The 576,716-nt window shown below is 39.9% G+C and overlaps 4 protein-coding genes across 7 annotated transcripts; 2 read left to right on the top strand and 2 right to left on the bottom strand.

The window, feature by feature from the left end:
• The first annotated feature begins 36,195 nt into the window (after positions 1 to 36,195).
• cdkl5 (cyclin dependent kinase like 5) lies at positions 36,196 to 239,089 on the top strand. 4 transcript variants are annotated; one of them, XM_059967969.1, is made up of 19 exons: positions 36,196 to 36,594; positions 69,658 to 69,881; positions 76,671 to 76,705; positions 139,662 to 139,707; positions 163,200 to 163,336; positions 164,246 to 164,366; positions 169,483 to 169,542; positions 182,995 to 183,085; positions 185,049 to 185,238; positions 197,572 to 197,652; positions 198,254 to 198,402; positions 200,196 to 201,228; positions 206,499 to 206,600; positions 208,904 to 209,015; positions 209,094 to 209,202; positions 218,355 to 218,457; positions 230,114 to 230,236; positions 231,903 to 232,013; positions 233,304 to 239,089. In XM_059967969.1, exons 2-19 carry the CDS (start codon positions 69,818 to 69,820, stop codon positions 233,688 to 233,690), a joined length of 3,054 nt encoding a protein of 1,017 aa, XP_059823952.1. In that variant the 5' UTR covers positions 36,196 to 36,594; positions 69,658 to 69,817; the 3' UTR covers positions 233,691 to 239,089. The 4 variants fall into 4 exon arrangements, with proteins under 4 accessions (XP_059823952.1, XP_059823953.1, XP_059823954.1 ...); XM_059967970.1 differs by lacking the exon at positions 230,114 to 230,236 and having other exon boundaries at positions 36,197 to 36,594; XM_059967971.1 differs by lacking the exons at positions 36,196 to 36,594; positions 69,658 to 69,881; positions 76,671 to 76,705 and adding an exon at positions 128,427 to 128,443.
• A 3,543-nt stretch (positions 239,090 to 242,632) lies between these two features.
• On the bottom strand, positions 242,633 to 280,164 carry LOC132392160 (retinoschisin-like). Its single transcript, XM_059966010.1, has 6 exons — positions 279,690 to 280,164; positions 260,966 to 261,051; positions 259,647 to 259,758; positions 256,854 to 256,995; positions 244,774 to 244,969; positions 242,633 to 242,782 (listed from the first exon to the last, which is right to left on the bottom strand). The coding sequence occupies exons 1-6, from the start codon at positions 280,162 to 280,164 to the stop codon at positions 242,633 to 242,635; spliced, it is 1,161 nt and encodes a 386-aa protein (XP_059821993.1).
• A 36,637-nt stretch (positions 280,165 to 316,801) lies between these two features.
• Positions 316,802 to 550,078, top strand: sh3kbp1 (SH3-domain kinase binding protein 1). The gene is made up of 18 exons (XM_059967967.1): positions 316,802 to 317,068; positions 324,760 to 324,917; positions 367,202 to 367,325; positions 414,065 to 414,171; positions 441,889 to 442,018; positions 447,612 to 447,808; positions 473,724 to 473,799; positions 479,756 to 479,850; positions 485,284 to 485,385; positions 491,728 to 491,779; positions 493,173 to 493,271; positions 500,653 to 500,818; positions 512,223 to 512,314; positions 539,087 to 539,196; positions 541,716 to 541,862; positions 546,077 to 546,318; positions 547,507 to 547,570; positions 549,666 to 550,078. Exons 1-18 carry the CDS (start codon positions 317,065 to 317,067, stop codon positions 549,705 to 549,707), a joined length of 2,007 nt encoding a protein of 668 aa, XP_059823950.1. The 5' UTR covers positions 316,802 to 317,064; the 3' UTR covers positions 549,708 to 550,078.
• A 342-nt stretch (positions 550,079 to 550,420) lies between these two features.
• On the bottom strand, positions 550,421 to 576,368 carry LOC132393127 (eukaryotic translation initiation factor 1A, X-chromosomal). The gene is made up of 7 exons (XM_059967968.1): positions 576,217 to 576,368; positions 572,024 to 572,107; positions 554,110 to 554,213; positions 552,796 to 552,846; positions 551,692 to 551,773; positions 551,507 to 551,598; positions 550,421 to 550,686 (listed from the first exon to the last, which is right to left on the bottom strand). Exons 1-7 carry the CDS (start codon positions 576,230 to 576,232, stop codon positions 550,681 to 550,683), a joined length of 435 nt encoding a protein of 144 aa, XP_059823951.1. The 5' UTR covers positions 576,233 to 576,368; the 3' UTR covers positions 550,421 to 550,680.
• Positions 576,369 to 576,716: the final 348 nt, after the last annotated feature.

The following is a 576,716-nucleotide window of genomic DNA, read 5'->3' as shown; positions in this document are numbered from 1 at the left end:
CAGCCCTTGCAAGCCACTTGACAAATATCTAAAAGTTACATAGATTAGTAATAAACATGTTTGTCCCAATAAGTAGCTACTGATTTTTAGTTCTTGTATGCTGCTGTGTACAGTGCGTTCTTTTGATTTGGACCTGCTGTACTGATTTACTGTTTCCCTTAATAGATTCATATCCTGGCCAAGGTGAAAGGTGCACAGGCAGCTGCAGATATTTATTTAAACGTGTGCAACAGCAATTGACCTGTCAATACATTGCTTTAGTTTTTTTCTATGTCTTTCAAAAACTGCAATTGCATTGCTGAAAATTTTTGTGTAATGAAGTTTCCTCAAAGTGAGATCCTGCCTATAACTTGTATAGATTTAGTATTATTTCTTTGTTTTCTATGGTGTTCATTTAGTTTAAAATATGGTACCCAACAAGTATTTTCTTAATTGTATTTACTTAGCACATTAAAATATATTGGAATTTTGTCTCTGTCCTCCAATGCCTTTGATCATTTTGAGTGTATTCAGTTTCTTTTTTAATTCCCTCCAGATGTAAAACTTTACCTTTACTGTTTTAAGGAATTAAGTCCGCAATGTACACATCATTTAGAATAATTTTCTGGATTGTTAATTATATTCCCTAAAGGTTTTTTTTTTAACTTTTACATATTTTGTGAGATGTGGGACAGTGCAAAGTTATTGGATACATACAAAGTCATAGAGTCACACAGCACAGAAACAGACCCAGCAACCCACCATCAATCCAGCACCAAATACTGTACTCATTGAAACCACTTAGTCTGTAGCCTCCTAGGTCTTGGTGACTCAAGTGCTTGCCCAGATACTTAATTAAGAGAAAGCTTAAGTGGTTCACAGCAGGAGGCTATCTGCTAAAGCTAAGGTCTGCAAACTGATAAATACATCTGATAAATAAATCTTAATCTGAACATACAGTATATTGAACAGACCTGAAAGTAGGGCATTGTGTACCATCCAGGACTACGTAGGCTAAATTTAGCATGATCAACAATTGATAATGATTAACCTATGCCCTAACAATTTGTGCATTATTGGTAGCATCCCAGCATCATGTAGTCTGCCAATTACGTTGATTGTAGCATCCAGTCAGCCCTTATAATATGATTAATTTCATTATGAATGGCTTGTGTTATGTTTTGTAACATAAAAACTAATTGAAAGGAAAAAAAGGGGAGCTATGAATGCACATCTGATTTCATTTTTATTTTAAGCAAGGTGCATATGTGTAACGTAAAGATGTATGACATTCACATACATTTACATATAACCAGCAATGCATTATGTAAACAAAGAATGCCTAATCAAACAATATATTTACAATATTACACAAATATTACTGAAATATTAAATACACAGCAGTTCTGTATTTCATTTAAATACATAGCTTGTTACTTAGTTAAATAATAGTTTTTTTTAATATACCTTTTTTAAGTATTTCCACGAAACCAGCTAATTAAGGCAGCTGCTTAATTTGGCTAAAACGTTCTAGTCACAATGTGTCCCAACTAACTGGAGTCCACTGTACTTGTATATCTGTTTCCTTAGAATATCTTCCAATAACTTTCCCACTACTGATGTCAGGCTCACCAGCCTGTAAATTCCCAACTTATTCTGAGAACCTTTCTTGAACAATGGAACAACTTCAGCTATCCTCCAATCCTCTGGCACCTCGCCATTTTAAATATCTCTGCTGGGGCCCCTGCAATTTCTGCACTAGCTTCCCACAGGGTTCAAGAGATCATTTTGTCAGGCCCTGGGAATTTATCCACCCTAATTTGTCTCAAGATTGCCTCTGTAATCTGTATACAGTCCATGACCTTGCTGCTGCTTAGTCTCGCTTCTCTAGGCACTTGTGTCTATCTCTCAAGTAAATAAAGATGCAAAAAATTCATTTAAGATGTCCCCTCTCTTTTTTGGTTCCATGCTTAGATGACCTCTTTGGTCTTCCAGAGGACCAATTTTGTACCTTGCTATCCTTTTACTCTTAACATATCTTTAGAAACCCTTGGGATTCTCCTTCAACTTGTCTACTAGAGCAACTTTGTAACTTCTTTTAGCCCCCCTGGTTTCCTTCTTAACTGCTCACTTGCATTTCTTATATTTTTTAAGTAGCTCATTTTCTCTTTTCTGTCTATACCTGCTATGTACCTCCTTCTTAACCAGGGTCTCAAAATCTTTCTTGGTTTTATCAACAGCATGGTTGAATAGGACAAATTGTTGGTCATATTTATACCAGGACAAATTGTTGATGATATTTGTGCCTCAGAATGTGAAGCTGTCAACTATCTCCAACTCAGCACCATTGATACAGACAGGGATAATAACCAGCCCCTTAAACAACCATTAAAATCTAATATTTTAGATTATTTGCTCTTTCTTTCTGTTCTGTTTAACTAACTATTGTACAATCCATTTCTTTCACTTACTTTAACAATGGCTGTCTATCATTTCAGTCGTTTACTGAGATTTCCTTTTTCCACCTATTGCCCACCCCAGCTTCTCTGTTACTATGGCCATGTTGTTTTCATTTTTTTCCCTTAGTTCTTCGAAGGATCTTCAATTAGAAGGGTCCCTTTCTACAGATGATTGAGTTCATTAAACATTTCTGTTTTTGTTTGAGGCAATATTAGATCACCTAGAGCAGGGGTCGGCAACGTTTACCACTGAAAGAGCCAATATGGACCCATTTCCCACAGAAAAGAAAACACTGGGAGCCACAAAACCCGTTTGACATTTAAAATGAAATAACACTGCATACAACGTTTTTTTTGCCTTTATGCTATGTATAAACAAACTATAATGTGTTGCATTTATGAAATTGATGAACTCCTGCAGAGAAAACGAAATTACATTTCTGCATGCAATAAAAACATTTTGAACTCCGAAAAAAAGACATTGGGTTGAAGGTTACTCCATAGTTAGCCTACCTTGGATCGAAGAATTAAAAGAAAGCGCGCACTGGCGGGTGTCAGGCATTGGCAGTGGTGATGTATATTAATAGCGATAAAAAACACGTAGCGGTGTGCTACACGCAGCGCTAAAATAAAGACACTGCAGTCAAAGGTAACTTTATTCAAACTAAACAGCCTTGCTTTAAAGCCTCCCTCAACCCGTCCCCGTGGGAGCGGATGCTCCAAAAGACACGTACTCACAAACTCCCGTAGGCTATCTCCCTTAGCTGGAACGGTGGCTATTTGTGAGCCGGTTCGGATGTGCCAGGAAATGGGGTCTCCACAACGTTTTTAGATTGTACAAGATCACCATAATCTTCAAATTTCGAATTACATTTCAAAAGCTAACAAACCACGGGGAGCCGCAGCACAGAGATCAAAGAGCCGCATGTGGCTCCGGAGCCGCGGGTTGCCGACCCCTGACTTAGAGCAACTATGAGCAGATTGAATTGAACCATTCAGGTAACTGTAGTCACTCTTAGATGATCTTAGACTAAAATGGTTACTATTCCTGAAGGCCTTATAATTTTCAATGATCAACAAGAGCTGTTATATTTTTTCACCTTAGAAAAAGTAGTAGTATTCCAAAATCTTTTCCAAAACTCAATTTGTATTTCCCCACTTACATCTGGGTAAGAAGTTGATTGAATTATCTTTGAATAGTATTATCAAGGCCATACTTGACCCCATCCTAAAACACTTTTATAATATCAGGAATGCACATGGAAATCATATGGTCCAAACTTTTTCCTCTCATTATGTTCTTTCAGAAGACACTTGCCTCAAATTAAAACTGGTGGTTTGAATTACTACTCTAGAGGAACATTTGGAGGAAATGAAAATAGACTATCAATGTATCACTGGCTAATTAAAGAAACTTTCAAAGTGATAGTAATACTACAGCAGTCAAATGGAAAATTAAAACCAGTTACTAGAATCCAAATCATTTCAGAAAACCAACTTTTTGTTGGAAACACATGAACTATTATTAATACTGTGGTGAGCATTTGGTCCATAACGACAGATGAGGAAGCTCGTTAACTCAACAATTGTTTTATTATGATAAACTCAAAACAGACTGGGCACCATGACCTGGAGAGTGAACCCAACCAGTCTCATGAGGAGGTGACAATCACACACCCCAGTTACAGTTAGGGTGACCCACAAATACACAAGGAAGTGACTGTATAACTCAAGCTAAAGTGCAACAGTAGATGAACTGGAACTTCCCACCATAATCCCACAAATGTACTTGAACAGTACTGGTTATCAGAAATGCAGGGGCAGGACATGCCCCTCCTAAATATCACAATATTGTACAGACATTTTATTAATGCAGACAAAATTAGTCTCCTTGTTCCTTTTCAGCAGGATAAAATGCAAGCTCACATAACTAAGCATAAGAATTGAATGGCAATTTGGTGTCTTATTGAACAATTTTCCTACGTATTGAAGTAAAAATAAAATTGAAAACTAAGGGCTGAACTTAAAAGCACCATTAAAATAGTATTATTAAAATGTTGCAGTCTGTGAATTTTACAGACTATTTTCTAAGTTTTTTCAAATATCTCTAAGAACATATAAATAGAATTACTGCCCAACATTCTTGACTAAATTAATTTTTGACTAAGTTAAAGCTAAACAAAAATCAATTTGTCACATGGTGGATTATGAGAAGTGCTTTTTCAAATAATAACTTTATCTGGTAAATTGCTTGTACATTTGGAGATGTCGAATTTTTAAGAAAGACACAAAGTACTTGTTCATTAGCAAGGAGTTTCAGGTGATGAGGTATCGTTACTCATGATAAATATCTACCAACTAATGTGGAAGTTTAATCTCACAACTAATATTAGAGATAGGCTGTAACTAGAATCGTATATTATTACCATACATAAAACCTGAAATGTTAACACTGCTTTTTGTCTCCTAGACTTTGCAAATTTCCTCTGTTTTTCTATCTTGTTTCCCTCAAAACTGATAATTCCATATCACAAATTTGAACCTCAAATAGTTTTTCTTTGAAGCAATTTTCCTTATTCCCTTTGCCACTCCAGACCTCTATCAATAGTTACAATATATGAGCAGTATAACATGTGAAAGGAGTGCCATAACAATTCCCTTATGAATTTCCTTTCTTTCCCATGAAAGTTACTTGATTTTACATGATACTAATCCACAGCAGTGAATGATACTAATCACTTTTGGCCATTGTGTATTACTACAGAAATGTGCTGGATCACCAGACCTGTATGATGCTCTGCACATGATACATTGTCCTTATTGTTATATATTTGACAATTCTAAAACCTTTCTTGTAACATCTTTATATTAAAAATAGAAATTGCTGGAAATACTGAGTAAGTCAGGCAATATCTATAGAGAACAAGCCAAATTTTGTGCCCTAGATTTGCACAGTCAATTTCTAAATCCTTCTTAAATGTTATTAAACATATGGTTTAGGATATAGTCTATTATTTGCAGATGTTGCCAAATGCACTTCATGTAACCAAATCTAATAACTGAGTAATTATTAATAATTTTGCATAGTTTTTTGTCCTTTTCAACATAAGTTGCTAATTACCTTTTCATAAACTTAACTTGTTTTATAATTTTTGATGCAAGTGTCCATCTCAGTATGTTCAATTGTAAATTACTTCACAATAATTTATTTTTGATTTTTCTGGCAATTATGGCAACAAACTTACAAATGCCTGTGGGTGTTGCTATGAAGTAAGCTTGTGAATTTTTCTATGCCATCACCACCTGGTACAGTCGGCCCTCCTTATCTGCGAGGGATTGTTTCTGGGACCTCTCACGGATACCAAAAAATGTGGATGCTCAAGCCCCTTATTTAACCTGTTTCAGTGCGGTGGTATTTAGGACCCGGCGGAGCTTTGAATCCACAGTGTTTCTGTTCACAAAAATAATCATGATCACGATTGAAAATAAAGTGGAAATAATAAAGCGATCGGAAAGAGGTGAAATGCCATCGGTCATTGGAAAAGCGTTAGGCTACGTCGGTCAATGATCAGAACAATTTTAAAAGATAAAGTGAGAAAGACTCTGCCCCGATAAAAGCTACAGTTATTACTAAGCAATGCAGTGGTTTAATTATTGAAATACATACATTTCTTAAGTGTTTTATAAGTATAGAAAAGTAAAATATATACTATTTTCTCAGACAAACGTTTGACTAACTGATGCTAAATAATACTGGATGTAGCTGTTCTGACTTACTCAGTAAGAGAACTTCTGATTTTTTTCGCTCCCAATCCACGATAGCCTACTCACATTCTCCCATATACTTTAAATCATCTCTACATTACTTATAGTACCTAATACAATGTAAATACTATGTAAATAGTTGTTATACTGCATTGTTTAGGGAATAATGACAAGAAAAAAGGTCTGTACATGCTCAAAGAATGAGTACTGGAAGTGCACTTATGGGTTTTCTCGATTCGTGGCTGGTTAAATTTGCGCATGCGGAACTCGCGGATAAGGAGGCCTGACTGTGTATTATAACAAGTTATATTCTTCAGATAATTCTGGCTATCACCTTTATACCCAAGATAAATATTTTCTCACTGTAGCTTATATTAATAAAAGAATCTCATCTGACTATCATTGTTTCTTATCTCAAGATTTCCAAAAACCTTTTACAACCAACCAATTGAGTTCTTTTGAGGTTTAGTAACTTTTGTAATACGGCAAATGTGGCAGCCAATTTTCACATGTAAAGATGTCTAAAAAAGACAATGGACCTTGAAATTCAACTGGTCCAGCTTAAACTGAAGTATTATGTTCATTTTAGTTGCCCCTCATTATAATCAGCAATGTGAAGGCATTAGAGTGGATCAGGAACAAAATTAAGTTGGCTTCTGGCACGAAAAGGAGTACACTTGCAAGGGTAGATTAGAGGTTAGGACTAGATAAGAAGATGATGAAATGATGAGGTGTTTGAACAGAATAGATAGCTGCAGGCTGTTTCCATTGATTGAGGGGGCAAAAGAGTTGACATGAGAGGTCACTGGTATACTGTAGAATAAAAATGAATAAAATTAAAGGTGGCACAAGAAGAAACTTTTTTTGTGCAGATAGTGGTTGGAATCAAGAAAGAGCTGCCCAAAAATGTGGTGGAGGTAGATTCCAGTGTGACCTTCAAGAGGGAACCGGATAAATATAAGGCATAGATACTTTTTCCAGACTATGGAATAGAAGCCGAGGCTAGGGAAATAGTGACTTGCTCTGTTAGTGAGCTAGCATGGAATGAAGGCTGCCTCCTGTGCCATACCCATTTATTGATTCTATGACATGACCATTTCTTTGAAAATTTGTATTTTTCATGCTCAGATGAAGAAGTGCTTCAAGTTTCCTTTTAAAAAGGTGAGGGAACATCAAGGTGGTATTTGACAACTGTGATTGTCTCCTTCATAAAACTGTCATCAGTACTTAACAAGGGAAAAATTCTATGTGTTGGAGTTATTCCTGCAGACTACAGAACCTGCCGTCTCTAACTTCGGCAGCCACAGATCCCTAACAAACACAAAATACTGGAGGAACTCAGCAGGCCAGGCAGCATCTATGGAATAGAGTACAGGCAATGATTTGGGCCAAGGCTCTTCATCAAGACTCGGTCTGAAATGTTGACTGTAACCTTTTCCATAGATGCTACCTGGCCAGAGTTTCTCCAGCATTTTGTGTGTGTGTGTGTTACTTGGATTTTCTCATGTTTGTGATTGGACAGACATCCCCAGACCACAATCCCTGCTGCTAATCTTGATGGTTCCAATGATCCCAAACAGATTCAGAACCTGGACTTCACTGTCATCAATGGGGGCTGCAACAACCCTGGACATCTTCAATGTGCCTATTGCACAGCCTCCAACTCTGACTCCCGCCAGGACCTCAACCAACAGCATCTCTAGGCTGGGAATTTACTTGTTACAGCTGGAACCCCCATCTCCCCTTCCCCCACCACCACTCTGCTATCCTGTCTATGTCAGGTTTGCACTGTCAGCTCTTGGGTCCTCGGAGACTCCATCTTCCTCCAACCCCAGCTTCCCTGAAAACCCCAATCCTCCCCTTTCCTCAGACAGAACCAACCCCCTCCCCCCACCTCTGATCCGTGCCAGGTCTTCACTATTCCCCCTGACCTTCCCCTTTCTGAGGTAGAACGTTCTGTCCTCAGTAAAGGCCTCACTTAGTGCGTTCTGCACCCGCCACAACGCTGAGTTCTTTTTCTGCCACCTCCAGCTCCATACCTACTTCTTTGGTAAGGACTGTCCAGCCCACATCAATGTCCCCTTATTCTATCTTCAACCCTCCTCCTTTTCCTGGACATCCTGCCTTCTGCCTGCTCTGGATCTTTTCATTGCTAACTGCCAATGAGACATCAATTGTCTCGACCTTACCACCTCTCTCTCCAAGTCTAACCTCACCACTTCTGAAAGCACTACTCTCCATTCTGTCCGCACTAATCCTAACCTCACCATCAAACCCACAGATAAGGGGGTGCTGTAGTAGTCTGGTGGACTGACTTCTACCTTGCTGAGGCTTGGCAATAACTCTCAAACACCTCCTCTTATTTACCCTTCGAACAGGACCCCACAAAGGAGGACCAGGCCATTGTCACCCATACCATCACTGACCTTATTAACTCTGGGGTTCTCCCATCCACTGCCACCAACCTTACATTTCCCTTTCCCCACCTCTCCTACCCAAGATCCATAAATCTTCCTGACCAAGTGGACCATTGTTTCTGTTAGTTCCTGTCCTACTGGACTTACATCTGTATACCTCAACTCTGTTTTAACCACTGGTTTAGTCTATTCCTACCAATATCCATGACATTTCACATGCTCCGGATCTTTTCAATGACTTCAAGTTCCCTGGATCCGATCATCTGATTTTCACCATGGATGTTCAGTCCCTACACACCTCCATCCCCCAACATGAGGGCCTAAAAACTCTCCTCTTCTTTCCAGACAATAGACCCAACCTGGTCCCCTCCAGGTTACTGTCCTCTGTCTGGTGGAACTGGTCCTCACTCTCAGTGATTTCTCCTTTGGCTCCTTCCTTCAAACCAAAGGTGTAGCCATGGGCACTCACATGGGTCCCAGCTATGCCTGCCATTTTGTCAGCTATGTGGAACAGTTTATGTTGTAAGCCTCCACCGGTATCACTACCCAACTCTTCCTACGCTATATCAATGATTGCATTGGTGCTGCTTCCTGCACCCATGCTGAGCTTGTCGACTTCATAGACTTTGTCTCCATCTTCCACCCTGCCCTTAAATTTACCCAGTCCATTTCTGACACCACCTTCCCCTTTCTCAATCTCTCTGTCTCTATCTCTGGAGACAATTATCTACTGATATCTTTTATAAACCCACTGATTCCCATAGCTACCTGGACTGTACCTCTTCTCACCCTGTCACTTGTAAAAATGCCATCCCCTTCTCTCAGTTCCTTCGTCTCCACCACATCTGCTCTCAGGATGAGGCTTTTCATTCCAGAGCTAATGAGATGTCTTCCTTCTTTAAAGAAAGGGGTGTTCCTCCCTCCATCATCAACACTGCCCTCACCTGCATCTCTTCCATTTCACACGTCTGTCCTCACCTCATCTTCCCACCACCCCTCTAGGGATAGGGTTCTTCTCGTATTCACCCACTACCCCACTAACCTCCACATCCAGCACATAATTCTGCGCAACTTCCACGATGTCCATTGGGATCCCACCACCGGGCACATCTTCCTACAACCCCCACTTTCTGCTTTCCACAGGGATCGCTTCCTAACATGACTCCCTTCTCCATTTATCTCTCCCCATTGATCTGCCTCCTAGTACTTAGCGTTGCAAGAGGAACAAGTGTCACAGCTGTCCCTACACCTCCTCCATCACTATCTTTCAGGGCCCCAAACAGTCCTTCCAAGTGAGGTGACACTTCACCTGTGAGTCTTTTGGGGTCATCTACTGTATCCAGTGCTCCCAGTGTAGGCTCATGTATATTGGTGAGAGCCGACATAGATTGGGGGACTGATTCGCTGAGCCCCTATGCTCCATCTGCTAGGAAAAGCAGGATCTCCCGATGGCCACCCAATTCAATCCTACTTCCCATTCCCATTCGGACATGTCAATCCGTGTCCTCCTCAACTGCTGCAAAGTGGCCACACTCAGGCGGGAGGAGCAACAGTTTATATTTTGTCTGGGCAGCCTCCAACCTGACGACATAAATATTGATTCCTTGAACTTCCAGTTATTGCCCCCACCCTTCACCATTTTCCATTCCCGTTTCCTTCTCTCACCTTATCTTCTTACCTACCCACCATTTCCTTCTAGTGCTTCTCCCCCTTCCCTTTCTTCCACGGTCTTCTACCCTGTCCTATCAGATTCCCCCTTCTCTAGTCCTTTATCTCTTTCACCAATCTACTTCCCAGCTCTTTACTTGATGCTCTTCCCTTCCTGGTTTCACCTGTCACCTACCATCTTGTATATCTTCCTCCCCTTCCCCCATCTTTTTACTCTGACTCCTCATTTTTTCCCAGTCCTGATGAAGGGTGTTGGCCTGTAATGTCAACTCTTTTCCATAGATGCTGCCTGGCCTGCTGAGTTCCTCCAGCATTTTGTTTGTTACTTGAGATGGTAGTGAACCTTGGAGTTAGATCATTCTAGCCAAAGAGAAACATTACAGGAGTTCTTAGTTGATATTGTCAACAGCCTGACCAATTTTCAGCTGGACCATTAATTATTTTCTTTCCTTCACTTCAAAGTGGAAATGATAGTCACAAAATATTTGATTCTATTTGCAAATCCTCAGAAACGTTCACAGTAAGATGTAGACGATATTCAGCAAAGGGGTGCTAAGTGGTAAATGACATTCCTGTCACACCAACGTAAAGCAATGATAACCAACAAAAAAATGGTCTAACAAATACTTCTGATATTGTCATCACTGAGACCCCATCATCAATATTCTGGGGGACCAGCTATATAAATGCAGTGTCACTGGTATCATAATCAGAATCAGGTTTATTATCACCAGCATGTGATGTGAAATTTGTTAATTTAGCAGCAGCAGTTCAATGCAATACATAATCTAGCAGAGAGAGAGAAAATAATAAATAAAATAAAACATAATAAACAATTAAATCAATTACATATATTGAATAGATTTTTTTAAATGTGAAAAAAAACAGAACTATTGTATATTTTTTAAAAAATGAGGTAGTGTCCAAAGCTTCAATCGGATGTCAGCGGGGAAGAAGCTGTTCCTGAGTCGCTGAGTGTGTGCCTTCAGCTTCTGTATTTTCTACCTGATGGTAACAGTGAGAAAATGGCATGCCCTGGGTGCTGGAGGTCCTTAATAATGGACACTGCCTTTCTGAGACATCGCTCCTTAAAGATGTCCTGGGTACTTTGTAGGCTAGTGCCCAAGATGGAGCTGACTAGATTTACAACCTTCTGCAGCTTCTTTCGGTCCTACGCAGTAACCCCTCCATACCAGACAGTGATGCAGCCTGTCAGAATTCTCTCCACAGTACAACTATAGAAGTTCTTGAGTGTATTTGTTGACTTGCCAAATCTTTTCAAACTCCTAATAAATTATAGCCACTGTTCTGCCTTCCTTATGACTACATCAAGATGTTGGGACCAGGTTAGATCCTCAGAGATCTTGCTGCCCAGGTACTTGAAGCTGCTTGCTCTCTCTATGAGGATTGGTATTTGTTCCTTCATCTTACCCTTCCTGAAGTCCACATTCAGCTCTTCCAGGTTGAAGCTGCGACACCGTTCCACTAGTTGGCATATCTCACTCCTACACCCTCTTTTCACCACCTGAGATTCTACCAACAACGGTTGTATCGTCAGCAAATTTGTAAATGGTATTTGAGTTATGCCTAGCCACACATTCATGTGTATACAGAGAGTAGAGCAGTGGGCACACACCCCCAAGGTGCGCCAGTGTTGATCATCAGCGAGAAGGATATGTTATCACCAATCTGCACAAACTGGTTTTCCAGTTAAGAAGTCAAGGATTCAATTGCAGAGGGAGGTACAGAGGCCCAGGTTCTGCAACTTCTCAATCAGGATTGTGGGAATGATGGTATTAAATGCTGAGCTATAGTCGATGAACAACATCCTGATATAGCTGTTTGTGTTGTCTAGGTGGTCTAAAGCCGTGTGGAGAGCCATTGAGATTGCATCTGCCATTGACCTATTGTGGCAATAGGCAAATTGCAATGGGTCCAAGTCCTTGAGTTCAGTCTAGTCATAACCAACCTCTCAAAGCAAGTGACTCACCTTCTGATACCCTAAAGCACTATTAACACTGCACACATCAGGAGATTAATGGCAAACTCTCCCATAACTTTGATGAGTTCAGCTCAACAACCAAGACAAGCAACTTCCTTGGCTGGTAGCTATCTTGCTCAATGTGAGGGCATTTTGTTGCCTCAACTACTGTGATGACACCCCTGAACAAAAGCTAGGTGGCAGTGTGGACTAAGAGAAGGATACAGTGAGGCTGCAGCAGATATTGAAAGGTTTGTGAATGGGTTATGTATGGCATCACAAACGGTATATAATGTGGAAAAATGTAAGACTGCCCACCATGGCAGAAAAAGTTGAAGGACAGAGTAAATTTTCAATGGTGAGAGAGTTAAGGGAGTTGGTGCTCAGAGATACCTGGATATCACTACACATAGATTGTATTCATGTTCAGTAAGCAAATATGTAGAGTACTGTGCAAAAGTCTTGGGCACATGTCAATAGCTAGGGTGCCTAAGACTTTTGCACAGTACTGTGGTAATTTTATGTATTGATGCTGCTTTAAAAAATAAATTTCATGACAGATGTGAGTGATGATAAACCTGATTTGATATGGATCTCTATTGTGGACTGAGAGTAGCAAGGGGACAGGGACAAGGGAATCATGATTGAGAAAAGGGGAAGAAAGAGGGGAGGAAGCAGGAAGCACTAGAGATATTCTGTAATTATCAACAAACCAAATGTTTGGAATCAAATGACCTTGCCTGGGCTAGTGTGTCTAGACTTGTGCCATCCCAGTCCCAGCACTCCATTTCTGTCACCTGTTTGCCACCCCTCCCATGGCACTCCACTCTCACCGTTCTTTGTTCCCGCTAGATTTTCAGACTCACTCTCAGCTCTACGTTGACAAATATAGTACTAGGCATCCTAACTATATATATATGTGCCTAAGACTTTTGCATGGTACTGTAGGCAAGTAGTATGTTGCTCTTTATTACAAGAGAAGTTGACTGCAAGAGTAGGGATATCTTGCTCCAACTGTATAGTCTATTTCTGGAATGTTTTGTATCACTCTGGTCTCACAAACGAAGTAGGACATTGCAGATTTATCAAGTTGAAATATGGTAGTGGATAAGATTAAACAGACTGAGACTGAAAGGCAATCTCATTGAAATGTATAAAATTCTGAGGTGGCTTAATAAGATAAATACAGAATTAATGTTTCTGCAGGTTGGAGTGTCTGGAGCCTCAATCTCAGAATAAGAGATTCATCAGAAATGAGAAGAAATTTCTTCATCCACAAGGTGGCAGAACTTTGGAACTCAAATAATGCCAATACTTTCCTAGCTTTCGTACTAAGGTGGCCATGGTTTAGCAACACTTTGATTACTTTGCACTATAATTGACTTGTATTTGTGTTTTTTTCTTGTAAACATTGTTTATAATTTGTTTAATTATATTTTTCTTATGAATGCTACTTTTATTCCTGTGAGGCTGCTGCAAATAGTTTTTTTTATTGCCCCTTGTGCATGGTTGGGGCAAGTTGGCTGGCCATTTTGGGAGTGGTTATTGTGAAAGTGGGCCAATGTAGGAGTGGGAATGTTTTGGCTCAAGTGGCTCAATGTGAAGAGGCTGAATAAATGACCCAAATGCTCAGAGTGAGACCAGGAACTTTGAATAGACAGGTCTCCAATAAAAAGAAGATAAGCTTAAGTGGGGTGGCCTTTTGGGCAGAAATCATGGGACTAGGGGGGTTGACCTTGGTTTAAGATGCTTTGGTGAAGATGTATAGGTAAGGACAGGTAAATTTTTGATTTTGCTGTTCATCCTCAGTACTTCATTCAGAGTAGGCAGGATGGTAGTTAGGGCAGTGGAATGCTCCTCCAGCAAGATGTGGGAAGTTAGGGAACTTCATAGTGTCTCTGATAGCTATATCTTTGGGAAATGAACCCATCTGCAGCTCCTAACAGACATATACAACAAAGATCATCCCAGGAGTCTGGGAACCTCATTGATTAGACTTTTACTCAGGGGGTCACACCCAAGGTACAGGCTTCAGATGGAATGCTGATCACCAGGAAAGGTAAGGCAGTTAGCCTAGGTTTTCCCTTTGGCCATTCTCTTACTAACAGGTATATCCCCTTTGATGTTGTTAAGGAGGATGTTCCTTCAGTGGCTAGCAGCAGTAGTCAGGATTCTGGCATTGCAACTGACCCTGAGGCTCAGAAGAGAAGAGTGCAATCAAACAGGGCAATAGTGATAAGAGACTTGATAATAAGGGGGACAGGCAGGAGACTATTTTCACAGAAGAGGAGCTAGGATGGTGTGTTGTCTCCTGGGTGCCAGAATCAAAGATGTCTCTGAGTGGCTGCAGAAAACTCTTTGGAGAAGGATGAATAGTCAGAGATTGTTGTATATGTCGGTATAAGTGACATAGGTAAAACAAAAGATGAGGTCCTGCAAAATGAGTATGGGAAGTTAGGTAAGAAGTTAAGAAACAGGACCTTGGGGGTGATGGTCTGTAAATTTCTCCTGGTCCCATCTGCTAGTGAGGTCAGAAGTAGGATAGGCTGGGTGAATTCATAGCTGAGGAGATGGTACAGGGATTTAGATTCTCAGATTGTTGGGATATATAGAAGTATGTGCTCCGCCTCTCTTCCTAAACCAATGACCAGCTGTTTCCTTTTACTGACATTAATGGAAATCTTGGTGTCTTGACAGCATGTGACTAGGCTCTCTATCTCCTTCTGGTACATCAACTCATCATCTTTTGAGATCTAGCCCACCACAGTGACGTCATCTGTGAATTTGTTGAATGGAGTTGGAGCCAAATCTCGCCACGCAGTTGAGTGTATTGGGAGCAAAGTAAAGGGCTAAGGACTCAGTCTTGAGGGCACCAATGTCAAAAGTAATCAAGCAGAAGTACAAATGGCCAAAGAATTAAATGAGAGTGGATGGGCATATGAGAGAGAATGAATTGCTGGGCTACAAGGAAATAAGAGTGGAATGGAACTAAATGAATTTCTCTTCTGGGATCTGATATGTTGGGCCTTTCCCTGTGTCATGTTAGGTTTTACTTCTGGCATCCTCCAGTCACATTGTTGTCTTAAAGCAATAAGGTAATGTAGCAAGAGTTGATAAACCAGGCATGAAATGATCCTGTGAAACATTGAAAGTATACATCAGTTTTCTTATGGTTTAAGGGTCCTTCCTTCAATGATTCATAACTGATTGAGTAAAAACTACGGGTAGTCTATTTATTAGAATGATTGAAGACTGTAACTCTTTGATGTACAGTCTTTTTTTTGCCTTTGTGCCCACATAAGGACTTTACGGTTGTTGTATCTATCTATCTATCTTGTTGTTGTATCAATCTCTAATACTTTCAATGCAGATGAATGTTATCTTTATAGAGAAGATGTATATTTATAATCGTTACTGATTAATTTGAAATGTCATTTTGGTCAAAAGTCTGCAAATATATCATTCTAACAATATTTTCAGCATCAGAATCAGGTTTATTATCACTGGCATGTGTCATGAAATTTCAAGTGCAGCTTTGCAGTAGTCTTTTGACTAGGCATGGATGAAACGGTCTCAGATAATGGAATAGGGGATGATAATATAGTGGAAGCAGGATGTCTGACAACGCTACAGCTGTTACTACAATTTCAGTGTCTCCTCACTTAAACTGCGTGAACATAACTAGGGTGGACTGAAGTTACACTGACAGCATTAGTTTAGAGTCTTAATGAATTTTCATGTCTCTTACCTTGGCCAAATCATTAAAATCTTTCCACACCATCATACAATTTGCATGTGGCTGAGATGGCATTGACTGACTTGCTTCTCTTTTTATCACTTGCACCAGTGTATTTGTAGTTTTTTGCCTTAGATGTCATTCAGCTATTGTCTTACTCTTACCTTTATCAAAATTACCTTCAATTAAAAGTTTGACAATTATGGGATTTCAGGTTAATAGACAGTCCATCCTGGTCCAACATTTGTAGTCTTCCTCAAGTTTTTGTTTGGTGTTCTTAGGCCTGCTAATCTGCAGTGATAACAATGCAGACTCACTGTACATGTTTTGGATGTGTCTTTAATTTATCTCTTGCCTCCAACAATCTGGTGCCAAATGATCATCCAACTTATTCACTCAGCAGTGCATGGCTTCCAATGCCAGTTGGGAAAAAAAAACATTTATTGCCAAATTGATTTTCTTTAAAACTCTGTCAATGACAACAACTTGTTTTAAAGTACCACCTAAGTAACTTACCTAATAGAAATACTACAAAAGACAAAAAATATATCATAGTAAAAGACAGGAGAGCTATATGTTGATCAATGAAATATTGGTAGAGAATTATTGGTGAACACAGAGACATTAAGGGAGAGAGTTCCTTGTGTGTGAAGGACAGGATAATAGATCTGAAGCAGTAGCTTTCCCCCTTTTTATACACAGATCTGCAAAAGGAAATTAATGAGGACACTTCTTATTGTCTTTATAATCTACATAGTTAAGTTCCTGTAAACTGATCTTTTATTTCTAAAACCCACCTCAAGGCAAACTCAGAGGTAATGACACATCAAGGATCAACATTTCAGTTGCTATGGTGAAACAATATCTTGCAGTATTCAAATACCAGGTAGGCTTTATTTTACTTGCAATGTACCTGACATGCTCCCCATCTGGAGCAAGAGGAGAAATCAATTAATTGTAACATTTAAACCACAGCAAATTTTCAATGTGAGAACTGTGTTGTTAGCCATCAGGTGGATTCGATGAGGTGCAGTTTCAGAACCTATTGCCCTTTGTTCTGAGAGTAGGTGGGAAGAAAAATTCCTACTGGAATATTGGCTATCTTAAGTAGGTGTAACATTTGTTGTACTTTTGAGAGATCAAACACCTCTCACTTTCATCCCCTCATGTTCCACTCACTTTCTACCCCCTCATTTGCCAAACCTCAGTTTTGAACCTCACTTCCCAACTCTTGCATCCAACACCTCCCACTTCTCATCCCTCAACTTTTATCCTTGGTATCTAATCCTCACTTTCTTTCTGACTTTGTACCTACCATCTTCTACCCCAGACTTTCCAATCCTTCAGTTTAACCTAGTTACTTTCCAGCAATGTCTTCCCACCTCTCCTTTCCATCCCCAACTTCCCACACCTCACCTTTTACCACTTTCATCCTTCCACTGTCACTGATGAGCCTGAATGCAGAATAGGGGACCACTTTGGCAAGCATCTTCTCTCCATCTGCACTGTCAGTTGGGATCTCACAGTAGCTAGCCATTTCAATTACACTTTCCATTCCCACAGTGACAAGTCTGTCGATGACCTCCTCTACTGCCAGGTTGCGGCCAAATGCAAATAAGAGAAACATCACCTTTTCTTCTATCTGGGCAATATCCACTCTGGTGGTGTGAACATTGAATTCTGAAACAAGTAATCTCTCCCCCTTTCTGCACATTTTACCTTTCTCCTCCTGATCCAATTGTCCACCCTTACTTATCATCAGGCTGCCAAATGCACTTTTCCACTTCTCTTCCTCTCCCACTTTCCAATCAATTACACACTCTCCCAACAATGCATTCTTCCTACCCTTTCCCTTTATTCCATGTTCCATCATCCTCTCCTATCCAATTCCATCTTCAGCTTTTGTCACTTCCACTTATTGCCTTCCATCTTACATCATTCCCACTCTTCCCACCCCCCCCCAACACACCTGCCTAGCACCCCCTCCCCTCACCTGGGTCACTTCACACCTAAAAGCTCTTGCTCCATAACTTCATTCCACCCTTTTATACTGGCTACCTCCCCGCTTTCTTTCCAATCCAGATGAAGGATCATGGTGCAAAATGTCAATTGTCCATTTCCCTCCATAAATTTTGTCTGGCGCACTGAATTCCTCCAGTGTTTTGTCTGTTGCTCCAGATTCCAGCATCAGTAGTCTCTTGTGTCTGCACCTGTTCTTTATTCTTACACGATGGTTGTTTTACCTCAGGACTTGCTTCTTAATTTACCATCAAGCTGCCAAATACACTTTTCTGCTTCCTTGTATTCTTACTGTCCTTGAACCAAAATACTATATATTCTAAATCAGGCTCTTTCAGAAAAGCTTGGAGCTTGTTATTTCATACAATTTCTGTTTGCTGTTACAATCTTCAAGTTTTCAGAGCCAAATGTGGCCTTACTATACTCTTTTATCTGACATGCTATTATTTCTAGTCTTTATAGTTTCTTATGCATTTGGGCTATTGCCATTCATTTCAGTTTAAAAGAATGTTCTCTCTGTTAAAGAAGATTGTTTTTTTTTAATAGGAAAGGAAAATAACAATATATACAAGAAGTATCTCTAATATATATATATATCTTATATTGGAAGTACTGCAATCAATAAATATGCTGACTTAATTAGATCACTGTTTGTTAAAAATTATTGGACGTTGCTATGGTTTGCAAGCCAATTGGATTGCTTCCTTCCCAGTGTGAAACACCTATTAATACCATATTCAGCAGTTTGTCACCATGAGATCATAGAAAATGCATAGGATATTCATTGGTTGCAGGTGTTTCTAAAATTGAGATTATAACAAAAACAGGCACTTGTTAAATTATTCTGCAATGCACAGCTAGTTGCCACCTCGCACATGGAGGAGTGGAGGATTGGAGTTTAAGTAAACAAAAAAAAACTGAATATTTGATAACAGCTTTCTGGATTAAAGTATTCAGACAGACACTTTTAACTGAAATATTATAAACTTTTTTCAGTATATGGAATTACAACTTTTCTTTGAATATTTGACACATATCATACAATAGATGGAGTTGGCTTTGGAAGAAAAACCGTGGGAAGCTCTGGTGGAGATGGCAGATATACCAGATAAAAATAGTTGTGATCTTTTTAACTGGCTTGGTATCAAATTTGCTTCTGTAAACCATCAGATTACTATTGCAATGTAAATACTAATTGTTTGGTGTTGCTGTATGTGGTAAGTGCAGAGATGCAACCTTAGCAAAAGGAACAGCCATTTGTACAACAGAAATGGAATTAACTTCTAAATATTCAACATGACTCAACAAAGATACCAATAAAAAGATTCATACCATCTTGGAAACATTGCAAGTACTGTCACAATTAAGTGGAAACATATTTTCATTTTGATTGGTTGATTCGATGTCAGTCCATTCATTACCAGAACAATTACCCAGGGAACTTCTAATATAACCTATCAGAAGATTTCTTGTTAAACCTCTGAGATTTACTGACCTGGAGCAGAACAATTTGTATGTGCACAGCAAGAGAGAAGTAATTATTTCAATCCTGTTTATGTTAATTTTTATGAACATTGGTGGGAACAAGATCTATCTCAATCCTTGAGGCCCAATTTCAAATTATAAGTATAAAGAAGTTAATATACCAAGTGCCAGTAAGGTACAGTCCTATTCCACGTTACAGTCATGATGGCATAGTCATGCAGCACAGAAATAGGCTGTTCTATTCACTACATTCATATTAACCTTATTGCCTACTATTCTAATTCCATTTTCTTGCAAGTCCACATTCCTATATTTTGTAACTCCAAAACATAAAATTAATCAAAAGAAAACCACAGAGGTGGGGAATAATGTGTCCTTAGTTTGTTTAGTGAGGCGTCCAAATATGACTTGTGGTGTAATGTAATGGGCCAGGGTCATAAGATATCAGAGGAATTGAGACAGATTGACATTAGGAAAGAAACTGTGATGAGTAGACTGGTAGGACTGAAGGCTAATAAATCCCCGGGTCCAGATGGTCTGCATCCGAGGGTTCTAAAAGAGGTGGCTCAGGAAATTGTGGATGCATTGGTAATCATTTTCCAATGTTCCTTAGATTCAGGATCAGTTCCTGAAGATTGGAGAGTGGCTAATGTTATCCCACTTTTCAAGAAGGGAGGGAAGGAGAAAACGGAGAACTATCGCCCTGTTAGCCTAACGTCAGTCGTGGGGAAGATGCTTGAGTCCATTATTAAGGATGAAATAGTGGCACATCTAGATGGCAGAAATAGGATTAGGCCGAGCCAGCATGGATTTACCAAGGGCAAATCATGCTTGACTAATCTGTTGGAGTTTTTTGAGGGTGTAACAAGGATGTTAGACGAGGGTAAGCCAGTGGATGTTGTATACCTAGATTTTCAGAAGGCATTCGATAAGGTGCCACATAGGAGATTGGTGAGTAAAATCAGAGCTCATGGCATTGGGGGCAGGGTTTCAACATGGATAGAAAACTGTTTGGCAGATAGAAAGCAAAGGGTAGCAGTGAATGGGTGTTTCTCGGACTGGCTGGAGGTGACTAGTGGGGTACCACAGGGCTCTGTATTGGGACCACAGCTCTTTACGATTTATGTCAATGATTTAGATGAGGGCATTGAAAACTATATCAGCAAGTTTGCTGACGATACTAAACTGGGTGGCAGTGTGACATGCGAAGAGGACATTAGGAGAATACAGGGAGACTTGGATAGGCTGGGTGAGTGGGCAGATACTTGGCAGATGTCATTCGATGTGAATAAATGTGAAGTTATCCACTTTGGAAGCAGGAACAAGAGAGCAGAGTATTGTCTGAACGGTGTAGAGTTAGGTAAGGGAGAAATGCAAAGAGACCTAGGAGTCCTAGTTCACCAGTCAATGAAGGTGAATGAGCAAGTGCAACAGGCAGTGAAGAGGGCAAATGGAATGTTGGCCTTTGTTACAAGGGGAATTGAATACAAGAGCAAGGATGTCCTTTTGCATTTGTACAGGGCCCTGATGAGACCACACCTGGAATATTGTGTACAGTTTTGGTCTCCAGATTTAAGGAAGGACATTCTGGCAATTGAGGAAGTGCAGCGTAGATTCACTAGGTTGATTCCTGGGATGGCAGGGCTGTCTTACGCAGAGAGATTGGAGAGATTGGGATTGAGGAGATTGAGAGAGGATCTGATTGAAACGTTTAAGATAATTAAAGGATTTGATAGGATTGAGGCAGGAAATATGTTCCAGATGTTGGGAGAGTCCAGTACCAGAGGGCATGGATTGAGAATAAGAGGTCAGTTATTTAAAACAGAGTTGAGGAAGAGCTTCTTCTCCCAGAGAGTTGTGGAGGTGTGGAATGCACTGCCTCGGAAGACGGTGGAGGCCAATTCTCTGGATGCTTTCAAGAAGGAGCTAGATAGATATCTGATGGATAGGGGAATCAAGGGATATGGGGACAAGGCAGGGACTGGGTATTGATAGTGAATGATCAGCCATGATCTCAGAATGGCGGTGCAGACTCGAGGGGCCGAATGGTCTACTTCTGCACCTATTGTCTATTGTAATGATGTATGCCATTCACATACTTTTATATATAACCTATGAGTAATTATATAAACAAAGAATGCTAAATCAAATACACTTACAATATTACTCAGTTATTACTTAAATATTAAATACACAATATTAATCCCTGCTTAGCAATAAACTCTTATTCAATATAGAAAGCATCTCAACTTACATACATACACAGTATACTATGTAATAATACTATATAGACATCCACAGCATAGTAAATTTTAAATTTTCCTTATCATGCCTAAAGATTTAATTGCTGTGGAGGATTTCTTACTCTTGTGAGATAATGTCTTTCCTGAGCCTCTTCTGTGGTGGTTGTAGGAGCTGACTACAACCACCACAGAAGTGATTTTGACAGCTCTAGACACCTTTCTCTGGACTTGTTGGCATCCCAAACTGTGCATGGCAAGCTGCTCAATCTGCTGATCTATCCCAAGCCATCAGACAAAGATCTGAGCCAACGCTTTCATTTTGTCAATGCCTAGCTGCTCCAACACTATAGCTCTCAGCTTGGATGGTACAGCAACTCTGAATCTCCACACAAGGCAAAACCCATCAAGGGTGAGTTCATTTTGGCGCTGGTAAAAATGGGAGGACTGGAGTTATAGACATTGACAACTCCTAAAAATAACTGCAATTGTGACAAATCTTTTGGTCTTGGAGCATCTGTCACTGCTCGAATTTTCTCAGCACACTTGTGTAATACTTGTGTGTCAATAGTGTGACCACAGTAAGTGATGCTTCATTTAAAGAACTTACACATGTTGCATCGTGCTCTGAGCCCATAATCTTATAATCTTCTTAACATTGTCTTGAGATTTTGGAGATGTTCCTTATCATCCTTACTGGTAACAATGATGTCATCCAGGTAACAGAATGCATGGGCAGTCTTGGAGCACCTGGTGCATAGCTTTCTGACAGAATACAGGTGCATGTGCTACTCCAAAAACTAAACCTATTACAGTGATAAATCTCTTTGTGGTTATGGTGAGAAACACTTAGGACTTTTCTTCCATTTCCATCTGTAGGTAGGATTCAGTTAAGTCCACTTCACTTAAGTGTTTTTCACCAGTAAGGTTTGCAAAGATATCCTCTGTTCTGGGTACTGATCTACTTTCAGGACTGGGTTGATGGTGAGATTAAAATCTCCACAGATTCTGATAAACCAATTCTCTTGGCTTGTGGGACCACTGACATTGACCATGGGCTCCACTCAACTTTGGAAATAATTCCTTCAACCTTCATGTGATGTAACTCATTAGCTACTTTATCACAGATGGTATAAGGAGCTGCATGGACTTTGTAAAGCTTAGAAGTAGCATTTTCATTTAATATATTTTACCTTTGATGTTTTGAGTTTTCCAATGCCTCCTTGAACACTGCTCTGGCATCATCCAGCACCTTTTAAGATTTGCTTTCTGTTAACTCTATTACAGGGAACGTGGCATACAAATAGTGGATGGATCTCCAATCAAGTTGTAATTGCCTCAGCCAATCACGGTCCCACAATTCTGGCCCTCCTCTTTTCACCACATACAAATCTAATGTGTCTTATTGGTTGTTATATTTCACTATGATAACTGTCATTCCCATAGGAGTTATCTTTTCTCTAGTATAAGTTCTTAGTTGGATACATGCAGGCTTCAGTGCAGAATCTTTGAAGTGTCATTCAAACTCTTATTGTGGAATGACTGAAACAACTGAACCAGTGATCAGTTCCATTTTAAATAATTTGCTGTTCACTTCTGGTGTAAGATGTATTGCTTGTCTTTCATAATGTAAATCTCAAGGCTATTCAGTCCTGTGTCACTCTCATCATTATCAAATTTTTCACTCACAGCATGCTTGCTGATTAGTGCTCTTTTTGAGAATGCAATTTGACTTTTTTATCTTTTTCTCTTCCCTGTGCAGTCCAGTTATTTTTGTCTGCCTGACATACTCCTTGTATGTGTCCTATTTTGTTGCATTTTCTGCAAGTTTTGCCTTTAAACCTGCATTGATCCAGTGTAGGTGAGCCCCATACCACAATGGTAACACAATTTGTTCAGCTAGGCATGTTTCTGTTTAGACGTTGCAATTTTTTTCATGCTCACTTTCATTCCTGACTATAACTCAATTGTATTTGTCTGCTGTTTCCATTGATAGAGCAATTTCATCTGTTTTTTAAAATCTGAGTTGTGCTTCAGTTAGGAGCTATTTTTGAAAGTTTTCTTGTAAGATTCCATGAACTAAATGATCTTTCAGTGCATCATCAAGCCCATCACTGAACTGGTAATTCTCAGACAATGTCTTCAATTCAGCTTCCTTTTGATTATGCTTATGAAACCTAAAGCATTTTGCGATCTACAATGGTTTTGATTCTAAATGTTCCTACATTATTTTCATGATATCAGCAAAGTTAATTTCAACTGGTTTGGCTGGAGCAGTCAAACTTCTAAGCAATCTGCATGTCTTTTCACCTATTGCACCCAGCAAAAGTGACACTCACTCTCAATGACTATTTCATTTTCTTCTAAATACTGCTCAGTTCATCCAAATACAATACCTAGTGATCTCTTGTGCAATTGAACTCATCTATTGTTCAGATATAGACAGACAGTTCTGTTTTTTTTTAAATTATGATTATTATCACCCAGTACTCACTGTATATGAACCTGTGAATTTCATCCACTTTCTGTTTTTTTTTAACTCAACTGTCTCTTTCCTTTTCCAAAGAATTTTTTTTGACTCAACCGTTTCTCTCCTTTACAAAGAAAACATGTTGCACTTTTATTAGAACTTGAACATCTTGTTACATTTCTACAGGTAGTAGTTGTCTCGGGTTCATTTTAAACCTCCTTGTCACTGCTTTTAGGTTTTGTAACTCCAAAACATAAAACTAATCAAAAGAAAAAACATGGAGCCAGAGATAACCTTCTTTAGTTTGTTTTACTTTAGGAAAGCTTGCTAATACAATGTGGTGGCGTAAAGACATATGCCATTCACATACTTTAACATATAACTTGTAATGAATTATGTAAATAACAAAGAATGCTTAATCAAATATATTTACAATATTACTCAAATATTACTGAAGTACCTATCACACCTATTCTTCTGTCTTGCCTAATGAAAGTGCCTTTCTAAGTGCCTGCCTAAAAGTCTCTTAAACATCATGTTTGTGCAGCCCCACTACTTCCTCCAGCAGTACATTTCAGAAATGAACAGCTTGCTACATAGAAATAACGTTTTCATCAAATTTCCTTTAAAACTTCCTCCTGTTACCTATGACCTCCGTTTTTATACATATAGTAATTGCATGACTATTTATCCTCTATAATTATTTTATATACTTTTATCAGGTTACCACTTAGCTTCTTTCACTCCAGGGAAAATAAGCTCAATTTATCCAATCTCTCCTCAGTTACAGTCATCCAATGAAGAAAACATTCTGGAGGATCTCCTCTGCACTCTGTTCAGTGCAACTATGTTCTCCCTAACCTATGACAACCAATTCTCCACACAATGCTCCAAATGTGGTCCCGCCAGCATTTTGAAAAGTTCCAACGTAACATCCTAACTCAATATTCTATGCCCTGATCTAACAATGCAAGCATGCCATAGAACACTACAGCACAGAAAACAGGCCATTTGGTCCTTCTAGTCTGTGCCGAAACTTTATTCCACTAGTCCTATTGACCTGCACCCAGTCCATAACCCTCCAGACCTCTCCCGTCCATGTATCTATCCAATTTATCCTTAAAACTTAAGAGTGAGCCCGCATTTACCACGTCAGATGGCAGCTTGTTCCACACTCTGAGTGAAGAAGTTCCCCCAAGCCTTTCCCCTTTCATCCTGAAGCCATGTCCTCTCGTATTGATCTCTTCTAATCTAAGTGGAAAGAGCCTACTCGCATTTACTCTGTCTACACCCCTCATAATTTTGTAAACCTCTATCAAATCCCCTCTCATTCTTCTATGCTCCAAGGAATAAAATCCTAACTTATTCAATCTTTTCACTTTTCACTCTAACTACCGGTGATGAACAAGGCAGGGAACAGTGGACTTGAGCCCCAAGGTCCATTGATCAACATTCCTTAGAGTCCTACCACTTCCACTGCTTGTATGTGTTTTACCCACTTGACTTCCCAAAATCTACTACTTTGCATTTGTTAGGATTAAGTTCCATCTGCTAACACTTCACCCAGCTTTCCATTTGATCTGTACCTGCTGGAACCTCAAATAATTGTCCTTACTCTTCTCACCACCAACAACTTTGGAGTCATCCGCAACCTCTCACATTCACATCCAAGTTATGAATATATATCACACACAACAAGAGCCCCAGTGCCAATCTCTGTGGTACATCATTGGTTACAGATTACCAGATGTAAAAGCATCCTATCATCGAGGCAATTTTGGATGCAGTTAGCTGGCTTGCTTTGGATTCTATGTGCCTTTAACCTTTTGAACTGGGCTTCCATGTTCAAGTTCAAGTTATTGTTATTCAACTATACATAAGTATACCACCAAATGAAATTACGTTCCCCCACGTGTGATCCTGTCAAATGACTTTTTAAAGTCCATTTCTTCAATGTATTGTACGTCAATCTGGCTTCATTAACTTTCTTAGCTACCTCTTCAAAAAACTCATTCAAGTTTGTGAGACAGGGCTTCCCTCACACAAAGCCATACTGTCTGTCATTGATCAGCCCCTGCTTTTCCAAATGCACATAAATCCGATTCCTTTGGAACTTTTACCAGTAATTTCTCAATCACTGACATAAGACTCACTGGTTGAGGTTACCTGGCTTATCGCAGCTGTCTTTAAAAAAAGAAACAATAGCTATCCTTATGGGTATATTGACAGTGGAGGTTGATAGGTTCTTCATTAGTAAGAGCATTAAAGATTACGGGAAGAAGGCTGGAGAATGGGTTGAGAGAGAAAATAAATCAGCCATGATCGAATGGCAGAGCAGACTTCAAAGTGCTTAATAGCATAATTTTGCTCTTGTGTCTTCTGGCACCTCACCTGTAACTAACAAAATGAAAAAAGTCTTTCTTTGAGTTACAGCTCTCTCTCTTCTTGCTTCCCATAACAATAAGATCTCATCCTGCTGTGAGATCTATCAATCATTATGCATACCATGATAGAACACCACCTTGTTCTTAATACAGACCTCTCCATGAACTGACCAACTTCCACATTTTGGTGAATGCATATGACATGTATTCATTTATGGCTATTCTCTTGTTCCTGATATACCCATAGAAATTCTTGTGATTCATCTTAAACACACATGCCAAAGATGTTTTGTGGATCCTTTGGCCTGTATAATTTCTTGTTCTCTAACAGACTCTACATTCCTAAGAGACTACCTCAATCTTAGTTGCATGTATCTGTCACGTTTTCCTCTTTATTTCTGATTAACCTTCAGTATTGTGTGTCATACAAAATTCTCTAATATTTCCACTGTTGTCTTATTCACTTACCAAAACATGCTGGGCCTGAACAACTAAGACTCTGACTTGTCAGCTGTCACTTTATCATCACATCACTGTTTAAATTTATTTCATTGTGCAGTTCAGTTTTTGACCTGATCTCTGCTGTCTAAGAGGTAATACAACACCCTACAGAACTCATGCTCAATTCTGTTCTTACATATTTTCTGTGGACTAGTTACAAAACAACATTGATATTGTACTGAGTCCCACCCTCAATGAAAGGGTATTTGGATGATAAATGAAGAAAAACACAACATAAAAATGACTACAACTTTTGTTACATAGTGTATTTTAACATGAAGATAAGTTGAAGCATCAACCTGATAAATCTGTCTGATCAGTTCAAACTACTAAAGTCTGTGAATTATATCAATCAAGAGGTTGCTGAGAATTCAACATTTGAAACCTTTTTTCTACTACAAACTTCTTAGCCTGATATTTGCATTTGTATACCCTGGAGGTCCCACAGAGGTTATAAGCTATTTCTGAGCTTTTTGTATGAGAAGCATTAGCAGTAAAAAAGACCCTGCAAGTGAAAGTGCAGCACCTGATATTCCGTAATCACTTCCACTGAGAGGTGTATAGATTTCACTTTTTCAGGGGATTAGTGTACACTTCTGAAAGGACACTGTGACAGCAGAGTTGATTAAGCAATTAAAATTGTGAAGATCCTAATACCGAAATATATTCTGGAGAATCTAAGAAATCATAGTACTTGACAGCACCAGGGGAGGCCATTAGGTCCCCAGGTCCATGCAGGCCAAAACTTGGCTTTAGGTTAATCTGAAGCTAAAGGAACAACAATTGTTATTAGTCATGCTTGAAAGAAGGCACACAAAACTGAACAACAGCCAGCATAAACTGGGTGACTGCCAAGATCAGTAGGTCATGACACACTTACATGACAACAACTACGTGAAGCTGTTTTCTCAGGCTGAGAGTTATTTCGAGCAAAAATTCCTGCATTAACATGAGCTATTGACCAAGCATGGCCAAAGTCAGTAACTGTCAGGTTCACAGCTACTTGTGAACCTGTGCAGTTTGTTCCCTTGAGTGAGAACACCAGCACCCTCTTGCTGGTCTATGGTGGGATTTGAACATAATCCCACTCTCCGCTATGCTTGTAAAGAGGATATAGAGTGCTACACTTTGCTATCTTTAAGTTCCTGAGACAGCGTGCAATATAGAGTAACGGTAGAAATTACATTACTACAGTTCTTCCCATGCAAATTGTGAGCTACAACAATCTGCATGAAATTCACTTATTGTGTTGACAGATCAATGGAACAAAATAATGTAATAACCTTTTTCTGTTTGGAATGCAGGATATAATTTAGACTTGGGCAATAAAGTAGAAATTATTTTTAAAAGCTTTATTTCAATGGTGGATTCAAATTATTTAAATCATGCTAATCTAAGACAAATTCCAAGCATATCGTTCCATCAGAATCAGTTCCAGGATGCCTCTTTGTAATATTTAATAACAATTCAGATGAAAATATAGTTAATCTGATTAGTAAATTTGCAAATGACAGAGAAGTTGGTGGAATTATGTACAGTAGAGAAGGTTTCTAAATGATACTGCAGGATATAGGTCCTGGACTGCGAGAGGCTAAAGAGACCTTGGGAGTATCTAAAATTATAAGAGGTATAAATAGACCTTTTTTCTAAAATGGAAAAGATCAAATAAATACCAGAGAGCATAGGTTTATGGTCAGAGGGGGAAAAGTTTAATGCAGATTTGCAGTTTATCTTTTATTTGTACAGATAATTGTAGGTACCTGAAACAAGCTGCAGGAGGAGGTGGTAGAAAAGGTACAATAGCAACTTTTACGAGACATTTGGACAGTCTCTTGAACAGGCAGGATACAGATTCATGTGCACATAAAAGGTATTTGTTTAGATGGCCTTATGGTCAGGACAGATAAGGTGGACCATATGAAGTACTGCTCGATGCTCTATAGAATTGTAAATATTCTGAAAAATTCAAAAAGAAAATACTCTTGGAATTAACTCATGAGATAGTACATAAGCTACATTATCTAAACAGAAGTGAGGTTTACAGGAAATAAATTATTGTACATTTTTGTTGCTACTTAAAATTAAGAAAGTTAAGGAGTAATAAGCTAACAAGCAATTCGGGTTTTTGTCATAGAAATAAAATTTAATCATTATACATGCATATTTCTATTTAGGGCAATTGACACTTAAAAGTGAATCCTTACAATAAATTTTGTTTGACATGAAAAAGGTGGAGAAAAGTGAGACTGAGTGTGTTAAAACTTCTGCTTTTGACACCCAAATGAGAAGGTTGAAAATAAAACTAGTCTGGAGAAGTGTAATGAAATCTGTGAATACAGTTTATAAAACTGCAACGTGTGAAGAGTGGGAGTTCAAAAAGTGTTTAGTCAGATATAAGACAATATTAAATGTATCACTTATGGAACTGAAGATGTTTAGAACAGTGAAAACAATTGACTAATAACATCCTTGATCAATCTTTGCTAGAGGAATTATAAACTGATCCCTGTCCTTTCTTCCCTCGCCTTTGTGTTTTCCTCTCGATTATATTAATTACTGTGTTGTCTTAAAGGTTGCAATGATAACAGCCCCATCTATTCACTATGGTTGAACAGCCTTGATTGGACAATCTATTGCCAATGACTGCTTTAGTGATTTTAAACATAGATCCCATATTCCAACTAGAGAAATAGTCTTTTGCAATACTGTCTTAAAATCTTCAGAGTCTACTAATGGTTTTAATAAATCCCCACTAAATTTCATATTTTACATGCAAATACTTCCAACTTCCTCATTTTCCATGTTTCTTTGTATATTCAGAAATTGTTAACCCAAGCATCAACACCACTTAATGTGCCTTAAGCTTTCAATGGCATCTACTATGATGAACCCAGAAGGCCTAGCCATGATAATAATCTGTAATAGGAATCACTAATTTATATATTTTGTATAACTTCACCAATATTTTTTGACCCTTGAATAGCAAGTCCCTTTGCTAAAGTATGTTCTTTTGCACCTTTTTATTGTTGATGTTATTTGACACACAAAATTAGTGCCAGAAATTCATTTCATAATGTGGCTTGTTTAGTGTTCTAAAATTGGAAATTACTTTCTTCTGGAGTAAACTAAGGTAACAGTAACTTTTGTGTCCTTCCTGTAATTCAACTGGCTACTCCAATCTGTGACAGTATAGGTCAAAGCACATTTAGAGTATTATATGAAGCACTGTGGGCCCCATATCTAAGGAAGGATGTATACATTTGAGAGGTACAGAGGAGGTTTATAAGAATGATCCCGGGAATTATAAGGTACGCAGAGCATTCATTGGCTCTAGGCTTGTATTCATTGAAGAATTGGGGGGATCTCACTGAAACCTACTGAAGACAGGGTTTGAGAGGCAAAATAAATCACCCATGATAGAATAGCAGAACATACTTGGAGGTCTGAATGGCCTAATCATTCTCCTGTCTTACTGTCTTATGAGATAGACAGTCACTTCATATTTTTTGTACTAGGAGTGATAATAGTTTCTTGTGCAGTACTTCTTCTGGAGGATACTTGGTACTTTGTCCACCTCTCATCCCTTTACACAGCATCATTCATTTCTTGATGACCTCAAATCTGCCTGAACCTCAGACCACAATTCTTTTTCCCAACCTTGTGATCCTGCCACTAATTTCTGACAGTCTTTTCTCCTCTATTGTGCTTTTCTCGTGCAGATTCTCTCACACCTGAACTGCCAGTTCCTGATCCTTCTCCACCCAGAACATGGTCCCCAGAACGCAAGTGTTAGTTCCCAGTCACAGATAGATAGATACTTTATTGATCCCAAAGGAAATTACAGTGTCAATAGCATTACAAGCACACAGATATAAATAAAGTAAGAAATAATAAAAAATAAGTGACCTCAAATTGACTAACAAGGGGTCATATATGACTCATTACAGAGCCTAATGGCTGAGGGTAAGAATGACCTCATATAGCACTCTTTGGAGCAGTGCAGTTGTCTTAATCTATTACTAAAAATGCTCCTCTGTTCAGCCAAGGTGACAACAGAGGGTGAGAAACATAGTCCAGAAATGCCAGGATTTTCCGTAGGGTCCTTCGTTCTGTCACAGCCTCCAGTGTATCCAGTATGACTCCTATAACAGAGCCAGCCTTTCTAATCAACTTATTGAGCCTGTTGGCATTCACCCATGTTGATGTCATTGCCTCAGTACACGACCACATATAAGATTGTACTGGTGACAACAAACTGGTAGAACACATGAAGTGGAAGCCTACATAGGCCAAAGGACCTCAGTCTCCTCAGGAAATGGAGGTAACTCTGGCCCTTCTTGTACACAGCCTCTGTGTTGGTGCTCCATTCAAGTCTGTCATCCAGATGCACCCCCATGTACTTGTAGGTCTTCATCATATCCACGCCTCACCATCAATAGTAACAGGGAGCAGTGCAGGCTTAACCTTCCTAAAATCCAACACTTTGTCTTATTGATGTTCAGCTGCATCTCCCACCTAATCTACCATCAATAAATACCAATCCTTCATTCATTCTTCCTGACCCTCCAACATACTTAGTACTGGTCTTCAATTCATTCTGCATCAACTTTCTTGCATTCTCCAAAACTTAAATGCTGATCTCCATATGCATGACTCACCATCCCTTCCTACAACATTAAGAGTGCTGTTTCCTAATTCTTCTCCCCTTAATCTCCCATCCTCCCACACTTGAATGGTGATCCACATTTTTTCTCCACTATCCATCCCTGCACACATACCAATTTCAATCCAGTCACCTCCTTCTTAAAAATTGTAGGAATCTAATATGCCACTCCCAATATATAGTCCTTTCTTAGTCTGTGACCACTGAATTCTTGATCTTTGCTTTAGATAGTGGTAAAAGGCAACATATTTCTTGCTTGCCCTTTCAGAAAGATAGGATTCTTCCTCTGATACTCTGCCAGTTCCCCTGCTGTCAACTGTCAGCTAGCCAGCTGGGTCTGCTATTGCCTATGCTGAGACAGTGCTGTCTGAAGCAGGGCCTTGCAATTGCTGCAAAACCATGTGCACAAGAATGCCTTTTGGAATTCAAGCTTTTGGATATATTATGAGTACTGCAGTCCACTTGGGAAATCACTTAATTGGGTAAGTAAAGGAAAATAGGCAGGATCTTTCATCCACGTTATTACTATTAATTAACCTGCTATTCAAATAATCTAATGGCAATATTAATTAAACTGCCATTAAATAATCCTCAAGTTTTTTCTTAACCATCATTTCCACTGTCTGATGTCAGACAGAAAAACTTGTAGTTGCTTACACCTTATAAAAATGCAACAAGTTGTTAACAACAATTTCCATTGCATGATCCATACTGCTGCGCTCTGGAAGAGTTATTCTTTGAGCAATGTAAACATGTTTTAATCCCTAACAATTTAAATTTTATATTTATAAGATATAACAGCTTCACTTCATTCAGTTCTGTTCCATTCCATTATTTCAAAAGTATGGTAAAAAGTGAAAGAAACCAAATTTTAAATGAGTGATCCAAATTATGATATAATTATTGACCTCAATACTTCCATGTACAATTGGATCCTGCATTTGATTACTTGTAGACCCCAGTCAGTTCAGATTGGCAACAACATCTCCTCCAGATCTCCATTAGCACAGGTGCACCAGGGCTGAGTGCTTAGCCCCTGCTCTATCCGCTTTACACCTATGACTGTGTGGCTAAGCCATATCCATTATCGTATTCAAGTTTGCTGATGACACCACTGTTGTGGGCCGTATCAAAGGTGGTGATGAATCAGCATCCAGGAGGTAGACTGAAAATTTAGCTGAGTTGTGTGACAACAATAATCTCGCACTCAATGTCAGCAAGACCAAGGAACTGATTGTGGACTTCAGGAGAGGGAAACCAGAGGTCCATGAGCCAGTCCTCATTAGAGGATCAGAGGTGGAAGGGTTAGCAACTTTAAGTTCCTGGGTGTCACTATTTCAGAGGACCTGTCCTGGTCCCAGCACGCAAATGCGGTTGTGAACAAAGCACTGTAGCATCTTTACTTCCTTAGGAGTCTGCAGAGATTCGACATGATATCATAAACTTTGACAAACTTCCATAGATTTGTATTGGAGAGTGTATTGACAAGCTGTATCACAGTCTGGTATGGAAATACCAATGCCTTTGAATGGAAAATCCTACAAAAGGTACAGGATTCAACCCATGTACATCATGGATAAAGCTCTTCCAACCACTGAGTAGATCTACGTGAAACATGAAAGCAGTATCCATCATCAGTGATCCTCACCACCCAGGCCACGCTCTTCACTAGCTGCTGTCATCAGGTAGATGGTACAAGTGCCTCAGGACTCGTACCACCAGTTTCAAGAACAGCTACTACCCTACAACCATCAGGCTCTTGAATAAAAGGAGATATCCATTGAGATGTTCCCACAATCAATAATCTCACTTTAAGGACTCTGTATCTTGTTATTTCATGTACTCATTACTTATTGCTATTTATTTATTTGTATTTGCAGTTTATTGTCTTCTGCACTCTGGTTGATCTTTCATTGATCCTGTTAGTTACTATTCTATAAATTTGCCTGCAGTATGAGTATGCCTGCAGGAAAATGAATCTCAGGGTTGTATATGGTGACATATATGCACTCTGATAATAAAATTTACTTTGAACTTTGAACTAACATTCGTGTGAGAGAGGATCATGATTTAATGTTGTAGTTTGATAGATTATTGCCCAAATGCATGAAGCTTAATGTCTTGGTGCTACAATTTGGTGCTCTTTATCTCTAAGTTTGGACCTCAATGTTTTTCTAGATTTACAGTAACAATGGCTCGATTAACAATATAAATATATGTCCAATTTTGCAGAAAACAATTTAGACAAGAATTGTCAAAATATTGTCAAAATAGACAAGAATAGATTAAGTGAATGGGAAAATTGGAGTTAAATCCACTTTGGATAATAAAGTATGCATTTAAATACAGTATTTTTAAAGTGGGAGCTTTGCAGAGATTTGAGAGCAAATACACAAATTATTAACAACCAGAAGTTTGCTGCAAGAAAGCAGAATTAGCACACTATTTCAATTAACTTGGAATAAAAGGAGAGGGAAATTTGAACAGGTGACAAAGAGTCTGTCAAAGAGCTAAACATTATGAGTTAAGATAGCCTATGATATTACAGGAAAGATACAAGCATGAGCAGAAGATTGACTGACTGCCAGAAGGCAAAGTTTGGGAATAAAGGTGCCATTTCTAGATGGTTGCTGGTGACTACTGGTATTCTGCAGGGGTCAGTGTTGGGTCCACTACTGCCCACATTATATGTTAATTATCTGATGATGAAATTGATGGCTTTGTGGCCAAGTTTGCAGATGATGCAAAGGTAGGTGGAGGATTAGGTAGCGTTGAGGAAGCAGGGAGTTTGCAAAAGGATTTGAACAGATTACAAGAATAGGCAAAGAAATGGCAGTCAGAATACAATGTATGAAAATGTATGATCATGAATACTGGTTTAAGGAAAATAGTGTAGACTATTTTCCAAACGGAGAGCAAATTAAAAAGTCAGAGGTGCAAAGTAACTTGGAAATCCTTAGCAGGATTCCTTAAATGTTACTTGGCCGATAGAGTTGGTAGTAAGGAAAACAAATGCATATTAGTATCATTTTTTGAGAGGACTAGAATATAAAAGCAAGTAATGCTGAAATTTTATAATGCATTGGTCAGACCACATTTGGAATATTGAGTGCAATCTTGGGCCCCATATCTAAGAAAGATATGCTAGCAAATATCTAGAGGATATTTACGACAATGATCCCCGGAATAAAAGGGTTAACATGTGAGGAGTGTTTGATGGTTCTGGGCCAGGGCTCAGTGGAGTTTGGAAGAATGGGAAGGATCTCCTTGAAACTTATTGAATACTGGAAGATGATGTTGCTAGTGAATAATTCGATCAAGGATGACATCCTTCAGATGGTTCTCATATTTCGCTCGATGTTGCCGGAGTCCATGGGTCTTGGACCAGATTTAGTCAATGTGATTGGAGTCTGTTGTTCATGTTATGTGTTTCTGGTGTCTGGTCCTTTTTTCTTGTTGCTGTTTTGTACGATTTTAACCGGGCTGGGCTGGCACTGCAGCCTGCTGACAGTGAGCAATGTGGCGCTCAATTGAGCTCAACTGAACTGAATATACCGGGACTCTTTTGACATCTATGTGATTTGGCATTTTATATTCTGTTTTTTGTTTGTTTTTGCCATTTGCACAATTTGTTTTTGTTTGTGCTTGGGGGGAGGGTTTGATATTTTTCTTTAAATGGGATCTGTGGTTTTCTTTGCAGGAAGACAAATCTTAGGGTTATTTACTGCATGCACACTTTGATAATAAATGTACTTTGAATCTTTGAATATTGGAAGGTCTAGATAGAGTGGATGTGGAGAGGTTGTTTCTTATATTGGGAGAGTCCAGGATCAGAAGGCACAGCTTTAGAAAGAAGGACACCCCTTTAGAACAGAAACAAAGAGGAATTTCTTTAGCTTAGAGGGTGGTGAATCTGGAATTTATTGCACAAATGGTGGAGCAGACTCAATAGGCCAAAATCACCTAATACGGCTCCTGGTTACATTGCTCATTTAAGGAGAATGAATGGAGTTGCTCAGTAGATTAAATGTTATGCCAAAAGGTAATAAAACGATTGTAATTTTTCATTTGTGGCTTAATGAGAATCTGCAAAAGACTGGATTTGGAGTTGTACATAAAATTTCAAAACGTTGGTAATGGAGGAGGTCACCATGAGAGGACTGAATGCAGAAACTTTGGACTCTGATTTTTGAAGGGTCCATGAACACCAACTCATTATTCACCTTTTGCACTATTTATTTTGTAACATATAGTAATGTTTGTTTTGCACTGTACTACTGCTGTAGCAAAACAAATATCATGGCACGCCATTGATAATAAATCTGATTATGAATTTGAATGCAAGTTAGTGAATTTTAGCAGTGGATTACCATTCCATATTCAGCACCTGCTGTGGATCACTGTTCCATTTTAGCATCTGTATTGGATCACTGGCCCGCTCAAAAACCTGATTCTGATTCACTCTTGATGCCAGGAGAGGACCACAGCCGGTCTCTCAACCCCCACCCCCCAGACAAGGGTCGACAGTGGCTCGCCCCACGCTTCCACCTCACTCAGGGTGATGAATGGATTCCCTCTTTCGACAGTGGATCTCTCCTCGACAGTGGATCTCTCCTCGGCGTCGACAATACATCTCTCCCGGTGTCGGTGCAGTTGGCATCTTGTTGTCCTGTTTCCGTGCGGTGCAACATGTGGCTCTCCTCCGCGAGCCGCCCAGCGGTGTGAGTCATCCATGCACGCGATGGTCCTGACGTTGCGGTTACGCAGTGGAACATGGCGGTTTGCTAGAGAGGTGACTGCTGCGGAGCCGAGCGGTTTCCATTGCGGGTGAGCAAGGGCTAGAGTCGGGGCCGAGTGGTCGGTTGGCTCTTCGATGTGCGCGGCTGTCGGGTACGGTGCGGTCACCCGGGTTACGAGCTGGAAGCTCCGCACCCCGACTTCACTCCACGAGCGATAACCGTTGCCGCGGCTCGCGGCTCGCGCCTCGCGCCTGTCTGGGAATGAAGCAACGCAGCGCCAGCCCGAGCCTCAGACCCGCGCCCCTCCTCGCGGGGGCAACATGCAGCCTCGCGCCCTCGCTTCACATTTCCTAGGAGCCCGAGATCGAGGTGCAGCCAGCAGCACGGTGGCCGCATCTGCGGGATGCGAACCGAGGAGCTGTCCTGGTTGCGGCCGGGTAACCTCCGTGAATTGTATTTTCCACCAACCCGCTGATGAGCAATTTTATAGTTCGATTAATTGACACTGCTAACAGTGTCGTGGGATTTTTATCCTTTTACCTGTTGACATGTGCTTGAAGTACATCTATTGAGTATTTTGCTTCAAAGCGTTTGCGTAGTTCTGCCTTTTTTCGCATTTTGTTCCTTGGTCTTATTTTGCTTGAGTGTAAGCCGTTGCTTTGCTCAAACTGCTTTTTTAGTAGGTAAGGTAAATTATATACTTTTGAATTTGACCTGTTTCCAAAACTAGTCGGAAGTCACAGATCTTAATTTATTAAATTGCGGATTTAATTTGTGTTGAAAAGCTGCGTGCCCTTTATCTAGTTAAGAAACCTGCATAATTGCGATGAAATCATTAACTCATGGATGTATATTCTAATAACTTTATGACATCTTAGCTATTGCTTGAATTTCAAAATAATGATAGCAAGTTATCCCTGCTAATTTTCAGTGAAAATTACTAATAAAATGGGAATTAACTATTGTAATCTGGAACAATAACACATTTAGAAGTATCAGGAGCTATCCTCTTGAGAGAGATTTTTTTGTTACATATTTGTTTTATGTTAACTGAAATTTCAGAATCACTGATTCACTGCAGTGTCCTTTTAATTTGTTCTGTTAAATAAGTCAGTGCGCCAATCCCTGTCATGCAAGCGACCTACTTCTATTTCTGTTGTTTTTTGCTATTAACTGGCCAGTAGAGAGTCTTTGACCTACAAACAGAACACTGGATCTAAGCAGTAAGTCAGAGTGCATATCTGTAGAGAGGTTCAAAAATTCACATTTTGTGGTGACATCCTTTCAAAATGCCCTTTGATAGTGGCATAGAGGATTCAGTTATTTTTGTTTGGAATAAAACATAATTCTTTTGGTGGGTGTGAATTTGTGAACTTTTATGATTAAGTGGTAAGGTTATTTACCTGATTTAGGGAAGTAAGGAAAAGTTATCATGTTTTTTTCCTCTCCTGAATATGTTCAAATTTAATTTGAATTAAGTGGCTGAATAAATCTGCTCATTGAAATAGAAGCCAGAGAGGTAAATAGATATAAAGGTCTAAATAAATAATTAACATATGGAATACTGAATTTTGCAGTGTTGTTTGAAAGAAAATAGACCTATTCAGTGATTATTACAGTTATACAGTTATGACTTCATGTGATGATAGGATTTGACAAATGAGAACAGTTGAAAATGGAATTGGAAGTGGTGACTGCTGAAGCTTTGCTTCTGATTCATTGCAAAGAAATAAATACAACCACGTTCAGTTCTTTAGTTTAAAAATAAAGTCTGTTTTCTAATCTAAAGAAGTTTAAGCTAATAGTCTGCACCATTTAATGTGCTCTCCCTTCCATCAAACAAACTATGCAGTTTGTAATCCAGAAGATGTTCAAGTGAATTTCTGAAATATTCAGACATTTTGAATACAGATGTGTTCATAATTGTTTAATATTGACAATTTTCAGTGAACATTCGACAAGAAAAGGTTAGAAGTACTTCTAATTAAAGATGGTCAAACATGCGAAGGATTTATGACCTATTATTGGCTGTCAAGTAACAGTGATTCAAGTATGTTGTCACAAATGGTAATGACTACAATATATTTTGTATCCAGTTGTTTAGTTGCGCGATTGATTTTGCAATCCCTGGAGTGACAGGGATAATATGAAAAAAATTATCCATATTGATGTTTTTGATTGGAGTAGGCTAAAGGGTAGTGGAAAGGTGCAAAGTATGGTATTATGGTTGCCTTCTAATACAGTGGATTCCAGTTAATTGGAGCAGCTGCATATTTAAGACAACTTTTAAAGAACAAAAATGAATCAAGAAAATAGTTGGGATTCCCTTTGTTTATTTGGGACACGATGCAGCTTAACTAGGGCAGGAAACCGTTGCCGAACAGTTTCTAACTCGCATTAATTGCATGTACTTGCCTGGCCATTGGGCACTACATCACACTTGAAGCAGTTTTAAAATAGCATCAATTGCATATATCTGTCTTCATAAAGCAACAATTTTTTGTCACTGATGGTTGTTGAGAAATAAAAAGTATGGAAATTCAGAACATTTTGCTCATTGTGGTTTCAAGTAATCAGGCTTGGAGGTGCCCAGAAACAACTGGGAGTGAAAATGCAACTATTTCATGACTTCAGCAAGTTAGGAACTATGAAGAATTTGAAGGTATCAACGATCATCTTGAATGTTATAATTAAAATGAATATTTGCAGGATACAATCATCAAAAGTGCTGTATGAAGGCTGTCCATCATTTGCACTAGGTGTTTGTGCTGATTTTGTTAATTTGCAGTCAAAATGCAACATGGATGAATTCCTTTGTTGGTAAGTATTAGGAACTTATACACGGTTTGAAAGTACTGTAGCAGTGTTTTTATTTTTCTGTATTTCATTAAATACTTAATTCCTTACTCAGTTAAATGGCAGTTTGTCTTTTTTTATATTTTTAAACTATTTCCATGAAACTTAAGCTAATTGGGCCAGCCGTTTATTTGACCCAGAATGTACTGGTACTGATGTGTCCTGATTAGCCTGAATCCACTGTAGCTGCATTTAACTTGTGAAACTTTACTGTTAAGATATGTAATTTCAAATGTTGCTAGAGTGTTTGAAAAAAAAGAAAAAAAATTGGCAAATTATTTTATAATTTATATTCATTGCTTTCTTTTTTGGCTGAGATTTCTTAAAATATCCTGTGTAATTAGCAGAAAAAAGCATTTTTTCCAGTTTGACTTCTGACTAGTTGCTATCATATGTGCTTATTTTTCAATCCTTGCTGATGCTTCTTTATATTGAGTAGTATTTGAGATGTTGCTAATATTTATTACAAACCATGTCGTCTGCTATTAGTACCAGTTTTCACATTTGCAAGGTATACCACAGCAGTCTAATTATAATATACCAAGGCAAAGGCAAGATGTTAAGGCACATGAGATCAAGAAATCAAGTTTTAAGGGGTGTTAAAGAAATATAAATTGAAACTGGGAATTTCAGTGTCTAGTACCAAGATGACTGAGGTACTGTCATCAGTTGTAGGCAGAGGAGTGGAGGATGTGGGAGATATCAAAATAACAGTAAAACTGAATTATTTGGGGGATTGTACAGAGATGGAAAAGGCTGAGTAGGCAAAGGAATAGTATTAGTACTATGAACAAACAGCATAATACCCGTCTTTCCATTGTTTATTTGGATGAAGTCCCAGTCCATCAAGTAGTGGATGTGGGAAGTTGTCTAATGGTACAAACTTTGGTGGCCTTGTGAGAAATGGGAGTGAGGCAGAGCTGGTTATTGTCAGTGTATGATGGATCCCAACATTGCTTTGGCTTTTGCTGTACAGCAAACATGTTGAGAAATTAATGATCCAAGGTTAGTTATTTGGTTGTAGGGCTTTGCCCCAGAGAAATTAATCCCGAGGAGAGGAGAAATCAATGCTGGAGGTTCTATGGCAGGAACCAATTTGTTATGACTGTACAGCAAGATAAAAAGGAAGAGGTTTTGGAGGGGATGAGACCTACAATCACAGTCACATAAGATCGATGTCCTACTTTTCACTGACAATCTTATTAGAAAAAACATGTAACAAAACAGTGTCCCACAAATTCTGGCATAATTTTGGATTTACAGTTTTTGAGTTTGAATAGGTATTTAATTATAGATAATGTTGGTTCTGTTAGAACACTAAGTCATTACAGCTCAAGATTCTGTCAGTCCCATTCCCGTGCTTTACCCCTATATCCCTGCAAGTTTATTTTCATCAACTGCCTGACCGATTTGCTTTTGAAATACTTGATCACTTCTGCTTCCATCAGCCCAGTGGACAGTGAATCCCAGACTCTCACTATCATCTACATAACATATGTTCTTGTGTCAATTCATTTCTCTTGTTTAAATATCCCTCATTAGGTATTGGAAACAGTTCTTTTGACTGCTTCATCTAAACCTGTTTAATCTTGTAAGCTGTAAAATTTGCCTTCAAACTCCTTTTCTCTCAAGGGGAACAACTATAGTTTTCTACAAAACTAACATTGTAGCTAAAATCCCTCATCCCTGCAGCTGTTTTGGTAAGTCTTTTCTGCATACTTTCTTTCAAAGGTATTTACATGCATTCCAGTGAAATGACAAGAACTATGTATTCATTTCTTTATGGATATCAGTAATAATAGCCTTCACAAAATGAAGCAGGAAGTTCATTGTGTAGTTTTTTGTTGACTAAGGCCACCAGCTGCAGAAGAAATCAAAGTAGGCCATTCTAGCCTACTTATTTATTTGGATCAAAGATCCTCTGATATATTGGCTGTATTTGCTTAGTATTATTCTATTCCCTTGCTGTCATTGCATAACAAAAATCTGTTATCAGAGGGAAAATTTTTGAACAATTTTGGAGGAGTTTATTTTTGGATAACCTTTTTAAAATTAAACAGCAATATTTCTGTAGGTAAATATAAATAACTTCTTTGCAAATATGATTAAAAACTGATGCCACCACGAAATGTCTTACAGAGAACGTAACAATCCAGTATGTGAAACTCAGAGAAAATCAGGGGTAGTTGCCTCTTAAAAAATAATGTCTTGTTGAGACAACATTTAAAGTTCACATTTGATTGAAGCGGATTTGAGAAATATGGTCAAATTTGTCTGCCTATTCCGTGTGGATGTAAATTACTTAATTTCCTTATCCCTCGGGCAAGTAACATTGGACATTTACAAGAATAAGTAGTCTGTAATATGAATGACATTTTCAGTCCTCCAGTTGTAATTTAAAAATAGAATCAGGTAACTAAAGGTTATTTGTCTCAGTTAGGTAATCTTAAATACATTCCTTTGTAAAAGTATTCTGTTTTTCTTAAACAAGATCTAGATTGACCTAAATAATATATGACGTGTTTATTCTTTCAACAAAATGTGTGCAGTCAACTGCTTTTGAGATGATGGCCATTTGTCAATTTCAAATGGACTGAAAGGACCTTTAGAGGTGGTCATCAGATTTTTTTTAAATGCTGTAATTTTTGTCACAAAATGGAGGAAATAGTTACAATGACAAGAGATTAGTTTAAATTAGGTAGAGATAAAATTTAAGTTGAAGCTTTGGAGGTGCAAGGTAAGATAGGGTGACAATTGAAGTGCCGATTTTGTTTATTTATAGTTCTGTGCTAATATTCTATTAATAAAGCTATTTTTGAAGCTATTCCTGATTTTTGAGTACAAACAAGTTATATCCAACATTAAGTTAGTATGTGCAAACCTCCTGATTGCTGCAAGTGGGAATTGTCCCAAACCTGACAATGGTCCAACAGTTAATTGTATAGCTCAAGTAGATTTTTTATCTGGTAAACTGGAAATAAATCAAACATACAAATACCACATTGAATGTTTTTGTATGCATTGGAAAGAATGCACTTAGGCAGTCAGCCAGGCTAACTTTCTTTCACTTCTGTCAGTTCTGAGATGGCTCGTGAATCTGAAGAATCTGCAAACTTTGCCTCAGATGGGAGAGGTTGAGTTTGAGGAATGTAAATGGGTTGTTTAGGTTCTTGCGTGCTTCTGTTTGTGTTTCACATCTTTGTGCTCCTTTGTAGGGACTTCAGTTGCTCTGTGTCTTCTGCCTAGAGTGAGCTATATACCATATGAAGTGTTTATTCTTTCAGCAAAATGAGTGCAGCACTTCATTAGGAGCAAGAGTGTATCCAACTTGCTGCCTATAACGTCTTCTAAGGCTACTATGATAATTTATCGGGTTGCAGAGTTAGTGATCTAGGAAAATTCAGTATTTTCAGTTCCATCACATGTCCTGATAAATAATAATTACTGTCCTTTAAACCAGGTAAAAATAGTGATATGTAGATTTCAATGTCACTTTGAGTGGTGCTGAGCAAATGATCATTTTAAAATAGTGAGAATCTTGTTTTGTGTTCTTGGAAATTGTGTACTATTAATGGAAGCTTCTTTCAGGATTCTAATGACAAGCATGCCTATTGAAAGCTGATTAATTGTGGTCAGAGCCTCAGTGCTGTTGGTCTTAGTCTGGGAAAGGATACTAGCATTAATTTTCCATTCCTCCTAGTGGATTTGGGGGAAACTGCATAGGGTAATAGTTTTGAGGTGGCCATAAAAATGAATTAGGCCACTTGGCTCAAGTCTACTCCGCTTTTTTTAATCATATCTGATTTATTATCCCTCTCAACCCAGTTCTACCTTTTCCACTTAACCTTTGATGCCCTTACTAAACAAGAACCTATCAACCTCAGATTTAAATGTACCCAATGACTTGGCCTCTGGTGAAAAATATTTCTCCTCATTACAGTTCTGAGGGGATGTTCTATTCTAAAGCTGTGCCATCTAGTCCTTGCTCCCCCACTATTGGAAGCATCATCTCCACATCCACTCTATCTAGGCCTTTCAGTATTCTATAGGTTTCAATGTGATCCCTCCACATGCTTCTGAACTTCATCAAATACAGGCTCAGAGCCATCAAACTCCCTTTGTGCATTAACCCTTTTATTCCTGGGATAATTCTCACTTGTTTGACCATTCTTGCAATCTGCACAAGTCCTGCAGACTCTCTGCTTTCTGAACCTGGTTTAAACCCTCCTCAACAGCTCTCACAAACCTGCCTATTAAGTCCAGGTGTAACCAATCCTTTCTGTACAAGTCATACCTTCCCCTGAAGTGATTCCAATGATGCACAAATCTGAAACCTTGCCTCCTGCACCAATTCCTCAGCCAAAGCTTTCTATTTTTACTCTCACTGACATGTGGTACAAGGCAGCATTCCAGAGATTCCTACTCTTGAGATTTTGTATGTTTAGCTTTCTGCCTAACCATCTATATGAGCTCTTCAGGACCTCATACCTTTTCCTACTTTTGTTGTTGGTACCAATGTGTACCATGACTTCTGGCTGTTCATCCTCCCCTTTCAGAATGCTGTGGATATGATCTGAGATATCCCTGAGCCTGGACCTGGGAGGCAGAATAGCATCCAGAAGTTTCTTTCACAACCATAGAATCTCCCATCTGTTCCCCTAATGATTGTATCCTTTATCATACCACTTTTTTTTCTCCCCTATGCCTCTGAATCACAGGACTCAACCCAGTGAAGCTTACAAAAACAGAGGGCTATGTTCTAAAGAAATTATAGGCAGTTTCTAGAGTAGGTTACATGGTCAGCACAACATTGTGGGCTGAAGGGCCTGGAATGTGCTGTAGATTCTGTGTTCAATGCCAGAGACCTAGTTGCAGCTTTCCATGGTAGGTTATTCTTCCTCCCTCCTCCCCCCCCCCCCCCACAGTATAGTTGTTACTGAGAGGAACAGCCACAGGGGTACTCTGCACTGTCTGCCTATTTCCTTTCCCTCTCCTGACAGTCACCCAGCTACCTGCCTCCTACATCTTAGGTGTGATTGCATACCTGTAGCTCAACTCCTTATTCTCCAGCGTCATCAAGCTCCAGCTTGTTCCCTAACATGGTGTATAAGGAGCCAGACTTCTTGGAGATATAGAAATCAGGGACACAGAAGATCTCCCAGATCTTGCATGAGGAGCACTCTGCTGCCCTGGGGTACATTGTTGCTGCTCTAGATAGGCACTAACAAAGAAATGGACAGAAACTGAGCATAGCCACACCCTCCTCTTAACCAATACTCTATAAGCTAAAGCCTCAGTTCCCCAGTCTGACCCTGTCCTATTCCAACAATGACTGCTCTGCTTAAGCCTCCTTTTTATTGGCTCAGATGAAACTCAAATGCAATGAGATTTGCTCTTTCATTGGTTCCTGGTCTTGCCCAGGCCTTGCCTTTACTACTACAAGGTGAGTCTACTCCAAAGTGAATCTTTTGACTAGTTCAAAAGATTTTTGAACTAGTTTTGCATCCCAGTTGTTGGGGTGCAAGTGTTCTGTGTAGGACCTTGACCTTCCTGATGTGTAGCAGTTGAGACTCATTCTCTCAGAAATGATATTGAAGGAATGAACATTTGAAGCTTACCTTCAGAATGTGCACATATGCAGGAGCTCTCTGTATCACATAACTTGAGAAAATTGAGCCATGGTAGAGCAATATCCAATGTCTTGCAGAGAGAATGTGTTCCAGTGTGAAGATTGTTGGAGCCAAATGAAATATTGTAGCAAGGAGTATTGAGAAGTTGGTAGATACATAAAAGTAGCCTTGCTGGGCACAGGCTGCACAAGCACCAAGTCTTTGTTTTTAAGGGATGTGGTTTGCATGTTGTGGAGTGGATTAACACAAGAAAACAGGAGCAGAAGGCCACCTCACCCTTCAAACTTGTCCTGGCATTCAATATGGATAGAAATGGTGTATGCTGGCGGTGGCTTCTCTTCTATGTCAGTTCTCTGCAGCCATAATTTTCTGTCTTTCAGAATTTTATCTACTCCAACTTAAATATTTGTAAGGACTTGTTCTCCACAACCCTCTGGGTTGAGAGTTCCAGAAACTCATTATCTACTGTGAAAAGAAATTTCTATGTACAGCCATTTTAAATGACCATATTAGGTAACAATGTCCCCATGTTCAAGACTCCCCAGTAGTGAAGTATGTTATTTTAAGCTTTCCTAAATGGTTAGTTACTTTGTCTTTTATTATTGATTCTTCCATCATCAATAGGTATTATACTAACTGTCTTATAGTTCCAATCAAGAGAAAATCTGCTGAAAATCCAAACAACATACACAAAATGCTGGAGGAACTCAGCAGGCCAGGCAGCATCTACAGAAAACAGCACAGGCCACGTTTCCAGCCAAGATCCTTCAGCAGTTCTCCGCTTTTGTCTTTCTCTCTTTTTAAACAAAGGAATAGTGCTTGCTGTTTAGAACGATATAGTGCTCCTTCGGCCCATCTAGTCTGTGCCAAACTTAATCTGTCTAGTCTCATTGACCTGCACCCAGGCCACAGTCCTCCATACCCCTCCCATCCATGTACCAATCTAAATTTCTCTTAAATGTTGAAATCAAACCCGCATCCACTTCCGCTGGCAGCTTGTTCCACACTGTCGCAACCCTCTGAGTGAAGAAGGTCCCCCTCACGTCTGCTTAAACATTTCACCTTTCACCCTTAGCCAATGACCTCTAATTCTAGTCTCACCCAACCTCAGCTGAAAAAGCCTACTTGCATTTACCCCATCTATACCTTTCATAATTTTGTATCTCTATCAAATCTTCCCTCATTCTTTGCTCCAGGGAATAAAGTCCTAACCTATTCAACCTTTCCATATAACTCTGATCCTCAAGTCCTGGCAATATCCTTGTCAATTTTCTCTGCATTCTTTCATTCTTATTGACATCTCTCCTACAGGTGGGTGACCAAAACTGTACATGATATTCCAAATTAGGCCTCACTGACATCTTATACAACTTTAACATAGAATCCCAACTCCTATACTCAGCATTTTAATTTGTGAAGGCCACTGTGCCAGAAACTTTCTTTATGACCCTATCTACCTGTGATGCCACTTTCAAGGAATTATGGATCTTTATTCCCAGATCACTTAGTCTGCCACACTCCTTAGTCTGCCCTACCTCTTATTGTGTATGTCCTTCCCTGGTTTGTGCTCCCAAAGTGCAACACCTCACACTTGTCTGCATTAAATTCCATCTGCCATTTTTTAGTCAATTTTTCCAGCTAGTCCAGATCCCGCTGCAAGCTTGGATGGTCTTACTTGCTGTCCACTACACTCCTAATCTTGGTGTCATCAGCAAATTTGCTGATCCAGATCACTAATGCAGATGACAAACTGCAATGGACCTAGCACCTATCCCTGCGGCACACTACTTGTCACAGGCCTCCTGTCAGAGAGGTAACCATCTACTACCACTCTCTGGCTTCTGCGAAGCCAGCATCTAATCCATTTTTTTTTACCTTATCATGAATACCGAGTGACTAGATGTTCTTGTCCAACGTCCCATGTGGGACTTTGTCAAAAGCTTTGCTAACGTTCATGCAGTCTGCCTTTTCTTTCCTGGTAACTTCTGCAAGAAATTCTGTAAGATTGGTCAGACGCAAGCTACTACACTCAAAGCCATGCTGACACTACTCAGTCCTTATCAAGTTTCTTCTATATATAGTCCCTTAGAATATCCTCCAATAATTTACCCACTACTGATGTCTGGCTCACCAACATCTATTTTCCTGTCTTTTTCTTAGAGCCTTTCTTAAACAAGAAAACAACCTTATCTACCCTCCAGCACTTCACCTGTGGCAAAAGTCAGTTTAAACTTCTCTGCTGAGGCCCCTGCAATTTCTGCACTAGTCTCTTCCAGGGTCTGAGGGAGTATTTTGTCAGGTCCTGGGGACTTGTACACTCTAATGTACCTCAAGACAACAAACACCTCCCCTCTGTAATCTGTATATAGTCCATGACCTCACTGCTGCTTTGCCTCATTTCTATAGACTCTTGAGTCTGTCTCTTGAGTAAATACAGATGCAAAAAATCCATTTAAGATCTCCACCCCCCCCCCCCCCCCCCAAATATCCTTCAGTTACAGGCATAGATGACCACGCTGATCTTCTAGAGGACCAATTTAGTCTTTTGCTATCCTTTTGCTCTTTATATATTTGTAGAAGGCCTTGGGATTCTCCTTTACCTTGTCTGCTAGAGCAACTTAATGTTTTCTTTGAGCCCCACTGAATTCTTTAAGTTATCTCTTGCATTTCTTATATACCCCATTTCTCCTTTGTTCCTGCCTGCTGTGCACATCATTTTTCTATCTCAAAGAGCAAGGTTCCCTAAGCCTGTATTCTTGGCATTTTATTCTGACAGGAATATACAAACTCTGTACTTCCAAAAGTACAGGTCTCCCACCTACCAAGTACACCTTTGCTGGAAAGCAAACAGTCCCGATCCACACCTATCAGATCCTTTCTGATTTAATAAAAACTGGCCTTTCTCCAATTTAGAATCTCAACCTGAAGACTAGACCTATCCTTTAATTATTTTGAGACTAATAGCAGTATGATCAGTAGGTACAAAGTGTTCCCCTACTCAAACTTCTGTCACCTGTCCTGTCTCATTCCCTAATGGGAGATCTAGCATCGCACTCTGTCTAGCAGGGACCTGTATGTACTGATTAAGGAAACTTTCCTGAACATATCTGGCAAGCTATTCCATCCAGCCTTTTTACAGTATGGGAGTCCCAGTCAACACGTGGAAAGTTAAGATCACCTATTGTCACACCCTAGTGTTTGTTGCAACAATCTGCAATCTTTGTACAAGTTTGCTCCTCTAAATCTCACTGACTGTTGGGAGATCTACAATATAATCCCTTTAATGTGGTCATCCATTTCTTATTCCTCAGTTCCACCCATCTGGCCTCAGTGGATGAGAGTTCTGCAGTGACTAGTAATGCCTGTCGTAACTAGTAATGTCTGGCCTACCTACCCCCTTAATCATTCTTGCTCTATCACATCTAAAACAATGGAACCCTGGAACATTGAACTGCCAGTCCTGCCTGTCCTGCAAACAAGTCTCATTAATGGCTACAATGTCATAATAATATGTGATGATCCATGTCCCACTCTCACATGCCTTTCCTACAGTACTCCATACATTGAAGTACACACAACTCAGAATATGAGTCCCACCATGCTCAACCTTTTGATCCTTATTTTGTAGATTTAACAGCATCTCTCTCCAAAACCATTCCATTATCTGCTCTGGTTCCCATCCCTCTGCAACTCGAAATACCCCTTCGTAACACTAGGAAGCCTTCCCGCAAGGATCTTGGTCCCCTTCCAGTTCAGGTGCAAACTGTTCTTTCTATACAGTTCCCACCTTACCTGGAAGAGAGTCCAATGATCCAAAAATCTGAAGCCCTCCCTCCTGCATCATCTCCTTAGCCATGTGTTAAGCTGTATGATCTTCCTATATTTGTCCTCACTAACATGAGGCATGAGCAATCCTGAGATCACAACCCTGGAGGTCCTGTCCTTTAACTCAGCACCTAACTCCCTGAACTCACTTTGAAGGACCTTGTCATCCTTCCTTCCCATGTCATTGGTACTGATGTGGACCATGACCTCTAGCTTACTCACCTTTCCATTTAAGAATGCTGTGAACTCAATCCGAGGTGTCCCTGAACCTCCTATCTTTTCCCTTGACCAATGAGTTCCCTATCACTTCAGCTCGCCTCTTCTTCCACCTTCTCTTCTGAGCCACGAGCTGGATTCTGTGCCAGGAACCTAAGCATTGTGGCTTTCCTCTGTTAGGTTGTCCTCATCAGTATGCAAAGCAGTTGTTGAGGGGAACCATCACAGGTAATATGTGGTAGCTGTTTATTTCCTTTCCCCCTCCTGATAATCACCTGGTTACCTGTGTACTGCATCTCGGATGTAACTACCTCCCTTATGTCCTGCCAATCAACCCCTTAGCGAACCGAGTGATTCAGAGTTCACCTAATTGCAGTTCCAATTTCTTAACACAGTCTGAAAGAAGCTGCAGCTGGATGCACCTGCAGGTGTAGTTGTCAAGGATACTGGAGGCCTCCCTACCTTCCCACATCCTGTAAAAGGAGCTTTCCACTATCCTGCCTGGCATACCCACTGCTCTAACTATGCAATAAGAAAGAAAAAAAGAAAAAAAATATACTTGCAGCCTTTAACCCTTCCACCAAAGCCTCTATTATTTTCTGAACCTTTGGTATCCTCCTGGAACTTAGTGAGTTTTAGAAGATTTTAACCATTGGGTTCACTATGCCTGTAGCCACTCCTTTAAAACACCTGACAGCTGGCCGTTGGCTTCTGGTGATATGTCTCACTTTAGTTCAATGAGTTTCTCTCATACTTTGTCCCTTGTGTTTATAATTTTACAAGTTCATTCATATTGCAATTAACCCATTTGATGCCTTTGGGATATTTGCATTGTGTATCCCATGGGGAAGACTGATATTAAAACTTGTCTTAATGCAAGGGTAAATATTTGCTTCTGTTATTACAGCACCAGGATTATTCTCTGGAGGTCCCAAACATATTTGAACTATCCTCTTCTTTTTTGCATACTCATCAAAAATAGTGTTATTTTAACACTAGATGCAAGTTTTCTCTCAAAATCCATCGTTTCATGTTTTGTGAGCACTTTGCCTTTCATTGCTGATTTCTAAAAAAAATCCCATCCTCTGATCTATCATTAGCTCTTACCACTTTGTATGCTCTACTCCTCAATCCAACATTACCTTTGACCTCCTTTGTTAACTGAATGGTTTCTCTTCAAAATGCAGTCACTATATTTGGGGGTAAGCTTCTGTTGAGCATACTTATCAGCTGTTTTGAATATTGCTGACCTTTCTCTTTTCTTATTTACAAATTTCACTCTTAAACAAATTCACCCTCATACTGCTATAATTGCTCTTATTTAAGTTGACGATGCTAACCTTGGATATGAGGTATTTGCCTTCATTTAATTTAACATGTCATTACTTCTTAAGAAATTCTGAACCATAAAATATCTTCATAATTCTTCCCATTCTGCACAACCAAATATAAAAAAAGACTGTTCCTGAGTAGGTTTTGTTTCATGCCTTTCTAAGAAGTACTGCCTGTTGCACTGCACTCATCCTACAATGCCCCTGTCAGTTTGATTGTCCAATCAAACTTCAGATTAAAATGATAGCTTCAGTTTCCCGATTGAATGACCACACTTTAGGATCAAAAGACTCTTTCCATTGTGTTTTCTTTTCCTTACAATTCATAGTTCCCACCGAAACCCATTCCACATGAAGAGTTGTAATGATTTTTGATGACGCCAAAATTGAAAAGGGTCCTTCATGATCTCCATCCATTGATGTAATCAAAGGGTTTTGTGAGGTAAAAGAAAGTCATGTACATGTTGCTGTCTGCATCAGATTTTATCATAGAGTGTTGATCATGTCTTTTGATGGGCAGAATCTGTATTGTGATACTTTTGATGAGCTCTTTGGCCACTGAGGAAGATAGGTTAAGGCAGAGTTTTGCAGATTAGTTTTACAGTGGCAGGTAGCAGGGAGATTCCTCTATAATTATCACAATTGAACATCTCCTTTCTTGATGAGTGTCTCTCTATCACACTTCCTTTTTCCCCCAGATATGAATTTGTGTTGGAAATAGTTTTCTGCTATACCCTACTGATTCAGCAAGGATTTGGTTTGCTCCGGTTAATTTATTGTGTGGCTTATATAAATATCTAAACTAGAAAAGAAACAAAGAGAACCACTCAAGGTTGAGGGGAAACATTTGCTTGGATGCGGATAATGTGGGTGAGGTCCTTAATGAGTACTTTACATCAGTATTTTTCCGAGGGGAAGGACATGAAGGATATGAAGATCAGTGCTGAACATATTGATGTGCTAGGGCATTTTGAGGTAAAGGAGGAAGAGGTGGTCTTGGGTCTTTTAAAGAGCATTAAGGTGGATAAGTCCCCAGGGCCTGATGGCATATATTATACCCCATGATTGAGAGAGGCAAAAGAAGAGATTGCTTGGGCCTTGATCAATCTCTGCATATCCTCACTAGCCACAGGCAAGTAGTTGATGTTCCATTATTCAAGAAAAGAATTAGGCATAATCCTGGAAGCTGTAGACAGGTGAGTCTCACATCAGTGGTAGGGAAGTTACTGGAGAGAATTCTTTGGGATAGGATTTATGAGCATTTAGAAAACCATGGTGCAATTAGGGAGAGCCAGCATGGCTTTGTACAGGGTAAGTGATGTCTCACTAATATGATTGAGTTTTTTGACGAGGTGATGAGGGTGACTGATGAAGCTGTGGATGTTGTTTACATTGAATTTAGTAAGGTGTTTGACAAGGTCCCTAATAGGAGGCTCATCCAGAAGTTTAAGATGCATGGGATCCATGGTGAATTAGCCATTTGGATTTAGAATTGGCTTGTCCATGAAAGACCAGAGGTAGTGGTCGAAGGGGCTTATTCTAGCTGGAGGTCTGTGATTAGTAATGATCTGTGGGGATCTGTGCTGGGACCTCTGCTGTTTGTCATGTATGTAAATAACCTGGATGAAAATGTAGATGGGTGGGTTAGAAGTTTACAGATGATACGAACATTGGTGGTGTTGTGGATAGTATAGAGGACTGGAAAAAAATACAGCAGGATATAGCTCAGTTCTTTGGACCTCAGTGACTACACCAGGGTCATTATAGACTTTAATAAAACAGTTGAGGATGAGTGTGTCCCCGCAAAATCATTCAGGGTTTTCCACAATCAGAAGCCCTGGATGAACAATGAAATCTGGAGCCAGCTGAGAACCAGATCAGAGGCATTCATGTTGAGATCAAGAATGCTACAAGAGGTGCAGGTATGATCTCTGGAAGCCATCTCTTGGGCAAAGTGGAGATTATGAACTAGACTGGACTAAACAAAGGATGCTCAACAGCTGTGGCAGGTTTTGAATGCCAAAACCATCTACAAAGATAAATCTTGTGACTTTGGGGACAGTAGAGCATCACTTCTTGATGAACTTAATTCCTTTTATGTTCACTTTGACCACCAGAACAGGGAGGAACCATCATGCATCCCCATGTCTCCTCATGATCCTTTGGTCTCAATATCTGAAGATGACGTGGGCTGCCTTCAAGAGAGTGAATCCAAGGAAAGCATCCAGTCCACATTGAGTACCTGGCTGAGTACTGAAGACCTGTGCTGATCAACTGGTTGATGTATTCACAGGTATCTTCAACCTCTCACTCTGGCAGTTTGTAGTACACACCTGCTTCAAGCAGGCTTCAATCCTCCTAATTCCCAAGAAGAGCTTGGTAGCCTGTCTAAATGACTATCGCCCAATGGCACTTACATCCACAGTGATTTGAGAGGCTGGTGTTAGTATATAAACTACTGCCTGAATGGTAACTTGGATCTGCTGCTATTCGCCTACCAGAGCACCAGGTCTACAACAGTTTCTATCATGTTGGCTCTTCACACAACTCTGGAGCATCTGGACAACAAAGATACAATACATTAGAATGTTCCTTATTGAATACAGCTCAGCATTTAACACCATCATCCCCTCAAAGCTATCAGTAAACTCCAAGATTTCCTCAATTGCAGACCCCAGTCAGTTCGGATTGACGAAAACATCACCACCACAATCTCCATCAGCTCAGGATGTGTACAAAGCTCCTTGCTGTACTCATTTTACATCTATGACTGTGTAGCTAAGTACAGCTCCAGCACTATAGACAAGTTTGCTGATGACACCACTGTTGTGGGCTGTATCAAAGGTTGAAATGGATCAGCATACAGGAGGGAGATTGAAAACTGGGCTGAGTGATGTAATAACTACAACCTCTCACTCAATGTCAATAAGACCAAGGAAACCAGAGGTCTATAAGCCCATAATCATTAGAGGTGGACAGAGTCAGGAACTTCAAATTCCTGCAGGAACCTGTCCTGGACCCATCATATAAATACTGCAAAGAAAGCGCAATAGTGCTTCTACTTCCTCTGGAGTCTGCAGAGGTTCAGCATGTCATCGAAAACCTTTGCAAACTTCTATAGATGAGTGGTGAAAAGTGTGTTGACTGGCTGCATTACACCTGGTACCAGAGCACCAATGCCTTTGAGTGGAAAATCCTACAAAAGGTAGTGGATTGGGCCCAGTACATCACGGGTAATACCCTCCCAACGATTAGAGCACATCTATAGGAACGTTGCTGTAGAAAAGCAGCACCCATCATCAAAGATCCTCACCACCCAACAGTGCTGCTGCCATCAGGTAGAAGGTACAGGTGCCTCAGTACTAACACCATCAGGTTCAAGAACATTTGCTACCCCTCAACCATCAGGATCTTGACCAAAAGGGGAAAGCTACACTCATTTAAGGACTTGGTTATGTTGTTATTTCATGCTCGTCATTTATTGCTATTTTATCTGCAGTTGCACAGTTTGCAGTTTAAAGTTACTGTTCTATAGACTTGCTAAATTTGCCTGCAGAAAAAGAATCTCAGGGTTGTATGTGGTGTCAGGTAGGTACGCTGATATTGGCAGAGAAATGGCAGAGTTTAACCCCAACCAGATGTGAAGTGTTGCACGTTGGTAGGTCAAATGTAAAGACACAGTACAGGTATCCTTTGCTTTTCGAAAGTTCTGTGATGTGTGATGAGCAAACCAGGCTGAAATGGGGTCCAGAGTTGACCCCCCTGTGAACTATGCTGCTAACGAGAGAGAGAGAGAGATGGTTTAGTATTATGGCTTCTTCACTAATTGTTTACTTTGCTCCGAAGACACTTTTTTTGCCTGCTCGTGTGGTACCCCATCAGGGGAGATAAAAAGCAAGTCTGCTGAGACACAAGCAGACACACCACGGGACACTGAAAGAGCATTGTGCACCCACGCGAAGGTGGGGGTTTGGAGGATCGATTCGGGGGAATTGATCACAGTGTGTGAAGGCAGACCGGTGGGGGCTTGTGTGTGTGTCCACCCTCACCTGGGTGACAGGCTCACCACTGGAGAACAGTCTGGCCTGGTACGGAGGGGTCACAGTTGGTGACCAAAACGGGACAAGAAGACGACGGAAGGTTTGACTGCAACTGCATCACCTCTCACGCTCTCTCTCTCTCTCTCTCCGATGGTACAACAACTACCTCGACTTAAACTGAACTGAACTCTGCACCATCGTAAGACTATTCATTTACCCCTAGACTTCAATAGAGCTTGGTTTTGATTCCCATTTCCACACTTCTGTGTATATCATTGCTAACCTGTTTTTATATATTTGCATTTTAGATTACCGCATTACTTAGTTTTACTAATAAACACTATTAGTTACAGTAATACCAGACTCCCAACATATTATTCCGTTTCTGCTGGTTTGGTAACCCAGTCACAGGGTACGTGACAGTTCGCTTTATGCCACTTCGCTTTTACGAAAGACCTACATTAGTACCTGTTTTCGCTAACTGAAAGAAATCCGAAGAGGATTCTTGCTTTTATGAAAAAAGGCGAAAAGCGAAAATGGCGTTCAGCGTTTGTTTTACAGCAAGGCTTTATAGAGGCAGCGCACACCCCGAGCAGCAAGAGTAGCGCTGCCAAGCTCCTTCCCCAGGAACTACACTCAGCATCTTAGCATCAAGCCACCATAGCTTTGAACTGTGTCTGTGGGCATCTGTGTTTTATCTCGATTTATTTTGTGCTTCCGTTAGTAAGATGTGTCCTAAGGTATCTCAAAAGCCTAAGAGAGCTCATAAGAGTATTAACGCACAGTGTAAAACTGGACATAATTAAGCATTTCGATCGTAGCGAACACTTCCTATTGTGTTTCATTCACTTCCTGTTGTGTTTTGTTCACATCCAGGTGGTTGGAATACCCAAGTGATTTTTTTCTGAGTACATGAATGGATACTGCCGGCATTGCTTAAGTACGTGCCTGAGAGCATCTCTGCTTTATGTCGATTTATTTTGTGCATCCATTAGCAAAATGAGTTCTAAGGTATCGGAAAAGCCTGAAAGAGCTCTTGAGGGTGTTACACTTAATATAAGACTAGACTTAATTAAGCGTTTCGATCTTGGTGAACCAAGTAAGGACATAATGAGTTTGGCTGAGGAGGCTCGGGTTTGTGGAAGTTGATGAAGATGACGTTGAAGAGGTTCGCTGTAGTTTTTGAATATTGTGAGAAGATGCAGCTCCAAATCAGATGATAATGGCTTATATGAAGATGCTCTCTATGATAGCAGTGTAGAATTGCACCAATATGATTTGGGGAATTTTTGTTCTGGTGATAATATCTCCTCCTCGCTGACGATCCACACTGTTGCACCTTGGGTATGTGCTTTGCCCACTGCTCTAGTCTCTCTATACCCATGACTTCGTGGCTAGGCATAGCTCAAATGCCATCTATAAATTTGCTGATGATAGAACCATTGTTGGTAGAATCTCAGATGGAGTTGAGAGGGTGTACAGGAGCGAGATACGCCAACTAGTGGAGTGGTGTCACAGCAACAACCTTGCACTCAATGTCAGTAAGATGAAAGAGCCGATTGTGGACTTCAGGAAGGGTAAGATAAAGGAACACATACTCAGAGGGATCAGAGAGAGCGAGCAGTTTCAAGTTCCTGGGTGTCAAGATCTCTGAGGACCTAACCTGATCCCAACATATTGATGCAGTTATAAAGAAGGCAAGACAATGACTATATTACGAGTTTGAAGAGATTTGGTATAGATGTACTGTGGAGAGCATTTTGACAGACTGCATCACTGTCTGGTATGGGGGTCGGGCTACTGCACAGGACCGAAAGAAGCTGCATAGAGTTGTGAATTTAGTCGGCTCCATCTTGGGTACTAGCCTACAAAGTACCTAAGACATCTTCAAGGGGCGGTGTCTCAGAAAGACAGTGTCCATTGTTAAGGACCTCCAGCACCCAGGGCATGTCTTTTTCTCATCTGGTAGGAGGTACAGACAGATGCCTGAAGGCACACACTCAGTGATTAAGGAACAGCCTCCTCCCTGTTGCCATCAGATTCCTAAGTGGACATTGAACCAGTTATTTCTGTTTTTTGCATGATTTTTAATCTAATCAATATAAGTATACTATAATTGATTTACTTATTATTTTATTATATTTATTTGTTATATATTATGTATTACATTGAACTGTTGCTGCTAAGTTAACAAATTTCACAACACATGCCAGTGGTAATAATCCTGATTCTCATTCTGATAGAAGTACATCCTCTGTCGAACTATTTTTGGTAATGAAGAAGATGTGGTTATCCCACCTGATGTCCTGCAAAATAATGATGTACAAAAACTTGAAAGTTGAAGCATGCTAACTATAGGGTTGTTGATGATGAGGGGGGAGAGGAGACACATTTGACCTGAAGTCAGTTTGCGTCTCCGCTGTTTTGAGGGTATTCAGTTCCAAGTTGATGAGCTTGCACGAAGACACTAGCTTGTTCAATTTAATTGAAGATGCTGTAATTGCGTACAGAGGAAATAAGAGAGGGAAGAGAACACGTCCAATAGCGCACCAGTGCCAAGTGAGCGGGATGGGGAGATGTGCTTGCCTAGTCTCCTGTGCTTCTCCTGTCAGAGAGGTAGTTTGTGATCTACCTTCAGATGGGATCTGGTACATTAAGTTTCAACAGTTTCACTTTCAGAAGATCAGGGATGACGGTATTAAAGGCTGAACTGAAATCAACAAAGAGAATCCTGATATCGGAGGCAGAGGAGTTGAGGTACTGTAATGTGAAGTACAGACTGATGTTAACTGCATCATCTGCAGATCTGATGTCACTGTAGGCAAACTACAGTGTATTTAGGAATTTTTGAATCATGGATTTGAGAAATAATAAGACTCGTGTTTCAAAAGTCTGCTGACTGATGTGAGTGCAACTGGTGCATCGTCATTGAGTCCAGTGATCTTTGATTTTTTTGGGGACTGGAGTAATTGTAGATTTCTTAAAACAAGCTGGAACGTTGTATAGTTTAAGATACTGTTGGGAAAAAGTCTGTGAACATTATAGACAGCTGGTGGGCGCAGTGTTAAAGGATGGTAAGGGCGATAGAGTCAGCCGCCTTGATATTTTGCTTCCTGAACAGCTTCCTCACCAAAAGGTGTGATACTGTTCTTCTCCCTTCACCTTCTTATTCTGACCTTCCTTTTCCTTTCCAGTTCAGATGAAGGGTCTCAGCCTGTAATGCCATCTGTATATTCTCCTCCATAAATCCTCCATGATTTGCTGAGCTCTTCCAGTATTTTGTATGAGTTGCTCAAGATTTCCATCATCTGCAGAAATTCTTGTGTTCTTGTGTATGTTGCCCTTGTCCTTCTTGTTGGTAAAGGTTGCGTATTTGGGCAGTAGTGTTGGAATAGACTCAGCTGACTCGTATGTTTTGGTCTTGCCCTCTTTTGGAAAATTTTTAAAAAGATATTTTTGATACATTCTCTACAGTTTTGCATATTGATTTACAACCTCACCCTGTTACTGCAATTTTTGGCTTACCAATGATTGCTCTGCCCTCTTCAGCTTGGCGGATGATTGCATTTGTTACTTTAATGGCTAGAAGATCTAATTTATTGAATTGGAAAGAGATAAATCCTCCAACTACATTTCAATGGTTTTCTCAAACCATATCCTGTTTAAATTTAGAAAAAGAAGTGGTATCTTTGATTCCTTGGTTAAATTTGAAGAAACTTGGAGGCCTTTTATTCAATACTTTCATAGAATGTAATTTGACCTTTTCTGATTCCTTTATATTATTCATTAATTTGAGTAGAGGAGCGGAGTAGAGGAGCGGAGTTGACGACACTAATAATTTTTTTTGATGTAATAGGATAGCCGAGCTTGCTTTTTTTAAAGTTTAGGTTTAGTTGTGTTTAGTTCATTTTGTTTTTGTTTTTTCAATTTGTTTTTTTTTCATCTTTTTATATTTTTTAATGGTATCCTGTTTATATTTAGGGTGTGAGAGGTCTATTATATGCTGTTACCTATAGTTTTCACTCGTGTTAATTGCCAACAATGTAATCTCACTCCCTTTGTACTATTATGACTGTTATGTATCTGATTTTGAAAAGTTCAATAAGAAGATTGAAAAAGAAAGAATGCAATGATGGTATGGGATATATAAATAAACTAGTGAGTCTGAGCATTACAATGGAACATATTTCTGCTGTACCTGATGGTTCTTATTCCCTGTAAATGCCCAGTTTTAAGCTGCCAGATCTGTTTTGATTCTGTCCCATTTGAGGTGATGGTAGTGGTGAACAGCTTGGTGTTGTGTGTCTACTTAGTGTGAAAACAGATCGTCTCCATGTGGTTAGTATGATGGTCATTTCTCTCCAACCTGTCTATCAGAGGTAGATTCATCTGGAACATGTGGAACAGTGAGTATTAGATCAAGGAGGTGTATCGGCTGTGTTGGTTTGTTTGCTGCTTGCCTCAAACTCAGGACATGGTGTAAATTGAACCAAACTTGCTGGTCCATTAATCAAAATACATTGTATGTCCATACATTCTTGAGGTATGAGAGTCTAAAGATGCTGGAATGTGGAGCAAAATAAAACTGCTGGAGGAACTCTGGTCAAGCACCATCAGTGGCAGTAAATAGATGGTCCTGGTGCATGATCTCAAAACGGAAACTTTAACAGCCCTTTACCTGCAAAGATGCTGCTTGACCAGCTGAATTCTTCCAGTAGTTTTTTCTTGCTCCGATATTTGTTCCAAATATAATTCAGCATGAAAGAGCATTGGTTCATTAGCCAGAGAGAGGATGGTAGATAGTGATGAGAAAAAAGTTACTTTGTTCATATTTGACTTAATTCCAGGAGAATTGTTGGAGCCTGTTGTCAATATTGAAGATTTTCAGAGCTCCCCCCCCCTCCCCCAACTTTGTACCATTAGTGCAGGCAGGTTTTTAGGGACTGGCTGTACTCAGTATTGTGATAGAATTGTACCTTACAGACACTTCCAGATTGGGAATATCTCAGGCTACTACTTGACTAGTTGGTAGGACAACCATTGGAATTTAGATGCCAGTTCCCAGGTAAATTTATTATCAAAGTACATGTATATCATGGTATACAACCCTGACATTTATTTTCTTGCAGGCATTTACAGTAAATACAAGGAATGCAATAGAATGAATGAAGGACCACCACCCCAAATAGGACAGACAACAACTAATGTGCAAAAGACAATAAACTGTGCAAATGCAAAACAAGAAAATAATAAATTAAGCAATATCGAGAAAATGAATCGTAGAGTCCTTGAACGCGAGTCTGTTGGTTGTGGGAACATTTAGAGACAGGGCAAGTGAGGTTGAGTGAAGTTATCATAGAATCATAGAAATCTGCAGCACATTACAGGCCCTTCAGCCCACAATGTTATGCTGATCAGGTAACCTACTCTAGAAACTGCCTAGAATTTCCCTACTGCATAGCCCTCTATTTTTCAAAGTTCCATGTACCTATCTAAAAGTCTCTTAAAAGACCCTATTGTATCTGCCTCTACAACTGTCACTGGCTGTGCATTCCACACACCCACCACTCTCTGTGTGGGGAAAAAAAAAACTACCTCTGACATGTATTGTAAAACCCCTTGTATTTACTTCCAAGCACCTTAAAACCATGCCCCTTGTTTTAGTCATTTCAGCCCCTGAAAAAGCCTCTGGCTATCCGCATGATCAATACCTCTCATCCTCTGTCACTCCAAGGAGAAAACGCCAAGTTCACTCAACCTATTCTCATAAGACATGCTCTCCAATGCAGGCAACATCCTTGTAAATCTTCCTCTACACTCTTTCTATATATCCACATCCTTCCTGTATTGAGGTGACCAGAACTGAACACACTACTCCAAGTGGGGTGGGCTAATAACTGTTCCGGAACCTAGTCATGTGGATCCTGAAACTCTCTACCTTCCTGATGGCAGCAACAAGAAGAGAGCATGATCTGGATGGTGGAGATCCTTGATGATGGATGCTGCTTTCCTGTGACAGCGCTTCTTATAGATGTGCTCAATGGTGGGAGGGTTTTACCTGTGATGGACTGGGTTGTATCCACTAGGGTTTTCCATTCAAGAACATTTGTATTTCTATACCAGCCTAATATACTCCCCAGCACTGTAGAAGTCTGTCAAAGTTTTAGATGACATGCTGAATTTTCTCAAACTTCTAAGGAAGGAGAGGCACTGCTGTGCTTTCTTCATAATGGCACTTATGTGCCAGACCTAGGGCAGATCCTCTGAAATGATAGCACCAAGGAATTTAAAGTTGCTGATTCTCTCCACTTCTGATCCCCCTATGAAGACTGCCCCCTTTGGTTTCCTCCTCTTGAAGTCAGTACTCCACCCCTTGGTCTTGCTTTTCTTTTTAAATCTTTTTATTAATTTTCAAATAGATAGGCCTAATAACAATAGTAGTACAGAGAGATTGGGATTACATTGTTGGTAAGCAGAACATACAAGTATAAGCTATAGATAACACAAATGTACTAAGCCTCCCAAACTCTTAATGTAGTTAACATGATAGAAAAACTTATCAAAAAAAGCCCCAAGTTAGAAATTTTAAAAACTGAACTAAACTAAACAAAACAAAGCTGGGCTGTTATATTACATATATTACATTACCAACAATCAATAATGTTGGTAACTCCACTCCTCTATCCAAATATTTAAGGAAAATAAGGATTCAGAAAAGTTCAAATTACATCATATGAAAATGTTGAATAAATGGTCTCCAAGTTTCTTCGAATTTAATCGAAGGGTCAAAAGTGACACTACAGAGTTTTTCTAAATTTAAACAATATATAGTTTGGGAAAACCATTGGAATGTAGTAGGAGGATTAATTTCTTTCCAATTCAATAAAATGGATCTTCTGGCCATTAATGTAACAAATGCAATCATCTGACGAGCTGAAGAGGATATATGACTATGTTTCACCAATGGTAAGCCAAAAATTGCAGTACAAGTGTCCCCAGTTTTTCAAACATTCGCTTTACATCAACTTGCTGTTACGAAAGACCTATATTAGTTACCTGTTTTCACTGACAGAAGGTGTTTTCACTGTTAAGAAAAAAGGCAGCGCACGCCGAGCAGGCAAGCTCCTCTCCCGGAACTGCATTCTAGCCGGCATTGCTTAAACACGTGCCTGTGAGCATCTGTGCTTTATGTCGATTTATTTTGTGCATACGTTAGCAAGATGAGTTCGAAGGTATCAGAAAAGCCTAAAAGAGCGCATAAGGGTGTTACACTTAGCGTAAAACTAGACATAATTAAGCATTTCGATCATGGTGAACAAAGTAAGGACATAGTGATTTTGGCTAACGGTTTGTGGAAGTTGACAAAGATGATGTTGAAGAGGTTTTGGCATCCCATGACCAAGAACTGAGAGATGAAGAGGTAAGGATAACAACTGAAACCAAATGCAGTAGCGAATGGCCCGAAAGTGAAGACGTCCAGGAACTGAACATGAAGCAATTGCGTGAGATTTTCACTGCGATTGACAACGCTGCAATGATTGCAGAAAAGTATGACTTTAATTTTGAAAAGGTGCATGGGTTTAGGGCATATTTGCAGGATGGTTTGAGTCCTTACAAAGAACTGTGACAGAAAAATGCGTGAGGCTAAGCAGTTAAGCCTACTGTCGTTTTTCAAGCCTTCCACATCAGCCACAGCAGACGATGAACTTCGACCTTCGACATTGAGGCAGGCAGACATAGAAGAAGGTGACTTGCCTGCCCTGCTGGAAGCAGACGATGATCAGATGACACCCCAGTCTCCTCTACCTCCCACCACCCCAACCTCCGATGACACAGCCTAACACACCATCATCAGTGTGCTCACTGTCTTCCTGATTCCGGTAAGTGGAACTACACTGGGCATACAATATTTCTAATTTATATAGGTTGTGTATTTTTATGTGTTATTTGGTAGCTTCATAGCTTAAAGGATACTGGAAAGAGTGCTTCTGCTGGGAGCACTTGCGCCGTGTGTTTCTGCTGAGAGCGCTTGCATGAGATTTTCACTGCAGTGGACAGAGCTGCAATAATTGTAGAAAAGTATTCCTACATTATATAGGCTGTGTATTTATCAAATCATTCCTGCTTTTACTATATGTTACTGTTATTTTAGGTTTTATGTGTTATTTGGCATGATTTGGTAGGTTATTTTTTGAGTCTGCGAACGCTGACAAATTTTTCCTGTATAAATAAGTGGTAATTGCCTCTTCACTTTACGACATTCCGGCTTACGTACCGTTTCATAGGAATGCTCTACCTTCGAATAATGGGGAAACCTGTAATAGGATGAGGATGTAAATCAATACTCAAAACTGTTGAAATAATATCAAAAATGTCTTTCCAATATTTCTCTAAAAGAGGGCAAGACCAGAACATATGGGTCAAAGAAGCTACCTCAGACTGACATCTATCACAGGCAGGAATTATATGAGAGTAAAAACAAGCTAGTTTGACTTTAGACGTGGGCCTTATGCACCACCTTAAATTGTATCAACACATGTTTAGCACGTATAGAGGAGGAGTTAACTAATTGAAGAATTTTCTCCCATTTCTCTGTAGGTAAGGAAAGTTGAAGTTCCTTTTCCCATTCATTCTTGATTTTATACCTGGCTGTATTTTCATAATCATGTCATAAATAGTTGCAATTAAACCCTTCTGATTTTAAACCTAAATTTTTTTCAGTGATATCAGTTGGATATGAATTAGGAAAAGTATGTAACATATTATTCAAAATGTTTCTAATTTGTAAGTATCTAAAAAAGTGGGGCTTGGGTCTTGCTAACATTGAGTGAGAGATTGTGGGTTGTCGCATTATTCAGCTAGATGTTCAATCTCCTTCCTATATGCTGATTCATCATCACTTTTGATTCAGCCAGAGGCAGTGGTTTTGTCTTAAATATGGTATTGGAACTTAGCCCCACAGTTAGTGAGTACACAACCGTGTGGTGTACCGGTACTGATGATGTTGTGGAGGAGATGTTGTTGCCAATCCAAACTGATCAGGGTTTACAAGAGAAGAATCAGGGATTCAGTTGCATAAGGAGGTATTGAGGCCAAGGTCTTGAAGCTTATTGATTCATTTAGAGGGGATGACAGATTTGAATGCTGACCTGTAGTCAATGAAGAGCATCTTTCAATGCATCTTCTTTTCCTGAAGTTCCAGGGTTGAGTGAAGAGCCAATGAGATTGCATCTTCAGTTGACCTGTTGTGATGTAGGCAAATTGGAATGGATCCAAGTCATTTCTCAGGCAGGCATTGATAAGTTTCATCACCAATCCCTCAAATACTTCACAATGGATCTACGTGCTACTGGATGATGGTCATTGAGGCAGATTATCATGTTCTTCTGAGGTACTGATGTAATTGAAGCCTGCTGGAAGCAGGTGGGTACCTCAGCCTACTAAAGCCAAAAGTTAAAGATGTAGGTAACACTCCAGCCAGTTGATCAACATCTGTCCACTGAAATTAAAAAAACATAGATATTAAATTAAATGAAATCAATGATCCTCCTAGTCAATCAAATTCTGTAAATATTTCAGGGAATTCTGTTATTTTCATTGATCGTCTGGACATATCTCTGAGCTCTCAATGCAAGTTGATCATGATATTTAACATTTGAGATTCCCTTAGCTGTTAACTATAGCTGCATTAATTTTGCCACTTAGTGAACATGGTATCAATTCTGTCTTTTAATATGGATTTATAATCATTTGGGTTTTTCTTCATCCACAAAGTGTATATAATAATACACCTTGGCTACACTATCAGCACATCCACACACATAACTTCACCAAGAAAGACAAATATGGCAGGTAGTTTAAAAGTGTCACCGCCTGACAGTCATTTTGAAAACATTCATTATTCTAACTTGAAGATATATCACCCTTTCTTCATCTTTGCCAAATCTAAATTCAAGAACTTCAAACACAACATTGCTGAGGGAGTATCTTCGCCAGAAAGGCTGCATCATCACTTTCTCAAAGACAGATTGAGATGCAAAGTAAATGTTGGCCTTGTCTATGATGCTGATACTCCACAAATGATTAAAAATTCGGTAAAGTTGTTAAAAATTGAAATAAAAGTTGAAGGAAAATACTTTCAAGTGGTGTAACACACACAAAATGCTGGTAGAACACAGCAAGCCAGGCAGCATCTATAGGGAGAAGCACTGTCGACATTTTGGGCGGAGACCCTTCGTCTAGTCCTGACGAAGGGTTTCGGCCTGAAACGTTGACAGCACTTCTTCTTACAGATGCTGCCTGGCCTGCTGTGTTCCACCAGCATTTTGTATGTGTTGCTTGAATTTCCAGCATCTGCAGATTTCCTCGTGTTTGCCTTCAAGTGGTGTACATTGCTTTGTATTTGAATATCAATCCACTTCTATTACAATGTTTCTGTTTCTGTTCAGAATGTTCTGTTGCTTAGCATATTCTTATTTAGTTGCTATAGATCTGATGAGATGGATCTTAATACAAATGCATGGTTATTGAGTACCAGTAACTATGATACAGCATATTCTAGTTAATAGGGCCATTGGTTAAATGGACAGCTGCTTATTTGGAACAATTCTTAAAGAACAAAAACTAATTGAGAAAATGGCCAGAATTCATTTTGTTTATTTGAGACACTATGCTGCTCACTTTGAGACTGTTCCCAAACAGTTTCTTACTTGCAAGAGAAAATCTGCAGATGCTGGAAATCCGAGCAACACACACAAAATGCTGGAGGAACTCAGCATTTATGGGAGAAAACAGTACAGTTCACGTTTTGGGCTGGAACCCTTCGGCCAGACTTAATAGCATTAGTTGCCTGCATTTGCGTGGCCATTAGACACAACACCATGCTTAGAGCGAACAGTTTTTAAATAGCATTATTTGTGTGTGTGTTCAAAAAGCAGCAATTTTTGTCACTGGTAGTTGGAGAAATAAGCAGTAAGAAAATTCAGAGCTGTTTTACTCACTGTGGCTTCAGGCATTCAAGTTTGGAGATGCAGGATACAGCCAGGAGTAAAAATGAAACTGTTTCACTATTTGAGCAAGTTGGAAACTATGAAGAATTTGAAAGTATCAACAATCATATTGAATGCTACAATTAAATGAGGATTTGGAGGATGCACTCGTTGACAGGGTTTATGAAAGCAGTCCATTATCTGCTCAAGGTGTCTGCGCTGATTTTGTTCATTTACAGTCAAAAAAAACGCAACACAGATGAATTCCTCAGTCAATAAGTATTAGGAACAAATACACAGTTTTATAGTACTGCAGTTGTATTGGTAGTATTTTAATTTGTTCTGTATTTCCTTAAATATATAATTTATCACAGTTTATTTTTTTTTTAAGTACCTTTTTAAACTACTTCCATGAAAATTCTCAGTTAATTGGGACAGCTGCTTAATTGGGCAAAAACGTGCTGGTCCCATTTGTCCCAATTAACTGAAATCTACTGTAATTAATTTTTGTTTTAATAAACAATGTCTTTCAATTCATTGTGTGAGTCAAGGAAATTAATATGCTCAGAACGTATTTTTAGCACAGAAAACTGGGTATTCAAGGTAAAACAAATGTGTGAGTGTGCATGTCCTTTTCTGGTTCCTGGTTGCTCCTCCTTTGTCGCTATTTTGGACATCTTTGATTGGGGCGGCCTGCAGATAGCGAATGACACAGCATTAGATTGAATTTAACTTCATATGCCTGAACTCTTTTGATTTTGTGTTTTTTCACTCATTTTTTGCCATTTGTGTGATCTTTTTTTACGTGTTGGGGGGTGTTGATGTTTTTCTTTGAATGGGTACCATGGTTTTCTTTGTTTTGTGGCTGTCTATGGGAAGATGGACCTCAGGGTCATACACTGCATGCATGCTTTAAAATAAATGTACTTTGATACTTCGAGAGATATAGGTTTTTAATCTGTGGTTTTTAGTTGCCCATTAAAATTGTTATGTAGCACAAATCTAATCATGCATGATATTGCGAAGCCTAATTTACATGTGCATATTCAAATTTTAAAAAATATATTTACTTCTATTTTTCATGACCTGTGCAATGTGTGGGCAGTTATTTTTTTTGCTAGCCATCTTTAAAATTAAGAAGAGGTAGAAGCCAAATCTTTCAAATAATTTTGTGCATTTGGATTTTCTGTGAATTGTGGAAATCTTGTGATATTTCATTGTCAGTTAAAGAGTGTTGACTACCACCCTGCTTAAATAAATAGGAAGCTGCAGAGCATTTGTCAGTATTGATTGGGCTACTTTTGTGCAAGCAGCTGTAAAGTGTTTTAGACTACTTATTAAGTACTAACATTTCTTGGCTGAAAGGCAGACAATACCAGATGCTTAAATGTTAAGAAAATGCTATGATACTATAATAAAATTTGAAGGCATTAGGAAGTAATACCGGTGTTAAAGAATGACTTTCGTATACAACCAATACTTTGAGCTAAATTTCCATGTTCTGTATTTAGAAAGAAGTTTAACATATGTTGAAATATTGTTTCCTGAAAACTTTCGCTGTAACATAAACCAATGTATAATAAAGAGTTTTTTATACATGCAAAGAGTGAAGGAGGATTAAAGGCTAAGTTATTGCCTAGTTTCAGTCAGATTTTTGAGAATATTACAGACAAGGCCTCATCACATTTGAACTGTGTATGCAAGCACAAGAGATTATAACTGTGATATTACAAACATGTTTTTGGAAATGTTCTACAGCAGGGGTGGGCAAACTTTTTGACTTGTGGGCCACAAAGGGTTCTAAAATTTGACAGGGGGGCCGGACCAGGAGCAGATGGATGGAGTGTTTTGGTAATACACCTCATAAGAGAAAATAAAATATCATGGGATATGTAGAAAACACGTGCTTTAATTTCAATTGAAAATGAACAAATGCATTACAACAAAATATCTGTCTTTGAAGTCCCATGGTATTTAGCTATTTATTGAAAGGACTTTTAAAACACTGAAAATTAAATGAATAAAATACAGCTTTTTTTAATAGTAACAGTTATTATTTTAAAGCACTGAAAATTCTGTTATCCTTCAAGATATTATCATCATCACTCTCCTCCTGCCTGTCTTTTATTTCAAAAACGGTAGGAGATGCAGGTCTGCTTGTCCTGCTCCTTCTTATTCAATTGTCCCCTGTGCCAAAACTCAACAACGACCAGCACAAGGAGAGAACAGTATGCGGAGCGCGTTATTTGATCTGGAGCGCATTTTTTATTTTGAGAACGTACGTGCACCTGCGCACTACTCATGTCCATCACTTAACAGAAATGACATGTAACATGTAAGGCTTATTGAAAAAAAAATTTTCAAATGCATTTTTTACATAACACAACGAAGAAACTTATTTTTAATTTCAGTGGGAACAGTGTTGTTGGTCTCCCTTTTTAGCCGGCGCATCAAAGTCTGGATTTAGTTTTGTTGTGGCGATTCTCAGGATGGATCTGAGGTGTTGGTCAGTTAACTTGGATCTGTGGCTGGCTTTGTTGATGTTCATGACGCTGAACGCCTGTTCACACAAATAGGTTGAGCCGAACAACGAGTAAAGCGCAGATGTGGAGTAATACGCTGCACCTCAACAAAGGTCAATGTGTAGCGGTGTGCTACATGCAGCGCTAAAATTACGACACGGAGTCAGTAACTGCAGTCGAAGAAAAAAACTTTATTCGAAATCCCCAGCCTCACTTTTAAGCCTCCCTCAACCTGCCCCCCCCCCCCCCCCCCGTGGCGCAGAGGCTCCAAAGCTCTGTGCTCGCAAATCCCCGCAGGCTATCTCCCTTAGCCGGAACGCTGGCTAATTGTGAGCCGGTTCAGATGTGCCAGGAAATGGGTCGCCACAAATGTATATAGAGTGCGTCATCTATTGGGAAAATGCCAGAATTGCGGGGAAAAAACGTTAACAAGGTTTATTAATATAATTTCATCAAGTTCTGCGGGCCAGATTAAAAAGCTTAACAGGCTGCATCTGGCCCGCGGGCCGTAGTTTGCCCATGCCTGTTCTACAGCATACTTATAAGGGACATTAGATATTATAGCAATGAAAGAAAAGCATACTATTAATACTCTTTATCCAGTCAAAACCATATAGATCTTTTCACAGAGTGGGCCAAATCACTGAAGGTAGGCTTGAGCTCTTTGATAAGGCTTTTATGAATGAATAGCTTTGGTGCTTCAGTATTTTAATTGAGAAACATATGGTGGAAAACATATATAAATGACTTAGATAAATTGGACAACTTAATGTCCATGCTCCAGGAATATCTAATTAAAAAATGTAACCAGTTGTTTCTCTTTGAATATCTCTGGGATATAATGTGTGTAATAAATAGATGTTATGAAATGGGGAAATCTGTAATGTCATTCCTATTATAATGGTTCTTCTTTGCCCTGTCTTTTCCCCATTCTTGCTATCTGTTGGAAATCCTGTGCTGAATGGTACTGAGAGCTTCCTAAACTTTATCAGGGAAAAATCTATGGGATAAATGTCATTAGAAGCATTGAGTTTTTCTCAGCTGTATGTTAAATGTCTTTATAGCTTACCAAATGGATCATGGTTTTATTGCATTTGTCATTAAATATGTCATGTTATCTGCAGAAGTATTTTATCTTTGTAATGTCATTTGAAAGCTAAGATAATGTGAGAAATTCATGGGAAGCCATTATGTTGTTGGGAGTAATTCAAATTCGCATAACACCATAAATTTAATTAAACCTTTTGGGAGTTAGTTAGCTAAACTTCTGTGTTCTGGTAATATTTATAAAATGCTATCCTCATTCCCCTTTCCATTTCACATGCCTTCCTTCCCCTCCACTGCACTCAAATATTTGGTGGATTATTATTTCAATACAGCATTTAAACTATTGGATTTTGGTGTACTTTATTTTGCCTGATTGATATTAAAAAATTTGACTCTTCTTCATATAGTACATATATGAACTATATATAGTACATATTAGAACTATGTTAATTGCACATAGGGAACACATCTTCAGTCCAAAATATAAGATTTCCAGGTACAGTAACCTCACCACTTTGTAGATGTCAGATGGAATAGGTGCTATTTACAATTTTTTTTATCTTATATTGTTTAATACGATTTGCAACATTATCTTGCCTCAGTAGAAAAGTTAAGTCACCTTCTTTTCCAGTTAATAGTAATTTATTTCCCAGAAATAGTTTCAGTATTGATAATTACATATGTTGTTTCTTTCAGATGGACAGCATTGTGATTAGATTCGGACAAGTATGAAGGATGTGAAATTGATTTGTTGGAAGTTCTGCTTCTATGGACACTGTACAAAACCTGCGTGCATGATTAATTTTTGCAACCACGATGTGATTTTGGATCACGTTTTTCAGAGAACTTTGTCTTCATGAAGATTCCTGACATTGGTGATGTGATGAATAAATTTGAAGTCCTTAGAATTGTAGGTGAAGGTGAGGACTGAACTGAAAGTGTTAATGTTGATATTACATTGTCCACATTAATACATTGTTCAGAATATGCTGGAAAAATAACAACAAATTATTTTCTTGTATTTTAACAAAAAATAGCATGTCTTTCTTTTGCTGAGGAGACTTTACATGAGTTGTACATTCATATGTACGATACCTGGCTGTCATTGTACAGCAGTGATGCAACAAGACCTGGGTGTCATTGTACAGCAGTCATTGAAGGTGGGCATGCAGGTACAGCAGGCAGTGAAAAAGGCAAATGGTATGTTGGCATCCATAGCAAAAGGATTTGAGTACAGGAGCAGGGAGGTTCTACTGCAGTTGTACAAGGCCTTGGTGAGACCGCACCTAGAATATTGTATGCAGTTTTGGTTCCCTAATCTGAGGAAAAACATTCTTGCTATAGAGGGAGTACAGAGAAGGTTCACCAGATTGATTCTTAGGATGGCAGGACTTCCATATGAAGAAAGACTGGATCGACTAGGCTTATACTCACTGGAATTTAGAAGATTGGGGGGGGGGGATCTTATTGAAACATATAAAATTCTAAAGGGATTGGACAGGCTAGATGCAGGAAGATTGTTTCCGATGTTGGGGAAGTCCAGAACGAGGGGTCACAGTTTAAGGATAAAGGGGAAGCCTTTTAGGACTGGAAAAATTTCTTCACCCAGAGTGGTGGATCTGTGGAACTCTCTGCCACAGGGAACAGTTGAGGCCGGTTCATTGGCTATATTTAGGAGGAAGTTGGATATGGCCCTTGTGGCTAAAGGGATCGGGGGTATGGAGAGAAAGCAGGTACAGGGTTCTGAGTTGGATGATCAGCCATGATCATACTGAACGGCGGTGCAGGCTCGAAGGGCCGAATGGCCTACTCCTGCACCTATTTTCTATGTTTCTATGTGCAGATGACTTGTGTAGCTGTGGATAACTCTCCCTAAATCAGGATCTTTATTAAGCTTTTCATGCTTCAAGATAGCATTGCATTTTTGTTGTTGAATTAAATGCCCCATAAGCTACATTTAATGAGTTTGGCTAAATTTATCCAACTGTTATGTTGTTACTCATTCTCAGAGGCCAAATTGGTGAACAGTGGAGATTTTGGAATGCCATTAAATATAGGAAATAAATATTAAATAAAAGAAGTTTAATAGTTTAAAAAATTATTATAAAGGGATTGAGTGCAAAAATAAGGAATCTATTACCCTCTCCTTCTAATCCCCTCCCCCTGGTACCCCTCCTTCCCTTTCTCCCATATTCCACTGTCCTCTCCCTATCAGATTCCTTCTTCTCCAGCTCTTTACCTTTCCCACCCACCTGACTTCATCTATCACCTTCTAGTTAGTTCCCCCCCCCCCCACCATTTTATTTTGGTGACCTGCTTCCTTTCTAGTCCTGAAGAAGGGTGTCGGTCTGAAACATTGACTGTTAATTCATTTCCATAGATGCTGCCACACCTGCTGAGTTCCTCCAGCATTTTATGTGTGCTATTGCTAGGAACATTTAGACAATAACTGTGGAAGGAGAAAAAGAGGGTCTTGGACTCTTCTTTCCACAGATGCTGCCTAAGCTGCTAAGTGTGTAGACCTTCTGTGTCAATTTAAGATTTTGAGAAGGATGGACAGAGTGGATGGCAAGAAACTGTTTCCTTAAGACCATAAGATAGAGGAGTAGAATTAGGTCATTTGGCCTATCGAGACTGCTCCCATTTCATCATGGCTGATCCAATTTTTCTCTCAGCTCCAGTCTTTTTCCCAGTATCTTTTCGTGCTCTGACTGGTCAAGAATCTGTCAACCTCTGCCTTAAATATACATAAACATTTGGTCTCCACAGCTGCCTCGAGCAAAGAATTCTGCAGATTCACCACTCTCTGGCTAAAGAGATTTCTCCTCATCTCCATTCTAAAAGGATACCCCTCTATTCTGAGGCTGTGTCCTCTGATCTTCAACTTTCCCAGCATAGGAAACATCCTCTCCACATCCACTCTATCAAGGTCTTTCACTGTTTGATAGGTTTCAAAGGTGTCGCCCTTCATTCTTCTGAATTCCAGCAAATACAGGCATATAGCCATCAAATGCTCTTCAAATGACAAACCGTTCAATCCAAGAATAATTTTCGTGAACCTCATTTGAACCCTTTCCAGTTTCTGCACGTCCTTTCTAAGATAAGGGGCCCAAATCTGCTCATAATACTCCAAGTGAAGCCTTATCAGTGCTTTATAGATTTTCCTTAGTGGAATACCTATAACTAGGGATTGGCTATTAGCAACTCAAACAACAAGTTTATTTTGTATATACAGGGAATTCTAACATGTGCAATCATCAAAAAGACAAAGTAGGATAGCAAGAGTATATTGGAAAAGAAGAGAGCATAAGATATAGGAGCAGAAGTAGGCCATTCAGCCCTTCGAGTCTGCTCTGCCATTCAGTCATGGGCTGATCCAATTCTTCCAGTCATCCCCACTCCCCTGCCTTCTCCCCATACCCTTTGATGCCCTGGCTAATCAAGAATCTATCTATCTCTGCCTTAAGTACACCCAATGACTTGGCCTCCGCAGCCACTCATGGCACAAATTCCACAGATTTACCAGCTTCTGACTAGAGTAATTTCTCCACATCTCCATTCTAAATAGGCATCCTTCAGTCTTGAAGTCGTGCCCCCTTGTCCAATACTCCCCTACCATGAGAAGTAACTTTGCCATATTTAATCTGTTCAGGCCTTTTAACATTGGGAATGTTTCTGTGAGATCCTCCCTCGTTCTCCTGAACTCCAGGGAATACAGGCCAAGAGTTGCCTGATGTTTCTCATACAGTAACCCTTTCATTCCTGGAATCATTCTCGTGAATCTTCTCTGAACCCTCTCCAATGTCAGTATATCTTTTCTAAAATAAGGAGCTCAAAACTGCACACAGTACTCCATGTGGTTTCATGAGTGCCTTATAGAGCCTCAACACCACATCCATGCTCTTGTATTCTATACTGTACCTCTAGAAATGAATGCCAGCATTGTATTCGCCTTTTGCAGCACCGACTCAATCTGGAGGTTAAACTTTAGGGTATCCTTCACCAGGAGTCCCAAGTCCCTTTGCATCTCTGCATTTTGAATTCTCTCCCTATCTAAATAATGTTTTGCCTGTTTATTTTTTCCACCAAAGTGCAGGACCATACACTTTCCAACATTGTATTTCATTTTCCACTTCTTTGCCCGCTCCCCTAAACTAATTAAGTCTCTGCAGGCTCTCTGTTTCCTCAACACTACCTGCTCCTCCACTTATCTTTGTTTCATAGGCAAACTTAGCCACAAATCCATTAATCCCATAGTCCAAATCATTGACATACATCGTAAAAAGCAGTGGTCCCAACACTGACCCCTGTGGAACTCTGTTGGTCACAGGCGGCCAGCCAGAATAGGATCCCTTTATTCCCACTCTGTTTTCTGCTGATCAGCCACTGCTCCACCCAAGCTAGTAATTTCCCTGTAATTCCATGGGCTCTTATCTTGCTAAGCAGCCTCATGTGCGGCACCTTGTCAAAGGCCTTCTGAAAATCCAAGTATACCATGTCTACTGCATCTCCTTTGTCTACCCTGCTTGTAATTTCCTCAAAAAATTGCAGTAGGTTAGTCAGGCAGGATTTTCCTTTCAGGAAACCATGCTGGCTTTGTCCTATCTTGTCATGTGCACAGAAATTTGATACTCAACATGCACAAGACCAATGAGATGATTGTTCTTTAGGATGGTGCTGGCTGACCATTCTCACTGTACCTAAGTGGCTCCTTAACAAACTCATCTGGTCCCTCAGCACACACGAGGAAATCTGCAGATGCTGGAAATTCAAACAACACACACAAAATGCTGGTGGAACACAGCAGGCCAGGCTGCATCTATAAGGAGAAGCACTGTCGACGTTTCGGGCCAAGACCCTTCATCAGGACTAACTGAAAGGAAAGATACTAAGAGATTTGAAAGTAATGGGGGGAGAGGGAAATGCGAAATGATTGGAGAAGATCGGAGGGGGTGGGATGAATCTAAGAACTGGAAAGGCGATTGGCAGAAGTGATACAGAGCTTTTTCTCTCTCTCTGCCCATCACTCTGCCTGTTCTCCCTCCATCTCCCTCTGGTGCTCCCCCTTCCCCCTTTCTTTCTCCTGAGGCCTCCCGTCCCATGATCCTTTCCCTTCTCCAGCTCTGTATCACTTTCGCCAATCACCTTTCCAGCTCTTAGCTTCATCCCACCCCCTCCGGTCTTCTCCTATCATTTCACATTTCCCCCTCCCCCCACTACTTTCAAATCTCTTAGTATCTTTCCTTTCAGTTAGTCCAGACGAAGGGTCTCGGCCCGAAACGTCGACAGTGCTTCTCCTTATAGATGCTGCCTGGCCAACTGTGTTCCACCAGCATTTTGTGTGTGTTTGGTCTCTCAGCACCTCCTTTTTGGTCTAGGAAGTCTGGCAGCCTCTTCACTTCCTGAGGAGATTAAGGCAAGCAAGGCTCCACCTTCTTCTCCTCCTCTCCCTCTTCCTCTTCCTCCTTCGCCTTACTCTTCCTCCTCTTCCCACCCCCCCCCCCCCCCCCCCCCATCTGGTATGGGAAATGCAAGGCATCTGACTGCAAGTACCTACAATGGATTGCGAAGACTGCTGAGAGGATCATCAAGATCTCTCATCCACCCATCTGAGATATTTATCAGGAGTGCTGCATACGTAGCACCCTTAAATTTGTCCATGATCCCTCTCATCCGTCCAACAATCTTTTTGACCCCCCCCCCCCCCCCCCGCCCCAAGAAGTTGTTTTTGGCTTACTAAGATTCAGTTGTGGTGTTCAACTGACCCATAAACATATATTATGCTGGAAGATTATGTAACCACAAGCTGAAGTGGTTGTTATTCCAAGTATCAAAATGCCACAAAAAAATTACTTATTACATGGTCCAGACAAAGGTGCATTAACTCCATTGTACTCTTAAAGCATTTTTTAAAATTCTTTGGAAGTTTCCTGGGTTCAGAAACTCACAAATTATAACCTTGTTTTCTGTAGATCGGAATAGAATTAGAAAACAATTCAGGATTACTTATTTCATAGAAACATAGAAAATAGGTGCAGGAGTAGGCCATTCGGCCCTTCGAGCCTGCACCGCCGTTCAATATGATCATGGCTAATCATCCAACTCAGAACCCTGTACCTGCTTTCTCTCCATACCCCCTGATCCCTTTAGCCACAAGGGCCATATCTAACTCCCTCTTAAATATAGCCAATGAGCTGGCCTCAAGTGTTTCCTGTGGCAGAGAATTCCACAGATTCACCACTCTCTGTGTGAAGAAGTTTTCCCTCATCTCAGTCCTAAAAGGCTTCCCCTTTATCCTTAAACTGTGACCCCTCGTTCTGGACTTCCCCAACATTGGAAACAATCTTCCTGCATCTAGCCTGTCCATTCCCTTTAGAATTTTATACATTTCAATAAGATCTCTCCTCAATCTTCTAAAATTTCTGTTATTACTGAGGGTATTTGTTTAGTATTTTAGTTTATTTTTTCCACAAAACACACAAAGGGAGAGTTTGTCATTTTGCATGAATAGCTGAGCAATGCAAGTCGGAGACCTCTCCAGCTAGGTCTTTCATATTAACAAAATACCTACCGGAAATCAGAAATGAAACAGAAAGTGCTGGAAGTATGCAGGATCTGCAGAAATAAGAACAGATTTAACATTTTGGATTGATGACCTTTTATCATAACTAAGCAATGTTAGAATCAGCATATAGCAAGGAAAGGGAAGGATGGAAAATGTCTGAGGGTGGAAATCTAGAGAATCTGTGATGCAAATTGGTTTAAGACACGTGCTGGCAGACAGAGGGTGTTGGAAGGCTTGTTAATTATAATTGATCTGTTCCAAGAAGACAAAATGAAGTAGTTGAATGAAGGCAAGGAAATGAAAGCTGTGTTTTCTATAAACCTCAAATAATAGGAAATATTAGGAGTACAGATAGAAAATGTAGGAGCAAAATTGAGTTAATCTTTTGATGTTTCATCAAAAATAGCTGGTTCTGACACACACACTGGAAAGACTGCATTCAGTGCTCATGATGTGATCTGCTATACATAGGCAGAGCAAACACATGTTGGTAACCATTCTGAGGAAAAAAGAAGTAATTTCTATTTGGTCTATCAAGGCAACCTTGTGCTTTCATTTGCTTCTGACTTTAGTATTTATATCCCACTTAGACACTATCATCTTTTATTGGGTTCTTGCACTACTTATTTCTTTTATCTCATGGAACAGCATATAATCTTCAGCTATGTTACAGTCCTTGGGATTTGATATTAATTTCTACATTTTCTGAATCCAGTTTCACTTCATAGTTCCATTTTTCTTTGTGATGCAAGTCAAGTCCAGGCAGATAATTTGCAATTAACAAGCGTCACCAGTCTATCATCGTTTAGATCACAACTTCTTTATGCCTCCATCCAATCACAGATGTTCGCTTTTGTTCTCTCCACATTTGCCCTTTCTCTGGAACTGAAAGCACATGCTTTCTAATTTTGCCTAGTTTTGATGAAAGTTCATCGAACTGAAATGTGAATTTGTTTGCTCTTCGCTGTACATTAAATGCTCATTTGAGCAAAATGTTGGAACATGGTCAGTGAAAGTAAACTGTAACCTGGTGATAAATAGGTGTTCTTAGAATGAAGGTAACTGGATGGCAAGTTGGGGAAAAAAGTATTTACAATAATTTATTTGAATCATCTGAAATATAATTGTTTTTCTTCTTTCACAGGAGCCTATGGGGTGGTACTAAAGTGCAGGCACAAGGTTAGTGAATGACAGATTAATGAACTTCTTAGTGAAGAAAAAAAACATTAATGGATTTCAAAATTCACCTATTATTGATGTGTATATATTCTGTAATGATGTAATCATGTTGATTGATACATTCTCATAACGGACATGAGTTGGTTCAGTTCTGTGTTAACACAGGTTTAATATCTTAGATGATCTACAGTATCATACACCATTCGCTGAATTTTTGATACATAAGAAGCATTGGATAACAAAATCAGTGAAGTTTTTAACAGGTAGCTCTGGTAGTGGAGAATTTTAGTTTAGAGAGGGAAAAGATATAATGTGCATGGACTATGACATTAAGAAATTGCATCAATCCACTTCTGTATATCACCTTTTGGTTTTAATATCACTTTTGAAATATTTTTCTTAGAAGGTAGGGATTTTATTTCTGTCAAGGTGGTTCTTTTGAAAAATAGGCATTAGAAGTTAATTTTTGTAGAAGATTAAGTACATATTTTCTCTGGCCGTGGGGAGATTGGAATTTCAGAAATGGAAGAAGAAGGAGCATTTTAAAATCTGGTTTTCATCAGCAAAGTACTTAAAGTAGATGGGTCCCAACCCATTATTGTAGTTTATACACTATGGTTACCTCATAATTTTTAGTTATTTTTACCTTTACTTCAGTTCTATAATCAGTGACAGGCCCTGCTTCTGTACTGCTACCTAGTTCTGTTTTTGCTGCAAAGCACCCTGGAAGTCATAGACATTCCATTTCACGCTCTGTATACTAGGATGAGAAAGTGAGTTTCCATTGGTACAGAGGAGAGGGATCCAGGATTTGGATCAGAGTAATTTTGTCTGTGTATTTGTGCTGCATGACTGTTTTGCACCATGATGTCAATATGTTGAACCTGCTTGGTGCCTATGGCAGGGCTTGATAGTGGTTTATGAGAACGATGTAAAGGACATCTAGTTCTACTCTTTTAAGTCATTTATGGTCGTAAATGTTTTTGCTGTATTAGCCAGTGTGTGGCTAGTAGTATTCAGGAGACTGATGGAAAGGATATTCTAGTATTGCCACTGTTTTGTATTCAAGTATTTTATGGTTCCAAATCCTGTTGCTGTGTGAGGTTGCTATCAACAGACAGTATCTGCCTGATGAGTTAGAGGGAACTTTAGCTCTGGTCTAACCAAGATCCCCTGGCCTCCATTTAATAACTTCTTGCATTCTGACTGCTGATAATTGCATAATGTTGTCTGTGGTCAACTATCTGTGTCTACAGAAAATGCTGATTGTTTTGGGGTGGTTATATGTCTCCCATTTATGAAGATTTGAAATTTCGTGGTGCTAACAAATATTTTAGCTAGAATTCATATACAGAAAAAATAATGCCCCAGATAATTAGGTTATACAATTGTTCTCAAATGAATGGACGCATTATCGTATCAGATGAGAAATATATTGAGTTTCAGATATTGCTGATGGGTTTGCTTCACTTCTTTCTCTTCATTATTAAATGAACAAAGTGCAAAAGAGTCAAACTGGAATGACTTGTGAAGTGACTAAGTGGAAAGTATGAAATGGTTAAATGGCATAAATAATGTGCCAGATCAGTCCTTTCACATGGTGGCAGTTTTATCAGATCCATTGCAAAGATTGTCCTGTATGTTGAAGTAGGCTGTGAGTAGGTATTAGTTACGAACATTGGATCCTAAGGTCAATCAGTATTTAAATTACAAAGACAAAATAACACTATTTGAAAAAATAATTGTCAAAATATTTTAAACAACAATTAAACTGATAAAACACTTAACTGCACTTACTGTATCTTTTTTAATTGTTAGTGAATGGAGTCAGTTCCTTGTGCCAGCTATAGACAGCATAAAATTGAAGGGCTGGATGCAAAATATATATCTCTCCTCAGCTCGTTGACAAATTCTATATTGGAACAGTAAGTCATGTGTGCTGCATGCACCCTTCTGTTTTTCCTGTAGGGATTTGGATGTCAGAGACCCTTCCGCTACCTTCAGCTGTCAATTTCTTATAGAACCTCTGGCTGTAGATTAATTAGATCTAATGCAGTTCCAAATTAGAAATCAAAATAAATGATCACATTTCTGAGTTTGAGTACAGTGGATTCCAGTTAATTGGGCCTTGTTAATCAGGGTAGTCGCTTATTTGGGACAACTTAAAGAACAAAAATGAATCAAGAAAATGGCCAGAATTCCCATTGCTTACTCAAGACATTGTTCTGCATAATTGGGACTAGAGATGGTTGTCGTGCAGTTTCTAACTAGAGTCAGTCGCACACATTTCGTGGCCATTAGACAGTACACCTTAGAGCAAATAGTTTAAAAATAGCGTTATTTATATGTGTTTGTGTTCAAAAAGCAGCAATTTTTGTTACTGATAGTTGGCAAGTAATAGTAAGTCAATTAGGAACTGTTTTGCTCACTGTGGTTTCAAGCATTCAGACTTGGAGATGCCAGACACAGCCAGTAGTAAAAATAAAATTATTTCACTAGTCGAACAGGTTAGAAACTGTGAAGAATTTGAAGGTATTGACAATCACCTTGTTACAATTCAAATGAAGATTTGGAAGAAACAATCTTTAAAAGTATTGTATGAAGACAGGTCATTATTTGCGCTTGGTGTCTGCACTGATTTTGTTCATTTATGGTCAATCAAAAGAACACTGCAGTCAATGTACACTTGAAGAAATTCTCCATCGATAAATATTAAGAGCCAATACATAGTTTTATAGTACAATAGTAGTATTGACCAACACACCTTTGATCTCCACAAGGCACTCATCTCTCACCTGGGGCTCCAAGTAGTTGTTTGCATGTAACAGTGGCTACACCTTGACATATAGCTTCAACAGCTGGGTTAAACCAGATGAGGGTAGCCTGTGGGCCTCATACCCCAATGGTATACGGACATACCTGCCCTAGTATGCGAAGGTCTCTTCAAAGACCTGACGGATGAGGTCTATAGTGAGATCCAATGGCCAGAGTGGTGGCTCTTCAATGCTCTATGGAGAGCGAAAGGCATGACCAGGCACCGAAGAAGTAATAGCCATCCACTGCTACCAGGAAAGGCCCCAGTTCTGATGACTACTGGACCAGGACTTCTGAGTTCAAGAAGGTGGAACTGGAACTGCCCCTGTTGCAACAGCTTTTCCACTTGGAAAAACTTATCCCTCTCAGATTTCTTGACATCGTCGGGCAAGATGGACAACCACCACCAGTAATATAGGCATTGTTCTAATTTTTTCTGTACATTTAGACCCTGCATAATGCTGATTCATTGCAACATGATTATTCAATTCTTCATTGAAATGTTTTAAAATGACAAAAATTCATTCTAACCAGCACTTAAAACTTTTCAAGAACAGCTGCCATTACAGTAAACATTCAATCTGCCAATGAGTGTGCTTTACATATGCTCTGAGCCACTCACAGCCTATCACGTGTTAGTTTACACTCTGCCTCCCCTGCGTGTATAAACGTTCTTGCTCCCTTGCCAACTTATTTCATTTTTATCACCCATAATGTCTGGAAAATGGCTTGCAACTTCCAGTGAAGGCAGTACATCTACGATGTCTAGGAAAAGCATTAGCAATGGATGTGAAACTGCAAGTGATAGGGCCTTTGGAAGCTGGTGAGTGTCAGGCTGATGTTGGCGCCTCTTTGAAATTTCTGCTGTTAATCAAAATGACCCGGAGTGGGAGCAAAGCAATAAGGCAAAGAGAAGTGTTTCAACATGATTTCCTGCTACCGAGAACTGCTTCATAAGAGGAAATTTTAAAGAAGGCAATCAAATCTCAACTTGAAGAAGAAGCTGAAGTTAGAGGAGGACCCACAGCCTGGCCCCTCCTCTAAGATGTAACCACCACCCACTTCCCTCCGCTGCAGCTGCGATGCGTTGCTTCTTCACTGATGTTCTGGTTTGGCTTATTTGTGTGTTTTTTACTCCATGAATTACAGTGTATACATAAAATAATATAGCCTATATCTTGGGTTTGATTTTTTAAAAGTCAGGCACACATGTCCACTTACGTAATGTTATAATGATTCCGCATAGCACTGATTTACATAGGCTTCACCTCTGAGAAGCACATTCTCAAAATTAAGCAGGGTCTGAGTGTATTTCATTTTATATATGTAATTTATTCAGTTAAGCAGTAGTTTCTCTTTTTATACCTTTTAAACTGTTTCCATGAAAGTTTGGCTAATAGGGGCAGCCAGTTAATTGGGCCAAAATGTACTGGTCCATTGTGTTCCAATTAACCTGAAGCTACTGTTATTTGAGAAGAGGTAGTGTGTCAGGTGTATAAAATGAAGAATTGAAAGATAACTGTCACAACAGAGTATACTTGTATATATTTTGGCATCCTAGGGTACAAACTGCTGCATTTTCAGGGTCACAATAGAATTCACAATCCCAAGCACTAATTTGTAGTAATATACTTAACTGGTTCTGCCTCTGATTTGAGCCCTCCCCACTGAGAAAACAAAGGAGGGTGTTGAAGGAAAACTTGAAATCAAAGTTCATAGCCAGAGTTTTGTAATGATTTTTGTTGTTATCCATCTTGAACTAAAAAGGCTTTTGTGTACTTAAAAGTTTAAAAAAGTAATTTAACAACATAAGCTGTTGAAGTAGAAATAAACCATTAGCTCTCTTAGCTCTCTAAGCCTAGTTTTCTATTCAGTAAGACAGTGGTGTATCACTTTTTCTGCACTAACGCTGCATTATCCATTGTTATCCCGAATATCAAAAACATTAACTGATCTTGAACTTAAATGGACAGTGACTGAGCCTCCATAGCCCCCTTATTTAGAGAATTTCAAAAGTCATTGCCCTCTGTATGGGAAATAAAAATGTATTCTCATCTCAATCCTGAATTACTGACCACTAAGGCTAGGTACCACCACCCAGGAGAAGCATGGCTTCTGTACCTGCCATTCAAAGACCCATAATTTCTTTTTGATACTATGAGTTCACCTCTAGACTTTCTGAACTGAAGCATAGACCCATTCTGCTTAATATCTCCTTGTATCATAAATCATCCCATCCCATGAGTATTTCATTTGAATCCTGCCTTTATCATGTTTATCCTTCTTTAATGAGATCAGATCTGTGCATCATCCAGCTGTGCAGTTACATAGTTTTATTCTTATATTCAAATCCTTTGCGTTAGAGGCTGATGTATTGCTCATTTTCTCAATTGCTTACTGCACCTTCATGTCATTTTTCATAGAGCTATGGAATTATTCAATAAAAGGCCAGGCAGTTCAGCTCCACTTATCCATGCTGACCAAGTGCCTTCTTGAGCTTCTTCCATATGCCTGGTTTATATTCCTCTTAACCTGCATCCATGATTTGTCCAAAAGTCTTTTCAACATTGTAATTCTATCTGCTTTTACCACTTCCTCTGTAGCTCATTCAATATACTGTTGGATTCTGATGTTTTCGATCTGAGGTTCTTTCGGTAGCTAAGAATGAGGCATAATACGTTGCTAAATGATCATTTTATTAAACACTAAGAGAACAGAGGTAGAAAAGGAGAGTAGTGACAGAGAAAGTGATGGTGAGAAAGGAGAACAAAGAAAAGAAAGATGTCGAGCCATCATGCTTCCTATACCAAAGATAACAGACATTCCATTTAAGTTTGTAGGTAAAAGTTAACCAATCAGATAGCCCTTATTTCAATAAAGTGATGCCCGAGAAGCTTCCAGAATAATACAATGTACTGTAACCAGTATGGGGCACTCTAAACAATTGCCTGTACATAGGTAATTGTATAAAATACCAGCAAGCATAAGAAAGCCAAAACTACAAAGAAAGTAACAATTTATACAATGTAATCCAATATCCCTTTGATTTAAAATCACACATTTAGAATCATTACATCTGAACATTCAGAGGCAGAACAACTTGTATCTTCATTAAGTTTGAAATAATTAAAAACTAGTTAAGTTATGGAAATATTAAAAAGTAATCTTTGGATCATGTCATTGTTAGGTAGATTAGTAGGTACTCAATGTGAGTTTGAAGTATCTATTTAATGAGCACTCTTAGACAAGTAAAAAACATGTAAATTATGATGAAGCATATCAGGACAAATAATATGATTCATAATATTGAGTAACCTTAGCTTCTGAGACTAAAATGAATCTAACCAAAGAAACCCCATCTATCAGATTGATGAATTTTAGCTGCTACTTTTTGAATATGATCAGGCAAATCATTTATGTCTTGAGACTTGTCAGGTATATAAGTAAGTACAACACTCCTTGCCTATGACTGCACATGTTCACCCTCCCCCCCAAACTGCTTTGAGAAGATCTAATGCCAAATGATTTTGAAGAGCCACCTTACACATGGTGACTATTCCAAAGTGTGCAGAATATATTGACATATTCAACAGCTGGAGTGATTAACAGCATCAGCAAATTCATGTGATACTTGCAAGTATACATTATGAGTCATCTCAATTGGCAAATAGTGAGTAGGGAAAATTGGCAAAATATAACAACAACTGGGGGACGTCACGTGATGACATAGGATCGAGACGCTGGAACCCAGCTCTCCCGTAAAAAAAATCAATAAGTTAATGTCTAAATGAAGAAAAGTTAGTCAATACTTTCTAAAAGTTACTTATAAACTATTCCGGATTGTTTCAAGTTATGCCTCCGAAACAGAAGATGAAAAAAACTACTACCGTGAAAGCAACACAAGTTGGAACAGAATCAAGGCCCACTTCTGCCAAAGAACAGCGGGCTCAGGTACATGATACCGCCGGCGATACAGAACAGGAAACTGCGGCAACATCGACCATTTCTAAAGGAAAAGATCAACGAGTACTGCGCAAAGGAGCATGTGCAAACGGGAGCAACCAGAACTACAAATCCCAGTTACGACTGAAACCGAAAGTGAAAGTGAGTCTGAGAGAGAGTCAGATTCTCTGGAAAAATCAGACGAAGATAGAAGCAAAAGTCTTTCAGGAAATATGGAAAAGACGTTGAGGCAAATAATGCGTAAATTAGAAAAATTAAACGCATTAAAAGTAATCAAAAGAAAAATGACAAATATGGAGATGATGTTTGATAAAATGACAACAAGACAGGATAAAATGGAAAAGAGAATTATAGACTTGGAAACTACAACGGAAGACATAGTTGAAAGAATGAATAAAATAGAAGATGATACTACTGCCTGGACATCAGAAAGAAAACAATTTATGAAAAAAATTGATAAGCTTGAAAATTTTAGTAGACGAAACAATATTAAAATTGTTGGACTTAAAGAAGATGTAGAAGGAGAAGGTCCAATAATTTTTTTTTCAAAAATGGATCCCTGAAAAATTGGAAATGGAAAAGATACTCTAATTGAGATCGAAAGAGCTCATAGAGCCTTAAGGCCAAGATCTCAAGCTGATCAAAATCCACAATCAATTTTGATAAGATGCTTAAGATACCAAGATAAAGAAAAGATCCTGAAGGCGGCTGCCCAATGTGCCAAAAAGAGAAACGGGCCATTGATGATAGCAGGGAAGGCAGTTCTTTTTTATCCTGATATAAGTTATAACCTTTTAAAGAGAAAGAAGGAATTTAACCCAGCGAAAAATGTCTTATGGAAAAAGGGTTATAAATTCATAATGTGTCACCCAGCAACGCTGATAATTTTTTTGGAGGAGGGAAAAAGAAGATTTTTTAACGATTATCGAGAAGCGGAGGAGTTCGCAAAAAAACTTCCACCCATTCGCTAATTATACATAGAGGTTTCCAAGCGTGATGGATTAAAGATGAAGATAGAGACAGTGAATGGAAGTGATGGACATTTAAGGATGATACGGGGAGAAAAGCAAAATTTCAGAAATAATAATTGAGAATAGTATTTTTTTCTTCTTATATATATACTTTTCCATGTTGCGGGGGGGCTGGGGAGCTTTGGATCGGTTACTGCGGGATACACGTGTGTAATCATGGCGATTGCCATGACCCGTACAACAGAGGGGGGTAATGTTGTGTTCCTTTTTTTTCACAACATTAGCAGGGGGGTATTTTGTTTTTTTCTTTATACTCTATTTTTCTTCTATCTTTCTGCCTGGATGATTGGTGGGGACACACATAGCAACATGGAGACTTTTGAATAGATTTCCCAAGATACCACGAAAGTTGAAAGATTAGGTATTATTATAGCTTGGAGTAACATAATTAAAAATAATGATTAATTTACTGAATTTTTTAAGTTTTAATGTTAATGGGCTTAATGGACCGATAAAAAGAAAAAGAATTCTAACATACATTAAAAAAATGAAAATAGATATAGCTTTTTTACAAGAAACACATTTAACAGACAAAGAACATCAGAAATTAAAAAGAGACTGGGTTGGAAATGTTATTGCAGCTTCATTTAATTCAAAGGCGAGAGGAGTTGCAATTTTGGTTAATAAAAATTTACCAATTAAAATACGAAACGCATTAATTGATTCAGCAGGGAGATATGTAATTATACATTGTCAATTTTTTTCGGAACTATGGACTCTTATGAATATTTATGCACCAAATGAAAATGATGTAAAATTTATACAAGAGGTCTTTTTGAATTTGGCTAACGCACATGACAAGATATTAATAGGTGGAGATTTTAACTTTTGTCTAGATCCAGTTTTAGATAGATCAACAAAGGTGGTCACAAAATCGAAAGTAGTAAAATTAACTCTATCATTGATGAAAGATTTAAACTTGATTGATATATGGAGAAGAATTAATCCAAAAGAAAGAGATTACTCATTTTATTCAAATAGACATAAAACATATTCCAGGATAGATTTTTTCCTATTATCAACGAATATTCAAGATAGAGTGAAAAATGTGGAATATAAAGCGAGAATATTGTCAGATCATTCTCCTTTGATAATGACAATGATAATGACAGATAAAGAGGAATCAATTTATAGATGGAGATTTAATTCAATGTTATTAAAACATCAAGATTTTTGTGATTTTATGAAAGAGCAAATTCAGTTCTTTTTAGATACAAATTCACATTCAGTTGATGATAAATTCATATTGTGGGAAGCAATGAAGGCATACTTGAGAGGTCAGATAATAAGTTATACTTCTAAAATTAAGAAGGAATATATGATAGAAATAGATCAATTGGAAAAAGAGATTACAAAATTAGAAAAAGAATCTCAAAGAAATATGACAGAAGAAAAACGACGACAACTTATTAATAAGAAGTTACAATATAATACACTCCAGACATATCGAACAGAAAAAGCAATTATGAGAACTAAACAGAGATATTATGAACTAGGTGAAAGATCACATAAGGTCCTTGCATGGCAGTTAAAAACAGACCAGACTTCTAAAACAATAAATGCAATTCGAACAAGAGTAAATAAAATTACTTATAAACCTTTAGAAATTAATGAAACTTTTAAGAATTTTTATTCTGAGTTGTATAAATCAGAATCACAAAATGATAATGTCAAGATAGAAAGATTTTTATCACAAATAACTCTTCCAAAATTAATTACGGAAGAACAGAAGGGATTAGATATGCCTTTTACATTGAAAGAGGTCGAAGAAGCCCTAGGATCATTTCAAAGTAATAAATCCCCAGGTGAAGATGGTTTTCCACCTGAATTTTATAAAAAGTTTAAAGATTTATTAATTCCTCCTTTTATGGAGTTAATACATCAAGCGGAAAGAACGCATAAACTTCCAGAATCTTTTTCAACAGCTATTTTAATAGTATTGCCGAAAAAAGATAGAGATCTTTTAAAGCCAGCATCATATAGACCTATTTCTTTATTAAACACTGATTATAAAATAATAGCAAAAGTCTTATCTAACAGATTATCCAAATACTTACCAAAATTAGTACATATGGATCAAACAGGATTTATTAAAAACAGACAATCAGCAGATAATGTAACTCAGTTATTTAGTATAATTCATTTGGCACAAAAGAGGGAGGAAATGAGTGTGGCAGTTGCTTTGAATGCAGAAAAAGCATTTGATAGATTGGAATGGGACTTTTTATTTAAAGTATTGGAAAAATATGGATTAGGAGTATTTTTTATAAAATGGATTAAAACCTTAAATATTAATCCCAAAGCTAAAGTAGTGACAAATGGTCAAATTTCTACGCCATTTCAGCTAACAAGGTCAACTAGGCAAGGTTGACCATTATCACCTGCTTTATTCGTGTTGGTGATAGAACCATTAGCTAAATTAATTAGAATAGACCCAGATATTAAGGGTTTTAGAGTTAATCAGGAAGAATATAAGATTAACTTATTTGCTGATGATGTTCTGCTTTATTCAACAAACCCATTGCACTCGTTGCGTAAATTATCCTATAGATTAGAAGAATATAGGAAAATATCAGGTTATAAAATAAATTGGGATAAAAGTGAAATTTTACCTCTTACTAAAGGAGATTATAGTCAATGTCGATTAATAATTCAATTTAGATGGCCGACAAATGGTATAAAATATTTAGGTATAAGAGTTGATAATGATATAAAGAACTTATATAAATTAAATTACTTACCATTACTGAAAAAAATTCAAGAAGATCTTGATAAATGGATGGTATTACCAATAACATTAGTAGGTAGAGTAAATACCATAAAAATGAATATATTCCCTAGACTACAATACCTATTTCAATCATTACCAATACAACTACTTCAGAAGTTTTTTCAAGAGTTAAGCAAATAGGTGAGGAAGTTTCTTTGGAAAGGTAAGATGTCAAGAATATCGTTGGAAAAATTGACATGGAAATTTGATCTAGGAGGGATACAACTTCCAAATTTTAAGAATTATTATAAAGCAAACCAACTTAGATTTATTGCATCTTTTTTTGAGAAAGATAAACCGGCATGGATTAGAATAGAACTAGATAAAATAGGAGAAAATACACCAGAAGATTTTATATATAAATGGGAATCTAAATGGATACGGGGAAAAGAAAGAATCTCCTATATTAAAACATTTGATTGACTTATGGAATAAGATAAATGTTGATGATGAGACAAAGAAATCTTTATTAGCAAAGAGATCTTTAATTCAAAATAGACTTATTCCTTTTACAATGGATAATCAACTTTTATATAATTGGTTTCAAAAAGGGATTAGATATATAGGAGATTGTTTTGAAGAAGGTATACTAACGTCATTTGATCAATTAAAGAATAAATATAAAGTATCAAACAACACTCTGTTTTGTTACTTCCAATTAAGGGCTTATTTAAGAGAAAAATTAGGTCAAACAATGTTATTGCCGAAATCTAATGAAATAGAAACTAATTCAAAAAGGAAAGATTAAAAAATTTATTTCTTGTATGTATAACTTGATTCAAAAACAGGCAATTAAACGAGGAGTCCATAAGTCAAGACAAAAATGGGAAAGTGACTTGAATATTAAAATTGAAGAAATAAATTGGTCAAGACTATGTCTTGATAGTATGACAAATACAATAAATGTCCGGTTAAGATTAGTGCAATATAATTTTTTACATCAATTATATATTACACCACAAAAAATAAATAAATTAAATCCAAATTTATCGGATCAGTGTTTCCGATGTAAACAAGACATCGGTACTTTTTTACATTCTACTTGGTCGTGTTCTAAAATTCAACCTTTTTGGACAAATTTAAGAGTTTTATTGGAACAAATTATTGGAACACAACTTCCACATAATCCAATATTATTTTTACTAGGCGATATTGAAGGGATAAAACCGAAATCCAAATTGAATAAATATCAGAAAGAATTTATAAAAATTGCATTGGCAGTAGCCAAAAAGGCTATTGCAGTTACTTGGAAATCGGATACATACTTCAGAGTAGATCGTTGGAAGAAGGAAATTTATGGCTGTATTCCACTTGAAAAAAATTACTTACAATTTAAGAGATAAATATGAAACATTTTTGAAAATTTGGCGCCCTTATTTACAAAAGACAGGATTAAATATATAGGTGCTCCGAAGATGAAATAATTGGTTATTTGGGGAAATAAATAAATATATATACTAAAGTTATTATGAACTCCATGGAGCATGTGGGGATCTTCCGATATCCAGGCACTCTTTCTTTCTTTCTTTTTTTTCCTTTCTTTCTTTCTTTTTTATATAGGGATGTTAGGGGGGAGGGGTTAAGGGGAGGGGGTAGGGTATATATATTTTTTTCTCTCATATTTTCTTTTATTTCTGTAATTATTTGAAAACTCAATAAAAAAAGTTTAAAAAAATATAACAACAACTAATAATATTAGAATAAACTTGATAATTTCTGGCAGCTGTCAACTTTTTGAAATCTACTGGCTGGTTAGTGATTTGCTCACTGTAGCCCAGCAACATAAGCATTGAGCCAGAGTACATTAACCACAGTGCTTGTTGTCCTTGTTATGTACCACTTTAGCTCACTTACAGTGGTGAGCATGCATTCACTTACTTTTACCATCTACTTTCACTGCCAAGTTAATAATTAACACACTTGATAAGGACCTTCTCCATTGAGCTTCTAGTGGTTCCTTATACAGTTTTATAATCAGGACCCATTCACTAGGAATCATGGTGTGTCCTCCTTCAGTTGGATCACTTCAAGTGGCAAAAGCCTGTTGAGAAGCAAACTGTACAGTTTGAGTTAATTTCACACAATAGTTAACTGTCTACACTAATGTGTCTATCAGCTTCTCTAAAAGCAAGAGCTCCCATCAGTGACATAGGATGCCATGTTACTACCTTGAATGGACTTAATTTTCTTGTTTGGGGTTGCTCTAATGCATAGGAAGAGCTGTAGGCCATGGTATGCCTTCTTCATGATATTTAGTCAGATGTTGTTTGATGGTTCCATTTATTTGCTGAACTTAGAAACACGAGAAACTCTGCAGATGCTGGAAATCCAAAACACAAAAACTACAGACACAAAATGCTGGAGGAACTCAGCAGATCAGGCAGCATCTATAGAAAAAAAGGGGGGGGGGAAAGTAAAGATATATTTCGTGATTGGGTCCTTTGGAGATTCTGGAAGTTGCAAAGTTGCGGATAATGTGTTGGGTGCAGAGGCTGATGGAATGCTAGGTAAGGACAAGAGCTTCTATCACTGTCATGGTGCCGAGAAGATGGTTGAATGCAGATGTATGGAAAATGGAGGGGTTTAACTTGACCTGATGACTCTGGATGACGTGGACAATAGAAAGACCATTCAACGTTCCTCAGTTGACATAATTCCTGACAAACACTCCCAGTGAAATGTGTTCCTTGGTCAGAATTGATGTAAAATGGTGATCTCCATCTCAGAATATAATCCTTGATCAGAGTTTTTGTTGAGTATGAGGTAGTGGCTTTCCATGCTGGAATAGCTTCTATCCATCCTGAAAACTTGCCCACTATTACCAGTACATCTGAGTATCCTTGTAACTTTGGCAAAGTAATGTAGTCCACTTGTAAGCGTAAAAATGGATCAGCTGGGGCAGGAGCATTTAATTGTGATAGTTTTTCTGCTGCTCCAGGATATGTTTTCTGGCCTGTCATGCATCTTTTAAATGGTTGTCGAGTTGTGATCCTGAACTTTGGATTCCATCACCACTGGAAGAAACTACTGATCATCTTTAACCATTCCAAGGTGTGCTAGGGAGTGTATCTGCTGTGCCAGGTAAGGAAGCAATGCAGTTGGAGCTACTAGCTTATGACTAGGGCCATATCTCCATGCTCCATCACTGTTTAACCTCCAAGAAGAGAAAATCTGCAGATACTGGAAATCGAGCAACACACACGAAGTGCTGGAGGAACTCAGCAAGCCAGGCAGCATCTATGGAATAAAGCACAGTCGACGTTTCAGGCTGAAGTCCTTCAGCAGGACTGGAGAAAAAAAGCTGAGTAACAGATTTGAAAGGTGAGGGGAAGGGGAGAAAGAAACAGCAGGCGATAGATGAAACTTGGACAGGAAGGGATGAGGCAAAGAGCTAGGAAATTGATTGGTGAAAGAGACAGAAAGCCATAGAAGAAAGAAAAAATGGGGAGGGGCATTTAAGGTGCATATATGGAATATAAGGTGGTGTTCCTCCAACCTAAGTGTAACCTTATCACAACAGTAGAGGAGGCCATGGATGGACATACCGAAATGGGAATGGGAAGTGGAATTAAGATGGTTGGGCACTGGGAGATCCTGCTTGTTCTGGCGGACGGAACGTAGATGGTTGGCAAAGCGGTCTCCCAATCTCTGTTGGGTCTCACTGATATACAGGAGGCCACACTGGGAACACTAAACACAGTATGTGACCCCCCCCCCCCCCCCAACAGTCTCACAGATGATGTATCGCCTCACCTGGAAAGACTGGGGCCCTGAATGGTAGTGATGGAGGAAGCATAGGGGCAGGTGTAGCACTTGTTCCGCTTGCGAGGATGAGTGCCAGGAGGGAGGGATGAATGGACAAGGGAGTCACCTAGGGAGCGATCCCTGTGGAAAACAGAAAGTGGGTGGGGGGAGGGAAAGATGTGTTTGGTGGTGGGATCCAGTTGGAAGTGGCAGAAGTTTCAGAGAATTACATGCTGAGTGTGGAGGCTGGTGAGGTGGTAGGTAAGGACAAGAGGAACCTTATCCCTGGTAGGGTGGCAGGAGGAAGGGGTAAGAGCAGACGTGCTTGAAATGCAAGAGATGTGGTTGAGGGCAGCGTTGATGGTGGAGAAAGGGAAGCCTCTTTCTTTGAAAATGGAGGACATCTTCATTCTAGAATGAAAGGCCTCATCTTGAGAGCAGACACAATGGAGGAGATCGAATTGAGAGAAGGTAATTGCATTTTTACAAGTAGCAGGGTGGGATGACGTATAGTCCAGGTAGTTGTGAGAGCCAAAGGGGTAGCCATGGGCACTCGCATGGGTCCCAGCTTTCCCTGTTCGTCATCTATGTGGAACAGTCTAATGTTCCAAGCCTACCCTGGTGACCATCCTGCACTTTATCTGTACTGCATCAATGACTGCCTTGGTGCTGCTTCCTGCACCTGTGCTGAACTCGTTGATTTCATCAATTTTGCCTCCAACTTCAACCCTGCCCTCAAAATCACCTGGTCCGTTTCCAACACTTCCCTTCCCTTTGTCGATCTCACAGTCTCTATCTCCAGAGACAGCTTACTAATGTCTATTATAAACCAACAGACTGTCACAACTACCTGCACTATAACTTGTCTCACCCTGTTACTTGTAAAATCGCCATCCCCTTCTCTCAATACCTCTGTCTCTGCTGTATCTGCTCTCAGGATGAGGCTTTTGCTTCTAGAACAAAGGAGGAGTCCTCCTTCAAAGAAAAAGGCTTCCCTTCCCCTACCATCAATGCTGCTCTCAACTGCATCTCTTCCATTTCACACCCTTACCCCATCCTCCCACCACTCTACCAGGGATAGGGTTCCTCTTGTCCTTATCTACCACCCCACCAGCCTCCGCATCCAGCACATAATTCTTCGAAGCTAACACCACCTTCAACTGGATCCCACCACCAAATGCATCTTTCCCTTCCCCCCTCCCCCGCCAACATTCTGCTTTCTGCAGGGATCCTTCCCTGTGCAACTCCCTTGTCCATTCGTCCCTCTCCACTGATCTCTCTCTTCATGCTTGCAAGCAGAATAAGTGCTACACCTACCCCTACAGCTCCTCCCTCACTGCCATCCCAGGCCCCAAACAGTCCTTCCAGGTGAGGTGACACTTCACCTGTGAGCCTGCCGGGGTCATATATTGTGTTCGGTGCTCCCAGTGAGACCCGACGTAGATTGGGAGACCGCTTTGCCGACCATCTACACTCCATCCACCAGAACAAGTGGGATCTCCCAGTGGCCATCCATTTTAATTCTATTTCCCATTCGTATTCCGATATGTCCATCCATGGCCTCCTCCACAGTTGTGATAAGTCCACACTTAAGTTGAAGGAACAACACCTTATATTCCATTTGGGTAGCCTCCAACCTGATGGCATGAACATCGATTCCTCAAACTTCCAGTAATGCCTCACCCCCTTCACCATTTCCCATCCCCTTTTCCCTCTCTCATGTTATCACCTTGCCTGCCCATCGCCTCCCTCTGATGCTCCTTTCCCTCCCTCTTTTTTTCTTTCTTCCAGGGCCAATCTTTCTCTTTCACCACTCAACTTCCTATCTCTTTACTTCATCCCTCCCCCTCCAAGTTTCACCTATCGCCTGGTGTTTCTCTCTCCCCCTGACCCCACCTTTCAATCTACTCCTCAGCTTTTTTTCTCCAGTCCTGCTGAAGGGTTTCGCCCTGAAACATCAACTGTGCTTTTTTCCATAGATGATGCCTGGCCTGCTGAGTTCCTCCAGCATTTTGTATGTGTTGCACTGTTTAACCTCCCACCATTCTCCATCTGGAAGCACTTTTCCTGGTTAGAGCACTTAGAATACATCTCTTGAATATCTTGTATGTTCGTTTGTGATACAGAGTCCAAATTTGTTTCCATAGGTTCAGTTGTTGGGTTCACTGCATGTGTTCTTTAACTTCTTTTACAGGTTTCCCCTGCTATCCGAAGGTAGAGCATTCCTATGAAACTGTTTGTAAGCCGAAATGCCGTAAAGTGAAGAAGCAATTACCATTAATTTATATGGAAAAATTTTTTTGAGCATTCCCAGACCCAAAAAATAACCTACCAAATAATACATAAAACCTAAAATAACACGAACATATAGTAAAAGCAGGAATGATATGATAAATATACAGCCTATATAAAGTAGAAATATTGTATGTACGATGTACTTTCACCTATCAAAATTGGGAAGGCGGCAAGCCAAAATTGATTTGGAGAAAAAAAATCGGCACATACATGCCTACACACGTACACACATGCACACACAACTGCCCGCACAAGGCTTCACGGTCATGGTAGTATTTCTCGGGTAAACACACGTATAAAGAGGGCGTCTTTTTTTTGTAAAAGTGAAAATCCTCTTTGGTTAGCAAGAACAGGTACTAATGTAGGTCTTTTGTAATAGCGAGCTGTCGTAAAGCGAAGGTTCGAAAAACAGGGGCCACCTGTATTTGTTTTATTTTTTCTGGTGGTGCCCTTTTTGCAATTTGATCCATGGATATATTTCCAGGGCTTTCCATTGTATCATAATGGAGCAATTTTTATATTGTAATACAGCAATTTCTGATGGCAATTATATGACATCCACGAGTTCTTGTACTAGTTGGCCATTCTTGATTGGGGTTCCTGCAGCTCGAAGGAATCCCATTTGCCACCATAAGTTTCTGAAATCATGAGCAACTTCAAGGGCATGTGTCGAATCTTGATACCAACACTTCAGTTTCAGAAGCAATGGCCTATTCAGCCATTTGAATTCTTCCCTCATTTGTTGAGGAGCCACTGATGTAAAGAATCAGATCTTTAGCAGAGTAATAACCAACAGGATAAGACTGCTGTCATGTGTTTCTTGTTGACATGCAGGGTTAATGGTCTTCCTATATCAGAGATTCCTAATGCAAGTGCAGTACACAATGTCGCCTTTAAAATTTGAAAAAGTTTCAGTTGTTATTCATTAATGGTCATGGGGTTGTCTGAGCATTTACTGCTCTTCAGCAGATTGTTGAGCGACTGGGCAATTCTAGTATATAAATTGACCCATGCTCCGTTGTAGTTACACAAGTCCAGAAATGGTCAGAATTCTTTGACTGTTGTAGGTGGCTTTGCTGACTTAACAGTTTTTGCATAATCCTCAGTGGTTTCCTTCTTACCTTGGGAAATTCTTTGTCCCAAGTAAGCTATTGCTTCTTGTTGCAATTATGCCGTGTCTAGATTTGCTTTGTGACTCTTGGAGGATTGATAATTGAGCAAGTAAAGCACATCATGTTCATGCTGGTCATGCAGCATTGGATGCAATCAGTACATCATCCACATACAACATATTGTATGATGTTCAAATTAATGGCTGGTAAATCCCTGAGATGTTGTCTCAAGACCATGAAATAGATAGTTGTGCTTTTGTGGAGCCTTTGTGGTAGCCTCATCCACAGTTATTGTTAATCATCAACTGTGAAAACCAACAGCAGTTAACATTCAGACGCCAGTGGCATGGGGGAGGATCCATTGGCCGTATCAATAACTGTAAGCCACTTGAGTGATGGCTCAGGGCATTGAAAATAGTTGATGGATCTGCTACTAGAGGAGTTAGTTTGTCAGTACCTTGATTAGCAACCTGGTAACCCACTGTTAGTCTCCTTTCATAGGATTTCATCTTCAGTCCTGTATGTCTTCAGTCCCTTCCTTACAGGAGAAAGCCATGATATAGCTGCCAGTCCTATTGTCACTGTCAACCTCACTTTGAGTTACTGGAGGCCGTGTCATGTCCATGCTCTAATTATTCAGAGTTTGGATAGTGGCACTGTTTCAAAGGACTGCCTGATATAGGGAGTGTTTCCCAAGAAGAGGTGTTACTTGCAAGACTGCTCCCTAGAAGACCCTGCTGCGCTTTCTCATTGAGCTTCAGTTTGCTTCATCGCTCAGTACAATGCACTTCAATTTGATTACACTTATATTTATTTTTCAGTCATTCAGTTAATGTAGAAATTTGCTCTTTAGACTTTTTTAGACTGATAACTGTTTTTGTAGTTTATCACACCTTTCACTTTTCTTTCCCAATTGTTTACTTAACTTCTTTACTTGGTTTGTTAATGTTTTCACTAGTTCACACGTCCAATCACAGGAGTCACCAACCTTTTTTGCACCACGGACCAGTTTAATATTGACAATATTCTTGTAGACAGGCCGATGGGTGGTGTGGGTGTTAATCACGACCGGAATATAAGTAATAAGCGACTATAAGTCACATATGTGGCTAATACACTGTATTTTGTTTCTAAAAGGGTTTATCTAATGAATTTAATATTAAACACACTGCACATATTTTCCTCACGTGAATATAGTGATAAGTCAATTATAACTTACTTGTAAGTCAATAGCGTCATAACATTTTAAGTAACGTTTGGATATTAAACACAGAGCACATATTTTCCTCTTATGAACATATAAAATCATTGCAACACACCAGTGAGAGGACAAGGTAAGGGCTGGAGGTCCCCGTGCCAGGGCTGCGGCGGTCGCAGTCCGGAGAGCGACCAACCGAGCGAGGAGTGTGACAGGGCACGCCCACCCCCCTTGTAGGTAGGTAGGATCTATCGGCCAACAAAAGTTTGGCTCGAGGGATGACTTTCAGTAGATTGCAGCGAGGTAGCTGCTCTGCTACTTACGAAACCCTGCGTCCGAATGAGGTCGTCTGCAAATAGTTTAGCACCTGGTTCCCCACAAACATTTGGCGTGCTAAACAGGTTTAGAGGCAGCGCCCATCTCTGCGCTCCAGGTCAGTAGCAACGGCACTTCTCGCCAGCTGCGTGAGGCGGCCGGTTACCCGAGGCCAACCAGTGATCCCTGGCACTAGGGTATCACTGCGTTTAAGCGACTGATGAACTCACGTGCATTCAAGTTCAACAATGGGCATGACGGAATGAGGAAAGGTGCAGCTGACTTATATCGCCAAATCATATCATTTCCTCACGGCACAGTAACACAGGCTTTGTGGCCCAGTCGTTGGGGACCACTGTTCAGTCAAACTGACCGCCATGCGTTTGTATCTTTAACTCACATTTTCCAGTTTTTTTCATTTCTCTCAGGCATTCTCGGGTCTTATCACGTACTTTGTTAATAGATTTAACATTGGCATTTTTCATCTGAATTTTTTTCACTAATCATCAAACTGAGATGTTGTATTCAGGTAAGAGCTCAAGCCCTCACTCATCAGTTCACACGTAATTGTAGGTTCTGTAGTAGCTTTTGCGACTTTGGCCATTGTTTTAATTCAATCTCATGTAACACTTTGTACATACAGTCAGAAGAAAAAGTCTGTGAACTCTTTACAATTACCTGGTTTTCTGCATTAATTATAAAATGTGGTCTGATTTTCATTGAAGTCACAATAATTGACAAACACAATCTGCTGAAACTAATAACACACAAACAATCGTATTACTACTTGTCAATTCTGAGTAAGCCATTAAACAATCACAATCTAGGTTCAAAAAAGTATGTGAACCTCTGGAGAATGCTTTCTAAAAAAGTTATTTGGAGTCAGGTGTTCCAGTCAATGAGATGAGATTGAAGGTGTGGGCTGTAGAGGTGCCTTGCCCTATAAAAAGGGACACAAAAAGTCAAGTTACTGATAGAGCCTGTTCTTCTCAAGAAAAATCTGCTTATGTGTACCGTGCCTCAATTTAAAATAACTTTCAGAGGACCTTAGAAGAAGAATTGTAGAGATGCATGAAGCTGGAAAAGGCTACAAAAGCATTTCTAAAGACCCAAGTGTTCTTCAGTCCACAGTAAAAGAAATTGTCTACAAATGGAGGAAATTCAGTACTGATGCAACCCTCCCTAGGAGGGTTTGTGCAAAGATCACATCAAGAGCTCAATGTGCAACGCTGAAGGAGGTGATAAAGAAACAGCATTAGACCTGCAGAAATCTCTACAGCTTGCTATAGTCTCTGTTCCTGTGTACATAATAAGTAAAATATTGAGCAAGAATGGTGTTCATGGTCCGCCACTACAGAGGAAACTACTTTTCTCCCACAAAAAAACATTGTTGCACATCTCAAGTTTGCAAAAGGCCAGCTGGATATTCCACAATGCTTCTGGGAATGTTCTGTGGAAAGATGAGACAAAAGTTGAACTTTTTGGCAGAAATGCACACTGCTATGTTTGGAGGAAAAAGCACCGCACATCAACACTGAAATCTCATCCCAACTGTGAAGCTTAGTGGAAGGAACCTCATGGTTTGGGGCTGCTTTGCTGCTTCAGGGCCTGGACAGCTCTCACTCGTTAAGGGAATAATTAATTCAATATTGTAACAAGACATTTTACAGGAGAATGTCAAGGAAGCAGTCTGTCACCTTGAAGCTTAATAGAAGTTGGGATTGTGTAACAAGACTGTGACCTGAAAGATGAGTAAATCAACAGGAAGGTTTAAAAAGAAGAAAATTTCTATTTTGGAATGGCCAAGTCAGAGTCCGGACCTTAAACCTATTGAGATACTGGGCATGACCTGAAGAGGGCTGTACATGCAAGGTATCCCAGAAATATTAATGAATTCAAACAGTTTTATATGGAGAAATGGTCTAAAATTCCTCCTTGCCATTGTGCAAATCTGATCAGTAGCTACAGGAAATATTTGGTGGAGGTTATTGCTGCTAAAGGAGATTTTACCAGTTATTAAATACAAGGGTTCAGGTACTTCTGCCAGCCTGGACTGTGTTCAATAAAGACAGGAAAAGTACAATTATTTGTGTGTTATTGGTTTAGGCAGATTGTGTTTGTATGTTATTGTGACTTAGATGAAGATCAGACCACATTTTATGAGTAATTAATGCAGAAAATCAGCTAATTGCAAAGGGTTCATAAACTTGTAACAGTACTTTTTATTACTTAGATTGTGATCTGAAATATTATTGGATTAAAATATTCCAAATGAAGTTTTGTAGGATTGTTTCAAAATCTTTATAGGACTGCAGTTGAAATCTTTTAAAACTGCAACCGAAATTTTACTGGATTGCAGTTGATATTTTAGGACTAAACCAAAATTCTGTAATCAATATTTTAGGTTTGCGAACGACAATTATCCCTCACTGGATTGCAATCTAGACTTTTTTAAAGAACTAGATTACAACCTGAATATTTCTTAGTACTCTACTGGCTTGTAAGAATTTAACTGAGAACCAGTGCTGGTCTATTTCTTACAGATCTGCTTTTTCTTCAGGATAGCAGTGATAGTAGTTTCCTCACTCTTAAAAGTCCACGAGATGGTGTATTGAAACACAAATCAGGTAGTTTCCTTGGACAGTAGAATAAACTCTTATCTCCTTTTAAGCTTTATAAAAAATTCCACTCATCTGGGATTATTCCGAATCCTTAATTCTTTGCAACTATCTTTGCCAACAATTCCAAATTGTTGGATTTTGATGCTTTTGATCTGAGGTTCTTTCGGAAGTCAAGAATGTGACATGAAACTTATTGCTTCACAGTCATTTATTTTTATCTATTTTATTTTGCAATACAGTACAGAGTAGGCCATTCTGGCTCCTCAAACCATGCTGCACAAATCCTGACAAACTCATTAATCCTCACCTAATCATGGGACAATTGACAACTTACAAACTCAGAGCACCGGTAACTGAAATTTTATTAAGTGCTAAGAGAACAAAAAGATAGAAAAGGAGAGTAGCAACAGATAAAGTGACAATGGGGAAGGAGAACAAAGAAGAAAGATGGTGAGTTTCTTATTCCATAGATAACAAATGTTCCATTTAAATTTGTAGATAAGAGTTAACCAATCAGATAGCCCCTATTCAAATAATATGGTACCTGAGAAACTTCTGGAATATCACAAAGAACCGTAACTACTAGGGGCTCACTGAACAATTATATAAGATACAAGCACACATAAGAAAGTCAAAAACTACAAAGAATTAACAATTATTAATTGTTAATTATGGATTGGGGATTGCCAAAGGTTATGTGGATTTTCTGGTGTAGTCTTGTTTTGCATGTGTTTTTGTGATACCGTTCTGGAGGAACGTTGTCTCATTTTTTAACTGCATTGCATTTGTGGTTTTTAAATGACAATAAACTGAATCTAATCGAACAACCTCTTTGTGGAAAATCATCTTGCTCAGGTCTCCTTTAAATTGTTTCCCTCTTGCCTTAAATGTATGCCCTCTACCCTGGGGGTAAAAGACTGTGACAAGGCATCTGATTTATGCCTCTCAGTATTGCAAAAACCTCTTTAAAGTTATTCCTTAGTCACACTCACTCCAGGGAAAACAATCGCAGTCTATTCATCTCTCCTTATAATACCAGATTATTGTACAAGGACATACAGGTCTGTCTGGAGACCAATACATTTTAAAGAAGTACTTTTGTCTTCCCGGAGCTGATGACTTTAATTTTTTTCCAGATTGCATAGGTAAATCTAGTTCTTTGCAATTCTTTGTGTGACATCTCATTCAATGCACAATGTGAACCACAAATCCATAATGTGAGCAGAGTATGTGCCCAGAGCTGGGAGTTCTGTATGCGGCTGGAGTTGGAGTATGGTTTTGGAATGCCAGATGTCAGAAGCATGGGTAAGCTTGTAGCCTCAAGTTGTGGTTAGGTGTGCTTGTTTGTTTCCTTTTCTCTTTAAACTAATGAGCTTTACTGGAACATTTACTATGTAACCATATGAAGTGTAAAATATTAGAAATAATAGTTTGTTTGGGTTCTAACAGGAGTAGCATTCAGCATCCAAGAAATCTGCTAGTCCAGCACTACCAAAATTACAAGGGAATTTCATTTGCTAAAATGTGATGAGCATTAAACAATTCCTAATATGTCAAAATGCAGTCTTTTTTAGTGTTTAGGCAGACAGACATTTTAAAGAAAAATTAAATTTAAAATACGCAGATGTACTGATAATTTTGTGTGTTATTTGAAGCATTCAAGCTGCCTCACAATTGGAGAATTCTGAGATGGCTGGAGTGTTTGATTTGCTTCAAGGTGGATTTGAGGTTGGCTGGGAGCTGCAATAATCAGATTTGTTTTTACTTTTGAATTATTTACTGTGAGCACTGATCTAACATGATCCTGTATGAGTGGCTAAGAGCAATGTTTCTATGCCACATAAATGCAATGTTCATAAAGATGGTATAGCTAACTGCTACTGTTTATGGTGTGCATATATTCATCTACCAGTAATTTGTTTTGATATTCTTAATGTATCAAAGTATTGCAGACAATTAAGGAGGAGGGCTCTTAAGGAGAGGACTGAATATGTTTTTAATGTTTAAATCTGGGAGAGTTCTAGATGTCGAATGAGGTTGTGAAGACTTTGTTACCAATTATTTAAGAAGCAGATACAGGAAAGTTTAAAATCAGATGTTAGACTAGTACTTAAGTTTAATATTAAAACAATTGAAACAGTGCAGAAAAATGTTACCCGTAGCTCAGATGATATCATTCTTGCCTTGAAATTGGTCATGACTGCAACTGCCCACCTCTTCCCCTGACATTGCAAACATTTAGGCTGACACTCTAAAATACACTTGTGCAGTGAAGAGGCCTCAATTTGTAGATCTGTTGATCTTTCAGGTGGGCATAAAAGATTCTCCATCACCATGCTGAAATGAGAATGGGAGTTAGCCCAGTGTCTGAGATATTGTTTGTCCTACAGACCGTCATTAATAAAACAGATTTTCTAATTGCTTTGACATTTCTATTTGCAAATTTACAGTAACTAATATGTTTCAGAACTATTTCATTAGCTTTTAGAATGTCCGTGGTTTTAGTCACAGTATAAATACGGGTGTTTTGTTACATGCTCTTCATTGCTTATCAACAAATATTGGGGTGTTCAAGATTGTCCTTGCTTGGAGAACATGATTCTTAACCCTCATGTCAGAACAGCCAATTCTTCCAGAAAATAGTGTGTCTGTTGTTGGACTAAGTTATCTGTTAGAGAGTATTCTGGAGTTATGTAAATATAGCAGATGTAAATTCAAACAAGACACAACCTTCCATTCTTAATGCATATTGCAAGCAGTAAATTGAAGTTAAAAGCACAGCTTTAAAATAAACAATACTGTCTGTAAATGCTACGGTTTGCAAAATAGCGACCAGGAGATGTTTGCATATGCATTAGCTGAACGTTAAGACAATGGGGTTGTGTTAATCAGCCTGCAGCAATCCAGGCAACTATGGGTTTTGTCTGGCTCTCTGCCATCAGAAGTTTTTAGAATATGTTAATTAGTTTCTCCCCACAGGGCTCTTACTGTAGCTATGTAATTCAAAAGAAGCATTGCCAACCCAAAATATTGAAGTCAACAATGTCATTGTAACTATTGAAATTGTTTTGAATCACCTGTTACTTTTAATCTTAACAGTATAAAAATGTAATGTACTTTTAGATTTGTGAGACGCTACCACAAGTACTTCCGTGAGAATGCTTTATTGTTGTGCTGAATAAAGAATTCTATATCACCAGCTTCAGTGTCTCTTCAGTGACTTTGATCACAGTTGCAACATTTGGGGCATTGTCCAGGATTCGCTTGTGACCTAATTACATGGTCAGCAACCTCAGCAGTCTAGAGTATTTTTGATTGTGACACCCCATGCTTAGGCCAGAGATCATGGGGTCGCAAAGTATCAAAGAACATGACGGAGAAGTAGACGTGTAAGTGTAGTTTGTTTGTGTGTGTGTGTGTTCGTGCGCATGTGTGCACATGCACTAGTTTTGTGTAAGAGACCAGCTACCAGACATGGCTGGGTAGTTTGTTGAGACAGAGCCACCAGTTACGAAGGGTATTTTCACTCTGCACAGTCCATGGCAGGTTCTCCATGACATTATAATTTCCCAGTTACTCTCTTCACCAAGTTGATACCTTACATCTTCTGTAAAGTTCCAATATCTGTTTGGAACTTTGTTGATATGTGGATAGTCAGAGGCTTTTTCCCAGGGCTGAAATGGCTAGCACGAGAGGGCACAGTTTTAAGACAGAAGTAGGTACAGAGGAGATGCCATGGGTAAGTTTTTTTACACAGAGAGTGGTGAGTGTGTGGAATGGGCTGCCAGCATCAGTGGTGGAGGCGGGTACAATAGGGCCTTTTAAGAGACCCTTGGATAGGTACATGGAGCTTCAAAAAATAGAGGGCTATGGGCAACCCGAGATAATTTCTAAGGTAAGGACATGTTCAGCACAGTTTTGTGGGCCGAAACCTATTGTGATGTAAGTTTTCTATATTTCTGTCTTCCTTCATTTTTGTTATTCCCACTAGTTACCCATATTCCATCCTGCACCCGAGTTCATATAGACCCACGTATTTCTCGGGCATTTAGCTTTAACCAATATGCATATTTCTTTGGGGTGCATCTGATGGGTTTCTATATTTTTTTTCTAACTTATGCCAAAATTTGGGGTTTGAGGTTGCTGCTGCCACTTTCTGTATGAGCATTTGTTAGATTTTTGTGCAAGAGAGGTGTTGGGGGATTGAGGTTTGATGTTCCAGCTGCTGTGTTCCACCTGGGCGATCTGTTAGTTTTTTGTGTGAGGGAGGGGGGTAAGATCTTTGGGTTTACGAGTGTTATTTCATTTTCTTTTTCGTTTTGGTGGGGGTGGGTTGATGTCTTTTCTTCCAACAACTCCCATGTTTTTTCTGTATTCCATGGCTCTCTGGAGAAGATGAATATCTGAGTTTGAATTTTGCATTATTACATGCAACTTGAAGTGAGGGCAGTTCAGATAGAATGCTCTGCTTTTTCTTGGGTTAAAGGGCTAGTGGATGGTGGTGATGAGGACGAGTGGCTGGCTGGGACCATCAGGGTTTTGAGCCTTTTGTTGTCTGGTCTTGAGAGGTGCTATTCCGACAGGCAGTACTTCCTGTCCTTCCCTGTTTGTGGATACTTTCTCACTTATCAATCTCCCAGTCCAGCACTACTCAATTTACCTCATCACTTTCCTCAGCTGTCATTCCCATGGTGCACCAGTGAGCACCCACCTGCTGGGCTTTATCCCATTTATCTCTGTCTGCCTAATTAGTTCTTATATTAAACACAAAGTACACTGCAGATGCTGTGGTCAAATCAACACGTACAAAAGCTGGATGAACTCAGCAGGTCGGGCAGCATCAGTTGAAATGAGCAGTCAACGTTTCAGGCCGAGACCTTTCATTCCCAGCTTTTGTATGTGTTGATTAGTTCTTATATTGTTCTAATTGTTCTCCCTCTTTTTCACCAATGTCTCCCTATAAATGTTCTAACTGTTCCTTTAATGTGTCTAGTTAAATTGTATGCTGTCTCACTGTCCTCTGTATTCATCCCATTCCTTTTGTAACTCTACTGTTTGTACATTATGCAATACCTGACACTTTGTTCTCTCTTACAAATACACATGACGTAGAATGACTGTTGCTTTATCTTTCTTCCTCTTTGATTCGCTTTTCCTCCACTGCCGGTATGTCTCTGGGCTTCAGGTCTTAACCCACCCAGATTTATCCATTCCCTGTTTATGGAGGACATAGTGTCAAGTCAAGTCACTTTTTATTGTCATTTCGACCATAATTGCTGGTGCAGTACACAGTAAAAACAAGACATTGTTTTTCAGAACCATGGTGCTACATGAAACAATAAGTGCACAAAACAGTGCAGGCACTACAATAAATAATACACAAGACAATAGGCACAGTAGAGGGCAGTAAGTTGGTGTCAGTCCAGACTCTGGGTATTGAGGAGTCTAATGGCTTGGAGGAAGAAACTGTTACAAAATCTGGTTGTGAGAGCTCGAATGCTTCAGTGCCTTTTTCCAGATGGCAGGAGGGAGAAGAATTTGTATGAGGGGTGCGTGGGATCCTTCATAATGCTGTTTGCTTTGCGGATGCAGCGTGTGGTGTAAATGTCTGTAATGGCGTGAAGAGAGAACCCGATGATCTTCTCAGCTGACCTCACTATCCGCTGCAGGGTCTTGCGATCCGAGATGGTGCAATTTCGGAACCAGGCAGTGATGCAGCTGCTCAGGATGCTCTCAATACAACCCCTGTAGAATATAGTGAGGATGGTGGGTGAGGGTGTTCTCCCCTTTCCACAATTGAGCCCATGATGTTGTTTCAGGCAGTCCCCGGGTTAAGAACAAGTTCCATTCCTGAGTCCATCTTTAAGTAGGATTTGTACGTAATTTCGAACAGGTACATCCAGTATTATTTAATGTCAGTTAGTCAAACGTTTGTCTTAGTATATAGTATACATTTTACCTTTCTATGCATATAAAACACTTAAGAAACATATGTATTTCAATAATTAAACCACTGCGTTGCTTAGTAATAATTGTAGCTTTCATCGGGGCAGGGCCTTTCTTATTATTCTCACTTTATCCTTTACCTGTATCCTTTCAAGTTGTTCCGATCGTTGACCGACAGTAGCCTAAAGCTTTTCCAATGACCGATGGCGTTTCACCTCTTTCCAGTCGCTTTATTAGTTCCACTTTATTTCAATCGCAATCGTTTTCCATCAACAGAACAGAAAACTGCAGATTTTATGTTCTGTTGCTGAGCAGCAGTGAACCGTCTAATTGGCCTATCAGAGTACTCTTTAGGAACTAGTTGACTTAATCAGCGTTTCTGATCTGGCTATTGTTCATGATCCCACTTAATAAAAAAATAGAGCAGCAGCTGCGGGTGGCGGATCTTGTGCTGCTCCAGGTCCTAAAGTCCACCCGCACTGAGAAAGGTTAAATGGGACAAGTGGGGGCAGTGCTGACTGGAAAAGGGTCAGGGTAAATCTTGCTAAGGAATATTTAAGCCAAATACAAAGTTACACACTCAACACAGTGTTAACGGCAACGACTTAAAATGGCGGATGGCGTCGTGATCCGATTTAAAATGGCAGACGGCAATCCCTTCCTTCCATTTGTAAGTACGAGATGTCCATAAGTCAGACGTTCGTAACTCAGGGACTGCCTTTATATCCCTTTTATGTAGAAAGGGAAATATTTCTGCATTATTGCCTGTCTTAGGCTTTGATTCTCAAGTTTTCCACACACAGTCACACACACATAAACAATCCCCCAAATGAGTATACATGCACCCTCTGACGCCCCAAACGGTGTATCCCGCACTATCCAAGTACGCTTTAGCCCACAGAATGAATATACGTGCACCTTGCTGGCATCCTGAACAGTCAGGACTGCCAAAGGGTTTTGGCCTGAAACGTCGACTGTACTCTTTTCCTAGATGCTGCCTTGCCTGCTGAGTTACTCCAGCATTTTGTGTATGTTGCTCAGATTTCCAACATCTGCAGATTTTCTTGTTTGTGAGGTGTTTTTAGACTTGGTGATAACTGGGATCTACCTACTTCACAATAATTTCAAGGGCTGGGGAAATAGACCAAAAGAGAGGGAAAAGGGGTTGTAACAATAAATATTGAGGTATTCAAGAATGCTCTTGCCTGAAGAACATGATTCTTAACTTTGATGTCCAGAAATATAATGTATTTGTTGTTGGACTAAATTATCAGCATACTTAACTTGCCACTAATCAAAAGCAACATGAGTGAATCTACAGATGCTGCAAATAAATAAAAACACAAAATGCTGGCAGAACTCAGCAGGCCAGACAGCATCTATGGGAGGAGGTAGTGACGACGTTTCGGGCCGAAACCCTTCAACAGGAGTGAAGTAACATGGGATGGTCGAAGGGGGATAAGAAATGGGGGGAGGGATGGAGTAGGGAGCTGGGAAGTGATAGGCTGGAGGGAAATGGGCTAGGGGGAAGGTGGAGAATTATGGGAAATAAAAAAAGAAAGAAAGGTAGGGCTGGGGGGAGATTATAGTGAGGGGGGAAAGAGAGAGAAAGAGAACCAGACTAAAATTAACAAATAGGGATGGGGTAAGGGGGGGCAGGGGTATCAACGGAGGTCTGTGAGTTGAATGTTCATGTCGGCAGGTAGGAGGCTACCTAGGCAGGAGATAAGGTATTGCTCCATCAACCTGCACGTGGCCTCATCTTGACAGTAGAGGAGACCATGGACAGACATATCAGAGTGGGAGTGGTCTGTGGAATTGAAATGTGTGGCCACAGGGAGATCCCGCCACTGCTGGAGGACTGAGCGCCGATGTTCAGCGAAACGGTCTCCCAGACTCCGGCGGGTCTCCCCAATGTATAAATGGTCACATCGGGAGCACCGGATACAGTATATCACCCCAGTTGAGTCGTAGGTGAAGTAGTGCCTCACCTGAAAGGACTGTCTGGGGCCTAGGATGGTGGTGAGGGAAGAAGTGTGGGGGTAGGTGTAGCAGTTCTTCCATTTGCAGGGTTAAGTGCCTGGACGGAGGTCGGTGGGCCAATAGTCAAACACTCAACAATATTTGAGGCGGAGATTGACTGCAAGAATCTTCATCTAGAGATTTGTACAGATGGTGTTGGTGCTTGTGTAAAGAGTGCTGGAATTGTGTGTGTGGAAGGGAAATTCAGGTTGGGTGTCAGTGAGAATAGAAGCTAAGATTGTGTATGGTAGGGGAGGGAAATCTGAGAGTTAATGTATGGGAGTGAAGGATTGAAGCTGAAATCCCAAGGGTAGGGTATGGTTGCAGTAAATTAAAATTGGGGCTGGTGCAAAGCTCCTGACAAAATTGCACTTACCTCATAAGGAAGTCAGAAGTAAAGCACCCTTGATGCTTCAAAATGTCACATTTCAGAGTCATTAAAGACCTTAAGCTACAGAATAGGCTTGCAAAGTATTGCAAATAATAAAACAGGTTTGACTTAGAAAATTCAACATAATACATCACTGTAACCATCTAAAGATGTGGCTTGGGACATACATGAATTAGGAGCAAGTTTCATGTGTTCCTCAGCCCAGTGGTGGCGTGAAATGTCCTTGATCTCTTTAGTTCCGTTGAGTTTGGTGACAATGTAATTTCTAGTTTATTGTTAAATATTTGACTTATTGGTAAGTGGCAAGAACTTATTCATAAGAGTTCTGTCGCATTGCATTTCAAAAGAAAACTCAGTCCAAATGATTTTATGATTGATTTTCTTAGACAAAGCAAATGTTTTGTAAGATTTCACAAGAGAAAATCTGCATATCCAAGCAACACGCACAAATTGCTGGAGGAACTCAGCAGGCCAGGAAGCATCTATGGATAAGAGTACAGTTCACGTTTTGGGCCGAGACCCTTCAGCAGGACTGGAGAAAAAAAGATGAGTAGATTTACAAGGTGGGGAGAGGGGAGGGAGAAATACAAGGTATTATGTGAAACCGGGAGAGGAAGAGGGGAAGATAAAGAGCTGGGAAGTAGATTGGTGAAAGAGATACAGGGCTGGAGAAAGGGGTATCTAATAGGAGAGGACAGAAGGCCATGGAAAAAAGAAAAGGGGGGATGAGCACCAGAGGGAGTCAATGGGCAGGCAAGGAGATAAAGTGAGAGAGGGAAAAGGGGATGGGGAATAATGGGGAAGGGGGCATTACCGGAAGTTCGAGTAATCGATGTTCATGCATCAGGTTGGAGGCTACCAGATGGATTATAAGGTGTTCTTTCTCTAACCTGAGTGTGGCCTCATCGAGATTGTAGAGGAGGCCATAGATCAACATTTTGGGATGGGAAGTGGAATTAAAATGAATGGCCTCTTTCTGGCAATGAAGCAGTCTTCCAATCTATTTCGGGTCCCACCAATATACAGGAGGCCACACCGGGAGCACCAGGCACATATATGACCTCAACAGACTCTAAGGTGAAGTTTCGCCTCACCCGGAAGGACTGTTGGAGCCCTGAATGGTAGTGAAGGAGGAGATGTAGCACTGTTCTGCTTGCAAGGATAAGTGCCAGGAGGGAGATCGGGGAGAGACTCCAAGGGGAGCGATCCCTGTGGAAAGCAGAAAGTGGGGGGAAGGGAAAGATGTGCTTGATGATGGGATCCTGTTGGAGATGGCGGAATTTATGGACAATTATGTGCTGGACGCAGAGGCTGGTGGGGTGGTCGGTGAGGAAAATAGGAACCCTATCTCTGGTAGGGTGGCAGGAGGATGGGATGAGAGCAGAGATACGTTTGAGGGCAGCATTGATGGGTGAGGAAGTGAAGTCCTTTTCTTTGAAGAAGGAGGTCATCTCCTTCGTTCTGGAATGAAAAGCCTCATCTGGAAAGCTGATGCACTGGAGATGAAGGAATTGAGAGAAGGAAATGGCATTTTACAAGTAGCAGGGTGGGAAGAGGTATTGTCCAGGTAGCTGTGAGTGTCCGTGGGTTTATAATAGACATCAGTAGATAAGCTGTCTATTATAGACAGATCGAGAAAGGGGAAGGAAGTGTTGGAAGTGTTGGACCAGGTAAATTTGAGGGCAGGATGGAAGTTGGAGGCAAAGTTGATGAAGTTGACAAGCTCCACATGGTGCAGGAAGCAGCACCAGTGCAGTCATCGATGTAGTGTCGGAAATGTGGGGGAGGGTCACCTATGTAAGCTTGGAACTTAGTCTGTTCCACGAAGCCGACAAAAAGACAGGCATAGTTGCAACTCATACAAGTGCCCATGGCTTCTTCCTGGAGTGGAACTGAACTGCAGAACAAATGAGAAAACTTTAATTTTCTGGTTCTAGTTGGAAAGCAATGCTTGAGAATGTATGCGTTTGGGTGCTAAACATAATTATTGTGATCCCATTCACTAATGAATACCAAAGAATGGCCCTTGAACTTAACTTTTTAGCAAAACAGAAGTCTCCTACCAACCTTTCCAAACCTTGGAAACCATCCCACAATGTGGTGAGCCACTGATAATAAGTCACTATTGTCTTCCTCATGCTAGTAAAGTTTTGACAATCTGAGGAAAAGTATTTTTGGAATTATATTGAGAACCTTCAATCTATATGACAGGAGTACACAGGCCAGTTTAAAGGCAGAAGGTGCACACCATTCCTAAAGCATGAACGCAGCTGCCCCAGCTAAGGTCATCAGTGGATTTTGCCTGAGAAATCACGAAGCAGAAATGGAAGTAAAGTAAGCTCATTGCCAAGGGACTGCAAAGAGCAGTGGTCCCAAACCACCGGGCCATGGACCGGTACCAGACTGCAAAGCATGTACTACCAGGCCACAAGGAAACAATATGATTTGGTGATATGAAACAATATGAGCCAGCTGCACCTTTCCTCAATCCCTGTCACGCCCACTGTTGAACTTGAACACACGCAAAGTCATCAATCGCCTAAATGTAGTGATACCCTGGCGCCAGGGATCACTGGTTGGCCTCAGGTAATTGGCCGCCTTGCGCTGCTGGCGAGAAGTGCCGTTGCTACTGGCCTGGAGTGCAGACAGATGGGCACCATCTCTAAACCTGTTTAGCACACCGAATGTTTGTGGGGATTCCCGGTGTTAAAATACCCTATACCCTAATTGGGGCTCAGGGTTTCATAAGTAGCTGAGCAGCTACCTTGCTGCGATCTACTGAAAGTCATCCCTCGAGCCAAACTTTTGTCAGCTGATAGATCCCACCTACCTACAAGGAGGGCGGGCACGCGCCCTGTCGCACTCCTCGCTTGGTCGGTCGGTCGCTCTCTCTGGGCTGCGGCCCCAGCATGGGGACCTCCGGCCCTTACCTTGTCCTCTCACTGGTGTGTTGCAATGATTTTATATGTTCATACAAGGAAAATATGTGCCGTGTGTTTAATATCCAGACGTTACTTAAAACATTATCATGCTATTGACTTACAAGTGAGTTATAATTGACATCACTATATTCATTTGAGGAAAATATGCGCTGTGTTTAATAAATTTATTAGATAAACCCTTTTAGAAACAAAATTAAGTGTATTAATCATTTATAAGTGACTTATAGTTGACTTACCACCTATATTCCGGGTCGTGATTAACACCCCGGCCCCCCCCCCACCCCCTCGTTGGTCTGTCTGCAAGAATATTGTCAATATTAAACCAGTCTGCTGTGCAAAAAAGGTTGGTGACCCCTGGCATAGAGACAAAAAAAGGGAAGGGGTGGAGTTTTCTTTGTCATTTTGGCACGTTGACAAGTATTGACCATGAAATATAATTTTTTTCCCCTTCCTCTTAATAAGTGACATATTGTAAGGTACCAACACTTTTCAGCCATCTCTCCTTTTGAGAATTTAATTATGCTGTGAATCTCTTAGGTGTTTTCATCAAATAACCTTATGGAAATATAGTTTTCCATTGTAAATGGGTCTTATTATTGCAGCCTTCAAGAGAAATATTCTATTTTCTGGATCTGAATTGGTCTGTAGTTCAATTGAGCTTAACCTCTAATATTCTGCCATCTCCTAAACTCTAATTTGGATACTTGTCATATGCTGCTGTCGTCTGGTTTTCCTCATCCCTTCCTTGGTCTAGAAAACTGCAGCATGAAATTACACCATTATTGTCAATATTTTGAAGACAAACATTACTGAGTAATTAAAGAAATAATAAATGTCTCAATGTTATTTTTGGTGGTCTGTCCAACATTTATCTCTCAGTCAGCATTATTGATTCAGATTTTCTGCTCATTGTCACAATTTGGCTAGAGTATATTGTATTCAAGGATGCAATTAGCAGGATTGATAATAGGTGGTAGAGGGCTGGTGGATAGGTGGGGGGCATTGCATTTAGTAGGTTACAAGCTTTTGGAAGATGCCTCACAAGAGGTTGTTAATCTGAAAGTGAATTATAAATTGAGAAATAGTATAAATTGAAGTACTAACACAAAGTACAAAGTAAATTTTATTACCAGCATACATATATGTCACAATATAGAACCCTGAGATTCATTTTTCTGTAGGCATACTCCACAAATCTACAGAATAGCATCTATAACAGAATCAATGAAAGGTCAATCAGAGTGCAGAAGACAGCAAACTGTGCAAATGTAAGTATAAAGAAACAGTAATAAGTAACGAAAACATGAGATAGCAAGGTAATGAGTCCTTAAAGTAAGATCATTGGTTGTAGGAACATCTCAATGGATGGGCAAGTGAGTGTAGTTATCCCCTTTTGTTCAAGAGCCTGATGGTTTAGGGGCGGTAACTGTTCTTGAACCTAGTGGTGTGAGCTCTGAGGCTCTTGTACCTTCTAGCTGATGGTAGCAGCGAGAAATGAGTGTGGCCTGGGTGTTTGGAATCTGATAATGGATACTGCTTCCTTATGACAGCATTTCATGCAGATGTGGTCAGTGGTTGGGAGGGCTTTACTTGTGATGTACTAGGCTAGATCCACTACCTTTTGTAGGATTTTCAGTTCAAAGATATTGGTGTTTCCTTACCAGGCCATGATACAGCCAGTCAATACACTCTCCACAACATGTCTCTGGAAGTTTGTCGAAGTTTTTGATGTCATGCGGAATCTCTCATTCCTAGGGAAATAGAGGCGCTACTGTAAACACAAAGTACACTGCAGATGCTGTGGTAAAATCAACGCTTTTAACTTTTAGTCCTGACGAAGGGTCTCGGCCTGAAACATTGACTGCTTCTTTCAGCGGATGCTGCCCGACCTGCTGAGTTCATCCAGCTTGTTTGTACGTGTTGATTAGAGGCACTACTGTGCTTTCTTTTTCAATCTTTTTATTATTGTTATTAATAACAAAATAAAATTGATACATAGATAATGGGATTACAAACATACACATTTCAACATACATAAGCAATACATAAGCAAAGAAATACATAAGAATTATCTTATACATAAGTAATGATTACAGTATAAATGAGTATTCCCAAATCATGAATATAATATACAAATAAACAAGGCAAACCTAGGTATATCATAATATATATATTTAAAAAAACAGATAAAAGAAAAAGAAAAAAAATTATGCAAAAAACTAATAATCTAATAACTAACAAAGAAAAAAAACAAAAAAAGAAAAAATGGAAAAAAAAGGGCTGTTTATAATATCTCACAAAAATACAAAATCATCAGTGTTGTCAACTCCGATCCTCTTAACATATATAAAATCGAAACTGGAAAAACAAATAGGCTTGGAACCGGGTCATATTATATCATATGAAAATATTGAATAAGTGGTCTCCATATCTTTTCAAATTTAATAGAAGTATCAAATACAACATTTCTAATTTTTTCTAAATTTAAACATAACATAGTTTGAGAAAACCAATGAAATACGGTAGGAGGATTAATTTCTTTCCAGTTCAACAAAATAGATCTTCTAGCCATTAATGTAAGAAATGCAATCATTCGACAAGCGGAAGAGGATAAATGGAGTGAGTCCATCATTGGTAAACCAAAAATTGCAGTAATAGGATGAGGTTGTATATCAATGTTCAATACCGCAGAAATAATATCGAAAATATCTTTCCAATATTTTTTCAAAAGCAGACATGACCAAAACATGAGTTAAAGACGCTATCTCAGAATGACATCTGTCACAAATAGGATTTATATAGGAATAAAAACAAGCCAATTTATCCTTGGACATATGAGCCCTGTGCACAACTTTAAACTGTATTAATGAATGTTTAGCACATATAGATGATGTATTAACTAATTGAAGAATTTTATCCCAATTCTCAATAGGGATAATAAGGTTAAGTTCTCTTTCCCAATCATTTTTAGTCTTATAAAAGGGCTCTGAACGTATCTTCATAATTATATAGTGAAGTTTTGATATTAGCCCTTTCTGAAAAGGATTTAGTTCAAACAAGTTCTCCAAAATACCTGAAGACACAAAATTTGGAAAAGTAGGAAGTACAGTATTTAAGAAATTCCTAATCTGTAAATATCTAAAAAAATGAAATCTAGGCAAATTATACTTATTAGATAATTGCTCAAAAGACATAAAACAATTATCCAAAAATAAATCAGAAAATCATGGTAATCCTTTAGTCTTCCAAGCTGAATAAGCTTGGTTTATAATAGAAGGATAAAAAAAGCAATTGGATACAATAGGAATATTTAAAACAAACTGAGTCAACCCAAAAAATTTCCAAAATTGAAACCATATACGTAAAGTATACTATCGGGTTGTCAATTCATTTCGGCAATTTAGAAAGAGCAAAGGGAAGAGAAGTCCCTAAAATAGAACCCAATGCAAATCCTTGTACAGATTTAGTTTCCAAGTTCACCCAATGAGGGCTAAAAGATATATCCCAATCCTTTAACCAACGTATCAAATATCAGATATTAACTGCCCAATAATAAAATCTAAAATTAGGCAATGCCAATCCACCTTCCTTCTTTGCCTTCTGTAAATATATTTTACCTAACCTAGGATTTTTATTCTGCCATATATATGAGGAAATTTTTGAATCAATATTAGCAAAAAAAGATTTCGGAATAAAAATTAGTACCGCTTGAATTATATATAAAAACTTGGGTAAAATAACCATCTTAATAGCATTAATCCGACCTATCAGAGATAAAGATAGTGGTGACCATTTAATAAACAAACATTTAATTTGCTCAATTAAGGGTAAAACATTAACCTTAAATGAGTCTTTATAGTTTTTTGTGATTTTAATCCCTAAGTAAATAAAAGAGTCATTAACTAATTTAAAAGGTAAATTTCCATAAATTGGAACCTGTCTATTTAAAGGAAACAATTCACTCTTATTAAGATTTAATTTATACCCGGAAAAATCATTAAATTGAACCAACAATGATAAAACTGCAGGAATGGATTTCTCAGGATCAGAAATAGATAATAATAAATCATCTGCATATAATGATAACTTATGTATATCTGTCCCACGATTAATGCCAAAAATGTTCTGTGATTCTCTGATAGCAATTGCCAAGGGTTCTAAAGCAATATCAAATAATAATGGACTAAGAGGACAGCCTTGTCTAGTACCCTGAAATAAACGAAAAAAGGGAGATCTTAGATTGTTAGTAAGCACCGAGGCTACTGGAGTATGATATATCAGTTTAATCCAGGAAATGAATGTCGGACTAAAATTAAACTTCTCAAGTACATAAAATAAGTATGGCCATTCAACTCTATCAAATGCTTTCTCCGCATCTAATGAAATAACACATTCTGAAGTGCTATGTGAAGGAGTATAAACAATATTCAATAATCTCCTAACATTGAAAAAAGAATAGCAATTTTTAATAAAACCGGTTTCATCTTCCAAAATAATCTGGGGTAATACCTTCTCCAGCCTCGATGCCAGTAACTTGGAAAAGATCTTGGAATCTACATTCAATAAAGATATTGGTCTATAGGATGCACAGTCAGTAGGATCTTTATCTTTCTTCAGTATTAAAGAAATGGAAGCTCTATAAAAGGTTTGTGGCAGATTGCCCAATCTTATTGCTTCTTCAAAAACCCTGCACAACCAAGGAGAAAGAGTAGCGGAAAATCATTTTAAAAATTCTACTGTATACCCATCTGGACCTGGTGCTTTCCCAGAATTCATAGAGGAAATAACCCCTTTAATTTCTGCATCCGTAATAGGAGTTTCTAATATTGAAAGATCATCTGATGATAATTTTGGAAAATTCCATTTCCCAAGAAAATCACACATGGTATTACGATCATGAGGGAATTCGGAATGATACAGGGAGGTATAAAAATCTTGAAATGATTTATTTATCTCATCATGGTTAACTGTCAGATCCCCATTCTGCTGACGGATCTTAGTAATTTGACGTTTAACCAAAGCATTCTTCAATTGACTAGCTAGCAGTTTACCTGATTTATCACTATGTATATAAAAATCAGATCTGGTTTTCATTAATTGATTTTCAATCGAAGATGTAAGTAATAAACTATGTTCCGTTTGAAGTTCAACCCTTTGTTTGTAAAGCTCCTTGCTAGGAGTAATCAAATAATTCTTTTCAATCTCTTTAATTTAATCAACCAATAAAAGAGTTTCCTTCTTAATGCGTTTTCTCAAACCAACAGAGTAGGAGATGATCTGTCCACGTATATATGCTTTAAGAGTGTCCCAAAGTGTTTGGCAAGAAATATCATCCGTGGAATTAGTTGAAAAGAAGAAATCGATCTATTCTTTCATAAATTTAATAAAATTCGGATCTTGCAGTAAGGTAGAATCAAATCACCATTGTCTAGAACTAGAAGCTGTATCCATAAATTTAATAGAAAGTTTTAATGGAGCATGGTCAGAGATGGCTATAATATCATAATTACAACCAATTACCGATAGAATAAAATAAGAGTCAATAAAAAAAATCAATTCTCGAGTAGGAATGATAAACATGTGAGAAAAATGAAAACTCTTTGTCCTTAGAATGCCGAAATCTCCAAACATCAAAAATTCCATTATCAGTCAAAACAGAGTTAATACAAGTGGCCGACTTATTAGGTAAAGTCTGAGTAGATATGGATTTGTCCATCAAAGGATTTAAACAACAATTAAACAATTAACAATTATTAACTTATATTCGTTTAGATTAGGTAGAGAAGTAAATAAGGACTTAAAAAATCAGGACAATCCATATTTGGAGCATAAACATTAACCATAGCAACCTTTTTGTTAAAAAGTAAGCCAGTAATTAACAAAAATCTACCATTCGGATCCGAAAAGATATCATGTTGGACAAATGCAATAGAGGGGTCAATAAAAATTGAAACTCCCTTTACTTTGGCATTCGAATTGGAATGATACTGTTGACCCCTCCAAAACCTAAAAAAGGGATAATTGTCCTCTTTCCTCACATGAGTTTCTTGTGCAAAAATAATATGAGCATTAAGTCTTTGGAATACTGTGAACATCTTTTTCCGTTTAATCGGATGGTTTAAGCCATTAGTATTCCAAGAGACAAAATTAATGGTCTGAGCCATATTTCTGAAATCAACCCTTTGGTATATAAAGGGTTAACCAAATTATGAACTCATGCACCCGGAAGAGGAACAAAAATAAGGGGCGGACCCAAAAATGACGACATAGCAGGCATCTTTGTAGTTTAAAATCAGCCCAAATGAAAAAACTAAAAAAAAATGATATAAGAAACGTAAGATTTAGAAAAAGACCTCCCACCCCCCCCACCCAAGAGGAGAAAAAAAAAGACCACCCCAGCCAGGGATAGGCTGGGAAAAAGGAAAGATGAAACTAAATCTACCCCCATATCAGCAGAAGACAACTCCGTATATAAAGGATAAAAAAAAAGATCCACCCAAACCCTAAAGAAATAATAATCACTATACTAAAACCAAACTTCTTAATATAATTAGTCGTAAAAAAAAAACAAAAAGAATATAATCACTAGTAACTTATAAATCAGGTTAAAAACCCAAACAAGCCAAAAAAAAAATTTAAACTGTGATAAGAGATGCATTGTAGGAAGAAGACAAGAGAAAAAAAATGGGGAAATAAAAAAAAACCCAAAAATATTTTAGAGAAGAAACCGCCATCTTAGTAAAAAAAAATTCACCTTCGAAGGATTAATAATAATAACCAAAGATAAAGTACAGTGGTTGAATTAAGTAAAATAACAAGATTAGTATGTCAAAAAAAACTTTAACTAGATTACAAAATATAGAGTAAACCTACACCAATAGCCAGAAACAAAATCTGGTTTTGGAAATAAAAACCATCCTGCATGATCAAAATCACTCATTTATTAGGGATGAGAATCCGTAGCAGTAGGGAAGTTCTCATTCAGAAAGCTTCTCGCTTCAGATGAAGAAAAAAAAAACCGCCATGGTGCATTCGGAGGCGATATTCTGAGCTTCGCAGGGTATAAGAGCCCAGGTTTTAGATTTTTCTCATAACATTCAGACATCAGAGATTTAAAAAGAAGCCTTGCCTTCATTACTTCTGGACTAAAATCTTCTACTAAACGAAAATTGTGATCTTGAAATTTGACCATCCCTACACGCCGAGCCACACGAATAAGTTGCTCTTTAACATGCACACTTTGAAATCGGACAATTACAACCAGTGGTTTAGCTGAAGCACTTGGTGATCTACGCATAATTCTGTGAGCGCAATCGAGTAACAGAGGACTGTGGGAATATAGAAGGGAATGCATCCTTTAAAAGTTGAGCAAAGTACTTCGAGGGGTCCCCTTGTTCAATACCTTCCGGGAGACCAAGTATGCGTAGGTTCTGTCTTCTGGACCGATTCTCAAAGTCGACACTCTTGGCTTTAAGTGTTTCCACTTGTTTAATCGTCAAAAGTAAGTTCTGCTCCAATTTTTCAATGATCAAATCTCGCTTCCGAGAGTCCTCTTGCAGAGTTGCGATTAGAACTTGCTTCTGGTTAACTACTGAATCCGTCTTATCCATATAATCTTGAAAAGCCTTTATATCTTGTTTAAAAATTTGTCGTTGTTCTTCAAATTTTTCATTTAAAACCTCCAATAACATTTCATAAGTCAATTCAGTGTGCTTAGGATCAGTCTGCTTCTTTCCGTTCCCGTTAGGATTCTTCCCAGGTTCTCGCCCTTTAGATCTAAGAGCCATTTCTTCAAAAATTCACAATAAACTCTTAAAGATAAGTCCAAAAAAGTAGCAAGAATCTTTTGGTGTAGGTAAAAATAAGTTAAATAAGGGTGATCATAGGTTAAAAAAAGTAAAGGTTATGGAGCGAATCTGAAACAGTACTCACTCCATGAGCATCTCCTGCTGACCTCCACCACTGTGCTTTCTTTGCAATTGTACTTCTGTGCTGGCTGGGCCCAGGACTGATCCTCTAAAATAGTAACATCCAAGAATTTAAAGATTGCTTAAAGGACAAAAAAAAAGTCCTTTCCACATTGAGGGAGTAATTACTGACATGATGCCTTAAATCATATTCAAAATATTGTGCCAGTGATCCTCACCAAGTGTGACATGTATCTTAATTTGGTGATGTAACAAAACCCAATGGCATTAACTGTGAGACTGCAAAGGAATGTGGACCAGTTATATGAATAGGTAACAAAGTGGCAGAATGTAAATAAAATGGCAAAATATGAAATCTGCTTTCATATATTTACTTTCCTACTAGTAGAAATGTCTACAAGGAAGAATGGAAAAATAAATATTTTTCAAGAAAATTTAGAGATTAGTCAATGTTATTATTCAGAGGCATTTGCCAGTGATACTGAAACTTCAGCAAGCTTATATACATGTTCACTGATATTTTGGAATGCTGTGAGGAGTTTGAGAATAAGAATAACAAAATCTTAAAGAAGTGATAAACTGCAGAGCTTGTAAAAGTGAGTTAAAAGTAAAAAATTGCAGAAAATATTCAGCAGGTCAGAGAGCATCTGTGGAAAAAGAACAGTTTGATAATGGCTCAGAAGAATTTAGCATCACAAAATAATTCTGGAATTCACAGTCCAAAATTAAACTTGAATTCTGCCACCTTGTTGATTAATCACCTAAAGGCTCACGTTTCTTCATAGCTTCTTTTCATTCTCACAGCTTAATTTTCCATCAAGCTTTGTAGTTCACCAAGTTGGAGTGTGCCACACTTGATAATTAAGGAGGATCACTAGCATAAGAGACTAAATAGATTATAATGCAGGATGTCACTAGTCACTCCCTCCTTTCAGAGAAAAAAAGGGATTCTTGTACTGTTTTTGTTTGTTAACCAACTGTCAACCACATAAATAAGGTATTGATGAGACCACAGCTAGAGTACTGTATATTAATTTTATCCTCTTGTACAAGGAATAATTCATTTGCCATTGAGAGGAGGCAGAAGTGGTTCAGTATATTGATTCCTGGCCTGTGAGAAAGATGGGCTAAAGTGGACAAGTTTTACTTAGCTTGGAAAAATGATAAGTGATCTAATTGTTGTAAACATTTTTAAAAGCTTGTCAGGATGACAAAAGGTTTTCTTTCAGCTGGAAAGTCTAGAACTGACTTTGGGTAATGATTCTGATTTGGCACTGTTACGGATTCAGAAACAATAAATATATGAGTGAGGCAGGGTTTTGATAACAAATAACACGTTTATTAAAACACTGAAAAACAAACCCCCAAAAGTAAACAAATCACTAACGTAACCGGAAATCAGCTGCTGTGTGGCAGCTTAAACAGTTCTTAAAGCAAGGAAGCTTAAACAGTTCTTAAAGTGATGTTGCAAAAACAGTTCTTCAAAGTAGTATTGCAAAAGTTCAAAATTCTTACAGTCCATTTAAGGGAGAGACTTTTTAAGACGATTTAAATTCTCTTTCACGTCGTCTTGCTGCAATTCCCAGTTGAACTACTTTTCCCATGGAGAATTTACGAAGAATAAATGAAATGGCTTAAAGGCACTGTCCTTTCCTTTACAAAACTGTTCCCAATCCTTTCTGCTATTCACAGGGATTAACACGGGAACGGTCAACGAATTCCTTCCAAATGAGGATCAGACAAGGTCGAACCTGTTTCACCATCGAGATCGACTTTCCTCGATCTTTTAACTCCAGGACTCCGATCTTCACTCTGCACTAGTTCTCAACTAGCAGTATTATAAAGAAACTGCTGGCAATGACCTTTTAAACTTTAGGCATTAAATAAAGCTACATCTTTCAACCACACTGCGTCATAATATTAAATCACGCAGTGACATGAAGTCAACATGGCAAATCCAGCCATGAACTGCCCCTCCTCACAGGGAGGGGTCCTCCTTTTATACCCTGTAAAAAAAACCTATCACATTACCTTTATTGGTGGGAAAATGAAGTCACTCCACCATCTCAAGACCATTACCTCAAGTCCGGTATAGCTTCAACACCTGTCACGTGACAAGTACACCACTGTCACGTCTCCCGGGTATGGAACAGCACAATTAAGCATCTTTCCAAAGAGGCTGAGAATTTTCAGTGTTCTCAGCCCCACAGAGCAAAGAGTGCTCAGTTTATGTGTGTGTAAGAAAGCATGCAATATATGATTGCGAAGCTAGGATGAACTGTTTTTGGTATCCAAGTGAATGGAAGAATATAGGCATGCAATGAATGATTGGGGCATATAAAAATTTAGACATAATATCATTGAATGGAACAGCAGGCTTTGACATTTGTATGACATGTTTATATGCTGTTTCTTATTTTCATAAACTTTCATAACCATGTAAACAAATATTGAAATGCTTCTAGTTAATCCTGGTTTCTGTTTTATTTGTTATCCTTAGAGTAGCTAGTGTATTGTTAATGAAAAAATCCATCTCTATTCATGGTTGGGAATCAGATTATTTAATTGGATATTCCCTGTAATTGACTACTGCTAATCCTCCTCATTGCTTTTCAAAGCAGAATACTTTTAAATGTACACCTGTGATTATTATATGCCTGTTTTCTGTCCGACTTAAGTGATCATACACTTGAAACTATTGAAGTACCATTGAATGGGGTTCATATTTTGCAAAAAGAATGGAGGGGTTATATTACATACAGCATTACCACATAGAAAAGTTAAGTTTATATATTTGAGAGCAAGCATTGTCTACTTGTTTGGAAGATAATGGCAAGGATTAGCGGTAGTTAATTACAGAGAATATCCAAACTGAAACAGAATCTGACATCTTTATTTCAATCCACCAGATTCATAAAGCCTTGTATGCTTTATCACTGGCTTTACATTGCTGGAGATCACTGGGATTCATATAATTAGTCTTAAACACAATTGCAAAACATTATTGGCCTTTTTTTGATTGCTCATGGATACATTGCGTAAATGATACATTACAGAAGAAATTGGCTCCAGTAAACAATGTGAACAAGGGTGACATCCTCCAGATGTTCACAAAGCTACTTTTACATGTTTTTTTCCTTTCAAATGTGGTTTTGCTACTGTTGGAGCCTGTGATTTACATTTTGGTGGTGTGTTTTCAGGCCATTTGAGTGACTTAGCACTTTGCTGTCTCCAAGGGTGCTTGGTGAGGTGCGCAGCCTCAAAGCTAAGAAGCCTGAGAGGGTGTGCAAGCCCAAGATCAGCATCATTTCTGAGCTAAGCAGATGTTCAGCACCATCTACTTGCCTTACACTCACTGCTCCCGGACGAGTCCTGGGTGTTGGGCAAGGTTTAATTGGCTGGTTTTCAGTTCACGTTATTCAGATTCAGATTCAGTTTAATGTCATTTATAAACCACAAATACAATGCAGTTAAAAAATGAGACAACGTTCTCCGGAATGATATCACGAAAAAGCACAAAACAGACCACACAAGAAAAACCACGTAACGTTTGGTAATCCCCAATCCAGAGTCCGGAGGCTGCTGCGTATGGATATCACGCTACCGTCGTAGCACGTTTCCCAGAAAGGAACTACAAACCCATCAGACAAAACTAAAACTACAAGACCTACACAGAACCACATAGTTACATATAGTTATAGTTAACATTTAGTTTCAACAGTGCAGACAATACCATAATTGATAAAAAACTAACTGACAAAGACCACATAATTATAACACATAGTTTCAACAGTGCAAAGCAATACCGTAATCTGATAAAGAGCAGTCCATGCACGGTTTAAAAGAAAGTCTCAAAGTCCCGACAGCCCATCATCTCACGCAGATGGTAGAAGGAAGAAAAACTCCTCCTGCCATGAACCTCCAGCGCCGCAGCTTGCCAATACAGCGCTTTGGGAGCTCCAACCACAGCCAACTCTGAGTCCGCCTGAAAACTTTGAGCCTCCGACCAGCCCTCTGACACCGAGCACCATCTCTGCCGAGCGCTTCGACCCCAGCACTGGCTGCCAAGCAACAGGCAAAGCCGAAGATTCGGGGCCTTCCTCCCGGAGATTTCTCATCGCACAGTAGCAGCGGCAGCGAAACAGGCATTTCAAAAGTTCCACCAGATGTTCCTCCGTGCTTCACACGTCCGTCTCCATCAAATCAGGATTGTACACGGCCCCTACTTACAGATAACAGATATTCATTCCTGGAGTGGCCGCTGCGCGCTGCGTCACACTGCCATCTTGAAGTTCAAACGTGTGTTTCTGGTTGCTGCTTATTCAGGACTGTTTTGATTGGGGCAGCCTGCAGATAACAAACGACACAGCACTAGGTTGAGTTAGAGCCAAGCTTAACTAAATATGCCTGGACTCTTTTGTGTTTTATGTTCTGTATTTTTTTTGCTCAATTTTGTTGTCATTTGCTCAATTTGTTTTAATTTTACTCATGTTGGTTGTTTAGGAGGTGTAGTTTGATTGTTTTTCTTTACATGGGTTCCATGCTTTTCTTTGTTTTGTGGCTGTCTGTGGGAAAACGAATCTCAGGATTGTATACTGCATATATACTTTGATAGATGTTCTTTGAATCTTGTTAGCCTGCAGCTACAAGCTGTTACAACATTATAAATGGATGTTGTAGCTTCAAGATGGTTGAACTTTTATTCTACATCTTTGTGTTAGTTTGATTTCTGACAGTAAATTCTTGATGATGTAATAAGCAAACCTGACTTAATTTCCAAACAACAGATGAAAAATTTTGTTCATTACATTATTTAAGTTGTGACTCTTTCAGTTTGTTGCTTTTTGTCTTTGGAAAGAAAAATATCCCAAAAGGAATCTACGACACAACATTGGTAATAAAATGTTTCATTAATGGACTCAGTTAAATCTGTGACCAGTTGTTATGCTGAAATAGATAATAACCATGAGAATGGGTTCTTTTGAAACTTTTGACACGTTTATTGCCATTGAGTAATTGTCTTGTTCTTGAGTGGTTTATTGGCTTGGATCACTTCTAATCCAGTTCTGAGGTGATTGGTGAGACCACTGTGGGACCAGCAGAGGTTGCTATAGATGGGATAGGAAGTGCGTAGGTGGATTGGGTGGTGCACTTACAATGTTGACATTGGCATCAGTGTGCTGCTGACCTATCGCTTGAGATTATCAGTGCCATACTGAATATTCTTCCTTCATTTAAATGGACATAAGCCAGAAATACCCAGGAATTGATAAATATTTTAAACCTTGAATCTTTTTCCCTCCATCTGTCTTTTAATCAGTTCACATGACAGATTCTAAACCAAGCTCCTCCATTTCATGATATGATATTGGATTCATGCCCTGTCCATTGGAAGTGACTCTGTCTCATTCTGTTCAAAATGCTGAAAATATTAGCCCTAGCTCACTGGAAAGTGGCCAGTGGAAGAGTGGAAATTTGAGGCTTTGACTCGAGAGATTCTGGCAGTTTTGGTAGTTGGATTGTGCGGTCAGGTCAATCGAGATTTGAATAGCTCGGCAGAAAGCCGTTGATTAGACAATCAAGATTTGAATAGCTCAGACTCAGCAGAAAGCAGCTGATTGGGCAATCGAGGTCAGGTGACCAAGCAGTTTAAAAAGCTCAAAGAAATAAATATGGGGTAGCTCAAGTGGAGCGGCCTGTTAAAAGCAGTCAGTGAGTGAGTGGGCCAGTGAAAGAGTGGAAATTTGAGGCTTTGACAAAAAGAGGCGGAGGACGAGTTTGTTCCCAGTTAGTCTTTACAATGCCTCCTGAGACGGTGATGTGCCTCTCCTGTGAGATGTGGCAGTCTTGGGGGAACTCCCCTCTCCCGCAGAATCACACCTGCCAGAAGTGCTTGTGGCTGGGCGATCTGGAAGACCGTGTGAGGAATCTGGAGCAGCAGCTGGATGACCTTTGACTCATAAGGGAGGATGAGGCAGTCATAGATGAGAGCTACAGGGAGGTAGTCACACCTAGGCTGCTGGAAGCAGGTTGTTGGATGACAGTCCAAGGGGGGAAAGCGAAGGAGAGTAGACAGGTAGTGCAGAGCACCCCTGTAGCCATTCCCCTGAATAATAAGTTTACCGTCCTGGATGCTGTTGGCGAGGACGACCGACCAGGTATGAGCCACTGTGGCAGGGCCTCTGGCACTGAGTCTGACCCTGTGGTGCAGAAGGATGGGACGGAGAAGAGGAGAGCTGTTGTCATTGGAGATTCTGTAGTCGGGGAGCAGACAGGAGATTTTGTGGACGTGAGAAGGACACCTGCATGGTTTGTTGCCTCCCGGGTGCCAGGGTCTGGGATGTCTCTGACCGGGTGCATGACGTCCTGGTACGAGAGGGAAAGCAACCAGAAGTCATGATACATGTTGGTACCAACGACATAGGCAGGAAGAGGGGTGAAGTCCTGAAGTGTGAGTTTCTGGAACTAGGCAGAAGGCTGAAGAACAGGACCTCAAGGGTGGCGTTCTCAGGATTGTTGCCAGTGCTACGCGATAGTGATGGTAAGAATTGGAAGAGATGGCAGTTGAATGCGTGGCTGAAGAGTTGGTGCAGGGGGCAGGGTTTTAGATTTTTGGATCATTGGGATCTCTTCTGGGGAAGGTGGGACCTGTACAGATTGGATGGGTTGCACCTGAACTTGAGGGGGAGCAATATCATTGCAGGTAGGTTTGCTAGCATGGTTTGGGAGGGTTTAAACTAATTTGCAAGGGGGATAGGACCTGGAGCGATAAAGCAGTGAAAGAAGTGCATGGAGTAAAGCCAGATCTAACATACAGAGAGGCTTTGAGGAAAAAGAAGCAGAATAAACGGTGTAAAGGTAGTAAGGTAGAAGGGCTAAAGTGTATGTACTTCAATGCAAGAAGCATCAGGAACAAAGGTGATAAACTGAGAGCTTGGATACATACATAGAATTATGATGTAGTGGCCATTATGGAGACGGCTGGCACCAGGGCAAGAATGGATTCTCAATATTCCTGGATTTCAATGCTTTAAGAGGGATAGAGAGGGGGGAAAAGGGGGGGAGGGGTGGCATTACTGGTCAGGGATACTATTACAGCTGCAGAAAGGGTGGGTAATGTAGCAGGATCCTCTTTTGAGTCAGTATGGGTGGAAGTCAGGAACAGGAAGGGAGCAGTTACTCTGCTGGGGGTATTCTGTAGGCCCCCTGGTAGCAGCAGAGATACCAAGGAGCAGATTGGGAGGCAGATTTTGGAAAGATGCAAAAATAACAGGGTTGTTATCATGGATGACTTTAACTTCCCTAATATCGATTGGCACTTAATTACTTCCAAGGGTTTAGATGGGGCAGAGTTTGTTAAGTGTGTCCAGGATGGATTCCTGTCACAGTATGTTGACAGGCCGACTAGGGGGAGTGCCATACTAGATCTAGTATTAGGTAACGAGCTGGGTCAGGTCACAGATCTGTCAGTGGGTGAGCATCTGGGGGACAGTGATCACCGCTCCCTGGCCTTTAGCATTATCATGGAAAAGGGTAGAATCAGAGAGGACAGGAAAATTTTTAATTGGGGAAGGGCAAATTATGAGGCTATAAGGCTAGAACTTGCAGTTGTGAATTGGTATGATGTTTTTGCAGGGAAAAGCACTATGGACATGTGGTCGATGTTTAAGGATCTCTTGCAGGATGTTGGGGATAAATTTGTCCCGGTGAGGAAGATAAAGAATGGTAGGATGAGGGAACCATGGGTGACAAGTGAAGTGGAAAATCTAGTCAGGTGGAAGAAGGCAGCAAGCATGAGGTTTAGGAAGCAAGGATCAGATGGGTCTATTGAGGAATATAGGATAGCAAGAAAGAAGCTTAAGAAGGGGCTGAGAAGAGCAAGAAGGGGGAATGAGGCCTTGGCGAGTGGGGAAACCCCAAGGCATTCTTCAATTATGTGATGAACAAAAGGATGACAGGAGAGATAAAAGTGGGAAGATGTGCCTGGAGGCTGTGGAAGTGAGCAAGGTCCTCAATGAATACTTCTCTTCGGTATTCACGACTGAGAGGGAACTTGATGACGGTGAGGACAATATGAGTGTGGTTGGTGTTCTGGAGTATGTTGATATTAAGGGAGAGGAGGTGTTGGAGTTGTTAAAATACATTAGGATAGATAAGTCCCCAGGGCCTGACGGAATATTCCCCAGGCTGCTCCACGAGGCGAGGAAAGAGATTGCTGAACCTCTGGCTAGGATCTTTATGTCCTCGTTGTCCACAGGAATGGTACCGGAGGATTGGAGGGAGACGAATGTTGTCCCCTTATTCAAAAAAGGTAGTAGGGATAGTCCAGGTAATTATAGAGCAGCGAGCCTTACGTCTGTGGTGGGAAAGCTGTTGGAAAAGTTTCTTAGAGATAGGATCTGTGGACATTTAGAGAATCATGGTCTGATCAGGAACAGTCAGCATGGCTTTGTGAAGGGCAGATCGTGCCTAACAAGCCTGATAGAGTTCTTTGAGGAGGTGACCGGGCATATAGATGAGGATAGTGCAGTGGATGTGATCTACATGGATTTTAGTAAGGCATTTGACAAGGTTCCACATGGTAGGCTTATTCAGAAAGTCAGAAGGCATGGGATCCAGGGAAGTTTGGCCAGGTGGATTCAGAATTAGCTTGCCTGCAGAAGGCAGAGGGTCGTGGTGGAGGGAGTACATTCAGATTGAAGGGTTGTGACTAGTGGTGTCCCACAAGGATCTGTTCTGGGACCTCTACTTCTTGTGATTTTTATTGTGGGGGTAGAATGGTGGGTTGGCAAGTTTGCAGACGACACAAAGGTTGGTGGTGTTGTAGATAGTGTAGAGGATTGTCGAAGATTGCAGAGAGACATTGGTAGGCTGCAGAAATGGGCTGAGAAGTGGCAGATGGAGTTCAACCCAGAGAAGTGTGAGGTGGTACAATTTGGAAGAACAAACTCCAAGGCAGAGTACAAAGTAAATGGCAGGATACTTGGAAGTGTGGAGGAGCAGAGGGATCTGGGGGTACATGTCCCTGAAAGTTGCCTCACAGGTAGATAGGGGAGTTAAGAAAGCTTATGGGGTATTAGCTTTCATAAGTTGAGGGATAGAGTTTAAGAGACACAATGTGATGATGCAGCTCTATAAAACTCTAGTTAGGCCACACTTGAGTACTGTGTCCAGTTCTGGTCGCCTCACTATAGGAAAGACGTGGAAGCATTGGAAAGGGTACAGAGGAGATTTACCAGGATGCTGCCTGGTTTAGAGAGTATGGATTATGATCAGAGATTAAGGGAGCTAGGGCTTTAATCTTTGGAGAGAAGGAGGATGAGAGGAGACATGATAGAGGTGTACAAGATATTAAGAGGAATAGACAGAGTGGACAGCCAGCGCCTCTTCCCCAGGGCACCACTGCTCAGTACAAGAGGACATGGCTTTAAGGTAAGGGGTGAGAAGTTCAAGGGGGATTTTAGAGGAAGGTTTTTCACTCAGAGAGTGGTTGGTGCATGGAATGCACTGCCTGAGTCAGTGGTGGAGGCAGATACACTAGTGAAGTTTAAGAGACTACTAGACAGGTATATGGAGGAATTTAAGGTGGGGGGGGGGGGGGTTATATGGGAGGCAGGGTTTGAGGGTCGGCACGGCATTGTGGGCCGAAGGGCCTGTAATGTGCTGTACTATTCTGTGTTCTATGTTCTATTCTATGTAGAAGGGGATGCTGATTTTGACTTTGATTTGCATATCCTGGCTGTGGATTTGGAAGATTTTGCAGAGATAGAGTTGCTTTTATTCTCCCATCCTTTCCCTGCTACAGGTGGTTCACGTCTCAGAAGAGTATTTGAGGAATGGAAGCACTTGCCTGCTAGATCATGACTTTTGTTCCAGTCTTGATGACTTGATCTTCAAACATCTTTTTCCTCAGTACTACACCTCTACAGTATGCAGACAATGCTTGCATTTGCAAGAGTTCAGAGGCTGTATTTCACATATTCATTAACTTGTTCAGTGGAGCAGTTGAAAGGAGCACTCAACATACTCAAAACAAATGTGTTCCTGCTGTTCAAAACTGCTCTCTGAAACACTCCACAAGCATATCCTGAAACATGTGGACTAGTTCACATTTCACATGAGCTATCTGGCAGTAGAGGCAGACAGCATGCTGATGTTGACCATCTACGGTCTGGCACCACAGCTGAGGAAATGGAACTTAACCCTAATAAAAATTGTGCAAGGAATTTTACTAACCCAGTGATTGAGTAATTGCTAAAGGTTGAAATGCATCAAGAATTGTCATGCAAAGCATCGATATTCTCTCTTAATTACAGTTAATTACTTATAAAGAACATTTTCATATATAATACATTAATTTAGATATACCTGTTCATTATAGCTTAAAGTAAATATTTGAAGCCTGTCGTAGAATAAGATGGTGTTAATTGTCTTCTGTTATTTCTAACTGTGCAATAAACAGTTTATTATTAGCAGTTCATATTGTTATGAAGGAGCACTGCCTTCAAATCAATAGATTCAATAAGTTCAATTTAATGTCAGAGCAATGTGTACAATAATACATGCTGGAATTCTTTTTCTTTAGAGGACAGAGCGACTCAGGTTAGCAAGAGCTACACTCTTCTGTGCCATCAGGAAGGTGAAATGTGAGTGTGCACAGAAAATTCACAGACAACTTTGTGACACCAGGTTCATGTACAAACCACCACCCTGCACGTCAACACCGGCAACACCTCCCTTACTGTTAGGCTGAATGCCTTCTATGCATGATTTGGATTCTTCGAATGATAATAACATCAAGAAACGACCCCTCTCCACCGATGACCCTTCCTAGCAGCAAACGGATGATGCTTTGAGGTATTTGGAGGCCCATGATAAAATAGGCCAAAGTCAGCAAAGGGAAATCTTGCCTATCTGTTGGAATTCTTTAACAAAGTAATATACAGGATAGACAAAGGAGAGTCAGTGGATATTGTTTACTTGGATCTTCAGAAGGCCTTTAACAAAGTGGCACACTTGAGGCTGCTAAAAAAGATAGGAGCCCATAATAATACGGGAATGGTAGTGAATGGATAGAAGATTGGTTAATTGGCAGGAAACACAGAGTAGGAATAAAGGGGGTCTTTCCTAGTTGGCTGCCAGTGACTAGTGGTGTTCCACAGACATCTGTGTTTTTGCTTCTTTTCACATTACAGGTAGTCCCCGAGTTATGAACGTCCGACTTACAGACAACTCGTACTTACGAACTGAGGAAGGAGAACGCTAGCCGCCGTATTAAGTCGTTGCCGTTGACACTCTGTTGAGTGTTTAACTTTGTATTTGTCTTAAATTTTTCTTAGTAAGATTCACCCTGACCCTGCCCCCCCCCCCCCCCCCGCCCCCCGTTCCGGTGGGCTGGTGACGCAGTGAGATCAGAGCCGGGCTGGAGAATGGAGTTGCCTGAGTTTGATCCAGTGATAGACAGTTCCCATGCCAGATTGATGTCGATCTAGTGACTCCGTACCATCTGTGCTGGGTTGATGTCAAACTCGCAACTGGACCACGTAAAAAAAACACTGCCACCTTCAGTTTAAATTCCCACAAGGAATATTGTGGATGATCAAATACCCAAACCCAGCACAGCCCCCACTTGTCTCATTTAGCCTGTTTCAATGGGGTGGTCCTTAGGACCCAGCGGACCTCAGGAGCTGGCAAAGCTCGGGAACTGCCGCCGGCAGTGTTTCTGTTCCATTGACGGGAAGCGATCGCGATTGAAAATAAAGTGGAAATAATAAAGTATTTGGAAAGAGGTGAAACACCATCAGTCATTGGAAAAGTGTTAGGCTACAGTCGGTCAACAACTGGAACAATTTTAAAGGATAATGGATGAAGTGAGAATAATGGAGCATTTGAAAGGCACTGCCCCAATGAAAGCTACAATTATTACTAAGCAATGCAGTGGTTTAATTATTGGAATACATATGGTTCTTAAGTGTTTTATATGCATAGAAAGGTAAAATATATATTATATACTAAGACAAACGTTTGACTAACTGACACTAAATAATACCGGATGTACTTGTTCCGACTTACGTACAAATCCGACTTAAAGACGGGCTCAGGAACAGAACTCGTACGTAACCCGGGGACTGCCTGTATATGTCAATGATTTGGATGACAAAATTGATGCTTGGTATCCAAGTTTGCAGATTACAAAGGGTCAGGTAGTGTTGAGGAAGAGGAGCTTTGCAGGACTGAGACAAATTAGGGGAATGGGCAAAGAATTGGCAGTTGGAATATAGTGTAGAGAAGTGTATTATTATGCATTTAATAGAAGGAATCAAGGTGTAGACTTTTTTCTAAACGGAGAAAATTAAAAAATCAGAGGTGCAAAGGGACTATGGCATTCTCTTGCAGATTGAGTCGGTGGTAAGGAAGGTAAATGCAATGTTAGCACTCATTTCTAGACGACTAGAATATAAGAGCAAGAATGTAATGCTGAAGCATTGTAAGGCATTGGTCAGACCACACTTGGAGTATTGTGAACAGGTTTGAGCCCCTTATCTAAGAAAAGATGTGCTAGCAATGGAGAGAGTTGAGAGGAGGTTTTATATATGAGGAGTGAATGATGGCTCTGGACATGTACTCATTGGAATTTAAAAGAATGAGGGGGTGGGATCTCATTGACACTGATCGACTAATGGAAGACCTGGATACAGTGAATGAGGAGAGAATGTTTCCTATAGTGGGGAGTGTAGGATCAGAGGGCACACTCAGAATAGAAGGATGTTCATTTAGTACAGAGATGAGAAATTTCTTTAGCTGGAGGGTAGTGACCCTGTGGAATTCATTGCCGCAAATAGCTGTGGAGGCCAAGTTGTTGGGTATATTGAAAGTTGAGGTTAATAGGTTCTTCATTAGTCAGAGTATTTAAGGTTATGGGTGGAAGACAGAAGAATGTGGTTGAGAGGGGTAATAAATCAGGTGTGAAGGAATGGCAGAGCAGACCTGATCGGCCATATGACCTAATTCTGCTCCTGTGTTTTATGGTCTTATGGTGTTTTGCTTTTACGCTGCCTTTTATGTCCCTAGTCAGCCACATTTACTTCATCCTCCCTTTAGAATGCTTCTTCCTCTTTAGGAGGTATGAATGCTACATCTTTTGAAATACTCTCAGAAACACCAATCATTGCTGCTCTTACCAACCCCGCCAGTTTCCCCTTACAATCATCTTTGGCCTGCTTTTCTTTCATGCCTCTGTAGCTCCCTTTATTTATCTGTAATACTGAGATCCAATTTTAGCTTCTCTATCTCTATCTGCAGGGTGAATTCTATCACCATTATTGAATTGACTTTATGTCTTACATTCTTCACATACATGAGGAGTAAAATCTTTCTGTTACATCTCTCTCTAAATGTGCAATGTGCAATCACAGTAACTTATATAGAACAGTCAATGTAGCATAGAATACACTCAAATCAGCATGAATTAATCATTCTGATAGCCTGGTGGAAGAAGCTACCCCGGAGCCTGTTGGTCCTGGCTTTTATGCTTTGGTACCATTTCTGAATGTGTCTTGGGTCTCCGATGATCCTACGGGCCCTTTTTATATACCTGTCTTTGTAAATGTCCTGAATCATGGCAAGTTCACAACTTCAGATGCGCTGGGTTGTCCTCACCACTCTCTGCAGAAAAGGGTGGTATAGTTCCCGTACCAAGCAGTGATGCAGCCAGTCAGGATGCTCTCAACTGTGCCCCTGTAGAAAGTTCTTAAGAGTTTAGGGGCCCATACCAAACTTCCTCAACCATCTGAAGTGAAAGAGGTGCTGTTGTGCCCTCTTTCACCATGCAGCCGGTATGTACAGACCACGTGAGGTCCTTGGTGATATGGATGTCGAGGAACTTAAAACTGTTTACCCTCTCAAGACCAGATCCATTGATGTCAATAGGGGTTAGCCGGTTTCCATTCCTGCTGTAATCCACAACCAGCTCCTTTGTTTTTGCGACATTGAGGGAAAGGTTATTTTCTTGACACCAATGTGTCAGAGAGATGACTTCTTCCCTGTAGGCCACCTTGTTATTGTTTGAGATAAGGCCAATCAATGTAGTGTCCTGGGCAAATTTATTCAGTAGATTAGAGCTATAGGTGGTGACACAGTCATGGGTATACAGGGAGTAAAGGAGGGGATTTTGTACACAGCCCTGAGGGGTTCCTATATTGAGAGTCAGAGAGGTGGAAGTGAGGGAGCCGACTCTTACCACTTGCCGGAGGTCTGACAGGAAGTCCAGGATCCAGCTGCACAGGGCAGGGTCAAGGCTAAGGTCTTTGAGCTTCTTGTTAAGCCTGGATGGAACTGTGGTGTTGAATGCTGAACTGTAGTCCAAGAACAGCATTTTCACACAAGCATCCTTCTTCAGATGTGTAAGGATGGTATGTAGAGCACTGACTATTGTGTCGTCTGTCAATTAGTTGTGTCGGTAGATGAATTGTAGGGGATCCAGTTTGGGTGGTAGCAAGCTGCAGATGTAATCCTTGACCAGCCTCTCAAAGTATTTGGTTATTATTGAGGTGGGTGCAACAGGACGCCAGTCATGCAGGCATGTTACCTTTGACAATGATAGATAATTTGAAGCAGTGAAGGGCACTCTACACTGGGATAGGGAGAGATCAAAAATGTCTGTAAACACACCTGCCAGTTGTGCTGCATACCTCCTGAGTACTCGCACTGGGATGTCATCCAGTCCTGCAACCTGTGACTGTCCACTTGTTGGAAACATCTGCTTACATCAGTCTCAGAGATAACCAGGTTGCAGGTTGTAGCAGTGGCTTTCCTCGGAGGCTCAGAATTAGCAACCTCGAACTGAGCATAAAAGCAATTGAGCTCATCTCGGGGAGAGGCTACAATGTTGGCAGCACCACAGAGTTTGGCTTTAAAGTCTGCGATGGTATGCAGTCTTTGCCACAAGTCATGTGCGCTATTCGTTGTGAGTCTTGACTCAGTCTTGTCCCTGTATTATTGTTCAGCAGCTTTGATAGCTTTGCGCAGATCATAGCTGCTTTCTTGAGCTCTAGCTGATCGTCAGCAATGCAAGCTCTATGTCGCATGGTAAGTGCTGCTTACACAGAACTATTGATCAAGGGTTTCTGGTTAGGGAAGATCCTGACCAACTTCTAGGGGACAACATTGTCAATGCACTTCCAGTTGAAGCACATGACTCCATCAGTGAACTCAGAGGCATCCTCATCATGGAAGACATTCCAGTCAACATCATTGAAGCAGTCCTTCAGCATGGAGGCGAATTGGCCAGACCAACAGTGGATGGTTTTAACTATGGCCGCCTCTGTTTCAGCGTCTGCCTGTACATCAGCAAAAGCAGGATCAAAGAGTAATCTGATTTTTCACAAGCTGGGCGAAGAAGAGCTTTGTAAGCATTGCAGAAAGGAGTATAACAGTGGTCAGGTATCTTACTTCCATGACTGAATTGAATTTTAGAAAGGCAGAGTTTGTGCAGGTGCGGCAAAGACTTCAGAAGGTAAATTGGAAGGAACTGCTTGATGTTGAGTCAGTTGAGGAACAATGGGGTCGATTTATAGAGGTAATAATATCAAAGAGGATACTAAAAGCTTTTTCAAGTATATAAGGGGTAAAAGACAGGTGAGAGTAGATATAGAACCAATAGAAAATGATGCTAGGGAAATTGTAATGGGAGATAAGGAGATGACGGAGGAACTGAACGAGTATTTTGCATCAGTCTTCACTGGGGAAGACATCAGCAGTATTCCGGACACTCAAGGGTGTCAGGGAAGAGAAGTTTGCGCAGTCACAATTACGACAGAGAAAGTACTCAGGAAGCTGAATAGCCTGAGGGTAGATAAATCTCCCGGACCAGATGGAATGCACCCTTGTGTTCTGAAGGAAGTAGCTATGGAGATTGCGGAGGCATTAGCAATGCTCTTTCAAAAGTCAATAGATTCTGGCATGGTTCCGGAGGATTGGAAGATTGCAAATGTCACTCTGCTATTTAAGAAGGAGGCAAGGAAGCGAAAAGGAAGTTATAGACCTGTTAGCTTGACATCGGTGGTTGGGAAGTTGTTGGAGTCAATTGTCAAGGATGAGGTTATGGAGTACCTGGAGGCATATGACAAGATAGGCAGAACTCAGCATGGTTTCCTTAAAGGAAAATCCTGCCTGACAAATCTTTTGGAATTTTTTGAGGAAATTACAAGTAGGCTAGACAAGGGAGATGCAGTGAATGTTGTGTATTTGGATTTTCAGAAGGCCTTTGATAAAGTGCCACACATGAGGCTGCTAAACAAGATAAAAAGCCCGTGGAATTATGGGAAAGTTACATACATGGATAGAGCGTTGGCTGATTAGCAGGAAACAGAGAGTGGGAATAAAGGCATCCCATTCAAATTGGCTGCCGGTTACCAGTGGTGATCCACAGGGGTCTGTGTTGGGGCTGCTTCTTTTTATGTTGTCTATCAATGATTTGGATTATGGAATAGATGGCTTTATGGCTAAGTTTGCTGATGATATAAAGATAGGTGGAGGGGCTGGTAGTGCTGAGGAAACAGAGTCTGCAGAGAGACTTGGATAGATTGGGAGAATGGGGAAAGAAGTGGCAAATGAAATACAATGTTGGAAAGTGTAAGGTCATGCACTTTGGTAGAAGAAATAAGCGGGTAGACTATTATTTAAATGGGGAGAGAATTCAAAGTTCTGAGATGCAACAGGACTTGGGAGTCCTCGTACAGGATACCCTTAAGGTTAATCTCCAGGTTGAGTCAGTGGTGAAGAAGGCGAATACAATGTTGGCACTCATTTTTAGAGGAATGGAGTATAGGAGCAGGGATGTGATGTTGAGGCTCTATAAGGCACTGGTAAGACCTCACTGCACTATGTGCAGTTTTGGCCTCCTTATTTAAGAAAGGATGTGCTGGCTTTGGAGGGGTTTCAGAAAAGATTCACTAGAATGATTCCGGGAATGAGAGGATTGACATATGAGGAACATTTGACCACTCTTGGACTGTACTCCTGGGAGTTTAGAAGAATGAGAGGGACCTCATAGAAACATTTCGAATGTTGGACAGAGTGGATGTGGCAAAGTTGTTTCCCATGGTGGGGGAGTCTAGTACAAGAGGGCATGACTTGAGGATTGCAGGGCACCCATTCAGAACAGAGATGCGAAGAAATTTTTTTAGCCAGAGGGTGGTGAATCTGTGGAATCTGTTGCCACAGGCGGCAGTGGAGGTCAAGTCATTGGGTATATTTAAGGCAGAGATTGATAGGTATCTGAGTAGCCAGGGCATCAAAGGTTATGGTGAGAAGGCGGGGAAGTGGGACTAAATGGGAAAATGGATCAGCTCGTGATAAAATAGCGGAGCAGATATGATGGGCCAAATGGCCGATTTCTGCTCCTTTGTCTTATGGTCTAATATATTCAGTATAGGGAATGTCCATACCCAGTGTCGGGAGAAGCACGTGAAGATATATATTAAATGAAGATATATATTAAAACATTGAAGAATAGACAGGTATGTAAGGAATACTGAAAAAATAGTAATAATGTTAACAATATGGCAAATGAAAATGTGAGAGCTATAGTGAAGAGGGAAATTCAGATTGCCAAAAGGTAGGTTGAGAAGCTTATTGCTGATAATGTTAAGATTGACCCTAAGTGATTTTTTCATTACTTTAGTAGTAAAAGTCAAGGAGGAATTAAGTGTATTAGGAATAATATGAGGTGATAAATTTTGCAGAGGACAAAGCAAATGCCGTTAACTTGTGTTTTGCTAAAGTATTCACCTGCGAAGATGATGGCAATATGCTAGTTAAGTGTAGAGAAAAATAAGGTTGTTTTTAATGACTAGAGATCTTGGGAAGTGAGGTCCTGCTTCAGCTGAAAAGGCTGAAAGTTGATAAATCTCCAGGGCCAGATTCCATATATCCAAAGGTACTTAAAGAGGTCTGTGATTATATATACAAACCCCCAATATGCATTTTTCAAAAATTATTGAAGACTGCTGAAATCCTTAAGAGCTGGAAATGGGCTAATGTTGTCCCAGTATACAAGAAGGGTTCCCCGGTAATATGGACCAGTAAGCTTAACGTGTATTGCGGGTAAAATAATGGAAACAATAATAAAGAATGAGATGGAAAAGCAGCTGATAGACCAGGCACGTTAACAAAATGCCGGCATGGGTTCAGAACGGGGAATCCATGTTTTACTAATATGCTGGAGTTCTATGAAGAGACAACTAAAATTTATTATAACAGTAGAGTAGTTGATATCATTTACTTGGACCTCAGAAGGCTTTTGATAGGGTATCCCACAAGAGGTTAATAATCAATTTAGAAGAGGTTGGGATTCAAGGGCAAGGTGTGCAAATGGGTCAAAAACAGAAAGCCATGAATTGTGGTGAGAAGATCGTTTTCACACCTAGAAGATGTTAAAAATAGGGTTCCACAGGGCTTGGGGCTGCTGCTGCTTTACAAATTTAAATTAATGATTTAGGTAATTACATAACAAATAAACTAGTAAAGTTTGCTGGGGACACAAAATTGGGGGGGGGGGTTGGGTTGATAACATTCTGGCAGCAAAATTAAACAGTTGGATCTAAACAAAATCCAGATAACAGATGAAATTTAATACAAGTAAATGTAAAATATTACATACAGGAAGTAGAAATATTAGATATAAATATACAGGGGGTTACTGAGTTGGAAAGTGCACTCTATGAGAAGGATTTGGGCATTCTGGTAGACTCATCACTGTCAACATCTAGACAATGCACAGAAGCAGTTAGGAAGGCTAATAAAATGTTGGGCTATATAATGCACTCAGTGGAGTTTGTCAAGAGGCATTCTCCTTAAGCTGTATAATGTGCTTGTGAGGCCATATCTTGAATACTGTGTACAATTTTGGTCCCCATCTTGTGTGAGGGAGAGGTGACTATGCTCATTCCAGGTCTGCAGAGTATGAGCAACGAAGAAAGATTGAAAGAATTAAATCTTTTTAGCCAAAGTAGATGTAGAATGAGAGGAAATATGATAGAAGCAATCAAAATCATTATGGGTATAAGTAAAGTTGATGTCAGCTGCTACTTCAAAATTAATCAGGAACACAGGGCAAAAATTCAAATGCTAGAAGAACTGAACGAGTCAAACAGCATCTGTTAAGGCAAAAAGTGTATGTCAACAATTCAGGCCTCTCTTTTATAGAGGATCTCAACCTGAAAAGTCAACATAAACTTCCTGTCTCCACAGATACTGCTTGACCCACTGTTCCAGCAGTCTGTTTTTGTTCAGGGTCATACACCTCTTTCTATTTGCATGACTGGGCCCTCTGATTAATCTTTATTTCTTGGAAATAAGTTTGTGATTGTTCAGTATCATGGACTGACTAGATTCATAGATGACACTTGATCTTCTCTCAAATTCTAGAATCATAGTGAAGATTTCTCATTGCACAGAAGATATCTATTTGGTATATGAAATCTCTGCTGGCTGTGCAGAAGAGATAATCACACTAGTTTCATAAACCCCATTGGTTTATCATGGTCCTGTATATTTTTCTCTCCCAACTGATTTTTAAAATATTTTTAGAAAGCCTTGAAAGATTATTTTCATTAATTACTTTAAGCATTGAATGTAAATGCTAACTACTGTCTGAAAATAAAAATCTTCACATCACTCTCATATGTTATGTTGAATATTTAGAAAAAACATTTTCCTGATCTTTGAACCATTTGCTAATTTTACAACATCTTTCTGTGCACCTGTCTAAGCTAATCACGATCTTGTACTTGTTGAATTTCCTTTTAATATGCTTTCTCCAAGAACAATCATTCATGGTGGTGAATATTGGTAGCTCAGGTTGAAGTGTTTGATGTTGAAGTATTCACCGAGCTTGGTAATTTAGCTTAGAGATATTTCATCACCAGTCAAAGAGACATCCTCAGTGCTCAGTTGTTGGTGTTTCTCCCTGGGAGTGCTTGCATTTATATAGGCCCCACTTGCTTGCCTCGGTCCTGATTGGCTACCTCTTTAGTTGACCTTTGAATTCTATTGGCCCGCGTTTCTTTGGCTCTTAGTATGTTGTAGATGGTGTCTGTTTATATATGTTTGTTTACAGAGTTATCAGAAGAGAACCATGCTTCTAAAAATTATCATGCCTTCTTTGTGTTTGCATGCACCAGAACCTCCACAGTGTCCCAGTTAAAGCAGTGTCCTTTTTTGGTCTTCTACCAAGATTAGCAACAGTGGATCGTGCCTCTGTACTGCCAGTTTGTGGTCCTGTAAATGTGTTGAGAGTTTACATCCTGTCTGGGCGACTTAGTTCTTGTTGCAGTCTCCACAGGTGCTTTAGTTGGTTGTCTTTACTGGTACCTTGGATTCTTGAGACAAGCTTCCTTAAAGTTGCCTTTGGTTTGTGAGCAATTATAATGCTGTGAGGTTCAAGCAGTTGAGCTATCATTTCTGATATAAATAAAGTAGGGCAAGGTTGAATGTTTCAATATGTGTCGAGTACGGTCTGCATGACTTTCTCTCCTTAGTAAGCATCTCCTGATAAAATTCTCTGGGTAACCAATGTTCTGGAGCACTTTGAATATGTGCTTCTCTTCCTTGGCTTGAAGTTCAGTGGTGCTGGATAGTGTTTGTGCACTCTTAAGTAAGGTGCAAATGCAGTTTTAGTTGTGGTAGGCTGGATGGTTGCTATGGTAGCTCAATACTTGGTCCATGTGTGTACCTTTCCTGTAGACAGACGTCTCTAATGTACTATATGTCCTGGTGACAAGTACATCCAGGGATGTGAGGTGCTTGTTACTTTCTCTTTCCTTGTAAACTTAATGTCGGTTAATATGTCATTGATAGCTGCACACTGATGGCTATGGTATGTCTACTCTGCACACAGCAAGACATCCAGGGATGTGAGTTGGTTGTTACTTTCTCTTTCCATTGTAAACTTGATGTTGCTAAATATGTCGTTGATAGCTGCACACTGATGGCTGTGATGATGTGTCTACTCTGCACACAGCAATACAGATTCAACTTCCTTGATCTATTAAATTAAACAGTTTTTTTTTTGGAAGCAGCTTTAGTTTGACCAGGATTCATAGATATTCACATTAAAGCAATTGTAAATACAGTAATTTAGCATCAAAGTAATTGTTCCTGACTATCCATGCGTGCTATATACTATAATAGGGTTACCAACATTATTAAAACTTGAAAGTGTTTTCCTGCAGATATAATAGATGTTTTATGAGGATACGTTGTTCTTTAATTTTAAGTTAAGCTTTTCATTCTTTCCTTTTATTTTTCACTATCTTTTATCCTCTGTGAGCTTTGGAAATTTACATTTTGCTGTTTTAACATATAATTAGATATTCCTTAGCATTTTTATTTTATTTAGTAGTAGTGCAGCTTTAACCCAACAGTAAATAATCTCGATTCTCTTAATTGTTTTGAAGAGATACAATTACCTGCGTTTCTTTATTGATCATTGATGATTTCTTCTTCTCCATTCCTTTGACCTACTTCCTTACCAACTTTCTTCAGTCCTTGAACTTGTTCTTTTAGTTAGAGAGCCCATATTCTTCAGAGTTTTTTTTTTCCTGGAAGTTTTCTTTATTTCTTGTACCATTAAATTTTCTTCAAGGCCTTTCTTTTCTGATTAGTACTTACTGTACACCTCTAACCATTGGAACATGTATTGGAATATATATTTTTATGTATTTTCACATTTGCATATTTTAAAAATGGCTGTTTTCTGTGAAAACTTCATCACAACATTCCAATATTAAGTAAAAAGAAAATGTTTTATTAAATGTTTATCATGAAATTTTATTTCATGCTCATTTTGATCTTTTATTGTAGGAAACCAATGAAATTGTAGCTATCAAGAAGTTCAAGGATAGTGAAGGTGAGTAAAAACTGAGAGTGCATTTCTAAATTGCTTTGTTTTATAATCATGTTAATTATATAACTTGTGGCCATACCCTTGTCTGTCATGAAAAATATTTTGTACATAAAATGAATTGCAATTTTATAATTTTAGATCTTGTAGAACTTCAATCCCTTCATGTGATCTCACTATCAGCAGGCCTTAATCAGTGATGATTAAAGGCATCTTCTTTCATATGAATAGAGTGCACCTCAAGGTTGTGCACTTAGCCCCCTACTCTACTATCTATACACACTCGACTATGTTACTGAGCACAGCTCCTACCTCACCCACAAGTTTTCAGATGGTACTACTCTTGTTAGACAAATCACAGGTGGTGACGAGTCAACTTACCGACGAGAGGACACTTGATTGAGTGGTTTAGCAATAACAACTTCTCGCTCAACATTATAAAGCTAAAAAGCTGATTGTTAACTTCAGAAAGGGGAAGAATGGTGTACATGCACCAGTCTACATGAGCTTGGTGAAAGAAAGAGTCAGCAACTTTAAATCCCTAGCCTTTAACTTACCGGATGACATGACCTGTCCTGAGCTCAGAACATACATACATTTGGCCCTCCTGGAACCAATCCCCAACAAACAGGGATGCTCAAGTCAGTGGACTTTAGGACCCAGTGGAGCTCCAGACCTTATTTAACCTGTCTCAGTACGGTGGACTTTAAGACCCGGTGGACCTCAGGACCCATCGCCCACAGTGTTTCTGTTCCGGATAACAAACACGACTGAAATTACAGTGGAAATAATAAAGCGATTGGAAAGAAGTGAAATGACATCGGTCATTGGAAAAGCGTTAGGTTACAGTCGGTCAGTGATCGGAACAATTTTAAAGAATAAAGTGAGAATAGTGGAGCATGTGAAGGCCCTGGCCTGGTGAAAGCTACAATTATTACTAAACAACACAGTAGTTTAATTATTGAAATACATATGTTTCTTAAGTGTTTTATATGCATAGAAATGTAAAAGTATATACTAAGACAAACGTCTGACTAACTGACGCTAAATAATACCGGATGTACCTGTTCAGTTTTTTTTCGATTCCTGTTCCGTGGTAACCTATGCACATCCGTCCAGATACTTTAAATCATCTCTAGATTATTTATAATACTTAATACAATGTAAATGCTATGTAAATAGTTGTTATACTGTATTGTTTAGGGAATAATGACAAGGAAAAAAAGTCTGTACATGCTCAAACAACAAGTGCTGGAGAGAGAACTTCTGGGTTTTCCCGATCCGCAGTTGCTTGAATCCATGCATGCTGAACCTGCGGATAAGGAGAGCTGACTGTACAATCGTAAGGGAAGTGCTCCGGCATCTTTACCTTAGTAAAATTCAAAATGAAATTTATTATCAGAATACATACATGTCATCACATGCAACCTTGAGATTCTTTTTCCTGCAGGTATACTCAGCAAATCAATAGAATCATAACTGTAAGTAGGACCAATCAACAACAAACTGCAAATGCAAATATAAATAAATAGCAATAAATAACAAGAGTATGAAATAACCAGAAAGAGCCCTTAAAGTGAAAGATCATTAGTTGTGGAAGTATCAGAAATAGAAAGAGTGTAGTTATCCCCTTTTGTTCAAGAGCCTGATAATTGAGGGGTAGTAACTGATCTTGAACCTGGTAGTGCAAGTCCTGCGGCATTTGTACCTTCTACCTGATGGCAGCAGTGAGATGCTGAGTGGTGATCTCTGATGACGGATGTTGCATTTCTATGACAACATTTCATGTAAATCAATGGTTGGGAGGGATTTACCTGTGATAGACTGAGCTAAGTCCACTAGCTTTTGTAGGATTTTCTGCTCAAACGCATTGGTGTTCCCATACCAGGCTGTAATGCAGTCAGTCAATACACTTTTGCCACACATCTGTAGAAGTTCGTCAAAGTTTTTGATGACATGCCAACTCACTGGAGACTCCTAAGGAAGAAGAGGCATTGTTGTGCTTTTTTGCTATTACATTTATATGATGCGTCCAGGTTAGGTCCTCTGAGATACTGACACCCAGGAACTTAAAGTTACTGACCCTCTCCGCATCTAATCCTTCGATGAGTACTGGTTCATGTACCACTGGTTTCCCCCTCCTGAAATCTATAATCAGTTCCTTGGTCTTAAAGTGAAAGATCACTAGTTGTGGGAAAACAGTTAGGGTTGTTGTTACGACACCACTCAGCCAAATTTTCAGTCTTCCTGCTGTATGCTGATTCATCACCAGCTTTGATACGGCCCACCAAAGTGGTGTCATCAGCGTATTTGTGTATGGTGTTGGAGCTGTACTTAGCCACACAGTCATAGGTGTAAAGTGAACTGAGAAGGGGGCTAAGCACATTTCCTGTGGGATTTCTGTGCAGATGATACAGAATCCAATTGCACAAGGGGGTATTGAGGCCCAGGACTTGGAGTTTACTGATTAATTTTGAGGGGTGATAGTATTAAATGCTGAGCTATAATTGATAAAGATCATCTTGATGTATGCATCTTTGCTGTCCAGATGTTCCAGAGCTGTGTCTTCTTAGGAAGTTTGGCTGGTCAACAAACTTCTACCAATGTATTGTTGGAAAGGTATCCTAACTTGATTGCATCATGGTTTGGTACGGCAATTCAAATGCACAGGAACATAAAAAGCTGCTGCGTGTAGTGGACTCTGCCCAATACATCAAGGGCACATCCCTCCCCATTTCTGATTGCATTTACAGGAGGTGTTGCCTCAAGAGTGCAATATCTATCATCAATGATCCCCACCACCCTTGCTATGCCTCTGTTTGCAGCTACCATTGGATAGGAGATGCTTAAACCGAAGTCCTACACCACCAAGTTCAAGAACAGCTACTTCCCTTCAACCATTTGGTTCTTGACCATAATCACTATGTTTTAGCAGCACTATGATCACTTTACACCAAGATGAATCTTCTTTGTAGAATTGTGGTCTTTCTTGTAAAAATTGTATAATTTATCTCTAAGTTCTTCTTTTGAATGCAGCTGGAATGATACTATATATATACCCGTGATGCTGTTGCAAGTTTTTTGTTGCACTTACGCATATGACAATACCTCTTTTATATAGGTATAGATAACTCACTTGCACTATCCTCAACAGGATCAGGATTAACCATGCCTGGAATGGCATGATGATGCACAGTTGGCACCATAAAATTATACTTTATGATGACCGTGAAAACGTTGCGTAAACCACGAAGTACAATTTAACATCTGCCTCTGAGATGAGAGTGAGAGCAACATTTGGAGTTGCTGCTCTTTATTCTCTGCAACTTTAAAACTTGTTTTCATCTTTTCCCAATTCTGAAGGGTACTTTCCATAGGTACTGTCTGATTGACACTGTTTCCAGCGTTTTTACTTTTATTTATGTTGAAAATTACATCTGCTCTTTGTCAGTGTTATGAGATGGATAGGAATCCTGAAGTTAAACTGTGACAATAGTTTCTGCTGCTGAAGTTATATTTTTAAAAATTCTATCAAATGGTAATGTGAAAAACATGGATTGTACTTTTCTTTCTATTAGTTTTGTGTTTAAGAAAGGAATCAGTTACTGTACTGTGTTATTATTAAAGAAAACTTGAAATTTCACAGAATTTTTAAGGTGCTTTATTGTAGTATTTGCTTTCAAAATTTGGTTCCAAGCTGCAATCAATATTGGGACACATGCACAAGTCTTGGTCAAAAAGAAAGGGTTTAAGAATAAAGTGAGCTTGGAAGATTAAAAATGAAATTCCAGGGTTTGATACTGAAGCATCTGTGACATTTGCTGAGGCTAACGATGAAATAATTTAATCTTAAAGTAGCAAAGGTGTGAGCCAAAGGCAGAGGCTACATCATTTGTTTTATAATTAACTCAATTGTGTGCACAGATTTGATGGTTCTGTCTCAGTTCTGCTACCCTGACTTAGAACATCTGGTGGTCAAATGTCATCCACTTTTTTCTGCCAAAAGCGTTTTCTGCTGTCATCCTGGTTGCTGTGTACATTCTACCCCAGCCAATGTCAGACTGACATCAGAGGAGCTGAGCACCATAATCAACAATCATGAGAAAATACTCTGATGCATTCCTGATCATCTGGGGGACTTCAACCAGGGCAGCTTGAAGAAGTCTTTGACCAAGTACCACCAACATGTCACCTGTTGAACCAGAGGAACCAAATCACCTGACTGCTGTTAAACACCACTAACAAGAGCACTTACTGTGCCATTCCACACCCGCACTTTAGCAAATCAGATTACCAAGATGTATTTCTACTTGTAGCATATAGGGCTCAATCTGTGGCGTTCAAGACCGGTGATCCAGAACTCTACACGAAGTCCAGGTACAACCTACAGAAGATTATCTTAACAGCAAAAAGTAACTCCTTCTGAATCAGATACACATCAGCTATGGTTGGGTATATAGACTATTACTTACTATAGGGCAAAACCCAACATTATAAATGGCTGTGATGCTTAACAACCTGATGAGTTTAATGATTTTTATGCACACTTTGAAAGGGAGAACAAAACTACCTGTGCAAATTCTTTCAGTTGATGACCTTGTGATATACTGTATGTCTCGGGGGCCAATCTCAGAACACCTTTCAAGAGGGTCAGGCTCCAACAGTGTACTTGGCAGGGCACTGAAAAACTGGGTGGAGAGTTCAAGGATATCTTCTGTTACGAACCCCGTAACTGGGTGTCTTACCAGCAAAGAAAGAAGTGTCCGTTGGAGTCTGGTGATACTATTTTCAACAATATTTATTATCAAAAATATACAAAATAATATCAATGCGAATATACAGAGAATATGTGTTAGCAATACTAAACCTAAAAGTGTGGGTATAATAATAATCACTAATGAAACAAGCTCTATCGTTGTCTAGGGGATAATGAATTGTCAGATGGAAATATAAAGTTCAGTTCAGTTCACGCAGGCTGCGGTAGTTGTTAGTCACGGTGTTTCAATTGTTGGAGAGAGAGAGAACGTGCGAACAGTAATAGCTATTATCTTGCCAACCTTCCTTTACGATCTTGATCCGTCGATGCGTTGTTGTTGTGGCCATTCACGTATGACCCCTCCGTCCTTTAGACCGTTCTTCCGTGGTGGACTCGTCACCCAGGCAAGGGTGGACACACACACAAGCCCCCACCGGTCTTGCTACAAAACACTGTGAGTTAAAATTTACCGACCCTTCGTTCGGTCTCCAATGTCCCACACTGCCTCATGGCTTTCTGCTGCTCACTAGCATTTCTCCTGGTTCATCTGAGGGGTGTTACCCCAGACCCCACTTTTATCCCCACTCACAGGGTCTCAGGTGTCAGTCAGGTAGAGATGATGTAACCCATCAAACCAGCCCACTCTGGTTGTCCCCTGAGGGGTTTCAATGAATAGAACAGTACCAAGTACATGATCCTTCTCCAAAAGACAATAGCAGTAATCAATGGTTCTGTTCCGCTTTTGTTAGTAGGAGCCCTTCACCCTGGGTAACTCTTAGCTTTGTCTCTCTCTCATTAAGTTTCATGAGCTGTTATCAATAACAACTGCCCTGGCAGAGTCCCTTTTGTCTCTCTTACTTCCTTGTGAGCAGCATCGAAATTGTAGCAATTTGTGATTTTCCAAAAAGGGGGGGGCATTGGTGACTCTGCACCCTTCTGCCCATCAGAGGTGTTCATCCTTAGTAACACTTCAATCTCTCAGTGCTCCATTTGGAGGTCTCCACCTACTTATAAAGGGAATCGATCATATTTGTGCTCAAGAAAAGCAGGCTGAGCTGCCTCAGATCCGATTGCCCAACAGCATTCATATCAACTGTGATGAAGTGCTTTGAGAGGTTGGTCATGGCTGGAATTAATTCCTGCTTAAGTAGGGATCTGGACCCGCTACAATTTGCCTATTGCCTTAATAGGTCTACAGCAAATACAATGTCACTATCTCTCCACTCATTCTTGGATCACCTGGACAATAGCAATACTTAGTACAGTTCAGCATTTAACAGAATCATACCCTCAGTACTAATCAACAGGCTTCAAAACTTGAGCCTCTGTTCCTCCCTCTGCAACTGGATTTTTGACTTCCTCATTGGGAGACATAGTCAATGAAGATTAGAAGAAATAATGTTGTAAAGTAATGTAATTGATGGAAATTTACATAATTCACAACCACTGACATTGTGTTGTCACCTGGACTTATTTCCACTTGGGATAATTTACTTATTTAATTATTTATGGTTTTATATTGCTATATTTCTACACTATTCTTGGTTGGTGCAACTGTAACAAAACCCAATTTCCCTCGGGATCAATAAAGTATGTCTGTCTGTCTGTCTGTTTCACTTTGTCTGATGTGATGTTGTAATTAGATGAAGAGTTTTTAGCGTGCTTTGAGTTTAGTTTTTTGGTTTTCAATAAATGAGTTTCCACAGCTTTTCTGAAATATAAAATGCCTCTGCCATTTTTTTTTTCAAAAACCTACATTGGTGACCCTGATGCTGTAGGATGATTCCAGAGTTATTGAATATGCTGGCCAACAGAGTTGCTTTGAAGTTGCCTGAGTTTTAGAAGCAAATGCTGTTGCTTGGTTCATACAATATTTCTATGTAGTAGTGTTGCTCAGCAACTGCACAGCTGCGAGAGCAGTGAGTCTCCTAGAACACCCGCCTGAATGTGATAAATATTGATTGCTGAAACTCACCTTTTATAGACTTTTGGAAAATTGGAGTCTGAGCGCGTCAAACAGTTACACTCCTTGCCTGGCCTTGGTGATGATAAACCATCGGAGCTAATGGACCACATGCTGTCTCACCTGGGGAATCACAGTCCTTGTTTTATTTTTAAAGAACTCTTCACGCAGCAAATGCCCATAGCACATAGCCCATGCTAATGTACCCATGATGAACTATAGGGAGCTTGCTAAAATGGCTGATAGTCTACATTCAATGAGACATAGATACCTCATTCTTCCTCTTTTCTCTACCTCAATAAGCCTGGACAGCAAGGCCTCCAACATAAAGGACACCCGTACCTGCAAAACACAGCACCAGGGCTGTGCTTTTACCATGCTCACTTTGGTAGGAATGCTAGGAAGTGTCAGCTGCCTTATAGCTTTGACAGTGCCAGTGCATCGGGACATCAGAGGTCTGTGAAGCCCATGGGTTCCAGCTGCAGGGGTTATCTACTGTTCATTACGGACACCTCTTTCAGGACAATGCTTCTTGTGTGACTTGAGTGCTCAGTCAGGTGAGTGTACTGCCAGCATTGCCTTTTGATGAGAAGGTAAAGAATGATGGAACCTCACTGGAGGCTAAAAATGGCAGCAAGATCCAGACTTACAGGACTTGAACGGGATTTGATCAGGGACCTGGAGGTAAAGGAACCATTAGGAGGTAGTGACCATAATATGATATGTTTTAACCTACAATTTGAGAAGGAGAAGGGAAAATCGGATGTGTCAGTATTACAGTTGAACAAAGGGAACTATGGAGCTATGGAGGGAGGAGCTGGCCAAAGTTCAGTGGAACAATACCCTTGCAGGGAAGACAGTGGAACGAAAATAGCAGGTATTTCTGGGAATAATGCAGAAGGTGCAGGATCGGTTCATTCCATCGAGGAAGAAAGATCCTAAGGGGAGTAAGGGGTGGCCGTGGCTGATGAGGGAAGTAAACAGCAGTGTAAAAATAAAAGAGAAGTATAACATAGCAAAGATGAGTGGGAAACCAGGGGACTGGGAAGCTTTTAAAGAGCAACAGAAGATAACAAAAAAGGCAATATGCCAAGAAAAAATGAGGTACGAAGGTAAACTAGCCAAGAATGTAAAGGAAGATAGTAAAAGCTTCTTTAGGTATGTGAATAGCAAAAAAATAGTTAAGACCAAAATTGGACCATTGAAGACAGAAACGGGTGAATTTATTATGGGGAACAAGGAAATGGCAGATGAGTTGAACAAGTACTTTGGATCTGTCTTCACTAGGGAAGACACAAACAATCTCCCAGATGTAATAGTGGCCAAAGGAACAAGGGTAAAGGATGAACTGAAGGAAATTTATATTAGGCAAGAAACGGTGTTGGATAGATTGTTGAGTCTGAAGGCTGATAAGTCCCTGGGATCTGATGGTCTGCATCCCAGGGTACTTAAAGAGGTGGCTCTAGAAATCGTGGACGCATTAGTAATCATTTTCCAATGTTCTATAGATTCAGGAGCAGTTCCTGCTGACTGGAGGGTGGCTAATGTTGTCCCACTTTTCAAGAAAGGAGGGAGAGAGAAAACAGGGAATTATAGACCGGTTAGCCTGACGTCAGTGGTGGGAAAGATGCTGGAATCAATTATAAAAGAGGAAATTATGACACATTTGGATAGCAGTAGAAGGATCAGTCCAAGTCAGCATGGATTTATGAAGGGAAAATCATGCTTGACTAATTTTCTGGAGTTTTTTGAGGATGTAACTATGAAAATGGACAAGGGAGAGCGAGTGGATGTAGTGTACCTGGACTTCCAGAAAGCTTTTGATAAAGTCCCACATAGGAGATTAGTGGGCAAAATTAGGGCACATGGTATTGGGGGCAGAGTACTGACATGGATTGAAAGTTGGCTGGCTGACAGGAAACAAAGAGTAGCGATTAACGGATCTCTTTCGGAATGGCAGGCTGTGACCAGTGGGGTACCGCAAGGTTCAGTGCTGGGACCACAGCTGTTTACAATATACGTTAATGATTTAGATGAAGGGATTAAAAGTAACATTAGCAAATTTGCTGATGACACAAAGCTGGGTGGCAGTGTGAAATGTCAGGAAGATGTTATGAGAATGCAGGGTGACTTGGACAGGTTGGGTGAGTGGGCAAATGTATGGCAGATGCAGTTTAATGTGGATAAATGTGAGGTTATCCACTTTGGTGGCAAGAACAGGAAGGCAGATTACTATCTAAATGGAGTCAAGTTAGGAAAAGGGGAAGTACAACGAGATCTAGGTGTTCTTGTACATCAGTTAATGAAAGCAAGCATGCAGGTACAGCAGGCAGTGAAGAAAGCTAATGGCATGCTGGCCTTTATAACAAGAGGAATTGAGTATAGGAGTAAAGAGGTCCTTCTGCAGCTGTACAGGGCCCTGGTGAGACCCCACCTGGAGTATTGTGTGCAGTTTTGGTCTCCAAATTTGAGGAAGGACATTCTTGCTATTGAGGGAGTGCAGCGTAGGTTCACAAGGTTAATTCCCAGAATGGCGGGACTGTCATATGTTGAAAGGTTGGAGTGATTGGGCTTGTATGCACTGGAATTTAGAAGGATGAGAGGGGATCTGATTGAGACATATAAGATTATTAAGGGATTGGACACGCTGGAGGCAGGAAGCATGTTCCTGCTGATGGGTGAGCCCAGAACTAGAGGCCACAGTTTAAGAATAAGGGGTAGGCCATTTAGAACTGAGATGCGGAAAAACTTTTTCACCCAGAGAGTGGTGGATATGTGGAATGCTTTGCCCCAGAAGGCAGTGGAGGCCAAGTCTCTGGATGCATTCAAGAGAGAGCTAGATAGAGCTCTTATAAATAGCGGGGTCAAGAGATATGGGGAGAGGGCAGGAACGGGGTACTGATTGTGTATGATCAGCCATGATCACAGTGAATTGCGGTGCTGGCTAGAAGGGCTGAATGGCCTACTCCTGCACCTATTGTCTATTGACATGATGGGTGCCTCTCTGCTTCAGTGGGCAACCTTACAAGTAGGACTTTGTCCTGGCTAAAGTGGCTAGACTTCTGCTTGGTGCAGATTTCCTGTGTGCCCAACGGCTGTTGGTCAGTCTTAAGAACTGCTGGCTTGTGGATGTCAAGGACTTTGGATTGTTACCCTGTGCTCCCTGTAAGTTCCCCACAGCAACTCTGTCAAGCACATGTACTACCACTTGTGAGTTTGCTCAACTGCAGGGTGAATTCCCAAACCTCACCAAGCCCATATTCTCCGCAACAGTCATAAAACATGGGGGTCGAGCACCACATTTCCACAACTGGCCTGCCAGTTCAAGCCTGTGTGACTGATTGCATCACTGTCTGGTACCCAGATGCCTGTGTATGGAGGCAAAAATTATCCATGGACCCCAAAACGTGGCCTCTTTATAGGTCAGAGCATAAATGGGAAAATATAAAGGGAAGGAAAGGTTTGAAGGAAATTGCAATTATCATTGGAGATTTTAAGCTAGGTATTGATTGCACGAATTAAACTGGCAAGGGTTTTTTATTAGAAGAATGCATTAACAATTGCTTTTTGAAACAGAACATTTGAGAGTCTACAAGAGAATAGGTTATCTTTGATTTGGTCATATGCAATGAAGAATGATTAATAAGGGGTCTTGTGGGGAAAGATCCCATGTGGTGGGGAGGGTATGAGAATTAGTGACCATAATATGACAGAATTCCAAATGAAGTTTGAATTGAACTTCTCGGGACCGTAACAAGTGGCTTCAATTTAAATGAGAACAATTGTAAGACCAGAAGTCCATAAGACATAGGAGCAGAATTAGGCCATTTGGCCTATTGAATCTACTCTGCTATTCAGTCATGTCTGATCCTTTTTCTTCCTCCTCCTCAGTCCAATTCCCAGGTCTTCTTCCCTTAACCTTTGATGCCGTAGCCAATCAAGAACCTATCAATCTCTGCCTTGTGGTAACAAATTCCACAAATTCACTACTCTCCGGCTATAGAAATTTCTCTGTATCTTTGTTTTAAATGGTTACCCTTGTATCCTGAGGTTGTGACCTCTTGTCCTAGACTCCCACATCATGGGAAATATCCTTTCCACGTTTACTATGTCTAGGCCTTTGAACATTGGAAAGGTTTCAATGAGATCTCTCTTCTCCCCCCCCCCCACCTCCCATCATCCTTCTGAATTCCAGCGAAGCCAGACCTAGACCCATATGTTCCTCATATGATACCCCTTTCATTCCTGGAATCATCTTTGTGAACCTCCTCTGGACCCTCTCCAATGCCAGCACATCTTTTCTTAGATGAGGAGCTCAAAACTGTTCACAATGCTTAAGATGAGGCCTCACCAGTATGTTATAAATTCTCAGTATCACATTCCTGTTCTTGTATTCTAGACCTCTTAAATGCTAATATTGCATTTGCCTTCCTCACCACTGTCTCAACCTGCAAATTTACTTTTAGGTTGCTCTGCACAAGGACTCACAAATCCCTTTGCATCTCAGATTTTTGGATTTTCTTCCCATTTAGTCTGCACATTTATTTCTTCTACTAAAGTGCATGACCAATCTGTCTTAAGTCCTTCTGCAGCTTTTCTGTTTCTTCAACACTACCTGCCCCTCCACCAATCTTCATATCACCTGCAAGCTTGGCAACAAAACCCCCTATCCCATTGTCTAATCATTGATATACAGCATAAAAAGAAGCAAACCCAACACCAAACCCTGTGGAACACCATTAGTCACTGGCAGCCAACCAGAAAAGATTCCTTTTAGTCGCACACACTGTCTCCTACCAATCAGCTAATGTTCTAACCATGCTAGTAACTTTTCTGTAATACCATGGCTTTTAACTTGGTAAGCAGCCTCATGTGTAGTGCCTTGTCAAAGGCCTTCTGAAAGTCCAAATACACAACATCCACTACATCCCTTTTATCTATCCTACTTAAAATATCCTCAAAGAATTCCAACAGGTTCGTGAGACAAGATTTTCCCTGAAGGAAACCATGCTGACTTTATCCTATCTTGTCCCGTGTCACCAAGTACTTTATAAATTCAATTGACTCCAACATCTTCCCCAACCACTGAGGTCAGGCTAACTGGTCTGTAATTTCCTTTCTGCTGACTTCCTCCTTTCTTAAAGAGTTAAATTGTGGCGACCCACTTTCTGCGCAGGCGAACCGGCTCACAAATAGCTAGCATGCAGGGGGAGACTTTGGTAATGCACCTCTGACGTCATTTCCTCCCAGAGAGGGCGGGTGCTAGAGATTAAATGCTAGCGCCGCGAAGTTTGAATAAACTAGTCTCCAAACGACTTATGGACTCATGTCGTTATTTCAGTGCTGTGTGTAGCACATCGCTACATTGGTGACCCCGACAGTCCAAACGGGATTTGGACCAAAGTGACCAACTCTTCATCTGTTCACGCAGTTTCGCTAAAACTGCCGACTTTCTGGACGCTGCGACCATGCGTGTGGTTTAGCCAAGCAGAAGCCCAGTTCCAGATTCGGCAGATATCCTCTGATTCCACGCGTTACTACCACATGGTGAGCGCCCTTGACCAAGAGACGGCTGCCCAGGTTGCGGATTTCATACTGTCGCCCCCGGAAGAAGGCAAATATGAAGCATTCAAAGCGCTGCTCATTGGGACCTTTGGCCTCTCACGGCATGAGCGAGGTGCCCACCTGCTTCACCTGGACGGTTTGGGAGACAGACTGCCGTCAGCATTGATGAACTAGATGCTGTCCCTGGCTGACGGACACAAGCCCTGCCTCATGTTCGAGCAAGCGTTCCTAGAGCAACTGCCCAAGGACATACATCTGCTGCTGGCCAATGCAGATTTCAGCGACTCCTGGAAGGTGGTAGCCCAGGCAAACGTGCTGTGGAAAGCCAAGAGGGAGAACATGGCATCCATCGGTCAGATCACCAAGCCACGCGCCCAACAGCAGACCAGACCAGGCTCAGCAGGGGGGCACACACAACACAGAGGCAGGTATGAGGAGGCCAGTGAACAATGGTGTTTCTATCACCAGCAGTGGGGCACAAAAGCCCACCGTTGTCGCCCGCCCGGCAAGGGCCAGGGCCAGCTGCCGCTAATTACTGTGGCGGCTGGCCACCAGGACAGCCTCTTGTACGTCTGGGACAAACAGTCGGGACGCCGCTCCTTGGTTGACACCAGAGCGGAGATCAGCGTCTTGCCCCCGACGGGGTACGACACCCACAACAGGAAGCCAGGACCCACCCTGAGGGCCGCAAACGGCAGCATGATACGGACCTGCGGCACCCGCACGGTGCAGCTGCAGTGCAGGACTTCACACTGCCCGTGGTGGCCCAACCACTCCTGGGGGCGGACTTTTTGCGAGCTCACAGCATGCTGGTCGACTTGCAAGGGAAAAGACTGATACATGCGGAGACTTTCCAGACGTTCTCCCTGGGTGAAGCCAAGTTGCCGGCCGGACACCTGGACTCCATCACGCTGTTGAACAACGTATTCACCAGAATCCTGGCGGACTTTCCATCGATTCTGGCACCACAGTTCACGGCAGCCATGCCCTGACAAGGGGTACAGCACTACATTCTGATCCAGGGACCGCCCCTCCATGCCCGAGCATGAAGACTCCCCCCGGAAAAGCTCCGCCTGGCGAAGGAGGAGTTCAAGAGGATGGAGGAATTGGGGATCATACAGAGGTCTGACAGCCCATGGGCCTTCCCCCTACACGTGGTGCCCAAAGCAGCCGGGGGTTGGAGACCATGCGGCGACTACCGCAGACTGAACGAGGCTACCACTCCAGACCGCTATCCCGTGCCGCATATACAGGACTTTGCAGCAAACCTGCACTGGGCAAGAATTTTTTCCAAAGTAGACCTCATCCGGGGTTACCATCAAATCCCGGTGCACCCTGAAGACATCCCCAAAACAGCACTCATCACCCCGTTCAGCCTGAAGAATGCCTCAGACATTCCAGCGGCTAATGGACGCGGTGGGACGCGACCTGGACTTTGCATTCATCTATTTGGTCGACAACCTTATAGCCAGCAGTTGTCATCAGGAGCATCTGTCCCACCTCTGCCAGCTCTACTCCCGCCTGAGTGATTTCGGCCTCACAATCAACCTGGCCAAATGCCAGTTCAGTCTCGATACCATCGACTTCCTGGGCCACAGGATTACCAAAGATGGGGCAACACCTCTGCCTGCCAAGGTAGACGTGATCCGCCACTTATCCCAGCCCAACACGGTCAAAGGCCTGCAGGAGTTTGTTGGTATGGTGAACTTCTACCACCGTTTCCTCCCCTCAGTAGCCCGTATCATGAGCCCTTTGTACACCCTGATGTCGGGTAAAGGCAAGGACATTACTTGGGACGAAGAGGCTGCGGCCGCTTTCATTAAAGCCAAGGAAGCCTTGGCAGATGCTGTGATGCTGGTGCACCCCAGAACAGACGTTCCGACCGCCCTCACGGTGGACGCATCCAACACAGCAGTCGGTGGGGTGCTGGAGCAGCTCATTGAGGGACGCTGGCAACCCCTGGCATTCTTCAGCAAGCACCTACGACCACCCGAACTCAAGTATAGTGCTTTCGACCGGGAGCTTTTGGCACTGTATCTGGCAGTCTGGCATTTCAGGTACTTCTTAGAAGGCAGGCCGTTCACCGTGTTCATGGACCACAAACCATTGACCTTCGCGTTCACGAAGGTGTCCGATCCCTGGTCGGCTCGCCAGCAGCGACGTCTGTCCTACATCTCCGAGTACAAGATGGACATTCAGCATGTCTCAAGAAAGGACAACGTCGTGGCAGAAGCACTCTCCAGACCAGCTGTCCAGGCCCTGTCCGTGGGGATGGACTATGCAGCACTGGCGGAGGCACAGCAGGCAGATGACAAGATGCCCAGCTACAGGACCGCAGTCTCAGGTTTGCAGCTACAGGACTTTCTCGGAGGCCCAGGTGATAGGACCCTCCTGTGCGACGTGGCTACCGGCTAACCTCGCCCCATCGTCCCGGCAGCCTGGAGGTAGCGAGTTTTCGACTCCATACACAGTTTGGCACACCCATCTATCAGGACAACCGTCCGGCTGGTCTCCAGCAAGTTCGCGTGGCACGGACTTCGCAAGCAGGTCAGTGAATGGGCCAGAACATGCGCGCAGTGCCAAACAGCCAAGGTGCAGCGGCACACTAAAGCCTCGCCGCAGAAGTTCGAACCCTCCCACTGGAGGTTCAACCACATTCATGTGGATATCGTGGGCCCCCTACTGGTGTCTTGAGGAGCGTGGTACCTCCTAACTATGGTAGACCAGTTCACGAGGTAGCCAGAGGCAGTCCCGTTCACCAACACATCTGCCGATTCTTGCGCCCGAGCACTGATCGCAACCTGGGTTGCACGCTTCGGGGTACCAGCCCACATTACCTCCGACAGAGGTGCCCAGTTCACCTCCAGCCTGTGGGGAATGCAGCTACACCACACAACTGCTTACCAGCCACAGTCGAACGGACTGGTGGAACGCTTCCACCGTCACTTGAAGTCGGCTCTCATGGCCTGCCTGAGAGGACTGAACTGGGTGGACGAGCTTCCCTGGGTCCTGCTTGGAATTCGTACAGCGCCCAAGGAGGATCTGCACACCTCGTCAGTCGAGTTGGTGCACGGCGCACCCCTGGCCGTCCCGGGAAAGTTCATACCAGCCCCAAGGGGCAAGAGGAAGAACCCGCAGCAGTCCTGGACAGGCTACGCGAAAGGCTCTGCAACCTGGCCTCCATTCCAACTTCACAGCACGGATGGACCCCGACCCATATACCCAAAGACCTGCAGAACTGTAAGTTTGTGTTTGTACGAAGGGGCGGACACCGGGCACTGCTACAGCAGCCGTACGAGGGGCCATTCAAGGTGATCAACAACAATGGGTCCACGTACGTTCTGGACATTGGGGGGAAAGAGGAGGTTTTCACGATGGACCGACTCAAACCAGCCCATGTGGACGGCGCAGCCGGTCGAGGTTCAGGCACTGCGGCGCAGAGGCAGACCTCCCAAACAGAGGCTGATCCGGACTGTGGACATTGGGGGGGTGTATCGCCGATTCTGGGGGGGGGCAACCCACTTTCTGCACAGGCAAACTGGCTCACAAATAGCCAGTGCGCGGGGGGAGACTTTGGTAATGCACCTCTGATGTTATTTCCGCCCTGAGAGGGCGGGCGCTAGGGATTAAATGCCAGCGCCGCAAAGTTTGAGTAAACTAGTCTCCAAACGTCTTACTGACTGCGTGTCGTTATTTCAGCACTATGTGTAGCACATCGCTACAGAGTGACATTTGCAATTTCTCGATCCTCCAGGACCATGCCAGAGTCCAATGATTTGTGAAAGGTCATTACTAATGCCTCCACTATCTCCACTACCTCTTTCAGAACCCTAAAGTGCAGTTCATCTAGTCTGGGTGACTTAAATATTCTTAGGTGTTTCAGCTTTTTGTGCACCTTCTGCTTTGTAATAATTACTGCACTCACTTCTCTTCCCGCACACCCTTGAACATGTGCCACACTGTGAGTGTCTTTCACAGTGAAGACTGATGCAAAATACTCATTTAGTTCATCTGCCATCTCTGTACCCTCATTATTATTTCTCAGCCTCATTTTCTAGTGGTCCTATATTCACTGTCACCTCTCTTTTAGTTTTAATATACCTTTTTTAAAAACTTTTTAATTGAGTTTTCAAATGATTACAGGAAGAAAAAATATATACCCTTTCCCCCCTCCCCTTAACCCCTGCCCCCTAACATCCCTATAGAAAAAAAGAAAAAGAAAAAAGAAAGAAAGAAAGAGTGCTTGGATATCGGAAGATCCCCACATGCTCCACGGAGTTCGTAATAACTTTAGTATATATATTTATTTCTTTCCCCAAATAACCAATTATTTTATCTTCGGAGCACCTATATATTTAATCCTGTCTTTTGTAAATAAGGGCGCCCAATTTTCAAAAATGTTTCATATTTATCTCTTAAATTATAAGTAATTTTTTCAAGTGGAATACAGCTGGAAATTTCATTCTTCCAACGATCTATACTTAAGTATGAATCCGATTTCCAAGTAACTGCAATAGCCTTTTTGGCTACTGCCAGTGCAATTTTTATGAATTCTTTCTGATATTTGTTCAATTTGGGTTTCGATTTTATCCCTTCAATATCGCCTAATAAAAATAATATTGGATTATGTGGAAGTTGTGTTCCAATAAAACTCTTAAATTTGTCCAAAAAGGTTGAATTTTAGAACAAGACCAAGTAGAATGTAAAAAAGTACCGATTTCTTGGTTATATCGGTAACACTGATCAGATAAATTTGGATTTAATTTATTTATTTTTTGTGGTGTAATATATAATTGATGTAAAAAATTATATTGCACTAATCTTAACCGGACATTTATTGTATTTGTCATACTATCAAGACATAATCTTGACCATTTTGTTTCTTCAATTTTAATATTCAATTTCCCATTTTTGTCTTGACTTATGGATTCCTTGTTTAATTGCCTGTTTTTGAATCAAGCTATACATACAAGAAATAAATTTTTTAGTTTTTCCTTTTTGAATTAAAGTTTCTATTTCATTAGATTTCAGCAATAACATTGTTTGACCTAATTTTTCTCTTAAATAAGCCCTTAATTGGAAGTAACAAAAAAGAGCGTTGTTTGATACTTTATATTTATTCTTTAATTGATCAAATGACGTTAGTATACCTCCTTCAAAACAATCTATATATCTAATCCCTTTTTGAAACCAATTATATAAAAGTTGATTATCCATTGTAAAAGGAATGTCTATTTTGAATTAAAGACCTCTTTGCTAATAAAGATTTCTTTGTCTCATCATCAACATTTATCTTATTCCATAAGTCAATCAGATGTTTTAATATAGGAGATTCTTTCTTTTTCCTTATCCATTTAGATTCCCATTTGTATATAAAATCTTCTGGTGTATTTTCTCCTATTTTATCTCGTTCTATTCTAATCCATGCTGGCCTATCTTTCTCAAAAAAAGATGCAATAAATCTAAGTTGATTTGCTGTATAATAATTCTTAAAATTTGGAAGTTGTAACCCTCCTAGATCAAATTTCCACGTCAATTTTTCCAATGATATTCTTGACATCTTAAGTTTTAATATACGAAGAAGCTTTTTCTATCCACCTTGCTATTGTCTGCCAGCTTGCTTTCATATTTTATCTTTTCCCTCCTAATGTTTCATTTAGTTGTTTTCTATAGGTTTTTAAAAAGCTTCCCAATCCTCTATCTTCCTAGTAATTTTTGATTTGTTGTTTGTTTGTATGCCTTCTCTTTTGCTTTTGCATTAGCTATGACTTTCCTTGTCAGGCACATTTGTCCTATTTTACCATTTGAGTATCTCTTGCTTCTTGGAATATATCTATCCTGCACCTTCATCATTTTTTCCCAGAAATTCACACCGTTACTGCTCTGCTGTCCTCCCTGCCAGCATCTCCTTCCAATTTACTTTGGCTAACTCCTCTCATGCCATTGTAATTTCCTCTACTCCACTGAAATGCTGCCATGTCAGACTTCATTTTCCTTATGACATTTCAAGTTGAACTCAATCATATTGTGATCACTGTCTCCTAAGGGTTCTTTTACCTTAGGCTATCAGTTCATTCCATAGCTCCCAATCCAGTAGAGCTGATGCCATAGTAGGCTCAACGACAAACTGCTCCAAAATGCCATCTTGCATTCAACAAATTCACTCTCTTGGGATCCATTAGCAACCTGATTTTCTCAATCTACCTGCATATTAAAATCTCCCATGACTGTCATAACATTGCCCTTTTGACACACCTTTTTCTATTTCCATTGCAATCTGTAGTCCACATCCCTGCTACTGTTTGAAGACCTGTATATAATTGCTATTACCCTTGCAGTTTCTTAACTCATCCCACAAAGATTCAACATCTTCTAATATATGTCATTTTTTCTAATGATTTGATGCCATTTTTTTTTACCAGCAGAGCCATGCCACCCCTTCTTCCTGTCTTCCTATCCCTCTGATACGATGTGTAACCTTAGATATTCATCTCCCAACTACAGCTATCCTTCAGTCACGTTTCAGTGATGGCCACAACATCATACCTGACAACCTGTAAAAGTGCAATAAGGTATTCCACCTTATTTCTTATATTCCATGCACTGAGATATAATACCTTAAGTACTGTATTTGATATCCTTTTTGATTCTGCATCCTTAATGCATTGATACCCTGCTAACTGCAATTTTGTTTTATCATTTACCTACCCCTCCTGACAGTCTGACTGCAGGTTATCTTTGTTTTTGTACCATCCATCCTGACCTGAATCCCTTCATTCTGGTTCCCATCCCCCTGCCAAATTAGTTTAAATCCTCGCCAACCATTCTAACAAGCCTGCCCATAAGAATATTTGTCCCTCAGGTTCAAGTGCAACCTGTCTCTTTTGTACAGGTCATAATTCCCCCTTAAGAGATCCCAATGATCCGAGAACCTGAAGCCCTGTCCCATGCAGCAGCTTCTCAGCCACACATTTATCTGCACAATCAGCCTGTTTCTATCTTCACTGGTGCGTGGCACAGGTATTACTACCTGGAGGTCCTAGTTCTCAGCTCTTTAAATTCTTTCTTCAGGACCTCATTGCTTTTCCTTCCTATGTCATCAGTACCAATGTGTGTCAAGACATCTAGCTGCTTTCCCTCCCTCTCCAAAATGCTATGGATGTGAAGCGAGAGGTTCTTGACCCTGGCACCTGGGAGGCAATATACCATCCAGGTGTATGTTTCATGTCCACAGAATCTCCGGTCTGTTCCTCTGACTACTGAGTCCCCAATCGCTACTGCTCCCCTCTTCTTCTTTGCCTGCTACACCATGGACCCATGCTAAATGTCAGTAACCTGGACTCTGTGGCATTCTCCTGAGAGGTCATCCCCCATTACAGTATACAAAACAGTATACTCATTATTGAAGGGAACAGCCACAGGGATGCTCTGCACTAACTGCCTATTTGCCTTCCTGTTCCTTCTCCTGACAGTCATCCAGCTACCCGCCCTCTGCAACTTCCATATAACCAATTGATGATCTCCTCACTCTCCCATTCAAGCCGAAGGTCATCCAGTTGCTGTTCCAGATCCCTAACATGGTCTTCAGGGAGCTGCAGCTGGATGCGCTTCACACAGATGTAGTTCCCTGAGAGACTCTGGATCTCCCAGGACTCCCAACATCCGGCATGAAGAACACACAATAGTCATTTAAACTACATCGTGTTCCCGACACAGTAAGAAGAAAAGGTAAACTTAACAAAAACTTACCCAAGAGCCAATGCCTCTTCTGAACCAAAACTTCCTTTGAATCAAAGCCCAACTCGCCCACTCTCACTACTGACCTACTCCCAACAATGGCCATTCTGCTTGTCCCTTCTTGTGCTTTTATTTACTTGGAGTTGTCCAAGATGGAAAGGATAAATGGATAAACATGCTTACCGAAAAAAGAAAATCTGCAGATGCTGGAAATCTAAGCAACACACACAAAATGCTGGAGGAACTCAGCAGGTCAGACAGCATCTATGGAAAAGAGTACAGTTGACTTTTCAGGCCAAGACCCTTCAGCAGGACTGGAGAAAGAAAAAGATGAGTTGACTGTACTTTTTTCCATAGATGCTCCCTGGCCTGCTGAGTTGCTCCACCATTTTGAGTGTAATGCTTACAGATAGATCAGTAGAGCAAGTGTGACACACATTTGCAATTGGAGCTTGGAAAGAATGAAGCCAGTGAATTAATAACAGGAAAGAGAGAAATGGAAGCCATGTTAATTTTTTTTATTAGTGTTCACACTGGAAGACAGTGCTAATATCCCCAAATTATCAAAAAGGCTAATTTCAAATAACATAGTAGAACTCACCAAATTCCCATCTACAATAGATAACATTTTTGGAGAAACTCAGTGGGATAAAGCTGGAGAAGTTGCCAGATGGAATAGACTATGTGCTAGAATTAAAGGAAGAGGCTGCAGAGATGGTGGTTGAAATTTTTTAGAACTGGCTAAACTCCAAATGGTACCAGAAGATTGGAATACAGCCAGTGTGACCCTATTATTCTTAAAAAAAGAGAAAGGCAGAAAGCAGGAACCTTCAAGCCAGTTAATTTAACATCTGTTGTTGGAAAGATGCTAGAGTCAATAATCAAAGAGGAAATAACTCATCATTTAGAAAGGCTGAATATAATTAAAACCTACTTAACATTGTTTTTTGAAAAGCAAGTCACATTTGACAAATTTACTTGAATTCTATAAAGAGTTAAAAGTGTATTTAGATTTCCGAAAAGCATTTGACAAAATGCCACCTAGGAGGCTGTGGCACAAATTATGGAGACCCACAGTATCGGAAGACATGTGTTAGCATGGATTAAAAGCTAGCTATCTTATAGAAAAGAGGGTTGGAATAAATGGATTCTTTGCCACTGGAATGAGGTAACCAGTAGAGTACCACAGGTATTAGGGTTCTTGGTCCACAGTCATTCACTATTTATTAATGACTTGTAGGTTTCCAAGTTCGTCAATGATATGGAAGAATTGTGCTAGGGGTACCAAGATTCTGCAAATGGATTATAGAAAGATTGAGTGAGTGTGCTAAAGACTGGCAAATGAAATTCATTGTGTGATTGCGTGAAGTTGTGCTTCGGTATTTGGAATCAAAAATTGGTTTATTATCTAAATGAAGAAAGACAGCAAATAAGTGATGTAAAGAGGGATCGAGGTGTTCCAGTGCATGCATCACAAAATGCTGGCAGGCAGATTCAACAACACACACACAATGCTGGAGGACCTTAGCAGGCCAGGCAGCATCTATGGAAAAGAATACAATCAACGTTTTGGGCCGAGACCCTTCATCATGTTCAACAAGTGGTTTAGAAGGCAAAATGCATTTGATCTACTTTGTAAAAGGATGGGAGTTTAAAAATAGAGATTTTGAAACAATGGTGCAGGGCATTGATAAGGAATACTGGAATACAGTTTTGGCCCCTTTACCTAAAAAAAAGTAACACTGGAGGCAGTGCAAAGGAGAATTTGCTAGAATTTTCTAGAAATTCTGTCCTAATTGCTAGAAATGTCATAGCAATAGAAATTTTAAGTAGTTCAGGCCTGTATTCCTTGTAGTTCAGAAGAACAATGGATGATCATGTTAATACATATAAATCCTAAGGGGACCTTATAAGATCGATGTTTTCACTAGTGAGAGTCTCCAACAAGGGGGACGTAACTACAACATAAGAGGCTGGTCATTGAAAACTGAGCTACGTAAAAATATTCACAGAAGGTGAATTCTCTGCTCCAGGGAGTGGTGGAAGCTGGATTATTAGAAGTAATTAAAGTGGTAGACTATAAATACTTGGTAGATTGAGGAGCATGTAGAAATGGCACAGATGAGGAGGGCAACATAGATCAACAATGATTGCAGTAAATGATGGGTTAGCTTGAAAGGCCTTCTGATCTATTCCTGCTCGTATTTTTTTTTAGTGTTGAAGTTTTTGATATGGATATTTAAATAAGAGTCATTAACTGGTTTTGACAAAATTCTTAAAGTCAATAAGATGATGAAGATTGAAGAGCTGCTCGAATCTTCTGATAATAAAATTATCAAAGACAATTGAAGCAACATTTAAAATTCTGCTAAATTCTGTAAAACTAAATGATCAAATCCAAATTTAACCATTTAGAAGACCTGATAGTTAGATATATGGCCCTCAAGGAGATGTTTTGTGGACTCCTTTCTGACTCTTCTGTCCCTGGTTTCTGCATTCACCAGTTCCCTTGGTCCCTTGAATTTATCAGGTTCGTGAAAAGGTTTATTTCTCTACCTGTAATACATATATTCAAAAATGTGACTTGAAGTTATGTAGTAGAGTTACTAGGAAAAAAAGTCATTAGTCTGGAAAATCTACTGCAGTTATCTATTACAGTTGTCCCCTGCTTTATGAATGTTTGTTTTACACAACTTCGCTTTTACAAAAGACCTACTTTAGTAACCTGTTTTCGCATTACAAAGAGGGTTTTTGCTTTTACAAAAATTTTTCCCATATAAATTAATGGTTCTTCACTTTACGCCATTTTGGCTTAAGAAAGGTTCCATAGGAACACTCTACCTTCGTTAAGTGGGGGGGGGGGAACACCTGTCATTTGACACCCACCACAGGTTTTGTTACTCTCTTTTAGGAATTGTCAGCTTTATTTAATGGGGGCCACTAATAAAATCTTGTGTTAATGTTATGAACCTTAAAGGTGAACAAACTGAGCTGTTGTTTGACAGCTAATTCAGTCAATGCATTTCACTCAACCTTTACTATGTTCCAGGGGTGGTATAATTCTGAATGGATAACACTTGGAAGAACTAATTTGTTAGTCATGTTCAATTGTCATAAATTAATATTCAGTCAATAAAAAAAAAATCAGTTTTGGCAGGAGGAAGAACCCGGACCTCATGGCTGCATGAAGTTTAATCTTTTTTTCATATCGTGAGTAGATTCAACAAAGCATATTAGGCCCATTATTCTGGCTGTTTTGGGGAAGTAGAATTTCTTGTAACTTCTTTTCGCCTGTGAGTGAAGGGAATAGAAGTACAATTATGAAATTTCTTTTTATATGCTTAGGCAAACAAATTTTTTAAAGAAGTGTCTATAAATTTCATTTATTTAAAGGAAATAGTAAGCATGATGTTTTATTGACATTTTGAAGGGAAACAATGTATACTATCTAATTATATTTAATGTGTTTATTCCCAGAAAATGAAGAAGTTAAGGAGACGACATTGAGGGAGCTTAAAATGCTCCGTACACTAAAGCAAGAAAATATTGTTGAACTTAAGGAGGCTTTTCGAAGAAGAGGAAAGCTATATTTAGTCTTTGAATATGTAGAGAAGGTCAGTGCTACAAGAACATTTTCTGAGGTAGAGATTTCCTGCCTGGTTGCAAAGCTCACTTCTCCTTCAACAGTTAGAGAGTGAATGTCTTCGTCAGCTACTCAATATGTAATTGCATTGCATGACATAGCTGTCACCTCCAGAAAATGCAGTGGTCCTCTGTCTAGTTTCTGACTTTTCTCTAACTGATATCTTAAAGTGCTTCTATTTTCTGGGGGCTGAAATGTTAAAAGAACCTGAATTCCTGAATAATCACTGTCAGTGAAAATCACTAGAAATTTTTAAGTGTCCACAGATAAGAACTGGTGGTAGAAATTCACAGTTACCACTGGGGTATAATAAAGCCAAAATCAAAAATACCAGAACTTATTTAAAAGTGGCAGGTTTTAAATAATATTGTGTGAGAGATGGAGAGCCTTAAAAAGAAAATTACAGAGCTTTGAGCTAAGCAGCTGAATGTAGAACCTCCATTGGTGATGTGATTTAAATTGGGGATGTGTAAGAGATCAGAATTTGATCAGTCTTGGTTGTGATGATTTGCTCTGTTGAGCCGAGCTGTTTCAGAGTTTCAAGTGAGTGAATGTAGAACATTATATGTTAATTTAGAGTAAGTTCACAGGACAATATGCAATCTTTGAGTAAAATGCTTGAATTTTAATTTGAATGTGTAGTCGTGTCATGTAATAATGATTGCAGGGCATCTTTGTTGACCACTGATAATTTGCTAAATTTGGTGGATGTGTTACAATGAAGTGACCTTTGTGCTAATGCTTGATGTTTAGTATTTTAAAAATAAGGATTATTTAAAATGCTGGTTTATGTTCTTATCGAATTTCCTCTACTCTGTTTCTTCTGTATGAAGTAAAATTCTTCAGTGATACAGAATGAACATTTTTTTCTGGATTTTAGAATATGCTTGAATTACTTGAAGAAATGCCAAATGGTGTTCAGCCTGACAAAGTGCGGAACTATATCTATCAACTAATCAAAGCAATTCACTGGTGCCACAAGAATGATATTGTTCACCGAGGTAACTATTTGAATAGTTATAACTGTGGAAATGTTTGTTTCAACAATAATTACATCCTCTATTTTTTTCATCTTGTTCAATGGCACACTTTCTGCAAAGAACAGAATTTTGTTCTTATTCAGACTTTTGTGTTGCTTATGAGGAAAACTCAAAATGGTAACTGATTTTGCCAATAACTTACTTAGTTTTCTTCAGTTGAACTTGCAGTTACTCTGAATCAATGTAATGGATGAAACATTATTTATTAAGAGCTATCTGTTTCAGTTCAAGACTATTATTCATTATGCAAGTTAATGCAGGTTAAAAATAGAGTATTTATTTTATATTTAACATTTGTTGTCACATGGAGTTTTTCTAGTAGTGAATAGTTTTGTAGAGTCACAATTACTGGGGTGCTAATCTTAGTTTGAAATGAACTCTTATTCTGTTTTTTTTTTCATTTTTCACTTTAATATTTCACTCAAGTGGATTGTTGTTGCCTGTGTAATCTCGTACCTTGTGCATGTGGTGATTCCTTGTGTTACTCATGGTAAGAGTTGATAAACATTTTTTAATCTTAGTGTGGGATTAGAACATAGAACATTACAGTGCAGGAACAGGCCATTTGGCCCACCATGTGTCTTCCAACTAGGATAAACTAATCCACTTGCCAACATGTGGTCCATTTTACTTCAATCCCTGCACGTTCGTGTGCCTATCTAAATGATTCTTAAACGTCAATATTATGTCTGTTTCTAGTGCCACGCTGGCAGAGTGTGCAGGCACTTAGCCCTCTCTTTGTAAAACAAACTTTAAATTTTCCCCCTCATCTTAAAACCAGAACCTATAGTATTCAAAATCCCCACTCTGGGAAGAAGACTCTATCTTCCTTGTCTTGGCCTCTCAATATTTTATAAACTTCTATCAGGTCTCCCCTCAGCTTCTGATACTTGAGAGAAAGCAATCCAAGTTTGAACAACCTCTCCTTATAGCTAATACTCTCTAATCCATGCAGTCCTGTTGAACATTCTCTCCAAAGACCCCATATCTTGTAATGGGGTGATCAAAATTGCACACTATACTCCAAATGTGATGTAGCTAAGGTTTATACAGCTGCAGCATGACTTCTTGACTCTTGTACTCAATGCCTTAGCCAGTGAAGTCAAGCATGCCATATGCTTTCTTAATCACCCTGCTTAAATCTGTTGTTGCTTTAAGGGAGGTATGGATTTTGACTCAAAGATCCCTCTGTCCATCAGTACCCTTAAGGGCACTGCCATTTGTGTATACATTCCCCTTGGGTTTAACCTCCAAAAGTGCAGCACCTCACACTTGCCCAGATTAAATCCATCTTCTATTTCTCCACCCATATCTGCTGCTGATCTGTATCCCGCCATATCATAGAAACATAGAAAACCTACAGCACAATACAGGCCCTTCAACCCACAAAGTTGAGCGGAACATGGCCCTACCTTAGAAATTGCTAGGCTTACCTGTAGCCCTCTATTTTTCTCAGCTCCATGTGCCTATCTAAAAGTCTCTTAAAAGACCCTATCATATCTGCCTCCATCACTGTTGCCGTCAGCCCATTCCACGCACTCACCACACTCTGAGTAAAAAACTTAACCCTGACATCTCCTCTGTACCTACTCCCCAGCACCTTAAACCTGTGTCCTCTTGTGGCCACAATTTCAGCCCTGGGAAAAAGCCTCTGACTCTCCACACGATCAATGCCTCTCATCACCTTATACACCATTATCAGGTCACCTCTTAGCCTCCGTTGCTCCAAGGAGAAAAGGCCGAGTTCACTCAACCTATTCTCATAAGGCATGCTCCCCAATCCAGGCAACATCCTGGTAAATCTCCTCTGCAACCTTTCTATGGCTTTCACATCCTTCCTGTAGTGAAGCAACCAGAACTGAGCACAGTACTCCAAGTGGGGTCTGACGAAGGTCCTATATAGCTGCAACATTACCTCTCGGCTCCTAAATTCAGTTCCACAATTGATGAAGGCCAATACACCATATGCCTTCTTAATCACAGAGTCAACCTGCGCAGCAGCTTTGAGCATCCTGTGGACTCAGACCCCAAGATCCTACTGATCCTCCACACTGTCAAGAGTCTTAACCATTAACACATATTCTGCCATCATTTTGACCTACCAAAATGAACCACTTCGCACTTATCTGAGTTAAACTCCATCTGCCACTTCTCAGCCCAGTTTTGCATCCTATAAATGTCCCTCTATAACTCTGAGAGCCCTCCACACTATCCACAACACCTCCAACTTTTGTGTCATCGGCAAGCTTACTAACCCATCCCTCCACTTCCTCATCCAGGTCATTTATAAAAATCAGGAAGAGTAAGGGTCCCAGAACAAACCCCTGAGGCACCCCACTGGTGACCGACCTCCATGCAGAATATGACCCGTCTACAACCACTCTTTGCCTTCTGTGGGCAAGCCAGTTCTGGATCAATAAAGCAATATCCCCTTGGATCCCATGCCTCCTTACTTTCTCAGTAAGCCTTGCATGGGGTACCTTATCAAATGCCTTGCTGAAATCCATATACACTAGATCTACTGTTCTTCCTTCATCAATGTGTTTAGTCGCAGCCTCAACAAATTCAATCAGGCTTGTAAGGCACGACCTGCCCTTGACAAAGCAACGCTGACTACTCCTAATCATATTATACCTCTCCAAATGTTCATAAATCCTGCCTCTTAGGAGCTTCTCCATCAACTTACCAACCACAGAGGTAAGACTCACTGGTCTATAATTTCCTGGGCTATCTCTTCTCCCTTTCTTGAATAAAGGAACAACATCTGCAATCCTCCAATCCTCCAGAACCTCTCCCGTCCTCATTGATGATGCAAAGATCATCATCAGAGGCTCAGCAATCTCCTCCCCTGCCTCCTACAGTAGCCTGGGGTACGTCTCATAATTCCCCTTACTCCAGTTAAATGCTTTTCTAACTTGTCTGTTCCTAACTCTCTCCAATGCTATTGTAAAGGAGATAGAATTATGATCACTATCTCCAAAATGCTCTCCCACTGAAAGATCTGACACCTGAACAGATTCATTTCCCAATACCAAATCAAGTACAGCCTCTCCTCTTGTAGGTTTATCTACATATTGTGTCAAGAACATGCCTAACAAACCCCATCCCTTCTAAACCCCTTGCTGTAGGGAGATGCCAATCAATATTTGGGAAATTAAAATCTCCCACCACAACAGCTATGTTATTATTACACCTTTCCAGGATCTGTTTCCCTATCTGCTCCTCCATATCCCTGTTACTATGGTTAATATCCTTTAACAACATTCTTCATTATCCATAACTCCTCCAATTTTTATGTTATCTGCAAACTTACTAATCAACTCAACTATATTTTCATACAAGTCACGTTTATATATGTCATAAAAACAGCCTACCATGAGGGACCTTGTCAGATGCCTTAATGAAACCCAAGGCCCTTATTGAAGCCCATCATCCACTGCCTTACCATCATTAATCATCATTGTCACAGTCTCAAAAAAGCTATCATTTGTAAAACATGACCTGCTTCACACACAGTTACTTCTTTTCCAAATGTGAATGAATCCTGTCCCTAAGAATCTTATCCAGTAGTTTTCCTATCACTGAATTGTGGCTCACCGAGTTTTAATTTCCTGGATTTATCCCTATTGCACTTAAATAAAGGAATAATATTGGATACTCTTCAGTATCACTATCACTAGAAAGGATCACTATTGAACTTAATTTTCTCCAACTCTTCACAGATGTAATCAAAAGCTATCAATCAAGAATGAATCCCTGTAGGATATCTTACTTCTCTTTCTCCAATGCCCAGGACTTAAGGCCAGTTGTAGTGTTCATACTGATGTCTGAATTTGATTAAGATCTTCAGGACAGATAGGGGTTAAAACTGCTACTTTCATAATCTCAAATTAATTCCACGTCCGATATTGAACTGACACTTTGAAGCCAGTGATCGCAGTACATTTCAGTAAATATTTCAAATTGAAGAAGTCATTGTAAACTTTTAAGTATAAAAGATGTTCCTTTCCATTCTAAACCTCTGCCTGACTTGAAATCAGAGCACTTTTCAACCATATAGTTACTGCTTTAGTAATCATCTATGTGATGTTACAAGTGCCGGAGAGAATAGCATAGGACTTAATTAAATTTATAATTGGTCACCTATTCCTCATTGTGCTCTGTGGACAACTATGTGAGAAAACCAAAGAAACTGCAGATGTAATAATCTGAAATAAAAATGCTGGAAACACTCGGCAAGTCTTGCAATTTTTGTGAAAAGAAACAGTTGCTGTTCAGATTATTGCCGGTAGTCTTTAATCTATTGAGAATGTCTCCATTTGGAATTCATTTTAAAGTAAAATGCTGGGTTGACAAAATGCTAAAGCAATTTAAAGAAAAGGATCTAGTGCTTGTTGAAACAGTTGAATTTTAAATCAAAAATTAAATTACAATAAAGAGACAAATTTTATATGTGCGCACACAAAATGCTGGAGGAACTCAGCAGGCCAGACAACATCTATGGAAAAGAGTATAGTCGAAGTTTCGAGTTGAGACCCTTCAGCAGGTCTGTTGTTTGTGAAATATTATATGTGCATACTTGGAATACTTGCATATTATTCATAATAATTTATTGGTTAAAACCAAAAATCAGGTCCCAATTAGAAATTATTTTGTGTGCTAGATTAACAGATATTGACTGAATATGATCAGTCTTTGTAGTCTTGTCTGCTTAGTTTGAAATTTGATACCAGTCAAAACCTATATCAAAGCTCTTAAGAACTGTTAGCAAAGTTTAGTGTTTCAGCATAACGTTTCTGTTCAAGAATGCTGCCTGATATGCTAAGTGTTTCCAGCATTTTCTGTTTCTTTGCGAGTTACTTCAACATTCCTCCTTCATGCAATAATTACCTAAGCACCCTGACTCAAATCAAAAAAATTTTAAAAGTGTTTAATTTGGGCCATATTACTTTGGTGTATTCAAAATAATGGAGGGCAAATTAATTCAACAATAATCTTGCACATTTTGGTAGGTATTTTTAAGAGATTTTGGTCAAATTACATGCTTTTTGAAATGACTGAATTTGTTCTGTTTCAGATATAAAACCAGAGAATCTTCTAATCAGCCACAATGATATGTTGAAGTTGTGTGATTTTGGTAAGTCATTTCTAATTTACTCATGGTGTTTTTCCATGTTGTACTAATACTCTCAGAGTACATACTCATTCAGTTGTTGATGTTTAGGATGCTGAATAAACAACAATTTTCACAGTGTGTCTAAGTAACAAAAGGTACCAAGACACTTTACAATGCATTGAATAAAAGAAAATAATGTCCAGTTATATAAGAAGGTAATGAACAAGATAACTTGTTCAAAGAACTCCTTGAAGTAGGAAAACAAATGAGAGATTTAAATCAACTGTAAGTAATCTATTTGACAGTTTTGAATTTTATCAACTACTTTTGTGCACTGCAGAACTTTAATTCATGACTAACTTGATTATTTTGTCTGTGGAAGCAAATGTGATTCAGTAACCAAAATGAGAATTTTTTAATCAAAGAAGTTTTAGTAACTTACACTCAGTGGCCACTTTATTAGCCAATCACTGCATAAAAGCATGCAGATATGCCTTGTTGTTGACCAGACCAAACATCAGAATGGGGAAGAAATGTGATCTAAGTGACTCTGACCATGGAATGATTGTTGGTGCCAGGTGGCATAGTTTGAGTATCTCAGAAAGTGCTGATCTCCTGGGATTTTCATGCACGACAGTTTCTAGGGCTTATAGAGAATGGTGCAAATATCACAAAACATCCAGTGAGCAGCAGTCTGCAGCTGAAAACACCATGTTAATGGGAGAGGTCAGAGGAGAATGGCCAGACTGATTCAAGCTGACATGAAAGTGTCAGCAATTCAAATATCCAGGTATTACAACAAAAGTAGTATGCAGAAGAGCATCTCTGAATGAACAAGTTCAAAAGTTGAAGTGGATGAGCTGCAGCAGCGGAAGACCACAAACATACAGTCAGTGGCTACTCTATTAGGTACAAGAGATGCTTGATAAAGTGGCTACTGAGTGTATGTATGTGTGTGTGTGTGGTTTCAGCATTGAATGTACTTAATGAATAGTTCAGCCTTTCTAGTTGTTTCAGATGGAGAAGTTCAAGAATTCACATCTTTTTGAGAGAATAGGTATCTCCTTATAACAGTCTTGAATGGACATCAGCTTTTTTTTTTGAAGCTACACCTTCTAATTCTGGATTCCCCTAATGGAGGAAGTACCTTCTTGGCATCAATTGAAGTTTCTCAAAATTGCTGGCATTCTTTATGTAAAAATGCCTCTTGTGCTTTCCAACACCAAATTAGCTGAATTTGCTAACTCATTCCACATAAAATAATCCCTTCATATCTGCAATCAATCTATGCTCTTTCAGTACATCTTGCTAAATAAGAATCAAAATTAGGACTATTATCACTATCGTATATGTTGTAAATTTGTTGTTTGCTAGCAGGTGGGCCCCATTTTTTGAACGTTCACTTTACGACACCTCGCTGTTAGGAAAGACCTACATTATTTACTTGTTTTCGCTAACAGAAGGTGTTTTCACTATTACAAAAAAAGGCAGCACGCGCCCCGAGCAGCTAGCTCCTCCCCTGGAACTGCATTCTAGCCGGCATTGCTTAAACACATGCCTGTGAGTGTCTGTGCTTTATGTCAATTTATTTAGTGCATCCGTTAGCAAGATGAGTTCTAAGATGTCAGAAAAGCCTAAAAGAGCGCGTAAGGGTGTTACAGTTAGCATGAAACTAGACGTAATTAAGTGTTTCGATCGTGGTGAACTAAGTAAGGACATAGTGAGTTTGGCTAAGGAGGCTGGGTTTGTGGAAGTTGACAAAGATGATGTTGAAGTGGTTTTGGCATCCCATGACCAAGAACTGAGAAATGAAGAGCAGATGAAAAGGAAAGGATAACAATTGAAACCGAATGAAGTAGCAAACAGCCCAAAAGTGAAGTCGGCCAGGAACTGAACGTGAAGCAATTGCGTGAGTTTTTCGCTGCAATTGACAACACTGTGATGATTGCAGAAAAGTATCACTTTAATTTTGAAAGTGTGCGTAGGTTTAGGGCATATTTGCAGGATGGTTTGAGTGCTTACAAAGAACTGTATGATAGAAAAATGCGTGAGGCTAAGCAGTCAAGCATGCTGTTGTTTTTCAAGCCTTCCATATCAGCCACAGCAGATGATGAACCTCGACCTTCGACATTGAGGCAGGCAGACATAGAAGAAGGTGACCTGCCTGTCCTGATGGAAACAGACGACGATGAGATGACACTCCAGTCTCCCCCCACCCCAACCTCCGACGACTCAGCCTAACACACCATCATCAGTGTGCTCGCAGTCTTCCTGATTCCAGTAAATGAAACTACACTGTACATACATTATTTCTACTTAATATAGGCTGTGTATTTTTAATGTGTTATTTGGTAGCTTCATAGCTTAAAGGTTACGGGACACAGTGTTTCTGCCGAGGGCACTTTCGCTGAGTGTTTTTGCCGCGACTGCTGCCGAGAGCACTTGTGCCGAGTCTTTCTGCCAAGAGCACTTGTGTGAGATCTTCGCTGCGGTGGACAGTGCCGCAATGATTGCAGAAAAGTATTCCTACTTTATGTAGGCTGTGTATTTATCAGATCATTCCTGCTTTTACTATATATTACTATTATTTTAGGTTTTATGTGTTATTTGGTATGATTTAGTAGGTTATTTTTTGGGTCTGCGAATGCTCAAAAATTTTTCCCATATAAGTAAATGGTCATTACTTCATCACTTTACAACATTCCGGCTTTCATAGGAACACTCTACCTTCAAATACCTGTATTGTACTCAAAGTCCTGTATCGGTGTAACAAAACTGAAGTTACTTTTGTACTGCTTCCCCTTTACTATAAATGTCTTTATCCCATATGTTTATCTAATTCCCTGCTATACCTGATTACTAACTGTGTTGCTTATTTGAAGATCTCATGTACACATAGCAGTCAAAGTTCAAAGTAAATTTTTTATCAAGCTATATATATGTCACCATATACTACCCTGAGATGAATTTTCTCGAAGGCATTCAAAATAAATACAAAGAAAAACAAGAGAATCAATGAAAAATTGCACACAAGTCAGACAAACAACCAGCATGCAAAAGATACCAAATGATGCTAAAATAAAAAGGGGGAAAATAATAATAATAATAATAATAAATAGACAAGCAATAAATATCAAGAACGTGAGATAAAGTGTCCTTGAAAATGAGTCCATAGGTTGTGGGAACAGTTCAATTTTGGGGTGAGTGAATTTATCCCCTTGGCTTCAAGAGCCTGATGCTTGAGGGTTAATAACTGTTCCTGAACCTGGTGGTGTGGCTCCTGTACCTCCTTCCTGATTGCAGCAGCAAAAAGAGAGCATGGACAGGATGGTAGGGGCCCTCAATAATAGATGCTGCCTTCCTGCATCATTGCTCCTTGTAGATGTGTTCTATGGTGGAGAGAGCTTTACTCATGATGGGCTAGGCTGTATCCACTACTTTTTATAGGTTTTTCTGTTCAAGGGCTCTGGTGTTTCCTTAACTGGCTGTGATACAACCAGTCAGTATACTCTCCACTTCACATCTATAGAAGTTTGTCAAAGATTTAGCTGCCATGCCTTCTTTGTAGTGGCATTTACATGCTGGCCCAGGACAGATCCTTTGAAATGATAATGCCGAGGGATTTAAAGGTACTGACCCTCTCCATCTCTGATTTCTTGATTAGGACTGGCTCGTGGACATTCGGTTTCCTCCTCCTGTCATCAATAATCATCTTTTTGATTTTGTGACTTTGAGTGAGAGGTGGTTGTGGCACCGTTCAGCCAGATTTTCAATGTCCCTCCTATATGCTGATTTGCTCCTATATCCTGGGCTGTGTGAAGAGCCAATGAAATGGCATCTGCTGTATACCTGTTGTGATGGTAACCAAATTGGAATGGATCTAAGTTGCTCCTCAGGCAGGAGTAGATATGTTTCATCACCAACCTCTGGTGGGTACCACAGATTGTCAAATTGTGAGATTAAAGATATCAGTAAACACTCTAGCCAGTTGATTGGCACATAACTTCAGTCCTCAGCAAGGTATCATATCTGGGCTAGCTGCTTTCTGTGGGTTCACCATCCTGAAGGATGCTGTGATGTCAGCCTCAGAGACTGAAGTCACAGGCTCATCAGAGGCTGTGGGAGTTCATAAAGATGATCCCATGTTTTATCACTCAGAGCAAGTATAAAAGGTATTGAGCTCATCTGGGAGTGAAACCTTGTTACCACATATGTCACTTGCTTTACTTTGTAGGATGTGATACCACTCAAGCCCTGCTAAAGCTGTTGAGCATACTTATGTGATTCCAGTTTGGTCTGGAATTGCTGCTTCGCATGTGAGATGGCTTTCTAGAGGTCGTACTTGATCTCTTGTTTCATCCAGGGCTTATGGTTGGGGAAGACTCTAAATGATTTTGTGTGGACACACTCGACCATAACTCACTTTATAAAGTCCATAATAACGGTGGCGTTTTCATTCGGAACCTCTGATGAATCCTTGAACTCGGCCCAGTGCACTCTGACTTGAAGCAGTCCTGTAGCCACTTCTCTGCCTCCCGTGACCACCTCTTTGTGACATTTACTTCTGGAGCCTTGCTCTTTAGTCCCTGCCTGTATGGAGGTAGAAGAAGGACAGCCAGATGATCGCATTTCCTGAAAATTGGTCTAGGGATGGAATGGGAGGTATTCGTTATAGTAGTATAACAGTAGTTGCATGTATTAGGACCCCTGATGCTACAGGTAATACACTGTTAATAATTGAGCAGAGATTTCTTCAAACAAGCGTGATTAAAGTCCCTGACAATGATTTAAAAGGCATTGAGGTAGGCTGTTTCTTTTCTGCTAATCCTGGCACTCAGTACCTGAAGTGCTTGCTTAACATTCACCTTTGGTGCTCTGTAAACTGCAGTCAGGATTACAGAGGAGAACTCTTATTAAGTAGAATGCATGGCACTTACTCATGAGATGTTCCAGGTCAGGAAAATAGAGTGTGACAAGACTGCTATGTTTGAGCACCATGAAGAGTTCAGTATGAAGCACATACCCCCACCTTTTCTCTTCTTCAAATCAGCAGTCTGGTCCATGGGTCTGACTGATATATCCAGCATGTCTGAGGCGGGCCATGTCTTCATGAAACAGGGAACACAGCTATCCCTCATTTCCCTCCAACACAGCAATCTTGCCCTTACATCCTCTATCTTATTCCCCAGTGACTATACAATTGCTAATATAATACTGAGTCGAAGAAGTTTTACACCCCTCTGTTTCAGTCTGGCTTGGAGTCCTCTCTTCCAGCCATGGCAATGTACCTTTGTCCACTTAAAGCTGCCGTACCTGCATTCCTGGAAGTTGAGTCGGCTTATCCTTCATGATATCATAAAATTGCTAGTTCATTAAGACGGCTTAAAAGTACATTACTTAAAAGGAAATTATAGACTGCAGATTGCAACAATAGTAGTTCAGAAGTATATCTAGAAATTTTGTCAGCAGCCAGCAAAATGTCGCTGTTTTATTGCCAGTGCCATCTTGCAATGGTCTCAAACCAATTAAATAGTTTACTTTTCTGTCTTCCTAGTATAATGGACAAATTCATATTTCTCATTCTACCTGCAGATGTTTAGTTCACAAATCAATTGTCCAGTATAACTTTATATTTTCAGCTGTTCTTGCTCCAATATGTCTGGTTCATTCATATAAATTATAAAGATGGAGTATAAATAGGTGAAGTCCCAGCATTAATCCTCGTGGCATCGCACTAGTTATCCCAATCTGAAGATGTCCCACTTTCTGCCATCTGCATTTGACTTATTTCCCTCAATACAAATTTATGCAATAACCTTTCATATGGCATCCTACTGAATGCCTTCCGGAAATTAATTTCCCCATTTTCTGCCCTATTGTATAAGGTTAGTATCTTTTCAGGTTATTCCCTCTCATTCTGGATTTTCTCTACAAGAGGAAATAATTTCTCTGTTTCTGCCTTTTCCAATCCCTTTGTTATTTTGAATACCTCAATTTAATCATATTTTTGCTCTTTAAACTCAATGGAACACAGGCAAAGCTGATACAACCTTGGTTCATAATTTTATCTTTAAAAACATGCATTGTACTGAGAAATTCTGCTGTATTTCATATATCCATCACCTTTTTGCCATAACACATATGTATCTAGGAGTAGTCAAGATGGATTCTGAAGAAAATCTATACAAGATAAACCTGAATAATCTCCCACTGTATTAAAGGTGAACATTCCATTAGCCCTTTTGAAATATCTTATTTGTGTTTTTATTCTCTGGATTTCGGTATCCATTTCTGTGCATGGATGCATTTTAACAGCATAGTTCCAAGTCACTCAACATTAAGAATTTATTTAGACCTGTCTTGTATTCAAAATGGATGATATTACATTTTCAATAATTTTGTCCAACCATTAAATTTATCTGTGGTCATTTTGTAAAATTTTTGCTTTCTTCCATGTAATCCATCTAACTCATCCAGATATTTGTGCATTTTTTTCCCCAACTGATCCATGTGAGTTCTTTGATATACAGCAAGTAAAGCTCCGGCTCCAGACTGATCCCTGGAAAATGTAATTTACCACTTCCTGTGAATCAGAGTTCTTTGCCCATCTTATGCCCAATTTTTCTGTAACCTCTTTTTGTGTATTTATTTTGAATCCACCAGTTGATTCATCATATAGCTTTGATTGGTTAGTTTGATCTCTTCCAAATACTTTTGTTTATGTCACCAATTTTACATGTTGTTAACATCTGTATTTACTTAATTTTTATCCATTTTATTAATCTTTGTTTTTTATTTATAAGTTATTTGTAATTATTTAAAATAATTACAAGTATGAAATGATGGCTAAATAATTGACATTTGCTCAGTTTCCTTGGTTTACTTACCTTCTCTTCCTCCTCTTTGTATGCTTAATTTGCACACCCAGCATATTTCTATTTAAGTTACTTCATTTTGTTCTCACCTTATTCTGTTAAAAAATTCACTTTGCGCTGCCATCACAAGTATCAACCTTCATATACCCTTTAGGCAAAGTCCTATTTTGACTTGCCAACCACATGGTATCTAATTAGCACCTTCAATGACTAAATTACAGTGGATTGAAAGGTTATGACTCAGTTTGATTAAACACTTTTGTGATGTTTTTTGAGGCAAACACTTAATATATTTTGTATGTCTTGAAACTTGGATCACTACATTAACCAAGGAGAGAGAAAGAGAAGATGATTTCTTAATTTTTTTAAAAAAGAAAATATCACAGGCAGGCTGCGCCAGGCAGCATGAATGTAACATAAATTCATATATTACTGGCACAGAGCAGAGACTGAAGTTAATTTAGCAAATTTTCATCTAAAGCACATTTTTTTTCTGACCACTACCCAAAATAATTTAATATGAGGGATGCAGAGTCCTTTAAGGATAATATTTCCATGAAGCTTCCTCCTTTGTAAATTTTCACTCATTGCTTCCCTTGAAAGAACAGACATTTTACCAAGGTATCTCCCATAGATGCCAGGTATCCTCTGTGATCACATTGAATTCATCATGATTTAAACCTCAGACCACCTTGAGTTTTATTAAGATAGTCACTTCATTATTTTACAGAGACAATATATATTTCAGTCCTTGGTGATTTCAGTCAAAGCACCTTCATTGTAGATTGGTGAATATAATTAACCATTTCAAAATTTAAAATAAATAGGTTTGTAATTGAAGATAGTATCTTTCCAATGTTTGGTTCTCCTTTTCTGTGCTTCTCTTTTTGCCAGCTGATTAACCTGTGGCACTATGTTATTGTTTGAGATTTTGTCAGTCTGTTCTGTTGGTAAATTGGCTTATTATTGTCAAGTGTGCTGATGTACAGTGAAAAACCTTGGGTTCAATACAAATCATTTCATTAGATCACTACTTCAGGCTAGTACAAAGGAAAAGCAATATCAAAATGCATAATGTAGTGTTGCAGTTGTAGAGAAAGTGCAATGAAGACAGACAATAAAGTGCAAGTCCCAGCTTCTTTTGGAAGGCCTGTATATAACTGCAATCAGTGTCCTTTTACCCTTGCAGTTTCTTAATTCAACCCACAAGGATTCAACGTCTTCTGATCCTATGTCACATCTTTCTACTGATTTGATGCCACTTTTTTTTTGTAATTTATTGTTTATTAAAGTTCATCATCAAACATTTCCATAAGATGTACTTCAGATACTGTACATATATATCATATATTCATATTTGCCATAAATCTCCACATAACATTTATCTGAGGTATACACTTATAGAAAAGAAAGGAAAGCAAGAATAAGCAAAAGGAGAAAACTATGTACAAGTAGGGAGTGATTTTTTTTGTACAACATATTGATTTGTGAGAATAAAATCAGGTCTATGAGGTGTTGTGTAGTTAAACCATTTTTCCCAGAATGAATCAAATTGTTCCAACTTATGATTAACAGATACTGTTACCTTCTCCATTTTGTAAATGTCCATTGTAATTTCCATCCATGCATTTAAGGTTGGGCGCTCCTGTGATAGCCAATTCCTAGTAAGAGTCTTTTTACCAGCCACCAGCAGTATATTCATTAAATATTTATCTCTTTTCAACCATTCTTGAGGTATATATCCAAAATATATGGTCTTACTTTCTCAGGGTATTTCACATTTAAAAATGTCTTGTAGGGCATTGTGTATCCCACTCCAATAGTCTTTGATAACGGAGGTAATGGCTTGCATTTTGATTTCCACAATTTCTCCAGCAAACAGGGAGGTTACTATCATAATGGGATTTCTGAGGGTGTAATAAAATAAATTATCAAATTTTTCCATCTAAACTCCCTCCATTTCTGTGAACTGGTACACTTCCATTGATACCTCCATATTATTGTCCATTCTTCCTCAGATATAATTATCCTTCCTTCCTTCCTTCTCCCGTTTTGTTTTAATGTTTGAAGTCGAATGTGTTTTAAGATTTGACAAACCCTTATACAGGCTTGAAATACTTCTACCATTATCTGAATTATATGTGTAAAGGGGGTTTCTTCTTTTTTCTTTGTTACTGTTGGGAAAGGGTTTCTTTTTGTTAACTAGCAGGAATGCTAATTTACTGATAACGAGAATGGTATTCCTTTGTAAACCAAATGGGGATTAATGTTCTTTCTTCTGAGTCTGTAAGCTTTTGTTGACGGGCTTTTGGGCAGATCGGCGCGAGGGGGTCGAGAGAGAGGACGCAATGCTCTAAGCTGGGCGGGGATCGGACCCCAAAGGGGGGTCCGAGGCCGGGAGATTCTCCGAGGGGGGGGGATGAAGCTAGATGTGCTTGGTTGACCACTCGGAGGGTCCTGAGCTGTTTGGAGAGTCGAGGAGTTCGGAGGGTCCTGAGCTGTTTGGAGAGTCGAGGAGTTCGGAGGGGATCGAATGGTGGCCAGAAGACTTCAGAAATTGAGCTCCAACGGTTGTGCACGAAGTGGTTTGGACTTTGATAAGTTTGGCGCCTTTTCTTTAATTTTCTCTTCATATATACTGTATCGTTATTAATCACTTAGTTATAGTAACCTTTATAAATTGTACTCATTTAATCGCATATGGTGTACTGTCTGTTTGTGGGTGAGGCGGGGACATCACACAGCATCCACACCAGCTGATTACCCAGTTTGGCGGGGCCGAAGGCTGCTCCCCCTAGACAAGAACGAGCTGAGCGAGTCTGAGGCGACCCAGGGTGTTACATATGCTTTTTTAAATAGCTCTATCAAGCATATATTTGCCTTGGTTATTTTTTTAACCCTCCTATTAACATACTGTCGCATCTGCAAATACCAATAAAAGTCTTGTTTTTCTATTAAAACTGTACAGCTCTTTAAGCATTTCAAAACTGAACAGTGTTCCTTCTTTCATTATATTGTAAGGAACTGTTATTCCTTTAATTGTCCAGTCCTTAAATCTAGCATCCAGTTTATCTGGAGTAAGATCCAAGTCATATGCACACTGTTTAAGAATCGCAGTATCTCCCTCTAGTTTATATTACTTTATAATAGTTTTCCATATTTTAAGAGTCAGTTTCACCCATGGGTTATCAATAGTATTTATGTAACTTTGTAGGTTGTGTTGATGCCACCCTTTACCAGCAGAGCCACGCCACCCCCTTTGCTTACTTTCCTATGCCTCCGACATGACAGGTAGGATATTAATAAGGACAAAAGAGTGCAGAGAAGGTTTACAAGGATGTTACTGGAACTTGAGAAACTGAGTTACAGAGAAAGGTTGAATAGGTTAGGACTTTATTCCCTGGAGCGTAGAAGAATGAGGGGAGACTTGATAGAGGTTTATAAAATTATGATGGGTATAGATGGAGTGAATGCAAGCAGGCTTTTCCACTGAGGCTAGGGGAGAAAAAGCCAGAGGACATGGGTTAAGGGTGAAGGGGGGAAAAGTTTTAATGGAACATTAGAGGGGGCCTCTTCACACAGAGAGTGGTGGGAGTGTGGAATGAGCTGCCAGATGAAGTTGTAAATGCGGGCTCACTTTTCACATTTAAAAACTTGGATGGGTACATAGATGAGAGATGTATGAAGGGATATGGGCCAGGTGGGACTAGGCAGAAAAACAGTTCAGCACAGCCAAGGCCTGTTCCTGTGCTGTAATGTTCTGTGTTCTATGATACAATGTGTAACCTTGGACATTTAGCTCCCAATTACAACCATCCTTCAGCCACGATTCAGTGATGGCCACAACATCATACCTAACAATCTGTAATAGTGCAACAAAGTCATCCACCTTTTTTCTTATATTCTGTGCATTGAGATGTAACATTTTTGAGTACTGTATTTGCTACCCTTTTTGAATCTGCTTCGCTAGTGCTCTGATACGCACCCTGCTGGCTGCATTTATGTCCTATCATTTGCCTGCCCTTCCTGACTGCATGCTATCTTTGCCTTTTTACCATCTGCCCTATCCTGAGTCCCTTCATTCTGGTTTCCATCCCCCGCAACATTAGTTTAAACCTTCCCTAACAGCTCCACAAACCTGTCCCTGAGAATATTAGTTAGACCCCGGGTTCAGTTTCAACCTGTCACTTTTGCCTGGTGGGTGGGGAGAGAAGAGGGAGTGTCTGGGTTCCGGGGGTGGGGGGGGGGGGGGGTTCTTTGATTATGTCGGCTGCTTTACCGAGGCATTGATATTGCCATCACAACTGTCAGTCCTCCTGAGGGTATTCTCATGGTTGTACCCTTCTTAAGGGCTATTATCTTGCAGGTAGTTAATCTTAATTTTATTTGTTTTGGTATCTTTCCTACAAGATGTATGACATTCCAAAATGATGACATTATTAAGGAGATGAATTCAATTGAAAAAATACATTAAATTTTTTGGATCCAGAGGTTGGATACATTGACTTCGTACCCCAGTTTGTCTCTAATATAGCAAATTATATCATGAAAGTATGAAACTTATGTTTAAAAAAATCAGCAGCTTATGCTTACTTTACCCAGATTGTAATATCTTCCTATCCAAAATATCAGGAAAATCAAATGAACATGTTAGTTGTTTTTAATTTATGATATATATTTCAAAGATGTGTTATAATACAAATTGTAAAATTTATCACAGTAACAGTTATAGTCCAGTACATTAATATCAGATATTCATGCATGTCATGTATGAGAATCCCAAACATAAGTTAGCAAGACTGCTTTTATTACAATTCTTACCCATTTTCCAATCCAGTTCTGGCTATCTGTCTGTCCCTATCCTGCAGTAAGTTAAGTTTCTGACTAAGATGTCAGAATCAGAATCAAAATCAGAATCAGAGGTCCCTCACCTCCAACCCTCTGACTCTCAGTACAGTAGCCCCTCAGCTACAGTAGTCCCCTCCTTTACTTACTGTATACCCATGACTATTGCCACCCACAGCTCCAATCTACTAATTAAATTTGCCGATTGGCCTTATCCCAAACAATAACAAGGTGGCCTACAGGGAAGAAGTCATCTCTCTAACACAGTGGTGTCAAGAAAACAACCTCTCTGTCAATGTCGCAAAAACAAAGGAGCTGGTTGTGGATTACAGGAGGAATGGAGACGGGTTAACCCCTATTGACATCAATGGATCTGGGGTTAAGAGGGTAAACAGCTTTAAATTCCTCAGCATCCACATCACAGCAGCAGTGCCTCTTTCACTTCAGATAGTTGAGGAAGTTTGGTATGGACTCCCAAATCCTAAAAACTTTCCACAGGGGCACAAATGAGAGCATCCTGACTGGCTGCATCACTGTCTAGTTTGGGAACTGTACCTCCCTTAATCGCAGGACTCTGCAGAGAGTGGTGTGGACAGCCCAGCATGTCTGTAGTTGTGAACTTCCCATGATTCAGGACATTTGCAAGGACAGGTGTGTAAAAAGGATCCGTAGGATCATTAGGGACTCAAGTCACCCCAACCACAGTCTATTCCAGCTGATACCACCCGGGAAACGTACCGCAGCATAAAAGCCAGGACCAACAGGCTCTGGAACAGCTTCTTCTGCCAGGCCATCTGACTGATGAGCTCATGCTGATTTGAGTATACTCCATACTGTATTACTTCTATTTATTATAAATGATTATAAATTACGATGATTGCATATTTAGATGTAAAGATTTTTACTCCTCATTTATGTGAAGGATGTAAGAAATAAAGTCAATTCAATTATCACCAGCATGTGTCATGAAATTTGTTAACTTAGCAGCAGCAGTTCAATGCAATACATAAAATAGAAGAAAAAAAATAAAAATAATAAATAAATTTCTGTATATGTATAATGAATAGATTAAAAACCATGCAAAAACAGAAATAATAATATATAAAAAGTGTGGTAGTGTTCACAGGATCAATGTCCATTTAGGAATTGGATGGCAGAGGGGAAGAAGCTGTTCCTGAATCGCTGAGTATGTGCCTTCAGGCTTCTGTACCTCTTACCTGATGGAAACAGTGAGAAAAGGCCATGCCCTGAGTGCTGGAGGTCCTTAATAATGGACACTGCCTTGCTAACATCGTCGTAACATTTATTGACATAAATTTGAATCTCAGTGAATTTGTCTACAATGAGTTTATAGGAAGAAAAATCCTTCGCACAATTACGTTCTATCGGAATCCTGGTAACAGCTTTGAATTCTATTTTGATGAAAGAACTTCTGTATCAAATCTTTAAATTTTACATTGTTAATTATTTATCTCAGGATCTGAATTCTTGACTTTGCCTGTAAGGAGTTTGTGCGTTCTCCTGCATGGGTTTGCTCCAGTTGCTTCCATTTCCTCCACAGTCCAAAGACGTACCAGTTGGTAGGTTAGTTGGGCATTGTAAGTTGCCCCATGATTAGGATAGGATTAAATTGGGGGATTGCTGGGCAGCGCGGTCAGAAGGGCCTATTTCGCACTGTACCTCAATAAGTAAATAAACAAACAAACTATGATGATGTGTAACACTGTTACAATTTAGTTTCTTGCAATGACAGGATTTGCTCGGAATTTGTCAGAGGGCAGCAATGCAAATTACACAGAATATGTGGCCACTAGGTGGTATCGTTCACCTGAACTACTACTTGGGTAAGTTGCGCTCCTGCATAATTATCTGTTGCTATCAAATAGCTTCATTAGATTTGTTACAGATGAATGAACATGTTACAGTTACAGATGTTACAGTTGGAATTTTGGCAATCTTTTAATGGGTAGATTAAAAAGCTTATTGTACCTAAGCAGCTTTTAAAAATTCTGTTGATTTACACTGCTGGGACCATAAATTGGGAAAGATATTCACTAAGAGAATATATTTTGCTTTACTCTAGCTGGGCAAGTACTCAAAGAAAGGAATATACCAAACACTAATCCACAAGTAAACTTCATAAGAAAGTGATTGTAATTGCTGTAAAGTTTATTTTAAAATCAATTGTTCCAAAAGAAAAAGAATAATTTTGCAAAGAAATTGTAATATTTTGTATTAGAGCCAAGTTCCGTAATGTTATCCAATTTTCTCTTTTTCATCTTTTTTAGTTGTTATCTTTTCAGCTGTATTCTTGGAAGATGTTTGATACAAAATAAAACCTGATTTTATCTGTGGCTGATTGACATTTTATAGCAACTAGTGGTGGATATTTGGAATGCTGTGCCCCAGAAGGCAGTGGAGGCCAAGTCTCTGGATGCTTTCAAGAGAGAATTAGATAGAGCTCTTATAGATAGCGGGGTCAGGGGGTATGGGGAGAGGGCAGGAACGGGGTGCTGATTGTGTATGATCGGCCATGATCACAGTGAATGGCAGTGCTGGCTTGAAGGGCCAAATGGTCTACTCCTGCACCTATTGTCTATAGCTGTCCACTCTGATTCTCTAAGGGACCAATTTTATCCCTCACTATCCTTTTGCTATCAATATAACTGTAGAAACCCTTCGGATTTATTTTCACCTTACTTGCCAAAGCAACCTCGTATCTCCTTTTAGCTTTTCTAATTTTTTTCTTAAGATTCCTTTTACATTCTTTATATTCCTCGAGCACCTCATTTACTCCATGCTGCCTATATTGTAGATCTCCCTCTTTTTCCGAACCAAGTTTACAATATCCCTTGAAAACCATGGCGCTCTCAAACTTTTAACCTTTCCTTTCAAGCTAACAGGAACATAAAGATTCTGTACCCTTAAAATTTCACCTTTAAATGACCTCCATTTCTCTATTACATCCTTCCCATAAAACAAATTGTCCCAATCCACTCCTTCTAGATCCTTTCGCATCTCCTCAAAGTTGGCCTTTCTCCAATCAAAAATCTCAACCCTGGGTCCAGTCCTATCCTTCTCCATAATTATATTGAAACTAATGGTATTGTGATCACTGGACCAGAAGTGCACCCCAACACATACGTCCATCACCTGACCTATCTCATTCCCTAACAGGAGATCCAACGCTGCTCCTTCTCTAGTCGGTACCTCTATGTATTGCTGCAAAAAACTATCCTGCACACATTTTACAAACTCCAAACCATCCAGCCCTTTTACAAAATGGGCTTCCCAGTCTATGTGTGGAAAATTAAAATCTCCCACAATCACAACTTCATGCTAACTACAAATATCTGCTATCTCCTTACAAATTTGCTCCTCCAATTCTCGCTCCCCATTAGATGGTCTATAATACACCCCTATAAGTGTTGCAACACCTTTCCCATTCCTCAATTCCACCCAAATAGTCTCCCTAGATGAGCCCTCTAATCTACCCTGCCAAAGCACCGCTGTAATATTTTGTCAGACAAGCAATGCAACACCTCCTCCTCTTGCCCCTCTGTTTCTATCACACCTGAAGCAACGAAATCCAGTAATATTTAGTTGCCAATCATACCCCTCATGCAACCATGAAACGCAATTTTGAAACACAAAATTATCAAAATGTTATACTTTGGTAATTGTCAGGCTCTTTCTTCCACGTTTCTTGGTCCCCAAGCCCTCCCAAAGAAGATCAAGGGAAAGCTATGCTTCTCTAATATGATACCAGATAAGTCATTTTCTTATATTTTTATCCTTCCTTTACAGAGCTCCATATGGAAAGGCTGTTGACATGTGGTCTGTGGGCTGCATTCTTGGAGAACTAAGTGATGGACAACCACTTTTTCCAGGAGAGAGTGAAATAGATCAACTTTACACAATTCAGAGAGTATTGGGACCACTGCCATCTGAGCAGATGAAGCTGTTTTACAGTAATCCTCGCTTTCACGGCCTACGGGTATGGTGTTTAAAAATATTGAAATCAAACTTAAGATTCAAAAGCTAGCAAGGAATCTATGCAAAACTCTATGCCCTTATTGAGACTGATAAACAAGATAAGAGGAAAGATACTGGCATGGATAAAAGATTAGTGTCTGGCAGGAGGCAAAGAGTGGCTATAAAGGGGCCTTTTCTGGTTGGCTGCTGGTGACTAATGGTGTCCTGCAGTGGTCAGTGTTGGGACTGCTTCTTTCACATTATATGTCAATAATTTAGATGACTGAATTGATGCCTTTGTGACCAAGTTTGCAGGTGATAAGATAGGTGCAGGGGTAGGTGGTGTTGAGGAAGCAGTGAGTCTGCAGAAGGACTTGGACAGATTAGGAGAATAGGCAAAGAAGTGATAGATTGAATATAAAGTAGGGAAGTGTACTTTGGTAGTAGACTATTTTCTAAATAGGGAAAAAAATACAAAAATCAGAGGTCCAAAGGGACTTGGGAGTGCAGGATTTCCTAAAGGTTAACTTGCGGATTGAGTCGTTGGTAGGGAAGGCAAATATAGAGTCAGCAATCATTTCAAGAGGTCTAGCATATAAAAGCAAGAATGTAATGCTGAGGCTTTTTGAAGGCATTTGTCAGACTGCACTTTAGAATATTGTGAGCTGTTTTGGGCTCATTATAAGAAAGGATGTGCTGGTGTTGGAGATGATCCAGAAAGGGTTCATGAGAATGATCACAGGAATGTAAGAGTTAACTTATAAGGAACATATAATGGCTCTGGGCCTGTACTCACTGGAGTTTAGATGAATGAAAGGGGATCCTATCCGAAACTTGTTAAATATTGAATGGCCTAGAGAGATTGGATATGGAGAACAAGTTTCCTATAGTGGGGGAATCGAGGACCAGATGGCACAGCCTCAGAATAGAAAAACGTCACTTTAGAACAGAGATGAGGAATTTCTTTAGCCAGATAATGGTGATTCTGAGGAATTCATTACTACAGGTAGCTGTAGAGGCCAAGTTAGTGGGTGTATTTAAAATGGAGTTTGATAGATTCTTGATTAGTAAGGGAGTCAAAGTTACAGGGTGAAAGCAAAAGAATGGATTTGAGAGAGATAATAAATCAGCCATGATGGAATGGCAGAATAGACTCGATGGGTTGAATGGCCTAATTCTGCTCCTATGTCTTATGGTCTTTATCTTAAATTTTTCTAATCAAATACTTTCAGGTGCAGTTTCCTAACTGCAAACTGGAGAAGATTGGCTTATGTTTATTGATCATGTTACTTTATTGAATCTATACAACATATATTTAGATTAACATATCATTTGTTATTAGGAGTACCCAATGTTTTTGCTTTATTAGTACTGGGTTTAGTTATGCACATAATTTTTATAATTACTGTACCCATCTTATTCAAGTTTATTTTTATTGCTGATGACATCACTGTCATCATCAAAATGATATTCCAAACAAAAAACTTGAATTGTTTATGAAGAGGGCATCATTAACATTTTTTTTGAATTGTATTATCTAGCTACTGCAATTTAGAAAAAACATTCCCCGCTGTTAAAAGTGCATTGTAACGCAAGAGCTGTTAGATTTTAACTACAAAAGGAGCGCAGTTATGGTGAACATTTGACCTGTCCAGCAAAATATTATGATCTTACTTCTGTAGTTTACTGCCTATTAATTGACTCCGCACCAAAAAGAATAAAAAATGTTCAGTTTTAAAGAGTGATGTTCCTTTTTCCAGAACAATGCTGTTTTGATTTGTAGGCGGAAGGCAGGGTCACAAAGTACAGTAAATCATTTTGGCAAAGTTTTCAATATGGTAAATTATACTTCAAACAGCTGTCATTCCAATCTGGCATCAAATTATTCTGAAATATATCATATTATACCTGCCAAAGCTATATTTTAAAATGTTCTCTCTTTCTTTTTCTTTGTGATATTTGTAACAGTGTAAACGAAGAGAAGGCAAATCATTCCTATGTACTACAGTTCCAGCCATGTTGTGTAGACAGTGGATTATGAAACTCACTGATCAAGGCATACTCTGTTATCTTTAGACAGACCCCAGCTTCCAGCTTCTATCAAGCATAAACAAGCATGTTAATGGTTAACTTAACCAATGAAAATATATTCTAAATGCAGTTAACTTCTAACCTTAAATAAAAACAGCCTCTTTGCTTTGACATGCATATTGAAGGTAAACATGATTCAGTGAAAGAACATCATTTTGGTAGAAACTACATGCCCATGTTGGATATATAGATGAAAAGGAAATTATGTGTGGATATGGCCACAGTTTTTGACTCTCTTGATCATGGAAGTCCTGGCAGGGTAATGTGGATCCCAGCTTAGAAAGCAGAATGGGCATAAACCAGGTAATATTTGTCTGGTTATCAAGAAACCTCTGGATACTCTAATCAAGGACTAAATTAAGTGTTGTTTGTGATAAGTAAAAACACTCATATGGAAGATGAGTTCTGTCTTACAAGCTTGGTTGAGGTGTATGGTGAACTTAAAAGAAAAGCTTGAGTTTTGTGAGGATTATGGTATTTTTCTTAATAAGGACTTCTGAAAAGTGTTTTTTATTAGTTTCAAAATAAACTTGTTAGTCATTTAAAGGCAATGATAGAGTGGATTAAATGTGGAGTCTGATGCCTTTCACATTCTTGTCAGGGTCTTCAATCAGGATTTCTTGAAGAAATCATTGTCCAGTTACTATCAGCACTTCACCTGCAACACCAGTTGTCCCAACACACTCACAAGCAAAGTGGCAAATCTATACCAAACTTGAAACACTGAAGGATGTTCAACAGGCATGTCAAGGCTTGAATGTTACCTCCTCCTACAAAGTAAAACCAAGCAATGTAAATGACAGCAACATACACAAAATGCTGGAGGAACTCAGCAAGCCAGGCAGCATCTAAGGAAAAGAGTACAGTCGACAGTTCATGCCGAGACCCTTCATCAGCACTGGTGCAAAAAGGATGAGTCAGATTTTGAAAGATGGGGGAAGGGGAGGAAGAAACACAAGATGATAGGTGAAGCTGGGGGGTGGGAGGGAGGTGAAATAAAGAGCTGGGAAATTGATTGGTGAAAGGGATAGAGAGCTGGAGAAGAAGAAATCTGAAAGGAGACGACAGATGGCCATGGAAGAAGGAAAAGGGGGAGGAACACCAGAAGGAGGTGATGGGCAGGTAAGGAGATGAGGCAAGAGAGAACGGTGGAGGGGAGGCATTACCGGATGTTCAAGAACTTGATGTTCATGCCGTCAGGTTGGAGGCTACCCAGATGGAATATAAGCTGTTGCTCCTCCAACCAGAGTGTGGCCTCATTGCGGCTGCAGAGGAAGCCATGGACTGAAATGTCGGAATGGGAATGGAAAGTGGAATTAAAATGGGTGACCACTGGGAGATCCCGCTTTTTCTGGCAGACTACACTGGTGTCACTCCTCAATTTTACCTGTGCTGCATTGACGACTGCATCAGTGCTGCTTCCTGCACCCATACAGAGTTCATTGACTTCATCAACTTTGCCTCCAACTTCCACTTGCCCTCAAACTTAATGGTCGATTTTCGGCACCTCCCTCCCCTTTCTTGACCTCTGTCTGTATTTCTGGAGGTAGCTTATCTACTGATTTCTATTATAAACCCACTGACTTTCACAGCTACCTGGATTAAACCTCTTCCCACTGTGTTACTTGTAAAATGTCATCCCCTTCTCTCAATTCCTTTGTTTCTGCCACGTCTGCTCTCAGGATGAGGGTTTTCATTCCAGAACAAAGGAGGTGTTCTCCTCTTTCAAAAAAAAAGGGGCTTCCCTTCCTCCACCATCAATGCTGCCTTCAACCGCATCTCTTCCACTTCATGCAAGTCTGCCCTCACCCCATCCTCCTACCACCCCATCAGGGATAGGGTTCCTTTTCTTCTCACCTAACATCGCACCAGCCTCTGCATCCAGCACATAATTCTCTGCAACTTCAGCCATCTCCAACAGAATACCACCACTGAGCACATCTTTCCCTATCCCCCACTTCCTGCTTTTGGCAGTGATCACTCCCTACGCGACTCCCTTGTCTATTTTCCTCTCCCACTGATCTCCCTCCTGGCACTTATCCTTGCAAGCAGATCATGTGTTACACCTGCCCCTACAAATCCTCTCTCACTACAATTCAGAGCCCTAAACAGTCCTTCCAGGTGAGGCAACACTTCACCTGTGATTCTGTTGGGGTCATCGACTGTATTTAATGCTCCTGGTGTGGCCTCCTGTATATTGTTGAGACTCGACATAGATTGCGAGACTACTTCACTGAGCACCTGACAGAAAAAGTGGGATCTCCCAGTTGCCACCCATTTCAATTCTACTTCCCATTCCCATTGCAACATGTCAGTCTGTGGCATCCTCTACTGTTGCGGTGCGACCACACTCAGGTTGGAGGAGCAGCTGGGTAGCTCCAACCTGATGAATATCAATTTCTCGAACTTCCGGTAATAGCCCCTCTCCCCTTCACCATTCCCCATTCCCATTTCCTTCTCATACCTCCTCTCCTTAACATGCCCATCACCTCCCTCTACTCTCCCTTTTTTTCCCTCCATGGCTTTCTGTCCTCTCCTTTCAGATTACTTCCTTACCAGCCCTGTATCTCTTTCACTAATCAGCTGCCCAGCTCTTTATTTCACCCCTCTCCCCTTTCCAGTTTCACCCGTCACCTACTATCCTGTATTTCTTCCTCTGTTTCTCCCACCTTCTAACACTGACTTCTCATCTCTTCTCCCTCCAGTCATGATGAAGGGTCTCAGCCCAAAATGTCAACTGTACTCTTTTCCATAGATGCTGCCTGGCCTGCTGAGTTCCTCCAGTATTTTGTGTGTGTTGTTTCGATTTCCAGCATCCGCAGATTTTCTCTTATTTGTGATTCAACATAAATGACTGTGATTTCAGTCTCTGTGGTCATCATGATAGCATCTTTCAGGAGGGTGAACCCATGTAAAGCATCTGGCTGAGACAGTGTATCTAGCTGAGTACTGAATACCTGGGCTGATCAATTGGCTGGAATGTTTACTGACATCTTTAACTTCTCGCTTTAGCAATTACCCACCCGCTTCAAGCAGGCTTCAATCATATTAGTGCCCAAGAAGAATGTGGTAACCTGCCTCAATGACTATCATCCAGTAACAGTTAAATCTACCCTAATGAAATGCTTTGAGAGGTTGTTCATGAAACATATTAACTCCTGCCTGAGGAGTGACTTGGGTCTGCTCCAATTTGCCTACAATCACAACAGGTCAATAGCAGATGCCGTTTAATTAGCTTTCCACTCAGCTCTGGAACATCTAGACAGTGAAGATGTATACATCAGCATGCTCTTCATTGACTATAGCTTGGCATTCATTACTATCATCCCCTCAAAACTAATCAATAAGCTCCAAGACCTAGATCTCAATACTTCCTTGTGTAACTGGACCCTTGATTTCTGCATTTGCAGACCCCATTTAGTAAGGATAGGCAACAACATCTCCTCCACAACCACCATCAGCACAGATGCATCACAAGCCTGTGTGCCTAATCCTCTGCTGTACTTGCTTCATACTTATAATTGAGGCTGAGTACAACTGTAATGATGCGGGACCGGACGGCAAACCAGGGCGAATACTCAGGATGTACGTGGCACAATTGGCAGGTGTGTTTACAGACTTCTCCCAGTGTAGAGTGCCCTCCTGCTTTTAAACATCCACCATTGTCCCTGTACCTAAAAAGACCAAGTTAACATGTCTGAATGAGTGGCATCCTGTTGCATTCACCTCAATAATGCTCTAAGAGGCTGGTCAAGGACTACATCTGCAGCATGTTGCCACCGACACTGGACCTCCTACAATTCGCCTACCGACTGTTATGAATCCGCAGGTATTGTTTTCTGTGGACTGTTTCTTTAAGAGTACCTAAATGAGGTGGGACTATGACGTTAGTCAGAGGCTGTTCTGAACTTAAATTCATATACAGAGAGAGAGAGAACAGCTACTCTTGCAGCCTTTGCAAGACTCAGAACTACAAACTGTTGGGGCGTTTGCTCCAGTACGGGTGATGCTCCTTCATATAATCCATAGGAGTGGATTTTTTGGGATATCTTGTGGGATTGCTCATATGTTAACCCTTGCCTGGGTATGTTGTGTGGTAATCACAAGAAGATGGTATCCCTGTGACAAGTCATTTTCGGTGATGATTCATATTTAGATTTGGAACGATACGGCGGACAAGATTGTTATCTCTTTTCCAGCGTGAAAACTGTGGAATATTTCATACTTACCTTTCCTCTTCATTACAACCTGGATTACAAATATCTCTCTCCCATCATTTATTTTGTGGATTACTGAACTTCCCTACTTTACTATCTCAAAACTCTAAGCCTTGTTCCCCCAAGCTCAATATAGTTTGGGAGCTACATTTACACACATATATACACCTAACACTGTTAACTTTGGTTTATCTCGGTTGAGTTACTATATGATAAGTAGTTACTAATAAAGATAATGGTTTTAACATCAAAACCAGACTTCATGTGTAACCAATTGCTGCTGATTTGTTTCTAAAATGTTACAGTTTGTAACACGACATAACCAATCGACAGATGACACAATAGCCACAGCTCTACACACTGTCCTTACACATCTGGAGAAGAGGGATGCATATGTGAGAATGCTGTTCTTGGACTACAATTCAGCATTCAACACCATAGTTCCCTCTAGGGTCGATGAGAAGCTCAGAGACCTCGGCCTTCTCCCTGCTTTGTGTAGCTGGATCCTGGACTTCCTGTCAGATCGCCATCAGAATACCATCAGGTGGTAAGAGTAGGCTCCCTCACCTTTGCCTCTCTGACCCTCAACACAGGTGCCCCCCAGGGCTGTGTACTAAACTTCCTCCTTTACTCTGCATACCCTTGACTGTCGCTGCCCACAATTCCAGTCTGCTAATTAAATTTGTTGACAACACTATACTGGTTGGCCTAATCTCAAATAATAATGAGGTAGCCTACAGAAAAGAAGTCATCACCCTGACACAGTGGTGTCAAGGAAACAATCTCTCCCTCAATGTCACAAAAACAAAGAAGCTGGTTGTGGACTACAGGAGGAATGGAGACAGGCTAACCCCTATTGACATCAATGGATCTGGGGTTGAGAGGGTGAACAGCTTTAAGTTCCTCGGCATAAACATCACCGAGGATATCACATGGTCTGTACATATCAGCTGTGCAGTGAAAAGGCACAACAGCGCCTCTTTCACCTCAGACAGTTGAAGAAGTTTGGTATGGGCCCCCAAATTCTAAGAACTTTCTACAGGGGCTCAAATGAGAGCATCCTGACTGGCTGCATCACTGCGTGGTATGGGAACTATATTTCCCTCAATCACAGGACACTGCAGAGAGTGGTGTTGACAGCCCAGCACATCTGTAGATGTGAATTTCCCATTATTCAGGATATTTACAAAGACAGGTGTGTCACCCCAGCCAAGAACTGTACCAGCTGCTACCATCTGGGAAATGGTACTGCAGCATAAAAGCTAGGACCAACAGGCTCCGGGACAGCTTCTTCCCCCAGACCATCAGATGCTTAATTCATGCTGACATGACTATTTCTATGCTATATTGTCTATACTGTTGTATATTGTATTTATTATAAATTGCTGTAATTGCATATTGGACATTTAGTCAAAGACGTAACATAATGATTTTTATTCCTCATGTATATGAAGGATGTAAGTAATAAAGTCAATTCAGTTGTTGGCTGTATCCCAGGAGGGAGATTGAACATCTGATTGGAGGTGCCAAACCAACAACAACCTCTTACTCAATGTCAGCAAAACAAAAGAGCTGATTATTGAGTACAGAAGGATGAAATTAGGGTTCCATGAGCTGGTGCTTATTAGGGGATTGAAGGTGGAGAGGGTCAGTAACTTTAAATTATTGGGAGTTATCATATCAGAGGATCTGTCCTGGGACCAGCATGCAAATGCTATTTCAAAGAAAGCCACTACTCTCTGAGAAGTTTGTGCAGATTTGACACATTATCTAAAACATTAACAAACTTCTATCAATGCACCGTGGAGTGTATCCTGACTGATTGCATCATAGCCTTGTATGGAAATACCAGTGCCCAAGAACGGAAAAGCCTACAAAAAGTAGTGGATACAGCCCAGTGCATCACAGGAAAAGCCCTCCCCACCATTGAGCACATCCTCAAAGAGCACTGCCGCAAGAGAGTTCAAGGGCCCCTGCCATCCAGGCCAATAAAGAGGCCACTGAGCGTATGTTTGCAGTCTTCTGATGCTGTATCCCTTCATTTTAAGGTTAAACGTGTTGTGCATTCAGAGATGATCTTCTGTATGCCAATGTTGTAATGCGTGGTTGTTTGAATTACTGTCACCTGCCTATCAGCTTGAACCAGCCTGCTCATTCTACTCTAACCACTCTTATTAACAAGACAACTTTGCCTACAAACTTGCCACCACAACAGTTTCTGAGATATTCAAAACCTTTCCAAGGTCAAAATCACTTAGATCACATTTCCTCCCCATTTTGATGTTTGGTCTGAACAACAAGTAAACCTCTTGACCATGTCTGCATGCATATATGTGTTGAGTTGCTGCCACATGATTGGCTGATGAGGTATTTACATTAATGTGCAGGTGTACAGTCTACCTAATAAAGTGGCCATTAAGTGTATATGAGTGTTCATAAGTCAGGCATTTGCAACATGGGACAGTCTGAATACAGAGTTGGAAAATTTAGTAAGCCATGAGGATGATAGTAGTAGCTTGAAAGTATACTGCTAAATGGCCAAGAACACAGCAGATGAAATTTAATATATTATCATATGAACTAATGCCTTTGATTAGTAGTGTAAGGATAGATGCAACAATTAATATTTTTAAAAGGCCTGCATGACTGGCAACAATTAACACACACAGTGTGTTAAAAGTGACGGGATCAGTAGGGAAGGTATTTGGAAAAATATATGTGCAAAAAGGATCGTTGTGTATGTAGAGGTATAGAACACAAAAGGAATGTCTATAGTAAACTTTTATAAATAACTGAAAATTAGTAATGATCAATTTTAGGAAGATGCTAAGGTCTTAGTGATTTACAAAGATCAAGCATGAGAGAATTCTAATCTGTGGAGAATTTGAAAGAAGCACAACAATGAAGGCATCTCTACTTAGAAGTTTGTGAAGATTCTCCATGTTATCTAAAACTTCTATAGATGCACAGTGCAGAGGGTACTGACTGTATGCATCATGGTGTGGTATGGAAACACCAGTGCCCTTGAATGGAAAAGCCAACAAAAAGTTGTGGGTACAGCTCAGTCCATCACTGGTAAAGCTCTCCCCACCACTGATCACATCTACAAAGAGTGCTATCACAGGAAAGCAGCATCCAACATCAGGTACCTCTACCATCCAGGCCATGCTTTCTCGTCACTGCTGCCATCAGGAAAAAGGTACAAGAGCCTTAGGAGCTGATATGACCACCAGGTTTAGAAATAGTTTTACCCCTCAACCATCAAGCTCTTGAAACAGAGAGGATAACTTCATTCAATCTCACTTAACCCATCATTGAAATGTTCCCACAACCTAGACTCAATTTCAAAGACCATTCAACATGTTCTCGAAGTTTATTGCTTATTTATGTACTGTTATTAATTTGTTTTTAATTCATTTTTGTATTTGCACGGTTTGTTGTCTTTTGCACATTGGCAGTTGGTCTGTCTGTTCTGTATGATTTTCCATTGATGCTGTTGTGTTTACTTACATTTACTGTGAATGTCCACAAGAAAATGAATCTCAGAGTTAGTATATGGTGACATGTATGTACTTTGATAATAAATTAGTTTTGAATTTTGAACTTGAAATTTTCTGAAGCTAGGTTGTTTTTAGACGACAGTTTAGATGGTGTTCTAATAGATGATAGAGAGGATCTCTTTCTGTACGTTAGAGAATTGTTTAATATCATTTGAAAAAGAACCAGGGATGAGATGGGGATAACTTATGCAATTTGGTGTGATCTGGAATGTTTGGGATGAAAATCTGGTAGAAAAAAGTTTACTAAAAAATTATCACCTCCTTTGCTCTGTGATTCTATATTATTTTAAATAAAAACTCTAATTATAACCTATACCTTTATCTTTTCCCAACAGTAATTTTGTTGTTAACATGAGAGGGTGCTGCATGATTGATGTTAGTTTCTTGCAGCCATACTGATTATACAAACTCCATTTCCAGAAAAGTTGGGATATTTTCCAAAATGCAATAAAATCAAAAATCCGTGATATGTTGATTCACGTGAACCTTTATTTAACTGACAAAAGTACAAAGAAAAGATTTTCAATAGTCTTACTGATCAACATAATTGTATTTTGTAAATATACACAAATTTAGAATTTGATGGCTGCAACACACTCAACAAAAGTTGGGACAGAGGCATGTTTACCATTGTGTTACATCACCTTTTAATAACACTTTTTAATCATTTTGGAACTGAGGATACTAATTGCAGTAGATTTGCAATTGGAAATTTTGTCCATTCTTGCTTGATATAAGACTTCAGCTGCTCAACAGTCCATGGTCTCCATTGTCTGATTCTCCTCTTCATGATGCGCCATACATTTTCAATAGGAGATAGATCTGGACTGGCAGCAGGCCAGTCAAGCTCACACACTCTGTGTCTACAAAGCCACGCTGTTGTAGCCTGTGCAGAATGTGGTCTGGCATTGTCCTGCTGAAATAAGCATGGATGTCCAGGGAAGAGACGTCACCTTGATGGCAACATATGTCTCTCTAAAATCCTAATACACGCCTCAGAGTCAACGGTACCTTCACATACATGCAACTCGCCCATGCAGTGGGCACTGATGCATCCCATACCATCACAGATGCTGGCTTTTGCACCTTTCACTGATAGCAATCAGGATGGTCATTTTCATCTTTGGCATGGAGAACTGGACGCCCGTTTTTTCCGAAAACTAGCTGAAATGTGGACTCATCTGACCACAGCACACGGTTCCACAGTCTTTTGGTCCATCTGAGATGAGCTCGGGCCCAGAGAACTCACCGGCATTTCTGCATAGAGTTGATGTATGGCTTCCTCCTTGCGTAATACAGTTTCAAGTTGCATTTCTGGATGCAGCGACGGACTGTGTTAAGTGACAATGGTTTTCCGAAGTACTCCTGAGCCCAGGTGGCTATAATTGTCACAGTAGCATGACGGTTTCTTAGGCAGTGCCGCCTGAGGGCTCAAAGATCACACGCATTCAACAGTGGTTTTCAACCTTGCCCTTTACGCACTGAGATGTCTCTGTATTCTCTGAATCTTTTCACAATATTATGTACTGTAGATGTTGAAAGACCTAAATTCTCTGTAATCTTGCATTGGGAAATGTTCCTTTTGAACTGACTAAAAATTCTCTCACAAATTTTGGCACAAAGGGGTGAGCCACGACCCATCTTTGCTTGCAAAGACTGAGCCTTTGATGGACGCTACTTTTATACCCAGTCATGATACCTCACCTGCTACCAATTAGCCTGCTTAATGTGGAGTCTTCCAAACCGGTGTTACTCAAATATTCTGTGCACTTTTCAATCTTATTTTAACTCTGTCCCAACTTCAGTTGAGTGTGTTGCAGCCATCAAATTTTAAATTTGTGTATATTTACAAAATACAATTAAGTTAGTAAAACTATTGAACATCTTTGTACTTTTGTCAGTTAAATAAAGGTTCACATGAATTAACATATCACAGATTTTTGTTTTTATTGCATTTTGGAAAATATCCCAACTTTTCTGGAAATGGGGTTTGTATATCATTCTAACATAAATCATGGTATGGTGTCAGAAAATTTTATTAAATGACTTCATAATCACATTGAGCAGAATAATTTTGCTTATGTGATCAAGGAAACATCTCTATTTAAAAACTTATGCTTGAATTACTCTGGTAACAATCTGGGAATGCTGAATTATTTTGGTACATGCAATGTTTCTTTGGCTAGCAAAACAATCATAGTTCTTGTTTAAGTAGATAGTTTTGACTGTATAACTATATTTAAGTTTGATTCTCTATACAAGTTGAGGAGTTATGACTTTTTAAAGCAAAATTTTTTTTAAATAGTTTTGAACCTTTAGCTGATCTTCTTAGTTAATAGACAATAGGTTTCATTAATTATTTTGATTCTATGTTACATAATGTATGAATTTTAATAAAGATGCCATGAAATATTTTAATTAGATCTAACTGTACCTTTTTATGCTTCTCTTGTAAAAATATGATTTGATTTACCCTTTTGTTTATAGTTTCCTGCTGTAAACCACCCTCAAACTCTGGAAAGAAGATACCTGGGTGTTATTAGTGGAGTCATGCTAGACCTCATGAAGGTATGTAACTAATGTGAAATTTGAATTGTTTTTGCAGTTTGTATAGTTGTGGCCATTCTAAAAGTATTACGGTTCCAAGAAATGTGACAGATATTTATCATGATTTCTTTGTATTCTTAGTGGTTATTCACAAAGATAATTTTCTCTAAAGGCCTCTTATAAGTAGAGTGCACTTTTCAATTAAAAATAAACATTAGATTATGTCTTTCGTTATATATTATGATTAAAAGGTTAAAGATTACCTTTATTTGTCACAAGTACATCACACCAAACAGTGAAATGCTTAATTTGTGTACATTCCAAATGTGTTCTGGGGGCAGCCAGCAGGTGTTGCCATGCTTTGAGTGCTAAAGGAGCATGCCTGCAATTTACTAACCCTACCTTATGTAGGAGGAAGCCAGAGCACCCAGGAGAAACCCACATGGTCAAAGGAAGAACTTACAAACTCCTTACAGACAGCGACAGGAATTGAACTCCAATCGCTATTGCTCTTATAACATTACATTAACCATTATACTACTGTGCCACGCATGTTAATTAATTGTAAAGAGCATTCCATGTGGATGTACATTTACTGTTAGTTTTGTTTCTTTCCTCACAGAACTTGCTGAAATTGAATCCATCTGAGAGATACCTAACAGAACAGTGCTTGAACCACTCTGCTTTCCAGACCCAGAGACTTTTGGATAGATCTAGTGGCACCTCCCCAACACGGATAACCAAAAGGAAAACTCATCATGCAGAAAATAGGTAAAAGTAATACTTTGGTATAAAAATCCAATTTTTCCTCTAATTTGCTGACCATCTTAATAATGTTTTCTGGATCATTTCATTGTTGTGTCTTGTTCTCCATTGATAAATTTGCTTGCCACTGAACAATTATTTTAAATATGAAAACTGCTTAACACCTGCTCTCCCCCTTACACTGGTAATGGTAAACTTACTGAACTACAAACTACCTTAGACTCTCCATTTTTTTTTTCCTCTCAGAGATCTTGCGCACCCTTCTTTGGCACTCAAGCTGAGAGAATAAATTTCAACTCTTCCCAATACCTCTTGAACTACTTTCTTACCTACACGTTCCTGATAAGAAATTTAATCTTGGACGTGTGACAATTTTCCTTTAACTACCATGACCCACAACTGAAATTTTTTCCAACTCATTTACTTGCTGTCTTCCTTTCAGCACTGAGTGTGAACCAAATCTTTCCTAACCTTGCCTCTAGTCTCGGAAAGCTGAATTTCTTTTACATGGTACCTTTTGCCACGAAGTTTGCCTAAATATGCCTCTGTAAAATGAACTAATTTTACCTGAATAAGCTAAAGCCATTTTTCATGTATTTTCATGTGCTTGCATCTTTATCTGTTTTTATTTAAACAGCTAGATTCCAATTCATTGTTCAGTCTCTAAACTGCTCCTGATTTGTTGTTTACCATAATGCATCTTCCCACTCTCTTGTAATGGCTTTGTTTCCCAGACTCCAAAACCAAGTGAAAAACTTCATCCTTGTAATCTAAGTGTCTTTATATCTTATACCTCTTTGCACATTATCCACTTGCCTCCTTCCCTTAATGGTTGTTATCTTTCCATTAAATACATACTACTTAATGTATCCTTTTTTCTTTCCATCCTTCAATGGAACCACTTCTTTAAGCCATCATTGTCTAGTGCCCTGGAATTCCATATATACCTTTATCTATCTCATTGCTGCTAAAAGTTTATTTGACCAAGCTACTGGGTAAATACCTTTGTAGTCTTAGAAAAAATTGGTATTGAGCTTATTGACAAGGTAAAACCAACACAACTTGGGGAGGATAAGGGACAACTGAATAAAGGTACAGTACGTGTTATTGATTTTTGCATTTAATTACATAACTGATCTCCAGTTTAAGAACTGGAAGCTATGGCTTTGACAATTATTCCTTTACTTGTAGGATATATGGCATTACTTTTAAGTTAATATCCTGAGATTGGTCTGTTAATAGGGAGATGCTAGTTCAAATCTTGCCTTGACAGTTGGGATATTGAACTTCATTAAATCTGGCAAAAAAAAACAAGTCTCAGCAAAAATCACTCTAGTTCACCAATTTCTTTGGGAAGAAAATTTGTTGTAGTTACTCAGAGCAGTATGATTGACTCTTAACTGTCTTTAATCTGTTGGTAGTTCAAGATGGGAAGTAAATGCTGGCCCAGTCAATGATTTCCTGGTATCATGAGTGAATAAGGAGAAAGGATGCACACACTAGACTTTTTTCCCCTCAAAATTACTGCATCTCATCCTTTTTTCTCCATATAATCTGACTTTAAACCAAAAGCTTATTTTCCTTTTATCACATTATAACTATACAAGAGTTTTTATTTGTTCAATAATTCTGCCAATAATGAAATTTTTCCTGCATTGGGATGCAATAAAGAAAAGTTGTTTTTGAAGGAATTCTGTCAAAATTGAATCATGGATGAGAACAGATAAAATATTGTACAATACATATGCTATAAAATATTGCTTCTTCTGTAATTAGAAAAAATGCCTTGTGTTTTTCAGAAATCATGGTAGCAGAAGTGTATCACTGTCTGTTCGATCAGATAGTCGAGATCAGCAGAATCTAAGTGTCAACGTTAAGCGAGGTGATGACAACAGTCAACATGATAACCTTTCCTGTGAAAGTTCTGCCCCACACAGCCCTGCCCTTATTCCTTCACCGGACTATCAACAGACCAAACAGAATCTCTCTAGTAGCAAGGATTTTACCACTACTAATTTACCACTCCTTCCTAGTCCACGCCTGGCATCCAAGGAAGCACATGCAAAGTCTAAAACTGATATCCAGGCTGATCAAAAGATTGCAGAAGGCCCTGGTGCAAAATATTTAAAACCTAATACAAAATCACAGCAGAATAGGCACTCATTTTTAGAAATGCCACAAAATAAAACTGGAACTCTACCAACTGAGAAACCCAACCGTCACAGTTACATAGAGCCCGTACAAGGTTCTGTGTTGCAACAATCAAAGAACTCAGTAGTTTTAACGCCATCCAAATCATATAGGACATTGAGTGATTCAAGGTCAGTTGGAAACCTGAATGAAATGAAAGTGCATGGGGAGGATCAGTCATCTAGGTATTTTCCTTCGAGCTGCTTGGAACTCACTGCTTCAAACAATGCTTTATCAACTGGATCCAATGAGAACCGGCCGGCGCAGAATCCTCCAGCTATGAATAAAAGTCTGGAAACTCGCAAACCATCTACAAGACATTCAACAAATGAAGATGAGCTTAAGGTTCCTGCTAGCCATCTTGAAGGAGGTCATTCACATTCAGTGTCTGCTCCACATGAGTCTTTTCCTTTTGACTTAAATTATCCCAGTCCATATGCCTCCAAATCACGTTCACAAAGACATTCTATGTATATTCCAAGGAAACAAGCATCTGAAATTAACTCTGGAAGTGCAGGACAGGGAATGCCTACTAGGACAAATAGTTTACAGATGTTATCTCCTCAAATGCAACATGCTCGGACATCTATCAATAGAGGTTCTCTGGGCTCCTCGCGTGAGGACTTTGCCGAAACTTCTGGGGTCAGTGTTAACTTTGCTATGGTGGTGTTTGAATCAGAATAGTGCTTGATTTGATCTGTTTTTAATTAAGTCATGTAACAGGCTAAACTATATAGTTTTTAGATTCGTTATAGTTTGCATATTAAAAAAGCCAGTGTTGTCACTTGGTAAAGTAACGGTATTCCTATATTTTAATGAAAACCTATAGAGATTTTATTTTCAGTGCCAATTCTATGGTATCATTGATTGCTGCTGTTCTTGGACTTAATCAGCTATTGTGAAGGGTTGAAACAATACCTGTTCAAATTTGCTAAATAATAGCTTTGGAAATATGTACAGACATTGATATATTCTCCAGAGAAAGGGCGACTGCTTAGCAGAAAGTGTTTTTCTATATAACAATATGAAATGATAAAGTGAAGCAATGAACCATTGATGTTGAGTGCAATGGGATGGATATAGTTCTGATCCAACATCTCTGCTCATCTTTTGGCCTGAACTGGATGTGTTTAGAATGCAAACAGAAGTTGTGGTGAAGCAAGTATTAATTCAGATTAGTAGATTTGGTAGATCCTTTTCCAGCATATGGTCAAAGTGGGCAATGACTAGTGACAATTTGACTGTTGGGACAAGAAGTTATCAAATCAAGGCATATTGTAGAAGGCATCTGAACAAAATATCATTTTGATTAAAGTAAGTTAATTTTAAAATTATGTTCATAAAGCTACAGTAATTCATTGATTTAAACAAAATGTCCACTCAACACAATGTGACAACTAGGCAATTTGATTTTGTTTTGTGAACAGTTTTGTTAAAGCATTACATATACATAGTCAACTGCTGTACTTTCCGATGGGGGTTGTTTTGTAATGGTGGTGGCAGCAATGCAGGCAGCTCAGGGATGCAACCATTTTTGTCACTGGAATTGTACACTTCTGGACAATGAGAATGGGCTAAGCTGAAATTGAAATGCTTTAACATTTATTTATTTCATGCTTATAAAACTGTTATAATTTATCCCAATCAAGTATGGAACTAAACCTGAAAGTTTCCCTACTTCAATAAAAATGTAACACAAGACAGGCCTTCTGGCTCACAATGCCTGTGCCGACCATGATGCTAAATTAAAGTAATTCCATCTGCCTGTGCATAATCATATTGTTATTAATTTACATTGATTTTGAATATAATGTGATATTTGTCACTAAAACCTTTAGATATATTGTGAGAAAAAAGGCACTCTAGATGTAGTTACATTCAGATCTAAAATCCTAAAACAAACCTTGGTATAGCATGTCTAATATGTGAATTATAAACCTTAAAAATTCAAACTCTGTTTCTGCTCTAGAAATTACAATAAAGAAATACAATTTATTCCAATAATTATTAATTAACTAGGCATAATCCCATCCTTGCTTGTGGCTGCTATAATGTCTTTTGTAAACAAAGCTGGTGATGGCTTGATTTTATCAATTTTGGCCAGGCATTGCACATCATCACAGCTTAAGTCATTTTCTAGGAGTTCTTTGTCAGGTTATTGACTAATGCCTTGATTTACCTTTTCAGAGATGATTTCAGTGCCTAATCCTATGTTCTAAGGTTTCAATTTCTAAGCAAGTACCCAGTCATCTATTATCTATTATTTTAATTTTTTTTTAGTGGTTGTTACTTTGAATTTTTATACTCTTACTGTCTTCTCCACTTCATCTTAAGTATCTTGCACTAACATTAGTTATGGAAACTAGTTATTTCTTGTCCACATTATTTCTTATTGGTGTGTAACTAAGCAGATTTGACATTTTTACTACTTGATTTTGAGGCATACAAAGATTTTGCAAATTTTATGTTTTTCTGTAACACCTAATCTAAGCCAAATGGAGCTGTCAGTTGTCAGCTGTCTTCAGATTTTGATGTTATTTGATGAAAGATGAAGTTGGCGGCATGTTACAGTTTTTATAACTCCAAACTTAACTGTCTTGTCACCTTCTATTCCAAATGTATAGATTATTATTTTTGACAAGAAAGTGATTTTTTTAACATTGTCTTTGTCTTGGGATGTTTTGTTGTGTTTTATTGTCCCCAGCATGGCATAATCATTCTCAAAATAATAGGTCTTAACTGTTTATTTCCTCCTCCTGTTTATCAGCATTCCTTAGTTGACCTCTAGTTCAAATAATGACAAGGCATATTGGTATTTAAATTTCAATGTATTGTACTATATTACCCACATAAAGAAATTGATGGACATGTCCACTATGACGGATTAACTGAAATCCTTTTCCATCTAGGTATCTTCCACCTTTTGCTGCATGAAATATCCTGATTTACCAGTTTATTCTCTTGTATTTGATGACAGCTCAGTACCTCTACTGCATTTAAAACTTAAGAGCCATTTGTTCATTCATTTAAGAGCCATTCGTTGGATTTGCAATTAAATATTTGTTTTGATGTAGAATCTTAGAATCATTATACTAGAGAAAGAGGTTGTTTTGTCCAGTAGATTCATGCCTACTCTTAATGGTGATCCCTTCAAACCCATTCCCTAACTCTACTTCCAGACTATTGCAATTTTATTCTCTATCGGTGCCAATTAAATATTGTTTTAAAAGCAGTGTGTAATACCTCCCACCACTAATTATTACACTCAGACCAATGCATTAGTCTTTTTTAAAAGGAACATTTTCCTTTACATCTCCTTTGTATCTTTTGTTCAAACTTTTAAAAATAATTGATGCTTGGTCTTGGAATAATCATATGTTAACTGGAGCAACTTTTTTCTTTCATTGTTTAAACCAGATTTGCTCTTGTACACTTGAAATACATTACTTCTCAACTTTTTTTCTTCCAAGAACAAATATACACTCTGCAGTCCAACCTTACAGCTCATTCATGGAACTATTTTCATAGTCTTTTCTGAACCCATCTAGGATCTTCGCGTCTTTCTTAAAATGAGACGAACTTAATTACCTACATTACTCTCTTATACATCAATCATGGCCTCAGTTTCTCTGCCACATTAAGATTACCTGACAGTAATTTGTGAACTACTTCCTACTTGATGTGGAAGGTGTGACTCTTACAAACCTTCCTGTCCTCAGAGTTGCTGAAGCAACACTGATGTCCTTGTACTCCAGGCAATGTTCAGTATTAATTGGTAGAATTCTACAAAACCAAATCATGTGTTTTCATCCTCCCCATCAAATTTTTCATCATTTAAGCATTTTTGTTTTTCCTCTCAAAATATAATTCCACTTAAGTGAGAGAAGCCATATGTCAATGCTTTGAGCACTTCAAAATTTAAAAGCAGTGTCTGGTTTTTATTAGACACAAACTGCTTTGGTATTCTTGGGTAATTTCAGAAAGTGATTTTATTGTATGAAAATGTACATATTTTGAAAGGCACAGGATTTTCATTATATTTTTACATTTTGTATCTACTGCTCTCTGTGGCATAGATCTGTCTCATTTAGTGGTCTTTCAGCACATTATAAATTTGTCACCTGTGTTTATATAGAAGAATAAATGAATGCCAATTTGTAAAAGAAAGGTTGGATTGCATTAGGTATGTTGACCTTGAAGTTTAAAATAAGCATAAAACTATTTTTTGGGGATCTCTAGTCAGTTTTAAGAACATGAAACAACTGGAAGATACTAAATAGTTCCAAGGTGACCTGTAACCCTTTGCATTGTTCAAAATATCATCCATCCTTTGTGAGTCCAGAGCAATTAAGTTGGCGCATTACTTCATTGACCCTGGAGCTGATCACAATATCACAGAATGGAAGTTAGATGAAGGAAAAACTTAATTTAGTTTTCCTTGTGCTCCCATCTCTATCCATACCTTTGTGTAAATAACGTATACTGTATCTTTTGTGTCCAATCTACTCTGCTAAGAATTATTCTTGGATTACCTCTTAGCTGTTCTTCAGAAAAAAAAGACAGTGAGGAACTGTAATATTAGCTCAATAATTCTAACACCTTTGGATTTTTTAATGGGTAATGTTGCTGAGAATTCATTTGGGATGTTCTGGACAGCTCTAAAAGTCTTAAATACAAAACAAAATGCTGGAAGCATCCTGAAGGCCTTGCAGTACCAGTAGAAAAGAGAAATGACTAACATCCTGAGTCCTTAACAGAAGTTAAAATAAGAATTTAGAAATGTAATAAGTAACCCAAGATAATTAGCATGTTTTACGTAAAAGTTATATTTAAAAAGTTTATTATGGAAGTGGGAAATTTAATATACAAAATAATTGAAGTTGATGAAATAGTTTTTAAGATTGCATGCCATAAATTATATTGCAAGAAACTTTGTAAAAAAAATTAAAATCTGCTGTTTGATATGAGAGGAAGCATGGAGGTTTAAGAATCAGATTTATTATCACTGACATGACATGAAATTTATTGTTTACAGCATCATTATAGTGCAAAGATATAAATTACAGAAATAATTGTGCATGAATCCTTGGTTCATGAACCATTCTGAAATCTGACAGCAGAGGGGAAGAAGCTATTTCTGAATCATTGAGTGTGGGTCTTCAAGCACCTGTACCACCTGCCTGATGTTAGTATAGAGAAGAGAGCAAGTCATGGATGTTGAGGGTCCTTAGTGCTGAATACTACATTCTAGGGGTGCACGGCCTTTAGAAGATGAACCAGAAATTAGAGTGAAGAAAACTGTGTACTGCTAATATTGGAGAGTGATTAAATATGACATTCCTAGAGAACATTTTGTATTAAATGCTTTGAATTTGACACATCAAGGGCAACATTAGTATACTTGATGCGTGTAGCTTGTCCACCCTTCATATTATCAAACTTTAAAATACTGCCATGGGGAATATTTTAAGTACGAATGTGAAATAATAAAAAAAAAAGAATTCTGCGTTTCTGATGGATATTAGATTAAAATTTACAATTACAATTCAAGTAAGATGTACTGACAGACTCAAATCACTTGGACTTTTATATTTATTACTAAATCATAATGGTCAATTTTTCTGGCTGTATAACAGCATATCATAAATGGAAATTGAAAGTGTAATTAAATGTCAAAGGAAACTCACAAATGCTGCAATTCCATCATAGTTCATGAATGGTTGGACTGTATTTTCCTCTATTTCAATCTGGCCTAATTTCAAAATATGTTTTCTGCATTATACAAGTTATTACCAGTCATTAGGCCATTAAAATGTGTATAGTTTTTCAGAAAATGAATAAAGTCAGTTTTTGTAAATGTCTTTTATAATTCTGTTTTTGCTGTTGAGATAATTGGTGTATCATACTTTCAGGTGGAGCAGTCCTTAACTGATGGAAAGCATAGCAGGCCACCAATCAAAGATTCTACCAGGGATAATACAGTGTCATATCACAGTCATCAACATCAGATTGAGGTTAGACCAAATTAATTTTCATTACTTTAACCCACAGCTTGGGAGTTATGGTTTGTTTCAATCAATGCCAAATTTCTTCTTTTTCTATGAGGCATATATTTTACATGAGTACAGAGGGAAAAAATTGTTATTTCTGACTAAACTATTCGTAATGCCAAGTGAGATCCATTAATCCTTCTGAAAGAAAACCATGTTGAGCCTGAATGTTGTTTTTCCTTTTACTTTCATCTGTAACCTTCCATCACCAAAATGCAGTATGTGACTTCATTTATCGCAGGAATATTTGCAGGAATATTTATATTGGACTTAGAGAGCTACAGTACATTTTGGAAATCGCTGTTTGCAATCCTTTGAAGTTTGAGGGGTAATCTAATTGGCCTATTTGAATTGTTAATAAAATTCTGCTGGATAGATACAGAGAATCATGTTCCTGTAAAGGCTGATATAATCTGGATTATCAACACTGAACGATAGTAAAATTGAACCTCAAGACACACACTATTTTGTTAGTTAAGAATAAGGAACAAAAATGGGAAAGTGCATGAGATTCCTTTCAACTTCTATCTAACAAAATGGTAGAGGAAGCTGGAGAATCTGAATAGCCTAATCTTAATTTTGTATTCCTATATCATCAATTTATTATAAGTAAGCAAATATAAATTTTTTAGTTTGTGTTTGAGCTTTCAATAGTTAGTCATTTTATACCTCCTAAACCATTGATTCTGGTAAATTGGTTTATGTAATGGAATGCCATAAATGCCCAATGTAAAATTAGAGTTTTGATCAAATTCATTGATTTTTATTTATTTTATTTTATTGAAGCAATCAAACTCTGCAATTGTTTTGTAAAAGCAATTGGGCAGTGCTTTGGTAAATTTCTTCAGTATTTGCATCTCACTAAGATGGCAGCCATCTTTCAAGATAAGTTATGTTCAATAACAGGAATAGTAGTTAATCAGGAAATGAGTAGCATATCAGACAATATTTCAGACAATTTATGAGGGGGAATGATGATCATATTCTAAGGTGCTGTTGGAGCCTAAATTGTCCTCAACATAGCTACAAGACCAAACACGAGGAAATCTGCAGATGCTGGAAATTCAAACGACATACATAAAATGCTGGTGGAACAAAGAAGGCCAGGCAGCATCTATAAGGAGAAGCACTGTCGACATTTTGGGCTGAGACCCTTCGTCAGGACCCATAGGTAGCAGCGGGAGTGATTGAGGAAAACCTTGTGTGAGCTAGGTTTTTAGCACTCAAGTTAGAATTTTTGTGTTGTTTTTTGAGTTATTCCTGAATCTGCTAAGGGGAATGGGAATTTTATGTTACAAATGATTGACCAGAGTTGAGATGTCTTGAAATTGTGATTAGAGGTCTCTAACACTTGATGTTAATGAGATATGAAACAATATAATGTTATAGGACTGAGTGTTTTTGAATAAGTTTAGACTAAGCAAAGTGATATCCTTTTATCTGGGATAAAGAGTATGAGAGGATATTATGATTGTCCCAGGATGTATCTGCACTGAGACGGAGCCCTAAGCTGGTATAGCCTCACGGTAACATTATGCACAGAGTTTAAAAAAAAATTAATATTGAGTTCTTTCATTACAATTGATCACATCCTCAAATAAAATAGAGTTTCATAAGCAAACTTTTTCATTGAGCAATAGGTATTATGGAAAATTCCAATAATCTTAAACATCAACAGTAAATGCCTGAAATACCAAGTCAAGTTTAGCACCACCTTTGAATACAGATACAGCCAACATCCCAAGTTTTGGACCCTTGCTCTGATATTTCCAACATTTTCTTTTAATTTCAGTTTTCTAGAATATGTATTTTTTTTACTTTCAGGAGTATTATGTTTTTTTGTTTGGTGGCTTTCCAGAGAACCTAGTTCAAGAACTACAGTCAAGTGAATGGAAAATGCGAATGTTATGTGAACGTTACCTACATAATAATGATGCATTGTTATTTGGAATCTAACAAACCTAGTGGCAATTTAAGCCTGTATTGTCTTGCTTTCCACATGATAATTATGTATCCATTTGATTTATTACAAATATGCTCCACATCAGGAAGAATTTAGTAATGTAAAAGATACACACACACCAGTTGTGACTCACTGCTGGGAATTGTAGAATAATGTTTGAATAAGGTGATACTTAAATTGCTGAAATAGTAATATTAAAATAGCTTTGTATGTATGTTTTTTTTCCTAAATTTGTGTTACCAAAAGCTGTATTTACTTGGGTTTACATTTGGCATCATAAACAAATTCTATGTTTACATTTTAGCCTGGAGGATATCATGACATACACTTAGAAGATGGTATATCCACAAAAGAAAATAAGTATGTATTTTCGGACACAGTGCCCAGGGACAGACGAGTACGAAGTTACTATGAAGGTAAGTTTAGAACTTGGTGATCTGTAGAAGCTGATAGCAATATGATGAAGCAAAGCTTAACACTTATTGTTTGTTTAGATTATTCTTCTTTGGAGGGAACCTTCAGTGAGAGAGGACCAATAAATGTGCCAATGCCCGGTAACATTCAGTCAAAGCATTCCAAAAGACACACTACTGTGGACCTTTGGTAAGAAAACAGCTATCTTTTCTCTTTTTTCCCTGGTTCTTTAATATTGAAAGAAAACTTTGAGGTAGCAAAAGCATTCTAAAGCCTTGCTTCCTGAATTTGTGAATTCTTTGGGAGGAGGCTGCTCCGTATCTCCTCTGATTTTAGTCCAGTTCCCTTTTGAAAGTGACAGAACATTTGGGTAGTGAATTCCAGATCATGACCACTAATTGCATGATAAAGAATTTTCCTTGGCACACCATTAGTTCTGTTGTTAATCACTCTGAATCCTTTAGCTGTTGACCCTTTCACTGATGGAACAGTTTCCCTTTTATCACTCTGTCTTGGCACTTTTGCTCCTAAAACAAAAACTTGGCTTTCAAAGTCCGACCCTGAGCTCAAGTCTGACCATCCAATGGACCACGCCATCTTTCTTTCTACACCAGCAATTTCTCCTTATGTGTTAAAACTTAAAACATATCAGTCAAGATTAAATTCCAAGGGAATACGATCTTAATTGTAATTCTTCCTGCAATTTAGCCACTATAGTAATGGTAAGTATACCATTCTGTCCCTCTGAATCCGATGTATCCAACTCAAGATTTGGTGCCCAGAACTGCTCTCAGTATTGTCACAAGTATTGTCTAACCAAGGATGTCAAATGTACTTAAATGGTGTCATTAATATATTAAAGGCATTCTAAGGCACTTCAAGGGATATTATCTTAAGGTTTGAAAGTAAGGAAATAACAGATTATTTGCCTGAAAACATGATTGGAAATGTGGGTTTCATGGAGAGTTGTATCATAGGTAGAGGCAGAGAGGAATTCCAAAGTTTGAAGTCTTTGGTGCTGGTGACACTGCTTGCAATGGTGGAACAAGCAAAATTGATGAAGTTGGAGAACTTCAGATGTTCCGAAATGTTATTAAACTAGGGGAGATTCACAGATAGGGTAAGAAGGCCAAGAAGAGAACTGGAAAAACAGGGATGAGGACTTTAAAACAGTACAAGTTCAAAGAGGAGCTGAAGAAGAAATTAGAGTAAGATGCAAGCTCAGGTTTGGTGAATGTGGGTATGTTAAAACCCATGTTCCCTAAACCTAAGCTTGCATCTTGACCTGGAAGACAGTGAAAGATTGAGAAGAGGGTGATGGAGATACAAGAAAGACAACTGTTTGGTTTCAGCCTCATCCATGAGCACCTTGGAGTTGAAGGTACCCGAGATAGTTGTTGCACGAGTCAGAAGTGGTGATGAATCGGCATATAGGAGAGAGATTGAAAAATCTGATTGAAGGCTGCCACAACAACCACCTCTCAATCAACATCTGCAAAACCAAAGAGCTAATTATTGACTGTAGGAGGCGGATTTCAGAGGTCATGATCCACTTCTCATTAGGTGATTGGAGATGGAGAGGGTCAGTAATTTTAAATTCCTTAGAGATATTTTAGAGGATCTGACCTGGGACCAGCACATAAACTGCAGCTACAAAGAAGGCACAGTTGTACCTCTGCTGTCTTAATAGTTTGTGCAGATTCACCATGTCATCTAAAACTTCTGACGAAGTTTTATCAATAAACAGTGGAGAGTTTCCTGACTGGTTGCTTCATGGCCTGCTATGGAAACACAAATGCCCATGAAAGGAAAAACCTACAAAAAGTAATGGATACATCCCAGTCGAGCATTAGAAAAGCTTTCCCCACTAATGAGCACACCTACACAGAGCACTGCCACAGGAAAACAGGATGTGTCATCAAGGCCCCCTCTCCTCACCATTCAAGCCACACTCTCTCTTCGCTACTGCTGTCGGGCAGGAGGTAAAGGAGCCTAGGTCCCACACAAAGGGTTCAGGAATAATTATTACCATTGAACCATCAGGCTCCTGAACAAGTGTGGATAACTTCACTCACCTCAATACTGAACTGATTCCATAACACTGAACTCATGTTCTCAATATAATTTGTTACTTAATTATTATTATCATCGTTTTTTGTATTCGTATTTGCACAGTTTATGTTACACATTGGTGTTTATCCGTCTTTGTATGTAGTTTTTCATTGATTCCATTCTATTTGTATCTTCTGTGAACACCCACAAGAATATGAAGCTCAGGGTGGTAAATAGTGACATAGGTGTGTTTTGACAAGAAATTTACTTTATAATAATGAATAGAAATAAGTTACAGAATTTGCAACAGAGAAGTAAAGAGGATATTCTTCAGTTCAAGAATCTTGTATCATGGACAAGTGATCAGTTTTGGATGAGAAAAATATGGCTTTATTATACTTGTGGTCCAGTTAGATCAGGTGATGAATGTCTGAACAGGTTGCCTTTCCTGTCTTTTTCCAATTTGTATCCTTTAGATGTAACAGAGCAGAGATAAGGTACTTACCAAGAAGAAAGTAGTAATTGTTTTATTCAGGAAGTGGCTTTTGAAGGTGGAGGTGAGGATGTGATTGAGCAGAATGCTAGCTGCAGTACTGGCATATTGAATGGTGAGCACCCAGAAGTATTTCTTCTGAAATCAGGCTCTAAGTCATTGAATGATAAGGCATAGATAGCAGCCTTTAGCCCAACGTATCCATGCCAACCAAGATGCCCATCTAAATGGCTCATATCCCTCTAACTCTTTCCTATTCTGTCCATGTACATCTCCAAGTGTCTTTAAAATGTTGTTATTCTACCTGCCTCAAGCACTTCCTGTGGCAGCTCGGTGCACTTAACTTCTGCTTGAAAAAGTTACTCCTCAGGTCTTTTCTAATGTTTTTCCTTTAATACTATGACCTCTAGTTTTTGATTCCCTTTCTCATTTCTTTAAAGCCAATTACAACTAAACTGCTATGATACCCTTAGAAATCTTGTTTTTTTTTTTGTTTTTTATTAGTTTTTTTATATTTTCTACATCGCTACAGATAAAAAAAACCCAGATCAAAATGAAGAACATTAATACAGTGCAAAAATAAACATACAATAATAATATAATACAAAAAAAGATAATTGAGAAAGCACCCAAATTGAAGACATGTAAAATTAGTATCCCCCCCCAAGCCCCGCAACAAAAAAAGAACTCCAGACCAACCACAACACAATATAGAAAATATAAATCAGGACAATCAAATCCCCAAAACTGTAAATACACTTAGCAACAGAAGATATTAATGCCTACTACCAAAAAAAAGGAGCTGAAAGCAAGGGACCGAGAGAAAAAAACCTTAGTTAAGAGGAAGGTTATGAAAGTACTCAATAAAAGCTCCCCAGACCTTATGGAACTTTATATCCGAATTAAGAACTGAATAATGAATTTTTTCAAGGTCGAAGCAGGACATAATATCGTTAAGCCATTGAGCATGCGTGGGCGGGGCAACATCTCTCCCATCTAAGGAGGATTAAACATCTAGCCAGGAGAGAAGCAAAAGTTAATATTCGACACTTTGTCGAACTCAGACATAAATCTGTCTCACCCAAAAAACCGAACAAAGCAATTAAAGGGTTAGGTTCTTGGTGGCGATTCAGATTATACGATAACGTTATGAAGACATCTTTCCAAAATTTCTCCAAGCTAGGACAAAACCAGTACATATGAATGAGAGAGGCTTCGACCCTTTTGCATTTATCACAAAGAGGACTAATACTAGGGTAAAATCGAGATAGTTTAGATTTAGACATATGGGCTCTATGAACAATCTTAAACTGTAAAAGGCAATGGCAAGCACAAAGAGAGGTTGAATTAACTGATTTGAGAATCGAGTCCCAAGTCTCATCAGATAAGGAGGTATTTAAGTCATGCTCCCAAGCCATTTTAATTTTATCCACAGGGGCACGTGGTAAGGCTGCTAACTTATCACGGATAAATGATATTAAACCTTTACCTAGTGGATTAATAGGAAGAAATAAATCCATAACATTTTTCTCAGGCATTTCAGGGAAGTTAGGAATTAAAGGATTAATAAAGTGTCTAATTTGGAGATATCTAAAAAAATGAGCATTGGGCAGATTGAACTTAGCAGAGAGCTGTTGAAAAGATGCGAAGCAATTATCAATAAAAAGATCTTCAAAATTTCTAATGCCCTTCCTATACCAATCATGGAATGCTGAATCATACGTAGTAGGTAAAAAAAAGGTGATTATGTAAGATAAGGCTAGAAAAGGAAAAACATGGAAACCATAAAATTTCCTAAACTGAGCCCATATACGCAAAGTGTGTCTAACAAGAGGATTAACGATTAATCTGGACAAACTACTAGGGAGTACAGAGCCAAGAAGTGCAGAAATAGATAAATCTTTAGTGGAACTCAACTCCATTGCCACCCAATTAGGGCACTCGGGTTGGCCATGGAAAAAAGACCAAAAGGTAGCACAACGTATATTGGCTGTCCAATAATATAAATGAAAGTTAGGTAAAGCCATGCCACCCTCTTTTTTAGATTTTTGGAGATAAACTTTATTAATTCTAGAGCACTTATTCTTCCACAGCTATGACAAAATAATAGAGTCTAAGGAATCAAAAAAAGATTTAGGAATAAAAATTGGGATTGATTGAAATAAATATAAAAATTTAGGGAGAACATACATTTTAACAACATTAATAAGACCTACCAAAGACATAGATAGAGGTGACCATTGTAACAGACTCTGTTTTATAGTATATGAAAGATTGGAAAAATTTTCACAAAAGAAATCTTTAAACTTCCTTGTGACTGTAATCCCAAGATAAGTAAATTGATTATGAACTACTTTAAAAGGGAGATCACGGAATGTCAATTCTTGTGCTTCTTTATTAATTGGGAAAAGCTCACTCTTATGTAAATTAAGTTTATAGCCAGAGATCTGGCTAAACTGATCAAGAAGTGAAAACATTGGGGGTAAGGATGTAGATAGATTTGAAAGAAAAAGTAATAAGTCATCAGCATAAAGAGAAACTTTATGCTCAACACCCCCTCTCCAAATCCCGGTCAATTCAGGACAATTTCAAAATGCTATCGGCAAAGGTTCTATAGCCAAATCAAAGAGAAAGGGACTTAAAGGGCATCCCTGACGGGTACCACGTTTGAGGTTAAATAACTGGGATTTCTGAAAATTAGTCAAAACAGAGGCAGTAGGACACAGATACAGCAATTTGATCCAAGAGATAAAACTTTGACCGAGGTCAAATTTTTCTAGAACTGCAAAAAGGTAGTTCCACTCTATATGATCAAATGCTTTCTCTGCATCGAGGGAAATAACACATTCAGGAATCCCAGTTGGAGGTGAATATAAAGTGTTAAATAAACGCCGAATGTTAAAAAACAGGAAGATGGTTTTTAATAAAACCAGTCTGATCCTCAGAAATAATAGAGGGAATAACAGTTTCTAATCTATAAGCCAAAACTTTGGCCAAGATTTTAACATCAACATTAAGCAAAGAAATCGGCCTATACGAGGAACACTCTGTTGGGTCTTTACCCTTTTTTAATAAAAGAATAATAGATGCCTCATTGAAAGAGGGTAGCAATTTACCGTAATTTAACGAATCAGATAATACTGAGAATAACTGAGGAGAAAGAAGTGAAGAGAATGATTTATAAAATTCTACGGGGAACCCATCAGGTCCAGGAGATTTCCCTGAAGACAATGCAGAAATTGCAAAAGATATTTTTTCTGATGATATAGGCGCATTAAGTTTGGCTTTAAAATCAGATGAAAGCGAAGGAATATTCAGATTATTTAAAAAATGATCAACAGAGATATTCTCATTCAGAGATTCAGAGGAATAAAGTCAAGAATAAAAAATTTTAAATGCGTCATTGATTTCTAAGCGATCCGATGTAAAGTCTCCATTCTCCTTCCGGATCTTTGTAATATGTTATTTGGCTTTGGAACGCCTCAGCTGATTGGCTAGAAATTTACCAGATTTGTCACCATGAATATAAAAGCGACTCTTACTTTCAAGAAGTTCGCGTTCGACAGGTTGAGTAGACAAAAGATTAAATTTAGTTTGAAGTCCTACACACTTCTTGTATAATTCAGGATTCTTAGTTTGAGCATACAGTTGATCCAATTCTTTAATCTGATTAATGAGGTCTAATCGATCTGCACAGGACTTTCTATTAAGATTTGCTGTATAGGAGATTATTTGACCCCTCAAATATGCTTTCATGGCATCCCAGACAATCTGGGATGACATTTCAGATGATGTATTGGGGTTAAAAATAAAAGGTTATCTGATCCTTAATAAATTTTAGAAAATCATCATCCGATGATAAAGTCGAGTCAAAACACCAGTGTTTATTCCTCTGAGGGAGACCAGGAAAATTTAAAGACAAAGTAATTGGGGCATGGTCAGAAATCAGTATACTCTGATAATCACAAGAATAGACAAATGGAATAAGTTGATTATCGAGTAAAAAGTAGTCAATTCTAGTAAAGGTATGGTGAACATGTGAAAAAAAGGAATAATCTCTCTCAGTAGGATGAAGGAAATGCCATATATCAGAGATACCATAATTAGAGAGAAAAGATTGAATAGCTAAGGCAGATTTAGTAGGTAGTCTAGTAACAGAGGACGATCGATCCAAATTAGGATCTAACCAACAATTAAAATCGCCACCCAGTATAAGAGAGTATGAGTTTAAATCTGTTAGTGAGGAGAGAAAACGTTCAAAAAAATTAACATCATCAAAATTGAGAGCATATAGGTTTGCTAGTGCAACTTTAGTATTATATAATTTACCAGAAACAATAATAAAACGACCATTTGTATCAGATATCTTATTATAGAGTTCAAAAGGAATATTTGAGTTAATAAGGATGGAGACCCCCGCCTAGCTTTGGTGGCAAAGGATGAATGAAAATGCTGACCCGCCCACTTTGACAAAAGCCAAGAATTATCAAAACTACGAATATGAGTTTCTTGAAGGAAAGCAATGTCAGCTTTGAGTTGTTTAATATGTGAAAAGACCTTCCTTCTTTTAACAGGATGATTCAATCTCTTTACATTCCAGCTCACAAGTTTAAGTGTATTAACCATTATCAATTGTTAGTGCATAGAAGGCAGCAGGCATATAAAAAATCAAGCAGTACAATAACAGTCTGGGAGCAAAGATGTAAACATAGATCCATAGAATCAAAACAGAGACATGTCCTGAATAACAAAGGAAAACAAAAGAAACAGTGAGTGGTGTTGGAACTGTGAGAATCCACCCCACCCTCGCAACCCAAAACTAGACGGCTACCTAAAAAAGCAGCTAGCTCTACCAAAAAAATTAACCCAAGTATGACTTCCAGTTCTGTGTCGTTAACAAAAGTTCTGTATAAATACTATAGCAAATAATAACTAATTTATGCACTAGAAAACAGAATTACAAATAAGAACAACTTCAACAGAAGTATCAAACATAATACAAAGAAAATCAGTAGAAAACTAAAACTAACCTACCCGCGAAAAATTATAAAAGATTAAAAGAAAAGAAAAAAAAAGGGAGGGAGAAAAGGGGGAAATTATAAATTCAAAGAGAGTACTTATCAACCATTTACAGAAAAAAAAGCAAAACTTAAACTATGAATCAACCAACAGGGAGCCCTTCAATAAAAACTCCAAACCTCCAAAACAAGTTAAAGTCAATTGTAGTTCTCTATAGATAAAGTTATACAAAAATAAAATAGATTACACAAGTACAATCTAAAAGTCCGCAGGGAAACACTAAACTTAGATTATCTATTTAGAAAAAACGCACCAAGTCCAGGGAGAGATTGACTACAGCCCTTACAGTTTCAATAGATAATGTCTGAATTATTCAAGTAAAGTCTGAGTTCGGAAAAAATAGTTTTACTTCGAGAAGTACTTATCAACCATTTTAGAAGGTCAGGCCGGTTCCGAAGAAGTCAGGGTGGCCGGAAGACTTCCAACAAATGTCTCAGCCTCCTTCACTGATTTAAACCACTTATAATCTCCATTAGTAAGCGTAATTCGAAGATCGGCTGGATTTCGGAGAGAGGGTCTGAATCCGCGATCAAAAAGCACTTTCATCACACCTTTAAACTCAGCACGCATCTTCAGAACCTGGGGGGCATAATCCTCCACAAAACAAATGACCGTATTTTGAAAAGCAAAAGTACCTCTGCGGCGTGCCTCCATAATCAAACAGTTTTTCACCTGGTATTGATGAAAGCACAAAATTACTGGCCGTGGACGGGAACCCAGAGTTGCACGAGGGACATGCATCCTGTGAGCCCTTTCAAGCTCAGGTGGAAGCCCTTTCAAGCTCAGGTGGAGTCGGAAGAAATTCTTTCCCAAAAATCTCACAGAGAAAATCAGCAAAAAATTCAACGGGAGAGCCCTTTTCGGTGGCCTCTGGTAAACCAAGAATTTGTAGATTGCAACGTCTGCTCCGGTTTTCAAGATCAAACATTTTGGAAAAAAGTTTACTGTTCTTCTCCTCTAGGTTGGAGCAGAGAGTTTCAAGATATTGAACACGGCATTTTAAATCTTCAGAAGTTGAGTCAATGTGAGATAAATGTTCAGCATGTTCATCCACTCTAGCATTGATCTGATCCAATTTGAGATCCAGCAGGTTGAACGAAGTTCTAAATTCATTTCTAAAATCCATTAAAATATCTTGTCGCTGTTGTTCCAAAACAGCGAGAATGTCAGCCGGCAAAGCCGTAGAAGTCTCCTTTTTCCCGGTTTTAGTACTTTTGGTAGCCATTATAAGATAGATGTATTCGCAGGCAGGTAAAAGAGAACTAATAAAATACCTAACTAAGGTTTAAGAAGGGAGGCATATAGTGCAAAGATAGGAGGAATGACGGAGCAAAAGTTCGGAACAACTAAACAATCGCCATCTTCGGAAATCTTGGTTTAATACCTTTAGAACATTTGCCAGGTTGGAAATGTTTGTACATTAATGGGATGGGTATTTTGGGTACTTTTCTTTGTGTTATTTGTGTATATTAACAACATATGAACAAGGCTGAAGTTTTTATTTATTTGGTGCAACTGGATTATATTCTCAGTTAACTGGAGTTAGCATTCAATTGAGTGCATCATAGAGTCTTAAAACCATACAACACAGGAAGCTTGAGTGCTCATCTAAGTATTGTTTCACTGTTGATTCATCAAATTTTATCAGACATACAGTTTTTAAGAATGGATTGCATTGATTGTTCTTAAACCCTAATCAATTTATTTTTCATTTCAGGAGAAGTACAGAAAATCTTAACATTAACCCACTGGAGCAAACAAAGGAAAAGGGGAAAGGCTTCTTCAGAGCAATAAAAAAGAAAAAGAAGAAATCACAAACGGTAAGTTTAATTTTGTTTCAAATCATTTACAATGATTTGTAAGACCATAAGACATAGCAGAATTAGGCCATTCAGCCAATCAAATTTGCTCCATTGGAGGGTCAAAGTTTGATCTTACAATATATTTGCAATGTTTATTTTGTGTGGAATACTTTCTGGATCAAATTACTCTTGACAAGTGTGAAAAGAAATTATACAGTCAAAGGGGCAACGTAAATGCCAAGGTCTTTATCTACACCGTAAACTGTTCATTTTGTGCATTTCCCTCAAGCTCTTTAAACATATTAGTAGAGAACTTAAGTCAAGTAATTGTATTTGATTACTTTAGTATATGTAATCAACTATATAACTTGATTTTAGTACTATTAGATCTGGTTATGGCAATCTTGGGCTGTGTGTTTTGGTAAGGAAATGAATACATGTTTATAAAAGAAAATCTAGTCACAATAATGTGATACATCCTGATTTGGGAAATTTCAAGTTTTTAAAATTAATAAATTTCCTCATCCAAGTAATTATATTAGCATGAAAATAAATTTCCCCTGTTAATTGTAACAGCAATGACAAAGTGAAGCTTCTTTCCAGACTCTGTAAAAATCATGTAGTTTATCACTGGAAAGGAGAAATTTGTTTTTGATGCAAAATCTACTTTGAGAGATGAAGTATTCAATTATGTTTGAAATTCCAATTCCTTGGCAAGAGATAGAACACATTTTTAACATGATGGATCCTTGAAGTGAATTAATTACCTTGGGTGGTACAGGGTTTTATCCTCAGTGAAAGCTCCTCGCTAAGTGAAAGACTTGTGAAATTGGTAAACTTTTGATAACCTTTTCAAATAATACTTCGCACTTTTATGCTTTCATATGGCCAAGAGCTTACAAAATTACAGAATGGTTACAAAGTAGAAGCAGCCCTTTTAGCAGGTCAAGTCTGTACTGGCTCAAAACTATATAGTTGTATACTTAGGTCACTTTGTTCTACAGTACTCTCCAGGGCCCTGCCATAGAACACTACAGCACAGTACAGGCCCTTCAGCCCTCCATGTTGTGCTGACCCATATAATCCTTTAAAAAAAAGTACTAAACACACACTACTCCATAACCTTCCATTTTTCTTTCATCCATGTGCCTGTCCAAGAGGCTTTTAAATACCCCTAATGTTTTAGCCTCCACCACCATCCCTAGCAAGACATTCCAGGCACTCACAACCCTCTGTGTAAAAACACTTACCCTTGATGTCTCCCCTAAACTTCCCTCCCTTAATTTTGTACATATGCCCTTTGGTACATTTGCTATTGGTGCCCTGGGAAACAGGTACTGACTATCCACCCTATCTATGCCTCTCATAATCTTGTAGACCTCTATCAAATCCCCTCTCATTCTTCTACGCGCCAAAGAGAAAAGTCCCAGTTCTGCTAATCTTGCTTCATATGACTTGTTCTCCAATCCAGGCAACATCCTGATAAATCTCCTCTGCACCTTCTCCATAGCTTCCACATCCTTCCTATAATGAGGTGACCAGAATTGAACACAATACTCTAAGTGCGGTCTCACCGGAGATTTGTGGAGTTGCAACATGACCTCTCTACTCTGGAACTCAATCTCCCTGTTAATGAAGCCTAGCATCCCATAGGCCTTCTTAACTACCCTATCAACCTGTGCAGCAACCTTGAGGGATGTATGGATTTGAACCCCAAGGTCCCTCTGTTCATCCACACTCTTAAGTAATTAACCATTAATCCTGTACTCAGTCTTCTGGTTTGTCCTTCCAAAATGCATCACCTCACACTTGTCCGGATTGAACTCCATCTGCCATTTTTCTGCCCAACTCTGCAGCCTGTCTATATCCTCTTGTAACCTTCGATCACCTACAGCTCCATCCACAACTCCTCCAATCTTCATGTCATCCGCAAACTTACTCACCCATCCTTTTGCCTTTACATCCAGGTCATTTAAAAAAATCACAAATAGCAGGAGTCCCAGGACAGATCCCTGCGGCACTCCATTAGTCACCGACCTCCAGGAAGAATGCTTTCCTTCCACAACTACCCTCTGCTTTCTTCCTTTAAGCCAATTTTTTATCCAAACAGCCAAGGTTCCACTTATCCCATGCCTCATGACTTTCTGGATGAGTCTCTCATGATGGACCTTGTCAAATGCTTTGCTAAGGTCCATGTAGACCACACCCACTGCCCTACCCTCAATTTCTTTTGTTACCTCTTCAAAAAACTCAATCAGACTCGTGAGGCACAATCTTCCCTTCACAAAGCCACATTGACTATCCATGAATAGACTGTACTTCTCCAAATGCTCATATATCCTATCCTTAAGAATCCAGTAGTTTGCATACCACTGACGTAAGACTCACCGGTCTATAGTTCCCAGGTTTCTCCCTATTACCTTTTTTAAACAAGGGAACTACATTTGCCATTCTCCAGTCCTCCGGCACTTCCCCTGCAGCCAAAGAGGACTCAAAGGTCATGGCCAATGCTCCTGCAATCTCTTCTCTCAATTCCCACAACAACTTGGGGTGTATCATATCCGGCCCTGGGGATTTATCAATCTTAATGTTTTTAAGAAGATCCAACCCTTCTTCCTTAATCTCCACACTGTCCAGCGCACAGGCCTGCTCTACCTCGACCTCAGCCTGATCAAGATCCTTTTCACTAGTGAACACTGAAGCAAAGTATTCATTTAGGACCTCCCCAACCTCCTCCACCTCCAGGCACATGTTGCCCTCTATCCTTTAGCAGTCCCACCTTCCTTCTCGTCATCCTCCTATTCTTCACATATGCATAGAACGCCTTGGAGTTATCCTTAATCCTACATGCCAAAGCCTTCTTATGCCCCTTTCGAGCTCTCCAAAGTCCTTTCTTTAGTTCCTTCCTGGCTACCCTATATTTCTCATAAGCCCCTCCTACTTCCTGCTTCTTATATCTAACATATGCTTCCTTTTTCCTCTTGACGAGTTGCCTCACATGTTTCGTCAGCCATGGTTCCCTTTTCCTACCATTTTTTCCTTACCTCAGTGGGACAAACCTATCCTGAACCCAGCTCAAGTGGTCCCTAAATTTCTCCCACATTACTTCTGTGCTTTCCCATCTGAACATCTGTTTCCAATTTACTCTCGCTAGTTCCTGCCTCATCCATTCAAAGTTAGCCCTTCCCCAGTTAAGCACTTTACCACTTCATTTGATTTTATCCCTTTCCATAGCTATGCTGAAGCTAAGGGAGTTGAGGTGGACCACCAAGAGGTCTGTCACCTGGCCAGGTTCATTACCCAGAACTAGATCCAGTGTAGCCTCTCCTCTCGTCAGCCGGTCCACATACTGTGTCAGGAATCCTTCTTGAACACACCTGACAAATTCAGCCCCATCTATCCCCCTTGCACTCAGGAGGTGCTAGTCAATATGAGGGAAGTTGAAATCACGCATAACGACTACCCTGTATTTCCTGCTCCATTCTAAAATCTGCCTGCTTATCTACTCGGTGTCCCGAGGGCTATTTGAGGGCCTAAAGACTACTCCCAGCACAGTGATTGATCCCTTCCTATTTCTGACTTCCACCCAGACTGACTCCGTGGACACTCCTTCTGCAGCGTCCTCCCTTTCTGTAGCCGTGATACTATCCCTGACCAGCAATGCCACTCCCCCCCTTTTCTACTTCCCATCCTATTCCTTTTAAAATACCTGAACCCCAGGACCTGGATCATCCAATCCCGCCCTTCCTCCAACCAAGTTTCAGTAATGGCCACAACATCGTACTTCCATGCTCTACTAATCCATGCTCTTTTTTTTTTATTAGTTTTTCAAAACATTTTACAAATTAAAAACCCCAAATCCCAATGAGGAACATTAAAACAGTGCAAAATTAAGCATACAATAACAATATGCTACAAAGGAAGAGAATTTAACAAAAAAAAAGCACCTAAATTAAAGACAAGTAAGCTTAGTGTCCTCCCCAAGCCCCACAGCACAAGAAAAAACAACAGCAACTCCAGACCAACCACAACACAATATAGAGAGTATAAGTCAGTACAGCCAAACTCCCAGACTGTGAATACACTCAGCAACAGAGGATAATAATGCCTTCTACCAGAAAAAAAAGGAGCTGAAAGCAAGGGACCGAAAAGAAAAAAAAACCCTAGTCAAGAGGAAGGTTATGAAAGTACTCGATAAAAGGTCCCCAGACCTTATGGAACTTTAGATCCGAATTGAGAACTGAATAATGAATTTTTTCGAGGTCCAAACAGACCATGATGTCATTAAGCCATTGAGCATGAGTGGGCGGGGCAACATCTCTCCATCTGAGGAGGATCAAGCGTCTAGCCAGGAGAGAGGCAAAGGATAATATTCGGCATTTGGTCGGACCCAGACATAAATCTGTCTCGCCCCAAAAACCGAACAGAGCAATTAAGGGGTTTGGTTCTAGGTGCTGATTCAGAATACACGATAACGTAGTGAAGACATCTTTCCAGAATTCCAAGCTAGGACAGAACCAGTACATATGGATGAGGGAGGCCACTCCCCTCTTGCATTTATCACAGAGCGGACTAACGCTAGGGTAGAATCGAGCTAGTTTAGATTTAGACATATGGGCTCTATGAACAATCTTAAACTGTTAGAGGCAGTGCCGAGCACAAAGAGAGGTTGAGTTAACTGATTTGAGAACTGAATCCCAGCTCTCCTCAGATAAGGAGATATTTAAATCCTGCTCCCAGGCCATTTTGATTTTATCCATGGGGGCCCGTCGTAAGGCTGCTAGTTTATCTCAGATGATTGATATTAAGCCTTTACCTAGTGGATTCATGGAAAGAAATAGGTCCATAGCATTTTTCGCAGGCATTTCAGGAAAGTTAGGAATTAAAGGAGCAATAAAGTGTCAGATTTGGAGATAGCTGAAAAAAATGAGCATTGGGCAGATTGAACTTAACAGAGAGCTGCTGAAAGGAAGCAAAGTGATTATCAATGAAAAGATCTTCAAAATGTCTAATGCCCTTCCTATACCAAACCTGGAATGCTGAATCGTATGTAGTAGGTAAAAAAAGGCGATTATGAGCAACAGGGCTGGAAACGGAAAACCCCTGGAAACCATAGCATTTCCTGATCTGAGCCCATATACGCAAAGTGTGTCTAACAAGAGGATTAGCTATTGATCTGGGCAGACTACTAGGGAGTGCAGAGCCAAGAAGTGCAGAGATAGATAATTCTTTAGTGGAGCTCAGCTCCATCGCCACTCAGTTAGGGCACTCGGGTTGGCCATGGAAGAAAGACCAGAAGGTAGCACAACCTATATTAGCTGCCCAATAATATAAACGAAAGTTAGGTAAAGCCATGCCACCCTCTTTTTTAGATTTTTGGAGATGGATTTTATTAATTCTAGAGTGCTTACTCTGCCACAGATATGACAAAATAATAGAGTCTAAGGAATCAAAAAAAGATTTAGGAATAAAAATTAGGATAGATTGAAATAGGTATAAAAATTTGGGGAGAACATACATTTTAACAACATTAATACGACCTACCAAAGACATAGATAGAGGTGACCATTGTACCAGACTCTGTTTTATAGCATATGAAAGATTGGCAAAGTTTTCACGAAAGAGATCTTTAAACTTCCTTGTGACTGTAATTCCAAGATAAGTAAATTGATTATGGACTACTTTAAAGATCACAAAATGTTAGTTCTTGTGCTTCTTTATTAATTGGGAGAAGTTCACTCTTATGTAAATTAAACTTATAGCCAGAGATCTGGCTAAACTGGTCAAGAAGTGAAAACATTAGAGGTAAGGATGTAGACGGATTTGAGAGAAAGAGTAATAAGTCATCAGCATAGAGAGAAACTTTATGCTCAACACCCCCTCTCCAAATCCCAGTCAATTCAGGACAGTTTCGAAATGCTATCGCCAGAGGTTCCATAGCCAAATCAAAGAGAAAGGGACTTAAGGGGCATCCCTGGCGGGTGCCACGTTTGAGATTAAATACTTGGGATTTCTGAAAATTGGTTAAAACAGAGGCAGTAGGACACAGGTACAGCAATTGAATCCAAGAGATGAAACTTTGGCCAAGGTCAAATTTTTCTAAAACTGCAAAAAGGTAGTTCCACTCTATATGATCAAATGCTTTCTCCGCATCGAGGGAAATAACACATTCAGGGATCCCATTTGGAGGTGAGTATAAGATATTAAATAAACGCCGAATGTTAAAAAAAGGGAGACGGTTTTTAATAAAGCCTGTTTGGTCATCAAAGATAATGGAGGGAATGACGGTTTCTAATCTATGAGCCAAAACTTTAGCTAAGATCTTTACATCAACATTGAGCAGAGAGATCGGCCTATACGAGGAACACTCTGTTGGGTCTTTGCCCTTTTTTAAAAGAAGAATAATAGATGCCTCACTGAAAGAGGGTGGCAATTTGCCGTAATTAAACGAGTCAGATAATACTGAAAGTAACTGAGGAGAAAGAACTAATCCATGCTTTAAGTTCATCCTCCTTGTTCCTAATACTCCTAGCATTGAAACAGACACATTTCAACCTCTTTAACTGGCTACAATTATGTTCTGTCCCCTGCCTGTCCTTCCTCATCAACTCAGAACTCTTAGCATCATGCCCTTCTCCTTCTACCTTAATCCCTGCACTCACATTCTGATTCCCACCCCCCTGCCAAACTAGTTTAAACCCTCCCCAACAGCTCTATCAAACCTGCCTGCCAGGATATTGGCCCCCCTGGGAATCAAGTGCAACCCGTCCTTTTTGTACAGGTCACACCCACCCCAAAAGAGGTCCCAGTGATCCAGAAATCTGAATCCCTGACCCCTGCTCCAATCCCTCAGCCACACATTTATCCTCCACCTCATTCTATTCCTATTCTCACTGTTGCGTGGCACAGGCAGTAATCCCGAGATTACTACCTTTGAGGTCCTGCTTTTCAACTTCCTTCCTAAATCCCTGTAGTCTTCTTTCACGACCTCTTCCCTTTTTCTACCTATGTCATTGGTGCCAATATGTACCACGACCTCTGGCTGTTCTCCCTCCCACCACAGGATATCTTGGACGTGATCAGAAACATCCTGGACCTGGCACCTGGGAGGCAAACTACCATCCGAGTTTCTTTCCTGCATCCACAGAATCACCTGTCTGAACCCCTGGCTATAGAGTTCCCTATCACTACTGCCTTCCTCTTCCTTTCCCTACCCTTCTGAGCCACAGGGCCAGACTCTGTGCCAGAGACACAGCCACTGTCGCTTGCCCCAGGTAGGCTGTCCCCCCTAACAGTACTCAAACAGGAGTACTTATTGTCAAGGGATATAGCCACAGGGTTACTCTCTAGTACCTGACTCTTCCCCTTCCCTCTCCTGACTGTGACCCATTTCTCTGTCCCCCGTGGCCCCAGAGTGACCACCTGTCTATAACTCCTCTCTATCACCTCCTCACTCTCCCTGACCAGACGAAGGTCATCGAGCTGCAGCTCCAGTTCCCTTACACGGTCCCTTAGGAGCTGCATCTCAATGCACTGGGTGCAGTTGTGGCCATCCGGGACGCCGGGAGACTCCAGGACCTCCCGCATCTGACACCGACCACAGAAAACTGGCCTCACACACATACTAACTCCTTTTGCAATCAACAACTGACTCACCGCTTCCCATTACCGCCAAAGCCCATTGAGCAAAAGCCCTTTCACCCTGCAGCCTCTCACTCCGCTGCCCGCTGGATATGGCTGCCTTCTTTTTAAACTGTTCGCACTCAACTGACTGACATCATGCACCTGCACAGTCTAGCCCCTCTCTTCTCCCGAGAACTCAAAATGTCTTCCTGCTGGAAATCCTTAGGTGCTCTCCTGCTGCCTTCTTTTTCTGAATTTGAAATGTTGCCATTTACTGTGGAAGTCCTGCCCTGGTTTAACTTGCCAAAATTCAACACTTGGCACTTCTGTGAAGTAGAATTGGCAGGATTACTGTTAAACTGAGACAGTATAGACTTGACCAGCCAAAGGGCTCCTTCCATATTGTAACCATTCTATAATTTTGTGAACTATTGGCATAAAAACATAAAATAGTATTTGAAAAGACAAATAAAGTTTTCACATTTAGCTTACATTTAGAAAAAAGAGAAGTTTACCAATTTCATTCTTTCACTTAGGAGGAATTTACACAGGATAAAACCTTGTACCACCCAAGTTATTTAGTTCACAGCAAGGATTCCTCATGTTAACAATATGTTCCATCTCTCTCCAATGATTTCGAATTTTGAACATAATTAAATACATTTACTCTCAGAGTAGATTTTGCATCACATGGAAATGCAAATTCCTCTTTTCCAATAATAAACTTGTGAGGTTCTGCAGATGCTGAGGTCAGGCAGTATCTACGAAAATATGCAGTCAATGTTTTGAGCTGAGACCCTTTGTCAGGATTGGAAAGGAAGGGGAAGAATCCAGAATGGGAGGAGAAGCCAGGTGGGTGGGAGGAAGGGGATGAATTAAGAAGCTGGGAGCTGTTAGGTAGAAAATATAAAGGGATAGAGAAGAAGGAATCTGATAGGAAAGAAGAGTGGACCCGTGGGAGAAGGGGATGGAGGAAGGGCAGCAGGGGGAGTTGATAGGCAGGTGAGGAGAAATAAACAGTAGGTGCAGGAGTAAGCCATTCGGCCCTTCTAGCCAGCACCTTCATTCACTGTGATCATGGCTGATCATACACAATGAGGAGATAAGAGAGGAGCAAGAGTTGCGGAGTGGAAGAAAAGAGGGGAAGGAAAAAATTACTGGAAGTTAGAGAAATTGCTGTTCATGCCATCAGGTTGGAGGCTGCCCAGATGGAATGTGAGGTGTGTGCTACTGTAATCTAAGCTTGGCCTCATTTTTGCAGTAGAGGAGGCCATGGACTGACGTATCACAAAGGGAATGAGGTTTGGAATGAAAATGGTTGACCACCAGGAAATCCTGCCTTTTGAGGATGGAGCAGAGGTGCTCTATGAAGTGGTCCCCCAGTTTATAATGTGTCTCACCAACATACTGGAGGCTGCATCAGGAATACTGGGTACTGTAGCGACCCCTACAGATGCACAAGTGAAGTGTTGTCTCACCTGGAAGGACTGTTTGGGGCCCTGAATAGAGATGGGGGAGGATGTGAAAGGGCAGTTGTAGCACTTCTTCCACTTGTAAGGGATAAGTGCCAGGAGGGTGATTACTGGGGAGGGATGAATGGACAAGGGAATCATGGAGTGAGTGATCCCTGTGGAAAGCAGAGAGTGGAAGGGAGGTAAAAATGTGTTTGGTGGTAGAATCCCATTGAAGACAGCTGACGTTGCAGAGAATGATGAGCTGGATGAGGAGGTTTTTGGGATGGTAGGTCAGGACGAGAGGAACTGTATCCCTGTTAAGCAGGAAAATGGGGTGAGCACGGATGTCCAGGAAATGGAGGAGATGTGGAAGGGAAACACCATTTTTAGAAGAAGGATTACATCTCTGATGCCCTGGAAAGAAAAGGTTCACCCTGAGAACAGATGTGACAGAGACAAAGGAACTAAAAAAGGGGAATGGCAAATTTTACAGGAGATAGGGTGGGAAGAGGTATAGTTAAGATAACTATGAGAGTGGGTAGATTTATAAAAGATATCAGTAGACAGTTTGTCCACAGAGATGGAGACAGAGAGATTGAGAAAGGGAAGCAAGGTGTCAGAAACAAGCCAAATGAATTTAAGGGCAGGGTGGAAGTTGGAGGTAAAGTTGAAGTTGATGAAATTGATGTGCTCTGTACACTTTCCCGAGTTAAATTCCATCTATCATTCCTTGATCCACTTACCTAGTTCATCTAGATCATGGCTTCCTAACCTTTTTTATGCCGTGTATCCCTACCATTAATCAAAGGGCCTGTGGACCTAGGTTGAGAACTCCTGATCTAGAGCCATTTGTATTCTAGATAACTTTTGATGTCATCCACAGATCTGCTAACCATGCCAACTACATTCTCATAGAAATCATGCAATGAAACACCAATCCACTAGCCACGGGCCTCCATTCTGAGAAACAACTCTCCAATTGGTTAGCTTACCTTGGATGCCATGTGATCTTACCTTCCAAGCCACACTAATATGCAGGAGCTTATCAGAAGATTTGTTAAATCCATGTAGATGTTGTCCAATATGCCCTATTAGATCATTTTAATCCCTTCAAAAAGCTCATTCAAATTTGTGAGAGACAGTTTTCCATGTACAAAGCCATGCTGACAGGCCCTAATTAGTTCTTGCCTTTCCAAATATAGGAACCTTTTTAAAATCCCCTCCAGTAACTTTCCCACTACTGATGTTAGGTTTACTAGCTTGTAGCTTCCTGGCTTGTCCTTGTTGCCCTTCTTAAATTAGGGTACAATATTAGTCAGTTTTCTGCCACCTCAGCATAGCTAATGATGATACCAATATCTCTGCCAGTGATTTCTTCCCTGGCTTCTCATATTGTTTTAGAGTACACTTGATAAGGCCAGGGGGATTTATCCACCCTTATACACATTAAGACTGCGGGCATCTTTGCTTTTGTAATGCTTTAAGACTCTTGTTAGTGTTTGTGTGAATCACTGCAGCTGGATCCTTCTCCAGCCAGAAGAGATGTTCTTAACCTTAGCACCAGGTAGGCAGCACAGTCTTCAAGAACTCTTGTCTTTGTGCCAGTTAAGTGTTCTTCTAATAATGCTATAGCCTTTAACTATTACATTTCTCTTTTCTCCCCCACTTGCCAGGGTGCTGTGGACAGTTTGCACAACTTCTTGCAGTATGCACAGTTGTCCATGCAGGGCACAAGAATCTCATAACTGTTGGACAAGAACCAACTTTGGAACCACCCTTTGTATCCACCTGCTTCTTCTGTAGTCATACTTTCATGTCCCTATCCAATTACCAATTTAGAGATAGTTGACTGCCTCCTACAATACAGTGTCCAGATAATTCTCTTCCTATCTGATGTGCTGCAGTGTTTGGAGCTTGGATTCAGCTCATCGGCCCTGAGCTGAAGTTCCTTGAGCAGCCAACCCTTGCTGTGGTTACAGTTTGCCACAATGAGGTCCGACAGTTCTCACAAGTTGCAGCTACAACATATTTCCGACCCAGACACCTCTTCTAATTAGTAGTCGTATGTGGTAGTTTAATTTCTTTATAGTAGAGTTAACCTCTTTAATTTTACAGAACTTGCTCACACACTAATGTGCCTGATTTAAAAATACTTAACCAATTAGAATAAACAGAAAGAATAACTTGCCCATTGCCTATATAAGACCTAATAGACAGGTATGCTAGCTATGGCTTTGATGGTTTGGTCTAATCTAATCTGTTTTTTAAATATGGATTTTCTTTAGATTATGGCAATCATAGTGCTAGAAAGTTTCAGCAATATAGCAACAAAATGTCATTAAGTTCCATGTTGTCCTCATATGAATTAGAGAAAGCCACATGGCTAGTTTGGTACATTTGTAATATCAAGATTGGATCCCTTAAATGAGTGAAAGCAGACACCTTTATAATTGATAATTTAAAATTGTTACTTTAAAACTTGGACTAAAAGAAAAATGTCCTGTTTGTACCTGCTAATTTCAGTAAAAATCGCAGAAATATATCAACATTGTGTTACAATCTGTGTGCACTTGGTATATTTATATCTTATATTACAGGTAGAAAACAACGATGGAGAAAATCCAAGTATAAGAAAATCACTCTTTCCTCTTTTTAGTGCAAAGAACCATTTAAAACATATCTGTTCCTCAAGAGAACTTCCTATAGTCAATCTTCCCATGGTATTCATTTTACAATACTGTATTCCTAACAAGCTATAATACTTCAACGCAATAATAGTTAGAGCATGCACATACTGAATATATATTTCTTTGAAATGGATTTAAGTTTGGGTCTTCCTCTGTATTCTCATTAATAATAGAGGGAATGCAGACAGGAACTTTACCATTGGGAGTATCTGGATACTTTCAATTTTTTGGTGAAGAAGAGCCTTCCCTTCTTGCTGCATTGAACTAACAGCATGTACAAGAATCAAGTGGTTTCAGATTTGGGAAGCAGTAACAACAAAGACACAGCTGCATGTAACGGGTGAATGCTGAATTATATACATGATTTAACTATGGTGCTTCTTAGAGAAAAAAATACTTTCACAGATTAATTTAGTGCCACTTCAGAGATATACCTGAAATATTAATTTGTAAACTGTGCTACATAGAAAGTTGTGCTTTTAACTGTGTTCATGCTGTTGTAAACTGATGGTTTAAGTGGAAATCATTTGTTTGCACAAGACAGCAGACATGCTGCTAACCTTTTGCTTTATAGAAAAGTTTATTCAACTTAATTTTCTTGAAATTATTCACAATTGGCAAAGTTAAATTGTAAAGAGCATGAGTACTTATTTGCTCTTTATGCTGCAAAACTCTCAACAGTTTCTGAAGCCTGTGCATTCGTAGTTAAAGGCATAATTCTAGATCTCTGTTGTCAGTAATTCCTTGCTTTTCCAAAGCTTGCAGTTATGAAATCCTTATGGATGTAACTTTCTAAAATTACTTTTTTGAAATCAACTTTTATGAGCCATACTTACTATAAAATTCCCGAAAAATAATCCTAGTTGAATGAGTGAAAAACTGACTTTTTATTTACATATGCTGTCATAATTACTATGAAAATTACTGTCTTAAAATATTAACTTTGAATTCCCCAAAGAATATTTCAAAATTCAATAGTTTTGAAAATTTTAAAATGCTTAACTTTGTATTAATATTATGATGGTTTGTTTCTACCTTAATTTCACACATGTCCAAATCTTCATAATCTCCATAACCTGCTCCATAATCTGTTTTAAAAATATTGATTACTGATTAGAACTTTTATTTCCTGGTTTGTTTTTGGTATGTAACATTGTTGTTGCTGGACTCCAGCGGTACTCCATAACTTATACTAGAATTAACATCAGGGAAGGAAAAAATTACGCTGTGGAGATCTTTTGGGAAAAAGACCAAAACATCCTATTTTTGAATTAATTTTCTCATTCACAACAAAAAACTTGCATTTCAATTTATATCCCCTTGCAAGAACTGTGAAAAGTCTCTTTTTAAAATATTTTGAAATGTGTAATTGTAATAAGCAGCTAAAATAATAAATCATTGCATAAGTATTGTTCAGTTAACTTCTCACATATTCATTGTCTACTTCCTCCTCTGATAGGCACCATAAAATGATACAACAAAGCTATGTAATCTTTCATTCAGTCTAGTTTTGACTTTCCATCTTGACTACCAGCTGCTTATGTATTTGCTTCATTACCAAGATTCTATTCACTCTGTTTCCAGGGTGTGATCAAGCTAAACTCTGAAGTATGCATGTCCTTTCCAACGTTTAAATTCAAGAACCATAGATTATTATGCGTGGAAGTTCCTGTGGTAATGTAAGCCTCTTCAATTTTAGATGCCTAGTAGTGATGGCCATGATCGCCAGGCATTACAGAAAGCTTTACAGTCTCGTCAAAACAGAAGCAAGGATTGGTCCACAGATAAAATGGTGGATGATCAGCCTCAGGTATTTTTCTAAAACATCTTGGACTGTTTCAGAGCCAGTGAGATATCAATTGTTAAGTGGGGAATTTGAAGAAAATAAAATGGCTCTCATCTACGAAAATGCCAATTGTTGGTATTTTGTCCTTTCTTAGGTCATTTCTTGGGATTGAGGTTGAATTGTTTCTATGCCACTTCTATTGATTCTAAGGTGACCACAAAAGCTAATGTGGAATTACAGTCTCTTCCACATTTGGAACTGGAAGTGCCTGACAAGGTGGGGCTGTGCACTCCTTGTTCTATTTAAACTCAGCTTTTGTGTACACCTAATGCATGAATTCAGTGTTCTTAATATCACCCCAAGTGCTCATTCCACCAGGGGTTAGTGGGAGCATTGCATCTTCTCAAGATGGCTTTGAGCATGTTCTTGAATCTTTTCTTCTGATCTACCAGTAATCTCCTTGTATGACAGCTTGAAATAAAGTGTCTATTTCAGGAAACTGGTGTCAGCCATGTGAACAACTTAGTATGAACAGTTAAACTTGACCGAGTGTAATTGTGGGCTCAATGATAGACCTGTTAATCTAGGAGAGAACACTGATGTTAGTTCACTTCTCCTTCTCATGAATGCAAAAGATTTTGAAGAGAAACTATGGGTCTTAAGTTTGTAGGAGGGCTGAGATCACTGTTGCTTTGGTAGTTTTATGAGTGTGAAATCTTGATTTTCAAACACCCTATTCTTTAATTGATTAAAAGCTATGCTGGTTCTGTCATCATGGCTTCCTTCATGGCTCCCAAAATGTGAGATGTGGTTCATGTTTTCCAGGAACTGACTGTGAATCTTCATTGTCAGAGGGCAGTGTTGCACAGATAGTTGGTAGAGGACTTTGTCTTTCAGATAATGAGTGCAAGGCCAATTCTCTCAGATAATTTGAAGATTAGCTTTATTTGTCACATACAGTGAAATGCTTTGTTTATGTCAATAACCAACCAACTTTGAGGATGTTCTGGGGCAGCCTGCAAGTATTGCCATGCTTCCAGCACCAGCATAGCATGCCTACAATTTACTGATCCTAACCTTAACACATATGTTTTTGGAATGTGAGAAGAAACTGGAGCATCCGGAGGAAACCCATGCAGTAACGGGGAGAAAATACAAACTCCTTACAGATAGCAGCGGGAATGGAACCTCGATCACTGATCACTGGTGCACTAACCACTACTTAACTGTACTTTCTAGAATGCAGAAGCAATTTTAAACAAGGCTTGTTTTAAATTGGTTAGTTAATCAAATTTTTAAAAAAATCTTTTACAGAAACATCCCTTGAAATCTCTTCGAAAGTTCTTGCAGCTCCCTACTTCACTTAGTCATTCTGCTTCCTCAGATGTGCGATTTCAAGCTTTGCCAAGCCAGCCAGACAAATCTACTCATACTGAGGGTCGCCTCCATGCAACAGGACAGTCTCATAGCAGCAATATACGACAAGATTCCCAGGCAAAATCTAGGTCAAATTTCCAACTACCTGGTCAAATGGAACCAATCTGGCATGTGCTACCAAGTGGCAGGACTGGAATTGATGGAGCTATGAACTCTGAGCAGATAATCTCCAAGTCAAGTCAGAATGGTCATTCTCTACATTTAACCAGAACAGCACGTCCCAGAATGCCAAATCTAAATGATTTAAAGGAAACAGCACTGTAATTGTAGTTTGTGTTGTCATACAAAAATAAATTAGTGGTCTTATTTTAGATTAATAACCTGTCATCCATGTAGTAAACATTACTAAAGTAATGTTTTAAGTTTAAAAAAATAATTGCACCAGTGATAAGCAGAAATATTTTAAACTAAAGTTTTTCAAGAAATCACCTAACAGCTGTATAGAAATGACATGTATATAATGATTTCTAGGAAAGCTCAATTCATATAGTGTTGGAATTATTCTGTATCAGTTAGTTTGTAGTAACTAGCAAACATTATATTTGTATATTACTGGGGAAAACTTATTGGAGATTGTCATGGGATCCATGTTTTCACAAGAGCACAATGTTATAGTGTACTAATGTACAGTTTATTCACAAGCTGCTGATATTTTCTGGCATTTGGTACACTTTCTTCCTCATAACTATTATAACTTGCATTATATTTAATCATATGAATAGTGGCATTTCAGCAACTATGCTGGTAATTATATTTGCTGTGTGTGGTTAGCAGCTTGTCAAAGTTTGATAAAAGGATTTTATTTTTGGTATGTAATATAAAATCTATACAAAGTACTTTATGAAAATGATATATAGAATTAACTCAAATTCAATACTTACAAATTGCTGTCATTAACTGAAAATGCAACTCTAACACCCATTTCAACCAATTACGTTTTACTAAAAATGATTGAGCCTATTTCACATTTTATGCAGCTAAGATAATATTTTCATTTGTTTGGGTAATGGATAAAAGGTTTCAATCCAATTACTTGGCTTGAACCAGGTGAATTAAGGTTAAAGGTTTTAATTTCTTCATTAGTACTAAACAGAACTGCATATATATCATATACAAAAAAAAATTCTCATGCACATTATGTAAGTTGTGAGAATATAGTTGGAATTGATTTCAGAACATCCAGACCTCTAGTGTTGTCTTAGATTAAAAATAATATATTAGTGAAAAGGTTGCAACATGTTTTACAGAAAGGTTTATTTCTGTTCTTCCCCATATAAGTTGTGTAACTCATTATCTTGACGTATAATTCTGTTGTATATTTGTACTAAACCTGCTTTGGCTCCTCCTATCTTCTAAGATTTGATGTTTCTTCATATATCAGTGCAGTAATATACTCTATATTTTGTTCCCTCAGGTGGATGTAATGATATTATATTTTGGTTGCTTGAGTGTCACTGTATTTTGTTGATGATGGCCTTAGATAATGTTAGTGGGTTATGTTTGCGTAACAACCTTTTCCAGTGGTAAGCTTCCCTTAGTTGATTACTGTGCTCACTAAAGGATAAAATGTGGAGTTCTTATCTTCCCACTTTCCAGTCTGTGCCTATTTCATTTGCTGTGGAGCTCATGGGAACAGAATTTCCACAACATGTTTCATACTGCGTGGTAGCTTTTCAGCATCATGCTGATTCTGTGATGATGCTTTCTTGCTGGTATGTCCTCTTTTTAAAAAAAAACTACTGTATATACTTACTGTGGCAATGGGATCTTCACCAGAATCTAAGAATGTCTACTCAAACTGAGGTTCAAGTAAATGTCAAGCCCAGAAGGGCAGATACCCTCCTGAAATGGCTTGTAGCTATTACTTGGTTTGAAAAATAGCAACAAAATTGTACATTTTCTAGATTGTATTTGCCCATTAAGTTGATTCAGCTACTGACTGTTCTCTTACGTTGGAACATTGAAGTCATTTACATGTTAATTTTCATTTTAACCGCTTCGAAATTTGTTTTTGCGCTTGCCTTATCCATTGCTTCCTGTTCATTGGTGACCTCTTGTAGCGTGATTCTATAATCTTAAAAAAAAAGTGTTTTTGGAGAAAGCAATGGGCAAAAGAAACACAAAAGTAAAACTCCATCTGAAAATCTGAATGAAAAAATGGTTGATAAAACTGATCAGCTCTGATTGCTCATTAATGAGAAATGTTAATATTATTTTTCTTCTTGGAATTGCTGGCTGATAAACTAATTATTTTCAGAGTTGCCATTAAAAAAAATTCTGGCCTTTTGCGTGAACATTAGTTTTTTTAAAAAAAGATAAATAGTACCAGATCATATGTCATCCAAAAAGCATTCTGAAGGAAATTACCAAAACTCTCTTGTGTAATTTATAGAAAACCACATATAGATTTCAGGCAGAATTTAAAGATTTGCATTTCATATTTTCTGTTTGGAACAGACTGCGCCTTTTAAATAACAACCGAAGAACAGCCAAAGGTACATGAACAATAAAACAGCATAGGAACAGGCCTTCAGCCCACCATGTTTGCATTGACTGTGATGTCTATATAAAACCAATCCTATTCGCATGTCCATGGTCCAAATCCCTTTATTCCCTACCAATTTATGTATCTGTCTATTATATCTGTTTCTACTCCTCCCTTGGCAGTGTATTACGGCCACCTTCCACTATCTATATAAAAACAAGCTTGTCTTTTTAAGCTCCCTTCCCCCACCTTAAAGCTACATACCTAGTATTTAACATGCCCATGTGAGAGAGTAAGACTATCTATCCTTGCTGCAGCTGTTACAAGTTGATATTCTTTTATCAGGTCACCCTCAGCCTCTGACATTCCAGAGAAAACAATTGCAAAGTTGTCCAATGTCTCCTCCTATCTAATACACTCCAGTCCTGGGAATGTGAACTACTTCTTTGCCCTCTCTAAAGTCTCTACATTCTTTGCCTCTAGTGCACGTAGTGCTCCAAATATGGCAAAAGTAAGATTTTAGACAGCTGCAAATTGACTTGTCATTTTTTTACTTAGTGCCACAATTGATGAAGGCAAGCATGCTATACACCTTGATCCAACCTATCCACTTGTGTTGCTCTGAAGTTTCCTCCCATTAACTGTGTACTTTCCTCTTGCATTTGACCTTCCAAAATACAACACCTCACATTTGTCTGGATTGAACTCCATCTGTCCAAATTTCTAGCTGATGTACAATCTGCAATGTCCTTTAGCGACCCTCCTTGGTATTCACAATTTCACCATTTTTTGCCATCTGCAAGCTTTTAATTAAATATCTACATTTTCATCCAAATCAATCATCTAGTATATATGTATACCACAAGCAATATGCTCCAGAGTGATTCTTACAGAAGATGAGTCAGAGACCTTTGGTCAGAAATTAAAATGTCTTTTATGACCAAGCCAATTTTGTATTCAACTTATCAACTCACCATGAGCATCTTCATTGTATCTTTTTTTTCTCTTAAAATACAAATTGTGGGTGAATGTCACCACAGTAATACTCAAATAATGTATATAGTAGAAGTAACAGACTTAACTAGCTAATGAATACATTGCAGTCATAATTTCCAGGCATATTTGTTTAAAGCCATTGGATCAGAATTGTAACAATATGCTAAAACATTCATTTTCAACTGAGACATAGAGCTGATTAGCTAGCAACGTCAGTAGAGAATTATTTTAAAAGGTGCATCAATGAAATTTTATGATAGGTGGAATGGAATTTGCATACGTGAGTAGGTCATAGATTTCATCATTTAGTCAGAATGAATAAAAAGCTTTCATCACCAGTGATCAAAAAGCATTATATTTATGAACTCATCCCATGGCAATAAATGATAATTCATCAATAAACTTAAATATTTACCAGATTTTAAACAAGCAAGTGAATATTAATTCCTATAAAAAGAGGCCATTGTTAGAACCATCTGCAAAGTTGTCTTTTGTAAGAAATTATAAATGGCAATTTGCCATTTTAGTTGCAATGACAGTTGCAAATAAGACTTGATTTCTAATTTACATTTGATCCTTTTCATGCAATAGGCCCTTAATACAGAATAATTTTTAAAATTATTTTTAGCAAATTTTAAGTAGTTCATTTTTAAATGGTGTCTTTGAATCCCAAACTTTCCAAAATAGCAAAATTTGCAGCATAGTAGATTTGTCCAGATACTTTCTCCAAGTTTAACTAATGACTTTACGCATCCTTGAAAATTGTGCCTTGTTGGTTTATTTGCACAACAGTGTATTTCTTTCAGTGGTATCTTGCCTTATTGTTATTTGAAAGATCTTCACAACTTCTAAATCAACATCGTTTTTTAGGAAAGACTGATTTGTGATTATGTTGCCATCAAATAATATGTGGTGGATCGACATTGTCACGTTTGGGTTTTTTTTTGGTCTCCCTTTTAGGATTCTTGCATGAAGATTTTTGCATGATCCTGTTAGATAAACTTTCCAGGTTCCTCATTGAGCTTAACTTTCATAATTTCCTCTGTTGTGCAGACTTAAGTGAACATTTAAGATTATATAAAATAGGATATTCAGTACAGACAGTGTAATGCATTTATTCAATGGCCTCTGCCATGTCACTGGTAAAATATTTCTGTTCTTTGTAAACAAGCATTCGCACTAATTTCCATTTTGAAATATGCTTATTTTAAAATATTCCAGAAACTAGGCAATTGTTTGAAGTATGACATTTCTACCTGTTACTGCATTCATGTCTCTACTGGCCAACTTCAGTATTAGTGAGTTCAGATTATCTGTATCTCTTAACAGACAAAATGTAAAACTAGCATTTGCTTTGAAACAGGTTGATTTTATATTCTGCAGAATTTTATGATTTTAAAAATGTACTGTTACATTTGTTCTCATTATCTTTTTTACATCATACTTTTTCATATTAAATGTTATATGGAAAGGTCAGTTCTCAGAAATAAAACTTTAAAACGTTGCACAAAACAACCAATATGCAGAGATTTTTATGCCACATTTTTAAAGCTTTTATACAATAGGAAATGATAAAGTGTTAACCCAGGGTCTAAATAATTCAGCAGAATATAAACCAGCAAGTGTAATTAGTGTTTATGTAAATTTTTGTCTGAAAGAATGTTTCATGCATGCAGATCCAAGTAATACTTAACAGATTTGTATGGATGTACACAGTGTATTATCTCTTAGGTCTTAATAGTACAGAAGTATAGGGGTTAGAAATTGCTATTGGGCTGAAGATATTAATGGGGAAATCTAATAATCGTAAATTGCTATTTAATATTTTTCTGTTTAGATAATATCCCAGATGTACAAAGAATATGGAAATACAAGTTGTGTTAAGGTGTATATGTATTTCTCTAAAGTATTTAATGCCTAGAGTCACAACTTAAATTATATTTTAGGCAGGGACTTAAAAAAAATCTGTGCACATGTTTTCAAAACTTCAGGTCCCAGTAAACTCAAAAGTCTTGGTTTTTTTTTTGGAATTCTGTAATGGCATTGTGTGTATATGTCACATAGTGGCATTCTGGTTTAAGCTGTTGCTGTTATTCCCGTTAATTGATGCAACATATAAAGCATTTGTAAATTGTTTATATAACATTTTTATGTTTGTATATTGAACCTTTATGGTGTGTTTCCCATCTGTATGTACAACTATGTTGTAAAATTTAATCATGTTGTCACTAAATATTGGCATGAAATTGGTTAATTTTTACTAAGCACAATGTATTTTTGAATGGATCTTGTAAAACACACCTTTATAAAAATGCAAATTTTGCACTAAAATACCAAGTATTCTTGCTTTTAATACTGTATATACTGTATATGTTCATAGTGGGTTTGTAATATATAAAGGCATGATGGCTTACAGGAAAAATCTCTTCTCATGGGGTATATAATTGAAATAGTGTTAACTACCTTTGTTTCCTTTTATATATGGCAATTGAAAAGTGCAGACATTCATTTATTTTTTTAAACTGAAATTCCGTTGTTTCTTCTAGCGGAAATTAAGTTTCTATTTTGACTTGGTACAAAACCTGTAATTCAAATCAGAAGTGCATTGTTTATTTAATTTTACACCTCTTAACAAAGAGCAAAATGCATTTGGAGAGAAAAAGGGTGCATTATAATATTGAAGGTTGAAAGAAAAGCATTTACTTTGAAAGCATGTGCCCTTATGATGAAAATGGCTTTTCTTTGTTAAAGGCAGTAAGTTAGGTTAAGTTAAGCTATGCAGTGGTTAAGTTTTCAACAGATCCATCATATTTTTCATATGCACATAACAGACTTGATCTACTCCCTTGCATAATACACTTTTCTTGAAATGTTTGTTAAATTATCCAAGGTGAAACTGTGTCAAAATACGTTAGAATTATAATCTGGTTTAATATATTTGGCACAAAGAAGCATAGAAAACCTACAGCACCATACAGGCCCTTCAATCCACAAAGCTGTGACAAACATGTCCTTACCTTAGAAATTACCTAGGCTTACCCATAGCCCTGTATTTCTCTAACCTCCATGTACCTTTCCAGGAATCTCTTAAAAGACCCTATTGTTTCCGCCTTCACTGCCACTGCCGGCAACCCATTCCATGCGCTCACCATTCTTTGTGTAAAAAAAAAATTACCCCTGACATTTCCTCTGTACCCACTTCCAAGCACTGTAAAACTATGCCCTCTCGTGCTAGCCATTTCAACCCTGGGAAAAAGCCTCTGACTATCCACATGATCAATGCCTCTCATCTTATACACCTCTATCAGGTCACCTCTCATCCTCCATCACTCCAAGGAGAAAAGGCCGAGTTCACTCAACCTATTCTACATAAAGCATGCTCCTCAAACTAGACAACATCCTTATAAATCTCCTCTGCACCCTTTCTATAGTTTCCATGTCTGTAGTGAGGCTACCAGAATTGAGCACAGTACTCTGAGTGAGGTCTGGCCAGGGTCCTATATAGCTGCGACATTACCTCTCAACTCAAACTCAATTCCATGAGTGAAGAAGGCCAATGCACTGTATGCCGTCTTAACCACAGGGTCAACCTGTGTAGCAGCTTTGAGTGTCCTGTGTACTCGGACCCCAAGATCCCTCTGATCCTCCACACTGCCAAGTGTCTGCCATTAATGCTATATTCTGCCATCATATTTGATGTACCAAAATGAACCACCTCACACTTGCCTGGGTTGAACTCCATCTGCCACTTCTCAGCCCAGTTTTGCATCCTATTAATGTCCCGCTGTAACCTCTGACAGCCCTCCATACTATCCACAACACTTCCAACCTTTGTGTCATCAGCAAATTTACTAACCCATCCCTCCACTTCCTCATCCAGGTCATTTATAAAAATGATGGAGAGTAGGGATCCCAGAACAGATCCCTGAGACACACCACTGGTCACCGACCTCCATGCAGAATATGACCTGTCTACAACCACTCTTTGCTTTCTGTGGGCAAGACAGTTCTGGATCCACAAAGCAATGTCCCTTTAGATGCCATGCTTCCTTACTTTCTCAATAAGCCTTGCATGGGGTACCTTATATGTCAGGAAATTTGTTGTTTTGCAGCAGTTGTACATTGCAATACATAATAATAACTATAAAATACAATAAGAAATATATATAAAAATTAATTTAAATTAGAAGTGCAAAAAGGGAAAATATGGAGGTAGTGTTCATAGGTTCAATGTCCATTCATAAATGTGATTGTAAAGGGGAAAAGCTGTTCCTGAAATGTTGAGTATGTGTCTTCAGGCTCCTGTACCACCTAGTTGATGGTAGCGATGAGAAAAGGGCATGTCCTGGGTGATGGGGTCCATACTGATGGATGCTGCCTTTTAAAGGGGTCCTGGATGCTGGGGAGGCTAGTGCCCATAATGGAGTTGGCTTAGTTTACAACTTTCTACATTTTCTGATCCATCATTAAGGACCCCATCACCCAGAACATGCCCTCTTCTCATTGCTAACATCAAGGAGGTGGTACAGAAGCCTAAAGACACATACTCAACATTTCAGAAACAGCTTTTTCCCCTCTGCCATCACATTTATGAAAGGACATTGAACCACTGTATTTGCACCCTCTTTATGCACTTCTTATTTAAATTTCATTTGTATATATACTTATTGTACGCAGTGGTCCCTCCATAGCAGACGGTGATGTAACCAGGGTAATGCAGAGATTAAGGAAAAGCCTCGGGTTTTGTTTTGACAAGTGGTTTACTTTAAAAGGTTAATAGATGGGACCTGAGCTGTTGGGTCTTATAATTGGTTAGGAAGTGTGTTTTTTTGAAAATCTGCATCTTAAATTTGGATGTAGCCTGGACTGACAATAATATCCGCTGACTGGTAGTTTAAGGTTTTAGAGAAATGAGTAGGAAGATGTGAGTGATGTGCACTTAAGATTTGGCAAAGATGTTAAGTATAAAAAGCAGTGATTCCTTTTCAACTTAAGTCATATATAGAAAAAACAAACTCTTAATTAAGGAGAGATGGTAAAGCAAAAGTCTGACCTAAAACCAACATAGTTGAAGTCACTGGAGAAAGATGCTGTGTGTATAGGCTAAGTGAAGAGTGAAGTAGGGTTCGCAATATTGCTATTTGACTCATCACATGGTGTTTTTTTGACTTTTTTCCCCATATTCCCAATGTTTGTAATGAATAAAGAACAGTTTGAAAGAAATAATGAAAACATTTTTGAAAGGTTAGATTTTTTTCCTGTATTACTTTCAAAATATGCCATATTTATCTTTTACTTCTTGGAACCTCCAAGGCCATCCTAAGAGATGAAAAGGCACTGTGCCAGGAGGTGTAGATGCATGAGAAGTTTAAAGGATTACTCAATCAGAGTGAAGTTTTTACACTAAGTATTTAATGAGCCAATAGGGATCAGAAGACCAGAGGTAGCAGGTGAATAGGTTGTAATTCAAGATTTTTGGACTGTCATTTCTGGACTGAATCCAACCTGTAGGACAACAGTGAGATCACACAATACCACTAGAAATTAATTTTAATTTGATTCTTACAAGAAATATTCTTTTAAAAGTCACTAGATTAAAGTTGATGAATTTCAAGTTTTAAACATAGAATTAAATGGAAACCAAGCTGATTTAATTGTTAATTTTAAACAAAGCCCATATTTTTCTTAACAGGATATGCTATTTCATCTGTTGAGATCATTATTGCTAACATTTATTCAGACATTCAAGTAGTTCCATCCTGATAGCAATTCGAACATGCCATCCCAACGGTATAATTCTAATATACTGAGCTACAATCGGAGGACGCAGGAAATTCTGTACTGATGATGATCGGTCTGAATTTCCATAGAACACCTGAGGGAGCAAAAATGTAATTCTATAAAGGTGAACTAAAACTTAATGATAACCTAGCTTTCGGCACACAGTGGTTGAGTGATATACCTTCCCAGAGAGGTGTTTCCCGGCAAACAATGAAAAATGCGGTATGCAAGACAAGTATAAACAACCACCCAGCAGGATAAAATTATTTCCTTGTATGCCATTTCAGTACCTCTGTGCTTCTTAGGAATAACACTATTAGCAGCAGCTGTAGCTTCATTTAAATGACAGCTTTATTACATAAAACATTCTAAGCTGTCTTGAAGAACCGGAATCAAAAGGGCAAATTTAAGGCTGTTTAAAGAAATTAGGCTTCGGAGAGAATGCCGAGATTTAGGGCATCTTGGCATGTGTGTAGAGCTGGAGAGGAGAAACCATGGAGAGTTTTGATAGTGAGCAAGGGTTTTAGAGTGAAGATATTAACTGGGAGATTATATCTGTCTGAAAACAGGTGAGTAGATCTGGTGCAAGGTAGGATACAGACATAACTTAATGGTACTTTTTGCAGGTGTTTACCAGAGAATTTATTGAACTTTTCACACATATAAAGAATAAAACAAGGCAAGAGTGAATATTGCACCCCTTGAAAATGATGCTGGAGAGGTAGAAATGGGGTGGGGGAGGGAACAAAGAAATGGCAGACAAACTTACTAAGTATTTTGCATCGATCTTCAATGTGGAAGACAGCAAATATTCAAGAGTATTTGGGGTTAGGAAGTGAGAATAGTTCTTTTTACCAAGGAGAAGGTGCTTTGGAAGCTGAAAAGGCTGAAGCTAGATAGATCAGATGGACCACAACCTAAGGTTCTGAAAGAGGTAGCTGGAAAGATTGTGAAGGTATTCCTAGTTATCTTTAAAGAATCACTAGATTCTGAAATGGTTCTGGAGGAGTGGAAAATTGTAAATGTCATTCCACTCAATAAGAAGGGAGAGGTAGAAGAAAGAAAATTGTGGGCTAGTTAGCCTGGTTTCAGTGGCTGTCAAGATATTGGAGTCCACTATTAAGAATGAGATTTTGGGGCACTTGGATAAAGTAGGCCAATGTCAGCATGGCTTCCTCATGGAAATGTTGCCTGATAAGTCTGTTGGAATCATTTGAGGAAATAATAGGTAGGGTAGACAAAGGAAAGTGGGTGGATGCTGTTGTTTACTTGGATTTTCAGAAGGCCTTTGACAAGGTGCCACATATGTGGCTGCTTAAAAAAAAAGAGCCCATGCTATTATGGGAAAGATACTTACATGGATAGAAGATTGGCTGATTGGCAGAAGGCAAAGAGTTGGAATAAAAGGGGCCTTTTCTATTTGGCTACCAGTGATAAGTGGTGTTCCAGAGTGGTTGATATTGGGGCTGCTTCTTTTCACAGTATATGTGATGGCTTCGTGGCCAAGTTTGCAGGCCAAAGATAGATCAAGGCACAGGTAGTGCTGAAGCAGGGAGTCTGCAGAAGGACTAAGACAGATTGGGAGAATGGGCAAAGAAGTAGATGGAATATAGTGTTGGAAATGTATGTTCATGCACTTTGGTAGAAGGAATACAAGCAAAGAGTACTTTCTAAATGGAGAGAATATTCAAAAATCTGAGGTGCAAAGTGACTTGAGAGTCCTTGTGCAGGTTTCCTAAAGATTAATTTGCAGGTTGAGTTGGTGGTAAGAAAGGCAAATGTAATGTTAACATTCATTTTGAGAGAACTAGAATATAAGAGCAAGGACATGATGCTGGGGCATTGGTCACCAAACAGAGTATTGTGAGCAGTTTTGGCCCCTTTATCTAAGAAATGATGTGCTGGCATTGGAGAGGATCTACAAGAGGTTCATGAGAATTATCTCAGGAATGAAAAGGTTAACTAATGAGCGCTTGCTGGCTCTGGGCTACCACGACTAAGCTGCAAGTGTCACATGTGGCAGAGAAGGCATTACCTCACCTTTTTATTTACCCTTTGACTTATTGGATAGATTTGAGTACTTACTCGATTGTTTCCTGTCTGATCTTTATAGTAAACCCAGTTAAAGGTTTCATTGGCTCTATACTGTACACTGTACTTTGTCATCCATTCATCAGCATCACATCGCCCTTGAGTTATTATCCCAGAAATGACTCTGATTTCCTTCAAGTCAATCTGAAGCCATTGCTGATTGTCCTGGTATCTTGATAGCCATGCACACCTGTATGCATTGTGGGGGTGGGAGGGAAGAAAGGCAATAATAAAAATTTCGGACAAAAATATATATCAAATGATACATAGTGGATATACAAATAACAACAGACACTATAACTCATAGAAGTAAACTCACAGTGTTTATTTTCCTATTGAATCAGCTGACACCTAGAGTGGCTATTTGAACACCAACTTCATTGACAATTGCTACTCAGCTGATTGACCAGGACTGCATAGCAGAGGACTTTAGCAGTGTTTTAAAAGCCAAAAAGCATTCAAAAACTTTTTTTTAATGGAACTTCATATAATTAAACCAGAAGAAAGCCCTCAAACAATTTAATATACTTAACTCATTGTTGTGTTCTCTGTTCAAATTAATGGACTCACTCTACTTAACTATTGATAGGATCCTTAATAGTGCACTCATGGAAAGGAAATATTCCAAGATGCTGCCTCCCATATGTTCTTTGACATTCAGCTTGATAAATTGGTTTATTGTAACATGCACCAAGGTACAGAAAACAAAACCTTGTTTTGTAAGCCATCCATACAGTGCATGGAGATAGTTCAAGGGAAGACAATAACAGAATGTTACAATTAGGGAAAGTATAGTGCAGCCAGGCAGTAAGGTGCAAGGCCATGATGAAGTAGAGTGTGGTCTGTGCAAGTCTGTAAGTGGAGGCCTGCAGGTCAAAGTCCTGGAATTGGCAAGTCCTGAGTTCAAAGTCCCATGATCAGCAAATTTTGGGGTTGAATCCCAAAAATCAAAGTTGTGTGATCAGCGTGTCCTGAAGTAGTCAGAGGCCTGAAGTCTGTGACACCAGGGCAAAGGTATGGAGGCCCGGTTGAGGTCTGTCCTGAGGTTGGAGGCCTGACTGCAGGGGTGGTGGGAAAGGACTTTTTTTTGGCTGTTGTTGATTTTCTTTGTTGTTGCTGCTGCTTGTGTTCTTCTACTGAACATTGTGGGCAAACTATGTTGGCACCAATGTGTGTAGCAACATTTGTGGGCTAGCCCCAGCACATCCTTAGGTGTGTTGTTTGTCAATGGAAATGACACATTTCACCATATGTCCTGATGTATAAGTGATGAATAGATCTGAATCGGAATATGGATAGAAGCTGTCCTTGAGCTTAGTTTTCAAGCATTTGTGTCTTCTGCCCAATGGGAATGGGGAGAAGAGAGAATGGCCCTGCTGGATGGGATCTTTGATTATAATGGTTGCTTTACCAAGGAAGCGTTAAGTATAGACAGACAAAATTTCTGGCTCGCTTCCCAATACACTAAGTATTTCATTTAACATGAAAATTAAAGATCCTGGACCTGTAACATTCACTGTTTCTCTCTCCATACGCTGTGTCACCCACTCATACCTTGCAGCCTTCTACAATTGAGTCCTCTACACAGAAACCTGTATGTTCTTTTTTATCTGGCCACTCTGATACCTGTACTATTGTATATCACACCTCTGGTTGCAAGATTTTCAGGCGAAGAAACACCACATCCAGACTTTACATCACACATGGTGACAGTAACTGGAAATGGTGGTGCATTACGTTGAGGCATTGTCCCCATTGCATCAAGTGACTCCAACAATAAAGGCTTACTGGCAGTCACTGGGAAATGGAGACCAAATCCCATGTACTGGAAGCTACTACTTGCTGCAGGTAGACATAAGACCATAAAATACTGGAGCAGAATTAGGCCATCTGGTCCATCAAGTCTGCTCTACCACTTAATCATGGCTAGTATTTTTTCAAACCCATTCTCCTGTCTTCTTCCCATAACCTTTAACCCACTTACCAATCAAGAGTCAATCAATCCCTGCTTTATATACAACCAATGACATAGCCACAACAACCCTTTGTGGCAATAAATACCACAGATTTATGACCCACTGAAGAAATTCCTCCTCATCTTAGTTTTGAAGGAATGCCCCTTTATTCTGAGGGTATACCTCAGATTCTAGATCCTGCTACTTATAGGAACATCCTCACTATATCAACTCAGATCTCAATCTTTCAATATCCAGTGGGTTTCAATGAGATCTCCCCACCATCCTTCTGAAATCTATAGAGTACAGGTCCAGAGTCAGTTTACCACTACCTTCAATGTGCCTGCACAGTTTGAGGAGATGGGTGTTTTACAATCAATACTATAACCATGAGACAAAACTCATCGTCTACAAGGCATTAGCTAAGATCTCTCCCTTCTATAAGCTTCAGAAATCTATTATTTACAGCAAGCAATTCAAGGTGCCAATACTGTCTCCATATATCCACTTGAATTCATCAGAAGCATAAGTAAACAATGGGAATGTGTTAGTCTAGTCCAAAATCTATAGCACTGTGACCTAGGTTATTCTCAGTTAATTCTTGGCAGGTTGTGTTGTTTCCAAAGTTGACATTGGTCTTCTGAAGCAGATGCTCTATACTACATTCTGTTAAGAGCAATTCTAGAAGTGCAACATTCCCACTAACACCTAAGAAGCTCTGGCCAATCACCACTCAAGATGGAGAAGTATTTGCATTGTATTGGGAACCTTGAGGCCATAGGGTGAGAATACTCAAAGCCCTAAGAAAGTGATGCTTGGGGAAAACCACCATAGAATCCCATCTGTGGGCAAATTAGCTGTTCCCACATTGGTCACATAAACCCACAGTGGATTATTGATGTTAGGTTCAGCATTGACAGAGAATGTTGATGTATAATGTGGATGTGTTATTCATTGGTGACATGGAGTATTTGAAGACACATTTGTTAACCTCATTTATCCATGTGTCATCACTGATATGTTATGACAATTACCACCACAGCCGTCTCTTCCCATTACCTTTGTCATGTGTATCAGGAGTGCTGCTTGACCCATTGTGGAAAAGAACACCTCTCCAAATTTGTACAGCCAACGAAGAGACCACTTGGTTGCCATAGTCATAGTAAAGTACAGCATGAAGCAGGCCTTTCAGCCCATCTAGTCCATGCCAAACCATTTAAGCTGCCTACTCCCATTGACCTGCACTGTGATCATAGCTTTCCACATGCCTACCATCTAAGCTTCTCTTAAGTATTGAAATCAAGCTGGTATGCAACACTTGCACTGGCAACCCGTTCTACACTCTCATCACCCTCTAACTGAAGTAGTTTCCCCTCATGTTCCCCTTGAACTTTTCACCTTTCACCCTTAACCCATGAGTTAAGGTTGTAGTCCCACCCAACCTCTGTGGAAAAGGCCTCAACAATTCTAGAAGAATGCAGCATATTAGGTAGCATCTATGGAGGGGAATAAACAGCTCTAAGTTTAAAGTACATTTATTATCAACGTATAAATTATACAACCGTGAGATTTATCTCCTCACAGGCAACCACAAGACAAAGAAACCCAAAAGTGACCAGTAAAAAAAAAACGTCAAACACCCAATGTGCAGAGAGAGAGAGAAAAAAATAAATTGTACAAATAAAAGCAAGCAAGTGACATCTAGAACGAAAGTGATTCCTCAGATATGAAGCTTGCAGCAGCCTGAGCAGGCCATAACCTCAGCCTCAGCGCAGTGCAGAGCGGAGTAAATGCCACGGAAGGAGCAGAGAACAGACAGGCCCGACCCAGGCCTCTGGTCCCGACAGCCAGCCTTTTTAATCCATCTGGTTCAGCACTTAAGTCAATGTTTTAGGCTGAAAATCTTCACCAGGACTAGAAAAGTGTGGGGCAGAAGCCAGCTTCTACATAGTGGAAAAAGTTGCGCAGAAAGTGCAGTGCAGCTAGACAAATAGTTCCAGAATTAGGTCCAGGGCAATCCCAACAGCTCTTAAAACAGTTACAAGTTTTTATTCTTCAACTGGATGGCCCAGTGTTACTTCACCATGACACAATAGTGTAATAGTTAGGACAACACTTTATAGTACAAGTGACCCAGGTTCAATTCCTGCTGCTGTCTGTAAGGAGTTTGTGACTGCATGGGTTTCCCCCAGCTGCTCAGGTTTCCTCCCACAGTCCAAAGATGTACCGGCTGGCAGGTTGTAATGTGTCCTGTAATTAGGCTCGGATTAAATTTGGGGTTTGCTGGGCAGCACAGCTCGAAGGGTAGGAAGGCCTTATTCCAACCTGTACCTCAATAAATAAATAAAATAAAGATATAGGTAATCAAATGTGAGCATAATTGGATCTATTGTTTTAAGAGCAAAGCAGAATTATTGCCAAATATGAGAAAACTTGCCCATCCATCCACATTACCTGAACCCCGTGTTTAAACAAGCTTCTTCCTCTCTGGGATCTCTCAGCATAGGGGGTTAGCAATCTTGAGGAGGTTGACTAATCTGACCTTACATAAGTCATAGATCCAAACCCAGTAAACTTGACCAGCCAGACATTGAGAGTTCACCCTTTTACCGATAGTGTGGTAAGAACAGGAATTACTGACCATGATGTTGGCCCGTCAATAATTGATGAAATTCTGAACATAAGTGTCAGTACAGAGACAGAGAAACAGTAGAGAGGCACCTTGAATGGACACTCAGTTTCTTGCCCTTACCTTGTTTAGCATTTAAAACTTCCCCGAAACTCATTATACTCAGAGCCATTGACAAAGTGCTGGAGAAACCCAGGGGCTCGAACAGCATCTGTAGTTGCTGACTCTTTGGATCGAAACTCTGCATCGTCCTGCTGAGTTCCTGCAGCAGACTGTCCGATACACCAGACTGCAGCATCTGCAGTCTCCTGAGTCGTCATTCTCTTTTGAAGAAGTGACCCTCCCACCTTGCCATCCAATTAATCAGGTTGAGAGAATTTTCTGGGTGGAGTGAGACTCCAGAGCAAGACACAGCATCAATTGTTCCACTGTGGTCGTCAATAGCACCTAACAAAGATAATGAAGGCCAAATCAGAGGTCTTCAGCCAAGGGGGTCTGACACAGCCGAAGGCAGGAGTTCATTCTTTATGAAGAACAGAGAAGCTTGGACATAGGGAACACAGAGAAGTTGCCTGTAAACAGCCGAAAAGTTATGCAATGTTTGGGACTCAGGCAGATAGCTAGAGCCCATCTAAGTATTGCATAATTATCTGTGTGTGTGTGTGTGAGCAAAGCACGATGAAGATGAACTCGTGATCTCCCAATCTACCTTGTCATTGTTTTTGCAAATCATTTTCTGCCTGCATTGTACTCCTCTGTAGATGTAACTATATTCTCCTTTCTGTACTGCCCTTCATTGAACGTATAGCAGTACCCTTCAACCCACAAAGTTGAAATAAATCTAGCCCTTGTTTCCCACATAGATCTCCATTTTGCTTTCACCATCTGCCTCTTAAGTGTCTCTAATCTACTGCATCTACCCCTACCACCACCCTCATTCCATCCACATACCTACCCCTGACATTCTCCCTGATATTTCTGTCACTTTTTCTATGGCTCTTGTTGTCTTATACAGCCCAAGCAAGTGGCCTCTCATCTTCCTTCACCGCAAGGAGAAAAAGCCCTAACTAGTTCAACCTTTCATTGTAAGATATGTGTTTTAGTTCAAGCAGCACTCTGGTAAATCTCCACTACACCCTCTCTAAATCTTCAACATCTTTCCAATGAGGCATGCACATTGGATGCTTTGATGTCACTGGTTTGAAATGATCTGTTGAGATGGCTTGCAAAACAAATTTTTACACAACTGTAAACCAATTGCCAATTAAAATTGTGTTTGCATTGGGATCTGCCTTGGGTTCTTAAAGGTGCATGAAAAAGGCAGGAATAATGTTTCCTGTCCTGGAGAAGGTGCTCAAAGTTTCAAAAGATGCTTCATCAGGACTGGAAAGCAAAGGGGCATGTCTTGTGCATGCTGCTGCCACACCAAAACAATTTTATGAAATAAGTCTAGTGACTTATTTCACCTGGTTCTGATTCTGATTCCATAGTTAATTAACTCACCAGTGAATCCTTGAGACACGGAGGCAACCAGAGCACCCAGAGGAAACAAACACAGTTACAGAACAAGCACGACACTGACAGCAGCCGAGGCCAGAATCACATCTGTTCTCCTTGCAGTTGTGAGAGCAACTGCTCTCTCTTCTCACGTGCAGCCCCGTGGACTCAAGCAGAGCAATCTGCCAATCATTCTGCCACTGCCCTGTTGGAGATGTGCTCTCTTGGCTGTCTGGCTGGACCAAGGCTCCCACCTGCCTCTCATGCAGGCTTGAATGGATTGCTAAGCCCAAGAATAATTGGTTTCAATTGAAGAAGGGTGTAACCAGACGAGTTTCCGTGGTGCTCTGATAACATGTTTCCGATAGCAGCAGGGCATAAATGGAATCAGGTTAAGCAGTGGAAGCAAGGATGTTCACTATGGGGATGAGAATGGCTCAGAAATCCTATCAGGAATCTGTTCTCACTTTCATCTTACTATACCATCTCTGCAAGTTGGTTGCTTCAATCGTCAGGGAAACTGCTGACAAAACATTGATGTTAAGAATAACTTGTTCCTGTGTTAACACTCTATTTCCTGACACTACCACAGCAACCATCTCCCGGCTTTGCCACATCCCAATGGGTTTGGTTCAGGAATCAGTCACTTATTATATATTATATTGACAATGCTCCTTCACATCTCCTAAAACGGGTTTGATTCTGACCACTGCTACCGTCTACGTGGAGAATGAACATTCTCCCCGACTGCATGGGTCTCCCCCACATGTTCTGGTTTCCTCCTGCACCCCAATGATGTACAAACACGAGAATGTCTGCAAATACAAAGCAACACAAACAAAATGCTGGAAGAACTCAGCAGATCAGGCAGCATCTGTGGAAAAGAGTAAACAGTCGATCTTTCAGGCCAGGACCCTTCTCTAGCAATGATGGAGTCAACCACTGCACAACACCACTGGTGTGAATAGGTGTGGGAAATTCAAGAGGGAGCTGATGGACATCTTTGTGGGAATTAGTGATGAATGAGAGTGATGGCATTGCTTTGGGTGGCAGCATAGACTCAGGGAACAAGTGGAATTGGAATTGGTTGGAATTGGCTTCTTATTGTCAAATGTACTGAGGTACTATGAAAAGCTTAAATTGCATGCTCCTTATGCAGATCTAATTATTAGACAAGGCAAAATAATAACGGAATTCAGAATAAGTTGGGAAAGCTACAGAGAAAGTTCAGTGCTGGTGGACTAAATTGCATGATCATCATCCCGTTCATCAGTCTTATTACAGCAGGGTAGAAGCTATCCTTGAGCTGGGTGGTATGTGATTTTGCCCAGTGGGAGAGGGAAGAAGAGAGAATGTCTGGGGTGGTGGGTGCTGGTTGCTTTATTGAGGCAGCGAGAAGTCTGTATACAGCTCGAGGAGGGAAGCCTAGTTTAGTGATGTACTGAGCTCTGTGTACAACTCTCTGCAGATTCTTGTGCCAGAACAGCTGCCATACTGAACTGTGATGCACCCAGACTGTTTTTCTGAGGTTCATCTCAAAGTCTTATACTATCCAAAGAAGTTTATTTGTAAAATTAATAAATTAAATCATCATAGAGCAGAACAGCACAGAAAAAGGCCCTTAAGCCCTTCCTGTCCACGTCAAACTATTATTCTGTTTAGTTCCATTGATCTGAATCTGGACGAAACCACTCCACACCCTTCCCATCTGTGTACTTATCCAAACTTCTCTTAAATGTGAAATCAAGATCACATCTACCAATTCCACTGGCAGCTAGTTCCAGACTCTCACACACAAAATGCTGGTGGAACACAGCAGGCCAGGCAGCATCTATAGGGAGAAGCACTGTCTCTCCATGGCCTCCTCTACTGTAAGAGATGAAGCCACACTCAGGTCGGAGGAACAACACCTTATATACCGGTTGGGTAGCCTCCAACCTGGTGGCATGAACATTGATTTCTCTAACTTTCGTTAATGCCCCTCCTCCCCTTCTTAACCCCATCCCTGATATATATCCCTGATATATTTAGTTTTTATCCCCCTCCTTTTTTTTTCTCTCTCTCTCTGCCCATCACTCTGCCTGTTCTCCATCTCCCTCTGGTGCTCCCCTCCCCCTTTCTTTCTCCCTAGGCCTCCCGTCCCATGATCCTTTCCCTTTTCCAGCTCTGTATCCCTTTTACCAATCACTTTTCCGGTTCTCAGCTTCACTCCACCCCCTCCGATCTTCTCCTATCATTTTGCATTTCCCCCTCCCCCTCCTACTTTCAAATCTCTTACTATCTTTCCTTTCAGTTAGTCCTGACAAAGGGTCTCGGTCCGAAACATCAACAGTGCTTCTCCCTATAAATGCTGCCTGGCCTGCTGTGTTCCACCAGCATTTTGTGTCTGTTGTTTGAATTTCCAGCACCTGCAGATTTCCTTGTGTTTGCTTTTTAAATCCACATTCTCACCACCTTCTTAGTAAAGAAGCTCTCCCTCCTGTTCCCCTTAAGTATTTCACCATTCATCCTTAACCTATGACCCCTAGTTGTAGTCTCTCCCAAACTCAGTGGAAAATGTCGGCTTGATTTACCCTATCTATACCCACCAAATTTCCCTCATTCTCATGTGCTCCAGCAAATAAAGTCCTAACCTATTCAGCCTTTCCCGATAACTCAGGTCCTCAATACCCAGCAACATCCTTGTAAATTTTCTCTGTACTCTTTCAGTCTAATTGATATCTTTCCTGTAGATAGGTGACTAGAACTGCACACAGTATTCCAAAATAGGCCTCACCAATGTTTGATACAACTTCAATGTAACATCCCAATTCCTGTGTACATAGTACTTTGATTTATGAACTTTAACATAATTAAAGTACTCAACACTTTGATTTATCAAGGACAATGTGCTAGAAGTTTTCTTTATGACCCTTTCGACCTGTAACAGCAATTATGGAATTATGGATCTGAATTCCCAGATCTCTCTGTTCTACTACACTCCTCAGTGCCCTTCTGCTCACTGTATACGTCCTAGTGTCTTACCCTGCTTTGTCCTCCCAAAGCGAAAAACCTCCCACTTGTCTGCATTAAGTTCCACCTGCCATTTGTCAGCCCACTTTTCCAGTTGGTCCAGATCCCACTGCAAGTTTTAATAGTCTTCATTGCTGTTCACTGTGCCCCCAATAAAATATTGCAACAACTTTATTCAGAAATTCAAATAGTTGTGTTACCATATTTAAATGTATTCATGTTTCATGTTTTCCAGGATTCCGTTGTTTTAGACAGAGCAGGAGGGATTAAAGGGGTCGGGGTGGCGTTACTAGTATTGGTAGTGCTTAGTCAGGAGACAAACTGGAGAGCTCGTCTAGTGCAGCTGAGGAATAAGATAGGTACTGTACAACCACATTAATGTGATTATATTATAGACTACCCAACAGTCTGTGGGATATATAGGAACAAATTTGTAGAGAGATGGTAGACTTTTGCAAAAAACATTGGTAGTGATGGTATGTGATTTTAACTTTCCACATACTGACTGAGTCTCCTATATTGTAAAAGGGCTGGATGGGAAAGAGTTTGTCAAGTGTGTTCAGGAGAGCTTCCTGAATCAGTACATAGAAGTCCCAACTGGAGAGAGTGTGACACTAGACTTCCTATTAAGGAGTGAGACAGGGCAGGAGACAGAAGTTTGTGTAGGGGAACACTTTTCATCTAGTGATCATAATGTTTCAAAGTAATTATGGAAAAGAATAGGCCTGGTCCTCAGGTTGAGATTCTAAATTGGAGAAAGGCTAACTTTAATGGTATCAGAAAGGATCTGGCAAGTGTGGATTGAGACAGGTTGTTATCTGGCAAAGGCCTACTTGGTAAGTGGGAGGCCTTCAAAACTGACATTTTGAGAGAACAGAGTTTGTATATTCCTGTCAGAATAAAAGGCAAGGTTAACAGGTTTAGGGAATCTTAGTTTTTGAAAGATTTTAAAGCCCTGGTTGAGAAAAAGAAGGTGGTGCATTGCAGGCAGGAACAAATGAGGTTCTTGAGGAGTATAAGAAATGCAACAGAACACTTAAGGAAATCAGGAGGGCTAAAAGAAGATGTGAGGTTGCTCTGGCAGACAAGGTGAAGAAGAGCCATTAGGACTTCTACAGATATATTAAGAGCAAAAGGTTAGCAAGGGATAAAATTGGTCCCCTGGAAGTTTTGAGTGGTAGTCTCTGTGTGGAGCAGAAAGAGATGGGGAATATCTTCAATGGATTTTTTTGCATCTGTATTTACTCGGGAGCTGGACACAGAGCCTATAGAAGTGAGGCATAGCAGCAGCAAGCCCGTGGATCCTATACAGATTACAGAGTAGGAGGTTTGGTGTCTTGAGGTAAATTAGAACGTATATATCCCCAAGGCCTAGCAATGGTCCCCTTGGAACCTGTTGGAGGCTAGTGCGGAAATTACTGGGGTGCTCTCAGAGATATTTAAAACATCCTCAGCCACAGGTGAGGTTTCTGAGGACTGGAGGATAACTATTGTATTTCTGTTGTTTAAGAAAGGCTCTCGGAGTAAACCACAAAATTAAAGGCCAGCGCTCCTGACACCAGTAGTGGGAAAATTACTGGAAGGTATTCCAAGGGATTGGATATATAGGTATTTGGATAGACAGGTACTGATTAGGGATAGTGAACATAGCTTTGTGTGTGGTAAGTCACGTCTAACCAATCTTACCAATTTTTCGAGGAAGTTATCAGGAAAGTTGTTGAAGGCAAGGCAGCGTTTGTTGTTTACATGAATTTTGGTCTTTAACAAGTTCCCGCGTGGGAGATTAATTGAGAAGGTTCACTTGCTTGGATTCAAGGTGAGGTAGTAAATTAGATTAGACAATGGCTTTGATAAAGCCAGAGAGTGATTGTAGATGGTTGCCTCTCTGAATGGAAGCCTGTGACTGGTGGTGTGCTGCAGATATTGGTACTCGGTCTGTAGTTGTTTGTCGTCTATATCAATGAAAGATGATAATGTGATCATCTGGATCAGCAAATTTGTAGATGACACCAAGTTTAGGGGTTTAGTGGGCAGCAAGGAAGACTATCCAAGCTTGCAATGTGACCTGGACCAGCTAGAAAAATGGCAAATGGAATTTAATGCAGACAAATGTGAGGAGTTGCACTTCGGGAGGACCATCCAGGGTAGATCTTACATGGCGGACGGCAGGGTGCTGAGGAGTGTGGTCGAACAGAGATCTGGGAATACAGATCCATAATTCCTTGAAAGTGGCATCACAGGTAGATAGTCATAAAGAAAACTTTTAGCATGTTGGCCTTCATAAATCAACAGATTGAGTATAGGAGTGGTGATGTTATATGGAAATTGTGTAAGACATTGGTGAGATGTAATTTGGAGTATTACATTCAGTTTTGATCACCTAACTACAGGAAAGATGTAAGCAAATTGAAAGAGTGCAGAGAAAAGTTATAAGGATGTTGCTGGCACTTGAGGACCTGAACGATCAGGAAAGGTTAAATAGGTTAGGACTTTATTCCCTGGAACATAGAAGATCGAGGGGAGATTTGATAGAGGTATACAAAATCATGAGGGGTATAAATGCAGTAAATTCAGGCTTTCATTTGCCACTGAGGTTGGGTGAGAGGTCATGGGTTAAGGGTAAAAGGTGAAATGTTTAAGGGGAATATGAGGGGGAACCCCTGCACTCAGAAGGCAGTGAGAACATGGAACAAGATGTCAGCAGAAGTGGTGGGAGTGGGTTCAATTTCAACATTTAAGAGAAATTTGGATAGGTACATGGATGGGAGGGATATAGAGGGCAATGTTCTGGGTGCAGGTCAATAGGACTAGGCAGATTTGTGGTTTGGCACAGCAAGTTCTGTTGGAAATTTCCATTTCATCTGAAGATAAATTAAAATTAAAATTCCAATTAAATAGAAAGAAATTGCTGAAATTCCAAACAGGGTGTTAAAGTAAAGGTTAAAAGTAAGGATGCAAAATTCTGGGATGTGATCACTTACCCAAAACCCTGGCTATTAATTCGTGCTTTGTTCGATATCCATGAAGAGTACCAGCCGGTGTAATGATCTTCGTTGGAACAACTTATCTGATCTTTTGTAACAGCTCCAGATTCAAACCCAAGGGCTCGGTGATAAGGACACTCTGTGAAAACAAACAATTAATAATAACTTTCAAAAGTTTTTCCTGAAAGACCTTTGTAATTGTGAATGTAAATGAGTTTCCTTGCAGGTTGGCATCATTTTTAACAATAACACGTTTAATAACAGACTAAAAACTCAACAGCTACAGTAATAGACAGTATTTGATTGTAAGCCAGATATGGAGATATCAAGCCGTATGACTAACTAAAAGTTTGGTCAAAGAAGTAGGTGTAAAATCATCCTGCCTCTATATTCTGTCCTTAAGAGGGTATTCGGAGAGAGGGTGATTTCATAAGCCTAAGATCCAAATAGCTGAAGGTGCCACTTTCAGTGATGGAATTTCGATGGGGAAGAGGTGGTTGCAGGCTGCAGGTTTGTGAAGACGGTGAAAGGAAAGATGTCATGTCTTGAGCAAGCTACATGACAAAGGACTCTACAGGCTGTTCCCAGGGAGACACACACACACACAGATGGACATTCCCAACCCAGCCCTTCCCTGTCCAGTAGCAGAACTTCTCAATTATTGCAGGAGTGTATCACTCCGGGGGGCCACATGAGTGGCAACAATGCTATTGGTTTTAAACAATGTAATTTAACACTAAAAGTATTGGGAAAGGATCTGGTGCTTTCCCAGCGTATATGACAAATAAACTCTTCTTGGGTTTCCAAACAGGTACAAGTATAACTGACATTTTGATGACACACTCTGCCATCTTCATCACCGATGATGCCTGGGCATGTCTAGTTCGGTGGTATTAATAGCCCCGTAATCCATTCCACCTGATTGGTTAGTCCTCATCCAATCGGGTTCCTGCTCTCCCACCTTGTTTACAATCCAATTCCAGTTCTTACTTATAGAGCAAGACCTTGGTCTTTGTTAAAATTCTTTTCCTCTAGTTTTATTTCAATGGCTTTCTTTGTCAGGCAGTGCCAGAAGCCACTGGCACGGCACAATAGTTTAATCAATACCTGTCCCCGGCTGGAAGCCCAAAAAGAGTTTATTTGACAAATTGCATTGTCTATGGATGCAAGAATGAAAAAGTGTTGCATGGTTTACAATTGTAACTATTTTTATTGTGAATAAAGTTCCTTTTGTTTATAAAAATATTGAAAATTGGAAGTGCACAAAACCAGTCTTGCAATACCTTAAAGATGACTGGACAAAAAGAGAAAGCTGGTGGGTTAAGGAAGGAATAACATTAATTCCGAATACTCAAGATAGCTGTAAAGGTTTCCCACTTTGTTTCTGCCTTTCTCAAAAGCTTCAAGGGAATCCAAAGATGAAAGGGAAGTAGTAGTTAAGCAAATATCATACCACAATGACCTAAGGAAAAATTGACATACAGAGTGGGAGGAAAACTAATATGAACCATTGATGTGGTTTATTCGAAGAACCTTGAGATGAGCAGAATTGAATATTTTGTCAAATAATTTTCTCTATACCCCTTTTATCACCACTGTTATACACCCTTTGCCTCCTGCAACAAGTCCCTGAGTTCAATCTACTAACAAGCTGTAGTAGGCTTTTTAACTTGGGCTGATTCATGACATTCAGCGATGTTTCCGGAATAGTTTTCAGCACCACATCCTCCTTGCTTTCAACTTTAGTTTCTTTATTCTGTCCCTAATGACCTTCAACTTGTGACCAACTAACCAACTATATCTGTGTATTTAGTAATGATCTTAAAGGGACATGCAAAGCTTAAAAAAAATGTGTGCAATTATGCAGAGGGTCACCAGGTGTTAAATAGGTGTGAACTGATTCACAAATACCTTGCACCCTTTTCACATGGGACAAAACTGCCCCATTCAAAGTTTCAAAATACATTTATTATCAAAGAACGTATAAATTATACAAGCTTGAGATTTGCCTGCTTATGGGTCGCCACAAAGCAAGAAACCCAAAAGAACCCAATTTTAAAAGAAGGACCAATGCGCAGAGAAAAGGAAAAATCACAAATCATGCAAACACTAGAAGCAAGTAACACCATTCCAACCAAAATGGAGTCCATAGACCCCAAATCCCTGGAGCAGCCGGGTAGGCTCAGAGCCTCAGTTCAGCAAACTGCCATGAAGCTTGCAGACACAAAAAGGAGTGAACATCGCCTTAGAGACATGCAGCAAGTTCTTTGCATAAAAACAATCTCCATTTGTGCAGCATTAACACATGTTAGACTTAACCAGGGCAACTTTGTGAATTTCAATCACTAACAACTATCGTACATGAATGTCTCCGTGTAATTTAATGGTGTCTGGACTGAGCCACTTTTTTATGACTCTGAAGCTGATTGATTATGATATCTATTTCATCCTTACAAGTGGTAGGGAAAGGAAATCTATTTAATCTTCAGTGACCATCAGTATGCACCTGAATATCACATTAAGAAAAGAATAATTACTGACCGTCCATATTTTCCCAACATTATTACATTCTAATAATGACCTATGATGTTTGTGATAGATGCCAATAGTCCGTTCTGTGTAACAGCCAACGAAATTATCTATACAAGAAGTAGGATTTTTCTCCAGGATTTAATTTTATTTCACAGATTCATAGTGAAATAGATTATTTTCAGAGTAAAGCCTGACTGGATTTTCAAAAATATCCATCAAAATTAAGCTAAGTTCCTTCTAATTTTGTAATAGTCTTACCTGGCATACAGTCTAGCATTGATGGTCCTCGTATCGTCCCCCTGGTTCTGTTAGGTCCATCATTGCCATTGCATTTGCAAGGCCTGCTACATGATTGATCCTCTCTTTCATCCTGTTAGTAGCTCAGAGAAAGCAGATAAACCTCAGCAACCTGTTGGATGACTCATGGATAATTGACTTTGATCCTGCTGAACATTGTTCCAGCAACATACATTGAACCCAGATTACTGCTGCTACAGAATATGAAAATTTGATTTTGCCAAATGGGGAATTACTGAAAAGAGGTTCTGCTATGTTTAAAAAAATCAGAACAACTTGCACTGAGAGAGCAAAAAGATAAATTATAGAGTGAAAGTAAGGGACTACCAAGGCAGAATGTGGCATCGCAGGAAGATAACATCGCAGATGATACTAAGATAAGATAGGTGGTGTTGTGGATAATGAAGTAGGTTTTCAAAGCTTGCAGAGAGGTTTAGGCCAGTTAGAAGAGTGGGCTGAAAGATGGCAGATGGAGTTTAATGCTGATAAGTGTGAGGTGCTACATTTTGGTAGGAATGATCAAAATAGGACATACATGATAAATGGTAGGGCATTAAGGAATGCAGTAGAACAGAGTGATCTAGGAATAACGGTGCATAGTTCCCTGAAGGTGGAATCTCATGTGGATAGGGTGGTGAAGAAAGCTTTTGGTATGTTGGCCTTTATAAATCAGAGCATTGAGTATAGGAGTTGGGATGTAATGTTAAAGTTGTACAAGGCATTAGTGAGGCCAAATTTAGAGTTGATGCACCATCAATAACTCTCTCTGAGACGTGAAGTCGAGATATCAGCTTTTATTGACTGGAAGAAAGAACAAGCAATAGTTGACCACCATACTACATCCTGGAGAATGAGGCCGGGCTCAGGCCTCAATTGCCTTTATACAGGGGTCTGTGGGACGAGCCACAGGAGCAGTCAGCAGGGGGCGTGTCCAGACAGGTATATGCAGTTCACATTCACATTCACCCCCCCCCCCTTTGTTTTAAAAGAGAGTCCCCATGGGGCGAAGTTTCTTACAAGTATATTTACAGGTTAAGTCTATCAGGTGGTCGAATCTGTCACTGCGATCTACGTAGCATCGGCTGTGATTGCACAGGTGCCGGTGGTGATTGCACCGGAGACGGTGGTTGTGCTGGTTCTGGCCTAACAGAAGGTGTCAGCCCACTAGGCGTCAGTGATGCCTCATGCGTGTGTGAGGCGCCTGATATAGGAGTGTCGTGAGGAGTCTGTGTAGGGCCTGGTGTGCGCGGTGTCACCTCGGGTACAGGGTTCATAGTTACCGTGGAGTGTTCGGGGTAGTGGTCTGCTCCTCCTGCGGGCGCCAGGTCGCGGACGGAGACCGTGTCCTCCCACCCATCAGGTAAGACCACGTAGGCATACTGGGGGTTCACATGTAGAAGGTGAACCCTCCCGACCAGCGGGGAGTATTTAGTACTCCTCACATGTTTCCGGAGCAGCACTGGCCCTGGGGACGTCAGCCAAGCTGGCAGGGTGGTCCCAGTGGCAGACTTCCTGGGGAAAGAGAATAGGCGTTCGTGAGGGGTGGCATTGGTGGACGTACATAACAGGGAGCGGATAGAGTGGAGTGCCTCAGGGAGGACCTCCTGCCATCGAGAGACCGGCAACCCTTTTGACTGAAGGGCTAAAAGTGTGGCCTTCCACACTGTGGCATTCTCCCTCTCCACCTGTCTATTTCCCCGGGGATTATAACTTGTGGTCCGACTAGTAGCAATGCCCCTAGCCAGCAGGTACCGGCACAGCTCGTCACTCATAAAGGAGGACCCTCTATCACTGTGGATATAGCAGGGATATCCGAACAGAGTGAAGAGCTGGTGCAGGGCTTTTATGACTGACGTGGTAGTGGTGTCAGGGCAGGGGATGGCAAAGGGGAACCGCGAGTACTCGTCGATAATGTTGAGAAAGTAGACATTGCAGTCAGTGGAGGGAAGGGGGCCCTTAAAGTCAACACTCAGTCGCTCAAAGGGGCGGGTGACCTTGACAAGTTGTGCCTTTTCAGAACGGTAGAAGTGCGGTTTGCACTCAGCGCAGACTTGGCAGTTCCTGGTCATCGTCCTGATGTCCTCCAGGGAGTATGGCAAGTTCCGAGCTTTCACGAAATGGTAAAATTGGGTGACCCCCGGGTGGCAAAGACCTGCATGGAGGGCGTATAGCTGGTCGAGCTGTGCGCTGGCACACGCTCCCTGGGATAGGGCATCAGGGGGCTCATTGAGCCTTCCAGGCTGGTACAGGATATTATAGTTGTAGGTGGAGAGTTCTATTCTCCACCGCAAAATTTTATCATTTTTGATTTTGCCCCGCTGTTGGTTGCTGAACATGAACACAACCGAGCACTGGTCGGTCAGCAAGGTGAACCTTTTGCCGGCGAGATAGTGCCTCCAGTGCCTAACAGCCTCCACTATGGCCTGGGCTTCTTTCTCCACCGTGGAGTGCCAAATTTCAGAGCCTTGAAGGGTACGAGAAAAGAATGCTACTGGCCTGCCTTCCTGATTGAGGGTAGCAGCAAGCGCGAAATCGGAGGCGTCACTCTCTACTTGGAAGGGAATGGTCTCGTCCACCGCATGCAACGTAGCTTTGGCAATGTCCCCTTTAATGCGGCTGAAGGCCGCGCAGGCCTCGGCAGAGAGGGGAAAAGTGGTAGACTTGACCAGGGGGCGGGCCTTGTCTGCGTAATGGGGGACCCATTGGGCATAATAGGAAAAAAAACCCAGGCACCGTCTGAGGGCTTTGAGAGTGGTGGGAAGAAGGAGTTGTAACAGGGGGCACATACGGTTGGGATCAGGGCCAATGACCCTGTTTTCCACGACATACCCAAGGATAGCGAGTCGGGTGGTTCCGAACACACACTTGTCCCTGTTATAAGTAAGGTTCGGGGCTTTGGCCACTTGGAAAAATCGTTGGATGTTGGCGTTGTGATCCGGCCAGTCGTGACCACAGATGGTGATGTTATCCAGATAGGGAAATGTGGCCTTCAGTTGGCACTGGTCCACCATCCAGTCCATTTCCCTCTGGAAGACAGAGACACCATTCGTGACACCGAATGGGACGCGCAGGAAGTGATAGAGCCTGCCGCCCGCCTCCAAGGCAGTGTAGGGGCGGTCCTCTGGGCGGATGGGGAGCTGGTGATAAGCGGATTTCAGATCTATTGTCGAGTACACCTTGTACTGAGCTATCTGGTTGACCATATCCGCGATGCGGGGTAGGGGGTACGCGTCAAGCTGCGTGAACCTATTGATGTTTTGACTATAGTCCACCACCATCCTATTTTTCTGCCCGGTCCGAACAACAACCACCTGGGCCCTCCAAGGACTTGTGCTTGGCTCAATGATTCTCTCCCTGAGCAGCCGCTGCACCTCTGACTGAATGAAGGCCATGTCCCCCGCGCTGTACCTCCTGCTTTTAGTTTCCACAGGTTTACAGTTGGGGGTCAGGTTGGCGAACAGCGGTGGGGTGGGATCTTGAAGGTGGAGAGGCTGCAAGTGGTGTCAGTAGCGTAGCTGTCGGCATGGTGCTGGGTGGGACGTGTGGTTCGGTGTGTGTGTGTGTGTGTGTGTGTGTGTGTGTGTGTGTGTGTGTGTGTGGTCAGTAGCGGAGTGTATGACGAAGTCCCACAAAACTGAGGATTCCTGACAGTGAGTGGTGGGAGGGGCCCGTCATATGCCATAGTCACACTTTCAAGGTGGCTCTGGAAGTCCAGCCCCAATAGCACAGGGGCACACAGTTGAGGCATGACCAGTAACGCAAAGTTCCAATATTCTGTGCCCTGCACCACCAATGTCGCTACACAACCCACCCGGATGTCTGTGGAATGCGACCCAGAAGCCATGGTGACCCTCTGGCTTACCGGCCGTGTCACGAGTCCGCAGCGTTGCACTGTGTCCGGGTCAGTAAAACTCTCAGTGCTGCCCGTGTCAAACAGGTAGCTAGTCCTGTGCCCCTCCACCAGGATGTCCATCATTGACCTTGCAAACTGGTGTGGGGCGCTTTGGTCAAGGGTTACGGTGGCCAGAGTTGAACTGCCGTCTTGGTACCCGGTAAACATCGGTGGGTCGGGGGCGGGGCATGTTGGCACCGACAAAGATGGCCGCCCCCATCCGGGCATGCAAGATGGCGGCCCCCATGCCTCACACGAGGCGGGCAGGCAAGATGGCGGTCCCCATGCCTCACACACAGCGCTGCCTGACCCCGCTCGTGGGTTTAGACTTACAGACCTTGACGAAATGGCCCTTCTTCCCGCAGCTGGAGCAGGTCGCTTCTCGGGCCAGGCAGTGTTTTCGGGGGTGCTTTTCGAGTCCGCAGAAGTAACACTGCGCGGGCTTGCGACTGGCAGCAGCTGTGGTCGGGTTCGGGGAGTTTGTGGAATCGCGACTGTCAACGGCGTTGGCGAATTCGCTCGCGTGAACCGGCAGCAGCAGTGTCTGAGGTATCCACGGAACCAGCGGGGGATCATGCGGCTGGACAGCGCCAGCGTTGTGCAGAGCAGCCTCCAGCGTGTCGGCCGTCTCGATCGCAGAGCGTAAGGTAAGATCGGCATTTTCCAGCAGCCGCTGGCGCACATAAACTGACCTGATTCCTGTAATAAAGGCGTCTCGTATGCGGAGCTCCGCATGCTGTTCTGTCATGAGAGTTTTGCAGTCGCAAGTCCACACGAGTGTCTGCAGGGCTCGGAGAAACTCAGCACTCGATTCTCCAGGCCGCTGTCGTCGCGTAGCTAAGCGATGTCTTGCGTAGATGGTGTTCACTGGCCACAGGTACTGTCTTTTGAGGGCGTCCAGTGCCCCTTCGTAGGTCGGCAGGCCTCTGATAAGTGAGTAAACTTTCAGGGTGACCCTCAAGAGGAGAATTCAATGCATAACAGTGGGTTCAGTTGCACGAACCTCCTCCAAGTATGATTGGAAGCATGCAAGCCAGAGTTCAAAGGCAAGAGCTGCTTCAGGGGCTTGGGGGTCCAAATCCAATCTTTCTGGATGTAAAATGCTTTCCAAGTTTTAAAATTTCCAGTCAATAAAATTGATGCACCATCAATAACTCTCTCTGAGACATGAAGTCGAGATATCGGCTTTTATTGACTGGAAGAAGGAACAAGCAATAGTTGACCACTATACTACATCCTGGAGACTGAGGGCTGGGCTCAGGCCCAAATCGCCTTTATACCGGGGTCTGTGGGAGGAGCCACAGGAGCAGTCAGCAGGGGGCGTGTCCAGACAGGCACATAGTTCACCACAAGAGTATTGTGTACAGTTCTGGTCACTGAATTATAGGAAAGGTGTCAACAAAATAGAGGGAGTACAGAGGAGATTTACTAGAATGTTACCTGGATTTCAGCACTTAAGTTACAGAGAAATGTTGAACAAGTTAGGTCTTTATTCTTTGGAGCGTAGAAGGATGAGGGGGGACTTGATAGAGGTATTTAAAATTATGAGGAGGATAGATAGAGTTGACATGGATAGGCTTTTTCCATTGAGAGTAGGGGAGATTCAAACAAGAGAACATGAGTTCAGAGTTAAGGGGCAAAAGTTTAGGAGTAACATGAGGGGGAACTTCTTTACTCAGAGAGTGGTAGCTGTGTGGAACGAGCTTCCAGTAGAAGTGGTAGAGGCAGGTTCGATTTTGTCATATAAAACAAAATTGGATAGGTATATGGACAGGAAAGGAATGGAGGGTTATGGGCTGAGTGCAGGTAGGTGGGATTAGGCGAGAGTAAACATTTGGCACAGACTAGAAAGGCCAAGATGGCCTGTTTCCATGCTGTAGTTGTTATATGGTTATATGGTTATAAGGATGTAACTGTGAGGTCAAGAATAAAGGTGGAAAGTGAAAATAAAAGGACAAGTAGAAAGAACAGGAGACTGAGAGGAGGCAACAGCAGCAGAACATAGAACATTGGGGGAATCATGCAAATTCCAAGTTGCCTTTATAAGGAAGTCTTCTAAAGTACATCTGATGATCCGACTAGAGAAGGGATCACATTCTCTTTGGAAATGAGGCTGCGCAAGTGCTTTATATGTTAGTGAGGGGACACTTAGGGATGAATGACCATAAGATGATTATGGAATAGGGTAGGACAAATTCCTAAACTGGGGGAAGGTGAATTTCAATGGCATCAAGCAAGAATTTGCAGAAGTTAATTGGGAGAAGCTGCTTGCATGTAAGGGGATATCTGGCAAGTTGCAGGCTTTCAAAAATGTGATAGGAATAGTTCCTGTTAGATTAATGGGGAAGGTCAGCAAGATTAGGGAGCCTTGGTTGATGGGGGATATTAATGATCTGTTTAGGAAAATGAAGGAGGCACAAGTCAGGCATAGGCGTCTGTGATCAAGTGAGTCCCTTGAAGAGTATAAGGAATATAGGAATACACTTAAGAAGGAAGTTAGAAGAGGGAAAGGGGCCATGAAACATCACTAGTAGACTTAATTAAGGTGAATTCTGAAAGACTCTGTAGGTACATTAAGAGAAGAATGGTTGGTAGGGAGATCAGGTCCCATTAAGGATCATTAAGTGATCTATGTGTGAAGCCACAGGAAATGGACAAGATCTAAGAGGAATACATTGTCTATATTTACCATGGAGAAGAAAAAGGAATCTATTGAATTAGGGGAGGGAACAATGATATACTGAAGCATAGCAACAATATAAAGGGAGAGGAGAGCTAGAAGGGGACATGAGAAGGCCCTGGAGAGAAGAACTGAAGAAAACACCAATGCGTTCTACGAGTACATGAAGAACAAAAAGATAGCAAGAGTGAGGGTAGGACTGCTCAAGGTTAAACAGTGAAATATGCCTGGAGGTAGGAGAGGTCCTCAAAGAATACTTTGCTTCAGTGTTCACCAGGGAGAGGGAACTTAATGAATGTGAGGTCAACGTAAAACAGACTAATGTGCTGGAGCATGTTCAGCCAAAGTTTAAGATTGGAAATTCTGAAAAACGTTGGAATAGATATGCGACCAGGGCTGGATGGGAAACAGCCCCTGTTACTCTGGGAAGCGGGGAGATTACAGTTGTGTTGACAATGATCTTTGTGTCCTCTCTGACCACAAGTATGGTACCAGAGAATTGAAGGATGAAAAATGTTGTTCCATTGTTCAAGAAAGTTAATTAGGATAATCCTGGGAATTATAGACCAGTGAGTTTTACAACAGTGGTGGAGAACTAATGGAGAGGATTCTGAAGGTTAGGAATTACAAGCATTTGGACAAGATAGTCTTATTAGGGATATTCTGCAATTCTTTATGAGGGGCAGATTGTGCCTCATTAACCTGATTGTGTTTTTTAAGGAGGTGACAAACAAACTAGTGAATGTAGAGCAGTGGACGTGGTGCATGTGGTTTATAGGAAGGCGTTTGCTGAGGTTCCCCATGGTAGTTATCCAGAAAGTTATGAGGTATGAGATCTGTGGAAACTTGGCTGAATGTATTTGGAATTAGCTTGCCCACAGAAGGCAGAGGGTGATAGTAGATGGAGCATATTCTGTCTGGTGGTCAGTGACTAGTGGTATTCCATGGGGATCTGTTCTGGGAGCCCTGTTCTTCAATATTTTTAAATACATGACTTGGATAAGGAAGTGGAAGTGTGGGTTGGTAAGTTTGCAGATGACATGAAGGTTGATGATTCTGTGGATATTGTAAAGGGTTATTATAGGTTACAATGAGATACAGACAGGATGTAGAGCTGGGCAGAAAAGTGGCAGAAGATGTTCAATCCAGAAGTGTGATGTGAGACACTTTGGAAAATCAAACTTGAAGGTAGAGTTCAGGCTTAATGGCAGGATTCTCAGGAGTGGAACAACAGGAGTCCAAGTCTACAGGTCCCTCAAAGTTGCAGTGCAAGTTGATTGGTTGGTTAAGAAAGTGTACAGTGTGCTCACCTTCATTAGTCAGGGGATTGAGTTCAAGACCTGCAAGATAATGTTGCAGCTTTATAAAACTCAGTTCAGACTACACTTGGAATATTGTGTTTGGTTCTGGAAACCTCATTATAGGGAATATGTGGAAGATTTAGAGAACTGGCAGAGGAGATTTACCAAGGTTTAGAGAACATGAGGAATGGCTGAGCAAGTTAGGGCTTTTCTTGTTGGAGCAAAGGAAGATGAAAAACCAATTGGCAGAGTTGTATGAGAGGCATAGAAGGAGGGAACATCCAGCACCCTTTCTCCAGGATGGCAATGGGCAATTCCAGAGGACATCTAATCAAGATGAGTAGAGGAAAGTTTAGGGAGATAGCAGAGGTAGCTTTTCTATATGAAGAGTGGGAGGTGCTTGGAACACATTGCCGGGGTGGTGATGGGGCTGATACAATTGGGATATTTAAGAGACTCTTAGATAGGCACACAGATGTAAGAAAAATGATGCGTTTTGGGTTGAGGAGGAGGGAAGAACCAGCAGGAAGGAGGTTAAGGATGAAATTAGGAGACCCAGAAGGGGCCATGAGAAGGCCTTGGTGGACAGGATTAAGGAAAACCCCAAGGCATTCTACAAGTATGTGAACAGCAAGAGGATAAGACGTGAGAGAATAGGAACAATCAAGTGTGACAGTGGGAAAGTGTGTATGGAACAGGAGGGGATAGCAGAGGTACTTAATGAATACTTTGCTTCAGTATTCACTATGGAAAAGGATCTTGGTGATTGTAGGGATGACTTAGAGTGGACTGAAAAGCTTGAACATGTAGATGTGTAGAAAAAGGATGTGCTGGAGCTTTTGGAAAGCATCAAGCTGGGTAAGTCTCCAGTACTGGACACGGTGTACCCTAGGCTACTGTGGGAGGCGAGGCAAGAGATTGCTGAGCCTCTGGCAATGATCTTTGCATCATCAATGGGGACAGGAGAGGTTCTGGAGGTTTGGAGGGTTGTGGATGTTTTTCCCTTATTCAAGAAAGGGAGTAGAGATAGCCCAGAAAATGATAGACCAGTGAGTCTTACCTCAGTGGCTGGTAAGTTGATGGAGTAGATCCTGAGAGGCAGGATTTATGAACATTTGGAGATGAATCATATGATTAGGAATAGTCGGTATGGCTTTGTGAAAGGCAGGTTGTGTCTTACGAGCCTGATTGAATTGTTTGAGGATGGGACTAAACACATTGATGAAAGTAGAGCAGTAGATGTGGTGTATATGGATTTCAGCAAGGCATTTGATAAGGTACCCCATGCAAGGCTTATTGAGAAAGTAAGGAGGCATGGGATCCAAGGGGACATTGTTTTGTGGATGCAGAACTGGCTTGTCCATGGAAGGCAAAGAGTGATTGTAGATGGGTCATATTCTGCATGGAGGCTGGTGACCAGTGGTGTGCCTGTTCTGGGACCCCTACTCTTTATGATTTTTATAAATGACCTGGATGGGGAAGTGGATTGTTGGGTTAGTAATTATGCTGATGTTATGTTGTGGATAGTGTGGAGGGCTGTCAGAGGTTACAGCGGGACATTGATATGATGCAAAACTGGGCTGAGAAGTAGGAAATGGAGTTCAACCCAGATAAGTGTGAGGTGATTAATTTTGGTAGGTCAAATATGATGGCAGAATATGGTATTAATGGTAAGACTCTTGGCCGTGTGGAGTATCAGAAGGATCTTGGGGTCCAAGTCCATAGGACACTCAAAGCTACTGCGCGGGTTGGTTAAGAAGGCATACGGTGCATTAGCCTTCATCAATCATGGGATTGAGTTTAGGAGCATTGAGTTAATGTTGCAGCTATATAGGACCCTGGTCAGACCCAACTTGGAATACTGTGCTCATTTCTGGTCGCCTCACTATAGGAAGGACATGGAAACCATAGAAAGGGTGCAGAGGAGATTTACAAGGATGTTGCCTGGATTGGGGAGCATGCCTTATAGGTTGAGAATAGGTTGAGTGAATTTGGGCTTTTCTCCTTGCAGCGATGGAGGATGAGAGGTGACCTGATAGAGGTGTATAAGATGATGAGAGGCATTGATTGTATGGATAGTCAGTGGCTTTTTCCCAGGGCTGAAATGGTTAGCGCAAGAGGGCACAGTTTTAAGGTGTTGGAAGCAGGTACAGCTGAGATGTCAGGGTAAGTTTTTTACACAGAGAGTGGTGAGTCGTGGAATGAGCTGCTGGTGATGGTGGTGGAGGCGGATACGATAGGGTCCTTTAAGAGACTCTTGGATAGGTACATGGAGCTCAGGAAAATAGGGGGTAATTTCCAAGGTAAGGACATGTATGGCACAGCTTTGTGGGCCGAAGGGCCTGTGTTGTGCTGTAGACTTTCTATGTTTCTATGTGTGAAAAGATGTGTTAGGAAATTAAACCAAGGCAGGACATACACAGTGAATGTCAGGGCACAGGAGTGTTGTGCGTAGACAGGCCTCACGGTCCCGATGAAGGGTCTTGGCCCAAAACATCAACTCTTTATTCCTTTCCATAGATAATGCAAACCTGCCAAGCTCCTCCATTATTTTATATTTGTTACCCACGGTACCAGCTCATAATTCACTGAAAATGGGGACACATTAGGGTAAATAGGGTAGGGAGGAAGGCAAATGGCATCTTTGTTTTTTATCAGTGAAGACATAGAGTAGCAGGTTTGGACATCATTATTTTAGTTGTACAAAATGTTGGATAAGCTGCACTTTGAGTATTGTACGTAGTTTTGGTAACCACACTGTAGGAAGTGTGTGATTAAGCTTCAGAGAGTGTAGAAAAGATTTATGAGGATATTACGTCAATTGGGTGGGGGGTGGGGCTTGAGCTATCAAGAAGTTGGCTGGACTCGGCCTGTTTTCCCAGTAGAAAAGGTGCTGAGAGTTGTATAAAATTATGAGAGGGTTAGATAGGGTGGATAGCCAGTTTTCCTCGTTAGGGGTATGTAAAACAAGAGGACATAGGCTTAAAGTGAAAGAAAGGATGTTTAAAAGGGCATTGAGGGGTAATTTTTTTCACATAATGAGTAGTTGGTCTTTGGCAGAGCAGTCAGAGGAGCAGGGAGAGGCAGAAACAGTAACAACATTTAAGAGGAATTGGGACAGATATTTGAATGTGCAGGACAGAGAGAGATACAGAATTAATGTGGGCAAGTGAGACTAGTATAGATTGATATGATGGTCTGCATAGATAGTGTGCTGTACAATATATTTCAGCTCCTTTTCAAACCAAAAGGGAAAAAAAGCCCAACAAGGAAGATCTGCTTTTGGATTTAGTACTGGTGAATAAACCAGAGCAACTGAGGGAAGCAAGGCAAGGGAACAGCTGGACATATGCTTTAAGATGACAGCAGATTAAGTTATAAGTATGACAAAAATACATTAATGGATTGGAGGAAAGCTGATTATGAGACACTGAGAACAGAAAGTAATTGAGAACAATACTGGCAAACAATGTTGTAGAAAGGCAGGAGAAGAAACATATAGTGCTGAACAAGATTCCAGAAAAAATAGGAAAGAACATAAACTTGCATGGGAGTTCAGGGTTGAATAAAGACACATGGGAACATTTGAGAGTTAAGTAAGAGGCATGTATTACGTACATGGCCAGCAAACAGTAGGATCAAAGAGAAATGAGTTAGAAGTAATTAGGATGGCAAAAGGGAGCTATGAAGTTAAGTTTGATAACTTGATGCCAAACAAAATATTCAAAACATAAGTCAACAATAAAACAAAGGTCATGACTGAAAATGGATAGGACAATATAATAGGAAGTTGGCAGCTGTACTAAGTCATTATTTTGCTTCAGTATTTAATAGGGCAACTAGAGTACTGGACATGGTAATGGATGATGCGATAAATAATGAGATGAATAATGAAATATTGTGCCTTTAAAATAGAAAATGGGAGCAAATTGAATAAATAATTAAGTTTAATGAAATCCATAAAGAATAAAATCTTTACAAAATAATTACAAAATTACAAAATAATCCAGGAGGAAGGTAATAGTCATTACAACACATATTTAGTAATTTGTTAGCAAAATGGTTCAGTGACAGACAACAATTGGATAGCTTATATACATTTTAGAAGGGGAACACAACATGTTCATCAAATTATGTATGAATAGCTTAAAATTGGCAATGTGAAAATTAATGGCACCCCTACCAACAATCAGAGCAAAGTCGAGAAATGAAGAGCATGATAATGAACATTCACCATGAGGGAAAATTTTGCCTGGTCATTCAATTACTTTCTGAAGGGTTAAAGGAGAGAGTAGATAATGCTAATGAAAATATTTAATTCATGCACAGTAGATTTTCAAAAGGCTTTAGATAAAGAACGGCATATTAGACTGATAAGTAGAAACAATGAATTGAGTATTAGTGGTAGGTAACAGAATGACTCCTCTTTGGATTCAATGTAAAGAGCTGAGACTGGAGTAAAGGCTAGGGTGGATGATGGTGGGTTGCAGTGTACATGAAGGTCAATGCTGGGACCACAGTTGGTCACAACTGATACAAAACAATTCTGTCTGTGGAACTAAAAGTACGATTTCTGAAGCTGTGGATGCGAACAAATTGAAATGTATAGCTGATTCTAATGCACAAATAAACACACAGAATGGGGGAAATAATAGATAAATTTAAGAAAATAATGGCAGAGAGAAGTCACTTATTACTTAGATGTTCCAGGAGGAGAGACAAAGAGATCTCAGAGTACAAACACACAAAGGTTGTGCCACTGGTTCACAAGACCAGAAAGAAACAGCCAACAGTAGAGTTTATTTCCAGAGGGATAGTTTTGAAAAATAAGGAAACTCTAATAAACGTGTATTAAAGCATGGTTAGACCACAATCAAGAATTCTACTGACATTTAAGCTCCCTATATCATAATAAGGACATAGAGGCATTTAAGAGGAAGCAGATTTACAAAGGTGGTGTAAGCAAGAGAAGATGTATTCAGGAGAGCATGAATCAAAGAGGTAATTTTCAACTGGAGCAGGGAAGTGAGGTATGAGCTAATTGAGATCTTGAAAATAAAGGTTTTGATGGAGTGTGAATACAGGGGGAATGTTCTCCTTGTGGGAAAAACAAGAGGCCATCAAATGAGGACATCACCAAGAAATTCAACAGGACACTTGGAAGAAACATTATCTAAGGAATTGCCAGAATATGAAACTCACTCCCACATTGAGTGATTGGCAAATTGTATAAAGATTTATAAGGGAAGGCTTGGCAAGCACGTAAGGAGAAGGGAAGGAGTTTTGTTGATACGATTCGATGGGAAAATGTTCAAGTGGAGCATAAACACTGGCATGATTCAATATAGTATGAAATAATCCAAAATAATCGCAAATGGAGTATTCTGTGAATAACTAGAAGTTAATTTAGTCATATTTCAACATGCTCATTTGATAATATGTAGATTATCAGGAGCAGGATCATGTTTCAATAAATCTTTATAAAAGCATTATTTTCTTTCTCACATGAACAACATGGTAAATGAATACTTTGTTTTAGCTACAAAGACTTACCAGTATATAACAGTTTGTTTGTTATATTACTAATGTTATTAATTCTCAATTAGTTCAGTATTTGAAACATCCCCCTCTAACTTATACTAATCTACAGAAGACTTTAGAAGATTTTCATTATTACTTAATTAGTTACTATTCGGAAATAATAGTATTTAAACAATGTTTTCTAAGTACTTTTCTTCTTCTAAAGGCAGATATTTTACACAAGTTTCACATTAAAATGTTTGCCTAGGATAAATAGCATTTTATTATACTTTAATATCATATTGAGTTCCTACCTTGGTAATAGAAAGAGATGAGAAAACTTTATCGATGAATTTTGGGAAGAATTGAAGAATTGAAAAGATAAAGCAAAAGAAAACAAGTATTATACTGTATCCTCAAACAACACAAATACAATTACTTTCATTTATTATTTTTCTAAAATGACAGATCAGGGAAGAATTTAACTTGTCTATTAGTACAACTGAACTAAGTTCTTCCTCGTTAATGGGAACTTACATATACTTCCAGCAATGAGTTCTGGTATTATATAAATACTGAGATATTACCAAAATGATTTGGAAGGAACTCTTAAGAATGTAATGAAAATTCTCATTTAAGTATCAAAAACATACTAAAGGGGAGAAAATAATAGCTTTTGATGAACTCTCTTTATCTGAGCAGAAAGTGGTCAACTTACCTTTCGACAAGAACAGGACAGAAGTCAAGATGTTTTCTCCCTTCATCTTTCCGCGATTATGCACACAACAACTTGAAAAACTGCAGATCTGGATGGATTATCTTAAATCTCCACGTCATTGTACTTCATAAGGACCTTAACCCTTATCACTTCTTAACCCCTTGTCCTTATTTCATTATTTACTCTTGTTTTGGAAGTCAACAGAATAGATTAATGAGAATGAAACATTTAGATAGCACTATAAAATAAAAATAAAAATTCCTTTTGTATCTGTCAGTATCCAATGATTGTTTAAATATTTGTCAGTCAATTGAATTTTAAAGTAATGATGATCTACAAGGTGTCTGACTTACAAATAAATATTGGATAATCCATTTTTTATGTTAGTCACATAATAAATAATGGTTGGGGCACTTAGGATAACTCTTCTTGCACTCTCTGAAAGAGTGTTATGGACTCTTCTGTGTCAACCAGGAGGGAAAATGGGCCTCAGTTTTATATTTCTTCTGAATGACCAAATTTTCAAGTGACCAAAGCTTCAGAACAGCACTCTTTGAGTCAGCCTGGATTATCTACTGAAATTAATCCTGCAGGTTGATACAATGCATTCATTCTCAAACAATTTCAGCCATTAAAAGACTGCTTGGCACATTTTTGTTCACACTCTTACCTCAGGAACTCCCCACGTCTTTTTCTTGATTTGACTTTTTCTCTTCCAGACATTAATAAGAGGTGAGAGTTATGAGATAAATAAGGAAACAATAAAGGATCTCAGAGTATGAATGCAGGCTGTTGCCGGGACTCGAGGGTCTGAGTTACGAGGGAGGTTGAGCAGGCTGTGCTTTATTTATTGAAACTTTGGAGAATGAGAGGAGATATTAGAAATGTTTAAGATCTTGTATTTTAAACATCTGTAATGATGCAGATAGGGTGAATACAGTCTTTTTTCATGGGGTTAAGGTGAAAGGTGAGGGATTTTCACCCAGAGGGTGTTATGTACTGTAGAGGAGCTATAGAAGAAGTGGTTGAGGCGGGTACATTAACAACATTTAAAGACAATTGGACAGATAGGAAACATTCAGAGGGACATGGGCCAAATGGTGCTGTCTGAGATGGGTATCTTGTTCAGCTTGGACCAGATGGGCTGAAGGGTTAGGGTTCCATTCCGTGCAACTCAATGACTTTAGAAATGGATCCAAGCAGGATTAAAAAACCATTATCTGAAATGGTTCAACTGAAGCAGAAAGGAACTCAGCAGCTCAGGCAGTATCTGCGGAGGCAGACAAATAAGAAAGGCTTCAGGTCAAGACACTGCATCCACATTAATGCCAACTACTCCCTCTGCCCCATGGGTGCCGCCACGCCCACTGTCTTCTTCCAGCACTTTGTTTTTTTGCTCCAAATTCCAGCATCTGCAGTTCCTTATGTCCTTAATTGAAATCAATATTTAGTATGGATGATTAATATGCACATACTTATCATTCTGGAGCCCATTTTGTAAATAAGTACATTCAAACCCTAACTGTCCAATTTTGCTCAGCTCCTGCCATATCACCTGTTGCCTATTTGAAAGTTGCATAACATGGTAGTGTGTTTAACAAAGATTTTTGCTCCTAACTGTAGAATCATAGAACACTACAGCATACTGACAGGCCCTTCAGCCCATCTACTATGTGCCAAACCATTAATCACTAGTCCCATCAACCTGCAATCGGACCACAGCACTCCATACCCCTCCCATCCACGTATCTATCAAAATTTCTTTTAAATGTTGAAATTGACCCTGCATCCACCACATGTGCTGGCAACTCGTTCCGCACTCTTACCGCCCTCATGTTCCCCTTAAACATTTCATCTTTCACCCTTAACCCTTAACCAGCTTCACCCAAATGTAGTAGAAAAAGCCTGCTTGCTTTTACCCTATCAATACTCTTCATAATTTTGTATACCTCTACCAAATCTCCCCTCAATCTCTTACACTCCAGGGAATAAAGTCCTAACCTATTCAACTTTTCCTCAGGTCCTCAAGACCCGTCAACATCCTTGTAAATTTTCTTTGCACTCTTTCAGTATTATTTACATCTTTCCCGTACATAAGTGACCAAAGCTGGACATGATAATCCAAATTTGGCCTCACCAAGATCATATACAATTTCCACGTAACGTCCCATCTTCTGTACTCAGTACATTTGAGTTATGAAGGCCAATGTGCCAAAAGCTTTTTTTTTAATGCCCCTATCTACCTGTGATGTCACTTGCTAGGAATTATAGACCTGTGTTCCGAGGTCACTCTGTTATACCACTCACCATGTAAGATCTGCTTTGCTTGGTTCTCTCAAAGTGCAGCTCCACACAGTTAAATTTCATCTGCCATTTTTCAGCCTATTTTTCCAGCTGTTCCAGATCCAGCTGTAAGCTTTGAAAGCCTTTGCAAATTCCCACTGTGTCCCTCAATCTTCAACTGTTCAATAGTTCCATTTAATATCAGAGAATGTTTACAATATACAACCTGAAATTCGTACTCTCAGCAGACATCCTTGAAACAGAAGAAAATGCCCCAAAGAATGAATAACAGGAAAAACATAAGAACCCCAAAGCCTCCTGCCGGCCTCCTCACACAAGCAGCATCCACTCACCCTCTCACAAATTATTCTACCATAAAGCACCAGCATTTCCATCACCCACCCTGCAAACAAATTGGCTGATCATGTTTATCACGTTACTATCCAGTTCGTTGATATAGATGACAGACAACAATGCACCCATCACTGATTGCTGCAGCACACCTCCAGTCAGAGAAGCAACCATCTACAACTTCTTTCTGGCTTCTTCCACAAAGCCATGCTTAATCCAATGTACAACCTCATCTTGAATGCCAAGCGACTGAACCTTCTTGATCAACCTCCCATGCAGGACCTTGTCAATGGCTTTGCTAAAATAGTCCATGTGGAGAACATCCACTGCCTTGCCTTCACAACTTTTCCTCAAAAAACTCTACAAGATTGTTTAGACACAATGCACCATGCACAAAATTTGGTTGATTTTCCAGAATTAGTCTGTTTATCCAAATACTTATATATCCAGTCCTGTAAAATACCTTCTAAAAACTTTCCCACCACTGACGTCAGGCTCACTGGCCTATAATTTCCTGGCTTATTCTCAGAGCCTTTTTTAAACAACGGAACAACTATCTTTCAATTTTTCAATAGGAGCTATCTTCCAATCCTCCGGCACCTCGCCTATGGCCAATACTTCCTCTAATTTGTAATGGCCAGTCTGCGCAAAATTCTCGTGCTGTGCAATTTTTTGCCCAGTGACAGCATGTGTGCACTGAATAATTTCTTCAATAAAAACAGTATATATAAACCAGTTCTAAAATCTGCCCACAAATCATCACAAAATCCACATTCAGAACACCGTCCACACCAGAAACCAGAAAAGGAAATGTGATTGTGTAGAATACGAAATATACATGACATGCCAATGAGATAGAGGGTGACAGCCTTGTGTGCACGCGCACACATGCACACCTTAGAGTGTGGCTAAGGATATATTAAATAATCTGCTAGCGCCCCTGCAATTTCTGCAATGCCCTCCCATAGGGTCTATGGAAATACATTATCTGGGGATTTATCCATCGTAATTTGCCTCAATGGATCAAACACTTGCTTCTCTGTAATCTGTGTAGGGTGTATGAACTTACTGCTGCTTTGCCTCACCTCTATAGATTCTGTGTCTGCCTCCCAAGTAAATACAGATGTAAAATATCCATTGAAGATCTTCCCATATCTCTTTTGGCTCCACGCATGAACTACCACTCTGATCTTCTAGATGACTAATTTTGTCCCTTGCTATCCTTTTGCTCTTAATATATCTGTAGCAGTCCTCAAGATTCTCTGTCACCTTGTCTGCTAGAGCAACCTCAGGTCTTCTTTCAGCCCTATGACTTCCTTCTTAAGTTTTTGCTTATATTTCTTGTACACCTCAAGTACATCACTTGTTCCTGCCTGCCTATACCTACTACATACCTCCTTCTTTTTCTTAACCAGGGCCTCAATATTTCTCAAAAGCCAAGATTCCCTAAACCTGTTATCCTTGCCTTTTATTCTGACAGGAACATCTTAGTACTCTCAAAATTTCACTTTTGTAGGCCTCCCTCTTATGAAGTACACCTTTGCCAGAAAACAACCTGTCTCAAACCAAACTTGCAGATCCTTTCTGATACCATCAAAATTGGCCTTTCTCTAAACAGAACTGAACCCCATGACCAGACCTATGCTTTTCCAGAATTACCTCAGAACAGGTAATTGAGCTGAGCCTACTGGGCCTGAACACCTCCCTCTGCAACTGGATCCTAGACTTCCTGACTGGGAGACCTCAGTCAGTCCAGATCAGGGGCAGCATCTCCAACACCATCACACTGAGCACGGGGCTCCCCAGGACTGTGTGCTCAGTCCACTGCTGTTCACTCTGCTGACCCATGACTGTGCTGCAACACACAGCTTGAACCACATCATCAAGTTCGCCGATGACATGACCATGGTGGGTCTCATCAGCAAGAATAGCGAGTCAGCATACAGAGAGGAGGTACAGCAGCTAATGGACGGGTGCAGAGCCAACAACCTGTCTCTTAATGTGAACAAAACAAAAGAGATGGTTGTTGACTTCAGGAGGGCACGGAGCGACCACTCCCCGCTGAACATCGACGGCTCCTTGGTAGAGATCGTAAAGATCACCAAATTACTTGGTGTTCACCTGACGAAGAATCTCACCTGGTCCCTCAACACCAGCTCCATAGCAAAGAAAGCCCAGCAGCGTCTCTACTTTCTGCGAAGGCTGAGGAAAGTCCATCTCCCACCCCCCATCCTCATCACATTCTACAGGGGTTGTATTGAGAGCGTCCTGAGCAGCTGCATCACTGCCTGGTTCAGAAATTGCACCACCTTGGATCGCAAGACCCTGCAGCAGATAGTGAGGTCAGCTGAGAAGATCATCAAGGTCTCTCTTCCCTCCATCACAGACACTTACACTACACACTGCATCCACAAAGGAAACAGCCTTATGAAGGACCCCTTGCATCCCTCATACAATCACTTCTCCCTCCTGCCGTCTGGGAAAAGGCACCGAAGCATTCGGGCTCTCACGACCAGACTATGTAACAGTTTCTTCCCCCAAGCTATCGGACTCCTCAATACCCGAAGCCTGGACTGACACCTTGCCCTATTGTCCTGTTTATTATTTATTGTAATGCTTGCACTGTTTTTGTGCACTGTATGCAGTCCTGTGTAGGTCTGTAGTCTAATGTAGCTTTCTCTGTGTTGTTTTTTTTAATGTAGTTCAGTCTAGTTTTTGTACTGTGTTATGTAACACCATGGTCCTGAAAAACGTTCTCTCATTTTTACTATGTACTGTACCAGCAGTTATGGTCGAAATTACAATAAAAGTCACTTGACTTGACTTGGCTTGAACTAATGTCATTATTAAACTGATGTATTGTTCCTCTCTGAGCCTTGTGGTGTATTGGGCAGCAACCTTGCCATTTCTTTAGCATTTGTCATTTTTCACAAGGCTGAGTTGCTAGCTCAATGCCCAACCCAGCATGCAAGGAGCCAGCAGGATTTGAACCCGGGAGCACTCATCTCAAAGTCCAGTGCAGATGCCACTACACCAGCAGTCAATCTGAAACTAATGGTATTATGTATTCCATTGCCATGAGGACAGAAAATGTCCTCGTTATAGCAGTCACCCTCTGTCACTTTAGCGTGTGGGGATCTGAGCTGTGAGTCTGCTTTCAGGAAAGAGAGCAGTAGCATGGCACAATAGTCAGGCATCCCACCCTGCAGAAACTCATTTCAGGGAGGTAGCACCACCACCTCCGCCCCCTGGTCCAAACCTTTTCCTAAAGAAAGCCAGCATGTAGGACAACACTTTTGTACTCTCTGCTGAGCAACAGTGCAAAACTCTTGAAACGGTTTTCGGTCTTCTCTTCGTTTGGGACCTTTCTCAAAGTAGTAGTAGATGTCAATGAGCAGTTCTTCAGGTGATGTTGAGAGCTCCTTAGCAGCAGTTTTGGCACAAATGTTGACCAGGTGACTGGGACAACCAATACTGTAAATATGAGGGGCCTGTGTTTTCACTCTTGATAAGTCAGAGTTGTTTTTGCCAATCATCACATTGCAGTTGTCACTACTAAATCCTACACAATTAGACCATTCAAGTCCTTTGTCACACATGGAGGATGCAATGCAGTTGAGTACGTTTTCAGCTTTGGCATCATTGCACACTGGCATGTCTACAAATCCAACTGTTACCTTATCCTGTGTTTCATTACAGTACCTGGCTAAAATGGCACATTCCTTCTCACACATGATATCATTGCTTTCATCAACCAAAATACTGTATATGGCCTTTTTTCTGTCCAGATGAACTTGTACAGATCCTCTGAACATTCAGGTTCCAGTGCCATGTTCACAATAGCTGCTTCTTGGTTGACGAGTGTGCACAGTTTTTTTGCTATTTCTGAATCAGGAAACTTTTTCCTGAATAGCTTGCCTGTGTGCTTACATCTCTGGAATGGCAGGTTTTGCTCAACGATGACAGATGCAAAGTACACCTCAGCTCTAGAGACCTTCTCTGTCAGACTTTGGTTTTCTGCTGAAAAGAACTGTGAAATACTTGAGCAGCCTTCCCTGCGCTTAGCCTCCCTAATACATAAGAACATAAGAGATAGGAGCAGGCGTAGGCCAATCGGCCCCTCAGGCCTGCTCCGCCATTCAACAAGATCATGGCTGATCCAATCGTAACTCTAGTTTTCACCAAATCCCACAAGGCAACAGTGCCAACCAACAGGGCACCATGCCGCCCATTTTATTTTATTATTCATCCCACCCAAACCCATGTGATCACCCGGGGGAAAAAAAAACGATTTGCCAATTGAGGAGAAAAAATCTGGAAAATTCCTCTCCAACCCATCCAGGCTATCAAAAACTGGTCCAGGAGATCACATGGCTGATCTAAACCTAGCCTCATGTCCACTTACCTGCTCGCTCACCGTATCCCCTAATGCCATTTTTTATCCAGGAAAATGTCTATCTCCGTTTTGAATTTATTGAGTGTAGTAGCTTCCACAGCTCTCTGGGGCAGCAAATTCCACAGCCCCACTACCCTCTGAGTGAAGAAATTTCTCCTCATCTCAGTCCTGGAACAGCATCCCCTTATTTTAAGATTATGCTCCCTAGTCCTAGTTTCACCCATCATTGGGAACATTCTCCCCGCATCCACATGATCAAGCCCCTTCACAATCTTATGTTTCAATAAGATCACCTCTCATTCTTCGGAACTCCAATGAGTAGAGTCCCAATCTACTCAACCTCTCATCATACAACAACCCACCCATCCCTGGAATTAACCTAGTGAACCTTCTCTGCACTGCCTCGAGAGCCAGTATGTCCTTTCTTAAATATGGACACCAGAACTGCACGCAGTACTCCAGGCGTGGTCTCACCAATACCCGGTACAACTGCAGTAAGACCTCCCTGTTCTTATACTTCATCCCCCTAGCAATAAAAGCCAGCATTCCATTGGCCTTCTTGACCACCTGCTGCACTTGCATACTAACTTCTTGTGTTTCCTGCACCAGGACCCCCAGATCCCTTTGCACAGAAGCACTTTCCAGTTTCTCTCCATTTAGATAATAACTTGCTCTATTATTTTTCCTGCCAAAGTGCAAGACCTCACACTTGTCAGTATTATATTTCATCTGCCAAATGGCTGCCCAATCACTCAGCCTATCTATGTCCCCCTGCAGGGTTTCAATGTCCTCCGTACTCATTACATTCCCTCCCATCTTTGTGTCATCAGCAAACTTCGATACGTTGCACTTAGTCCCTTTCTCCAAATCATTAATATAGATTTTAAAGAGTTGGAGTCCCAACACCGACCCCTGCAGAACACCACTAGTCACCAACTGCCAGTCTGAGAATAAACCATTTATCCCAACTCTCTGTTTTCTGTTAGAAAGCCAATCCTCCACCCTTGCTAGAATATTATCCCCAATCCCATGATTTTTTACTTTAAGTAATAATCTTTGTTGTGGCACCTTGTCAAATACCTTTTGGAAGTCCAAATACACCACATCCACTGGTTCCCCTTTATCTACCCTATATGTTATGTCCTCAAAGAACTCCAACAAATTTGTCAAACATGACTTCCCTTTTGTAAAGCCATGCTGACTTTGTCCTATTAAGCTATGTTTATCCAAATGCCCTGTTACTGTTTCCTTAATTATCGATTCCAACATTTTGCCAACCACAGATGTTAGGCTAACTGGCCCATAACTCCCAGCCTTCTGTCTATTGCCCTTTTTAAATAAAGGAGTTACATTAGTATTTTTCCAATCTGCCAGGACCATTGCCGAGTCCAGCGAGTTTTGAAAAATTATCACTAACGCATCCACAATCCCGACCGCCACTTCCCTTAAGACCCTAGGATGCAAGCCATCTGGTCCAGGGGATTTATCCACCTTCAGTCCCATTAATTTATCAAGTACCATTTCCTTGGTGATTTGAATCGTAGTTAGCTTCTCTCCCCCTAGAGCCCCCTGTTTATCCAGTGTTGGGATATTTTGAGTGTCCTCGACTGTAAAAACTGATACAAAATATTTGTTCAGCGTTTCCGCCATCTCCATGTCCCCTACCATTAATTTCCCGGTCTCATCTTCTAGGGGACCAACATTTACTTTAGCCACCCTTTTTCTTTTTATGTAACTATAAAAACTCTTACTATCTGCTTTTATGTTTTTTGCCAATTTACTTTCGTAATCTATCTTCCCCTTCTTAATCAATCTTTTTGTTATTTGCTGCTGATCTTTAAAAGCTTCTGGATCTTCAATCTTCCCACTAGATTTAGCTACCTTATATAACTTTCTTTTTAGTCGTATACTTTGCTTTATTTCTTTACTTAACCACGGATAACTATTTTTTCTTTTACACCCTTTTTTCTTCAGTGGAATATATTTTTCTTGATAGTTGTAAAATAACTCCTTAAATATACACCACTGATCAAGTACCGATCTACCCTTTAATCTATTTTCCCAATCCATCTTAAGCAATTCCGCTCTCATACCATCATATTTAAGCTCAGTACTCTTGTTTGAGATCCAACCCTCTCATCCTCTAATTGAATATGGAATTCGACCATGTCATGGTCACTCATTCCAAGGGGATCCTTTATTAGGACATTTGTTATTAGTCCTGTCTCATTACACAGGACCAGATCTAAGACTGCTTGCCCCCTTGTCGGCTCAGTAACGTATTGTTCAAGGAACCCATCCCGAATACACTCAATAAACTCTTCTTCAAGGCTGCTGTGTCCGACTTGATTAGTCCAGTCAATGTGAAAGTTAAAATCCCCTATAATTATAGCTGTTCCCTTATTACAAGCCCCAACTACTTCCTGATTTATGCTCCGACCAACTGAGGCACAACTGTTTGGAGGCCTATAGATTACTCCCAGCACTGCTTTTTTCCCTTTACTATTTCTTATTTCTACCCAAATAGTTTCATTATCCTGATCCTTTGAGCCAATATCATTTCGCTTTATTGCAGTGATTTCTTGCTTTATTAACATAGCCACCCCACCTCCTTTTCCTTCTTGCCAAAATATGCTGTAGTTCCTAAAAGAAATAAAAGCATAAGGTGTATCCTTATTACTTGTCTTATGCAGAAAATGTGACATTAAAATATGCACTTATATTATATTATCATGGAGTTGTTTTTTATTCTATTACAACTTTAAGCAAGTCTACAGGGAGTTTGGCCTCATCACATAGGACATCAGTAGAGTAGCTCCTTAGCAGCTAGCCAGCTAGTTTAAATAACGTCTGCTATGCTAATGAACGAATGACACCTGTTAAACTCACCTCAGCATGTCTTTTACAGTCACTTAACCCACCATGGGCAATAGAAAAGTCACTGTTGCAAGCAGTGCAGCGAGCAACACTATAATTGTTTTTGACCCCTATTAGGCAGGGGTACACTTTAGTGTAGTCTGGGGTGAAGTAAGTTTTAAATTTTTTTTTTTGGAACACTTTGCCATAGCGCTGCAGGACACTAAACTGAACTGATGGACAATGAAAGAGAAAGAAAGGTGGACTACAAAGCCCGCCCACAGAGAAAACTGCTAGGTCTACTCAGTACAAAGAGAGACCAATCAGCTTGCTCTCTCTGTCACTCTCTCACTACATCTGTCTGTCTGTCTCTCTCTTCCACCCCACCCCCCACTTGCTCGCTCTAATAACTTGCTCTATTATTTTTCCTGCCAAAGTGCAAGACCTCACACTTGTCAGTATTATATTTCATCTGCCAAATGGCTGCCCAATCACTCAGCCTATCTATGTCCCCCTGCAGGGTTTCAATGTCCTCCGTACTCATTACATTCCCTCCCATCTTTGTGTCATCAGCAAACTTCGATACGTTGCACTTAGTCCCTTTCTCCAAATCATTAATATAGATTTTAAAGAGTTGGAGTCCCAACACCGACCCCTGCAGAACACCACTAGTCACCAACTGCCAGTCTGAGAATAAACCATTTATCCCAACTCTCTGTTTTCTGTTAGAAAGCCAATCCTCCACCCTTGCTAGAATATTATCCCCAATCCCATGATTTTTTACTTTAAGTAATAATCTTTGTTGTGGCACCTTGTCAAATACCTTTTGGAAGTCCAAATACACCACATCCACTGGTTCCCCTTTATCTACCCTATATGTTATGTCCTCAAAGAACTCCAACAAATTTGTCAAACATGACTTCCCTTTTGTAAAGCCATGCTGACTTTGTCCTATTAAGCTATGTTTATCCAAATGCCCTGTTACTGTTTCCTTAATTATCGATTCCAACATTTTGCCAACCACAGATGTTAGGCTAACTGGCCCATAACTCCCAGCCTTCTGTCTATTGCCCTTTTTAAATAAAGGAGTTACATTAGTATTTTTCCAATCTGCCAGGACCATTGCCGAGTCCAGCGAGTTTTGAAAAATTATCACTAACGCATCCACAATCCCGACCGCCACTTCCCTTAAGACCCTAGGATGCAAGCCATCTGGTCCAGGGGATTTATCCACCTTCAGTCCCATTAATTTATCAAGTACCATTTCCTTGGTGATTTGAATCGTAGTTAGCTTCTCTCCCCCTAGAGCCCCCTGTTTATCCAGTGTTGGGATATTTTGAGTGTCCTCGACTGTAAAAACTGATACAAAATATTTGTTCAGCGTTTCCGCCATCTCCATGTCCCCTACCATTAATTTCCCGGTCTCATCTTCTAGGGGACCAACATTTACTTTAGCCACCCTTTTTCTTTTTATGTAACTATAAAAACTCTTACTATCTGCTTTTATGTTTTTTGCCAATTTACTTTCGTAATCTATCTTCCCCTTCTTAATCAATCTTTTTGTTATTTGCTGCTGATCTTTAAAAGCTTCTGGATCTTCAATCTTCCCACTAGATTTAGCTACCTTATATAACTTTCTTTTTAGTCGTATACTTTGCTTTATTTCTTTACTTAACCACGGATAACTATTTTTTCTTTTACACCCTTTTTTCTTCAGTGGAATATATTTTTCTTGATAGTTGTAAAATAACTCCTTAAATATACACCACTGATCAAGTACCGATCTACCCTTTAATCTATTTTCCCAATCCATCTTAAGCAATTCCGCTCTCATACCATCATATTTAAGCTCAGTACTCTTGTTTGAGATCCAACCCTCTCATCCTCTAATTGAATATGGAATTCGACCATGTCATGGTCACTCATTCCAAGGGGATCCTTTATTAGGACATTTGTTATTAGTCCTGTCTCATTACACAGGACCAGATCTAAGACTGCTTGCCCCCTTGTCGGCTCAGTAACGTATTGTTCAAGGAACCCATCCCGAATACACTCAATAAACTCTTCTTCAAGGCTGCTGTGTCCGACTTGATTAGTCCAGTCAATGTGAAAGTTAAAATCCCCTATAATTATAGCTGTTCCCTTATTACAAGCCCCAACTACTTCCTGATTTATGCTCCGACCAACTGAGGCACAACTGTTTGGAGGCCTATAGATTACTCCCAGCACTGCTTTTTTCCCTTTACTATTTCTTATTTCTACCCAAATAGTTTCATTATCCTGATCCTTTGAGCCAATATCATTTCGCTTTATTGCAGTGATTTCTTGCTTTATTAACATAGCCACCCCACCTCCTTTTCCTTCTTGCCAAAATATGCTGTAGTTCCTAAAAGAAATAAAAGCATAAGGTGTATCCTTATTACTTGTCTTATGCAGAAAATGTGACATTAAAATATGCACTTATATTATATTATCATGGAGTTGTTTTTTATTCTATTACAACTTTAAGCAAGTCTACAGGGAGTTTGGCCTCATCACATAGGACATCAGTAGAGTAGCTCCTTAGCAGCTAGCCAGCTAGTTTAAATAACGTCTGCTATGCTAATGAACGAATGACACCTGTTAAACTCACCTCAGCATGTCTTTTACAGTCACTTAACCCACCATGGGCAATAGAAAAGTCACTGTTGCAAGCAGTGCAGCGAGCAACACTATAATTGTTTTTGACCCCTATTAGGCAGGGGTACACTTTAGTGTAGTCTGGGGTGAAGTAAGTTTTAAATTTTTTTTTTTGGAACACTTTGCCATAGCGCTGCAGGACACTAAACTGAACTGATGGACAATGAAAGAGAAAGAAAGGTGGACTACAAAGCCCGCCCACAGAGAAAACTGCTAGGTCTACTCAGTACAAAGAGAGACCAATCAGCTTGCTCTCTCTGTCACTCTCTCACTACATCTGTCTGTCTGTCTCTCTCTTCCACCCCACCCCCCACTTGCTCGCTCTCAAAAAATGAATTTCCAGGATATTGTATATAATTTGCGGGTGTCAGGGAGCCGCTATCAATATGTGGGAGACGCCCAGGACTCCAGGGAGAGGTGGGATGTCTGAATATTGCATACTGGTGTGATTTCCCACAAAATTTAAATAGGCTCCAAAAAACAGAGGCAACATGAAAGTTTTGGCATGTACAGTAATGTGCTTTGTCAAGAAAGAGTTAAGATGCCTAATCGAATTTCACAGCTCTTGTGGATTATTGCACTGCAAATAATCCAAACTCTTCTTAAGTGCAGTACAGATTTCAGCCCACACCACACTCCAGAAAATGAGATCTTGATCTTCACTGCCCTCTATGTGAATAAATTTCTAAGCTTCCCTCTAGTTCTAAAGTCATCATCACTGGTTAAGTATTTCTTGAATAACAGAAGTACCATCAGTTTTCTGTGTCTTTCCTGATCTTGCAAACCTCAGTTAAAGTTCCTCCTAGGTTTTTATATACTGAAGTAAATAACTTCAGCCTAACTAATCTTTCTTCAAAGCTAAAATCTTTCACACTTGCCACCATATGCAAAAAATCCCCTCTGCATCCTAATGATCCTTATCACATTTTAGACTATAAGACCATAAGATATAGGAGCAGAATTAGGCCATTTGGCCCATTGAGTATGCTCTGCCCTTTACTCATGGCTGATCCTATTTTTCTCTTAGCCCCAGTCTCCTGTCTTCTCTCTGTATCCCTTCAATCCATGACCAATCAAGAATCTATCACCCTCTGCCTTAAATATCCATAAAGACTTGGCTTCCACAGCTGCCTAAGGCAAAGAATTCCACAGATTCACCACTTTCTGGCTGAAGAAATTCCACCTCACCTCTGCCCTAAAAGGACGTCTCTCCACTCTGAGACTCATTTCTCTGGCCTTAGATTCTCCCACCATAGGAAACGACCTCTCCACATCCACTGTATCTAGGTCTTTCAGCATTCGATAGGTTTCAGTGAGATCACCCCTTATTCCAGTGAATACAGGCCCAGAGCCATTAAACACTCTTCATATGAAAAGCTATTCAATCCTGAAATCATTTTCATGAACCCTCTCCAGTTCAGCATATCCTTTCTAAGATAAAAGGCCCAAAACTGCTCATAATACTCCAAGTTAGGCCTCACCAGTGCTGTATAAAGTCTTAGCATCATATCTTCACTTTTATATTCTAGTCCTCTTGAAATAAATACTAGCTTTGCATTTGCCTTCCTCTCCACAGATTCAACTTGCAAATTAACCCTTAGGGAATCCTGCACAAAGACTCCCAAATCTCTTTGCACTTTAGGTTTTTGTATTATCCCTCCATTTAGAAAATAGTCAATTCTTTTGTTTCCTCTACCAAAGTGTATGACCATACACTTTCCAACAGCATATTCCATCTGCTATTTCTTTGCCCACTCTCCTAATCTAAGTCTTTCTGTAGATTTTATACTTCATCAAAACTACCTGCCCTGCCACTTATTTCATATTGTCTGTAAGCTTAGCAAAAAAGCCATCAATTCCAACATCCAAGTCATTGACATATTATGTAAAAAGAATTAGTCCCAACATATATTCCTCTGGAAAATCACTAGTCACCAGCAGCCAACCAGAAAAGGCTTCCTTTATTCCCACTCTTTGCATCCTGTCAATCAGCCACTGCTTGATTCATGCTTGAATCTTTCCTGGCTCATAGCTTGTTAAACAGCCTCATGTGTGGCACCTTGTTAACACCTTCTGAAAATCCAAGTATACATCAACTGATTCTCCTTTGTCTATCCTGCTTGTTATTTCATCAAAGAATTCCGACAGATTTGCCAGGCAAACTTTTCCATTGAGGGAACTACAGCCTATTTTACCATATGCTTCCAAGTATCCTGAGACCTCATCCTTCATAATCGACTCCAACATCTTCCCAACCACTAAGATCAGACTAACTGGCCTATAGCTTCTTTTCTTCTGCCTGCCTCCCTTCTTGAAAAGTGGAGAGACATTTGCAATTCTTCATTCTTCTGGAACCATTCCAGAATCTAGTAATTCTTGAAAGATCATTACTAATGCCTCCACAATCTCTTCAGCCACCTCTTTCAGAACCTAAGGTGTACACCACCTTGTTCAGGTGACTAATCTACCTTCAGACCTTTCAGTTTCCCAAGAACCTCTCTCTAGTTATGGTAACTTCACACACTTCATGACCCTTGAAATCTGGAACTTCCACCATGCTACCACAGTGAAGACTAATGTAAAATAATTATTCAATTTGTTGGCCATTTTCTTGTCGCCTATTACTACTTCTTCAGCATCATTTTCCAGCAGTCCAATATCCACTCTCATCTCTTTTTTACACTTCATGTATCTGAGGAAACTTTTGGTATCCTCTTTAATATTACTGGCTAGGTTACTTTCTTTACCATCTTTACCTTCTTAATGCCCTTTTTAGTAGCCTTCTGGTGGCTTTTAAAAGTTTCCTAATCCTCTAACTTCCCACTAATTTTTGGTCAATTATATGCCCTCTTTTTGGCTTTTATGTTGGCTTTAACTTCTCTTGTTAACCATAATTGTGTCATCTTGTCTTTAAAATACTTCTTCCTCTTTGTGATGTATATATCCTGTACCTTTTGAATTGCTTCCAGAAAATCCAGTCATTGCTGCTCTGTCATCATCCCTGCTAGTGTTCTTTTCCAGTCAATTCTGGCCAACTCCTCTCTCATACCTCTGTAATTACCTTTACTCCACTGTAATACTGATACATCTGACTTCAACTTCTCCATTTCAATTTCAGGGTGAATTTGATCAAATTATGATCACTTTCCCCTAAGGGTTCTTTTACCTTAAGCTCTGTAATCAATTTTGTTTCTTTGCACAACACCCAACCCAGAATAGGTGATCCCTTAGTGGGCTAGCCATGAGCCCCCAGAATCCAGCACCAATCTGATTTTTCCAATCTACCCGAATATTGAAATCCCCATGACTTTTGTAACATTACCCTGTTGACATGCATTTTCTATCTCCCATTGTAATTTGTAGACCACATCCTTACTATTGCTTGGGGGTCCGTAGACAACTCCCATCAGGGTATTTTACCTTGCAGTTCCTTAGTTCTATCCTCGATTATTCAACACCTTCTGACCCTATGCCACCTCTTTCTAATGATTTGATTTCATTTTTTACTAACAGACCAATGCTGCCCCCTCTGCATTTCTGCCTGTCATTTTGATACAATGGACATTAAGCCCCCAGCTATAATCTTCTTTCAGCCTTGATTCAGTGATACCTACAACACCATACATTCCAATCTGTAACTGTGCTACAAATTCAAGTACCTTATTCCGTATACTACACATATTCAAATATAACACCTTCAGTCTGGTATTCACTCTTTTCCATTTTGTCCACCTTTTACATTGCAACTCATTCTGTTGACTGTAATCTTGCCCAATCAACGGCCTCTTCTCACTACACATTGCCTCTGGTTGTAAACCAACTACCTCATCTTCAGTATTACCATCTGCCTTTCCTAAGCTACTTCTTGTATTGAAATACAGGCAGCTCAGGACATTAGTCACACCATGCTCAATCTTTTGATTCCTAACTTTGTCTGAGGTCTTCCCAACATCTGCCTCCACAATCTCTCCACTAACAGTTCTGGCACTCTGGTTCCCATCTCCCTACAACTCTAGTTTAAACCCTACCGTGCAACATTAACAAATCTTTCTGCTAGGATATTAGTCCTCCAGTTTAGGTGCAAACTGCCCCATCTGTGCAGGTCCCACATCCCCTGGGAGAGAGCCCAATGATCCAACAATCTTATGCCTTCCCTCCTACACGAACTCCTTGGCCACATATTAAAATGTATAATCTTCCTAGTCCGGCCTCACTAGCGTGTGGCATTGGTAGCAACCCTGAGATCATAACTCTAGTGGTCCTGCCCTTTAACCTAGCCCCTAACTCCCTGAACACCTTATGCAAGACCTTACCACTTGTCCTACCCAGGTCATTGGTACCTACATGGACTTCAACTTCTAGCTGTTCACCCTCCCACATCAGAAGGCTGAGGACTCGATCCAAGATATCCCAGACCCTGGCACCCATGGGCAACATACCATCCAGGAATCTCATTCTTGCCCCACAGAACCTCCTGTCCATTTCCCTAACTAACAAATCTCTATCACCATAGCATGCGTTTTCTCCCCTTTTCCCTTCTGAACCAGACTCAGTGCCAGAGGCCTGACCACTGTGATTTTCCTCTGTTAGGTCAACCTCCTTCTCCCCCAACCATATCCAAAGTGATATACCTGTTGTTGAGGGAGATGGCCACAGGAGTACTCTGCATGGGCTCCTTAACCCCTTTCCCATTCCTGACTGTCACCCAGTTTCCTGTGCCATGCACCTAGAGAGGTGTAACTGCCTCTCTGTATGTCTTCAACCCTTCACCCCTTCAGCCTCCCAAATCATGCAGAGTTCATCCAATTTCAGCTCCAACTCCTTGACGCGTTTTGTCAGAAGCTGCAGCTGCATGCACTTCTCTTAGTTGTAGTTGTCAGGGACACTGGAGGTCTCCCTGCCTTCTCACATCCTGCAGGAGGAGCATTCCTCTATTCTGCCTAGCATCTCCACTGTCCTAGCTGATCAGGTTTAAAGAAGGGGAGGAAAAAGAACTTAACCTTGAGCTTTTTCTTTTTTGCTTTCTCTGATTGAAGCCTCTCTTCAATGAAGCCTCGAACAGCTTAAGCCTCAAGATCACCACTTGCAACATTTTGTACCATACTCACCAGAAGTGTGCAAAACAAGGTATTTTAAACAGTACCAAAATAACTAATCTGATGTTATTTTCTGCCACGATGAGGCCACTCTTAAGGTGGAGGAACAACATCTCATATTCCATCTGGGTAGTCTCCAACCTGGTGATATAAACATCAATTTTTCCTTCTGATTATTTTTTCCCTCCCCTTCTCTCTTCTTCTATTCCCCACTCTGGCTTCTAAACTCTTCTCCTCACCTGACTATCAACTTCCTCTGGTGCCCCCCTTTCTTCCCTTTCTCCCATGATCCACTCTCCTCACATCAGATTCCTTCTTCTCAGGCCCTTTACCTTTTCTACCTATCACCTCCCAGCATTCCCCTCCCCCACCCTTTTATTCAGTCATCTTCCCTCTTCTTTTCCAGTTTTGATGAAGGGTCAGGACTGTTTATTCAATTTCACAGATGCTGCCTGACCCGTTGAGTTTCTCCAGCATTTTCTGTGTGTTGCTCTGGATTTCCAGCATCTGCAGAATCTCTTGTGTTTATGTTATATTCTACGCCTCCGCTACTAAAGGAAAGTGTGCTATGTGCTTTCTTAACAACTCTATCTACCCATTATTTCTGCTTGCTTCCAAGATCCCATTATTCCTATAATCTTTTCAGTATCCAACTAATAACACACCAGCATGCACTGTTGTGTATTTAATATTCAGTAATATTTGACTTATCTTGGAAATATACTGTTTGATTAAGAATTATTTTTTGTTTGTATCATTCATTATGATTATATGTAAAAATACGTGAATTGCATATGTCATGACACTATCACGTGATGTGTGTGCACCTCAATTAAACATAAAGCTCGACACATTTCAGACACCCGTGGCTTCCTTAGAGTTAGTTTAATGCTTTGTGGTTACAAAACATAAATGCACAACCTTTAGCTGAATGGTGGACTTCATCAACTTCCTTTTGTTAAAGACTTCATTGCATTTTACAATCAGTAAATTACTTCTGAAATGCAGCTACTGAAGTAAAGAGAATGGTAGTCAGTTTCCCCGCAAGTTCTTACTAACTGCAATCTGTAACTGAAACAATTGGTCAGTTTTTGAGGTTAGTTGAAGGGTAAATATAGCAGATCAGGGATTACACCAAACCTTCAGGTATTGCAGCAGAATAGGTAACTATCTAGTTAAATAACTAGAAACCTGGCCTGTTGATCTGGGGCATAAGTTCAAATCATTCCAAGAGATTTAGATGGTCAGTGTCTTTTTCTCAAAGTGGAGCGTAAGAAGGCATAGCTTTAAAGTGAGAAGGAAGAAGGCTTAGCAGAGATTTACAAACACATGGTAGGTCTCTGGGAAACTGGTGAAAGCAGATACAACAGCAATGTTTAAAAGCCACTAAGACAGGCACACCAACAGGCAGGCAATGAAGGGATATGGACCATATGCAGGGAGATGGGATTAGTATAAATTGGCAACATGATCGGCGGAGACATCAATGGGCAAAGACCCTTTTCCTTGCTGAGCTGTTCTATATACTATGAACAATAAATGCCAGTCTTTCCAGCAACATCCACGCTAAGAACAAATTAATTAAAGATATCAAATCTGATTCAGACTTCCATGGCCTGCGTACTTCATGTTCCCTATCCATCAATAATAAATAGTATCACTGTAGTAGTGACCTACTTACTGAATTAGCAATCAGTACAAATCTGTCTCTATATTTTCTTAATAAATTCACTCATAATTCTTAATATAAGACTATAACACTATAAGATATGGGAGCAGAATTTGGCCATTTGTCCCATCAAGTCTGCTCCATTATTTCATCATGGCTGATCCAATTTTCCTCTCAGCCCCAATCTCCTGCCTTTTCCCCATATCCCTTCATGCTCTGACCAATCAAAAATCTATCAACCTCTTCTTTAAATAAACTTAAAGACTTGACCTCTGCAGTTGCCTGTGGCAATGAACTCCACAGATTCACCACTCTCTGGCTAAAGAAATTCCTCCTCTTCTCCATTCCAAAAGGATGCCCCTCTATTCTGAGGCTGTGTCATTTGGTTTTAAATTCTCCTACCATAGAAACATCCTCTCCACATCAACTCTATCAAGGCCTTTCACCTTTTGATAGATTTAAATGAGGTCACCCCTCATTCTTCTGAATTCTAGTGAATACAGGCCCAGAGACATCAAACACTCTTCATATGGCAAACCATTCAATCCTGGAAGTTCCTGAACTTCCTTTGAACTCTCTTCAATTTCAGCACGTCCTTTCTAAGATAAGGGGCCCAAAACTGCTCACAATACTCCAAGTGAGGCCTGTCCAGTGCTTTATAAAGTCTCAACATGACATCCTTATTTTTATATTCTAGTCCTCATGTGCCTCCAAGTACCCCAAAACCACATCCTTAACAATTGACTCCAACATTTTCCCTATCACTGAGGTCAACATAACTGTCCAATAATTTCCTCTCTTCTGTCTCTCTCCATTCTTGAAGCATAGATTTGCATTTGCAATTTTCCAGATTTCCAGAACCATTCCAGAATCTAGTGATTCTTGAAAATTAATTACTAATACCTCCACAATCTCTTTAGCCACATCTTTCAGAACTCACTTCATGCAGGTGACATATCTATCTTCAGAATTTTAGGTTGCCCAAGAACCTTCTCCCTAGTTATGGTAACTTCATGACCTCTGACACCTGGAACTTCCACAATATTGCTGTGACTTCCATGGTAAAGACTGATATAAAATACTTATTCAGTTCACCTGCCTTTTCCTTGTCCCCTATTACTATCTCTCTATCATCATTTTCTAGCAGTCTAATATCCACTCTTTTACACTTTATGTATCTGAAGAAACTTTTTGTATCCTCTTTAATATTATTGATTAGTTTACTTTTGTATTCCATCGTTAACTTCTTAATGACATTTTAGTTGCCTTCTGTTTGTTTTTAAAAGCTTCCCAATTCTCTAACTTTCCACTAATTTTGCTCTATTATATGCCCTCCCCTTTGTTTTTATGTTGGTGTTGACTTCCCTTGTTAGCCATGATTGTGTCATTTTGTTTTTAGAATACTTCTTCCTCCTTGGAATGTATACATCTGGTGCCTTCCAGATTGCTTCCAGAAATCCCAGCTATTGCTGCTCTGCTGTCATCCCTGCCAGTGTTCTTTTCCAATCAATTCTGGCAAACTCCTTTCTCATGCCTCTGTGATTCCCTTTATTCCACTGTAATACTGATACATCTGACTTCAGCATCTCCTTCTCAAATTTCAAGGTGAATTTGATCATATTATGATCACTTACCCATAAGGGTTCTTTTACCTTGAGCTTTCTTATCAATTCCAGTTCATTGTCCAACCCCCAATCCAGAATAGCTGATCATCTCATGAGCTCAACCATGAGCTGCTCTAATAGGCTATCTCATGGGTATTCTAGAAACTTCCCGTCTTGGGATTCCACACCAACCCATTTTCCCACTCTGCCTGCATATTGAAATCCCCCATGACTATTATAACATTGCCCTTTTGGCATGCATTTTCTATCTCCCATTGTAATTTGTAGACCACATCCTTACTATAGTTTGGGGTCTGTATATAACTCCCATCAGGGTCTTTTTACCCTTGCATTTCCTTAGCACTATCCACCATGATTTAACACCTTCTGACCTTATGTCACCTCTTTCTAGATTTGATTTCATTTTTTACCAACACAGCAACTCCATTCCCTCTGCCTTCCTGCCTGACCTTTCAATACAATGTGCATCCTTGGACATTAAGCTCCCAGGTATAATCTTCCTTCAGCCATGATTCAGTGACACCTACAACATCATACACGCCAGACTGTAACAGTGCTACAAGTTCATCTACTTTATTCCATATACTGCGTGCATTTAAATGACATTTTCAGTCCTATATTCACCTTTTTGACTTTGTCCACTTTTTAGAGTGCAATTCATCCCATTGATTACTATTCTGCCCTATCATCAGCCTCTCCTTGGCAGGTGTCTCCCTACACATTGTCTCTATTTGTAAACCAACTGCTTAAGTACATTTAATATTGCAGGTTTTAGTTTTATTAGCTTTATCACTTTAAGATTGATTGGCTAGTTACTCATAAAGGATTGAGTACATTTTTTTGACTTTGAACATTACTATTATTGGGTTGGATTAGACGGCACATCATGCAGGATATCTCCCCATGCTTGGTCTCTCACAGAGGTGTTGACTTGTTCGAGAAGCTGTGACAATTAGATAAGAAAACAGATTTCGACTTTTATACCAAATGAACGTCAGCATTTAGACATGGTGGCGATGTTAGAGGCAACATTGATAAGCCAGGACAGCTTCTGGCAAGTAGCGAACTTTTGTTGATTCATGCTGTGTATTTGAGGTTGGAACACAATTTGGAATAGTCATTGCTGGTTGTATGCTCTAAAGAGTGGTGTTTGCCTAAGAGTTCATCGCTTGATTCTGTTGAAATGCTGAAATATTTTGATTGTCAACATTTGAATTGAACATTGTTTGTTTGGTCTGGTTCTCACTCTTTGAAAACAATATTAGTCAAGCTGAAAGCAGTGATCTCAAATTCGGGACTAAGAGAAATTAAACTTTCTGAGAAAACATTGGAGAGTAGAAGTAACAGTGGTTGAAAGGAATATAATAAAATTGTTAAGAAGATTAAAGATTTAATACCATTAATTAGGAGTTTAATGCAAGAAAAGGAAAATGTCTTGCAAGTGCAGTCTTATTTGGAAGATTTGAAACATCTTTGTGAAACTGTTGCTAAGCAACATAAAGTGTTGTTTTTAATTCCTATCTCAGAGCAAAGTAAACAAACCAAAAGCTTTGCAAATATTGAAACTCATATTAATACAGTCAAAACAGCCGCTGAACATTGACTGAAACAAATGTGCAATGTTGAAGGTCAAGTTGCTGAAGCAAATGAAAATATTTATCATATTCCAGGGCTTGTGTTGACTATGTAAAAGCTGATGAATTATAGGATGATATACACCCAGACAACAGTGCAGCAAATGTGCATGTGGCAGATTCTATTGCTAGAAGAGTGTCTCATGCATCTGACATCTCCTTGGCATGCATTGGACAGAGGTTGATTTAGCTGAGTTATGCGCAAGGCAACAAGAATTGAGGGATTGAACATATGTTGGAAGAACAAGCGGAATATCTTCAGAAAAACCAGGAGCAGCTACGAAGAAAGATGGAGCAGCCTAATTGCAGTCAAGATGGCCAAAGCAAAAGCTCTGACTTAAAGTGCAGTGGGTGCTAAAGGTGCTCCAGAGGGATAGCTCTATGGTGTGAGTTCCTATGTTGGCATGGCACATAGAAAATCCAACATGCTAGATGTCAAAGTGGATACATTTGTTCTTCAATTGTCTATGAACCACGAATTAGGATCCCAAGTAGTAGTTTAGGGTATTCACTTTCAGCCTGCATTAAGGAGGCACTCTGAACCAATGTCATATCCATCAGCACAAGGTGCTTCTGAGGATATTAACTGACAGCATGGTAATGCCCGTTATTCCCATGATCAAGGTCTAAATAGTGTGCTGGGGGCCATTAGCATGCAAAAGAAAATAGCAACCTCAGTGGTGCAAAAATAATGCATTACATCTCTGCCTAAAAGAGAGATACAAATCTTTGATGGCAATGCATTGCAATATTATATATTTATGAGGACTTTCAAGAATAGTGTTGAAGGCAGGACTAGCAATTATGGTGACTGTATTTAGTTCCTCGAACAATTCACTGGAGGTCACCCTAGAGAGCTTGTCAAAAATTGTCAGCTAGCCAACCCAGAGCAAGGATATCTAAAAGCCAAAGCTTTACTGCGGGAACATTTCTGGTAATGAGCAGAAAATTGCAGCGGCCTACATGGAAAGGGCTCTTTCTTGGCCACATATCAAATCTGAAGACGTGAAAGCTCTTCCACACTACAGAATGCTTCTTTGTGGTTGTTGCAATGCCATGGAAGAAGTGAAGTGAGCAGGGCATGTCAATAATACGTCGACTGCCGTAAAGAAATTGCCCTATATGCTTGGGGATAAATGGAGAATGATGGCCTGTGAACTGCAGAAAGGCTCAACTGTAAGATTACTTTCACTGACATTGTAGATTTTATTGAAAGACAAGTAAAGATTGCTGCAAACCTGGCATTTGGGAATATGCAGAATGCTCCATCACCAGTAATACGTTTAGTTCTGTTATGAATGTACCACAGCTCTGAGGAGCTGAAGGGGCGGGAGCAGCCCTCTCCTTCCGGAGAATCGCAAGAGCACTATTAATTCGGGTCTCGGACCCAGGCAAATGAGAGACAGTGTAGCGGTTTTGGCCAGGGCTCTTAGAGACACCAGTGCTAAGTGCATGACCCTGCTACGTGACAACTACCACGGATATGGACACCCTCGGGCAATGTGGGGGTGGGGATTGCATCACCCTACTTTGATGGACATCTACAACTCTGCAAGTCAAGATAAAAGGGGACTGCAGAAGGCGGTACCCCAGCGACGCACCAGAAGGACTCGATCGCTCAACACTCCCGTGATAACTGGAAGCCAGTCAAAAGCCACGTGCGCTCCGTAACTTCTCTGCCTGTGGAGCGGGTGGCTGATAATACCGAGAAGGACTTCGAACTAATAACAGGAAAACAATGCTCCCCTGATTCAATGGTGTTGCTTTGTCAAAGACCTGGGCAAGTTTTGTCGTTTCTCCTCACTCTCTCTGAAACATGTGAAACCCAGCGATTCCCCAAAAAGACTGAAGCCTGCAGACTTCTGAGTGACTTTTATATTTCCAACGGACAATATATTATCCCCTAGACAACAGTCGAGATTATTTCTTAATGATGATTATTGCTATACCCACACTTTAGATTGAGTTTTGCCGATGTACATGTTCTGAATGTTTGTATTAACCTTACTTTTGTACCCCCCTTTATGAATAAAAACGTTTGAAAATAGTGCCATCAGACTCCAACGGACCTCTCTATCTTTGCTGGTGAGTTATCCAGTTACGGGATACGTAACAGTTTTAAAACTAAAGAAAGCAGTTTTGTCACTACTGTGGCCACAGTGAAAAGTAAAACTAAAACTGAACCTGGAACTAATAAAAGGGAAATGGTCTCATCAGCCAAAAGGGTTTGTCTATTCTGCCAGGTGAATATATTTAGATTGGGGTTCTCAGCTGACAAAAAATAATGAGAAGATTGCCTTCCAAAAAGAAAATCGTGACTGCTTTGGTTGTTTGTGAAAGGGACACATCACCAAGTACCAAGCTGGAAGCATCATTCATGCAACATATGCAGTGGCAAGCTTCCCAGCATACTTCATATTTCCTTTGATGAAGTAGGGGCAGGTTCAAAACAAGCAGTGAAAGAATCAAACACAGCAGTGAGCAATGCCCTAGTATCTAATAGCCTTATGAGGGCTGTCAAACTTCCTACAATTCCAGTTCTGGTGAAGTCTAAGAAGGGTAAAAAGACAGTGGTTATTTATACTTCCCTAGATCAAAGAAGTACAGCAGTGTTTTGCAAAGTGGGCCTCATGAACAAGCTCAACCTCACAGGAAAAATGACTCACATTCTCTTACGTACCATGGGTCAAGAGAACGTTGTGAGTAGCGATGTTGTTTCAGATTGGGAATGACTGGCTTAAATAGTTTAAACTACTGTGAACTGCCTAATATCTCTACGCAGGAAAGCATGCCTGCCCATAAAGGGAAATTTCCTCTTCAGAGGGATCTTCAGGAATGGTCTCACCTAAAGCATATTCATTTTCTAGAAACTGGGCTGCTGATAGGGACAAATATGCCTAAAGCATTGGAGCTGTTGTCAAGTGATTTGCAGTGTTAATGATGGACTGTATGCAATCAGAACAATGTTGGGTTGGACTGTCAATGGACACTGAAAGGAGACCATGCTGGTGGAAGAGACTATGCTCGGCCAGAGTAAACAGTTAACAGGATTTTAGTTTTGAACTTGGATGAGCTTTGGCAGCAGCAATTCAAGATAGATTTCCCTGAATGCAGTCACAATGAACTACTTGGTTTGTCAAGAGAAGATCAAAAGTTCCTGGAGCTGGTGGCAAGTTCTGCAAAAGTTGTGGATGGTCACTACCAGATTAGTTTACTTTTGAGAAAGAAGGAGGTTAACATGCCTAATAACAGGAAGATTGCTGAACAGCATTCTCCGAATCTAGGGACGAGGTTCAAGAAGAATTTGCCATTTCACGCTGTCTACACAGTTTTCATGAAGGACATCATCTTCAAAGGTTATGCTGTAAGAATGCCCGCAGAGGATCTGGTTGGGAAAGTCTGGTATATTCCACGTCATGGTATTTATCATCCCAGATAAGGGAAACCATGTTGTGTTTGATTGAGGAGCAACTTTTCAGGGAATATCAATTAATGCCCATGTCAGTAACTCCAGTTGAACTCTGTCTTTTTGTGTGTTTCCCCCTTGCTTGTCAGTCTGTGGTTTTGTATTGCCATTTGCTCCTGTCCTCACTCCTGCTCTACGCCAGCCCCTGTATTATTGAGTACTCCATCTCTCATTATTGCCTGTATTGCTATCACCTGTGTCTCATTGTGCTCCACCTATCATCTGCCTCTCTGTTTATTGCTGTGTATTTCAGTCCTGTGTTTTCAGCTATTTGTTGCCAGATTGTTACCAATGAATTTTCCTGAGCCTTTTCAGCATTTGTCTCTGTACTCTGTCTGCCTTGCATGGGGTACCTTGTCAAATGCCTTGCTGAAATCCATATACACTACATCTATGGCTCTACCTTCATAAATCCTGCCTCTCAGGATCTTCTCTATCAACTTACCAACCACTGGTCTATAATTTCCTGGGCTATCTCTACTCCCTTTCTTGAATAAGGGAACAACATCTGCAACCCTCCAATCCTTCAGAACTTCTCTTGTCCTCATTGACGATGCAAAAATCATTGCCAGAGGCTCAGCAATCTCCTTCCTTGCTTCCCACAGTAGCCTGGGGTACGTCCTTCCAGTCCAGTGACTTATCCAACTTGATGCTTTCCCAAAGCTCCAGCACATCCTCTTCCTTAATATCTACATGCTCAAGCTTTTCAGTCCACTGCAAGTCATCCCTATAATCACCAAGGTCCTTTTCTGTAGTGAATACTGAAGCAAAGTATTCATTAAGTACCTCTGCTATCTCCTCTGGTTGTATAAACACTTTTCCACTGTCACATTGATTGGTCCTATTCTCTCATGTCTTATCCTCTTGCTGTTCACACACTTGTAGAATGCCTTGGGGTTTTCCTTAATCCTGTCTGCCAAGGCCTTCTCATGGCCCCTTCTGGCTCTCCTAATTTCTTTCTTAATCTCCTTCCTGCTAGCCTTATAATCTTCTAGATCTCTAACATTACCAAGTTTTTTGAACCTTTTGTAAGCTCTTCTTTTCTTCCTGACTAGATTTACAAAAGCCTTTGTACACCACGGTCCCTGCAGCCTACCATCCTTTCCCTGTCTCATTGGAATGTTTAATGACTGCAGAAAGCATTTAAAAGTTGTTAGAATTGTAAAACGTGCGCAGATAGAATGAGGAAGTTAGAAACGCAATAACATAAATTCACTCGGTAGCACATGAATTAGTAGCATATTTATTATTCCAGATCACATTTATGCCAGAAGACAATTGATACTTCAAGTAAGAATCGAAAAATGTTAGTCATCTGGGGGAAAAATGGACAGCAGAAAGGCCAGTTTCATTAAAGGAAAGTTGCTAATAGAGCAGAGAGCTCCTATATTTTATTGCATCTAAATCGCAATTAAAATGAGAAGCATATGAATGCTAGCTGTTACTTTGCAATATGTACTGTATAATAAATTTATGAAGCATGTACAATCATCTAGGAATCAGTTTTGTATTTATATTCTACATTTAACTGAGCTTAGCTGTGACTGGATTGCAATACTTGAAACTAAATCATAAATTACATTGACTTAAATTGCATCAATCTGATACTATATTATACTCTTGAAATGCAATATAATGTTGATTATGTTAACACTCTCATTCCGAAGTAGCAAAATTCAAGATTTAGTACTAATGAGTTCCTAATAATTCCAAAATCAAGTAATAGTTAAATGCTACAGACACAAATTGCTGTAGGAACTCAGCAGCCCAGGCAACATATATGGAAAAGAGTAAACAGTCGACGTTTTGGGCTGAGACCCTTCATCAGGACCTGATTTTGTTTGTGTTGCTAGGATTTTCAGCACCTGCAGTCTTCCTGTTGTTTGTAAATAATCTGAAGCAGAGGCAGGCCGCTTGACCCTTTGTGCCTGCTCCTCCGATTTCATCAGATCATGGTTGATTTTCTACTGCAACAACACTTGGTGTGGTTATCCAATTTGGAAAGAGGAATGAAAAAAACAAATTATGTATTACTTAAATGGAGTGAGACTACAAAATATTGTAGTACAATGGGAAGTGATATGGAGAAGGTTCACTTGATTGATTCCAACTTGAAGTGTTGAGGTATGTTGGAAAGTTGGGAAAATTTGGGCTATTACTCCTTGAAGCTGAGAATGAAAGACAACTTTACTGAAGCATAAGATATTGAGAGGAAATGGCGGGAAGAATGCTGTGAGAATATTTCCCATGGTGGGCTATCTAGAACTAGGGACATTGCTTCAGCATATGGTATCACTTATGTAAGACAAAAAAAGTGGCAGATATTTTGTCTCAGAGAGGTTGTGACTCTTTGGAATTATCTACTCAAAATGAACTGCAAAGGAGATTCAGGGTAGATGGGCAGACATCTGAACCATAAAGGAGTCAAGCTGAATGGCAGTTTTGAGGAGCTTGATTGGCTGCTCCTGCTTCTGTTTTTTATTATCTTAAGTTAATAAGCTAAACTCTTGTTCCTTGAATCCTTAAATACCCAAATATGTTTCAACCTCTGTTCTGAATGTACTCAGCTACTGTGACTCCACAGCTCTCTTGGAGGAAGACCATCAATAGTAAGTACTGCTACAGTTGGAGGCAATAGTAACTGGCAACTACCTAATGATCAGTGATTTGCAATTTTAATGACAGCAAAATGTAAAAACTGGCTGCAGCATCTCCTACAACTAAATGCAACTTCTGCTACTTGCACCTGCACTGTTAAATATGGAAATCCAGAAGTAATTTAAAGTGCAAGTTTGCTCCACCACAGAATTTACTGTGGTTGCCTTTGTTAATGCAATCAGAACAGAATCGGTGAAATAAATTTCATTTGTTACGAGCCATTGTTAGTGCAAAAGCAATTATAAATATTAACCTTTTTGCAACATGCTAGAGCAAAATTATTTACTGAAAAACGTCACTGGCTCTAAAGGGGTAATTTTATATCTACTGGATGTCAGCCCTTAAGTATACAGTTTAAATTTATTTTCTTGAAGTTTGCCAGTTGCCTCTGACTTCTTGGCATAGTTTTCACTTATCTTACATCATTAGTAATTTGAGACTTCTAGAACATGAAGAACCATAGTCATGTGTCATGGTTACAATTAAGTAGAGAACTATAAATATATATTTTGCACTGGTGATGAGTTACTGAATATTCTTTTCATAGTTCTTTAGTACATCAGTGGTTAGCAGTCTCTGACAATGGGTAGGCTAATTGATTCCTTCAATCTGTTCGGTATCTTAAATCAATAACTGACATTGGTTCCATAACTCTGAATATCTGAACTGAAATTTTCAAATGATCTGTAGCCTCCATATTCTTTTGCAAAATTCCAGATTTCCACTAACTTCTCTTTTTTGGTAAGGAGTGCTTTCTGACAGTAATTTTAAAAAAAACACCCCCTCGTGTTGAACACCTTCTGCCAGGCTGAGAAAGCTTGGGAAAATTACTATGATGAAGCTTATCTGCTAAAGTCATCAGAAATAACTAACACCCCAAAATTCATCAGCTGAAGTTCGGCCAAGGTTTTATGAAGCTTATGTTAATTATTTTAATTTCAGGTGTTCAATCAAGTAATTGGTGCTTTGTTGATAACAAGGTTTCTTGGTTTTACGAAGTCTTAATCATTTGTTTGATTAAGTAACTGGCGCCTTGTTATCTTTCAAACTATGCAAAACATGCAGGCAGACTGCATCCATTTTCTCTTTTGCTGTTTTCTGCCTTTATATGGGTCCTCTAAAGTTACTTTTTCGCAGCTCTTTTTAAACAATACGTTATATTCTCTCAGTGTTATTTTGATTTTTACCTTCCTTTTAGTAATTTGACTGAAAGTAATTATGTAGGGTGTACATGTAGCAATTACCGAGGAATGAAACTATAGGGTGTTTTGCTTTACCTTAAATTCACTCAGATTTTTCTTATCTTTTGATTATTTATATACCTTTTGGTCTTTTACTGTTTTTCAATAGTATACAATATTCTATATTTCTTATTGCTGGTTTTTGGTTTTTTCATTATTTTGCTACTTTATCCTTTTTTTTCTCCCTTGAATGCCTTAAATTAGTCATGTAGGAAGCTATCTAAACCGCTTCCCTTTTTAATTATCTATTTGTTTCTTTACTCTTTTTTTGCACCTGCGAGTATATGCTGTTTTACTTACTGATTTTCCTTATTTGATTTTCCTTATCTGTCTTTCCTTTTTTACCGAGACTAATACTTATATTTTCCCATGGTTTTTTTTTGTAATTAGCAAACTTATTTACTTTGATATATATATATATTTACAATTATTTATTCAGCACAGCTATATATATATATTTTCTGGAGCCACCGGAGTTTTGGGTTGGGAGTGTTAGAATTAGTCTTCAGCCTCCCTTGGCTGATTTCTCTCTTTGGGGGGATGGAGGGGGGAAATGGGTTCTTCTATAAAGCTGATTGGATGTTTTTACTGTTTTATTTATTCACTATCTACATGTCTGTGATTACCTTTTATACATTACTAAAGGATACTTGATGGATTCTTTTATTAATATACTCCGTTTTAATGCGAAAGGTCTAAATAACCCTGTTAAACGAAATAAGATTTTCTCTTATATCCGGAAACTTAAAACTCATATAATCTTTCTCCAAGAAATCTATATTTGTAAAGATGATATTTCACATTCTTTCAAAGGATGGAAGGGTGTACATTTTCACTCACCCTCTCAATCTAGCTCGAGAGGTGTCTCTATCCTGTTTGATCAGAATGTATCCTTTACTCAACATAATGTAATTTCTGATATAAATGGGTGCTTTGTTATTGTTTCGGGTAGTCTTGAGAATAAACTAATTGTATTTGCGAATGTATATGCTCCAAATACAGATGACTTCTTGTTCTTTGAACGTCTTTTCACTTTTCTGCCCGATTTGAATTGGTATTCCTTAGTGATGGGTGGAGATTTTAATTTTTGGCTTGACCCTATATTAGACCGCTCTTCAAGTAAAACCCCTGTCACTAATAAATCAGTCCTACTTTTTAAATCTTTTTTACCTCAATGTGGTATTCTTGATGTGTGGTGTTTTTTACACCCCCAAGAAAAGGAATATTCATATTTCTCTCAGGTTCATCATATGTACTCTCAGATTGATTATTTTTTTATAGATAGAAACTTGCTTCCACTGGTATGATCCTGTGATTATAAGGAGATTGCTTTGTCTGATCATGCACCTGTGCTTCTGGCTTTAAGATTACCTGTTTACGCGATACCAAATAGAAGTTGGCGTTTTAACTTATCATTGTTGTCTGATAAAAATTTTCTAAAGTTTTTGGAAAACCATATTACTTTTTTCTTTAAAGAAAATTTTAAAGGAGATACCACTTGTAATATAGTCTGGGATACTTTTAAAGCATATATTTGTGGAGAAGTTATCTCTTACTCTACCTATATAAAGAAAAATGCTGACAAAGAAAGGTCTGACCTAGCAGCGATATTAAAAGATCTTGATCGAGGTTTTATGAAGATTAAGCATAAGCTCCCAACTTCTGCATTCAATACCTGCTAATGAAGAACAGTGTCTTTCTAACTGTTAAGTTATTTGGTAACTCCACAAAAACTAAAATTAATTGAAACAAAATCAAGGGAGCCTAAGAGCTGCATGCAAACTTCAGTTTTATTTTAAGCAAGGCACACACTTATGGTGTCATGGTGTAATGATGCACACATGGCATAGTGGCGTAATGATACTGCTGGTGGGGGGGAGGGGAGGGGAGGGGAGGGGAGGGTAAAAATGACCCATCATGGCATGGCATGGCAGCAGAAGCCAGGCTGGTGGCACTTTGGCCAGCTCTGAGGTTCAACAGTGAAGGGTAAAGTCAGGCAGTCCAGTAGTTATAAGGGACTCAATAGTTAGGGGGACAGAAGGAGATTCTGAGGCCACAAAAGAGATACTAAGATGGTGTATTGCTTCTTGGGTGCTAGGGTCCAGAATGCATTGGAGTGGTACAGGATATCCTTAAGGGGGGGTGAACAACTAGAGGTCGTGGTGCATATTAGCACCAATGACATAGGCAGAAAAGGGGAAGAGGTCCTACACAGTGAGTATATAGAGTTAGAAAGCGGCTGAGGAGAAGGACCTCAAAGGTAGTAATCTCAAGCCACAGGCAAGGTCCTGGAAGACTAGCAAGTGGCTAATGTTGTACCTCTATTAAAGAATGGAACAGGGAAAATCCTGGGAACTATAAGCTGATGAGTCACATGTCAGCTGTAGGAAAATTGCCGGAGAAAATTCTTAGGGATAGGATATATGAGCATTTGGAAACCCATCACCCAGTTAGAAAGAGCTAGCATAGCTTTGTGTGCAGGGCAGGTCATGTTTTACCAACTTGATTGAGCTTTTTGGCAGGGTGATGAGAGTAGGACAGGTGGATGTTGCCTACATGGATTTGACAAAGTCCCACATGGGAGGCAAATCCAGACAATTAAGATGCATGGGATCTGTGGCAATTTGGCTGTTTGGATTCATAACTGGCTTGCACATTGAAGACAGTGTGTAGTGGTTAAAGGAACGTATTCATGCTGGAGGTCTGTAATTAGTGGTGTTTTGCAAGGATCTGCACTGGGACCTCTGCTGTTTGTAATGTATATAAATGACCTGGATCAAAATGTAGATGGGTGGGTTAGAAGTTTGTGGATGATACCAAGACTGGTAGAGTTGTGGACAATGTAGAAGACCAGCAAGGAATAAAGTACAATATACTGTTGATCAGTTACAGATATGGGCAAAGAAATGGCAGGCGGAGTTTAACCCAGATAAACGTGAGGTGTTGCATCTTGGTAGGGCAAATGTAAGGAGACAGTACACTGAAGTCAAGACTCTTAACAGTGTTGCTGAGCAAGGAGATCTTGGGATCCAAGTTCAAAGCTCCTTGAAAGTGGCTACACAGGTCAATGAGCTTTTTTATGAAGGTTTATAGAATGCTTGCTTTTATTAGTTGTGACATAGAGTTCAAAAGTGAAGAGGTTATGTTGCAACTTTATAAAACTCTTGCTAGGCCACATCTGGAGTATTATGTAGTTTTTGTCACCCTAGTACAGGATGTTGAGGCTTTGGAGAGAGTGCAACAGAGGTTTACCAGGATGCTGCCTGGTTTAATAGCCATATGCTATCATGAGAGGCTGGATAAACTTGGGTTGCACTCTCTGGAATGGCCGAGGCTGAGGGGAGATTTGATAAGAGAGGCAAAGATAGAGTAGACAGGGAGTATCTGTTTCCTAGAGTTGACATGTCTAATACCAGAGGGCATGCATTGAAAGTGAGAGGGGATAGGTTCAAGGGGGATGTGAGGGTTAAGTTTGTTACTCAGAGTGGTGGATACCTGGAGTGCACTGCCTGGTATGGTGGTAGAGGCAAATACATTAGAGGCTTTTAAGAGACATATAGATAGGCATTTGGATATAAGGAAGATGAACATTGTGTAGGTAGGAGGGAATAGTATTTGGGTGCTTTTGATTTGATTTTTAGCTGGTTCGGCATTACCTTGTGGGCCAAATGGCCTGTTCCTGTGCTGTACTTTTCTATGTTCTAATGCCATGTGCTATACACGTACTACAAATATACATGTAGGCTATAAATAATACAACTGCTATATAGACATCCACAGAATAGTAAATTTTAAATTGCCATTTGGGCCTGAAGATTTAATCGCTATGGAGGATTCTGTACTCTTGTGGCATAATGTCTTTCCTGACAAGGGAAGGGTCACTCTGCTTGGCAGATGAGACTTGTGGCTGTGAAACAATCTCAGGTTTCGGGACCCCCTCTTTGGTGGTGGTAGGAGCTGACTCTGGGATTATAGGAAGTGGTTCTGACAGCTCTAGACAACTTTCAACTCTGCTCTCCTCAGCTGATCAGTTATATCAGACTCAATCTCCACTATGTAGGAGAGTGGTCCAGTTCTGTCCTTAATCTTTTCAAGTATCCACTTTTGATCACCTCTGTAAATCCCTCACCAGGACTGCTTGTTCAGGAGTGAAACGTCAAATCTTGGTTGAGGAGCCTTTAATTTGCCTCAGCTGTTTGCCCTGCATACTCCTTCTGAGATCAGATTTGAGGAGCTCCAAGTGTAAACACAATGGAGAACCCTGGAACAGCATAGTTGGTTGTGGAGTGTGTTGCACCGTAATATGCAAAGAAGAAATTGGTGAGCTTCTGATTCAGTGTTAGTGTTATGTGTTCAGCTGACATTGCTTGCAGAGTATTCTTTTGACTCTGCACGAAATTTTCTACCGAGCCATTTGTAGCTCGGTGGTATGACACCTATGCAATATGTCTTATTCCATTCATTTTCAGGAATGACTGAAACTGTTCTGCAATAAACTGTGGTCCATTATCACACTCGAACTGTTCTGGAACACCAGTCCATGAGAAGAGGCTTTGCAACACATCAACAGTGTGTGAGGCTCTAGTAGAGGCTTTTGGGAACACTTTTGGCCACTTTGTAGCTGCATTCACTACTATCAAGAAACTTGTGCCAATGAACGGTCTGGCAAAGTCCACATGAACCCTCTGCTCAGGCAATGCAGGCCATTCCCAGGGATGGAGAGGTGCTAGCTGCTCTTGGCATCTTCTGGACATACTGGTTTCAGTGCATGGCAAATTACTTGAACTGTTGATCTATCCTAGGCCACCAGACAAAGCTTTGAGCCAATGCTTTCATTTTCATCACTCCTAGATGACCAGCATATATCTTCTCCAACACTTTAACTCTCAGCTTGGATAGTACAACAACTCTCAATCCCCACATAAGGCAATTCCCATAAATGACAATTTCATCATTCTGGTGCTGGTAAAAATGGGGGAACTAGAGTTTCTACTGCACATTCTAGCCATTTTTGGGTAGCTATGAGGACCCAAGACAGTGTGGGGTCTTTTCTCATTTCCTGTTGTATAATCTCTGTCCAAATAGGGAGACTTTTGATTTGCATTTGGGAGAATGCATCATTCTCTTTTTTGGACATGCTTTAGGTATTCCCTTTTTCAAGGGAAACAGGACAAACCATCAGCATTTCCATGATTAGCTGTCCCCTCAAAATAGATCTTATAATTGTGTCCTCCAAGAAACAGACCCCATCCTTACATTAATTCTACTGCTGTTGGTGGAACACCTTTCTGTGGGCAGAAAATTGACACCAATGCCTAATGACCAGTAATGGGTAAACTCTCTCCCATACAAGTACTGATCGAAACATTTTACACCCCAAGCCAGACTCATGGCCTCTCTGTCAGTTTCCATATTTTTTCTCTGCAGTGGGAAGGGAATGTGATGCAAGGACTAAGGGGAGTTCACTTCCATCACTCACAACATGTGATATGACTGCTCCTATACAGTAAAGTTTGGCATCACAATCAAGCGTCACTGGATGATGTGGATCATAATGTGTGACTACAATTTCTAACATCACCATTTCCTTTAGCTTTTGGAAAGGCACCTCACACTGCCTTGTCTATTGCCATTCCTTCCTGACATGTAGTAACGAGTTCAAGAGGTGGAGCACAGTAACCAGGCTTGGCAGGAATCTGTTATTAGTAATTTACAAATCCTAAAAAGGACCACAACTGTGACATGTGCTTTGGTCTTGGCTTATTTACCACTGCTTAAATTTTCTCAGCACATGTGTAATCCTTGTGCATCAATGGTGTGACCACAGTAAGTGATGCCTAGTTTAAAGAATTCACACTTGCTGCATTGTGTGCATCGTTAGATCCTAAAATGCCATTCCCTTCTATCAATTCCTCCAGCTCAGTCGCATCTGCTCTCAGGAGAGGCTTTTCATTCTAGAATGAATTCTAGAATCCTCCACCATCAATGCTGCCCTCAACCGCATCTCTTCCATTTCACATGTCTGCTCTTACCCTAGCACCCTACCAGGGATAGGGTTCCTCTTGTCCTCACCTACCATGCCACCAGCCTTCACGTCCAGCACATAATTCTCCTGAATTTCCACCATCTCCAATGGGATCCCATCACCAAGCACATCTTTCCCTCCTCTCCCACCCCCATTTTCTGCTTTTCGCAGAGATTGTTCCCAACACAACTCCCTTGTCCATTCATCCCTCCCCACTGATCTCCCCTGGCACTTATCCTTGCAAACGGAACAAGTACTACACCTTCTCCCTCACTACCATTCAGGACCCCACATTCCTTCTAGGTGAGGTGACACTTCACCTGTGAGTCTGTTGGGGTCATGTACTGTCTCCAATGCTTCAGGTGTGGCCTCCTGTATGTCGGTGAGACCCGATGTAGATTGGAAGACTGTTTTACTGATCACCTATGCACCATTCACCAGAAGAAGCGGGATCTCTAAGTAGCCATCCATTTTAATTTCACTTCCCATTCCCATTCTGACGTCAATCTATGGCCTCCTCTACTGTTGTGATGAGGCCGCAATCAGGTTGGAGGAACACATTTTATATTCTGTCTCCAACCCGATGGCATAAACATCGACTTCTTGAACTTTCGGTAATGCCACCCTGCCCCTTTTTCACCATTCCCCGTCCCCTTTATCTTCTCTCACCTTATCTCCTTGCCTGCCCATTACCACTCTCTGGTGCTCGTCCCCCCTTTTCTTTCTTCCATTGCCTTCTGTCCCCTCCTATCAAGCTCCCTCTTCTCCAGCCCTCTTTCACCAATCAACTTCCCAGCTCTTTACTTCAGTCCTCCCCCTCCTGGTTTCACCTATCATCTTGTGTTTCTCCCTCCCCTCCCCCATCTTTTCAATCTATTCCTCCTCTTTTTTTTCTCCAGTCCTGCTAAAGGGTCTCGGCTCCAAACATCAATTGTACTTTTTTTTATATAGATGCTGCCTGGCCTGCTGAGTTCCTCCAGCAATTTTTGTGTGTTGCTCAATGCTTTAAGAACAAAATCTGACCTTCTTCGGATTTCCAAACAGTCCATGGACCCATGAACACTACCTCACTATTCCTCTTTTGCACAATTTATTTCCTATTGTAACTTATAATAATTTTAAAAGGTTTCACCTAAAAACAACAAATTTGATGGCACATGTTAGTGATAACAAACCAGATTCTGACTCTCTGTTCCTTGGTACACCCTAAGACTCTTCTATTCATGGTGTATGCTCTCGCCTCATTAGTGCCTTCAAGATCGATCACCTTATATTTGTCTGGCTTAAGTTCCAATCGCTTATTTTTCTCCCGCCTATTCACCAAACACTGATCTTGTCAGTGACAACATTTAAGAAGTGTTTCAATAAACACACAAATAGTTCTGGCATAGAGAGCCATGCACCTGGGCAATGGGGTTAATACAAAAGTACAACAAACAATAGGGAGGCAATAAAGTGGAAAAAGGAGCAGTGGCAATAGATGAAAGACAGAAGTTCCCTGACACCTTGACCACTGAAGAAGGTTGATGAATTAAGGTATGTAACACCACAGAAAACAATAGGAACGCACTTCTGTGAAATCTTAAAACAGCAACATTGGCAAAATAGAAACAGCAGTGATGGGTCGACTGAACTCAGTATTAGTTGAGAAAAGGAAAATGAAATTTTAGGTAAACTTTGCAGATCTGTGACCAGACATGGATATGGTGAAAACAGAAATTTTTAAAAAAGCGAGCATAATTTCAGTTGCATATGGGCTAAGGAAGGAAGATGACAAAATGTATAACAGGTATGGAATTAAATTATGTTGGATTGAAAGTTTAGCTCAACATATGACACTAAATGCAAAGAAATTCTAATCCAGACTGTTAACAAAAACCAGGAAGGAACAGTTATGACAGAAACAAAGACTCTACTAATCTTCACCACAAATCTTACCTCATCCAGGACTGGCTTCAGACAAGTCATCTGACAACACAGGGGTAGCAGATAGAGAACAAGAGTTGGTACTCGGGTACAGTTGTGTCTGATCTCTTTACAAGAGAAACCTGAAAGAGTGTTTCTTAGTAAATTTACAGAGGGAATCTTGCAGAAGCAAAAGGAATCCAGGGCAGATCTACACAAGGCTTCTGTGGGAATGACAAAGGTGTACGCAGTCATTTTCCCGTTATGATTGTAAAGAGTGACCTGGCTGTCCATTCTGTGCATCATTTGTACTTAGAACCATGTTATTCATTGTGATGATTTTTGACTGTTTGCAATCAATAGCTTTATTTCCTATTTTTGCAAGGAGAAGTTCTCAGTGATTATCATAACATTGCCAGTGAGGCAGCAATATCCACCTCTGCACTGCTGTGAAGTTATTTGGTCCCATAGCCTTTGATAGATCCAGTGCTCGTTTTTTATAGCATGTGCTATAACTGAATTGGCTAAAAAAGAGATTCTGTCGGTGGGTATCACAGTAGGGAGTGAAGATGGGCACTTGAGCACTTTTGGCTAAACACTAAACACTTTTAACTAAATACTCCAGCCTTGTCTTTGGCCCTTACATGCTGGATTGCGCCTTTGATGAGGTTGGGGATTCTCTCAGAGCATCCTCCTCATGTTAGCTGTTTAATTGCCTGTTTTCATTCACGGCTGGATGTGGAAGGACTGCAGAACTCTGATCTGATCATTTGGTATTGGAATTGCCTAACTCTATCTATTGTACAGAGCATTTTTAAATCTAGTCCTGTGCTGCTGCTTTGCTGGACAATACAAATACCTATATCAGGACACTGCTTATTGACTGACTACAGCTCAGTGTTTAACACCACTCCTACAGTTCTCATTGAAAAACTCCAGAACCTGAGCTCTGTCACTCCTTTTCAACAACTGGAACCTTCCTAGCTGGAAGACCATTATCTGTGCAGATTGGAAATACCATCTCCACCTTGCTGACAATCAACACTGGCACACCTCAGGGATGTGTGCTTAGCCCACTGCTCCACTCTCTCTCTACACTCATAACTGTGTGGCTAGGTACTGCTTAAATGCCACCTATAAATTTGCTGTTGTTACCATTATTGTTGGCAGAATTTCAGATGGTGACGAGAAGGCATACAAGATTTATCAGCTAGTTGAGTGGTGTCACAGCAACAACCTTGCCCTCAATGTCGGTAAGATCAAAGAACCGATTGTGGATTTCAGAAAGGGTAAGACGAGGGACCACACACACACACACCAGTCCTAGTAGAGGGATCAGAACTGGAAAAAAATGAGCAACTTCAAGTTCCTGGATGTCAATATCTCTGAGGATCTATCCTGGGCTCAACATATCAATGTAGCTACAAAGAAGGCATGCCAGCAACTATACTTCATTAGGAGTATGAGGAGATTTGACATGTCACTAAAATGCTCACAAATTTCTGCAGATGTACTGTGGAGAGCATTCTAACTGACTGCATCACCATCTGGTATGGGGGGGGGGGATGCTACTGCACAGGATCGAAATAAGCTGCAGAGAACTTCAAACTTCGTTGGCTCCATCATGGCCACTAGCCTCTGTAGTATCCAACATCATTAAGGACCCCCATCACCTAGGTTATACCTTGCTTTCATTGCTACCATCAGAAAGGTGGTACAGTAGCTCGAAGGCACACACTCAAAGATTCAGGAACAACTTCTTCCCTGCTGCCATCCAATTTCTGATTGGATACTGTATTGAACCCATGAACACTAGCTCACTATTTTTTAATTCCTGTTTTTGCACTACTTACTTAACAACCTAATATATGTATACTTACAGTAATTCACCATTTTTTCCTATTATTATGTATTACATTGTACTGCTGCCACAAAGACAATGAATTTCAAAAATATGCTGGTGATTATTAAACCTGATTCTGAGGCACCTCATTTTTAGGTATAAGATGGGTTGCTCCCAGCATGCCCTTTTGCACTCAGTATCCTTCGGCCCATGATGTACCAACGTTTTAACCTACTCCATAATTAGTCTAACCCTTTCCTCCTATATAGCTTTTAACCCTCCATTTTTCTTTCATCCATATACCAAATTTAAGAGTTCCTTAAACGTCCTAATGAATAGGATTATGGATGAGCTTTTATCTTAATTGTAAACATAGAATTGGGGTAGCTGGATCTTGAGGGTACGTATGTGATATTGTACATTTCTGCTGCTGCTGTTCATCTACAACATTATATGGATACCCTACTTTAAATTGCTAGATTTGTTCTGAATCTCTCCCATTTAGCATGATTGGAATATCATACAAAATGGTACAAAATCATACAAAATCTATGATGTAAATTTGGGATATTGTCTTCACAAAGACTGTCTGGTTGGGGTCATTTCTGTCAAAGCTGTTGTTGACATATGCACCTGCTACAGATAGAACCATAGAACATTACAGCCCAGAAACAGGCCTTTTGGTCCTTCTTGGCTGTGCTGAACCATTTTTCTGCCTAGTCCCACTGACCTGTACCTGGACCATATCCCTCCATACGCCTCTCATCCATGTACCTGTCCAGTTTTTTCTTAAAAGTGAGCCTGCATTTACCAGTTCATCTGGCAGCTCATTCCACACTCCCACCACTCTCTGTGTGAAGAAGCCCGCTCAATGTTAACTTTAAACTTTTCCCCCTTCACCCTTAACCCATGTCCTCTGGTTTTTTTCTCCCCTAACCTCAGTGGAAAAAGCCTGCTTGCATTCACTCTATTTATACCCATCATAATTTTATACACCTCTATCAAATCTCCCCTCATTCTTCTACAGTCCGGGGAATAAAGTCCTAACCTATTCAGCCTTTCTCTGTAACTCAGTTTCTTAAGTCCTGGCAACATCCTTGTAAACCTTCTCTGCACTCTTTCAACCTTATTAATATCCTTCCTGTAATTGTGACCAAAACTGCACACAATACTCCAAATTCCGCCTCACCAATGCCTTATACAACACCATAACATTCCAACTCTTATACTCAATACTTTGATTTATAAAGGCCAATGTACCAAAAGCTCTCTTTATTACTCTATCTACCTGTGACACCACTTTTAGGGAATTTTGTATCTGTATTCCCAGATCCTTCAGTTCTACTGCACTCCTCAGTGCCCTACCATTTACTTTGTATGTTCTACCTTGGTTTTTCCTTCCAAAGTGCAATACCTAACACTTGTCTGTATTAAACTCTATCTGCCATTTTTCAGCCCATTTTTCCAGCTGGTCCAAATCCCTCTGCAAGCTTTGAAAATCTTCCTCTCTGTCCACTACACCTCCAATCTTTGTATCATCAGCTAATTTGCTGATCCAGTTTACCACATTATCATTCAGATCGATGTAGATGACAAATAACAATGGACCCAGCACTGATCCCTGTGGCACACCACTAGTCACAGACCTCCACTCAGAGAAGCAATAAATTGATGAAGACAAGGGAATAATGAATAAACTCTTCTTGGGCTTCAAACTGGGTACAGGTATTGATAACAACCGACGTTTCGATGACAAACTCTGCCTTCTTCATTAGGGTCGTTTGTCATAAAAAAAATCAGTTGTAATCAATACCTGTACTTGGCCTGAAGCCCGAGAAGAGTTTATTCGCCATACATGTCGGGAAAGCACTAGATCCTTTTACACAAGGACATAAATTTATCTGGTGTTACTTCACTCACTACCACTGCTTCACTCTTGCAGCTCTGCTTCTTAAGGGGCTGGACATTAAATTTTCCAGAGTAGATTCTCTGCTTTTGCTACTTTCAATGGCTTTTCCAATTTTGTTCAGCATAAAAGATCACTGATTATCAGCTGAAAAAGGGCATTTGGTAGTAATCAGAATGCTTTTTGCCCACATTTGACCTGATGCAATATGTCTCTCTCTCTCTCTCCTCATCGCCACCCCCCCCACCCCCAACCCAATACTGTACAGTTGTCTCAGGCAAGTCAGCCCTGCTAACAAACAAGATGGACCCAGAAATTGTGATGGAGAAGTCTGGTACATTTCTTTTAAGGTATGATTCTGCGAGTACAACCAAATCAGGCTGTTGCTTGACTGTTCTCTAACTTAGATGCCCAATCCCTAAAGATTCCAGTTATCTTGTGTCACTCCCCATTAAAATTCTTCAACTGGAAGGCAATTTTAAAAAGTTTTTCTAAGATTATGTTGGGGATATTGTTCATTAGTCTTTATTGTGTAAATTGCAATTTGACATCATAAGCACCCACTAATCCATTTGAAACTATCCTGTGAATAGTAACTACAATTAGTTTTTACTAATTTTAATGCCAGATTGATATTTTTAATAACTTATTAAGGGATCAGGAAAAAATATTGGCACACTGTAAAAATACTGGCCTGATCCTATCAACGAACAAACTTGAGAGCTAAAATTGCCTATCATTAAAGCAAATATAGAAATTCTTGCCTAAACATCATGGCTTATTCGAGGAAATATAAGAGACTACAGATGCTGGAACCTGGAGCAACGAACACTAAGTGCTGGAGGAGCTTTGCGGCTCAAACAGATCCGTGGAAGGAAATGGACAGTCATAATTTTGAGACAAGATCCCTTATAGGGACCATCTTGGATGCGGGTCGGAGCACTCAAACCACTACAATCTCCAAAGTGCCAGAAACAAAACGCAAATATGAGTAGTTATGAAGGCTCCCGGCCCAAAAGTCCACTCTTTAATTCCTTTCCATAGACCATGCCTGACCTGCATTTTGCATATATTACTCTGGATTTCCAGCATCTGCTGAATCTCTTGTATTTATATTTTGAAAGCTCCCAGGTTTCCCCCTCAGTGCGATGGGGCAACTTTTTTTTTCTGACTGTGGGAGACGCCCGGGCAGCCCCACTAACCGCAGCTCTTAAAGTCTACCCTCCACCTCAGCATCCAGGTACCAAACAAAATGGCAGCCACGACACCGTTCCCGCACGGAAGGCTCGACAACCAGTCACCATGGATACCACCGACCGAAATATCGCGATATCTATTGTCATCAGCCAGCGGTCCTGCCCACTTCCTCCAGGCCTCCCCCCCCCCCCACCTCCCTCCCTCCTTCCTTCCTTCCCTCCCTCCCTCAGCCACCAACACAAATCTGTCCGCCGGTGAGTGCACGCGCAGCCGCCCGCCACCGGACCACTTGAGTGACTAGCGAACGAAGATGTCCGAAGCGGTACTGGTGCTGGAGTGAGGTGTCAACAAACCGAGGGGAGGTGGGCCAGCGTCTCCTCTTCGTCCAGCTCGAGTTCGGGGGGTGATCGGCAGCCCGGGTGCAGACAGGAGACATAAATGGGTGAGTGAGCGGGAGTGGGAGAGCTGGAGCGGCGTACCAGCCGGAGCAAGACGGCGAACCTGGGGCTGGGTGCCTGCGGTCTCCCACTACCATCCCCACCCCGTCCTGCCGGCGCGTGCATTCGCGCGCCCCCGCCTGACACGTTTGCAGCGGTGAGCACACCGCAGCTCTGTCCCATCTGCATCCTCCCTGTGCCCAGCCCTGGCCACTTTTAATGGGTATCCCTGTACAGCAAGCCCTGACGCTTCACTTCATCCCTGATCACTGTCTCAGTGAGGTCACTCCGAGCCAGTACACTGACACGGCGCGGGTGTCTCGCCAGAGTGCGTACCGTGAAAGAGGGCGGATTTTTGAGATAGTTGAAGCTTTGCACGTAACTGCTAAGTACAATGGAGCGTTTGCACAGCTGAGAAACTCGTCTGCTGTTCGAAAGCATTTTGCATGACATCTGCAATGATTTTTTACGAAAATATCGTCTGTGCAATGCTGTACAGTAACTCGAATTTTGCAACCTTCCCTTCCCTACTCTTTTGTTGCTGATTTATATATTTTTTCTGCTTTGATAAACAGTTTCCGCTTGCAATCTGGAGGAAGCCTTGTTCTAACTTGGGCGATGTCTCTGTGCCAAGCAGTATTTTGGTCCTAGTACAGCGCAGTGCTCAATAAATTTAATCAGGACTGGTTTAGTGTATTACTCCTATAAGTATATAGTCTCAGTTAAATAATTCAAAGGAAGGGATTGCCAGTGATTACAATGATTAATAGATCCACATTTGATACTGTGCAATCGACAAATGTTCTTAACTATAGATCATTTAGTGGATCTTTGCTTCTGTAAGCAGCTTGTAAATTAAATGTGTATTCTTCAAATTTATATGCATTATTCCACGTTGACATTCCATCAGTGAGAGCATTTCCTTCTTTTGGATAATGCAACTTTTAGTTAAGATGCTATATCAAAATGAAGTCTCCCCTTTTAAATGGACACAAGGAGTTTGTCCCATTATTTAACCCACAAAATATTTTGTTGATAGTAGTGTTTCTGAATGTCCAGTGATTGTGTAAGTAATTTGTTAAAGGAAGATGGATGAGTCATGGAGAAATATATCAAGGAAACTGGGTCACTGAGTCCATGCCAATTACCAGCCACCCAATCATATTGTGCAGCCATTAATCCCATATTTTATTCTCCCCATGTTTTCATCAAGTCCCCTCAAATTATATCACTCGCTCACACACTGGGGGAAATTTACAGTAGCCAAATAACCTACTAACCCACATGACTTTGGGATCCTTCTTTAAGAAGTGTGTACGCTGTGACCACGTGGGTTTTCTCCAGGTGCTGTGATTTTCTCCTACATTCCAAAGACGTATGGTCAGTGGGGTGAATGGTCACATGATTGTAATCAGGTAGCATAGCCTCATTGGGTCGGAAGGCTCTGTTACTGTAAGGTATTTCTAAATAAAATGGAAAATTAAATCTGGAGGAATCCTGTATCTCTGACACTGTGAGGCAGTGATTCTACCATCAGTACCATTGTGCTGCCCATTATTTAATCAGTTTTGTAGAAAATTGCTTGTTTTTTTTTATTGACCAATTCCATAAGACCAATAATTTTTATTCTATAGCTGTGTGCAAATTAATACACTTCCATGGCTATACTCGCCAATACAGTTAAAATTGTTAGCATTCATTACTGTGATTTGGTGAAGATTTTGACATAAATTTTCTAAACTCAGAGGTAGTTAAGTGACACCCAACTTGTCTATCGTTAATCTTGTGAGAATTTATGTGCTATACTTTTCTATTTTGTTAGTTCATGGTATTCCATAACATTTCTCACTTTGTAGTTTGGGTGAATTAAAGAAATTTCTTAACTGCAAAGAACAGGATTGCCCACAAATTTATTGAAGGAACATTCCTTGTAAAGGGTTATTCAACTAGTACCTATTTCTGAAAAGAAAACAAATATTCCTTATTTTTCTGTAGTTGGGCAACAAACAGTGTTGGGATATATACAATAGATGACCAATTTTTCCCAAAAGCAAAAACTTAAAATATGTATTTTAGCTTCTTTTTGTTAGTTATAGCTCATTAGCAAAATTTATTTCAGTAACTGTTTTTGCCATGACAACCTGGCAAGCATTAATGTGGGCTGGTGAGTAGATTTTACTATGTTTGCTTTTTTCATTTAACCATATCACATATTTACACTTTGCTTATACATTGGTCCAGAACATACTGGTTCAAGTTTTCCTCTAAGGCTATGTCCACACTAGACTGGATAAATCCATAACCGAAGCCTTTTCTCTTCGTTTTGACCTTCCGGCCACACTGAAACGGTGTTTTCCTCCCCCGAAAATGGAGCTTTTCTAGAACGCCCTCCAGAGTGTGTAAATTTGAAAACGCTGATTGGGCAGAGTAGTGTGGATGGGGTAACTGGAGATTTTTTAAAATGTCGTCATGACGTGCCAGAACAGATGGTGGCGGCATCGCGGCATTTCATTGTTTTCTTGAATGCACCCCCCACACACAACCTAACAATTTCAGTAACAGACGGCAATGAGACTGAAGCCAGAAGAGTTAGAAATGTACTCACCAAATACTTTGACCCATAACTTACTGAATAAATAAGTATACTGTACTCATTTTGCCCTGTTTTCTGTCCTTGCTTGTATGAAGGTTGTTTACCTATTTATGCAAGTACTCTTCTGACAATAAATGTGTAACAGCCTAATGTAATATTGTATGGAAATATAAGATGACGCTGATGCAGATAAGTTTTATACATTTAACAAGGTGCTTTAATAATGCAACAGAGTCAGTTTTTCAACGTTCGTCATCAGCCGGGTCATACTGTCTGTGAACTCCCTGTCGGTTGCTTCCATATGCTCCGGTATTTAGTTTTAAGTCCTGTGTGAGAGCCAACAGCTGTCCGTCGTTTGGCAATTTTCTTTTAAGTTTTTCTAGTCTGTAACTGCACAACTATGCACTTTTACAGCGAGATTCAGCACCAAACATGTCGCTTGTTTTCTGTAGATGTGTCCTGCGCATGCCCAGTAAGAGGAGATTCGCCCAAATACCTGTTTTAATGTGGACGGAGGTATTTTCAAAAACACCTGGTGTGGAAGCCTATTGTTATTACGCGAAACCGGCGTTTCCAAAATTATCCAGTCTAGTGTGGACGTAGCCTAACTCTTACATGGTGTTAATCATTTTCTCCTCGACAACTATGAGATTGTGCCAACTTGCTTTGCCACTTAAGATACGATGGATGATATTGCTGTTTAGCAGACAGGTGCACTAGTTTTTTTTAAAGGAACCTTTGCCGAGCTTCAGAGTTCAATAGAATTAACCATTGAATTAGAAGGAACTGATGAGGCTCTTTGAGAAGTGGCATGTCTTTATTAACTAAATTGTAAAGGGAGACTTCAATTTGTGAATTCTTTAATAATTTATATATGATAAAATTGTTCCTATACTTCTGGAAGCAGAGTGATCATAATTTACAAAATATGATTTAATGCACAATGGGAGCATTTGTAATTTGAATAAGATTAAAATATCCTCAACCTGACATGAAGATGAAGCTAGAAAAGAACTCGAGAATGGAATTAGGAAAGCCAGAATTAGACATGAAAAGTCCTTGGCAAGTAGGATTGAAGGCATTCCATACGTTTTCAAAAGCAAGAGGATAAGAAGGGATCAGGTTGGACTACTCAAGGATAAAAGATGGAATGTGTATTTTGAGGTAGAGTTTGTGGTTGAGGCCCTAAATGAGTATTTTTTTACCAGTATTTATCAAGAAGGATGTGGAGGATAGAGAGATCAATGTGGAGCATTCTAATATGCTAGAGCATTTCAAGAGTAAGAAGTAGGTAGTGTTGGTCTCATGAAAAGCATTAAGACGGGTAAGTCCCCAGGCCCTGATGGGATTCATCCCAGATTATTGAGAGAGGCAAGAGATGAGATTGCTGAGGCTTTGACCACTATCTTTGTGTCTTCTCAAGCCATAGACAAGGTCCTGGAGGACGGGTGAGTAGTTGATTTTGCTGCTTTATAGAAGAAGGGAAATAGGGTTGATCTGGAAACTAGACTGGCATGGAGACTAGACTGGAGATTCTCACAAAGGCAGTAGGGATGTTGCTGGAGAGGATCCTTAGGGATAGGATTTATGAGTAATTTGAAAATCGTGGCCTAATTAGGGACAGTCAGCACAGCTTTGTGTGGGGCAATTTGTGTGTTACTAAGTTGATTGAGTTTTTTGAGGAGGTGATGAATGTGGATGTTGTCTTTATGGATTTTAATAAGGTATTTGTCAATATCTCTCATGGTGGGCTCCTGCAGGATGTTAAGATGTATGAGATTCATGGTCATCTTGTTTGGATTTAGAATTGGCTTGCCATAGGAGACAGGGTAGTGGTTGATGGGACACACTGACTGAAGGTCTTTGACTAGTGGTGTTCCAGGGGCATTCGTACAGCAGCTGAAGACCATGAACATACACTTTGTGGCCACTTTATTAGGTATAGGAGGTACCAAATAAAGTGATCACTGAGTGTAGATCAGTTGCAGAAATACACAGAAAAAATAGTAGTTGGAATTTAACTTGGCTATGTGTGAAGTAGGCTGCATCTGGAATATTTCACTCAGTTCTGGTCACCCAATTATAGGAAGGTTTTGGTGAGGGTAAAAAAGAGGTTTACCAGGATGCTGCATAGATTGGAGGGCATGTGCTATATGGAGAGACTGGCCAAACTTGGATCTTTTTCTTTGAAATGGCAAAGGCTGAGGGGAGATTTGTTGGAGGTTTATAAAGTTATGAGAAGCATAGCTGGAGCACACAGCTCTACCTTTTCCCAGAGTTGAAGTGTCTAATACCAGAGGGCATGCATTTAAGATGAGAGGAAGTAAATTCAAAGATGTGAAGTGTAGGTTTTTATATGGAGTGTGGTTGGTGCCTGGAATACATTGCCCAAGGTGATGATGGAGGCAAGTATAAAAGAGGTAGTGAAGAGGTTCTTAGACACATGGATGAATGAAAAATGGAGGGCTATGTGGAAGGAAAGGGTTAGTTTGGTCGTCAAGTAGGTTAAAAGATAGACACAACATTGTGGGCCAAAGGGTCTGCACTGTGCTGTACTGTTCTATGTTGGTATGTGGGAAAATGTGGGTCCACTTTGCAAGGAAGAATCAAAAGTCAAATTGTTACTTAAGTAGAGCAAGATGACAAAATGTTGAATTTTTAGTTTTATTTACAGCTTGATGAGAACTGAAATAATTGTTGCACTTGCTCTACCAAGCACACCAAATAATTGAAAGTTTGGGTAAATAGTTCTGGTCTTGTAATCTAGAGTTTTCTTACTTTTTGTGTGGTGAGGTTAAATTTAAGTGGAACTAAAAAAAAAAGTGACTTATATGTTGTGCAAAAACAGGATTATATACTCCAAAATTTAAAGTGTCTTTTGAGAAGTTTTATTGTTTATCGAAGGTTACCGTGTCTCTCATTTTGTGAATACTATTTTGCTCTGTTCTTGATTAATCTGGCCTTTTTTTTTGCATTACCTTAATCCACAGTGTGCTATCTGCTGATGCATCGGGAAAGAAGCTTTGATAGCTATCAGATTTGCAAAGTCGCAAGCAAACCTCAGAATGCACCACACAAACAATGATAACTTACAAGCCAAGAAATAGAGAATTGCCTTTTGAATATTTTTCAGCTGTTTTGAGCATACCAATGTTTGCAATGTTTGTTTATATAACTCCATAAGTATAGTGCACAATTCTAATTTGTGTTTATATATATATATAGATATGTGTGTGTGTGTGTGTGTGTGTGTGGAAACAAGGTGACTTTATTTTCTCAACACTTTGCCTGATACTATTTTCAGAGTGATTTGTGCAAGCTGAAGTGTGAAAGTCAGACATCCAATGAAATAGCTGCTAAAGAAATAGTACATATCATTCTTTGAATCTTGCAAGGCAAATAGGTTGTAGATGCTTGTGTTTTCATTGTTCCACTGAGGTGCACAGCATTTCAGCTGTGTTTCATGCAGAATGATTAAACATTGCATAATAGCTGTACTGTACTTTGATGTATAGTACTTTCTAAATAAAATATAGTTCCATAAACAACACACTGCTACACAGCGCCTGTCTTTTCTGAGCTCTCCTGGTATGCACATTTTTTTATATAATTGACTAGTTAACCCAGTTTTATGGATTAGATAAATAATGAATTCAGTACTGAATTGCTTTTAGTTTTGTGACCGTTGGAAGGTATTTTTTTCCATTTTAAAACATCCTTTTAGTTAAAATTACATTTCGTTGTTTTGATTTGACATTTTGGTATGCAACTCTGTTCTTGGAGTTTTCTCTCATAACTTCTGCTTGACAGACTATTCCCAGTTCTGCCTTTGGTCAGCCAACATGATACGCCGTTCTTTATAATGTATTGCTGTCCCTCCAGAACTGGAAAGCAAGTCAACGGTTGCCTGATTGAATGGCTCTTAAAAGTCAAATCATTTTTTAAAATAATTGACAATAAATGTGCTGAAAGGAAATTTATTTAAAAACTTAGGTGGATGCAAAAAGTATTCACAAGGATGTTGCTGGAACTGGAGGTCTTGAGTTCTAAAGAGAGGATGAATAGCTTGGAGCATAGGAAGCTGAGGGGTGACCTTATAGAGGTAAAATCTTGAGGGGTGTAGATAAAGTGGATAGTCACAGATGTTTTTTCAGTGTAGGGGATTCTATACCTAGATGAGAGAAAGATTTAAAAGGGATCTATTTTTTACAGGAGGGTGGTGGCTATATGGAAGGTGCTGCCAGAAGAAATTATAAAGCAGATTCTATCACAATGTTAAGATATTTAGACAGGTACAGGCATATAAAATATTTAGAGGGATATGGACCGAACAAAAGCAAATGGAGCTAGACATCTGATGTGGCAACATGGGTCAAAGGTTCTTATTTTGTGCTTTTTTACTTAATGACTATGGTGGTGACTGTTCATTATCCATGATTTTTTACGTACAAAGATAACTTGAATTTTCAGGATAATACTGAAGGTTGACAACCATGTGCTAAACAGTATTATAAGAAGTTAGTTTTTCCCCTAAGGATTTTGACACAACTTCATCCTGTGGATTAATTTAAATATTAATAGAATGAGCACACCCCCTACAACCTCCTGTGCAATATATTTAATTATTGGGGGTGAAAGTTTTATATACTATATACATAAACAGAAATATGGCAGTTCTTTTATAATAAGAGTATTTTATATTGATATACAGCTATTATTCATGTGTATTCATTATGTAATAATATCTGATGATTCAGCAATGCATGCAGAAAAAGAGTATACATTTTGATGTTATGATGTTTTGTTTATTTACATTCTATTTAGATTGGCTGTAGATATGTAGCTACATGCTATGCATAACAACTTTTTCATAAATCTACTTTGTAGTATTCAAAAGTCCTTGAATTTGACTTATTTTGTTTAATTTGTAGTAGACATTTTTATAAAACGTTAGTTTTCTTGACTCTTTATTTGACTTGCAGTTACATTTGTGATCCAGTAATAGAGAAAACGTCTTTGAGGAAAGTTTGGTGATATTGATGTTATACAGTATAACTGAGTGTTTATCAGGTGAAGTAACATGATGTATTTTCTTTTTTTTAGTGGAAGCAGTTGTTGAGTTTGCTTATAAAGCTCAGCATGATGATGAGCTGACCATCTCCGTGGGTGATATTGTTACTAACATCAAGAAGGAAGATGGAGGATGGTGGGAGGGTGAACTTAATGGCCGAAGAGGTTTGTTCCCTGACAACTTTGTAAGAGTGAGTACTATAACTCAGTTACTATCATTATGAAGCGTTTAATGTTAGCACAAGTGGAACATTCTTGTACAGAAAGCTTGTATGATTCATATTTGCAGAAATAAATTGGCATTAAGTATTTCAGCAGATCAATCACAATCTCATGTCAATCTAAATCTTTCATCCCCATGGTAAAGGCTGGTTGCATCTGCTGCGCCTTTGCTTCCAATGCTTGTGTATTTAACAGATGCACCTACTATATATGCTTCACTAAGTTTTCTTCTTTATTGTGAACATTTTATTTGAGAGAATTTTTAGATTTATAAATCTTCTAAATAATCTCAACAGGATATATATAAAATTATCATTAAGATCGCATCTATTAGTAGGTAAATAATGAGTTTGATTTTTTTTTTGATGCCTCTGGTTGGCAGGTTGAAGTCATTAGTGGAGGTTTGCTGTAAACTCACATGGTGTTTTAACTTGTACTTGAGGTGAAGTTTCACTGTCACCCTTATTTGAAACTTTCTCCCTTCCGGATTGAAGAAAGTTATTTTTTTCTGGCATTCTTAAAATTTTGAAGTGAAAATAAATTTAACTTTCAAAGCAGAAACCTCTATACCTACACCTGTCATCAAGATTGGTTTTGATCCCAAATTTTCAAAGTAGTTTTCTTTCAGTACTACACATCCTTGAACTTAAGTTACTGTGTATATTGCTGACTTGTGCAGAACACTTTGAACACCAAAAGCAACAACTAGCTGCCAACATCTGCACCGCTCAGAAAGGCAGGCAACTGTGATAAATTATTGCCTACTAGATTAACTTTAGCTTTATAGAAAAAAAGTTACTGTTAAGGAATTAACACATTTGCTTTGCAAAGTTCTATTTCAGTAAGTTGTTGCAAATAGGGTTGTATTATCTTAAATTAGTAAGACAACATTGTGAAATTTAACAGTAAATTTTTAGCAATTTGCTCTTGATTTAGAAATAATTTATATGTATTGAGTTTAAATAAATTAAAACTTAATTCACCATTGTTTATACACAGAAGAATTCACTGAGCCATGAAGGCTATCAGTGTCTTGTACAATTTTTGGTTTAGTCTTCTAGTGAAATCTGATTTGAAATTAGGTCAATGATGAAAGTACTGAAGCTGGTTCCAGTGCTACTGTTGCTCATTTTAGGTCACACAGTCCCCAGGGTTATAAATACCTGACTGTACATATATATTGAGCTTTCATAATATTATTAAATTTAAAGATCAGATGTACATACTGTGGATTCTGGTTAATTGCAGCACATCAGGGCTGGTACATTTTCGCCCAATTATCCAGCTTCCCAATTAGCTGAAGTTTCATGGAAATACTTAAAAAGGTATAAAAAATACAAACTACCGTTTTACTGATTATGTATTAAAATGAAGTACAGAACAAGTTAGAACATGACAAGTGCAACTCCAACACTATAAAACTGTATACTGTTATTGAGAGAAGAATTCATGCAGTGTATACTGCCATGTTCTTTTGATTGACTGAACAGAATCAGTGCAGTCACCTTGTGCAGATAATGGACTGCCTTCATTGCATGCAATTGTAGATTTCAGCATTTCAGTTAACTCTGCAAGTTGTTGATGAGTGGTGTTAGCCAGATGCCTTTTAATTTGCAAACACGAGGAAATCTGCAGATGCTGGAAATTCAAGCAACACACACAAATGCTGGTGGAACACAGCATGTCAGGCAGCATCTATAGGGAGAAACGCTGTCGACATCCTGACGAAGTGTCATGGCCCAAAACGTTGACAGTGCTGCCTTTTAATTTGGTCTAGTAGGGTCATTTTTTTGGCTGACGTCAAAATTTTTCGTGGCATTTAGGCAAGGGTGTGAAATTTTTAAAAGTCAAAATAAAAAACAAAATGATCAAAAGTCACTCCTTTTTAACCTTAGTTAATATCTGTTTGTCAACAGTTGCTGGTCCCATTTAAGCAGCGTAGTGTCCAAATAAGTGAAGGGAATCCTGGCTATTTTCGCAATTCATTTTTGTTGTTTAAGAGTTGTCCCAAATAAGCAGCTGCCTAATTAACTGATTGACCATTTAACTGGAATCCATTGAATATCACTTCATTCTTACAAATAGCAGAGCCAGTTTTCTCTCTCTCTTTACATTTAGTAATGGTTATTACTCATCAATCATGTGTTTTAACACCACATATTATAGTACCGTGGAGTTCCAGTTGCCATATTGATTGATTTTTGTGTACACTCTGACTTAAGGACAAAATTATCTAATTAATGTCTGCAATAACGGAACCCAGTCATTATCCAGGGATGGCCTGTAACTTTTCTTTGACTACCAGCAAGTTTTTCAATGTATGGTAATAACCTGTGTGTCATTTCCCCAACAACTCCTTGTATAGTGGTCAAGAAATAGCAAGAGAGATGTTCAAAATTTGTGCAGAACAGCTGCAGATATTTTTAACCTTTCACTGCTTCCATCTGAGCCTCTCACCTGCTTTAACGAGACCACTATGATTCTAGTACCTAAGAAAAAGAAGGTAACTTTTCTTGATAGCTGCTACTTGGTAGCTTGGACATCTCCCATCATGAAGTGCTTCAAGAGGTCGGTCATGGCAAGCATCAATTCTAGCCTTCTAGGTAACCTCGACTCATTGCAGTTCACTTATCACTGAAGTAGGTCTTTTGTAGATGCCTTTTACGGAGCATCTAGAAGGTAAAAATGCCCTTTTTTAAAAATAAGATACAGCATGGTAACACTAAGCCAACTAAGCCCATGGCACTCATTTACATCCATTTGACCAATTAACCTATCAACCTATACATTTTTGGAATGTGGAAGGAAACTGGAGCACCAGAGGAAACTTGTGTTCATGGGGAGAAAATATAAACTCCTTACAGACAAAGATGAAATTGAACCCATGTTGCTGGTGCTTTTTTAAAATAAAGTTACACTAACTGCTACACTACCATGCCACTATATGTTGGACTGTTGATCATTAACAATACATCTGCATTCACATTGAAAACAGTGGAACCTCAGGGAACATTGGGCCGCCAGTTTTGCAACTAAACCAGCTCTTGCAACTAAATTTCACTAATGGTTACAATATCATAATTCTACATGCTGATCCCTGCTCTAAGCTCATCTACCTCACCTACAATACTCCTGCATTGAAATGAATGCCGCTCAGAACTTTTGTCCTACCGTGCTCAACATTTCAGTTCTTGCATTTGTATATAGGTTTAATATCTGCTTTCCCAACAATCATTCCACTAGTTGTCCTGGCAGTCGGGTGATTCCCAGCCCCCAAGAACTGCACTAGCAGCCTTCCCACGAGGTCAAAGTAGGGCTTGTTTTCTGGAATTTGTCATGCATTTAGCTTTTCTTGTAACTAGCAAAGCACCAAAGTGGAAAAAGAATTTGGGATCTTCGTGTTTTATTCTAAGCTTTGATTTTGCTTCAGTGATTGTCATTTGTTTGTTAAAACAGTGATAAGACTGTTCCAAACAATTTGTCAGGAAGAGGACTGTAATAGAATTAGTTTTAGTTTTGTCTTTCCCACCCTGGCATTGTAGTTGTCTAGAAGAATTAGTATTTTTCTTACAAACAAGAGAAAATCTACACATGCTGGAAATCCAAGCAACACAAAACGAAATGCTGGAGGAACTCAGCCGGCCAGGCAGCATCTATGGAAAGGAGTACAGATGATATTTCAGGCAGGACTGGAGAAAAAAAACTGAGGAGTAGATTTAAAAGGTGGGGGGAGGGGAAGGAGAAACACAAGGTGATAGGTGAAACCTGAAGGGAGAGAGAGATGTTGAGAGGTTGGAAGTTGATTGGTGAAGGGGATACAGGGCTGGAGAAAGTGGAGTCTGTTAGAAGAGGACAAAATGCCATGGAAGAAAGAAAAAGGGAGAGGAGCAGCAGAAGGAGGCGATAGGTGGGCAAGGAGATAAGGTGAGAGAGGAAAAGGGGATGGGGAATGGTGAAGGAGGTGGGGGGGGGAGAAGAGGGCATTACTGGAAGTTCATGTCATCAGGTTGGAGGCTACCCAGATGGAATATAAGGTGGTGTTCCTCCAACCTAAGTGTGGCTTCATCAAGACAGTGGAGGAGGCCATGGATTAACAGATCAGAATGGAAACGGAAAGTGGAATTAAAATGGGTGGCCAGTGGGATATCTCACTTATTTTGGTGGTTGGAGCGTAGGTGGTTGACGAAGATGTCTCCCAGTCTGTTGGGTCTCACTGATATGCAGGAGGTCACACTGAGAGCACAGGATATAGTATATGACCCCAGTAGACTCACAGGTGAAGCGTCGCTTCACCTGGAAGGACTGTTTGGGTCCCTGAATGGTAGTGAGGGAGGAGATGTAGGGTCAAGTGTAGCACTTGTTCCGCTTGCAAGGATAAGTACCAGGAGGGAGATCAGTGGGGTGGGCTGAATGGACAAGGGAGAGATCCCTGCTGAAAACAGTAGGGGGAGTGAAAGTTGTACTTGGTGGTGAGATCCTGTTGGAGATGGCAGAAGTTGCATAGAATTATGTGCTGAACGTGGAGGCTAGTGGGATGGTAGGTGAGGACAAGAGGAACCCTATCCCTGGTAAGGTGGTGGGAGGATGGGGTGAGAGCAGACATGTGTGAAATGGAAGAGATGCGGTTGAGTGCAGCATTGATGGTGGAGGAAGGGAAGCCCCTTTCTTTGAAGAAGGTGGACATCTCCTTCGTTCTGGAATGAAAAGCCTCATCCTAGAGCAGATGTGGTGGAGATGATTCTTTTCAAGATGCAGGCCAAGATTGGAGGTGGGGTGGGGGGTTAATTCTTCCCCTCAGAGAAGAAGCCCCCCCCCCCCCCCCCTTGGCCACAGTCATACATAATGTCGGATTTGCTGAAATACAATTTTCAAAAATTCGTGATAGATTTCATCCATGAGAATAAGATCTACTTGTTCCAGATGAAGGGTGAACCTTATGTTCCTGAAAAGTGATGTTCAGGACTTTCTACTGTTGGGACTGCTCATAGGTATCCTGTTATTTCAAGTCTTGAACTTCTAGTGACTGGTAGAAGTTTGTTCATCCATGATGACGTGCGTGTGTGTACATGTGCTTGTGTGTTGAGAAGACTAATTACGCTCCAATTACCTCATGGACTTCAAGCACGGGGTCCTGGATTAAGATATTGGAAGACAGCTTCTGCTGCAAAAGCATTATGACACATGCATGTGTGTAAGAGCTCATCACCATGCATGCATGTGTGGATTCACTTTCATGTATTGTTGCATCTGGCTGCCCCCTTACTCCGTCTTTCCCTTGACCCCTCTTATAGAGATAACATCAACATATCTCTCTGGCTAGTATGGCTTATTTATTACCCATGTTCAGGCTTTAGTTGCCCTCAACACTTTGGTTTTAACATACTTATCCTCATGCTGAAATTTCATTGTGGATTAATCCATTTTTCTTCTGCTTTCACAGCCCTCTGCGAGCTCTGATGCATGCTATATCTCACTAATGGAGGCTGTATCCTCAATGATGTAGAGATTATTTGGAAATCTCCATAAAGCTTTCTTTTCATTCCTTTTCTCCCCATTTAGAAGCTTTTTAATATCTTCCTTTGACCAAGCTATATACTGTAAATCCCAGCTTCAATTTCAATTTGGTTTATAACAGTGGACGTCTGTGTTTGGTTGGGGGCTGGCCGCTCCCATCAGTGCTGCTCTCCAGAGTTCACTTGGTGGAAGCCAAGCTCAGATCACGTTTATCTGCAGCTACGCAAGCGTGTGATGATCAGACTACCGCGTGCTTGTTCTTGCAGAAACATGGCTCCAGGGCAACGTCCAATGCAGCATCAATCTACAGGACATGACACTCAAGGTCTTGGGCTATATTATTATATGCACTATGTATGCCTTGTGCTCTGTGTGACTTTTGATTCTGTTTTGCTTCTTGGCCCTGGAGAAACACTGTTTCATTTGGCTGTGTTCATGGGTGCTCATGTATGGTTGACTGACAATTAAACTTGAACTTGAACTCACTGATGCGGCTTGAGCCATTTTTACAAGTTTATGCGTTATATAAATACATAAAATAGCTTTGAAACAAATAGGTATGGGAATTAATTATAGCAAACTTTTTGTTTAAAGATTTTTTCATTTATATTGAAATGGATCTAGCACACCTTTTAACTGTGATTGCAATCATATTTCTTTTGAGATGCTGCCTTAATTTTGAATAGAACATTTTTGAACATTTTTAATCATCTTCCTTTTCTATATCTTTGACTTCCCAAACTCTTTTCCTTGTTAATTCTCTATCATTTGCAAATCAAGGAATTTTAAATTTGTTAACATACTTTTAACTCTCGCTTCAGTTTTGCTCCCAAGTAATTCATGAAATGAAGGAAGTGCTCTTATCAGCCAGAAGTACATAGAGGCATATTACTTTTAATTATGTTATTTATGCTGAGAAAAGTAAAATCCAATAATTTTCAATTTTTTAAAAAGGAATATATTTTAGGAGTGTGATTAGCAGGAATTATATATTAACTGTATACTGTGTTGATCAGCTTTAAATCATGAAATTAATTTTCACTAATGAAATAAGTGTATGTGCCAGGCTTGTTTGTTGTTTTGCATTTAATGGTTCACTGGTAATCATGCAAATTTTATTTGCTATTATGGATTTGAAGATACACTTTAAATGTCATGTCTTTGGAGAAATTTGCTAAACTTGTTTGTTGGTAAATTTCCATCCAAGCAAATTTATGGATATGCTGTTAGTTTCTGCAAAAGACTAGGATACAATCCAAACAATCTGCCTCCACTAAGGGAGGTATTTTATACTAAACTTTGACTACAAACATTGTTGTAAGGTTACTAATTTTTGCAGTGATGGAAATTTGTGTTTTCTCTTGTGGGATGGACTTGCAGGCAGAGGAGAAATATTGAAGGAGGATTGGGGAAAATGAAGTTAAATTATGGGGGAGTTAAGGATGGATATGGTCTTATAAAAACAAATGCTGAATTGAATTTTATGCATAACAATATTTGATAAAATTTGTTTGCATTATAGATTTGTTTTAAATTGAGTATAGTTGAGAAGATCAGCTCCTGCATTAACACTGGGAATTTCCCCCCCTTTTACATGAACATTTCATTACAGGATAGATTGGATTATAGAGGGCATGTTCTGTAAGGAGAGATTGAACAAACTTGGATTGTTTTCTCTGGAATGGCGGAGGCTGAAGGGAGATCTGATAGAGGTTTATAAGAATATGCAAAGCATAGAGTAGGCAGCCGGTAGTTTGAAATGTCTAATACCAGTGGGGGGGGGGGGGTTAAGTTCAAAGGAAATGTACAGGGCATGTTTGTATCACATAAAGAGTGGTGAGCGCCTGGAATCCACAGCCAGGGATGGTGGTGAAGGCAAAGAGAGCATATACAATAGAGGCATTCAGAGGCTGTTCGGCATATGAATGTGCAGGAAGTGGAAATATATGGACATTGTGTAGGCAGAAGTGATTAGTTTCTTTGGGAATTTGATCACTAATATTTAATTAGTTCAGCACAACATTGTGGGCCAAAGGACCTGTTTCTGCTGTTACTGTCCTGTATTCTGTGTTCTCTAATATTTGTTACAAGGAGCGTTTATACTCGATCCCACCTTTTCCTGTTAATCTTTGTACTAGTTTACTTTGATTTTTCCCATTCTCACTTTATTTTGTCTATATACTGAATCATGGGGAAAAAATAAGCAGCAAAGCAGAATTTAATGTTTTTCCATTCACTAATGCTATTTGAAATATTAAGATCTGAAATATTAGCATAATTGCAGCAGGTGAAGTTGGTTTAAAATGTATCTAGTTCTTTGCCAGTTATTTGGTATTGAGGTTTGATCAGCTTGCATACCATTTCTATTGTTAGGTGACTTCACTCTTATATAAAATCTACAAGTCAATCTTGAGATCTGGTAGGGAGAGTTTTTTGGGAAGTTCTATGCTCCTTTGAGAGATTGAAAGGAGCATGCAGAAGCTGCTCACACAAATTCCAGCTGCTTCGTACTTTCCAGGTGCTGAAATGGGATTCCAGTGAATCATTGAGGTTATTAGAGTTTTTCTCAGAGAGACACTGAGAATAATTTCTGTCCTGATAGAAATCTCTTACCATACCAGATCTCTGATGTGGCCTGTCTTCTTGAATTAGTTGAGATCAATCTTAATGCTGGTCATGTTGGCTTAGGAGAGGACATTGAAGTTGTCTCACTGATTCTGAACGGTATATTTGGAGCACTATGGTGGCATCTGGTTAATTGGGCCGTTGGTTAATCAGGACAGCCATTTATTTGGGACAACTCTTGAAGAACAAAAGCTAAATCAAAAAAACTAGCTTGGATTCCCTGTATTTATTTGGGACATTTTGCTGCTTCATTGGGGCAGGAGACAATTGCTGAATAGTTTCTAACTAGCATCAGTCGTGTGCACTTGCCATTAGATTCTACGCCATGCTTAGAGCAATCAGTTGCATGTGTTTGTGTTCAAAAAGCAGTGATTTTTGTCACTGATAGTTGGCAAGTAATAAGCACCAAGATAATTCAGAACTGTTTTGCTTACTGTGGTTTCAAGCGTTCAGTCTTGGAGATGCCAGTACGGCCGGGATTGAAGTGAAACAATTTCACTTCTTCAACAAGTTCAGAATTACAAAGATCTTGCCAGTCATCCAGAATGTTCCAATGAAAATGAAGATTTGGAGGATGCAGTCATCTAAAGCATTGTACGAAGGTAGTCCATTATTTGCACTAGGTGTGCACTGAATTTGTTCATTTAGAGTCAATCAAAAGATTTGTAGTGCTGTAGAGGTATTGGTAGTTTTGTTCTGTATTTCATTTAATACAGAACAAATGGTAGCTTGTATTTGTTATACCTGTTAACTATTTCTATGAAACTTCAGCTAATTGGGGCAGCCTCTTAACTAGGCCAAAATTTACTGGTCCCAATCGACTGGCATTCACTATAAATGGTTACCACAACATATGCTAATTCTTTGGTGCTGCGTCGTCCATCTGTGTCCCAATGGCTAAGGAAAGAGAGTTTTTTGAAGCTAGAGGAATCAGCACTACAATTGAGACTCTGTCTTTGAAAATGTTTTGACTCCTGCCGTTTTGTCAGTGCTGTCTCTGTAAGCAAGATGTTTAAAATGTTATTCATCAGCACGACAAACAGCACATCCTCTGGAGTAGACAAAATCATTTATGCACTAAAACCAAGCAGGGAAGTGCTTCTGGTATCAATTTATGACCTTGACTAGAGGGAAGTCATAAGCGTGATCCTTATAAACTACCTCCTCCCAGTAACTGGAGACATCTTTTTTGCCAATATTAACTGTAAGATTTCCACTGTTCTCCATTTCCAGTGCATTAAAGATTTTGTTTAATGTTGAAGGTTATAAAATTCACTTTCACCTGGGTCACAATGCAGGTTCAACATTTCTTGTAGTTTGACAACATGGTGTCATGTTGAATTTGAGTTTGTAACTAAGGTTTGTGCATTGTCAGATATCTCACATTTCAGTTGAGACGTGAAACCAAGTTGCTGAATAGTCTCTCAGGTTTACATGAAAGATATTGCCAAGTTGAGATTTCTGTTTTTCAGATTACATGTGTTCTTCAATCACCATAATTCAACAAAAATTGTTACCTGCTGTGGTTTCCTTGCATTATAATAGTGGCAGTACTTGAAAACTGTCAAGCACTGTTGGTTGCAGTAAAAGGCACAATAAACTTTGTTTTTATAGCAGTCAATCAAGAATTGCAAAGACTCTGATCTGGATTATCCTACCCTTTCTCATGCAGGGAATTGTGGTTGACTTGAAATTTAAAACACACGCATGGTATTTAGTGAAAGGGTTCTGTGCATCTGGTGACACTGATATAAGACAAGCTCTTGCTGAAATATGGATGTTTACCCGCAAGTACTCCCCAGTTTTATCCTAACCACTGGTTAAAGCAAAAAAAAATTAGAGCAACCACTAAAACAACTTCTCGGCATTGATCTTTGCACTGAATTCAATTCCGGCAAAGTTCTTCACAGCCCAGCTAATGTTGTAAGTGCCTTCTCACAAAGATCTGGGAATAGGAAGCAAATATCAGTAAAACCATCCCATAGTTAAAGCAGTAACATGTGGTAGTCATAGAATCATATCTTGCAAACTACGTGCTCGATTCCTCTAGCACAATCCCTGAATAATCCCTAATCCACCAGCAAAGAACTGTAAGGGGGATGAAAGATTGGGCAAAGAAACCTTTTTCTCATTACCTCGAACTTTTATCCTTCAGCTAATGAATCAAGTTCAAGTTTATTGTCATCTGACTCTGTGCATGTGTGTGTGTGTGTTAACAAATTAAATGAACACCGCCATGCACCCATAAAATATATATTGTACACAGCACGTGAACCAAAATATTACCGTAAACAAGTTAACAAAATATAATTCAAAGTGCATGTAGTTGCAGCACAGGTTAACGGTAAAAGGTAAAGTAAACAGTGTGTTGACCGAGTGACAACTCGGTGGTGGCATGCTAGTCTGATGCTTCTGTATCTTCTTCCAGACGGTGGTAGGTCAAAGTGATTGTGGCATGGGTGCTAGGGATCCTCAGCAATGCTTCAAGCCCTTCTTCTGCAGTGCTCCTGGTAAATGTCACAAATGGGGTGTTGAGTCCCAAGGAGGATGGTTTACCCACTAACCTCTGAGGGACGATCATGTTAAACTTTGATCTGAAGTCTGTGAACGACATCCTAGCATATAAGGCATCATTTTCTAAGTGGGACAGGATGGCGTGGAGGGCTGAGGCTAGGCATCTTCAGTGGACCAGTTTGGAAAGAGTCAATGTAACTGGAAGTGGGATTTAATAGGATCTATTACCAGCCACTCAAAATGCTACAAGATTGTTGAAGTCAGTGCCACTGGGCGGTAATCATTTAGGCCATTTACGATCGCTTTCTTGGGCACTGGAATGATGGTGGCTTTCTTGAAGCCTGCAATGATAATGAACTGTTTCAATGAAATATCCATCAATAAATGGACTGCACAGTCCCTCAGCAACCTGATCTTTCATAAACTTATCTACCTCCACATTAAATCCTTTGAATAATCTAGCCTCCACCAGTCTTTTGGTCAGAAAGTTCCAGAGATTCACTAATCTTGGAAGGAATTTCTGTGTATCTCAGTTTTAAATGATCAGGCTCTTTTCTTGAAACCATCTTCCCTTGTAAAAACACCTCTATCTACCTTATCACACACACTTAAGACCTTGTGTTTCAGTAGGATCATTCTTTTTCTAAGTTCCAAAGAACATAGACCCTACCTTTTTTCCCCAAGTCTACCAGTGACAGATGACAACATTGTTAGAAGTGACCATTAATGGTTAGTATGGAGCTGAAGACCTGTCTTTATATAGAAGACTTCCTGTATTATGTGGTACTGTTGAAGTGTAACATTGTGTTCTTCATTTGGCTTTGGGATTCTTGCCACTGTGTCAGACCTGACTTTGTTAAATGAATGTGCTAGTTGGTGTGCAATGGCTACTCTGTGTTCAGTGAAACTGAACACGGACAACTTCCAGTCCACAAAATGAAGGAATGTTCTGGAAAAAAAAACTGCCTTGATTAAAAACTCTTGTCACTGATGTAGGTACACTAACTCCAAGCTACAGAATCTTATTGGGTTTAATGTTGCTGCCAGTCCTGATTGACAAGAATTTGGAAAGGCTGTATTCCAACTAAAAGACAAGAAGACTTTGTGAACAGATGGTATTCCATAAAACCATAAGATATAGGAGCAGAAGTAGGCCATTTGGCCCATTGAGCCTGCTCCTGCTAAAATTTTATAAAAGCTTTAATCCAAAATCATATTGTCCACCTTTGGGGAGGTGAAAATGTACTAGAGCAAGTCAAATGCTGTAATTGTGACAACTTTCAAGAAAGGAGACAGCCAGATCTAGGTATCTGCATTGCATGTTATTCCTTTGTTCAAGAAAGGGAGGAGGGTTTACCCTGGGAATTATAGACCATAAGACAGGAATTAAGCAGTTTCGCCCATCGAGTCTGCTGTTCCTATTTTCCCCTCCTCAGCCCCATATCCCAGCCTTCTCCTCGTAACGTTTGATGTTGTGTCCAATTGAGAACTTATCAAGCTCTGATAAGTTAGGCCCCTGCTGCCTGAGAGTTTTTCCAATCAGTCTTGCCGCATTGCTGTATCTTTTCTCCAACAAATTGTAGCTGGAATGGACCTAGCCTCCAGAATAATGGGAAATTGTTCAACCTATAGTGATTATACTTCTGAACCAAGTTCACCTGAAGTTTAGTAGTTGAGCAGCAGTAGATCGATGACTCTTTGAGATGAGCCATCATTGATCCAGTTACTGATACACATGAGAGGATGGGCATTGTATATAACGTCTACAAGACTTTACTGAATAGCTTTGTCCTTCGACCATAGAGATTTACAGAGACACTGGAAAATGTGAACAATTCCTTGTATTTTGGCAGTCACATCTCAGCAAGGGCAAGATGCTTTATAAAATTCAACAATATTTTCAATGTGCCACCATAAACCATGAATGTTTTCTATAAGTCCAGAGAAATGTCGGCCCTTTTATGTGTGCTTGAAATCTTTTTCAGCCTTCATTAATCCTAGAAACTCTATAACAGTTGAAGTCTATCTCGAAACAAGTATATCCTTATTGATTTTAATTAATTCAGAAAACAGTACGTACTAGTTTTCAGTAATAAGACCTTGTGAGAGTTGGGACACTGTTAGGGGTGGAATGCACATCTAGCAAATGGAAAATTTCCAGGTTTCTGTATATGAAAATCATGTTTTTTTTGTGAATTATGAGCAAAATTGGTAGCTTACAATCAGAATTGACGATATTTTGTTTGTGCCAATGGACAATCTGATAACAAAATTTTTTTTTTCCAAAGTACAGTACAGAAATTTGGAGAATTTCTGATGTTTTTGAGGAAGGTACAAAATTGCTGATGAAACTAGTGTATTCACAATTTATTTGAATTCCCCTATTATTCCTGTACTGAAAAATAGGCTTATTTATGCAACTCCTCTGTTTTGCAACTGAGAGACAACCAACAGTGTCTCAAAATTTAACTAGTGACCTATGTCTTCATTTCCTTCTCTGGTCTTCAGAATTAAAAAAAATTCTTATTTGTTGTCACTACAGATATTGTAGAAAAGTGGTTGTAGATAAAGTACATAGTGGAAATAAATCGGAGATGTGTAGCTCGTGTGGTTGTTGGTTGGGTGAATTGTTCTCCGATTTTTGCAATTTACTTGCAAACATTTTGTTGCCATGCGAGGAGACATCAGTTGGTATTAGTTTTCTTAATGAGCACTTTCCTCTACATTATTGTTGATAATTAAAAATAAAGGTTATGGTACAGAAGTAGTTTTCACAATGAAAATATGATATTTAGCATAAAAATAAATATCAATACCTTCTTCTTCCAAACAAATTTTAGTAATTATGTATATATGTTAAATATGAACTATATTTAATTTATTTTTACCGGAGTTTTAGTAAGTTTTTTTGCATAGCTTGTTAGTGTATATACTTTTTAAACTAGGAGACGTGAGTGGCAGTACAACATTGTAAAATAAATATATATTTTTCTGAGTTAATTGTTATAGATATGCAACCAAAGGTGAATTTTTGAGCTACACGCCAACCTTGTTTTACTGAAGCTTTTATGTTGCTATTATAATTTGCAACTAATATTCTTCAACTAAAATGTACAAAGTACAAAAAAAAATTCTTGTTACTTCCAAAATTGACACTTTCACAGAATTGTTTGTGTTACGCTGTCGTATAAAATCATGATAAATTGGAGGTGGGAGTGAGAATGGAATTCAGAAGGATCTTTTCTTTAAAAATGGTGAGCAGGATGAAAAATCCAAATCTTTGTAATCAACTGAAGAGAAATTGCAGGAGATACTATTATCAGTACAGGTATTTGAAATGTCTTTGTGCAATTTGTATTGATGAACAAGTATTGAACTAATTATCCATAGTTCATCCTTGAGTGAGATGGGCTTCAGAATATCTTAGAATATGGTTGGAATCCAATATGCAGTGCAACTTTCATGAACTAGTGGAAGAAGCTTGTGTTTTACATGTGTATTTTTGCTGGAAACAGCTTGAAGTATGATCAGCTTTAAGTTTGTTGTCCCAAAGTCGTTGTGATGTCATTTCTGTTAAATAATTGATGATATTAAGCTACAGCTTGGAAATCACCCGAGCCATCTTCAGATTTGTCTGGGGATTGAAGATGGAGCGAGTCAGACGGGCCACCATGTCAAAGTCCCTGGACAATGGGGGCAAGAATGTCCCCAATGTCGCCCTTACCCTGATGGCCAGCTTTGTGTGTGGCTGCATCAGGTTGGGCGTGGATCCCAGATATGTGGGCACTAAGTACCGCTGTGTGCCCAGGTTCTACCTGTTGCCCTGTCAGCTGGTCGTTGCCGCCATACCTGTCCTTCGTAGTAAAGTTCTTCCAGGTCAAAACCTTTGATCACAGGGCCATCAGGTGGTGGTTGGCATGTAAAGTCCTGCAGGTGCTGCTGGAGAAGGAAGAGATGGACTCAGTAGGGTGGTTCCCTGAGCAGACCATCCAGTACATCTGGCAAAATACCTCATCGCCAGACCTCACCAACAGGCACCTTGATCTTGCCTAGCTGGCAGTGAGAGGGGCCCTCCCTGTCACATCCCTCCTGTACGCCTGGAATGTCGTCTCCACACTCCGCTGCCCACGAGAGGACTGCAGTGACCCACCACTTTGCACTCTGTGGGTTTGCAGAGAAGGTGTGGAGGAGGATGGAAGGGATGGTGTCGAGGTTCATGCCCAGCAGCTGCGTAACTGAGGACTTCCTGATTTATGGGCTATTCCTGGGCACGCACATGGAGACAAACATCTGGTGCTGCTGGCAGATCATCATCTCGGTGAAGGACACTCTATAGTCAGCCAGTTACTTGATGGTCTACCAGCACATGGAGATATCTGTGGCTGAATGCTGTACATTCTCGCCTGCAGGAATACATGCACTCAAACTTGGTGCAGCCACCACAAAGGCTAGTTGGGGAAGGACAACAGTTTAGGGTCCATCACCCGTGGGAGTGGGAGGGGTCGGGTGGGGAGGAGTATATCCCTCATCAGTGGTGTGGATAGATGAATCAACATAGTGCCACAGGAGTGGCTGGAAATATGTAAAGAATGAGAGTCAACACCTGGTTTTATTGTAAATAGGTTTTATTCTTGACTAAGGTTTGAGAGTCAACGAATGATTTTTGTAAACATCTTTATTTTGAATAAGGACTGAGAGTCAACACATGATTTATTGTTAATAAGTATTTAATGAATAAGGACTCAGAGTCAACAAAGGGTTTTTGTAAATCATTTTATTTTGTAATATTTCTGAAAGTATATTTTTGGAAAAAAAGGATAGCTGCAGTCCTGATGAAGGGTCTCGGTCGGAAACGTTGACAGTGCTTCTCCTTATAGATGCTGCCTGGCCTGCTCTGTTCCACCAGCATTTTGTGTGCGTTGCTTGAACTTCCAGCATCTGCAGATTTCCTCGTGATAGCTGTAGATGTTTGGTTTGCATAATTTGGGCTAAGTTGCTTGCAACTTATTAAGTTTTTCTCCCCTATCCTATCTGTTTCATGTTATGGAATATGTGCAGTCCTGCTAATGTGTACTTGGCATAATTACCAAATATATGTATGATCCATGGATTTTATTAAACGTTCACTGGTATTTTGTACATTTCTAAGTGCTTAAAGAAATGACATTTCTAACTGCAAACAGAAAGGATGTGGTCAGACACGGCTGGCTGCAAATTGCTAACTGCTTTCAGTGCTTGTGTTTACTGGTTTAAAATGAGATGCTTTTCTGTTTTAAAAAAAAATGGTACAGCAGACTGCCAACTGTAGAATTTATTGTGAATATAGTAGTTTGCTTCCTTTTATTTTTTTATAATTTTTCAGTAAAGTTGGTAGCTTTTGCATTCTACCTTTATGAGCCAGCTTCTTTCCTGGAGTTACTGAAGTAACATTGTGTTAATGTGAAGAAGCTGGGTAAAGTCACCAAAGGGAGTTTCCTTTAATTCATTTTTGAGGTTTGGACATCGCTGGGAAGGTCAGCATTTATTTTCCATTTCTAACTGTCCTGGAGAATGCAGTAGTATGCTGTTGCCTTGAACCACTGCAATCTTTCTGGTAGAAGTGCAGTACTCCCAGAGCGCTGTTAGGTTGGTAGTGGTGGAATATAGATTCATTGACAATGAAGGATTAGCCATATATTTTCAAGTCAGGTCTTTAGGGGAATTATGCATTTGGTGGTAGAGGTCATGGGCATGGAGTGAGCTGTCAGAGTATCCTGAATATAAATGCATGTGTCTTGTGAGTGACGAACTGCAGTCACTGTGAGCCACTGGTGGAGGGAATGAATGCATTTGAATAGTTGATGGGCTGCCAGTCAAACAGACTACTTCGTACTGGATGATGTAAAGTTCCTTGAGAGTTTTTGGTGCTGTGCTCATCCAGGTAAATGGAGAGCTTTCTATCACTTGCTGCAAGATACCAAGTGTCTGAGCTGCTTTCGAGTTTTTGGTCCAGAGTATTAATAGTAATTAACTTGTCAGAGATAGTGGTTTTGACTGTCAAGTGCAGATGTTAGGCTGTCTTGTCAGAGATGGTCATTGCCTGCCATTTTTCTGGTGTAGTTGTAACTTGCTGCATGTAGGCACGTGTAGCTTCATCTGCTGAAGATGTTGTGCATGGAATTGATGTACAATTATAAGTCCCCTCTTTAGAAATTGTGATGGAAAGAAGGTCACTGATGAAGCAGCAGGAAATGATTCGACTTAGGAAACTGTCCAAGAAATGCCCGCATTGATATCCTGGAGATAGAATGGTTGACTTCCAGCAGCCACAGTGATCTCCTCATGTATGAGATATCATACCAAAGTCTGCAGATTTTTCCAGTATGATGTTTATTGACTTGGCACCATGCTGCCATGATATTAAGGACAGTTACTTTTGCCTGATCCCTAGATTGTTTTGTTCCATGTTTGTACCACAATAGTGATGAGATCTGAAGCTAAGTGATCCTGGTGAAATTCAAACTAGCTGTTCAGAATTAGTTTTCAGAATCAGGTTTAGCTTCACTGACATATGTTGTAAAACTTGTTATTTTGCAGTAGGAGTATAGTGAAATACAGTAAAAATACTATAAATTACAGTAAGAAATATGTATAAAACAGTACAGCTGAGCAACAAGCCCTTCGGACCACAGTGTTTGCTTAGGAACTTGAAACTGCTTATGCTTTCCTCTATTGACGTCTCGATGAGGACTGGTGTGCTTTCCTTCAACTTCCTTGTCATGAAGTACATATTCAATTCCTTGTTCTTAGTGACATTGAGTGCAAGGTTTTTGTGACACCAATCAAGCAGCCAATCTGTCTCACTCTTATGCATCCTCCTCACCATCTGAGATTCTGCCAACAACAGCTGGGTCATTGGCAAATTTATAGCTGGAGTTTGAACTATGTCCAGCCACACACTTGAGCTGGAGTAAAGCAGCAGGTTAAGCATGTATCCTAAGTGCGCTGGTGTTGATTGTCAGGAAGATGATGTTATTTCCAATCTGCATTGATTGTGGTTTCCTGATGAAGACGTCAAAGGTGAAGTTGCAGAGGGAGGTACAGAGACCCAGGGTTTGAAGCTTGATGATTAGTACCAAGGGAATGATGGTGTTAAACACTGAGCTATTATCAATAAACAGCAGCCTCGGGTAGGTATTGGTATTGTCCAGATGATCCAAGGCTGAGTGGAGAGCCAGTGAGATTGTATCTGCTGTAGATTTGTTGTGGTGGTAATCAAATTGTATTGAGTCCAGGTACTTAGGAAGGAGTTAATTCTAGCCATGACCAACCTCTCAAAGCACTTCATTACAGTAAATGTAGATGTAAGTGCTTCTGGGCAATGGTCATTGAGGCAACTCACCCTGCTCCTCTTTGACGCCAGCATGATTGATGCTTTTTTGATGCAGGTGAGAGATTGAAGATGCCCTTGGCTTGATGCCTTGCAGGTGTTCACCCTCTTGAACGATATTCTGACATTGGCCTCTGAGACAGAGATCATAGGGCACGAGATGCTCCAGGGATTCATACAGGTATAGTTTTATACTCCCTTTCAAGGCATTGAGCTAAACTGGGAGTGAAGCATCACAGCCGTTTATGATGTTAGGTTTCATCTTGTAGGAAGTAATGGCCTACAAACCCAGCCAGAGCTAATGCACATCTGATTTCATTTTTAACTTCAATCAGATTGCTTTTTCACTCTGAAAATAGCCTTCTATAGGTCATAAACAAGAGAAAATCTGCAGATGCTGGAAATCTGAGCAACACACACAAAATACTGGAGGAACTCAGCAAGCCAGGCAGCATCTGTGGAAAAAAGTCCAGTTGGCCTAACACTACTCTTTTCCACAGATGCTGAGTTCCTCCAGCATTTTGTGTGTGTTGCTTCCATAGGTCATACCTGGGCTACTTGTAGAATTCTGGATTACTGATCTTGAACTTCATAGATCTAGCCCTCAGCAGACTGGCAATGTCCTGGTTCATCCACTGGTTTGGTATGTCTGGTATGTTTTTGAGGGCACATACTCATCCACTCAGATCTTTACATAGTCAGTGACAATTGTGGCATATTCAGATTCGAAGATGAATCCTTGAATATTGTCTAGACCACCGATTCAAAGTAATCCTGTTAAGCACTTCTGTGCCTCCCTGGACCATACCTTCATGGTCCTTACCACTGATGTTGTTGAATAGGTTAGTGTTAAGTATCACTTGATGAGAGTTCCATAATTTTTCTGCTGATTTAAGAATAAATTGTTTGGGTTTTATTAAGACTGCTTAGATTTGTTCCTTTTTTGTGCACAGATTATATACGAGTAACTAAAGAAACTAGTTTAAAGACACAGCTGTTTCTGGACAGTTAGTCGTCTTTGTACCATTGGGTTGTTGCATGGTTCCATTGCTTTATCTGTATGTAATGCTCTGTCATTTCTTTTATCATTTGCAGTGAATTTAATTGACTGGAAACAAGTTTCTGTGATGGTAGGGATCTTGGGAGGACATCAAAATGGGTTAAGCATTCAGCAGTTTAGTTGTCATTGTGTAAGGCCATGAGCCATACAGCAAACCTTATGTAGGCCCATGAGCTTGTGCATAGTGATGGTGTTTATTTTTGCTGCTGTTGTGGTTGTATATAGTTATAATCAGTCCTGGTATCTTGACTGTTTCTCTTCTGCAAGGTTAGATTAAGAATTATTGCCATTTTGCATCACTGATCTGGGTCAAGGCTGAAGTACTATTAATTTTAGATAAGGAAACTAAATCATACGATGAATGTTTTATTGGATCGTGGATACCAATGTGTGTGGTGATTGTGGTTTGAGTTCAGATTCTTTGTGATCATTTCAGATCATTATGAACATGATGTGAAAATTAAAAATGCTTGGAAGGTCATTCAGATTCAGTTCCTTTTTTAAGTATGGGCCAGCATCAGATATCTTAAAATGCAGCAATTAAAGTACATGCTGCAACAAGTAGGGCTTGTAGCTAATGGCTGAGTGTTGCTGTCAAAGAAGTTGAATACGTTTGCTGGCTACCAGTCACTAGTGGTGTTCCGCTTAGGTCGGTGTTGGGTCTATTACTTTCACGTAATATGTTAATGATCTGGTCAAGTTTGTGGATGTTACAAAGATAGGTGGAAGGCCAGGTGGTGTTGAGGAAACATGGATCCTATAGAAGGACTTGGACAAATTAGGAAAATGGGCAAAGAAGTGGCAGATGAAAAATGGCTAACAATGCACTTTGGTAGAAGGAATAAAGGTGGAGACTGTTTTCTAAATGGGGAGCGAATTTGGAAGTCAGAGCTGCAGAAGGATTTGGGAGTCCTAGTGCAGGATTCTCTAAATGTTAACTTGCATGTTGAGTCAGTAATAAGGAAGGCAAATGCATTGTTAGCACTCATTTCAAGAGGAGTAGAGTATAAAACAGGGATGTAATGTTGAGGCTTTATAAGGTATTGGTCACACTACATTTGAAGTATTGTGAGCAATTTTACATCACAAAAACTGAAGGATCCATATGTTATAAGAATGATGCCAGGAATGATGGGGTTAATATATGAGGAACGTTTGATGGTTCTGAGCCTGTACTCGCTGGTGTTTAGAAGAATGAGGTGAGGGAAGATATCTTATTGAAACCTGCTGAATATTAAAAGGTGTGGATGGAGTGGATGTGGAGAGGATATTTGTATTAAGGATAATTCTAAGAGCAAAGGGCACAACCTCAGAAGAGAAAGATGTCCCTTTAGAAGAGAGATGAGGATGGATCTCTATACCCAGAGGGTGGTGAATCTCTGGAATTCATTGCAACAGATGGATCATGTGGAGGCCAAGTCATTTGGTATATATAAAGGCTGATAGGTTCTTAATTATAAGGGCATCACAGTTGTGAGGATAAGGCAGGAAAAGGGGGTTGAGAGGGAAAATAAAGTCAGTCACGATCGAATGATGGAACATACTCGATGGGTTGAGTGACCTAATTCTGTTCTTATGTTTTATGGTCTAAGTTTTATTTCGTCTTCGTTGAAATAAAATTAATAGTGAGTGTCATTGTGTGATTTGACTTCTCAGCACAACAGATGTTTATGATGACTCTTCAGTATTTAATTATTGGGAGGCATTGAATGTTCTATATAGGTAGTGCTAAATGAAATTATGATTGCCTTTATTATACAAGTGAGTTGTTTTTCTACTATTTCAAGTAGAATTCATCAGTATAACTGAAATTACATTTTAATTGTGCAAAATGCAGTGAGAGATGTGCTTTGCAGTAAAGAGCTAAGTGCACAGTATGTTTCCTGCGAGAATATTTGCTCTCATGGAAGGTGGTATGTGGTTGGCAGTTTTCTCCACAGCACTGGTGTACATCAAAATCTTGCATTTGAACAAAACTCTGCAGGTTGCAGCAAGTTAATCTGCTATGTACGGTGTGGTTTTGCTTGCCTTTCAGGGTTCCATATTGGTAGACCTATTTCATTTCAAATCTGTTGGATTTTAGAGAGGCATAATAGAAACATCCTGAGCATTAGCTACATGTGAGTACAGTCATTTTCAATCTGGTAACCAATGGCAAAACCAATATTTCCTGTTAATTAATCACTTAGACAGTTACGCAGAGCTGGGATATTGGCATATGAGGTTTTGGTATTGATGTGCTGCACTTTGGCCTGAGATGAGGCCTTAGAAGTAACAATAATACCAAAATGCAGTCTTGTTGCTGTTGGTTGAAAAGCATACTGTGTCCTTGACCTTTCCTGTGCAAGTAGCAAGTGCAATGCTGTATTCTGATTTCAGTATTCACTCTGTTCAAGAACCTAATAAAACCAAGATGGGTAGCACGATTGAGAATAAATAAAGCCTTTGAATATCATCATGAGCAGGAATTGCCACCAATTGGATCTCAGTACAATAACACTTGTACTTTGAAACTCTGCCTTTACTCATTTTAATACTCCAAAGTATGTGATAATTGATGACCAAAATGCTAAAATTAAACTAGTTTGCATTGTTTTAACATTGATACATATTTAATATCTGGGCTTCACTGCAATTGAAATGAAGCTTAAAGATAAACGTGTAATGACTGGGAGACTGCTTCACTGAGCACCTTGACCCTAGCACCTGGGAGGTAACATGCCATCCTGTTGTGTCTTCTGTAGCCACAGAAACTCCTGTCTGTCCCCTTTGCTATCAAAGTTTCTGTCACTTTTGCTTTGCCTGATTGCATACCTTAGAATTTATCTAGGGTTACACATAGCCCTCTATTTTTCTAAGCTCCATGTACCTATCCAGGAGTCTCTTAAACGACCCTATCATAGCTGTCTCCACCACTGTCACCGGCAGCCCATTCTACACACTCTCCACTCTCTGTGTTAATAAAAAAAAAACAAAACAAAAAAACACTTACCCTGACCTCTTCTCTGTACCTACTTCCAAGCACCTTAAAACTGTACCCTCTCGTGTTAGCCATTTCAGCCCTGGGAAAAAGCCTCTGATTATCCATATGATCAATCCCTCTGATCATCTTATACACCTCTATCAGGTCACCTCTTATCCTCCGTCGCTCCAAGGAGAAAAGGCTGAGTTCACTCAACCTATTCTCATAAGGCATGCTCCCCAATCCAGGCAACATCCTTGTAAATCTCCTGTGCACCCTTTCTATGGTTTGCCCATCCTTCCTGTTCTGAGGTGACCAGAACTGAGCACAGTACTCCAAGTGGGGTCTGACAAGGGTCCTAAATAGCTGCAACATTACCTCTTGGCTCTTAAACTCAGTGCCATGATGATGAAGGCCAATACACCGTATGCCTTCTTAACCACAGAGTCAACCTGCGCAGCAGCTTTGAGTGTCTTGTGGACTCGGACCCCAAGATCCTTCTGATCCTCCACACTGCCAAGAATCTTACCATTAATACCATATTCTGCCATCATATTTGACCTACCAAAATTAATCACCTCACACTTATCTGGGTTGAACTCTATCTGCCACTTCTCAGCCCAGTTTTGCATCCTATCGATGTCCCGCTGTAAACCTCTGACAGCCCTCCACACTATCCACAATACCCACAACTTTTGTGTCATCGGCAAACTTACTAACCCATCCCTCCACTTCTTCATCCAGGTTATTTATAAAAATCACGAAGAGTGTGGATCCCAGAACAGATCCCTGAGACACACCACTGGTCACTGGCCTCCATGCAGAATATGACCCGTCTACAACCACGCTTTGCCTTCTGGCGCAAGCCAGTTCTGGATCCTCAAAGCAATGCCCCCTTAGATCCCATGCCTCCTTACTTTCTCAATAAGCCTTGCTTGGGGTACCTTATCAAATGCCATATACACTACATCTATTGGTCTACCTTCATCAATGTGTTTAGTCACATTCTCAAAAAATTCAATCAGGCACGTTATTATGCCTCTCCAGACTCTGCAGCGGATAGTGAGGTCAGCTGAGAAGATCATTGGGGTCTCTCTTCCGGCCATCACAGACATTTACAGTACATGCTGCATCTGAAAAGCAAACAGCATTATGAAGGACCACACGCACCCCTCATACAAACTCTTCTCCCTCCTGCCGTCTGGGAAAAGGCACCGAAGCATTCGGGCTCTCACGACCAGACTATGTAACAGTTTCTTCTTCCAAGCTATCAGACTCAATACCCAGAGCCTGGACTGACACCTTACTGCCCTATTGTCTTGTTTATTATTTATTGTAATGCCTGAACTGTTTTGTACACTTTATGCAGACCTGGGTAGGTCTGTAGTCTAGTGTAGCTTTTTTTCTGTGTTGTCTTGTACGTAGTTCAGTGTAGTTTTATGCTGTGTCATGTAACACCATGGTCCTGAAAAGTGTTGTCTCATTTTTACTATGTACTGTACCAGCAATTATGGTTGAAATGACAATAAAAAGTGACTTGACGACAAATGTTCATAAATCCTACCTCTCAAGATCTTTTCCATCAACTAAACAACCTCTGAAGTAAGACTTATTGGTCTATAATTTCCTGGGCTATCTCTACTCCCTTTCTTGCATAAGGGAACAACATCCACAACCCTCCAATCCTCTGGAACCTCTCCCATCCCCACTGTTGATGCAAAGGTCATTGCCAGAAGCTCAGCAATATCCTCCCTCACCTCCCACAGTAACCTGACGTACATCTCGTCTGGTCCTGGTGACTTAATCCAACTTGATGCTTTCCAAAACCTCTAGCACATCCTCTTTCTTAATATCTATATGCTCAAGATCCTTCTCTGTAGTGAATGCTAAAGCAAAGTATTCATTATGTACCTCTGCTATCTCCTCCAGTTCCATACACACTTTTCACTGTTACACTTGATTGGTCCTATCCTCTGAGGTCTTATCCTCTTGCTCTTCACATACTTGTAGAATGCCTTGGGGTTTTCCTTACTCCTGTCCACCAAGGCCTTCTCGTGGCCCCTTCTGGCTCTCCTAATTTCCTTCTTAAGCTCCTTCCTGTTAGTCTTATACTCTTCTAGATCTCTATCATTACCTAGTTTTTTTTTAACCTTTTGTAAGGTTTTCTTTTCTTCTTGACTTGATTTATGACAGCCTTTGTACACCACAGTTCCTGTACCCTACTGTCCTTTCCCTGTCTCATAGCACGTACCTGTGCAGAACTCCACGCAAATATCCCCTGAACATTTGCCACATTTCTTCCGTACATTTCCCTGAGAACATTTGTTCCCAATTTATGCTTCCAAGTTCCTGCCTGATAGCCTCATATTTTCCCTTAAGTGCAATTAAACGCTTTCCAAACTTGTCTGTTCCTATCCCTCTCCAATGTTATAGTAAAGGAGATAGAATTGTGATCACTATCTCCAAAATACTCTCCCACTGAGAGATCTGACACCTGACCAGTTCATTTCCCAGTACCAGATCAAGTATAGCCTCTCCTCTTGTAGGCTTGTGTCATATTGTGTCAAGAAACCTTCCTGAACACTCCTAACAAACTCAACCCCATCTAAACCCCTTGCTCTAGGGAGATGCCAATCAATATTTGGGAAATTAAAATCTCCCATCAGGATAACCCTGTTATTATTAACACCTTTCCAGAATCTGTCTCCCTATCTGCTCCTCGATGTCCCTGTTACTATGGGTGGTCTATAAAAAGCACCAAGTAGAATTATTGACCCCTTCCTTTTCCTGACTTCCACCTACAGAGACTTAGTAGAGAATCCCTTTTCTGCAGCCATGACACTATCCTGATCAACAGTTCCATGCCCTCACCTCTTTTGCCCCTCCCCTCCGCTTCCGTCCTTTACTGAAACATCTAAAGCTTGGCACTCGAAATAACCACTGCTACCCCTCAGCCATCCAAGTCTTTGTAATGGGCCACAGCATCATAGCTCCAAGTACTGATCCATGCTCTAAGCTCATCTGCTTTGTTCATGGTACTCCTTGTATTAAATTCGACACATCTCAAACCATTGGTCTGAGCGTGTCCCTTCTCTATCACCCTGTCTATCCTCCCTCTTGCACTGTCTACAAGCTTTTTCTGTTTGTGAACCAACCGCTTCTTCCTCAGTCTCTTCAGTTTGGTTCCCAGCCCCCCCAGCAATTCTAGTTTAAACTCTCCCGGCCACGATCTTGGTTCCCCTGGGATTCAAGTGCAACCTGTCCTTTTTGTACAGGTCACTCCTGCCCCAAAAGAGGTCCCAATGATCCAGAAATCTGAATCCCTGCCCCCTGCTCCAATCCCTCAGCCACGCATATATACTCTACCTCATTCTATTCCTGAACACACTCTCACATGGCATAGACAGTAATCCCGAGATTACTACCTTTGAGGTCCTGCTTCCTAACTCCCTGTTGTCTGTTTTCAGGACCTCCTCCCTTTTCCTATCTATGTCGTTGGTACCAAAATGTACCACCACCTCTGGCTGTTCTCCTTTCCACTTCAGGATATCGTGGACGCGATCAGAAACATCCCAGACCCTGGCACCTGGGAGGTATACTACCATCCTTGTTTCTTTTCTGCATCCACAGAATCACCTGTCTGACCCCCTAACTATAGAATTCCCTATCACTGCTGCCATCCTCTTCCTTTCCCTATCCTTCTGTGCTGGAGGTGTGGCCACTGTTGCTTCCCCCAGGTAGGACGACCCCCCCCCCACCCCAACGGTACTCAAGCAGGTGTACTTATTATTAAGGGGGACAGCCACAGGGGTACTCTCTAGTATCTGACTCTTGCCCTTCCCTCTCCTGACTTACCCACTTATCTGTCTCCGGAGGCCCCAGTGTGACCACCTGCCTATAGCTCCTCTCTATCACCTCCTCACTCTCCCTGACCAGATGAAGGTCATCGAGCTGAATCTCCAGTTCCCTAATGCGATCCATGAGGAGCTGCGGCTCAACGCTCTTGGTGCAGGTGTGGCCATCTGAGAGGGTGGGAATCTCCAGGGCTTCCCACATCTGACATCCAGCACAGACCAATGGCCTCACACAAATACTTCCTCTCTCCATTTTACACAGGCCTTGATCCACTATTGCCTAAGCCCTGTTGAGACAAAGCCCTGCTACTCTGTCTACCTCTACTCCGTCGCCCACTTCTTGCTTTTAAACTCTTCTCATTGTTCTAACTGGCTGACGTCCATGTGATAGTGCAGTTGTACCTCAATCGATTACTGTAGCTGGCCCTTGAAAGAACATGCCCCTCAACAGTACCCAAGAGGGTATACCTATTAGTGAAGGGAATGGCCACAGGTAACCCTGCACTAACTGCCAACTCCCCTTTTCCTGATGGCTATCCATCCACCTTGGTGTAACCACCTCAGTAAAAGTCTCATCTAAATTGCTCTCAGCTTCCTAGATGAACCTGAGTATATCCACATCCATATGCAACTCCAGTTCCTTACTCTTAAAGAGTAAGATGCCATAGTGTTGCATTTTAAGTGACTTGGAGAGGTTTTCTTCTAGGAAAGAAACAACATGAGAGTAGGTGATTGTGAGGTGAGCAGAAGAGAGATTGATAAGAGCAGTAATACTGGGAAATGACAGATGTCCTTGGGAGCATGGCAGTTTTTATATACAGGTAGACCCCGAGTTACGAACGTCCGACTTACAGACAACTCATACTTACAAACGGAGGAGGAGAACGCTGTCCGCCATTTTACGTTGGATCATGACGCTGTCTGCCATTTTAAGTCGGATCACGTTGCCGTTAACACTGTGTTGAGTGTGTAACTTTGTATTTGGCTCAAATATTTCTTAGCAAGATTCACCCTGATCCCCTTTTTCCAGTCAGCACTGCCCCCACTTGTCCCATTTAACCTGTCTCAGTGCGGGTGGACTTTAGGACCCGGAGCAGCACAAGACCTGCCGCCCACGACTGCTGCTGTATTTTTTTAATTAAGTGCAATCGTGAACAATAGCCAGATCAGAAATGCTGATCAAGTCAACTAGTTCCTTAAGAGAACTCTGATAGGCCAGTCAGACAGTTCACTGCTGATCAGCGATAGAACATAAAATCTGCAGTTTTCTGTTCCATTGACAGAAAACGATTATGATTGAAAATAAAGTGGAAATAATAAAGCGATTGGAAAGAGGTGAAATGCTATCGGTCATTGGAAAAGCTTTAGGCTACGGTCGGTCAACAATCGGAATAGCTTTAAAGGATACAGGTAAAAGATAAAGTGAGAATAGTGGAGTGTGTGAAAGGCCCTGCCCCGACGAAAGCTACAATTATTACTAAGTAATGCAGTGGTTTAATTATTGAAATATATACGTTTCTTAAGTGTTTTATATGCATAGAAAGGTAAAATATATGCTATATACTAAGAGAAACGTTTGACTGACTGACACTAAATAATACCAAATGTACCTGTTTCGACTTACATTCAAATCCGACTTAAAGATGGACTCAGGATGGAACTCGTTCGTAACCCATGGACTGCCTGTATACATTTAATTAATTCCTGATCTTGGTGGTATTTCTCTGGATAAATGGCCAGAATTTACGATTAGGTAATTGGAATTTTCTGCAAGATTTGCAGCAGTGTATAAAGGCCATGTGTGATGACAGGGTTTAAGAATGAAAATTGATAAGTATGAGAAATCAAAGGAACACGAGGAAGAAAGTGAATGGACGAGACAGCATAATGAGTTAAAGTGGAAATTGAAATCATTAAGAAAATAGTTGCTGCGGAGGCTAAAGGCAGAAAGGAATGAAAATATTGGTGTTTTTTTTGTATGGGTAGTAGTTATTTAGGAGTGGGGATCTTGTATGGTAGAGAAGTTGAAAAAATGAGATGCGGAAAGAGATGGGATTGCTCCTGCCCTATGCTTAGCTGATAATTCATATGGCTGCATATAAGTACAAATTCTGCTTGAGGCAGCCCATCCATATTGGAGGGATGGCTATCTTATGATGGAACAACAGATTTTCTAATCTACAATGTGGACAGTTCTACAGATATGAATAGAACAATTACACTCTATCTTGAAGTACTTCAGTTTTTATTTATACTTCTTAGACATTTTGGCTGTAATTATCCAGCAGCATATTCTTTTAAACAAGAGCTTTATTCTGCACATTGAATTTTCCTGTAATAATTCCAAACAGAAGTGAAGTACAGTACTTTGTACAGAATTTGAGGCCATTAAATTGTCCCAATGGGTTCTCGCTTAATCCTCTTTGATAATATCTTATATGGCTGCATTCTTTTGTACATGAATTTCTTGCTGATATGATTCTGGAGACTATTAAAGTTGAGAGGAACATTGTTTGCAGGGAAGTTAGATTGTTTTCTTCTCTTAAAAGCTGGTAAGAATTTCCTGAAATGTAATTGAAACTAAAGTGACATTTTAATAATTAGAACTGCATTTTGATGGAAGACTGCTTAATGCATACAGCTGAAGTTTCTCCCTATGTGGTGTTCCTTTATTATGTATTTAATGTATTTTGTCAAAGAAGTTAAACTACTGAATTCAGTTAGCTTTGCTTTGCAGTCTGCATGACTGTACTGTAGTCTGTAGTGGAGCAGCTGTATGATAAGGATGTTAAATCATTGGTTGCTCACTGGGTTTCAACTTAACAATTTCAGTTCCTAATATTTGCAGGTTGATTGCATCTTGAATTACAGAGACAAATCATATGATAGTTTGCAGAGCATAGACCATTTGAAATCACAAGAATCAACCAGACATTTATGAGTGTTCTCTGTTTTCATGGGGTGTTATCTTTTCATGGGAGAACTTAAACTTGAACTTAAACCATATAGTAGATTAACTCCACTCCTCTTCAAAGTTCAAAGTAAATTTATTATCAAAGTACATGTGTGTCACCATATACAACCATGAAATTCATTTTCTTGTGGGCATGCTGAACAAGTATATAGAATAGTAACTCTAAAAGATCAATGAACCAGAATGTAGAAGAGAAACTGTAAATGCAAAAGGAAGAAATGAAAATATAAATAAATAAGCAATAAATATTGAGAATATGAGATGAAGAGTCCTTGAAAGTGAGTGCATTGATTGTGGAAACATTTCAGTGATGGAGTGAGTGAAATTATCCCCTTTTGTTCAAGAGACTGATGGTTGAGGGGTATGTATGTATGTATGTAAAGGGTAAGTATTCCTAAGCCTGGTGGTGCAAGTCTTAAGGCTCTTGTACCCTCTTCCTGATGGAAGCAGCAAGAAGAAAGCCTGTCCTGGGTGGTGGCAGTCCCTGATGATGGATGCTGCTTCCTGTGACAGCATTTCATGTAGATGTGCTCAATGGTTGGGAGGGCTTTACCCATGATGGACTGGGCCGTATCCACTATATTTTGTAGAATTTTCTGTTTAAGGACATTGGTGTTTCCATATCAGGCTGTGATGCAGCCAGTCAATATACTCTCCACTACACATTTATAAAAGTTTGTCAAAGTTTTGGATATCATACTGAATCTCCACAAACTCCTAAGGGAGTAGAAGCACTTCCATGCTTTCTTTGTAATTGCATTTACATGCTGGACCCAGGACAGGCCCTCTGAAGTAATAACACCGAGGAATTTAAAATTGCTAACCCTTTCCGCCTCTGATCCTCCACTGCAGATTGGCTTATGGATGTCTGGTTTCCTTCTCCTGAAGTCTACAATTAGTTCCTTGACCTTGCTTACATTGAGACAGTCTGTTGTTATGATCCACCCAGCCAGATTTTCAATCTCCCTCCTATATGTTCCCACCTTTTATACAGCCAACGGCAGTGGTGCCATCATTAAACTTGAATATGGCTTTGAAGCTGTGCTTAGTCACACAGTCATAAGTGTAAAGCGAGTACAGCAAGGGGGCTAAGCATGTAGATGTGGTGTACCTGTGTTAATGGAGATGGTGGAGATTTTGTTGCTGATCTGAACTGACTGGGGTTCATACGTGAGGAAATGCAGGATCCAATTGCACAAGGAAGTATTGAGGCCAAGGTCTTGGGCTCTCCAACAGCTGTGCATGAGACATTTGCAATAATGAATTTACAATATTTGATAAACAGCTGTGGATTAGATGATATTGAGTTAACTAATTTATTTTGTCTTTAAATTATTTGACTTTCTCTAACATTACCAGTGGGGAAGAATATAGGTTTGTCAATTTTATTATCATCACGTTTTGCTTATTTTTGCATCGTGGCTGTTGCTGACTAGGCAAACACTTACCAATAAAGGGCAGACTAAGTAAGAAAGCTATGTTTCCCTCTCTAAAATGCAAGTTGCATAAACCAATGTGTTTTCACAATAATCTGAAAGTTTCATGGTCACCATTAATTGTATTGACTACTTTTTAAATTTTTCATATGCCAATTTGCTGAATAAAAGGGATAATTGTACGCAACCTTTTTCTTGCTCTATTTGAATTATATATGGATTGTGCTGTTGATTTCAACCTTGAAGTCAGTAATTCAGTGGATAACAATATTTGAATTTTTTTTGTTGAATATTCTTGTAGCTTTGAATTATTTTCTCACATTTTTCAACTGCTATTTCATGGTGCAAGAAAAAAAAGCTATTAGCTAACCTAATTCTCCTAAGGTAAAGCAAATCATGAGTGAAACATTCTAGACTTACAAGGTTCAATAAGGTTTGTGTTATCACTATTTCTGTTGGCTTTGTGAGCTTGAGCACTTCAAATTCTGTTGAAGGTCAAATTGTTCTGATTTTAGTTGGTGTTCATGTTAGGGAAATTAATTTGCTAAGGAAATTCAATTAAAGTTGGTCATAACTAATTTGGACTTAGACTTCGAAGTGACTAGAAAGTACCTTTATTCAAGAATAAGGGATGAATAGACTCACTAATAGTCAAGTCTTCCAAAGAACAACAGTAATAGCCTTTTTTTATACATGCACACATAAAGTCAATTACATCTGCCAAATTTTTAAAAAAACGTCAGTCCTGTGTGTCTTATCAATTCTCAGCAAATGCCAGAGACAGTCTCTTGTCTGCCCACAGAACACAGAGATAGGTTGTTAAAATATCCTTGAAACTAAGATAAATTATTGCAACCAGGCTGAGAATCCAAGCTGAATGGTGAACCTTTACTTGCGATATTTGAAGGTTCTTTAAATCCTTAGCTCCAATAAGTCATTTAAGTAACTGGTAGGTGAAGGAAATCCAGACACATTTTTTAATTGTCAGAACCTTGACAGCCCAAAGGGTCCTTCCTGTAATTTATGACCTTTGCTGTCTTCAACTTCTTTAGGTAGTAGTGTTATATACTAAGGCCAGCACTAGGCATATTGCTAATTAAAGGAAGTTGCAAGGTGTTAACAACTCAGATATTTTAACCCTATATTCAGAATTTTCTTCCACAGTTCAAAATTCAAAGTAAATTTATTATCAAAGTACATATTTGTCACCATATACTACCCTGAGATTCATTTTCTTGCAAGCATTCATAGAAGAATAAAGAAATACCAAATACAATGAAAAACTACACATCTAGACTGACAAACAACAAATGTGCAAGAGAAAGTGTAGAAAATGTCACATCAGAACAAAAAAATTGCTGCTTGTTTTGAAATTAGTCAGATATCATTCATTTCTTCTGTAATGGGAGATGTAAGCTATTATTAGCAAGAAGACTTTATTAAGTCTGATTTGATTTTTATGTTGAATGGTATTTATAAATATTCTTATATTTAAATTGATATTACAATTTTTTTTAACTGACGTTGCTCATATTACCTCAATGTTGATACTTCAGGAGGTGAGGTAGGGAGTGGCATCAAAATAAATGGAAGTGAAGCTTGGTTACGAGAATAATGCTGCAATATATTTGTTAATTAGTATTTGCTCTTAGTTGTTAGTGAATTAAAGATATTTTCTCAGTTAAAATCTAGCAAAAGTAAGAAAAGTTTGCTTTAAATTCTGTTTCAGAGTAAACTAAGTTCAGTTTTAGAAGTAGATGGAAAAGATAAATTATTATAAGTAAATAGATTGGCGAGTTCTCTTTGTACACAGTGCGGCAACTTTTCCTTCTGTTTACTTATAACTAGAAATTGTTTTCTGTACTCTGGAGCAGAGAATTCTGCTCACTACTTCCATAGTCCCAAATTACTCTCTGATATCAGTTCAAATTGTGCCAATTATTAAGGTATCTATTTAGTTTATAAAATAAAATCTCTCTACATTTGTGTTTTTTACATCTGTGTTTCTTTAATTGATGAATTATCCACTAATGTGAATGCCTTTCCTCTGTTTACCTTGACAAGATCAGTTACGTCTCTGTATCCCTCTAAAAGTTAAACTCTTTAGAGGCATAAAGTTTAAAGTCCTGCCTGAAATGTCAGCTGTACTTTTTTTCTATAGATGCTGCCTAGCCTGTTGAGTTCCTCCAGCATTTTGTGTGTGTGTAGCTCAGAATTAATGACCATTTTATTAGGACTGTCAAAATGTAAATTATTTATCTAAGAGGCATTCCTTGTTACTTCAGTTACATACAGTGTGGTCAGCTCAAGGTGCATAGACATAATTAAAAAATGTAAAATCTTTTACTGTATACTGCTCCATCATAAAAAAACACTCCAGAAAAGAATCTATATTAAAGGATAAGAGGAAATTACTGATGCTGGCGGTCCTGTTAGTGTACGTTGTGAAAACATCCTCTCAAGTGGCTCGTGTATGATACTCACTGGATAATAATTGGGAATGTTAGTTTTTTAAGAGAGAGGAAAGAGGAGGAAACATCAGGGTTCATTACTTGGTGTTAACTTCAATTGGAGGAAATCACCAACAAATGGAAGTGGTAAAACAAAAAAAGACTGTTATATTTTATCTTTTTTATTCTACTGTTACCTTAATGTAGACTTTGATATTGGAAAAAAATAAAGTATATTTATATTGCAATGCTGATTAAAAGAGAATTCAATGATTAAAGATTGTGATGATTTTCAATTCAAAGTTTAAACCAGAGTAGCTGACTAAGTTAGATAATTTTGAATTTTTATTAAATATGAGATTGATTTGCACATAGACAGTTTTAACTATTTAACCAGTTATCACTAAAGCGTAGACAGGGTATGTATAGCTATGGGGTTCTCACATGCACATTTTTTTCTCTTTTTTTTATACTTGTAACTACATGGAAGGATACTATTCAGTTCATTTGGTCCATGAGGAGAGGGCAGCATCCTGTTAGTCTAATTCCCCTTACTTTTTATTTTCCTATATCTCTGCAACTTACACTTGCATGTTCCTATTGAATTCTTGAATCCATTGAATTCCCCTTCAGTTCTTTGAGCCAATTATCTAAATGAAGGAGTTTTCAGAATGTGGAAGGAAACCAGAGATGGGATTGAGCCAACTGTTGTTTTGCTATGCTTAGCTAGTTCACTTGGTGAGGGCAATGTCGTGTGAGGTAAATGTTGACAGATAAATATTGACAAGACACTAGATTGTTGGGTACATCCAGGTCTAAATACCGTTTTATCCTTGTTTGATTGATGCACATGATTGTTCCTATGTATTTTTCTTCTCCTAGTTTCAATGTTGGATTTCTTCTTCTGTTATTAATGGATTGTGTATTATTCCTTATGATTTGAGATTGGTTCTGCAAATTTTTTCCCCATAAATGCTCAAATTGAATTTAAATTCGTACCTCTGCTTGAAGTGTTTGCATGTTTCTAATTGCCCAAATGGCCACTTTCTGTGGTGGAAGCTTTGTTTTATAGAAAATACTTCACTCTAATTGAAAATTGAAGGGTTTCCAAATGTAAAGTTTGATGGTAGATTTGGCTATAATTTTCCTGTATGAATCCTTTTATCATGCTGTGTCTGATGGAATGGAGCTTTGTATAATAATTGAAATATTTCCATTGCGTTTAAGACATAATATATGATTTGATTATGCCTGAAAGATTTGTCAACATTTTCTGCTATGAATGCGTAGAAAAGATTAATTTTGATATCATAAAATGTAATGAAATGGTTTTTAAAATGTATCAAACAAAGTACCATTAGTACAACACAAGGAATTGGAAGGGAAGATGTGTTAATTTTGTGGTGCATATTCTGTTACTACTGCTACCAAGTAGCCAATTGGAATGTTTGCCTCGAGTCTAAAAGTAATGCTGTCATAAGAATTAGGAGCAAGAGTAAGTAGGTCATGCAGTTCTTTACATGTACCATTCAGAATCATGTAATGATTAGCTGCATGATCCTCATATCCCTTGATTCTCATATGGTCCGAAAAGGTATACTGATGAGCTGAGCAAACCAAGCCCTTTTGAGTGGGCTTTCCAAAGACTCAGTCTCATGAAGATCTCTTTCCTTATAGATAGATAGTTTATTGATCCCAAAGGGGATTACAATGTCATGGTAGCATTACAATTTTACAGATATACAGTATTAGAAGAGAAGTAAGAAGAATAAATAAAAAAAAGTTACTGTAAACAGTCCAACAGTGGGGGTGGGGGGGGGGTGGAAATCATCATTTCCCTGGCTACAGGTCGACTCATTGTAGAGCTTTATGGTTGAGGGTAAGAATGACCTCGGTGCACTTTTTGGAGCAGCGCAGTTGTCTTTCTCTGTTATTGAAAGTGCTCTTCTATTCAGCCAGCATGCACATGTTGAGAAACAGTGTCCAGAATTGCCAGGATTATCAGTAGGGTTCTTTGTTGTACCACAGCTTCCAGTGTGTCCAGTTTGATTCCTATAATGGAGCTAGCCTTTCTAATTGGTTTATTGAGCCTGTTTGTCATCACCCGTGTTAATGCCATTGCCCCAGCACATTACCGTACTGGCGACAACAAACTGGTAGAACATGTGAAGGAGAGGCTTGCATACTCCAAAGGACCTTGGTCTCCTCGGGAAGTAGAGGCGACTCTGGCCCTTTTACACAGCCTCTGTGATAATGTTTTCCACACAGTCGGGAACCTTTCCAGGCTGAGACTCAGATTGAAAATGCTCTGGAGAACTCCACACAGCTGCTCAGCAAACTCCTTCAGGACCTGGGAGTTCACACCTTCCAGTACTTTGCTGTGTCTGAGTTTCCCCAAAGCCCTATTCACCTGCTCAGTTGTGAAGGTGAGTCAGTGATGACTGGTGTGTTGGTGGAAGGTGGGGACTTGGGGAGATGAAGATTGGGACAATAGTAGTTGGTAGGTGCAGGGCAAGGAAGGCATGTAGATATTAGTAGCCTCTGTTCATCACATGTTGAACTGGAGGAGGAATAAGAGGTGGCATTGGTTCTGAGGGAGTATTGGGTGACAACACCTGGAATGGTGTGCTAAGAGGGGTGTGAACAGGAGGGTAATTGTCAAGCCTATTGAAGAATTGGTTTAACTTATTAGCCATTCACAGCTGCATCCTGAGGCTCTACAGCTAGGCTGATTGAAGCTGGTGATGTTCTTCATGCTTCTCCATGCCTCTCATGTGCTACACTGCCCAAGCTTGTTCTCCAGTTCGAGATTCCTCTATCATACTATTATACTATTCCTCTTTAGCCACCTTCATCTTCTCCTTTCACTCCCTCTGCATATGTTTCAATTCCTCCCTGTCTCCTGATCTAAAGGCTCTCTTTTTGTGGTTCAGGAGAGTTTTCAGGTGACCCATGGTTTGTTGTTAGGGAAGCAGTGAACAGTCCTTGATGGTATTGCAATGTCCACACAGGAGTTAATGTAGCCAGTGATGGAATCAGTGAGTCCATTACTGTCCTCCCCATATGGTTCACAAAATACATTCCAATCAGTAATCTCACAGCAGCCTTTCTTGGCCTCGATGGCCTCTGGAGACCATTTCTTTACTACCTTGGGGGTAACTAGCTGTTGCTGTGCTTTTTGCTTATACAAGGGTATGAGGTAAACCAGGTTGTGATCTGATCTTCCATGTGGGGGTAGGGCTGTGGAGCTATGTGCATCTTTAATGCTTGCATGCAAGAGGTCCAGTGGTTTATTTCTTCTGGTATGACATTTGACAAACTGATGGAAGGTGGGTAGGGTTGTTGAGAGAGAAACATGGTTGAATGATAAGCATCGGGATGCAGAGTCTGGAGGCTTGTGATGGTAGTGTGTATGATGTCACACACAGCGTCGGGAAGGTGGAATGTAGGCAACAAGCAAAATGGTGTGGCTGAGCTCACATGGATGTAAACTCACAGCAAACAGTTCAATGTCTGGGCTGCAGATTTGTTCTGTCAGTGAAGTGTGACCAGGATTACACGATCTGTTGTTCATAAGCACAGCAAGTCCACCTCCCTTCCTCTTATCATACTGTAGATGAACTTTGTCAACTTGTATCATTGAAAACCCATTCACAGTAGCTCTGGAATCCAGGATTTGCTTGTGTAACAGTGTCTCGATGAAACTCATAATGCTGTACTTCCGATATTTGTTCTGTGTCCTCATGAGTATTGGTAGTTTCCCCATTTTATTTGCCAGGAATCAAAGTTAATGGTTAGTAGATCATTTCTCATGGGTGAAAGAACATCCTTTGGTGAATGAGTAAAACTAGCAATTCATAAATCATAACCTTGTACCCAAAAATGCTCTCAAAAAAGTTTTTTTTTGAGAAGTATAAACTAATTTTGGAACTTAAATCCTTACTAGGAAGCAAGGTGTTACATAAATTTTGAGGCTGTCTCCTTCGCGCCTGCCCCCCCCCCCCACTGTCGCACCTGCTCTCTCTCTCTCTCTCTCTCTCTGTCACACCCTTTTCTCTCTTTTTTTGTTACTTTCTCTCTTTCTGTCACACCCTCTGTCTCTCCCTCTCTCTGTCACACCCTCTTTCGCTCTCTGTCTCCCCCTCACTCTGTCACATCCTCTTCCCCCTCTCTCTTTCTGTCACACCCTTCCTCTCTGTGTCATCCCAGTGTCAGCTCTCTCCCTACTCTTGTCACCCTCCCTCCCCATCCCTGTCACCCCCCACCTGTGTCTCTCATATTAAGGGTATATGATTTGTAATTGATTTTTAGTCCTTTGCAGGAATTCAAGCAGCAATCAGAGCAATTGTGTTCAGGTCCATGTTTTACCCAGCCCAGTAGGATCTCTTCCTGATTTCAAATAGGTTAATTGAACTCTGACCTGACTCTACCATTTACAGCTTTGGATTCATTAAAGTAAGTTATTAAAGTACCAGTCCAATGTAAAATTTCTGCATTTTGCCAGACTGGTTTAAAGTTGCTTCCTGGTTTCACGGGTTAAGAATTGGTCCCATCATTTTGTTCACTGATATATAAGCCAGATGACATGATACTGTTTCCAATTATGGAGAGTACAGAATCATTTAGAAAGTCTTTGTAGATAGTCATTTTCTACGGTGCAAAATCCACAGCAAGATAGTTGTCAAGCAGCAGAATGTTCAACTGAATATTGAATGTATCTTGCAATAATAAAAGACTATGGCTGTTAGAAATCTGAAATTAAAGTTCCAGAGATAATTAGCAGTTCAGGCAGCATGTGTAGGTCAATAACAAAAACCAATTTAGGAGCGCGTGCAGGCCACATCTTTTCCATTTGGTAAGTTCTTAGCTGAACTGATGGGAACCTCAATTTACTAATGTATCTTTGCTCATCTTTCACCCCCATCCTCATCAGGAATTTGTCTTAAAGTATTTAAAGCTCTGCTTCTGCTATCACTCGGAGAGGAGAATCTCAAAGTCTTGTGATGCTCAGAACATTATTTCGTGTCTCCAGATTTTTGTATGTATCTATCAACTTTTCAGTTCTCTGAACTCCCTTGCTGTAAGCCTCCAGTAAACCTACAAAGTGCTTTAGCATATTTGTGTCCTTTTTTAAAAAAGGAAAGCCATAATACAAAGTTCATGGGGCATGGGGAAATTCTTCACTCCCTATAAAGCTGCCTGAGCTTTTTAGATATCTGTTTTTGAAACATTTTGCTCTTTACTGCAACCTGCTTGGTGTAGCCATTTGTTGAATGGCACCTTTGTGAACATATGTGGCAAACCCCATCTCTAAATTGCCTTTTTCAAACAGTGGGACTGTTCTGCATCATAGGTGCTGTCAGATTTGAATGTTTGAATGTCTACAGCCATGACTAATGCATAAATTAAAACAAAATAAATATACTATTTATATTTTAAAATAAACCAAGAAAAAGTGAAGTCAATTAAGGAGAATTTAATTAAAAAGCAAAATAGCTTGTTCAGATAGGTTAAGATGAGGCAGGTAAGCACACTGACTTCGTTGAGCTTTAGATTGAATGGTTGATTTAATTCTGCTCTTTGGGCTGCCAGGCTTTTGTCCATTTAAATAAAAGTGGGGTGGCTGGGAGTGAGTGGGTTGAATTACATTTGGTGCCTTTTAATTGGAAGCTGGTAAAATAGAGGAAGAATTTTCTTTTTTCAGTAAACCGTTTTCTGAATGTAACCACAGTAAACTATGGCTTGAATGCCCAATTCTGGTTGTCGATTATATCCAGAGTCATGTGGTTCTGTTTTGTTGAGTGGGGTTTGTGCATTCAACCATTTAGAATGTTATAAGACAAAGCTTTCTTGAAGAATTTTTCAGGTACTTGGTAAAAATCATTGTCTTGAGTGTTTGTAATCTTATCTTTGCCATGACTGGTCTGAATGGATATTATGTTATGAGTTAATAGACAATAGGTGCAGGAGTAGGCCATTTGGCCCTTTGAGCCAGCACCGCCATTCAATGTGATCATGTCTGACCATCCACAATCAGTACCTCGTTCCTGCCTTCTCCCCATATCCCTTGACTCTGCTATCCTTAAGAGCTCTATCTAACTCTTTCTTGAAGGCATCCAGAGAATTGGCCTCCACTGCTTTCTGAGGCAGAGCATTCCACAGATCCACAACTCTCTGGTTGAATAAGTTTTTCCTCAGCTCTGTTCTAAATGGCCTACCCCTTATTCTTCAACTGTGGCCTCTGGTTCTGGACTTCCCCCAACATCAGGAACATGTTTCCTGTCTCTAGCATGTCCAATTCCTTAATAATCTAATATGTTTCAATCAGATCCCCTCTCATCCTTATAAATTCCAGTGTATACAAGCCCAGTCGCTCCAATCTTTCAACATATGACAGTCCCGCCATCTCGTGTAGGCAGCGCGGCACATGACAGCAGCAACCTTTTGGATCTGGTGCTACTTTAATTTAGTTTTTAAATTTAATTTTATGGCACAATTAGGGTTTAGGGCAATGGATAACAGAGTGGCTATCTACCATCACCAGATACTGCTACAATACAGAGATCGCCCAAAAATGAACCTTCATGAAAATCTGCTGGTTAGATTGTGCGACTTCGGCTTGCTGACGGAATCAGGCATGCAGTCCTCGGTATCGCCTGATGCCAGTGGCCAGAGGTGGGGATGTCGTAAGCGGTGTGCGATGAAGCGGAAGCGAGGCGAGCGGGCAGGCAGGAGTTTGTGCCAGGAAAAAAGTAAGCCCCAGCCTGCCGGCCCTCCCGTCCATTCTGCTCTCCAATAGACATTAAATTGGACTACAATTAAGTGGCAATGATACACTTGGCGCGAGTCCAGAAACGGACGGAATCCCGGAAGCCGCCATTCAGCTGTTTATATTATGTTACAGATTTTTCCTCCAAGCCATCGGACTACCAACCTATTGACCTCTGCTGTGCCTATTGTCTTGTTTATTATTTATTGTAATGCCTGCACTGTTCTGTGTACTTTATGCAGTCCTGGGTAGGTCTGTAGTCTAGTGTAGCTTTTGTGTAGGTTTATGTAGTTCAGTGTAGTTTTTGTATTGTTCATGTAGCATCATGGTCCTGAAAAACGTCTTGTTTTTATTGTGTACTGTACCAGCAGTCATGGTCGAAATGACAATAAAAGCAACTTCACTTGACTTGAATTAACCTCTTGAACCTATGCTGCACTCCCTCAATAGCAAGAATGTCCTTCCTTAAATTTGGAGACCAAAACTGCACACAATACTCCAGGTGTGGTCTCACCAGGGCCCTGTACAACTGCAGAAGGAGCTCTTTGCTCCTTTACTCAACTCCCCTGGTTATGAAGGGCAACATGCCATTAGCTTTCTTTACTGCCTGCTGTACCTGCATGCTTACTTTCAGTGACTGATGAACAAGGACACCTAGGTTTCATTTTACTTCCCCTTTTCCTAACTTGACACCTTTCAGATAGTAATCTGCCTTCCTGTTCTTTGCACCAAAGTGGATAACCTCACACTTATCCACATTAAACTGCATCTGCCATGCATCTACCCACTCACCCAACCTGTCCAAGTCACCCTGCATTCTCATAACTTCCTCTTCACATTTCACACTGCCACCCAGCCTTGTGTCATCTACAGATTTGCTAATATTACTTTTAATCCATTCATCTAAATCATTAATGTATATTGTAAATAGCTGCACTCCCAGCACCAAGCATTGCAGTACCCCACTAGTCACTGCCTGCCATTCTGAAAGGGGCCTGTTAATCCCTGCTCTTTGTTTCCTGTCTGCCAACCAATTTTCTATCCATGTCAGTACCCTACCCCCAATACCATATGCTCTAATTTTGCCCACTAATCTCCTATGTGGGACCTTATCAAAGGCTTTCTGAAAGTCCAGGCACACTACATTCATTGGTCTCCCTTGTCCATTTTCATAGTTACATCCTCAAAAAATTCCAGATTAGTCCAGCATGATTTCCCCTTTGTAAATCCATGCTGACTCAGACCGATCCTGTTACTGCTATCCAAATATGCCACTATTGACTCCAGCATCTTCCACACCACTGATGTCAGGCTAACTGGTCTATAATTCCGTTTTCTCTCTCTCTCTCCTTTCTTTAAAAAGTGGGATAACTTTCGCTACCTTCCAATACACAGGAACTGATCATGAATCTATTTTGAATCAAGAATCAAAGTTCATTGGAACTTTGGGTTAAAAGAGGAATTTTGTATTTCATCTTTCTCAAAATATAAAATTAGAGATATTCAGCCCATCAAGTTTATGGGGTTTTTTTGAGCAATCCCAGCAATTACATTCCTCACTGTTGTCTCATACCCACTCATCAACTCCCCTGATTTTCTTACTACTCATCTACTCAAAAGACACATTAATCCACCAACCATTCTGCCTTTGGGATATGAGAGAGAATGGTGGTTTTGGGGGAGGGGGAGGTAAACCATGCAGTCAAACACAGGGAATGTACAGCCAGACAGCTCCGAATCTAATCCCGAGTTGATGAACCTGAGAGCCGTAGCATCTCTATTTTTAATCACTGTGCTGCACACATATATACACACACACACACACACACACACACACACACACACACACCGCCACCGTCTCCTCCCCTCCTCTCCCCCCCCCCCCCCCCTTCAAGATATGGCCATGGCTGACATCCTGAGTTGTCTGAACATTTAAACATGAATGGAGGTAGTTCTGTGGAACCACAATCGCTGCGTTCTAACAGACATGGCGATTATAGAAACCTACCTTGTAGCATAACAGGCTACAATGAAAGCATGGAAAGGACAGATAGGTTTTTTCCAATTATGATTGCACTATAATCAATATGGCACACATAATGCATATAACAATCAATCATTTGCATTATAACCAATTTACATTACGGAAACAATATATAAGATCTATCACTTAAGTTTCAAATTAATGTAAAATTGTTATGTGTGATATGAAAAGCAAAAATACATTTCTTCTATCCCTGAATTCCTATAACATTAGAAGAATTGCTAGAAATGGAGAGTTTGCTTGGTAAATTGGTTAATAAGGTCTGAATTTTAAACCAAGTTACTCAGCAAACTCTCCCTTGTGGGTGCCATGGTAGCATAATGTTACAGCTTGAGTTGTCAGAGTTCGGAGATCATTTCTGGCATTGCCTGTAAGCAAATATGTTTGTTCCTTCCCGAGGGTTTCCTCTGAGTGCTTTGGTTTCCTTCTTCAGTCCAAAAACGTATAGGTCAGTAGGTTAATTGGGCATTGTAAATATTCCTGTGATCAGGCTGGGGTTAAATCAGTGGGTTGCAGGGCTGTGTGGCTTGAAGGGCCTATTCTGTGCAGTATCTCTAAATAATTTTTTAAAAATTTTATTTCATATTTAGATTTAGTTTATTATCATAACAACAGCTTCTTATTTCTTTTTACATAAGATCTAGTACAACAGAAATATAACTTACTACTTTGTTTCTTATAGGAAATAAAAAAAGATGCAAAAAAAGAAAATCAACCAAAAAAACCTGCAGAGGCGTGTGGAGGCGAGTTCTCCAATGGCAGCCTGGTGTCTTCAAATGAACCTACTCTTAAGAGTCCTGGCAAAGGTAAATTTACAATGCCCATAATTCTGACTTAAGTCGGTACTGAAACATTTGCATTAGCTTTCACCTAAAGTTCCCAGTGTTAGAAATTGTATTCACCAAATTGATTCACCTTATGGAGAAAATATTCCATAGTGAGGTTAGAAGGTTGCTCACTGACAATTGTATGATGTTTAATTAATTTTGTCTCTCTTCAACCAGTTCCATATACATGTGACACAAGACTAGACAACACACAGGCATTGATTGATAAATAGTGAATAGCCAGGTAATAACTATCTCCAACAGGACTGGGTTTAACCACTAACTGATCAGGGCAGTTAACTTCATTATGTCAGTTGTGGGTCAGCTATAAATGTTAACAGCCAATGACGCTCTGTAAATAAGTGAATGAACATATTGTGACGTTCTGGGTGGGGGTGTGGTCGACAGCCTGTCCCTGCATTTCTTATGACCAGAACTGTATTATTCTTGTGTTAAAATGTTTTTGTGGGATTATGGTGGGTAGTTCCAGTTTGTTTATTGTTATATTTTAGCTTGGGTTATACAGTTATTTGCTTTTTTGTTTGTGGGTCACCCTAACTGTAACTGGGACCTGTGATGGTCACCTCCCCCTTCAGTGTGAGACTGCTTGGGTTCACTCTGTGGGTCATGGTGCTCAGTCTGTTTTGTGTTTATCACAATAAAACAGTTGTTGAGTTAAAGAGCTACATTGTCTGTCATTATGGACCAAATGCTCGCCACATTGGTGTCAGGAGTGGGATGTGAGATTGATGATGAGATTGAAGAGCTATGACAGCAGATAAAGTGCCTTAACACCCGGGGAATAAGACGAGGGACCGAGCAGTATGCCTCCCCTGCATCCATGGGCAGGGCTCATGAAGACAGTACCTGGAGGGAGAGCCTGGGAACAGAACATTGTTCCTTCCCAGAGAGCCCTGGTGAAGCGAGTATGCCCAGGCTCCCCAACCCTGAGGACAGAGCGGGGCGCATCACTCACCTCCGTAGCGACCCACACTGGGGAACCCAAGATGCCGTAACCATGGCCGATGCCGCTGGAGCAACAGGAAAATCAAAGGGCCTTGATGACTTACACCTCAAGGTCTACCCTGAAGCTCCCCAGATATGACAGTACCAGCTGCCTGGAGCCTTACCTGGTTCAAGGCAAAGTTGCTGCATGGCATAATGGGTGGAGCCTCACCGAAACAGTGGTGCATCCTGCCCTGGTGTTGGAGGAGGATACCCTGCGGGCCCTCCTCGACCTAACGCTGGAGAGCAGCGTGACTACAGGGCGCTTGTAGTGGTGCTCGAGTGGTGTTTCGAGCAGAGGCCATGGGTGGAAGCAGTGAGGGAAGAACTGTGCAGCAGATGGCGCTGTATGGGAAAAAACTTGGGGGTGCTTGAAGCAGATCTGCACCACTGTGCTGGGCGTGGCTACCCCGAGTTCCTGCCCGCGGCCCAGGAACAGCTTACCCTCCAAACCTTTGTAAAGGCGCTGACGCTGGAGCGCCTTCGGCAGCATGTTTGCCTGACATTGCCATCCTCGCTGGATGAGGCGCTAACTGAGGCAGAGAGGGCACTTAGCCCCCCCCCCCAACGTGTTCCAGCATCGCCCCCCATGCAGTGAACCTGGACCTGTGTCACTGAGGCAAAGGAAGAAACTGATGAGGAGGAGCCTGCGAGACAGGTCGGAACAGCGCTGTGCCGACCCCACAGCCGGCCACAGAACAACTTCTGCTACTGGTGCGGTGAGGCAAGTCATTTGGTGTGCCCCGCACAGCCACCACGTCACAACTCAGAGCAGCCATTGGGAAATGCTGAGTGGGCAGCGCCACCTGAGTCCTTCAGCAGAACCACTCCGTTGTCGCCCCTCTGGGTGGGCTGTTTGGATGAAGAGCAAGGCTTATACATGGACTGTGTGGTGGAGGGCATCAGATGCTGTGCATTGGTGGACACTGGGTGAACCATCACTATCATCCGTCCCGGTGTTCTCCCTAACACGGAGCTTCCTAACCTGTCATTATGGACCACATGCTCACCACAATATGTTTCTACTGTATGTATGCATGTGAATCTGGTCATCTACTATGGGATACTTTGCCTAAAAAATTAATTCTGAAAACTGCTATTAAAGATAATAGTTGTGTGCCATGGAAGTTCAAAAGGAAAGTAAATTAAAATTTGTTGAATGAATATGTAATGCTACAAAGTGATATACTGTAATATTGATACAGTAGTTGCTGCAGAACTGGCTTTTGATGCTTTGCTGTGGGTTCTGGGATTTTGAAAACGCCAGCGAAGTGAAGCATCGGTAACTGTTCTCAAATATTAGCAGTCTATAATCAAAAACAAACTGGCTGTGGGTGTTGAAAACATTGATGATATTTAAAGTTTAATGCAAGTGCATCACAGCTGAATGAATGTCAAAGGAAACTGTTTTCCTGGTGAAATCGGTTTCACTAATTCTCTGATTTTATTTCCTGGATTTTATCTTGACTCTGGGTCATTACACTTGAATTTTCATTGAGACAGCTTGAGCTGTTGCAATTTGAGTGCTGATACTTTGCTTACATATTAAGTACAGTGGTATTTTTAGTACCTGTACTATTGTATTGAAACATGAAGTAAAATTTATTTACAACAAAATAAGGAACTGAAGCTGCAGCTGCACAGCTCATGCAGGAGAATAAGGAGGTGGTAGATAGGCGCTACAGGGGGAATAGTCACCCCTAAGTTGCAGAAGGCAAGTAGCTGGGTGACTGTCAGGAAAGGGAAAAGAAATAGATAGACAGTGCAAGTACCCATGTGGCCCTTGGCCCTTCCCCCTCAATAATAGCTTTAGATTTATTCTGGGGGAGGGACCAGCCATGGAGGAGCTGCAACAACCAGGTCTCAGACGCTCAGTCTGGATCTGTGACCTGGAAGGGAAGGGAGAGAAGAGGGGTCCAGTGGTGATAAGAGAATTCAGTAGTTAGCAGACAGAAAATTCTGTGGATATGAAAGAGACACCCAGCTGGTATGTTGCCTCCCAGCTGTCAGGGTCAGGGACATCTCAGATCAGGTCCTCAGCATTCTAAAGGGGGGGAGTGTGAGCAGCTAGAAGTCGTGATACATATTGCTGCCAATGGCATAGGGAGGAAAAGGGATGAGGTCCTGAAGTGAAAATATAAGGAGCTATGGGGGAAGCTGAAAAGGGGGATTTCAGGGATAGTAAGTTGCTAGATTGTTGCCTGTGCCATGTGCCAGTGAGGGTAAAAATTGTGTGATTTGGCAGATGAAAGTGTAGCTGAAGACTTAATGCACTGAGGAGGATTTCAGATTTGTGGAGTATTGGGATCTCTTCTGGTGAAGGTATGACCTGTACCAAAAGGACAGCTTGCACCTGAACTTGAGAGGGGCCAATTTAGCTTTTGGACAGGGTTTAGACTTATTTGGCAGGTGAATGACAACCAGATTGATGAGGCACAGGATGGAACATTTGGTATACAAGTAGAGGCAGTGTGTATTGAGACTGTGAGGAAGGATAGGCAGTTGATAGGGCAAAATTGCAGTCAGGGTTGGATGAAGTTTGTCTATATCAATGCAAGAAGTATCAGGAATCAGGGTGCTGAACTTGACACAAAGGTCAGTATAATGAACTATGACGTTGTGGCCATTATGGAGATTTGTCTGTCACAAGCGCAGGAATGACTGCTGAATGTTCCAGGGTTTTGATGTTTCAAAAGGGAGGAGAAGGAATGAAATCCTCATTGAGCTTTTCCCATCCCCTTTTCCCTTTCTTATCTTAACTCCTTGCCTGCCCATCGCCTCTCTCTGGTGCTCCTCCTCCTTTCTTCCATGGCCTTCTATCTCTTTCACCAATCAACTTCCCAGCTCTTTACTTCATCCCTCCCCCTTCTGGTTTCACCTATCACCTTGTGTTTCTCTCCCCCCCCCCCCCCCCCACACCTTTTCAATCTGCTCCTCAGCTTTATTTCTCCAGTGTTGCTGAAGGGTCTTGGCCTGAAATGTTGACTGTACTCTTTTCTATAGATGCTGTCTGGCCTGCTGAGTTCCTCCACGTGCTGCACATGTTGCTTGGATTTCCAGCATCTGCAGATTTTCTCTTGTTTCTTCTATCTTACCCATTTTCCTTTTTATAATTTTATGTGCTTCTGTAAGATGCCCAACTGGTTGGCTGGTGCAGAAGGATATTTTGCTCAAAGGTTATGTAATAAGTAAAAAGAATGTTTGAAGCCTGCTAGCCAGCTAGTTATTGACCATTATTGTTGAATAAAAGCTTGATAACCTGTCTGACCTCTGAAATGTCACTTGCAATGTGATAATGCTCAGATAGCTGATTTAGTCGTGTACTTTAAATCAAGAAATTGGAATCAAAAGCTAAAATCTAAAAGTAAAACCTGCAGCTGCTGGCTCTAATTAGCAGGTCAGGCATGTGAGGAGAGAGAAACAGAATCAGACTGATGACTTTTACCCCAAAATAATTGCAGAACTGAAAGCTGATTGGATCTTCCTTATTTAAAGAAATTAATGTATCTGACTTGGTCAGGGAATTTCCTTGCAAACTATTGATTAAGTCAGTAATTGGTTTGATGCTTAGGGTAAAAGAATATGTAAAATGTTGGGCCAGTGCTGGCAAATGGAACTTGTTCAGGTAGACAACTTGGTCTGTGTGGATCTGTTTTTGCACTGTATGATTCTGGCTCTAGATCTTCTGGTTATATTTAGTCAGTTGATGTTAGTAAGGTGTTTCACGAAGTCCCTAATGGGAGGCCAATCCAGAAGATTAGGATACATAGGGACTGCGGTGAATTGGCTGTTTGCATTCAGAACTGGTTTGTGCATAGAAGGCAGGGTAGTGGTCAAAGGGACTTTTTCGAGCTGGAAGTCTGTAATTAGTGTTGTTAAACAGGGTCTGTGCTGGGATCTCTGCTGTCTGTGATGTATAAACAATTGCCAGACAAAGTTTATGACCTCTTAGCAATTACCTGGTGTTCTGCATTAATTACTCATAAGATGTGGTCTGATCTTCATGGAAGTCACAATAATAAACAAACATAATCTGTCTAAACTAATAACACACAAAAGTCTTTATTGAACACATTGTTATGATCCCAGCCCCCTCCTTTGTGAGAATCGCAAGAGCACTAGTTGGGGGGGGGGGGGTCAGTAGACCCAGGAAGTGGGGGAGAGAGAGACGTGCCAAATACCGTGTTCCACCGGGATGCAAAATAAGGCGACATTGACTATTGTCTCATGGAGACCACGTGTAAAGCCCTTGGGCAATGTGGGGGTGGAGATTGCATCACCCTATTTTGATGGACATCTACAACTCTGCAAGTCAAGATAAAAGGGGACTGCAGGAGGTGGTACCCCAGTGACGCACCAGAAGGACACACCATCGCTCAGCGCTCCCGTGCTAGTGGGAAGCCATTCAAAGCCACGTGCGTTCCGTTTCTCCTTTGCCTGGGGAGCGGGTGGCTGATAACACCGAAAAGGACTTCGAACTAACAACGGGGAACCCCTAATTCAACGGAGTTGCTTCATAAAGACCCGGGCAAGTTTTTCCTTTGCTCACCAATCTCTCTCTCTCTGTCGCAACACGTGAAACCCGCGATTCCCAAAAGGCTGAAGCCTGCAGACTTCGGAGTGACTTTTATATTTCCAATGGACAATATATTATCCCCTAGACAACAGTAGAGCTCATTTCTTAATGATGATTATTACTATACCCGCGCTTTAGATTGAGTATTGACGACGTGCATTATCTGAATGTTTGTATTAACCTTACTTTTGTCCCCCTTTATAAATAAAAACGTTTGAAAATAGTGCCATCAGACTTCAACGGGCCTCTCTATCTTTGCTGGTAAGTGATCCAGTTACGGGATACGTAACTGTATATTGTATAGGCTGTATATTGTATACATTGTCTGATATTAAATAAAACTATTGAACATTGTTTTGTTACGTATCCCGTAACTGGATAACTTACCAGCAAAGATGGAGAGGTCCGTTGGAGTCTGATGGCACTATTTTCAAACGTTTTTATTCAGAAAGGGGGGCACAAAAGTAAGGTTAATACAAACATTCAGAACATATACGTCGGCAAAACTCAATCTAAAGCACGGGTATAGCAATAATCATCATTAAGAAATAATCTCGGAGTCAGCTGGAGACGCTCATGGAGTGAGTACCGTTTTGGATTCCCTCCATAACTTTTACTTTTTTTAACCTTTGATCACCCTTATTCAGCTTATTTTTACCTATACCGAAAGTTTCTTTATTCTTTTTTTTTGGATTTACTGCCAAGCGTTTGTTGTGAACTTTTGATGATATGCAAACAGAAATGTCTCTCAGGTCTAAGGGACGGGATCCCGGACGTAATCCGAACGGTAACGAAAAAAAGCAGGCTCCGACACAACAAACACCATTAACTTTTGAATTGTTTATGGAGGTTTTGAATCAAAAATTTGCTGAAGTACAACAATTTTTTAAAGAAGATATAAAGGCTTTTCAAGAGTACATGGTTAAGACGGATTTAGTAATTAAACAGCAACAAGCTCTTATTGCGTCTCTGCAAGAAGAAGCTCGGAAGCGAGATTTCACTATTGGAAAACTGCAACAGGATTTAATTTCGACCATTAAGCTGATGGAAGCCCTTAAAGCCAAGAGTGACGATTTTGAGAATCGCTCCAGAAGACAGAACGTACGTATACTTGGTCTTCCAGACGGCATAGAAAAAGATGACCCTTCGAAATATTTTGCTCAACTTTTAAAAGAAGCGTTTCCGACAATTTTTCCGAATAACCCCCCTTTATTGGATCGGGCACATAGGATTCGGCGTCGATCACCGAGTGTTACAGACAAACCTTCGGTGATAATTGTCCGGTTCCATTATGTACATGACAAAGAACAAGTTATAAGAGCAGCTCGTCGACTAGGAATGATTAAAATCAAAGATTTTTCCTTCCGCCTGATCGAAGATTTTAGTTCAGATCTTTTAAAAAGAAGGCTTCTTTTTAAACCGTTGATGGCTGAATGTTATGAGAAAAATCTGAAACCTGCGCTTCTATACCCTGCGAAGCTTCGAATTTCTCCGTTGAATGCTCCACGACAAGTTTTCCTTTCAACTTCAGAAGTGAGAAAATATCTGGAGGAGAACTTCCCTACTGCTACAGACACCAGTCTTTAATAAATGAATGATTCTGATCGTATAAAATGGTTCTCGATCTCTTAAACCAGAATTATAATCTGGTTATTGGTGTAGGTTCATCCTACACTTTATACTCAAGTTAAAGTGTGTTTGCGTCATGTTAATTGTTTTGCCTTATACACTTTAATCATTTAACTACATACTTGTCTATTAACTTTGTTCCTTCGAAGGTATATTTTTAATTCTTTGAAGGTAAATTTTTCCTTGATTAAGATGGTGGTTTTTTGGAAAAGATTTTTGGTTTTGCTTAAGATGGCATTATGTTTATATTTTTCGTGTTTCTTCTAGACAAGGCATCGCTTATCTCAGCTTAAATATTTTTTGTTTTGTCTGGGCCAGAGCCCGAGTTATAATTGTTTTTAGTGATTATATTTTTATTCTTTTTACAACTAACTATACTTAGAAATATGGTTTTTATTATAGCGATTTTATTTTTAAAGTTGGGGTGATTCTTTTATATATATCCTTTTTATATGGAGTGTTCTTCAGCTGACATGGGGGTAGGATTAGTCTTACTTTTTCTCTTTTTAAGTCATATTTTGGCTTTTTTTCTTTTTCTCGGGGGGTGGGGGGATGGTCTGTTTTCTAATTCTATTTTTTTTGTACCAGTTTGTGTTAGTTTTTTTATTCGGGCTGTTTTTGAACTTCAAATATGTCTGTGTTGTCGTCACTTCCGGGTCTTCTCACTACTTTTGTTCCTCTTCCGGGTGCATGAGTTTATAAGTTGGTTAACCCTTTCTATACCAAAGGGTTGATTATAGAATTATGGCTCAGACCATTAATTTTGTGTCTTGGAATACTAATGGTTTAAATCATCCAATTAAACGAAAGAAGATTTTCAAAGTATTCCAAAGACTTAATGCTCATATCATTTTTGTACAAGAAACTCATGTGAGGAGGGAGGACAAATTTCGTTTTTTTAGATTTTGGCGGGGTCAACAGTATCATGCAAATTTGAATGCTAAAGTAAAAGGAGTTTCAATTTTTATTGACTCCTCTATTTCATTTGTTCAACATATTTTTTCGGATCCGAATGGCAGATTTTTGTTAATTACGGGTTTACTTTGTAATAAAAAGGTTGCTTTGGTTAATGTTTATGCTCCAAATGTGGATTGTCCTGACTTTTTTAAGTCTTTATTTACTTCTTTACCCAATCTAAACGAATATAAGTTAATAATGGGTGGTGACTTTAATTGTTGTTTAAATCCTCTGATGGATAAATCTTTATCTATTCAGACTTTACCTAATAAGTCGGCCACTTGTATTAACTCCTTTTTGACTGACAATGGAGTTTTTGATGTTTGGAGATTTCGGCATTCTAATGACAAAGAGTTTTCTTTTTTCTCACATGTTCATCACTCTTATTCAAGAATTGATTATTTTTTTGTAGACTCTTGTTTTATTCCATTGGTAATCGGTTGTAACTATGATATTATAGCTATCTCTGATCATGCTCCGTTATTACTTTCTATGAAATTTACGGATACAGCTTTTAATGCTAGACAATGGCGATTTGACTCTACCTTGTTGCAAGACTCTGACTTTATTAAATTTATGGAGGAGCAGATCGACTTCTTCTCAACTAATTCTACAGATGATATTTCCTGCGGAACACTTTGGGACACTTTTAAAGCTTATATACGTGGACAGATTATTTCTTATTCTGTTGGTTTGAGGAAACGTATCAAGATGGAAACTCTTTTATTGGTTGATAAAATTAAAGAGATTGATGAAATATTCGATTGCTCCTAGTAAGGAGCTTTACAAACAAAGGGTTGAACTTCAAATGGAACATAGTTTATTACTTACATCCTCGATTGAAAATCAATTAATGAAAACTAAATCTGATTTTTATATACATAGTGATAAATCTGGTAAACTGTTAGCTAGTCAATTGAAGAATGCTCTGGTTAAATGTCAAATCACTAAGATTGGTCAGCAGAATGGGAATCTGACAGTTAATCATGATGAGATAAATAAGGCATTTCAAGATTTCTATACCTCCCTGTATCAATCTGAATTTCCTCAAGATTATAATACCATGTCTGATTTTCTGGGGAAATTAAATTTTCCAAGGTTATCATCTGATGATCTTTTGATATTGGATACTCCTATTACGGATGTAGAAATTAAAGGGGCTATTTCCTCAATGAATTCTGGGAAAGCACCGGGTCCAGATGGTTATACAGTTGAATTTTTAAAATTTTTTTCCGCTACTCTTTCCCCTTGGTTAGGTAAGGTTTTTGAGGAGGCCATTAGATTAGGGAATTTGCCACAATCTTTTTATAGAGCTTCCATTTCTCTAATATTGAAGAAAGTTAAAGACCCTACTAATTGTGCTTCTTATAGACCTATATCTTTATTGAATGTAGACTCCAAGATTTTTTCTAAGTTACTGGCATCTAGATTGGAGAAGGTATTACCCAAAATTATTTCAGATGATCAAACTGGCTTTATTAAAAATCGTTATTCTTTTTTTAACATTAGGAGATTGTTGAATATTGTTTATACTCCCTCACATGATACTTCAGAATGCGTGATTTCATTAGATGCGGAGAAAGCATTTGACAGAGTTGAATGGCCTTACTTATTTAATGTGTTGGAGAAGTTTAATTTTAGTCCGATATTTATATCATGGATTAAATTGATTTATCATACTCCAGTAGCCTCAGTGGTTACCAATAATCAAAGATCTCCCTTTTTTCGCCTATTTCGGGGCACTAGACAGGGATGTCCTCTTAGTCCATTACTATTTAACATTGCCTTAGAACCTTTGGCAATTGCCATCAGACAATCACAGGATATTTTGGGTATTAATCGTGGGACAGATATTCATAAGTTATCTTTGTATGCAGATGATTTATTACTATTCATTTCTAACCCGGAGAAATCCATTCCAGCAGTTTTATCATTATTGGCTCAATTTAGTGAGTTTTCTGGGTATAAGTTAAATCTTAATAAAAGTGAATTGTTTCCATTGAATAAACGGGTCCCAATTTATGGAAATTTACCCTTTAAATTAGTTAATGACTCTTTTACTTATTTAGGGATCAAAATCACAAAGAACCATAAAGATTTGTTTGGATTTAATTTTTTACCCTTAATTGATCAGATTAAAGGTTTGTTTACTAAGTGGTCACCTTTGTCTCTATCTCTAATAGGTAGGATTAATGCTATTAAGATGGTTATTTTACCTAAGTTTTTATATATTTTTCAAGCGATACCAATTTTTATCCCGAAATTTTTTACTAATGTTGACTCTAAAATTTCTTCATATATATGGCAGTATAAAAATCCCAGGTTAGCTAAAACATATTTACAGAAGACAAAAAAGGAAGGCGGGTTAGCATTACCTAATTTCAGATTTTACTATTGGGCAGTTAATATTAGATATTTGTTATGCTGGTTGAAAGATGGGTTGGATCTTTTGGCCCTTGTTGGGTGAGTTTAGAAACTAAATCGGTATCAGCTTATGCTTTGGGTTCTATTTTAGGGACTTCTCTCCCTTTTGCTCTTTCTAAATTGCCGAAATGAATTGACAACCCGATAGTTAAACATACATTGCGTATATGATTTGAATTTCGGAGATTTTTTGGGTTGACTCAATTCGTTTTAAATAGTCCTATTGTATCTAATTGTTTTTTTCACCCTTCCATTATAGATCAAGCTTATTCAGCTTGGAAAACTAAGGGATTACTAAGATTTTCTGATTTATTTTTAGATAATTGTTTCATGTCTTTTGAACAATTATCCAACAGATATAACTTGCCGAGATTTCATTTTTTTAGATATTTACAGATTAGACATTTTTTAAGTTCTGTACTCTCTACGTTTCCAAATTTTGTGCCTTCAGATACTTTGGAGAGTTTATTTGAATTAGACCCTTTTCAAAAAGGGCTTATTTCAAAACTTTATAATATAATTATGAAGATACGTTCAGAGCCCCTTTATAAGACTAAACAGGATTGGGAAAGAGAGCTTAGTTTTAGTATTTCTAGTGAGAATTGGGATAGAATTCTTCAATTAGTTAATACATCATCGTTATGTGCCAAACATTCACTAATACAATTTAAGGTTGTACATAGGGCCCATATGGCCAAGGATAAATTAGCTCATTTTTTACTCTCATATAAGTCCTATTTGTGATAGATGTCATTCTGAAATTGCGTCTTTAACTCACATGTTTTGGTCGTGTTCATTTTTGGAGAAATATTGGAAAGATATTTTTGATATTATTTCTGCGGTTTTGAATATTGATTTACAACCTCATCCTATTACCGCAATTTTTGGTTTACCAATGTTAGATTCACAGCATTTATCTTCTTCAGCCCGTCGAATGATTGCATTTCTAACTCTGATGGCTAGAAGATCTATATTGTTGAATTGGAAAGAAATTGATCCTCCCAAATTGGTTCTCTCAAACTATGTTATGTTTAAATTTAGAAAAAATTAGAAGTGGTACTTTTGAGACTTCTATTAAATTTGAAAAGTTATGGAGACCATTTATTCAACATTTTCATATGATGTAATATGACCCTGTGCCAAGTACATTTGATTTCCCAGCTTTTAGCTTATGTATTTTGAGAGGACCAGAAGTGACGGCATTGATGAATACTTATTTTTGTGAGATACTATAAACAGCCCACTTTTTTTTTTCCTTCTCTTTTGTTTGTTTTTTTTCTTTTATATTACTTATTAGTTATAGTTATTAGATTAGATTAGTTAGTTTTGCATTATATAAATTTTTTTTTGTTTTTTTTTCTTTTTTCTGTTTTTTTATATTATACATTATGAAATATTTAGATTTACTATGTCCATACATATATCTTATGGCTTATGTCTTGGTAAACTCATTTATATTGTAACTATTATGTATGTTTTTTTTTCATATGTAATGGAATGTGTATGTTGGTAATTTCTTTATCAATATATCATCTGTATTCTGTCCATATTACTAATATTAATAAAAAGATTTAGAAAGAAAAGAAAAGAAATAATCTCGACTGTGGTCTAGGGGATAATATATTGTCCGTTGGAAGTATAAAAGTCACTCAGAAGTCTGCAGGCTTCAGTCCTTTTTGGGGAATTGCTGGGTTTCACGTGTTTCAGAGAGAGTGAGGAGAAACGGAAAAAAAGTTGCCCGGGTCTTTGATGAAGCAACTCCGTTGAATCAGGGGAGCGTTTTTTCCCTGTTATTAGTTCGAAGTCCTTCTCGGTATTATCAGCCACCCGCTCCCCAGGCAAGAGAGTTACGGAGCGCAAGTGGCTTTTGAATGGCTTCCAGCTGTCACGGGAGCATTGAGCTATGGAGTCCTTCTGGTGCGTCTCGCTGGGGTACCGCCTTCTGCAGTCCCCTTTTATCTTGACTTGCAGAGTTGTAGATGTCCATCAAAGTAGGGTGATGCAATCCCCACCCCCACATTGCCCGAGGGTGTCCATATCCGTGGTAGCTGTCATGTAGCAGGGTCATGCCCTTAGCACAGGTGTCTCTAAGAGCCCTGGCCAAAACCGCTACACTGTCTCTCATTTGCCTGGGTCCGAGACCCGAATTAATAGTGCTCTTGTGATTCTCCGGAAGGAGGGGGCTGCTCCCGCCCCTTCGGCCCCTCAGAGCTGTGGTACATTCATAACAGTTTAATCATTCACAGGCTGGATATAGTATGTGAACCCTTGTATTTAATAACTGGTAGAACCTACTTGAGCGGCAATAACCTCTACCAAACATTTCTTGTAGCTGCTGATCAGACTTGATCAACTGTGGAAGAAATTTTAGACCATTCTTCCAACCAAAACTGTTTCAGTTCATCAACATTACTGGGATGCCTTGCATGAACAGCCGCTGTCTGGTCATGCCACAGCATCTCAATTGGGTTAAGGTCTGGAATCTGACGACCGTTCCAAAACATGAATTTTCTTCTTTTTCAAACCATTGTTTTATTGCTTTATTGTTTTGGATCATTGTCTTGTTGCATTATCCAGCTTCTATTAAGCTTCAGGTGACAGAGTGCTACCCTGACATTCTCCTGCAAAATACTTTGTTACAATTTTGAATTCATTGCTCCATCAGTGAATGCAAGCTGTCCAGACCTTGAGGCAGCAAGCAGCCCCAAACCATGTTGCTCCTTCCACCCTGCTTCACAGTTAGGATGAGGTTTTGGTGTTAGAGTGCAAATTCCAAATATCGCTGTGTGCATTTCTGCCAAAAAGTTCAACTTTTGTCTCATCTGTCCACAAAACCTTGCGGAACATTCAGTTGGTCTTTTGCAAACTTGAGATATGCGGCAGTGTTTTTATTTGGAGAGCAGTGGTTTCCTCCATGATGTTCTTCCATGAACACCATTTTTTTCCAGTGTTTTTCTTATAGTGGACACATGAACAAAGACTTTAACAAGTTCTAGAGATTTCTGCAGGTCTTTTGCTGTTACCCTTGGGTTGTTTTTCACCTCCTTCAGCATTGTGCATTGTGTTCTTGGTGTGATCTTTGCAGGATGCCCACTTCTACAGAGAGTAGCAACTGTACTGTATTTCCTCCATTTGTAGACTGTTTCTCATACCGTGGACTGATGAACACTGAAGTCTTTAAAAGTACTTTTGTAACCTTTTCCAGCTTCGTGCATTTCTACAGTTTTTCTAAGGTCCTCTGAAAGTTGTTTTGATTGAGACATGGTGCACATAAACAGATCTTTCTTGAGAAGAACAGGCTCCGTCAGTAACTTGATTTTGTGTGTCTTTTATAGGGCAGGGCACCTCTACAACCCACACTTCCAATCTCATCTCATTGATTAGAACACGTGACTCTAAACAGGTTTTGTAGAAGGCATTACACCTGAGGTTCACATACTTTTTTGAACTTAGAAGTGATTATTTAAAAGGTGTGCTCAGTATTGATGAGAAGTGGTAGAATTGTTTATGTGTTGTTAGTTTAGGTATATTGTATTTGTCTGTTTATAGTGATTTGGATGAAGATCAGAACACATTTTATGAATAATTAATACAGAAAACTAGGTCATTGCAAAGGGTTCACAAACTTTGCGTCAATAGGGAGATATGAAGCAAGAGTTGTGTTCCTTTCTTTATTTAGTTTACAAGGTTCTGTAATTCTGTTAGTGCATGTTGATACAGAAGTCTGGCAAATTATGGAACAGGATTCAACCAATTGCTCATCTTGACAATGCACCATCATTCAATAATATCATAATTCATTCAACCTTGGTCTCAAAACCAGTTTCTCAGCCTCTCCTCAGTTCAAACATCAAGTAAGTTTTTGCCTTCTCGGGTCATAAGTGTCGACAATTCAAAAGTCACAGTTCTCCATTAAGAGGAGAAATTCTTGTGGTTGTTCCACTCAAATTGACACCCATCTATTCTGAAACCAGGTGCCCTCAATTTAAATATGACCAAACATCCTCTCAGCACCTATTCTGTCTAACCCTGTCAAAATGTTTGATGATTCAATAAAATAACCTCTCATTCTTCTAAAATCCAATCATTATGGGCCCAACTTGAGGAATATTTCTTCATATGTCCCAGGTAACAACCCTGTGCATTACCTCCAGTGCAACTATATCCCTCCTTAAATATGAACTTCACACATTCACCAAGCTACCTTGAAAGTTCCCTTCTTTTATACTTTGAATGCTTGCAAATTAAAGATCATCATTCCAGTAGCCTTGATAATTAATTGCTAGATAGTACCTGCATTCCAATCTTTGTCCCATACACTAGGACATCCTTTTTTCACAAAATTATTGTGTCATCCTGCTCCATTCTCATTTTTACTTCCAAAATGTCTAATCTCATATTTATCCTCATTCTGCTCCTTCCAAAAACAAAACTCACATAAGCTGTCTATATCCTCATGCATACTATTTGTGTCATACTCCACTTTTACTAACCTGCCTATCTTAGTACCATGTACCGATTTGGCCGCAGTGCACTTGATTTCTTCAACCGAATCATAAATTTCACTTGTAAGTAGTTGATGCCCCAGCACTGTTTTCTGTTGCATCTCACTGGATACTGATTGCCAATCTAAAAATGATCCAACTTTGTTTTAATTCATCAATAATCCATGCCAATATCTTGCCCTCATCACTGCACTCTTTTGTGCCGTGACCATTAATATTGATGCCTTACCGAAATCCTTCAAGAATATCTACTGGTTCCTCTATATCCATCATGTCTGTTACATCCTCAAAGAGCTCGAGTAAATCTGCTACATAACACTTTAGTTTCAGAAGACTGTGCTGGCTCAGCTTGATTGTCTGAGGGTTTTCCAAATGTCTTGATATGACCATGAAAATGAATTCCCCCATTTTCCCCAATTATAGATGCTGGGCTAACTGGCTTATTGTTTCCTGATTTTTGTTACTTTTCTTACCTGAATCTTGGAATGCATTGTGTTTTTTAAATAACTTTAGGTATTCTTCAGATTGTTGTCAGATATGTAGTGGATATTCAGGTTGATGGGTTGGGTATTCTTGCCAATTGGTCCTTTTGGATGAACAACAAATTAATTTTGTTTTGTTAAAAGTTGAATCAATGGCAATAAAACTTCCATTCATATATCATCTTCATTGTTGTAAGGTTTTCCAAGAGGTTGTTGTTACGAAAACAAACAAAAATTAACTCTTCTTAAAATGAGGAAGTTGGGTTGATGGACTTAGAGGTAGATTTAAGAGGTGGAGGTATTTAAGAAAAGGAGTCCGGGTTTTAAAATCATGATGGTAGAGCTTGTGGAGCAGTTTTCTGTTGTTTAATTATTCTCTATTGTTTTATATCTCATCCTTTTTTGTTGGTCAGTTAGCTCACCAAATACAAATAAAAACATTATAGTGACTTCATTGTGGTTGGTGAATGAACCAACTAACAGAACAAATCAACCTTAATGCTACCTGGGGTGAATGAAAAGAACCACATTCTTCACCCACATTGCAACTTCCCCTTTCTCCCCAGGGTAGATTCATATCAAAGGCTTTGGCACGATGTCATGGCACAGCACAAAAGATGCACTTTTCTTTAACTACTCCTGCACCTATTGTAACTTTCCAGGGTTGGGAATATAGGACAAAAGGGTTGAGATAATTTTTCAGACTTGAATCACTTAAATTCCTGCAATGTATGCAGATGCTGGGGTCCAGGAAATATTGGTCTCTGAATAGCATTGATACATTTTTTGGGCTTTGGTGAATGAACTAAGATCTTCAGGTAATCTTGATCCTTATCCCTCTATAAAGGGGGCTGATAGGTTTGTTCTAACTAATCATACTGCATTTTACTCTTTGCTGTAATAGCATTCCCATGTCTGAGTAATTAATTTAAAATTGCTGAACTCTAAGCACTGATCTTTGTAATGTTTCACAACTCACAAGCTCTGCTATTTACTCCTAGTAAAAGTTGTTAATCTGGTTTATAGCTGTAAAATCTTAATAAATTTCACTTTTATCCTTATGGAATGTCTTTGAAGAACCAAGGGTTTCGGCCTGAAGTGTCGACTGTACTCTTTTCTTAGATGCTGCCTGGCCTGCTGAGTTCCTCCAGCGTTTTGTGTGTGTTGCTCGGATTTCCAGCAACTGCAGATTTTCCTGACAGTAATTTTAAGGTCTTTATTTAATATGCAAATGTGAGATGTTTTGCCTTAAGGTGTAGCATTTGCTCACAAAGACATGATCTTTATTCTTTGAAACAGTTGATTGAAGTTGTTAGACATTTCAATGTAATGATGATAATAAATAAAGTATTTTGAGATTTGTTATTGGAGATGGTAGTGAACAGAGAAAAAGCAGGAAGTCATTACAAATCAACTTAATCTGAGGCTCTTGCATATCTTATACTTATAAAATTGAGTTAAATATTAAATGGTCATTAGTCCATATTGACCATAAGACATAAGAGCAGAATAGACTATTTGGCTCATCGAGTCTACTCCACCAGTCAATCATAGCTGATCTTTTTCTTCCCCCTCCTCAGCCCCACTCCCCGGCCTTCTCCCCGTAACCATTGATGCCACAGCCAATCAAGAACCTATTAATTTCCACCTAAAATACACCCTATGACCTGGCCTCCACAACAAGTGATAACAAATGCCACAAATTCACCACCCTCTGGATAAAAAAAAATTACTCTGCATCTCTGTTTTAAATGGATGCCCTTCCATCCTTAGACTGTGGCCTTTTGTCCTAGACTCTCCCACATTAGGAACCAACCTTTTCACATCTACTCTGTTTCGGCCTTTCAACATTCGAAAGGTTTCAATGAGATCACCTCTCATTCTTTTAAATTCCAGCGAATACAGGCCCAGAGCCATTAAATGTTCCTCGTATGATAACCCTTTCATTCCTGGAATCATCCTTGTGACCCTCCTCTCAACCTTGTCCAATACCAGCACATCTTTTCTTAGATGATGATCTCAAAACTGTTCACAATACTCAAGGTGAGGCCTCACCAGAATTTATAAAGCCTTAGTATCACATCCCTGCTTTTGTATTCTCGACCTCTTGAAATGAATGCTAACATTGCATTTGCCTTCCTCACCAATCACCAACTCAACCTGCAAGTTAACCTTTAGGGTGTTCTGCACAAGGACTCCCATGTCCCTTTGTATCTCAGATTTTTGGATTTTCTCCTTGTTTAGAAAATAGTCTGCACATTTATTTCTACAACTAAAGTGCACGACCATGCATTTTTCAACATTGTATTTCATTTGCCACTTTCTTCCTAATTCTTCTAATTTGTCTTAAGACCATCAGCAGCCTTCCTGTTTCTTCAACACTACCTGTACCTCCACCAATCCACGTATCATCTGCAAACTTGGCAACAAAGCCATCTATTTCTATGTTTCGATTCCATCATGTAAGTCATTGATATACAGCATAAAAAAAAAGTGGTCCATAACCTTGCAAAACACTACTGTTCACTTTCACTGGCAGCCAACCAGAAAAGGTTCCTTTTTTTAAAAGTTTTTTTTTATTAGTTTTTCAACACATTTTACAAATTAAAAACCCCAAATCCCAATGAGGAACATTAAAACAGTGCAAAATTAAGCATACAATAACAATATGCTACAAAGGAAGAGAATTTAGCAAAGAAAAAGCACCTAGATTAAAGACAAGTAAGCTTAGTGTCCTCCCCAAGCCCCACAACACAAGAAAAAACAACAGCAACTCCAGACCAATGACAACACAATATAGAGAGTATAAGTCAGGACAGCCAAGCTCCCAGACTGTGAATACACTCAGCAACAGAAGGTAATAATGTCTTCTACCAGAAAAAAAAGGAGCTGAAAGCAAGGGACCGAAAAGAAAAAAAAAACCCTAGTCAAGAGGAAGGTTATGAAAGTACTCAATAAAAGGTCCCCAGACCTTATGGAACTTTAGATCCGAATTGAGAACTGAATAATGGATTTTTTTGAGGTCCAAACAGGCCATGATGTCGTTAAGCCATTGAGCATGAGTGGGTGGGGCAGCATCTTCCCATCTGAGGAGGATCAAGCGTCTAGCCAGAAGAGAGGCAAAGGATAGTATTCGGCATTTGGTCGGACCCAGACATAAATCTGTCTCGCCCCAAAAACCGAACAGAGCAATTAAGGGGTTTGGTTCTAGGTGCTGATTCAGAATACACGATAACGTAGTGAAGACATCTTTCCAGAATTTCTCCAAGCTAGGACAGAACCAGTACATATGGATGAGAGAGGCCACGCCCCTCTTGCATTTATCACAGAGTGGACTAACGCTAGGGTAGAATCGAGATAGTTTAGATTTAGACATATGGGCTCTATGAACAATCTTAAACTGTAAAAGGCAGTGGCGAGCACAAAGAGAGGTTGAATTAACCGATTTGAGAACTGAATCCCAGCTCTCCTCAGATAAGGAGATTTTTAAATCCTGCTCCCAGGCCATTTTGATTTTATCCATGGGGGCCCGTTGTAAGGCCGCTAGTTTATCTCGGATGATTGATATTAAGCCTTTACCTAGTGGATTCTTGGAAAGAAATAGATCCATAGCATTTTTCGCAGGCATTTCAGGGAAGTTAGGAATTAAAGGAGCAATAAAGTGTCGGCTTTGGAGATATCTGAAAAAATGAGCATTGGGCAGATTGAACTTAACAGAGAGCTGCTGAAAAGAAGTGAAGCAATTATCAATGAAACGATCTTCAAAATGTCTAATGCCCTTCCTATTCCAAACCTGGAATGCTAAATCATATGTAGTAGGTAAAAAAAAAAGGTGATTATGAGCAATAGGGCTGGAAACGGAAAACTCCTGGAAACCATAGCATTTCCTGATCTGAGCCCATATACGCAAAGTGTGTCTAACAAGAGGATTAGCTATTGATCTGGGCAGACTACTAGGGAGTGCAGAGCCAAGAAGTGCAGAGATAGATAATTCTTTAGAGGAGCTCAACTCCATCGCCACCCAGTTAGGGCACTCGGGTTGGCCATGGAAGAAAGACCAGAAGGTAGCACAACGTATATTAGCTGCCCAATAATATAAACGAAAGTTAAGTAAAGCCATGCCACCCTCTTTTTTAGATTTTTGGAGATGGATTTTATTAATTCTAGAGCGCTTACTCTGCCACAGATATGACAAAATAATAGAGTCTAAGGAATCAAAAAAAGATTTAGGAATAAAAATTGGGATAGATTGAAATGGGTATAAAAATTTGGGGAGAACATACATTTTAACAACATTAATACGACCTACCAAAGACATAGATAGAGGTGACCATTGTACCAGACTCTGTTTTATAGCATATGAAAGGTTGGCAAAGTTTTCACGAAAGAGATCTTTAAACTTCCTTGTGACTGTAATTCCAAGATAAGTAAATTGATTATGGACTACTTTAAAAGGGAGATCATGAAATATTCTTGTGCTTCTTTATTAATTGGGAGAAGTTCACTCAAAAGGTTCCTTTTATTACCACTCGCTCCCTCCTACCAATCAGCCACTGCTCTAACCATGCCAGCAACTTTTATGTAATACCATGGGTTCTTAACTTGGAAAGCAGCCTCATATGTGGCACCTTGTCAAAGGCCTTCTTAAAATCCAAATATATAACATCCTTTATCTATCCTACTTGTAATCACCTCAAAGAATTCCAGCAGGTTTGTCGGGCAAGTTTTTCCTTTAAGGAAACACTACTGACTTTGTCTGATCTTGTCCTGTGTCACCATGTACTCGATAACCTTATTCTTAACAATGGACTTCAACGTCTTCACAACTACTGAGGTCAGACTAACTGGTCTATAATTTCCTTTCTGCTGCCTCCCTCCTTCTTAAAGAGTGGAGTGACATTTGCAATTTTGCAGTCCTCCGGAACCGTGCCAGAGTCCAATGATCTTTGAAAGATCATTATAAATGCCTCCACGGACTCTACAGCTACCTCTTTCAGAACCCTAGGCTATAGTTTATCTGGTCTGGATGACTTGTGTACCCTTAGGTCTTTCAGCTTTTTGTGCATCTTCTTCCTTGTAATAGTAACTGCACTCACTTCTCTTCCCTCACACACTACAACACCTGGCACACTGCTAGTGTCTTCACTGATGCAAAATACTCATTTAGTTCATCTGATATCTCCTTGGCCCTCGTTATTATTTCTCTGACCTCATTTTCCGGTGGTCCTGTCTCCACACTCACCTCTCTTTTATTTTTTATATCCTTGGAAAAAGTTTTTTTTTATCCATCTTGATATTGTTTGCTAGCTTACTTACATATTTCATCCTTTCTATCCTAATGATTGGTATTACGCGTGGTAATAAAAGGAACTTTTTCTGGTCATTTTTTGCAGCAATGCGATGATGCCTTTTTTCTGCCCCACCATTGCTGGTGCCCGATTAGTTACAAGGCCAATTATTTTTGACACATTAAGTTTCACTTCTGACATCATTTTTAACAAAGTTTCAAAAATGTCTGCTCCAGTAACCATGTCCTTCATAGGAATTATTTGAATAAACCTCAAAAATTTGAAAAGTTGAGGTCACTCCTTGCACAAACACTGCAAATTGAGCAATGTCTCTCAAATTCGTGCTCTCATTAAACGCAATTGGAAAAAAATGCAATTCGTTGCAGGCATCCCTTAAATAACTTTTAACATCTACTGACATTTCTTCAACTCGCCGTGCAGTCATTCTTGCCAACAGGCTGATAGATGCAAATAAAAATTTCTTTTCAGGACAAACAATATAAACACTGCTGGTCAATATTCTTTGACAAACTCTCCATCTGTAAAAGGCTTCATCTTTTCTGCAATATGTTTTGAGACTTAGTAATTGGCACGGGTATTTCCTTCATTTTCACTGGAATTTTCACTGAAAGTGTCTTGGTAATTTTGGCACTTAGTGTCTACCTTCCTGTGTTTTGTATTCATTGCATTGGATTTTTTTCTTCAATTTTATTTCGAAATGCAAGTCATTCAACAAGTATCGTAGCACCTGTAAATATCTGGATATTTAGTGTGGGTTTCTTGTTAAAACACAGAGATGTTTACAGATTTGCAGATGTTTCGGTTTACAAATTTGAATGATCCCATCTGAAACCCTGCGCGTGCATGGAGTGTATCTAATACATATTAATAAGATAGTCTGCCTTCCCGTCTTTGTTATATCCCAGTGTTTGGTTTGGGAAAAAATGGAACCTGGCGCCAGTGTAACATGACACCTTGCATGTCCATCAGTGTGGTCACGTGAAACACTCAGAATAAGGAAAAATTGCTTGCGAGCTGGATAAGCACTGTATCCCAATATTTGCTTGCGGGCTGGTCAAAATAGCTTTGTGGGCCAGATGTTGCCTTCCCCCGTTGTAGGCATTCAACAAATTCACTCTCTTGGGATCCATTACCAACCTGATTTCCCCAATCTACCTGCATGTAAAAATTTCTCATGACTATCATACTATTGCCCCTTTGCACACCTTTCCTGTTTCTTTTCGGGATCACATCCCAGCTACTGTTTGGAGGCCTATATATAACTGCCATCAGGGTCCTTTTACCCTTGCAGTTCTAAACATTGGAAAGATGGCATTTACCCATTATCGTCTTCCTTTCAAACACTGGGAACCCCTGCTTGCTTGATCCATGGAAGAATCAGCTCTTACACTGCCACTATTTCGGAAGATGAGCTGGAGGCGAGGGAGAAGGGCTGGCGTCCTGGTGAGGCTGAGTTGGCGTGCAAATTGACCGCTGCTCCCGAGCATACTCCTGGCTAATGTTCAGTCATTGGACAACAAGTGCGAATTAAGAGCCAGAATCTCCTACCAGTGGGAAATGAAGGAGTGTAGCGTTCTGTGCTTTGTGGAGACCTGGCTGATGGAGGAGATAATGGACCATGCTGTTGAGCCCTCTGGGTTCTTCCTATTCTGGACAGACAGGTCAGAAAACCTCTCTGGGAAGAATAAAGGAGGAGGGGTATGCTTCATGATCAACAGTGCTAGGTGCGACCCCCAGAATGTGCATGCTCTCAAATCCTTTTGTTCCCAGACCTGGAGTACCCGGTGCTGCTGTGTATACCCTACTGGCTGTCCAGGGAGTTCACAGCTGTTACCACCACAGCGGTATACATTCCGCTGCAGGCTGATACTGACCTGGCTCTCAAGGAATGGTATGAGACCATCAACACGCTGGAGGCTTCCATCATCGTCACCGATACTTTTATCGAGCATGGCTGACTAAAGTCTCTCTGAAGTTTTGTGGTATGGAGTAGGGTGCCCACCCTTCCTGACAGTCTGATAGTATACTATCTTTTGTTGTTTTTACCATCCATTTTGTCCTGAGTCCCTTCACTGCAGTTCCCATCTGCCTGCCAAATTAGTCTAAACCCTCCCAACAGCTCTAAGAAACCTACCCACAAGAATATTGTTCACCCTAGAATTCAGGTGCAACCTGTCCCTTTTGTACCTCCCCCAGAAAAGATCCCAATGATCCAAGTACCTGAAACCCTGCTCCATGCACCAGCTTCTCAGCCTTGCATTTATCTGCAAAGTCATCCTGTTTCTACCCTCACTGGGGCATGGCACAGGAAGCAATCCAGAAGTTGGTGGGTGGAGTTTCAAGATGGCGACGTAAACATCTGCCTTTTAGGCGCTCTTCATTTTTTCAACTATAATCGCCCTTTAATCAAATCTTTTCGAACTTAATCATATGAGTTGCTACTTCTGATTAACTTTTTTTTTCCTAAAACAATATTTGATCTAATCTTGTCAAACTTAAAATGGCTACAAGCAAGAAATCTTCTAAGGATCCTTTACCCATTGACATAATTTCTAATCTTCTGGATGCTAAACTTGTGGGTTTGGAAGGCAGGTTAGAAGGTAAATTGGATAGTAAACTGGCAAGTTTGGAAAATAAGCTTACCATGAAAATATCTGAATTTGAAGCAGTTGTTAGATCGCTTGAAACTAAGCTTCAATCGCAGGCATCAGATATTCAGCGGCATGAAGATAAGATCACGACTCTTGAAAAATCAATTTGTGAAAAAGCTCGTACAATCGAAGCGCTGGAGAAGAAGATAGAGTCGACTGCTAAAACTATAGATCAGTATAAGTTTAAAATTACTGATCTCGAAAACCGATCTCGCAGACAGAATTTGCGTATCATCAGATTTCCCAAAAAAGCTGAGACTGGTGATTTAACTGAATTTTTCTCTAAATTATTGTGGGAAATTTTCGGTGATGAAGGTTTGCATACTAAACCTGTTATCGACCGCGCTCATAGAGTTGCGAGATTTTCGGCTGTGACTGGTAAACCACGAGTGGTGATTGTTCGCCTTCATTATCCTCGGGAGAAAGAGCTTTTAATTCGATTAGCTCGTAAAAAAGGTATGATTTCTCACAATAGCAACACATTTCGAATTGTTGAAGATTATTCATTCGAAGTAATGAGAGCGAGAATCGCTTTTAAACCAGTGATGGCAGAGATTCATTCGATTGGACTTAAACAAGCTTTAATGTATCCAGCGAATCTTAGAATTACGTTGATCGACAACAGTCAGCAATTTTTTAACACTCCAGAATAAGCGAAGAAATTTGTTGAAGAATATCGATCTTCTAGTACAACTTGAACTATGTGTTATGTTGAAGATTTTTCAGAGAGAGGATGCCATTTCATTTTAAGTTTTAACCTATGAAGCTGGGTTATAACTTCTTATCCTGATCTACGGGTCTGGTTTCTTTTTTTTTTATTGTCATCGTTTATAGATGCTCTTTTAATTTTTATACTATCTTTTTTTTTACTCTTTTTTTCTATTTCGGATATACACGTTTATATTTTGTAATAATGATTTACTTTTTTTTTCAAGATGTCGTTTCTTCTTCCCATAAGACTTTGCTTTTTGTAAGCATTTATTTGTTTGCCTGTACTTAGAAATGGGACGAATGTTTTGGATTTTTTGGTCTTTTTTTTTATATATTGTAGTGTCTATTAAATCCTTTTTTTAATCCTATTTTGATAACTTTTTTTATTAAACTTTTTTTAATAGATTGCCGAACTTACATCTATATTTTGTAATAGGGCTTTTTCAAAATGTTGTTTCTTCTTCCCATAAGTCTTTGCTTTTGAAACGTCATCTTTTTTGTATTTGAATATGGAATTTTTTTTAAAGGTATATTACACTTTCAAATTTTAATGTTTATACTTTTTTTTATTAATGATTGTTTGTTTTATTATATTATTTTTTTCATTCTGACTGATATATATTTTTTCTTTGCAACCCTATATTTAAATCTGGGTGTTATATAGTTTTTTTAAATCTTTTTATGGAGCTGCCATCTTGAAATGGGGGTAATGTTAGTGTTAGATTATGCGCCTGCCGCTTGGCTTTCTTTCGAGGGGTGGGGGGAGGGATCTTTTTTCACGCTTTTGCTTTTTAATTTTTTGCTTTTAGTTTATGGGCCGTCTTTAAATTATTAATACTGTTGAGGTGTCATGTTCTCCGGTTGCTCCTGAATCAATTTTCCTTCTTCCTGAATTATGGGTTATGTGTCTTTTTAACCTTTTATGATACACACAACTAATATTGGCATGATGGATAAATCTATTAACTTTATCTCTTGGAATACTAATGGTTTAAATCATCCGATTAAACGTAAAAAAAATTTAAAGTATTCCATAGATTGAACGCTAATATTATTTTTGCACAGGAGACCCATATTAGGAGGGAGGATAATCAACGTTTTTTTAGGTTCTGGAAGGGTCAACAATTTCACTCGAATTGTACCGCCAAAATTAGAGGTGTGTCTATTTTTATAGACCCCTCAATTTCGTTTACACATCATGAAATTACTTCTGATCCACAGGGCAGATTTTTGTTGATAACTGGTTCACTTTTTAATCGAAAAGTGGTTCTAATTAATATTTATGCTCCAAACTTTGACTGCCCTGAATTTTTTAAACGTTTATTTACTTCCCTTCCTAATCGAAATGAATATATGTTGATAATGGGTGGAGATTTTAATTGTTGTTTGAATCCTTCGATGGATAGATCTAAACCTATCCGAACTCTTCCGAATAGATCAGCCTTACTTATTAATTCTTTTATGGTTGATTCGGGAATTACTGAAATATGGCGGTTTTTGAACCCTAAAGATAAAGAATTTTCATTTTTTTCACATGTATATCATAGTTATTCTAGAATTGATTATTTTCTTATTGGTCATCGGTTATTAACGGATGTTATTGATTGTAAATATGATTCTATTACTATTTCGGATCATGCACCTTTGAAGTTATCTATTAAGATTTCGGACTTTTCCAATAATACTAGATCTTGGAGACTTAACGCTACTTTGCTTCAAGACCCAGAATTTATCACCTACATAAAACAGCAAATTGACTTGTTTTTCTCAACAAACTATACTGAAGAAATTGACAGAGGAATACTTTGGGACTCTTTTAAGGCTTTTATCCGTGGACAAACTATTTCATATTCCGTTGGTAAAAGAAAACAAAGATATTTAGATATTGCTTTATTAGTGGATAAAATTAAGGAAATTGATAAGATTTATTCCGTGACTCCTACCAAAGAACTTTATAAGAAGAGAGTTGAGCTTCAAATGGAACATAGTTTATTATTATCTTCTTCAATTGAAGATCAATTAATTAGGACCAGGGCTCAATTCTATATTCATAGTGATCGAACTGGTAAACTGTTGGCTAATCAATTAAAAGCTATTTCGACTAAGCGACAAATTATTAAAATCCGTAAACAAGACGGTAATCTAACTACTGATGATAAAGAAATCAATAACACTTTTCAAGATTTTTATAAATCTTTATGTCAATCAGAATTTGATGCTGACCTGTCCATGATGGATAATTTTTAAACAATTTGAATATTCCTAAACTGACAGATGAAGATCGCAGCTTGTTCGATGCTCCTATCTCTATGGCCGAAATAGGAGAGGCTATCTCATCAATGAATTCAGGGAAAGCTCCTGGCCCTGATGGTTATATTGTAGAATTTTTTAAAACTTTTTCTTCTTTGCTTTCCCCTTGGTTATGTGAAATCTTTAATGATGCATTTGCTAAGAAGAGATTACCTCAATCTTTCTATGAAGCTACTATCTCTCTAATTCTTAAAAAATATAAAGATCCTACTTTATGTGCATCTTATCGCCCTATATCATTATTAAATGTAGATTCTAAGATTCTTACAAAAATTTTAGCCATTAGATTAGAAAAGGTATTATCACAGATTATTTCAGAAGACCATTTCATTAGGAATCGGTCTTTTTTAATGTTAGAAAATTGATTAATATAATCGGTCTTTTTTAATGTTAGAAAATTGATTAATATAATTTATACTTCATCACCCACAACCCCAGAATGTGTTATTTCATTAGATGCTGAAAAAGCTTTTGATAGAGTTGAATGGACATACTTATTTAATGCATTGAGAAATTTTAATTTTAGTCCTAATTTTATATCATGGATTAAATTAATATATTTTAAACCTGTTGCTTCTGTTCTTACAAATAATTATAGATCCTCTTTTTTTCAATTATCTCGTGGTACGAGACAAGGTTGTCCCTTAAGTCCTTTATTATTTAATATTGCATTAGAACCTTTAGCCATTGCTATTCGTGAATCTCCTAATATTTTTGGTATTACCCGTAATGAGAAATTATACAAGTTGTCACTTTATGCTGATGACTTGCTGTTATATATTTCTGATCCTGACAGGTCTATTCCCGTTATTTTATCCTTGTTGGCTCAATTTGGTAGTTTTTCTGGTTATAAATTAAACTTGGATAAGAGCGAATTATTCCCCTTAAACGCGCAAACTTTATTGAATGACAGGATACCATTTAAAGTTGTTACTGATAACTTTATCTATTTAGGTATAAAAATTACCAAGAAATATAAAGATTTATTTAGATTGAGTTTTTTACCTATGCTTCATCTAATTCAACAATTTACTACAAGATGGTCTCCCTTATCCTTATCATTAGTTGGTCGGATTAATGCTATTAAAATGATGATTTTATCGAAATTTTTATATTTATTTCAAGCCTTACCAATTTTTATTCCTAAATCTTTTTTTGACAACATTGATTCAAAAATTTCCTCATTTGTGTGGCAAAATAAAAACCCCAGGTTAAGTAAAAGGCAATTACAAAAATCTAAAAAAGATGGTGGTTTAGCTTTACCTAACTTTAGATTTTACTATTGGGCAAATAATATTCGTAACCTAATGTATTGGAAATTAGATTTGGATTCACCATTGTGCCCACAGTGGGTAAATTTGGAATGCGATGAGGTAAAGGGATATTCTCTATTCTCCGTTCTTGGTTCTTTTCTTCCTGCTGATTTAGTTAAATTCAATAAACAGATATCTAATCCTGTTATCAAACATACATTACGAATTTGGTTTCAATTTCATAAGTTTTTTACTCTGAAAAATTTTGTTCTTGATAGCCCTATTTTACTTAATTTTTTTTTCAAACCTTCCTTGACAGATCAAGCTTTTAGCATATGGAAAAGGAAAGGTATAAAATGTTTTCGTGATCTTTTTTTTGAAGGTACTTTGATGTCTTTCGACCAATTTTCCAACAAATTTAAATTACCTAAATCTAATTTTTTCAGATATCTACAAATCAGAAATTTTTTACATAAAGTTCTACCATCTTTTCCCAATTCAACTTCAATGGATTTCTCAGATTTGATTTTTACCTTAAATCCTTGTCAGAAGGGATTAATATGATTATGAAGATACAACCAGAAATATCAGATAGAATTAAACAAGAATGGGAAAAAGAACTTTGATATAATATATCAACAGATAAATGGGAAAAAATTTTACAAATGGTTAATTCCTCTTCTATATGTGCTAAACATGCTTTAATACAATTTAAAATTGTACATAGAGCTCATATGTCTAAAGATAAGCTTGCTCGATTCTATTCTCATATTAACCCTCAATGTGACAGATGTCATTCAGAAGTGGCTTCATTGACCCATATGTTTTGGTCATGTCCCACTTTACATAACTATTGGAAGGACATATTTGCTACCATTTCCTCAATTTGGAATATCGATTTACAACCTCATTTTATTACTGCAATTTTTGGTATACCAAATGAGGATGGTAATCAGTTTTCCCCTTCAATCAGACGAATGATTGCTTTTGTAACATTAATGGCCAGAAGGTCTATATTACAAAACTGGAAAGAAGTAAATCCTCCTACCACGTTTCAGTGGTTTTCTCAAACTATTTCTTATCTGAGCTTGGAAAAAATTAGAAGCACTATTTTTGTCTCATCAATTAAATTTGAAGAAACTTGGGGACCGTTCATTCGACATTTCCATATGAATTAATTTGGCCTTTTCCAGACCTTCTCTCTGCTTATTCTTGTTCAGGTATGGAGTTCCGGAGTTTTTTGACACTATCATATACTTATAAACTGTTATTATTGCCCATGTTAGTTTAGTTTAGTCTTTTTTTTTCTCAATATATTTTTTATATATATTTTCAATTTTTTTTCTTTTGACGATTATTTTTGTTTTTTTTCATATATAATTATATAGACTTGATTGATTAATGTACTTTTTTTTGTTAATGTTTAATAGGATATTGTTATCTTATTACTAATGCAGTTTCAAGTCTATTGTATTCATAACCTATTCATTATTATGTTATGTTTTTTTTAATATATATATGAAACTCAATAAAAAGATTGAAAAAGAAAAAAAAAATTCCAGATGTTAATACCCTGGAGGTCCTGCTTCTCAACTTTCTGCCTAGCCCTCTAAATACTCCCTTCAGGAACTCATTGCTTTTCCTTTCAATGTCATCGGTAACCAATATGTACCAAAACATTTGGCTGCTTTCCCTCCCTCTCTCTACATAATGCTGCAGACATGATCCGAGACGTCCCTGATCCTGGGAGGCAACATATCACCTAGGTGTCCTGTTCTTGTCCTAAGAATCTCCTGACTGTTTCTCTGACTATTGAGTCTCCTATCATTACCACTCCTCTCTTCTTCCTCTTTCCCTTCTCCAATACAGACTCATGCTCAGTGCCAGTAACCTGGTCTCTGTGGCATTACCCTGGGAGGTCTTTTCTCACAACAGTATCCAAAACAGTATACTAATTATTGAGGGGAATGGCCACAGGGTTGCTCTGTGGTAGCTACTTATTCGACTTCTCATTTCTTCTTCTGACAGTCACCCAGGTATCTGCCTCCTGCAACTTAGGGGTGACTACTTCCCTGTAACTCCAATAGATAATATCCTCACTATCCCATACACCTCAAAGGTCATCCAGCTGCTGCTGCAGATCTCTAGCATGGTCTTCAAGGAGTTGCAGCTGGATGCACTTCACACAGATGTAGTTCCCTGGGAGACCCAACAATCGTCATGAAGAGAACACAATGATCATTTAAACTACATTAGGTGTCCCCGACACAGTAAGAAAAAAGGGAAACTTAACAGGAATTTACTCAGGATAACTTACCCAGGGCCAACGCCTCTTCCGAGCCGAAGCCTCCCTTGAGCCAAAACCTGACACTCACATTCTCACCACTGGCCCACTCTCAACAATGACTACTCCACTTGTTCTTTCTGTACTTTTATTTACTCCTCTCTGCCCTGCAACCGCAGCTGCTTTGGCTGCCAGAATGACACCGAACACCTGTGAAGCACTCCTGTTAAATGAGTGTCAGTGACCTGTGAGTAACCTCCTCACTGTGTGCTGCTCCCGCTGCTGATTGGACTGCTGGAATATTGTGCTGAACATAAAACATATTTGCTTGAACTAAATATCTACGAAGAGTAATTTGAAATAATTAGAACAAATTTAGGAGTGTGGAGTGCTGAGGGAAATTGGAGAAAGTTGCCCATCGAAGCCTATTTATAAATATATCAGTTCTATCTAAAGAGTTATTGAAGTATAAAATTTTGGCTAATTTGGATGGATTAGGCAAAGAAACACAAGTTTTTTTTGTGGTATATTTTGGTCTGAGAGAGGATGAAAGGAATCAAGTGCAACACTTGGAGACTATATAACAAGATTATATTTGCCTTTGTCTTCATAATGGTTGCATAGACAGATCACATTACCATCTACAGCTATTATTTTCAGGGTCAGTTTTCTTTTTACGTGCTTTTTATTGGTAGAAGCACCACCCTGTTAGTATTCAGCGATTTAAAAGTTAAATTGTCATTGTTTTTTTTAATGATAATTGATTATGTATATATTTTGCTGTAATCCTGTTTCAAGAAACAAGAGAATATAAAAAATGGAAAACACCTTAGCTGAAAATTGAAATCAAAAAGAAACTGGCAGCAAAGGTATTTTCAAGGGTGTATCTTGTTCTGTATAACTACACTTGCTGATAGTAACATTACAGTGTTTCAAGGTCTGAAGAGGAAGTGATTCTTCCAAACATTCTGAACACTGACCCAGTTACCAATACAACACAATTCCTTTCAAGATCTTATTTGTGATCCTGCATGGTAAACTTATGACCTGTTGTGCCTGTTATTTAGTAGTACATGCTAAATCCATTACATCACTATCTAGGATTAAGGTAGTAGGGAGATGGAAGTGCTATCGTATTCAAGCTTTTTCTTCCTAAACTCCATTCTTTCATTATAGCCACATGATTGTCTAATAAATAAAAAATTGTAGTTGAAAATCTGGAGTAAAAATGAAAAATGCTGAATGCATCTGTGAAAAGTGAAACAATTAACATTTCAGGTTGATGACTCTTCATCAGAACTATGAAGGAGGAAAAATAAATTAGCATTTTGTATTTTTTTTTACTCCCCATTTAATAGAGTTATTAAAATAACATGATCACAGTAAATGGATATGAACACCAAATGAGCTACTGTTTTCCACAACATCATATCAACAAAACCACAGGAAGTCATGCAGTACTGATCATCTGTGCAAGTTTTGCTGTTTTGTTACTGTACACATTTGAATTGCAGCAGTTCTTTAAAACAAATAATTGAGCCTCGAACCTGAAATCCAATCACTCTGAAATTATATTCAGAAACTTGCAGGTTAAAACCTGCCATGGAATTGAGCTCATATTGAGTGTAGTATCAACAGGCTGATATTCTGTTGGAAGATTATGACTATTTCCAGGTGAAATGTTTAGCTGAGGTCTCATCTGACCACCCAGGTAGATGATAATGTCATTTACTGAAAAGAGTGAGTAATTTACAGTATCCTGGCCAATATTTGTCCCTTGACTGATATTACTACAGAGAAAATTTGTGAGGCTTCACAGTGTACAAAAGATTGTTTCTTTGCCTGTGTTGTTACAATGTCTGCACTGCATAAGTACCCCTATTAACTCTAAAGCACTCATCTGATGTCTTCAGATCAGGGGAGGTGGTGAAATGTAATTTCACTTTTTCTTCACTTGCAAAACATTGGAACAATTATCCTGTCATTTATATAGAGTCATTAACATTAAATTGGAATGTAAATTTCAAATTGAATGTGTTCTCTTCCAATTAAACATTAAATGATTGTACACGTTCTTTGGAATCACAGTGGAAGCTTGTGTTAGTTGATTTAATCCTCTATTATCAAATTAGGTGAATTGCGTGTGTCAGTAACTGGTTGGCGAGAAATCCAGGATGCCAACATAAGAGAAAAAGTATGTTGGTAAGATATTCAGTTTATGGCTGATTTTAGCCAAACGGAATTGGAAATAGGGTCACAAGTGGCATTGAATTTGTGCTCAGTTAGTCTTGGGGAATTAGCTTGGCTCTTACTCTATCATGGTGATTATGCCTCCATCATCTTCAATGCAGGCCATTACTTGTCAGTACTCAGTTACTTGCTTTCTAGATGCCTTTGTCCATCCTTTATGATATTCCTTCACCTGTGTGTTTGTCCGAGCTTTACCACTGGCCTAACCTTTAATTTTGGTTCTTGGCCAAATTTTGTTTGTTCACTCCAGTGAAGTGCCTTAGTTTTACTTATACTCAAGTAGTGTTGCTGCTACAGCAGCTACCAGTTTCTGCAGAAGTTGCAGATGTTAATTTCAGTGATGTCTTATGAGATGAGTATCAACAAAAAATGCCTAGATTTTAAAATGAGACTGAACTGTGAATATAGTAGAAAAAATATAATTTCATGTGTCATTTCCTGCTGATCCAATGGTATCTTCTTATGATCCAATGGTATCTTCTTATAAACAAAACTCAGTTGAAAACTTACTGAATAGCATCAGAATGTAATTGTCAATTCATATTAAATAAACCCTTTTCCAAATAATTGCAATAATTTCTGTGAAAGAAAAGCAGCTTGTAAATTATAATAATGCTAAGTTATTTCAGTATTATTGCTACTATGGTGTCAAGATTTCAATCAAAAATTGTAAACTGTTGTTTCAATCAAAAATGTGCCTGTTTTGAAATATACTAATGTAGCAAATTCAAGTATGTATTCATCTCTTGTTTCCCTCCTCTGATAGGACTGTGGATTAATGTTTGAAATGTTTCTGCCAGCTGCTGCAACAATTTGTTCAATCTTAAGCCTCAAATCAATTGTTGCATTCAAGTACCACATACTTAGGAAATATGATATGCATCACTCTGCATTCCACATCAAGAGTTTTCAGCTCTTCATCAGTAGTCGCTATCAGGATTTTAGATCTTGCACAACATAATCCAGAATGGTAAATATTGCAATCAAAACAATGAGTTGTTTTTATCTTAAATAGATGCAAACCCATAAATGTGTGCTGCTGAGATTCAGCAGTGGGAGCAGATTCAGTGACTAAACATAAACGAGGAACAGGATATCAATTGTAATAACTAGTTTAAAATTAATGTTTAAAGGCTGGTATTTTAAATTTAAAAATTGTATTTTCAGAGTTGCATAGGAGGCTGTCATTTAATCCATAAAGATTAAAGAATCTCCTTGCAGAACAATCTCATTCCCTGGCCCTTTCCTCGTTGCTGTACGAACCACTTTCCCTAAGTGGTGCATTGAACTCCAACCTCTTGGTGAGCTGCCTTAATGACTATCACCAAGTTGCACTCACATCTACTGTGATGAAGTGTTATGACAGGTTGGTGGTCATGGCCAGAATCAACTCCTGCATAAGCCTGCTGCAAAAGGTTGGACCTGCTGCAATTTACCTATCACTACAATAAGTCAGTCTCTCTGCCTCTCCACCCAGCCTTGGATCACCTGGACAATAGCAGTTACCTATGTCCAGGTACTCTTTGTTATTACAGCTCAGTATTCAGTACGATCATACCTTCAGTGCTAATCAGCATGCTCCAAAAGCTGGGCCTTTGTACCTCTGTCTGCAACTGGATCTTTGACTTGCTCATCGTGAGACCATTGTCAGTGCAGATCAGAAATAACATTTCGTCTCGCTGACAACATTGGCGCACTTCAGCAATGTCTGTTTAGCCTACTGCTTTGCTCTACTCTCCCTACACCTACAGCTGTATGGCTAGGCAGAACTGAAAGGCCATCTATAGATTTGCTGATGACACAACAATTGTTTCAGATGGTGATGAGGAGGCATATAGGAGTGATAGATCAGCTGGTTGAGTGGTGTTGCAACAACAACCTTGTACTTAATGTCAGTAAGACCAGCAAATTAATTGTGGAGTTCAGGAAGGGAAAATTGAGGGAACACATATCAGTCCTCATCAAGGGATCAGCAGTGAAAAGGTGAGCAGTTTCAATTTCTGGGTGTCAATGCCTCTGAAGATCTATTTGGGCCGGACATATTGATACAATTGCAAAGTAGGCATAATTTCAGCTATATTTCAGGAGTTTGAGGAGACTTGATATGACACCACATACACTTGCAAATTTCTACAGATGTACCTGGAGAGCATTCTAATTGGTTGCATCACCATCTGGTCTGGAGGGGCAACTGCACAGGATCAGAAAAAGCTTCAGAAAGTTGCGAAGTCAGCTATCTCCGTCATGGACGCTAGCTCCTCCAGCATTGAGGACATCTTCAAATGGCAATGCCTCAAGAAGTTAATATGCATTATTGAAGACCCCAGTCACCCAGGACATGCCATCTTCTTATTGCTGCCATCAAGAAGGGTACAGGAGCTTGAAGATACACACTCAATGTTTTAGGACCAGCTTCTTTCCATCTGCCGTCAGGTCTCTGAATGGACAATGAATCTTTCTTAATTTGTTTTTTTTTCTTTTTTTTGCTCTCTTTTTCTGCTACTTAATTTAGTTTTTAAAAAATATTTCTTGTAATTTATAGTTCTGTTATTATTGTGTATGCAATGTACTGCTGCCCCAAAGCAAGAAGTTTCACGATATTCCAGTGATATCAAACCTGATTCCGATTCTGATCCCCTCCTCTTCCCTGATGGCCCTATTTGACTCTGTTTCCCACTGTTACAGACAATTAGCTCAGCATCACAATTTTGCTTTGTCTTTAAATATAATTTTCTCTTATTGCCCCTTGATTCCTTGGTCCAAAAGTAAAATGTATCTTGGGTTGGAGATCTTTACTACATGTGCAATGTAAGAATGAATGTATTTTGGATTCTGTTTAATAGGCCCATCGGTTAATTGAGGCAGTAGCTTATTTGGGACAACTAAAAGAATAAAAGCTCATTAAGAAAATAGCCAGGATTCATTTTGTTTATTTGGGATACTATGCTCCTTAATTGGTAAAGGAGACTCTTTCCAAACAGTTTCTAGCTAGTGTCAATCACATGCATGTATGTAGTTGTTAGACACTACACAAGGCTTAAAGGGAATAATTAAAATAGCATCAGTTGCAAGTGTTTTTGTTCAAAAAGTTGTGATATTTATTACTGATAGTTGGTGAAGAATAAATAGGACAACTTAGAACTGTTTTTCTCACTGCAGTTTTAAGCACGCAGGCTTGGAGATGTCAGTAACAGTCGGGAATGATAATGAAACAATTTCACTACTTCAAGTTAGGAACTACAAAGTGTTTGAAGGTATCAACAATCATCTTGAATGTTACAATGAAAATGAAGATTTGGAGGACTCAATTGTTGAAAGCAATTGTATGAAGCAGGCCATTGTCTGCACTAGGTGTGTGTGCTGATTTTGGTCATTGACAGCCAATCACGAGTATGCAGCAGCGTACAATGGATGAATTTGTCATTAACTATTGGGAACTAATACACAGTTTTATAGTATTGGTAGTGTTTTAATTTACTCTATTTCATTTAAATAAATAATTTGTTGCTTACTTTGTCTTTTTTTATATCTTTTAAACTATTTCCGTGACACTTTAGTTAATTTGGGCAGCAGCTTAATTGGGCCAAAATGTACTGGTCCAACTATGTCAAAATTAACTGGAATGCACTGTATACCAAAGTTGATAAAGTATTCAGATCATTTTTGTAACTAATTGCAAGTTTACCACATACACCAGAAACTGAAAGGAAAACATGATTGCCCTCATCTCAACTTCAAAGTAGTTTATTACTCAGTTAATTGTCGATTGCCTCCCACAGCAGATTATGTACTTAGTTACCTAAAATGGTAAAGTTAACTGAAATCAAAGAATCATAAAAAGGATGCCATGCAGCCCATCATTTTCATGCTTGTCTGTAATATATTAAGATTTACCAGTTCAGGTAACCTAATTAAGTTACTTAGGTTACTTGAACTGTTAAATCCTAATATATTTGCCAGTGCTATGATTTGGGTGGAAAGGCTTATTATTATCATGTGTACTGTGACACCATGAAAAACTTGTTTTGCATGCCATCTACATGAGTCATTTTAAAACATAGGTGCCTGGAAGTAGTACAAGGGAAAAACAATAACAATAGTGTTAGTTATAATCGCAGAGACATTGCAGTGTGGGTAGACAATTAGATGCAAGAGGCACGATGAGGTAGATTGTGGGGTCAAGAGTCCATCTTTATCGTAGAAGAGGTCCATTCAGCAGTCCTGTAACAGAGGGATAGAATCTGTTCAGGTTATTAATACGGGTCATTGATTGATGTTCTTGATGGTGCCCATTCAATTTTGTGGAAAAATTGAGTGGCTTTTTTTTTGCATAATGTTTTATCACAAATGATTTCATTTTATATTAAAAGTTTTGAGATGTTGCTGGATCCAAGATGAATCCACGATTTTTTGCTTTGACTGCTGTTGAAAATCCTTTATTGGTTGTCGTTCATGCATATAAGCGTAGGATAGGAATGGTGTGTCTCAGGTCTACTGAAGAACGGTAATCTCAGTTTGTATGAAGGACTGTCATTAACTGTTGAATGAAAGATAGAGTATCATGCTACTCAAGGAGCTGTAGGCAGTTGTGTAGGGGTGTGTAAGCATTCAGTTCCCGGGAACTGAACGTACACCAATTGTTGAATAAGTTAGAAAGATAATAGAGTAATCCATATTACATTGTTTCTAAGTACACTTGCCATAATTTAAATTCATTGACTAATCACCCCAATACTTACCCATAATTAAACTAAAATACTATAACCAGTTATTAATGAATCCCAGAATGTTTATTCTTATTATTGCTGATTTTGAAAAATACCTTAAAGATGTATGCTTAAGTCTGGTTATTTGTACCCTGGGAACCTCTGTAGATCCAAACTTAAAAAAATAGTGAATTATGAAAAATGGCGAATCAAATTAAAAAATAATATTTCCCTGCCTTCCTTCAGCAAAATTTAGACATTAATGATATTTTGTTTCTGACTACGAGTCCTTGAATGTATTACATAAGAGTGAATGTTTATGAGACTAACGTATTGGGTGCATTTGCTGCTGAAGGGATGCAGTCTAATTCTGTCAGGTGGGAACAAGCTATTTCCATGTCCTTTCTCATCCCATCTCTGAACCACAACAATCAATGATTGAATTAAGTAGAGATGGGGGTGCTGAGCACACTCATTCACTCATCAGTGAGGCCTGCTGGCAGCCGTGCTCATCACACCTGCTTACTCTTCCATCACAGCTGCTTCAAAATCCTCCCACATGCGCACAGTCTGTTTTTGTTAATTTCGACTTACAAACTGTTTGGGTTACAGACAGTTCTCAGAATCCTGATTTTTCCTGGGGATTGCTCATGATTTGCTTTTTGGAATGTAGTACTCCACAAAAAGCTAAAGAATCACTGCAGTGCTGGGAAATGAGTGAGGGAAAAACTTCTTTTGGTATAGAATTGCACCTTGATTGCATAGTTAAAGGATGAATCTTAATTGGAAGATTGTTATGAAAACTTTATAGTGTAGCATCTGGTTGGTACTGTAGAGCTGCTTCGATTAGCTCTGGTATTTTCTTCATAGTAATTGTTTTAACAAAGAGGATGGCAAATGAAGGTGAGCACAATGGTACAGTCTTCACTCCCCCCCCCCCCCCGGAAGTTTTCATGTTATTGTTTTACATCATTGAATCACAATTGATTTAATTTGGTTGTTTTGTCACCGATCAATAGAAAAAGACTCGTTCATATCAAAGTGAAAACAGATTTCTAAAAAGCAATCTAGATTAATTACAAATATAAAACACAAAATAATTGATTGCACAAGTATTCAGCCCCCTTTAATATGACACACCAAATTGTCATTGGTGTAGACAATAGGTTTTAGAAGTTACATAATGGAGATCTGTTTTTGGAGACCTGTGTGCAGTAAAGGTTTCAATTGGTTATAATAAAAGTACAACTGCTCCAACTGCTGGTGAGTCAGTTTCCTGGCAAAATGGACACAATGAAGACAAAAGAACACTCCAGGCAACTCTGTGAAAAGATCATTGAAAAGCACAAGTCAGGAAATGGATATAAGAAAGCTTCCAAGTCACTGAATATCCCTTGGAGTACAGTAAATTCAATCATCAAGGAATGGAAAGAATATGGCACAGCTGTAAATCTGCCTAGAGCAGGCCATCTTCAAAAACTGAGTGACTGTGCAAGAAGGAGACTAGTGAGGGAGGTCACCAAGGGACCTATGACAACTCTGGGGAGTTACATGCTTCATTGGCTGAGATGGGAGAGACTGCACATACAACAACTGTTGCCTGGGCTTGTGAAGGTAGAAGGTAAAATGAATGCAGCAAAATACAGTGCAGTCCTGGAGGAAAACCTGATGTAATCTGCAAGATACTGCGACTTGGGAGAAGATTTGCTTTCTGGCTAGACAATGACCCCAAGCGTAAAGCCAAAGCTACCCAGGAATGACTTAAAAACAAAAATGTTAAATGTCCTGGAGTGGCCAAGTCAGGGTCCAGACCTCAATTCAATTGGAAATTTGTGGCTGGACTTGAAAAGGACTGTTCACTCACGATTCCCATGTAATCTGATAGAGCTTGAGCAATTTTGTAAAGAATGGGGGGAGAAACACCATGTCCAGCAGTGCACGGCTGATAGAGACCTATCCACGCAGACTCAGGGCTGTAGTTGCTGCCAAAGGTACATCTAGTAAATACTGAAGGGGGGTGAATACCTATGCAATCAATTATTTTGTGTTTTATATTTGTCGTTAATTTAGATTACTTTGTAGAGATCTGTTTTCATGTTGACACAAAAGAGTTTTTCTGTTGATCAATGTCAAAAAAGCCAAATTAAATCCACTGTCATTCAGTGTGTAAAACAATAAAACATGAAAACTTCCAAGAGGAGTGGACACTTTTATGGGCACTGTAGCTGTTTCAAAACTCCAATGGCCCAGGTTCAGTGTTGATCTCCAGTTCTGTCTGTGTACAATTTGTAAGTGGAATGTCTGGTGGAGCATAATAGTTTGGGTCTGTGGTAGTTCTAAATCTTTTCTCTACCGAAGCAATAGGTCACAGCTGGTGCCATCTCATTGGCTCTTCACACAACCCTGGAACATCTGGACAGCAAAGGTTCATACATTAGGATGCTCTTTATTGATGACAGCTCAGCATTTAATACCATTATCCCTCAACACTATCCAAGACTTAGGCCTCAATACTCCCTTGTGCAATTTGATCCTGGATTTCCTCACTTGCAGACCCCAGTCAGTTTGGATTGGAGATTGTGGAAGAGATGTTTTTGCCATCGGCAAAGGTGCACCACAGGGATGTGTGCTTAGACCCTTTCTCTACTCACTTTACACTTATGACTTATGACTAAATACAGCTCTCAACACCAGATCCATTTGATATTATGGGCCGTATCAAATGTGGTGATGTATCAGCAGACAGGAGGGAGATTGAAATTTGGCTGAGTGGTGTCATAACAAACTCTTACTCAGTGTCAACAAGGCAAAGGAACTGATTGTAATCATCAGGAGAAGGAAACCAGAGGTCCATGAGCCAGTACTCGTTGGAGGATCAGAGGTGAAGAGAGTCAGTAGCTTTAAATTCCTGGGTGTCACTATCTCAGAGGACCTGTCCTGGACACATCAGATCAATGTAATTGTAAAGAAAGCACAACAGTACCTCTACTTCCTCAGGAGTCTGCAGAGATTTGACATGTCATCAGAAACCTTAACAAGCTTCTATAGATGTGCAGTGGAAAGTGTGCTGACTTGGTATGGGAACACCAATGCCTTGAGTGGAAAATCCTACAAATTGTCTTTATTTCTTAACAATTTATAGTTTTTGCTAAACAGGGTTATTTTGATTATTATATGAAAATGTTATTATCCACTGACTGTTAATCGCACACAAAAAAAATTATGGTAACCAGACTAAATGTCAAAACTGTAGTGCCAATTTGCACTTGCTGAAAAGAAGTATAGCACTTAACTGAATGTGGTGAGGTGGAGAAACATCATTGGGTCAAGGAAGGGGTGTATAACTGAAATATTTGTATTAATTCTCTGTGCTTACAGTATAATACCCCTTCAATATTGAATCTTAAGAATTTTCAATATCTTAAGAATTTTCAATATATTTTTTAGCCTGATTGTCAGTACTTTGATGCTGCATTTTCAATTTTGAAGTTCAACAAAACTACGGTCTTTGTAGGAATATTGAGTAGTTTTTTTTATTACTTCAGATCTTTTCAATATTGTGACTTTTTAAACCATCTTCTTTAGATGCATAATTAAACTGAAAAGTGATTGAATTGTCTGTGTTGTGTACTTATCCAGCTGATTGGTTAACCAATTTATCATTGTCACATGCAATGAGGTACAGTAAAAAACACTGTTTTGAATGCCATCCATATAGATCATTACAACAGTGCATTGAGGTAGTAAAAGGGAAAACAATAACAGTGCAGAATAGAGTGTTACAGTTATAGAGAAAGTGCAGTGAAGGCAGACAGTAAAGTGCAATAGCTTACAATCAATCTATGTATATATGTCCATAAATTGACAGTAGATACAGGAGTGTCTGTACATAATGCGATTGACAGGTAATGATGGAATAGTTGTTGGAGTGTGAAGGAGTAGGTTAGTGGATGGAGGTGTTGATCAGCTTTACTGATTAGGGAAAGTAGCTTTTTGAGTCTGGTGGTCCTGACGTGGATATTATGTAGTAACTTTCTCCTTATGGGAGTAAGGCAAACAGTTCATGAGCATGGGGTGGGATACTTAATGATGTTCTTGCCCTTTTCTGGCACCTTTCTGTATATGCAGTACTTTGCAAAATTCTTAGGCACCCTAGATTTTTATATAAACTTTGTTTTAGCTATTTTATGTTTCATTTTCTTCATCAGTGTGTCAGTAAAAAGAACAAATTCTAGATTTCCAAACATTTATCCAAAGAAAATTAAATGTTAGATTTTTTTTGTATTTTGTTAGAGAAAATAACATATTAAGTAACAACAAACATGAGGAAATCTGCAGATGCTGGAAATTCAAACAACAACACACACAAAATGCTGGTAGAACACAGCAGGCTAGGCAGCATCTATAGGGAGAAGTGCTGTTGACGTTTTGGGCCGAGACCCTTCGTCTCCTGACTCCTGACCACTTTTCAAATGAAACTTGATTGCTTTTTAGGTACACAGCCCAGTGCGTGCTGAAACAAAATAACAAATAAGTGTAATGTTCAATGACAGAATGAGTTGTATGAACTAAACTGATTAACTGAAACAAAATGGTGTTGAAGGAATCAAACTGGGCAAAGGACAACCAAACTAAATGGTGATGGTGTAGCAGATGTGATATTTTAACCTTCAAATCATCAATTCTTATACCATGGTAAGAATGAGCATAGCAACAAGACACAGGTTGGTCATCCTGTATCAGTAAGGTCTTTCCCAAGTAGAAATTTTGCAGCTCACAGGAGTTTCAAGACATGCTATCCAAGCTCTTCTGAAGAAACACAAAAAAGCAGGCATGGTTGAGAATCAGAAATGCAATGGTCGGCCATGGAAGCTGAGTGCAGTAAATAAGAGATACATCAAACTGATCTCTCTCCTAAATTAGAAGAAATCCAACACAGCTATCAGCTCTGGACTCACAGAAACCTCTGGAACCCAAGTACACCCCTCTGCAGTCCAGAGAAGTCTTGTCAGAAATAGTCTTCATGGAAGTGTTACTGACAAAAAGTCATTCCTCTGAAGTGGAAACAAAGCCAAGAGACTCACCTCCGTACAAAAACACTGGGGTGCTGAACAATGGCAGCAAATGCGCTTGATTGATGAGTCAAAATTAGAAATACTTGGCTCGAACAGGAGGCAGCTTGTCGTAGAAGAGCTGGAGAGTGCTACATGGATGAGCCAACAGTGAAGGTTCCCTGTAGGTTTGAGGCTGCATTTCTACAAATGGAGTTGGTGATTTGGTCAGAATTAGTAGAATCCTCAATGATGAGATTCTCATCCGTCACACAATACCATTAGAGAGACATCTGATCAGTCCCAACTTCATTTTATAGCAGGACAATGACCTCCAAATGCATGGCCAAGGTCATAGAGAACTATCTTCAGTGAAAAGAACAAGGAATTTTGCAACAGATGGTATGTTGATATCAGCATCATTGAGGCTCTCTGGGATTACCTGGAGAGACCGAGCAACTGAGACAGACAAAGTCTGCAAAAGAACTGAGGCAAGTTCTCCGAGATGCTTGGAACAACTGACCAGCTGATTTTCTTGTAAAACTGCACAACAGTGTACATAAGATAATTGATGCAATTTTAAAGGCCAAATATTGATTTGATTTAGTTTTTTTTACTGTCTACTGTTTTTCTAGTAATTTTTTTATATTTAGAAACTTCATTTATTTGTTTTAAAAGCACCTTTGCTTCATAAAATATTTTTACATGTGCCTAAGACTTTTGCAGAGTACTGTATGTCCTTGATGGTGGGTAGGCTGGTTCCGGTGATGCAGTTTTGTCTACCCGTTGTAGAGCCTTCCTGTCCTCTACAGTGCAGTTTCCATACCATGCAGTGACGCAACTTGTTCGGATGTTCTCTACTGTGCATCTGTGGAACGACCTGTATATAGATGTGCTTGTTTTAGTGACTTCAGGTCTAATTCCTACAGAAAACAGAGCTTAATTAGATTTTAATGTACTGCCATCAAAGCTGCAAAATGATAACCTTCCTGTGACAAATGCCACATACCTTTGAGCATCCTCTGTGGGTTGGTTAGAAGAGTGAAACCGAATCAAATGGTGGAAACTACATTTTGCTATTACATGCACGCAACCTTGTAAACGTATCAGCAGCAATAGAACACACCTGGAGTCTGGTTTTGCTGTTAACAAAACACTATTTTATTAGTAACTATGTAATACCGTAACTTAAACCAGGTAAACTAAAGGTTAGCAGTGTTATGCATATATAGGTGTAAAAATAAAGTTCTGAAACTTATTCAAGCTCAGGTGGCAAGAGTTACAGTCTTACGATGGTATGTAAGAAAGTTCTGTTCAGTTCAATCCGTGGAATTTGAAGTGAGAGAGAGATATTTGTAATCCAAACAAACAGGTGTAGTCGATCTTCCCGTTGTCCTCAGAATCCTGATATGAAATATCACCAACAGTAGCTTATCACTAAGGGGACCACCTTCAAGGGAACCACCACCTAGGCAAGAGTCGACAGACTGGTAGATACCCCAATCACACACAACATGATAGCGACTTATCCAGTTCTATGACATACGAAATAACTCCAACATTGATTTGCCACAGGGGTGCCTTTCTTCAGTGAACTACCACACCCAGACAAAGGGTAAACACATATGTGGTATTCACAAAGTTTTTCCTCTCAACAGAGAACCCACTCCTGTAGATTAACTATGACAATCACAGTTTCGTATCTGAATGGAACCAAACTCACCCCCATGGGCTACATGGAGAGAGAGTCCAAACAGTGATCTCTTTGTCACTAGGTTTCTTCTGTTTCAAACCTTCCTCTCCTCTTTGCAAAATTCTTCTAGTTGGATACTCTGGATCGATCTCAACTCACCCCTTTGGGCTACTGAAAGATTAAACCAGCGACCGACTCACTGGTGTCTTCCATTGACAGAACCCATCGTGACTCTTACTGTATGTGTCTCTGTGTCCTTGTATATTCAAAACAAGCCACAAGAAACCATAAACATTCAAATGTCCATCATGTAGCTCCTCCTCTCTCTCTCTGTGTCTGTCTCTCCTCTCTCTCTCTCTCTGCTTGCACTGTACATCCCTCTCTTACAGGCATGATTCTTAAAGACACAGTCCATAATGAATAAAACTTAAAATTCCATCACATGGCTGAGTAATACTCCTGAAAAACTTCGAAAGTTTGGAGTTCTAGAATGCTGCACTAAATTTGCCTAGTTATATTTGTGTTTTTTTATACTTAAAAAAGGCCTGCGGTCATATAGCACGTTTTGCCACCCCCTGTCTTGTAGCACATTTGGACGTAAGGTATAAAATGAGACCACCTGTAACGGCCAGAAATGTGCTAATGACCTCATGATCTATGTTGATTTAGTGCCATTAGTTTATGGTACCGATGTTTATAGTACAGGTTCTAGAGGAAAGATTTTCTGTTTTTTTCTTTGTCATTGGAGCATCTGATTGTTCAGCACACACCCTCACTCTGCACAGCAGTAAAATAGTCCAGATTTTGTGGGCAGGTGTCTGGAATGAAGCTATGGTTTTGACAAGTTTACTCATTGAATCATGGCCAATGCTGTCACTAAGTATTAACAGTTTTGTAGTGGATGGACTATCTTATTAAATGCTCTCAGCAGGTGGTTGACATTGGTCTTAAAGTACTTTAACTTTGTTATTCTTGTTTTTAATACTAAATATTGATGAAGATGGTCATCTTCTCAAAGGTTTGTTTTGGGCTATCTAATGATTGGCACTGCCGGAAGCAACCAAGGATAATCAAGTGGGGAACGAAAGAAGTCATTTTGAATTTTCTTATAATGCTGAAAATAGGCGGTGAGGCTGTTTGGCATTTTGTATTATGTATAAAAATTGGCAAGCCCATTTTGAATGCATCTACCTAAGGTATATTTTATTGGTATTCACATTTTGTGCCCTGTTTAAAGAAACATGTATCAAAAGAAGTGATGAAATGTGACTTTCACCCAATTTTGTACTGATCACTAAATTGTGGAAAAAGATTATTTTTGATTTTTTTAAACATATTTTAAGGATTGCCTGTGCAATAGTTGCAAGTATAATTTATCTTGTATTAATTTAAGACAGTTGTTTAATTGATTGAATTCTACGCTGCTGTTAGCTTCAGAATTGGGAATACCTCCATGTGTCTTTGAGCAAAGGGGAGACAGAGTCATGGAGCTGTAGTTTGGGTCAACTTGCCCCTAAGGGCTGTGCAAATCACATTTGCCTGTATTAAACCAGCATTCTTCTCTTCCTTTCCTATCTAAAGAACCTGTCCCAGCACCTTTTAAACATTGTAATTATTTCTGCCTCTTTCACCTGCTCTAGCTGTAGGTTCCATATAACCACTGTCCTGTGTGTGGAAAAAAACTGCTCCTTGGATCTCCTTTAGATTTCTCTGCACTCACCTTAAACTGTGCTATCTAATTTTAGACTAGCTTACTCTGAGACAAAGCTCTATTGACAATGATCATTATTCCCTCCACATAAAACTTTATTATATCACCCCTCAACCTCCTACAATCCAGTAAAAACAAGCCTAGTATATCCATTCTTTGCTTGTAACTAAAGCCCTCTGTTCCTGGTAACATCCTAGCAAATCCTTTCTGTCTCATCCTTGTGGTAAGTAGAATTGTGCAGAATATTCTGTGTGACCTAACCAATGCTTTATACAGACACAACATTTCAATTTAACTTTAATGCTCAGTTTCTCAGCCTATGAAGGCGAACATGCCAAATACCTTCTTTGCTATCTTACCCACTGTGGTATCATTTTCAGGGAAATATGGACTTGCACCCCAAAGTCCCTTAGTATATTAAACTTTCAAAATGCTGTATGGTTTACTGTAAATATCCTGCCAATATTTAACATTACAAAATGTATTACCTTATGCTTGCCTGGGTTAAATTCCATCTGCCGTTGCTCTACTCAACTTTTCAGCTGAACTATTGTATGTCCTGCTGTATCCTCAGACATCCTTCTTTGTTATCTCTGACACCACCAGTATTTCTTAATTTTTCAACGTCTTTCAGATCCAGTGTGTATTAACTTTTGGACTGCCCTACTGCAGGGGCACCTTCTCAAAAGTGTTAGTTATTTGTGAATGAGTCAAATACTCAGGACTTTAAATGGTTCCAATAATTTTAATTCTGTAATTATATAATGTTTTGCAAAAATTTGAAGGCGTTTAACCATTTATTTTGCTGATAAAAATGTTTCAACTAGTAGATACTTATAAACATTTATCAAATGTAGCAAGATTTTCATGCTGTCGTTTTCTGCTCAGTGACGCTAGTCTGACAAGTTTGAGAATATGACTGTATACTGTAACTTGTTACATTGCAAAAGTTCATATGTAAGCCTACTCTTAAATAGTGATGTAGAAATATTAAATCCATTACAAATAGTTGTTTGTCTCACCCTCAGTAAGTCTTTATGAATTTCTTATGTCATTACTGTATGATATTGGAATTAAATTGATGCTTCACTTGCAAACATTGCACATAGTGTACATCTCCATTGTCAGAACCATTTGCTTGTTTTACTCATATAAAAGCCCACTTCATTCTGGTACAGAATTGCTTAAAATGCTATTTTTTATTTTCACAGCTGAAAAAATTAGATCAAGACGATGTCAAGTGGCATTTAGTTACGCTCCTCAGAATGATGATGAGCTAGAGCTGAAAATCGGTGAAATCATTGAAGTATTGGGTGAAGTAAGTATCTGTATATAAATAATGATGGAAAATGATGAGTCACAACTTTACAGTCATCCAGTTTGACAGTTTCTCAAGTTTGGGAAGCTAGAATTATGGAGCAGAGAAACTTGAGGTCAGTTTCAAAAATCACTAAGAGCATGCGATAAAGTGTTGGGGGGGCAAAAACATTAATAGAATATTCAAGTGGTTTGCAATAGAAATGGATGGATATTACTCAGCAGTATAAAAATATTAAGAGTGCTTGAATACTATATACAACTCTGGCCATTGCATCTCAGGAATGTGATATTGTGGTTGATGATTCAACAGAAGGGATTAAAGTACGAGGATAGACTATATTTTGTAAATGATTTGATTGAGAGTGATTTAAAAATTTGATGGAAAGTGAAGTTATATATGCTAAGAGTGGTGGAGGGGTGGGTAAGAATTGTGGGAATCTTAACAAAATGATGTAACAACCTTCAAAGTTCAAATTAAATCTATTACCAACGTATATATATATGTCACCAAATACAACAGTGAGATTCATTTTCTTGCAGGCATACTCAATAAATCTTTAGAATAATAACCATAACAGAATCAATGAAAGACTGCCCAACTTGGACATCTAACTAGAGTGCAGAAGACAACGAACTGTACAAATACAAAGAAAGAAGTAATAATAATAAATAATAAATATTGAGAAATATGACAAGTCCTTAAAAGTGAATCCATAGGTTTTGAGAACATCTCAGTAATGGGCAAGTGAAATTATAACCCTTGGTTCAAGAGCCTAATGGTTGAGGGGTAGCAATTGTTCCAGAACCTGGTGGCGTGAGTCCTGAGGTTCCTTTACCACTTTCCTGATGACGGGAGCAAGAAGCAAGCATGCCCTGGGTGGTGGGGGTCCCTGATGATAGATGCTGCTTTCCTGCAACAGCATTTCTTGTAGATATGCTCAATGACGGGCAGAGCTTTACTCATGATGGACTAGACCGTATCACTATGTTTTGTAGGATTTTCTGTTCAAGGGCATCAGTGTTTCCCTACCAGGCTGTGATGCAGCCAGCCTATACTCTCCACTAAACATCTATAGAAGTTTGTTAAAGTTTTAGATGTCATGCTGAATCTCTGCAAACTTCTAAGGAAGTAGAGGTGTTGCCGTGCTTTTTTCTTAATTGCACTTACGTGCTGGACCCTGGACAAGTCCTCTGAAATAATAAGACTGATGAATTTAAAGTTGTTCACCCTCTTCACCTCTGATCCTTCAATGAGGATCAAAGATGGAGCATTTTTGCAACCTCTCCAAACAGTTGCAGGCAATTCACTGCTGCAAGAGCACCAGCCAAGGACAGATATTGGTATGGCAACATATGGTGGTGAGGGCAGGGATTCATGTCATGTTCCTGCATATTGTGGTTCCCAGTACTACAATATGCAGACTGAATGTTTGTCTTTGTTAATGCGCCTGTGAGTGTTTTGACTAGAGGCGCAAGAGTACTCTAATGAATTGGAATTCTGTGAGGTAGTGCTAAGTGGGATATGTTGTGCATTTGGTAATATTGTAATTATATTGTTTGATAAAGCATTCTTTGTTTACATAATTCATTACGGGTTATATGTTTAATTATGTGAATGGCATATGTCATTATGCCATCACATCATAAGTGTGTACCTCACTAAAGATCTCCTGGTCTCCCTTTGTTTTTCTTTTGATCAGTTTTTGGAGTTGCAAAACGTAACAGGGTGTGTACTTGTTTCACACAATCTATAATGTCATTGGATGGCGTTGCTCAGACTGCCCTGACAAATTAAGATAGGGAAAGCACACCTAAAATTACAGGATTATGTTAGAGGTTTCATACACAACTAACTATTGTCTAAATATCAGCTTAAAGCTCTGCAGTGGGTATGAACAGTGTTAGGCAGTTAATCAGCTGATAGAAAATGCAATTCTGTGAAAACGCCAATGATGGTGGAGATGAGCATAAGTGAAAAGGAAGTGACTATATAATCAGGAGTATTTTTCAGCTGGAAGTGCTTAGTTTCTGTGTCTTAATCCAGAGTCACAGAAGTTTGTCTGTTTTTAGCCAATGTAATTTGCTTCACTGAAATTGAAAAATGCTTGAGCACCTATTGTAGATATGCCTGTGTTAGTTGTTCAATGAAACATCTCAGCTTAGAGTTGAATACTTGGGTTACAAAATTAGTCATAAATCCAGTTGAAGTTTTCCCAACAAAGCATAAACATTGGCATCTCTCAGTTGAAAGTGAGAAAACTTCTAAGTATATCTGGTGCACAAAAATCGAGACAAATCCCATCTAAGTTATTATGACCTTCAACCATTAGCATGTTGGATAATATTTCCATCAATACTGCCAACTTGCACTTGGTAACAACCTTCACATTTGTTTTCCACTTCGATTGTTCAACCAGAGTCCTTGTTACAGTAGACATGGACAATGAAGCTGAATTCCAGAGGTAGAGTAAGTAGGTTAAGAAGGCAATCAAATGCTGTCTTGAAGTCATGGTCACTTACTTGGTTCAGTTTTCATCAGCAGCTTTATCAGAAACTTTCTTCCATCAGAAGGTCAGAAGTAGGGCATCTTACTTAGGTTTATACAATGGAAACTCATTGTCTTACTGGCAACTCATTATATAATGAATTGTTCTGTAAGGAAGCTTGCCACAGATTTCTGGGCAGCAGTGTGTTTGCAAGCTTCTGTATGCTGTCTAATTCTGTACAAGTTTTATAAAATATGCCATTAAACCTCAGTGCTCATTTTAGCTTGCATTGTGTTCTGGTGTATTGCACAAATCACAAGTGCTGATCTGAAAGTGACTTGCAAGCAAGTGTTGCCCTGGATTATAATATTATTTTCTTGTATTACTGGAAAAGCTGTCCTGTAACTCATGGAATATAGGATTGGTTATCTGTAAGATGGATTTCAGAATCCATTCTCACCTACATAATGTAACAACTCTTCCTCATTTATCACAACTCCTCATTTATTGTATTTTCCAACACTTTGATTTTTAGCTTTGTGAAATACTTATACCTCTTTTATCACATAGCCTAATGAGATCTTTGTCATCTTTCAATCTTTATGAAGACTGGACCAAAAGAAGTGTGATTGACTCTGATATGCATGGTAATCCACTTCCAACCACTATAGCAAAGCAAAATGGAATTTGGATGTGCCACTCAGACTTTGTTACTGCAATGGAGTAGCCCAACCCAAACAATCCCACAATATCCTCTTCCTGAGTGTTGGGTGACTTTTGTAAAAATTAATCAGAATCAGATATCGCTGACATATGACGTGAAATTTGTTATTTTGCGACTGCAGCATCTATAAATTTTAAGTAAATAAATAATACTAAGAAAAGGAATCTCAGAAATCTGATGCTGAAGGGGAAGTTCTGTTCTTAAATCATATAGTGTGTGTCTTCGGGGGGCGGGGTGGTGTGGTGATGGTAATGAATAGAAGACGTGTCCCAGATGCCGAGGGTCCTTAATGATGGATGCTGCCTTCTTGAGGCACTGTGTCTTGAAGAGTCCTTGATGGTCAGAGAGGGTTCTGCTGGCTGAATCTATAACTTCTGCAGCCTCTTTTGATCCTCTGCATTGGAGGCATCATACTAGGCTGTGATGCTCCCACTTGTACATCTATAGAAATTTGCAAGTTTTTGGTGACATACCAAAACTCCTCAAACTCCTAACAAAGTAGAACTGCAGCCATGCCTTCTTCATGATTACATTGACATTTCTCCAGGGTTAATCAAGTAGAAATTTTGTAGAGTCACATAGAATTGTACCTTTTAAGTGAAGTCTCATCAAGCCCACGAAAGGTGGTGTTTATGGTTCTACACAATCAAGCTGCAGAGATCCAATTATTTCAAAGTAATGATTCTGGACACCAAAACGCCTTGGCATCAATTCACGCATGAGGAGTAGAACTGACCTGATTATCATTTGCCACCCTTTCTATGCTGAATAATTGTTATTCCATACCAATCACCATCTGGAAGAAGCAACTAGGGAAGTTGTTGTAGGTGAGGGACCATGTCAATCACTTGATATTGGCTTGTTAGATTTATTGTTGATTGTGCCAGTTGAGTGATGGAAATTTTGGTCTAGAAAAAATAGCAATCAGGAAAGGGAAGTCTTCCTTTCTCCTCACTAATGCTCATTCCAAGTATATTAAATACCGATTTGTGGGATTGGCTAACCAGTTTATGTGAAGAACAAGTCCCATTTTCCATTGACGATACGTTTCATCGTGTTGTAAATGACAAATGTGCTATTAATGTGCAACTGCTGAGTTCTAGGGGTAATGGTGTAACAGTCTGCAAGGTTACAGATTGTGATAGAATATAGTTTTGCTGCTGTTGATAATTCAAAGCATCTCTTCACCGAGTTTTGAACTGTTTTGAAGCTGTTCCCTTTAGCACTGTTATTGATATGCATCATGATTGAAGGTGAAGATGTGGGAAAGGCACTTTGTTTAGAGTCATAGAACAAAGTGCAAAACCTCACCCTTATCTGCATTGAATTCCATGTACCATTTCTCAGCACATTTTTCCAGCTGCTTCAGATCCTACTGTAATCTTGGGTAGTCTTCCTTGCTGTCTTCCTCAAATGTTCACAACCCGCCCAATCTTGGTGTCATCCGCAAATTTGCTGATCCAGCTTAACACATTATCATCCAGATCATTGATTATAGGTGACAAACAATAATGGACCCAGCAAGGATTGCTGCAGCACACCACCAGTCACAGGCCTCCAGTCAGAGAGGCAACCCTCTACAACCACTCTCTGGGTTCGCAGCAGCCAATGTCTAATCCAATTTATTAGCTCATCTTGTATGCCAAACACTGAACTTTCTTGACCAATGTCCGATGCAGGACCTTGTCATAGACCTTGCTAAAGTTCATGTAGACAACATCCATAACATCATCAACTTTCCTAGTTACTTCCTTGAAAGACTATAACATTGGTTAGAAACGACTTACTATGCACAAAGCCAAGTTGACTAACCCTAGTCAGTCCCTGTCAATCCAAATGCTTGTATATCCAGTCCCTTAGAATACTTTCCAATAATGTTTCGCTACTGATGTCAGGCTCACCGGCCTCTATTTTGTGGCTTAATTTTAGAGCTTCTTTTAAACAACAGAACAATTTTAGCTGTCCTTCAATCCCCTGGCATCTCACAGTGGCTAAGGTATCTTAATTATCTCTGCTAGGGCCCATGCAGTTCCTGCACTAGCCTCCCACAAGGTCCGAGGGAAGACATTGTCAGGCCTTGGGGATTTATCCACCCTAATTTGACTCAAGGCATTAAATATCTCCTTCTCTGTAATCTGTATGGAGTCCATGATCTCGCCTCTGCATTGCCTCACATCTGTAGAATTTGTGTCTATCTCCCTATTAAATATAGATGCAAAAAATCCATTTAAGAAATTCCCCCATATCTTTCGGCTCCATGCATAGATTGCACTCTGATCTCCAGAGGATCAATTTTGTCCCTTCATCTTGTCTGCTAAAGCAACCTCATGTCTTCTTAAGTGTTCTGTTGCATTTCTTACACTCCTCAAGTACTTCATTTATTCCTGCCTGCTTATACTATGTACCTTCCTCTTTATCTTCACAAGGTCCTCAATGGCTCTCAAAAACCAAGGTTCCCTAAACATTTATCCTTGCCCATATATTTTGACAAGAAGATACAAACTGTGTACAGTCGGCCCTCCTTATCTGCGGGTTCTGCATGCACAGATTCAACCAACCGCAGATCAGGAAAACCCAGAAGTTCTCTCTCCAGCACTCATTGTTTAAGCATGTACATACTTTATTTTCTGGTCATTATTCCCTAAACAATACAGTCTAACAACTATGTACATAGCATTTACTTTGTATTAAGTATTTTAAGTAAGTTGGAACAGGTACATCTGGTATTATTTAGCGTCAGTTAGTCAAACGTTTGTCTTAGTATACATTATATATTTTACCCTTCTATGCATATAAAACACATAAGAAACATATGTATTTCAATAATTAAACCACTGCATGGCTTAATAATAATTGTAGCTTTCATCGGGGCAGGGCCTTTCACACACTCCCATTATTCTCACTTTATCCACTCTGCAGTATTAGTAAGCCTTCCCACTAGGATAATAGTTCAGGTGCAACTCCTTGGTTCCACAAGGGGTATGCAGTGGTTATTTATAGTAAAGTAATTTAAAATTGATGTGCTGTTAATTTTTTTGCTTTTAGATTGGTCTTAAGGATATAATGGTTGAATAATTTGCCTACTGGAATTGCAGTGAAGTGTTTTCATCCATGACACTTTTTTTATCTTGTACTTTTAGAAATTTGAAGAGCAAAATAAAAGTTAAGTCCTGCTATATTTAACATAACTCTACCTCCCTCCCCAAGGGATCTTTAAGGAAGGTTGCCAATTTAGTTTTAGTTTTGTCTTTGATCACAGGCTGTTTTGTGCCATATCTCCTGAGAATTCAAACATGGAGTTAAACTTGTCTATCTGTTTTCTGTCAAGGACCAACTTTAAAATTGTTTTGGATTTGTGTCAGTTGACACAGTATTGCCAAGATTAAGTTTTAAAGTTTTTAAAGTAAAAGCTGGAGCTGGTTTTTGGCTTCCAATGAACTGGAGAGAGGTCTGCAAACTGGTAATGTTAATGCAACTGTGTGACACAATCATAAGCGGGAATGTTAAAATGCCTTCAGCAAAGAATCAAAAACCCAAAGAAGGAATGGAGCTCCGAATGATAGCTAATAGCTTCAATTACAAAAATATCCATTCACCTGTGTTATAGATGATATCAAACAATCTAGAAGCTTTTTTACTGAAGCATTACCCTCACAGTATTTCTTCTGTAACCAGCATTATTACTCTTTGTTACTTAGCATAAAGACAATGCATGGAGGGGGTTGGGTAATATTTGGAGAGTGGGGGGTGGGGGGGGGGTAATCACAATTTTATTTTATTTGGTATCTATCTCTGCACAATGTATTTTGATTATTTTAATGCCTTTTTCTATACTTTTATTCTTTAGCATCCTTTTTTAGCAAATCGGTAAATGCTTAGCATTGCTACTTTTACAAATTTGTTTGCAATATCATATATTAATTTTGACCCAAGCTTCAAATCTCTGGCTACCAATTTGATTATATTAAAATCAGTGCATGTCTTTATGTAGTACACTTAGTGAACTTTGTGTTTACTGATGTATGTATTTTACTTTCCAACTCTCAAATGTAGTTAAGTCCTGAAAATGTAAAATTTTGTACAGTCTTCAGAAGGGTGTAAGGCTAATGATCATATTTATACAAGGACACAAAGGATAATTTTGTGTTCTGTCTGCTCAATATGTTTCCAATTTCAGTATTTAGACTGTGGAACAATTCTGGTTCTGCTAATTTTGAGGAAGGAAATGATCTGCCATGACTAATTTCGAGGAAACAAAAAGAAATTGCTTCTGAACTGAGCAGCTTGCTAAGCTATTTTAGTGGAATGAAGGTCATATGCACACACACATATAGGCCGGGCAGTGCAAGGACAGCTGATTTCAATCCTTGAAGAATGTTAGTGAACCAGATATTTTGTTTGAACGGAATCTGGTGGTTTCATGGTCACAACTAAAGATGCCATTCTACTGTTTGTAAGTGAGATTAACATACAACGCTATGGATTTGTAGAAATGGATTAGTATCCTTTATTCTCTAGTTGAGCTGCAATATTATTGTAAGAAAAGGGAGAAGCGTATCCTGATTTAACATGATCTACATTCACACTCTTTTGTAAATAGCAGTTGGTGAACATAAATTTATGATGACTTGTTAAGTATAGGAGTAAACAGAATAAGAAAATATCAAAAATTAAAATGGAAGAGGTATTTTATCCTCTTGGTATTTTTATCTTGTGCTGTGCTTCTTAACAGAACATTTTTTTATGTAGAGACCCTTAGTCTTTACACTGTAACTATAGTACTCTCATGCTTATCTGTTAAAAGCATTTGATGGCATGGTTAGTAAGTATGCTACTTATTATGGAACCTAGCCATACAAATCAGGGGATAAAAACCTCCATAGGGAATTCTTTGATCTGATCCACGACAATAATAGCAGATGTTGTAATTGTTCTCACTGTATCAGGCATACTACGGAATTAAAATCTGCCAGAATTCTCTTTGCTCCAGTGATTCTTGCTGGAAGCAGTCTGAGTTGGATGAGAATATGAAACTGTAAATCGAAACACTTGAGTGACTTAACTGTTCTATTGCCAATAGGCTCAGGGTCCATGATGCTGCAATGAGTGGCTGATGACTGTGTTTCCAGGTATCCAGCTGTCTCTGCCACTGCACTGCCCCAATGGGAGCTAACAGCCTATGCACTTAAAGGCACTCCAGTTTAGACTATTTTTTTAAAAATCACATTGAATTATGGTTAACATAATTAAAATCATAAATAGTGGATTACAAAGGAACTTGGCTTTGGTTGCAATTTAATTATGGATACTCTGCGGGCTGTGTACAATATTTCTAAATGCAGTCCTCCCTCGGTATCTGCGGAGTTGGTTCCACGACCCCTGGGGATACCAAAATCCGCAGATGTTCAAGTCACTTATATAAAATGGCATAGTATTTGCATATAACCTCCGCACACCCTCCCGTATACTTTAAATCATCTCTAGATTACGTATAATACCTAATATAATGTAAATGCTATGTAAATAGTTGTTAATACTGTATTGTTTAGGGAATAATGAGAAGGAAAAAAGTCTGTACATGTTCAGTACAGACGCAACCATCGTAGCTCTTCTGGGAATGCTGATGCTGCCTTGGCATCAGCCGATGCTGATTCTCCCGTGATCTTTAAGTTCTTGAGGCTGTAGCGCTTTACATAGCTAGCCATCCATCCCTTACTAGCCTTAAACTCCTTCTTCTCACTCACAACACAAATAGCGAACGAACGAGATGTGAGGCAAACAATGCTCAAACAGTGAGTGCTGGAGAGAGACTGAGGATCTGTGAAATGGCGGGAGGCTACGGCAGGGTATGCCTACACTTCACTTCATTCACATGGATTCAGCGTAGTGCTTGGCACGTGGCAAATTCAAGTTTTGCTGTTTGGACTTTTCTGGAACTTTTTTAACGAACATCTTTATCTATGGTTGGTTGAATCCGCAGATGCGGAACCCGTGGATACAGAGAGCTGACTGTATACCTCTTTTGAATTATGCTCACTGCAGTCTGCAGCGTATAATTTTCCATTAAGCAATGAACTCTGTTACGTATCTATCACATGACCATGATGTAATTGAGGCTATACTGGGCATGAGGTAATGGTCTTGTGATGGTGGAGTGAAGTCATTTTCCTGCCAGTGAGAGGTCATGTGATAGTTTTTTTCAACAGGGTATAAAAGGAGAACCCGGCCCTGTGATGGGGGCAGTTCGTGGCTGAATTCGCCACTGACTCCATGATACTGCATATTTCGATGTTATGACGCAGTTTCGTTTAAAATTGGAGTTTTACTTTCTGCTCTAAGTCAAAGGTTATTGCCGGCAGTTTTGTTACAATACTGCCAGTCAAAATCAAGTCGGAGAGTGAAGATTTGTCGAGGTTCGGGAAACTGAAAGATCAAGGAAAGTTGATGTCGTCTGTTCGACCTTCATTTAATCTTCGCATGAGGAATTTAGTAACCTGTGTCTGTGTTAACTCTTGCTTTGCCAAAAAGGAGCAGAACGAGTTGGATGCAGAGTTTCGCCATGGAAAGGTCAGTGCCTTTAAGCCGTTTTATTTCCTTCAATCGTAAATCCCTCGGCAAAGCATACTTCAGCTGGGATCAGCAGTAAAGTCATGAAAGAGGATTTAATCCAACGAAGGTCTCTCCTTTAATTGACTGGAAATCATTTTGGACTTTTTGCAATACTATTTTAAAGAACTGTTTTTGCATTATTGCTTTAAGAACTGTTTTCACATTCTCACTTTAAGAACTGTTCGAGCTGCCATATCGCAGCTGACTTCCAGTTAAGTTAGTTGTTTACTTTTGAGTTTTTTTTAGCAGTGTTTAATAAATGTTTTATTTGTTATAAAAAATCCTGTCTCAATCATATATTCATTGTTGCTGGATCGTAACAACTCTTAAATCAACTTAATGATCTGCAGATTTCAGTCTTATAAAGGACTCAAGCACAAGTGGGTATGGCATCTTTCAGCAGACGAAGGTTCATCACCATGGCTGGAAGCAAGGCAGGAGAGGAGGACTCCAAGCCAGGATGAAACACAGAATGATGAGACCCTCCCTCTACCCAACATCTTGTTAGCAAATGTGCAGTCTCTGAAACAAGATTGAATACTTGTAGACAAGATTACTATATCGGAGGGAAATGAGTGTTGTGTTCCATGTTTGAATGAGATGTGGCTTACTTCCACCATGCCAGATTCAGTAATAAGACTGGAAGACTACTTGATTCACTGATTGGACTGAACTGCTGATTCAGAAGAGGCAAAAGGTGGAGGTGTGTGTTTCGGTGGTGCTTCGATGTGATGGTTTTGTCAAACTCATGTTCCCCTGACCTTTGACACCTAACAATTAAATGCCATATGTTCTATTAGGGAGTTTTTCTTTATAACCCTGACCGCTATTACCAACAGTGGCTAATTATAATCAAGCACTAAAGAGGCAAAAGAGCTAAAGCAGAGGTTTTTACTCTCGGAAAAGCTAAAGAACAAAGCTCCAGAGATGACGACAACCAAGGGGTGGTCGCAGGAGGCAAGAGGAGTGGCTACAGGATTCCTTCAAGTTGGTGGACAGGGCTGTGTTCAAAGACATCTTTGGATCTGAATGAATACACCATGTTGTCACGGACTTTATTAAAACAGTTGTAGACAAGTGTATCCCCACAAGATCATTTTTAGTTTTCCCCAACCAGAAGCCCTGAATTAACTATGAGAGCCACAGTCTGTTGAGGGCCAGAACAGGGGCATTCAGATCTGGTGGCTAAGGAAATTGCAGAAGGTCCAGGTACAATCTCTGGAAAGTAATTTCATAGGTGAAGTGGCATTTCCAGACTAAGCTTGAATCAATGAAGGATGCTCAAAAGTTGTGGCAGGGCTTGAATACTATCATATCTTATAAAGTTAAATCAAGTGTCATAGGTGATAACAGGACTTTGCTTCCAGATGAATTCAATGCCTTCTCTGTTCACTTTGACCATCAAAACATGGAGGAACCATCATGAACTCCCACAGACCACAAATGATCCTGTGATTTCAGTCTCTGAGCCAAACGTGATAGCAACCTTCAGGAGGATGAACCCATGAAAAATATCCAGTCCAAGTGGGGTACCTGGCCAAATACTAAAGACCTGAGCTGATCAACTAGCTGGGGTATTCACTCAGATCTTTAACCTCTCGCTTTGGTAGTTTGAGGTACCCACCTGCTTCAAGCAGACTTCAATTATACAGGTGCCAAAGAAGGAAGTGGTAACCTGCCTCGATGATGTTCGCCCAGTCGCACTTTTTTCCATGGTGATGACTGTTTTGAGACATTGGTGATGAAACATATCAAGTCCTGCCTGAGAAGTGGCTTGGATCCTTTCCAATTTGCTTACCAGAGCAACAGGTTCACAGCAGATGCCACTTCATTGGCTCTTCATTCAAATCTGGAACATTTGGACAGCAAGGATGCATGTGTCAGGATGGTCTTTATTGACCAAGGCTCGACATTCAATACCATCATTGGCTCAAAAGTAATCAATAAAATTCAAGACTTTGACCTCCATACGTCTTTGTGTAATTGGATCTGTGATTTCTTTACTTGCAGAACCCATTCAGCTTGGATTAGCAACAGCATCTCCTCCATGATGCCCATCAGCACAGGTGTAACATAGTGCCCTGCTTAACTGCTTGCTCGACTTGTTTTACATTTATAACTGTGCAATATTATGTTCAAGTTTGCTGACAACACCACTATCATAGGCTCAATCAAAGGTATTGATACATCAGCATATAGGAGGGAGATTGAAAAAGTGGCTGAGTGGTGTCATAACAAAACTCCTACTCAATGTCAGCAAGACCAAGGAGTTGATTATTCACTTCAGGTGGAAGAAAACAGAGGTCCATGAGCCCGTCCTCATTGGAGGATCAGAGGTGAAGAGGGTCAGCTTAAATTCCTTTGTGTTGTTATTTTGGAGAACCTGTCCTGGGCCCAGCATGTAAGTGCATTTACAAAGAAAGCATGGCAGTGCCTTTAGTTCCTTAGGAGCTTGTGAAGATTCAGCATGCAATCTAAAACATTGACAAGCTTCTGTAGATGTGAAGTGGTGAGTATATTAACTGGCTTTATTACAGCCTGGTATGGAAACACCAATGCCCTCGAATGGAAAATCCTACAAAAAGAAGTAGATATGTTCCAGTCCACCATGGGTAAAGTCCTCCCCACCATTAAATACATCTATACAAAGTGTTGTTGCAGGAAAGCAGCATACATCATCAGGGACCCACCCCATCCAGGACATGCTCTCTTCTTGCTGCTGCCATCAGGAAGAAGGTACAGGAGCCTTGGGATTCACACTACCAGGTTCAGGAACAGTTATTACCCCTAAACTATCAGGTTCTTGAACCAAAGGGGATAACTTCTCTCAACTTCACTTGCCCTGTCATTGAAAAATTTCCACAATCTGTGGACTGACTTTCAAGGACTCATCATATATGTTCTTGATAATTATTGTTTGTTTATTCATTATTATTATTATTTATTTTCCTATTTGCACAGTTTTGTTTTTTGCAAGCTGGTTGAATGCCCAAAGTTGTGCAGTCTTTTATTGATTCTATTATGGATATATTGAGTATGCTCACAAGAAAATGAATCTTGAAGTTGTATATGGTAACTTGTATGTACTTTGATGCCATTCAGATGAATTAGCCTGTTATTAGATTATTGGTTCTCAATGTGGACTACTTGGTTCCCCGGGGTGACATGCCAGGCTGTATAGGGGCCTCAAGTAAAAAATAGAAGACTGGAGTCACAGGAGTTTCTGAATGGGCCACGATAAATTTACCTTTTTAATGAAATAGTAGTAAAATATTGTAGCATTTACTAAGTGATAAGCAGCTTGGAGAATAAATCATCACTGCTAAGTATGACATATTTTACCTGTCAGATATATTTGCCAAACTGAATTTATTAAACAGAAGGAAAAAAAACTGCAGTCTGAAATCATGCTACTTTCCTTGGAAAACTCAAATTTTCCAGCAGCAATACAGTCTGCCATCCTCATCCACGGGGGATTGGTTCCGTGACCCCCCCCCCCCGCGGCTACCAAAAAACGCGGATGCTCAAGTCTCTTATTTAACCTGTCTCAGTGCAGTGGACTTTAGGACCCAGACGAGCTCCTGACCTTATTTAACCTGTCTCAGTGCGGTGGACTTTAGGATCCAGACGAGCTCCTGACCTTATTTAACCTGTCTCAGTGCGGTGGACTTTAGAACCCGGTGGAGCTTGGGACCTGCCATCTGTGGCTGCTGCTGCAACCTCAGTGTTTCTGTTCCATTAATGGAAAACGATCACGATTGAAAATAAAGTGGAAATAATAAAGCGATTGGAAAGAGGTGAAACGCCATCAGCCATTGGAAAAGTGTTAGGCTACAGTTGTTCAACGATTGGAACAATTTGCATGTGAAAGGCCCTGCCAGATGAAAGCTACAATTATCACTAAGCAATGCAGTAGTTTAATTATTGAAATAAATACGTTTCTTAAGTGTTTTCTATGCATAGAAAGGTAAAATATATACTATATACCAAGACAAACGTTTGACTAACATGCTAAATAACACCGGATTGTACTTGTTCCGACTTACTTACAATACCTAATACAAAGCAAATGCTATATAAATAGTTATACTGTATTAATTAGCGAATAATGACAAGAAAAAAAAGTCTACAAGCTCAAACAATGAGTGCTGGAGAGAGAACTTCTGGGTTTTCCCAATCCGTGGTTGGTTGAATCTGCACATGCAGAACCCGCGGATAAGGAGGGCCGACTGTATTAACATTGTACATTAATGCAATTTTCTTCACTGGCCATGCTTAAAATAGAATTAAAAGATGATTTGTTTGTATATCTTGATCATTTGAAACACTGATATGGAATTTTGGTTCAGAGATCTGCTGGAGATGCACATTCCAGACTGGGTGGTGGATCCATTTGGGGTGAATGTGAATGACATTGGCACCAATTTACAAGAATGTCTTATTGACCTGCAGAGTGATATAACGGCTCAAACACAATTCAAACGCAGCAAGCAAAATTTCTGGGTAACTAATAGTATTTAAAATATGTTTCCACAGCTCTGGGAGAAAGTAAAGTTCTTTTTAATTGGACTTACCACCTCTTAACTAATTGAATGTGGATTTAGTCAGGGTCTTTGCCTGCTGTTAAAACCTTGTAACTGTCTTAATGTTGTGAAAAGAGGTGATCTTTGATTACCTTTAACTGAGTTGCAACCAGATATTCAAAAACTCGCTGGTTTGCATCAGTTGCAAGGTTTTCACTAAATACCTGAAGTAAATACTTTTTCACTGCTAGTTGGAAAAATATTGTGTGTGTGTGTAGAAATAAAGTATCCTATTCAGAGCTTTGAAAAAGTTTTATTTTTCATATGCGCCTGTAACATATTTAATAGTAATACTTATAACCTGTTCAAATATAAATATTGACTGTATGTTAGAATAATTAGTACAGTTGACCAAAGAAATTTAGCAACTAACAGAATCTATGGAGGGTGGGGGTCTCAAGTCTCAAGTGAGCCAATGTATTAGACAGCCAGCACTGGCTGGCATAAGTCTAAAAGGCCAAATATTAAAATAATGTGGCACCACTGGTTGTTACTGAAGGCCATAGGACTCAATGATGAGAGTGGGAGGTCAGAAGCGTGTGCGTCTAACATCCCACTCATTCCATTTAATGTGCTGCAGAGCATGGGTGTGAAATACAAAATAAAACACTGGCACATGTACTGCATGTGTGAATGTCCGCTGGCCTTCAATTGCAGCTTAATGTTTCATGATTTCAAATGTGCTCAAAATTCATGAATTTTAATGGTTCAAGAAACAGTTATGTTTGCATATAAATTATTTGACTTGACATGATGTCTTCTGTTTGGCTCATTTGTGTAAAAAACTCATAGGAAAAATAAGTAGCATGAAAATATTGCTTACCTTGTTACTAACTGCAATTACACAATAGGAAATTAATTTTAGCTTTGAATTAAACCTTACTGTCCAGTTCATAAAAATATTAGCAAATTGAGTGAGCAAATTTTCAGAAGTAGGATGCCAATTTAGTTCAGTGAGAACTAGGATCGTTTTTGAAGTACAGATCCTCTACAATTTATGAATGGCTGAATTAGAGTCATAAGGTTATAGTTGCACAGCGCGGAAGGAAGGGTCAGCCTAGCTCAACCATGCTGAGTTAGTCCTATATCCATATCCCTCCAGTCCTTTCCTGTCCACATACGTGTCCAAATATGTTCTAAACATCAATTGCACTTGCTTCTACAGCTTTCTGGCAGCTTGTTCCATATAACCACTACCCGCTGTGTGGAGAAAGTTGCCTCTCAGGGTTCTTTTAAATTTTTCCCCTCTTGCATTAAATTTATGTCCTTTAACTTTTGTTTCTCGTATCCTGGAGAAAAGCACTGTGATCATTCATCTTATCTACTCTTGTTTATGATTTCATATAACTATATATAAAGTTACCTCTCAACTTACTATACTTCGAACAAAAAACTCCAGCCTCTCAAGCCTGTTCTTGCAACTCAACCCCCTCTAGTCTTGGTACATCTTTGCGAATATTTTCTTCACTCTTTCCAGATTAATACGTCCTTCAGTATTCCAAGTGTGGGTCTCAGCAATGAATTGTATGGTTGTAACATAATGTCCCAATCCTGTTATGCAAAATTGTTAATATAGATGACAAACAACAGTGGACTTAGCACAGACACCTGTAGTATACCACAGATTGCAAGCCTTCAATTTGAATAACAACTCTCCAGTACCATACATTGATTCCTCCCTCAAGCCAATTTTCTATCAGATTGGCTTTCTTACCTGGAATTGACCTTACTCAGAAGTTATGACTTTCTTCTGATACTTTGATATTCTCGTCTTAGTAGCTCAGTTTTCAGGGATCAGAGATGCACATGAAATGCTGAAATGAACCATGTAGATTTATAGGAATATTTTCAGTCCAGTGATAGGATCACCACTTCAGTCCAATGATAGGATCACCACTCAAACTGATTGCTCTGGATTACTTTGTCCTAAATGGCTTTTCATTCCTTCTCTGGTGCTCCTGCAGTTCCATTACTCTATTGTGTCCCTGCTGTATTATAAAGACTTGGTCCAAGTAGGCAAACTGTACCAATTGGTGAGCAAATGCTCTATTAAGAATACGTTTTTGCAATTGAGGAAGATAACTTTGTTGTCATGTTTGCTGTGATTTAGACTGATGGTACAATTAATTTATGAAGTAGCTTGATTGGTTGCCAGGGCCGCATGATCACAAATTAGAGAGGCTTGTTAAGTGCTTTTGCTTTGTACTGACATGAATCATCTTTTTATGCAATGCAGTTTGTTACATACTAGATATCATGCAGGGCACTACTTTTGATAATGATAGTTAATTTCTGCTTTCACAATATGATGAAAGGAAATATAATTATATAATCTCCATATAATTATGGAGAAGGATAGGTCTGGACCCAGGGTTGAGATTTTTGATTGAGATTTTTTTGATGAGATGCAAAAGGATTTAGAAGGAGTGGATTGGCAATTTATTTTATGGGAAGGGTGTAATAACGAAATGGAGGTCATTTAAAGATGAAATTTTGAGGGTACAGAATCTTTACGTTCCTGTTGGGTTAAAAGGAAAAGATAAAAGCTTGAGAGAGCCATGGTTTTCAAGGGATATTGAAAAAGAGAGATATCTACAATAAATATAGGCAGCATGGAGTAAATGAGGTGCTTGAGGAATATGAAGAATGTAAAACGAATCTTAAACTAGAAAAGCTAAAAGAAGATATGAGGTTGCTTTGGCAAGTAAGGTGAAAATAAATCCAAAGGGTTTCTGCAGTTATATTAATAGCAAAAGGATAGTGAGGGATAAAATTGGTCCCTTAGAGAATCAGAGTGGACAGCTATGTGTGGAGCCAAAAGAGATGGGGAGATTTTGAACTATTTCTTTTCTTTTGTATTCACCAAGGAGAAGGATATTGAATTGTGTAAGGTAAGGGAAACAAGTAGAGTAGTTATGGAAACTATGATGATTAAAGAAGAGGAAGTACTGGTGCTTTTAAAGAATACAAAAGTGGATAAGTCTCTGGGTCCTGATAGGATTTCCCCTAGGACCTTGAGGGAAGTTAGTGTAGAAATAGCAGGGGCTCTGACAGAAATATTTCAAATGTCATTAGAAACGGGGATGGTGTTGGAGGACTGGCATATTGCTCATGTGGTTCCATTGTTTAAAAAGGGTTCGAAGAGTAAACCCTGCAATTATCGGCCTGTAGGTTTGACGTCAGTGGTGGGTAAATTAATGGAAAGTATTCTTAGAGATGGTATATGTAATTGTCTAGATAGACAGGGTCTGATTAGGAGCAGTCAACATGGATTTGTGCGAGGAAGGTCATGTGTGACAAATCTTATTGAATTTACTGAAGAGGTTACTAGGAAAGTTGACGAGGGTAAAGCAGTGGACGTTGTCTATATGGACTTCAGTAAGGCCTTTGACAAGTTTCCATACGGAAGGTTAGTTAGGAAGGTTCAATCATTAGGTATTAATATTAAAGTAGTAAAATAGATTCAGTGGTGGCTGGATGGGAGATGCCAGGGAGTAGTGGTGGATAACTGCTTGTCAGGTTGGAGGCTGGTGACTAGTGGTGTGCCTCAGGGATCTGTACTGGGTCCAATGTTTGTCATGTACATTAATGATCTCCATGATGGGATGGTAAATTGGATTAGTAAGTATGCAGATGATACTAAGGTAGGTGGCGTTGTGGATAATGAAGTAGGTTTTCAAAGCTTGCAGAGAGATTTAGGCCAGTTAGAAGAGTGGGCTGAAAGATGGCTGATGGAGTTTAATGCTGATAAGTGTGAGGTGCTACATTTTGGTAGGACTAATCAAAATAGGACATACATGGTAATTAGTAGGGCATTGAGGAATGCAGTAGAACAGAGTGATCTAGGAATAATGGTGCATAGTTCCCTGAAGGTGGAATTTCATGTGGATGGGGTGGTGAAGAAAGCTTTTAGTATGCTGGCCTTTTAAAATCAGAGCATTGAGTATAGGAGTTGGGATGTAATGTTAACATTGTACAAGGCATTGATGAGGCCAAATTTGGTGTATTGTGTACAGTTCTGGTCACTGAATTATAGGAAAGATGTCAACAAAATAGAGCGAGTACAGAGGAGATTTACTAGAATGTTACCTGGTTTCAGCATCTAAGTTACAGAGAAAGGTTGAACAAGTTAGGTCTTTATTCTTTGGAGTGTAGAAGGTTGAGGGGGGACTTGATAGAGGTATTTAAAATTATGATGTGGATAGGCTTTTTCCATTGAGAGTAGGGGAGATTCAAACAAGAGGACATGAGAGTTAGGGAGAAAAGTTTAGGGGTAACACGTGAGAGGATTTCTTTACTCAGAGAGTGGTAGCTGTGTAGAATGAGCTTCCAGTAGAAGTGGTAGTGGCAGGTTTGATATTGTCACTTAAAAAAAAATTGGATAGGTATATGGACAGGAAAGGAATGGAGGGTTATGGGCTGATTGCAGGTCGGTGGGACAAGGTGAGAGTAAGCGTTCGGCACGGACTAGAAGGGCCAAGATGGCCTGTTTCCGTGCTGTAATTGTTATATGGTTATATGAAATGGTTTTACTCACTGTTGATTTTTCTCATCTCCTCCACAAACTTAATGTAAAATCAGCATCTAAAAAGAACCCTAAGCATTGCCCTAATCAAACACTTAGTTTTCCCCATAATATATTTAAGCTATTACTTTTTCTGACCATTATGGTCATAATTCCAAAACTAATAGCATGACTATAAAGTATTTTGGGTCCTGATGAAGTCTTGGCCCGAAACATTTACAGTTGATTCCCTTCCTTAGATGCTGTCTGACTTGCTGAGTTCTTTCAAAATGTTACATGTGTTGCTCAAGATTTCCAGCACCTGCAGAACCTTTTGTATTTAAGTATTTTGGGGTAATTTGCTATTTAACTGGAAGTTTTGTTTGTATCCTCTATTTAATTTTTATTTGAAGGTCACAGGATTGTTTTTAGCCTGAAATGGATACACAACAAACTGAGACTTTCTGTTCGAATGTTCTATTGATGTAACCGTACAAGCATTTCTGTGGTTTGGCTGTCAGATTTGCTCATGGAATTTGTTGCATTAAGAACTTGTTAATGTATCGGTAGGCAATAGGGAAGGAATCAGTTGCCACAATGAGAGTGGTGACCTCAGAAAGGGGTGACTTTAAAAGAATGTGCAAGGATGATGGGATTTCAGATAATTATGTTATATTGTTGTCAAATGATTCATTGTAATGGATTAGCAGAAAGTGATGCAAAATATAGCACCAGTAAACAGAGATTTGCTAAAATACGGTACCTAGAAGTGATTTCTTGAATTGGGTTGAGTAAGGATGCAGTAGGAAATTATCTATTTCTATGATTTGTTTTATTGAAGAGAAGTTCCCCTTGGTGGTTCATGAAGATAAACTGTAAAAGGGAAAAGTTTGCAAGGACAGCCAAATAAAGAAAGTTGCAACCATTTTTGTTAAAGTTTAAGTAGCATCTATAATCAAGTAGAGATGTACAGCAGGAGGGGAGCACCCTTAACCCTTTAATAATGCTGAAGCACTTCTGCATATTTATTTGTTGTCCCTCCAAAAGTGTTCAAGTTTAAATGCCTGAGCGGAAAAGAATAAGAGAGGCAATGAGAGTTGAGAAGTAAATTTCAGAGCTTGGTGGAGAGATGGGCAGCCACCATGATGAAGTAAAAGTACCAGGAAAAATAGCAGGTGGACTTGAGGAGAGCAGGTGAAGCGGTGGTATCGTGTTTATTGGGGTTAAGTGTGACCATTACAAATAGTTGGGAATTTTAGGTTGGTACTGTAAAATGATTTGAACCATTAAAAGTTGTCAGTGTCATGATTAAGTGGGACTTGGTACTTCTTTGCAAACAAGCAGCATAGTTTTGATTGAGCTGAATTTTGCAGAAAACATTATGTTGGATAAAATATTAGATGAAGCATGTATGACTAGGGCTGTGGCAGATTGGCTAGAAAGGGCCAGAGAAGCACCACCCAGGGATGAATATCATGATGATATACTTTGACTGTGGTTTTCCTGGAGTTGGTAACTTCTTGGATTTCTTTTCCCCTCCAAATAGTACTTGAGGGCTACATTTGGCCTCAGACCACTTCAGGTTCTAACATGCAGCCAGCAGAAAGTGTATGCTTTTGATATGGATTATTGGATGTCAAGAAGTTTGTACATAGGGACTCCTAATGGTAGAGTGCAGAGCTTGCTATCTGGCCAGATTTAAAACGTACAGGTAGTCACTGAGTTACGAACGTGTGACTTACAGACAACTTGTACTTACGAACTGAGGAAGGAGAACGCTGTCCGCCACTTTAAGTCATTGCCATTTTACACTGTGTTGAGTGTGGTTGAGTGTGTAACTTTGTATTTGGCTTAAATTTTTCTTAGCAAGATTCACCCTGACCCCCCCCCCCCCCCCACCATGTTCTGGTTGGCTGGTGGCGCAGTGAGATCAGTGCCGGGCTCGAGAACAGAATTTCCCGAGTTCAATCCAGTGACAGACCGCTCCTGTGCCAGGTTGATGTTGATTCAGTGACTCCCGTACCATCCATGCCGGGTTGATGTCAAGCACGCAACACTGTCACCTCCAGTTTAAATTCCCACGTGGAATATTGTGGAGGATCAAATACAGTACCCAAACCCAGCACAGCCCGCACTTGTCACATTTAACCTGTCTCAGTGTGGTGGACTTTTGGACCTGGGGAATTCAGTGCGGTGGTCCTTAAGACCCAGCGGACCTCAGGAGCTAGCGGAGATCAGGACTCGCCGCCCACAGTGTTTCTGTTCCATTGATGGGAAGTGATCACGATTGAAAATAAAGTGGAAATAATAAAGCATTTGGAAAAAGTTGAAATGCCATTGGTCATTGGAAAAGCGTTAGGCTACAGTCAGTCAACGATCGGAACAATTTTAAAGGATAAAGTGAGAATAATGGAGCATGTGAAAGGCCCTGCTCTGATGAAAGCTACTATTAATACTAAGCAACGCAGTGGTTTAATTATTGGAATATATACTTTCTTAAGTGTTTTATATGCATAGAAAGGTAAAATATATAGTATATACTAAGACAAACGTTTGACTAACTGACGCTAAATAATTCCGGATGTACTTGTTCCGACTTATGTACAAATCTGACTTAAAGACGGACTCAGGAACGGAACTCGTATGTAACCCATGAACTGCCTGAACTACATACTTTTCTGTGAAACATGGAACCAAGCAAGGCTGGGAAAATGTGTAGAGAAAAACACAGGAGTGGAAGAGGAAGGTGGGTTTTCAACAGATGTCTTTGATGTTCAGGTGTTTTAAATTGTTATGATGCCTTTTGGTGCCTCTTTACACAGTGCTATTTGAAACTGGAACAGCAGTAGTCAGAGTTTCTATAGCGACATACTGAGCTTATATGTATGTGGTTAGGACATCAGCTGAAGCATACAAGATTCTAGGTGATGTGTCTCCCTGTTGCAATGGAAGCAGCATTTGTGTCATTTGTTCTCGGGTGTGATTGTCATCCATGGACTCCAAACATGGGATGGACTCCAAATTTTAGCCAAAGCTACATACCAAGTTTGTTTTAGATCCCTCAGTTCCTTGAAAGGCATTATTGCAGATTTTGTAGCACATAATTTAAAAAAAATGATTAATCGTTAAAGTATAATTTATAGCTTAACCCATCAAAGTCATTATACACAACCTTTCCTGCAGAATTGATGTACAGTCTTGCCTCTGGTTGGCTTTCACTTATGTGTTAGGGTGATTAAGAAGGGATATGTCATGTTTGCCTTTATTACTTGAAGCATCGAGTTCAAATATCAGGAAGTTATGTCATAGCTTTATAAAACTCTAGTTGGGCTGCATTTGGAGTTTTTCCTAAAGTTGTGGTCACTCATAAGAAGGACGTCGAGTCTTTGGAGAGGGTGCAGAAGAGGTTTACCACGATGTAGCTTGGATTAGAGAGCATGAGCTATTGTGAGGGTTTGGACAAACTTGAGTTGTTTTCTTTGGAGTGGTGGAGGTTGAGGGGAGATCTGCTAGAGGTTACAAGAGGCATAGATAGAGTAGATTACAAGATTACAAGAGGCATAGATAGAGTAGACAGACAATATCTTTTTCCAAGGGTTAAAATGTCTAATTCCAGAGAACATGCATTTAAAGTGAGAGGGCAAGTTTATTTTACAGAGAGTTGTGGGGATCTGGAATGCACTACCATGGAATGTGGGGTCGTGATAGCAGCAAAAACAGTAGAGACTTTTAAGAGACGTTTAGATACACAGATGAATGTGAGGAAAATAGAAGGATATGCATATTGTGTATGCAGGAGAGATTAGTTAGACATTTGATTACTAACTTAATTGATCAGCACAATATTGTGGGCTGAAGGACGTGTTCCTGTGCTGTACTGTTTTATGTTTATTCTTTCACCCCATTCTGATTCTACCACACATATGCAGATCCTGCCTCTATCTAGTTCTCTAACTTAGCTGCACTGTCAAGATATGAGCTGGTAGTGGCAACTGTAAAATTCTGCAAATAATTCACAGAATTTGTCTTGATATTTCATTGTCTGGGAAGGATATATTTATTGGATGTATGTTGGTTACAGTATAGTATGCAAAATGGTGAAAAATCTTTGATTATAAGCAGCTTCTTTTCAAAAGACATTATGGTATGAGGGGAGATTACAATTAAACATTCATGTAACACCTTTTTCAATGTTTCAATTCTTGGCTGTTACCAAGGTCTTGGCAAAGGCTCTTTTTCTAATGGCTTGCACCAGCTCCCTTACTGCATTTAAAACATGTAAGTGGGGCACTCTTCCATCTGTTATTTCTTGCTCTCTTTGATCATGCATTGCCTTCTGCTGAAAGAAATGTGATGGTGTGAGTGTTCTCTGGTTTATGTGGGTGTCATGTGTGAATAACTGACTTTCTGTGCTCACAGTGAGGTAGAAGTTTGAGACTTGCAACAAATGGTGAAATTGTTTGATAGATGAGCAATGAACAACAGTTGAAGTCAGAGTGCATTTGTGCATTTGAAGCCCTAGTTATGGACCTTAACCGCTTCTGATCGATTGATACACTACGGAAGGAAATTTGATGATGTTCTTCAAGCTAAATTTCTGACACAACTTGCTACTGCCCTTTTGAATGTATGTCTCTATATCATCCCTCTGTTCTGTAGTACAGGATATTTTTCTTCCATCCAGTGTGGCATTTAACTATCTTGGCGAATGCTCTCATTATCACTCTTGTTGCACTATTTGTTATTTATTTATTTATTTAGAATACAGTGCAGAGTAGGCCTTTCCAACCCTTCAACCCCCAACGACCCTGATTTAACCCTCAGCTAATCATGGGTCAACTTACAATGACCAAGTAACCTACTTGGACCATCTTTGGTCCATGGGAGGAAGCCAGAGCACGCAAGAAAAGACCACATGTTCCAGAGGAGGGCATGCAGACTCCTTACAGGTGATGTCAGAATTGAACTCCGAACTCTGACACCCCGTAGCATTGTGCTAATTGCTATGCTACCGTAGCACCCACTTGAATCATCTACTTTACTCCCATTTGAATCATTATGTAACAACTTAACATACCTTCTTCTAAGTGATATGAATCAGCTTTTAGTGCTGGTTATAATTGTATTGGGCCAGCTGCTAGTGCAAATCCAGAGTACAGCTTGATCAACTCTTCTAACACAAAAATCCTTATTAAGAATAATCAAAACATAGTTCTTCTGCTGTTTCTTTTGGTCTGAACAGCTTTTAAGCTGATTTCCACCCCTCTTTGGGGAGAGCTTTCCAATATACTGTTCTATTCCTTCTCAAGGCACAACATAAAGGTGAATTCACAGAACTGGATGAATGGATTGATGATTGATGGAGAAACCTAGTTCAAGGTATTCAAATGGAGATTCAGGAATGAGTTCAGCACAGATTCCAGAAACGACCGTGTGTGATTGACAAGTGTATAATCTTTCTGAAATGCCTCCCTGGCTCCAAAAGAAATTCTTAACATGTAAGTTTAGCAGTGCATGTAACTAATCTATATGGTAATGATCTACATAGTGGCCAATGGTTGGACAAAGGAAATCTCAGATGCTCCATTACAGTAATTCAGAAATATGAAGGTTGTAGCCCCAGAGGAGCAGATACCTCACAGAGGGATTTAAACAAAAAGATTAGAACTTACAGTTGAACCTTTAGATCTTCCAAAGTGCAGTTCTAATATTGTTTAACTGAACTATTAACATTGGGATTATCTCACGATTTTCTGTGATCACTGATGTCAGTAACCCTTGTGATAACCAGAGGTTTTGTAGAGAGAAAAAATACGTAGGGCCATAAGTTTGCATGCATAGAGGGAAGATACTGTATGTATTTTCAACAAATGTATTTAATAGTTGCATATTTGAAAGTGAGAGTACTGTTGGAAAGGGACTATTTTTTGATGCTGTCCAACATGACAGGCAGGTTCATTAACAAGGTTTTGAGGTCAGAAGACATTGTAGGCCTAGTGGGTAAGATGAGCAGGTGAAAAGCAGAGCAGTTTGTGGAAAAAGTAATGAAGTTAGTACATTATTAGGATGGAAGATAGAGTTTGGAAATGAGATTAATTTTAGTGAAAGAGGGTACATTTGAGAAGAACTGCAGTTTGGGGCAGCTGAACAAGTGGTTTCAATAATACTGATGGTAAAAGTCCATGAACTTTTTTTGGTGGAAAGAAATGGGAGAAAGATTTTAAGGAGGTTGGTAGATGTTGGGTTTACTGGGTCATTTTTGAATTGTTACAAGATCCTGTATTCGTGGATAGTTTTGAAGAGAAGATGGGCCTGACCACATTTTAAAATGCTGTAGTCAGACTCGATGTTCTAGTCAAATTTAGTACTCATTTGTCATGTAATTTGTGCACCATATGTAATTAAATTTCTAAATATGAAGAATGTGCTGATTTGGACGGAAGTGATATTGAAAGTTTGTAGGAGGATGTGCATATGGATTCAAGGAAGTGGTAAGGGTCGGAGTCTTAACTACCTGACATTATCTGAGACAGATAAATGTGAATGATGCAAAGCACGTAGAAGGCTTAAAATGTAGTTAAAAATGTATTTATTTATTTATTTGGTTTGTATAATGGATAATAAGACATGGTAGAAGTAGTGGCAGAAATCATTTTGGAGATAGTTATAATTTGCTTTGATAAAGTATAGTTTTGGGAAATGACATAGACTAGGAGTTTTCAATTGGATTAGGTCCAATTTTGCATGTACAAAAATAGTAACAGATCAGAGGGAGCAGTCAAGGCCTTTTGAATATTGAGAGCAAGTATATTTCCTCAACAAAACTGGTGCAGGACAAATGAGAGGAAAACGCACCTCACTAAATATTACATTCTCAATTCAGATATTGACACTGAAGCTAAACTAGATGTCTGTATAGAGGCAGGTACCAATCATATGAGGGCAAAGTACCTCTTAGGTAGCAGGAAATCAAGAAACTTTGCATACCAGTTCACTGGATGTCAAGGAGTATACATGTGGAATAAACAAAAAAGGAGAAGTTGGTACTAATGAACAATACTGAGAATTGAACAGCAGAAAGCCAAAGAAGTGCAAATTCACAAGAAAGGGCAAGAAAGATTATTCTTAGGGGTGGAGTTTCAAACTTATTTAAATGGGAAGAAGATGAAAGAAAATGTGGAGCTTATTAGCAGCTAAAAAGATGACCAATACTTGGTGATAGAAGAAATGGTGTTAATTGAATACTTTGTGTACCTCTTCACAAAGTCTGAAATATTGGAAATGATAAAGAAGAGGAATTATTCAAAGGTTAAGCATAATTAAAAGAGTAAACTTATGGAAATGGTTTCCTCAGAGTTAATGAAGCAAGAGCAGAAATAACATGGGCTCTGACCATCACTTTCCATTCCTCTTTGGCTGAAGGCATAATGCCAAAAGACCTAAAGGCTACTAAAGTGGTACTCTGTGATTAATGAAAAAGGATAAATGGATTAGGCAAAATAAAATATGAGGATCTAAGATTGATTAATAATTAATAGAGTCCAGAAATACTACAAATAGGCATTGAACCAAAACAAATTCTGGATTACCACAAAAGCTATAATCCCTCCGATCTCCTTGCTCCCAAAGAAGTCTCATTTTTTTCTGGTCATTGTAAATTGCAGCACAGATTTTTAACATCAATTCAAAAAAAATTCCAAGAAAATTGAGTTCTCGAGTCAGTGTTTTCCATTCTTATTTCTATATTCCTCTGGGCCATGGGGAATAAAGATTAAATTACTGTTACATCTGTGAACTTGGCTTGTTTGCAGGCTGCAACCTTTCTGCCTTTATTTTCATTCCTGCCTTAATATTTTTCTGCAATGTTAACCATTTACATGGTATTGGACACAGCATTTCAGTGAAAAAGCTTTCTTAATCCATTCTGAACATATGCTGTTGATATGTATCAATTAATGGCGATAACATTGTTAGACTGAGATTATAGCTGAATATCTTTTACACTATAATTTTAACAATTAATTCTATTGGATACGTTTACTGTTATTTTTATTATATAGCTCGATTCCAATCCTTGTACTTTTGGAAAGCAATCCCTCCAAGGATGGATGCATTATAACTAATTAGTTATGAGTTTTAAGGTCAGTTGGCTGAATTTATACTTAATATTTTAAAGAAATTTGGTAAAGATGGTGCAGGTAAGATATGGTGATGCTTTACAGGCAGCAAACAAAACTACTAACTATTCTATTAATTACACTTTTTCTGGACTATGATGACTGCATTCCACAGGCTGCATGTTCCCTTTTGGAGCTGTGCTTTTTAGCCATTTGTTTGACCTGGCATTTTTGCAGTATCCTGAAGATTTCAACGAACTGGGCTGTCAAGAATGCAGGACTGTATGGTGGTTACTACTGGAATGGACTTGGGGCCGGATCTAAGTGGCGCGGCCTGGGCCTGAGAGTGAGGAGGGAAATCGAACTGATGCTTGGCCGATTTAAACGCCAAGCCAGGTTAAAAAAAATCAAGGCATTGGGGCTGAGGGTGAAGAATGAACCAATGTCTAGCTCACTACTCTGTGAGGTTTACTTGCTTCAGTGCTGAACTGGCTCCAAATATCTGTGGACTCACTCTTGGAGACTCTGCAGTTCATGTTCTGTGTGTTAATTGATTACTTCTGTAATTGCATGAAGACAAATCTCAAGGGTTGCATACAGTATACATACTTTGGTAAATGTGCTTTGAACTTTGAAAACCTTACTTTTTGAACTGTTCCATTTGATGATGCATTATATATGCTTTATTTAAGGTTGAGGAAGGTTGGTGGGAAGGTATCCTCAATGGCAAAACTGGAATGTTTCCCTCAAATTTCATCAAGGAGCTCCCAGATGAACCAGACGAAGTGGTTAACACTCAAGAAGATACCACCACAAAAGCAGGTATGTTTTCTTGCTCCTATCCATGATGCTTTGATTATTATTTTCCTAGCAATGTAGCATGACTGAATGAGACAAAGGCAGAGTAGGATACTAGAGTTTGAGGGAGGAGAGAGAAGCGGGTTGGGGTAAGGGTAGGGATAGGGATGCAGCTGCAGAGATGAGGGAGAGAGGATCCTCATTGAGTGTCCCTTTCCAACACCGGTCTTCAGGAAACAATTCTCTTATGTAGACATTAAATGATCGCCCATTGAAGCCTTTCTTTGACCTGTCTTTGTTTGTCATGATGTAATTCTGTTCAATGGTGGAGGCTGTTGACTTTAAGTAGAGGAGGCAGTATATGTCCTTGGGGAGAAATTTATAGTACACCTGGATTTGGAAAGCCTGGCTTTGAACTGGTAGTATGCCAGCAAGAGCAATAATAGAAGCCGCTGGATGGCTGGATAGTTCAGTGAAGCCAATCCTTTGTTAGAGGACTTGTTTGGTTTGAAGATGTTAGTGCAAGGCACATTTTCCTTGAGGCTTTATTGATACTGTTGATCGTGATTTGGAGTTGTGTCTGTGTTTATCCTCATGCACCAACGTTGACTGCGTGCCTCCGCTCAGTTACTGAAATTCGAGTGCCCTTTGCTCTGAAGTTGAAATAATGTATATTGCAAAGTTTCTCATTAACTACACTAATCAATGGTTAATCATCACTTGAGGATGCTTAAGAATAGGTAACAAATGCTGGCCTTGTTATTGATGCCTGCATCCCTTTGGAAAACAGCTTGTGAGTGAGTGGGCCAGTGAAGGAGTGGAGATTTGAGGCTTTGACTCGAGAGATTCTGGCAGTTTTGGCAGTTGGACTGTGCAATCAAGTCAATCAAAATTTGAATAATTCCGAGAAAGCTGTTGATTAGACAATCAAGATTTGAATAGCTCAGACTCAGCAGACAGCAGCTGATTGGGCAGTTGAGGTCAGGTGACCAAGCCGTTTGAAAAGCTCAAACAAATAAATAGAGGGTTACCTCAAGTGGAACAGCCTGTGGAAAGCGGCCAGTGAGTGAGTGGGCCAGTGAAGGAGTGGAGATTTGAGGCTTTGACTCGAGAGACTGAGGACGAGCTTCACTCCAAGTGAGGTAAGGCTGGGTAAGTTCCTTTCAAAGGAGAAAGTTTCAAAAGTTGAGGCAAGTATTGGGTAGGTCATGGCAGCTGAGATCGGCCCTGTGGTTTGTTCATCCTGCAGCATGTGGAAAATCAGGGATACTTCCAGTGTCCCTGACAACTATGTGTGCAGGATGTGTGTCCAACTGCAGCTTTTGGCAGACCGCATTGAGTGTCTCGAGCTGCGATTGGATTCATACTGGAGCATCCACGATGCTGAGAAAGTTGTGAATAGCACGTTCAGTAAGATGGCCACACCGCAGGTAAAAGCTACACAGGCAGAAAGGGAAGGGGTGGCCACTAGACAGCGTAGTGTTACGTACCCCATAACTGGGTCACTTACCGGCAAAGATAGAGAGGTCCGTTGAAGTCTGATGGTACTATTTTTAACAGTATTTATTGATGAAATACACAAAAATAATATCAATGCAAACATACAGATAATATACGTCGTCAATACTAAATCTAAAAGCGCTGGTATAATAATAATCAATAAGAAATAGCTCTATGGTTGTCTAGGGGATAATGTATTGTCCGATGGAAATATAAAAGTCACTCAAGTTCATTCGAACTGCAGGCTGCAGCCTTTGGTTGGAGTCAAGAGAGAGAGTTTAAACTTGCCCATTCCTTTTATGAGTCAGTGGGGGCTGATTTCCCCTTTGTGTTAGCTCAAGCCGTTCTTCTGTGGCAAGGGCCACCAATTCCGAGGCAAATGGAAAAGGACGCATGTGGACCTTCCACCGGCTTTCGCTATTTCGCTGTTACAGGATTTCTAGCGTTTCTTCTGGTGTGTCTAAAGGGGCTGCTTCCCCAGACCCTCTTTTATCCCCACTCACGGGGTCTCAGATGTCACTCAGGGTGGAATGATGCAATCCCCCAACCAGTCCACGTTGCCTGAGGGCTTCCACGAAGCATAGTACTCAATACACAATTCCGACTCCAAGAGACAATGACCTTTTCCGTGGCTTTGTATCGCTGGGGGCCAGGACATTCCAAACGTCTCTCTCTCATTTCCTGGGTCTCCTGCCCTGACTTAATAGCGATCTTGCGATTCTCAAAAAGGAGGGGGGGGGGCACAGGCATAACAGTAGCAGTAGGCAGCTAGTGCAGGAGTCCCCTGAGGTCATCTCCCTCCTAAACAGATATACTGTTTTGGATACTGTTGGGGGAGATGTCTCATCAGGGGAAGGCAGCAGCGGCCGAGTTCATTGCAATATGGGTGGCTCTGCGGCACAGGAGGGAAGGAAAAGGAGTGGGAGAGCTATAGTGATAGGGGATTCGATTGTAAGGGGAATAGATGGGCGTTTCTGCGGCCGCAAACAAGACTCCAGGATGGTATGTTGCCTCCCTGGTGCAAGGGTCGAAGATGTCTCTGAGCAGCTGCAGGACATTCTGGAATGGGAGGGTCAGTGGCCGTGGTGCACATAGGTACCAACGATATAGGTAAAAAATGGGATGAGGTCCTACAAGGTGAATTTAGGGAGTTAGGAGAGAAACTAAAATGTAGGACCACAAAGGTAATAATCTCTGAATTATTACCAGTGTCACGTGCTAGTCAGAGTAGAAATAGGAGAATATTTCAGATGAATAACTACTTTGGTTCTGTCTTCACTAAGGAGGACATAAATAATCTTCCAGAAATAGTAAGGGACCGAGGGTCCAGTGAAATGGAGGAACTGAGGGAAATACATGTTAGTAGGGAAGTGGTGTTAGGTAAATTGAAGGGATTAAAGGCAGATAAATCCCCAGGACCAGATGGTCTGCATCCCAGAGTGTTTAAGGAAGTAGCCCAACAAATAGTGGATGCATTAGTGATAATTTTTCAAAACTCCTTAGATTCTGGATTAGTTCCTGGGGATTGGAGGGTGGCTAATATAACCCCACTTTTTAAAAAAGGAGGGAGAGAGAAACCGGGGAATTATAGACCGGTTAGTCTGACATCGGTGGTGGGGAAAATGCTAGAGTCGGTTATCAAAGATGTGATAACAGCACATTTGGAAAGAGGTGAAATCATCGGACAAAGTTGTTATAGAATTTTTTGAAGGTGTAACTAGTAGAGTGGATAGGGGAGAGCCAGTGGATGTGGTATATTTAGATTTTCAAAAGGCTTTTGACAAGGTCCCACACAGGAGATTAGTGTGCAAACTTAAAGCACACGGTATTGGGGGTATGGTATTGATGTGGATAGAGAATTGGTTGGCAGACAGGAAGCAAAGAGTGGGAGTAAACGGGACATTTTCAGAATGGCAGGCAGTGAGTAGTGGGGTACTGCAAGGCTCAGTGCTGGGACCCCAGTTGTTTACAATATATATTAATAATTTAGACAAGGGCATTCATTGCAGTATCTCCAAGTTTGCGGATGACACGAAGCTGGGCGGCGGTGTCAGCTGTGAGGAGGATGTTAAGAGGATGCAGGGTGACTTGGATAGGTTAGGTGAGTGGGCAAATTCATGGCAGATGCAATTTAATGTGGATAAATGTGAGGTTATCCACTTTGGTTGGAAGAACAGGAAAACAGATTATTATTTGAACGGTGGCCGATTAGGCAAAGGGGAGATGCAACAAGACCTGGGTGTCATTGTACACCAGTCATTGAAGGTGGGCATGCAGGTACAGCAGGCGGTGAAAAAGGCAAATGGTATGTTGGCATTCATAGCAAAAGGATTTGAGTACAGGAGTAGGGAGGTTCTTCTGCAGTTGCACAAGGCTTTGGTGAGACCGCACCTTGAATATTGTGTGCAGTTTTGGTCCCCTAATCTGAGGAAAGACATTCTTGCCATAGAGGGAGTACAGAGAAGGTTCCTGGGATGGCAGGACTTTCATATGAAGAAAGACTGGATCGTCTAGGCTTATACTCACTGGAATTTAGAAGATTTGGGGGGGGGGGGGATCTTATTGAAACGTATAAAATTCTAAATGGATTGGACAGGTTAGATGCAGGAAGATTGTTTCCAATGTTGGGGAAGTCCAGAACGAGGGGTCACAGTTTAAGGATAAAGGGGAAGCCTTTTAGGACCGAGATGAAGAAAAACTTCTTCACACAGAGAGTGGTGAATCTGTGGAATTCTCTGCCACACGAAACACTTGAGGCCAGTTCATTGGCTATATTTAGAGGAAGTTAGATATGGCCCTTGTGGCTAAAGGGATCAGGGAGTATGGAGAGAAAGCAGGTACAGGGTTTTGAGTTGGATAATCAGCCATGATCATACTGAATGGTGGTGCAGGCTCAAAGGGCTGAGTGGCCTACTCCTGCACCTATTTTCTATATTTCTATCCCACAATTGAAGAGAAATTGTTTTTTTATTGTGAATTTCCCCAAGGAAGTCCTCATCTGAGTTATCCTCCAGGGAGCTGGCATTCATATCCTTCTCTCCTAATCAGTCTGTAAGTCATTTGTGTTTGCTTGCTCACTACCTTTCCCCTTACTTAGCCTGTATAGTGTATGTGACTGACCTTCGGCAGCAAATGGCACATCACTTGATTGTATGGCATTATCTTTGCTGCATCACTGTTTAGCCAGTGTCTGGATTAGTTACTGGCAGTTTCAAAGACTGAAATGCTTGCGTTAGGGTTATGTAGGCTGGGGAGTAGATGGTGAACACTGGTGTAGGTGATTTATGTTTAGATGATTTGCAAGCTGTTGATCAGAATAGATTGCAAGATGAAGAGAACTGGGAAATAAGGAGGAGAATTAAGAATTTGCATTCTGTCATCTTCACTGGTCTCAATTCTATTGCTACCCATTGAGTTACAATGGTTGCTTCAGCAATGATCAAGATGTACTCTTCAGGGAAGTGAACCACTGGAGTTAGCACTTTGATGTGGTCTGAGCTGCTCTTTAATATGCTGTGGAGGAAGTGAAGTTCTCATTCTGATCAAGAATGTCGCCCACCTAAATGACTATGTTGCAGAATGGAAAAAATTAGATTCAGCATTTTGTTGTTGGTGTGGTAGTGGTGGTAGTCGTAGTAGTAGTAACTCAAGTCGAGTATGATGATCTCCTAAGAGGCTGTTTATTGGTGGGTCCTCAGGTTTCTGTAGAGGCCGAACTAGGATCCACGTATTCTGGCGTAGTGTGGGCAAAAGTTAAGTGGTGTTGTGATTAGTGGTTGGGTTTTTTTGGTTGTTCAGTCTCTCCTTTCGCAGCTACCACTTGTTCTCCGACTCTGATGGATAGGTCGTGTCATCTAAATGTAAGCTAGACATCTGGATGACATGACCCATCCATCAGAGATGTTATTGCTTTATCGTGGTGGAAATGCTCTTCATGTTGGCCTCCTACAATATTGCCTTTGGAAAATGTACTCTGTTCCCTACCTTGGCAACCTTCTCTCCTCAAAAGCAGACATTGACCCAGATTCAGTATGTAGGATTGAATGTTTTTTTCTGAGCACCTCTAAGTCTATTGGCATTAATTTTCCTGCATTATTGCAATTTGTTTTGTTTTAAGATGTTAAGGACCAGGGAAGTCCAGAACAGGATTCTGTGGATACATCTAGTGGGAAAATGGATGGATCAAATTGTGCGATAGCAACAGAAATTCAGCCAAAAAAGATAAAAGGATTTGGCTTTGGAGATATTTTTAAAGACAAGCCTATCAAACTAAGACCAAGATCCATGGAAATTGAGCTTGATACTGTTGAGAAGGTAAAAATCTCTATTTCTTATGCACTTCAGGAAAACCACATATTGTAATTGGATTAAATGTATTTTGTGCTGGGTTAGGTGCTGTTGCTTTATATGATAGTTTATTTCTGTGACAGTGTAAGTTATGCTTAAGTAAGAAGGACTTGTCTATCAAAAGATTCAGAAAATATCAAATTTATGCAAGTTTTTTGTTACATTATAGAAAAGGAACAAAATACTAATATCAATAAAAAACAATAAGTCATACACATAAGATTCTGCAGATGCTGGAAATCCAGAGTAACACACATCAAAATGCTGAAGCTCCATGTACCTATCCAAGAGTCTCTTAACAGACCCTATTGTACCTCCTTTTGGCGAGGTACACCATATTACTTTCCCAGTGTTAAATAGTGAGAGCAAGCTGTGGAAATCCATTGCATATTTCCTTCTGTGCAGACTGTTGAATGATCTAACAGATCTTTAACATAATTAAATGATTCTGGAAGGCAGATGGAGAGAAGCTTCCTCTGGCACAGAAATCCTAAAAAGAGTGCAGTTAATGCATAATATTGCTAAATGATATAGGAGTCAACGTGAGTTTCCTATGATGAGTTTTAAACACCTGAAATTCCCTGCTCAGTGGCATAGTGTGAATCAGTAGTTAACCAGACACTGTTCACCAAGATATTTCAATTGGCTTGCCAGCAACACCAATATCTCATGAGAAAGTTAAAAAATGTATATTCTGCACTAACATTTGTTCCTGAATTAATATCATCAAATTAATAATCTCATTTGATTATTCATTTGTTTGCTGCAAAGCTTTTTGTGATGCCCTAAGAATACTAAAAACACTATTCCTTTTTTTTTTGGAATGAGAGAAAACAGCTCAGAGCATTTGAGAACCTTAGCTGGGATAGTTTCACCCTAAGACTATCTTCTATCCAAATGCTAATTGCTCTGTGCATTTATGATTTCATTCATTTATTGTTTTGATCTATTAGTATTTGTATTTATATTTCTACTGAACTGTTTTGCTTTTTGTTTTGTGTTCCTGGTTGTTGCAGAAACATGTTGTTGATTGTTGACTTACCTGATCAGAATCAGCTGTGTAGAATATTTGTGACTTCTAGATGTTTCTTATTAATTGGTAGGTGGTGTCCGTTTGGTATTTATGTTCACATCTGCTCTTGTCTCGCGATGAGATAATTAAACAATGAGTGTCTATTCAGCAATTTTTCATGAGAACTGAGAAACCAACAAATGTTACTTTTTTAACTGAGGAGCACAAATACATTACAAATGCATTTTAGCATTCAAAGTTTGCATTGTGCATTAAAATGATATATTTTTAGCTAAGTTATGGGTATTTTTTCTGTAGACAGCTAGAACTTGTGTAAAATCAGGTACAGTAGCAATGTTATATGACTTCAAATGAAGAAGTCTTATTTTGAAGAAATTTTTGTCTTTTGTTGGAAATGATGCAGGTCTTTAAATGTACTTCCTGAGGGTGTGCAGGATGTTTCATAACTTTTTAACTGTGATTCTCTACATGCTTAATCCAGGAAATGGTTATTTGCAAAATTTTATTGGGAAATCCCTTCAGAGTGTTCTTAACAATGACATTCAGAAATATCCTCACCTATTATGTTCATGATCTCCTTTTGAACAAAATCATCCAGATTAGTCAAGATATGCATTGAATTTCATAAACATACTGACTTTTGGATCAATTGTTATCTGTACTAGAGACCTAGTCAACTGATGATGGTTGGTTACTGCCTTGAATTAGCTGTGCTACTGTTTCACAATGGTTTTGGGTAAGAGTTTCAGGAAGCACCAAATGACGTTGGAATTCATGGAGTTTTCAACTTTCAACCTGACATCCAAGTGAGCCAGGACCAGGACTAGTTAGTTTTAGTTTGTGAACTTCTGAAATTAATTGTGCTTTGCAGTTAGTGTAATGAATTCAGCATCATACAGTCTGCATTTCCCTCCCCTCACCTCTTGCACTAAGAGAATCCCCGTTTGTATCACAGAACTTGAAGACCCCCCCCCCCCCCCACCCCATGACGGTACCCTATTGCTTTATACCTTTCCTTGATCTGCCTGCATAGCTATTCTTCTATGTCCTAGTGGCTACTAGGGGATACGTAGTAAAGTACCATTAGAGCGATTGCACCCTTTCTGCTCTGCTGAGGCCTAATTTGGAGTCTTGTGTGCACCCTTCTACTTACATGATGCTCTTTCCCAGTGAAATGATCCTCGCCTGTTAACATGAGGCTGAAACCTTCCACACCTTCCTCAGTCACCTGCTCCAATCATTCCAGGAGAATATCATCAACTGGAACAGATGGTGATCATCACAATTTGACAGGAAGGTGGAGACAGTGGAGTTCAGATCTGTGAAGAGTCAGAACATGGAACAGTACAGCACAGGAACAGAGGGGAAGTTCCCAAATCTCCACCTACCTTGAAACTCATCAACCAAAGCAGTTGATGGGCCAAATCAGATAAACAACATAAGCTGTACTAGAAGTTAAAAGTTCCACACTAGAAGTTGAAGATAACACTTTTATTCATTTGATCATTTTCAGTTGGATGTTAAGTGCATATTTCATTCTTTTTTTTTTAAGGTGCATTTAAAATAAATATTTTATTGAGAATCTCAGATAAAAATCAGTGTCCGAAGCCAAGGGTTTCCATTTTTGGTAAGGGTGTGAGGTTAAACAATAGCTTTTTATTAGGGATTCATATTTGGCAAAATGCTTAAAGTTTTAAAAATAAGTCTAAGAATACTGTATATTCCAGAGTATAAGATGACCCCGCCCCCCCCCCCATTTTCAAGGTTAAAAAAGTGACTTTTTCATGTTACCTTTGTATAAGCTGACCCCTTTTGTAGAGGTTTTTGATTTAACCAGAAATGATCACAAGATCTCACATGTTGATACTCAGCTTTGCCAGATCCGGACCCTGGAAATTTTGTGAACTTGTACCTGCTAAGAAAACAGACCTATACATTGTAGAGCGTTATAGGTGAATTCTAAATAAATAAATCAGGGAGAGAAATTTTGGATTAGGTTTCCAACTGAAAAGAATCCTCTGCAATGTAACCCCTGTGAAACCATTTAGCGCCCATTGTAATCTTGTTAAAACATAACATGTGGTGGCGGGATCAGTATGTGTACTCAGTATTGAGTTTGCAACCACCATGTACAAAAGATTAAAACAAATGTGATATGACGCTGGCTTCAATCTGAAGGTTGTTGATTTTGCTAAAGGAATGAATGATTCTGCAGCTGCTAAGAAGTTTAGTGTAAACGAGAAAGAGTGAGAGAGTGGAGAAAGACAGAGGACACGCTGAGGGAAATGCCAAAGATGAAATGTGCAAACTGGGGGAAAACATGCCAGTGGCCAGAACTGAAAGAAAAGGTTTTAGAGTGGGTGAATCACCAGCGATCATCTGGATACATTGTTACCAGAGAAATTATTTGAGTTCAAGCATTGAAATGGGACAAAAAACACCATGAGGTCAGCGAAAATTTCAAAGCTACACGAAGTTGGTGCACCCAGTTTATGAACAGACGTGATCTTGTGTTGTGTCAAAAAACAAAGATTGCTCAGAAAATTTCCGCGGGGTGCTGTTTACGTTCAAGAATGCTGCTGGATGGACGAAGTGGGTTAAAGAGGTGTGGCATCAACGTCCCAAAGGTGTCAGGAAGGAAAAATCGTTACTTGTCTGGGACATGTTCAAAGCGCACTTGTCAGGTGAGACAAAAGCAGCACTGAAAGCTGAAAATACAGACATTGCAGTCATCCCCGGTGGTTTGATGTCCATGCTTCAGCCACTAGATGTGAGTTTAAACAAACCAATGAATTCATGCGTCGACAGTGAAACCAATTTGACTCAAAAACAGCCAATAAATACGACCTGTCTTCCGTGTATTCATTTTTCCAAAGTTGGCACTCTCTCTATACGCTGACCCGCTAATTTTAGAACCAAAATTTAGGTCCAAATTCTGGGTTATACACTGGAATTTACGGTATTGAGAACAATTAAAAATCAGTGAACTCAAAGTCCATGCTTTGATTGCCTGGGAAAGACTGAGGCAGAACATGCAGAACGTCTTGATTTTCAAGTGTTTTTGAGTAGAATAGAGGACATATAAAATGGGATGTTTTGAGTACAGAAGGAACAAAATAAACAGTTCTAGAGAAAGCAACCCATACCAAATGATGGAGGAACAGCAGGTCAGGCAGCATCTATGGAAAAGAATAAAGAGCCGATGTTTTGGGGTGATGTCTTTGGAGCAATGCAGTTGTCTTAGTCTATTACTAAAAGTGATCCTCTGTTCAGTCAATGTGGCTCTCCCTGTTTGTATTCCTATTGCTGTTCCCACTTGACTCTCTGTCAGTCAGTTGTGCTTGACTATTTTCTCCCACACACACACCCTCGCCCACCCAGGTTTCCTTCTCTCCAGCACTCCAACCTAACAAACACCTGCATAGGAGTCCTCTTCCAAACTCTGCATGGCCTGCCCTTCCCCTAACAGCTTCCTGCGAATTAGCTGTTCTCTTCAACCTTTTTTGTTTCCTTTATTCTTTTCAATTTCCTGGAACTGTTCCCATGTGACACCTCCCCCACCAAACCCGTGACCTGTGTCTTGCTTAATCGTATTACCTTACTCCTACTTGCCTTCAGGAGCCCTGCTTCCCTCATGCACCTCCTTGCCACTTAAATTTGTCCACACCATAAGTAGGAATGATTCCAATGACTCTTATTTTCCCTTGTTTTCTTCTCTCCCTGTCTTGCTCTCCATTTTGTCTTTTCTTTATGTTGTTCTCCCTGCTGTGCTATTTTCCCATTCTTGCTTATTACCCTGTTTGCTAGTGGCATGCATCTCTTTGGTTCATTGAGTCTTATATTTTGCACTTAGTGTCAGTTTCACAAGTTTATTGAGGGAAAAATAGCAAATTAAGGACGTGGGCTTCTTGGATCAATTGTTGTATGCTCTTTGTCAAAGTGTCAAGTTTGCCAGACATTGAATGCTGGCTGGCTGTCTGTGCTGTTTAGTTATTTCCTGGTATGCCTTCATCTTCCTTTTCCATTCTAAATTCTCGTGACGTTCAAAATTTTATTTTTAATATTTACTTTCAGCTCTTTTTCCGCTGATGTATTTTAGTGCTTTAATTGTCTTTATTTTCTGAGAATTTGAAAATATGAAACCGATTTTTCTTTAGTGTTTTCTACTGTTCTGACTTGTATTTTCTAAAATCAAATTAAAGTAATTAAAGAACTTTAGAATGCACACACTGAAGTAACAGCAGTTTGCTGTTTGCTGCATTTTTAGGAGCTCCATTAGACCTGTATGTTTAAATCTCATTAACATTTCATTTGTTCTATTAACTCCCATTTTTTTAATGCATTACTGTTGCCAGCTATAAATAAAATTTAAAGCAGTTCTGCAAAAAAAAAATTCATTTTCACAATCAAATTTATCCTTGTATATTGTGAAGAAAGAAATGCTTTTCTCATTTTAAAAACTCTTCACGGGCTTCCAGCTGGGTACAGGTTACTGATTTTAGCTGACACTTCAAAGACAAACTCTGGCACCTTCATCAGGGATGATACCTAGGCCATCTAATCTGGTGGTATTTATACCTCTGTTGTCTGTCGATTGTAAACAAGGCAGGAGAATGGAAACCAGATTGGTTAGCCCTCATCCAATCTGGTTTCCATTCTCCTGCCTTGTTTACAATCGAATTCCACTTCTTGCTAAGAGCAAGACCTAGGTCTTTGTTAAAATTCTTTTCCTCTAGTTTTATTTCAATAGCTTCCTTCACCAGGCAGTTCCAAAAGCCATTGGCGCAGCACAGTGCTTTTGTGTTTTCGAAGTCAGTCCTTTGGCCATTGCGAATGCAATGTTTTGCTACTGCCTATTTTTCTGGGTAACCCACACCTCCTGAAATCCTTGATGCAGGCCATTTACACTGTGCAGCATTCACAAGTAATCCTGTAAACACCAGCTATTCTGGGACCCAGATCACCTTGTAAGCTGTGATTTGAGCTTCCTTACAGGTTTGTGGATAGTATTAATCCAGTATTTCTTCAGTGTCCTGGTGATCCTTACAGAAACCATGGAATTATAGGGAAGTCAGGCGGTAGCAATGGGTTCTTCCTCATTGTTAAGTTTCCTGGTTTTTCCATCGGCCTTTTAAAGGGCTGGATTGACTTTCTTCACCTTGTAGCCATTCTGTAGAAGCATCATGTGTAATTGTTTTGTTTCCTTGTGGAGGCTCTCCAGGTACAAGATAGTTTTTGCACAGTTAATGAAAGTAGAAAGCACTGCTCTATGTTGGGAAGTGTGATGGTGACTGTTATTGTTGTGGTATAAGTGAGTAGGTTTCTGATAGATGCACTGTCCAAGGCTATTGTCCAGTTTCCATCGTATTAGAATGTCCAGGGACGAGAGGCAACAATTCTTCTCCATCTTCATTGTAAATTGAATATTTGGATGTGTGCTGTTCAGATGGTCGTGGAACAGTTGGAGTGCCTGGAGTCCATGAGACCACACGACGAAGGTGTGATGGATGTATCTGAAAAAGCATTGGGCACAAAGGCAATGAACTGAGAGCAGGTCCCCTTATAGAGGAAGAACATTGATGTAAGGGTTTGTTCAAAAAGGTGACTGCTACCCATATCAAACCTTAACTGCAGGATGACCAAGCTGTCCTTAATAGGAGCTCTTGTGAACAGGGATACCATGTCGAAACTGACCATTGTGTCCTCCGGGGTCAGCTGGATGTTGGTTATCATTTTTATGAAGTTGGTTGAATTTGTGATCTGATGCTCATAGTCCCCAACAAAGGGAGACAACATGGTTATTAAATGCTTAGTGAGGTTGCAAGTATGAGAATCTGGCCCTCTGATGATTGGCCTCGATGAGGAGGACCCTCCTTGTGTATCTTAGGGACCCCGTAACGTCTTGGTGGTACTGCCACCTGAGGCAGAAGTGTCTGTTGGCAGTCTGTATTAACTGTGCAAAAACTATTTCGGACCTGGAGAATCTCCATGAGGGAATAAAAGAATTACACATGGCATTCCTACAGAAAGGCTACAAGGTGAAGGAAAACAAATAGGCCTTAAAAGGGCTGACGGAAAAACCAGGAAACCTAACAATGAGAAGGAACCTGTCACTACCCGCCTGTCTTCCCTAAACAGTCGTCCCTCCTTATCCGCGGATTCTGCATGCGTGGATTCAACCAACCGTGGATCGTGAAAACCCGGAAGTTCTCTCTCCAGCACTTGTTGTTTGAGCATGTACAGACTTTTTTTTTCTTGTTATTATTCCCTAAACAATACAGTATAACAACTTTACATAGCATTTACAGGTTTCCCCTGCTATTCGAAGGTAGAGCGTTCCTATGAAACGGTTCGTAAGCCGGAATGTCTTAAAGAAGCAATTACCATTTATTTATATGGGAAAAACTTGAGAGCGTTCACAGACCCAAAAAATAACCTACCAAATCATGCCAAATAACACATAAAACCTAAAATAACAGTAACATATAGTAAAAGCAGGAATGATCTGATAAATACACAGCCTATATAATGTAGGAATACTTTTCTACAATTATTGCAGCACTGTCCACCACAGCGAAAATCTCATGCAAGCGCTTGCGGCAGCACTCACGGCAAAAACACACAGTACAAGCGCTCCTGGCAGGAGCACTCTTTCCAGTAACCTTTAAGCTATGAAGCTGCCAAATAACACGTAAAAATACACAGCCTATATAAAGTAGAAATGTACGCCCAGTGTAGTTTCACTTACCGGAATCGGGAAGACAGTGAGGACACTGATGATGGTGTGTTAGGCTGAGTCGTCGGAGGTTGGGGTGGTGGGAGGTAGAGGAGACTGGGGTGTCATCTCATCGTCGTCTGTTTCCATCAGGGCAGGCAGGTCACCACCTTCTATGTCTGCCTGCCTCAATGTTGAAGGTCGAGTTTCGTAGTCTGCTGTGGCTGATGTGGAAGGCTTGAAAAACGACAATATGCTTGACTGCTTATCCTCGCGCATTTTTCTATCATACTGTTCTTTGTAAGCACTCAACCATCCTGCAAATATGCCCTAAACCTCTGTACCCTTTCAAAATTAAAGTCATACTTTTCTGCAATCATTGCACAATCGCAGCACAAATCTCACACAATTACTTCCCATTCAGTTCCGGGATGACTTCACTTTCGGACCATTGGCTACTGTGTTCGGTTTCAATTGTTATCCTTTCCTCTTCATCAGCTCTTCATCTCTCAGTTCTTGGTCATGGGATGTCAAAACCTCTTCAACATCATCTTCGTCAGCTTCCACAAACCTTTAGCCAAACTCACTATGTCCTTACCTTGTTCACCACGATCGAAATGCTTAATTATGTCTAGTTTAAGTGTAGTTTAAGTGTAACACCCTTATGCGCTCTTTTAGGCTTTTCCGATACCTTAGAACTCTTCTTGTTAACGGATGCACAAAATAAATCGACATAAAGCACAGATCACAGGCACTTGTTTAAGCATTGCCGGCTAGAATGCAGTTCTGGGGGAGGAACTTGGCTGCTCGGCGTGCCTTTTTTCGTAACAATGAAAACACCTTCTGTTAGCGAAAACAGGTAAGTAATGTAGGTCTTTCATAACAGTGAGTTGAAGTAAAGCGAACGTTCGAAAAACGGGACACCTGTACTTTGAATTAGGTATTATAAGTAAGTCGGAACAGGTACATCCGGTATTATTTAGCGTCAGTCAAACATTTATCTTAAGTATATAGTATATATTTTACCTTTCTATGCATATAAAACACTTAAGAAATGTATGTATTTCAATAATTAAACCACTGAGTTGCTTAGTAGTAATTGTAGCTTTCATTGGGGCAGGGCCTTTCACATGCTCCATTATTCTCACTTTATCCTTTAAAATTGTTCTGATCGTTGATTAACTGTAGCCTAACGTTTTTCCAATGACAGATGGCATTTCACCTTTTCCCGATCACTTAATTATTTCCACTTTATTTTCATTCGCGATCATTTTCTGTCAACAGAATAGAAACACAGCGGCATTAGGTCCTGAGCTCCGCCAGGTCCTAAAGTCCGCTGCACTGAGACAGGTTAAATAAGGGACTTAAGCATCTGTGATTTTTTTTGGTATCCGCGGGGGAGGTGTCCTGGAACCAATTCCCCGCGAATAAGGAGAGCCAACTATATTTCCACGGTTTCTGAAAGGATTGTCAGGATCCTGAAGAAATACTGGATCAATACCATCCAGAAATCCGCAAGGAAGCTCAAATTAAAGCTTGTGCAGGTCAAAGATAACCTGTGACTCAGGACGGCTGACATTTACAGGATTCCCTGTGAATGCAGAGCAGCATATATCAGCCAGACAGAAAGCACAGTAGAAACCCACATCAAGGAGTTCAGGAGATGTATCAGTTTTGGTTACCTGGAGGAATCGGCAATTGCAGAACATTACGTTTCAATGGCCATAGGATTGACTTTGACTGCACAAAACTACTGTGCTACACCAAATGGAACCTCCTGGAGAAGAAAGCCATTTCCTCAAGAAAACTAGAGGAAAAGAATTTTAACGAAGACCAAGGTCTTGCTCTAAGTAAGAAGTGGAATTCGATTATAAACAAGGTGGGAGAGCAGAAACCTGATTGGATGAAGACAAACCAATCAGGAGGGTTGAAAAACAGGGGTATAAATACCATCGGACCAAACACGCCTAGGCATTATCCCTGATGAAGATGGCAGAGTTTGTCTTTGAAACGTTGGTTAAAGATCGATACCTGTACTCAGCTGGAAGCCGGAGAAGAGTTTATTCATCACATACGTTGGCCGGGAAAACACTAGTTTTTTTTTTTCATTTTTTTTTTTACTTGCCAGATACCATAAGTATTATGCAGTAGTAAAATTCTGATGATGTTTATTCTTTCATGGTGCCTGTTTGTATTTTAAATTGGTTATTCAAGAAGTAATTGGGAATTTGTACCTGCTTTTTGAGCAGGCTAATAACTGCTGGATGACAGTACTTTAATAGCAAAAGTATAATTAAGAAAATAGTTCATCTCCTCAAGGATCAATGTGGTTGGAACCACAGGAAGTGGGCAAGCTGTAGTAAATGTCTTTTCTGTGCTTATAGTAGAGAAATGATGGACACTAAGGTATTGAGGAAATGAATTGTGGTGTATTGGAGCATACATATGTTACGAAGGATGAACAACTCTGATGGGCAGAAGGGTGCAGAGTCGCCCATGCCCCCCCCCCCTTTTTGGAGAATCGCAAATCGCTACTATTTCGATGCTGTTATCAAGGAAATAAGAGAGACAAAGGAAATCTGCCAGGGCAGTTGTTATTGATAACAGCTTATGAAAGTTAATGAGAGAGAGAGACACACAACTAAGAGTTACCCAGGGCAGATCATCTCCTAGTGACAAAAGAAGAGATTACTGCTATTGTCCTTTGGAGAAGGATTGTTTACTTGGTACTGTTCTATTCATTGAAACCCCTCAGGGGGCAACCAGAGTGGGCTGGTTTGATGGGTTACATCATCCCAACCTGATTGACACCTGAGACCCCGTGAGTGGGGATAAAAGTGAGGTCTGGGGTTAACAGCCCTCAGATGCACCAGGAGAAACGCTAGTGAGCATCAGAACCCTCACGAGACGGTGGGAGATCAGAGACTGAACGAAGGGTCAGTAAATTTTAACTCACAGTGTTTTGTAGCGAGACCAGTGGGGGCTTATGTGTGTGTCCACTCTTGCCTGGGTGACAAGTCCACCACAGAAGAACGGTCTAGCCAAAGGACAGAGGGGTCATACATGAATGGCCACAACAACAACGCAACGACGGATCAAAATCGTAAAGGAAGGTTGGCAAGATAATAGCTGTTACTGTTCACACGTTTTTTCTCTCTCTCTCTCCAACAATTGCAATACATCGACAGACAACTACCGCAGCCTGTATGAACTGAACTGAGCTTTATATTTCCATCTGACAATTCGTTATCCCCTAGACAATGATAGAGCTTGTTTCATTAGTGATTATTATTATACCCGTACTTTTAGGTTTAGTATTGCTAACGTATATTCTCTGTATATTCGCATTGATATTATTTTGTATATTTTTGCTAATAAATACTGTTGAAAATAGTATCACCAGACTCCAACGGACACTTCTATCTTTGCTGGTAAGACACCCAGTTACGGGGTACGTAACAAATTGGGGCCTTGTCTCGAGATTTGATACCAAATTGTAGGGCCAGTGAATCGGGCTATAAGTCGAGTCTTTGATCTGGTTGCATAGGTAACCAGATTGGAAACCAGCAAAGATGGACATAGACGAATTTACACAGAACCTGACTTTGAATGCGCTAGAGGATGCCACAAAGACGGACTTGGTAAATATTGTGAAAGGAAGTGGGAGATGCGGAGGGCCATAACTCAGTATTATATTGAGAAGGATGTGTTTTCGGCTGAGGTATTGGAACATATCCCTGAAAAGGTACCAGCTAGTGGGGCGGTTTAGTTAGAGTTGGAAAAATTGAGGCTGGACGCGGAACAGAAGAAGAGGGAGCATGAACTTAGGTTGAAACGGCTGGAAGTAGAGGAAAGGGAGAAGGAAAGAGCTGAAAAGGAGAGGGAGCATAGACGTAGGTTACAACAGCTGGAAGCAGAAGAGTGGGAGAAAGAAAAATCTGAAAAGGAGAAGGAGAAACAGAGGCAGCATGAGCTGGAAATGGAGAAGTTAAGGCAAGAGAGAAGAGTCCCGGGGCAGACCGACAGGAGAAGTTTAATGTTAGTAGGGAGTTTAGGTTAGTACTTCCATTCGAGGAGACAGACGTTGATAGTTATTTTTTGCATTTTGCAAAGGTGGCAGTGAATTAGAATTGGCCCAGAGATCAGTGGGTGGAGTTGTTACAAAGTGTGTTAAAAGGGAAGGCTCAACGGGCATATGCGGCATTGTCCATGGACGTGTCTGCGGATTATGAGGAAATAAAGCGAGCCATCCTTCAGAACTATGAGTTAATACCTGAGGCATACAGATAGAAGTTCAGAGACTTAAAGAAAGTGTGGAATGAGACGTATGCAGAGTTTGCCTATGAGAAGGGTGTGCTCTTGGATCGTTGGTGTGCAGCAGAAAGGATGGAGGAGGATTTCCATCGTTTCAGAGAGTTAATTCTGATTGAGGAATTTAAAGGTTGTGTTTCAGATGATATCCGGATGTATTTGAACGAGAAGCCGAATAAGTCTATATCAGAATTTGCCAGGTTTGCAGATGAATATGCCCTAACCCACAAGACAAAGTTTTCCTCGAATAAGAGTTACCAGAAAGACATAGGGACGGTAGAGAAAGCCCGCCGGCTAAGATAGAAAATAAGCTGGGAGCTAGTGGTAAAGGTAAGGAGGAAGAAAGGCAGGCTGGCAGGAGGGTTCCTGACTTGACCTGTTTTAATTGTGGAAAGGTTGGTCATATTGCATCTAAGTGCTTTGCTCCGAGGAAGGAGACAGAAAAGAGAAAGCAGCAGTCCCTACAGGGTGTATTGTGTCGATGAGAAAGGCCCAGGTAGATAAAATACGAGAGGGGTGTGAGAAGTTTATTTCAGAGGGGACCGTTTCTGTGAAAGAGGGAGAAACACCTGTTCCAGTGTGGATCTGGAGAGATACTGGAGCTGAGCAGTCATTAATTCTCAGTAAGGTACTAGATTTTGGTCCTGAGACTGGAGAGGTAGTTTTGAGAGGCATTGGAAAAGAGACAGAAGCTGTACCTTTGCATGGGATCATTATAAATTGTGATCTGGTAACTGGACCAGTTGAAATAGGGGTACGGTCAGAATTACCGAGAGACGACGTGGACGCCCTTCATGATAATGATTTAGCAGGAGATGAGGTGTGTTCAGCAAGGAAGCTGACGAGCAAGCCTGTGAAGGCTGAGAACCCGCCCCTAGGTTCCAAGATCTATCCCGCATGCGCAACCGCTCGCAGCATGTCGAGAAAGGCAGCTGAGAAAGAGACCAGTGTAAATCAGTCCAGTGTCGATTTGGCTGAGACGTTTTTACCGACCCTGTACCAAGAGGGGTTAGGGGATGGTAAGACGGAGAATAGGGAGGTGAAAGAGAGTAAAAGAGAGAAAGGAGAGGAGGTAGACCTACCCTTAGCCAGGAGGGAATGTATAGAGGCACGGACTAAAGATGAGAAACAGATAAGGCAGTTAGAAGGTCCAGGGTTGGACATGGATGATCTGTCTGGCATGACCGAACTGTTTGAAGAAGTTGGAAAATTTAAATGTGTTCCCGATAATGATATAAGGGCAGTCCTAGATGAAAAGGATGCCGTTACCTTGAAGGAGTCTGCTGGGTTAGCAGATGAAATTGTTTTAACCTGCAGGGTTGAGTTTACTCCGGATGGGAGTTGCCCAGAGAGTAACTGGGAGGATCAGGGGAATTTAGAATTTGAAAAGGGGACGGGTATTGAAAGCCTGGAAGAGGCAGGTGTCCCGTTTGAGTGTGTTCAAGATGTGGATGCACATGGTACTGAACCTAGTAATGAAACTCAGGAAAAGTCTGAGGTATCTGATTTAGTTGAAAAAAGAATGCAGTCCTTTTGGGTCAGATGGACTCGGTTCAGTGAAGAAAGGGTTTACCTTGGTACCAGTGGAAAGTGAGAATTCTCAGTTGTTTGTGTTAGAAGGTGTGTTAAAAGTTAGTGAGGAGATGGGAGCTGGTGGATGTGAATATTATTATTGAAGGAGAAGAGAAAACTGTAGTTCCTAAATTGAATGAAGAAAATTTAAAGTCTGGATTGGTTTCAGAAGCAGTAACCAGGCTGAAGGAACAATGGCTTGTTAACAAGGTGCCTCTGAATCAATTACAGTTTGTTTTGTAATTTAAAGGTAAACAACTTGCAGATGTTAAACTGAAAACTAATAGAATGAAGGGTCCTGAAGATAAAACTAATGATTTGCTTAAAAATAAAGAATTGTGTGGAAGTTCAGAAGATGGGCTAAGTTTGGAAAACATTGTTGATAAAATATGAAAGGAGTATGTGAAAGCCTATTCCACACTGGTGAGCCAGCTAACCACATGAGAGTTAAATGGAAAAGAGGCAAAGGTTGACAAAATGCCACTTTAAATAACAGGATCTGGTTTTGAGGGATTTCAACAAAGATAATAATAAAGACAACACCATGGAAGATTGACTGTTAAGTTTAAAAGTAAAATAAAGTTTAGTATTTGCATAAACTTTTGTAATGTACTACAGAATAATCACACGTATTGGTTCACATTTTGTAATATATACTTAAGGTCACAACCCTTTAGTTTTGTTTTTGCTGAAGAAAAGGAATAAAAATAGGTGGTTATTAAATTGGAGTCTGATGCTACAGGAGTTTATTAAGGTACAAGATATTAAGATATTAAAGGAAGTGACAATGTAATCGCTAACTGTTTAGATGCTAAGTTGAATGTATATCTGTATTGCTCTGTAGCTAAAAACTCTTTTGTATTGTGTTAGATTCTGAATTTCTGTAAGACTCTATTAATTTTCCCTTTGGTGAAAATTCTTAGAAGGATGGGGGTGTTACGAAGGATGAACAACTCTGATGGGCAGAAAGGTGCAGAGTCGCCCATGCACCACCCCCCCCCCCTTTTGGAGAATCGCAAATCGCTACTATTTTGATGCTGTATCAAGGAAATAAGAGAGACAAAGGAAATCTGCCAGGGTAGTTGTTATTGATAACAGCTCATGAAAGTTAATGAGAGAGAGAGAGATACAACTAAGAGTTACCCAGGGTGGATCATCTCCTAGTGACAAAAGAAGAGATTACTGCTATTGTCTTTTGGAGAAGGATTGTTTACTTGGTACTGTTCTATTCATTGAAACCCCTCAGGGGGCAACCAGAGTGGGCTGGTTTGATGGGTTACATCATCCCAACCTGATTGATACCTGAGACCCCGTGAGTGGGGATAAAAGTGAGGTCTGGGAGTAACAGCCCTCAGACGCACCAGGAGAAACGCTAGTGAGCATCAGAACCCCCACGAGACAGGGTGGGAGATCAGAGACCGAACGAAGGGTCGGTAAATTTTAACTCACAGTGTTTCGTAGCGAGACCGGTGGGGGCTCTCTGTATATTCTCTGTATATTCGCATTGATATTATTTTGTATATTTTTGTTAATAAATATTGTTGAAAATAGTATCACCAGACTCCAACAGACACTTCTATCTTTGCTGGTAAGACACCCAGTTACGGGGTACATAACACATACATAACAGAAGAAGTCCTGGCGGTCCTAAGGCATATTAAGGTGGATAAATTCACAGGGCTTTATAATGATAGAATAAAAGAATGGCATTGTAGGAAGAGAAGGTTAGATAGATCTCTTAAGTTTATAAAGTGGCACATTGTGTGCTGAAAGCCTTGCTGCGCTGTAGTGTTCAATGTTCTATAGGTCTATCCGAAGACATTGTGGGTAGCTAGGGAAGAAACCAACTGTGCCCCGACAGAGATATTTGCATTGCTGTTAACCGTGGATGATTATAAGTGGAGGGAAATTTACTAGAGGAAATCTTGAGAGACAGGATCTAGCAGCATTTGGAAAGGTAAGGACTGGACATTATGGCTTTGTGCATGGGAAATCATGTCTCAGTGTCTTACAAATTTTATTGAGTTTTTTTGAAGAGGTAACGAAGAAGGGGAAGAAGTCAGAGACTATCTACAGAGACTTTAACAAGGGCTTTGACAAGGTCCTGGTTGGCAGCTAGTATGGAAAGTTAGGTGGGATCTAGGGCAAGCTATAGGAGATTAATTATAGGGCATATAGCAGAATGAGGGTAGCCAGCTAAATGTAAGGATAATGAAGAATATAGACAAGGTGGATGTTCAGTTCTCTCAACCCCCACCCCATGTATGGGAGTCTAAAATAGAGGACATACATTTAAGATGAGAGGGAAAAGATTTAAAGGGGACCTGAGGGGCAGTTTCTTCATACAGAGGAAGGTTGCCTGGAACAAGCTGCCAGAGGAAGCTGTAGAGGCATGTACAATTACATCAACAGCGCATTTGGACAGGTACATGGTTTGAAGAGGTGAGTGATTTGGGCCAAATGCAGGCAAATGGGATTAGGTTAGATGGGTACCTTGGCTGGCGTGGAAGAGTTGGGCCAAAGGCTGAAGTATAATTCTGATTTTACATTTATAAGCCATAAAACTGTAGCTTCTCTTAGTACAGTATACTTTTACTTTCATTACAGTTTGGGTTGCTTTATTAAAATAAGCTGAACACATGTACTGATCTGTTACTTCAAAATACGGTGATTCATTATTGTACTGCTGCATTGTTTTTGCTTTGTTGGGTGACAAGTCAGAATAACCCTCCCACTGCCAAAAATGTTCCAGACCTATGTGCTTTCAATATGAGACATGCTAGTGAAGTTTTACACTTAAGCAACTATGATCTATAAAGTGGGCTGATCTTCCACTTGGTCACAAGTCAGAACATTGCTGTTATGAAGGTAATCACTGAGTTTCTCATAGTTTAATTATTTGCTCTGTCTTTTGTAGTTATCTTGTTCAAAACTAGGTTTTAGTTCTGCATGCTCTTTGTTATAAGCATTTGGGTCAGCAATGGGGAAGATAATTTAAGACTGGATTCACTGAGCTTTTTTACCTAACAGCTACGTTTAATTTGATTATTGTTTCCCCAGTCATGCTTTGATTCTGGTTACTGGCATTTGTTTTGCTTTAGTTCAAGCATTTGAACTACTTCTCATGATTATTTACATCATTGTTACAGTATTTTAAATTATTGAAGAAATATAATTTTAATTAATTTTAGTCCTCTTATAAGTCAGCAGTAAACCTATCTTTTAGTCTTTTGAAGCAAGTATTTGTGTAACATGTTAATGATTGGTTTTAAGCAATCAAAAATTTGATAGCATATTTTATTAAAAAATGACTTAATTATTTAAATCACTGTTGAGTTAAATAATTTAGCACTTGGTTAATATAATCCTTCTCTAAACTGAAACTAATTTGATTCTTAGTTCTCAGAATGCATAAAACTATTATGAATTTTACAACAGAATATAAATTGTATTTTCCTTTATCCTTTTATTTGGCAGGCCAATAGATATGAAGTATTTCGCAGTGTTATCTATTCAAGATCTACAATACTTCATATGTTATTTGAAGAAACACTTTTATAGGTCATCTTATTTTTAAACAGTCAACACTAGAGTCTTGTTATCTTCTTTGCAAAACATTTGTCAGTGTTTTTCCTTTATTGTATATTACTTTTTAAGTACATAAAAGGTTAATTTCTTCAGCTGTTCCTGTAATTGGGAAGTAGCATGGTCAGATTTTCATTAAACCGGATGGCCAACTTCCTCTTGACAAACCAGATGTGTTTTAAAATGGTTGCACCTCTCTACCCGGCTTCAAGATTGTTTGGAGATGATCAAGTACTGCTTTGTGAATAAATTATGCAGCTTGATGCTTCTTTAATAAATCAGATAAAAATGTTTTGTTAAAATAATGAAGGAATTTTATAAATGGAGTAATATGATCCTTAGTTTGCTTAGGTTAAGAGAAGTTGTGCTATTGCTAACTGTATAGTTCTGGAAGATATTCCGTTTATATTTTTAAAATCTAAACTTTTAAATGTTAATTATGTAATAGCAAACCAATGCTATTCGAGAAGACCAAAGTACAAATTGTCTGTAACTTTCACAGCAGGTATTTCAGGATACGTCCTCCATTTTGAGTGGAGTTGTCTTTATGCTTTGGTTTATTACACTCAGTGCCCAAGGGAAATTATCTCTTTTCAATAAATGATTGTATTAAATTTTGCTTTTGAATTCTTAAGACAGTCAAATAAACAATATTTGCAGATAAAACAGAATTTAGTTTAGTGTGTGTAGCCTAGAATACTGCTTATATTAGTATGAATAACATGTTTTGGATCAGTTTGTGAATGTGATTGGGGGTGGGGAAAGTGGGTACTAGAGAGAAGAGAAGGTGCTCTTTGATATTTTTAAAATAAAAGTTAAATTAGTAAAATAATTATTTAACTAATTAGCCAAGTAAAATTGTCCAGAGTTAATTTATGATTTTAACATTTAACCATATAACCATATAACAATCACAGCACGGAAACAGGCCATCTTGGCCCTCCTAGTCCGTGCCGAACCCTTAATCTCACCTAGTCCCACCTACCTCCACTCCTTTCCTGTCCATATACCTATCCAATTTTACCTTAAATGACACAACTGAACTGGCCTCTACTACTTCTACAGGAAGCTCATTCCACACAGCTATCACTCTTTGAGTAAAGAAATACCCCCTCGTGTTTCCCTTAAACTTCTGCCCCCTAACTCTCAAATCATGTCCTCTAGTTTGAATCTCCCCTACTCTCAATGGAAACAGCCTGTTCACGTCAACTCTATCTATCCCTCTCAAAATTTTAAATACCTCGATCAAATCCCCCCTCAACCTTCTACGCTCCAATGAATAGAGACCTAACTTGTTCAACCTTTCTCTGTAACTTAATTGCTGAAACCCAGGTAACATCCTAGTAAATCGTCTCTGCACTCTCTCTAATTTATTGATATCTTTCCTATAATTCGGTGACCAGAACTGCACACAATATTCCAAATTTGGCCTTACCAATGCCTTGTACAACTTTAGCATTACATCCCAACTTCTGTACTCAATGCTTTGATTTATAAAGGCCAGTGTTCCAAAAGCCCTCTTCACCACCCTATCTACATGAGACTCCACTTTCAGGGAACTATGCACAGTTATTCCTAGATCTCTCTGTTCCTCTGCATTCCTCAATGCCCTACCATTTACTCTGTATGTTCTATTTGGATTATTCCTGCCAAAATGTAGAACCTGACACTTCTCAGCATTGAACTCCATCTGCCAACGTTCAGCCCATTCTTCTAACCGGCATAAATCTCCCTGCAAGCTTTGAAAATCCACCTCATTATCCACAACACCTCCTACCTTAGTATCATCGGCATACTTACTAATCCAATTTACCACCCCATCATCCAGATCATTTATGTATATTACAAACAACATTGGGCCCAAAACAGATCCTTGAGGCACCCCGCTAGTCACCGGCCTCCATCCCGATAAACAATAATCCACCACTACTCTCTGGCATCTCCCATCTAGCCACTGTTGAATCCACTGTTGAATTCACTGTTGAATTTGTCCTGAAGAGTGGTCCAATTTCAGTTCTTTCAGTCAATGGAGGTATAGCAGAGCTCCTTATTCGTACAAATAATTTGCTCGTTGGGAAATTCATTTTTTGCAGTCATGCTCTGAAAAACTACATGTGATGGAAATTTTGTCAACTAGGTCTCAAGGGGTCCTGAATTTAGACCTTGAGCATCATTTAGGTACCTGCACAAGGCTGAGTGTTATGTGCATAGGAAATAGAGAACCTGTGTATTAAATGGTTGCTGAAAGAAAAGGAAATGGTTACAAGGAAGGGAGAGAAAAGGTGCCTTTCAGCCTGACTTGCAAGGGCTGTCTGTGAGCTCATTAAGTTGAGGTACCTGTCAGTACAACCCCAATTCCCTATTCACTGACAGTCACATACCTTATGTTTCCTCTGTCAGTGACATTTTTAGCATTCCAATTGCCACAGCGCAATTACAAAGCACCATATCTATGCTAAGAATTAATAAATTAAAGAACTCTATGTTGTATATGAAGAATATAATATTCCTTGCTTATCCTATCAGTGCTTCTTTTCCATGTCCTCTGCCTGGCATGGTGTTCTGATTCAACTGCTGGTAGTTAGAGATTTGGTTGGTGGAAGGCTCCTGACCTTCAGTGGAGGATAATGTTGAGGGCCCAGAAGGCCTGGTTCCGGATTACACAGTCTCTCTTTGTTCAGCAGCCAGCAGCTGCTTATGCTGCTGTGAAAGTTGCCACATGATTAGTCTCACAACTGCCATTTTCATGCTTCAAGCTGTGCACAAGGTCACAGTTGATGCCAGATTTATCTTAGCTGATTGATACAGTGAAAATTCTCACAATGCTGTGTTTAATGTACCACACATTTCAATGTGTATAATCTTTAGATGCAGGGAATCAATCAATGCTCTTATTTGAGTCTTCTGCAGTTGTATGTGTGTGACCTTTAGTTTCTGGCTGGAATCTAAATTATTTGTAATGCTAGTGTCTCAAGTTAGTGGATGTAACTTTGACTTGTATCAGTAGTAAGTGTTTTTCTTCATAGTCTTGATTTCTCTCCACTCCTTACCCAGGTTGCAATTCTTGGGTATTTGAAATTATTTTGACACATGAGTAAGGTTATGACACAGAGTGGAAAATAATGTAGGTGGATTACGATTCTGATGTGAGTTAGAGGATTGAGTATGTTTCCTCAGTGACTGCTTCTTTGTTAGTTACCATTATATCTCATTGGGAGTTAAGACTCGCCTCCCCCCCCCCCCCACTAAGTAATAGTTGCTGTCTCTTTACATTGTTATTCTGCAATGTAGTTGCAGAATATGGTTGGATGATGTAGATGTTTTGATTGAACTGCGAGACTAACAGTGGAAGAAATGAACAGCATCTGCAGATTTTCTCTTGTTTGTAATCTACTGGAAGAATTTAGCTGGTCAAGCAGCATCCGTGGGAGGAAAGAAGTTTGATGTTTTGGGTCAAAGCTCTGCATTAGGGTCCTGATACAATAAGGGTAGCTTTTGGCAGAAACATTCAGCTCCCAGTTTCATTTGAGCTTTGATCCATATTTGGTCAAAGTACTAAATTATAGAGCTGAGATGAGAGTGTTTGACTTTACAGGAAACATCTTACTGAATGTGACATCAAGACACTGATAAAACCCAAGTTAATAGTAGCTATGGAAAAATCTGGCTGTAATCCTGTGGTGCTTCAAGGTCAATCACCTCCATTCAAGGGCTGCCTGAGTTCATCAGGGCAGTGGCCTCAGTTCAGTAACTACATTGTTACTGACTTTATCTCCATCATTATATGAAAAATTTGATAATTGCTTCCTGAAATGTGTTCCCCTTTCATTTTAATTGCAACTTCTGAAATAAGAATGTCATTAATAGGAACAGGAGTGAACTATAAAGCCCATGAAGGCTTTTGTGTCATTGACTAATATAATGGCTGATGAGAGCTTGGTCTTGGTTTCATCTTTATATGTGTTCCCCAAACCCTTAATTCCCCTTTCAAATGAAAAATGTCTCTTAAGATTTTGAATGTATTTGATAATTCATCCTTTCAAAAATAAACCTTCTGATAGAGAAAATTCCTCTTCAAGCACCTTAAATAGGGAGTTCTTACTCTATAAATATGCTCACTAGTTCTAGATTTCCACCCCCCCATCCCCCAAGGGACACATTTTCTCAGCCTTTGCTTTGTCAAATCCTCAGAGTAGAATCTTATCATTCAATAAAATCTAAACAGCAAGAGTTGTTTTTTTTTCATAAAGCAAACCCTTCAGCTCCAGAGACAACCTAACAAACCTCCTCTGAACTTCTGATGCACAGGGATACCTCTCAAATAGAGAGGTGAAAGTTGTACTTTATATGTATAACAAGTGTTCTTCCATGAACTCTGCAGTCACTTTTTATGACCCCAGTGAGCATACCTTCGAGGTTTAGTGAATTTGTTAACCTTTTGGTTTGTTTACTACCTTTTTCCTTGAAGTAGTGGTTGTTTGAGGTTCCTTCTTTTTAACCTGAATTTTTTTTTGTATTGTTCAAGGAAAGTTTTTAGTGTCTACAGCTATGAAGGTTGATCAGTATATTTTTTTCAAAGTCTACTTCCTTTCCATATTTTCCATTATTTCCCTATACTCGAAGAACCAGTGTTAGCTAGTTACTGTCATTCTTTTTATATATTTTATAAGAGCTTATACTGTTTATTTTTATTCCTAACTAGCCTACTTTCTTGATTATTATTTTTGAGTTGTCCTTGATTTTCTAAAATCTTACCACTCTTGCTTGACCTCTAAACTTCATAGTGTTTTATGACTTTTAACTTTCTTACCATCCTAGTGAAATGCCCTGGTTAAGATTTTTACTGCTATGCTGTAGGTATTTCATTTTAGCAGTTCTGTGTCTGTTCTGCTTTCAGGCTGTTATGGTTTGAGCTAAGATAAGGGGCTTTGTTGTTCAACTTAGGAATGTAGTGTCATTCAGTCAGGAAGGTGGAATTGGGAGAAGGTTCTAGAGAATGCTAAATTTAAACATAACATAGTTTGAGAAAACCAATGAAATACAGTAGGAGCATTAATTTCCTTCCAGTTCAACAAAATAGATCTTCTAGCTATTAGTGTAAGAAACACAATCATTCGACAGGCGGAAGAAGATAAATGAAGTGAGTCCATCATTGGTAAAGCAAAAATTGCGGTAATAGGATGGGGTTGTAAATCAATGTTCAATACTGCAGAAATAATATCAAAAATATCTTTCCAATATTTTTTCAAAAGCGGACACGACCAAAACATATGAGTTAAAGACGCTATTTCAGATTGACATCTATCACAAATAGGATTTATATAGGAATAAAAATGAGCCAATTTATCCTTGGATATATGGGCCCTATGTACGACCTTAAACTGTAATAATGAATGTTTGGCACATATAGATGATGTATTAACTAATTGAAGAATTCTGTCCCAATTCTCAATAGGAATAATGTTAAGCTGTCTTTCCCAATCATTTTTTGTCTTATAAAGGGGCTCTGAACGTATCTTCATAATTATATTATAAAGTTTTGATACAAGCTCTTTTTGAAAGGGGTTTAATTCAAACAAACTCTCCAAAATACCTGAAGACACAAAATTTGGAAAAGTAGGAAGTACAGTATTTAAAAAATTCCTAATCTGTAAGTATCTAAAAAAATGAAATCTAGGCAAATTATATTTGTTAGATAATTGCTCAAAAGACATAAAATAATTATCCAAAAATAAATCAGAAAATCCTAGTAATCCCTTAGTCTTCCAAGCTGAATGAGCTTGGTCTATAATTGAAGGGTGGAAAAAACAATGTTTAAATTAAGAAAAAATTAGAATGGTGTATTTGATACTTCTATTAAATTTGAAAAGATATTGAGACCATTTATTCAATATTTTCATATGATGTAATATGACCCTGTTTCAAGCCTATTTGATTTTCCAGTTTTGATTTTATATATGTTGAGAGGATCGGAGTTGACGACACTGATGATTCTGTATTTTTGTAAGACATTATAAACAACCTTTTTTTTTCTTTTTTCAGTTTTTCTTTTTTCTTTTTCCTTTTTTTCTCCTTATTAGCTATTAGATTATTAGATTAGGTTTTTTTTGCATTTTTTTTCTTTTTCTTTTTTGTTTTTTTTTAATTACTTATTATGATATACCTAGAATCGCCTTGTTTATTTATATATTGTATTGGTCATGATTTGGGAATACTCATTTATACTGTAATCATTGCTTATGTATTCTTTCATGTGCAGTTGAAATGTGTATGTTTGTAATCCCATTATCTATGTATCAATTATATTTTGTTGATATTAATAACAATAATAAAAAGATTGAAAAAGAGAATGCTAGGTGGAGAGATTTTTATGACAGACATTGATGTGGGACAAGGTCTTTGTGGCGGGAACTAGGAAAAGACAGGAAGGAAGATGTTTGAGGATGCTGTTCCTGTTGCACAAAGTGCTTTGTGCAGATGAATTGCTTCGTGGAGGAAGGACCAATACTCCCAGGGGATACCCATTTGTTGGAGATGGATTTTGAGCAACATTCAGAAGGTGGTGTGTGCTTTCACATAGACTCTGGGTGCAGCATGTGAGTTAAAGATAACTTCAAGATAAGCTCCAATTTATGGGCACACTTGGACTGGGTTAACTAATGGGCCTTTTTTTAAAAACCTTTTCCTACTAACTGCTCGATAAACCTGACATTTGTAAGTATACTTTCTTCATAATTATATGCAGTGTACGAGCTGTTATTTCTTGCCAATGGCTAATTGCATGGGGGCAGTATTCACACAGGATTCATACAGACTGGAGTTCGGGTGGGCAAGACAACCCAACCTGTTGGGTTTGGTGGGACCCAAGTCATATGTGCCCTAGGTATACAGAGTCTGAGAAAGGTGGTTTTCTCGCTGTTGAATCCATTAGCTTGTTAGTGAGACGCCAACCAGCTGTGTCTCTAGGGACACCTGGTAAAAAGAGGTTTCATTTAGGATATGGTAGCTCCTTTTCCTGTAGTTGAAAGAATTGTTTGACAGTTTAACTAAACTTATTTAGTAGCTTTTACTTTCTGCACTTTTTTAAAGCTATTTTTCAATATATGTGTTTGTCTATTTAGATGGTTTGACTTTGCTTAGAATGAAGTAACTAATCACAACTGAAAATGCAGTTTTTTGAAAAAGCTTCTGGTTGCAATTTTACATTAAATTAAAAGTTTTTAGAAGTTTATTTTATAACTCCATTCCCTATCCAACGTATGTTGTATTATTTCCTCATGGTGTAATACACAAACATTCTACTAGTGTCTGCTCCCTGCTGACAATCAGCACTGGCACATCTCAAGGATGCTTGCTTAGCTCACTGCTCTACTCTCTCTACAACCACAACTGTGTGGCTAAGCACAGTTCAACCACCATCTATAAATTTGCTGATGACAGAATTATTATTGACGGAATTTCAGATGGTGACAAGGAGGCTTACAAGAGTGAGATCAGCTGGTTGAGTGGTGTCACAACAACAATCTTGCACTCAATGTCAGTAAGACCAAGGAATTGTGAACTTCAGGAAGGTGAAGTTGAGGGAACACACACCAATCCTCATTGAGGGATCAGGAGTGAAAAGGAGGAGTTTCAAGTTCCTGAATATTTACATCTCTGAAAATCTCTCTTGGGCTCAACATATTGATGCAATTACAAAGAAGGCACAACTGCAACTATGTTTCATTAGGAACTTAGGCATACTTGGTATGTAATACCAAAAAGTCTAGCAAATTTCTACAGATGTGCCATGGAGGGCATCCTAACTGGGTGAATTGCCATCTAGTAAGAAGTAGCGACTGCAGATGATTGGAAAAAGCTGCAAAAATTTGTAAACTCAGCCAGCTCAATTATGGGCACTAACCTCCCTACATCGAGGGCATATTCAAAAGGTGATGCCTCAAAAAGGTGATATCAATCATTAAGGACCCCCATCATCCAAGACACTCCCTGTTCTTGCTGCTGAAGACGCACACTGAATGTTTCTGGAATAGCCATCAGATTTCTGAATGTGCAATGAACCAACTCATGAACACTACTTCAATATTTATTTTTGCTCTCTTTGCACTACTTACTGAATTTTTAATAAATATATTTCTTATTGTAATTTATAGTTTTTTATTATGTATTTCAATGTACTGGTGCCACAAAACAACAATTATCACGACATTTGTCAGTGATATTAAACTTGATTCTGATTGAAGTGTGTAAGTCATACCAATTAATCAGATGCATGAGAGTAATTCTTCCATTGATTTGCATGCTTGTAAAGTGACAAATATCAGAACTCACTGAAAATTTGGATTTTTATTTTCTAGTAGATTCAGAATGATTACAAGGGGTGGTGATATTGCAGGTTGAGTAGTAATACTTGAAAATGTGTGACACAATGAAGGGAAGGATGTGTTGTTCTGTTGGAGGAAAAAAATGGAACTAGATTAATTGGCCATACAGGTGTAGTGGACCTGCATGATAACCTTCCATGAAATCAAGCAGTGCTTAAGCATTATCTTGGTTTTTGTATTTGTAATCATTAATTATTGTTGGTTATAGCTAAAGATGAAGGGGCACTATAGAAGCAAGTAATATACATGTAGTAACATGGTCTCTATTGCATTTTTTTTTAGCCTTCTGGAAAGAAGTTACCTGTTGTTCCATCTTCTCAGGAGCCACCAAAATCTGAACCAGACAGCAAACCTAAGGGTAGGTGCAATTATAACGAGTGTCTTTTTAAAAAAGTTCCTGCAGGGCAAATAGAACAAAAAGTATTTCAGTCATCCTTATGTTGTCCTTGTTGGTAATGAATGACTTCAGCAAATCCTAAAGACTTCTCTAAATCAAATCAAACCCTTAATAGTGTTGATGAGCACAGAGATCCTGGGGTCAAAGTTCATAACTCCCTGATAGTAACTACACAGGCGGATAGATAGGGTGGTTAAGAAGGCACATGGCATGCTTGCCTTTATTAGTCGAGGTACTGAGTTTAAAAGTCATGAAGTTATGTAGAGGCTTTATAAAACTAGTTAGGTCACATCTAAAGTATTGCATACAGTTCTGGTTACTTCATTATTGGAAGGATGTTGAGGCTTTAGAGAGAGTGCAAAAGAGGATGTTTAGAGGCTATAATGAGAGAATAGACAAACTAGGGTTATTTTCTCTGGAAAGGTGTAAGCTGAGGGGAGATCTGATAAAGGTTTATAAGGTTATGAGAGGCATAGATAGAGTAGATTGACGATATCTTTTTACAGGTGTTGAAATGTCTAATACCAGAGGGCATGCATGTGGGAGGGAGTAATTTCAAAGGAGATGTTAAGAGAAGGTTTTTTTTATGCAGTGAGTGGTGGGTGCCTGGAATCCCTGCCTGGGATGGTGGTGCAAGCAGTAACGTTAGGAACTTTAAAGAGACATTTAGATCGGCACAGAAATGCGAAGAAAGTGGTAGAATGTGGACAAGATGTAGGCAGAAGAGATTACTTTAGTTAGATATTTGATTACTAATTAGTTTGGCACAACATCGTGGTTCGAAGGGCCTGATCCTTTGCTGTACAGTTGTATGTTCGATGTCCTACTGCCAGTTCCATCTCTGACAAAATCAGTTTTAACTGATAAAATCCATTTTTGATAACGGTGGTTTATGGTGGCTTTGAGTGTGGATTTGAAGCTAACACTGAAAGTGTTCGCATTTGCAGTTGGATAGTTTGGAATTGGATGATCTTTTGATGATGTAATTTTAATTGAATGATTGTGTTGATGGTTAAGGTTTTTTTTCCATGTTAAAACATTAATCGGATAGCATGATTTAATCTTAAAAACAGTTTACTGTTGTGTCTATTATTGGTAGGTGTACAGTGCCTATAAAAATTATTTCCCCCCCACCCCCGTAAGCTTTTATATTTTATTGTTTTACACCATTGAATCACAGTGGATTTAATCTGGATTTTCTGACACTGATCAACACTGACTCTTTCATGTCAAAGTAAAAACAAATTTCTACAAATTGGTCTAAACTTATTACATTTATTAAACACAAAATAATTGATTACATAATTACCCCCTTCAAGTCAGTATTTAGTAGATGCACCTTTGGCAGCAATTACAGTCTTGAGTCTGTGTGGATAGGTCTCTATCAGCTTTGCACATCTGGACATTTTGCCCCATTCTTCTTTACAGAACTGCTAGAGCTCATTCAGATTGCATGGAGATTGTGAAGGATATTCAGTGACTTGAAAAAATTCTTGTATCCATCTCCTAACTTGTCATTTTCAAGAACCTTTTTGTGGAGTTGCTTGGAGTGTTCTTTTGTCTTCATGGTGTAGTTTTTTGCCATGAATCTGATTCACTAACAGTTAGACCTACCAGATACACGTGTATTTTTACAAACCCCATTTCCAGAAAAGTTGGGATATTTTCCAAAATGCAATAAAAACAAAAATCTGTGATATGTTAATTCACGTGAACCTTATTTAACTGACAAAAGTACAAAGAAAAGATTTTCAATAGTTTTACTGACCAACTTAATTGTATTTTGTAAATATACACAAATTTAGAATTTGATGGCTGCAAAACACTACAAAAGTTGGGATAGAGGCATGTTTACCATTGTGTTACATCACCTTTCCTTTTAATAACACTTTTTAGTCGTTTTGGAACTGAGGATACTAATTGTAGTGGATTTGCAATTGGAAATTTTGTCCATTCTTGCTTGATATAAGACTTCAGCTGCTCAACAGTACCTGGTCTCCATCGTCTAATTCTCCTCTTCATGATGCGCCATACATTTTCAATAGGAGATAGATCTGGACTGGCAGCAGGCCAGTCAAGCACACATGCTCTGTGTCTACAAAGCCACGCTGTTGTAGCCCATGCAGAGTGTGGTCTGGCATTGTCCTGCTGAAATAAGCATGGACATCCTGGGAAGAGACGTTGCCTTGATGGCGACATATGTCTCTCTAAAATCCTAATATACGCCTCAGAGTCAATGGTCCCTTCACATACATGCAACTCACCCATGCTGTGGGCACTGATGCACCCCTGTACCATCATAGATGCTGGCTTTTGCACCTTTCGCTGATAACAATCAGGATGGTCGTTTTCATCTTTGGCACGGAGAACTGGATGCCAGTTTTTTCCAAAAACTAGCTGAAATGTGGACTCATCTGGCCACAGCACAGGGTTCCACAGTCTTTCAGTCTATCTGAGTTGAGCTTGGGCCCAGAGAACCCACCGGCGTTTCTGCATAGAGTTGATGTATGGCTTCCTCCTTGCGTAATACAGTTTCAGGTTGCATTTCTGGATGCAGCGACGGACTGTGTTAAGTGACAATGGTTTTCCGAAGTACTGCCGAGCCCAGGTGGCTATAGTTGTCACGGTAGCATGACGGTTTCTTAGGCAGTGCTGCCTGAGGGCTCGAAGATCACGTGCATTCAACAGTGGTTTCCAACCTTGCCCTTTACACACTGAGCAAACACGAGGAAATCTGCAGATGCTGGAAATTCAAACAACAACACACACAAAATGCTGGTGGAACACAGCAGGCCAGGCAGCATCTATAGAGAGAAGTGCTGTCGACATTTCGGGCCGAGATCCTTCATCAGGACGAACCGAAAGGGAAGATAGTAAGAGATTTGAAAGTAGTGGGGGGAGGGGTAAATGCAAAATGATAGGAGAAGACCGGAGGGGGTGGGATGAAGCTAAGAGCTGGAAAGGTGATTAGCGAAAGTGATACAGTGCTGGAGAAGGGAAAGGATCATGGGACGGAAGGTATCAGGAGAAAGAAAGGGGGGGGGGAGCACCAGAGGGAGATGGAGAACAGGCAAACAACTAAATATGTCAGGGATGGGGTAAGAAGGGGAGGAGGGGCATTAACGGAAGTTAGAGAAGTCAATGTTTGTGCCATCAGGTTGGAGGCTACATATAATGTGTTGTTCCTCCAACCTGAGTTTGGATTCATTTTGACAATAGAGGAAGCCATGGATAGACATATCAAAATGGGAATGGGACGTGAAGTTAAAATGTGTGGCCACTGGGAGATCCTGCTTTCTCTGGCAGACCAAGCGTAGGTGTTCAGTGAAACGGTCTCCCAGTCTGCGTCGGGTCTCACCAATATATAAAAGACCACACTGGGAATACTGGACACAGTATACCACACCGGCTGACTCACAGGTGAAGTGTCGCCTCACCTGGAAGGATTGTCTGGGGCCCTGAATGGTAGTGAGGGAGGAAGTGTAAGGGCAGGTGTAGCATTTGTTCCGTTTACAAGGATAAGTGCCAGGAGGGAGATCGGTGGGAAGGGATGGGGGGGGACGCGTGGACAAGGGAGTCATGTAGGGAGCAATCCCTGCGAAAAGCAGAAAGGGGGGAGGGAGGGAAAAATGTGTTTGGTAGTGGGATCCCGTTGGAGGTGGCGGAAGTTACAGAGAATTATACGTTGGACCTGGAGGCTGGTGGGGTGGTAGGTGAGGGCAGATGTGCGTTCTCAAACGCACCTCTCCCATTTCCTGCACTTCTGCCCTCACCCCATCCACCTGCCACCCCACTCGGGATAGGGTTCCCCTTGTCCTTACCGGTGCTCCCGGTGTGGCCTTTTAAATATTGGTGAGACCCGACGCAGACTGGGAGACAGTTTCACTGAACACCTACGCTCGGTCCACCAGAAAAAGCAGGATCTTCGAGTGGCCACACATTTTAATTCCATGTCCCATTCCCATTCTGATATGTCTATCCATGGCCTCCTCTATTGTCAAAATGAATCCAAACTCATGTTGGAGGAACAACTCCTTATATACCAGCTGGGTAGCCTCCAACCTGATGGCAAGAACATTGACTTCTCTAACTTCCGTTAATGCCCCTCCTCCCCTTCTTACCCTATCCCTGACATATTTAGTTGTTTGCCTGTGCTCCATCTCCCTCTGGTGCTCCCCCCACTCCTTTCTTTCTCCCGAGGCCTCCCGTCCCAAGATCGTTTCCCTTCTCCAGCTCTGAATCACTTTCGCCAATCACCTTTCCAGCTCTTAGCTTCATCCCACCCCCTCCGGTCTTCTCCTATCATTTTGCATTTCCCCCTCCCCCCCACTACTTTCAAATCTCTTACTATCTTTCCTTTCGGTTAGTCCTGACAAAGGGTCTTGGCCTGAAACGTCGTCTGCGCTTCTCCCTATAGATGCTGCCTGGCCTGCTGTGTTCCACCAGCATTTTGTGTGTGCCTTCACGCACTGAGATGTCTCTGAATTCTCTGAATCTTTTCACAATATTATGTACTGTAGTTGTTGAAAGACCTAAATTCTCTGCAATCTTGCATTGGGAAATGTTCCTTCTGAACTGACTAACAATTCTCTCACAAATTTTGGCACAAAGGGGTGAGCCACGACCCATCCTTGCTTGCAAAGACTGAGGCTTTGATGGACGCTACTTTTATACCCAGTCATGATACCTCACCTGCTACCAATTAGCCTGCTTAATGTTGAGTCTTCCAAACCAGTGTTACTTGAATATTCTGTGCACTTTTTAATCTTATTTTAACTCTAACCCAACTTCTGTTGAGTGTGTTGCAGCCATCAAATTCTAAATTTGTGTATATTTACAAAATACAATTAAGTTGGTCAGTAATACTATTGAAAATCTTTTGTTTGTATTTTTGTCAGTTAAATAAGGGTTTACGTGAATGAACATATCACAGATTTTTTTTTCTTGCATTTTGGAAAATATCCCAACTTTTCCGGGTTTGTACAACAATTAATTGAAACATCTTGATTGCTAAAACCAACTGGCTACGTCAGTAATGATTTGCTGTGTATATTAAAGGAGGTAAATACATATGCAATCAATCATTATGTGTTTTATATTTGTAATTGGATCACTTTGTAGAGATGTTTCCATTGTGACACAGAAGAGTCTTTCTCTGTTGATCAGTGTCAAAAAAAGTCAAATTAAATCCAGTGATTCAATGCTGTAAAACAATGAAACATGAAAACTTCCAGGGATGGGGGAGATACTTTGTATTAGCATTGTATTTCTATGCTAGTAGTTCCTTTAAAATTCAGACAATCTATGTCAAGATTTAGGATCTACTAAACCTCTTTTTGCCTTCCCTCATCTATGATTATCAACAGTATCCTTTCTTGCTTATGCTTCTCTGGCTTTAACCTCTATTAGATCACCAAAGTTACTTTTTCTCAGCAGTCTGACAGTATTATTTCTAGTTTATGATTGTGCACAAACACAGAATTGCCTATTTTCAAGAGATGTATAATTGTACCCAATTTTAGATTAAATTAGTTCTTTGATATTTGTTAATCTTGATCATTTCTCCCCTGAATAAGTCACAAGATTGTCCCATGAATGTGCTGCTCTTTAATATATATTATTTGTAGTATTATCATATAGCTGGCCTGTTAACATCATTGGGTGTTTTCACATTTCTTCTTGTAATTAAATTATGGTTCCTGTCACGCAAATGCAATTAATAATTTGCTGTTTAGTTTGGAGCTGTCCTATCATTCATGGTTCCTCCACTTCCAACAATGGAAGGCCCAGGCTGTTATCATCAGTAAACCACTGGTTACATACAGCAAGTGAAATATCTAATAAAAATATTGACTGTGTAATTGCCTTAACAATCTAATAAATTTGCTGATTGATTCACTGTTACTTTTGTTTCAAGGTAAGGAATATTGCAAAGTGTTATTTCCATATGAAGCACAGAATGAAGATGAGCTGACAATCAGAGAAGGAGAAATTGTAACTATTATAAACAAGGTATAAAGATAACTTATTTAACATAAAAGAAAAATCTTTTTCTGCCTTTATTTGGTCAGAAAGTAAGTAAGAAAGAAGTTACATATTATAGTCTTTATGTTATTTGTAATGACACTGTAATGACTGATTTCAGTACCTGCTGCTGAAAGTATGCCTGGAATAAAGAACTTGTATCGGAAGCCATGGTCTTGAAACAATTGGAGTGTTGTTAAAACAAAAGTCTCTCTGCTTTAGGGAAGGAGAAAATACTATTTTGATACTCCATATTTTTATTTGACTCATAACGTTCCTCTGAAATGGATGATCAATTCACCTCTTTTCAAGATCAGGTATAAATGAGCAATAAAGACTAAGTACCATGCAAATAAATATATCTTCCCCTCCAATGTATTGTATTATTATATTTTAATGTGGCAAATAATAGTTTATTGAAAAATGAGTTATTAGGTTTCTTGACAATTTGGCCTGACTCGTAGTCCAAAATTAATTACTCTGACTTAATATTGTTGATACACTTGCCTGGAATATCAGTAAATAATTAGAATCAAATTCCTTAGTTCTGGGCTAGGTTACGTTGGTGCATTTCATTTAAGGTAAATTTGTTTTAAGTGGTGATGAGAAAGAGAATTTTTGGATATGAATTTATCAATGACCATAGTTGATATTTGGAACATAAGCCAGAATGGGTCCCATTCTGCATTTTCTTTGTCAGTAGTAAAGATCCTGATGTGGAAAGTGCTGTGCCCAGAATTTAAAAAGGTAGTTCATCGGTTAACAAGATAACACTGCGAACGGCGGCTGTGTTGCGAGCTCCGTTCCAAATCTACAGTATACTACTAATTGCTACGATTTTCTTAGCATTTTCTGTTCAAGTAGCTGATAGTCACATCAGATACGATAGACTGACCCTTCTGAACATTGGAAAGATGGCATTTACCCACTATGTGCTGCCTTTCCTTCACTGGGATCTCCTGCTTGTGCAAACCATGGGAGTCTCATCTCTTACACCATCACTACCTCTGAAGAAGCGCTGGAGGCGAGGGAGAAGGGCCTGTGTCCTGGTGAGGCTGAGATGGCGTGCAAATGGACTGCCGCTCACTAGTATACTCCTGGCTAACGTTCAGTCACTGGACAACAAGCTGTGCGAACTGAGAGCCAGAATCTTCTACCAGTGGGAAACAAAGGAGTGTAACGTTCTGTGCTTTATGGAGACGTGACTAATGGAGGAGATACTGGAGCATGCTGTCAAGCCCTCTGGGCTCTCACTGTTTCGGGCAGACAGGTCACAAAACCTCACTGAGAAGAATAAAGGAGGAGGAGGGGTATGCTTCATAAGAAATAGGAGCAGGAGTAGGCCATCGGGCCCATTGAGCCTGCTGGGCCATTCAGTAAGATCATGGCTGATCTGTCCGTAAACTCAGCTCCATCTACCTGCCTTTTCCCCATAACCCTTAATTCCCCTACTATGTAAAAACCTATCTAACTGTATCTTAAATATTTTTAGTAAAGAAGCCTCAACTGCTTCCCTGGGCAGAGAATTCCACAGATTCACCACTCTCTGAGAAATACAGTTTCTCTTCATCTCCATCCTAAATCTTCTCCTCTGAATCTTGAGGTAATGTCTCGTTCTAGACTCAACTACCAATGGAAACAACTTTCATACTTCTATCTTATCTCGTTCAAAATTTTCTATATTTCTATAAGATCCCCTTTCATTCTTCTGAATTCCAGAGAGTATAGTCCCAGGCAACTCAATTGCTTCTCATAGATTAACCCCTTCATCTCTGGAATCAACCTGGTGAAACTCCTCTGCACTGCCTCCAAAGACAGTGTATCCTTCCTTAAGTATGGAGACCAGAACTGCACACGGTACTCCAGTTGCAGCCTCACCAGTACCATGTATAGTTGCAGCATGACCTCCCTGCTCTTGAACTCAATCCCTCTAGCAATGAAGGCCAACATTCCATTTGCCTTCTCAACAACCTGCTGTACCTGCAAGCTAACTTTTGGCGATTCATGCACAAGCACTCCCAAGACCCGCTGCACAACAGCATGCTGCAGTCTTTTACCATTTAAATAATGTCAACAAAGCTTGGTGCAACCCCAGAATATGCATGCACTCAAATCCTTTTGTTCCCCAGACCTGGAATACCTAGTGCTGCTGTGTATACCCTACTGGCTGCCCAGGGAGTTGATGGCTGTTATCATCACAGCGGTGTACATTCTGCCACAAGCTGATACTGACCTGGCTCTCAAGGAACTGTACGAGACCATCAACACGCGGGAGACTGTACACCCAGAGGCTGCCTTCATCATTGCCAGTGACGAAGGTCTCTCTGAAATTTTGTCAGCACATCCAGGTGAGCACACTCCCTTCTGCATTGCTTACAAAGCTCTCCTTTGCCCAGCTTTTGGAAAATCAGAGCACTCTGCGATCCTGCTTTTGCTGATGTACAGGCAGAAGCTGAAACAAGAAGCAGCCGTAGTTAAAACCATCCACTATTGGTCCAACCAATTGGTCTCCATGCTGCCGGACTGGTTCAATGAAATCGACTGGAATGTCTTCCATGATGAGGATGTCTCCCGAGTTCACTGATGGAATCATGTGCTTCATCTGGAAATGCATCAACGATGTTGTTCCCCTGAAGTCAGTCAGGGTCTTCACAAACCAGAAACCCTGGATCAATAGTTCCATGCGAGCAGCACTTACAGCATGACATCGAGCTTACATCACTGGAGAGCAACTAGAGCTCAAAAAAAGCAGCTGTGATCTGCACAAAGCTATCAAGGCTGCTAAACAACAATATAGGGAGAAGACTGAGTCAAGATTCACAACGAATAGCACACGTGACTTGTGGTGAGGACTGCATACCAAAAGTTGTGATGCTGCCAACATCGTGGCCTCTCTCCCAGATGAGCTCAGTCGCTTTTATGCTCAGTTGGATGTCGCTAACTCTGAGCCTCTGAGGAAAGCCACCGCTACAATCTGCAACTTGGTCATCTCAGGCTGATGTAAGCAAATGTTTCCAATGAGTGGACAGTTGCAAGGTTGCATGACTGGATAGCATCCCAGGGCAAGTAGGATGTGCACAGCACAACTGGCAGGTGTGTTTGGTCAAGGATTACATCTGTAGCTTGCTATCGCCCAAACTGGATCCCCTACAGTTTGCTTACTGACACAACCAATCGACAGATGATGCAGTAGCCACTGCTCTACATACCGTCCTTGTGCATCTGGAGAAGAAGGATGCTTATGTGAGAATGCTGTTCTTGGACTACAGTTCAGCATTCAACACCATAGTTCCATCCAGGCTCAATGAGAAGCTCAGAGACCTCGGCCTTCACCCTGCCTTGTGCAGCTGGATCCTGGACTTCCTGTCAGATTGCCGGCAGGTGGTAAGAGTGGGCTCTTATCACCTCCAACCCTCTGACTCTCAGTACAGGAGCCCCTCAGGGCTGCGTACTGTGTCCCCACCTTTACTCCCTGTGTACCTGTGACTGTGTCGCCACCCACAGCTCCAATCTGCTAATTAAATTTGCAGATGACACTACATTGATTGGCCTTATCTCAAACAATAACAAGGTGGCCTACAGGGAAGAAGTCATCTCTCTGACACAGTGGTGTCAAGAAAACAACCTCTCCCTCAATGTCGCAAAATCAAAGGAGCTGGTTGTGGATTTCAGGAGGAATGGAGACGAGCTAACCGTTATTGACATCCATGGATCTGGGGTTGAGAGGATAAACAGCTTCAAGTTCCTTGGCATCCACATCACCGAGGACCTCACATGGTCTGTACACACCAACTGTGTGGTGAGAAAGGCACAACAGCACCTCTTTCACCTCAGATGGTTGAGAAAGTTTGGTATGGGCCCCCCAAATCCTAAGAACTTCCTAAGAACTTCCTACAGGGGCACAATTGGGAGCACCCTGACTGGCTGTGTCACTGCCTGGTATTGGAACTGTACCTCCCTTAATTGCAGGACTCTGCAGAGAGTGGTGCACACAGCCCAGCGCATCTGTAGTTGTGAACTTCCCGTGATTCGGGACATTTACAAGGACAGGTGTGTAAAAAGGGCTTGTAGGATCATTGGAGACCCAAGTCATCCCAACCGCAATCTATTCCATCTGCTACTTTTTGGGAAGCAGTACCACAGCAAAAAAGCCAGGACCAACCTGCTCTGGGACAGCTTCTTCCGCCAGGCCATCAGACTGATGAACTCATGTGTACTCTATATTACATTGGCTGTTCTATTTATTATAAATTACTATGAATTGCACATGGCACATTTAATTGGAGACGTAACGTAAAGATTTTTACTCCTCATGTATGTGAAGGATGTAAGAAATCATTTCAATTCAATCATGTTTGTCCACTACAGAACTCAGTTTCACTGTAAAATTGTTGTTGAGGGATAATCATAGACTTCATGCAGATTCCACAAAGGCCTTATCAAATGCATTCAGTGGTATTTTACAGCATGCAAAAGATTGTGCATGAATCATTGGCTTATAACAGTAAAACTTCAGTAATTTGTTGCCTGGCTTTTTAAAAAATCCCAGAGACTAACTGTCTGGCTGTAGAGAAAGGAAGGATTGACACAAATGGAAAAGTCCAGTTGCCCAATCTGATGGATTTTAAAAGGTTCCATTGATTACCTGTGAATCCTCAGATGATGTTTGCCACATTTTTTCCCTTGCATTCGCCAGGGCCTTGTTACCTGTGTTGCCTTGAAACTTTGGACCCACTATTTACTGTTCTTCATTGTACTGGTAACATTTAAAGAAAATGTGAAATAACTATGTGATGAAGCATTAATAGAATTCTGGAAATTTTGCTTGTCTGCTACCAAGTCCCAACCATACTAGAATAAAGAGAATTTACTGTAATTGGAGCAATTTCTGAAAAAAATATACCAAAGTTGTTCAATACCTAAATCTCAAGACTTCTTTCCTGGGCTCATACTGCATTATAGCCTTTGGCTTCATATCTGTAACTTTATTTGCCCAAACATATGTTTCCCTACCCAATGTTCCATATTTAGTCTATTCAACTTGAAAGTAATTCTTGTCCCTAGCACAATAAAGTGTGCCATTATCTAATAGCTTTCAGTATAAACATGTTCCTCCCTTCCATCCAATGATAAATATTAATTTCCATGTGCCCATTGATGGTAGAATCCCAGATTTCACATTCCCCTTAACTAGTTCCTACTTTCTGTGCCACCTTAATCACTACCTTGATGCTTTTGCTTTTCTTTGCTCTGAGAATTGCTGTTGAGGGGAGAATCGCATACAAAATAAAATTACAACACTGATCTGACTGGTGCTTCTGATTGCAGAGAACTCTGATCACTCTGGGAAGCTTGGAAGCTCTTTCTGAGACTTAAACGAACACAAGAAATGCTCTAATTCTTTCTATTTCTGCTCCATAGGAATGTGCAGATGCCGGATGGTGGGAAGGAGAAATCAATGGTAAATGGGGAGTTTTTCCTGATAATTTTGTCAAGCTGCTGCCCCCTGACTTTGAAAAAGAGGTTAGTGAGTTTCCTCAATCTACAAACTTTGGATTTGGACAGCAGTAGAAACTGTTCATTTGCTTTTTAAAGAGTCAGTGTAGATCTTTGAAAATGTACAACTGAACTGATACCCAAAAAGACTAGATGTTAAATTAATGATTGTTGTGCGCAGTATCTGCTTGTTCATATTTTGGGAATGCATTAGGAAGGTATAAATATATTGGCAAGAACCTGGGGCTTAAGTATAGTCATCTCTTGGAATAAGAGTTTTGGGAAGAGAAGGAGCATCATAATCATGCTGCCATGCCTCATTTGTTATTTTAGTTTATATGAATGTTCTTTCCACCTCATATGCTTGAAAAAAGCAATTTTCTGCACTGTATTTAGTTATTGTGTTTTAATAAATGGGAGTGAAGCTGGTGTAAAATTTACATTGTTTGTCACTTTCTTCATTGTTGTCAGGCACCATATCAGGTGAAGGAGAACTTCAGAAATTATAAGGGCAATGGTGCCGAGAGTATAATGGTTGGCTAGGGTCCAAAATATTTTAATCTAGTTAGCAAATTGGTCTTGTGGCCGCTGCTCACTTTGGTAACTGAAGCATAAGATGTTAAATAACTAGAGAATAGAGACTCAAAATCTAATTCACAAAATTTGCCCAAAATACAGGGGAATGTGAATGTGGTTAAAGAAATTGTATGCATATATCCAGGAAACAAAAGTAGAATCTGAATATTTTGCAAATTAAAGTTGTATTTTGACGGAGTCAGATGCACAATAGAGCAAGTTCAATGGCTTATTGTTACTGATCTTTTTGTCATAGACTGTTTGCCTTACTCAGACTAAGAACTATATTGTGAGATATAACATTTATTCAGCACTTCTAGTATGATGCCACAATGTTGACAAAAAGTCCAAACAGAAACCATTTGCTTTCGAGGCCTGATTTGCAAGATCTTCTGTTGGTCTCCCCATGTAGCTATTCAATTTGCTTTATTTGAGGAACAGGAGTGCAGAGGAAAGCAAACAATTAACACCTTAATATAAGACATACTCAGCAGGCAAATCTCATTTAGAAGTTTAAATGAAGTTTCCTGGAATGAAGCCCTTTAAATCTCTTGTGAGGAATCAAACCCAACTTTAGCCCTGGGTGTTCTGCATTCCTTTAAATACCACTCCTCCATATCCAGGAAATGAATACTTGCTGACTGGTGAATCCTTATCCAACTTTCTGGCTTTCATCAAGAATCAATGACTACCAGAATTTTAGATCTAGTAAGTTTAGATATTAGAAGCTAAACCTTGTGTTGGTCCTTAGAAAGAAGAACAAGGGGAAAGAGACATGGGTCTCTTTTATGTGTCGAGAGGATTTACTGGTCATAGAGCACCACAAGAACAGAAACAGGCCTTTTGGCCCATCTGGTCTGTGCCAAACTGTTAAGCTGCCTGATCCAACGACCTGCACCAGGATCATAGTCCTTCATTCACGGCCCAGCCATGTACTTATCCAAATATTTCTTAAGTGTTATAGTAAAGCCCTCTTTTACCACTTCTGGCAGCTAGTTTCACAGTTGCACCATCCCCTGAGTGAAGAACTTCTCCCTCAGGTTCCCTTAAATATTTCATCTTTCACCCTTAACCTATGACCTCTAGAAACATTAATAGAAAAAACTTGCTTCCATTTATTCTAACTGTGCCCTTTATAATTTTGTATACTTCTATCAAATCTCCCCTCATTCTTCTATGCTCTGGAGAATAAAGTCTTAACATTAATTCAATGTTTCCCTGTAACTCAGGTCTTCAAGTCCTGAAAATATCCTTCTAAATTTTCTCTGTACTCATTCAATCTTGTTGATATCTTTCCTGTAGGTACGGTAGTGATCAGAAATACACAAAATACTCCAAATTTTATATCACCAGCGTCTTATACAACTTAAATATAACATCCCAATTCCTGTACTCAATACTCTACTATACAAGGGCTAATGTACCAAAAGCACTTTTGATCTGTGACGTCACTTTCAAGGAAATATGGATCTATGTTGAGTGAACTTGGCCTTTCCTCCTTGGACCGATGGAGGATAAGAGGTGACCTGATAGAGATGTATAAGATGATGAGAAGCATTGATCGTGTGGATAGTCAGAGGCTTTTTCCCAAGGCTGAAATGGTTACCACAAGAGGACACAGGTTTGAGGTGTTGGGGTGTAGGTACAGAGGAGATGTCAGGGGTAAGTTTTTTACTCAGAGAGTGGTGAGTACGTGGAATGGGCTGCCAGCAATGGTGGTGGAGGCGGATACAATAGGGTCTTTTAAGAGACTTTTGGATAGGTACATGGAGCTTAGAAAATTAGAAGGCCATAGGTAAGCCTAGTAATTTCTAAGGTAGGGACATGTTCGGCACAAGTCTGTGGGCCAAAGGGCCTGTATTGTGCTGTAGGCTTTCTATGTTTTTATCCCTTTGTTCTACCACAGTGCTTGATGCCCTCCCAAGTGCAGCACCTTACACTTCTCTGCATTACATTCGATCTGCCACTTTTAATAATAACAAGGGACAAGGAGCTAGCAGATGAACGAAATGAGTATTTTTTATCAATCTCTACCGTGGAAGACACTAGCAGTGTGCCAGATGTTGAAGGGTGTGAGGGAAGAGAAGTGAGTGCAGTTACTGTAACAAAGTAGAAGGTGGTCAAAAAGCTGAAAAACCTAAGAGTACATAAGTCACCTGGACGGGAAGAAATGCACCCTAGGGTTCTGAAAGAAGTAGTGGTAGAGATGACCATTAGTAATGATCTTTCAAAAATCATTGGACTCTGGCACAGTACCAGAGGACTGTAAAATTGCAAGTGTCACTCCCCACTTCAAGAATGGAGGAAAGCAGCAGAAAGCAAATTATAGACCAAAAACCTCAGTGGTTGGGAAGATGTTGGAGTCTGTTGTTAAGGATGAGGTTATGGAATACTTGGTGACACAGGACAAGATAGGACAAAGACAGCATGGTTTCCTTTTTCTAATCTTTTTATTAATTTTCAAATAGATAAGCATAACAACAGTAATAGTATAAAGAGATTGGGATTACATTATTGGTAAATAGCATATATGAATAAAAGCTATAGAAAACTCAAGTGTACTAAGCCTCCCAAACTCTTAATGTAATTAAACATGGTAAAAAAATGAAAAAATATCAAGAAACCCCAAATTAGAAAACAAAAAACTAAACTAAACAAAGCATGGTTTCCTTAAGGAAAAACCTTGTCTGACGAATCTGTTGGAATTCTTTGAAGAGATTACAAGTGGGATAGATAAAGGGGATACAGTGGATGTTGTATATTTGGACCTTCAGAAGACCTGTGACAAGGTGCCACACATGAGGCTGCTTACCAAGTTAAGAGCCCATGGTATTACAGGAAAGTTACTGACATGGTTAGAGCATTGGCTGATGGGCAGGAGGCAGCGAGTGGGAATAAAAGGATCCTTTTCTGGTTGGCTGTCAGTGACTAATGGTGTTCTGCAAGGATCAGTGTTGGGACTGCTTTTCATCGGGTATATCAGTGATTTAGATGATGGAATAGATGGCTTTGTTGCCAAGTTTGCAGATTATATGAGATTGGTGGAGGGGTAGGTAGATTTGAGAAAACAGGTGGGCTGCAGAAGGACTTAGGTGGATTAGGAGAATCAGCAAGAATGTGGCAAATGTAATAATGTTAGAAAATGCATGGTCATGCACTTTAGTAGTAGAAATAAATCAGCAGACTATTTTCTAAACAGGGAGAAAATCCAAAAATCTGAGATTCAAAAGGACTTGTGCAGAACAACCTAAAGGTTAACTTGCAGATTAAATCGGTGGTGAGGAAGGCAAATGGAATGTTAGCATTAATTTCAAAGAGGTCTAGAATACAAGAGCAGGGATGTGATGCAGAGGCTTTATAAGGCACTGGTGAACAGTTTTGGGCTCCTCGTCTGAGAAACTATGTGCTGGTATTGGAGCACATCCTGGTTTCACAAGGGATGATTCCAGGAATTAAAGGATTATCATTATGAGGAATGTTTGATGGCTCTGGGTTTGTATTGGCTGGAATTTAGAAGGATGAGAGGGGATCTCATTGAAACCTTTCAAATGTTAAAAAGCCTAGACCGAGTAGAGGTGGAAAGAATGTTTCCCATGGTGGGGCTGTCCAGGACAAGAGGGCACAGCCTCAGGATAGAGGGGCTATCATTTAAAACAGATGTGGAGAAATATCTTAGTCAGAGGGTAGTGAATTTGTGGAATTTGTTATCACAGGCAGCTGTGGAGGTCGGGTCACTGGTTGTATCTAAGGTGGAGCTTGATGGGTTCTTGGTTGGACGAGGCATCAAAGGTTATGGAGAAAAGGTAGGGAGTGAGGCTAAGGAGGGAAATATATGGATCACCCATGATTGAATGGCAGAGTAGACTTGATGGGCCAAATGGCCTAATTCTGCTCCTATGTCTTATAGTCTTATGGTCATTTCAGACCTTTTTTTTTAGCTATTCCAGATCCATCTGCAAACTTCCTCCCTGTCCACCGTGACCTCAGTCTTGGTGTTTCCATAAATCTGCTGATCCAGTTTACCACATTATCACCAAAATCGTTTACATAGATGACAGATAACAGCTGACCCAACACCACCACCTGCAGTTTGTCGCTAGTCACAGACCTCCAGTCAGAAGGGCAAAATTCTATTACCACTCTCTGGCTTCTCCCACTAAGCTAATTTTGAATCCAGTTTACTACTTCATCCTGAATGCTAAATTACTAAACCTTATAGATGAGCCTGGCTGGAACACCCTACCAGAGGTGGTGGAGAGGAAGATAATTTAGGGCAATTAAAATCCGGTAGGCACAAGGATGGCAGAAAAATGCAGGGTTATGTGGAAGGGAAGGGGTTAAATTGATCTTAAGAGTAGATTAAAAGTTCAGCACAACATTGTGGGCTGAAGGGCTTGGACTGTGCTGTTATGTTCCATATAATGTGTAAGTTAAATTCACCCATTGTCACCACCTTATATTTCCTGCAACTGTCTATTAATCTCTACAAATTGGCATCTCTAAATCTGGCTGACTATTGGGTGGTCTGTAATATAATCCCATTACGATGTGCTACACACAGCGCTGAAATAACGACACACAGTCGGTAAGTCATTTGGAGACTAGTTTACTCGAACTTTGCGGCACTGGCATTTAATCCCTAGCACCTGCCCTCTCCGGGCGGAAATGACGTCAGAGGTATATTACCAAAGTCTTCCCCCGCGCGCTGGCTACTTGTGAGCCGGTTCGCCTGCGCAGAAAGTGGGTAGCCACATAATTTTAATCTTAATTCCTAAAGAACTTTGCAATTTAAAAAAAAATACATTGTTACCTTATCCTCATGACCCTCCTCATCCTCATGAATTCCTCATGCAGAGTAAGTGAATTTGCATTCCTCGTGCAGAGTTGCATTTGTATGTATTAACTTATCAAAGTGTCCCAGTTGGGGATGGTTGAAGCTTTATAATTTAGTCTATTTTGAGCACAGGCAAGTGAAGATTTTTGTTGTCATCTTGGGTAGAATTTAAGTATCAGAATCAGATTTATTGTCACTGACATATGTTCTGTTGTTTGGTGGCAGTAATACAGTGCAGGCATAAATTACTGTAAGTTACAGTAAAAATAGTGTGAAAGAGGAATAGTATGGTAGTGTTCTTTGAATGTTCAGAAGTCTGATGGCAAAGGAGAAATTGTTGTTGCTAAAAAGTTAAGCTTGGGTCTTCAGGTTCCTGTACCTCCTCCCTGCCAGTAGTAATGAGAAGATGGCATGTTCCGGATGTTGGAAATCTTTCATGATGGAAGTAGTGTATATCTTTAGGTTTTCTGATGTTTGGAGACTGAACATGTTATAGCTAAGTAAACTCAGTAAATTAGTCAAGAAGTATTGTTTATCCTTTACTTTTATCCACTGGCTCATTATTTGCATTAAGTAATGCATGGATTTGTGGAGCTCAGGGTTTCCTTTTGTGAGAAGATAATCTATATGCAATGTGAGCATTAAACATAATCCTCTACACAATTGGATGCTCTTACAGTGTAGTTATCATATGTTCAGTTTATTCAAGATGAACCCATGCTTCAGATTTTAGACCTTTCTTCTCCAAGTTGAAATTCTTTTCTGGAAGGAACCGTGATCCTTTTATTGCCACTTTTTGTAAATATTTAAGCTGGTTCAGTGAGAATGTTATATTTCCTGTGTTAAGGTCTGAGTGGTTCCAGTGATTCGTTATCTCCTGCCCTTCAGACACAGTGTTTATTGTAGTGCTGAAATGAATGTGAGTTTGTCTCTGTTAACTTGTTTATTTTGTTTCTTAGCGACCTAAGAAACCTCCACCGCCTTCAGCTCCAACTGTGAAACCAATACAAGGTAATATTTATTAGTTATAAGTTATTATTTTTAAATAACATACTGTTAACATTTGTTCCCATTGTAAAAGATTCTTAATCAAAGTGCACTTCTTCTGATTTATGGAAATCATTCTTTATTTTGTGAAACTTATTACATTGAATTTAATTTTGAGATTGCAATATATAATTACAATTGCTTTATTTTAAATTTTTTTGGGGATTGCATTGGTTGTTGAATTATTGGGTTGATGTAAAAGGTTGGGAAAGTAATAGATTACTTGTTCTTTTTTTTTAAAAAAGAGTGAAGTATATCTCTTTGGGAAGCTGATTATAGTTTATAATTCACCATTAGCAAGTTTAATCTTTGGCTCTGAGGGTACACTATGGCTCTGAGCCATAAGGGTACACTAAACAATGACAACAGAATCATGTTGTTCTGTTCTGAATTCTGTGTGCCTAGTGCATTCCAAGTGAGTATCAACAACATGAAATGCATATAAATTAATATAGCAGGCTGAAGATGCGCAACAGAGCAGATAACATCTGATGCCTTTCATACTTGAATAGCCTTATTTTTATTTTCGTCTGTTGCTGATAAATTTTGCTCTTGAATGTTATTCCCTCATTTACTTATGAAGAAATTAAAGGTTTATATCTCACTTGTTTTCTTACTGAGCTGACATTAACTAAGGGTGTCTGGTTTTGGGCTAAGCTTTGTTTTAGTTCTGGGTGCTAAATGGGTACCAAATTTTTAATATAAATATAGAATTTTGCTTCAAAACAAAAGATTAAGTGTTGTTAGCAGAATTTAACAAAGTACTTTTTTATAATTTAGTTGTTTCTGATTACGTCCTCTTTCATATTTTGTTTAGGTTTATTATTATGCCATCTAGTGAGTGTTCAGTATTATACATAATCTGGGTTTTGTGAATGAGCCTTGTTGCTTTTGTTGCTTAAATATACTTTGAGTTGTAATCCTTTTTTGTAGTTTTGTTTTTTAACTAGCTAGATATCCCCAGTAAATATGTACATGGAAATTATTTATTATACTATGAGTAGTTGCAAGAGATTTACTACTGAAATTGGTGCATGTGGCTTGTCAGAGCTTTCTGTTACGCACCCGCAATGCTCAGTCAATCAGAAATCTAATGGAAGGACATTGTAATGCATAATAAATTTCAACAGTCTCATTTCAAGGATGGCATTCTGCTCATGGTAATCTACACACACAGGCTTGCAGGGAAGTGAAGAAAACCTGTTGTTCATTGTGAGCTTTTGTTGGCATAGCATCATTTTTTTCCAAGGCTACTGCACTGCCAAGCACTATTCTATGAATACACTTTAATGTTCCTTATAAGTTTTTTTTAAACTCTGCATTTTCCTTAATAGAATGTCACAATTTGGTTTGCTAGGACCCAAATATGATGGTTTGATCGTGGACAAAAAGAATGAAGCAAAGAAAGTACCTCCAGAAAGGCCAGACTCCTTACCAACAAGGATAGAGGACAAAGGTATGAAATTTGATACCTGCCCACACCTTGGACTGATTCTTATCTTTCAGTGCTAAATGGATGTCTAACAGGTGCACAGAGCTTTGCACAGGTAGTAGCATTGTCCTTTTCTGTTGCAATCTCTTGATTGGTGAAAGAGTCCAAGGGCGCAAGTCCAGGAGAGGTTGAGATATTGGCCTGCCCACTATTTGTGGCTGCAGGATTGGTGTGGATTTGTGTTGCATAGTAACCTGTAGTAATTGAAGTACTATGACAACCAGCAGTGTTGTTTTGTGATGACGTACAAGAGGGTATTGAGCCATTAAAAAAACACCAGGAAATTTTAAAGTTCTTATGATGCTGTTGCTCTTTCACTAGTAAATTCTATTAATTTTCTGCAGGCTGCTCAGTCACTGTTGTTTGAGTAAAAGAATATTATTGGGATTGAAGGCCAACTCCTTCAGAATACCAACTGCACATTGGCAATCTCTTTTTCATGCTGTAGTATTTCTTAGGGAATCCTGTTGAGTTTGAGTAGGAACAAAGAGCTAAAAACAATGGGACTCAGCTCCGTGTGATTTTTGTGTCTGGACATTGTAGCTTTCCCTAATATGCAACAAAGGATCTTGATAGCAATTCTGTAAATGAAAAAAACTTACACAATGAATGTACAGGTTTTAATATTCAGAACATTAGAGGTACTCGTTTAACCCAACCTGAATAGCTATAAAACAGGGTTTCAGATTTCCACATTTGTTGGGAAGAGCAGGATGAGAAGAGAGAAAAAATTGTGTGACCTTAGCCCTTTGTTTAGGACCCCCTCCCTCATTTTGAGTAGCTATCTGGAAACTCATTGTCAGCTCTTTTTATTATTTTAAGCACCTTGGTTAGATCATCCCTTAATCTTCAATTGCAGTCTGCGCAACCTGCCTTTCTAATCTTAGACTTGATCCCTGTTATTTTGGTGAATCTATTCTGTAACCTTTCCAAGGTTAATTTGACCCTATTGAAGTTTGGTACCCATCCCTTTTATTATATGGGGTTAACCAGAGGCTTGCACAGCTGTAGCGTAATATTCAGCCCTTGGAATTCCAGCTGTATTAGGATAAAAGCCAACCTTCTTTTTGCTTGTGCATTTGCTTTTAGTGATATCTTATACAAATTCTTTTTATTTTTTACTGCATCTTGTGTCATTTATAGCTATCAATGACCTAGTTAGACTAAATAAATATAGTGGAAAAACTAAAGCCTTTGTTTCAGATCCTGTGGGACACATCCTACTAACGTTCCCACTATTTCTGTATATTGCCATGTGCTGCTCCTAACAGTAATGCCTTTCCTATGTCGCAACAAAAACCTATGTATTTCCCTTTTTGCTAACAGTTTCTTGGTGCTTATAGCTAAAAAAAAAATGCATGAGTGATGACTATCTTTGCTCTAGCATTCTATGAACATATGGCCTGGACTTAGTGTTAACATATATGAGGGCAATGAGGTCAGGCTTGTCAAGCAGCAATGATTTCAGATAAGGGATAATCTAGCAGCCTTGCTATTCATGGGTATTACTGACTCACACTTTCAGTATCTGGAGCAGTATTAACCAGAAACCTGAGGCAAGCAGTTGTGAGATCTAGCCAAAAACAATGAATCTTGCATTGAATGACTTTCTTCTTGTTTCCCAATGTCTTTTCACCTTTAATAACAGAAGTCAGAATTTGATTGGAATATCCTGTACAGTACTTACTTACCTGTGTCAAGAAATTCAACACTATTGGACAAACCAACTTACTTGATTTATGCAAAGTGTTCCCTCTGCCTTCTGCCAGTACATCAAGCTGCATTATGTGCCATTTTCAAAAAGCCCTACAGGAGCTCACTAAAGCCTCCTTAAAGAACTCATCCAAAATCCATGAGAAGGGTAGTATGTTGGCAATCCATCATCTGTAAAATTTCCCTCCAATTCTTTACTTAGAAATATTTGGCAGTTCATTGTCAGTGAGTCCAAATGCTGACAATTAATACTCAACAGCACCTCACATAAAGGATTACAACAATCTAAGAAGATGGTTCATTGCTACCTTCCCAAGAACAGTTGGGGACTGACAAATGATGTTGTCCTTTTTCAAAGACATTCACATCTTGCAATTTAATAAAAGGAAAAGGGATAAGGGCAACTTTTTCCCCTAATTGTGCTTCTATTTCCACAGCAGTATGCTAGATTTAAGCTGGTTATGGTACCTTTACCTAATGCACCATTAGTAATGTTGAAAGATTATAGTATTGTTAAGCTTGGGGATGCATTAATATTGACCAGATTATTTCCCTGATCGTTACAGATGTTAACCCATTAAGCCACATGACATTTAAGCATTGCTTGAAAAATAGTAACATGGAAGGTTATTGTGGGAAAGTAGGAGGATGTGATAGGTCTAAATGTTTGTTGTACAAACCCAGGCAGGCATTTGAAGGGCCAAAATGTGTGAATAAATGTGGAGTTACAAGAAAAAGAAAGACAAATTGTTAAATGTTCACTTACAAAGGAACTTGGATGTCCTCCGTCAGTCACTGAGAGCAAAAATCCAGGAGCAGGAAGTAGTTAAGGGAGTAAATAGTATGATAGCCTTCACTTCAGAATGCTTGAGTAAGAGTGGGTATGTTTTGTTATGGTAGTGTGACCAAAAATATTATGTGTAGTTTTGGACTGCTTGTCCATGAAAGGATATATTTTAGAGCAGAGGTTCCCAAACTTTTTTATGCCATGGAGCCCTAGCATTAACCAAGTGGTCAGTGGATCCCAAATTGGGAACCCCTGCTATACAGAGTGCGCTGTTAATGTTCTCCAGGTTAATTCCTGGTGTGATGGAATTGGAGTTTTTGGAAACATTGGGCTGATGAGCTGTATACTCTAGAGAGTTGAGAATAATTAAGGGGATCTCATTAAAATGTAAAAGATTTTGACAAGCCTAGAAAATTGGATATATTAAGAATGTTTTCCCTGGCTGGAAACTTGGGAATAGGTGATTACAGTCTCAGCAAGTAAGACAAAACATTTAGGACAGAAATGAGAACAAGAACCTGTGATATTCTCTACCACAGTCGGCTGTGAAGGCCAAGTCACTGAATGTATTTCAGACACTTGATTTCCTGTCATTAAAAATAAGGTATTGGGAGTAAGCAGGGATATGATAGTGAGCAGAGAGGACCAGTCATGATCTTATTGAGTGGCAGAGTAGACTTGAAGGGCAGAACACATGCAGCTATTCTGCACCACCTCATCTGCAATGTTGTTCTTTCTTTTTAGAAGAAATAATGTGAGTTGCATCCTTTCATCATTTGCCTTGCTATGCATTTGTAATTGGTAAATTGCCATTTGGGAAGTTGTATGCTTAATTTTAATGGATAAATAGCCACAGCAGAGTAAATTCTTCAGTGGAATGAATCCCACTTTCCAATATAAAGCCAGTCACAAAGTTTTAGCCTTGTGCCTGAAGATGGAACAGCTGGGAATTTCAAAAAATACTTCTAGCATGACATATAGTGAATTGCTTTTTTCCTTCAATGGCATCAATAGTGCTTGCTGGTATGAAAGTCGTTATAAGTAAATACTGCTTTAAACAGCAGATAGATTATTTAGGAAACTTGATTGAACAAAATATAGCTGCAGAAATTATGCTGAACATACCACATAGAATCATTTTGCACTACAGCACAGAATTAAGCCCTTCAGCCAATCTAGTCCATGCCAAATTGTCGCTCTGCCTAGTCCCATCAACCCACACCTGGAACAGAGCCCTCCCATCCTAAATGTAAACTTCTCTTAAATGTAGCAATTGAACCCGCATCCACCACTTCTGTTGGCAGATCATACCACTCTCTGAATGAAAAAAATCCCCCTCAGGTTCCTGTTAAGTATTTCACCTTTTACCCTTAACCTATGAACTCTTTCTTTTCCCATCCAACCTTGCATTGCATTTGCATTTACCTTATCCATATCTCTATCAAATCTCCTCTTTGTCCTATGATCCAGGAAATAAAGTCCTAACCTCATTCGACCTTTCTTGGTAACTCAGGTCAAATCCTGGCAACATACTTGTTAATTTTCTCTGTAATTTTTGAATCTTATTGATATCTTTCCTGCAGGTAGATGACCAGAATTGCACATAATACTTCAAATTTGGCCGCACCAATTTCCTATACAATTTGAATATAACATCCTACCTCCTATACTCAAAACTCTGATTTAGGAAGGTCACTATGCCAAAAGCTCTCTTTATAACCCTATCTACCTGTGACACCACTTCTAAGGAATTATGGATCTGTATTCCCAAATCCTTTTGCCCTACCACATTTCTCAGTGCCCTACCATTCACTGTGTATGTCCTACTGCTGGTTTGTTCTCCCAAAGTACAACACCTCACATTTGTCTGCATTAAATTCAATTTGCCATTTCTGCACCCATTTTTCCATGTGGTCCAGATCCAACTGCAAGCTTTGATAACTTTCCTCACTGTACTACGATCCCAGTTTTGGTATCAGCCACAAATTTGCTGACCAAGTTTACCACATTATCATCAAGGCCTCCAGTCAAAGAGGCAACAACTACTGCCACTCTCTGGCTTCTCCTGCTAAGCCAATATTGAATTCAGTGAATTCAATTTACTACTTCTCTATAATTATCTTGAAACTAATGGATTATGATCACTAGATCTAAAATGTTCACCTACACACTCATCAGTCACCTGCCTTGTCTCATTTTCTAATAGGAGATCCAGTATTACCCTCTCTCTAGTTGGGACCTTTGCATATTGATTAAGGACATTTTCCTGAACACATTTGACAAACTATCCCACCCAATCCTTTTATAGTGTCAGTTAATATCTGGAAAGTTAAAAGCATCTACAATCATAACCATATTTTTCTTGCAAGTTTCTGCTATCTCTACAGATTTGTTCCTCTAAATTCTGCTGGCTATTGGGTGGTCTATAATATAATCCCATTAAGATGGTCATCCCTTCCTTATTCCTCATTTCCACTCATATAACTTCAGTAAATGACCCCTACATTCTGTCCTGTCAGAGCGCTGCTGTAACATTTTCCCTAGCTAGTAATGCCATGCATCATGCTTTAACTCCCTCCTGTCTATCATGTTTAAAAGCAACAGAATCCCAGAACATTGAACTGCCACTTGCAACCAAGTCTCACTTGCAACCAAGTTGGCTACAATATCATTAATTCTGCATGATGATTCTTGCTGTCAACTCTTCTGCTTTACCTGTGCATCGAAATAGATACAACTCAGACTGTTAGTCACACCATGCTCAACCTTTTGGTTCATGTCTTTATATGTAAGCTGCACATTTACTTTCTTCATGACTGCTGCATTAGCTGCCCTGGGGTTCCCATCCCTCTACAATTCTAGTTTAAGCCCCTGGAACACTAGCAAAGCTTCCAGAAAGGATATTGATTCCCCTCCAGTTCAGGTGCAAACTTTCTTATTTATACAGGACCCACCTTTCCCTGGAGTCCAGCAATTAAAATAAATAAATAAACATACCTGGAGCTCGACCTCCTGCACCATTTCCTTAGTCACATGTTAAGCTGTCTTATCTTCCTGTTTCTAGCCCCACTTGCACGTGGTGTGGATAACATTCCTGTGTTCAGCACTTTGAGATCCTATCCTTTAACTTAGCGTCTAACTCCCTGAATTGATTCTGCAGTACCTTGTCATGGTACTGACATGGACCATGAACTTTGGCTGCTCAGCCTGCCCTTTAAGAATGCTATGGACTCGATCAGATATGTCCCTGACACAAACACTAGGTACACAACTTACCATCTGGGAATCTTGTTCTTGTCCATAGAACCTTCTGTAAAACCCCTAACCAATGAGTCTCTTACCACTACTACTTGCGTCTTATTCCTCCTTCCCTTCTGAGTCACAGAACTAGACTCTGTGCCAGAGACCAGCTGTTGTGGCTTTCCACTGCTAGATCTCACCTCCCCCCCACACAACAGTATCCAAAGCAGTGTACTTGTTACTAAGAAGAATGGCCACAGGGGTACTTAGCAAAGGCTGCCTAGCCCCTTTCCTCTCCTGACAGTCACGCAGTTACCTCCTGAATGATCTGTAGTTCATCCAGCTCCAGCTCTAGTTCTCTAACACGGTCTGTAAGAAGATGCAAATAAATGCACTTCCTGCAGGTGTAGTTGTCAGGAAAACTGGAGGTCATCCTGTCTTTCCACATCCTGCAAGTAGAGTGCTCCTCTGTCCTGTCTGTCATTCCCACTGCTCTAACTGTGCAACAACAAAGAAAGAATGAAAAATAAAAACTTACCACAAGCTTAGCTTAGCCTCTGCTGCTTCTCAGCATAGCCTCTTGAGTCAAAGCTTTAAGCTCCTCTCTGTATTCCTGGCCCACACCAACAATGGCTACTTCCACAATGACTGCCCCCTTTAAAGCTAACTTCTGTTTATTGGCTCTTGCCAAGTGCCTAGTAACCCAAACGATCTCGAGCTCCACCAAAAGTCCCAACAGGGTTTGCTTGCTTTTTAAATATTGCGCTCACTCATCACAAGCAGTGGTCTCAAGTTCTATTGTATTGGTTAAAAGAAACACACATTTTGTCAAGATACATTTATGAATTATGAAAGCATGGCAGTGCCTACACTTCCTTAGGAGTTTGCAAAAATTCAGCATAGCATCTAAAACTTTGACAATCTTCTATTGATGTGAAGGAGAGTATATTGACTGGCTGCATCCCAGCCTGGTATGGAAGCAACAATGCTATTGAACAGAAAATCCTATAAAAAGTAGTGGATACGGCCCAGTCCATCAGGGGTAAAGCCCTCCCCGCCACTGATCACATCTACACAGACTGTTATCGCAGGAAAGCAGCATCCATCATTAGGGATCCTCACACGCAGGTCATTCTCTCTTCTCGCTGCTGCCATCAGGAAGAAGGTACAGGAGTCTCAGAACTCACACCACCAAGTTCAGGAACAGTTATTACCTCCAACCATCAGACTTCTGAACCAGTGGGGATAACTTCACTTGCCCCATCCCTGAACTGTTCCCATCACATATGGACTCACTTTCAAGATCTCTTCATCTCATGTTCTCAATATTGATTGATTATTTATTTATTATTACTTTGGGATTTTTTAGTATCTGCACAATGTTGTCCTTTGCACACTGGTTGTCCTGTTGGTGTGGTCTTCATTGATTCTAATAGGGTTATTGGATTTATTGAGTATGCCTGCAAGAAAATGAATCTCAGGGTTGTACATGATGACATATCATATACGTACTTTAATAACATGTTTACCTTGAACTTTGAATGTTTTATAAAGGATGAATTTCTTCAGTACTCTTGTACCTTAATACTTGATTACACATTTTAGAAGAAAAGCCAGAGAGAGATCAGAAAGGCATAGAACTGTGCAAGCCCGCAGTACCTGCAATACCACCGAAGAAACCTTTGCCTCCTAAGACTAATTCTTTAAACAGACCAAATGCATTGCCTCCTAAAAGGCCAGAAAGACCAGCAGTACCTGCAGCACATACCAGGTATGTTTTGACATCTCTGAACAATTTTCACTTGATATTCAATATTTGTTTGTTGTAACACTGAAAGTTAGCTTTTCATTACTGATTAATTTTGTTAGATACAAGAGCAGAAGTACACCATTTGGTCCCTTCATTGTAATACAAAATTTTAAATAGTTTATATGACAAATATGAAAAGTATTTGCTTTCAATTTCTGAAGTTTATATCTCAAAGATCTGTTCTCTTGTATATCTGTATTGCAACAAAACATTTACTGTTTTTCACGTATATGACAATTTCCTCATTATAAATGCTAATAGCACAAAATAGTTGCAAATTGTCTGTGTTAACGGTAGCACCTCACCCATTGATATCACTTTTTTATTTTTTTGTCTAAGACTCGTGTTCAAGTATATATTTAAGTATGCATAATAGTTTTTTTGTCCTGCGCTAATTATCACTCACTTCTTTGACCTCATCTTTTTTCCCAGTCCTGAAGAAGGGTCTTGGCCCAAAACATTGACTATTTACTCTTTTCCATAGATGCTGTCTGGCCTGCTGAATTCCTTCAGTATTTTGTGTGTATTGCTTGGATTTCCAGCATCAGCAGATTTTCTCTTGTTTGTGATAACCCACCTTTGCATGCTTATCACCAGAATTAGGTTTCAACTGCATGTGCAACAGCACAGAAATCAAGAAGTAATCTTGTTAGCATTTGACTGTTCAATCTACAGTAGTTAATTTATGTTTGAATTTAAAAATCCCGTATCTATTATTATTAGAGTAATACAATGTAAATAGGACCCTTTGCCCTATCTAGTTAATGCCTCATCTTCAAAGGCCAATCCAGTTAGACCCACGCTGCTGCGCTTTCTCCATAATTTTTCTTTGCCTGCTCCAAGCATTTGCCTTTAAGAATCAAAGAAAGTATATGTGAGAAACTGTGTATAACAAGTTGTTCAAATTTAGAATATACTGCTGGAAAGTAGTGGATGCACTTTGTCTAGCAGCTTTCAAAAGATAACTGAATAATCCTCAATTAAAGGAAATGCCCATTCACTGGTTTCTCTTTATCTGTTCTACAAGTCACTTGCTTAAACTAAAGAAAATTAATTCAATATTATTTCAATAATTCTTATTAAAATATTCTGTTATTAGATCTTTTATTATAGATTTCATCTTTTTCCTACTACTGATGTTAAGCTAATACATCAGTAATTCCCTGTTTTCTATTCCTTAAATAATCATGTTACTACCCTTTAATCCACAGCATAATAAAAGCATCAATTTCAAACTATAGGATGTAGGTTCTTGGGATTTATTGGCTTATGGTCTCACAAACCTTTCTAGAACTATACTTTTTATTACTATTAATTACCTACAGTTTATCATGCCAGTTAGGCCCTCAGTTCTTTGGCAGAGTATTTGCACCTTTGCATAAAAACACAGTATAGGTCTTTCTGCCACTTCCATATCCTGCAGTATAAGTTGACCCTTTTTTATCTGCAACGGACCCTATTTTCCCTTGCTTGACTTTTTCTTTTTACAACTGAAGAAATTTAGATCGATATATTTCAGAGTTTAGAAGAATGAGGAATGATCTCACTGAAACATGTAAAGTCCTTAGGGGAAGCATAGGAATTTCTTTGTGCAGAGAGTGGTGAATCTCTGGGGTCTCTTGGAGGCTTATGGAGGATAGATCATTAGGGGTATTTACAGAGGAAATAAATTGTCCTAAAAACTTGGGGCACTGGCACATAAGAGGAAATGAGGAATGATCGTGTTGGATGGCAGAGCCAGCTCGAGTAAACATTTCTTATCTTCTTGCTTTTTCAAAATTGTTAAGTCTAATTTTTGTTTGTATTCTGTCCACTCATAGTGCCTCGAGAAAGTATTCAGCCCCTAACCCTTTGTTCACATAAATGAGTGTTAGAACCAGGAATTTTGATCAATGCTCCCTTTTTCAGAGTAGAATCCAAGAAGCAAGGAAAATTGTAAAGCATGAAAAACTAAAAATTCAAAAACTGAAGTGTCAGCAGTTCAAAAGTATTCATCCTCCTTTGCTCAGTTCTTAGTAGCACCACCTCTCACAGCTATTACAGCCAGTAGTCTATTTTGATAAGTCTATTAACTTTGCACAACGTGATGGAGTGGGAGACATGCCATTCTTCCTTGCAAAATTGCTCAAATTTGCCAAGTTAGTTGGGGAGTAGCAGTGGACAGCAGTCTTGAGGTCCTGCCAGAAATGTTCAGTTAGGTAAAGGTCAGGGCTCTGACCGAGCCACACAAGGACATCAATTTTCTTTATTTGAAATGCTCCATGATAGCTCTGGCAGTGTGCTTTGAGTCATTGTCCTGCTGAAAGATGAACTTCCTCCCCAGTTTAATCTTCCTAGCAGAGGCTAGCAAGTTTTATCCAGGTCTCTACATTTAGCAGCATTCATCTTCCCATCAATCCTGATTAGATTTCCAGTCCAGGGATGCTGAAAAGCATCCCCATAGCATGATGCTACCTCCACCATATACTACAGTAGGGATAGTGTTACTGGCTGATATGCAGTATATGATTTGTGCCATATGAACCAGTGAGTGTTGAGGCAAAAAACTTACACTTTAATCTCATCTGACTACAAGACCTTCTTCCACTTATTAGTATCTTCTAAGTGACACTTTGCAAAATTTTTATGGGCAACGATATGTTTTTTATTCAGCCAGGGCTTCTTCCTTGCCACTCTTCCATGAATACCCTTTTTGTGGAAGGCCTTAGATATTGTGGAGCCACAAACTTCATTTCCATTTACAGCCACTGACTTCTGCAGCTCACTCAGAGTGACTGTTGGCGTCATAGTTATCTTTCTTATAAGTGCCATTCTCAGGCGACAAGTGTAGAGGAGGCAGTCTGACCTAGGCAGCATATGTTCATTGCCTTTGAGGTGATTTTGTACCCTTGTGCTTCTCTATTATCATTTCCCTGTCTTGTCTTGAATGCTCTTTTGTCTTCATTTTAGATTGGTCTTTTGAAAATCGACCATTCTGTTGGACCTTAGAAACAGAGGTAGTATTCACAGTATTCTAATGAATTCATTGAAAACAGGTGATCCTTCAATTTTCTACATCAACAACTGCTTTAATTCTGGGATGTTTGAGGGTTTCCTTGCATGATCTGCTTGCTTCAGGTCCTTCCACAACATTTCTATATGATTAAAGTCAGGACTTTGACTCAGCCATTCCAAAACATAAATTTTCTTTTTAAACTATTCTGTTGTTTATTTACTGTTGTCTTTCAATCATCCAACTTCTATTGAACTTCAGGTGACGGACTGCTACCTTGACATTCTCCTGTAAAATATCTTGATACAGTTTTGAATTAATTGTTCCCTCAACAATTGCAAGCTGACCAGGCCCTGAGGCAGCAAAGCAGTCCCAAACCATGAGCTTCTTTCACCATGCTTCGCTGTCGGACAGCATCATGGTTTGGGGAGGTTTTGGTGTTAGTGTGCGGTGTCCTTTTCCCTCCAAACATAGCAGTATGCATGTCTGCCAGAAAGTTCATCCTTTCATCCATGTGCCTGTTCAATACCCCTAATGTTTTAGCCTCCACCACCATCCCTGGCAAGTCATTCTAGGCACTCACAACCCTCTGTGTAAAAAAAAACTTACCCCTGATGTCTCCCCTAAACTTCTCTCCCTTAACTTTGTGCCTATGCCCTCTGGTATTTGCTATTGTTGCCCTGGGAAACAGGTACTGACTATCCACCCTATCTATGCCTCTCATAATCTTGTAGACCTCTATCAAGTCCCCTCTCATTCTTCTACGCTCCAAAGGGAAAAGTCCCAGCTCTGCTAACCTTGCTTCCTATGACTTGTTCTCCAATCCAGGCAACATCCTGGTAAATCTCCTCTGCACCCTCTCCATAGCTTCCACATCCTTCCGTTACGAACCCCGTAACTGGGTCACTTACCAGCAAAGATAGGGAGGTCCGTTGAAGTCTGATGGTACTATTTTTAACAGTATTTATTAATAAAAATACACAAAAATAATATCAATGCAGACATACAGATAATCTGCGTCGTCAATACTAAATCTAAAAGTGCAGGTATAATAATAATAATCAATAAGAAGTAGCTCTATCGTTGTCTGGGGGATAATGTATTGTCCGATGGAAATATAAAAGTCACTCAGTTCATTCAGGCTGCAGCCTTTTGGTTGGAGAGAGAGAGAGAGAGATTTTTAGAAACTTGCTGGCTTTCCTTTTTATGATTTTGATCTGTCAGAAGTCCCGTTGATGTGGCCATTCACTTGTGGCCTCTCCTTTAGCTAAGCCGTTCTTCCATGATGAGCCTGCTACCCTGGCAAGGGAGGACACGCACAGGCCCTCACCGGCGTTCGCTATTAAACGCTGTCACTGGCTTTCCAGCGTTTCTCCTGGTGCATCTAAAGGGGTTGTTCCCTAGACCCTCTTTTATCCTTACTCACAGGGTCTCAGATGTCAATCAGGTTGGGGTGATGCAATCCCTCAACCAGCCCACTCAGGTCATCCCCTGAGGGGCTTCAATGAATAGTACAGTACTCAATACACAATTCGGTCTCCAAGAGACAATAGCCGTTATCAGGGGTTTTGTTTTCGCTGAGGCCAGGACACATTCTAAAACCTTGTGGATTCTCTCTCATTTCCTGGGTCCCAGACCCGAATTAATAGTGATCTTGCGATTCTTAAAAAGGACTTTGTACCCTTCGGCCCCTCAGAGTTGTGGCACATTCGTAACACTTCCTATAATGAGGTGACCAGAATTAAACACAATATTCTTAAGTGCGGTCTCACCAGAGATTTGTAGAGTTGCAACATGACCTCTGTACTTTTGAACTCAATCCCCCTGTTAATGAAGCCTAGCAACCCATAGGCCTTCTTAACTGCCCTATCAACCTGTGCAGCGACCTTGAGGGATGTATGGATTTGAATCCGATGGTCCCTCTGTTCATCCACACTCTTAAGTAACTGACCATTAATCCTGTACTCAGTCTTCTGGTTTGTCCTTCCAAAATGCATCACCTCACACTTGTCCGGATTGAACTCCATCTGCCATTTTTCTGCCCAACTCTGCAGCCTATCTATATCCTCTTGTAACCTTCAACCACCTACAGCTCCATCCACAACTCCTCCAATCTTCGTGTCATCCGCAAACTTAATTACCCATCCTTCTGCCTCTACATCCAGGTCATTTATAAAAATCACAAATAGCAGGGGTCCCAGGCCAGATCCCTGTGGCACTCTACTAGTCACCAACCTCCAGGCAGAATACTTTCCTTTCACAGCTACCCTCTGCTTTCTTCCTTTAAGCCAATTTTTTATCCAAACAGCCAAGGTTCCACTTATCCCATGCCTCATGACTTTCTGGATGAGTCTCTCATGAGGGACCTTGTCAGATGCTTTGCTAAAGTCCATGTAGACCACATCCACTGCCCTACCCTCATCAATTTATTTTGTTGTCTCTTTAAAAAACTCGATCAGGCTCATGAGGCAAGATCTTCCCTTTACAAAGCCATGTTGACTATCCATGAGTAGACTGTACTCTCCAAATGCTCATAGATCCTATCCTTAAGAATCCTTTCCAGTAGTTTGCAGACCACCGACGTAAGACTCACCAGTCTATAGTTCCCAGGTTTCTCCCTATTACCTATTTTAAATAAGGGAACTACATTTGCCATTCTCCAGTCCTCCGGCACTTCCCCTGTAGCCTAAGAGGATTCAAAGATCACAGCTAATGCTCCTGCGATCTCTTCTCTCAATTCCCACAGCAACCTGGGGCGTATCATATCTGGCCTTGAGGATTTATCAATCTTGATGGTTTTAAGAAGATCCAGCACTTCTTCCTTAATCTCCACATTGTCCAGCACACAGGCCTGCTCTACTTCGATCTCATCCTGATCAAGATCCTTTTCACTTGTGAATACTGAAGCAAAGTATTCACTTAGGACCTCCCCAATCTCCTCTGCCTCCAGGTGCATGTTGCCCTCTTTATCCTTTAGTGGTCCCACCTTCTTTCTCATCATTCTCCTGTTCTTCACATACGCATAGAACGCCTCAGGGTTCTCCCTAATTCTACATGCCAAGACTTTCTCGTGCCCCCTTCGAGCTCTCCTAAGTCCTTTCTTTAGCTCCTTCCTGGCTACCCTATATTTCTCTTAAGCCCCTCCTACTTCCTGCTTCTTATATCTAACATATGCTTCCTTTTTCCTCTTGACGAGTTGCCTCACATGTTTCGTCAGCCACGGTTCCCTTTTCCTACCATTTTTTCCTTACCTCAGTGGGACAAACCTATCCTGAACCCAGCTCAAGTGGTCCCTAAACTTCTCCCACATTACTTCTGTGCTTTCCCATCTGAACATCTGTTTCCAATTTACCCTCGCTAGTTCCTGCCTCATCCCTTCAAAGGTAGCCCATCCCCAGTTAAGCACTTTACCATTTCATCTGATTTTATCCCTTTCCATAGCAATGCTGAAGCTAAGGGAATTGTGGTCACTCTCACCAAAATGCTCCCCCGCCAAGAGGTCTGTCACCTGACCAGGTTCATTACCCAGAACTAGATCCAGTATAGCCTCTCCTCTCATCAGCCGGTCCACATACTGTGTCAGGAATCCTTCTTGAACACACCTGGCAAATTCAGCCCCATCTATCTCCCTTGCACTCAGGAGGTGCTAGTCAATATGAGGGAAGTTGAAATCACCCATAACTACTACCCTGTATTTCCTGCACCATTCTAAAATCTGCCTGCTTATCTGCTCTTTGATGTCCCGAGGGCTATTTGGGGGCCTATAGACTACTCCCAGTACAGTGATTGATCCCTTCCTATTTCTGACTTCCACCCAGACTGACTCCATGGACACTCCTTCTGCAGCGTCCTCCCTTTCTGTAGCCGTGATACTATCCCTGACCAGCAATGCCACTCCCCCTCCCCTTTTCTACCGCCCATCCTAATCCTTTTAAAACACCTGAACCCCAGGACCTGCATCATCCAATCCTGCCCTTCCTCCAACCAAGTTTCAGCAACGGCCACAACATTGTATTTCCACGTACTAATCCATGCTCTAAGTTCATCCTCCTTGTTCCTAATACTCTTAGCATTGAAATAGACACATTTCAACCCCTTTAACTGGCTACTATTATGTTCTGTCCCCTGCCTGTCCTTCCTCATCAACTCAGAACTCTTAACATCATGCCCTTGTCCTTCTACCTTAATTCCAGCACTCACATTCTGATTCCCACTCCCCCTTGCCAAGCTAGTTTAAAGCCCCCCCAACAACTCTGTCAAACCTGCCCGCCAGGATATTGGTCCCCCTGGGATTCAAGTGAAACCCGTCCTTTTTGTACAGGTCACACCTGCCCCAAAAGAGGTTCCAATGATCCAGAAATCTGAATCTCTGCCCCTTGTTCCAATCCCGCAGCCATGCATTTATCCTCCACCTCATTCTATTCCTATTCTCACTGTTGCGTGGCACAGGCAGTAATCCCGAGATTACTACCTTTGAGGTCCTGCTCTTCAACTTCCTTCCTAACTCCCTGTAGTCTTCTTTTAGGACCTCTTCCCTTTTCCTACCTATGTCATTGGTACCAATATGTACCACGACCTCCGGCTGTTCTCCCTCCCACCGCAGAATATCTTGGACACGATCAGAAGCATCCTGGACCCTGGCACCTGGGAGGCAAACTACCATCTGAGTTTCTTTCCTACATCCACAGAATCGCCTGTCTGAACCCCTGACTATAGAGTCCCCTATCACTACTGCCTTCCTCTTCCTTTTCCTACCCTTCTGAGCCACAGGGCCGGACTCTGTACCAGAGGCACAGCCACTGTCGCTTCCCCCAGGTAGGCTGTCCCACCCAACAGTACTCAAACAGGAGTACTTATTGTCAAGGAGTACAGCCACAGGGGTACTCTCTAGTACCTGACTCTTCCCCTTCCCTCTCCTGACTGTGACCCATTTCTCTGTCCCCTGTGGCTCCGGAATGACCACCTGTCTGTAACTCCTCTCTATCACCTCCTCACTCTCCCTGACCAGACGAAAGTCATCGAGGTGCAGCTCCAGTTCCCTAACACGGTCCCTTAGTAGTTGCATCTCGATGCACTGGGTGCAGATGTGGCCACTTGGGATGCAGTTACATTTGGGTTGTTTTTCACCTCCTTCAGCATTGCATGTTGTGCTCTTGGTGTGAACTTTGCAGGATGTCCACTGCTAGGAAGAGCAACAACAGTACTGAATTCCCTCCATTTGTAGACAATTACTCTTACTGAGGACTGATGAACACCCAGGACTATATATTGGTACATGGGATTCATTGCATATGGTCAGCATGGATACAGTGGACTTAAAGGGGTGGTTACCTGCTGTTTAATGCCCAGACAAAGTTTGTCATTTTAATTATTTTGTTGCCCTTTTTCCTTATTCTTCATAATTCCTTGTCTCCCTTTTGTCTGCAAGGATAATGCATTTCCTCTTTATGCATAATTTTGATCCATGTTGTTGTAAGTTTTGTGTTCATTTTGAGATAGTAACTTTAACCCTCTGACCCCATTTTTTATTTGATTTTGTTTTTGTTGCTATTACATTTCAAACCTACATTTTCTACATTTTTTTCCCTTCCTGAATTCCCCTGAGATTGCCATTCCAGATTAAGCTCTCTCCAATATCCCCAAGAAACACCCCTGTGAGGGTATTGGTCTCAGTCCTACTGATACCTAGCCACTCTGATGTGTAGTGTTCCCACCTGCTTCAAAAATCAAACCCTCCCTCAAGAATTCTCAACCTGGGATCCATGGACCCCTTGCTTAATGGTTTTGGTTCATGGCATAAAAAAGGTTGGGAATCCCTGCCCCATCCTTCCATCTAATGTGTACCCTTCTGTTTTGGTAACATCTGGAGTAATCCTGAGAATCCCGTCATTTCAGGTCTGTCTTTAATCTTTTTTTAATTCCCTACAAGTCAGCTTTCAATGACTCCTCAGATTCTGATGGCTTACCCGTCCCCTTTCAGGATGCTCTGAAACCATTCAGTGACATCCTTGACTCTGGTGCATACCAACCTGGAGTCCCAACTCCATCAGAAATGCTAGACGTCCCCACGAGTTGTTGAATCTTCTGTCATTCACCCACCTCTACCTCATGCATGATCCTCTGAACTACTTCTGATACCCTGTTCCTAGGTCTCTTGTGGAACCATCACTCTTACCAGTCTCTAAATGGGAAAATGTTTGTGAATGGGATAGATCAGAGCTTATATTCACTCTCTGCACACATGTTCACAAGCTGCAGAGTGATCACTTTTCTAAATGCTCTACCCATAAAGTTCTTAGGCTTTCAGATGCACCACAGTGAATTTGGCCACTGCTCCTGCTCCAAAACCTGGAGCTCCAACTGCTGTAACTGAAGTTGTTTCCTGCACATGTAAGCAGTGTCTGTGACTTTGCCCAGACACAAGATGCACCTTCACTCAGCTGAGATGCCCTTGCCTCATATTTACTAATAATTTTTAAATTAATTTGTCTTTGCCTTTTTCCATTGTTATTCTGGATTTAATGAAATGAGGGTCTAGAGCAGCAAGGGCATGGGATTGCTACCACTTTATCTTGACTTGGAACTATGCCACCGTTCTAACAGTTCCAGTCAATGTCCTGCAGCTCCCATCTAACACCACTCAGGGACTAACTTTACAAAAGGATTGTAGAAGATGACTTTTGAGGGTTAGTTGGGATGGTCATTAACTAGTGACATTGTCAGCAATGCCCTCATTGCATGGATAATCACTTTAAAAATGAATAACTCCACCCCTCTGAATTATATTGTGTGTGCACCCAAGCAACTGAAATTCGGTGCATTTATCTCCAGCTTCTTTGTGATTATGTTGGTGTACTCAGTCTGTGAACATCATTTCTGTTATTTAAATTTCTTTTTCAGGGATGTGTGACATTTTACACTGAATGATAAATTTCTCCCCTCCACCCACCCAGAAAAAACAGACAGCCTCTTCCAGTCCAGATATTCAAAAGTGAAGCAGTGCCCATAACAGTAACCTAAGCCTCATTTTCCAAGCTACTAGACAAGGGATGGAAATTCTAATAATGAGAATAAGGAATATATTCTTAGCTAAGGCAGCATGTCTGTAATGTATAGATTATAGGGTGGCTTTTGCCTTGGACCCATGTGTTCTATTATCTGCACTAAGTAGAAACTTAGTGCTTCTGCAGTTGACTCGACATGTCTGCATTGGCATGCTTAAAATTCTGTGAAAAATCCTATTGAACATTCTCTCTTGCTGACTCTTGCAATCAATTCTAAAAGGTGATATCCTGGGTTTTCAGTAATCTGGTTTTTTAAAACACTAGGCTTTTATCATTGAAATTAGCTATATGGCATGTATATATCCATTTGTTCCCCACTGTTAATCAGTAAACTGTACTGATTAATTAGCTTAGCCCGTGTAGAGAAGCATGGATGGTTAGGAGTGCTGTAAGGTCACACTCTGAGTCTTGAGAACATCATAATGATATAGATAACATGGATTGATTTGGTCAGGCTAAAAGGGTACTTGAGTTTGGTAGTAATCTTTTGAGTAGTAATCTAGTGGTGCTTTGTACTGCAGGTTCACCTTGCACTTGGAAGCATAATTTGCTTACAGTTGGATTTCTCATAAGCAGTGATTAAAAAAGATCCTGTCCTTGGGCATGTGATCTTAATTCTCTCAAGCATACTAGTTTGTACATTTTTTTTTAGAAAGACATCAAGATGAAAAGCAGTGTGATTTTTTTTTTGTGTTCATTGTACATGCTTTACTCCATTGCTGTTGTTAAGAGTTTAATATGCAGATACTAAACTCAGTTTAGCTGCATTAAGTTCACACATGTGGCTAAAATGGTGAGGATCCGTTCACTTCTGGGATGAGTCATTGATATCTTTTGGGACAAAGGAGTTTAATAAAGTGATGACACCAAAATATTTTTGATAAGAACTGTTGCATGTATTACTTCCCTGTGTTTTCTTTTTTTAATATAACGTTTAAGTATTGACCAGTGACTTTCAGAAAAAAATGCTTAGCTTATGACCATCAGTCAATCAAGTGCTGAGCTGAAATGAAAGTCCAGACTCATTCAATGCTTATAACCCTGGTAAATATAGTCATTAATGGAGATCGATGTGGTTTTGTTTGTGTGTTTTCCCATGAACTTATTGGACCTGCATTGTTAGTTGTAACCAAACAATTTGACTGCCGCAAATATGTCATTACTGGAAGTATTTTAGAAAGACTAAGTTGCTTAGATTTGAGCAAATATGTTTTCACATTTCAGTATTCTACAAATGTGACAGTATATGTATCTTGTATACATAATTACTTAATTCAAATTATGTGAATGATACTGTTTACTTGGGCAGGTCTGACAGTGATCCAAAGACAGAATTAGGAGCTTCGGGTCTGTTTCACAGTACATCAGAGAAAGAGACCTTGGAAAAGACCAATGACATTGGTAAGAAGTCACTGTCCTGCTCAGCTGCTGTTTCCAATGATCTATAAATAGCTGCATTATGATGAAAGAGCGCACTGCATTATAACGCACATCAACATATTGAACTGCCATAGTGAACCAATACACAGTACGTATTTTGATGAGTCCTTTTCTCCAAATGGGATTTATTACAAAGAGTAGTGAAAATTCAAGCTAGTTTACCTTGTTTCAAAGGAGCTTTATATCTATAAAGTAAGCAGTAGTTAAATTCTGCATTTAAAAAATGGCCTGGGATGACCAGTCTTCACTGAAAAGCAAGTACCTCAAGCTTGTATAGGACTTTACTGAGTTTATCCTTTGAGTTTATCATGATAAGATTTACTAATTTTTGGAGTATTTCATGTACTTGGAATTTAAATTCATTTAAGTAAAATGATCAGCAGCATTGCAGTGACATATCAGATACTGTGGGAGAAGCTGCAGGTCCTTGGAATGTTCATTATATTTTGCATGCATTGGCGAGTTCAAGGAGCTTCTAATGTAATGCATTTGTACCTATGGTCAAATTTTTCACCAGCTTTGAGAGATTCTTTTAAACTTTTTGAACTGAAGTTAGTGCATGTTTAGACAGACTGTATAAATATTTTAATGTTAAAGCTTTGTTACTTTAATTTTTTTTCAATGTGTTTCAGTATAATTCTGCATTGCTTATACTGTATTTTATGCAGTCATTTGATGCAATTTAAATAAATTCATTGAAATTTACCTGGCACTCATTGCTGTACAACTTCAAGCAATGTTTATAAGAGTCCTGATGAAGGGTCTCGGCCCAAAATGTCGACAGCGCTTCTCCCTATAGATGCTGCCTGGTCTGCTGTGTTCTACCAGCATTTTGTGTGTGTTGTTGTTTATAAGAGTCAGTCCTTTAGATAAACCTTTGTTTATTAAAAACCAGATTTCATTGCTTTATTAAAATTATGTTGATGTTTTGCTTAAACAAGCAGTGAGAAGATGTAATATAACAGCAAATAATGTGAACTTAACTGATAATAATGTGGTAATGGGTTTGAAAGTTATAATGTAAAGACATTAGTGTGCTAGTTGCAGAGAAAATAAATGCGATTCTTTTCCTGCAAAGTAATAGGAAATCCTAAAATCTGTAAATGTACAACTTTTGGAGCTTTCAGACTCTTGTCTTGTAACTGCTATAGCATTTTATTGCAATAGATGGAAAATGTTATATTTTCAGTCCATCCTAAAGCAGCCTGTTATGCATGCATTCCTTGCTCTAGTATTTTAAAAGACTTTTTCTTTTTTTTTAAGATCTTGTAGTCTATTTAGCAACAGCATACAGAATGATAGATATGTACAGTGCAGGATGTTGCCAGTTGGCTATCATGCACAAGTCCTTTGAACAAACAAAACAGATCTGTTTTATTGTTCTTTCACCTGAGCCCTAGAAATTGTTCCTTGCAGAGCATATATTCCCTTAGAGAATTAGTATAGAATCTGCTTTGACGAGCTGGAAAATGTGCTCAGGTGGGGTGAGTAGGGGGGGGATGGGGTTATCTAGCAAGAGCACAGCCCCGCATTCCACCCTGATCATCATTGTCAGTCAAAGAAGCAAGTATGTGCATATAAAGTGTTTTAATGTGTCTTAAAATCCCTGACAGCACCCTTTTGAGGCAATGGATTCCAGGTCATATCAATTTAATGGATAATTTTATTTCCTCTGTCAGTTATTTTAGATCAATGTCTTCTCATTACAAACCCTTTTGCCAATGGCAGAATAGAAAGTAAGAATTTCAATATGTAATTCCTTGACTTCTGGAGAACTATCAAACTTTCTTATCTCTCCACAAGCCACTGATCAAATAGGGGATGAGATAGTTCCCTCCATTTCTCCAGTCTTGATTTCAATGGTGAAAAGATGAAAAATTGGAAGCAGTCAATCTGTTTCAGCTTCAGCAGAGTTTATTGCTCAACTATAAGTCCCAGTTCTAGAAATCTGTAGCAATAATAGTTTTGTTTTTTTAAATTATGTTCTATTATAGATAATAAATTACAAGATATTTTCCCCTTTTAAGTGATATTTAATATAGGAGTAGGCAGAAAAAAAGCTTCTGTTATACTTTACCTTCAACTTTATTATATTTATGCCGTAACATTGTTCTCATGGCCACACTTTCTGGCAGGTTGGACAGTTAATCCAGATGAGAACAATTTCAATATGATCTACATAACATTTCTCTTCAACGCTGCAGTTTTAAAGTATTTAGTGCAAATATTTAAATTTCATGGCTAACCTGTGAAAATTGGTTATCCTACAATTGCTATAATCAACATAACACAATTAAGCATTGTGAGAAACTCTATTGTAGCTTGAGGTGCAAGTGATAATACAAATCTGCAAAACTATATTAACATGACAGGCTGGTTTGAGAGTTAGAGAGAACCATCTACTTTGTTTCGTACATATTTTGACTTGTAAAATGCTAAACTTTAACATTAAGCATGAATTTTGTAACATAATAAATACACAATTAAATGTGAAAATTGCTTCAGTAACTTTCTGTTGTTCTCATTGTTTTCAGACATTCCTTTCATGTGACGACTTTGCTTTCCTTTCCCATCACTCCTTGTAAAGCCTTTTAACACTCACTTCTATTTACCATGGGTAACTCCACTTCCATGCCCTTTGAGGGTAAGACTGACTTAATCTTGACAGTCATTAGAGCTCTTGAGTTATTTCTGCTCCTCGCTTTCCATTTATTGCAATGACTAGTTTCTAGACAGATCTCATGTGCAATCAAATATCGATTAGGAATGTCTAACTATTCCAGTTTTTCTGTACTTTGTTTCATTAAGAATGAACTGTTAAAAGTTTTTATATTGCTGCTTTGAAATAAAAATTTTAAAGAGTGTGGAAAGAATTAACATATAAAAGAAAGCTTTCATTTCAATTCTTCCATGCTGGGAATGGTGTGTTGTGTCTCTTTGTGTATGGGCCAGTTGCTGGAAACCTTTATGCATAGTGTTCACTCTCCTTCATTTGCTTTGCATTGAACAAAAGTCACAGGAGGTGTTATGATGACAAGACTCTTGGTAGAGGGAGAAATGGGGCAGGTAAATGTCAAGTAGCACAAAGATGAGGGTCATGTGTTGGGGTTGTTTGGTAGTCATAACTAGCTGAAAGATGGGAAGGTGAATTGGAATCATGATCAGATTTTGAATTTGGGAATATTAGGTTGAGGTTTGATGGAGCTAGAGCCAGGATTCAGTGTGGTACTATGGTAGAAGAGACCTGAAAATACTGTAGTAAGAGGCAGGTGAGTAATTATATTCAGGTAATACCTGGTGCTTGATTCCAGAGCCTTAGACTGCATTAGGTGCTTCCATTCCTAGTCTTAATTGAAGCAAATTCCAAGAGTAGCCTTCACCGTCCATTGTTGAACTTTGTGAAAGTAATGTCAAGCTGTGCACTCAACATCACTATACATATCCAAATAACTCTTTGCATTAAGTGTGTCAAATTCATGGGGACCCAGAAGCAAGTGGCAAACCCAAGAGTTCTTGATTGGTTTCAGTGTTTAATTAAACTCTGCTGAATTGTGCATATAAATGAGTTGTTCTTTATAAGTCATAAAGTATTATTGACTGTTTTCTGTTGATGGAAGATTCAAACAAAATGTCTCTGTGGACTCCTTTGATCTCCAGATTCTGTTCCTAAATGCTCAGATCATTTGCCTAATCCTTGGTATTGGGTAAATGAGAATTTTCTCCTAACTATACACTGAAGTGACCAGTGTTTCTGTACCTTGTTACAATTCTATCCCTTAGCCATTATATCCATCTCTAATCTGGAAGCCCTCTGAAGTGTATCCATACTACTTAAATACTAGTTAACTCTGACCTTGAGAGGAGCTTTGGATCACTCCCACACTATCCACTTTAAAGCGGATGAAGACTTGGGCCATCAATTTCTACATCTCTAAAATTGCCTAACCCGCCTAAACTTGTCTGGGTCAAATTCTCTTCCATTTTTGTATTATTTCTTTTCTTGACTATTTTAGCATGCCCTTATATACCTTTATATTCTGGAAACTGTAAGTTATCAGAAAACCCTACTTTCCTTATCGTAATTATCACTAAAGGATCATTTACTTCCCATCCCAGTGTTCACTAACTAGTATTGACTTTCATTAAAACAAGTAACTTGTTTGGAAAAACTGAGTGTAAATACTGCCAGAATTTTCCCTTAGTATCTTTCAATCCTATCGCCTGCATTCTTTATATTTTTGGCTCCTGAGTATACTCAAATTTAACTGCTTTACCAATGGGAGCCACGTCTTCAACTGCTACTCTAACCTCTGAAATTTCTTCCCTAAACTTCACTTTCTTCTTTCCCTTTAGGAATCCGCTTAATAATGTCTGTTATCATGTGTTGATCATGTCTAGTGTAATGATTTGTTTGATAATGGTCAGGCAAATCATCTTGAAACCTTTTTGCTATGTTAAATACTGTGGCTCAAGGTGATGATTCTCTTTTGATTGAATAATCATGCCATGAAGTCTTGTGAAAAGAGGAAATTCCATTATATAGCAATTTGTAGCCAAGTAACAATAATCAATTCATAGAGGTCCTTACCTGATCTTCTTTGAGGGAATAAGGCAGGACAGATGACAGAAATGGATTTAGTGATCATAATTTGATAGTTTCAAGATAATTATGGAGAAGGATAGGACTAGTCCTTAGGTTGAGATTCCAAATTGGAGAAAGGCTACTTTTGATGTATTACAAGGATCTGGCAAGTTTGGATTGGGATAGGTTTTTTTTCTGGCAAAGGGTAAGTAGGAGGCCTTCAGAAGTGAAATATTGCGAGAATAGAGTTTGTATGTTCCTGTTAAATAAAAGACAAGGCTAACAAGGTAGTGAACATTGATTTTCAAGGGATAATGATGCCTTGGCTAAGAAGGAGGAGGAGCGTGGCACATATAGGCAGCAAGGAACTAATGACATACTTGAGGAATATGAGAAATGCAAGAGAGCACTTATGAGGGAAATCAGGAGGGCTAAAAGAAGGCATGATGTTGCTGTGGAAGACACTGAGATTCCTAAGGGCTTCTACTATTAAGAGCAAAAGGATAGCAAGGGACAAAATTGGTCCACTTGAAATTCACTTGAAATTAAGCAAGTCATCTGTGCGTGGAGCCGAAAGAGAAGGGGTAGATCATAAACGGATTTTTTGCATTTGTATTTATTTGGAAGAGGACACAGAGTCAATTGAACTGAGGCAAAATATCAGGATTACAGAAGAGGAGGTGCTTCTGTCTGGCAAATTGGCATAGAAAAATCCCCAAAGCTTGATATGGTGTCCCCTCGGATCTTGGGTGAGGCTAGTGCCAAAGTTGCAGGTAGAGGTATTTAAAATGACCTTAGCCATGGTGAGGATAGCTAATTTGTTCCATTGTTTAAGAAAGGCTTTAAAAATAAGATGAGAAATTATAAGCTGATGAGCTCTAGTGGGTAAGTTATTGGAAGGTATTCTATGAGAACAGGTGTACAAGTTTTGGATAGACAGGGATTGATTAGGGACAGTCAGTATGGCTTTGTGAATGGTAAGTTGTGTCTAAACAATCTTTTAGAGTTTTTTGAGGAGCTTACTAAAACTGATGAAAAAAGGCAGTAGATCTTATTTCCATGGACTTTAGCAGGGCCTTTTATAAAATCCCACAAGGGACACTGGTCAAGAAGTTTCAGTCCTTTGTAATTCAGGATGAGGTAGTTAGTAGATAGTTGCCTTTGTGCTAGTGGTGCACCGCAGGGATTGATGTTGGGTCCATTGTTGTTTGTCATCTTTATCAACGATCCGGATGATAATGTAGTAAAGTGTACGGATGACAACAAGATTGGAACTTTAGTGGACAAGGAGGAAAGCTATCAACGTTTGCAGCAAGATCTTTACCAGCTGGAAAAATAGGCTAATAAATGGCAGGTGGAATTTAATGCAGACGTGTGAGGTGTCACACTTAGGGAGAACAAACCAGGGTAAAGCTTACACAGTGAACGGTAGGACATTGAGGAGTGTGGTAGAGCAGAGGAATATGGGAGTCCAGTAACATCAGAGTTAGATAGGGTTGTAAAGAGAGCTTTGGGCACGTTGGCCTCCATAAATCAAAGGATTGAGTACAGGTATTGGGATGTTTTGTTGAAGTTCTATAACACATTGGTGATGCCAAATTTGGAGTATTGAGTACAATTCTGGTCACTTGTAAACAGGAAAGATATCAGTGAGATTGAATGCAGAGAAAGTTTACAAGGATGTTGCCAGGACTGGAGAATCTGAGTTGTAGGAAAGTATTTATTGGTTAGGACTTTATTTCCTAGATCGTGGGAGAATGAGGGAAATTTGATTGAGGTATATAAAATTATGAGGGGTATAGATAAGGTAAATGCAAGCAGGCATTTTCAGCTTGAGTCTAGGTGAAACTAGAACTGGAGGTCATAGGTTAAGGGTGGAAAGTGAAATATTTAAGGGAAACTTAAAGGGGAACATCTTCATTCTGATGTTGAAGAACTTCTTCATTCAGGGGTGTTGCGAGTGTGGAACGAGGTGCCGGAGGATGTGGTGGATTTGAGTTTGATTTCAATATTCAAGAGAAGTTTGGATAAGTACATGGACGGGAGGAGTATGGAGGGCCATTGTCCAGATGTGGGTCGATAGGGATAGGCCGAATAACAGTTTGGCTTGGACTAATATTAATCCAGTTGATGCTCCTTGACGATGTCAAGATTCCGTTAAATGGTACTCTCTACTAGTTAATTTGTCTACTGATGTTGCAAACTCTCATAGAAGAACAGAGGTTTCATTTTAGTTTTAAACATGAGATTTAAAAAGAGCACTGGTGCTTTTGGGACTTCTCAGCAGGTTGCAATCATAATGATTTATTAGGCACTCAGCAGAGACCAATAAAAAGAAGTGAGGTGCCAGTGGGGCAGCCATTCTGTGAGTGAACAGTATCAGGCTTTGGCTCAACTGGTCTGGGCAAATACAGGCGGAAGTTCTAAGTAAGTTTCTAGTAAGTTTTTTTTTGTTAGTACATAGCAGGTGCTCTGGGAATGGGTCTGGAGGTAGTGGTATGCTCCTTGTGTGAGCTATGGGAACTTTGGGAGACCTCCATTCTCCCTGATAACTACATCGCAATGAAGTGCACTGAGCTGCAGCTCCTTAGAGACCATTTTAAGGAACTGGAACTGCAGTTGGATGACCTTTGGTTCATATGGAAAAATGAGGAAGTGATAGAGACTTGGAGATCTTAGAAAGTGAGGTCCTGCTTCAGCTGCACGGTTAATAAATCTCCAGTGCCAGACAACATATATCCAAGATAACTTAATGAGGTCTGTAATTATGTATCATGTATTTTTCAAAAGTCAGTGAAGACTGGTGAAATCCCTAAGGACTGGAAATGGGCTAATGTTGGCCCAGTATATAAAGAGGCTAACTGTACCGACCCTGGTAATGTTTGACCAGTAAGCTTAATATGTATTGTAGGTAAAATAATGGAAACATTAATAAAAAATGAGATGGAAAAACAGCTAATAAGAACAGGCATATTAGCAGAAAGCCATCATGGATTCAGAAAGGGGTAATAGTGTTTTACTAATATGCTGGAGTTCTATGAAGAGGGAACTAAAATTTATGATAACAATAGACTTGAACTTTCAAATAGCTTTTGACAAGGTATCTCACAAGAGGTTAGTAATCTAATTACAGGAGGTAAAGTATGCAAATGTGTGCAGAATTGGCTCAAAAACAGGAAAGTAACGAGTTATGGTGAGAGGATCATTTTCACACCCAGAAGATGTTAAAAGTGGGGTCCACAGGGATCAGTTTTGGGCCACTGCTGTTTTAACTTTACATTAATGATTTGGATAAGCACATAACAAGTTAACTAGTAAAGTTTATTGGGGGGGGGGTGATAACATTCAGACAGCAGCATCAAAACAGATCTCAACAAAATCCAAATGTGGGCAGATAAATAGCAGATGAAACTTAATGTAAGTAAATGTAAAATATTACATATAGGAAGTGGAAATATTAGTTATAAATATACAATGAGGCGTCTTGAGTTAGAAAATGCACTATATGAGAAGGATTTGGGCATCTTGGTAGAGTTACATCTAGACAATGCACGGAAGCAATTAGGAAGGCTAACAGAATATTGTGCTCTATAATGCACTCAGTGGAGTTCAAGTCGAGACATTCTCCTTAAGCTGTATAATGTGCTTATGAGTCCACAACTTGAGTACTGAGTACAGTTTTGGTCCCCATATTTTATGAGGGATTTGAAGGCACTGGAGAGAGTTTAGAGAAGCATGATGAGATTCATTCCAGGTCTACTGGGTATGAGATGGAAAGACTAAATCTTTCTAGTCTCTGCAGATGTAGAATGAGAGGAGATATGATAGAAGTGTTCAAAATCATTAAGGGTAAGGTGAATACCAGTTACTATTTCAAAATTAATCCATCAACAAGGACACGAGGCCATAGATTGAGACTGGTTAAGGGGAGATTTCAGACGAACATCAGGAAGTATTTCTTTACACAGTGAGTTGGGGACACATGGAGCAAACTACCTAGTTGTGTAGTGAGAGTAGTGCCTTAGAGTCTTTCAAATCTAATCTCGATAATTATTTCAACACATTATGTGAATAGGAATTTGGCAAGCTTTGTTGAGCCAAATGACTTTTTCTTGTCAAAAACTTTCTAATGTTCTAATGATAGTTAGGAGCTACAGGGAGGTAGTCACCCTTAAGTTGCAAGAGGCATGCACCTGGGTGATTGTCAAGAGGAAAAGGAAATAGGTAGCCTGTGCAGAGTACCCCTGTGGCTGATCCTCTTAATAATAAGTATATCGCTTTGGGTATTTAGTTGGGGGTTGGAATTGATCCAGTGGGGGAAGCCACAGCGACCTGATCTTTGGCACTGAGTCTGTCTCTGAGGCACAATAGCAGAAGAAGTATGCAGTAGTGATAGGGGATTCCAGTAATTGGAAGAGCAGTCAGCAGGTACTGTGGACATGAAAGAGATACCCAGGTGGTATGTTGTCCCCTTGGTGCCATGGACAGGGATATCTCAGATTGGGTACATAGCATTCTAAAGGGGGAGAGTGAACAGCTAGAAGTTGTGGTACATATTGGTACCCACAACATAGGTAGGAAAGGGGAGGAAGTCCTGAAGAGAGAATATAGGAAGTTAGTTAGAAAGCTGAAAAGCAGGACCTCCAGGGTAGTGAACTCTGGATTGCTGCCTGCGCCACATGCCACGTCCCAGTGAGGGTAAGTAAAGGATGAGTTGGCAGATCAATGTTGAAGCTGTGGCTGAAGAATTGGTGCAGGGGACACAGTTTCTGATTTCTACATCATTAGGATCTCTTCTGGGGAAGGAATGACCTGTACAAGAGAGACGGGCTACACCTGAACCTGAGAAGACCAATATCCTTGTGTTCATGTTTGCTAGAGCTGTTGGGGAAGGTTTAAGCTAATTTGGCAGAGGGATGGGAAGCAAAATGTTGGAGCTGAGGACTGAGCAGTTGGTATACAACTGCATGCAGTGTGTAGTGAGACTGTGAGGAAGGACAGGCAGCTGATAGGCCAGAATTGCAGTCAGTGGGATGAATTGCAGTGTAACAAAGGGACAAGATCAAAAAAGGTGTTGACTGAAGGTATTATATTCAAATGCAGGCAATATATAGAATAAAGTAGAAGATATTGTAGCAGAGTTAGAGACTGGTAGGTATAATGATGTGGGCACCACTGTGTTGTGGTTGAAAGAAGATCATAGTTGGCAGCTTTATGTCCAAGTATACACATTGTAACAAATGGATAGTCAGGTAAGCAATGGTTATGTGGTGGCTCTGTTCAGAAAACTATGAAATCAAATCTTTAGAAAAAGGTGACATACGTTTGGAAAATGTAGAATCCTAGTGGGTAAAGTTGAGAGATATCAAAAATAAAAAAATCCTGATAGGAGTTATTTGCAGGCCTCCACACAATAGCCAGGATGTGGGTTACAAATTACAATGGGAAATAGAAAAGGCAAGTAAAAAGGGCAATGTTGTGATAGTCATGTGGGATTTCAATATACAGGTAGATTGGATGGAGGGCTTTGTAGAATACCTATGAAATGTCTTTTTTGAGCAGCCTATTGTTGAGCCCACTAGGGGAATGGCAATAATTGATTGGGTGTTATGTAATGACCTGGGTTTGATTAGGGAGACAGAGATAATAGTATGATCAATTTGAAATGGAGAAGCTAAAATTGGTTGTATTAGTATTACAATGGAGTGAAAGAAATTACAGAGGCGCTGGCTAAAGTTGATTGGAAGGGGACACCAGCAGGTGTGACAGCAGAACAGCAATGATTGGAATTTCTGGGAGCAGGAAGGATTAAGATGAAGTATTCAAAGGGAGGATGAGGCAACCATGGCAGACAAAGTCAAAGATAGCATAAAAGCAAAAGAGAGCAAAAATAAAGCAAAAATTAGTGGGAAGTAGAGGATTGTGAAGCTTTTAAAAACCAACAGAATTCAACTAAAGGAGCCATAAAGAAAGAAAAGATGAAATATGAGAGTAAGCTAGCCAATAATATAAAAGAGGATACAAAATGTTTTTCTAGATAAATAAAGAGTAAAAGAGAAATGAAGATGATAATGAACCGCTGGAAAATTACACTGGAGAAGTAGTAATGGGAGACTAAGAAATGGTGGACAAACTTAATAAGTATATTGCCACTGTGGAAGACACTAGTGGAATGCCAGAAATAAGTGTGTCAGGGCAGAAGTGAGAGAAGCTGCTTGCGAAGCTGTAAAATCTGAAGGTAGATAAGTCACCTGGACAAGATTGTCTTAACCCCAAGATTCTGATAGCAGTAGATTGTGGAGGCATTAGCAATGATCTTTCAAAAATCACTAGAACCTGGAATGGTTCTGGAGGACTGGAAAATTGCAAATGCCACTCCATCCTTCAAGAAGGGATAGAGGCAAAAGAAAGGAAATTATAGGCCAGTTAGCCTGACTTCTGTGGTTAGAAAGATGTTGGAATCTATTATTAAAAATTAGATTAAGAGCCTGCTCTTGTTTCATAGTCAGAAGAGGAAGCAAGTTAATTATTGCTCTTGCTCAGTCTGACTTGAATAAAGAATAACAAGGGTATTCTTTGGAGAGAGAGATTGAGAAGGCCAAAACCAGCATAGTTTCCTTAAGGAAAACCTTGCCTGACAAATCTATTGGAGTCCTTTGAGGAAAAAATAGGAAGATGGGCAAAGGAGAGTCAGTGGATGTTCTTTATTTGGATTTTCAAAAGGCCTTTAACAAGGTGCCACAAGATAACAGCCCATGCTATTACAGAAAAGATACTAGTATGGATAGAAGATTGGCTGACTGGCAGGGGGCATAGAGTAGGAATAAAGGGAGCCTTTTCTCGTTGGCTGCCAGTGACTAGTGGTGTGCTGTTAGGGGTTGGTGTTGGGACCGCTTCTTTTCATGTTAGAACTCTTCAGAGAACGTGTTAAAGAACTGGAGGTGCAGCTCACTGACCTTTGGCTCATACAGGAAACTTAGGAGATAATAGTTAGGAGCTACAGAGAGGTAGTCATCCTTGGGTTGCTGGAGGCAGGTACCTGGGTGATCTGTCAAGAGCAAGAAAGGAAATGAGCAGCCATTGCAGAGTGCCCTATAGCTGTTCTTCTCAATAGTAAATATACTGCTTGGGAGAAGGATTTTGTAGGGGAAGCTGCAGCGAGGCTCTGCCACTGAGTCTGGTGCTGTGGCTCAGAAGGGAATGGGCGAGTTGAGGACTGCAGTAGTGATAGTGGATTCCATAGTTAGAAGAGTAGACACAAGATTCTGTGGGTGCGATAGAGACACCTGAATCAGGTCCACGACATTCTAAAGGGGGAAGGTGAGCAGCCAGAAGTCTTGAAACAGATTGGCACCATTGACATAGATAGGAAAGGCAAGGAGGTCCTAAAGAGTGAATTTGGGGAGCTAAGTAGAAGACTGAAAAGCAGGAACTCCAGGGTAGTAATCTCTGGATTTTTGCCTGTGGGAAAAGAATAGGATGATTTGGCAGATGAATGCGTGGCTGAGGATCTGGTGCAAGGGGGTAGTGTTTCAAATTTCTGGATTATTGGGATCTTTTTTAGGGAAGGTACGACCTGTACAAAAGGGATGGGTTACAACTGAACTCAAGGGAGACCAATATCCTTGTTGACATGTTTGCTGGAATTGTTGGGGAGGGTTTAAACTGATTTGGCAAGGTGATGGGAAACTGACCGATAGGGCTGAGGATTGGGCAGTTAACCTACAAGTAGAGGCAGTGTGTAGTGAGACTGTCCAGAAGGACAGGCAGATGATAGGGCAAAATTGTAATCATTGGAATGAGTTGCAGTGTAATAAGGAGACAAATTCTAAAAGAGTGATTAATAGAGGACTGAAAGTGTTGTATTTGAATGCACGTGGAATACGAAATAAGGTTGATCTTGACGTGTTGTTAGAGATCAGTAGCTATGAGGTGTTAGCTGTGAGGAGGATGCTAAGAGGATGCAGGGTAAGTTGGATAGGTTAGGTGAGTGGGCAAATTCATGGCATATGCAATTTAATGTGGATAAATGTGAGGTTATCTACTTTGGTTGCAAGAACAGGAAAACAGATTATTATCTGAACTGTGGCCGATTAGGAAAAGGGGAGATGCAACGAGACCTGGGTGTCATTGTACACCAGTCATTGAAGGTGGGCGTGCAGGTACAGCAGGCGGTGAAAAAGGCAAATGGTAAAATTATGGAATCAAATTTGTAGGAAGAGATGACGTATGCTTGGAAAATGTAGAGTCCTTGTGGGTAAAGTTAAGAAATATCAATGATAAAAAGATCCTAATGGGAGGATTGTAATAATGTACAGGCCTCCAAACAGTAACCAGGATGTGGGTTACAAATTACAATGGGGAAATAGAAGAGTTGTGTACAAAGGGCAGTGTTGCAATTGTTATGTGGGTCTGACCTCTGTGGTTGGGTAGATGTTGGAGTCAATTTTTAAGGATGTAGTTTTGGTGTACTTGGAGGCACATGATAAAATAGACTGTAGTCAGCATGGTTTCCTCAAGGGAAAATCTTGCCTGGCAAATCTGTTGAAATCTGAGAAAATTACAAGCAGTATAGACAAAGGAGAATCGGTGGATTTTTAAACGGTGTTGGATAAGGTGCCACACATAAGGCTTAGTGAGATAAAAACCCATGGTTTAACAGGAAAGATACTTACATGGATAGAGCATTGGCTGATTAGCAGGAGGCAAAGAGTGGGAATAAAGGGAGTTTTTTCTGATTGGCTGCTGGTGACTAGTTGCATTGCACAGGATTCTGTGTTGGGACCACTTCTTTCTATGTTATACGTCAGTGATTTGGATGATGGAATTGATGGCTTCGTGGCTGAATTTGCAGATGCTACGAAGCTAGGTGGATGGGCAGCTAGTGTTGAGGAAGTGGGGGCAGGGACTGTGGGCTGCAGAAGGACTAAGACAGATTAGGAGAATGGGCAAAGAAGTAGAGGGACATCCATTTAGAGCAGAGAAGAGAAAAAAATGCTTGATTATTCAGGACCGCAAATGTTACAGGGAGAAGGGAGTAGAATGGGGTTGAAAGGGGTAATAAATCAGCCACGATGAAATGACAGCAGATTCAATGGGCTGAATGGTGTAATTCTACTCCCATGGTCTAACAGAGGCATTATAACTGCTCTTGCATCCAGATAAAGGTTAATTTCATCATAGGAATGGACCTCTCTGAGGAAATAAAGTGGGAGTTTTTTTTTATAGTATTTGACTGCTTTAAGAAAATGAAATGGCCTGACTGTGCTTGACCCCATCTATACCTCCTGTTTTTGGCAGGATCTCTGCAGCTGTTCCAGCCTTTTGATGCCACAGTACTCCCAATGTCCTGCTGATCTGTGAGGGGAGTGGCCCAAGGCAACCAGTCCTGAATCCCATGACCCAAGACCATTCTGGGTTTCTTCTCACTCATGTATTTTGAGATCTTTTTCAGTATGTCTAAATCTCATGGCAACTTTATTTATGTATTTAAAAGAAGGCATCAAATTCATTTTAGAATTTTAAAAGTGCATCATAAAACACTTTCCTCTTGTAAATTCATTGAAGGCATCATTTACCATTTTAATGAATGTTGATGACTCTATTCAAATGAATAGCACTGCATTATTTCCCCAGCATTTATCTATTTTATGTATTTAGTGCAGAACAGACCCTTCAGGCCCAGTGAGCCACATCACCCAGAAACCCACCTATTTAACACTAGCCCCATCACAGGACAATTTACAGTGACCAGTTAACCTACTAACCAGTACATCTTTGGACTGGAAGGGAATTGGAGCACCTGGAAGAAACCCACACGGTTCACGGGGGTGGGGGGAAGACATAAAAACTCCTTGTACATGGCATCGGAATTGAATTCGGAAATCCGGAACACCCTGTGGGTAGCATAAAGCTGATAGGAAGTTTCCCCAAACTATCAGCTTAATATAATCAGGATCTGCAACTAGACTTGATGACATGTCCAGAGGTAGATTATGAGTGTTGGATGTTCTGTACTTGTGTGTTGTAGTGTCCATATGTGGAGGTCTAAAGTGTGTAAGTGCATGCATTTCATTTCATTTAGGTTTATTTAATATCAGAGGATGTATACAGTCTGAAATTTGTACTCTTCTCAGACATCCATGATACAAGAGACCCCATAAAATGAATGGTAGAACACTGAAGCCCTGAATCCCACACCCTCGCTCCCCCCACCATGCAAGCAACAGCAAAAGCCCCCAAAGGGATTTTGATCTAGGGTCAATCAAAACTACAGTCCATAACACAGCACTTCGTTATCTCAGACAGGCTCTCTCTCTTTTGCAAGGGAGAGAGATGTCACTCCTGCAACACCAAGAGCAGAGACCAGCAGCCCACATGTTATGATCTTCCATGTCGGCAGGCTGCCACTCTCCATCAAAAGGGATCGAGAGTAAGAGGGATTGCTCGAGTACAGGGACCTTCTTCCGATAGAAGCCAATGATTAGCAAACACACCGCGCTGCTGTCTCGACGTTTCAGTCTCCCACAATGCTTCAGTCAGCAAAATTGGCGAGGAACTGGGATATCCATGGGTTCACTCCTCGAGGATGCACATCTTCCAGGCCACTCCTGGAGAAAGCGAAGCACTGTGCTTCACAGCTGGTCTGAAAATCATTGCTTGTGAAGAACTGTAGTTTGAACTGTAGATCCTGGACTCCCACAGGACCTCAACCACCTTGAAAAGAAAAGAGAAATAGAAGAAGAAAAGCTGTTATTAAACTGGAAGGAGTCACCTGGGTCTGCAAAAACCTTTGGCACTATCTTTCCATGCTCCTCCTCCTCAGTAGTTGGCTAGATGTTCTCTGTCGAACATCTGGCTGAAACTCAGCATGATAATTTTCATGATGACAAATCAGCATGAAAATTCAGCCTAATGCCTGTGTGCTTATAAGTGTGTGTTTAATTTTCCAATGATATTCTCATTGGCTCCACTGAAACATCTTTCAGCAGTGGAACTTAGCCACTGTTTCTGTTATTCACATAAAACCTGCTTGTTAGGATACTCTAGTGCATCTGGAACTCTTCAGGGTTTGTTCTGTAATATAATCATTCTATAGTGAAATCATTCTGTACGTTTTCTTTGGCGAGCCAAAAGAGAGCTTAAGTAGTTACTTGGGTTCAAGTCAATTATGAGCAACATTAAAGAACTTTTAATCACTGAATAAACCTGAACACTCATTGTGTTTTTTAAACCCAGCATCAGAGATCAATTCTTAAGAAATAACATATCTTCAATAGGGAAATGGATATGCAAGGCAGCATGTGAACAGTGCAGGACTTTCAGTGTGTCATTACCATTGCTGAATCTGTAGTAAACAGGTGCATTTAACTTGATCTCTACAAGAAATGGTGTGCTTTCTATTTAATTACTGAACCTGTAATTTCCTTGATGATTTGTTTTGAAGGTTCAGTGGAAAACCTGTTGTCCTTTTTGCATAACATTGTTGGTGAATTACATATTGGAATAATAAATACATAATCATACAGCACAGAAACCAGGCCTTTGGTCCACCAACTCCATGACAATTTATTTTGCTCAACTTCACTGATCTGCATAACGTCCATATCCTTTTATACCTTGCCTATTTACTAACTGTCTAAATGCCTCTTAAATGTAGTGATCTTATCTGATTCCACCATCTCCTCTGGCAATCTGTTCCAGATGGCACTCTGTGTTTTAAAAAAAATCTTTCCCCTCAAATTCCCTTTAAAGCACCTTAAACCATGCCCTTACGTTTTTGACTCTCCTACCATGAGAAAATTGATTCTGTTTACCCTAGCAATGCTTCTAATACTCTTGCAAAACTCTGTTAGGTCACCTCTCAGCTCCCTTCGCTGCAGGGAAAGCAAACCCAGCCTATGAAATCTTTCCCAAGAACTAAAGTCCTTCAATGCAGGTAGCTTCCTGATGAATCTCTGCATCTTTTAGTGAATTGCTTTCTTAAAATAAAATCTGGAACCAGAAAAAAGCTCTCCTTCATCCGGTTTAAAAGACTTGTAAAATGTAAATATGAAGAATAGAACCTTGTAGCACAGATGCAAGTAATTTAGGCTTTTACATCTTCTGCCTTTTATAAGGAAGTTAACGTAACATTTACAAAAGCTTCATGAGGTTGTTGCCCAGACTTGAGGACTCGAGTTGTAGTGAAAGATTGAGTAAGTTAGGACCTTATTCTCGAGAACGTAGGAGAATGAAAGATGTTCAAAATTATGATCTTAAAATTCAAATTATGAATTTGATATACAAAATTATGAGGGGTATAGTTAGGGTAAATGTAAGTAGGCTTTTTCCTCTGAGGTTGGGTAAGGCTAGACCTAGAGGTCATTGGTAAAGGGTGAAAGGTGTTTAAGGGCAACATGGTGAACTACTTCACTCAGAGGATGGTGAGAGAACAAACTGCAGTGGAAGTCGTGGATGCGGGTTTGATTTCAACTTTTCAGAAATTTGGATAGATACATGGATGGGAGGGGTATAGAGGGATATAGTCTGGATGCAGGTCAATGGGACTAGGCAGATTAATAGTTTGAAACAGACTAGATGGACATGGACGAGAAGAGAGAATGTCTGGGGAGGGGTGGTGTCTTTGATTATGCTGGCTGCTTTACTGAGGCAGTGAAAAGTACAGACAGAGTTTACTGAGAGGAGTCTGGTTTTCATGATGTGCTGCACTGTGATCCATCAGGATAGGATGCTTTCTATAGTGCATTGATGAAAATTGGTAAGGGTCAAAAGGGACATGTAAAATTTCTTTAGCCTTCTGAGAAAGTAGAGGCATTGGTGAGCTTTCATGGCCATAGTGTCAGTCTGGTTGGACCAGGACAGGCTATTGGTGAGGTTCAGATTTTGGAACTGAAGCTGTCAACCGCCTCAACCAAAACACTAGTTATGTAGACAGAAGCATATGCACTGCTCCTCTTCTTAAAGTCAATGGCCAGCACTTTTTTTTTGCTATCATTGAGAGAAGGCACCATGTTTCTAAGCTTTCTATCTTCTTCCTGTATTCTGACTCATCATTATTTGAGAAGCAGCCCACTACAGTGGTATCATCCACAAACTTGTAGATGGAGTTAGATCAGAATCTGGCCACGCAGTCTTGTGTATACAGGAAGTGGAGTAGGGGTCAAGGATGCATCATTGGTGCATCATTGTTTTGAATAATTGTGGCACAAGTGTTGCTGCTTATCTTTGCTGGTTGTGGTCTGTTGAGTAGTTAAAGGATACAGTTTGCAGAGGGTTGTGTTGACTCCCAGCATCTGGAGTTTGGTGTTGACTTTGCCAGCATAGTATTGAAAGTGGAACTGTAGGCAGTAAGCAATAGTCTGATATAATTACCTTTACTGTCCAGATGCTCCAGAAATCAGTGTAGTCAAGGACATGGCATCCGCTGTAGACCTGTTTCTGCGGCAGGTAAATTGCAGTGGATCGAAGGTGTCTGGAAGACTGGAGTTACTGCATGCCATGACTAGCCTCTTAAAACTTCACAATGGTAGGTGTCAGAGACACTGGGCGGTAGTCATTAAGGCACCTTACCTTGTTTTTCTTGGGTACCAGGATGATTGTGGACAGCTTCTAGCTCATTGTTACAAGACTAATGAATGGTTGCCTAGTAAGATAAGATGGACTCTTGATCTCACAGTCTACCTCCTTATGATCTTGATTCAGTCTTCAAAGTTGTATAAATTCGCTTTTAGGATGTTCCTAAATCACCTTTCTTTTCAGGTGATGATCTTCGTACTTTGAAGCCTTTACTTTGGAGGGGGGAGGGTGGAGAATGTGTTAGTTTCTTTATAGTTTGCCCATTATGATGTTTGCTTGTGATCATCTGCAAAAGAGGAAAATTACTGACTCTCTATTTCAGAACCCCTCATCATTTTGAAAACTTCTATTCTGACTTCTCCACTGTGAAGCGAGCAATTCTTTGATTTCCCCAGATAACTAAGGCATCTCATGCCCTGTGACCATTTATATTACTTTGGGATCAGTCTAGGTTATTTTGTAATGACTGGAGCATTATGAGTTTCATTATCTGTAACACATTGGTATCTGCTTGGTCTTCACATTCTTCCCATTGAATATACTGTGAACATTTACTGAGGTTAAACAAAAGAAGGGTCAAATAATATTTTCCCTAAACCACCCTGCACTATATTGAGACTACACTATATAAAATATATAAGATACTTTGCAAAAACAAAATGAGAGCTCGCTATAATATTTGACTGACGAATTTGCCCTATGAGAAGGGGGATGCTTATTTGCTGTAATTAATGCCTTAATTAATTTGAGTCATATAACCTCCTTCCCCACTTGTATTTGAGGAAGCCATAACACAGATGTCTATACATATTTAATGCATGAAACACAGTATATTCTTAAAACCTGACTATTATAGATCATTTATCAGGGACAGAATTAACATTAATTTGGATAGATGTGTATTGATTAGGGAAAGCCAGCAAGGATTTTGTAAAAGCATATCATGTTCAGCTATCTTGCTGGAATGTTTTGATGAAATTACAGTAAGGATCAATGAAGGAAATATGGTTGATGTGTTACATATGTGGCCTTTGAAAAGGCAACTTAACTGTATAACATGATACAATAGACTTCTCAACTCTCTTGAAAGCCATGGAATTAATGGCACAGCTGCAGCATAGAAGGAAATTTAACTAAATAACAGTAAAAACTTTATTTCAATTGACACTTCAGGGGTTGGTATTGAGATCTCTGCTTTTCTTAACTTTTCTTTAACTTTATAAACTTTTCTTAACTTTTCAATTTATAATTTGAATTTGGGTATACAAGGCACATTTTCCAGATTGTCAGATGATATTAAACTGGGCAGAAATTAGTGTAAAGCTTTTTGTTAATGACCTGGGTTCAATTTCTACCATTACCTGTAAAGAGTTTGTACTGTGTGATTTTCTCCCATATCCCAAATATATATGGGTTAGGGTTAGTAGGTTAATTGGTCACATGGATGTAATGGGCTTGTTGGAGCAGAATAGCCTGGCACCATACTCTATCTCTAAATAAATAAAATTAGAAGTACAGTTTGCTGAACTATAAGTACAATTTGCAGATAAAACTTTATATTAAATAATGTAAAATGTTACATTGCTGTAAGAAGAATGGGGGAGTTGATATAAACCAGGGGTTAAGGAATTTGTGAATTGTGTCATCTGTGTATGATTTATTAAAATTGACAAGAGAAGTGGAGGAGATGACTTATCTGGGGTCCTGAGTTTATTAATAAGATTAGATGTCAGTCAAGCTGAATCTTTAGTAAGTACTGGTTCAGTAACATGTAGAGTAGTGTCCAGTCCTGGAATAAATAGATTTAAGAGCAGTTTACTGAAGAGAATTTTGGGGGAAAGGGTAATGTGGAAAAAACTCTTACAGGGAGCTGGAGTGGACTCACCCTACTCTGGTATCAACAAACACAAGCAAGTCGGCTAGAGTCCTGATCAAGGGTCTCGGTCAGAAACATGGACTGTTCATTCATTTCCATAGATGCTGCCTGACCTGTTGAGTACCTCCAGCATTTTGTGTGTGTTTCATTGCTCAGTATACTCAGCAGGTCAACTACCTTCTGTGAAGAGGGTAACCAGCAATACTGTGAAAGTTTAACTCTGTATCTCAAGTGTTCCAAGCATTTTCTGTTTTTCCTTTAGAAGTCCAGCATCTGTTGCTTTTTACTCTTCATCTAAACCATCAACCATGCTTAATACATCATTCTACAGAAAAGCAACACAAGGTTGTATGTGTTGGGTGGCAATTGACTATCAGACATTTGCAGTATGTACAAACAAAAACAGGTACTTTCCCCAACTAGTAAGGCTGATGAACACCTTTGGCCACTAACACCACGACTGCCTTACTACTTCCTACCAGTTACCTTATATACTGCCTAGCATCACTTTGAGGACATACGATCAATTTACATATATAAGATATATGCATTTATATCTGTTGTGTTATTTTTATTATTATTGTATTCTTTATCTTTTGTGCAGCATCGGATCCGAAGTAACAGTCATTTCATTCTCCTGTACGCTTGTGTGCAGGAAATGACATTAAACAATCCCAAATTACACTTGCAAGAAGAAGTTTGCAAACCCTTTGCAATTATCTGATTTTCTGCATTAATTACTCATAAAATGTGGCCAGACCTTCATCTAAGTCACAACAATAGACAAACACAATCTGCCTAAACTAGTAACAGACAAACAATTGTATTTTTCAGTCTCTATTGAACATTTCACACAGTCCAGGCTGGTAAAAGTATGTAAACCCTTGTATTTAATAATTGGTAGGACTGTGGCGACCCATTTCCTGGTACATCCAAACCGGCTCACAATTAGCCAGCTTTCCGGCTAAGGGAGATGGCCTACGGGGGTTTGCGAGCACAGAGCTTTGGAGCCTCTGCGCCACAGGGGGCAGGTTGAGGGAGGCTTAAAAGTGAGGCTGAGGATTTCGAATAAAGTTTTTTCCTTTGACTGCAGTTACCGAATCCGTGTCATAATTTTAGCGCTGCATGTAGCACACCGCTACAATTGGTGACCTCGACGGTCCAAACAATTTTTGGACCAGAAATGACCGACGCCGCCTCTGTTCATGTGGTTTCGTTGAAATGCCGAGTTTCTGGACACAGCGACCGACCCTATGGTTCCAGCAAGCCGAAGCCCAATTCCACGTTCGCCAGATCACTTCAGAAGACACCCGCTACTACTACGTGGTGAGCTCCCTTGACCAGGACACAGCGGCCCAGGTTGCGGAGTTCGTACTGTCACCCCTGGCAGACGGCAAGTACACTGAATTCAAAGCCCTGCTCCTCAGGACTTTCGGACTCTCACGGCACGAGCGGGCTTCCCGTTTACTGTACCTGGATGGCTTGGGCGACAGACCTCCGTCGGCTTTAATGAATGAGATGTTGTCTCTGGCCGACGGACACACACCCTGCCTCATGTTTGAGCAGGCATTCCTGGAGCAGCTGCCCGAGGACATACGCCTGCTGCTGTCCGACGTGGATTTCAGTGACCCCCGGAAGGTGGCAGCCCGGGCGGACTTGCTGTGGAACGCCAGGAAGGTGAGTGGGGCGCCAATCGCACAGATCACCAGGCCACGCTCCCAGCAGCAAACCAGACCAGGCCCGGCCACAGAGCCCGCTAACCCCAGAGGCAGGGGTGAGGAGCCCAACGAACAATGGTGTTTCTACCACCAGCGGTGGGGCGCAGAAGCCCGCCGTTGTCGCCCGCCCTGCAAGTTCCCGGGAAACGCTAGGGCCAGCCGCCGCTGATGGCTACGGCGGCTGGCCATCGGGATAGCCTTTCCTGTATGTGTGGGACAGAAGGTCGGGACACCGGTTTTTGGTCGACACTGGTGCCGAGATCAGCATTTTACCTCCGACGAGTTACGACACCCGCAGCAGGGCACCGGGGCCCCCCCTGAGGGCCGTGAATGGCAGCACAGTAAGGACCTATGGCACCCGTCAGGTGCAGCTACAGTTCGGCTCCAGCCACTTCACGTGGGACTTTACACTGGCTGCCGTAGCCCAACCGCTTCTGGGTGCGGATTTTTTGCGGGCTCACAGCCTACTGGTCGACCTGCCCAGGAAGAGACTGGTACACGCCGAGACCTTTCAGACGTTCTCCCTGGGTGCAGCCCAGTTGCCAGCCCCTCACCTCGGTTCCATCACGCTGTCCGACAACGACTTCACCAGGGTCCTGGCGGATTTCCCATCGGTTCTGGCACCGCAGTTCACAGCGGCCATGCCCCGACACGGCGTACAGCACCACATCCCGACCCAGGGACCACCCCTCCACACCCGCGCTCGGCGGCTTCCCCCGGACAAGCTCCGACTGGCGAAGGAGGAGTTCCAGAGGATGGAGGAATTGGGGATCATCCGGCGGTCCGACAGCCCATGGGCCTCCCCCCTGCACAAGGTGCCCAAAGCGACGGGAGGCTGAACGAGGCTACCACGCCGGACCGCTACCCTGTGCCGCACATTCAGGACTTTGCAGCAAACCTGCACGGTGCACGGATCTTCTCCAAGGTAGACCTCGTCCGAGGGTACCATCAAATCCCGATGCATCCTGACGACGTCCCCAAAACGGCTCTCATCACCCCATTTGGCCTTTTCGAGTTCCTCCGCATGCCGTTCGGCCTGAAGAATGCCACACAGACGTTCCAGCGGTTAATGGACGCGGTGGGACGGAACCTGGACTTCGCGTGCATCTATTTGGACGACATCCTCATATCCAGCAGCAGTCGTCAGGAGCATCTGTCCCACCTCCGTCAACTCTGCGCCTAACTGAGTGAGTACGGTCTTACAATCAACCCCGCCAAATGCCAGTTCGGACTCGATACCATTGACTTCCTGGGCCACAGGATTACTAAAGACGGGGCAACCCCTCTGCCCGCTAAGGTAGATGCGGTCCGCCACTTTCTCCGACCCACCACGATCAAAGGCCTTCAGGAATTCGTAGGTATGGTCAATTTCTACCACCGCTTCCTCCCTTCAGCTGCCCGGATCACGCGCCCCCTGTTCACCCTGATGTCGGGTCCGAGCAAGGACATTACCTGGGACGAGGAGTCCGCTGCCACTTTCGTTCAAACGAAGGAAGCTTTGGCGAACGCCGCAATGCTAGTACATCCCAGAATGGACGCCCCTACCGCCTTCACAGTGGACGCATCTGACACGGCAGTCGGTGGGGTGCTGGAGCAACTCATCGCAGGTTGCTGGCAACCCCTGGCATTTTTCAGCAAACACCTGCGGCCACCCGAGCTCAAGTACAGTGCTTTCGACCGGGAACTGTTGGCGCTCTACCTGGCAATCTGGCATTTCAGGTACTTCCTAGAAGGTCGGCCCTTCACCGCGTTCACGGACCACAAACCGCTTACCTTTGCGTTTACGAAAGCGTCCGACCCCTGGTCGTCCCGCCAGCAGCGCCATCTGTCCTGCATCTCTGAATACACGACGGATGTCCAGCACGTCTCGGGTAAGGACAATGTTGTGGCGGATGCACTCTCTCACCCTACCATTCATGCCCTTTCCCAAGGGGTAGACTTTGAGGCACTGGCAGAGGCACAGCAGGCAGATGAGGAGATTCCGAGTTACAGAACCGCAGTCTCCAGTTTGCAGCTCCAGGACCTCCTCGTAGGCCCGGGTGAGAGGACCCTACTCTGTGACGTCACCACTGGCCAGCCCCGTCCCATCGTCCCGACAGCCTGGTGGCGCCGTGTTTTCGACTCCATTCATAACTTGGCGCATCCCTCATTTCCAGCAGGTTCATTTGGCACGGACTCCACAAACAGGTCAGTGAATGGGCCAAAACGTGCATGCACTGCCAGGCGGCCAGGGTGCAGCGGCACACCAAAGCCCCACCGCAGCAGTTCCATCCTGCCCACCGGCGTTTCGACCACATTCATGTGGATATCGTGGGCCCCCTGCCAGTGTCGCGCGGCACCTCCTGACTATCGTGGACCGGTTCACAAGATGGCCAGAGGCGGTCCGCTCACCGACACCACCTCCGAATCTTGCGCCCGAGCTCTGACCACCACCTGGATATCTCGCTTTGGTGTACTGTCCCACATTACCTCCGACAGAGGCGCCCAGTTCACCTCCAGCCTGTGGTCAGCTATGGCCAGCCTTTTGGGGACTCAGCTGCACCACACAACTGCCTACCACCCACAGTCGAACGGGCTAGTGGAGCGTTTCCACTGTCACCTGAAGTTGGCCCTCATGGCCCGCCTGCAAGGAGCCAACTGGGCGGACGAGCTTCCCTGGGTCCTACTCGGCATCCGCACAGCACCCAAGGACGACCTGCACGCCTCGTCGGCCGAGTTGGTATATGGCGCGCCCCTGGTCGTCCCCGGGGAGTTCCTACCAGCCCCACAGGGGCAAGAGGAAGATCCCACAGCAGTCCTGGGCAGACTACGCGAGAAGCTCGGTAACCTGGCCCCCATACCCACTTCACAGCACGGGCGGAACCCGACCTGCGTACCCAAAGACCTGCAGAACTGTAAGTTTGTGTTTGTACGAAGGGGCGGGCATTGGCCACCGTTGCAGCGGCCATACGAGGGGCCGTTTATGGTGCTCCGGAACAACGGGTCCACGTTCGTGCTGGATGTTGGGGGGAAAGAGGAGGTTTTCACGGTGAACCGACTCAAACCGGCCCATGTGGACCTGGCGCAACCGGTCGAGTTTCCGGCACCTTGGCGCAGAGGCCGACCTCCCAAGCAGGTTCCGGCCCAGACTGTGGACATTGGGGGGTGCATTGCGGGTTCTGGGGGGGAGGTTATGTGGCGACCCATTTCCTGACACATCCGAACCGGCTCACAATTAGCCAGCTTTCCGGCTAAGGGAGATAGCCTACGGGGGTTTGCGAGCACAGTGCTTTGGAGCCTCTGCGCCATGGGGGGCAGGTTGAGGGAGGCTTAAAAGTGAGGCTGAGGATTTCGAATAAAGTTTTTTCCTTCGACTGCAGTTACCGACTCCGTGTCGTAATTTTAGCGCTGCATGTACCACACCGCTACAGGACCTCATTTAGCAACAATCACCTCCACCAAATGTTGCCTGTAGCTGCTGATCAGATTTGCACAATGGGAAGGAGGAATTTTAGGCTGTTCATCCATACAAAACTGTTTCAGTTCATCAGTATTTCTGGGAATGCAATGCCTTGCCTGAACAGCCCTCTCCAGTTCATGCCATAATATCTCAATTGGGTTATGGTCTGGACTTTGACTTGGCCATTCCACACATGAATTTTCTTTTTAAAGCATTGTGTTATTGTGTTGATTTTCTCTTGTTTTGAATCATTGTCTTGTTGCATCATCCAACTTCTATTAAGCTTCAGATGATGGACAGCAACCCTGACATTCTCCTTTAAAATATCTTGATACAACTTTGAATTAATTGTTCACTCAATGATTGCAAGCTGCCAGGCATAAGGCAACAAAGCAGCCCCAAACCATGATGCTCCTTTCACCATGCTTCACAGCTGGGATAAGGCTTTGCTTTTGGTGTTGGTGGGCAGTGCCCTTTTCCATCCAAACACAATGTCTGGCTGGTCTTTTGCAAATTTGGGACTTGCAGCAATACTTTTATTTGGAGAGTAGTGGTTTCCTCTGTGGTGTTCTTGATGAACACCATTCTTGTTCAGTGTTTTTCTTATAGTGAACACATGAACAGAGACTTCAGCAAGTTCTAGAGATTTCTGCAGGTCTTTTGCTGTTAACTTTGGGTTCTTTTCACTTGTGCTCTTGGTGTGATCTTTGCAGGATGTCCACTCTGAGGGAGAATAGCAACAGTACTGAATTTCCTCCATTTGTAGACAACTTCTCGTACTTGGACTGATGAACACTCAAGTCTTTAGAAATGTTTTGTAGCCTTTTCCAGCTTCTTCTAAGGTCCTCTGAAAGTTGTTTTGATAGAGGCATGGTGCACGTATACAGATCTTTCTTGAGAAGAGCAGGCTCTGTGTCTTTTTTATAGGGCAGGGCACTTCCACAACCCACACCTCCAATCTCATCTCATTGATTGCAACACCTGAGTCCAGATAGCTTTTGTAGAAGGCATTAGAGGTTTTGAACCTAGAATGTGATTGTTTAAATGCTGTACTCAGTATTGATTGTGTGTTATTAGTTTAGGCACATTGTGTTTATTATTATGAGTTGGATGAAGATCAGACTGCATTTTATAAGTATTTAATGCAGAAAACTAGTTAATTGCAAAGGATTCACAAACTTTTTCTTGTAACTGTACATCTACAAATTTTTTAGCTGTTCGATTTGGATACAATAGTTTAATGTGGAAATTTACATTCTGAACAAAGATGGTTTGTTGCTACCTGATTTGGCCGATTAGTATATTGACCCATTTTGGTCTGGTGTTTATTCCTGTGGAAGAATGCATTAAGTTTCTGGAGAGGGAGTTGATATGTAACAATACTGGCTTTTTATTTCATCACGTTATTACTTACAAAAATAAAACAAAATTAAATGTGATGAATTTTTTGAGCTTTACAGCTGTATGGTTGTTGAACATGGTACAAATTGTTTGAAACATACATTTCTAACATATTGCATTGCTTTCTTTTGCCTTGTAGATGTAACAAGTTTTGACAGTGTAGTCACTTCCACTGAAAAACTCAACCATCCCACAACGTCCAGACCGAAAGCCAGCGGACGGCGCCCACCATCACAAGTCTTTACGTCTGTATGTGTTTAAGCTTATACATGGTTGCATAGGACTTTTCAGTTCAGGAGTAAGCACTAAGCTAACACATTTATGCAGGCTGCATTCTATGGAATTGTGTCTTGCCTTGGTTCATCTCTCCCTTTCTCCAAATAAGTAGTAAAACTCCAATAATCTATTTTCAAACCATTCAGAAATCCTAATGATTCAGCATTTATCTCACCAGGCGATATTTACAAATTTTATTCATCCTGGCCTCTATTTCCAAGTACTTGAGAGGGCCCTTGTCCTCTGCTCTCTGGAAACTTACTGAGTTTACTGAAGTGTTGAATTTAAAGTTTATTAGGAATTAAGAAACATACAATGGTCTGCAAAATCTGCTAGTCTGGCATCAGTAAAGGCCCGTGCCAATCTAACAGTTCTGTTGTCTGTGGAGCATAACGCAAGCTGCTGAAGGAACTCAACAGGTCAGACAGCATTTGTAGAAGGAAATGCTCAAGACTTCATCTGGACTGAACTGAATGGTGCTATATGGCTTATCATAAATGCATCAATGCTAATTGCCTCAACCACTATCTCATAGCAAGTTCCAGTTTTTCAACTTTGAATAATGAATTCCCCATTGCATTTATTAGTGATCATTTGGTATTTAGATTTTAACTACCCCTCAAATCAAATGTTTTTAACTCTGTTGACTGCTTTATCATTATTTTTAGTGAAGACACTTACCTTAGTCTCTCTTCTAAAGAACCCAGATCGTTCAAGTGAGATAAACATTTGCACCATTTGATGGACCCGAAGAAGCCACTATGATTTTTTCTGATGCTATCCTGGTTTTCTGTGTATTATATAATGATATTTCAACTTCTTTATTGTATCTCTTTGGATTTCTTCCTACATTCCCACTTAGTTTCTGAAAAAGCTCTTTATTCTCTGTTGTATCTCAATTATCTGGTGACCAAACTCTTTTTTGCTAATCTATGCTTTTTGTTTCTTGAAGATCAGAGTACACCTAAAGTCAGAGAGTTGTTGCTCTATAATAAACATCGGCAGTTAAATGTAAATGAGGTTTGAGGGTGCATCAATAGTGGAAAGAGAGGGTCTTTCCATTAAATGGGAAGGGGAAATCTGGGATTTTGTTGAATTTCCATAATTCCCCATTTTATGAATGGTTTTCAACCAAAATATTAATTTGTCTCTGCATCACCAGCTGAGTGTTTCCAGCATTTTCTGTTTTTGTTATGAAACTCCTACTCCTTTTTTGAGTTATTATTGCAAGTTAGCTGATACTTGCACAGAAAACAAACCAATAGGCACACCTGTGGCTGGTTAATTGATCTGAGTCATGAGACTAGAAATACAATTCCTACTGTAAAAATTGAAGATACCAAACATATATCAAAAATAGACTCTACCAGAGATGCTCAGGCATAGAACACCCATTGTTTGTTTATTGAAATACAGTATGAACTAGGCCTTTCCAGCCCTTCAAGTCACACTGCCCACCAACCCCTGAATAACCCCAGCCTAATCACTGGATATTTTACAATGTCCAGTTAACCTAACCGGTACATCTGGACTGCAGGAGGAAACTGAAGCATCCAGAGAAAAACCATGCATTCCATGGGGAGGACGTATGGACTCCTTACAGATAATGTCAGAGTTCAACTCCGAACTCCAGTGCTCTGAGCTGTAAAAGTATCGTGGTAACTGATGTGCTACCCTGGATCCTTGCCAGTTCTTAATCTGGTAATAAAAGGTTAGTATCAGTAAACATGACCATAAAATGTTGGAATGCAGTGCTTAAAAATAAACTTGGGTCGTTAATGTCCTTGAAAGGAAACCTGTAGGCCAAATTAAGACTAGTCTGTATTTGACTCCAATCCCACACTTGTAAATGCCCTGAGAAGTTACAATATAAAAACTGTTCTGCAGTTCACTACTTTCTCATGATAATGAGGCATGGGTATTAAATGCTGACCTTGATAATGCTATATAAACAAGTGTGAAGTAAAACGTTGAGATCTTGCACCCAAGGAGTAATTTATTATGAGTTGCAATGTTGTATTTTCACACCCTCTATCAAGCTGAATATGGACCGAAAATATGAACAAAAGTCGTGTTTTGTTCCCATTACACATGAGCTAGCAAATCTTGCCTTCCAATTTGATAGATTTTTGTTGCTGCGTTTCACAGCAACAAATCTGCAGAAGCAGATTTTCATTTGAACTTGCACTTTCAATCCACAATTTGAAAGGAGCTACTTGAAAGATAAATTTCCAAAAGGTAGTTTATTTTAAGAGAGAAATTGCGGGGATAAAGAGAATATTTGCAAAAGATTATCAAGTTAATACAGAGGTCACACACCTGAAAATATTCAGTAGTAAGGCGTCATCCTATCGGCATAGAAAAAGTGTCAAGGAATCATGATCAGAGCATGTTCTGATTAAATTTGTTTTGAGTTATGATCAATTCTGATTTCTTGGCTAGGCTGCTCTGAGCAACTGGTGCTTAATTTTTTCTTCTTCTTTCCCTTCCAGCCATCACTTTCTAGCCCTGATTACTTGGACTCACCAGTTTCACAAGAGGATGAAAGAGAAGAGCAAGAGAGAACAGAATTTGATTCCAATGCGGCAAAAGTAAAAGAAGTCATAAAGAAAGTTCCCAGACCCATCCCTTTGTTACCTGTGAGTTAACAAGAGCTGTTTTTCAGTTGTACGAATAGGTAATGTTAAAATGTGGACTAAAAGAACTTTTTCACAGAAATCATTTTATTATATCAGTGATACTGTGAACTGGGGGAAGAGAAGCTTAACAGTGTGAATAGTGCAGAGAATAGACTAACAGTGTAAACTGGGAGTGAGGAGCTAAGAATATACTGTGAACAGTATAAAATACAGAACACAAGGCACTTCATAGATTCAGTGTGAACTGCAAGAGTTCATAAATCAGTAAAAGCTTTGAAGTGAAAAATGAGTGATTAGCTGGGGAAGAGGAGCAAAGGCTGTCCTAGCTGCTATATCGTGCTATTTTAGATTTCTTGACATTCCGAAGAAAATTGTGGCAATATGCACAAAATTCTGGAGGAACTCAGCAGGCCAGGCAGCATCTATGGAAATCTCAGGCTGAGACCCTTCACTAAGATCGTTCTGAAGAGTCTCAGCTCGAAACGTTGACTGTACTCTTTTCTATAGATGCTGCCTGACCTGCTGAGTTCCTTCAGCATTTTGTATGTGTTGCTTGGATTTCCAGCATCTGCAGATTTTCTCGTTTGTGAAAGTTGTGGCAAATTTGTTATATGAGTATGGAACACAGTCTGATATTACAATGTACTTGTCCTCATACTTGAGAACTTATTTTATCCTAATGTTGCACCTTACCTCCAACACTTTCAGGAATGGAACTCAGCTTCAGAATTAATGGGAAACTATTTACTTTACCTCTTAAATTCTTGTTATTACCACTGGGGAACAGATGTAGGAGCCTGAAGATCCACTCTCCAATGATTCCCTTTGCCATCAGATTTCTGAACGGTCCATGAACACAACCTTGTTACTCTATTTTTTTGCATTATAGTTGTAATTTATTATAATTTTGCTGCAAAACAACAAATTCCACTTCATTTAAGTCAGTGGTAATAAACCTGATAGTGTCTGCATTTCAGAAGCAAGGCCATTAGTTGCCAAGTTGCATAATACAGATGTTGTTTGTGTGTGCCTGAGCTCAGAGAATCTTCTTACCATTATTGATTATTTCGCAAGTATATAAAAGAATAGGCTTTATTATCGGCAAGAGTTGACATCCTCTAACAACCTTACCCCCCACCCCCCAAACTATTCGGTATGCCCCCTGACAATAAATATTCGTGTTGAGACGCTGGAAAATGCACCTCTCAGACACCAATTTTAAAAATGCCATCACCTTCAGTACACCAACACAGCCTTTGGTTGGTTTGATGGGGGGTGGAGTATGTTTGAAGATGAAGAATGAAGACCTCAGAATTGGTACAATATTCATGGCTGCTCATAGTGGAGGAAGGACATTCGTAATATCATCTCATGCATTGTGGTTGTTTACATGATGTTCAAATTTGCAGTTTTTGCTTTTATCTGTTTACATATTGGAAGGCATTTTTTAAATGTCGTATTTGGTTAACCTGGTGGAGGTTGCACCAGAACAATGGATAGATGATCTTTAATTTTCACTCTTTCTGTCTTGGATTATTCATCATTGAAATCTAACCTGTGTTATGGCTGCTGAGGGAAGTATACTCTTGAAATAGATCTGATCACACAGGAAAGAAAAGAATTGTTGGAATTAAGCACAGCAAATCAGGTGGTACTAGAGCAAGGCAGCACAAGATCAAGGAAAACTAGAAAGAATGATAACTAAAAACAGGATTTTGCAACTCTGAACAGGATGTTTTCAATGAAGTGACACCATGAGAAATGAGTTTAGAGATTGAAGCAGGAAGCTCTGCAAATAAGAATAAACTCATGTTAATTCAACAGGAAAAGGACGTTGTCAGAAGATGACAGCTAGAATATGCAGATAGGACAATTTTTTTAAAAATAAGGGCAATAGTAAAATCAGTTTTTGATTGGATTTCTTAAGTACATAAAGAAAGATTATGACAGACCAGATTGCAATCTGTTTGACTTCAGTAAAGGGAAAGAAACTGGTGAAGACACAGAGTGTCTGCAGCAGGACTTAGATGGATGGGGGGAAAGGGCAATGAAATGGCAGATGGCATAGTGTAGGGAAGTGCATGGTCATGCACTTTGGCAGAAAGAATAAAGGCACGGACTATTTTCTAAATGGGGAGAACATTCAATAATCAGAAGTGCAAGGGGACTTGAGAGTTCTTATGTAGGTTGAGTCAGTAAGGAAGGGTAAAGCAATGTTAGCATTCATTTCATGAGGATTAGATTACAAAAGCAAGTGTGGAAATCAAGGATCCAATTGCACAAGAAAGCATCAAGGCCAATTTCCTGAAACTTACTGATTAGTTGGAGCTGATTATTGACTTAAGGAGGAGGAAACCCAAGGTTCATGAACCGGTCCTCATTGGAGGATCAGAGGTTGAAAGGGTCAGCAACTTTAAATTTCTCAGTGTTGCTATTTCGAAGGTCCTGTCCCAAGCCCAGCATTCAAGTGCAATTACAAAGAAAGAATGGCAGTGCCTCTACTTCCTGGTTTGGCAGGCCATCTAAAACTTAGACAAACTAGTGGAGAGTCTGGTATGGAAACACCAATGTCCCTGAACAGAAAATCCTACAAAAAGTAGTGGGTACAGGCCAGTCTATCACGGGTAAAGCCCTCCCCACTATCGAGCACATCCAGGCAAAACATTGTCGCAGGGAATTAGCAGGGACCCCCACAACCCAGGACATGCTCTCTTCTACTGCCATCTGGAACAGTTATTACCCTTAACCACCATAAGGGGATAACTTCACTGCATCAATGAAATGTTCCCACAACCTATTGACGCACTTTCAAGGACTCAGCAAAGACATGAGATGACATTTATTGCTATTTATTTATTATTACTTCCTTTAAGTATTTGCACAGCTTATGTCTTTTGTTGCTTTTATAATGGTTATTATTCTAGTGTGGATTTATTGAGCATGTTCACGAGAAAATGAATCTCAGGGTTGTGTATGTTGACATATATAGAACATAGAACAGTACAGCACATTACAGGCCCTTCGGCCCACAGTTGTGCCGACCCTCAAACCCTGCCTCCCATATAACCACCCACCTTAAATTTTAAATATATACTTTTATATTAAATTTACCTTGAAAGATGTAATGCTGAGGTTTTATAAGGTATTGGTCAGACCAAACTTGTAAGGACTGTGTGCAGCTTTGGGCCCCTTATCTATTAGAAAAGATGTGCTGCCATTGGAGAGGGTTCACCAAAACTCCAGGAATGAATCTCATTGAAACATTAAATATTTAAAGTGGAGGTGTAGAAGATGTTTCCTATAGTGGGAGAGTCTAAAAACCAGAGGACTGAGTTCTCAGAATTGAGGGACACCCATTTAGAACAGAGATGAGGGAAAAAGTTCTTTAGCGCCAGGAAGGTGAATCTGTGGAATTAATTACCAGATGGCTTGTGCAGGCCAAGTATATTTAAGACAGAAATTGATAGGTTCTTGATTAATCAGGTTGTCAAAAGTTACGGGGAGAAGGCAGGAGAATAGAGTTGAGAGGGAGAATAAATCAGCCACAATGGAATGGCAGAGCACTTGATGGGCCAAAGGGTCTAGTTCTGTTCCTAATTAAAATTTTAATTAAATGATGGTATAGTCCAAGGATGCTAAGGGAGTATCCAATATACATATTGGCTATTACAATATGCCCCCAATTATATACTGCTGACTTCTTTCAGAAAACAGACTGAAAATGGAGATACAATTGAAAACCATCAGCTTAGACCACTGAATTCAGCCACTTCATTCCTGCTATGCTGCCTTTTGTGTAACTTCTGAATGACTAAGATAAAAACTGGAATTCAGTAAAAATCTTTTTTTTTTAATTTGCCCTGTTTTTCTAGATGGTGTTTTAATATGTCCCATGATCCTGTTTCTATTTCCACTACTTAATTGTATGAAGTAAGAGTTGGTAGCATATTGTATTTGGACATCTGATCTTGCACTGAAAAGACCAGAATACCATTTCATAAGTGGTTTTTGGAAGGTATGTTCCAAAAATAGGAGAATGCTATTAATTTCAAACTGCTTCTGCAGTTAAATGTTTGATCTGATTGGAATCTTATCCATACCTTGGTAAATATTGTAGTCGGTTTCATTTGCAGATTATCTTCTCTAGCAACTTGAGCAATTTCATTAAATTATGACAGTATTCGTTTGACTTTTTAATACTTGAATTGTCCTAGGCATCTGACAAACCATTGCCACCAAAACCAGGAGTTGCAGTTTTGCCCTCTGGAAGTAACACACATGTGTCAATGGGCCACACATTCCATCACAATCTCCCCTCTACTGGAGGACAGAGGCCAAGCTTGCCGGTACAGTACAATACTGATCTGAAGCCAAAGAATCAGGATCCAATTGAAGAAGTGAAAGCACAAGTGAAGGAATTGAGAAGTTTTATTGAAATGATGAAGTCTCAGCATAAGTGAGTGGCCTTTTATCTGTTGGGTACCAACTGCAAACTTACAACCCAGGAAACCATTAACTGTACCTTTTTGAAATTTGTAGCCATTGGATATATACTAGCTGTTTGAACATTGATGTCTTAGCTTAAAATTTTACTTCCCCCTCCTCCATACCCTTTGAACACTTGAGGAAATGGCTTAGTAATCTCTGCCCACGAATAAATGGTCTGGCTCGAAGTAGCTCTCCAAGCATGGCTCTATAACTTTAGCCTTTTGTCACAATGCTTGCTTCATCTTAAAAGCTCCCTTTACTTTGCTATTTACATCCAGACAATATTTCTTCAAAACAACAGTCGGGTTGTCAGAAGAATGGACAAAGTAAGAATTAGCAAAGAAAATAAGCCCTGCTGATGGTTTAATCCAGAATTATCATCTTTATTATCTAGTAGCCTGTTTACTCAAATGACAAAGTTCAAAATTCCTCTAATCTTCCTCTAATCCCCGAAACATCTGTCTGAATATTATAAAGTACAACATAATTGCATTCTCTTTATTACAATGTTAACAGTGTTTTTGAGTGTATACCACCAAGCAGTATTTCAAGTAAATAGCCTTGCTTATAATTTCTTTGATAGCCAGGCATCAACTACCCTAAAAATTGAACAAAAATTTCTCAACTCCATAATGACACATGTACAATTCTTCAAAGTACAACTGTCAGCTCAAGAGTTGCAGTCTAATAAAGTGCAGTTTGCCCACCAATTTTTTATCTAGGGCTTTGATACAGAACTGATGTTATTTTACAAAAAAAATCATAAGCCAACCCATATTTTCTTTAAATCTGTTTTTTCTGTTACACTGATCAATGATAGCTTTTTCACCATACTCTGAGTTCACAATGTCATATCATCCATATGAACTTCACATTTTTTTCTCTGTATTCAAAGTCTCAACTGTATATTTACTAGTGTTACATCTTTCTGGTTATTGCATCGTGGTGGATGTTCAGCAAAATGTTAACATAGCTTTAATATTGTACATCTGTTAGTGGGTTTGTTAGATTAGTACATTAGCTTAAACTTGTTACTGTAACCACAGTTTGTATTGGACACCAATCTGAAGATTGGGTCACTTTCCTCTCAACTTCTACATTATTTCCTGTGTTTTGACTGTTTCAAAACTGAAATGTTGCTTCTTCATTTTGGCAGAAAAGAGATTACACAGTTAATGAATGAATTAGATGAAGAAAAGAAGATTCGTATTTCATTACAAGTGAGTTGTGTCTTTAATTAGTACCACTGTGGGATCATCAAGGTGCATTATATGCTTGCAGCATGAATATATCAGAGTAGCTCAAACATTTCACATGTAGAGATAATAAAAAATAGTTATGATACTGAATGACAGACATAATATGGTGAACATTATTCATAATTCTAAGAATACCTAAAAGCATTTACCTGATCATTACATACACCTTTCTGGGATTTTGCTTTAAAATTTGGCTAATTGTTTTCAATGTTGATACTTAAAAAATGTCTGCAAAATATTTTGCAACTTCTTGAGGTCACGAACATTGAGACTAAGAACCCTGCCACAAAGGAAGATTTTCTACTATTTTTATACCATAACCATGCATCTTAAAATTGTTTACACCTCATGTCCTCCTAGCTTCCTCTGCTAGGCCAGAAAACAAAGCCAGTCTCCCATTGTAAATGGTAAAAGATGCTGAATTACCTGCATTTTCTCCAGTGCAATCACATCCTTTCTGTAGTTTTGTAACCAGAACTCCTGCTGTGGTGTAATCGCCAGTACTTTATCTCAGTTATGCAACACAGAAATAGGCCCTTGGGCGTAATTTGTCCGTCCATGCTGACCAAGCTAGTTTTGCATACCCGTCTCCTCTCCTTGTATGTCTAAATGTCTTTTAAGCATTGTAACTACTTGTCTCTACAACTTCCTCTGACAGTTCACTCTGTATCCACTCCCCTTGTGGATAAGCTTGTTCCGCAGGTCACCTTTAAATCTTCCCTCTTTCACCTTAGACCAGACTCCCATAGCTTGGAAAGAAGACTGATCATCCATCTTCGTTTCTGCTTTACTCTCGAGTTAAAGTTTTTAGATCCCCAGGGACTTGGCAGAAGAACCCATATTGCCACTATTGCCTTAACTATCTTTTTCAGGAGACCTTAAACTAAAAGTCTCAAGGAGACAAAAGAAAAATCCTACAGCACTTGTCATAGGAGAACAGAGTATTTCTTGACAATAATTCTGTTCTCTACAATCTCTAAAATACCATTTTGTTGTTTGGAAATGGCACATAAACATTGAACAGATTTCACATCCTCTTTTGTTGTTTGATCCTTGATTAAGAAGTGCAGAATGTAGTTTTCAGTACATCATTTGCTGTATATAGACCACAGGGTTGAAGAGCAAGCTTACAAACCAATATCTTTGCAATTACACTCTTCATTATACTGTTTTCTCCCACATCTGAGGGTTTCCATCAGTAAAGTGGAGAAACTTACCGGTGACAGGATGGTGCTCTGGTTTTATTTCAACATGCAGCATATTATGGGCCCAGTAATAAGCTAGATGCCTTCTCTGTCTCATTATTTGCAGTACAATATCATATTACTAAAGATCTAAAAGGGTAAATTTTCATAAGTGGCTTTGCGAAATGTTTTCATACTTAAATGATCTGATTTAAAACTTGCAGTTATTTGCAGCTCCTCCCCTAAAAGAAAGCTTTCTGTATTAACTACCATTGATTCAGTTCCTCACTATTTCAGAGATGCAAACTTAAGTTTATATTTTATCTTTTGCAGCTGTGGTATATGGGTATATTACACAGGTCTGATAATGTAACTGCAAATTGAACTATTAGTATATAACAGTCCATTGCAGGCATTTTGTGTGTGCATAACTGATTAGATTTTTGTTGGTAATAATACTTTATTTCTAGCACCTGGCACACCTTAAGTTTCCACATATTTCCACTGACCACCTGAAATCAGCACCTTGGCATCTACTGTAAATAACAGTAGAGGCAAGAGCACCAATCAAACATGAGAATACCTTTGCACATACCAACTTTCATTTTTTCTTCTACCGGTCTATCCTTATCTCCACAAAGCATGAGTCCCTCAAATTAGCCCTAATGTACTATGTCCAATCAGTATTTTCTATGTCTTGAAGTTACATTCAACATTGACAGTTAAGTAGAAATGGAGAATGTTTAAAAAGTATCCAGAGTAGAGGTCACTTTAGATCATGAGGTTAAGGCAAAAAACTTACCCAATATTCTTTTTCAAATTATGAGAAATTGAATTAAAGGATGCTAAGAAAGCTGATTTTTAATTTGCAGATGGAAGTGGAAGGAATTAAGAAAGCACTTCAATCAAAATGATTGGTTATTACCTGGAGAAAATGCTGCAGAGACATCTCCGATAGCTCCAAGGACTTAAGTTATGATGCAGCCAAATTCAGTTCGTGCCAAATTAACTGAACTTTTTCTTTCCCCTGCATCTTTTATAAACAGGTTTTCATTTTTTGTAATGCAAAAAATACTGTTCACATGGTAACTGCAGAACGATTTTAGTGTTTTCCTAATACTAAATGCACTGACGTCTAAAATGGCTAATGCTATAGGCTTATATATACATTTATGTATGTATATGCATGTGTGAACCACACACTTGCAAAGTAATTCAGATGCAAACAACCCCATGCTATTTGATGCTATTTTTCAATAAAGAATGTAATGTTTGATTGCCAGTACATGGCTGATGTTTGTTGTCCTTTTGAAATATGTAGGAATGGGAATAGCAAGAATATTCTTCCAATTAAATTAACTGACAAATGTACTTTTCCAGGAATGAACAGACAGATTTAGACCTGTAATTTAGACTGACAATAGCAAGAATTTGATGAAAATTAAATAATTACTATTTCCCTATATCCTTCATGATTACTGATGGTGCAAGAAAATAGCATACTTAATTTTGACACTGGTTTCAGAGTCTCAGACAAGCCATGTTTCAAAGCAATGGAAAAAACTATGGAAAGCTGACACAAGCTATGTTGTATTACTACTCATCCATGACTCAGAAACCAGATCTATGAGATTTAACATTTTATTGGAAAGGATTGCACTTCCTAACAAACTTCACACCAAATTCTTTCATGTACTTTTGACTGAAGAATATAAATACACTAAAACATAGATTTCTTTAAACAAATTGTTGCAGAATGAATTTAAGATACATTAGGCATTAACAAATCAACTCATCCACACAGAATGTTCATGTCCAATCCAAAAAAAGGAATTCACTTCAAAAAGGAAGCTTGGTACAATGTTGGAATCCAAATTCAATCCCAATTTAGATCTGTAACAAAATAAAAGATATTAACCACACAGTGTTATTGCATCAATGACAGCTGTAGGGTTTGTTTCCAATCAACCCATTTGGTCCCAATCCACCAACTTTAAGCAGATGTATAGGTGGGACCAGAACTGAACAACAGCCTACAACTTCAATTTCCTTTCTTGAGGACATTCTTGTCTGAGTATAAAATATTAAGATTCACTAGTTTGATTTCTTGGATGAAAACTGGGCAATCTTTGGAATTTAGAATGAAAAATCTTACTGAACAAGAACCCAAGGGAGATCAACAGAGGATATTTCCTCTTGTGATTATTCAGAGCAAGGATTGATAAGAATCAAGAGATATGAATTTCTTCTCTCACAACATAGTGAATCTTTGGAATTCCTCAAACCCGTTTACACAAATTTCTGGTCTATAGGGAACAGGTAGAAATTGAAGCTGATGCCAAGATCAGTTCATCTGATCATGTTGAATGAAGGCAGCACAGGAACCAAAGTTTATTCCTTCTCTAGAAAGGAGCAAACCTAATGTTTCCTTAACTTAACCCTTTCACAGCTATTTAGATCTGAAATGCACTTCTTCCAAGGTGCGGATGCCAAAGTTATATACAATTGGGTACAATCCAAATAAACCAAAGTCAGATTTAGCTGCCATTTCTTCTGCTTGCAAACCACCCACCGTCATTATACTATCAATTAAATTGCAATAGTCTCTTGGTTTCTACGTTTAAGTGAATTTGGCTGCTACTTTATGCAGAGCGTAGTTGGCATCAAGACAAGGACGACTCCCTGGAAATATTAATATATATCCCATACTCACATCATCAATATCTTCATCATCATCCCCAATATCATCAAACTGGATTTCATCATCATCACCAGGCCCAAAGGTATCGGTCTCATTGATTTTGGCTGAGGTTACCAGCAGGGATTTAAAAGAAAATGGTCAATTCCAGTTTGAAAATCTAGATATTGTGAGAATTTAATTATTATAACAATCCATACCATGTTCTGGAAGTTCACCATATGCCTTCAAGCTTCTGGCTTCATCTGCATTGTATTTCAGGATGACATCAGCCTTGTTATCCTTTAGAAGTGACAAGAAAATATTCTGAATAAAATGCAAGTATCAGATAACCAAACAATGCAAGAACATTACCATTTTCAGGCAAAGTTAAATAAACAACTTCAATTCTCTTTTCAAGCACCTTGTGCAACAATGAAGCTTCAGATCCGATTTCTGTAAGCTGCACACACAGGTTGCTTGGTGGAAGATGCAATAACAAGAGTTAATTAGTTTCACTGGTACCAGTTCACGAAGTGCACAACTACTATTCAAACTTCATCTAGGCTTCAGGAAAACTGCTCCAAGAGCCTACCTGCCTGTTGGATGCTGCTGGAACCAGGATTCAGCACCATTGCCTCTTGCTCATCAGCAAAAGCAGGGAACATTACTGGAAGGTAGGCCTTATCCTGGCATCCAAAGCATAATAAGGATTGCTGGAAATCTACCCAGTTATACCCTGTTGCAGAGAGGTTCATAAAAGTGGGAAAGTGACACACAAAACGAAAACGGGAGTGATACATGCTATTAAAAACACCATGCAAAAATAAAGTTGCTGAGTGACCAGAAGGGGTCTTTTGCACAAGGGCAAGAGATCAAAGAAAATTCCTTAAAAGGTGCAGGGTGGTTTAAAAAAAAGTCACAGGCTCTTCTTCATTAAAAATTATCCACTAGTGTGGAGATTAAGTGGGATCTCAAGAGGTACATCAATTTCCTTGAAAGAATCAAGGAACATTTCTAATGAACTAACTCTCAACATTTCTAATGAACTTTTTCCTTGTTACCCAAAAATAATTAATTTACATTCTTATATTGCTAAATATAATGGTTGCCACTAGTCATCTTTGTGACATTGGATTAAATGTGTTTTTTTGAGTACAATGAACAACACCAACCATTTGATGTAAATTTCACGTATTTAGAAGTCAAGCTTTCAGTGAAATTCAATCCATCTATAACATTCAGTATATTCTATAATACTATAAAATCCATAAATTCAGTAATTCTTTCCTTGGAAAGGCTTTATAATAGAGGGAAAACCTTACCTGGTAATCTCTCAATCCAACCAATATAATGTCTGATGTATTTATCCAAACCTGAAACAGATAATATTTGAGTCATTCCTAAACTTAAGTTAATATTTTACCTTCAAAATCCAGATACATTTGCACGATTCAAAGAGGTAAGTCATGACAAACAATCTTTTTAAGCATTCAAAGTGCAAGAGTCTTAGGTGCACATCACACAATTCTATAATGCTTTGGGATAGAAGGATTTTACATTGGCCTAGAACTAATAGGCAGCAGTGTACATGGATCAATGGGACGACTGATGGAATATATTTTTAACACTACCAGGAAGAACAGATGGTAACAAGTTCTAAGCATTGAGACCAGTGTTGCTACATGCAAAAGAAAACTAGTCAGAAATGCAAACAAAATCTAGAAAGTTGGTGGCACATTTGATTACAGCAGCCTCTCTAGGTCCAATAAATGGTGCAAATGTGTGTCTTCAGTATGTTTCTTGTCAAGACCCTGTTAGACATTGGTAATATAGAATAGTGCAAGTCTGGATAATTGGTGAGACCGACAGCAGGGGAGCTGCATGGCCTGGGTTGCTGCGTGGACCAGGCCTTCATGCCATGGCGTCACTTGTCAGAGGTGGCATAGGAGAAAATAAATGCAGTTGGATGCATTGCAATCCACGCTGGATTTGGTGCTGGCCCCTGCAGGCAGTCTCTCCCATCTGTACTATTCTCCAGTATTCGTTTCCTGGAAGACGAATTGGATTGGCTTTGTCTGCGGCTGACAAAACCCCATGCCCAACTTGACAGGCGGAACTGCTGTGTACTGGCACTTGCAGAAATGGGGCTCCAGGACATCCCATACATCACCAATCTTCAGGCTATGCCACTTGGGGCTTGTGCTAACACTTTTGTGACTGTACCTTGTTTTGCACCTTGGCCATGCAGGAACTGTTTCATTTAATCTGTATGGTTGAATGACAATTAAACAAACTAAAAATGAACCTTAAAGTACAATTCACTGTAATAAAGGTAAGCTGAATGACAAAAAATTCAGTTACTACTTCAATACAGTATGACAAGATTTTTCAAACTGCACTGCACGAGCCTTATGAAAAAGATCATGATTTTGGAAGAAGATTTGAAACTTTCATGGGAGATTCCTCTTTAAAACTGAAAAAGCATTTTATAAATCAATTTTGAATGTCCTTAAATGTGAAATTGTAACTGGCATAAATGACGAGTGTACTAGCTGGGTGTAAGGGGTTATCAATACCTCCAACTTTCTGCTTGATTAAAAGCGCTATGAAACAAAACAAAATCAAAGGGTCATCACCTTCTTTCTCAGCTTCCCTCGAATATGACAGAGCCTCTTTGCACCATCAAAACACATGGCTTCCAAGCGGCCATTTCCCAACATCTTTATCACCTGGGCATACTCTGAAAGCCAAAACAGATAACACATTCATTCATTTCAACCGAAAATATGAGCTTTAATTTAAAATCACTCTGCAGCCATTGAAAACCAGAGGATGCTTAATGGTCAGCAAAAACAATGGATGAAGGACCCATTCCTATACTGTATGACTATCACTTCTGCTATTGTTTGAATAATTTGTTGTATATTCATGCTGGAAGGTCAGAACTTATCTTGCCCAGTGCCAAGATATATCCACAAAAGCACTTGTCAGAGCTCTGCTGGCCTTAATCACAATCCACCAGACACTGTTTCCGACTTCCGGTGGAAATTGCCCAGCACGCCAGAGTGAAAGAAGCAGCACAATACAGAGCGAGGGCCACTGATTTTGGGACAACATAATATCTACCCCATCGCCTTACCCAAAAGAGGACACTCCTGGTGTGTTTAGATTTTCCATTAAATTCTGGTCTCTGGAACAGGGCTTGAACTCACAACTTTCTGACAATATTAAATCCAGTGAGTACAGCTGTTGACATCACTCATTAAGCTATTTGACATCTGCTGCAATAGGAACACAGTTCAGTGACTGATTAACTTGTCTGTAAGTGTGCAGAGTATTAGTGGCCTTTCCTTTAAAACTAAAGATGAAAGTACAATAGTTTATCCTGGAGTCCATTATCCAATTTGGCAATGAAAATCGAAACTTATTAAAAAATCCTAATTAGGGGAAGTAAAAAGTTTTCATAAAGCTGTTGGAATGCAGAAAATATCTTACAATTGTGCTCAAGAGCCTTTAACACAGTTAGATTAGACTGTATAATTGTTATTTTCCATGTAATTTAACCTCCTTATGCTTGCTTGTATTTTACGCACATGTAGGATCCTTGTCTGGTTGGCTGCCAGTGACTAGTGGTGTTCTGCGGGGTCAGTGTTGGGACCCCTTCTTTTTATACTGCATGTAAGTGATTTAGATGATGGAATAGATTGCTTTGTTCCCAAGTTTGCAGATGATACCAAAGTCAGTGGAGGGGCAGGTAGCGCTGAGGAAACAGGCTACAGAATGACTTAGATTAGGAGAATGGGCAGGAGACTAGCAAATGAAATACAATATTGGAAAATGCATAGTCATTACACTTCGGCAATAGAAATAAACGTCATCTTCATCGGGTGCCCTGCCCAGTTTGTGCTTTGACTGCCATGGCCCACATACTCCTGTTTCAGGTGAAGTGGATCAATTCATTGGTATTCATTTCCAGTTCTCTGGCCGCTGTCTCCAACATCATTTGTCTTTGCTTTCCTCTTGCTTTCTTCCATTCAATTTTTCCCATAATTACCGTGCATTCTAACTCCTCGTTCCTAAATGAAGTTACATTGCCTTTTCATGATCTCAAACGTTATTTCTCCTTTTGTGTTTGCCCTGTTCATGACATTCTCATTAGATATTTGTTTTGTCCATATTCTTTGCATGCTCCTCAAAAACCACATCTCCGCTGCTTCAATTTGTTTCCTCATGTTACTAGATATCGTCCAACTTTCTGAGCCATATAACACAGCTGGATGAACGTAGCATTTCAGTACTCTGAGGCCGTTGTCATGCCTAGTTTAGTATTGGTCAGTATACCCTTCATTCTCATAAAGGTGTCTTTTGCCATCCCTATTCTTCTTTTGATGTCCATGTCACACCTGCCATCTGATGTCACCCAGCTTCCTAAGTAGCAAAAGTTAGTTGTTTTATGTATTGTACTTGTTTTATGTCTTCCCCGTTTATTCTCAGCCTACAGATAGGATTCTCCTTTGTTTTGGATATCACCATACATTGTCATTTTGCAATTGATAGACCCATTTTTGCACTTTCTTCAACAACTATATTAATTAAGTTTTGTAGTTCTTCCTCCATTCTTGCAATTAACAGTGTCACCCACATATCTGAAATTATTGATGTTTTCATCACCAACTTTGATTCCCAAGCTGTCTCTCATTTTTTGTAATATTGTTTCACTGTACACATTAAATAAATCAGGGGAGAAAATACATCCTTGTCTAGCATCTCACTTGATTTTTGTAAACCACTTCTCCATCTATTCTTACAGCGGCAGTTTGCTCCCAGTACAGATTTCTGATTAGGTGGAGGCCTTTCGAATCTAGATCTAAAGTTTCCTGTAATAGTTCAAATAACTTATTGTGCTTTACTTTATCAAAAGCTTTTGTGTAGAGCAAACAAATCTTTTTGCACTTGAATAGCACGTTCTGATAGTATCCTTAACATCAATATCGCGTTTCTTGTACCTTTGTCTTTCACAAAACCACATTGTTCTATATCTATTTCAGCTTGTATCTTTTACCTCTTGTCATCAAAATTCTTAGAAGTATCATAGTGATATGACTTATTAAACTTATGGTCCTATGTAATTCACATTCTATTGCTCCAGGTTTCTTAGGAAGAGTGATAAATACTGATTTTTTCATCTCTTCTGGTATTATTCCAGTCTCATAAATGTTATTGATTAAATCAGTAAAGTTTTTCAATTCCATAATCTTCAAGGGTGATAATTTGTTTTATTACTAATTCATCAGGACTTACTGCCTTTTCTTTCTTCATCTTATTTCTTGCATTACAAACTTCAGATTTTAAAATACTTGGACCTTCAATGTTCTTCTTAATTTCTGGTTTTTCGCCTCGATCGTCTTCAAACAATTCCTGAGTATACTCAGTCCATCTGTTCATAATCTCATGTTTTTCCATGATAATGGTACCATCCTTTGCTTTCAAACATCAACATGAAGAACAAAGGGGCTTTTTACCAGTGATATTCTTGATTTGTTGATGTAACCTTTTTGGATCAGGAATAGGCATTCTTTCTAGTTGCTCACATTCTTCTTTGGCTTTTTTATCTAAGGACTTGTATTCTATAGGATTTGCTTTCTTCCATTAGGTTTTTGATTTCATCTGTCATCCATTTATTCTGTGCTTTTTTCTTTTTTGAGGAATCACTGACTTTGCTAATTCTACCAAGGCATCCTTGAGAGAGTTAAACTTCATTTCTACATGATTACTATCATCTTCAACACATTCTATTTCTAGACTTTGAAATCTATTCCTTACTTCAATTGTAAATTTTTGTCTTAAGTTTTCTTTAATTAATTGCAAATAGTCAAGGGTTGTAAAGTTAAGGGACTGACTTTATTACTGTAAACCAAAGATTTAGAAACTCAGTGACTCAATCCAAAACATACCCAGGTGCAGACTGTAATAGTGACCATAGCCCAGTAATGTCATGTAAAAGTAAAACTTAAAAAACTAAAGAAATAAATGTACAGACTATTTTCTAAAGGGGGAGAAAATCCAACAATCTAAGATGCAAAGGGACTTGGGAGTCCTTGTGTAGAACACCCTAAAGGTTAACTTGCAGGTTGAGTTTGTAGCGAGTAAGGCAAAAGCAATGTTGGCATTCATTTCAAGAGGTCTAGGATCCAAGAGCAGGATCTGATGCTAAGGCTTTATAAGCCACTGGTGAGACCTCACCTTGAGGTACTGTGATCAGTTTTGGGCTCCTCATCTAAGAAAAGATGTGCTGGCATTGAAGAGGGTTCAGAGATGGTTCACAAGGACGACTTCGGGAATGAAAAAGGTTATCATAGGAGGAATGTTTGATGGCTCTGGGTCTGTACTCACTGGAATTTCGAAGGATGGGGGTGGGTGGTTCATTGAAACCTTTTGCATGTTGAAAGGCCTAGACAGTAGATGTGGAAAGGATGCACACAGTCTCAGGATAGAACGGTGTTCACTTAAAATGGATGGAGAGAAATTTCTTTAGCCAGAAGTTGGTGAATTTGTTGCCACATGCACCTGTGGAGGCCAGGTTGTTGGGTATACTTAAAGACAGAGATTGATAGCTTCTAGATTGGACAAAGCATCAAAGGTTACAGGGAGAAGGCCAGGGAATGGGGTTGAGGAGGAGAAAAAAAAAGGATCAGCCATGATGGAATGGCAGAGCGCACTCGATGGACTAAATGACCCAATTCTGCTCCTAGTCTTATGATTTTATGTAATTGTTCAGTGTGGCTCCTAGTAGTTACATTCCCTCTATGGTCTCTGGAAACTCTTGGTTGTAGTTGCAGGTATCAGATATTTATATGAGGCTATCTCATTGGTTAACTGATATCTATGGAAATAGCAATCTAGTGTAAAATCAGATCAATCTCTTTGTTCTCTTCTCTCTCCCCACCCACCCCACCCAACCCCATGCTTCATCATTTTACCCCCATTTTGTTCTTTAACATTTAATAAACGATCATAAGCAACAAGTTTCATGCCCCATTCTTGACTTTTGGCACGCATACTTAGAAGGAGGTACGACCTTCTTCCTTTGGTTCCTAATCGTCCAAGAGATCACCTAGTTCTTGTTTTAATACACCATCAAGTGTGAAGGAAAATTATTACATTTTGATATTCGTGAAAAAGTGAGATCTGCATTAAAATTAACATTATACTCAGATTAACTTCTTACTACCCAGTGGAGTACCTAAGAATCCTTCCAAGTGTCATCTAGTGCTTAAAACGACTTGCTTGCACTCCTACGTTTTTTTGACACAACCAATGATTTTTGAAGCACACTCCGATTGATAGAAAGTACTAATTAAGCGTTAAATAAGATGATATTGAGACAATGGCCAATGTTATGAAGCCACCTACAGAAAAAGGGGAGTTGAGTCTCCAGTTGTTATGTGTGAACAGCTGACCGAGGGTTGAGTTAACTGAATAAAACATTTTAATTTGATGAGATTAATGAAAAAATCCTGATGAAATATAGCATCAATGTTGACTCTAAATTAAATCTGGCTCTTACACCATAATGTGAAGGTATGTGATAAGACCCAGTTAATATGTTTAGGAAGAGAAATAATTGGCTGCACATTAGCAGTATTATTACAGATAAGGAAAAACCAGCATACGAAATTGAAAAAGACCTTTGAGTTTAAGCAAACACATGGTCAGCTGGAAAATATAATTCATGAATTGGCTGAATGAGTGAAAAAGTTAACTGAACAAGTTGAAAATGAAGGGGAAAACTGATAACCCACATAAACAGTACGACAGAGACAGTAAGAAGTCTAAAACAGTAAATCTGCATTAAATGAGTGAGTAAAAAAAACAAGTATAATCAAATCACAAGACATTTTATGGAGCTTTGAAGTAAACTGAAGGAGTATCATAAAGCACAGCAGGGACCTCAAGTGGACAGTCCCGTTAGTCCTCCAAGACACCGCATCCAAACTCTGAGGAACCACAACAGTCACGACAAGGACTCTACAGCGACCTCCAGTGACTCAGTGAGGATGACGTCAAGAAACAATAGGGTTGGCAGCAATATCATGGCTTGCCTCAGTAAAGACCAAGGAAGTGAAGATAGAACTGACAAAAGGAGACAAGATGGCTTTTCGTCAACCACCTGAACTGGAAAAGACTGATATAGTCCAAAGTAGTTCAATATCTTAAAAATGTTTGAAGACCTGGGCTGAGCTTCAACGTATTAAAAACATATACAATCTACACACATATAATAGCATCCAAATTTTGGCTACTATGTTGTCTTCTCAGCAAATCAGGCAATTGACATCAAAGGAGAAAATAAACGAAATATGCAAGGCATTTGAGATGTTAAGAGGTGTTCGGAAGAACAGACCCTTATACAGACCGACTGGAGAAAGTGGTTAATTGCAAGCAAAATATGTCCGAGGACGCTTCTGAATATGAGGAACGCTACAAGACACCGTGGTTAAGTTACTCAGGGATTCTGGTAATAAAATTAACAGAGAGGACTCCATATATGGTCTCTTGAAGTCCACTTTTGTGGATGGCTTGAAAGCAGATATTGCCAAAGTGATGAAGCTACCAATCAAATGGAACAAGATATCGAAACCTGAATAAGATCATTACAGGTGGGTCAGTTTACCTGTTGATCAAAAGCCACTGACCATGAGTCAATAGTTATTGCTTGCTAGTCAATAGCCAAGTACAGCAATTACTACAGTCTGAGCCACCCTCCAATGCCAATCCCTCAGAACAAAATGTCACTTGTGGTTGGAAGGGACATTGGGCTAGATTTTGTGGCATTGGAAACAAAGTCTACAGGAACAAGTTCAATTCTCCGCACACAAGTGCTGGGAGATCCTGATCTGATCAACAGCTTCAACAAGCAAACCCTTCCCTGCAGTCCCTGCTTGCCTTGAAAGAACAAAAAACAGATGGTTATGTTATTAATTGGTAATGAATATGCTGAATTCTTGTTAAACTATGATGACCATAACTATGCAAGGATAACAGCGCATGAAGATGCAAATTATTACAAGAAATTATAATACTGAAACCAAATTTGATTCTGTACACCAAAGAGTTTTCAGCAATTGAGAGAGGAACTTGACTAAATGGATGGACCGTTACTTCTGAAACAGACTGCTGGTATCAGGAAACATTGCTCCTGCTACCTCTGTGCAACAGGCAGAATGGAAAGCTCTGGTTGAAGCCTGTTAAGGTGGCAGAAAGATCAGCTAATATCTACGTCCATTCTCGATATGTTTTTGAAGCTGTTCATGATTTCAGAAATTTTAGAGGCAAAGGAGATTCCTTACAGTTGCAGTGACCCCAATCAAAAATAGCCAGCTAGCACAGGAACTCATGGACCCACCAGGAGCAGCTGTATTAAAATGCAAAACCCACTAAAGATGACTACAATGGAAAGCTTTGGAAATGTTTTCACTGATTAAATTGTGAAAAAGGGCAGTACCGAAAGGGGTGAAAGTAAATAAGGGTAAATGAAATTCTGAGAACACATGCAGCGAACCCAACAACTGAAAAGATGGAAACTGAGAAGCTGGACTCTGTCACAGATGAACACACAAGATATTCGAGAGATGGAAGCTCAATGCTCTAACCAGGAAAAGTGATTCTGGATGGAGAATGGTGGGAGGTTAAACAATGATGAAGCATGGAGATACAGCACTAGTCATAGACCAGTAACTCCAACTATAGTGCTTTCTTACTGGCACAGATGATACACTCCCTAGCACATGTCGGAGTGGACAAGATGATTGACAGATTCTCCCTGCAACAGTGGAATCCGAAGTTCAGGGCACAATTCGACAAGCGTTTGAAAGGTGCATGACATGCCAGGAAACAAATCCTGGAGCAGTGGAAAAAATACCACAATTAAATGCTCCTGCCCAGCTGGTCCTTTATTTAAAAAATAAAGGTATTAGGCCACTGCCATATACAGTAAAATCTCTGATCAAGGACTATATTCTGAGATGAGGATTGCTGTGTCAAAATGAACTCTGGCCAAGGAACACATTTCACTGGGAGTGTTTATCAAGAATTAATGTTGACTGATGAACAATGAATGGTATTTGCATTGTCCACATTAGTCAAACGAATGAATGGAATCAAACAACGACCAAGTTAGCATGAAGAAGGCTGCATGGCCTACAGCCCCTCCTGTGGTCATATGTAGCATTGAGCAATCCCAGACAAGAAAACTAAGCAACTAAAACAAGTCCATTCAATGTAGTAATAGAGTGTCCTATGTCATTGCCAGGAGCTCTTGATCACAGAGAGACTGATATAACCATCAAACCTGCAGATAAGGGGGGTGCTGTAGTAGTCTGATGGACTGACCTCTAATTTGCAGAGACCCAATGACAACTGTCAGACACCTCCTCTTACTTACCTCTCGAACAGGATCCCACTAAGGAGCATCATTTCCCACACTATCACCAAGCTCATTAATTCTGGGGCCTCCCATCCACTGACATCAACATCAGTTTCCTCACCTTGCACCTACCCAAGATGCACAAACTTGCCATTGTTTCTGTCCCACTGAACTCCTATCTGCATATCTTGACTCAGTTTTATCCTCCCCATCCATGACACTTCTCAAAGATTTCAAGTTCCCTGGCCCTAAACATCTTATTTTCATTACGAGTCCTTATACACCTCCATCCCCCACCAGGAAGGCCTCAAAGCTCTCAGTTTCTTTCTGGACACCAGACCCAACCAGTTCCTCTTCTCCACCACTCTCCTCTGTTTGCTGGAACTTGTCCTCACTCTCAATAATTTCTCCTTTAGCTCCTCCCACTTCCATCAAACAAAAGGCATAGCCATGGGCACTCATATGGGTCCCAGCATGCCAGCTTTTTTTGTCGGCTAACTGGAACAGTCTATGTTCCCAGCCTACAATGGTGCCACTCCCCAACTCTTCCCACACTACATCGATGACTGCATTGGTGCTGCTTCCTGCACCCATGTGGCACTTGTCGACTTCATCAACTTTGCTTCCAACCTGCCCTCAAATTTATCTGGTCCATTTCTGACACCTCCCCCCTTGCTCGATCTCTCCGCTATCTCTGGAGACCGCTTATCTACTGATGTCCATTATAAATCCACTGACTCTCACAGCTACCTGGACAATACCTCTTCCATAAGACCATAAATACAGGAGGAATAGGCCATTCAGCCCATTGAGTCTGCTCCACCATTCAAACATGGGCTGATCCAATTCTTCCAGTCATCCCCTCTCCCCTGCCTTTTCCCCATACCCTTTGATGCCCTGGCTAATCAAGAATCTATCTATTGCTGCCTTAAATATATCCCAATGACTTTGCCTCCACTACCACCCTCTGACTAATTAATTTCTCTGCATCTCTGTTCTAAATGGACGTCCTTCAATCCTGAAGTCGTGTCCTGTTGTCCTAGACTCCCCTACCATGCCAAATAACTTTGCCATATCTTATCTGTTCAGGTCTTTTAACATTCAGAATGTTTCTATGAGATCTCCCCCCCCCCCCCCCCCAATTCTCCTGAACTCAAGGGAATACAACTCAAGAGCTGCCAGACGTTCCTCATACGGTAACCCTTTCATTCCTGGAATCGTTGTCGTGAATCTTCTCTGAACCTTCTCCAATGTCAGTATATCCTTTCTAAAATAAGGAGCCCAAAACTGTACACAATACTCCAAGTGTGGTCTCACAAGTGTTTTATAGAGCCTCAACGTTACATCCCTGCTCTTGTATTTTATACCTCTAGAAATGAATGCCAACACTGCATTCACCTTTTTCACTGCCGACTCAACCTGGAGGTTAACCTTTAGGGTATCTTGTACAAGGACTCCCAAATCCCTTTGCATCTCTGCATTTTGAATTCTCTCCCCATCTAAATAATAGTCTGCCCAATCATTTCTTCTACCAAAGTGCATGACCATACACTTTCCAACATTGTATTTCATTTGCCACTTCTTTGCCCATTCCCCTAAACTATCTAAGTCTCTCTGCAGGCTCTCTGTTTCCTCAACACTACCCACTCCTCCTTTGCACCTTTGCATCATTGGTAAATTTAGCAAACTGGCAAATCCATTAATCCCAAAGTCCAAATCATTGACATACATCATAAAAAGCAGTGGCCCCAACACCGACCCCTGTGGAACTCCACTGGTAATCGGCAGCCAGACAGAATAGGATCCCTTTATTCCCACTCTCTTGTTGTCTGCCGATCAGCCAATGATCCACCCACACTAGCAACTCCCCTGCAATTCTTGCTAATCAGCCTCATGGTGGCACCATGTCAAAGGTCTTCAGAAAATCCACATCTACTGTATCTCCTCTGTCTACCCTGCTTGTCACTTGCTCAAAAAATTGCAGGTTTGTCAGACAAGAATTTTCTTTCTGGAAACCATGCTGGCTTTGGCCTATCTTGTCATGTGCCTCCAGGTACTCCGTAATCTCATCCCTAACAATCAATTCCAACAACTTCCCAACCACTGATGTCATGCTAACAGGTCTATAGTTTACTTTCTGCTGCCTCCCATCCATCTTAAATAGCAGAGTAACATTTGCAATTTTCCAGTCATCCGGCACTATGCCAGAATCTATCGATTCTTGAAAGATCGTTGTTAATGCCTCCACAATCTCTCCAGCTATTTCCTTCAGAACCCGAGGGTGCATTCCATCAAGTCCAGGAAATTTACCTACCCTCAGACCATTAAACTTCCTGAGCACATTCTCAGTCGTAATTTTCACTGCACATACTTCACTTCCCTGACACTCTTGAATGTCCGGTATACTGCAAATGTCTTCCACGGTAAAGACCAATGCAAAATACGCGTTCAGTTCCTCTGCCATCTCTGCGTCTTTCATTGCAATATCTCCAGCTTCATTTTGTATTGGTCCTATATCTACCGTTGACTCTCTTTTACCCTTTATATACTTTTTAAAAAAGCTTTCAGTGTCTTTGATATTAGTCACTAGGTTTCTTTCATAATTCATCTTTTCCTTCCTAATGACCTTCTTAGTTTCCTTCTGCAAGTTTTCAAAAACTTCCCAATCCTGTCTTCCCACTAGCTTTGGTTTCCTTGTATGCCCTCTCTATTGCATTTACTTTGGCTCTGACTTCACTTGTCAGCCACGCTAGTGTCCTTCTTCCATTCAAAAACTTATTTGGACTATATCTCTCTTGCACTTCTGTCATTTTTCGCAGAAACTCCAGCCATCGCTGCTCTGCTGTCCTTGCTGGTGTGTCTTTCCAGTCAACTTTGGCCAGTTCCCCTCTCAAATTTCCTTTATCCCACTGAAATACCAACACAATGGATTTTAGTTTCTCCTTCTCAAATTTCAAAGCGAACTCCATCAGATTCTGATCACTGTTCCCCAAGGGTTCCTTAACCTTAAGCTCTCTTATTACCTCTGGATCACTGCACAACACCCAATCCAGCACAGCTGATCCCCTAGTGGGCTCAATGACAAGCTGTTCTAAAAAGCCATCCCTCAGACACTCTATAAATTCTCTCATGTCCGGTACTGATATGGTTTTCCCAATCCACTTTCATGTTAAAATCCCCAATAATTATCATGACATTGTCCTTCTGACATGTCGTTTCTCATCTCCTGCTGTAAATTGCAATCCCCATCCCACCCTGTATTCACTCCCTTGGAAATTTTCCGGTTTTATTGTTTTACAACATTGAATCATTGTGGATTTAATTTGGCTTGACACTGATCAACTGAAAAACTCTTTCATGTCAAAGTGAAAACTGATCTCTACAAAGTGATCTAAATTAATTACAAATATAAAACACAAAGTAATTGACAGCATTAGTATTCACCTCTTTCAAGTCAGTATTTACTAGATGCACCTGTAGGGTTCTCAGCACCCGTAACAATGGTGTTAACTGTTCAGACTAATGAAGTGGCTTCTCTGCAGTGCTGTAATAGGATCCTGTGTCTCATATGTTTGGGTTATGGGTATTGATAAGGGGAAAACCAATGGAGAATTGTTATGCTATCTTGTCTGTGTAAGCTGAGCGGGTTCGCAGTCTTTTTTTGGGAGGAGAACAAGGATGAAGGACATGTGTGGAGCGGGCAGCGGTTCCAGAGCAACGGATACTGGACGTCAGCGGTTCGGACAGTGGCTGAAGGCTCGGAAGGTCATTGTGGAAGTGAACCAGAGGCGTGAGCACCAACGTATTAGAATAGGTGCACAAACTGACAATCTGATTATTACTTTGGTGCCTTTAGGTTATCTGTTTCTACTAACCCATCACCAAGAAATCACTATGAAGTTGCAATTATTTACTCACTTTTGGGTATTGTCTGGTATTTGTCGTGAGCGTGTACTGGGGGGGGGGGGGCATTACACCATATTTGCACAGAAGTACTGCACTACTGGCGGGGCGACGGCGGTTTACCCTAGGCAAATGGGGGTCAATTGGGGACACAGAGACTACATTGTGGGGGCTCATCCAGGATTGAATTTGTCACATTCGGGGTAATTCACCCCAGTTTAAACAAGGGGAGATGGATTCAGATAAGATTGAACTCTTGTGTGAGATCGAGGGAGTACCGGTTAATCATCCCTGTGTATTAAGTGGGGTGGACATGTGTACCTTGGACAGAGTGTTAGTTCGATGTTTGAGTACGGTCAGAGCTATTGGTAGGGTTGAAATCGTAGGCAGAAAGATTGGCAAAATGGGGGATTTAGGCTATGTGTTAGCGCAGATTGGTGCTGACGTCTCAGCAGTGGGACTGCCACCGTCTATCGGTGACCTCAGTGACGTGGGGCAATGGGGCGTGCACTTTGTCACACAGGAAAGGTTTGACGGGTCTGTTGGGACACCAGAGGAGTTGACAGCAGCTGGGGGCAGAGATTTTCGAGAGCAGGTCCTATCGTTTTTGAAGGATGAAGGGAGTGGCCAGATTTGGAAAATCTCATTGGTCCCCCCTCCCACAGAAGGGGGAGGGTTCACAGTTGGCGTCAGCCATTAACTCCTTGGTGAACAATTTGGCGGGTCCTCGTCAGAAGTTAAGAATTTTCTCAGGGCGCACTCCTACCCCGGACAAGAAGATTATGAGTCTTGGGTAGAGCATGACTCTCGGCTGCTGAGTGAGTGGCGGTGTTCCGAGGAAGAGAAGCGGCAGAGATTGGTTGACAGTTTGCAAGAGGTGGCAGCTGAGGTCGTAAAAGGCGTGAAGGGTAGCAACCCCTTGGCTACCTGGAGGAGCACGGTGGAGCTTTTAGGGGGTATCGGGGCCTACGTCAGGAGAAAGGGGAAAAGCTTTCTGAGTATCCTTTCCAGGTAGAGCAAAGGATAAATTGTTTGAGGCGACAGGGGTCATTTCAGAATCAGAGGTGAATCAGATTAGAATAGACCAGGTAGGCCAGGGCATCCAGAGGCACGATATGATTGCTACGAGTCTCCAGCAGTCCCGTAGATCGCGGGCACCCCCCCCCCCATCCTTTGTTCAGTTCCTCAGAGAGGTGAGGGAGGAGGAGGACGCATTGGAGTCGGAAGAGGGCTCCGTCAGTACGGTGCAGTTCTCCCTGGTAGCCCTTTGTAGTGAAGTGACTTGGGCCGGCTCCAATTGGGAAATAGTGAGGGGGGTCCCTCCGCGTGAGGGGACTGGCAGAGAGGGCCCTTCCCTGAACGGACGGACTGCACAGAGGCCCAGGGGAGGCCGAGGTCCCATGAGACAGGGTGTGTGTATTAACTCTGGGGAAGAGGGCACTTCAGGCGGGAATGTAACCGGCCAGGAACCCCTCAGGGGGAGACTCCATGGGTGCTCAAGCAGGAAAGGGATCGGGAAACTTACAGGAGACCCAGTGAGAGAATGGCCTGGAGTCTCTGGGAAAACATGTTCCCAGTAATGTGCCACGAGAGGAGAGGACCCTATCCCCGAAGGATTGGTGGGACCCCGATCCAGCGTGTCAATCCGGATAGAGGGAATAGATGCAAAAGCCATACTCGACACGTGGTCACAGGTTACGCTATTGTACCAGTCATTCTACGATCAGCATTTGTCGCATTTACCCGACGCCCTTCAGTGCCCTGAAAATCTGGGGTATTAGTGCTGGTGATATTTGTCCATGAGGCTGGAGTTCCTCGAGGCCGAGGTTGGAACGTCTGAGGCTCATGAGGCCTTGGTGCTGGTTTGCCCAGACCCACTTGCGACTAGAGGTGTGTCGATTCTGGTAGGGACCAACACCCCTATTGTGCGGATACTCCTGGGGGCCTGCAAGGAGAAGGTGGGTAAGGACTTTTTGGAGATCCTGTCTGTCTGGCTTTTGCGGGCTTTTTTTTGAGTGACCATCTCTAATGGGCCAAGTTTGAGGTGCGGACGGACAACCTGCTTTCCTACATCCTGACCTCGGCGAAACTGGATGCCACCAGTCATCGTTGGTTGGCCGCTCTGTCTGCATATGATTTTAGCCCGAAGTACCAGCCAGGGAGCCGGAATGTCGATGTGGATGCTCTGTCTTGACGGAAGCATGAGGTCGAGGAGTGGGAGAGTGTTTCTGCATCCGGGGTGAAGGCCATGTGTCAGTTTGCTATCACCATGCAGGCCGAGGAAAAGGAGAGGCCAGAGCATGCGGTGGACCCATTGACGCCCTACCCCTAGTTTACTGTGACATAGCTGCTCTGAAGATCCCGCAGCTACCAGAGTTGAGTCCTGGGGAAATTGCAGCTGCTCAGTGAGATGACCCTGGCATTGGCACTATTTGGGACGCAGTTGGGAAGGGGGACATGGCCCAGGTGGAGAAGACACAACACAGCTCTGTGTCTCTGTTACTGAGAGAATGACCTCGGTTGAGGTTGAAGAACCAAATGTTACACTGGGTAACGTCACCCCCAGACTGACCTCAGCGTTGGCAGTTGGTCCTGCCTGAGAAGTACTGGAAGGTTGTGATGAAATCACTGTATGATGACTCTGGGCACTTGGGGGTGGAGAGGACCTATGGTTTGCTTAAGGACAGTTTTTATTGGCCCTGAGTGAGGTCGGAGGTCGACAAGTATTGCAAGTCCTGCATACATTGCATACGCCGGAAGACGCTGCCTGTGCAGGCTGTTCTGTTGTCGCACTTGCAGAGTGCGGGGCCTTTGGACCTGGTGTGTAAGGGATCTGGGATTGCCTGGGAAGCACAAGGCGGCTGATCACTGGTCGGGCATGCCCTATGTGGTGGAGAGTCAGTTGCCCAATTTACCTGTCTTCCGAGTGCAGCCCGTCAAGATTCTCCACCGAAATCATCTGTTGCCTCTGGGGCAAAGTGTACAGGTAGAGCGGGAGCTCGAGGTGCCAGCTGCACCTCATACCAGGACTTTGCGTCCACGCAGGGTGGAGGAAGAGCCCACACTGGGAGTGGCGGGCCTGGGCCCAGCCCCTGTGAGGGATACTGACTCAGATGATTGGTACATGATGCCATTTGCTGATGCCCCCATGGTGCAGGAGAAGACTCCTGGCCATTCCCCCATTGGGTTAGACGGGGTGGGGGGGGGGGGGGCTAGTGATGGGCTGTCAGGAGTGCCACAGGGCATTGGCGAGGAGGATGTGGGGCCTGAGCAAGAGGTGGAGGGTTCCGAGGTGCAGAGGGGTTTGGGTGACTGCTCACAGGAGGGTTCGCCTCATAGTGTCCCTGAGCCTCTGTAGTGTCTGAAATGAAGGAGTTAGAAGAGGGAGTGCACAGGTCACAGAGAAGTAGGCGCCCTCCCGATAGGTTGGCCTATGTTGCACCCAGGGAACAGGGTGTGATCTCCACTGTTTTGGGGAGTTATGTCACTGCTTTCTGCACTTGGGTTGGGCTTTGTGTTTTCAGGAAGGGTTGGCAAATTATTTGAGCGTCATGAGGGCATGACTAAATTTGGCAGGGGGAAGAATGTAGGGTTCTGACAAACTGATTATTACTTTGGTGCCTTTAAGTTATCTGTTTCTACTAACCCATCACTAAGAAATCACTATAAAGTTGCAATTATTTACTTGCTTTTGGGTACTGTCTGGTATTTGTCTTGTGAGTGTGTACGGGGGGGGGGGGCATTACACCGTATTTGTACAGAAGTATTGCACTACTGGTGGGGCGACAGCGATTTACCCTGGGCGAACGGGGCTCAATTGGGGGCTACACACCTTTGGCAACAACTGCAGCCTCGAGTCTGTGTGGATGGGTCTCTACCAGCTTTGCAAATCTGGACAATGACATTGCTTTAGCTCTGTCAAATTGCATGGGGATCATGATTGAACAGACTTTTTCAAGTACACCCACAAATTCTCAATTGAATTGAAGTCTGGACTCTGACTTGGCCACTATAATTTTGTTGTTTTTAAGCCATTCCTGTGTAGCTTTGGCTTTATGCTTTGGGTCATTGTCTTGCTGGAAAACAAATCTTCTCACAAGTTGCAGCTTTCTTGCAGACTGCATTTGGTTTTTCTCCAGGATTTTCCTGAATTCTGCGGCATTTATTTTACCCTCTAACTGCACAATTTTAGTTTCATCAGACCATAGAGCCTTCTTACAGCTGATTTTAGAGTCACCCACATGCCTTCTGGCAAACTCTAGCTGAGATTTCACGCAAGGCTTTTTCCCCCCAACAGTGGCTTTCTCTTTGCCACTCTCCCATTAAGCTGTGACTGGTGAAGCACCCGGGCAACAGTCTCTCTCATCTCAGCCACTGAGGCTTGTAACTCCTCCAGACTTGTCATAAGTCTCTTGGTGACCTCCCTCACTAGCCCCCTTCTTGCACAGTCACTCAGTTTTTGAGGACAGACTGCACTAGGCAAATTTACAGCTGTACCATTTTGTTTCCATTTCTTGATGATTGACTTAACTGTACTCCAAGGGATATTCAGTGACTTGGAAATTTTCTTGTATCCATCTCTTGACTTGTACTTTTCAATCACCTTTTTGCGGAGCTGCTTGGAATGATCTTGTGTCTTCATGGTGTAATTTTTGCCAGGATACTGCTCACCAGCAGCTGGACCTTCCAGATGCTTTTTTACTACAATTAATTCAAACACCCTGACTGCACACAGGTATCCAAAAACAGATCTCCATTTGACTAATATTGTGACTTCTAAAACCATTGGCTGCACTAATAATGATATGGTGTGTCACCTTAAGGACACGGGGGGGGGGGGGGGGGAGAAAAAAGGTGAATACTTATGCAATCAATTAGTTTGTCAAATTACGACACGGAGTCGGTAACTGCAGTCGAAGGAAAAACTTTATTCGAAATCTTCAGCCTCACTTTTAAGCCTCCCTCAACCTGCCCCCCGTGGTGCAGAGGCTCCAAAGCTCTGTGCTCGCAAACCCCCGTAGGCTATCTAATTGTGAGCCGGTTCGGATGTGCCAGGAAATGGGTCGCCACATTACTACATATTTGCATCAAAAGGTTTATCAGGCATAATGTATTTGTGTAATTATTATTTTTCAGGATCTACTGGGAAAGTCTCAAAGATTGACTGGTCCATTGTGATCAACGGGTTGGCAACCACTACGATACGCCTTTAACTCTCAACTCTTAACTCTCAACGGCTGCCATCCTTTAGCCAAGCTTCAGAGACTGCTCTGCCATTAACAATTAGTTAACTAATACATTTGTAGTAGTAATGATAATGTTCTAATTTGTTCTGTACTTCAATCAAATGCAAGATGTGATATTCAGTTAAATTGTAGTTTGTCTTTTTTTTAATATCTTTTTAACTATTTCTACCCATGAAATTACGACTAGTTGGGGCAGCTGCTGAATTGGGCCAAAATGTACTGGTCCCAATTGAATGGCATCCACTGTATTTGAATGGGGCCTATCTCACTGAATAGCAATTATCTATGGAAATTCAATGGAATTAGCAAACTGGATCAATCTCTATTGTTCTTTTCCTACTACTAGGGCCTTTCTTCCCCCCTCTCTCCCCTCATGTATTTCTTCTTTTTCCTTGATTTCTGCTTCAATAGATCACAAAATGTCAAAACCGAACATTAACCCCATATAAGTATGGTTAAAAATTGAAGAGCTCTCTGAAATAACATGGTTGTATTAAATTTCAGGAAACTACAACTAGTTCCTCAATACAAAAACAAGTATTGAGTGCATGGTAAATAACAGGCCTTGAAACTAGATGGATGTGCAAGGACTTACATTGCCAGAATATATTTTCTCTGCAAATTTGGAAATCCAAGCAAACACACACAAAATGGTGGAGGTACTCTTAAAAGAGTACTTTTTTACTGGCTGGCCTCCCAAGACCCTCCAACATTTTGTGAGAGTACACTCTGTTGTTTTAAAATTATATAGTCATATCTTTTATGTAATTATGATTTATTATACCTAAAAGCTCGATGGACCATTTTAAATTTTGCTGGAGTAAATTTATATTAACACAACATGTACCTGAAGATAAATTATATTTTGCAGGATTCTCCTTGGTTAAACATATTTGAAAACCACCTTTCTTCATGAAGTACAGATATACTGCCCAATCATAAAGGGGGGAATCAGACAATACACCACACACTCACCTTGGCCATCCTCTTTGAAGACCAGCTCACGTTTTTCAGACTCATTTTCATTCTTACCACGTCGCCTGTTCTTTCCTCCCTTACCTAGGTTGAATAAATAAACACATCAGCCCATTCATGAAACACATCTCCCTGAGTAATTCTGGCTTTCTAGTCACGTGTCTGGGGCTCCAAAACTTAATTTGAATTTTAACTCAACCTGCATTTCACTTTCCCCAATACATTTTTTGAGTCAAATTCAAATCCTGCAAGGCTCTAAAATGTGATGCAGGGCAAGCAGTTCTATAGAGAAACACTAGTTGTGTGTACGTGTGCATACTTTGAAATTCAACAGTCACACACTGCACTGCAGGATTACAGAGCTCAGTGGGTGTTGAAGACAGCAGGGCACTGATATCATGCTGTCGTGCTGGACTCAGCAGCAAGTACTTCTGGTGCCTTGTAATGAGCCAAGGTGCCAGATAAACCTATACAGGTGACTGTAATGGTTACCTGAAATTGGAAAATTCAATGGTCATGCCACTGGCTTGTAGACTAGCCAGGTGGAGTACAACTATCTTGAATGTTACAATGAAAATGGAGATTTGGAGGATGCAATCATCAACAGCGTCGTATGAAGGCAGTCCATTATCTGCACTGTGGTCTGTGCGGACTTTGTTCATTTATAGTGAAAAGAATGTGACTCAGATGAATTTCGCTGTTGTAAGTATGTGGAACTAAAACACTTTTATAATACTGTATAAGTATTGGTAGTATTCTAATTTGTTCTGTATTTCATTTAAATACATAATTTGTCAGTTTGTCTTTATACTTTTGTAGCTATTCCCAAGAAGCTTCAGCTAATTGCAAAAGCCGTTTAATTGGGCCAATATATACTAGAATCCACTGCATGTAAAATTGATCTCCTTTTAAAATCACCAAGCAAAACTCCAGAACTATGTAGGGGCACTATTGAAATACCTTCAAGAAAGACAATAAAGGTTAGATTAATCACTCACCACCACCACCTCAGGGGCAGTTAGAAAAAGGCAATAATTCCTGGCCTTGTCAGCGATGCTCACATCCCCTAAATTAGTAAACATGAGAAAGTCTGCAGATGCTGGAAATCGAAAGCAACACACAAATCGCTGGAGGAATTCAGCAGGTCAGGCAACATCTATGGAAATTTATGAGTCTACATTTTGGGTTGAGACCCTACTTCAGGACTGGAAAAGGAGGGGAGAAGATGTTAGAATTAAAAAGGGAGGGAAAGGGGAAGGAAGATAGCTAGGTGATAAGTGAAGGTGAGTGGGAAAGATAAAGGACTAGAGAGGAAGGACTCAAAATGTCAACTGTTCATTTCCATGATATTGGGGGTTTGAAAAAATATAGGAGCACAGGTAGACATTTGGAGGGCAAAGAGGGGCTACAAAATGTTACATGTAAATAAGGTTTATGAAATTTTATTTATGAAGAGCAACCGCACATACTGGGGAAAAAAGAGCCTATTAAGGACAAAACAGGCAAGAAGGTCTGCCAAAACAGGCAGGAGCCAGAAGATGTGGGCAAGATCTTTTCACCTGCATTCACCAAGATATTACAGCTAATTAATTTTGGTGGTGTTATTCCAGAGTAATTAAGATTAAATTAAATTAAATGAGATGTTTCAGAATGGTCGTGTAATGGTTAGCACCAGTGACCCAGATTCAATTCCGGCATTGTCTGTAAGGAGATTGCACATTCTGCCCATGACCATATGGGTCTTATCCAACTACTCTGGTTTCGAAAGATCTACATGTTACTAGATTACTTGGTCACATGGGTATAACTGGGCAGCACAGGCTTGTTGTTATGCTGTAGGACAGGATGCAGAGCTGGGCTGAGAAGTGGCAGATGGAGTTCAATGGGAAAAGTGAGAAGTGACACACTTTGGAAAGTGGAACTTGAAGGCAGAATACAAAGTTAATGCCAGAATTCTCAGCAGCGTGGAGGAACGGGGGGATCTTGAGGTTCAAGTGCATAGATTTCTCAAAGTTGTTGTGCAAGTTGAAAGGGCTTGAGAAGGCGTACGGTGTGCTAGCCTTCATTAGTCGGGAGATTGGGTTCAAGAGCTGTGAGGTAATGCTGCAGAACTATAAAACTCTGGTTAGAGCACACTTGCGAGTACTGTATTCAGCTCTGGTCTCCTCATTATAGAAAGGAAGTGAAAGCTTCAGAAAGGGTGCAGAGATTTACCAGGATTCTGGCTGGATATGATAGTCTGTACTATGAGGAAAGGTTGAATGAACTAAGGCTTTTCTCTTTGGAGTGAAGGAAGATGAGAAGTGATTGACAAGACATACACACAATGATAAGAAGCATTGATCGAGTGGCTACCAGAGACTTTTACCCAGGGCAGAAATGGCTAAAATGAGGGGGCATAAATTTAAGGTGAAACACACTGCCAGGGATGGTGGTAGAGGCAGAAACATTTAAGGACATTTCAGAGACTTTTAGACAAGCACAGTTGAAAGAAAAATGGACAGCTATGTGGGAGGGAAGAGTGAGATTGACCGTAGAGTAGTAGGTTAGCACATCATTGTGGCCAAAGAGCTTCTACTGTGCTGTAATACTTCATGGTCACATATTCTCCTGGTAACATCGTTACCACCTAGTCATTCATTTTACTCCATGGCAGCCAGAACACTCTGGTTTAAGTTAATTAAACCACTCTGGTCAATTAAGATTAAGTTTTTCTGACATGATCTCAGCCAATGATTGCATAGACCTGGTACCCAATGACAATAACCCTAAGCCACAGTACCCAGCAGCACTAGCACCTTCATGGTTTTGTGACCACACATGGAGAAATCTTCCAGCATTTCACACTCTTGCTTCCACTCTAACCCCACCTCCCCATTGAGCTCCATCTACCAGGGATTTTTGACTACATTGCTATTTTCTGGTAGCCTGATTCAGCTCTCAATTGTCTTTCTCATTGTATTCACTGACTTAACAATGAAGCCAGAATCCTTGATAAAGTGTATGTAACAAAGACAAAATGGGCCAAGCACTGAACCTCACAGCTCCTGTCATTATCTTCCTCATTAAGCCAGTTTTACCTGCAACTTGTCACTTTGAGTTTTAATTCTCTGATCAGACTGCCATGTGCAGCTTCAAATATCCCACTAGTTTCTACATCAATTATACCAAAATCTTTACGACCACACAATTCTCTAAGCAATCCAGTCCTGGAAGAATCAAACCTTTAAACTCAGACTGACTTGTGCACAACTTCAGTACCACAATGTATAAGTTTCCTCTCATTCATTCATGAATAACTTTCAAATCTCATCTCATATAACAAAGTTGGCAACTGTCTAGTAAAGCACGATTATATTCCATCTGCAACGAACATCTTTATCAAGGCAGAGACAATCTCTACACATCACGTGCATAGTTACAGCTAAATTTATTTACCACTGCACTCAGTGAACTCTCGTAGTAGAAACCAGCATAACAACTATTTCTCTGCTGCAGTTTCTTGAAATGTTTTAAACTGGAGGGAATACACACGTAGTCTGCCCTCTTTGCTCCAATACAAGTCCAGCCAATTCCATTTGATTCCTCTGCAAGAAAAATCCATCCTTCTCAGATTGAAAATATACCTCCCTCTCCAAATGGGGTCTGAGAAAGAGTTTCTACGCTACAACAACTGAAAATGAGCAGCACAAAACGCTAGATACTATGTGGGTCATTAATCGGATCCGTCAGCTCCTGCTCACTGCAAAAATGCCACCATCCGCAATATGTATTGTTACTAAATTTCATTTGACTTCAGGTCTGCAGCAACCGCAGTACTTCACCTTTGCGACACAACACCCAATCCCACCACCTGCCCTCTCCCGCCCCAGGACACCAGACCTTCAGCCGGCATCACTCCCATTTTCTCTCAGATACCCGCTCTGGGCCAGGCCCCCTATGCCTCAGGCTGGAGTCCCCCGCCAGTCACGAGCGGACACCTCACATCCAGGCCAGGACGCGCCTGGACTAAGGAGGCCAGGGCCGGGCTGCAATGCCGGCGGCCTCAGGAAGCCCAGGGCCGCACGTGTTGGCAGCCGACTCTCTGTCCTTCAGTCCTCCGCAAACCTGCTCCCGTACAAAGTGATGGCGATCGCCCCTCGGGAGAGCTGAAGCCTCGACCTCAGCCTCCCAGGGCCCAACGTCGCCCCTACCTTTATTTTTGGGCATGGCTCCGGGCCTCTGGCTGTGCGCTCGCTCCGGCCGCTCCTACCCCTGCACTGCGCAAGCGTCAGCTCCAGAAAACTTTATTTAAAACCACCCGTGAACACATCGAGAGCAGAGCTGTTTAATCACGTGGTAGATGCCGCGTTGCACGCACTTTGTCCTCTGACGCAGCCACAATAACGTCACGCCGCCAAATGTGACACGGGCTCCGTGTCCCGCCCAATCAGCGACGCACCTCCGGAGAAGTGGGAGGAGCAATCAGACTGCAACAATGGCACTGCGATTGGTTAATGTCGCGCCGCGTTTGTTGCTCCGTTCATGGTACGTCATTGCATTGGAAAGTAGTGCCACAGATACTAGAAAGATGGATTAAAAACGAAAAAAAATAGCAGGCCATGAAGCATTTGTGCAGAGAGTGATTGTGAGAGGGGCAGAGAGAGAGAAAAATGGGGTGGGGGGAATAATAAATAATAAGGGATGGGGTAAG

The sequence above is a fragment of the Hypanus sabinus genome, chromosome 4 (genome assembly GCF_030144855.1).
Source record: "Hypanus sabinus isolate sHypSab1 chromosome 4, sHypSab1.hap1, whole genome shotgun sequence".
NCBI classification, from domain to species: domain Eukaryota; kingdom Metazoa; phylum Chordata; class Chondrichthyes; order Myliobatiformes; family Dasyatidae; genus Hypanus; species Hypanus sabinus.
Note: the sequence above shows the minus strand (reverse complement) of the source record. Positions and strands in the feature narration are given on the sequence as shown.

What these genes read in the sequence shown, in the direction of transcription:
- cdkl5 (XM_059967969.1), top strand. Translation starts at nt 69,818, where the DNA reads ATGAAGATTCCTGACATTGGTGATGTGATGAATAAATTTGAAGTCCTT. An exon ending in AGTACGAAGTTACTATGAAG is followed by an intron (nt 209,016 to 209,093) that starts GTAAGTTTAGAA and finishes TTGTTTGTTTAG; the next exon opens with ATTATTCTTCTTTGGAGGGA. An exon ending in CTATAGTCAATCTTCCCATG is followed by an intron (nt 230,237 to 231,902) that starts GTATTCATTTTA and finishes CTTCAATTTTAG; the next exon opens with ATGCCTAGTAGTGATGGCCA.
- LOC132392160 (XM_059966010.1), bottom strand. Translation starts at nt 280,164, where the DNA reads ATGTGTGAGAAGGAATGTGCCATTTTAGCCAGGTACTGTAATGAAACA. An exon ending in ATTAATAGCCAGGGTTTTGG is followed by an intron (nt 244,970 to 256,853) that starts GTAAGTGATCAC and finishes CAATGCATACAG; the next exon opens with GTGTGCATGGCTATCAAGAT. An exon ending in ATCAGACAGGAAACAATCGA is followed by an intron (nt 242,783 to 244,773) that starts GTAAGTACTCAA and finishes TTGCTCCCTCAG; the next exon opens with GTGTTCTATGGAAATTCAGA.
- sh3kbp1 (XM_059967967.1), top strand. An exon ending in TCCCTGACAACTTTGTAAGA is followed by an intron (nt 324,918 to 367,201) that starts GTGAGTACTATA and finishes TGTTTCTTATAG; the next exon opens with GAAATAAAAAAAGATGCAAA. An exon ending in GGAAAAGACCAATGACATTG is followed by an intron (nt 512,315 to 539,086) that starts GTAAGAAGTCAC and finishes TTTGCCTTGTAG; the next exon opens with ATGTAACAAGTTTTGACAGT.
- LOC132393127 (XM_059967968.1), bottom strand. An exon ending in GAGGGAAGCTGAGAAAGAAG is followed by an intron (nt 552,847 to 554,109) that starts GTGATGACCCTT and finishes TATCTGTTTCAG; the next exon opens with GTTTGGATAAATACATCAGA. An exon ending in TTGGATTGAGAGATTACCAG is followed by an intron (nt 551,774 to 552,795) that starts GTAAGGTTTTCC and finishes TCACTTCTAAAG; the next exon opens with GATAACAAGGCTGATGTCAT.